The sequence below is a fragment of the Coenobita brevimanus genome, chromosome 105 (genome assembly GCF_032717465.1).
Source record: "Coenobita brevimanus isolate Jiangsu-jjx chromosome 105, ASM3271746v2, whole genome shotgun sequence".
Taxonomy (NCBI): Eukaryota; Metazoa; Arthropoda; class Malacostraca; order Decapoda; family Coenobitidae; genus Coenobita; species Coenobita brevimanus.
The window spans coordinates 8,039,618-8,616,333 of record NC_137058.1 but is presented as its reverse complement, the minus strand read 5'-3'; the positions used below and the strand labels follow the sequence as shown (position 1 = coordinate 8,616,333).

At 43.3% G+C, this 576,716-nt stretch overlaps 1 protein-coding gene and 2 pseudogenes across 1 annotated transcript; 2 read left to right on the top strand and 1 right to left on the bottom strand.

Annotated features, from left to right (window-relative positions):
- Nucleotides 1-102,151: 102,151 nt before the first annotated feature.
- On the bottom strand, nucleotides 102,152-497,260 carry LOC145416348 (nucleolar protein 11). The gene is made up of 11 exons (XM_080285346.1): nucleotides 497,131-497,260; nucleotides 453,520-453,690; nucleotides 407,004-407,204; nucleotides 365,973-366,102; nucleotides 331,276-331,443; nucleotides 325,274-325,468; nucleotides 305,589-305,748; nucleotides 251,776-251,978; nucleotides 187,277-187,437; nucleotides 155,810-156,004; nucleotides 102,152-102,758 (listed from the first exon to the last, which is right to left on the bottom strand). Exons 1-11 carry the CDS (start codon nucleotides 497,257-497,259, stop codon nucleotides 102,633-102,635), a joined length of 1,839 nt encoding a protein of 612 aa, XP_080141472.1. The 5' UTR covers nucleotide 497,260; the 3' UTR covers nucleotides 102,152-102,632.
- On the top strand, nucleotides 165,313-165,431 carry LOC145416389 (5S ribosomal RNA; annotated as a pseudogene).
- On the top strand, nucleotides 430,792-430,911 carry LOC145416396 (5S ribosomal RNA; annotated as a pseudogene).
- Nucleotides 497,261-576,716: the final 79,456 nt, after the last annotated feature.

Here is a 576,716-nt window from a genome sequence, read left to right as displayed (position 1 = left end):
ACTGGAATACCACCTGACTTAGACTTAACCCCAGTGCTGACCTGCGTTTAGTTAACGTAAAAAAATGGGTGTATTGGACAGTGATTTATTGTTTTTTTTTAAACTTGATGTACAAATGTATAAATGTTAGGAGGACAGTCAGAATTAATGGGGAAAACCCAGTGCAGGTCTGAGTAACCTTAGTATCCCTACTGCCGTTCTCAGTAGTATAACAGAACTCAGTCACCATTGGCCTTAAACGGTTTTCCAATTGGATATCAAGGTAAATGGGTTTTTTGTCTGGTTTCCTACTTGCACATAACCAGTGCTGCCAATACTCAGTAATAGAATACTCAGCGACAGAAAATTGAAACAGTAAAGGAAAAGACCAGTGGGGAGGCACGACATATTAGTGGCAGCGATGATGGGATTCTAAGGTGGAAAAAAAAACTCTAAAAGTAGTTCCATTTTGGTATGCCACTGGGGCCTAAGAGTCTGTCTAGATTGCCATCGCCAGCGACCAAGGGGTTGATTAGAAATAGACGTGGCTATTACACGAGTATTCAGTTCTGACAGGAATACCGTCACCATCTCAGTGTAGTGTATTTTCTGATTTTTTTATTCGATTACCCCAAGGAAGCCAGAAGCAAAAGTATGAGCTGTGGTCACTCATCTGTGGGGGCGGGCCTTCCAGACCCCTTGTATCATCTTGCAGATAAGTTGAATCAGGTCTTAACCAGGAATGCCATGAACAATTACGTGAAAATAACGGACCTTTCCCATTTTTGCAGAGGAGAGCAAGTGTTGCCACATTTCCCTTAGTATAGATGTATAGCGAGTCCTAGACATTGGTTACAGGATATTGAGGATGTCACCGAAGGACCCCTTTGGACAGACCAGGGTAGGCTGGAGATAGCAAAAACATACAGTTTAGATTCCGTGCATATTTCCCTCCTCAGTACAGTCAAGAAGGTGGACTCAGGTTGGCCTACACTTAAAAGAGAATTTTTAAAGGTGTATCCAGCTGAGAAGAGATCCAGTATAATACTGAGTTGGGGGCTGCGGTCCGATCTCCAGGAGAATCATTCCACGATTTTATCGTGCGCCTAGAATCTCTGTGCACTCAAGCCAATGAAAAAGGACCAGAACACGATGATGTAATACATAAAATTGTTGCAGGTGCATTACTTAGGAGTGTGCCACCAGAGGTGCAAGACTTGTTAAGCAACAGAGACAGGGAAGATCCATATAAGATCGTGGAAGCAATGGCGGGGTATGCAGAAACGCACCCGAAGCTTAAGCTGTTAGAGATAAAGGATAAAAAAAAAAACTAATATTAATTCGGTGGCGATAGAAAAGTCGAAACCCTGTTCTGGTCCCAACGAGGGAACCCAAGAGGCTATGAAGAAGGCCTCTTCTGTCACCTGTTAACTGTGTAAGAGGAGTGGACATGTAACTAGGAACTGTCCAACCAATGAGTGGCACAGGGCATAGTACTCGAGATTGTAATTGGCGAATTGGTTCTACCAGTTCTTAAATAGGGAAATGTGCCAGTTGCAACAAGCCTGCCCACGAGGCTCGACAGTGTTGAGCAGGTAGGAGAAGACCATAAGATAACTGGGGAAGAGAAGATAATTGGAGAAAAGAAGATAATAGAGACAGAGAGGAAGGAATGACCATCGGGGGCAAGACTTATAGTTAGGGTCGCCAGGTGCAGCACTGCAAAGTCAGAATAATAAACTCTGACCAAATCCCGATCACCTCAATCCTGGGCCATGAGAAATTAGTCGCTATGGTGGTAAACGTGAATGGCCTAGACAACAGTATTCTGGCTTCGGTTGATACTGGGGAGGCAAGATCACTCATCACAAAGTATATCAGCAGTTTTTTTTTTTTTTATCCAAGGAAGAAGGAACCAAAGGTTAATAGCCCATATAACAGTTCATTCCAAGAAAAAACAAAAACAATACAAAACAGAGCCAAATTCAAGATGCACTGATTTCGAGATGCCTGTACACACTACGTGTGAAAGACTGGAGGTCATAGGAAGTAGCAAATACAGACAAAGTGACACAGCTCCAGAGCTGACCTGTTGCATTAATGAAGGACTGGGAGTAACGGTTAACTCTTGCATTAGAGAGTTGTACAGAAAAGGGATGAGAGTTTGTTGCTAGATGGGTGCTACACACCCGTCATAGAGGTGGAAGGATGCATGCAGACAGTTCAGAGGAGCAATGACCATGGAAGTAACGATAGGAAAGGGATAAAGATACAACAGTGCGGCAAAGAGACAGAGGTTGAAGGGAGTCAGTAAAAGGAGGAGAGTTAATGAGACAAAAAGCCTTTGACTCCACCCTTTTGAGAAGAGCTGTATGTGGGGAGCCTTCCCACACATGAGAGTTGTACCTTACACAGGGGCGAATAAAACCAGTGTATAAGGTCTACAACTGTGCAGGGGTAAAGAAGGTACAGAGATGGCTTAGCACACCTAATCTCTTGGAAGCAGATTTTACAAGAGATGTAATATGATCTTTCCAAGATAAATCCCGAGTGAATGAAACCCCAAGCATGTTCACGGATAATGCAGGATTGAGCTGGATATTATTAAGCATTAGAGGGTATTCCTGTGGAAGATTTTGTCTGGTTGATAAGTGTAAGAACTGAGTCTTTGATGCATTAAAAACAACATTATTTTTACCCCAGTCAGAGATACGAGCCAAGTCTGACATTAGGTGTGCCATAGCCTCATCCCTTGTTTGTTGAGGTAACTGCTGAGATGGACGTTCCGGGAACCGAATGGAAAGGTGAAGGGTGGAATCATCAACGTACAAGTGGGTAGGGTTAGATGTACAGCTTAGAAAATCATTGATGAATAAAAGGAAGAGAGTTGGTGATTGCACAGAGCCCTGAGGAACACCTCTGTTGATAGATCTAGGAGAAGACCGACGGCCGTCTACAACAGTGGCTATAGAACGACCAAAAAGGAAGCTGTAGATGAAGGCACAGAGAGAAAGATAGAAACTGTAAGAGGGAAGTTTGGAAACTAAAGATTTTTGCCCGACTCAATCAAAGCCCTTGAGATGTCAAGTGCAATGGCAAAGCTTTTGCCAAAGTCCCGAAAGAAGGATGACCTGGAGTCTGAAAGATAGGTGAGAGGATCGCCAGTGGAGCGTCACTGACGGAACCCATACTGATGATCAGAAAGAAGTTGTGATAGGAAAGATGCTTTAAAATTTTTCTGTTAAGAATGGACTCAAAAACTTTTGAGGCACAGGATGTTAAAGCAATTGGACGATAGTTAGAGGGTTGGGAATGGTCACCCTTCTTTGGGACTGGCTGAATGAGATCATCCAGCAGGAAGGAAAGTTACAAGTTGAAAGATAAAGGCAAAAGAGTTTGCATAGGCAGGGTGTAAGCACAGAAACACATTTCTTGAGGACAACAGGAGGGACTCCATCAGGTCCATATGCCTTGTTAGTATTGAGGCCAGTGATGGTAGAAAATACATCAGTTGAAGAAATTTTTATGTCAGCCATGAGGACGTCAGAGAGGGGATGTGATGGAGGAACAGCACTGGAATCGTCTAAGGTGGAACTGGAGAAGAAAGTCTGAGCAAAGAGATCTGGTTTATCAGTAGAAGAAATAGCTACAGAGCCATCAGAGATGAAAAGAGGAGGGAACGATGATGAGGTAAAGTTGTTAGAAAGCTTTTTGGCAAGGTGCCAGAAGGAGCGGGAAGAATTCAAGTTGGAGAGTTGACAGCATTTAGTACAGATGAAATTATTTTTAGCAGAGCAAAGAACAGACTTAGCACAATTCCGGGCAGAAACATAAAAAAGATGTGATTCAGGGTTGGGTTGGCTCTGGTACCTTTTATAGGCCCTCTCTTTGTTGCGGACAGCATTAGAACAAGAGTGATTAAACCAAGGTTTTCTTGCATTAGTCAAAGGATATGAGAAAGGAATGTATGCTTCCGTGCCCGAGAGAATAACCTCCGTAATGCGCGTCACACTCAGATGATTCCTGGCCATGGAAGCAATAATCATTCCAGGGAATATCAAAGAAGTACTGCCTGAGGGCCTCCCAGTCCGCAGCTCCAAAGTGCCACAGTCGACGTTTCTGTAGAGGGTCCATAGGCTGTACTGGAACGATAGGACTGGTTAAGGTAATAAGGTTGTGATTGGAAGAGCCCAGCAGAGAGAAAAGATTAATAGTGTAAGCAGAAGGATTAGTTGTAAGGAAGAGGTCAAGTATGTTATAGCTCTCTCCAAGGCAGTCAAGGATACAGGTAGGGTACTGTACAAGCTGCTCTAGGTCATTAAGGATAGAAAAGATATAGGCTTGTTGAAGAGGAACCTTGAGCAAAGTGACTGGGAATCAGGGGAAACGGTCAGGTTATTTACTATGAGTGGAGACAAAATGATGACCAACAGTATGGTAGAGTTATGTCTGCGACTCGGGAATAAGTGGTACGCTCATACCTTTGTAACTGTAGAAAGTTTGAGTTTACCTACACCCATGCTGGTAGGGATGAACTTTATGTTATTGACAAGGATAGAGCTGGTAACCGACCCCCTGACTTTATACAGTATATTGAGAGAGAGATGGTAGAAATCGTGCCATTAGAGTAGTACAGTATGAAGGAGCGGGACTAGTAAATAGCGAATGCAGAGAACTGCAAGCAGATGGGAACGTAGGAGTAGCAAAGGCTGTGTCAGCGACGAATACAGTAATCGATGCTTGGACGTGTCAGACAATTATCTTAGAAGCAAAAGTGAAGCAAGGTGAAGCAGCTATCTTTGAACCTCAGGAAGCAAACATGATAGCGACCATTTTGTGTTCAGGATTAGTGTTGTTATGAGAAAAAACGGGGATCCCAGAGCAAGCAGGGCTAAAGAGAGTAGAGGAGGCACGAGAAAAATCACGATTTCGCATTAAGGTGAGGTTCGTTAATCCTAGTGAGGACAGGATGGAACTCAAATGGAACACATGTTTGAGGCATGTAGAACCATGTTGTTGAGTATCATGGGATGCAGATGAATGAAGACAAAGACGAGTTATATCAGGAGTCATCATAGAAGATGCCGAAGTGATAGGGAAGTCCCGGATGAAGAAGTTGTTCAATTTAGTTGACAGTGTTTCCTCCACAGTTGAAAAGAAAAGAGAATAAAGCCTTAAAGATGTTAGGAGTAAAGCATCCAGTAGTGTTCGCATTGGAGGATAAGCCGCTTGGTGTGACCCCATACTATTATCACGAGATGGTCACAGGAAACCAAGATGTAGCACATAAGAAGCCATATCCTCTTCCAGTGAAGTACCATAACGAAATAAAGGAAAAATTAAGAACTATGTGGAGCAGGGGATTATTCGACCCTGGTGAAGTCCATATAATGCTCCATTGTTGCCAGTAGCGAAAAAGGAAGGTGGCCTGAGATTATGTCTGGATTTCAGGATGTTAAATGCCATTATTAGGGAAGATCGATTTCTTCTTCCCGATGTCCAGAACATACTGATGTAGTTATGGAAGAGCAATTATTTCAGCTGCTTGGATCTCCGTCAGGGGTATCATCAGATACCGTTGTCGGAGGACTGCAAGAAGGCAGCTTTTTCCTCCCCTGAAGGTCACTGGGAGTACAATGTGCTTCCCTTCGGACTAGAGGAAACACCAGCAGCACTTCAAAGTGTGATCCGTCACGTGCTAGTTGGTCTTACGAGATCAGCTACACATGTGTACCTGGATGACATAATTGTTCAACGGAGGTACTTGGGAGAAGCATGTAGAGAATTTAGATATAATGTTAGGGAGAGTGAGTGACGTGAACCTTTCCTTAAGGTTGTCCAAATGTCATTTGGGAGTTAGTGCAGAGGGGATAAAACTACAACCCCAAAAGGTAAAAGCTATTTGTGATATAGCTACTCCCAAGACGATTCTGTGAAATACAATCCTTCCTCAGAATGGCCAGTACCATAGGGTACATCCAGTCTTATGCTGAGAAAACTGGACCACTCTTTAAGCTGACTGGAGGAAGGAAGAATAAGAAGAGGGATAATACTCCAATAATGTGGAGTGACGAGGCAGAATCAGCATTTCAAATGCTGAAGCAGGAACTGCTTGATGAAGTAACGTTACAATTTCCAGACTTTACTAGAAAATTTGTGCTAATGACAGGGGAAGGCTGTAGCATGGGCCGAACAGGGTGGTACTCCCAAGGGGAATGGAAATGCTTGTGATAGGGAGAGCTGGAGCTCTTGCTTCACTAGCTATTTAACCATCCCCCTTTGCTGACCTTTTCAGTGTGACAGTAACATGGAGAGTAGACCAGCATACTCTCCCAAACATTTCCTTTAACTATCTTATGCACTTCACCACATGCACTTTACATTTCACACAACGTATCCCACTACGTTACAGGGGTTGGCGCCAGCAAGGGCATGTGGCCAGAAAACTTTGCCCCCGCTACCTAGTGGCGGACTTCTGGGGGGAGGCATGATGGGGGTTCCGCCGGCATAGATCATGGGTCCAGGGCGAAATGGGGCTCGAGCCTGCGCTAGAGGGTACAGGGCATTGCGGTTCCCAGGCTATTGCTTCCGCCCAATAGAGAGGGACCCGAGCCTGGGAGTACCGTCCCAGGAGGCTGCCCTATCAGTGGGTGTGTATTGGCGGGATAGTTGCAGTGCCAAGGTGCGCTTTACATCCTCTATGAATTCATTATCAAAGTCTATTCCATTCATTTGTGGGAGTATAGTTATGTTCTCAGTTCTCATGGATCTTAAGCCCAGTAACATATGAGCTTTAATTGCTAAGTTTTCAACGATATAGAACAATGCAGAGAATGGTCTTGTAGTTTCTGTGAAACTGAGATTTAATCTTATCATACCTTTTACTGTAATCTCTTGACCATCTACTGTGTTTAATTCTAAATCAGCTTCATCCAGAAAAGTTACTTTCTTTTTATTTTTAAGAATTCTATTTAGTTCTTCATGTGTTATTAAGTTCACTGGAGAGCCTGTATCTAAAAATAAGGAAACGTTTTGATCCTCACATACAGCTGGTATCAAGATACACTCATTTCCCAACATGCCTCCTATGTGAAGTTTAACCTTGTTCTTCTTTACGTTTGTTCGTTTTTTGTCATGACTTGGTCTTCCCCCGATTTGAACATAGACACAATTTTTTCTACTGTTTTGCAATCACTAGTCCAGTGCCCTTGGTATCTATGATGCCTACAGTAAGGACCAAACCCTTGTGTCTTTTGATTATCCTCTTTTGCCTTGATAAAGCATTCATACCTTGTGTGTCCTGGTTTTGCACAGTAATGACACAGAATGGACCTATCCCTTGACTGTGACCTACGAGGTGATTTCCCATAAAAAGTGTTGTTTATAGCGCGAGACCTGCTCGGGCTGCGCGAAAACTTATGAAACTGCCTGTAGGAAGGCGTGTGGGAACGAGGTCTAGGCGTCTTTGTTTGTTTGGGCTGCCTCATTTCAGGTCGCGATCGATTTTGTTCTCTGTTTGGGGTCAGTGTTGATGTTTTCACAGCTGATACTGTCTCAGGTACCCTGATTCTACCAGAATGTGCATGTGTGTCGACCACACCTGCTTTACTGCACTGCATCTCTACCTCGTTCATTAAGTCTAGTAAGCACATTCCCGGGGTGTACGCAATTGTTTTGGCGATCTTCAGGGTTCTATCAGGTAATTTACACAAGGCAGCTACATAACCAATGATGTCCACGACGAGGTCTGGGGACATCTTTCCATCATCTGTTATCCACTTAGAATTCTCCAGAGTAGCTAATAGGGTTCTCTTGATTGTGGAGACATCAGCAGTTATTTCACTGAGCACATGGTTTGTAGTGTGCTCCCTTACAAGATCTACAATTTTATGTAATTCTGGAATTATACCTGGCAAGAAGTTCATACCTCCAGAAAATTTCTTCAGAAATTCAGTTTTAAATTCATCATATGTCCTAGCACGATGTAGCTTATCGGAGCGCAATAAATTGCTTGCTGGACATCTTTCCTGGCTTATGCAAGATGAAAAAATAGCAATTTTCTCTTGTTCATCTAGTATGTGGCGCTTGATGAACATTTGTTCGCACTGACTGATTAATGAAATGACATCAATGCGATCCTTGTCTGTGCCAGAGAATTTTGGGGCAGTCTTATCCTCGTGATACACAAAAACGTGAGGTGTGGTTTTTAGATCAGCAGTATTTGTTTCTTGATTCATATTTAATGATTGCCCTGTTAATTCAACTTGTACGAGTTTATCGTTATGTGAGGGAATGGTAGAATATGTATGACCGGACCGGTGAACCCTGTTAAGTATATTGGCATACGTATTTAAGGCAGCTGCGAAGTCGATACTCTCAACGTCTGAAGGGGTTTCCCACTCATCATCCGAAACTCCCGTATTTGTTTCCTTATCTATAACGTGTGGTGTGGGTTGTACAATGGGTGGGCTGTCTCTTAATTGTGAGTCTGATGTTGTGGCAATTTGTGTGTCATCTGGTATTAACGTGGGTGGTTGCGAAAATATTCCTGTCATTAAGATATGATGTTATGAAATACGCCTCTTGTTTATTTATGTCCTAGCAAACTAGATGATTAAATAAGTTGAATATAGCTAATTTTAGCACTGAGAAGAAATGAGCAAGTATAATTTTACCCACTTGATACAGATCGTAGAGGTGTGTCGATACAAAAGTCGATCTCGGAAGAAAATACAGGTTTGATTGAAGATCTCTTGATAATTCTAGTGGTGTGTTGATGGACGATATTACTCAGGAAACTCCATGGCCTGGTATTTGTAGTGGTTAACGGCTGTCCCAGGCAAACCTCAACATAGAACGTCGAATTTCCAACTTAACTGTGAAAATAAGTGAATATGAGTAGGAGCTATGTGAATAATGAGTAATGAGTAGTGGGTGAGAAGTGCCTGGTGTCAGTCACACGTTGCTTGGCATGGCAGACTCGCGTTGTGATGTCATCTCAGCACATGGTGACGTCGGCTTCCCACACTGGTAGCTGTGGTGAGTGAATGAGTAGCGATGAGTAACTTGAGTGAAGACGAGTGAGTAAGATGAGTTGTAAATATGGACTTGGTGTTTTGCTGCGTGCATTGACCTCTTCACACCTGCGAAAGCGTTGGGGGTTTGGTGGATGTAGCAGAGAGAGGAGGGTGAGGTCTGGTGGTTATGAGTTGTGAGTCGTCTCTCACTCTTCGTTTGTTTGTTTGTTTTCTTTCTTTCTTGATGTATTCTTGGTCCTTTTTTCTTGTGATTTACTCGTTGTGGGATGAAGACTGCCGCTTCTTGTAGGTGCGTGTAGAAGATTATACAGACGACGTAGAGTTGTTAATTGTAGTTGATTGTAGATGGCTGTAGTTGATTGTAGATGGCTGTAGACTTTGTAGAACTGAAGCTAATCTTGTAGTCTCGGTTGCTTTTGTAGAAATTTGCTTTTAATTCGGAGACGATGTCCGCAGATTTGCTGGTTTGTCGTTAAGCTACCTGCAAGGCGTCGAGTGATCTCTTGACCTCTGCATCAGCGTAATGATCTGGGAGACGGAGGGGCAGGAGCTGATATTGTTGGTTGTTGTCAATCTTGATATTTTGTAGGAATTTAATGTTGATTCGTAGACGAGGTTCGTATACGTTCGCTGCTACCAAATGTCATAAAGACTTTGTAGTTACTTGTAGAGAAGTATATTTTAGACTTGTGGTCGAGCGGCTTTTATATCTTGTAGTAGTTTCCCCACCAGATGTCATGTAGTGACGGGAGAGGTAAAGAATAGTATGGGACTATTTTTATTTGTCTTGGAAATATTAAACAGGTATAATAGTATAAGTCCTGGGTAGCTACCTCCTGTCTCGCGATCTCTCTCTCTCTCTCTGTTCTAAGGCTAATCTCCGTCTCGACCTCTCTCTAGGGTCGCTTGTCTCCTTCTAAACTCTCTTTCCTAAAATCTGGTGTAGTAGGGTGTGTGTGTCACGTATGTTCCTCATGGCAACAGAACTTTCTCACGAGAGGACTGCTGACAGCTAACTGCATCATCTCCTTACTGGCCGCTTGTCGTCAGCTTTCCTCCGTGTAAGCATTTAGCGCTGCTCGCTTCGCAAACACAACACCTTCTCATCATTTGACTTCCTGCTTCTATCTGTCTCTCTATCTATCTATTTATTTATCTATCTATTATGTAGTCCTATATCATCGCCTGAGACCCGTATGAAGGGCATCGTGTGGGTAAGGAGTGGCTGGAGGTCATCTCCTGTCTGCGGGCGCAGCCTCGGTGTTGTGCCCTCCATGACTACTGCAGGTGAAAAGGGGATATACCCTTCTTTCCACCTGTGCAGCTGGAGGCCGTCACAGGCTCTGCAGGTGGAGGTCGTCTCTAGGGTGGAGCGGCTGGAGGCCACCTCTAAAGGGGAGTGGCTGGAGGCCGTCTCTTGGTATGAGCAGCTGGAGGCTGTCTCTGGGGCACTGTGTGGAGCATAAGGTTCAGTTCCACCCTGATCCTGATGCAGGCTGGGATGGTGAGAGGGTAATGTGCCCAAGCTGAGGTGTTCGAGCTGGGCCGGTTCTGGGGAGTAGGGGTGTGCAACTATTAGGGACTTGCACCCATGTAGCACGGACGTCCTGCTCGCTCCGATTAACTACCCATTGTCACCTCCTGGGGGTGTCGTGCTGCTACTGGATGTCATTATTTCACCAACGTTGGGGTGGGAAAAGTCAATTCCCCGTGCTTGGAGGTAGTAAATCTTGGTGGTGTTGGTATTGTGAGCCGGCATCAGGTGTTGTAGTAGGGTGGTCCAGCGTTCGGTCATTCTGTCTTCGTTTCTGTGTGGGGCACAGGTGAGGAAGAGGGTGGATGGTTGGCAGCCATTTGGAGGAGCTTGAGTAGGTAACATGGCCTGCGGACGCAGTGCTTCTCCCTGAAGGGTGGTGCCCAGGTGGCGCACCTGACTTTCATGGCTGGAGGTTGTTGCCTTGTTGGAAGCCTCAGCTGAATGCTGGCGAGTGGGGAGGCGGTGGTGACCTTATGCCGGGGCGGTGCACATACTGTAGGTTCTCCCTGGGGATAGAGGTAGAAGGGGGTTGAGCCTGGTGTATCACGAGGGTGATAGGAGTTGTGTTAGGAGCGGGAGGGCTGGGGGTAGTTGGATGTTGGGGTGGGGGTGAGGATGGGGGAGATGGGGATGGGATGGCGGTGTATTTGGTGGGAGGGCGTGAAATGCGGCCTGAGCGGGTGACTGTGGTTCTAAGGGTGGGTGTGGGCAGTGATGCAGGCTTATGGTTTTGGGTCGCTCTGGTTGTGCGTGGTGTGGTGTGGGGGTGGTGGGTTTGGGTGGGGGAGTTTGGGGTGATGGTGCAGGGGCAGCAGTGGTAGGGGGGGGTGTGCAGTTGAGGGCGTCATGATCTTGGATGGTGTGGGTGTGGTGGTGGGGGAGGGAGGTGGTGGAGAGGTGGGGGGGGTTTGCGGCATTGGTGAGGGTGGCAGTGAGGTATGTTGCGGCGTGATCAGGGGAGGAGTCGGCGATGATGGGGAGGGGGAGGAGGGGAGGGAGGGGGAGGGGGTGACATAGCAATTGTAGGAATTGGAAGTGGGGCCTGGGGTGGCAAGGGAAGGTGGGGGAAGTGTTTGGGCAGGTGGGGTGAACAGGGGAAGAGACTGGGGTAATGAAGGGGTGAACATAACGATTTCTGTAGGTGCCGGGAGTGTTATTGTAGTCTATAGTCACTTGGTAAGGGTTGGGAACGTGGGTGACGGTGTAGGGACCCATGAAGCGCGGGGCAAGCTTGTGGGGAACTGGTAGCTTCGCCACCATCACGGCATTGCTTGGCTTATAGGGGTTGGAGGGGGCAGCATCAGGTTGGAGGTCTAGGCCGTGTTGGAGGTCATGGAGTTGCCTCTTGAGGTGGTGGAGGGGATCATATGCGGTAGGAGTGGAGGGTGGCTGCAGGTGTCATCATAGGGGAAGGAGAAGAGGCACTTCCCCAAACACGTGCTTGTGTGGGGAGATGCTGTCTTCCCTGGAGAGGGAGTTCATACCCCATTGGACAATTTTAACGTGGGCCGACCAGTCTTCATTTTTCGTTTCCTCAATTCGGGGCTGTACTTGATTCATAAGGGCACGGTGGCTCCTTTCACAAATTCCGTTTCCTTGAGGCCAATACAGGGAGGAGTGGGAGATGCGATAGCCAAATAGGTCAGCTAGCTCCATCCAGATGGTGCTTATGAATTCGGGGACGCTGTCCAAGTGCAGGGCCTGAGGGACTCCAAAACAGGGGATGACGTGGCAGACTAGGGCATCGGCTACAGCCACAGTGTGGTGTTCTTTAGCTGGGCATGCCATGAGAAACTTGGAGTAGGTATCGACAAAAGTGATGATATACCAGTAGCCCGCCTTAGGTGGCAAGGGCCCTACCACGTCCACGGACAGCAGCTGCCAGGGTTTGTGGGAAGTAACGCTCTCTGCAGGGCTGGAGGTGCGAGTGATGTCCTTGCCCAGTGCACATGCCCGACAGGATTGGGTGATCTGCTTGGCCAGTTGGGAGGGGTTGGGGGTACAATAAATATCGCTGAAAATTTGGAGAAGCCTTTTCTGTCCCAAGGTGGATCCCATTGTCAGAGTGGAGGTGTTTCATTGCGTTTAGGGCGGTGTCAGGGGCGAAGGCGATGTGCCCCAACGGGTTGAATAAATGGTTGCCCTGCTGTTGGAGCTTGGTGAACAAGTGGGGTGGGATCCAGGGTGGCCGGTCTTTGTTGCACCACCGGGTGTGGAGTTCTGATCTGGGCTGGAGTGCATGGATGGGGAGATGGGAGAGCATGTTGGAGTTAGTGTGGAGTTTGCTGGGGCGATAAGAGATCTCATAGTCGAATTCTTCTAAGGTCTCTATCTGATAAGCTGGGCATTGTGAGTGTCAGACTGGCAAAGCCATTGGAGCAATTGGTGGCCAGTGATAATCATGAGGTGGGTCCCGGAAAGATAGGGCCGGAAATGCTCCATGGCCCAGATGATGCCCAGGCACTCTCCTTTGGTGGCGGCATAGTTCCGCTTTGCCTGATTTAGGGTGTGGCTGGCACAGGCGATGATGTGCTCTCGTCCTTCCTGCACTTGTGTGAGGACAGCGCCAATGACTATCAGGGAAGCATCTGTATATAGTCGGAAGGGTAGGGTGTAGTCGGGGAAGGCGACGATCAGGGCGGTGGTGAGCTTGTGCTTCGGTTCCTGAAACACCTTCTGTCGTTCATTGGTCCAGGTAAAGGGTTCCCCTCTTCCAGGTCAGGTCATGGAGAAGTTTGATGATATCGGCAAACCTCTTAATGAACTGTTGGTAATATGAAGTAAGGCCTAGGAAGGCCCAGACTTCATGAACATCTCGGGGAAGGGGAATGTCAGTGATGGCGTGCAATTTGTCCGGGTCTGGTGCTACTCCGTCTCTCGAGATTATGTACCCCAGGAAGCAGATGGTCTGGGTGGCCAGGATGCACTTGGAGGGGCATAGCTTCAGGCCGGCCTGACGGATATGTTGGAAGACCCTCCTGAGGCGTTGGAGGTGATCAGCCCACGTCTTCCTGAAAATAACGACGTCGTTCAAGAATGCCAGACAAATTTCCCAGATAAGGCCACTGAGGACAGACTCCATTAACCGGGAGAAGGTGGCGGGGGCATTGCAGAGGCAGAAGGGCAATACATTGAATTCATAGTGTTTTCCTTTGCAGGTGGAAAATGCAGTCTTCTGTCTGTCCTCTGTGCACCGGGACTTGCCAATACCCCAACTGGGGTCCAGTGTGGAGAATCAGGAGGCACCATACAGGGAGTTGAGAGAATCGTCGATCCTGGGAAGTGGGGTGGCACCTTTGATGGTCATGTCACTGAGGCAGTGATAATCCACGCAGAATTGCATGGTGCCATCCTTTTTCTTGATGAGGACGATGGGAGAGGACCAAAGGCTGGTGGAAGGTGAGATCACGCCAGCATTGAGCATTTCCTGGACCTGCCGGTCTTCCTCCGCCCGTTGTTTTGAGTTTTTCTGTCGGAATGTTTGGCAGATTGGTGGTCCTGTAGTGTGTATTTGATGCATCAGGTAGGTGGTGTTGCTGATGTTGGAGGGGCCTGATGCAAAGAGTTCCTGAAAGTCCAGGAGGAGGTGGCAGAGGATGTCAGTCTGGTGGGGTGACAGGTGCTCAGGTAGGGGGGCCAGGGAGGTGGGGGCGGAGGGGGCAGTGTTGGGAAGGGCTCCACTTCTTCCATCTCTCCCACTACGAGCCCCGTTTGTAGCATGATCGGGGTCGTGGTGACATTGGCGATCTTGACTGCCGCAGTGTGTGGGGAAAGGAAGGTGGGGAGCAGGACACAGGCCAAAAGCGTTCCGAACAGCAGGTCAGGGGAGAAGAGGACTGATGTTCCAGTGGCCCTGTTCAATGGTAGCCAAGTTTCGTGATGCGGGGGAATCGTCGTGGTGGAGGCGATAACAGCGGGGAAGGTTGGGGAGGGGAGGTAGGGAGGGGTGGAGGAGGGGGAGGGGGAAGGGGGAGGGAGGGGGAGGGAGCAGGGTTGCAGGTGCATACTGATTTTGGAGGATCAGGGGCAGGGGCTAGCGATCTCCTGAACTGAAGTTGCCACTTGTGGCAGTCTATGGTGGCTAGTAGTTTTTGCAGGAGGTCCAACCCCAGGTATTCGTCGTAGTTACAACAGGTGGAGTCAAAGATAATAAACTTATGTTGACTGGAGGTGCGCTGGTGTGTGTCGGTGCGTAAGGCCCGGGCTTCCCCACGGATGGGCAGGGGGCCATCCCCGGCGTCTACAAGATGAGTCAACGTAGGGAAAAGCGGGCCAAAAGCCGACTTATGATGGGACTAGAAGTGGCTGTGTAGGCAGGATCTGGCCGCTCCCGTGTTGACCAGCAGCCTCGCCTTTACTCTGTTCAGTCTCATCTTGTCGTAGACTGGGGGGCAGTATTTGTGAGAAGTGGCCCCCACCACCATGAGGAAGTGCGGGGGCAGGCCTAAAAATGCAGCTGCTGGGGAATTTCCTCTTCCTCCAGCTCCGGTTCCCCCAGGTTGGTGTTTTCGGTGGGTGAGGTATTGTTTTCAGGGTCCTCATCCTCCAAGGACGACACTTGGCATCGACCTGGGGCACTTAGTTTCCGTCTGGCTGCCTTGAGTTGCTCCCATATGTCGCGGAGTGGGCATTGGTGGCTACATGCGGAGAACTTTCAGGGGCTGATTGAGATGAGGTTTTGGCTGTCCTTCTGGCTGAGGCGTTTGCTCAGGGGGTAAGCCCTAGGTAAGTGGGATGCCGATTTGGGGCTCATGCAGGCTGGTGATGGTTGGGGATTGCCGTGCGGTGCTGGTTTGTTAGTCAGGAACTAGCTAACTGCACTGATTTGTTGAGGGGCAGAGCGAGAGGTTAGGAGTTATTGTATCAGCTGGATGTCCCTGTCTAGATCCCCCGTTGGGTCGTGTATGGTTAAGTGCTCCTTGACCATGCTGGGGAGGACTCTGAGCAGGGTACTGAATGTATGCTGTTCCCAGGTCTCTGCATCTGCTTCCAGGTATGCAGTGGTGATGAGCTGCCTTGCCTGGATCAGTGTTTTCGTCCAGATTACTGTCGTATATTAAACTGTCCAATTGCGACAGTGCCACTATTTTTCCCAGGGAAGGTGTAATGGCTTGTGTTACTATTTTCGTGAAATTCACCCATGTTAGTTCGAGGATGACTTTGGCCGCAGTGCTGGCTGCCGCCTTGCCCAGTAGGGGTAGGGTTACAGCTATTTTCCATCTATCATCCTCAAACCCAGCATCGAGCAGTGGTTTGATGATGGATAAATATGTATGGATGTCATACTGTTCCTGGTCGAATTTGGGTAATTGAATGTGTGGTTTTGTTGCCATTTTGATATTTTCCCTGTTTTGTTCCTCTCTTAATATTAATTCTGCCTGGGTCAAGAACCACCACTGTCCACTAGTGTTATGCTAGATGTTTTCAGGGCAGCTTCCCGTCCCTAAAAACGCCTGGCTTATAGCTGGGTCATTTTCTAGACCGGGGCTAGAACACAGACATGAGAAGGACAGGGGTAAAAACTCTGGGCAACAACCTACACGTATATTCACAAATTCTCAATTACAGGAATGGGCAGACAATCTCACAATATTTATGTTACATCAATCCTTGGGCTACTGATCTGTTTGAGCGTATCTTGCAGGATACGGGATAGACACAATAGGTATTATTATATCAGGGTGGGTGAGTGTAGTAATAATTCACTGTCTCTATTCCAGTGCCCTATGGTTAGGGGTGGGAGTTTAGATCTGGATATTCCACGGTACACAGTTTCTCACTTTAGCTACTCCTTCTTCTAGGGGAGTTCATTGATTCACTGTTATGCACTCATTCTAGGAGTCTTACTAAGTGTGGATCCGATCACCGTGAGGGGGGTGGTGGTGGTGGGAGAATTAAAGTTCACGACAGGTTGGCACAATCACAAGGGGGGGGGAGGTTAGATATGTCTTGCCATTATTACACTGGATGGGAGTTTTCAAGTTTTCCACTTGGCACTGTACTTCTCTGTAGGTCACACACACTCACTAGGGCACTTATTCTTGGGCAAGGGTGGGAGTCATCTCCTTTTGCGGACTGCGGTTGTGCGTGGTGAGGGGCCTCTTGTGCTGGGGGCGGTGAACAGGGGTCTGACCCACAGGGCACGGGCCAAACAGCCTCTCCAGGGGTTCCCATATGTGCCTGGTGGGAGAGCATCATTGTTTGGGTCGGGAGCTGGGGAGGCCTTGCCCCGGGGTGCTGGGGTCACCGTCGGGATCCCGGAGGCTGCGGTCCCCTTCCTGGTGCTCCGCCATCAGGGAAGGCTGTGGTGTTGTCCTGGGAGGGGTCTGTCAGGAGCAGGTCTTCCTTGGCCAACGGTTGCAGACAGAATAGCCCGGGAATAACACAGGGCCTAGCCACCAGTCCACTAGCGGGGAACTCTCCATTTAGGGACTGCCACATTCGACTCTGCTGCAGCTGGAGGGGGAAGGGCGTTGCGAAGTCACAATGGGCGAGGGACTTTGGTAGCTTCTCTCCCTGGCGTGGCTGGAGGCCGTCGCCAAGGTCCCTTGAACAACAGGAGGAGGGTAGCTGGAGGCTTTCCCTACCCCTGTCAGTGCAGCAGGAGGCCGTCACCAGGGCCCGACTCTCCTGACGGGACCACAGACGAGGTGCAGTTGGAGGCCATTGCCTGCCTATGGGTGCAACTGGAGGCCGTTGCCTGAGTAAGGTGGAGTGGGTGGTCTAGGTGGAGTGGTTGGAGGTCATCTCTAGGGCAGAGCAGCTGGAGGCAGTCTCCTGGTATGAGCGGCTGGAGACTGTCTCCCGGTACGAGCAGCTGGAGGCCATCTCTGGGGCACTGTATGGAGCATAAGGCTCAGCTCCACCCCTGATCCTGACGCAGGCCGGGCTGGCAAGAGGGTAATGGTCCCAGGCTGAAGTGTTCGGGTCAGGCCGGTTCTGGGAAGTAGGGGTGCACAGCTTCTAGGGACTTGCGCTCATATAGCACGGACGTCCCGCTCACTCTGATTAACTCTCCGTTGTCGCCTCCTGGGGGTGTCATGCTGCTGCTGGATGTCGCTATTTCAAAACACAACAAAATATATCACTGTATGAGATATACTGTATATTACACCATCTACATTTATGTATCTCATGTTGCATTTCACTACCTTTGTGCTAGCTGAGGAGGTGTACGAGACATTCTCTTTCTTACGAGCATGTAGGTCAGTCTTTCACGTTATTTTTACATAATGCATAGCCTAATCTATCAATATGTGAGATACACAGTATTTTTCACCAATAAAATGTAAATGCACGTCTTCTGTAGATCAATTACGTGGCCCCTACCTAAGCGGTAAGTTGTAGCAGACAATGAATTCCAGACAATCACGTTGTTCACCTTCACTTTCTTTTCACACAAACACATAACATAATATATCACCATATGAGATACACAGTATATTACACCATCTACAATTATGTACTTCACGTTGCATTTCGCTACCTTTGTGCTAGCTCAGGTGTACGTGACATTCTCTTTTCTTACGAGCATGTGGGTCAGTCTTTCACGTCATTTTCACATAATACATAGCCTAAACTATCAACAGATGAGATACAAAGTATATTTCACCAATTAAATGTAAATGGACATGTTCCTAACCTCGCGTTGCATGTCTCTACTTTTGTGCTAACTCAAATATACGAGACAAACTCTTTCTTATGAGCAATTGGGTCAGTCTTTTACTGTCTTTCACATAAAACATAACCAAATCTATCAACGTATGAGATACACAGTATTTTACACCACAACAAGTACAAGTACACGGCCCCTACCTGTGCACTAAGGTGTAGCAGATGATGTTTCTTCTGAAGACACTGCAGTGTTTACAATTTCATTTCACAATACACATAATCAAATCCATCAGTTTATGAGACATACAGTATATTTCACAACAGTGCATGAACGTGCTCTGAATAAATACATCTGCAATACCTAAGGTATCGCGGACAATAATTTCTGATAAGCACGTGGTGCAGTGTATAATTTCATCCACACAAGCATACAATAAACATATCGCTATAACACTCATGCTTTATTTCGCAGAGAAAGCATATGGAATAAATATAACAATATGATAAAATCAAATATCCTCATAAACCTCCTCTATTCTATCCCCTCCTGACAACGGTGTGCCGTGGCTGTAAGGCGATTGTGACTCCTGCCCTAGCCAATATTTCATCACGTATGCTCATTGCAATATACTCCTATCTCTTGCACAATAACACTATCCACCATATATCAGCATAAAACAAGGACTTCATCAACACCTTGGCAAATATTTAATTCAAGACAACGCCGTGTCATCAGACGGTTTCCCGCCTCCCCTTGCGAAACGTTTCACCATGTCCTTCCTTACTAGCTATTGCACACTATATTCACCTGATTCACTGTCGCTGTTGTTCAACGGTTGAATACTCACATTGGGTGCAGGGTAGAGGGAGTGTAATTGTTGAGAAATGCCGAAAAATAGGGTAGGCCTAGCACAATCTTCATTGGACCAACGGCTGATAACAGCCAGGAATGATTCACAAAAACCTAATTCCCTATTGCAAATACCAAATCTAATCACAATAGTGCCCAAAAAATAAACACAAGCACTATTGGTATAGCCTAGTGGAATATGATGCACACCCGGGACAGTAGATAGAGTATGATCTAAATAACCAGCCATGTGCTACTTTCTCCCTCGACAGCTGCTGTGGAACTAATCTACCTGTCTGGGCTGCCGCATGTCTCGGGCCCCATGAGAAGTGTGGGAATGATGATGCCTCCAAAAATGATGCCGATTGGCTAAAACTTTTTCTCTGATGAAGGTTTTTATGGTTAAATGACGACAAATGCGTCGTCGAGTATAGACACAGCCACGCCCATATGACGACAAACGCGTCATCGTGGGAAGAGGGGCTAGTATGTTTACACCTAGTTGGCTCAAGGCGGGCCGATTACACTTGGTTCACAAATTACACACACATCCAAAGCCTCTCCAACATTCCAATTAGACTCACAAGCACTTCTCACACTACATACTGTCTCTACCAGACAGCCTAGGCCACTGGGTAGAGATACATTGACTGTATCATCCCTGCTTCAGTAGGGATAGCCCAGTCTTGCAGTGGACCTCAACGGCTGATGATATATAGATAGATAGATAGATAGATATCATCATGTAATGTGAGAGGTATGAATAAGGAGAGCAAGAGGGTGGAAGTGGTGAATGTGTTCAAGAGTGCGAGATATGCCCCGATGGCATTGTGAGAAACAAAGTTGAATGGGTGTGAAGTGGAGCAGTGGGAGGGTGTGAAATGTGTAAGATCAGACATGAATGGGCAAGGAAGATGCAAGGACGGAGTTGCTTTGTTGATGAATGAACAGTGGTGGAGTGGAATGACAGATTACAAATGTGTCAGCTCAAGATCTATGTAGATCAAGTTCATGTTTGAAAGAGTGAAAGTGGAAGTGACTGTAACTTATGCACCCTGTGATGACAAAAGGGAGAGAAAGAAAGACAGGTTTTGGGATGAGGTGAATGAAGCAGTGGGAGAAATGCCCAGGAGCTATAAAGTGATCCTAATGGGCGATATGAAGGAAAGAGCATGTGATGGAGAACCAGGAGAAAATGATGATAGGAAGCAACTGAAGGATAAGTGTCAGGAAAGGAGGTTGTGTATTTGTAACTCGTATTTCACACACAAAGATGCACATATATATACATGGTATAGAGGGAACAGGGATTGCGTTAAAATGAGCCTAATTACGTGCTCATAGAGAAGTCGATGCTGGGAATGGTTGCTGATATGGAGGCCATGAGAGGACGATGTGGAGGTCTGTCGGATCATATGATTGTGGTTTGCAAGATCAAGCTGAGTGGAGTGAGCTGAACCAGGAGAGGAGCAGTCAAGGAGAAAGACTGAAAGTCGAGAAGCTTAAGATCAAAGAAAATGGCAGTTGAATACAGGACCAAAGTAGGGGAGGAGTTAGAATCAATGAATTGGAATGAAATGGATCTAAACAGCTTGTGGAATGCATATAGGGATTGCTTAGTTAGGAATACTAAAGCCGTGTGTAGTGTGACAAGAGTAACAACAAAGAAGAAAGGTACGGCATGGTGGGATGAAGAGGTTAAGAGAGCAGCGGAGGAAAAGAGGAAGAAGTAGCTAGAGTGGTTACGGGACAGGGGATCAGTTGAAATAAGAACTGAATATACTGACAGCAAAAATCACGTAAAGAGACTAGTGAAGTGGAAAAAGGAGGAGGTAAGCGATGATCTAGGAAAAAACCAATGCAAATTACTCTGAAAATAGGAAGTTATTCTGGAAAGAGGTGCGGAAATGTGGAAGTGACAATGGAAAGTAATGTGAAAATGTAAAGGATGTAAGTGGTAGTTTATTAACCCATGGGGATGAAGTAAGGACCAGATGTAAAGAATATTTTTGAAAGTCTGATGAATGGGAATGGAGAGAGCAAAGTGACAGTTAACATGATTGGTTTGGGGTGTGTGCTTAGAAGGAATGCAGTGATAGGAAACGTGACACTCCCATACAGGTGAAGAACGCTGTGAAGCAGCTGAAAAATGGGAAAACAGCTGGGGTTGATGTGATTATATGCAGAGATGATTAAGTGTAGTGGAGAGAGAGCAATGAAGTGCCTGTTGGAGATATGTAAGAAGGCATGGATGAGTGAAACTATGACAGCAGAGTGGAAAAAAGGCTGTGATTGTACCTGTGTAAAAAAATAAAGGTCAACAAAGAGAGTGCAAGAATTATCATGGCATAAGTTTATTGAGTGTTGTGGAGAAAGTATATGGAAGAATTATTAAAGTGAAAGAAGAGAGATATCGGAAGTCCTGGTGAGTGATGAACAGTGTGGCTTTAGGAGTTGCAGACGATGTGTGGATCAAATATTTGCAGTGAAACAGACAGTGGAGAAGGATTGTGAGAAGGACTATATATAAGGTGTTTTTGGCATTTATGGATCTGGTAAAAGCATACGATAACGTAGACAAAGAAGGATTGTGGAAGGTTTTACGCATGTACGGTGTAGATGGTAAGCTGCTAGTTGCCGTCAAGAGTTTTTATGATGGTAGTGAGGCATGTGCATGGGTAAATGGACATCTAAGTGAATGGTTCACGACCTATATGGGCGTGCGACAAGACTGTGTGAAGTCCCCATGGTTGTTCAGTATACTGTACAGTATATATATATATATATATATATATATATATATATATATATATATATAGATAGATAGATAGATAGATAGATAGATAGATATAGATAGATATATAGATAGATAGATAGACAGATGGATGAGGTGATGAGAGAAGTAAAAACATGAGTAATGGAGAGAGATAGCGTTGGTAATGAATGGTGATGGATGGAATATCTCAAATTTGTTGAATGCTGATGATGCAGTGCTACTTGCAAATACCAGAAAAGAACTTGGCCGACTAGTGCAGAGTTTTGTTGATGTCTGTGAGCGTCATGCCTTGAGAGTAAACGTAGAAAAGATTAAAATGATGGTAACTGAGAGAAAAGGTGACTCTCAGTGTGATGTTATTGTGAATGGAGAGAGACTGGAATTGGTGAGTTTAAATACCTGGGTACAGTGACAGAAAAGAGAGGAAAATGTGCAAAAGAAATGGAAAGTAGAGTGACACAAGGAAGGAAAGCAGCAGGTGCTATGAAGACCTTGATAAGAAACGGAGGCTTGAGTGCTGCAAAGCTGCGAGGCTTACATGAAGGAGTGTTAGCGCCAACTTTAACATATGGATGTGAGACTATGGTGTGGCATGAGATGGGACTGCTGGGGAATGTATGTGGAGTAAAGAGAGTGGATAGCATACAAAATAACGTGATTCGTGAAAGATGCGGAGAGAGGAAGTCTGTGGACACCAGAATCGAAGAGAGTGTACTGCGATGGTATGGTCATGTTGAGAGAAAGGATAACAATAGAGTGGTGAAAAAGATATATCTGAGAGAAACTGAAGGTGGGAGGAGGCGAGGTAGGCCAAAGAGAAGGTAGAGGGATGTTGTGGATGAGTATGTGAGGAAGAGTGGTGTGGGAGTCGGTGAAGCTAGGGAACAGACAAGTGATCGAGCTGGCTCAATGTATGTTGTGAGAAGTGCATGATCAGAGATTTGGAACCCCTTTTTAATGTGACAGTGTCCGGACTGACTCCATCAGATACGTCTATGTGAAGGTACAGAAAGTTGTGAATATTTTGGGCACATCAGATAGAGCCAGGATTCCTGGGGCTTGAAAGATGAGTAGGAAATACAGACAGAGGGAAACAGTTCCCTGAGTTGACCTGTTGCATAAATGAAGGACTGGGAGTAACGGTTAACTCTTGCATTAGAGAGTTGTACAGAAAAGGGATGAGAGTTTGTTGCTAGACGGGTGCTACGTGCCCGTCGTAGAGGTGAAGGGATGCAAACAGACAGTTCAGAGGAGCAGTGACCATTGAAGTAACAATAGAAAAGCGATAAAGATGCAACAGTGCAGCAAAGAGACAGAGGTTGAAGGGAGCCAGTAAGAGAAGGAGAGTTGATGAGATGAAAGGCCTTTGACTCCACCCTATTGAGAAGAGCTGTATGTGAGGAGCCTCCCCACACATGAGAGTTGTACTCTAAACAGGGGCGAATAACACCCGTGTATAAAGTCAACAACTGTTCAGGAGTAAAGAAGGTACGGTGTCGGCTTAGCACACCCAATCTCTTGGATGCAGATTTTACAGGAGATGAAATATGATCTTTCTAAGATAAGTCCCGAGTGAATGAAACCCCAAGTACGTTCAAGGATGATGCAGGATTGAGCTGGATATTATTAAACATTAGTGGGTGCTCCTGTGGGAGATTCTGTCGAGTTAATAGGTGTAAAAACTGAGTTTTTGATGCATTACAAACAGCGAGATTATTTTTACCCCAGTCAGAGATACGAGCCACGTCAGACATTAGGTTTGCTATAGCCTCATCCCTTGTCTGTTGAAGCAACTGCTGAGAAGGACGTTGCGAGAACCGAATGGAAAGGTGAAGGGTGGCATCATCAGTGCACGAGTGGATAGGGTTAGATGTACAGCTTAGAAGGTCATTGATGAATAGAAGGAAGAGAGAGGGTGATAGGACAGAGCCCTGAGGAACACCATTGTTGATAGATCTTGGAGAAAAACGATGGCCGTCTACAACAGCGGCTATAGAACGACCAGAAAGGAAGCTATAGATGAAGGCACAGATAGAAGGGCAGAAACAGTAAGAGGGCAGTTTGGAAATTAAAGATCTGTGCCAGACTCGATCGAAAGCCTTTGAAATGTCAAGTGCGATGGCAAAATTTTGCCAAAGTCCCGAAAGGAGGATGACCAGCAGTCTGAAAGGTGAGAAGATCGCCAGTGGAGCGTCCCTGACGGAACCCATACTGACGATCAGAAGGAAGGTTGTGATAAGAAAGATGCTTTAAAATTTTTCTGTTAAGAATTGGCTTGAAAACTTTTGAGACACAGGATGTTAAAGCAACTGGACTATAGTTAGAGGGTTGAGAATTATTACCCTTCTTTGGGACTGGCTTGAATAAGCACAAACTTCCAACAAGAAGGAAAGGTACAAGTTGACAGACAGAGGAGAGAGTTACCTAGGCAGGGTGTCTGCCCGATTGGACTTTCATAACTTCTCCCAATGTAAATGTTTACTAATTTAACTATCACCTCACTTATTCTATTCTTGACTAGAAGCGGTCCGTCATACAAAGGTAACTTTTTTGTATTCCCCTGCTTGGGATTTCTCTGAACATAGACCCTGTCATCCGTGCAAATCTCCTTCACTTTCGCCCTTGGGTTTTGCTGCCTTTCCATAATTTCTTGGTTCTCCTCTTAGTACTTCATACATCGCCGATATGTTCCGTTGGCATTGATAGCCATTTCATTCTTGTAGTCATCCAAATCATAACAGACTGGTTCCTCTTGTTTTACGACATTGTATGGGACACCTGGATCCCTTAGGAACATCAGATAATAGGGAGACTCTCTTAAAACTCTGATATGCTGTGTTGTATGCCCACGTAGCAAAGTATTGCATCGAATCCCATATCAGTGAATTATCTTCTGCCAAGATCTTCAGGTATCTAATAATAATGACACTGGCTTTCTCTCTACCATCCCATTCGCAGAGGGATGATACGCAATCGTCGTCATATTCCTTGTTTTTAATATTTCTGCAATCCCTTTAAGAGTAACACATTCTGTCCCTTGATCCGTAACCATCCATCGAGGTGCTCCATGAATACATACACTTTTCACGAACGCTTTTGCAACTTCATCAGCTGATTTCGTATGGTGCAGTACCGTTATCAAGTATCTCATCACATCAATTATTGTCATTATGTACTTATATCCTTCTTCACTTGGGTTTATAAGGCCTATCAAATTCATACGAATCCACTCAAAGGATATACGCACCTTAGGGTATCGCATTAGCGGCACCAGGACAACCCCCGACGGCTTAAAGCAATTGCAAGTGAGGCACTCCTTGCAGTACGCTTCAACATCCTTGATCATCCTTGGCCACCAACAAAATCTTTTTAATTTTTCCAATGTTACCTTACCACCTCCATCACCTAAGTAGGCAACTTGTGAGCTGTATTTAATTCCCGATGTCAGTAACAGAGGAAAAACTCCCACTCTTCGCCAGATTATTTAATTTTCAACATCAAAGTCGGTCAACTAATCCCCGGTCATTTTGTGTACCCTCTTTGTCACTAAAAGGAAGGGAGAAATTATAACAACATTATTTTACTCACTGCTACAGGGAAGAAAGGCTGTAATATAATCAAATAGAATAAAAAAAATGGTGGGCTGAGTCTACCATCTCGGTTTTGGGACAGTTACTATTCTTTCCTTCCTTAAATATCGATGAGCTTTATTTTACATCCATTTCATGTATTTGTCCATCAAAACAAAAATAAATAGTGTTTTGAGAAACATGTAACGATTCTTCGTTAAGAATTATTAGCTTGAAACAGCTGAAGATCGTACGTTACGATCACAAACAAAAACAAACTCACGTGTGTCTGCTGCCCCGTTGGACCTGCTGTACAAAGATCATGGAAAACCGTTGTATAGAAAATTGGACAGTGCCTACACTGAAGTTTTTCCTGAAGATTAGAGGAATACCTGTTCAGGGTACACCACAGGCGTGTTGTGTTGACTTTTTTATGGTATTTTGGAGCCCTCGGCTTCGTCGGATTTCGGCCGGCGGTCTCATCTCTGCACGTTTTCGGCATTAAACATTGTACGATTTTCATATGAAATACTTTGCAGATTTTCTTAAGCATTTTGGAGGTGAAGCATTGTTCTTTTAGAAAACTAAATTATATGGGTTTCAAACAAAAGGTGCAGCCAGAGACTTGTAAATGTGATGATGCTGTCACATACCCTGTGTGCTTTCACGGCTTCTATAGTAACGTTTTCCTGCATTTACCTCATTAAAGCATATCTAGGAAATTAGTATAACAACTAAAGAATAATATCATGAAGAGCTTACCTACGGTATATCAATAACTATCACGGGAGAGATTTTTAAAAATATTCGACATCTGTGGTCTCTGCATGCCCGACTTCCATATTGAACTAGCTGGCAGTCAGTGGCAACTCTTAAGTTAGTTACTGTGGGAATTCTCTTTGCACTCATCTGTAGTCACAACCTGCATTAGGCTATCACCATAGTCATTAGTATCCATTTTGTACAACAGGCCATCTTCCACTATGAACTAACTAGCACTACCTCGTAATGCTATCCGCATATCCTTGAGCCCTTCTCTCGATACTTCCACTCCTTCATTTTCTAAACCTTGGATATATTGCTCTTTCATATTCTTGTACAACAGATTCGCATCCTGCCTTGGTCTTACGACCAATTCTCTCCTTCTTATTGTATCTCTTTCTCTATCTGCATCAATTCGGGATATCTCGTGGTCTTCTTTCTCATAATCATCATCATCTTTTGTTTCCTCCCTTACCTTTGATCTCGCACCCGTAACCGCGAGAACTCTGTCCTCGAAAAGACTTAGTCTCGAAGCCTAGACAGAGCATCTGCTACGACATTATCCTTCCTGGGAATACATGTCACTGTGACAGTTAGTCCACTGGGACTAGCTGTTTTCAACAGCCATATCAAAAGGTAATGATCCATTATCAGTTCAATTTCATAGCCTAGTATCATCGTTTTATTCACATGGAGACCATAAACTATAGCTAACCTTTCTCTCTCTATGGTGCTACAGTATACTTCACCTCGGCAGAATTCAACATAAGTTACCCTCATCATCATCCTGTTGCAATACTCCTTCTATAGTGGAAAAGGAGGCATTTGTTTCGTTTCCTTTTTAAAGGCTCCAACATGCTTGCATGCGTCGGCCTTGGTCACCTAATGACAGCTCTCCATGCTGCACGATCCATTGCAGCCTCCCTGTTCAGTCCCTTAACCCTGAGGTCACACTTAATGACCTCGTCCCATGTCTTTCTCGGTCTACCCCTCATAACCCCACCCCCAATATTAACACTTCTTACCTTCCTCACCCAATTATCATCCCCATCCTCTCCACATGTCCAAACCATCTCAATCTACCTCTCCTCATCACAGCACCAATACACTCCAGTCCCATCCTACCTCTCAACTCTTCCATCGTACACCCAGCCCCCCCAGACCTTGCACACGGGGACGCACTAAACATCCACCTAATCATTGTCATTTCTGTACGTCTGAGCCTGCAAATATCCTCCTCCATTGCTGCCCAGGTCTCACTACCATACAGCATTACACTCCTAATGTAGTGCCACAAATTTAATATTCATGTATGTGTTTAGAGGTACTGTAATTTTTAAGTTAGATAGGGTGTAACCTGAATACTAGTCTATAAATTCCTATCCTAAGTAGTAATTCATATGTTAATGATTAATGTAGGGTTAACTTTATTTTTATATGTATCTCTGTATCTATGCATTGGGTGATGTAGTTGTGGATGTTGAGCTATGGGAATTCCTCCGTCTGGTCGAGTAATGAATAACAGATGCTCGCAGCTTTTCTCCTTGTCGTTGTTGGGCGCCGAGTTTAAACCTTAAACAGAACAATGATGAGTATACAATTCTTTCCATATCCTAGTTGTGAAATGTTTGCTAGTGAAGCTGCTGGACCCCAAATATGTGAGATTAACAGTCAAAAAGGCCTAAATAATGTCATTTGTGAGGATTTGATAGTCCTGCTTACCTTAACCGTCACTAGATGGCATGAGCTGCCCCAAAATTCAAGGCGGGATAGTGGTAAAATCAGTATCTAAATTAAGTAAGGATTGAATCCCAAATTTTCCCCAATTCAGTCAAAAGTCCTGGCGTCATGGGTACACTGCTAAATAAATTGTGAAGAGAATTGAAACCCACCATATTTAAACAACACCACCTCATTTGACCTAGCAGTGGCGTCCCAAGCGTACCCAGGAAGCCACACTTGTTGCCCAGACGTCGTGTATAATGGATGTTGGTTCAGGTGAGCTGCTCCACATTTCTCCTTTCCCCCCCCTTTTTCTTTGTTTAATCCTTACTTGGCATGGACCATATGAAGTAATATTGTTGAAAGCTTAACGTACACTTGTTGCCCAGACGTCGTGTATAATGGACGTTGGTTCAGTCCCCAGACACCGGCGACGTCAGTGTGGGCACGAGGCCTTCCCGTGGTATTGTCCATAGACTAGTCTGCATACACACTTACACTACCCATGAATTATTTTATAAACCAAATGTAATTGAAATAGTATCATTGATCTATCAAGTGAATTTTTTTTTGTAAATAAGAAATAGAAATTAAAAAGTGATGTGATCTGGTAACGGAAAGGCGAAATTTAAATCCATTAACCATTTTCTTTCTCTTAAATTAATGTTAGGAAATTAGGAGCGTGGAAGGGAACTAGTGGTTGTGAGCAGTAATGTAATTTTGAATTGTACCTCGAGACTAAACAAGCCCGAGTGATTATGTATTCTTGGTGATTATGCAATTTTTTGAATTGTTCCTCGAGGCTAAACAAGCCCGAGTGATTATGCATTTTTGGTGATTATGTAGTAATGATGATTATGAACTATTAATAATTATGAATTGAAAGTGTTTGTGGATTATCGAGAATTACATGATGTGAGTATACTATTCGGACGAAATAGAACACGAGTAATTATTTTTTTTTATTGGTTCGAGGCTATGCCAGCCCGAAAAGACAACCCAGGCTCGTAAAAAGGTCCCTGACTTGAGGCTATTGTCGAGCCCAAGAATAACTGACAAAAAGAAAGTAAGGTACAATGACCTCAGAAATCGCTTGTATGTATCAAATTGTTTTCGCCTGGTGACAATGTTGAAGGAATGATCACCCAAACCATGGTTTTATTGTACAATCTTCTTTCATATGACAAAAGGTCATGTAATTAAAAATGTCTTTTTTTTTTTTTAAACCAGCATAAAGTTATTAAAGTAAAGTATATATCATCTTTCTTTCTTGGTGTACCTAATCGAGGGAATTAAGTCTTCATGCCTAATTCACTCCCATTTCCAATTCAAGATTCCTTCGCTGAGGGAACGACGACCACCTGTGGTACTGACTAAATCTAGGCTCGGCCAAAAACTACAATCGCTACCAAAATTTTCTTAAACAATTATCATCTGCCATACTAAGTCAAAATACCACCCCCTCCCCCCTTTTGTTTTATTGAAGTGAATTTCTTTTTTCTATTAACCAAGGAGGGGAGACTAAGTCGAGTACCACCTGTATTATCAATGGGTAAGTTGACCAGTACCAACAACCGGTGGGATAAAAATTCATACCATTACACTGGTGGCTATTTAATAGCGGTGGGATATTCATCGTTCCCAAATTAGTGGCGTTGGTGAGAATATGAAGGGAAGTGAAAGGTAAAGAGACAACATTTCAAAATTTAATTTCCTTTTTTTTGTGAGTAAGAATAGTAAATTAGGGTCACCATGTCTCTGTATGGACAGTTGTTTGCCCAGTCGCAGCCGGAAGCTGATTGTCCGTCACAAGTGGGGAGAGATCATGTAACCATTCAATTGGATGAGGCGGAGGAACAGTTCGGTACTACTAACAGAACGCTGCTTTCACACTCGACCCCTTGTTCACACATCATGAACTCACATCACTTTCTCACAAAACCGCGCGATATCCCAATTTTGGAATTAAATCAGCTTCAAGGGATAGAAGCTACATCTCGCCTCGAAATGTTTTGTGAGGTGGTGGAACAAACTCATACTAGCAACGCAACCAGAATCCAGGTTGCCAAAAGTCGAATGGGTTCCGAATTGGCCACTTTTATTCATAATTATCAAAAGAAACATTTTGCACTGTCATGGCCCGAGCTAAAAAAATTCTTGAGTGCGGAGTTTGCCATGGAGCTGAGTGTAGATCCGAGCTTGGCAAGAGCTAGAGAACATGACCTATGACTGGTAAGAATCACCCCAGGCGTTTGTACATAGGTTCATGTGTAAGCATGCGGCTCTCGAAACAAAGTTCCCAAAAGAAAAGTTTCCCTCGCGAGATAAACGGATCAAGAAGAAACTGCGGTGTGGTCTTCCGCTCGAGTCTAGGGAAAAATTGGAAGGTTACCTTGATGACGGATATCCACTCCGTAAATTCATTGACAGGATCGAAAATGAAAGGCAGCTTCTCGAAGAGAGGTATACCACCAGAGTTAATGCAATGCCGGATAGAGACAATAAAAGTGAAGATCCCTCAGATACCAATGTAGCTGATAATCCACCAAGACCATCCCATGATAACTGTCAACCCGAGTCAGACAAGGAAGTGACTGAATTGAGAGCTCAATTAAGGGATTTGAAAACAAATTTAGAACAACTCAATCTAAAACAATCTACTCCTGTAACACCGAGGCAAAAATACTGTAGTCATTGTCTGAAGAGTTCACACACGTTGCAAGAATGTTGGGCCAAACCACCACCAGGCCACTGTTTTGATTGCCGTAGGTTGGGATGTCGTAGAGGCAGTAATGATTGCCCAGGTTGCATAAACCACAGCGCAGCGACGCGGAGCAATAACAGATTTCACCCACCCAGTCCAAATGCGAGGCAGACCGCCACTCAAAGTTCCCCCATCAGTCTATTTGACTAACCACAGGTATAACATCGCCCACAATAAGTGTCAGCGTGAATAACAAGATAGTGGAAACTGTAGTTGATACAGGGAGTGGATATACCTTACTTAAAGAGGCCACCGCGAAGCGGTTAGGAACAGAAATAAACACGAGGAGAAATCCACCGAGATTACAAGGAGTCACAGGAGCGCCACTCCGTATCCTGGGTATGGTCAAAGTAGATATCAGAGTGGGAGATGAGAAAGTTCATCAACAGTGGTATCCAGTCGTCCCGAACGCCTACTTGACTACTGAAATGTTGTTGGGATGTGATGTCCTCGGACAATCTCCATTGATCTGGAATGGTGCGCAACGAGCACTGATGTGGGGAGGAGCCCCGTACGTCGTAAACTATGTTCCGCGGCAGAAAGGAAAAGTTGAGTGAGTCCAGGCCACACCTATCAGAGCCATCAGGAACCCTCAACAGTTGAAGCAAATTAATCTCATAACAGTAGAGAGACTCACCCCATATCAAACCAAATTCATTGCCGTGCCAGTGAGTGAGGAGCCTAAAACCACTTTACTGTTTTACCCACAAGCGCGTTTCAGTCATAATAGTCACCCTTACATATTACAAGTGAATTCAGAGGGCCTAGTCTATTTACCCCTCAATAATAGAGCCAAACAAGATAAACTGTTTCTGATAGGTACCATTCTAGGCTCATATGAAATCATTGACGACCCTCCTGTAAGTACAGTCAACTCAGTTACCAAAATTCATAATGACCTGATCCCTACCAGTGATCGAACAGATGAAAGCAGAACTCATGTTCAACGACTCTGAAAACTAATTGACGAACAGACATGGCCACACTTAGATTCAGCTCAACAAGAGGAATTAGCTAATGTAATTCTGCAACACAATCCTCTCTTCATTTTGGAAAAAGGAGAACTAGGAACCATCAGCGGTCCCCCCGTTCACATTAAAGTAGCAGATCCACAGCCCAGCCGTGGACCGATCTATCGATACCCTGAACAAGCTAAACAGGTGATCGCTGAAATGTTGCAAGACATGGAAGAGAGAGAAATTATTGAAAGATCAACAGCTGCCTGGTTATCTCCTATTGTATTAGTTAACAAGCCAGACGACAGCAGGCGCATGTGTTTAGATTATCGCCACGTGAATCAACATCTAGCCACGGATATCTATCCACTGCCCAGACTGGAAGAATTAGTCGAGCAGGCCGCAGGTCATAATTGCTATGTGACTCTTGATATGCGTGAGGCATATTTTCAAATCATGCTGGACGAAGAAAGTCGTGATTTAACCACATTCAGTGATGGAGTCACACTTTACAGATTTAGGCACTTACCATTCGGACTAAAATGTTCACCAGCCATATTTTCCCAACGAATGCAGGACATTCTTACTCCATTGTTGAAGCAAGGCTGGGTAAAAAATTATTTGGACGATTTGATAATTTGGGCTGATGACTTCCCCATGTTGTGAGTCGCTTACAGCAACTATTCACTTTACTCACACAGAATGGGGCCAAGTTAAATTTAAGCAAATGTACTTTTGGGATAAAAGAAGTAACCTTTCTTGGCCATAAAATCTCAGCGGCTGGGAGTACGCCGGACCCAAAAAACATAGAGGCTATCAACAAAATGAAAAGACCCACGAAGGTAAAAGAAGTCCGGAGATTCCTTGGAATGTGCGGGTTCTACCGAAAACACGTACCTTCGTTCGCAAAAATAGCAGCTCCCCTTACTAACTTAACCAGATCCAGAGTAGTGTTCGAATGGTCAGATGAGTGTCAATCCGCGTTTGATCAATTGAAGTCGAGCTTAGTGAATGCGTTAGTATTGGTAAGAGCCAACATGACTCGACCATTCGTTGTAACCACCGACACGAGCAACACCCATATTGGTGGCGTATTGAACCAGATCCAACCAGACACCTCCAACTTGCCTATTGGTTACTTTTCCAAAAAGCTCAATCTTTGCGAGAGAAAATATTCCGCAACTGACAAAGAAGCATTGGCAGTCGTTCTCACATGCCGCAACTTTCACAATTACTTGTGGGGTTCCCACTTTACTATCTTGACAGACCATCAACCGCTTACCAGCATTTTTAAGCGAAAGACCAAATCCCCACATATGAACCGATGGATTCTCGAGATGCGTGAGTACGACTACAACGTGCAATACGTCAAGGGTAAATATAATGTAGTCGCCGATCAACTTTCTAGACCTGTCAGAGTGATATTCCACCAGTCAGAAACCAACTGGCTTGGATTTAGTCGAGACGAGATGAAAGATAAGCAACGAAAAGAACCCATGTGGGATGAGTTAGCTAAGTACTTGCGTAGTGAGAAGCTCCCTGCTAAATGACTACCGAAAGCTATGTTGAGCCAGTTCGCATTGATTGACGAACTATTATATTTTCCTCATGAAACAAATGATGGTAGCATCCAATATTGTTTGGTGATTCCTAAGTCAATCACTACAGAAGCTATAAAACACGCTCATGAAATCTCAGGGCATCTAGGTCAGAAAAATCCATTAAGAAAGCCGAAGAACTATTCTATTGGCCAAATCTAAAGGTAGATGTATGTGAGTATGTGAAACAGTGTCCCACTTTTCAGAGATTCAAAGGTGAAACTGGGCTGCAGCAACCTTGGAAAGGTTTCCGCCTGTAAGTAAACCATTGGAACGATATCGGGATCGACTTGACTGATATGGTTGCTGGAGCTCAGGGCTACCGCTATGTCCTTACTGTGATAGATCATTACAGTAGGTTTGTGAAATATTACCCTCTCAGAGATAAACATACACAACACATCATACACTGCCTTGGGCAATACTTCACCGACTTTGGGGATGCCACGAGGTATCGTGCTGGACAACGGTGGAGAGTTCCACGAGTGGAGAGTTCAAGAAGTTCTGCCGAAGGAACCAGGTGGACTTGTTCTACGTCACCCCTTATCATCCCCAGAGAAATTCCACCACTGAAAGGATGCATAGGACTATGAAAAGCATCCTAGCATCTCTCTGCAACGGACACCCCTTGGGTTGGCCTCAGTTGCTCCAATCGAAGTGCCAAACCGTCATAAATCAAGCGGTGCACTCGAGCACGGGACAACAGCCCTATTATGCCTTCTTCTCACGCCATCCCCCTCGCCTCATTGGTACCTTATTACCTTCCATGGATGCAGAGGAGGACAACCTGGCGATAGCACACATGCTCATCAAAGGTACCAACCAAAAATGACTAGGCGATACCGGGAGGTGGCCAACAGGCGGAGGAGAGCACAGAAGGTTGGAGTCAATAGCTTGGTGTGGCCGAAAAAAGAGACCATACAGCCGGGTACCTGTAGAAAACTGAATGCCAAATGGGACGCCCCGTATAAAGTGATTGAAGTGCTGCTAGATGGAAATGTTTATATCATTGAAAATGTATTTAGTGGAAAAAAAAATACAAAGGGCTGCTGAAACAGTAAAACCATATTACGGTACTGAGGAATGGCTCTTAGAACCGTTGCAACAGGAGCTCGCCCCGGAGCCCGAAGATGAGTGATTACCACCGCGAGTGAGGAATGCCCCTTGGAGGCTCATAGAGGAGTGTTAGTTAGAAAAGTAGATAAGTGCATGAGACGAATGTTGTGAAACATAACTACTTAAAGTTATGTTCCGGGTGGACTCATCCCCGAGGAGAGGGTGTAAAAAGGAAAAAGAGAGAAGAGTTCCTGTTGGAACCGGGAAGTGCCTTACTTCGAGAGAAGTAATTAATCCCCTCACCTTACAGTTAGCACGGTTTGTGAGGTAGTGGAGTCTTCAGGACAGAATGAGTGCTCACCTCTTGCGGGCAGAAAGCTGGAAACAAAAGGACAGAGTGAATGTGATTGCGAATAGAAGAGTGGAAGAAAGTGCCTCCCGTGGTGATCTCACTCTTGAGAGACCCTGTCGAGCTCAGGTGAGTGACAAGCTATCCTCCAAAACCTGAGGCTGACTGGGGCATAAATTCCCTCATAATATCCCGTGTAAGGAGTGATCATACCTCCTAATGAAGTGAGTAAGCAACCTTCCGAGGTACGCATCAGATGTTTAATGTGGACCGACAGGTGCCACCGATTGTGGGGAAAAGTATTCCAATTCAAAGTGTTCATAGCAGTTATCAGAGTAACAACATTCCATCCATGCACATGTCATAGAAGATTGACTTGGGTAAAATTTGTTTTCCGAACGTGGGAGCCGTGTAATGCCACAATTTTAATATTCATGTATGTGTTTAGAGGTACTGTAATTTTTAAGTTAGATAGGGTGTAACCTGAATACTAGTCTATAAATTCCTATCCTAAGTATTAATTCAAACGTTAATGATTAATGTAGGGTTAACTTTATTTTTATATGTATGTACCTCTGTATCTATGCATTGGGTGATGTAGTTGTGGATGTTGAGCTATGGGAATTCCTCCGTCTGGTCGAGTAATGAATAACAGATGCGCGCAGCTTTTCTCCTTGTCGTTGTTGGGCGCCGAGTTTAAACCTTAAACAGAATAATGATGAGTATACAATTCTTTCTGTATCCTACTTGTGAAATGTTTGCTAGTGAAGCTGCTGGAACCCAAATATGTGAGATTAACAGTCAAAAAGGCCTAAATAATGTCATTTGTGAGGATTTGATAGTCCTGCTTACCTTAACCGTCACTAGATGGCATGAGCTGCCTCAAAATTCAAGGCGGGATAGTGGTAAAATCAGTATCTAAATTAAGTAAGGATTGAATCCCAAATTTTCCCCAATTCAGTCAAAAGTCCTGGCGTCATGGGTACACTGCTAAATAAATTGTGAAGAGAATTGAAACCCACCATATTTCAAAAACACCACCTCATTTGACCTATCGGTGGCGTCCCAAGCGTACCCAGGAAGCCACACTTGTTGCCCAGACGTCGTGTATAATGGATGTTGGTTCAGGTGAGCTGTCCACATTTCTCCTTTCCCCCCCCCCCTTTTTTCTTTGTTTAATCCTTACTTGGCATGGACCATATGAAGTAATATTGTTGAAAGCTTAACGTACACTTGTTGCCCAGACGTCGTGTATAATGGACGTTGGTTCAGTCCCCAGACACCGGCGACGTCAGTGTGAGCACGAGGCCATCCCGTGGTATTGTCCATAGACTAGTCTGCATACACACTTACACTACCCATGAATTATTTTATAAACCAAATGTAATTGAAATACTATCATTGATCTATCAAGTGCACTTTTTGTAAATAAGAAATAGAAATTTAAAAGTGATGTGATCTGGTAACGGAAAGGCGAAATTTAAATCCATTAACCGTTTTCTTTCTCTTAAATTAATGTTAGGAAATTAGGAGCGTGGAAGGGAACTAGTGGTTGTGAGCAGTAATGTAATTTTGAATTGTACCTCGAGGCTAAACAAGCCCGAGTGATTATGTATTCTTGGTGATTATGCAATTTTTTGAATTGTTCCTCGAGGCTAAACAAGCCCGAGTGATTATGCATTTTTGGTGATTATGTAGTAATGATGATTATGAACTATTAATAATTATGAATTGAAAGTGTTTGTGGATTATCGAGAATTACAAGATGAGAGTATACTATTCGGACGAAATAGAACACGAGTAATTATTTATATTGGTTCGAGGCTATGCCAGCCCGAAAAGACAACCCAGGCTCGTAAAAAGGTCCCTGACTTGAGGCTATTGTCGAGCCCAAGAATAACTGACAAAAAGAAAGTAAGGTACAATGACCTCATAAATCGCTTGTATGTATCAAATTGTTTTCGCCTGGTGACAATGTTGGAGGAATGATCATCCAAACCATAGTTTTAATGTACAATCTTCTTTCATATGACAAAGGGTCATGTAATTAAAAATGTCTTTTTTTGAAAACCAACAAAGTTATTAAAGTAGAGGAAAGTATATATCATCTTTCTTTCTTGGTGTACCTACTCAAGGGAATTAAGTCCTCATGCCTAATTCACTCCCCTTCCAATTCAAGATTCCTTCGCTGAGGGAGCGACGACCACCTGTGGTACTGACTAAATCTAGGCTCGGCCAAAAACTACAAACGCTACCAAAATTTTCTTAAACAATTATCATCTACCATACCAAGCCAAAATACCACCCTCTCCCCCCTTTTGTTTTATTGAAGTGAGTTTTTTTTTTTTCTATTAACCAAGGAGGGGAGACTAAGTCGAGTACCACCTGTATTATCAATGGGTAAGTTGACCAGTACCAACAACTGGTAAGATTATAAATCTCTGGTATTACACTGGTGTCAACCGGTGGGATAGAAAAATTCATATCATTACATACACACATACTCTTCAAGTCCTGCCTTGACGTCATCTGTTGGACGTTCTGTTTTCCCAAGCTGGATAAATGCAGTTTTCACATGTGATGAAGCTTTTTGGAATGCTTGCCAACACGTTATTTTTCCTTTACCAGCGAATCTCCCAGTAGTGTCACAGCCAGTAAAACAGTGGAATCCAGGAAGAGCTGCAGCAAGCTCAGGACCAAGAGCTTCATAAATGGGCTTGAAAGGTACTACACGTTGCTTACTACCAGTTCCCAGAACAACAGAGGTGTTCGATCCAAGGTCAGGGAAACGGCGAAGTGCAAGCACAAATACATCTGTATCAGGTGACATTATGTGAATAGTAACATGTGGGCCAGCAACACTGACAGCATGTAATGGAAGTGTATCAGCCTCCTCTTGGCAACTGGTGAGATGGTCAACATCAGCATGATATGACTTGGCACCACTTTGAGTAGAAACAATCACTGTTTTGTTTCCATTCCTGAAGTGTTCTAGCACATTCTCTGCCAGGTAATGTGCAAGGCTTCCTTTGGTCTTAGTGTTACTGATGAAACAAGACAGTGAAGTCCTTATTTGTGTTGAATCCATTAAGACATAACTTTTGCGATCCTTAACCTTTTCTGCACGTCTTTCTCTGGTTGCTTGCTTGAGTGAAATTTCAACATCATAATGGTCAAACACAAGATGCATGGCATCATAGCTGGCAAATTTTCTCTCAAGACATTCAATGTAAAGTGCAGCAAATTCCCTGCAGCTTTTCACTTGTCTTTCTGTGGCTGTCAGTTGCTGAACAATCACCATTGCATCTACGATGACCACCTTTGCCACCTCTTCTGGTTTAATCTGTGCATCGCGCACAAGTTGTGTGACACCTTCACTTTCTGAAGACTCTTGACCTTTAGTAACCACCACCTGCATTTTCTCAGGCAGATTCTCTAATATATGCAGGAGCTTGCTTTTATAATTGCAAGGGAGAAGGAGACCATCAGAGGCAAACAAAGCCCTTGAAATGCTTGAAAACTCATATGTTCCAACTGCTTCTTTGATGTCAATATCAGGGCGTCTTCTGGCTGCTATAGTCATCTTGGCAAACAATGAGCGATTTTCTTTCAGTTCAATGGTTTTGTTTCCAAGAGCAACTTTTGTGGTTTTGGCTGCAGACTTCCAGCTTTTCAGCTTCAGCTTTGGCATCTTCTCCCATAAGCTGATGGGCCCCTGTATCCTCTCCCTGACAAAGGAGCAATATGCATTCTTCCCTTTCTCTTCTCTTTGAAGAATATCCATATGTACTGACTGTGGCATAACTGACTTTGTAATGATATTCAACAACTGGTCACCCTGAAACATGAATGGATTGGATTCTCTCAACACAGACTTCAGTTGCTCTATTCTGGAGAAATCCCTCTTGGTCATACTCGGTGAAAGTTCATGGTGCTGCTTCCGTGACTGAAGAGTCACACCTGCCGACCTTTCAGCTTCTTCAGATAAACGAGACATCTCTGGGGCAATCAGAAAAAAATCTCGCTATTGTCTCTGGCTTTTGTGTGATGCCTTTTAGTCCACCTAGAACCTTCATATTTCGATTCTCTTGCTCTAGAGCATGGTCAACACCAATACTTAATGGTACCAAGCTTTTCTTCACACAAAAGTTGCCACTAGTGAATTCCTTCCAAATATCAGGATCAGTGTCTCTCAAACTGTGCATTCTTGCCATGTAGTCTGGGACGTATTGTGCATACTTGAGCCTATCTTGTTGGAAGAAAAGTGGACACAGCCTTTCCAAAGATGCCAAGTGAGCCATCCAGTTCCCCTCACGAGATGCACGAATGAACAGCAGAATGCTTTCAAAGTTGTCCATATATGCCTTGGTAACCTTGAACTTTGGTGAAAGCTGATTCTGTCAGAATGTAGCCAAGTTTTCCCTGAAACCTGAGTTGACAGTTGTAACTGTAATCTCCCTGTTAGTTTCATTGGCCATTTCATAGTCAACATTCTTGACAGCATCACTCATGTTTCCTATGTTGAATGCACATGTGTCTTGCAATTGTGACAGTCCACACTCCTCAAAGAGCAAATCATACAGGACTTCAACTGTAATTGCATGAGCTTTCAATGCCCTCTTCATGTCTTTGCCCTCAAGGATCTGCCTTACAGTTGCTGGGCCATGCAAACCAGATTCTATCCATGAATCATCAATGCCACTATTCTCAATGGCTGATCCTAATGCACGCAAAGCACAAAGAACTGTATGGAATTCTCCAATGTGCAAGATCCATTTGCTTTTGTAGTCTGGGCATAGCATTTGTAGCTTGAGAGCCCGCATGTACAGGTTCATGTCCAAAGTAATAATGGTTTTTTCGATTTGGGCCAGCTACTTCCAGCACTGATGTTTTGTGCATGTTTGAGAACTGTGAACAACATTTGCCATTCATTAGCTGGAGCGGCAACAAGAGGCAAAACATGTATTTCTGTAAGTGGTTGCTGATCTGTGCATATCAATGAATTATACCCTGCCCATGCTGGAGTGTGGACCTTATCCATCTCACCTGTGGCTTTATCCATTGTGGTACCTAAAGAAATTTCACAATTTTCGTCTGCATCAGTCATTTCTAAAGATAATCTGGAGGCTTCAGATTGTTGATTAACTGACATTGCAACTGTCCGAGCAATATGCCACATCATATCTTTCTCTTCAGGCTCATGAAGAACTGCATCAGTCCTATATGCTTGAAACTGCTTGTGCTTCACATTGTTTTTTGGCTTTGGATTCCCCTTCACTGGACAAGGCAACAAGTCAACTATGGTGCTTGGTAGATTCTTTAATGACCTCTTGACACCACCTGGTGCTTCTAATTGCAAACTTTGATGCATTGATGTACCCTGATTTTGCTGCTGGAATGCTACTAAGACTGTGCCATGTAGGGTGTTCTTTCCATCTACTGTATCTTCTGTAAAGTCAATGTTGTCAATGGCAAAAAATACAGGCTGGTCCTTTAACATGTTAGCTGGTATGTATACACCATTTGTTTCTGACATTTGCAGTATAACAGCCTCTGCCAGCTGTGTTTCTACACGTGGGAGCCTGCCATAATCAACACTGGCACTGTTTGCATGTAAGAAATTAATCAACTGCTTACTGCGAGTGGAAGAGTGAATTTTGATACCAACACCCAGCACATGAGGATTTTCATGGATTTTAGCACTGTGTCTGAAGCTTTGATTTACAGACTTTGTTTTGTACAACACCTGCCTAGAAGTTTTTACTTCATACATGATAGTTTGAGCAATATTCATACTCAGCCTATGCAAAGCATTCACCCCGTTGTTATCAAATTCACATGATAATTCTGAGATGCAACCCCCTAGGATCCACTTGATCAAATTGTACAACACAGACGGTACAGTTTCATTCTTTAAAGACCCACCAAACAGCCAAGGGTTTTCTCTAGATTTGAGAATGTGGGCACGTACTATTTTAGCACAGTCAAACACTGTTTGAATATCTTTCTCATATCCAAGCGTTGTTTTAGCTTCTTGAATAGCTTGGTGCTTTTTAGCTTTTGAACACACCAGGTCAGGTTTTCTTTTCGATGGTCTGCTAAATTCAACGTCATCCAGAGTAGTTTCTATTTTTCTCTTCAGATTAGGTTTGGTAACACTTATATCAGATACTCCATGTTCTTGCAAAAGGCAACAGTATGTATTATAAATGTCACCCATGTTTTATTTGGTCATCAGAAAGCACAGACTTAAGACTGCTGAAAAACTCACAGTCTGCAGCAATAAGTCGCTCATTGGTTTGTTTGCTGTCTTGTGCTCCTTCTTGCCTGGAATCACTTTTACCTCTGAGAACATGAGTAATGTAGCAGCTAGTGTGATACTTGATATCTATTGCTCTGGCATCATCAGGACTGATAGGTTGTAGTTTTACCTTCCACTTGTCATTATTACTTCTTTCGACTGCTTCTCTTATTTTCTGTCCAGCACGGAAAGTCACAACTTCATGTAGATCTGCATTTGTTTGTATCTCGCAAAATAGACAGCATATTTTTCTTTCTTGTTCACTGCTTGTTCTATTAAATGGCCTGGTAGATGATCTAGTGAAACGTTTGGAAGTACTTGCTTGACGGCCTACACGTGGAGATGTTATTAAGCTTGCTGACCCTTGTGTAACACTAGCTTCATGTCTTTTCTCTGCCCTTTCCAGATTGGTTTTGTTAATGGTAGTTTTGTAGCATACAGCATGCCAAGTACCACCTTTTTTTTCTAGTTCTGTCTGTATCCAATCTTTTCTGTATTGTCAGATATTCTGGATCTTGGCACTTAGCCCATCGGTCTACAGAGTTCCGAAGTTTCACACATGATGTTTTTTCTGGCTTTGCAACCAAACTACCACCAGTCTGACATATCAGACACAGTCTATAATCTGTTAAGTCCTGTGCATGCATCGTTTCACGATACCCTGCAAAAGAAATATGAAATCGAATTAATCCCAGAAAAAAACTCTAAATATACGAACAAAAAAAATCTGGACCATCCCAAAGTCTCCAGAAAGAGTAGTATGTGTCAGTACTATGTAACTGTGTTCTAGATATAACACTTGTTATCCTCTTTTCCCTTCTTACTGTGTTTTCTGTATCAGTCGCTAGAATTTTTGCATTTCCCTAATCAATCCTTAAGTTTTGTTGAAATAAATGTCAAAACTGGGTTAAAAAATTGGCACCATGTTTTTTTGACATCAGAGGAAGGTGGAGAACAGAAATACATCAGGTTTCACATTTTTACAAGGAAAAAATACTCGGGTCAAATCTGCTACATATGCGCCTACACTAACTCCTCCAAGCCAAGCTTTCTCATTGCCCATTTCACCACCTCTCTAGGGACTCTGTCAATGGCATTTTCCAAATCAACAAAAACAAAATACATATCCCTTCTCCTACCAATATATTTGTGACGCTGTCGAACAATGAATATGGCATCAGTGGCCCCCCTACCTGGCATAAACCCAAACTGCATCTCATCAATATTCACTCTTTCTCTAATCATACCTTCTAAAACTCTCTCCATTACCTTCATTATCTGATCTAAAAGCTTTATACCTCTATAATTTCCTCTTTCCAGGGCATCACCCTTTCCTTTATACTATCTATCTATCTATTGCCATAATCCCGTAAGGGGTTGCCATTTGACTCTGAGTTATTTGTTTTACAGGGAGGGGCACTAACCCTCCACCAACCCACTTGTTAACAAGTAGGGAGCGCGTATGGTTTGGTTATATGGTTACCACCCGGCGTTGTAAATGGTTTCTTTGCTTACAGGAAACCATTTGGCTTGTCACTCAATGTAAAGCCACCAGTACAGGAAAGAAAAGCAATAGGAAGCGACAGGAAAGATGGGATAAATAGAAAGAGAGGAGGGCAGAGCACAGAAAAAGAATGATAAAGGCTAAGGAAGATCTTGGCAGCACTACATCAAGTGAGTGGATGATGGTCGAATCATCTGGGACAACACACTCATAAATAATCATATTTATCAGGTCAGTGGCTAACCTCACCCCTATATCTCCTGAGGCCTTAACATTTCGGCAGTCAACCCAGACACACCTGCTGCCTTCCCCACCTTCATATTGCCTATTGCCTCACAGCAGCAGCATCAATCAAAGGCCAAGGTCCAAACACTGGATCTGCTGGCTCCAAACCTTCCCTGTCCCAGTCAAACTCCTCATTCAACAACCGCCTATAATGCTCTCTCCACGCATCTTTAATGTCCTCACTTTTCACCACTACCCTTCCTTCATCATTCTTCACACACTGCTCACCTATAATATCCCGATTATCCCTCTTCATCTGATTTGCCACCTCAAATATCATGTATTTCCTTTCTCCATTATTTAGGTTATCAAGTTAAAGTCTCTGTGATTCAGACTTCGCCATGTATACCTCTCTTCTAGCCCTACGCTTGGCAGCCAAGTATTCCTCCTTGCTACCACCCTTCTTCCATTCCCGGAAAAGCCTTCTTTTCTCCTTATTTTGATTTTTTAAGAAACTGGAAAAGCAAGATAAATACTGTATATTGAATGCGAAGTGTTACAGTATTATTTCGGTAATGTAAGGGCGCTTGTGGACAGAGAGCTGATCATTAAAATAGTAACTTAGTGTGTAGAGAGAAACCTGTATTTTACACAGGAAAAATCATCTGAGAAATTACCAGTATGCCGGGAATCGAATCCGGGACTCTCAGGTGAGAGCCAGGCAGCATACCACTACACCGCGACCAAGTAAAACTAATCTTACGTTGTCACAATCTTGTAACCAACATCGTGGTCGTGGTGTAGTGATATAATGCCTGGCTTTCACCTGAGAGTCCCGGGTTCGATTCCCGGCATATGGGTAATTTCTCAGGTGATTTTGCTGTGTAAAATACACCAACATCGTGGTCGTGGTGTAGTGATATAATGCCTGGCTCTCACCTGAGAGTCCCGGGTTCGATTCCCGGCATATTGGTAATTTCTCAGGTGATTTTTGCTGTGTAAAATACAGGTTTCTCTCTTCATTCTGACTTGCCGGAAGTGCTTGGGATAGATTAAAAGCATTTACTTGCCCGAGTGCCAGGGGTTAACTCACTCTCTTCAGGCCCACAGTGGGGGCGGATTGACGTTGGTTACAAGATTGTGACAACGAGAATTAACATCTACCTGGTCGTGGTGTAGTGGTATGCTGCTTGGCTCTCACCTGAGAGTCCAGGGTTCGATTCCCGGCATATTGGTAATTTCTTAGACAGAGTAATTTAGTGTGATTTTAGTGAGCTGATAATTAGAAACAGCAACTTTGTATGATTTTTAACTATTGTTCAAATGTCGAATTGAGTTTTGAGTATGACATGAGGAATGAGTAAGTTTTTATCACACTATGGTTTTATATTCTTAGAATACTGAGTATCCAAGGTAGGGATTTAAGATATTGATTTTTTATTTTTAGTTAACATTTAATGTAAGGTGGCATGATTTATCTTAGACGTGGACATGATTTAATTCTAGTGCTGACTGGAATACCACCTGACTTAGACTTAACCCCAGTGCTGACCTGCGTTTAGTTAACGTAAAAAAATGGGTGTATTGGACAGTGATTTATTGTTTTTTTAAAGCTTGATGTACAAATGTATAAATGTTAGGAGGACAGTCAGAATTAATGGGGAAAACCCAGTGCAGGTCTGAGTAACCTTAGTATCCCTACTGCCGTTCTCAGTAGTATAACAGAACTCAGTCACCATTGGCCTTAAACGGTTTTCCAATTGGATATCAAGGTAAATGGGTTTTTTGTCTGGTTTCCTACTTGCACATAACCAGTGCTGCCAATACTCAGTAATAGAATACTCAGCGACAGAAAATTGAAACAGTAAAGGAAAAGACCAGTGGGGAGGCACGACATATTAGTGGCAGCGATGATGGGATTCTAAGGTGGAAAAAAAAACTCTAAAAGTAGTTCCATTTTGGTATGCCACTGGGGCCTAAGAGTCTGTCTAGATTGCCATCGCCAGCGACCAAGGGGTTGATTAGAAATAGACGTGGCTATTACACGAGTATTCAGTTCTGACAGGAATACCGTCACCATCTCAGTGTAGTGTATTTTCTGATTTTTTTATTCGATTACCCCAAGGAAGCCAGAAGCAAAAGTATGAGCTGTGGTCACTCATCTGTGGGGCGGGCCTTCCAGACCCCTTGTATCATCTTGCAGATAAGTTGAATCAGGTCTTAACCAGGAATGCCATGAACAATTACGTGAAAATAACGGACCTTTCCCATTTTTGCAGAGGAGAGCAAGTGTTGCCACATTTCCCTTAGTATAGATGTATAGCGAGTCCTAGACATTGGTTACAGGATATTGAGGATGTCACCGAAGGACCCCTTTGGACAGACCAGGGTAGGCTGGAGATAGCAAAAACATACAGTTTAGATTCCGTGCATATTTCCCTCCTCAGTACAGTCAAGAAGGTGGACTCAGGTTGGCCTACACTTAAAAGAGAATTTTTAAAGGTGTATCCAGCTGAGAAGAGATCCAGTATAATACTGAGTTGGGGGCTGCGGTCCGATCTCCAGGAGAATCATTCCACGATTTTATCGTGCGCCTAGAATCTCTGTGCACTCAAGCCAATGAAAAAGGACCAGAACACGATGATGTAATACATAAAATTGTTGCAGGTGCATTACTTAGGAGTGTGCCACCAGAGGTGCAAGACTTGTTAAGCAACAGAGACAGGAAGATCCATATAAGATCGTGGAAGCAATGGCGGGGTATGCAGAAACGCACCCGAAGCTTAAGCTGTTAGAGATAAAGGATAAAAAAAAAAACTAATATTAATTCGGTGGCGATAGAAAAGTCGAAACCCTGTTCTGGTCCCAACGAGGGAACCCAAGAGGCTATGAAGAAGGCCTCTTCTGTCACCTGTTAACTGTGTAAGAGGAGTGGACATGTAACTAGGAACTGTCCAACCAATGAGTGGCACAGGGCATAGTACTCGAGATTGTAATTGGCGAATTGGTTCTACCAGTTCTTAAATAGGGAAATGTGCCAGTTGCAACAAGCCTGCCCACGAGGCTCGACAGTGTTGAGCAGGTAGGAGAAGACCATAAGATAACTGGGGAAGAGAAGATAATTGGAGAAAAGAAGATAATAGAGACAGAGAGGAAGGAATGACCATCGGGGGCAAGACTTATAGTTAGGGTCGCCAGGTGCAGCACTGCAAAGTCAGAATAATAAACTCTGACCAAATCCCGATCACCTCAATCCTGGGCCATGAGAAATTAGTCGCTATGGTGGTAAACGTGAATGGCCTAGACAACAGTATTCTGGCTTCGGTTGATACTGGGGAGGCAAGATCACTCATCACAAAGTATATCAGCAGTTTTTTTTTTTTTTATCCAAGGAAGAAGGAACCAAAGGTTAATAGCCCATATAACAGTTCATTCCAAGAAAAAACAAAAACAATACAAAACAGAGCCAAATTCAAGATGCACTGATTTCGAGATGCCTGTACACACTACGTGTGAAAGACTGGAGGTCATAGGAAGTAGCAAATACAGACAAAGTGACACAGCTCCAGAGCTGACCTGTTGCATTAATGAAGGACTGGGAGTAACGGTTAACTCTTGCATTAGAGAGTTGTACAGAAAAGGGATGAGAGTTTGTTGCTAGATGGGTGCTACACACCCGTCATAGAGGTGGAAGGATGCATGCAGACAGTTCAGAGGAGCAATGACCATGGAAGTAACGATAGGAAAGGGATAAAGATACAACAGTGCGGCAAAGAGACAGAGGTTGAAGGGAGTCAGTAAAAGGAGGAGAGTTAATGAGACAAAAAGCCTTTGACTCCACCCTTTTGAGAAGAGCTGTATGTGGGGAGCCTTCCCACACATGAGAGTTGTACCTTACACAGGGGCGAATAAAACCAGTGTATAAGGTCTACAACTGTGCAGGGGTAAAGAAGGTACAGAGATGGCTTAGCACACCTAATCTCTTGGAAGCAGATTTTACAAGAGATGTAATATGATCTTTCCAAGATAAATCCCGAGTGAATGAAACCCCAAGCATGTTCACGGATAATGCAGGATTGAGCTGGATATTATTAAGCATTAGAGGGTATTCCTGTGGAAGATTTTGTCTGGTTGATAAGTGTAAGAACTGAGTCTTTGATGCATTAAAAACAACATTATTTTTACCCCAGTCAGAGATACGAGCCAAGTCTGACATTAGGTGTGCCATAGCCTCATCCCTTGTTTGTTGAGGTAACTGCTGAGATGGACGTTCCGGGAACCGAATGGAAAGGTGAAGGGTGGAATCATCAACGTACAAGTGGGTAGGGTTAGATGTACAGCTTAGAAAATCATTGATGAATAAAAGGAAGAGAGTTGGTGATTGCACAGAGCCCTGAGGAACACCTCTGTTGATAGATCTAGGAGAAGACCGACGGCCGTCTACAACAGTGGCTATAGAACGACCAAAAAGGAAGCTGTAGATGAAGGCACAGAGAGAAAGATAGAAACTGTAAGAGGGAAGTTTGGAAACTAAAGATTTTTGCCCGACTCAATCAAAGCCCTTGAGATGTCAAGTGCAATGGCAAAGCTTTGCCAAAGTCCCGAAAGAAGGATGACCTGGAGTCTGAAAGATAGGTGAGAGGATCGCCAGTGGAGCGTCACTGACGGAACCCATACTGATGATCAGAAAGAAGTTGTGATAGGAAAGATGCTTTAAAATTTTTCTGTTAAGAATGGACTCAAAAACTTTTGAGGCACAGGATGTTAAAGCAATTGGACGATAGTTAGAGGGTTGGGAATGGTCACCCTTCTTTGGGACTGGCTGAATGAGATCATCCAGCAGGAAGGAAAGTTACAAGTTGAAAGATAAAGGCAAAAGAGTTTGCATAGGCAGGGTGTAAGCACAGAAACACATTTCTTGAGGACAACAGGAGGGACTCCATCAGGTCCATATGCCTTGTTAGTATTGAGGCCAGTGATGGTAGAAAATACATCAGTTGAAGAAATTTTTATGTCAGCCATGAGGACGTCAGAGAGGGGATGTGATGGAGGAACAGCACTGGAATCGTCTAAGGTGGAACTGGAGAAGAAAGTCTGAGCAAAGAGATCTGGTTTATCAGTAGAAGAAATAGCTACAGAGCCATCAGAGATGAAAAGAGGAGGGAACGATGATGAGGTAAAGTTGTTAGAAAGCTTTTTGGCAAGGTGCCAGAAGGAGCGGGAAGAATTCAAGTTGGAGAGTTGACAGCATTTAGTACAGATGAAATTATTTTTAGCAGAGCAAAGAACAGACTTAGCACAATTCCGGGCAGAAACATAAAAAAGATGTGATTCAGGGTTGGGTTGGCTCTGGTACCTTTTATAGGCCCTCTCTTTGTTGCGGACAGCATTAGAACAAGAGTGATTAAACCAAGGTTTTCTTGCATTAGTCAAAGGATATGAGAAAGGAATGTATGCTTCCGTGCCCGAGAGAATAACCTCCGTAATGCGCGTCACACTCAGATGATTCCTGGCCATGGAAGCAATAATCATTCCAGGGAATATCAAAGAAGTACTGCCTGAGGGCCTCCCAGTCCGCAGCTCCAAAGTGCCACAGTCGACGTTTCTGTAGAGGGTCCATAGGCTGTACTGGAACGATAGGACTGGTTAAGGTAATAAGGTTGTGATTGGAAGAGCCCAGCAGAGAGAAAAGATTAATAGTGTAAGCAGAAGGATTAGTTGTAAGGAAGAGGTCAAGTATGTTATAGCTCTCTCCAAGGCAGTCAAGGATACAGGTAGGGTACTGTACAAGCTGCTCTAGGTCATTAAGGATAGAAAAGATATAGGCTTGTTGAAGAGGAACCTTGAGCAAAGTGACTGGGAATCAGGGGAAACGGTCAGGTTATTTACTATGAGTGGAGACAAAATGATGACCAACAGTATGGTAGAGTTATGTCTGCGACTCGGGAATAAGTGGTACGCTCATACCTTTGTAACTGTAGAAAGTTTGAGTTTACCTACACCCATGCTGGTAGGGATGAACTTTATGTTATTGACAAGGATAGAGCTGGTAACCGACCCCCTGACTTTATACAGTATATTGAGAGAGAGATGGTAGAAATCGTGCCATTAGAGTAGTACAGTATGAAGGAGCGGGACTAGTAAATAGCGAATGCAGAGAACTGCAAGCAGATGGGAACGTAGGAGTAGCAAAGGCTGTGTCAGCGACGAATACAGTAATCGATGCTTGGACGTGTCAGACAATTATCTTAGAAGCAAAAGTGAAGCAAGGTGAAGCAGCTATCTTTGAACCTCAGGAAGCAAACATGATAGCGACCATTTTGTGTTCAGGATTAGTGTTGTTATGAGAAAAAACGGGGATCCCAGAGCAAGCAGGGCTAAAGAGAGTAGAGGAGGCACGAGAAAAATCACGATTTCGCATTAAGGTGAGGTTCGTTAATCCTAGTGAGGACAGGATGGAACTCAAATGGAACACATGTTTGAGGCATGTAGAACCATGTTGTTGAGTATCATGGGATGCAGATGAATGAAGACAAAGACGAGTTATATCAGGAGTCATCATAGAAGATGCCGAAGTGATAGGGAAGTCCCGGATGAAGAAGTTGTTCAATTTAGTTGACAGTGTTTCCTCCACAGTTGAAAAGAAAAGAGAATAAAGCCTTAAAGATGTTAGGAGTAAAGCATCCAGTAGTGTTCGCATTGGAGGATAAGCCGCTTGGTGTGACCCCATACTATTATCACGAGATGGTCACAGGAAACCAAGATGTAGCACATAAGAAGCCATATCCTCTTCCAGTGAAGTACCATAACGAAATAAAGGAAAAATTAAGAACTATGTGGAGCAGGGGATTATTCGACCCTGGTGAAGTCCATATAATGCTCCATTGTTGCCAGTAGCGAAAAAGGAAGGTGGCCTGAGATTATGTCTGGATTTCAGGATGTTAAATGCCATTATTAGGGAAGATCGATTTCTTCTTCCCGATGTCCAGAACATACTGATGTAGTTATGGAAGAGCAATTATTTCAGCTGCTTGGATCTCCGTCAGGGGTATCATCAGATACCGTTGTCGGAGGACTGCAAGAAGGCAGCTTTTTCCTCCCCTGAAGGTCACTGGGAGTACAATGTGCTTCCCTTCGGACTAGAGGAAACACCAGCAGCACTTCAAAGTGTGATCCGTCACGTGCTAGTTGGTCTTACGAGATCAGCTACACATGTGTACCTGGATGACATAATTGTTCAACGGAGGTACTTGGGAGAAGCATGTAGAGAATTTAGATATAATGTTAGGGAGAGTGAGTGACGTGAACCTTTCCTTAAGGTTGTCCAAATGTCATTTGGGAGTTAGTGCAGAGGGGATAAAACTACAACCCCAAAAGGTAAAAGCTATTTGTGATATAGCTACTCCCAAGACGATCTGTGAAATACAATCCTTCCTCAGAATGGCCAGTACCATAGGGTACATCCAGTCTTATGCTGAGAAAACTGGACCACTCTTTAAGCTGACTGGAGGAAGGAAGAATAAGAAGAGGGATAATACTCCAATAATGTGGAGTGACGAGGCAGAATCAGCATTTCAAATGCTGAAGCAGGAACTGCTTGATGAAGTAACGTTACAATTTCCAGACTTTACTAGAAAATTTGTGCTAATGACAGGGGAAGGCTGTAGCATGGGCCGAACAGGGTGGTACTCCCAAGGGGAATGGAAATGCTTGTGATAGGGAGAGCTGGAGCTCTTGCTTCACTAGCTATTTAACCATCCCCCTTTGCTGACCTTTTCAGTGTGACAGTAACATGGAGAGTAGACCAGCATACTCTCCCAAACATTTCCTTTAACTATCTTATGCACTTCACCACATGCACTTTACATTTCACACAACGTATCCCACTACGTTACAGGGGTTGGCGCCAGCAAGGGCATGTGGCCAGAAAACTTTGCCCCCGCTACCTAGTGGCGGACTTCTGGGGGGAGGCATGATGGGGGTTCCGCCGGCATAGATCATGGGTCCAGGGCGAAATGGGGCTCGAGCCTGCGCTAGAGGGTACAGGGCATTGCGGTTCCCAGGCTATTGCTTCCGCCCAATAGAGAGGGACCCGAGCCTGGGAGTACCGTCCCAGGAGGCTGCCCTATCAGTGGGTGTGTATTGGCGGGATAGTTGCAGTGCCAAGGCGCGCTTGGAGGGTGTCCCTGCAGCTGTCCTGGCAGGGTGCCTGGAGGCCACTACCACAGCCACTGGTAAGCTGGTGGGCTAGAGGTCCCAGATCCATTGCCTGGACCTGGGACTGTGCAGTGAGTGGGGCCTATGGTATGTCTATCCCCCTTTATTAGTACTGACTATGACAAAACACAAGAGTAAGTTTCAAAGCAAACCTGAGGACAGTAAATCAGCCAGGGGGATGAGGGTGGATTCATGAAATGTGGGAAGTTTGAGGGGGAAGAGCGGGGGAAGTCGTTGAGGCATTTAGTAGGAGGTGGGTGGATGTGGCGTGTTTGCAGGAAGTTCAGTACAGGGGTGGATCAGCCAGAGATTGTTGGGAAGGACTGTTACTAGAAGTTGTTTTGGCAGGGGGGGACAGACGGATATGGAGGTGTTGGTGTGATGGTTGCAGAGAAATGGGTGGAATATGTTATGAATGTTATGAGAGTAAGTGATAGGATTTTGGTAGTGAAAATTCTGTTCGGTAGAGAATAGCTGCAATTATATTGGCATATGCTCAAATGGCAGGATTGGATGAAGCAGAGAAAGAAAGATTTTGGGATGATTTAATACGTGTAGTAGGTTGGTGTGGGATGATGAGATAGTGGTTTTGGGAGGGGACTTAAATGGTCATGTAGGTGAAGCAGCACAAGGTTATGAAGGAGTACATGGGGGATGTGCGTATGGTATAAGGAATGCGGAAGGGGAAAGAATACTCGAGTTTGGGGAGGCAACAGACATGATTGTGTGCAACACATATTTTAGGAAAAGACAGAGTAGGTTAATTACTTATGAGTCTGGGGGAAATAGCAGTCAGATAGATTATTTTCTGGTTAGGAGGGCTGATAGGAGGTTAGTGAGAGATGTTAAAGTTATAGGAAGTGAGGAGTGTGTGCAGCAGCACTAACTATTGATTTGTGATGTGGTGCTTAAAGAACGAGTGATGAAAAAGAGGACTTATGTACCTAGGAGGAAAATATGGAAGCTGAAAAACCAAGTAGTAAGGGATGTCTTCTATAGCGAGATGAGGAGAGTGGTGGCTGAACAGGGAGCTGTAGACAGAGGCGTTAATGAACAGTACAGAGCCCTCAAGAACAATCTCTTGTGAGTTACTGATGTAACATGTGGTTGGACAAGAGAACCACCAAGACATAAAGTAACTTGGTGGTGGGATGAGGGTGTAGAAGCTGCAGTTAAGGAGAAAAGAAGGCTTTTCCGGGAATGGAAGAAGGGTGGTAGCAAGGAGGAATACTTGGCTGCCAAGCGTAGGCTAGAAGAGAGGTATACAGGGCAAAGTCTGAATCACAGAGACTTTTACTTGATAACCTAAATCATGGAGAAAGGAAAAATATGAAATTTAAGGTGGCACATCAGATGAAGAGGGATAATCGGAATATTATAGGTGAGCAGTGTGTGAAGAATGATGAAGGAAGGGTAGTGGTGAACAGTGAGGAAATTAAAGATGCATGGAGAGAGCATTATAGCCGGTTGTTGAATGAGGAGTTTGACTGGGACAGGGAAGGTTTGGAGCCAGCAGATCCAGTGTTTGGCCCTTGGCCTTTGATTGATGTTGCTGCCCCCTAAACCGCGGGGTTGTTTTGGCGCTCCTTGCGTGTTCTGCGGGGATATTCGCGCTCCGACAGACTCTCTGAAAATATTTGCCAAAAATCAGTTATTAGTCCGAGAATATTATAATTAAATATGCCCATGGCACATACCTTTAGCTTTCTCCTGGGATGTTTGTTGAGCCTTCGTCGAGTACTGTAGGACTTGTGGAGACTTCTAAAGTTGGGTAACGAAGTCTCCACTTTACACTTCCTGACACCCCGTAATATGATTACCACAGCCTGACATTATCACTAGAAACACTATTCTATGATTTTCAAATAGTTTGGAATCCATACTCCAAAAAAAAAAAAAACACTGTGAAAGCAATGAAAGTTACGAGAACGTACCAGCTTCCACCTTGAGCTCGTTCATCATTGGTATTCTGTCATTTATTATTCATAAAAACACTCACACTTTATATTTCTATTACTATATAACACTTATATATATCTGCAGTCTTTATCCATAAGTTTCCTTCAGTAATAGTAGTTTCTTGTCACTGCAGGCATTCAATTTCTCTTTCAGTAAAATACGTAGCATTCACTTTCTCGTCCTGTATACTAGCGTTGAGAGCGAATCTGTCACTTTCACTTTTACTTTCATAACTCATAGTATTCATACATGCTAGAGTGAAACTTTCACTTTCATTGCTCCTAATATACAGTATATACTCGTATTCTTATAGTACTACTCATTAACATTTCTATTTACATTCTCTATTTTATTTACATTATTTACATTTCTATTAAGCAACGTTGGGTCTGGTTAGTACTTGGATGGGTGACCGCCTGGGAACACCAGATGCTGTTGGCATCCCTACATGTCAAGTGGGGTTGGTGGAGGATTAGTGCCCCTCCCTGTAAAACAATTAACTCTAAGCCATTGGCCACCCCGTCTGGGATACATGGCATCTGGCAATGAATGAATGAACATTTCTATTTTATTTACACTGTGTTATGCACTGTCACTTGCAGTAACTTATAAAACTATTTTCCACTGTTCACTTACATTTACATTCACTGCTTTCACTTGCTGTTTACACATTATTTACATCTCCACTTGCACTGTTTTAGTCACCAGAAAGATCGTAGTTACTGTCCATCATTTTCATTGATAAATTAGCCAGTTCACGCTCCACAGCAGTCACTTAGCCCTTTACTCCTTTCCACATGAGCTTTAGTAGGGGTAGAGGTCACAGGGCCCTTTGCATGGGGCTAAAAAGTGGCAGAATTGAACAGGCGCAAATCAGACGTGGTTTCACCTTGAAAGACGACAGTAAACTGAATGGTGTGGTGCCCTAGGGGCAGTGAAAGGCTGCAAATGTCAGCTTGGTGACAGCTGCTAATATATATGCTATGAAATGATTGGCAGGAAATCTAGACAATACATAATAAATTAGGTAGTTCCAGGTGAATGTATATATCACTTAGGCTTCTCCCTTCCTTTCTTATATATATTTTTATTACAAGAATAGATTATACGGCATATTTCAAGGGGAAATAAACAGCGAAAATTAGCGAACGAGTGCACATGAGGTGTTGTCAGGTGATAAGCCAGTTCCAGGTGTATGGCACTATCACCTTACTTCTTTTTTGTATATATTATTTTTTATAAGAATAGGGCATAGGGCTTATTTCAATGGATGAAATCAGTGGAAAATTCCGGGGAAGATTTACTTTGCGCAGCGAGGCCGGGCAGGCGAGAGGAGAGGGTAATGGAGGGGAGGTAGGGAGGAGAGTCAAGAACAGGAAGAAATGGCTAAATTGTCAACAATGGATGGGAGTACAGATGAGATTAGGAGTGCTGACTAGTGTTGGACATTGGCAGTACTGATAGATGATACAAGCCACCACTTGAAAGCCCGGGCGAATTCAGAATAACACAGAATCACAAAAGTGATGCCCCGCGGTATGATCTCTTGCTCCCAAGCGTTACGAAAGTGACGCCCTGCAGTTAAGGGGTTAATGCTTGTCAGCTACACTTCACTGCATTCACAAGTACCAGAGCTATACAATCATCACTAGGCTGTAGTGGCACTGAACTGACACTGAACTGCACTGAAACTGAAACTGAAATGAAACTGACTCCCCTAGTCTCTTCCACCTTCTTAAATAGCCTTCCCTACTTCTCCAAACTTCTAGTACATTCTCAAAGGAGCAACAGTTACCACACAGAGACATTCAAAATACCCCACAGTTTTCCAACACTATGTAACACTAAATTTTGGCTTACAAACTGAAAAAAATGCATAATTTAACAGTCACATAAATAAGACATCACAGGGAACAAGAGCATAAAATTTAATATATAACTTTACAAAATACCATTGCTCACAAATAGCAGGCTAACTGGCATATACGAGAATTACTGAGAACCTTCCACTTCCTATCTAGCGAATCCCGCTTCTCAACAATATATATATATATATATATATATATATATATATATATATATATATATATATATATATATAAAAAGTTGCAATACTATTGGTTTGTTGTCATTTTACATAAAATTTACTTGAGTGAATGATTCAGTGAACAGGTCAAGGGTGTTAACTGTACTGATTGAACTATTTCATTATATATATATATATATATATATATATATATATATATATATACTATATATATATATATATATATATATATATATATATATATATATATGAGAGAGAGCATTGGTTGCCAACTTTTTGGCCCACCACTCAGTGTTCGTTGAGGCACGCGACTTGCACTCTTCCCTGCACACACACACACACACACACACACACACCAGTCCCAGCAGTATACTGTAGATTCATATCCGTTGCTGCAAAGCTACATTGCAGGTAAGTGCCACTTTTAGTCAGATCAGTACCAAACATCAGTATATTTTATTTCAGGCATATACAACAAAGCATCGATACTACTTTTTAATGCTAAAAATTATGGTCCCACGCATGAAATAAAATCATGATGGCTTTATGAAATATAAGATAAAGCTGTGAAATGGTCATACATTTCTGAGTCTGTCAGCCTCTTGTGTAGCCTACCAAAAAGAGAGAGAGAGAGAGAGAGAGAGAGAGACGTGATATTTTGATGGCGACCATGATGGTGAGGAGAGGGAGTTACGGAAGAAGATCTCAGAGGGCATTACTATCGAAAAATTAAATTTACACCGCCTGACTTAGGGATGACAGCTGTAGTAATATTCTCCACATATACGGCAAAAGTATAGTGGCACAGGATGGATAGTGCCTACCATCTGTCCTCAATGCTTGGAGGAGCCTTTGGCTAGCCGACTGATATTTTAGGTTTTCTTAATGAGACAGGTTTCTTACTGCTTTTAATAATAACTAGTATTTACATACTTATTTTGTTGCTGTTTTTAGTTATATTTCTACATGGATGTATCAGTTTAGTTTTAGTATGCATTTTTTTTTTTTTTTTTTTTTTTTTAGCACCAGATATGACCGAGTTTTTGTATCACCAAGATTTATGTAATAAGTCCAATTCCAATTCTGTTAAAACTACTAGATGAATATCTCTAATGCTGCTATCACTTTTTTTTTTTTTTTTTAATCATTATCGTTTACCTGAGCTGGTTTCTGTTGACTGTGATGATGCAAAATCTGTGGTTTCTGACTGCATTTACGGATTCAAAGATGAGGCCCTACTCGAGGAATTAATTCCAAGTGGTGGAGACCATTAACTCTTCACTTCCTAACCTCACAATCCCTGTCCTCAAACCCATCCCAGGTTGCTATATGGTACATACACTACATGTTTCTTGCTGTGCTCTCTTCAGCATTTTCTGTTAACCTATCCATGCTTGTGTGTGTGTTTCTGATATTACCTTAATAGTATATATGTATTTACTGGGTCTAAATTGTTATAAAAGGGAAAATTTGTGTTTACAAGTGGGGTGCTCAGTACTTTTTAGGATTACTGTAATCCCATAGGTTCTGTGTTTTCATTATCGCGCAATCTCGTTATCACGCACCAGGTGCGGCACAAGTTATGCGGAACAACCAAGGGATTACAGTACAAGAAAAGTTTGAAAACCACTGGCCTGGCCTAAAATGATGACATCGCACCATATTATCAGTGGGTCATATGGGGTCGGTGAGTGACGGCCAAAACACGCACCAACACGACACCACTCTCTCTCTCTCTCTCTCTCTCTCTCTCCCTCAACTTCACTACTTTTGGTTATTTATTTATTTTATGCAACTCCTTCATTGGCACACACTAGTGTTTTCTTTTACACTGGCTTGAATAATATATTTGTTAGCGACTATGGCTAGGTTGTAGAACACGCAGGCTATGATCGAGGCTATGATGTAAATATTCATGCATAATATGCATAGTACTAAGTAACATAATAAATGTTGCCGAGAAATGTAAGATAGTTTCGAGAATTGCAACTATTTGTATGTGTAACTATACATTTAATGAGTGTAGTGCTTTCTAGAACATAGATACAAATTCAGGGATTTGCGGAGAATGGAAAGTCACAGATTTTCATTGATAACCATGGGATTTTCTGTCAGCGTAATAAGTTGTAAAACACTATAACCTCTCAGGTGAGGCACATGACGTCCTACCTCCTGTAAGGCGACCAAGTCAGGTTTATACTATACCATAAGAATGTAGTTCAGTAAAGCGAGTCTGTAAGCCATTTACATTCCAGGTCGAAAAGATATAAATGGAGCTAACCATTGTACAATAACTTTGTTAACCGCTCCATCTTCGCCCTGTGTTGCCACAGCACCATTGCAAATCCTGCCAGTTCGTGGCACACATCATCGAACCTCCCATGAACAGGCTTTTCAACCTGAAAAGGAGAGCTGTCCTAGTTTTTCTTTTTTGCATGACCCTCCTTCATGTTCGTATAAGCCTCCTTCATGTTCCTGTGTCCATCTGCATGCTCTTCTCTACTGCCATGACCCGAAGGAGTGGAATCCCCAGAAGTGTCGCACGTAGCTGCAGAACATTCGTTTTCTATATCAGACTCGACAAGGTAGTCCTGATGCTGCAATTGCATATCGACTTGCTGGAGTTTCCAGGATAGGTCCTGCACTGCCAAGTGGAGATCCCTGAAGACATCCCGTAAACTAGTTTCGTGTTGGCTGCAATCGCCATCTGGAGCAAGGCCTAAAGATTACCAGGTCGAACCGTGTGCAGGTGGCATGACGTCATGCGGCCTACCTGTCCCTCTTCCACTCTCTCCCCTACCCTTACTTCTCCTGTCTGCTTCATTTTCTGTTGTGTACACACTCCCAAGCCTTCACTGACTGCGTTATTTTTTTCTCTCTCTGTCTCTCAGTTATATATATATATATATTGTTACATATAGATATACAATATAAAAATCTGTATTTTTCTTGCAATAAAATTTCTGTTCAGGCCAATGTATATATCTGTGTATTTCCCTATGTTTTTCTCTATCTAATATACTGAATTTGCTGTATATTCTGTATTCTTATACATATACATATATATATATATATATATATATATATATATATATATATATATATATATATATATACAGATAGATAGATAGATATATATATATATTATACATATATATATATATATATATATATATATATATATATATATATAGATATATATATATATATATATATATATATATATATATATATATATATATATATATATATATATATCCATCATCCAATCCTACATTGCCCCATGAGGAGCATAGGAGCCCGGGGCTAAGCAGTTGGTCCCGACATTTAAGATGAGTTTTTTTTTTTTTATGCGAGGAAGAAGGAACCAAAGGCCATGAGCCCGCAGTAACAGTTCCCTCCAAGAGAAAAACAAAATACAATAGAGAGCCAAATTCAAGATCCGATCATTTTGAAATGCCTGGACACACTGCGTTTGAAAGACTGGAGATCATAGGCAGCAGGAAATACAGACAGAGGGAGACAGTTCCAGAGCTGACCTGTTGCATAAATGAAAGACTGGGAGTAACGGTTAACTCTTGCATTAGAGAGCTGGACAGAAAAGGGATGAGAGTTTCCTGCCAGACGAGTGCTACGCGCCCATCGTAGAGGTGAAGGAATGCAAGCAGACAGTTCAGAGGAGCAGTGACCATTAAAGTAGCGATAGAAAAGAAATAAAGATGCAACAGTGCGGCGAAGAGACAAAGGTTGAAGGGAGTCAGTAAGAGGAGGAGAGTTAATGAGACGAAAAGCCTTTGACTCCACCCTATTGAGAAGAGCTGTATGTGGGGAGCCTCCCCACACATGAGAGTTGTACTCCACACAGGGGCAGATAAAACCCCTGTATAGAGTCAACAATTGTGCAGGGGTAAAGAAAAAGCTGAGTCGACTTAACACACCCAATCTCTTGGAAGCAGATTTTACAAGAGATGTAATATGATCTTTCCAAGATAAGTCCTGAGTAAATGAAACCCCAAGCATGTTCAAGGATGGTGCAGGATTAAGCTGAATATTATTAAACATTAGTGGGTATACCTGTGGAAGATTTTGTCGGGTTGATAGGTGTAAGAACTGAGTCTTAGATGCATTAAAAACAACCATATTGTTTTTACCCCAGTCAGAGATACGAGCTAAGTCAGACATTAGGTGTGCCATAGTCTCATCCCTTGTTTGTTGAAGTACCTGTTGAGATGGGCGTTGCGAGAACCGAATGGAAAGGTGAAGGGTGGAGTCATCAGCGTATGAGTGGATAGAGTTAAATGTACAGCTTAGAAGATCATTGATGAATAAAAGGAAGAGAGTTGGTGACAGGACAGAGCCCTGAGGAACACCACTGTTGATAGATCTAGGAGAAGAACGATGGCTGTCTACAACAGCGACTATAGAACGACCAGAAAGGAAGCTAGCGATGAAGGCACAGATAGAAGGATAGAAACCGTAGGAGGGCAGTTTGGAAATTAAAGATTTATGCCAGACTCGATCGAAAGCCTTTGAGATGTCAAGTGCAATGGCAAAGCTTTTGCCAAAGTCCCGAAAGGAGGATGACCAGGAGTCTGAAAGGTAGGTGAGAAGATCGCCAGTGGAGCGTCCCTGACGGAACCCGTACTGACGATCGGAAAGAAGGTTGAGATAGGAAAGATGCCTTAAAATTTCTCTATTGAGAATTGACTCGAAAACTTTTGAAATACAGTACGTTAAAGCAATTGGACGATAGTTGGAGGGTTGGGAGTGGTCACTCTTCTTTGGGACTGGCTGAATGAGAACAAACTTCCAGCAAGAAGGAAAGGTACAAGTTGACAGACAAAGGCGAAAGAGTTTGCCTAGGCAGGGAGTAAGCACAGAACCACAGTTCTTGAGAACAACAGGAGGGACCCCATCAGGCCCATATGCCTTGTTAGTACTGAGGCCAGTGATGGCAGAAAATATATCAGCTGAAGAAATTTTAATGTCAGCCATGAGGAAGTCAGAGGGGGGAAGTGATGGAGGAACAGCACCGGAATCGTCTAAGGTGGAATTGGAGGAGAAAGTCTGTGCAAAGAGATCTGCTTTATCAGTAGGAGAAATAGCTACAGAACCATCAGAGTAGAAAAGAGGAGGGAAGGATGATGAGGTAAAGTTGTTAGAAAGATTTTTGGCAAGGTGCCAGAAGGAGCGGGAAGAAATCGAGTTGGAGAGTTGAGAGCATTTAGTATGGATGAAATTATTTCTAGTAGAGCGAAGAACAGACTTAGCATGATTCCGGGCAGAAACGTAAAGATAATGTGATTCAGGGATGGGTTGGCTCCGGTACCTTTTGTAGGCCCTCTCCTTGTTGCGGACAGCATTATAACCTCCGTAATGCTCAAGGCACACTCAGATGGCTCACGGCCATGGAAGCAATAATCATTCCAGGGAAAATCAAAGTAGCACTGCCTGAGGGCCTCCCAGTCCGTCGCTCCAAAATGCCACAGATGACGTTTCCCTGGAGGGTCCACAGGCCGTACTGGAGTGATAGGACAGGTTAAGGTAATAAGCTTGTGATCGGAGGAGCCCAACGGAGAGAAAAGATTAACAGAGTAAGCAGAAGGATTAGTTGTGAGGAAGAGGTCAAGTATATTGGAGCTCTCTCCAAGGCGGTCAGGGATACGGGTAGGGTGCTGTACAAGCTGCTCTAGGTCATTAAGGATAGAAAAGATGTAGGCTTGTTCACCAGCTGGATCAGTGAAAGGAGAGGAGAGCCAAAGGTGGTGGTGAACATTGAAATCTCCTAGAATGGAGATTTCAGAGAAAGGAGAAATGGATAGAATGTGTTCCATCGTAGAAGTAAGATAGTCGAAGAAGTTTTGATAGTCAGTAGAATTAGGGGATAAGTAAACAGCACAGATATATTTATCAGAGAATGACAGGAAAGCCGAAGCCAGAGTGTAGAGAATTCAGAAGAATCAAGTTCAGGAACACGAGAGCAAGATAAGTCGTTGCGTATATATACACAACAGTCACCTTTGGCTTTGAAATGAGTAAAAAGTAGGAGGATACAGAAAAGGGTTTGCTGTCAGTTGCGTCAGACAGCTGAGTCTCAGTTAGAAAAAGAAGGTGAGGTTTAGAGGAGGAGAGATGGTGCTCAATAGAGCGAAAGTTAGAGGAAAGGCCACGAATGTTGCAGAAATGAAGAAGAAGAGAGTCAGACAGTGGTTCCAGGCACCTCGAGTCGTCACCGGGAGAGGGGCAGATGGATGACTGACCAGCCTCACTCATCCCTGAGTGGCATTACATGAGCAATCAACCCCAACTACCCATTGGATATAAATCTTCACCGGCTTAATCAGACTGGAGCACAATAATTACTCACTAAACCACCAGGCGCCAAAATTTGGTTATATGGTTACCATCCAGCGTAGTAAATGGTTTCCTGGTGCACAGGAAACCATTTGGCTTGTCACTCAGTGTAGAGTCACCCACAGGCTGAAGGAAATGGAAAGAATGAAGGAAAGAAAGACAGAAGAGGGAGTGTAAAGTCACCCACAGGCAGAAGGACAATGAAAGAATGAAGGAAAGACAGAAGAGGATGGAAGGAAAGAAGAATGGAGAAGAAAGGGCAGACACCCGAGAGCAGCATTACATCGAGTGAGTGGATGGTGAGCTCCCCCACCTACCACAATATATATATATATATATATATTGTTACATAGCCTATGATTTCATCATCCTTTGTATAATTCTAACGTACAGTATGCTGCATGTTTGATCACGATTCGCCTCGTGGCTTCCATAGTGACCAGACTAGCGTGTCTTACCTCACTCCCCCCTTCTCCCCTTATAGTAGATTAAGTCGTTCTTTCTGTTGTTCAGAGCAGGATTGTCAACTCTTTGTCCCCTATGGCTTCATTTGCGCGTCCTTCTTACAAGTTGTATCAAGCTCTGCCGGCCCCTATATAATGAGCTCAGTCTCTGCATTAATTGCCACTTAGATCTACTCCTCATTTTGTTCAAATCTCTGTCCTCCCCTGTACACTACAGTTGTTATTATTTTTGTGAGTGCTGAGGAAGTCTCCAACCATCTAGCTGCTGTGTAATTTGAGTATAAGTGTTATTACATTTTTTCTTGTACTGTATAGCATGGAGTGTTGATTCGTGGGCCTGGTGAGGTTTTTGTGATTCATGTGGAGTTTTTTGATGTCAGCCATTGTTAATAATATTTTGTATCTGTAATAATATATCTTGCATTAACTGAGCATTATCCGGTTTTCTCATTTTATCAGGGCTGACTTAGATAAATTTACTCTTGCTAATTTCGTGTTAATGGAGGCTATTGCAGTTAACCATATATTTAACCTGTTTTTTGCCATTACATTATCCTTATGAGTCCTGAAAGTTTAGTTGTTAGTTTGAGCATTAAACTTTAACTTGTAATTTTACCTAACTCTTTTGTTTTGAACGTGGAAATTTGCGGGACAGTGGTGATTTTAGTGTTCTCACTTGAAGTGTTCATTATCTCTTTCTGTTCCGTAACATAAATTTGGCGACCTCTTATCAGGATATTCAGGAAATTATCATAAGGATATTGCTTGATATTTTGTGACTGTGATTTATTCATGATGTCTACTATTACTACGCTTGATGAAGCCAAAGATTTTTTGTCAAATGTGCAAACAGTGTGTGACGTAGAAAACAGAACAAAGAATGAACTTAAGCTTGTTGCTCAACAATTGGGAATTGCTGCTCGCTCTCATCATTCTAAAGATCAAATTGTTGACATGATTAATGAAAGCTTGTTTAATGTAACTCCTCCAGATGAGCTAACGCAGATTGAAATAGCTAAGTTACAGCTAGCCCTGCAGGAGGCTCGCGCTAAGGAGGCTGAATCTCAGGCTCGTATTCAGGAGGCACAGGCACAAATCGAAATTGCTAGGATTCAGGCAGACCATTAGTATCGCATGAAACAAAGTGGAACTGGATCATCTAGCTCTGATGATTTTGATGTGGCTAAAAATGTTAAACTTGTCCCTCCTTTTAATGAATCTGATTTAATAAAGTATTTTCATTTGTTTGAGAGGGTAGCTACAGGTTTTAATTGGCCCAAAAAGTATTGGCCAGTACTCCTTCAAACTGTTCTCACCGGTAAAGCTCAAGTAACTTATGCATCTTTGCCTCAGGATCAATCTGATAATTATGATGTAGTTAAGAGCTTGATTCTTAAGGCCTATGAGCTTGTTCCTGAAGCCTATAGAGTAAAATTTAGGACAACTTATAAGCAAGATAAGCAATCCCATGTTGAGTATGCAAAAATCAAAGAAGATCTGTTAGAGCAGTGGTTAAATTCTAAGGATGTAAATTCTGATTTTGATAAATTTAAGCAGATGATTTTGCTGGAGGACTTCAAAAGGTGTATTGATAATGATGTAAGCCTATATCTTGATGAGAAAAGAACAGATAATTTGTCTGATGCTGCAGTTTTAGCTGATGAATATGTTCTCACTCACAAAAGATATTCTAAAGAAAAAAGGAAAGCTGAGAGTACGTACGTTGCCTCTACTCAGAGTACAGGTAACAGGAAAGAGAATAAAGATGATGTTTCTCAGGAAGTAAATACCAGCTTCACCTCTAGATTTCAGAAAAGTAAATGTACTTATTGTAGTAAGCTTGGTTACACTACGGAGAAATGTTTCAGGAGACAGCGTGATGTGAACAAAAAGGAGTCTTTAAATATTCAGTCAATTGGTCTAGTGTCCACCCTTGAGAGTTCCCAGAATTCTTTAACCGAGTTAACTGAACCTGCTTTGAGGGGTAAATTAAATTCTCACGATGAAGCTCCTCTTTTGAGCAGTAACATGGGTGACACTCTCAAGAGTTCATGTGCTAATTTCCTGTCTGATAGTTTTGTCAGTCCTCTGGACACTAATGACAGGAAATCAGTTAAAATATATCGTGATGCAGGTGCTTGCCAATCCCTTATGCTGACCAGTGTTCTAGGCTCTAATGTTAATTCCTTTGATGAAACTGTAATCTTACAAGGTGTAGGGAATAATTACTTCTCTGTCCCTCTGTGCAGAGTGAATTTAGAGTCTGGTTTTGTTAATGGTTCCGTTATGGTTGGGTTGGTTGAGACACTCCCAATGTCAGGTGTAACTTTCTTACTTGGAAATGATATTGGTGGAAGTCAAGTGTGTCCAGCTCCTCAGTTGTCTAGTGAACCAGTGACTGCGACCCAGGATTGTGATATCCCTGATGTGTTCTCTCCATGTGGTCACTAGGGCTAAGTCTAAAGTTACTGGTGACTTAGAGGATAATGATGATGATGATGTTATCCTAGCTGACACTTTTCTTGCTAATTTGAACCACTCACCAGATGTGGCAGTACCCCGTAGTGTTGATAATTTGTCTCGTCAAGAGTTGGTTGAGTTGCAGGTTGCTGACCCTGAGTTGAAAGGTCTAGCTAACTCTGCTTGCAGTGAGGAAGAGTCAGCTGGTGCTTCTACTTGTTATTATATAAAGTTAGGAGTACTTATGAGGAAGTGGAGACCCCCAACAGCATCAGCCGACTGTGAATGGGAGGTTGTACATCAACTTGTCATCCCTCGTGTTTGTAGGCAGGATATCATTAGAGTGGCTCATGATTCCAGTTTGGCAGGACACCTTGGAGTGAGGAAGACTGTGGTGCGCATTTTGAAACACTTCTACTGGCCAGGTATCTTCAGAGATGTTTCCTGGTATTGTAAGTCTTGTCACACCTGTCAAGTTGTGGGGAAGTGTAATCAGACCGAAAAGGTTGCACCTCTAGTTCCCATTCCTCCTTTTGAGGCGCCATTCACCCGTGTGTTGGTGGATATTGTGGGCCCTCTTCCTAAGACTTCTTCAGGATTTTCTTATGTGTTGACCCTGATTGATATGGCTACTCGTTATCCTGAAGCCATTCCACTTAGAAATATCTCAGCAAAGAATGTGGTTAAGGAAATGCTAGGGTTCTTCATAAAGTTTGGTCTGCCCAAGGAGGTACAGTCAGACCGGGGAAGTAATTTCATGTCAGATGTTTTCAAGCAGTCTCTGAAAGAGTTGGGCATCACCCAGATCACTTCTTCAGCTTACCATCCCCAGACCCAAGGAGCGTTGGAGAGATATCATCAAACACTCAAATCGATGCTCAAGAAATACTGTTTGGAACATAAGAAAGACTGTGATAAAGGTCTTCCATTCGTTGTATTTGCTGCAAGAGAATCTCCAAATGAATCACTAGGCTTCTCACCCTTTGAACTACTGTTTGGCCATGAAGTAAGAGGACCCCTTAAGCTACTCAAGGAATGCTGGCTGTCGGAGGAAGATGACGTCAACCTGCTGGAGTATGTGATGAAGTTCAAAGAACGGCTGTCCACTGCTTTACAGCTTGCGAGAGAGAATTTAGGAGCTGCTCAGGAGAAGATGAAGACTTGGTATGATAAGAAGTCCAGGTTACGCCACTTTCAGCCAGGAGATCAGGTTTTGATTCTGCTACCAGTTCATGGGCAACCTCTTCAAGCCAAGTTTAGTGGTCCTTATTTCGTGTAGAAGAAACTCAGTGATGTCAGCTATGTCATCGCCACACCAGATCATAGAAAGAACAAGCAACTTTGTCACATCAACATGCTAAAGTTATATCACAGACGGGACGAAAATAACCCAGTCTGCACCGTAGCCGTTCCACCCGAGTCTGCAAGCGAAGTTCTCCCATGCAGTATGAGCCTGAGTGATAGTTTGGGGAAGAATCCTGATATCATGAATGATCTCCAGACTAAGCTTTCTCATCTAGCTCCCGAGGAAAGGCAGGAGTTTTCGGCATTACTGCAGGAGTACCCGCAAGTGTTCCGTGCCACTCCAGGAAGAACCACTGTGTTGATGCATGATGTCGATGTTGGAGATGCAAAGCCAATTAAACTGCCTCCTTACCGTGTGAACCCAGTGAAAGTTCCTCTCATCCAGAAGGGGCTTGGCTACCTGCTGCACCACAAGATGATTGAGCCCTGTCAGAGCGAGTGGAGTTCTCCTGTCACTCTAGTCCCTAAGCCAGGTGGGTCACAGCGGCTTTGCATCGACTACAGACGTGTTAATCAGATAACCAAAACAGACACTTACCCTCTCCCTTGCGTGGAAGATTGCATAGACAAGATCGGAAAGGCTAGGTACATAAGTAAGTTTGATTTGTTAAAGGGATACTGGCAAGTACCTATGACTGAACGTGCTAGGGAGATCTCATGTTTTGTAACACTAGGAAAGACTTTTGCATGTTCTGTAATGCCATATGGTATGAAGAATGCACCAGCCACATTCAGAAGCTCATGAATGTTGTAACAGAGGGTTTGGCAGGGTGTGTTGTTTATATTGATGATGTATTAATCTTCAGTGACAACTGGAAAGATCACCTATGCCATGTCAGTAAATTTCTTGAGCGTTTGGTTCAGGCTAATCTTGTAGCTAATTTATCAAAGTGTGAGTTTGGTCAAGCTAAAGTTCAGTACCTTGGGTACGTAATTGGTGATGGACACGTTGTACCACCAGGAGCTAAGGTTCAGGTTATAAGTGATCTTCCCAGACCTAAAAGTAGGAAAGAGCTACAAAGATTTTTGGGTATGGTAGGTTATTACAGGAGATTTGTTCTTAACTTTTCAATTCTTGTATCACCACTTACAGACCTACTGAAAAAGGGAGTTAAATTTGTCTGGACCGATAACTGTGAATCCTCTTTCAGTAAACTTAAAGCTATCCTATTAAGTCAGCCAGTGCTCGCTACTCTAAATTTTGCTAAGCCTTTTAAGATGGCTGTTGACGCAAGTGATACAGGAGCTGGGGCTGTTTTGCTGCAAGAGGATGATCAGGGTATTGAACACCCTGTATCTTATTACAGTAAGAAGTTCACTCCACCTCAAAAGAACTACTCAACTATTGAGAAAGAGCCTTTGGCCTTGATTTTGGGTTTACAGCATTTTTCATTTTATTTGTGTTCTGCTTTTGACCCCATAGTCATTTATACCGATCATAACCCACTGAAATTCCTTAGTAAGTTTAAAGATAAAAATCAGAGATTGACAAGATGGAGTCTACTTCTTCAGGAGTATTCATTAAACATACAACATGTCAAGGGGAAAGAAAATGTTATTGCAGATTGCTTATCTAGACTTTAGACAGATTGTTTTAGAGTAATAAGAAATTTCCTTTGTATATTTTTTTTTTTTTTTTTTTTGTGGGGAGGTGTTACATAGCCAATGATTTCATCATCCTTTGTATAATTCTAACGTACAGTATGCTGCATGTTTGATCACGATTCGCTTCGTGGCTTCCATAGTGACCAAGCTAGCGTGTTTTACCTCACTCCCCCCTTCTCCCCTTATAGTAGAGTAAGTCGTTATTTCTGTTGTTCAGAGCAGGATTGTCAACTCTTTGTCCCCTATGGCTTCATTTGCGCGTCCTTCTTACAAGTTGTATCAAGCTCTGCCGGCCGCTATATAATGAGCTCAGTCTCTGCATTAATTGCCACTTAGATCTACTCCTCATTTTGTTCACATCTCTGTCCTCCCCTGTACAGTTGTTATTTTTTTTGTGAGTGCTCAGGAAGTCTCCAACCATCTAGCTGCTGTGTAATTTGAATATAGGTGTTATTACATTTTTTCTTGTACTGTATAGCATGGGGTGTTGATTCGTGGGCCTGGTGAGGTTTTTGTGACTCATGTGGAGTTTTTGATGTCAGCCATTGTTAATAATATTTTGTATCTGTAATAATATATCTTGCATTAACTGAGCATTATCCGGTTTTCTCATTTTATCAGGGCTGATTTAGATAAATTTACTCTTGCTAATTTCGTGTTAATGGAGGCTATTGCAGTTAACCATATATTTAACCTGTTTTTTGCCATTACATAACATAATCCTTATGAGTCCTGAATGTTTAGTTGTTAGTTTGAGCATTAAACTTTAACTTGTAATTTTACCTAACTCTTTTGTTTTGAACGTGGAAATTTGCAGGACAGTAGTGATTTTTAGTATTCTCACTGGAAGTGTTTATTATCTCCCTCTGTTCCGTAACAATATGTATATATATATATATATATATATATATATATATATATATATATATATATATATATATATATATATATATATCATTTCCTGTGGCACCCTCGGGGATGCATAGGGCCTCGATGAACTCACACCACCACATCCTATCTTGTGCTAACTCCTCAAGATCTCCCCAACACTCATCTCCAGCTTCCCGTCTCATTGTCCTCACCCACGTTTCTTTTGGCCTTCCTCTACCTCTCCTACCAAGTGCCACCCACCCTGGTGTACCTCGTACTATTCCCTGTCTCCTATACACATGTCCTAGCCACTTCCATCGTGAGAATCTAACATATTCATTGATCGGCTGCACTCCCGTTATTTCTGTAATTCTACTATTTGGTATCCTTTCCCACCACTTAACTCCTAATATTCTTCTAAGTGCTTTATTTAAACACCAAGAATTTATTTTCCATAGTCACTGTGCTGTACCAAGACTCGTGTCCATAAATTAAGATACTCCTAACCATTACCTTATAAAGTTTGATTTTTGTATGCACAGAAAAATTGTTATTCCAAATATTCTTAAGCATTCCCATTGCCTGATTAGCCTTCTTTAACCTTTCCTCGAATTCAAAGTTTAAAGAACCATCCTTGGCTAAATAAGTACCTAAATATTTAAACCTATCAACTTGATTTACAACCATACCTCCAATTACACATTCCTGCGCATTTTCCATATTCATATTGATTATTTCAGTTTTTCCACAATTAATAACCAAACCCACCTTGCGACCTTCACTCACCAAACAGTCCAACACTCTCTGCATCTCTTCTGGCCCATCACAAATCAAAACTATATCATCTGCATAATCTAAATCCAAAAGTTTCCTGTTCTCTCCCCAAAGTATACCTGCGCGTTTCATAATGTAATCAATGACCAATATAAATAGTAAAGGCGATAGAACACCACCTTGAATTACTCCGGACTTGACTTCAAACGAATCACTCAGACAACCATCAACCATCACTTTACATATATATATATATATATATATATATATATATATATATATATAAAGTACAGAGAGAGAGAGAGAGAGAGAGAGAGAGAGAGTGTGTGAGGTGTTCCTTTTGATGCAATTCCCCAGCGTGCTTTGACACTCCCATATACAGGGTGAGACAAAAGTAGCACCCAATTTCGGTTTCTACGGCTGTCAGTTGATTGCTTGTTTGCCATTTCTATTACAGTGTACAAGAAGGTAGAAATCAACAATAACCTGAAAAACAGAAACAAAAAGAATTAACTAAGAAAATTAATAATGCAAGACAAATATTAACAACATGACCTCCCAGAATCTGGGCGCTATCTTTGACTCACCCTGTAGATACAGGGTTCAGTCTCTCTCTCTCTCTCTCTCTCTCTCTCTCTCTCTCTCTCTCTCTCTCTCTCTTTCATTATTTATGTACAGTACAAATCAGTATACATTACATAGATAGATAGACAGGCAGATAGATAGAAAGGCTTGTATTGCAAGAAAAATGTAGTGAATATTTATTAGCCCCTTTATATATACGATTTCTTATATTGTATATCCACATATGATATAACATTGTATACATGTCAATATATAATGAGAGAGAGAGAGAGAGAGAGAGAGAGAGAGAGAGAGAGTTGGTGTAATAGAGGTGTTCCTCCGAATCTCATGCAATATAAATTCAGTATATATTAAAGAGAGTGAAATATAGATAAATAGATAGACAGATTTGTATAGAAGAATTATTGCAAGAAAAACGTAGTGAATATATCCACCCATTTGATATTTTCCTGGGTAACTGTTGAAAAGTATCTTTGAAAATATTCCTTCACGTTTCTTTTTTTTTTAGTCGTGAGTCACATGCTTGCCTTTAGAATTTGTTAAACCCAGTGTTGGAAGTGCATCATCCTCTAGTCTTCTTTGACTTGGAGGTATTGGTATGTCAAACAGTTTATATCTGAGTGACCTTAAACGCTATTTGTTCAAAATGACAACTGCATTCTCGCGCTATGTCTGGGTTAAAGATGTCTTTTCTTTTACCCAAATGTATCAACTTTTGAAGAACTTCTTCATTTCTTGATAATCTAAAGAAGCTGACACCCTTAACCTTCTTTCCAGGGTGTTCATAACACCTGAATTAGTAGGCACTGAATAGCCTTGAACAGCACGGTGACCTTAAGAGAACTGAGCGAGCCAGCACCACTGCTGGCCGCGTGGCGTCATGCGCGAAGATAGACGCGTTTTCGTCCGGTCGTGGTTTGACCTGTTGTATTCTTTAGGCTTTGATCTGGAGGCTGACTTGCTGAGGATTCAGCAGGACGTACTGGTGGCTGACTATGCACAGGTGCAGCAGTAGCTGATTTCCCCAGCTGTGGGAAATTCGAGCCCTGTAGATGGGCCTCCTAAACAGTGATCGGTGGCGGCGGTGGTGGTTGTTACTTGTGCTTGTGCTGCAGTATGCCGTGGTGCCGGGGTCGTCCGTGGTTTCTGGGGACACAAGGGCGAGTGGGCATTGTGTTCCCCTCCACAGTTGCAGCACTTGAGTTTGAAGTGTGTGTCTCTCTCGCGACCGAGAACACCAAATTTAGTCACAGTTTTGACCCCGACATATGTACCCAAGCGAAAGATTTATCGCATCAACAAGACATGGAGGCAGGGGTCGTGAGGAAAACTCTGTAGTACAGTACCGAACCTTTTTGGATATCTCAGCCAATTTTGAAGTTACAAGAAAGATAGATGCCAATTTGTAAATCGCATAAAAATCCTGCATTATTTTCATTTCATAGACAACCCGCAATTCCTAATAGTTCTTCCGTAAACCAAGGAAACGATTTTTTATAAAGCAGATTAGAGTAACAGCTGGCTGCACAAGAAGTAACGGTCTAAGGTTGCATGAGTAGCGCAGCAGTATTTTCCGACAATTCCTGAGAGCAACCAGGTTTTGCCTTTTCAAAACAAATAATACCTTCTGTTTGGCTTTTTTGGATATTTTTGACTGAAACCGAGACAAACTAATACAGTACCCTGATAGACGAAAGAAACTCTGAATTTTTTTATTTCTGATTCGAATTGGAGTGCACCGAGAGATTTGGTGAAAGTAATTTTTGTGAGTGAGAAAAGCAAAAGTCATCATTAACCTGCTAGGTCTCAAGCCCTAGACCCAAAATTAATAGGAGTTTGGTGTTACGAATTGTAAGGGAATATTTTTGGTGTAATCTAATAGTTTTTTTTTTTTTTTTTTTTTTTTATAGTATTTTCAGGTCAGGAAATCAGAAGAAGATGATGAGCCACATGAGACAATATTCAGCACTGCCTGACTTGCTTGTTGCCCGCTCGAACACATTCCACCTTCTCTGTGTGGATGCCTATTACATGTTATTTCCAGGAAGGTGTTACCTTCGTGCCTCCAAGCACAAAAACGACACTTGCATGCTGCACTACACTTCCATGCCAGATGTTCCACCTGCTACAGCGGTAGCAGAGGTCAGGCTCCGAAACATATTGTGCAACCCACCTGTGTCCAAGTGTCCCGATGGATACTGTTTCTGGAAGCTTTCCCTCAACAGAGCAATAAGCCGTGGTCTCGTATATTTGGCAGCCATTCTTCTCTTCATCCACAGGATAGTTTCTGGATCTTCAAAAACCTCCACTGCCCAACAGACAGGAACATGAATAATAATCCTGGTGTGGGGGCAGTTGGTAACAGCTTCCAAAACAACGCCATTAAACTCATCTCTTGTCAAATAATCCACAACATGGCACTTGTCACTGTCACATACAGATGTGTCTTACCTTCTCTGACCATTACCTCAAATTCAGGAAACTGTTTTGCTACAGAAACAGTCCACCTGGCTTTTTGTGAGAGTGAGAGCTCACAATCCGTGACGAATTTCAGCTTCACTATGGCATCGCGATTTTGCTCCACTTCACCTCATTCCTTTTCATGCTCCACAAATGAAGCATCGCTGTCCTCCCACGTGCGTTGGCGTTTGCTGCGTCCCGCATCATTCGTTCCACATGGTGCTGTTTGCGCTTCCGCACAACACAAGCTGCCATCCATGTTCGTTTCTCGTGTGGGATCGTTCCTGCCCTTCCCCGTCACGCTCCAAGGTCAAAAGACCATCACAGGAGTCAGTCTGTCCCGTGACGCTGTAAGTGTGATAAAAAGGGCGAAGCCCTCGGCGTTTACGGCGACGGCTGTGTGTGGGCATTTCACCATGCACACCCTCACCCTACGACCGCCCGGCAGGAACTGGATACCAAGAGTTTCTTTATTTAGTGCAGTTGGTATCAAATACAAGTACAAGTATTATGGGGCCGAGTTTTGGTTATGTCTGTACTTTCCTTAAACAATTTTGTAAGTTTATGAATAAGAATAAATAATTTTTGCCGCTTGTATTGTCATGATTGGATGTTTCACAAGAAAAAGATTTATCTTCCCACAAACACAAATATTGTCTCAGCATATAATGCACTAGGTTTATGTTTATAACATGACCAAAAAAATTAACCCCCCAAAAAACAAACATCCAGTCTTTAAAAAATATGAGTAATACTAATACTAATTTTTTCATGTATTTGAAAACAGGATCAAAGTTTTACGTTTTTGCACCCGCATCCACTAAGAGTGTGTGTGTGTGTGTGTGTGTGTGTGTGTGTGTGTGTGTGTGTGTGTGTGTGTGTGTGAAAATAACTCGATGTTTTTATCTTATTTTAACCAAGCCTGGTGAACAGGGAGAAAAATAAACAAGACGACTTTTCCTTCAACTATCTATCTATCTATCTATCTATTGCCAGACGCCATAATCCCGTAAGGGGTGGCCATTTGACTTTGAGTTTTCATGACTAATGAAAAGGTTAAGATTTCAAGGCTGTCTCACACCGTGACTTAGTAAAGTCAACTTAAGAACAGTTTTCACTCACCCTAGACCAAACATGGAGGAACGGGTGTAGTTAATGTAAGGATGAAGAGATTCGATTCGGAGAACAATCTGTTGAAGGGCAGGGTCAAAAGCCAAGGTCAAAATTAGACTCTTGTGCCTGTGTATCAGCAAAATAACCAAAATATTTTTAGTTTGATTTGGACCAAATTTCTTGGAAGAGTTTAGGATCAGCCGTGGGTTGATCCGCTGTTTTCTTTCTTAGAACAGGGAAGATTAAAGGTCAAGTCACATGGTAAGGTCAACTTAAACGGTTTTCATCCGACTTAACTGAAACATTTCGAAAAAGTTCAGGGTCAGGCAAGGATAAAGGGACTACATTTTGAGGACAATCACTTAGTGGTCAAAATTTCAGGGAAAGATCAAAGTTCATGGTCACAGGGCAAAGTCAGTTGAAACAATAATAATCTTATTTGAACTAGGCTTGGTGGAAAGGTTAAGGGTGAGGCTAGAATAAAGTCATTCGAGCTTGAGAGTAACCAGTCGAGGATCAAGATCTCAGGGAAGTCAAGTGTCATTCATTGGGGAGAGTGTTGCAGTATCTGAGTGCTTCTTTTGTTTTGGTTTTAGATGGCTTCGCCCATCACTGTTGATTTTCTCAACTTTTGAAAAAATAAAAATATACTGGAAGATTACACACACACACACACACACACACACACACACACACACACACACACAGATATACCAAAATCCTATTGTATTATGACTAACTACTGAACAGCATAAATAACATTGTAAAAATATATCAGAATCTTATGAAGTTATAATCCCCGGCAAGAAGGCAGGGCTTGAAGGCTGAGGAGAAACTATAGGGTAAAATTGATAAGAAACCAACCCCATGACTATACGTCAGCCATTATTGCCACGGTTTCTCTTAACTGTGCATTAATTCAACAAGCAAATAATCTGTTTAATTAATTCACTCCGTCACTTTCTTGACCATCAAGTGTCTCCACCTTATTTACCCCTCCTTTCAACTTCCCCATGCCTCCAGATTCTACATTCTCCCTTATTTTTAAATCAAACCCATAGACATGATAATGATGACCATCGACTACAGTACTCAGTTACCTGGATATTTCCAACACTTTATCCTGAAACTTCCAAGCAGGGGAGTCTGTCTGGTTCAGAAGGAAAAGGAAGTCTGTCTCCCTTTTCCTACGAGATCTCTTGAGGATTTTCCGTCTTTAAATGCTTGACCATATAGACCGTATTTTCAATTATCTGAATGATTTCTGAATAATTTTTTGTCTTAATTTTCTTTAAAATATATGATGTTAGATGGGAATGCCCATCGTCCTCTCTCTCTCTCTCTCTCTCTCTCTCTCTCTCTCTCTCTCTCTCTCTCCAGGTGGCGGCTCTGCACTGAGTGACAAGTCAAATGCCTTGTAATCCAGTCTGAGTGGTAACTGTATAACCTAATGGCTCGTGGTGGTCCAGTGGTTAAGATGGTCCAACAGGATGGAGCCTGTTGGGGTTTTCATCTGAAGGATGGTTGGGGTTTCTTCCTTGCATAATGCCATTCAGGGTACAGTAAGGCTGGTAACTCTTGCCTTAAATGTCGGGACTGAACATCCTACCCCAGGCCTCTACACTCCTGTTTTATTAGGAGGCAAAGTGGGGTAGGAGGAGGAGGAGGAGGATTCATTAAAATGTAACCACATGTTAATTTTACTTTTTGAAGCCATTTTGACAAGCAGTAGATAAAGGAGACGTATGGAATTACAAGTTCCAGAGGAGCCGGGGGCGATTCACTAAGCTGTCAATAGGCATGCCCTATTGTATGCGGCAGCATTCAAAGTACTCCCAAAACGGGATGCCTACTTTTTTTGTCTATATTGTATTTGTGTTATGTGAATTTTATTGTTTCTTATTATTGTCAGAAACAAGACTATGTAATGATCCAATGCAACATCTTTTTTTTTTTTTTTCTCATTTCCAGCGATGATGAGTGCCAAATGCGCCAGCGATAATAATCAGCATTTTTCTGTTAAACTTACACAACCTCCTCTGCCTAAGTTCATCAGACTGTTCATTGATAATTCTTATCTTGGTCATTTGTTTTCCATCCCAAATTTTGATTGATTTAGCTGAAGTACTTAAAATACTTGATACTTGGCATTCAGTGTCGATATTCCCTGGTAAGTGTCTGCTATCGGAAGCATCGTTTGTTTGGTAGCAGTAATCTAACCTCTTCCTCATTCCTCGCTCTCTCTCTCTCTCTTTCTCTCTCTCTCTCTCTCCATTCCTTTTTTCTTTCCTCCCTTCCTGGACATCCTCTGTCTTTCTTCTCTCCCAGTTTCTATCACGTTCTCCCCCCCCCCCCACTCTACCACGACAGTGGATGCCTGAGTGGGGACGGGGTAGTACGTGTCACAGTGCTTTTATGAAAATAAGTAAAATTAAGTGTGTGGAGTTGAAGTTAACTGTTTGGGATTAAAAGTAGTTGCGTAAGGTTGATGTTAAGTGCGTAGGGTTGATGTTGATGTGTAGGGTTGATGTTGATGTGTGTCGCTGAGGTTGATATGTAGGGTTGATGTTGGTCTATTGGGTTGATGTTGGTGTGTGGGATTGATGTCATGTGTGTGGGGTTGATGTTAGGTGAGTGGGGTTGATGTTAGGTGAGTGGGGTTGATGTTAGGTGTGTGGGGTTGATGTTAGGTGTGGAGTTGATGTTAGGTGTGTGGGGATGGTGTCAGGTGTGTGAAGTTGATGTCAGATGTGGGGATGATGTCAAGTGTGTGGGGTTGATGTCAGGTGTGTGGAGATAGTGTCAGATGTGTGGGGTTGATATCAGGTGTGTGGAGTTGTTGGGAGTGTAGGATGGATGTCAGGTGTGTGGGACTGATGTCGGGTGTGTGGGGATGATGTCAGGTGTGTGTGGGGTTGAAGCTATGTCTGTGTGGGGTTGATTTTAGATGTATATGGTTGATAATAGATGTCAGTGGTAAATGCAGTCTTATTATTCCCTTTAACTGTGCCAACTATTTCCTTTATCTTAGTAGAAACTGACTCATAAATCTCATTACAAATCAGCGGGGAAGAGAAGTTGCGCTGTTTCAGTCTATTTTGTGGGACAACTTCAGACATTAGTCTCAGGAATCCAGTATCCTCAGCGTGATTGAAGGGTAAATCACCCACCGATAACATCTCTGCTATGCACTTATCTATTGTCCTGAGTTTAGACTGCCGGACATCCCATACATTTACACACTTTTTTATCACACAATTTTCAACCAAATAGCTGTATTTAATTAGTTTCTGAGACATTTCACTTTCAAATATGCAAATTTTATTATAAAAATGAATTTATCACCTTCAAAAATAGGTCAAGGACATTTATATTTGGCACAAGGACCCTTGGGCACCTTCATGTATAAAATCATCAGGATTGTAGAAAAAGTACAAAGTAAAATAATAATAATAACCAGAACTGTAACTGTCCTAAGGAGAGTCACTAATCTCCATCTACTTCTTAGTAACGTTGACCTCATGGGGGAGATTTGGATTCTTTTTTTTTCTATCAGCTAAAGCCCATGCCAGGACACGGAACGTGGGCCGATCTGATGATCCTAAGGTAACTTCATGTGTAACATCAACAAGGGATCTGACAAAGGTGTTGAAGAATGCATGTGTCTGCAACTCTTTCTTACAATGACCTTGGCCCCACTGGGGAGATTTGGATTTTTTTTTCCTAGCAGCAATGGCCCATGCCAAGACACATTACCTGGGCCCTTCAGATTCCTTACACAGTCTCCGGTTCTCCTGGAATCGTTGCGAGACTCTGAGGGGAAAATAATAATAACTAAATCTCTGTAACTGTCCTACAGTCACTACTCTGCACCTACCGTTTCTTAGTGACCTTAACCCCACTGGGGAGATCTGGATTTTTTTTTCTATCAGCAACGGTCCATGCCAGGACCCGGCGGATGTCTTGCAGAGTCTCGGTTCTCCTGGACTTGTCAGGAGATTCTTAGGCCAGAATAACCATCAAATACGTATGTTTAATGTGTAGCCACATCAATGATATGTTGTTGTTGTTGTTGTTTAGATTTACCTGCCTTAGGGAGGACCAGGCCAGATAAGGGCCCGCCAGAGCAAATATTAAAAATTAATAGGGCTCAAGGAGAGCTGCTTGTGGTGGAGTGGAATTGTCCACCTGTAGTGTGGTCACAAGCAAAAACTTAACGAGGTGGAGGGTAGGTGACGACAGCGTCGAGCAAGGCTGAAGTCAGGGTGAGGGCAATGATTGCAGCAGCAGTGGCAAAGGGCGTGACCCTCCTTATGAGTCTGCCAACTAAGATGGAGCAGAGGGCGGCAGTGGAGAGGCAGTCAAGCAAGAAGTGGAAGAGTGGCCAGTCTGCCATTTCATGACACTGAGGGCACAGTTCATGGACAATCTCTGCTATTTGGGAGTAGCAGGGGTAGCTGAGCCGTAGGCGGTGTAATCATACCACGAGCAAATTAGGCGTGTGAGGGAGAGTGTCGAGGGGCTCGTAGTTTGTAGTCCTAGCATACCAGGTGGCGGAACGAGAGCCCTCTGCCACCTGTGTCTCATGGTCAGATTGTGTGAGCCAGAGGATGGTGCGGTTGACTTTGTGTTTCATCAGAGAACGGCTCGTCCTGAAAGGGAAGGTGATGGTAGGGTGGAGCATTGCTGAGCAAGTGGCGTCATTGGCGCACTCATTACCAGCGAAGCATACGTGGCTGTGCAGCCAGTGTAGGTGGATTTCCCCTCCACTCTGAACAATGGAGTCAGCGACTGCTAGTATAGAGGTCAGCAGATTCACACTGTCAGTGGAATGTCATGCATGGAGACCGTGCAGGGACGAGAGCTAGTCAGTGTGGATGACCACACGTTAATGACGGTGGGAATGGGCATGTCTGAGGGCACTTAAAATTGCAACAAGCACTGTCTCGTACACGGTGGCCCCAGAAGGAAGCCACCAGGTCTTGACACGACCATCACTGACAAATGCAACACCTGCAGATCCCTCAGCAGTAATGGACCCATCGGTGAAATACTCGACTGTTCCAGGGGTCCAGAGTGAGACCATCCTCCGTAGGCCATCCTGGCATAGGAGGGAGGGCAGAGGTGCTCTAGGGCAGGCGGCAGAGGGGGCAACACTCTAGATCGCAAGAGGCAGCCATGGAGGGAGGGTATAGGCAGAGTCGAGGAGGTTGGGGCCCCCTAAGACGGCATCAGTTGCTCCCAGGTCGTGGATTATGTTGGCAGTGATGTGTGCTCAGTCCATATTCAGGTGTGAGTCAGGGGGCCTCTCGAGGGTGCGCCGGAGAAGCACGGAAATGGGCAAGTGTGGCCTGAGTTGGCAAAGCTGAGCAGAGACTGCTGTCGATCGACTCCAGCTTCTGTGCTAGAGAGATGTGTAGCCACTTTCAACCCTGAGGTTTTCAATTTGCGTCCAAGAAGGGGCTCCCAGCATCACACGCAGTGCAAAGTTTTGCAGGACTTCTAGGGAGCGAGATTGCACCCCAGAGAGCCCTGCAAGACAAATTCCACTGTAGTCAACAAGGGAACATATGGTATGTGTGTAGAAGGTCCTTAGGACGCGATATGAGGCACCTAGGCTCTGGCATGAGAGGGCTTTGAGTGCTGTGATTCGAGAGCAGCCCGCTCCCATAGGTACCATACCTGAATAGAAAAGGACAGGGGACTGTCAAACCACACTCCCAGACACTGATGACTGCAACAAGATCAAGCTGGTGCCCCTCGAGGAAGAGTGGATGCTCAGGGGGTAGTAGACTGAAGGACATGTCCTTGGTCTTCCCAAGATTTATCTTGAGGCTCAGTTCACAGCATCTGTCATGGAGGTGGGTTAAAGCAGTCAGGGCCATATCGTAGCAGTCCCCATGCGAGAAGACAAGTGCCAGGTCATTGGCATAGCAGAGCAGAGTGATGTCCCTGCTGAAGTCAATCAACAGCAGGCTCTCAGTGATGACTGAACACACTGCCTTCAGGTGTTCCGTTAACATGTGGGTAGGAAGGGGAGAGCTGCCCCTGAAAGCGGACACTGGCAGCACATCCAACGAAGAAATCGCGGATCCAGGAGAGGAGTCTGCCACAGCGCCTTTCTCTATGAGTGCTGCCAGTACTGAATCAGGATCAGCTAGCTCAAAGGCCTTCTCTAGATCAAGGAAGATGGCGTCACCTCGACCATTTCTTAACTCACCCAGCAAAGAGGCAAGGCACTGCAGGACGCTTCTGCCAGGGAGGTAGACGAAGAGCTGCAGGTGCAACGTGCCCAATTTCCAGTCGAGAAAAGAAAAGATGAGGCGTACAGCAGTCTTCACGATACAGCTGAGTAACGAGATGGGCTGCATCGCAGCTGGTTGCATGGCTTTTGGATGGGATGAATTATGGAGGTCTTCCATGATCCAGGGAGGCGACCTTCCACCCAAGAGTGATTCACGAGATCGAGGATGTGAGCTCTCCCCCTCTGTCCTGATCGTGCAAGGAGAGAGTATGTTAAGACGTCAGAGCCTGAGGCTGTGCCTTTCCTGCCATGGTGGTCCCGGTCCAGTTCCCCATCAGTGAAGAGCTCATCGGTGTTGTCGGGGCGAGAGCAGGCAGCATTGGCAGAGGCCCTCCACAGGCCCTTGAGCCGTGTCTGCACGTCCCTGACTGACTTGGCAAGGTTAGTGGGCAAGGTCCTCTCGGCAAAGTGAGAGGCAAGACGATTGGCCTCTCTAGCAGGATCAGGATGAGAGAAGGATTTATGGGGCTGGTTGTCGGAAATGTATTTGATCCTCGTCCACATCTTCAGGAAGGAGTGTGAATCGAGAGATCTACAGCATCTTGTCCAAGCCTCAGCCTTCAGACACTGCTTTTCGTGCAAGGCATGGCGTGTTATTGCAGCGAGATGTCTCCTGGTGGTGGGGGAAGGCCACCTCTGATAAGCCTTGCTAGCCACATTCAATTGATAGTTCAGCTCACGAACTCTCTCTTTATAGAACCAATGGTCTTTGATGAGAGAGGTGGGGAGCCTGGAGAGGGGAATGCTGTCTGCAGCAGTGCATCAGAGAATGTGGGCGACATCCTCAGCATGATCCTCGAGGGAAGGCGGGAGGATGGCGTTTCTTAGTAGGACCTCTACAGTCTGCTTGTACTCTCACCAGCGAGCTCTGCGAAGGTACCAGCGAGGGGGCAGTGGCAGAGGGGGTGGTATGATTGCCACCTGCAGTTTCGTCACCGTAGCAAAGTGATCGCTGTTAAGGGACGGATGCAGGGACCATGTCGACACACTAGCGAGAGACGAGGAGACAAGGGAGAGGTCCAGTCTACCACCTTTGACGTGGATGGGTTCAGAAAGGTCGTTCAGCAAGCTAACACTCGTAATTTCCTCGAGGGTCACAACGAGGTGTCGCTCTGCCTCACTGGCAGGGAGGTGCGATTAGCGGACAGGGTGGTGGGCATTTAGGTCCCCGCCGATGAAGGTGGATTCTGCTGCGGCAAGAGTCAGGATCTCACCCAGATTGAGTGTGCTGTTTCGGCTCCTGTATAAGTTGAAGATGTTAAGTGAGGAGGTGGTGGTGAGCTGCAGGACAATGCCTTGCACCTCAACATCATCTCCACAGTGCACAGGAGGGTTGTATTCAGAGCAGGGGATGTGATCCCTAACGAGGATGGCTCATCCCCATGTGTCACCCTGGATCTGGGGGAGAAAGTGACCCTTGAAGCCACCGAGTCTGAAAGTGGAGTCCCGGGGAAGGAGTGTCTCCTGCAGGAGAATGACATGCAAATCCTCTCTGGCAGCCACCTCTTGGAGGTGGACGAGTTTGCTCCAAGACCCTAGGCAGTTCCTCTGCAAGACTCGCAGAGGGACAGTCGGGAGACCAGCTGGGGAGGAGGAGGAGGGGCGGCCTGTGGGGGGAGGGTGCGTGGGGGTTAGCCCTGGCCTGGAGGAGAGCTGGACAAGAGGTTGAGATGCAGTGTGAGGTGTGTGCAGCAGGGAGGTGGAGGTGGCTGGCACCAGAGGTTGGGCTAAGGCAGTTGGGGGGAGGCTGAGGGATGGTATAACGCCTTCACCATGTTCTGGACGATGACAACCATGGCCTGCACCATGAAACTGGTGTCTAGTTTGTGACCCAGGGCATTGCCTGGGAACTAGGTGATACCCATGGCAATTTTCCTGCTGATGAGCCTCAGGTCCTCGATGGTGAAGGCTATTAGAGGGGATCCTGTAGTGTGTGGAATAGCGGGAGGAAGAGAGTGAGTCAGTGCAGGGGCAAGGGTTGGAGGAGGGAGGGGGGTGTTGGCTACGGCAGAAACTGGAGTCTGTGGACTGAGAAGAGGTGGGAAGGCCTCTGTTGCAAGTGGAGGGGGGAGTGGAGCTTCGGTTGCTCTCTGTGTGCCCCAGATGAAGGTTCCTAGGGGGGCAGGGGTGGAGGTTAGACTTCGTTGTTTCTGGACCCAGGCGACCTGGTGGCAGCAGCCCTGATCCACCAGGACCGTCCTCAAGGGACCCCTCGGGTGCCACGCATGATGTCTGCCTGTACAGGTGGGGCAGCGGTCCATGACCACCTGTTCCACTTTGAACTTCACAAGGCAGACATCCACATCATTAGGCCTGCTGCACATACCATACACGACTGGCCTGTGACACGTGGCCTTGTGGTTGTCAAAGAGGTGGCACCAATAGCACTGCAGAGATTCTGGTGTGAAGGGGTGGAGATGGTAAGTCCCCCAATTTCCCAGGTCCAGCTCTGATATCAGGGGACCATGGAGAGTCACCACCACCTGCCACGTCTCCTCCCGATTCTTGGCCACTTGGCAGCAGTCGACGGATATCACCTGTGGATGGCTCAAGAGGAGAGCTGGGGGCCAGCTGCTGGGGTAGCACATTACGATTGCCTTGGTGGTTTGCAGTCCCGGGGTGAGCTCGGTAATTTTTAGGGGGGGAGAACTCGTCCTGGGCATAGGTGTGGAGGAGGTTGTACAAAGTCTCCTCCTGTGGCACAATAACTGAGCTCCCATTCTTCGCAATCTGGTTGGAACACCGGAGGCTGGGCAGTGCAGCTTCGAGGGAAGCAACTGCCTTGTAACTTGAGTCATATCCCTGCTGTGCGGGGACTCAAAAGGCCGGGTGGGGTGAGGGAGGTGGGGTGTGTGCAGCCACTGAGATGGACGGTCGAGGTGCTGGAGGAAACCTGTGGGTACTGGGGCTGGGGGGTTTCCCTGCATGGGACGTCTGGCCTTCTTGGCAACGAGAATGAAGCTCTTGTCGTCAATAGGAGCAGCTGGGGCAGGAGCAGGGACAGAGGAGGTACTGGGTATAGGTTTCGGGATGGTGTCAGGCGTGATCTCCATCCCCTCATGAACTCGAGCAGACTTGGAGGGGCTAGGGGCATGGGTGGTAGAGGAGGATGTTGCGGGGGGCATGGTGGTGGAGTGGCAAGGTCATCGCCAGATGTGAGGATAGTAGATTCCCCGGTAGTGGAGTCAGCATTGGAGGCTGAGGGGAGTTTCTCCCATTTGAAGCCCGAGGGGCGAGTGGCAATGGCGGAGGGTTGCACGGGGCTGGGAGGTGGTGCAGAGGCTGTGGCGGTAGTAGGGCGTTCAGGCTAGGTAAAGGGGCCTCGATGCATGATGGAGGTGGTGGAGGCAGCGGTGGTGGAAGGCTTACCCACACGTGTTTTGGTGGTGGTGGCGGCAAGGTGAGGCTTGGATGCCTTGAGACGGGGGTTGGGCGTCGTCTCAGGGGGCCGAGAGGGATGAGATGCCTGCATGGCCTAGAAACCAATTATATATATATATATATATATATATATATATATATATATGTGTGTGTGTGTGTGTGTGTGTGTGTGTAATTTGATTATTTGTTTACCCATTTACTCCCTCGTTAACTTTATTTTTATACATACATACAGTACACACACATACACATGTACATAAGAAATGCACACATGAACATATGTATATGTACCTATATATATGCACGAGACAGAATAAATAAATTAACTAAAGAATAAAAAAAACAATAATCAGCAGGCACTCCGGTCGGTTCCCTACAGTGACGGGAGCCTAACTCCCCGCCCTCTAGAAGGCATCGAAGGAGACCCTGTCACTTCCCCGTGAGGAGCTTGCCCAACTTAGCCCTAACAGAATGCCTACCCTTGCCGCCTCCTATAACCAGGCCTTTAAGGTCCCCCTTCGCGGATGTACCCTGTGGTACCCCTTCAGGGTTCGGCTTCATACTGCGGCAGGGACTCTAGTGGCAGATGGAAAGCCAGCTGACACAGCAGAAGAACGAACGTGGTGGGACTCAGAAAGAGTCAGAAGTGTCCCAAAGTCGTCAGGCCACCAGCGAGAAAAAAGTCTAAGGACATGTGAAACCGAGTTTCACTATCTTCGGGACTGGGTCAGAGATGTTTCTGCTACAAGTTCTAGCCATGAACTGACGAGAGCGGGATTATTAACGATATGTATGGTATGTTTAATATAAACAAGATCTGAAGACCCTAAGGTAACTTCTTGTGTAACCAACACTTGATCTGACAAAGGTGTCGAAGAACATAATTTTGTGTCTGCTACTGTTTCTTACAATGATCTTGATCCCATTGGGGAGATATGGATTTTTTTTTTTTTCTATCAGCAATTGCCCGGTCTTCGGTTCTCCTGGAATCGTTGCGAGACTCTGAGGTGAAATAATAATAATAACAGCAGCTATAGAATAATAGTCTCCCCTTATGTAGTATGTGGAGACTAATAATAATAATACCCACAGAAACAAGCCTCGCCACTTATATGGCGAAGCCTAATAGTACTGCAGAAAACAAGAAGCGTCTCCATACATATATATATAATTATATGGTGAAGCTTAATAATACTGACAAAAACAAGAAGTTTCGCAATTTATATGGCGAAGCTTAATAATAATGCTGACGAAAACAAGAAACTTAGCCATTTATATGGCGCAGCTCAATAATACTGACAAAAACAAGAGAGTTTAATAATCATAATGATTATAAATAATAATAAACATAAATACATGTCACAAACTGATCATTTACTGGGTAAAGAAAAGTATTCCGCATCAGTCATCCCATCCCACCTCGAGGTGACATTTTTTTAAAATCTGTGACGCTTGCAATGGTCCTGGAGTTTCCTCAGAATCCTTTCTCCCTAATAAGTAACATTTACAGTTTAATTACAGAGCCACCTGATACAGAAAAATTTTTAATGGAAAAACGTAATTTTTTCGCACAAAAAAGGCTCTTTTCAGTCAATCTCCCTACAACTTTTGGTGATGCTGGGAGGCTGTGCTTTCCACGTACAAGGTTTACACGACGCAGGCATAACTGTGAACCAAAGGAAAACGTCGAATCTTAGTAGTTTATCCTAGGATTTTTGTTTCTAACAATATGTTGTTTTTTCTAGCAAATTTGTTTTTATTCAAATTCCCTCTTCATTGCCTTCCAATCGTTTTCTCTCACGCTTTTTACGGGAAAATATTAGTACAAGAGTTGAAATCTATTTTTTTTTAACTTTTAAAAAGAACTATTTTTTTCCAAATTTCGAATATAATGTGCCCGACGTTAGAGTTACTAGACAGTGCAACGAACGGTAGCGGTCTAGGATTAAAGAGCTAATAATGAAGAAGAGGACCTGTGCACCAAGGAGGATAAAAAGGGAAGTTGAAAAAAAACAAGCAGTAAGGGATGACTTCTATGGCAAGATGAGTAGAGTGGTGGCTGAACAGGAAGCTTTTGACAGAAGTGTTAATAAAAGGTAGAGAACTCTCAAGAACAATCTCTTGAGAGTTACTGATTCAGTGTGTGGATGGACAAGGGGTCTCCCAAGACATAAAGTAACATGCTGGTGGGATGATGGTGTAGAAGCTGCAGGGAAGGAGACAAGAAGATTTTTCCGGGAATGGAAATGGGGTGGCAACAAAGAGGAATACTTGGCTGCCAAGTGTAGGGCTACAAAAGAGGTATTCAGAGCAAAATCTCTCAAAGACCTTTACTGGACAGTCCTAACCTAATTAGTGTGGGAAGAATATAATATTTAAGGTGGCAAATCAGATGAAGCGGGAAAACAGTGATTTCATAGGTAAGTAGTGCATGAGGAATGATAATGGAAAGGTAATGGTGAACAATGAGGATATTAAAGGTGCCTGGAGAGAGCTTTATAACCGGTTGTTGAATGAGGAGTTTGATTGGAACAAGGAAGGTTTGAAGTCAGCAGATCCAGTGTTTGGCCCTTGGCCTTTGATTGATGCTGCTATTGTAAGCGGGGCAATAGACAGGTTGCAGGTGGGGAGGGCAGCAGGTGTGTCTGGGTTGACTGCTGAAATGCTGAAGGCCTCAGGAGATATAGCAATGGGGTTAGTTAATGATTTGATAAATATGATTATGAATGTGTTGTCCCAGTTGATGAGCAAAAGAATGTGATTGTAACTGTGTATAAGGGGAAGGCTGATGCCGGAGTTGGAGGAATATACAGAGACATAAAACTTTTGGACCAGATGATGATGGCAATAGTGAAAGTTCTTGATGATGGCAATAGTGAAAGTTCTAGAAGGTATAACTAAAGAAAGGGTGAATACTGATGAGATGCAGTTTGGGTTTGTGCCAGGCAAAGGAGCCACTGATGCCTTATTCAGTGTTCGACAGTTTCAGGAAAAATATACAGGAAAGAAATGGGATCTGTACTTTATTTTTTGTTGATTTGGAGAAGACCTTTGACAGAGTCCCTAGGGAGGTGGTGTAGTAGGCAATGAGAAAGCCTGGGATCGAAGAGTGGTGGGTTAGATTGGTTATGACTATGTATATGGGTGCTCGAATCCAGGTGAGAGGGGGGTTTCCCGTGAATATTGGTGTGCATTAAAAGTCAGTCTTGAGCCCCTTGTTGTTTATCATGGTGCTTGGAGCCCTCTCAAATGACTTTGGAAATGGACTCCCGTGGGAGGTATTGTATGCCGATGATTTGGTGTTAATTACAGAGAATGAAAGGGAGGCAGAGGAAAGATTTAGGAAGTGAAGAGATGGTATAGAGCACAAGGGTATGTGTAAATGCAGATAAAACAAAAGTGATAATAAGTTGGCCTGGTGGCAATACTGTCGATGAACGGAGAGAGTGGCCATGTCCAGTTTGTCACAGGGGCGTGAGAAGTAATACCATCTTGTGCAGTGTTTGTATTAAGTGAGGGCACAAGGATGTAGTAGTATTAGAGGTAGACTGCGAGCTAATGATGTTTTCATATGTGCTGTGTATCGAGGAGAGCATGTGGAGGTTGTCAGGCATGAATGGCTTGATCTTGCTGGTAAGTCTCTCGAGTGTGTGGAAGACTTTTGTTACTTGGAAGACATGTTATGTGGCTAGAATGAGGAGTGGTTGGAAGAAGTTCAGGAAGCTGTTACTTCTCCTGACACTGTGAAGGTTCTCTCTCCCTGCTAAGGGATCTTTGTATGTGACATGTGTAATGGGTGTAATGCTGTATGGCAGTGAGACCTGGGCAATAAAGGAAAAGGGTATTCGCAAGCTCAAACGTACAGAAATGACAATGGTAAGGTAAATGTGCAGTGCGTCCTTGAATGCGAGGCCTGAGGAGGGCTAGGTTTACAATGGAAAAGTAAGAAGGATGGAACAGGAATGTATTGCGATTGTGATGAGGAGAGGTAAAATGAGATCTGGGCATGTGGAGAGGATGGGAGCATTTTGTGGCTTGTAATGGAGCGCTGAAGTTGCAGAAATATCGACAACCGATATCCGCCGCCCAGGGGCGCTGCTGCAACGCAACTAGGCAGGTGTTATTATTTTTTTTACCCCCCCAAAACAATGCGAATGGTGCTTAAATGTTGTGCATATATGAGATATGATGATATCGAATAATTTCGGTACATAATCTGTTAGGAATGGCTGGGAAAAAAAAAAGTTATAAATACTTTTTCACCTTTTTGATATAAAACATGTTTATAGTATTTCGAGTTATTTTTTACGTTATCGTTGTGCTCATGCTTGAAAAAGGGAGAGTTGAATTTTCGGTCCTAAATGAGAAAATTGCACGTCCTCCAAGGCTAAACTGCCACGGGAGAATAAAGTGGAGGGTCAGATCCGATTAGCAACATGGAAGTTGAGTCGCAACTTCGAGCTCCCACACCACGAGCATGGCTAAAAATAGAATCGTAATGCAGTTTCAGACCTAGGAATAGTTTAATTATTACGAATACAGATACAAAGCAGAAGTAAATACGTTTACAGACGGGGGAAAACGTATTTTTTCCGTAATAACATGTTCATCTTTATCATTTTACGTTCATCTTTCTCATTTTGTTATTTTCGAAACATACGTTGCTGTCTCGTAAACAGGGTGGTTGTGTGTGTTTTGCAAGGGAGGAAAAAGATTGTATTTTCTGTCTGGGTCGAGATAATGGGTGTAACTATGTGTTTTTAAGCATGGCCACGAGCGAAAAAATTGTGCATCCACTCGTCACGGCAGCGGGTGGTGAACTGACATGATATGTGAGAGATTGAAGTCAAGGCCAGTCTCATGTCCCAGATTTTCGTTCAGTTCCCAAAGGTTTTCACAGTTTTCTACAAGTTGCACTGCATCTAATGATCCAAACCATTACAGGAAACCTGAGCAAATAGGTAAAGATACCAAGACAGAAATGTATTTTTCACTTATGGCTTTTTTGTATGTGCCTGTATTACTTCATAATCGTAAACAGGGGGTTGTGTGTGTTTTGCAAGAGAGGACAAAGATGATATGTTCTGCCTGGGTCGAGATAATGGGTGTAGTAGTGCTTGTTTAGGCATGGCCAGGAGTGAAAAAATTGAAAATCACAGCAGCAGGCTCTGAACTGTTTAATGAGGTGTATGGGAATGTAGTGTAGGTCAGTGTGAAGACGTTCAGAACGTTCTTTCACTTCCCAAAAATTTTTGCAGTTTTTTATAGGCCGCGCTCAAACGACGCTGGCAGCCATTTATTGGCTAAACATCATTCGACGCCGGCGGCCATGGAGGGGTTAACCATTTCAACATACATAGTTTCTGCATCATCTCTGTAACCTTGTATCACTTCATTCATCAGGGTTATCTTCTCTTCAGTATCACTGCTTTGGTCTATCAGACTGCTTGCTTGCCAAACTGTCTTTGCATCATTTCTGAACTCCTCCATAATACTCTCATGGTTGACAATTGTAGCTGCCATTCCACTAAGGTAACCAGATTTATTGGAGCTAAAAGCGTGACGCGCGCGCACGCGTGTGTGTGTGTCTATATATATAGATAGATAGATAGATAGATATAGATAGATAAATAGGTAGATAGACAAACAGACAGATAGATAGATAGACAGATAGATATTGACTAATGTGACAGAGATCACTGCTGCGCTACATCTCAAACTGAGGCTGCTAGTCAAACACCAACATCTCCTACAAACTCCGAACATACCATACAATACAGTGAATTGGTCGACCAGTTACCAGCAAGTATTACAGATTTTATATTAATAATTCAGTGTTTCATTTGGTTAGGATTATGTATAATTTTTCTAATTCATCCTAATTTCATAAAAGAAGGTCATGTTATATCTTAATGCAACAGTAATTTTCTAAAAGCGGGACAATTAAGATAATTTGCTCAAAAAGCGGAACATTCTAGTCACAATTAAAAAAGTGGGACAGATGTCCAAAAAGCGGGACTGTCCCGCCTAAAAACGGGACTCTGGTCACCTTACATTCCACTAATCTTCCTTCCCTGTGAACCCACCTCAACTGACAGCTCATCTACTGCGTCTTTCTTGTTTAATTCCTTTACTAATTTTCATTTTCTTCCTTCTGCATGTTTAACTGCTTCTTAATTTCATCTATTTCACTTTGAAAAGTTTTCACCAGTTTATTCACTTTCTCTACTAGTTTATTACATGTTTCCATTTCAACCAGTTCTTGGTAAAAATCATCATCCTGTTTTCTACCTTTATCCTTTTTCTTAACCTGCCCCATCCTGACCGATTTTCCACCACTGACCCCCCCCCCCAAGCCCGACAAATTTTTGAAAAAAATTTTTTGGTTCAAACCTCCGCTCTTGGTGAGAAACATCAAAAATTCATAGAGAAATTGCTCACCTAAAGTTTAAAATACTGGATTCAGGTAACAGTACCCCTTACCTTACTGTGTTTTCTATCAGGCTGACTCCAAAGAAAACGAGTTCTATGGGAGGGTAACTATTCCACACCACTCAAAAACAGTATTTATTTACTTATTTGGTACGAATTTATATGTAGTATGAGAGTATATTTGTTTTCACACAGTAATATGGGCAATATAAGCATTGTTTCACTCACCAAACACATCAACATACCTGACCTTTTTTGGCGACATTACCTGATCACCATTTCTGACTGTTTCTTCCTCTAATGCTACGTAAATTTTGTCCTCCACATTGTCATTGATTGGGGAATCACTCTGGCCTTGAATTTTGTACCGTGGCATGACATGTCTTTACTGGCCAGGTCACTGGTAACAGGTGAATTGCTGAGACAATGGTGTGCAGGGGAGGGGGTAGGTCATGCGGGGTAAGGCATTTCCCCTGCCTGGCATCTTGTAGAGGAAGGTGTTCTGTGTATGCGTACCAAAAATCACCCACGAAATTTGAGAATTGTGCAAATTAGGGACTTTGCAATTGCTGTGCATTTATATATGTCAACAGGAGTCACAGTGACAAAATGTGTGGACATAAATACAGGTAAGCCCTTAATTTACATGAGGGTTAGGTTCCCAGACCCTTCGCGTATGTGGTAAATTCGCGTATATGTTCTGCCCTTGTGTGCACATAATTATGCATGTCTATTAAGTATATTACATCTGAATAATACTGTTTATGCATACATACACTTTATAAACTAGCATAAAGTATGAAAAACAACAAAAATGTAAGAAATTTAAAACAGAAACCTGACAAGCACAGGCGTAGGTGGAGACACTAGCAGTCTGGGGCACTAGCCCTAACTCCTCCCGTATGCTACATTCTGCCTTCTTTATTGTATGAACAGTTGACTCACTCCAAACATACGGTTCCAAGACAATTCACAGGCGTAGGTGGAGACACTTTAGCACAGTCTGGTGCACTAGCCCTCACTGTCTCCCGTATGCTACGTTCTGCCTTCTTTATTGTATGAACAGTTGACTCACTCCAAACATACGGTTCTGAGACAATTCACCATCGTCAATTCACCGTCAAAACATAGACGATTCCCCTTCATTCTATTAATATACTTATTATTGATTAATTAATACTTTAATAACTAATTTTCAGGGGGATTTTATAACTCATATAAGTAAAAAACTAGTGTACTGCACTTGCTAAATAAACAGGTATGTAAATAAATGACGGGGAATCGTCCTGACGGAGAATTGTCGCCGACATTCCTCCCTGAAATTTGTCCAACACTTTAACTTTCTCTGTCAGCCACATCATTTTACGAGTCAGTTTTGGTGTGTTTCCACATGCATCACTAGCACTACGCTTAGACCCCATGTTGGCAAACAAGGCAAGCAATCACTGGAAGGCAGAAAAATAATCCACAAATAACGATTCGCCAGTCATGCATGGTTCGACCGTCAGATTCAAACAGACTGTGGTGCGTGGTAAACCGACCTTCCACACACACATACACACACACACATACATATATGTATGCACACAGGCAGCAGGTAGACATTTTTATATTTTATTTATTTCTCTTGTATATTAAAATTATTTGAATACTATAGTTTTGTTTTAATTACTGTACGAAAAATTCGTGGATAACCGAAATTGCATGAAAAAAGTTCGCGTGAATTAAGGTATTACCTGTATACGTCAGCGGGAGTCAGTGGGTTAATTCCTTCCATATTCAGTTTACTAAAAATGGTGATTATCTTATGGAATTTCACCTAGAAAGGTAGCTTCTACTTACAAGTATGTATTTCCTGTTACCCACCTGGTGGCATAAGACACCCAGCTGATGAATCATTGATCAGTGGATTTTTGCACTGATTAGATGTATTCTCAGATTTGGACAACACTTTTGCTTATACTTACTCTACTATATTAGAACATCATTTAGTTTAACCTAGCACAGAACTTGACTCATATAAAGGTACTTTTAAGGTGTGGCCAGTTGTTGCCAATGGTGGCCAGCGCAGAGCGAGGAGACAGACTGTCTAAAGTGTTGCCTCAGTGTGAGAGAGACAGAGAGACAGACAGACAGAGGTTTATCTTTCAGGCTTCCATGGCACCATCTCCATTTATCTTCTCTCCTTTGTTTCTCCTTGTTATGCTAGGTGTTTAAGGGCCAGCTTCCCGTCCCTTGAACGCCTAGTGTGCAGCTGGGTTCTTTATCTAGACCGGAGCTTAGACAAATGAGAGAGAGGCAAGACACAAAAACTCAAGGCAACAACCTTACACACGTATTGACAAATTCTATGTGTGGAACAGGTAGATGTCACAACAACAGGAATTTGGGTGACTATGAGTCTATTATGCAAGTATCATGGGGAGTAGTATCCGCAGGATACTATTTAGACAATAGTTCAGGATAGTGTTTGAGGTCTTTTGGGCAGGGGAATAGATCATGGTCACTTTCAGGGAAATATAAACTGTGCCAAGGATGGGCAACTGATTCACAGGTCTTGCACTTCAGAGGAATCACACTATGAAGGCCGAGTCTAATGTTCGCTGAAATTACTGCACTCTTGTTGGATCATCCTTCTTGCTCTCACCAGTTCACAATCTACCCAAACTGTAACTATCCCACATTAATATGCCTTGGACTTAGATTCCCTCGGATAGTACACTGCCCGATATTCAGGTCACAATTACACTGTCAGTGCACTTTCACTGTCACTCACTATTGGTGGGACAGTGGCGTGGTTAGGGGCGGCGGGAGAACTCACAGCCCAACTCCTGATGGAGGCTGAGTCCTGCCTGTGGCCTCTGTGCCCAGGGGTCACGAGATCACTTGTAGGGGCGTCCTCTCTCATCCAGGGCTGTGGGCGGCGAAGGGCCCTACACTGTCGGGGCTGGGAGCTGGAGTGCGGCCCTCAGGGCTGGGGCTGAAAAGCCTCCTGAAGCGCTCACTTAGGCACCTGACGGAGGACGAGGGTCGTCTGCACCAGGGTGGGGAGAGGCCTCACCCGGGGGTCCTGGGGGCAGCCTCGGGGGCCCGGTGGCTACGGTCTCCTGCCCTTGGGGACACCGTCAGGGGTGAGCTGCGGCGTCGACCTTTGTCGGAGTCCGTCAGGTAGGGTCCCTCTGGAGCCAGGTGGGCGTAGAACAATCCTGGGGATAGCACAGGGGCTCTCCACAGGTCCCCAGGGCTGGGACCCTCCTCCTGAAGGTTGCTATGTTGTGGGAGTGTGGCAGCACCTGATGGAGGAGCGGCTTCTGGCCATCTCCTGCCGTAGGGCCCGGCTACTGGCCATGGTCTCTAAGGGGCGTGGCTTCCGGCCATCGCCATGTGTGGGGGAGTGGCTACTGGCCATCTCCTGAAGGAGGGGTGAGCGGCTACCAGCTGTCTCAAGGGAACCTTCAGAGTGGCTACCGGCTGTCTCCTGATGAAGGCGGGAGCAGCTATCAGTCGTCTCCTGAAGAATTGAGCGGCTACTGGCTGTCTCAAGGGCACCTTCCAAGCGGCTACCGGCCGTCTCCTGGTTGCCTCAAGGGCGGCTGCAGGCCATTTCCTGAAGGAGGTTTGAGCAGTTTCTGGCCGTCTCCTGAATACCTTCCGAGCAGCTACCGGCTGTCTCCTGAAGGAGGTTCGAGTGGCTGTAGGCCGTCTCACAAAGGGCGCGGCTGCTGACCATCACAGAGGTGCTGCCTTGAGCTATAGGAGTGGCTCCACCCCGATCCTGTCGAGGGTCAGCTTGCCCACAAGGTAGTCTCCTTTTCCTACTATGGTGGCTGTAATGCTAGGTGTTTTAGGTTCGGCTTCCCGTCCCGTAAACTCCTAGTGTATAGCAGGGCTCTCTTTCGAGACTGGGGCTTAGACAAATAAGTGAGAGACAGGACACAAAAACTCCAGGCAACAACCTTACACTTGTATTACTTAGTTAGACATGGGAACGAGCAGATGTTACAGACACAAGTACACTGGGCAATTTCAAACTCTTATGTCTAAATATGGTTAGCAGTATCATGCAGGATACCGTTTGGGTCACAGTGAATAGCACTTGAGGCAGTGTCCTGAATTAGGGGAAGTCTAGGTTTTCTATACTCGTGGAGTTACTAAGGTTATTCCTCACTGGAGAATGTTGCTTTTGGCACTGGGGTCTGATTATGGTCTTAGTATCATGAGATATTTTCTGATGGCAGTATATTTACCCCATTAGACTTGACTCGCACTGGGTGGCAGTATTTGTGTTTTAACTGTTACCATCAACTCACTCCACCACTTGGTATTATCATTGACTCTTATCGGAGGGGTAGCTCACTGCTCCGTCTTTATACCCCTTGGTCACCTGCACTGTTCACTGTAGTTATTATTCACTCCACCACTTGGGTATTATTACTGACTTCCATTAGGGGGTTCGTTCATTATTCTGCCTTTGCATCATTTGATCACTGACACTGCACTATTACTGTTACTCCTGTCGAATTTGGCGTCGTGGCGGTCAGGTGCATGGGCAGACGGGCATCAAAGCTCTGTTACTGAAGGGGCTGGGCACCACCAGGGGCCTCCGTAACTAGAGGCCACAGATCATGCACAGGGGCATCCGTTCTTGTCCAGGGCTGTGGGTGGCAAAGGGTCCCGCGCTCTCAGGGCTGGGGACAGGAGTGCGGCCCTCAGGGCTGGGGCCGAACAATTGCTTGAATCGGTCGTTCAGGCTCCTGATGGAGGATGAGGATAACCGATGTCAAGGTGTGGGGAGTTCCCACACGGGAGTCCTGGGGGCGGTCTGGGGTTCCCAAGGGCTGTGGTCCCCAGGGCTTGGCGGCGCCAACAGGAAGGGACTGCGGCACCGGTCTGCATCGGGGTCTGTCAGGTGGGTCTCCTCCAGAGCCAGTTGTAGGAAGCAGAGGCCAGGGGAGACTACGGGGCCTCTCCAATACTCCTCTTAGCCCGAGACTCCCTCTGTGTCGTGGGTTGGGGAACAGGCGTCAGTTCCAGATGGAGAAGCGGCTACAGGCCGTCTCCTGCCATAGGGCCTGGGTATTGGCCATGGTTTCCTGGGGGCACGGCTACTGGCCATGGCTGGGGAGAGTGGGTGGCTGCCAGCAGACCCAAAGGCACCTTCAGAGCAGCTACATGCCGTCTCCTGATGAAGGCAGGAGTGGCTACAGGCCGTCTCCTTCAGGAGGGTTGAGCGGCTACAGGCCGTCTCAGGGGGAACACCTCCGGAGCGGCTACAGGCCATCTCCTTCTTACCCTCAGAGCAGCTACTGGACACCTCCTTCTTACCCTCAGACCGGCTACAGGCCATCTCCTTCAGGAAGGGCGAGCAGCTACAGGCCGTCTCAGGGAGGGTACCTTCGGAACGGCTACAGGCCATCTCCTGACGAAGTGGAGCGGCTACAGGCCGTCTCCTTCAGGAGGGTTGAGCGGCTACAGGCCGTCTCAGGGAGAACACCTTCGGAACAGCTACAGGCCATCTCCTGATGAAGGCGGGAGCAGCTACAGGCTGTCTCCTTATTACCCTCAGAGTGGCTACAGGCCATCTCCTTATTACCCTCAGAGTGGCTACAGGCCGTCTCCTTATTACCCTCAGAGTGGCTACAGGCCGTCTCCTTCAGGAGGGGTGAGCGGCTACAGGCCGTCTCAGGGGGAACACCTTCGGAGCGGCTACAGGCCGTCTCCTGATGAAGGCGGGAGCGGCTGCAGGCCATCTTCTTCCGGAGGGGGGTTGAGTGGCTACAAGCCGTCTCAGGAAGAACACCTTTGGAGCGGCTACAAGCCGTCTCCTGACGAAGGCGGGAGCAGCTACAGGCTGTCTCCTTAAAACCCTCAGAGCGGCTACAGGCTGTCTCCTTAAAACCCTCAGAGCGGCTACAGGCTGTCTCCTTAAAACCCTCAGAGCGGCTACACGCTGTCTCCTTAGCGAGGGGTGAGCGGCTACAGGCCATCTCTGGGATGCTGGCAGGAGCTGGATTGGCAGCTCCACCCCTTAGCTGGTTGGGGAAGGCTCGCCCGGAAGGTAGTCTAGTATTCCTGCTATGGTGGCGGCAGGCGAGTTCCGGGTCATTGGGGTGCGCGGCCTGGGCAGACTTATGCCGTCACTCTGAGTCCCACCATGCTATCGTTGCTCCTCTGTGGGGTGTCTGGGCACTTTCTGGGGCACTATACTGCATTTTAGTTGTGGCGGGCGAGTTCCAGGTCATTGTGGCGCACGGCCCGGGAGGACTTATGTTCTCGTCGCCCGGGGTCGGGTCGCGCTCTGTCTGACCCTCCATAGGCTCCTCCCAGGGGTGTCGTGTTGCCCTCAGTCACTCTTCTCGGCATTTTACTCCTCTTCTTTGCTCAGTCAGTGCTGCCGGGCATGTCTCCCTCCCCGTCTCCCTGCACTCCCCTAGCCCCACTAGCGCACTGACTGCCTGGCCCACGCTCTCCGTTCTCGCTGTGTCTGCTGCCCTGAACGCATTCTGCATCGCACCTCCCACCACCATACCTTTCTGCATACGTGATGTTTATGTCCCATTTTTTAGCAACAGAATTGTTTATGATGATGACAACATTACCTATGATGTTTTTGTGTCAGTCTCTATTGAGTGAGCAAGATACATGAAAGTTTGGGTTTGAGCCTGGAATGCATCTCTGGTCTTTCTTCAGTATCTTTGGGGAAAACTGCTTCGATATTCAGCATACTCACTGTCCGAACATGTCCACCGGTAAGAAACACCACCGGATATCGGGGTATGCCTGTACCTTCATTTCCTGGTCCAAAAAATTTATGCCTCTAATATTTCCTCTTGCCAGGGCTCCACATTTACCTTTATACACTTTTACAATCACACTCTTTAGCCAGTCCTCTGGGACGACACACACAAATAATATAATCAAATTGACTGAATCAGTAATCAAATCCACTCCTATGTCTCTTAAGGTCTTCAGTATTTCAGCTGTCAACCCAGACACACCTGCCACCTTCCCCAGCTGCATCCTGCCTATTGCAGGATCAACATCAATCAAAGGCCAAGGGCCAAAGACATTAATGTGAAAAACTATAATAATAATAACAATAATAATAATAATAATAGTAATAATAATAATAACAAGAACCATCATCATCATCATTAGCATTCACCATGTCACCCATCATTTACCATAATCATCCATCATCTATCATCCGTCATCTGACATCCATCATTCATCGGCATCATCGGCCATAGATCATCAACCATCATCCATCATCAATCACTACTGTCCAACAAATATATCATCCATCATCAATTAGCATGATCTATCATCATCATTTACCACTAGGAGAGTGGAAAGGTTACATGAGGATGAGAAAATGGCAGAATATAGGAGAGAAGTAGTGGAGTAATTGGGTAAATATGAATTAGAGCAGATGGGGGACGTGGAAGATGTGTGCAGGATATTCACAGAAGAAATATGTGCAGCATGTGATGTGGTGTGTGGGGTGAAGAGAAGACGAAAGGGGGTGCAAGGAACAGCATGGTGGAATGACGAGGTGAGACAGGCTGTGGCACAAAAGAACACATACAATGAATGGATGAAAAATAGGGGCGTGGAAGAAGTTGCGAGGCGGAAGAGAGAGTTATATGTAGAAAGGAAGAGAGAGGTGAAAAGATTAGTAAGAGAGAGTAAGAAGAGAGTGGATGAGGAATTTGGAAGGAATTTGAGCGGAAAGTGGAGGGACTGTAAGAAAATGTTCTGGAAAGAGGTGAAGAGAGTGAAGTTAGCAGGGGAGTGAAAGATAAAAATGGTAGATTACTAGTGGAGATGGGAGAAAAAGTGAGCAGATGGAGAGAACACTTTAAGGAATTGTTGAACATAGAGGATGGAAGGAATGCAAGAATAAGTGGCTGGGGAATGGCTGGGAGAAGGAGGGAGGTGAGAAGACAGGAAGAAATCAGTAGGATAGAAGTTGTGGAAGCAATGAAGAAAGTCAAACTGGGGAAAGCCCCAGGAATTGATGGAGTGTGTGGTGAAATGCTGAAGTATAGGGGAGAGACAGCAGTAGAATGGATGTAGATGTGCAGATTCGGCCTCGGAGGAAGGTAGAGTCCCGGAGGAATGAAAGTCAGGTATAATTATTCCTTTGTACAAAGGAAAAGGGGAAAAAGAAGTGTGTGGTAATCATAGGGGCATTTGTCTTCTCAGTGTAATAGGAAAAGTGTTTGGTAGGAGACTTATTGACAAAGTTAGGGAAAGAACAGAGGAATTAGTTGGAGAAGAGCAGGGAGGCTTTAGGAAGGGGAGAGGTTATGTAGATCAGATATTCATTCTTAGATCTTTAGTGGAAAAGTTTCTAGAGAAGGGAAAGAAGTTGTATGCAGCTTTCATGGATTTGGAGAAAGCATATGACAGGGTGGATAGACAAGGATTATGGAAAGTATTAAGAATATATGGAGTAGATGGGAAGTTGTTGAATGCTGTGAAGAGTATGTATGATGGTGCTAAGGCTGTAGTTCTTGTGGATGGTGAACTGAGTGAACTTTTCTCTTTGAAGGTTGGGTTGAAACAGGGATGTGTCGTATCTCCATGGTTGTTCAATCTGTACATGGATAGGGTTATAAAAGAGGTACAAGGTAGGGCAGTGGATGTTGGAGTGGGCCTGGTGAGAGAGGGTAATGTTTGGAAACTCCCTGTACTGTTGTTTGTAGATGATACTGTGTTGTTGAATGAAGACGAAGGGGAGCTACAAGGCTTGGTGGATGAGTTTGGGAGTGTGTAAGAAACAGAATCTAAAGGTGAATGTAGGGAAGAGTAAAGTGATGGTCTTTGAGAGAGGTGAAGTCAGTGAATGCACAGGGAGGTTGAATGGTGAGGAAATGGAAAGTGTGAGTACGTTTAAGTACTTGGGTAGTGTGATGAGTAAGGATGGAGGTTTGGAGGGTGAAGTGCTTGAAAGGGTACAACAAGGAAGAAAGGTTGCTGGTTCCTTGAAAGCAGTGATAAGAAACAGGGAAGTGAGCATGGAAGTGAAAAAGTTACTACATGACAGTATTGTGATACCAACTCTAACGTATGGAAGTGAACCTTGGACGTTGTTGGAAGGACACAAGTCAAGAGTGAGAGCAGTGGAAATGAGTTACTTGAAAGGAGCCTGTGGAGCCACATGGAGATACAGGCTGACAAATGAGGATATAGAGGAGCATTGTGGTGTGGATGTGGATGTGATAGGAAGCATTAGGAGGAACACACTGAGGTGACGAGAGGGTGGAGGGTGAGAGACTGATGAGGAGAGTGTATGTGAGTGAGGTGGAGGGGTGGGAGAGCGAGGGGGAGGCCGAGGATGAGATGGAGGGATGGGGTGGAGGTATATGAGAGAGGGGGAGGCCGAGGATGAGATGGAGGGATGGGGTGGAGGTATATGAGAGAGGGGGGTGCGAGTAGGGAGCAGGGCAGTGAAATGGCGGGGGACAGGGCGACGTGGAAGCGATTTGTTTGTGGCCACCCCGTACGGGATTGAGGAGCCTGGCAATAGATAGATAGATAGATAGATCACTAGTTTTGGTCATAAGATGACAGTAAAGTGAATTACTCCCATTTGCTTGAGCATGATGCACATTCCTGTCCCAATTACTGGAAGTGAAACTTGTTATAACTGGCCATGCATTGTTAGAACTGACCATGCATCAATGCCATCTGTTGAGGAAAAACCTGATGCATGCTTGTCCCCCCCCGCCTCCCATCTGTGCAACAATTAAGCTGCCATCTTGCAAGGACTGACACCAGGGGATGTTGGTTTTGTCTTCAAGTGTACAGTAGTTATACTGTTTTGTACATACGGTACACTTTATGTACAGTAAGTGGGAGCACTCACCAATCACTCACTTGACATTGTGCTGCCCTCGGGTGTCTGCCCATTCCTTTCCTCTCCTCCATCCTTCTTTCCTTCCATCCTCTTTTCCTTCATTCTTTCCTCATCCTTCTGCCTATGAGTGACTTTACACTCCCTCTTCTGTCTCTCTTTCCTTCATTCTTTCCTCTTCCTTCTGCCTGTAGGTGACTCTACAATGAGTGGCATGCCAAATGGTTTCCTGTACACCAGGAAACCATTTACTTCGCTGGGTGGTAACAACATTACCAAATATTGGCGCCTGGTGGTTTAGTGGGTAATTAGGCACTCCAATCGGATTGAGCTGGTGAAGGTTTATATGCAAGGGATGGTTGGAGTTTATTGCTCACGTAATGCCACTCAGAGATGCGTGAGGCTGGTCACTCTCATCTTAAATGTCAGGACCAATTTGCCTAGCCCCTAGCTCCTATGCTCCGCATGGGGCAACGTTGGATTGGATGACGATGATGATGATGACCAAGACACTGCATTATACACTGTATAATGCTTTTTAACTCTGGAAGTCTGGGGCTGGATAAATGCTTCCAGCTCCAATTTTGATTTGCGCTGCGCAGTTTCGTGAAGAGGGTAGAGGGGGCATGTTCCCAGTACCTTCATGCTCTGTGATGGTGGTGTAGGGGAAGGTATCCATCTTGCCCTCCATGTATTGGTGTTGCTAATATTATGGATTTTGGAAAATACTTTCCAGCCCCAGTGGATAGTGTATGAATGTTGCAGTCATCAACTCGTAGATTATCTACAGTGAAAACCCATACCCAGACCCCCATCAGACGCATGTATATGTCTGAGTTGGCTCTGGCCCTGATAAAGCCTTGGCCACATAACAGGCTCAGCCACCCCTTCCTGTCTGCCAGCCTGAGGCAGTGCCTAATACAAACTGGGGGCGTCACCCCTCCTGCATTGATCGAACAATGTGGAGACCTTTCTGTCTCGACCACTCCTCTGGTTGGGAGCTCCATGGTAGAGCAAGGCGTCGTAGATAAGAAACACACCATTTATACACATTTATGGTGGTAAACAATAAATCCATAAATTATTTTCCAAAATATTCTTACTGAAAAATAACCTCCTCTTTTCGATTGTCTACCGCATTTGGTGATGGTCCCAAATGGTCCAGGGGGAATCCAGCTGCTGCTCGAGGAACCCAGGGGCGCGTTGTGGGCGTCGCCAGGCCAGCTGCTCCTCACATTTCTACACCATTACAATTTTAGTTAACATACTGTATATAGAATGTTTTGCCTGTTTTTATCTTTTTTCTTTGAGCCCCCTCTGAACCATTACATTTTCTTCTTGTTCTCTTAGTATTGGTTTTGTAGGCTAAGGATTCTAGTTCATCACGATGTCTTTGTTTTCAATAAAAAGAAATATTTAGTATTTTTTCATTAATTTCCAAAAATTGGAAACATATTTCCCAGCCCCAGTGGACACAAACCATTATCCAGCCCCAGTGGTCTAGGGTTAATTGGGAAGACTTTATTTTGGATTACTTCTTTTTACATTGGGATGGTTATATTTCATTCATTCATTCATCATCCAATCCTATGTTGCCCTATGAGGAGCATAGGAGCCCGGGGCTAGGCAAGTTGATCCTGACATTTAAGATGAGAGTGACCAGCCTCACTCATCCATGAGTGGCATTAGGCTATGTGAACAACAAACCCCAACCACCCCTTGGATAAACACCTTCACTTGCTCAATCTGATTGGAGCACCATAATTATCCACTAAACCACCAGGCATCATAAGTTGGTTATATGGTTACCACCCAGCATAGTAAATGGTTTCCTGGTACAGTACAATATAGTGTTTTTGTTGGGGTTATATCCCCCTAGAGGGACTGGGAGGGGGAAGTGTGTCATCATCCAAAAATCTGCAACATCCAACATGGTTTTTGCTAAATTATGAGGGATACTCACAATATTATTGTACTAGGAGAGGTAAAGTTTGCTAATTTCTAAAAACACATTTCTAGCACCTACAATGTCAAATCAACCCATATAAAACAGAAACTGCCAAATAGGGTGGATGTTCAAGCACAGTGATATTTTTAGTTAAAAACTGCATCACAGTTTGATCAGTGCTCACTTTTATAGTTCGACATTTTCCAGCTCGGAATAAGTAGGTCTACACGTCCATACTTGAACATGCACACATTTGTGAGGCGACTGCCTTGAGCCATGTCACACTACAACAGGTTACAAAATGCTTGTACCCATCTGTCTATCTCCTCACTACTGGTTGATTCCCAAGTTATGTGGTCAGTCTCATTTTTTTCATTGGACTCAAGTCATCTGACTGAAGGGCTTAAGGGGTAAATCATCTTACTTGAATTACAGTAACAATGACCATCTTTTGTTACAATGCCACCCATGTCCCCACACATCCCAAAGAACACAGATAAGTCATCACTGGACATGTTACGGCAAGTCTGTCAGTGCAGTGAGCTAATTCTTATGGAGTTGACACCTTAAGAGTCAGGTTACATTCTCAGGAAAATACTGTTAGTTAGTGGACCTCATAATTTTGCCAATATCAGTAATCATAGCATTGCAAACAAGACATCATCATAAAAGTACCAGCAATTCTCACCACACCCTTTCTAAGTGTATGGTCCTGAGGCCAGGCAACTGCAGATAGTCAAGTATACTGTATTTCAGGGCGACTGACCAGCTTACTTCCCTTGACAGTATTGTATGTCTGACAACCCTCCACTCGTCACTTGAGGGTAGAGCCTATACACATGGTTAGACTGCTGTTCCAACAGGGCTGCTGTAACTACTCAACTACCAGACATCTTCTCGAGAAAGTGATCGCCTAGGGTCAATCCTCCACAATAAGGAGTACATGTTTGTTCTAGCATTTCACGCCTTGTGGTACCTTGGGGTACCAACTCTCGCATCTCTCAAGTTTCTTGTGGTTCCATGGACACCCCACCACTTCACTCATCCACAAGCATGTTTCAAAGTGAAGTTGTACAACTGTGGACAAATGAAACTACTACAAACACACACTGTTTGGTTGTTGTATCTGACTATCCTGACAATGTTAAGTGTATGATTTATGACTGAATTTCTTACAAACTGGTGTTTCTGTGTGGTTGATATATAAAAATGTCTGTATTTATGCTCTGTCAATAATTGTAAGATATAAATACCACTAGCCAGACAGTGGGAAAGTGGTAAGTCCAGTTGTCTGCAACTGTACATGCTTGATCACTCTGCTGACTGCATTACCAGAATTAAGATACAGTGAAATGAGAAACAGATGAGATACAGTATGTGTATAATGAAAGTATTTTAAAACCTTTTATTATACTTTAATAGATGAGACACGAGTAAAATAAAAAATATTTTAAAACCTTTTATTATAATTCAGTAAATATCTGTAGCTATGTGGTTTTTAAGGTACTGTACAGGTATTTGTCATAATACCATAAACAAATATGTATTTTAAATTTCCAATTTGCAATTAACAGTGCCAATTGAAAAATATTCAAAGAGGTAATATGTGATCTTTAAGTGATTATTATGCAATCATTTTGCAATTCTTGTGGCTATAAATGATTCCAGTGCATCTTTCTTGACAGCACTTGCAGTTTATTTAGCTGGAATATTTAAATGCACCCTCGGCACCACAAAAACACCCGTGCCAGGTAACTAAATTCTCTTACCCCATTTAATGAATTCTACTACTGTATTTCCCTATGACAGGGGTGATATCCTGAAAGACTGATTTTCCCTCAAGTATCTCAATCTCCAGGGGACTGGGGCGCAGAGGCAATGTAGTAGATGAGTTAAGTTACAACCATACGTTCTAAACTGTAGGGCAGAGAGGGTAATGACTTGCGGGCCAGTGGCTGCTGCTCCACCACACGCTGCACCAGAGGCTCCAGTTCTTGAAGGTCTTCCAAGAAGTTCCGCTGTGGGGGTAACAAATGGTACCATAGTTAATCATTATCATCATTACCTGAAACTCCTTTCCCACCCTAGGGCAGGGTAAGGAGTAGCAACATCCAGACAGCCAAAGTTTGCCCAGTTCAATGGGCAACTCTTTCATTCACTCATCATTCAAGCCCTTGAAATCCTGACTCCATCAGATAAGCCAAAAACAATTTCACCATGTTCTGTAGCTTCGCACATACCTATCTGATAGAGCCAATCTGAATGCTGTCACGTTAAAAAGGAGTGCCAAGTCCCTGATCATGCACTTCTCCTCACAAAATTCATCCAGCCAACTCTGTCTCTAGTCAGTCCCTTAGCCTCACCAACTTCCATACCTCTCTTCCTCACACACTCATCCACCATACCCCTCCACCTTCTTGTCCTACCTCCTCCCTCCTGCAAATTCACTCAGATGTACCTTTTTCACCATTGTATTGCCATCCATTCTCTCCACACGACCAAACCATCTCATTACACTCTACGCAATTCTGGTGTCCACGGACTTCTTAACTCTGCATCTTTCACAAAGCACATTATTCCATATCCTATCCAGTTTGTACTCCACAAACATTTCTCTGCAGTCCCATCTCCACTGCTCTTATTCTTGACTTTTCATTTTCATGCCACACCATGGTCTTACATCCGCATGTTATAGTTGGCACTAACACTCCTATATGTAAGCCTCGCACAACTGCAACACTCGAGCAGCTGTATCTTTTCAATGCTTTCATAGCACCAGCTACTTTTCTTCCTTGTGCCACTCTACTTCCACTTCTTTGGCACATTTTCCTCTCTTTTCTATCACTGTACCTGGGTATTTGAACTCTCTCACCAATTCCAGTCCCTCTCTGTTCACTGTAACTTCACACTGGGAGTTGCCTTGTCTCTTAATAACCATCACTTACTCTCTTCTACATTTACTCTCAAGGCATGATGCTCACAGACCTCTACAAAATTCTGCACTAGTCTACCAAGCTTCTGTCTGGTATTTGCAAGTAGCACTTCATCAGCGAATGAGAAGACAAGTGTTGGATGCAAGGGTGTGGAGAGGGTGGGGGAATGGAGTCTCGGACCATCACTTAGTGATGGCCAAGGTAGAGCTGCAAAGAAAGTGGTTGAGGAGGCGAAGGGGAAGACAGGAGGAAGCAGCTCCTGTGAGAAGAGTGGAGAAATTGCAAGATAGTGAGAAGAGGACAGAGTATAAGAGCATAGTGGAAGAAAGTTTGGGAAGGTATGAGCTAGAGCAGATGGAAGGGGTGGAAGACGTATGTAAGATATTCACAGAAGAGATAAGCGCAGCGTGTGAGGCGGTTTGTGGAGTGAGGAGGAGATGCAAGGGTGTGCAAGGGACAGCATGGTGGAATGATGAGGTGAAACGAGCTGTGGAACAAAAGAAGAAGGCATATGGTGAATGGTTGGCGAGTAGAGGTAGGGGAGAAGATGAGAGAGAGAAGAGAGAGGTATATGTGAGCAGGAGAAGGGAGGTTAAGAGACTGGTGAAGGAGAGTAAGAAGAAAGTGGATGAAGAGTTTGGGAGGAATTTGAGTGTGAAATGGAGGGAGAGTAAGAAATTGTTTTGGAAGGAGGTAAAGAAAGTAAGGCAGTGTGAAAGGGGAAATAGTAGGGGAGTGAAAGATAGGAATAATAGATTGTTGGTGGAGAAGAGAGAGAAATTGAGGAGATGGAAGGAGCACTTTGAGGATTTGTTGAATGTAGAGAGTGAGAGCAGTGTGAGTATAAGTGGTTGGGGAATGGCTGGGAGAAGAAGAGATGAGAGGAGGGAGGAAGAGATCAGTAGGTCGGAAGTAGTGGAAGCGATGAAGAAGATTAAGCTGGGAAAGGCCCCAGGAATTGATGGAGTGTGTGGTGAAATGCTTAGGTATGGGGGTGAGATTGTTGTGGAGTGGATATGGAAGTTGTGTAGATTGGCTTGGGAAGAGGGAAGGGTTCCAGAGGACTGGAAATCAGGTATAATTGTTCCTCTGTACAAAGGAAAAGGGGAGAGAGAAGTATGTGGTAACCATAGGGGTATTTGCCTTCTTAGTGTGACTGGTAAAATATATGGTAGAATACTCATTGATAGGGTTAGGCATATGACAGAGGAGCTAGTTGGAGAAGAACAAGGGGGATTTAGGAAGGGAAAAGGGTGTGTAGATCAGATATTTGTTCTAAGATGTTTAGTGGAGAAGTATCTAGAGAAGGGAAGGAAAGTGTACGCTGCCTTCATGGACTTGGAGAAAGCTTATGACAGAATAGATAGGAAAGGTATGTGGAAGGTATTAAGAATATATGGAGTGGAGGGGAAATTGTTGAGTGCTGTGAAGAGTATGTACGAGGGAGCTAGGGCTACGGTGCGAGTGGATGGTGAGCTGAGTGAGTTCTTTGATCTCAATGTGGGACTGAAACAGGGGTGTGTAATGTCTCCATGGCTATTTAATATATATATGGATGGGGTCGTAAAGGAGGTACAAGGTAGGGCAGTGGATGTGGGGGTGGCCCTAATGAATGAGGGTGAGATTTGGAAGCTTCTGGTGTTGCTGTTTGCTGATGATACAGTATTGTTGAGTGAAGATGAATGGGAGTTGCAAGGTTTGGTGAATGAATTTGGGACAGTGTGTAGGAGGAGGAAGCTGAAAGTTAATGTAAACAAAAGTAAAGTTATGGTGTTTGAGAGGAATGAAGTCACAGAGTGTGCAGTGAGGTTGGATGGTGAGGATATGGAGAATGTGAGTGCATTCAAGTACTTGGGTAGTGTGATGAGTAAGGATGGAACTTTGGGGGATGAAGTACGTGAAAGGGTACAGCAGGGAAGGAAGGTTGTTGGCACACTGAAAGCAGTGATGAGAAATAGGGAGGTGAGTATGGAAGTTAAGTAGTCACTGCATGATGGTATTGTGATCCCTACCCTGACGTATGGAAGCGAGGCGTGGACCTTGCAAGAGGGGAACAAGTCAAGAGTGAGAGCAGTGGAAATGAGTTACTTGAGAGGAGCATGTGGAGTGACATGGAGGGACAGGTTGACGAATGAAGAAGTGAAGGAACGTTGTGGGGTAGATGTGGATGTGGTTGAAAAGATTAGGAGAAATACACTGAGGTGGTTTGGACATGTGGAGAGGATGGAGAATGAAAGACTGACTAAGAGGGTGTATGTAGGTGAGGTGGAGGGGGGGAGAGGGAGGGGTAGACCGAGGATGAGGTGGAGGGATGGAGTTGAGAGGTATATGAGGGAGGGGGGGGTGAGTTGGGGGGAGGGGAGTCAAATGGTGGGTGACAGAGTGACTTGGAGGCGTTTTGTCTGCGGCCACCCTTTGCGGGATTAGGGCGTCGGGCTATAGATAGATAGATAGATAGATAGACTTCATCAGCAGCATACAACAAATCTGAGATACAGTAAGACCTCACTATAACGGACACTGGGGCCCAAACCATTCCGAAAAAAATTCCGATAAAAGCAACATCCGGAATCCCCCTTGCTAATGCGGACTTTTTCTGATATATCAGACATTAGTCCGGATTGCATGAATGGTTTTTAAACTGTTTGGACTACCACTGCAGTACTGTACCGTGTTATAACTTCACTGCATTAATCAAAATGGTATAATATACATAATAATACTGTACTGTAGACTGATAAACTTGTCTTTTATTTACCTTATTGTGGTGAACATAGTTGAAGTGGTCAGGCAGTCCGGACTGCTTCTGGCTTTCTCAGACTTTTCCGATATACAGTATAGGAATTTAGTCTGGTAGCTCCTCGAGTCCGATAAAAGCGAATTCCAGTCTACTGAAGTCCATAATATCGAGGTTTTACTGTATTCCATCCATCACCATTCATTACCAACACCATCCCTCTCTCCATTACTTGTGTTTTTACTTCTCTCATCACCCCATCCATACATATACTGAACAACCACAGGGACATCACAACCTTGTCGCACGCCCACACTGATCGTGAACCATTCACTTAGATGCGCATTTACTTTTACACATGCCTCACTACTATCATGAAAACTCCTGACAGCACCTAGCAGTTTACCATCTACACTATACATGTGCAAAATTTCCCACAATCCCTCTTTGTCTACTTTGTCGTATGCTTCTTCCAGATCCATAAATGCAATAAAAGCCTTATAGTCCTTCTCACAAGCCTTCTTCACTATCTCTCTCACTGCAAATGTTTGATCCACACATCATTTGCCACTCCTAAAAACACCCTGTTCATCACTCACTAAGACTTCAGTTATCTCTCATACTTTCTCTATAATAATTTTTCCATATACCTTCCTTACCACGCTCAACAGACTTATGCAACGATAAGTCCTGCATTCACTACGCTCACCTTTATGTTTGTACAAGGGTACAATCACTGCCTTTTTCCACTCTACTGGCACAATTTCACTAATCCAAGTCTTTTTACATATCTCCAACAAGCATTTCATTCTGCTCTCTCCACGATACTTAATCATCTCTGCAAACACCTCATCAATCCCAGCTTCTTTCCAATATTTCAGCCACTTTACAGCGTTCTTCACTTCTGTGAGTGTCACATTTCTTGGCACCACATTCCTTCTCTGTACACCCCCAAAACCAATTGTATTAACAGTTGCTTTGCACTCTCCATTCCCATTCATCAGACTTTCAAAATATTCCTTCCTTCTAATCCTTACTTTATCCCCATGGGTTAATGATCTACCACTTACATCCTTCACACTTTCACATTTCTTTCCACTGTCACTTCTACATTTCTACACCTCTTTCCAGAATAACTTCCTATTTTCGGAGTAATTTGCATTAAGTTTTCTTCCAAGATCATCGCTTACCTCCTCCTTTTTTCTCTTCATTAGTCTCTTTCTGTGCTTCTTGCTATCAATATGATTAGTTCTTATTTCAACTGAACCCCTGTCCTGTATCCACTCTAGCCATTTCTTCCTCTTTTCCTCCATTGCTCTCATAATCTTTTCATCCCACCATGCCAAACCTTTCTTCTTTGATGTCACTCTTGCCACACCAGACACTGCTTTAGCATTCCTAACTAAGCAATACCTATATGCATTCCACATGCTGTCCAGATCCATTTTATTCCCATTCACTGATTCTCTCCTTCCCTACTTTGGCCCTGTATTCATCTGCCATTTTTTTAATCCTCAGCTTCTTGACTTTCAGTTTCTCTCCCTGACTGCTCCTCCTTCTCTTGGCCCACCTCACTCCTCTCAGTTTGATCTTACATATGATATGACAAACCTCCACATCGTCCTCTCACTGCCTTCGTATCACCAACACTTTCCAGCATCGATTTCTCTACGAGCACGTAATCAATCAGGCTCCTTTCAACACGATCTCCATTCCCTCTATACAATGTGTATTTATGTGCATCTTTGTGTCTGAAACAGGAATTACAAATGCACAACCTCCCTTCCTGAAACATGTCCTTCAGTTGCTTCCCATTATCAATCTATCCAGGGACTCCATTATTACCCATCATAATTCACAGAACCACAGCCTACTCCCATTCATGTTGCCCATTACAAACACTTTATAACTCTAGGCATTTCTCCTACTACTTCATCCAGCTCATCCCAAAACCTGTCTTTCTCTGTCTCACTCCTGTCATCACATGATGCATATGCTACAATTACTGCCACTTTCACCTTCTCAAACTTGAACTTAATAATGATAAGAATAACTGTAATTACTAGCTATTCTACTTCACTATCAATGGTAACATGATGATGATGATATGGAAGCTTTTTTCTGCTTCAGCAGCTTCACAGGTGCCCATAACTAAGCTACTGACTCAATATATTCAAGAGAGGAATGACTAATTATATGTCTATGTAAACAGAGGCATTATATAAGCAATAAACTAAAATTATCATTAGAAATGAAACTATTTATGCATCACATGTGCTTGGAGTGCCTTTATCCAAAAGGCCTCCAAGCATACAAACTGATATTGATCCTTTTGAGGCATAATTCTAGAAAACCAAACTACAGCACAAACCAGCAGACACACAAACACACACATTTGTGAACTACAGTACAAAACAAAAACTTCCAATCAGTAATTATGGAAGAAAGCAGATTTGAGAGAGATGAAAATGAACAATCTTGCTCACACATATTAACAAATACATGTATATCGAACCAAGAGGTCCTGGAAAAGATTAGTAAATTAGACAAAGGAAAAGCTAATGGTCCTAACAAGATTTCATGTTGGGTATAATAGGAATGAGCAGCTTGCCCACAAATATTAACAAATATACTGTACATATATCGAAACAAAAGGTCCAGGAAGAGATGAGTAAATTAGACAAAAGAAAAACTATTGGTCTGGATGAGATTTCATGTTGGGTATTACTGGAATGTGCAGAAGAGTTACGCAGACCAACACATTTAATATTCAAAGAAACCTTGAGACAAGGTAAACTACCTGATACCTGGAAGAAAGCAAACATTGTTCCCCTTTTCAAGAAAGGAAACAGGCAAAATCCACTTAACTACCAGCCAGTATCACTGACCAGTGTCGTAAGTAAGATATTAGAGAAGCTGATACGGAACAGTTGGGTAAATCACCTGGAAAAGCACAACATGATAACAGAGAGACAATTTGGTTTTAGAAGGGTAAAATCATCTGTTACTAATCTATTAAGCTACCATGACAGAGTTGCAGAAACACTAAAGAGAAAGAGAGAGAGAGATGGCTGGGTAGATATCATCTATTTGCATTTCATGAAGGAATTTGACAGAGTACCACACCAAAGACTTATGGAAACTGTACCATCAAAGAGGAATCGAAGGTAATCTGTACTGTTGGATGATATATTTTCTGTTAAAAAAAAAGAAAAAAGAAAAATGGAAACAGTACCAAGTGGAAATTACTCATAACGGAGAGAAGTGACATGTGGAGTTCCAAAGGGCTCAGTGCTGGCACCAGTTATATTTTTAGTATAAATAAATGACACAGACAGCATCACTGGAAATGGAAGTTATCTAAATACATTTGCTGTTGATGCAAAAATATAAAGGAAAATTACAAACACACACTCTTGCATAGGGCTACCAGGAGAATTAAATAAGCTAAATAAGCTATATGAATGAAGCAGTAGATGGCAAATGGAATTCAGTGTGGACAAATGTCATGTAATATAGTAACTAGGATTATAAGTTAGGAAGTTCAGCCCTACACACATCAGAAAGGAAGAAAGATTTAGGAGTGATTATCAATAACAGACTAGCAGCAGCTGTTCACAAAAATGACAAAGTAATGAACATGTACATGCTGCTTGCAAATATGAGAGTAGCAATGACATATATAAATGAAGACATGCTGAGAAAAATAATCACATCATTCACTAGACCAACACTGGAGTATGCATCTGTAGTCTAGAATCCACATTGTAAAAAACACATATATTTGATTGAAAAGGTACAAGGGCTGCTACAAGATGGGCTACAAGCTTAAGGGATCTAAGCTATGAAGAAGAGCTACAAAAGTTAAACCTACCAACAATACAAGGGAGAAAGAAAAGAGGAGATATGATTATGTACCAACAATACAAGGGAGAAAGAAAAGAGGAGATATGATTATGTACCAACAATACAAGGGAGAAAGAAAAGAGGAGATATGATTATGTCATATAACTGCATCACAGGAAAAGAGAAAACAGACATAAATGAGTATTTAACTGATGGTGATGCAACAACAAGAGAACACTGCAAAAAAATATACAACAAGAAGGGTGATAAAGACATAGGGAAATTGTGTTTCCCCAAAAGAGCACTGGATGAGTGGAATGCACAACCGAATAAAATAGTTTGTGCCACAGCTATTAACAATTTAAACATGTGTAAGATAAAAATGTTTAAAAACAAGAGACAGTATGAGCTTTAATCATTTCTGCAAAGATAGAATTAGGGAAGAACACACACACACACACACACACACACACACACACACACACACACACACACACACACACACTTACTGAAAGAAGTATCAGAGGAAATCTGTAGTAAAGACATAGAGGAACACAAAAGGTTAGGGAAATACGAGAAAAGCAAGACAAGACCTCTAAAGGTGACTTTCCAGAGTGTAAACACTGTGGAAGAGATACTAAAAAATGCAAAGAATCTTAAGGAAAAAGAGGAGTTCAAAAATGTATGGATAAAAAGATGTCTAACACAAGAGGAAATGGAATTACTGAAAGAGAAAAGGGAGGAAGCAAAAACAAAAAATGAGGGAAGATTAGAAGAGGACAAGCAGAAATTTTTTTACAAAGTAATAGGATTGCAGGTACGAAAGTGGTACACAAACAGGATGGAAGAAAAAGGAGGAAGGTAGTAGAACCATGTCAGGACAAGTATATAAACAAAATGATAAAGTTGATGTACTCAAATGAGGATGGAATGGTATCTAAATTACTATAGATGAATGATTATGTCAGAGAAAATGAACCACAAGTAATATGCCTAACTGAAACAAAATTAATACCAAGGATATCAAATGACATACTAAACTTAGAGGAATACAATATATGGAGAAGAGACAGATATTTAAAAAAAGGAGGAGGAATTATAATATTAACTAAGAAAAATCTAAAAGTCAAGGAAAAAAACTAGATATACCATCACAAGTAGAACTGATTGCAGTAGAGATCGACACATCTGAAGGTAAAGTAATTGTAGCCAAATTGTACATGCCACCCAGATCAAACACATGGGAAAGAGACGAATATGAGGACCTGGCAGAGAGTACAATTCAGAGTGTAAGATCATTGCTACATAAAATGGAAGAGAAATCGGAAAGAATTATACTAACTGGGGACTTCAATACAAATATAAATTGGAATACTCTAGATATAAATAGCCAAGAAAGCTGTTGGGACCAAAAGCTCCTGGATCTCGTACAAGAGTTTTTCTTAACGCAACATGTGAGGGAAACCACCAGAAAAAGAGGACTTGATGTACCTTCAGTGCTAGATCTAATATTTACAAGGCAAGAAAATGATATTGACAGTTTAATATATCACCCTCCACTCGGCAAAAGCGATCATGCAGTACTAAACTATAACTTCAGGATAGCATATGACATAGTAAACAGCAATGAGAGTTACAAAAAGAGCCTAAACTATAAAAAGGGAAATTATCAAGACCTAAAGAAGTATTTCTTAAAAGTTGATTGGGAAAATGAGCTTAGAGGACAAGATTTAAATGCTGTATATAAAAATTTTTGTGAATTTTATGAAATAGGAGTCCAGAAGTACATCCCACAGCACAAAGAAGCAGATAAGAAAATACAGAAATGGTTCAATACAGAATGTAAAAAATCAAAAGAAAGAAGAGATTTGTTGTGGAATAGATACAGAAGACACAATAGTGAAAGGGCATACAATAATTACAAACAGGCAAGAAACGACTATACAAGAATAAGGAGGGAAGCCCAAAAACAGTTTGAGGAGGATATAATAAATAAAAGTAGTGATCAACCAAAGCTGTTTTACAGCTATATCAGAAGCAAAACTAAAGTAAAAGATATAATACAATCCATTACGGATGAGAGAATCACTTATACACAAGAGAAAGATATTTGTGAAGCACTAAATAAGAATTTCCAATTAGTTTTTACAGAAGAAAAAAATTTTGAGAGGGACTATGTGGAACACGCATGTCCACACATACTACCAGATATACAAATAGCAGAAAAAGTAATACAGGAGGAGTTAAGTAGATTAGACAGAGGAAAAGCAAGTGGTCCTGATGAAATTTCATGTTGGGTATTACGAGAATGTGCAAAGGAGTTATGTAAACCATTATTTTTAATTTTCAAGAAATCCTTGAGTCAAGGTAAACTACCAGATATTTGGAAAAAAGCAAATATTGTCCCCTTATTCAAGAAAGGAAATAGACAAAATCCACTCAACTACCGACCAGTATCACTGACCAGTGTTGTAAGCAAGGTATTAGAAAAACTTATAAGAAAAGTTTGGGTAAATCATCTAGAAGAACACAGTATGATAACAGAAAGACAGTTTGGTTTCAGAAAAAGAAAATCATGTGTTACTAATCTGTTAAGCTGCTATGACAGAGTAACAAACACAATACAGGAAAGGGAAGGATGGGTGGACAGTATCTATTTAGATTTCAAGAAAGCTTTTGACACAGTACCACACCAAAGACTTTTATGGAAGCTGTACCATCAAGGAGGAATTCGAGGCAAACTGTTTTGTTGGATGCAAGACTTTCTCATAAAAAGAGAAATGAGGACAGTACTAAGAGGAAACTACTCATCATGGAAAGAAGTGACTAGTGGAGTACCGCAGGGTTCAGTGCTGGCACCAATCATGTTTTTAGTGTATATAAATGATATAAACAGTAACAATGGAAATGAGAGCTATCTGAATATGTTTGCAGATGATGCAAAAATACAAAGGAGAATTACTAACACAGACTCTTGTAAAGAGCTACAAGAAGAATTAAATAAACTTCATGAATGGAGTAATACATGGCAAATGGAATTCAATGTGGACAAGTGTCATGTAATCAAGTTTGGTAAAAGTGGAAAAAGACCTGATTGGGATTATAAGTTAGGAAATAAAACCCTATATACATCAGAAAGAGAGAAAGACCTAGGTGTGATTATCAATAACAGACTATCTCCGGCTGACAACATCAGCGAGAAGGTACGGAACATGTATACACTGCTTGCAAATATGAGAATAGCATTCACATACACAAATGAAGACATGCTAAGAAGGATAATAACATCATTCATTAGACCAACCCTGGAATATGCATCAGTAGTCTGGAGTCCTCATCTCAAAAAGCACATAGACAAGATTGAAAAAGTTCAAAGGGCCGCTACAAGATGGATACCAAGCTTAAGGGACCTAAGCTACGAAGAAAGACTAAATAAACTGAATCTACCAACACTACAGGAGAGAAGGAAAAGAGGTGACATGATAATGCTATATAAATGCATATCAGGAAAGGAGAAAATAGACATAAATGATTACTTAACATATGGAGAAGCATCAGCAAGAGGACACTGCAAAAAACTGCATAAGAAGAGAGGTGATAAAGACGTAAGAAAATTCAGTTTCCCAAACAGAGCAATTGATCAATGGAATGCACTACCGAATGAAATAGTGTGTGCCAAAACAATTCACAAATTTAAGGATATGTACAATAAATATGGTTTAAGACACGGGACAGTACGAGCTTGACTCATTCCTGCAATGATACAATTAGGTAAGAACAATTAGGTAAGAACACACATACATACACACACACACACACACACACACACACACACACACACACACACACACACACACACACGCACACACACACACACACGCACACACACACACAGGGAGTCAGAGGTAGCAGACGTGCGACATCGGCGCTCCGTACCGAACCAACATGGCCAGTGGCATTACCTAAATTAGTATCTTTATATGAGTCAACTCTGTACCAGGTTAGACTAAATGATTTTTCATTATTAAAAGAAAAAAAAATAATAAGTTTAAACAAGACTTGTTCAAACAGAAAAGAGAACCAAGAGGCGAAAGAATGCGCTCAGTCAGCTGAGGTTTGTTTAGACTACAGCTGCACGGGGAATGTAAGTACATACTCTGTACTTTTAGTATTGCAAAATGGATACATACTTTACTAAAGCAAATTTGGAAAAGAAAAGGGATAAAGGTAGAAAGCAAATGATGATTTCTACCAAGAACTAGTTGAAGTGGAGACTCACAATAGACTGGTTGAACGTGTACACAAACTGGAAATGGGTTTCAAAAATGAAACTGATGAAATAAAGAAGCAGATGCACTTGCAAAAGGAAGAAATAGAAAAACTAGGAAGGGAGGTCAACAAGAAAGACACAACCATCAGTGAACTAACAGTGGAACTGAGTACACTTAGGAAGAAAATGAGCAAAATGGCAAGTACAGTAGTCAATCACGAGAGTGTTATGGAAGAGTTCAAAAATGACACAGAGACAATTAGGCAAGTAAGCACTCTGATAGACCAAAGCAGTGATATTGAGAAGATAACACAGGTGAATGAAGCTGTGCAAAGCTACAAAAATGATGTGGAAACCAAGTATGCTGAAGTGGTGAAAGTAAAGAAAGACTTAGAAACAAGGGTGGAGGAAAAAAGCATTAAACAGGAAGTGAAAAAAATAATCTAAAACAATCCAAAGTTAGTCAGAGATTCAGCAGATATAAACAAATCTATAGTAATCACTGGTATAGAAGAGGAAGAAGTAAAACACAAGATCACAGGAGACAAAAAGGAGATGGCAAATGTAATGAGCTTACTGAAAGAAGTATCAGAGAAAATCTGTAGTAAAGACATAGAGGAACACAAAAGGTTAGGGAAATACGAGAAAAGCAAGACAAGACTTCTAAAGGTGACTTTCCAGAGTGTAAACACTGTGGAGGAGATACTAAAAAATGCAAAGAATCTTATGGAAAAAGAGGAGTTCAAAAATGTATGGATAAAAAGATGCCTAACACAAGAGGAACTGGAATTACTGAAAGAGAAAAGGGAGGAAGCAAAAACAAAAAATGAGGGAAGATCAGAAGAGGAGAAGAAGAAATTTTTTTACAAAGTAATAGGATTGCAGGTACGAAAGTGGTACACAAATAGGATGGAATAAAAAGGAGGAAGGTAGTAAAACCATGTCATGACAAGTATATAAACAAGATGATAAAGTTGATGTACTCAAATGTGGATGGAATGGTATCTAAATTAATAGAGATGAATGATTATGTCAGAGAAAATGAACCACAAATAATAAGCCTAACTGAAACAAAATTAACACCAAGGATATCCAATGACATACTAAACTTAGAGGAATAAAATATATGGAGAAGAGACAGAAATTTAAAAAAAGAAGGAGGAGAAATAAAACTAGATATACCATCACAAGTAGAACTGATTGCAGTAGAGATCAACACATCTGAAGCCCAGATCAAACACATGGGAAAGAGACGAATATGAGGACCTGGCAGAGAGTACAATTCAGAGTTTAAGATCATTACTACATAAAATGGAAGAGAAATCGGAAAGAATTATACTAACTGGAGATTTTAATACAAATATAAATTGGAATACTCTAGATATAAATAATTAGCCAAGAAAGCTGTTGGGACCAAAAGCTCCTGGATCTCGTGCAAGAGTTTTTCCTAACGCAACATGTGAGGGAAACCACCAGAAAAAGAGGACTCGATGTACCTTCAGTGCTAGATCAAATATTTACTAGGCAAGAAAATGATATTGACAGTTTAATATATCACCCTCCACTCAGCAAAAGCGATCATGCAGTACTAAATTACAACTTCAGGAAAGCATATGACATAGTTAACAGCAATGATAGTTACAAAAAGAGCCTAAACTATAAAAAGGGAAATTATCAAGACCTAAAGAAGTACAGGTATTTCTTAGAGGTTGATTGGGAAAATGAGCTTAGAGACAAGATTTAAATGCTGTATATAAAAAATTCTGTGAATTTTATGAAATAGGAGTCCAGAAGTACATCCCACAGCACAAACAAGCAGATAAGAAAATATAGAAATGGTTCAATACAGAATGCAAAAAATCAAAAGAAAGAAGAGATTTGTTGTGGAATAGATACAGAAGACATAATAGTTAAAGGGCGTATAATAATTACAAACAGGCAAGAAACGATTATACAAGAATGAGGGAAGCCCCAAAACAGTTTGAGGAGGATATAATAAATAAAAGTAATGATCAACCAAAGCTGTTTTACAGCTATATCAGAAGCAAAACCAAAGAAAAAGATATAATACAAACCATTACGGACGAGGGAATCACTTATACACAAGAGAAAGATATTTGTGAAGCACTAAATAAGAATTTCCAATTAGTTTTTACAGAAGAAAAAAATTTTGAGAGGGACTATGTGGAATATGCATGTCCACACATACTACCAGATATACAAATAGCAGAAAAAGTAATACAGGAGGAGTTAAGTAAATTAGACAGAGGAAAAGCAAGTGGTCCTGATGAAATTTCATGTTGGGTACTACGAGAATGTGCAAAGGAGTTAAGTAAACCATTATTTTTAATTTTCAAGAAATCCTTGAGTCAAGGTAAACTACCTGATATTTGGAAGAAAGCAAATATTGTCCCCTTATTCAAGAAAGGAAATAGACAAAATCCACTCAACTACCGAGCAGTATCACTGACCAGTGTTGTAAGCAGGGTACTAGAAAAGCTTATAAGAAAAGCTTGGGTAAATCATCTAGAAGAACACAGTATGATAACAGAAAGACAGTTTGGTTTCAGAAAAGGAAAATCATGTGTTACTAATCTGTTGAGCTACTATGACAGAGTAACAAACACAATACAGGACAGAGAAGGATGGGTGGACAGTATCTATTTAGATTTCAAGAAAGCTTCTGACACAGTACCACACCAAAGACTTTTATGGAAACTGTACCATCAAGGAGGAATTCAAGGCAAACTGTTTTGTTGGATGCAAGATATTCTCATAAAAAGAGAAATGAGAACAGTACTAAGAGGAAACTACTCATCATGGAAAGAAGTGACTAGTGGAGTACCACAGGGTTCAGTGCTGGCACCAATCATGTTTTTAGTGTATATAAATGATATAAACAGTAACAGTGGAAATGAGAGCTATCTGAATATGTTTGCAGATGATGCAAAAATACAAAGGAGAATTACTAACACAGACTCTTGTAAAGAGCTATAAGAAGAAGTAAATAAACTTCATGAATGGAGTAATACATGGCAAATGGAATTCAATGTGGACAAGTGTCATGTAATCAAGTTTGGTAAAAGTGGAAAAAGACCTGATTGGGATTATAAGTTATGAAATAAAATCCTATACACATCACAAAGAGAGAAGGACCTAGGTGTGATTATCAATAACAGACTATCTCCGGCTGACCACATCAGCGAGAAGGTACGGAACATGTATACACTGCTTGCAAATATGAGAATAGCATTCACATACATAAATGAAGACATGCTAAGAAGGATAATCATTCATTAGACCAACCCTGGAATATGCATCAGTAGTCTGGAGTCCTCATCTCAAAAAACACATAGACAAGATTGAAAAAGTTCAAAGGGTCGTTACAAGATGGATACCAAGCTTAACCCCTTAACCGCGGGACGTCACTTTCGTGATGCTCGGCCACAATGGATCATACCGCGGGGCATCACTTTTGTGATTCTGTGTTATTTTGAATTATACCGGGCTCTCAAGTGGTGGCTTGTATCATCTATCAGTACTGCCAATGTCCAACACTAGTCAGCACTCCAAATCTCATCTGTACTCCCATCCATTGTTGACAATTTAGCGATTTTATCCCCTTTGTGACTCCCCTCCCTACCTGCCCTCCATTACCCTGTCCTCTCACCTCCCACGCCGCGCTGCGCTACGCAAATTTCCCCCGGATTTTTCCACAGATTTCATCCATTGAAATAAGCCCTATGCCCTATAGTTATACAAAATAATATATACCAAAAAAAAAACACAGGTAAGTGATAGTGTTATACACCAGAAATTGGCTAATTATCACCTGACAAAACCTCACGTGCATTCATTCGCTACATTACCACGGTAATTTCCCCTTTGATTTATGCCTTGTAATCGATGTCTGTAATAAAAATATATATCAGAAAGGAAGGAAGAATCCTAATTGACATTTACATTCACCTGGAACTACCTATTTCTTTATGTATTGCCGAGATTTTCTACCTATAAAAAATTAGCCTGTAAGTTAGCAGCAGTCAGCCTAAAGTGTCATTGTCAACCCTTCCCTTCTCAGATAAGCCGCGGCATTTAGTTCCTTTTCCTCCGCTATAGAGAAACGATGTCGCACTCGCGCCCCGCCATTCCTGCTGCTTCTGCGCCCATTGCAAAGCGCCCCGTGACCTCTACTCTTAAGAAAAGTAGTGAGGCAAGCAGGAAAGGCCTTAGTGACTCTGCAGTGGCACGTGAACTGGCAGAATTATCCATGATTATGATGGACAGTGACTATGACGATTCGGGTGAATCTTGTGGTGAGCCGGGTGAGGTTATCGTGCCAGAAACAGCAACAACGAGTGCTACAGTGTGTGAATCAGTGTCTAGCTCCAAGGGAAAGGAGCCTTTAGTGCAGCAAGGACAGGAATTTGAGAAAGGAGTGAAAAGGCGGTGTGTTAGCCACAGAACAATGCCCCCACGTGACCCAGCCCGCCATGAGTCACGAGTGCATTCACCTCCCCATTCCCCAAGCCCCACTTCACTCATTTCTTCATCATCGTTGGCTGAGTTATCTCCGGAGTCTTCGTCGTCGGAGTCACCACCAGCATCAACAGTGAAGGCAGGCCGTAGAGGTAGAGGTAAATCAAGGAGAGTGAAAAGTAGTGTAGCTAGTAGGGTAAGGGCTGCTAGTGCTGTACGGCAACCTAGGGTCAGTGCGAGTGACCTTGACCGAGATAAACCTCCCTCACAGCCAACCTCCACCACCACCACCACCACCCGCCCTACACCGCCACGACAGGGAATCCTGGACGCCTTCGCGTGGACGGAAGGGTCAGATTTTGTGCCAGAAAATCTAGTCTTTGATGAGAGCTCCTCAGGAGTTCAGCCTGCCTTCACTATGGACGAAAAAGCTGAGTGTGTTGACTACCTTTTGGCCTTCCTAGATGACGAAGTCATGCAGCACATATGTGATGAGACCAACAGGTATGAATCACAATGTGCTGCAAGTGGTACAGGTGCAGCCAAGATGCAACAGTGGTCCATGCTGGGAGTGCAGGAGCTGTATGTGTTCTTTGCCCTCATGCTTCTCATGCCACACTCCAAGAAGCATGAGTTGGAAGAATACTGGTCCATGGACCCCTTACTACCCTCACCCACCTTCAATAAGTACATGGCCAGAGATCACTTCCGGAACATCATGGGAAACCTGCACTTTGCCGACAACGATGTACCTTCCCAAACCGACCCACTCTGGAAGATCCGGGAGATTCTGAGCAGAATGAAGGATAAGTTTATGTCATTCTTCCACCCCTTTCAGAAGGTTGTCATTGACGAATCCTTGGTTTTGTTCAGAGGACGTCTTCGGTGTGTTCAGTACATTCCAAGCAAACGCCATCGCTTTGGAATTAAGTTCTTTGTACTGTGCGACTGTAAGACGGGGTATATCCTTGACTTCGTCATATATTCAGCCAGCACTGTCGATCTGGATAAAACACACCCCCTTGGCTTCTCAGGCTGTGTAGTGAAAGTGTTCCTAGAAAAGTGTTTTGGTGGGAATCATGTGCTGTATACAGACAACTACTATACAGCACCGAAACTTGCCAAATACCTTTCTGAGCACGGCATTGGCTCCTGCGGCACTGTGAAAAGTAATTGTGCCCACTTTCCCAAATTCCCAGAGGTGGGAACCTCGCAGCGAGGAGACGTGCACCTACGCAAGTGTGAGAAGATGCTGGCAATACGGTGGCATGACAAGAGGGTCGTGCACATGCTCACCACCGTACATAAGGGGGAGATGAGAGACAGTGGGAAGGTCAACCGTAGGACAGGCGAACCTGTGATGAAACCTGATGCTGTGTTGGACTATAATATCAACATGCGGCTGGTGGACAAGTCCGACATGATGATTGGTGAGATCGACTGCCTCAGGAAGAATACTAGGTGGTACAGGAAAGTTTTTCTGCATCTGATAGATATGACGATGCTGAACGCCTTCATCCTGTACAAGATGAAGGTCAAGCCACCCAAGTCCTCCCTGAGGTTGTTCGCCAGGACTTGTGTCCAGCAGATGCTGGAAAGATATGGTAGGGTGACAGCAGCAACTCCAAGGCGCCATCCAGTAGCACTTCCCGACCAACTTGAGCAGAGGGCGTATATGGATCGGCACAGACTTGAGCTTATGCCTGCCACAGGGAAAAGGAAGGCTGCGATTCGCAGGAGTCAGGTATGTGCGCATACCACCCGCCGCACACCTGAGCATAAACGCACCTCTTGGCAGTGCACTGAGTGCCAGGTTCCCCTCTGTGTTACCTGCTTCTTCGATTACCACAGCCAGAAGCAGTTCTAACAGTGCAAGTGTGGAAGGAGAATGATTTGGAAATAATGTGTAAATAATGTGTAAATAGCAGGTGAAAGCAATGGATGTTCAGTTCATATGATTGAACAGTGTATTATAGTTTTATCTTACTGAAAGTGACAATGAATAACATGTTGTAAGTAAAATAGAAGGGTAAATATTGAAAATAGAATAGAAAATGTAAATAGTAATGTAAGTAATTAGTAATATAAGAATATGAGTACAAATAATTTATGTTACAACAGTGAAAGTGAATCCGTGGCTCTCTACGTATTTTACTGAATGGAAAATTGATTGACTTCAGTGACAATAAACTAATACGACTGAAGGAAACTTATGGAGAAAGACTCCAGATATATATAAGTGTGATATAGTAATAGAAATATAAAGTGTGAGGGGTTTTATGAATAATAAATGACAGAGTACCTAGAGCGAACTTGCGCAAGTGCGACGATCAGACGCGCTCGTAATTTCCATTGCTTTCACAGTGTTTTTTTTTTTTTTGAGGATGGATCCCAAACTACTTGAAAATTATAGAATAGTGTTTATAGTGTTTGTATCTGGCTGTGGTAATCATATTACGGGTTGTCGGGAAGTGTAAAGTGGAGACTTCGTTACCCTACTTCAGAGGTCTCCACAAGTCCTACGGTAACTGACGAAGGCTCAACAAACATTCCAGGAGAAAGCTGAAGGTATGTGCCATAAGCATATGTAATTTTATTATTCTAGGACTAATAACTGATTTTTGGCAAATATTTTTTGAGAGTCTGTCGGAGCCCGAATAACCCCGCGGGACACGCAAAACATTGGTAAACAAGCCCGCAGTGTAGGGGTTAATATCCTCACTGTTCACCACTACCCTTCCTTCATCATTCTTCAAACACTGCTCACCTATAATATCCCGATTATCCCTCTTCACCTGACCTGCCACCCTAAATATCATATTTTTCCTTTCCCCATGATTTAGGTTATCAAGTAATAGTCTCTGTGACTCAGACTTTGCCCTGTATACCTCTCTTCTAGCCCTCCGCTTGGCAGCCAAATATTCCTCATTGCTACCACCCTTCTTCCATTCCCGGAAAAGCCTTCTTTTCTCCTCAACTGCAGCTTCTACACCCTCATCCCACCACCAAGTTACTTATGTCTTGGTGATCCTCTTGTCTAACCACATGTTACATCAGTAACTCTCAAGAGATTGTTCTTGAGGGCTCTGTACTGTTCATTAATGCCTCTGTCTACAGCTCCCTGTTCAGCCACCACTCTCCTCAACTCGCTATAGAAGGCATCCCTTACTACTTGGTTTTTCAGCTTCCATATTTTCCTCCTAGGTACATAAGTCCTCTTTTTCATCCCTTGTTCTTTAAGCACCATATCACAAATCAATACTTTGTGCTGCTGCACACACTTCTCACTTCCTATAACTTTAACATCCCTCTCTAACCTCCTATCGGCCCTCCTAACCAGAAAATAATCTATCTGACTGCTATTTCCCCCAGACTCATACGTAATTAACCTACTGTCTCTTTTCCTAAAATATGTGTTGCACACAATCATGTCCACTGCCTCCCCAAACTCGAGTATCCTTTCCCCTTCTGCATTCCTTATACCATACACACATCCCCCATGCACTCCTTCATAACCTTGTGCTGCTTCACCTACATGACCATTTAAGTCCCCTCCCAAAATCACTATCTCATCATCCTGCATACCACCCACTACACGTATTAAATCATCCCAAAATCTATCTTTCTCTGCTACATCCAATCCTGCCCGTGGAGCATATGCCGATATAATTGCAGCTATCTTTCTACTCAACAGAATTTTCACTACCAATATCCTATCGCTTACTCTCAAAACATTCATAACATATTCCACCCATTTCTCCGCAACCATCATACCAACACCTCCATATCCGTCTGTCCCCCCCTGCCAAAACAACTTATAGCAACAGTCCTTCCCAACAATCTTTCTGGCTGATCCACCTCTGTACCGGACTTCCTGCAAACACGCCACATCCACCCACCTCCTACTGAATGCCTCAACGATTTCCCTCGCTCTTCCTCTCAAACTTCCCACATTCCATGAACCCACCCTCATCCCCTTGGGTGATTTACTGTCCTCAGGCTTGCTTTGAAACTTATTTAGTTTTGTCATCTTCAGTATTAATAAAGGGGGATGGACATAGCACAGGCCCCACTCACTGCACAGTCCCAGGTCCAGGCAATGGATCTGGGACCCCTAGCCCACCAGCTTACCAGTGGCTGTGGTAGTGGCCTCAGGGCACCCTGCCAGGACAGCTGCAGGGACACCCCCCAAGCGCGCCTTGGCACTGCAACTATCCCGCCATTATACACCCACTGATAGGGCAGCCTCCTGGGGCGCTACTCCCAGGTTCGGGCCCCTCTCAATTGGGCGGAAGCGGCAGCCTGGGAACCGCAATGCCCTGTACCCTCTAGCACAGGCCCGAGCCCCATCTCGCCCTGGACCCACGATCTATGCTGGCGGAACCCCCGCCACGCCTCCCCCCAGAAGTCCGCCACTAGGTAGCGGGGGCAAAGTTTTCTGGCCGCATGCCCTTGCTGGCGCCAACCCCTGTAACGCAGTGGGATACATTGTGTGAAATGTAAAGTGCATGTGGTGTAGTGCATAGATAGTTAGAGGCAATGTTTGGGAGAGTATGCTGGTCTACTCTCCATGTTACTGTCACACTGAAAAGGTCACCAAAGGGGGATGGTTAGATAGCTAGTGAAACAGGAGCTCCAGCTCTCCCTATCACCAGCATTCCCATTCCCCTCGGGAGTACTACCCTGTTCGGCCCGTGCTACGGCCTCCTCCTAGAGTTAATGAGACGAAAAGCCTTTGACTTCACCCTATTGAGAAGAGCTGTATGTGGGGAGCCTCCCCACACATGAGAGTTGTACTCTACACAGGGGCAGATAAAACCCCTGTATAGAGTCAACAATTGTGCAGGGGTAAAGAAAGAAAGGAGTCAGCTTAGCACACCCAATCTCTTGGAAGCAGATTTTACAAGAGGTGTAATATGATCTTTCCAAGATAAGTCCCGAATAAATGAAACCCCAAGCATGTTCAAGGATGATGCAGGATTAAGCTGAATATTATTAAACATTAGTGGGTATACCTGTGGAAGATTTTGATGGGTTGATAGGTGTAAGAACTGAGTCTTAGATGCATTAAAAACAATAAGATTATTTTTACCCCAGTCAGACATACGAGTCAAGTCAGACATTAGGTGTGCCATAGCCTCATCCCTTATTTGTTGAAGTAACTGCTGAGATAGGCGTTGCGGGAACCGAATGGAAAGGTGAAGGGTGGAGTCATCAGCGTGTGAGTGGATAGGGTTAGATGTACAGCTCAGAAGGTCATTGATGAATAAAAGGAAGAGAGTTGGTGATAGGACAGAGCCCTGAGGAACATCACTGTTGACAGATCTAGGAGAAGAACGATGGCCGTCTACAACAGCGGCTATAGAACAACCAGAAAGGAAGCTAGCGATGAAGGCACAGATAGAAGGATAGAAACCAAAAGAGGGCAGTTTGGAAATTAAAGATTTATGCCAGACTCGACTGAAAGCCTTTGAGATCTATAACTCTTGTTAGGCTGGTTTCTCTTACTGATATATTGTTTAATTCAATACAAGAGTATCATAGAAGGATGCAGTCCTATTATACCATTAGTGAAAAATGGGAAAAACAGTTGTAACATTAAATAATACTGCATCGTTAAACCAGGGTATACCTGTATTGTGAAGGGGATAATTTTCTCCAATTATCACTCTCCAGCAAATCAGGGGTTATACTGTACATAATTTAATGTTAACCCCGTACTATGAGCCATACTAATGGGAAGGTAGGTTTGCATGCAGGCCACAGGCCACAAGTTGCCTACATAGCAAGGCATTCGTCTGAATGGCGTCGATCTTCAAAAACACTTGGAGAAGAAATAGGGAGGGGGCAAAGAAGGGAGGAGTGAGGAGAGAGAGGGATAGGGGGAGGAGAGACCAGTCATAGATTTTAAAAACATTATTTCACAACTGACCAAGGCTGAACAGATTCTTCGGTAAGCCACAGCCCAAACTGGCTGGGCCAATGCTAGAGAGTAAATGCAGAGTCTATCCCACAAACCCTGGTGACCGGCAAGAGCCTTGATTTCGTGACCTTTTGGACACAAACCCAACCAAGTAATATCAGAATATATTCTTTCCTCTTTCTCCCTGCCTATGGGTGTCTTTACACTCCCTCTTCTGTCTATCTTTCCTTCATTGATTCCTCTTCCTTCTGCCTATCAGTGAGTCTACACTGAGTGACAAGCCAAATGATTTCCCATACACCAGATTTACTATGCTGGGTGGTAACCATATAACCAAATTATGGCGCCTGGTGGTTTAGTGGGTAATTAAGGTGGTCCAAATGGATTGAACCTGTGTAGGTTTATATCCAAGGGGTGGTTGGGGTTTATTGCTCACATAATTCCACTCAGGGATGAGTGAGGCTGGTCACTTTCATCTTAAATGTCAGGACCAACTCACCTAGCCCTGGGTTCCTATGCTCCTTATGAGGTGACATAGGATTGAATGATGGATTTATGGAAAAACAAATAGATAAATTATCAGACTTAGATACATTATTGACTGGGTGGAGGGATTAACAAAAACTACCCACAGATAATGGCATAACTGATGAGAGAAAGATCACCTCAAGTGAGCTAAATGGTAAAGTATGAGAGAGAGAGAGAGAGAGAGAGAGAGAGAGAGAGAGAGAGAGAGAGAGAGAGAGAGAGAGAGGGGGGGGCGGGATGGAAGGCAGAGAAAATGAGGAGAACGAGGAAGGAAGACTGAGAGAGGAGGGAGGGATAAGGAGAGAGGAAATGGGGAGTGGGATGGAGGGAGTCAAAATAGAAAGAGAGAGGGAGGAAAGGAGGGGAAGGGGGAGGAGAGAACAGTTTTCTTTACATATAAAAGTAATATCAAAGTAAATAAACTTTAGTTGAATGGAGGGATTAATAACAATATTAATAGAATATCGTCCAAATGTAATTAAATAGCTAGAAGTATGTGAAGTGAAAATGAAGTGGGATATTGTACATCTGGATATGGAGTCAGTATTACCAAACAAAATGTGGGAGAGGCAAATCTGAGGTAAGTAAGAATACTTGTGGCCAATAGTACATCACTGCATGGGCCTCATCTTTGTCCTGCATATATCTTCACATTTCAGCCAGCTGAGACGGTCTCTTATGAAATGGCTATCATAAAGAATCACAACATCCATCATCAGTGCAACTTCACATTTGGTCCAAATAAACTCATCCATCATCAATGCATTGGACATTCACAGTTTTTCTATTTCACTGAAAATTAATCAGCTTTCATAACTTGCCCAGACACACCCCCAACACATACATCAGCATTTGGTTCATACATATCCAGATTACTGTTCAGTCCTAATCCAGTCATTGTCCACCTTACGTACTAGAAACCACTACGTTATTTTAAACCACACACACAAGTTCTTCCAAGCATTACCTACAATGAATTTGAATATCTATCTATCTATCTATTGCCAGATGCCATATTCCCGTAAGGGGTGGCCGTTTGTCTTTGAGTTATTTGTTTTACGGGGAGGGGCACTAACCCTTCAGCAACCCACTTGTTGACATGTAGGGAGCACGTATGGTTTGGTTATATGGTTATCACCCAGCGTTGTAAATGGTTTCTTGGGTAACAGGAAACCATTTGGCTTGTCACTCAATGTAAAGCCACCTGTAAAGGAAAGAAAAGCAATAAGAACTGACAGGAAAGATGGAAGAAATAGGAAGAGAGAAGGGCAGGCACAGGAAAAGAATGATAAAGGCTGGGGAAGTAGGCAGCACTACATCAAGTAAGTGGATGATGGTCGCCACCACCTACCACAAAATTTGAATATGAGTACACACCTAAGTCTGAAACCATGTAAGTGATCAATCAAACAATGCAACCTTGGGAGGAATATTGTAGGATTATGTTCAATCCATAATCCATATTATGTTTATAGCTCAGCTCCGGCCATATTTATAATTTTCTCCACCATATTAGCAATATTAATATTGGCTATGCACAGAATGCAAGGTAGGACTGAAAACTTGGAAACAAGCATGAGTTATGCATTACAGGTAAGATCAACTATGTAAATACTGTAAATACTGTATGATATATGTATTTGTTGTAAAATAACAAAAATATGGGGTTACAATACTATAGAATTTCAATATAAACTGCACAAGAGAAGCTATCATACATGTATTCATTTTATAGTATATAGCCATATTGGTATCCATTTTATAGTATACAGCCATATTACATATAGTATATAGCAAATACAGTAATCCCTCAATTATCCATCATAATACAGCCAAAGACATGACCAGATATGAGCAATGCCCAGATACAGAGCAATATCCTTTACTGTTTACCCCTCCCCTCGACTCTGAGCATAGGCTTCACAGCCTGCTCCCAAGGCCCAGTAGTCCTCCTACATACTATACCCCTCTACATGTCACCACTTTGGCACTAACACCCACCATCCATGCTGAATACATGCTAAGGCTGTCTCATACAGGACTGGCATATTGGTATTAGCAGAGGTATTTTTTACATGTCGGCGGGTCTTCTGGTAGATCAGTAGTGTCTGATTTTATGAAATTCATATCATTAAACTGTTCCCTGCCCCAGTGGGAATTTGAACCTGGGTCAGGTAGGACTACAGGCCACCTCTCTACCGACTGAGCCACCACCTCCCCCCCCTTACCTATACTCACACTCAACCTTTACGTACAGTACCACTCCTAATTTTGGCAGTATTCTGTGGTCATTCAGCTGATTTTGGACATCAAAATACACACATTGCAGTATGCAAAAAAAAAAAAATCCATTTATCCATCATCCAATCCCATGTAGCCCCGTGAGGAGCGTAGGAGACCGGGACTAGGCAAATTGGTCCTGACATTTAAGATGAAAGTGACCAGCCTCACTCATCCCTAAGTGGCATTACATGAGCAATAAACCCCAACCATCCCTTGGATATAAACCCTCAATGGCTCAATCCAATTGGAGTGCCGTAATTACCAACTAAACAACCAGGCACCAAAATTTGGTTACTGTATATGGTTACCACCCGGCGCAGTAAACAGTTTCCTGGTGTACAGGAAAGCATTTGGCTTGTCACTCAGTGTTGAGTAGAAGTGAGAGGAAAGGATGAAGGAAAGAAAGACAGAAGAGGGAGTGCAAAGTCACCCGTAGGCAGAAGGACAAGGAAAGAATGGAGGAAAGAAAGACAGAGGAGGATGGAAGGAAAAATGGATGGAGGAGTGGAAAGGGCAGACTCCTGAGAACAGCACTACATCGAATGAGTGGATGGCAAGTGCCCCCACCTACCAAAAAAAAAAAAAAAAAAAACTACCACTGTGTACAGCACCCCTCCTAATCTGGGCAGTGTTCTGTGGTCTTTTGGCTAAGTTTAGGGATCAAAGCACACATTGCAATATGAAATATAATTCAAAACACACAGAAAAAACAATACATAAACAACAACAAAAAACAAAGCAAAACAACTACCAAGTATGCACAATACCCCTCCTAATATAGGCTCACCTTAGACATCAAAACACATTGGAATATGCAATATAATCCTTAAAAAAAAAAAAAATGCACAATCCTACCAATATGTACAGTACCCCTCCTAATTTTGGCAGTTTTGCAGTCTTTCAGCTGTTTTTAGACATCATGGCACACACTGCAATATGCCATATAATCCTATATATATATATATATATATATATATATATATATATTAGTGGTAGGTGGTGGCGACCATCATCCACTCACTTGATGTAGTGCTGCCTACTTCTTCCTTAGTCTTTATCATTCTTTTTCTGTGCCTGCCCTCCTCTCTTCTTATTTCTCCCATCTTTCCTGTCACTTCTTATTGCTTTTCTTTCCTTTACAGGTGGCTTTACATTGGGTGACAAGCCAAATGGTTTCCTGTAAGCCAAGAAATCATTTACAACGCTGGGTGGTAACCATATAACCAAACCATACGTGCTCCCTACGTGTCAACAAGTAGGTTGGTGGAGGGTTAGTGCCCCTCTCCGTAAAACAAGTAACTCAAAATCAAATGGCCACCCCTTACGGGATTATGGCATCTGGCAATAGATAGATAGATATATATATATACAGTAGAACCTCTCTCATTCTGACTATATGGGGGGAAGGGTTGTCGGAATTAGCAGATTGTTCGGACCATCAGGGTAAACTCCAGTTCATATCAAAAACTATCTATATATGGTATGTTTGTTAATTATTAACATATATGGCATATGTCAACCGTACATAACTGCAAAAGATGAAAGGATACTAAAATAACCAAACTAGTCATGTACAATAGTTTTGTATTGTATAATTTACAGGTAAGGCCATGACAAGAAAATAGCCTGCATTTTAAATTGTAGTAAGTGACTAAGGCTCGTGTAGGCAAAAAAATAAGTAAATTAATTAACTGTAATATTTGGAATAAAAATAAAGCTTATGTAGGCAAAAAAATACATTGTCATCTTTGGCATATTGATAATGCCCATATGGGCAAGAAGCTAATGTTTGATGTACAAGTAAAGCACATTTAAGTACAAAAAATAACCTACAGTAATCACTAAACACTGCAGAATATTCTGACCCATTTTTGTGTAAGCAAACTCCTCCTTTTAACACCTTTATTCATTGCAGAAGCTACACTTGCATTAAGGGGCATGGTAAGGAGGATTAACTTTTGAAATACAGCGTAAAAATATAAATGGTTGGTGAACTAGTTGATGGAACGAATGCTAGCGTGTGTTTAAACAGGCGCCCATGTTGCGACCTAGCGTGATCCGAGACTAAACGAATGACGATCGCTTTCAACGCCGATACTGAAAATGACTTTAGAATTACTTTCAACATATTTTTGGAGCTTATTATTTTTAAATTTTGTCCGAATTAACAGAAGTCCGGATCAAAGAGGTCTGGACCAAAGAGGTTCTACTGTATATTCAGCGGTGGCTGAATCGGTAGAGAGGCGGCCTGCAGTCCTAATGGACCCAGGATCGAAACCCAGCTGGGGCAGGGAACAGTTTAAGGATCTGAATTTCCCAAAAGCAGACTTTCCTGATCTACCAGATGACCCGCCGACATGTCATAAAAATACCCCCACTAATACCATACACCAGTCCTGTATGAGACAGCCCTAGCATGTATTCAATATGGATGGTAGGTGTTAGCGCCGATGTGGTGACATGTGGAGGTGTAGGAGGACTACTGGGCCTTGGGATAGGTCACTGCACCCAAGAAATAGGCCCTGAAGCCTTTGCCAGGGGTTGGACACGTAAAAAATTATATACATATATATATATATATATATATATATCATTCATTCATTCATTGCCTGACGCCAGGTATCCCAAACGGGGTGGCCAAGGGCTTAGAGTTAATTGTTTTACAGGGAGGGGCACTAATCCTCCACCAACCCCACTTGACACGTAGGGATGCCAACAGCATCTGGTGTTCCCCGGCGGTCACCCATCCAAGTACTAACCAGACCCAACGTACTTGGATGGGTGACCGCCGGGGAACACCAGATGCTGTTGGCATCCCTACGTGTCAAGTGGGGTTGGTGGAGGATTAGTGCCCCTCCCTGTAAAACAATTAACTCTAAGCCCTTGGCCACCCCGTTTGGGATACCTGGCGTCAGGCAATGAATGAATGAATGATATATATATATATATATATATATATGTATATAATTTATATATATATATATATATTTTTATGTGCTCGACTCTGGGCATAGGCTTCTCAGCCTGCTCCCAAGGCCCAGTAGTCCTCCTACATATCGTACACCTCTACATGTCACCATGTATATATACATATATATGTATATATATATATATATATATATATATATATATATATATATATACAGTAATCCATGTACTTTCCAGACACCCCACTTACCGGACATTATGGGCCTGGACCTTTGGAACCCAAAAATGGCCAAAAAAAGAAAAAAATCCCCCCAAAATCCAAAATTTTTCCCACCCGTAATTTGATTTTGCCGGCGGCACTGAACAGCTGTTACACCACGGACCCTTCACCCTTTCCATCCTCCCCCCTTCTCCCTCCCCCCTCCCATGTAAGGGTTGCCATTTGGTATTTTTCATTATCAAATGTGGTCCAGTTTGGTAATGAAAAATTCATTTGGTAATGAATCAGAATAATGCATTACCAAACGGTATTTTCACATGTATGAGGATACAGAGGATGGAGATGGTGGATTGTTTGCTCTCTCTGATTAATCTGCTAGCCAACATAGCATGAAAATAATCAACATGCTGTTAATTATAAGGAGAGTGATTACATTTATTTACACTTGTATATATACAGTAATCGCTCTACTTTCTGGACGCCCACCTTCCGGACATCCCCACTTACCGGACATAATCGTCCCGGGATCCAATATTCCCAAAATGGTCCGAAAACCGCAAAAAATTTGGGGGGGAAAAAAAAAAAATTCCTGCCCGTAATTTGAACTTTGCGTGCGCGGCGTGGGACAGCTTTGTTGTGGTGCATCATTCCTCCGACGTCAGCTAGAGCGCCCCTGCATCCTCCCCACTTTCCGCCCGTCTCTTGTCGTGAGTGAACGCTCGTCGTCATGGCTGTCCACGTGCTCGCTTTTGTGGTGGTGCCTTACCTGCTGCAGGCACTCCTGCTGCTCTCGTGCCTCTCCTTCGTGTGTGTGATGATGGCCCCGCCACCTGAGAAGAGGAAGACAGTGGTTTTGACTCTGGAGAAGAAGCGGGAGATATTGGAGAAAGTAGATGCGGGATGGTCTTCGTCACGCATCCTCCGTGAGTTCAACCTGGCCCGATCTACTTTGTTTGATATTAAGAGATACCGAGACAAACTCATGCAGTACATGGCTGACTTCTCATTGAAAAGCAAAAGCAACGTGCAGAGGAAGTTTGCTGAAGTCGACCGCTCCACGTTGATTTGGTATTGACAGCAAAAATGCTGCTGGTGTGATGGTATGTGGTACAGAGCTGAAGGCTGCTGCTGAGAAGTTTGCAAGGCTTCACGACACCCTAGACTTCAAGGCATCCGAGGGTTGGCTCTTCGTGTTCAAGTTACGACATGGCCTTACCAACCATAAGTCTCATGGCGAAGCTTTGGACGCTAACGAGCATGGAGTAGAGGAGTTTCAGCACAAGGTGAAGGGCTTGATCAACAGGGAGGGCCTCACTCTCGGTCAAGTCTACAATGCTGACTATCTATCTATCTATCTATCTATAGCCCGACGCCCTAATCCTGCAAAGGGTGGCCGCAGACAAAACGCCTCCAAGTCGCTGTGTCACCCACCATTTGACTACCCTCCCCCCAACTCACCCCCCCCTCCCTCATATACCTCTCTACTCCATCCCTCCACCTCACCTACATACACCCTCTTAGTCAGTCTTTCATTCTCCATTCTCTTCATATGTCCAAACCACCTCAGTGTATTTCTCCTAATCTTCTCAACCACATCCACATCCACCCCACAACGTTCCTTCACTTCTTCATTTGTCAACCTGTCCCTCCACGTCACTCGACATGCTCCTCTCAAGTAACTCATTTCCACTGCTCTCACTCTTGACTTGTTCCCCTCTTGCAAGGTCCATGCCTCGCTTCCATACGTCAGGGTAGGGATCACAATACTATCATGCAGTGACTTCTTAACTTCCCTACTCACCTTCCTATTTCTCATCACTGCTTTCAGTGTACCAAAAACCTTCCCTGCTGTACCCTTTCACGCACTTCATCCCCCAAAGTTCCATCCTTACTCATCACACTACCCAAGTAATTGAATGCACTCACATTCTCCATATCCTCACCATCCAACCTCACTGCACACTCTGTGACTTCATTTCTCTCAAACACCATAACTTTACTTTTGTTTACATTAACTTTCAGATTCCTCCTCCTACACACTGTCCCAAATTCATTCACCAAACCTTGCAACTCCCATTCATCTTCACTCAATAATACTGTATCATCAGCAAACAGCAACACCAGAATCTTCCAAATCTCACCCTCATTCATTAGAGTCACCCCCACATCCACTGCCCTACCTTGCACCTCCTTTACAACCCCATCCATGTATATATTAAACAGCCATGGAAACATCACACAACCCTGTTTCAGTCCCACATTGAGATCAAAGAACTCACTCAGCTCACCCTCCACTTGCACCGTAGCCCTAGCTCCCTCGTACATACTCTTCACAGCACTCAACAGTTTCCCCTCCACTCCATATATTCTTAATACCTTCCACATACCTTGCCTATCTATTCTGTCATAAGCTTTCTCCAAGTCCATGAAGGCAGCATAAACTTTCCTTCCCTTCTCTAGATATTTCTCCACTAAACATCTTAGAACAAATATCTGATCTACACACATTTCCCTTTCCTAAATCCCCCTTGTTCTTCTCCAACTAGCTCCTCTGTCATATGCCTAACCCTATCAATGAGTATTCTACCATATATTTTACCAGTCACACTAAGAAAGCAAATACCCCTATGGTTACCACATACCTCTCTCTCCCCTTTTCCTTTGTATAAAGGAACAATTATACCTGATTTCCAGTCTTCTGGAACCCTTCCCTCTTCCCAAGCCAATCTACACAACTTCCATATCCACTCCACAACAATCTCACCCCCATACCTAAGCATTTCACCACACACTCCATCAATTCCTGGGGCCTTTCCCAACTTAATCTTCTTCATCGCTTCCACTACTTCTGCCCTACTGATCTCTTCCTCCCTCCTCTCATCTCTTCTTCTCCCAGCCATTCCCCGACCACTTATACTCGCACTGCTCTCAATCTCTACATTCAACAAATCCTCCAAGTGCTCTTTCCATCTCCTCAATTTCTCTCTCTTCTCCACCAACAATCTATTATTCCTATCTTTCACTCACCTACTATTTCCCCTTTCACACTGCCTTACTTTCTTTACCTCCTTCCAAAACAATTTCTTACTCTCCCTCCATTTCACACTCAGATTCCTCTCAAACTCTTCATCCACTTTCTTCTTACTCTCCTTCACCAGTCTCTTAACCTCCCTTCTGCTCACATATACCCCTCTCTTCTCTCTCTCATCTTCTCCCCTACCTCTACTCACTAGCCATTCACTATATGTCTTCTTCTTTTGTTCCACAGCTCGTTTCACCTCATCATTCCACCATGCTGTCCCTTGCACACCCTTGCATCTCCTCCTCACTCCACAAACCGCCTCACATGCTGCGCCTATCTCTTCCGTGAATATCTTACATACGTCTTCCACCCCTTCCATCTGCTCTAGCTTATACCTTCCCAATCTTTCTTCCACTATGCTCTTATACTCTGTCATTTTCTCACTATCTTGCAATTTCTCCACTCTTCTCACAGGAGCTGCTTCCTCCTGTCTTCCCCTTCGTCTTTTCTACCACTTTCTTTGCAGTGATGGTCCGAGACTCCATTCCCCCACCCTCTCTGCACTCTTGCATCCAACACTTGTCTTCTCATTCGTTCATCCACACACATGTAGTCTATCATTGCCTTTCGTTCAACAAGTTCGCCATCCATCCTCCTCATTACTCTCCATGTATACCGGTGGATCATCTCATGACGAAAGTAGGTGTTGGCTATTGCCAACCCCTTACAAGCACAGATGTCCACCAAAGCACTACCATTCCCATCTACTTCAGCTGGCACACCCCACTGACCAACCACTCCATCCACTCATACATTCCCAACTTTGCCATTCGTGTCTCCAATCAACAGCACTCTCTCGCTCCTCTCAAACTTGTCGATATATGCTTCTACTCTCGCCCAAAACTCATCTTTCACTTCTGCCACTCGATCCTCTGTCGAGGCATACAGACATACAATCGCCCACGCTTGTATACCTACTTTCATCCTCACCCATACAATCCTTGCACCCATTGTTCCATACTCTCTTATATTCTCCTTCCACTTCTTGCTTATCATCAGACATACTCCCTCTCTTGCCCTCTCATTCTCATTGACTCCTGCACATATACCTAAACCATATTCCCATTCTCCCACCCTTTCACCTTTCCATTTAGTTTCAGTCAATCCACATATATCCACTTTTGCATCCTCAAGCACCTGAACAATCTCTCTCACTTCATCATTCACTCCTCTCACATTCCATGTCCCCACCCTAAGAATGTCCTTTGTCCGTTCCTTAGTCGTCAACGTATGGTCCGTCCGGGTCTGAGGTGCTTTATTCGCTTTTTTAGTTAGTTCTTTCTACGGGGTGGGGCACTAACCCACCACCAACCCTTTTAGTCGCCTCATACGACAAGCAGGGATACTGGGAGAGTATTCTTGAAACCCCCCTTCCCCCAAGGGGTAGGGGACGGAGAAGCGTGTACCTGGCCGCAAGCCCTCCAAGCAACGGATATCTGCTTTGTGTTGTGCCAATGCTAACGGCATGCACCGGCTTAAGCCCGTTATTGTTGGCCATGCAAAGCAGCCTCGGTGTCTTCGTGGGGTGATGGATGTCCTTCCTGTCATCTGGTACCATTCCTTGAAGGCATGGTTCACAGCCCACATCTTCAAAGACTGGTTCCACCGCCATTTCGTCAAGGAGGTCATACATTACCAGACGGAGAAACTGGGAATCCCACGCGACCAGGTAAAGGCCCTCCTTCTCCTCGACAATGCACCTGCCCACCCGTGCGACAAGGACTTGGTGGCTGAGAATGACCGCATTAGGTGCATGTTTCTGCCACCTAACACTACTGCTCTCATCCAACCAATGGACCAAGGAATGATCGTGGCATCGAAGAGCCTATACTGACGGAAGTTCCTGGACGAGGTGATGGTTGTTCTTGAGGACGAGGACGAGCGGGAGGGACAGGACATGTGAGGCCAGCGGACTTTGGAAAACCTTCACTGCTACAACATCAAGTCTGCCATTTACAACTGGGCCAGTGCATGGAGGGAAATCCCTGTCAAGACTCTAGAAAATGGTTGGTCTCGTCTGCTTCTCGGAATGGATGTGGAGCACGATTTCCTAGGTTTCGACGTGGATGACTTCCGTGCACGTCTACATGCGCACGGCAACAATGTTGATGTGGACGAAGTGCATGAGTGGTTGGATGACGACGAGGATGATCCTGGGTATCAGACCCTGTCTGATATCGAGATCGCATCTTCAGTTGCAGGTGTCAGTACCCAGCTTGAAGATTCTGACAAGGACGGTGACGATGATGCGGACTCCTCTCAGCATGACACAACTCCAACCATCCCCAAGCTGAGCGCACTCCGGGAACACCTAGAGTTCTTTCTGGACTACCTGGAACACCCGGACTGCGACAAGGAGACGGGGCCCTTGGGACTTGTGGAGGAAGTGCTGCTTTCAGGCAGCGCATCATAAATCGTCAGAATCGTCGTTCCTTGCGTCAATCAACGATTGACAGCTTTTTCAGGCCCGTGATCCCCGTTGTGCCCAGCCTTGGCTCCACTCCATTGCCTCCCCAAGACAGGCCCTCATGCTCCGAGCCACAGCCCAGCACATCAGCCACGGTGGAGTCACCGCTCGACGTGAGTTTGCGTCTATCTTCTGAGTCGTCTGCAGTAGGTACGCCATCACCACGACCCAGCGATACTCTCAGACTCTGACAGTGATTAAACGGCAAGAACTTCTCCACTAGACCACACGGGAATTTAGTGTTGTGCAGTGAAAGAAAAACAGTGCATAAAGTATTGTTAAGAAATTAGAAATTTGAGTGAAAAGACAAACAATTTTGGGGCTAAAATTAACGTAAATAAACTTGTGTGATTTGTTTTGAAATTAGTTTTATGAGTGGAAAGACTTAAAGTGCAGAGTGCAACACTTATTAAGTTACAATGGAGCATAAGTAAGACAAGAGTGCGCAGTGTGAAGAGAATGGACTTCTGAGTACGAATGACTAAGTTAAGTGCAAGACTTCATGAACAGTGTACTGCAAGTGTTTCAGGAAATCCTTTTTACTGTCAGAGTCTAAGAGGAGGCGGTTATTCATCGAGATGGCCATGGACTTGCTTTAAGTAGGCAGAATGTTTAATACTGTACTGTACTGAATTTTCCATAATGTACTTACCTCTAACACCTCATTTCACTCTTTTATGTCCCTTATTGGTGTGAATATGTAGTGTCTTAGGTGCTATGCATGTGCAGTAGGGAGGTGTTTTTCTGAGTTAGGCTAGGTTAGGGTCCATAACTACCAGTCCAGGAACCAGGGACTTGTAAGTACCCAGAATGTTTAATATTGTATAAACCTATTTCAAAAACCTCATTTTATGGTTCTTTTGCATTTATTTCAGTCTTTTATGTCCCTTACTGGAGTGATTTGGGTCTTAAATAGGTGCTACACATGTCCAGAGGGAGCTGTATAGGTGTTTTTCTGAGTTAGGGTCCATAAGTGCAAGTCCAAGAGGCTGGTGCCCACTATCCGGACAGGACCACTTTCCGGACATGCCTTTGGGTCTATTACGTCAGATAGTGGAAGGATTACTGTAATTAGTGAAGAATAAATGCTAGCTTTACGAATTAGGTAATGAAAAGTTAAATTTGGCAATGAAAAATGAGGAGTTTGGTAATGTGGCTGTTGTGATCTGGCAACTCTGTTTCCCCGTCACCACCAAGGCACAAACAGTTACTGCCTAACTTCGATCGTGAGAAGATGCTTATCGCAGTGGAAGCTACATGTGCTCGTTTTTTGTGAATAAACAGTGAATAAACTGCAATACCTCGCCACTAGACCACACGGGAATTTATGGTATTGTGCAGTGTTAATAAATTAGAATTTAGAATGCAAAGGATTAACCATGGAGTGCAAACTGAAGGCTGAAACTGGCCTGGTGCAATTAACAGTGTGTAGTGTTAAACAATTATAACTCACAGTGCAAAGAATTACTGTAAGTGCAGCACAACACTAGATTACTGTACATGCTTCAAGAGCATTTTCACCACTGCCAAAGCCTTTAGAGAAGACAGCCACAGACATGCTGTAAGTACACTGGCTGTGGTACAGTCAATTGTAATTCCTCATTCTTTGGTTCCTTTTCATTTATATCATGCTTTATGTCCATTACTGGTGTGAATACGATCTTAAATAGGTTTAAATAGGTGCTAATCATGTCTGGTAGGGAGCTATTTAGGTGGCTTTAGGCTCGGTTAGGGTCCATAAGTACCAGTCCAGGAGGCAGGGGCCGACTATCCAGACGGGACCACTTTCCAGACATGCCTTTGGCTCTGTTACATCGGCTAGTGGTAGGATTACTGTATATATTTATACATATATATATACTGTATATATATATATATATATATATACACACTCAATCCTTGTAAATCGCATGTTTATAAGTCACGGATTCGTAAATCACGCCTAAGTGGCCGTCAGACTGCCTGCATCCTTAAATTGCTGTTGTCACAAAAATCGAGGACCTAGGCACTGAAGTGGGCCTTTTCCAAGAAGAATCGTAAACCGCGGCATTCAATTTGAAAATCGCGACCCAACAACCAATCACCACCCGTCCCTGGTGGCAAGTGTGCATACTAATGCCGGCACGTTGTTGTTGTTCTTCCCGCCAGTCCGCACACTACAGATCATCGCCGTGGAGTACGAGAGCTACCTGCCTTTTTTTGTGCACCTTACCCCCCGCCTCCTACCTTCCATGGCCCCTCCCAAACCCCCAATGAAGCGCTCTAAGAAGTATGGCATCAAGAAGCAGCTGCCGTTGTCGTACAGTCAACATTTGGAGCTCATTTGTCGTGTTGAGAAAGGAGCACCCCCACCTCATGCTGAGAGGTTCTAAGTTCTTCCCAACACCACCCCACTCCATTCACTTAAGCAATATCGTCATAGGATTAAGGTGAGATCCCTTAACATTGCTTAATTCTATTAAATACATGCACTAAATATTCCTAAATTTGTATGTTTGTGTTTGATGGTGCCTAGATAGGTGTAGGTAGGGTGCTGTGGGGGGTGGTTGGCAAAAGTCCAGACCCAAATTCATTTTTCACATAAGAGTTATTATTTATAAACCACGGACTTTGTATAACGCAGCAGTGGTCCAGACCAATTGCCGCAAATTACGAGGATTGAGTGTATATATATATATATATATATATATTTATACAGTGTATATATACAGTACCCTCGCGTCCAACACGGTAATATTGTCATGCACGGGTCACGTGTTGGACAAACAATAGAGCTTATGGGGAAAAATGAATTATGTCAGCAACCCTAGGAAAAGTCACCCTAAATACCTACCATATACCTATACATATATTGGTACTGTACTACTGTAATTATAATAAACGGTACTGTGCTATGAATGATAACTAGGTACTGTGCTATGAATGATAACTAACCTTTTAGGATAGTGTTGGTGGGCTTGCTGGGAATGGAAGGTGGTATCCAAGGCTGTAGGTAGTCCTACTGGGTCCCCGGAGGATGGCTGCTGCTTCTCCTCAACCTCCCTCATAAATCCATCGAAATCACACTCAGAATCACTATCTTCGTCCACAGCCATGGAAGGTCCTGCTTCTGCCTGTCCTAGCACTTTGTAAGCCTTCACTGCTGCCAGGATCTTGTCTTGGTTTTTTATTATGGTCCTCACGTTGGCTTCATGCATGTCGTAGGCCTTGGCAATGTCAACTTTCCTCTCCCCTTTCTTCTTCCTCTCGATGCTTTCTAGCTTGGTGGCCTGAGGGAGGTGCTGACGCTTCTTGGGGTTCTCAGAAGGCTTCCTAGGCATTGTGAGCAGGGTAAAATGCAGTAACAAGGGCAGAAAATGCAGCAAGAAAAAAGCACCTTCCAATGCGAATTATGCGACTGAGTGGCACTGTGGCGGGAGAAATTTAAACAAAACATCACATGACAGCAGAAGCGTTTTTAATTGGGCGGCATCGTGATCACGTCACGATAGCGGGCGGGGAAGGCTACTTGATCAGAAGTTTTCATTGGCTATCATCATCATGGGAATGTCCAGTATGACCGTGTTGGACCGGGGGTGATCGTGCTAGAGGTAAACTCTGCGGATTTCACCCACTTCTCGGAGCTCTGTGCGTGTTATGCTAACACACTCGTGTTGCAGTAATTAAACTGTATTAAATAATACTAATTATTTGCTCTACGTGCTGGACGTGAATCGTGCTGGACTAACGCGTGTTGGACGCGAGGGTACTGTATATATATATATATATATATATATATATATATATTTATGCAGTGTGTATATATATATATATATATATATATATATATATATATACACACACACTAGGAGCCGTAATTACTGGGACCACCCTGCCTTTACAATAAATAAAAGTTGGTCCCAATATTAACTGCATTAAAAATCCTATGCTATGCTGTGGTGGTATCTAGCGGTACCTAGCAACTCTCTTAGGTTGGCAACACTATTGAGAGCAGGGTAGAGCTTCAGTGCGCCCACAGGATAGAATAAGGAGGATGTTTGTTGCATTTTGTGACCTTGCATTCCCAAGTATTTTCCCCTCAGAACTTTTGCGCCACCCACAGGCTATACCAGTGGTCGGACATGGGTCCCACACAACTCAGTGATATTGAGAAAGCTCGTATTTTAGCTTTGCGAGAGAAAAACGTGCCTATCAAGGAAATAATGAGGCTTACTGGTCAAGGCAAATTGACCATCATGAGGTTGCTTGTTGCAGCACGTTACCTGCCACCCACTGCCATACCTTAGTATAAAAAGCGTTCTGGTCAGAAACGCAAGGCCTCACAGTTAACTGATTGACTCCTGAAGATTGCTGTGACACGTAACCCAAGATCGACAGCAAGAGACCTAAAGAAATTATATCCACAGCTGCTCAATGATGTTGCCATCCGCACCATTCAACACCGCCTCAAGCACCACCTTGGACTTCCTAGTCGTGTTGCTGCCCTAAAGCCACTTCTCACGGACGCTATGCGGCGTAAGCGGCTTAAGTTCGCCCAGGATCACAAGCACTGGACTATGGAAGATTGGAAGAAAGTGTTGTGGTCCGATGAAAGCATCTTCCATGTTCTCACATCACACAGACTACGAGTAAGGCGACCTCTTAGGCGAAACCGCTATGACCCACGCTACACCATCAAGACCGTGAAGCGCAGTGCTTCTGTGATGATTTGGGGGTGCTGCAGTGGTAATTTAGATAGGGGGGGTTTGTTCTTCCTGCCAAAGAACGTTACAATAAATACTGATCATTATATCAAGGTGTTACGTGATCACATGCTTAATGCTCATAACATTCATACCACCTCAACATTTATGCATGACAGTGCCCCCTGTCATAATGCTAAGAAGGTGACCAAATTCCTTGAGGACAACAACGTACGTGTTCTGCCATGGCCAGGCAAGTCCTGACTTAAATCCAATTGAAAATGCATGGAAAGTCCTGAAAACTAAAGTCAGGGATGAGCAAGTGACATCATTGTCACATCTTCAAGAGGTGATCAAGCATGTATGGTGCCAAGACATGGACCTTCAGTATTTCATCAACCTGTGTGAGAGCATGCCTAGAAGGATTAAAGCTGTTCTGCAGGCAAAAGGGGAGATGACTGGTTACTAGGGTGTTTTTCTTTAAGTTTTCCATTTGTTTCCATTTTTTATTAGATACAATTGTCCATCCCACTAGTGCTGGTGAATGTAACGAGAGGTAGGTCCCAGTATTTATGGCGCCCACTGTATATATATATATATATATATATATATATATATATATATATATATATACCGTGTTTTGTGGCATGTTAGATGCTGCAGTGTGAAAGATGCACCCTAATTCTGGAAGGGATGTTCTGAGAAATAAAGTATGTCTTGACCAAGACAACAGAAAGGTTGCTCGATGAGTATTTTTCACTAAAATACACACTCACCTTTCAGAATCTCTATCCAGTACTGTATATCTGTCTTTGGTTTCTTTAATTTTAAGTAAAAGAAGGGTACAAGACATGAAAACACACAACCCCTTCCTTACATAATGTTACTGCATTCCATGACACAATCTTAACACATTAGACTCTCTCTTCAGTACTGTATATATATGTTTGGTGTCTTTATTTTTATGTAAAAGAAGGGTACAAGACAAGAAAACAAACAAACAACCCCTTCCTTATAAAATGTTACTCCATACCACGACACCATCTTAACACTACTGGTTTGTTTATGAAATTATATTTGAAGTCCGAAGTGTTCGATTCCTTTCGTACAATAATTTGAGACGTGATGTTCATCTCTATTAAAGTACACTAAATATGTATCAGTATATAGAGATAAGTATTATTTTTCGTGAAATGAACTTAAAGACACAAAACTCAATAAAACCCGTTCTTTCATTCATTTAAGAAAATACAAAGGCCATTAAGTGAAGGAATACACTATATCTCCAAAACAAATGCCTGCATGTCTTCAAATGCCTGCATGTACTGAATTTTAGAATCACAGACAACACAACCAAGTTTTCAAAAATCAATTACAATGAACTTTTACACTATTTTATGTACCCTAAAAGTACCTAAAGCCATCCTAACATGGGTGATCAAATTTCCATATCGCTAGGTGCTAAACTGTTAAATTGCTAAACTGCTAATAATGCTGTAATTTTAGGAAGTATTATTTAATGTTGCAACAGTTTTTCCCATTTTTCACTAACAGTAATATAAGACTGCTTCCTTCTATGATGCTCTTGTATCGAATGAAACAAAATATCAGTAAGAGATGCCAGCCTAACAAGGGTTTTTGAATTTCCATATGAGACAGACGTCTGTTATAATGACTCAACAAAAGTCATGCTAGCCAACATCTCCAATATGATTCCCTTGCTAGTTTGTAACTGGATGCCAAGTGAAGTGATCATTATTGCCTTTCTGAAGGTTAGCAAGGGGTTCAGAAGTGATCATGTTCTGAGAGTTGGGGGAACGCTAGGTGCTAAACTAATAAATTGCTAAACTGCTAAAAAGCTGTAATTTCAGACAGTACTGTTTAATGTTGCAGTTGTTTTTCCCATTTTTCAGTAATGGTAATATAATACTGTTTCCTTCTATTATATTCTTGTTCAAATGAAACAAAATATCAGTGAGAGAAGCCAGCCAAACAAGGGTTATTGAATTTCCATGAGAGACAGACGTCTGTTACAATGACTCAAATGTCATGCTAGCCATCAACTCCAGTATGATAACTTTACTACTTATTAAGTGGATGGCAAGCAAAGTGATCATGACTGCATTTCAGAAGGTTAACAGGGAGTTCACCAGTGATCATGTTAGCCTGCTAAAGTAGGGTGTATGCTCGATGCTAAATTGCTAAACTGCTATACCGCTAAACCCCCAGACCGTCACATGGCCAGTTATAAACAAACCCTAAATTTTTTCTTGAGCCTGGGTGTTTCTAATTGTAAAATCTGAGTATATACACAAGTGAATGTAACTTTTCTTCCTGTTTCTCCCATCTTTCCTGTCACTTCTTATTGCTTTTCTTTCCTTTACAGGTGGCTTTACATTGAGTGACAAGCCTAATGGTTTCCTGTAAGCCAAGAAACCATTTACAACGCTGGGTGGTAACCATATAACCAAACAATTACGTGCTCCCTACGTGTCATCAAGTGGGTTGGTGGAGGGTTAGTGCCCCTTCCTGTAAAACAAATAACTCAGAGTCAAATGGCCACCCCTAACGGGATTATGGCATCTGGCAATAGATAGATAGATAGAATGTAACTTTTTACAATAAATCAAAGGTGTTTATACTAAAAAAAAATACTTGACTGCCAAACAGTAAGATGATCCTCTGTATAAGTGATTCTTCTAAATGGAGCCAAGGTCTTAGTCTCACCTCCAGGACGCATGCAGATATTTGAAGGTGATTTTGAGACAAAAAAGTATGTCTTCCACTCCACAAAATAAGTATATATATATATATATTTATACATAAGTTCGCTCGCACAGTGCGCGAGAGATTGGGCGGTCCGCGACCTCGCACAGTGTGAATTCGTGCACTGAGAATACATAATCTTATTGGAAAAATTACACATGGGCGGCACCCCCTCATACCTGGACCTTTTTTGGCCCTTAGAGACATAATAAAGGTCAAATTTTTCAGACACTGTACTACAAATATAGCTACAATAACAAAAATATGGGCAGTCACCTTAACAACAGTAGACAACAAGCCTGATGGACTTACATAACAGGGATTCCAATAGTACAGCGGATAAGCTCTCATATTAGAACAAATTGTGCAATTTCTGAGAAAAGCATGAAACTTCTAGAATAGTTAGTATATGCCATAATGTTTACTTTGAGATGTGGAGGGAAGTCAGATTTGACCTCTGAGGACCGTGAGAGGTCAAATCCAAGATGTCCGGCAGTCCACAGGGTCTAATGTTCAAACACACTGAATTTTGGAACCAAACAGTGTAGAAAAACACTTAGGGTGTCAATTCCAGCTAAATTGGGGATGCCCATTCATTTGGTGATACTTTTGAGGTTGCCAGAATTCAAGGAAATGCATTTAGGTCAAGGTCTAGGTAAAAATTTACCAAAAAATAAGCAATCAATTGACATTTGTAAATGAACACCCAGTGGTGTCACTGTATTTAGCTTGTGTGTGTGTGTGTGTGTGTGTGTGTGTGTGTGTGTGTGTGTGTGTGTGTGTGTGTGTGTGTGTGTGTGTGTGTGTGTGTGTTTGCTTGTGGTGGATGTGGGATGTGGCATAGTTATGTATTGTTTATATCCATGCTAGTTGGGTATATTATCGGTAGAGTTCTATGTTTTGTTCAGCCTTACTAATAAATAAATCCTGGATACCATTTGCAGCACACTGCAGTCCAGGCATCAGGTGTCAACAAAACCAACCTATCAAGTCATAACACTGTGGTAAGTTATTTCCCAAAATTGTAATATTGGTCTTCATTTCGAATTCAGGTGAAAAGGTTGATATTTATGTCATATAACTGATGTTTTATTTTTTAAAAAGTGCATCATAAAGCATATGCTAATGTTTGCAATTAAAGAGTAGTTATAGCTGGTTAGCCAGCTAGCAAGCTAATCCACTAGCTTAGAAAGTGAGGTCAAATAAGTACTAGCTAATAATCTATCTCACAGAGTTGGCTATAAACTGTAGCTAGACCACTATTATGTCAACAAAATAATGACCAAGCTAGCTATGTTGTGGTTATCCACCTCATTTAAGATACCCTAGATTTAAAATGTGGTATGGTGGTTGGTGCCAAAATTGTGTTTTTTGTGTTTCAGAGTCCTCTATCCTGCTGTGGTGATTTAATTGCAACCGTGTCGAACCGTCACATCCTGATGGACCCTACCCAGCCTTCTACAGCCAAGCAATCCAAGCCACCCCCTACCACTAACTGGGACATTTGTGTCCTCTGTCATGAAGTAAAAGGTGAACCATTACAGTGTCCATTCAGATCAATGAAACAGCCTGTTGGTAGTGGTTATGTATCCCTGGCAGAAGACCTTCTCAGATTCCACACCCTTAAGCACATGCCAATGGACCTCAACCTGGAGCAACTGGATGATGGGAGTGGCATAGAGTCCACTCTGAAGGCACACAGGGCTGAGTGGCACAAGAAATGTCAGCTAAAATTCAACAAAAAGGCGTTTGATGAACAAAGTTGGGGAGATTTAACTACAGAACAACAAAGTACCTCACAACAACAACAAAGTACTGTGCACACACGATCTGCTCACAGACATCCACGGTCCACAAAGCTACTTGTTTCTTCTGCGATAAGCCTGCTGGTTCTGCTGGCTTGCATAATGCATCAACCTACAACTTTGACACAAATGTGTGAAGGTGTGCCCTTGAACTTGAGGATACTGCTCTTTTGGCCAAACTTTCAGCAGGAAACATGACTGCCATTGAGGCCAAGTACCCTCACAGCTGTCTGCATTCACTGTACAACACCCAAAGGCAATGAGGGGGATGATTTTTGCCTTCATGGCATAGCCTTTGCTGAGTTAGTGGCATTCTTGGAAGACATGAACAGTGATGAGGACAGTGCTCCTGTGTTCAAACTGACAGACATTGCTCAGCTGTACAAGTCCAGACTGGAGCAGCTTGGTCTGACTGTAGAGAAACGGATTCATACCATCAGACTGAAAAAGCAACTGCTTTCTGCACTTCCTAATCTGAGGGCACATTCAGAGGGAAGAGACACACTTCCTGGTTTTGAGAAGGACATTGGACCAGCCCTCATGATGGCCTGTCATCACGACAGTGATGCCATGCACTTGATGCGAGCAGCACAGGTGGTGCGTAAAGAGATCTTTGACTCAGATTTCTCCTTTGATGGATCGTTACAAGCAAACTGCCAGGAGTAGGCAGTGCCACCATCCCTCTTGGCTCTAGTTAACATGATACTTGATGGGGCAAACATCAAGCATCAGACTCAGCTGGCTCACACAACCACCACAAAACCTACCCTAGCAATCTCCCAATTAATTATGTTCAACAGTGTGAAGCATGCACGGAATGTGGGTTCACCACGCTCAGCATGTCATAGCCAGAGCTGAGAAACTCCACTCCTCCTCTATCTGTCCCTCAAGATCCATGCAGTTATACGAAGTAGAACATTGGTTGACACACTGTTCAATCTGGGATTGTGTGTTTCCTATGACAGGCTGTTGCAACTCACATCAGACATTGCCAATGGAGTCTGCCAGCACTTTAAGGAGGAAGGTGTAGTGTGCCCACCAAAGTTGCGTTATGGACTGTTCACAACAACAGCTATGGACAACATTGATCACGATCCAAGTTCTGCAACAGCCAAAGATTCCTTTCATGGCACCGGAATATCACTCATGCAGCATCCGTCTCACTCACATGGTGGAAAAGATCGTGGTATACTAGTGATTAGTCAGGGGGGTTCTTCCACCAAGTCAGTGACACCTCTGCCATCAGCCTACAGAATTGTGCCACCAGCTGCCCTCAAGACAAAGGACTTCAATGCGCCAGCAGTACAAGCTCCCGTGAGACCTTCTAACCTCCTGGCTGCTGCAGCTGCCACAGAAGTCAAGACAGGAAAGTCAAGACAGCTATTAAAACGTCTACCATGGATGGCGGGATATCATGGTCTGCCTACCATGCTGACATGCATCAAGGTGTCATCCCACCAGCAGCAATCACTGCACTATTCTCTCTGTTTCTTGACAATGAACACTCAGTGGCAATGATATGGCACTCCATGGACATTGTCAAGGCAGCAGTTCAGCATGTGAACCCTGGTCAGAGTCCTGTCCTTGCTGCTGATCAACCATTATATGCTCTTGCTAAGGAGATCCAGTGGACCTGGCCAGCAGCTCATGGAGAGGATCACTTTGTGATCATGTTCGGTGGTCTACACATCGAGATGGCCATGCTGAAGTTGTTGGGAGACTGGCTGGAAGACAGCTGCTGGACAAATGCCCTGGTACAGGCTGACATTGCAAGTTCCGGGACAGCAAATTCCTTCATACATGCTAGCCAGGTCACCAAGACCCGCCATGCACACTAGGTCATAGCTGCAAGCCTTTACATACCCCTCCAACAAGCTAACAATGAAGAATGCGAATCTGATGATACTGATGCCATGCAAGCTGATAGTCTGCCATTTGAGGAGTGGTGCATAGAGCGAGCAAAGGCCAGGATCCACTTTGACTACTGGCTTAAGACCCTGTCACCGGAGCTTCTCTTGCTGCGATACATGAGGTCATTTCATGAAGGTAACTTCCAGCTGTACGAGGAATCCCTGACACAGATTGTGCCCTGGATGTTTGCCCTAGATCACACAAACTACTGCAGATGACCCGTACACATCCGTGACATGTTGACTCTTGCTGAAATACACCCAGATGTCCTGGCAGAATTTAAGTATGGAAATTCTGTGGTGCAAAAAACCAGCAACAAGTTCTCTGCCATGGCACTTGACCAGTGACATGAGCAGAACAATGCAATGGTGAAAGGTTCCGGTGAGGCTACTGGACTGACAGGCAATCCAGGAGCACTCAGATGCTGGATGGTAGCAGGGCCCAAAATTTTCAGGATCACTACAGAGTTTGAACAACAAGCCATAAAGCAACAGCATGGTACTAGTGACACTGGACACCATCACCATGGCCAGCCAACCTGGAGTGCAAGCAGCATTCCTGAAGGAAGTTAAGGCCCTTGTGACAGTGCTGGAAAAGATGGGGAATCCATTTCTAGAACACAGTCAAGATCTACTAGTCACTGACACAAGGGACATCATGGACACCCAAGTGGCTGAAACTGTGAGAAGGATCGAGACCCTTTGTGAGGAGCAGTACACCAAGTTTGTGACAGAAAGACTAGCGCAGTGCACAACACCTGTCACCCAAATGATTCCAAAGAACAAGTTGCCACTGTTCAGTAGGCCACCAGTCAAGATTAAGTCAAAACAGAAGGCACAGCTTGCAGACTGAAAAGTAAATGTGGTCTCTTTTCGAGGCTGTACATCTCCTGTCAAACATGAGATGAAGACATGGACAATTTCTTCTCCCGTGAAAATCAGGCAGCACTGCTAGCTCTGTCAATTGAAGGAAAAATTTGGATTGGGATTAATGAAGAGCTACTCTGCTGCCTGGAATCAGATCTGCTCGAAAACAATAGTGTGCCTATGGCTGATGCAACAGTTCTTGATGGTGCAGCTGTGGATCAAATGCTAAATCCTGGAACATAAAGAACATTTAAAGAGTATGAAGAAAGAGTGTTTGCACCATATATCTCTACTCAACTTGAGAAAAGCAATCGCACTGACCTTGTCTGGGATGTATACTTACCTGCCAGCCTGAAAGCCTCAACCAGACAGAAGCAGGGAAAGGGCAACAGGAAAAGGGTGGCTCCTTTTACTGTGATGCCAAAGAACTGGAAGGACTTCCTTCAATGTGATGAGAACAAAACCTAATTGTCTGCTTTCCTGTCATGCAAAGCTGTTCAGCTTCCTCTGGCAGTGGGCAAGGAACTGTATGCAACAGATGAATGTGGAGTTCTCTGCTCTCCTGCTGAGTCATCCCTGGCTTGCCTTGCCCAATGTTCACAAGAGGAGGCTGACACTCATCTACTTCTGCATGTGGCAGAAGGGGTGTAAGAAGGTGACCATACGTACCGTTGATACTGATGTGGTAGTACTGGCTGTGGCTTCATTCAGCAAGATAGCTCCTGAAGAGCTGTGGGTTGCCTTTGGTGTTGGATCAAGCTTCCGGTACATAGCTGTTCATGAAATGGCTGCCACAATGAATCCAACAGTCTCTCACTCTCCCAGTTTTTCACGCTTTCACCGGGTGTGACACTGTATCGGCATTCGCTGGCAGAGGAAAGAAGACTGCCTGGGAAACTTGGAAGTCTTTCCCAGTGATGAATAAGCTTTCAGTGAACTCCTATGCATGCCAAGCGAGGTCAGTGAAGGATCACTGTTACTGCTAGAGTGATTTGTGGTGCTGATGTACGACCAATCCAGAGAGTGCACAAAAGTGAATGATGCCAGGAAACAGCTCTTCACACAGAAGTCTAGAACCCTAGAGAACATTCCTCCAACCCAGGCAGCACTCAAGCAGCACATGAAGTGCACATGCTACCAGTGAACTGTTAGAACCAGGCATTGGTCCTGGATCCAGAGATGACAGAACTATCTGAATGGGGCTGGACAAAGGAAACAACTGGGTGGCAGCCGCTTTGGACCACTCTCCCTGAAGCATCCAAATCGTGCCACGAAGTGATCCGCTGTCGTTGTGAGAAAGGGTGCACTGGACGGTGCAAGTGTGCCAAAGCTGCACTTAAATGTACTGCACTGTGCTTCTGTTCTGGAGACTGTTAGATTTTGATCATTACAATTATCATCATCATCATTACTCATTATTAATATTGAAATAGGCTAGCACCATGGGTCTGTTCTGTTAATTCTTTTGTATTATTATTTGACCTTGATCTAAATGCATGTTCCTGGGTTCTGGCGTTCTCAAAAGCATCAACAAATGAATGGGCAACCCCAACTTAGTTGGAAATGACACCTTTAATGTTTTTCTACGCTGTTTGGTTCCAAAATTAAACATTCATTCATTCATTGCCAGACGCCATGTATCCCAGACGGGGTGGCCAAGGGCTTAGAGTTAATTGTTTTACAGGGAGGGGCACTAATCCTCCACCAACCCCACTTGACACGTAGGGATGAAAAGGTAGAAGAGTGCTTCATTGATTGAACCCTGGCAGCCAAACGTCCAGCTCGAAGTCGACTTATCTCAGTCTTCTTCACCTCCTAACCAAAATTAAACATGTTTGAAAATTAGACCCAGTGGACTAGTGGCCATCTTGGATTTGACCTCTCATGGCCTTCAGAGGTCAAATCACCCTCCACATCTGAAAAAAAAAAAAAATCTTATGGTATGCACTAAGTTAGAAATTTCATGCTTTTCTCAAAAAGTGCACAATTTTTTAGCTTATCCGCTGTACTACAAGGAGTGGCAACACACTTAGAGTGCCCCCGCCGCCACCCCGGCTGCACCATGCTTGTTTAACGGTTGCCTGTGCCATATTATTCCAGGCTTTGACAAAGAAATTTACGGCCTGTCGAATGTTACATTTCTTCCAGAATGCAGCAACGGTCATTATGGTGGGGGTTGCAGGTATGCCAGGTGAAGCAGGTGAGTCAGGTAGGGCTGTGGAGCTGGAGGGAAAGGCAGATGGTGAGTCAGGTGGGGCAGTGGAGGAGAAGGGGACGACGGCAGGTGAGTCAGGGGAGGTGGTGAGGGGAAGATCCTCCCTCTCCTCCTCACTACTGCTCACATCTTCGGCAATTTCCTTCACCTCTTCTTGCTTGTTTGTTTCTTTCCTCATCTTGTTATGGACATACTGGCAGTATAACAACTTGGTATTCACAAAATAACTGTCATTATTATAGAAACTGAATATCTATTCTAACTTACTGTTATTACCGAAAATGGTATTGTCGAAGTTGTTATTGGCGAGATCTTAATGTAGACTCCTCTTAAGCACCTTCCCCACAAACCTCTACCACACTTTTGGCACGTTGTGTATGTGTGTGTGGGGGTCACGTACTCATGAAAAATGGCGTTTTTGAGCCACTCCTTGCCTCTACCTCGTGTTTTGTGAGGTAAACTTGCACATTTAAGGTTTTTTGTTATTATTTTTGGTCACTCGCGCACAATGCGATTCACACACTCTGAGCTCGCGCAGTAGGTGAGCGAACTGTATATACGTACATATTTATAGAGAAGGGAAAGAAGTTGTATGCAGCCTTCATGGATTTGGAGAAAGCAAATGACAGGGTGGATAGACAAGGATTGTGGAAAGTATTAAGAATACATGGAGTGGATGGGAAGCCGTTGAAGGCCATGAAGAGTAGGCATCAGGGTGCTAAGGTTGCGGTGGTGTGGAGTGTGAACTCAGTGACTTTTTGTATTTGAAGGTAGGACTGAAGCAGGGATGTGTAATGTCTCCATGGTTGTTCAATCTGTATATGGATGGGGTTATTAAAGGGATACAAGCTAGGCCAGTGTATGTTGGATAAGCCCTAGTAAGAGAGGGCAGTGTTTGGAAACTCCCTGTACTGTTGTTTGCAGATAATACTGCAGCTCCCCTTCATCTTCACGAAGGGGAGCTGCAAGGCTTGGTGGATGAGTGTGGGAGTGTGTGTATGAAAGGGAATCTAAAGGTGAATGTAGGGAAGAGTAAAGTTATGGTCTTCGAGAGATGTGAAGTCAGTGAATGTACAGTGAGGCTGGAGGAGGAGGAAATGGGAAATGTGAGTGCATTTACATACTTGGGTAGCGTGATGAGTAAGGATGGAAGTTTAGAGGGTGAAGTGCTTGAAAAGGTACAATAAGGAAGAAAGATTGCTGGTTCCTTGAAAACAGTGATAAGAAACAGGGAAGTGAGCATGGAAGTGAAAAAGTTACTACATGACAGTACTACGATACCAACTCTAACGTATGGAAGTGAAGTTTGGACATTGTTGGAGGGACAGAAGTAGAGTGAGAGCAGTGGAAATGAGTTATATGAAAGGAGAATGTGGAGTCACATGGAGAGACAGACTGAAAAATGAGGAAGTGATGGAGCGTTGTGGTGTGGATGTGGATGTGATAGGATGCATTAGGAGAAACATAATGAGGTGGTTTGGCCATGAGGTGAGGATGGAGAGTGAGAGACTGATGAGGAGAGTGTGAGTGAGGTGCGGAGGGGGAGAGGGAGGGGGAGGCCAAGGATGAGATGGAGGGATAGAGTGAAGAGGTATATGAGAGAGGGGACTGTGAGCTGGGAGCAGGGCAATGAAATGACAGGGGACAGGGCAACGTGGAGGCAAATCATTTGCGGCCACCTCTTACGAGATTAAAGCATCTGGCAATATATAGAAAAGATAGATATATATCTCTATTATAGTGTACAATTATGTTACTACATTCAATTCTTACAATATCATGATGTATACCATGTATTTACATTAGTATTTAACTTAATTATTTAACAAGTAAGATAAATAGACTTGTACCATATTTCTGCACATTGTGTAATTGTCATACAGTCAGGTCGTAGGTATGACAGTTTGGCATGGCCAAGTGATATATAGGCATTAATATAGTCATAGTACAATATGTAATAGTTATAGGTATTATATAATCATAGCACAATATATACCACTTGCACAATACATAATGTCTGGGGCATCACGAAGAGAATCACAAAACATTCCCGGCTTCCAGATGACGAAGAATGTATGACGCATGTCAACACACAATTAGCTCATGTGTCAGAAGCATGCTACATGCTATGTACACACATATACGCACACACGTCAGGTAACCAGAAGCAAGGCAGTAATATATTCTGGTGTAGGGGCCAGAAGACGCAGAAGGAAACTAGGAGGCATGAGAGAAGGAGATGGAGCAGAGAAGAAGTAGGGGACTGGGGAGAATAAGATTAGCTGTCACTCTGACAATCCTGGTCATGTTACTCTGTCCATCACATGAAATAAATAACTGGGTCACAATAAAACCCCTTAACCTTCAAGTGTTTCTGCACCACCTCACTTACAATACAAGATACAGGGAGACAGAGAAAAGATGTGCCTCGAAAATACACAATCTCCATGCTATCCAATGCTTCACGATTTTATATTGACAGCAGCAGTAATCTATGATCCTCTATGATAACACACACTGGTGGTATCGATTCTCTGCAATATCCACATTATCAACACTGGTGGGACCTACCTCCCTCCCTCCCTATATACCTATCACCATAACTTTGCACAATCTCTTATACAAAAATACAGCTTTGTGTTTCTCCAGACATTTTGTTCTTTCTCCAGCCTTTCCTTGAGCATTTTTTTCTTCTAATCATGCAATGGGAGGTATGCTGAGTACTGTATCTCAAAGTGTTGTTGGCACAATTTTTTAATGACTGACTAGTTTCATTTTACAGAAAAACCATCATCAAACAATACTGTACCTTGATATTTCTAAGCCTTACTTATGTAGGAGACTGCTGGCACTCAGGCTACCTCCAGACAATTTTATTTTGCTTAGAAAGGACATCTACCTATTAATGAAAGGGTTAATGAGGACTACATCAAACCTCTGTTGTTCTAAAAGTATATTCTTCAAGGGAACACTGCCTCACTGTGGCAAAGATGCTAGTGAATCCATGTGATCAATGGAGATAAACCAAAGCTAGCTGAGCTGGACCTGGAAGGAACTGGTTCAAACCTCCAAGATCACAATGATGAGTTCTGTCTGGCCACTCCCTCTAACTCTCATCAATAATGGAGAAACCAGTCACAGTGAAGCCACCCCTGCTCCACAGAAAGGGGTGCAAAGAATGAATGTGACAGTCACATACTGTGAAGAAAAGAAAAAAAGAAGGGAAGGAGGGGGGTGTAACATTTGGGGTGCATACATGAATCTAACTGGCAGTATTGAAGAAGTCTTTGGCATAAATGAAAGAGTTACATGTCTAAAAATAATAATGAAAGGAGACACTATACAAAGCTAATCCATATGTTTACAACCCAAAGGCTCAGGATGACAAAGAAAGTGATTAACAACCCAAAGGCTTAGGATGACAAAGAAAGTGATACTTTCTGAAGATGTAAAAGACGCTATGAAAAGCACAAAACCCAGTACACCTGTGGCGGAGACTTTAATGCAGGCAAGAAGATTGCAGTACGGTACAGTATTTTGGCATGAGCATTCAGAATGCAAGATGTGAGATACTTTTGGATCATGCAGAGAAGATGTCTCTGGGTAACGAAAACCATCTTTTAATCCCTAAACACCGGGTGTCGGTATGGACCAATGCAAAAGACATGGCGGGAGGCCACCGGATGTCGGAAGGAACCACAATTGTTTTTGCGGCACAATTTGAAGTGGCCTGCAGTTGATTCCATCACCAAAAGCTAGGGAGAGACTCCCGCCTGCTGAGGGAAGCATACCTCAGTCGTCTCTGTGACTTTGCCAGGTGTAAGACAATGTTTTCTTAACCCTTCTCATCCGATTCCATCCCTTCCTCACATGGACTTTTGCCTCATCCACCCCTGCCGAGCCTCTTTCCAAGGATACCTGGAAAGGACTCTGTAATAGTGCCATAGGGCATGCCTTGGATGCCACTGTGTCTGGTCTATCTAGTAATGGAGAAGTTATCAGGCTGAGAGTAAAGCTATAATCGGAGCTGCACCCACATGTGCGAATACATCCTGCTTCTGAGAAAAATACTCTTCCTCAAGTCATTACTCACTGATGTGATGACCTAAAGACCAGGGGATACTTCCATTATCAAGAAGAAAAGTTGTTGAGTAATAAGGTATTTAATTTGTTTCCCTAACTGCCATAGTTTCCGAGATATTAAAGTTTAAAAACAGGCTATTTTGGAAAAACGCCCATACTGAGAGAACTACCATCTTACAAAGAGCCCAGCATTTAACGGTTAAAAGAGACAATGAAAGAGGCCAAGTAATGACACAAAGAATGAAATAGATTTCATCCTAACTGACAAATTACATGACATTACAGCAAAAAAACATTAGGCAAACAACAGTGCAAGAGTAGGAAGCGGTCACAAATTGGTGAGAAGTACTGTAAAACTATGTTTCAGAAAAGAAGGAAAGGCTGATCCACAGGAAACAGCCAAAACTTAAAGCTGTGTGAGAAAACACGGCAGAGTTTAGTTTGTTAGTTCAGAGTAAATACTGTAATTATAGTTGCTGAGAGCAGATATCAACATAGAGCAAAGGAATGAAAACTTCAAAAGAATAGTAAAAGCAGCAGTTCTAGAAGTAGGATGCAGGACCTCTGAAATAACAAACGCACTCAAGGAAGGTACAGATCTTGTAAAGAAAAGATTGTAAGAACAATCTGGTTATGTGCTGTACTTTCAATTTCACTCTTGCTATCTCCCCCTGATTTCATTCTGATAATGTGAGATTTTTAGAACTATACAGGCTAAATTTAGACTTCATCAACTATCTCACAACTAAGGGGCTCTTTCCTAAACTGCATAATACTGTCCAGAGATAGCAATAATACGCTGCAGGTGGTCCTCATTACATGTCAGGGAGGTGTTAAAAACTATCACTGCTTTTTCCATAATTCTAGTGTGGCAACCTTAGGAAACTGGCAAATCAGCTTTATGCATATCAATGAGGCTTTCAAGTACTAATATATATGTAGTGTTGTAAATATTACCAGCAAATATAAAAATAAAAAAGCAACATATGACACAGACCTGGGGCATAAAAGATACCACTGTAGCTATTGAAGGGCTTAAACTCACCATCTCTGTAGTATGCTCAAAGCAAGAGAGTAACAGGTTGTGCACACTGAACTCTGAAGACATGATCAGCTGATGGTAGTTGACATCCAGGATCAGTCCCAGCCACTGAGCCACCTGACATAGTGACGGCATCTGGTCAGGGGTTGACAGCTCACGCCCTGATTCATCCTGGACACTTCTCTTACTCCACCCACACTTTGCAAAGAAAGAGAGAAAAATGGTAACACCCATTCTAATTTACTCTCTTCAAGGCATAATTGCCCAAGGCTACACTACTGAAGTCCGAAGCATATAAACCCTTCCAACCTGTAAGCCCTGAATCACTGACTCATCATGCAGACTCCACAGCTGCTTTGCAAAGCCAGAAAAAAAACATGTACAGCCATCCCACTTTACCCCCTTTGAGGTGTGAGGAAGCATGTCAAGGCTATTTAAGTTCAACAAAATTATCCCAACCCATCCAGTGATGTACAGTCGCCAGCAAAAGTCAAGCGACTGGCTCAACGAGCAGGTTGGTATATGTGGCACCACCGCACCCCCAGTTTCAGCCCTCCCCCTCCCTCGTTCTCATTCATTCGTCTACCCTCAACCCTCCCCACATCCAAGGGCCTTCTCGCATTGTCTCAACCACTCTTCCATCATCCATTTGTCTTGGGAAATAATGGTTTTGTTATGATAACGAATCAAAACACATTACACAATATTTTACTCTATAGTATGGTTATTTATACACCACGATCCGAACGCAGGGTAATATAAAATCGTAATACTGTATATTCATATGACAGGGAGGTATGTAATCATACAATTTATCATTTTGACGGTTGTATCCAGTCAGTGTGTAACATTAAACAGTTGGAAGCTATAAGATGTTTGTAGTGGTCGGTGGTGTGTGTGTGTGTGTGGGGGGGGAGGTAGCTGGCCGTCACACGTTGTGGTGGGGCCATGGGGAGAGGGAGATGGACCCGGGGTCGACGGCTCTGCCCGGGGTGGATAGTGTGTGTGTGTGTGTGTGTGTGTGTGTGTGTGTGTGTGTGTGTGTGTGTGTGTGTGTGTGTGTGTGTTCTTACCTTACCTAATTGTTCTTACCTAATTGTATCTTTACAGGAATGAGTCAAGCTCGTATTGTCCCGTGTCTTAGACCATATTTATCGTACATATCCTTAAATTTGTGAATTGTTTTGGCACACACTATTTCATTCGGTAGTGCATTCCATTGATCAATTGCTCTGTTTGGGAAACTGAATTTCCTTACGTCTTTATCACCTCTCTTCTTATGCAGTTTTTTGCAGTGTCCTCTTGCTGATGCTTCTCCATATGTTAAGTAATCATTTATGTCTATTTTTTCCTTTCCTGATATGCACTTATATAGCATTATCATGTCACCTCTTTTCCTTCTCTCCTGTAGTGTTGGTAGATTCAGTGTGTGTGTGTGCGTTTTCCATCAATGCTCATAAACACGTCTTTATTATCACCATGAAGTGTGCATTACAATACTGTCCACTGCGCCATATAATAGAGATATTTATAGTGTAACGATATTGCACATAAGCATTTAATGATCAGTATAGAGTAAGACCTTATTTTCTGAATGTTATTCAATCAGATATGCAGTGAAATAGCAAATTATAATACATCAGTTTGAATGTAGCCTTTAACTCTGCAGGGTAAGACAGGCTAAAACACCCTCTAGTAAAACATTCACTAGCGTCACTATACCACATGTTATTGTAGGGCACCTGGAACAGGGTGAAAGCAAAGGTGGTGGGTGGTCCTACTCGGTGTTGACAGGGTTACCTTATCACTCCCCCAGTTACTCATAACATTCCAGTATCATATAAATCCAATGCCTGACCCCATTATTTCATAGCGTTTTAAAATGTGTTCTTAAATATACTGGTAATCAGTTAGTCTTCCTTATTAAATATTTGCGTATCCAAAACCGTTTGTCCATTTTAACATCCTTCCCTCTGTGAGGCAGCTGACGTTTCAGCTGACGATAGTTAATGGGAAAAACCATGGCCACACAGAGATAGAGGAAAGTAGTAACAGACATAGGACACAAGTTAAAGAGCAAATAATCATATAGTTTTCCTGACCGCTACATCCATTACGTTGCTATAAGTAACAGTGACCACTGTGAACTGTAACTCGTCAAAGCTTTGTTGAAAACGTTCTCGCTGAAAACAAATAAACTGAATTATCCGTTGTACAGCACGATAATGTTGATTAGCGTAAGCTGCAATCAAGACAAGTTTGGTTACTATGCAGATCATCCATTCGGCCAATTTAGTTATTGGTCACTTTTTTCAAAATACGTCATGTTATAATCGTGTGAATCACAAATTACACCCTATTGCAGTTACTGTATAACTATATAAGGCAAGGTTATATTCCTGATATTGTTATCAGGTGGTGGTGGTCTTTTGCTGGAGTGAGTGGCGATAAGTGCCTGAGGCAAGGAGTGGAGGGGGTTGGTTGTATGCAGTGCCAGATTAACCATGGTGTAGCATGGTAGGGAATACAGACGGTTGGCCTGCAACATATAGATCTCTTTTTTCCGTTATTTCCAATGAAATGTTGGCATGACCTATAATGGCCTCTTTTGATGGCCTGATTGGTGATGGCACTTATTTGGACACCCAGAGCGTATATTTATTCCGCTCTGGAAGTCTGGATGGCCTGTGACAGGCCGTGGCCTGGTAGGCAGTTGTCCATTTTGCCTATGCCTGGTAATTTGGCCCTGGTTGTATGGTGTCAGTGGGGTCAGCACACCACACGGCTCACTCTACTGCTGGCTGTCCTGTGTATGAAACTGACCTACTTATAATACTGTCAGCAGCAATGAATGGCGTCTAAATATTAACTGACCTTCGGTAATGCCAGCAACCATGTCATGGCCTTGGCTTGATCAGCTTAGTTTGTTTAATCATCAGACAAGCTGTCACTCAGTCCCTGTTGCCCAACGTTATCTGATATCATATATTAAGACATCAATAACCAAGATAATACTGATCCAGTGTTTTACTTATCAGCAACACTCTGCTATTATCACACATGGGGTATTAGTAGTCACTAATAGTAATGACTTATACTAGAGATTGTAAAGTACCAGTGATTACGTCGAGTAAAGGAAGGAGCACACCACTGACCACTACAGACATATAACTTCCGACTGTTTAATGTTGCGCACTGACTGGATACAACCATCAAAATGATAAATTGTATGATTACAGACCTCACTGTCATACAAATATATTACTATTTTATATTACCCTGCGTTCAGATCGTGGTATATAAATAACTATACTATGGAGTAAAATACACTGTAATGTGTTTTTATTCTTTATCAAAACAAAACCATTATTTCCCAAGACAAATGGATGATGGAAGAGTGGTTGAGACAATGTGAGTAGGCCCTTGGATGTGGGGAGGGTTTAGGGTAGACGAATGAATGGGAACAAGGGAGGGGAGGGGGGAGGGGCTGAAACTAGGAGTACAGCGGTGCCACATATGCCAACCTGCTCGTCAAGTCGGTCGCTCGATTTTTGCTGTGGACTGTACATTACATTTTACTAGCCCTATCACCAAGCAATTTTATTCAGCTTAGAAGCGATGTCAGCCACTGTACAGGATAGGAACCCACTCCATTATCTACTCACTCCAAGAGATTTTCTCCATGCTGAATAAATCAGTCTAGTGGTGGTAAGAATACAATGTCGTAAAAGCAAAATGGTTAAGGATAGATACTATGCCTACTCCTTTTGGTGGCAGTGCATGATATAAAAAAACTCCAATTACTTCTGGGGGACTGAACCTATGCATCATCACTCTGATGGGTGTTCTGACCACTACAGGTTAAATACTCATTACATGTAACTTTTTTTTTTCCCCCTTCCAACTTTATGGGAACACAAATAAACCTTCATATGAGTCTGGAATGTTCCTAAACATCATAAATGCTTCCAAAAACTGATGCTGTAAACTGGGGAAAACTGCCATATCAACTTTACAAGTACTGTACCAATGGAATTTTAACACTATATGCACACATTCTAATAAAATACAGCAAACTCTCAATTACCCGGCATAATTCAGCCAACCCCCAAGCCGGATAATGCAGAATACCAGATATTGCATAGTACCCCTTATTAGCTATCCATTCGATGTCAAGCAGGATAATGTGTTACTATCCATCTTGGCCCTATCATAAAAACATTCCTACAATACTGCCCTTTAGTAAAGGATTTAACTTAAATATAAAATGCAATATAGTACTGATACAGTACATATACGAGGTGCTACCCAACAAAGTTCCAGTAATTTGAACAAAGGGAGCTAACCATTTGCAGTTTTGTCTTTTGCCGCTAGGAGGAGTCAGCAGCACCCCTTGTGCGTTAGTGTGACCCCTGCCGTGTTGTTGAGCTACGCTTACTATTGTAACGTGGTGTACACATGGTTTTGTGGTTTTGCAATGGCAGACCAATGGCACAGCAATGTTAATTCGATGTTGATCGTTTTCTTCTATATCCAAGGGATTGTTCACAAGGAATTCGTCTCACCCGCTTTGCAGTGTCTGAGGGAAAACATCCACTGCAAACGTCCAGAACAGTGGAAGAACAAGGACTGGGTCCTGCATTATGACAACGCACCCACCCACACATCAATTGTCGTCTGGCAGTTCCTGGCTTCCACTAACACGGTTGTCATTCCCCACCCACACTGTTCGCCTGACCTTGTCCCCTACGACTTTTTCCTGTTTCCCAAGCGGAAATTAAGACTGAAAGGGCGTCGATTTGACTTGATTGAGAAGATCCAGACAGAATCGCAGGAGGTGCTCAAGATCATCATGCCTGAAGCCTTCCAGGGATGCATGGAGTCGTGGAAAAAATGCGGGGACCACTGTATACATGCCCAAGGGGACTGCTTCAAAGGAGACAGTGAGAACTAGGACGTAAGGTAACTTATTTTCCTACAGTATTCAAATTACTGGAACTTTGGGGTAGCACCTCATAGTACAGTAATACAGTACATATTACAATCAAGATCATATTGTACTCACCAAGTGCTGGCATCAATGGAGGGTAGCTATGCACAGATATAACCTCACTACACAGTAGTCAGAGCACTAGGACACAGAGCACTGAGGGGCCACAAGGTTAGTCACAACACTAGGGCAATGAGGGAGGTATTGGAGGCCACAAACTACGTCACAGAACGCTTAGCCATGACGTGGGTCACGAGAGCATTGTGCACAGACACATCCTCATTACAGTCAGACCCCTGCTTACGAATGATCGACTTACGAAAAATTCTACCAAACAGAATTCTTACTACTACAGTGAACTCTCACATTTGGCGAGTTTTTACTTGGCAAATTCACTTTTGGCGATGGGATGGGATTGTACGCAACACCCTAATCCGGCGACAAAAATCTTACATTTGGTGCCACCTCTCCATGCCTTCCCTCGTGCTACACGGGCATCTGGTAGCGCTCATGACTGGAATGTCACTCAACCATATTGCAGAACTTCTGCCTATCAGAATTCTTTCATTCCCCGAACTGCATCTCTCTGGAACTCGCTTCCCCAGAGTTGTTTTCCTCCAAATTTCAACCTACAACTGTTCAAGTCTAACTGTTACAGATATTTTATGAACAGAGGACACCAGTAATCTGGTGTATGGATTTTTTTTTTTTCCCCCATTTGTTTTTCCTTCCTCCGTTCTGTTATTTAAAAAAATATATATATATATATATATATATATATATATATATATATATATATATATATATATATATATATATTGGGAACACCAGATGCTGTTGGCATAACGTTCTCCCTACGTGTCAAGTGGGGTTGGTGGAGGATTAGTGCCCCTCCCTGTAAAACAATTAACTCTAAGCCCTTGGCCACCCCGTTTGGGATACATGGCGTCTGGCAATGAATATATATATATATATATATATATATATATACAGTATATATATACTGTAAATGTCATCTTTATGGTAGATGCCTGGCATAAAATTAATAATGCTACCATTAAGCACAGGTGGGCACCACTTCTCCCTCACCCCATCACAGATGGTGCCGACAGCAACACAGACACAAAGACACAGTGTCAGCGGAAGGAACAGCTCTTGAAAGAAGCAGTAGAAGCAGCATGAAGTGTTCCAGGATTTAATGAAGTTAATGAAGACCAGTTGGGTGAGACGATATCCGAAAACAGTGAACATAACATTGAAGAAATGCTGGATAATGATGATGATGATGATGATGATGAAACAGAAAACAACGAACAAGAAGATAAACCCGCACAGACTCCCTAGCAACAAACAATGACGAAACTTTCTCACTTATTGAGTGACTGTTCCCATCTCCAAGAAGAAACAGACTCTGTTGTAGCCAGTGAGAGTGACCATATTCGGCTGGTACAGAATATGAATGAAATATCATATTCTTCTTGAAAGAATACAATAAGAAAATAAATGAACAACAACAAGCACTCATCATTCATTACCTGGGCCGACGACAGAGTGAAAATACTGCACCAGCTGAAGCTTCCCTCTCCAATGATCCTGGTCCAGTTGATGACAACACAGACATTGCAAGCATTCCAGATGACTTCAATTTTGAAGGATTTGGCTCAGATGAAGATCCACAGGAGGAGGGGACAACAGAAGTTACAGAGAGTGAGGCTTCAGGAGCCAACTAAGGCATCCATGCACCATACACATCAAGTCCATTATTTTTTTTTCTTATGTGAGTTCTTCTGTTTTGTATTGTTTCTTGGCAAAATAAATTAAACTGAAAAGTGTTGTGTGTGTTTATCACATGATTTACACCCAGTAATGTTATAATATAGGTGGAAAATCAGTCCAGCCATGCATGCCCAGAAACAATTTATTTTTTCCCCATTAGTTATTCAGTTCAGATTTGGCGAACTCCAGTTTGGCGTGGTGTGTTTCGCACCTATTACTCGCCAAATGTGAGAGTTCACTGTAAAATCCTTTCACTCACTTTCATCACATTTATGACATATTCCACTCATTTTTCCTTAACCATCACACCCACACTACCATATCCATCTGCTCTTCCCTGCCAAAATAACTTGCATCAACATTCATTCCTCACAATCATTCTGGCTGATCCTCCCCTATACATAACCTCCTAGACATAACCAACATCTACCCATCTCCTATTCATTGCCTTAACCACTTCCCTGCTCTCTCCTTCAAAAGTAATCCCTCCACTATTCGATGTAACAGAGCCAAAGGCATGTCTGGAAAGTGGGCCTCTGACTACTGGACTGGTACTTATGGATCCTAACCCAGCCTAACTTCGAAAGCCACCTAAATAACTCCCTACCGTACATGCACAGTACTTATTTAAACCTATTTAAGACCCTATTCACACCAATAATGGACATAAAGCATGAAATAAATGAAAAGGAACCAGAAAATGAGGAATTAGAAGTGAGTATGGAAAATACTTAGGCCTAGCAGCATACAGGATACTGTACTGTACTTACAGCACATCTGTGGTCGCCTCCTCTAACTCTCTAAGGCTCTGGTAGTTGTGAAAATGCTCTTGAAGCACATACAGTAATCCAGTGTTGTGCTACACTTAATTCTTTGAACTGTGAGTTATAACTGTTTTACACTGCACATTCTTCTTAACTGAACCACACCAGTTTCAACCGTCATTCTAACTGCCACTTTGCACTCCACACTCACTCCACAGTTAATTCTTTGCATTCTAAATTCTAATTTCATAACACTGCACAACACTGTATATTCCCATGTGGTCTAGTGGCATGGTACTGCGGTTTATTCACTGTTTATTCACAAAAAACGAGCACGTGCAGCATCGATTACGATGAACGTCTTCCCTGAACGAAGGTTAGGCAGTAAATAGGAACAGGGTTGCCAGATCTGAACTCAGCCACATTACCAAACTCCTCAATTTTCATTACCAAATTCTTAAAAGAAGCATTTATTCTTCACTAATTATATATATAGTACAAGTGTAAATAAATGTAATCACTCTCCTTTAATTAACAGCATGTTGATTATTTTAACACTATGTAGAGAGCAGACAATCCACCATCTCCATCCTGTGTATCATCATACATGTGAAAAATCTGTTTGGTAATGCATTATTCTGATTCATTACCAAACGAATATTTCATTACCAAATTGGCCCACATTTGGTAATGAAAAATACCAAATGGCAGTCCTGACAGGGGAGGGGGGAGGGGGGAGGAAGGAAGGGATGAAGGGTCTGTGGTGTAACAGCTGTTCAGTGCCGCGTGGCAATTTCAAATTACGATGGGAAAAAATTGGGATTTTGGGGGGATTTTTTTCATTTTTTGGTCATTTTTGGGTTCCGAAGGTCCAGGCCCACAATGTCCGGTAAGTGGGGTGTCCGGAAAATAGGGGTCTGGAAAGTACAGGGATTACTGTACTCACATTCCAAGATGCCACTCTGATCCCCTTGGGTGATTTAGGATCATAAGACTTCTTTTTCTCAATTTCTGACATGTCATTAAACAGGAGAGACAGACCACACAGCCTGATCACCTGCACAGTCCCACAGCCATACCCCGTGGCTTTGCAGTGGACTCGGGGCTCCATGCCCTGACAGCTACAGGGACACCCTCCAAGTGCACCTTGGCACTTGTACTGCCTCACCATTATACAACCACTGATAGAGCAGCCTCCTGGAGAGTAACTCCTGAATTCAAGCCCCTCTCTATTAGGTGGAAGCAACAGCCTGGGAACCACAATGCCCTGTAACTAGCACAGATCCAAGCCCCATCCTGTCCTGGTCCGAAAAACTATGCTGGTAGAGCCCGCGTCATGCCTCCCCTCTATGGGTCTACCACTAGGTAGCAAGGGCAAATTTTCTAGCCGCATGCCACTGCTGGGATCAAACCCTGTGCCATAGTGGGGTACATTGCATGATATGTAAAGTGTACGTAGAATAGCGCATAAGATATTTTGAGAAACGGGTTTGGGAAAGTATGCTGGTCTACTCTCTCCATACAGTAAAAGTCCTATAATCCGAATGGCTGGGGACCGAGGGTCTTGCGGACTATTGTCTTATTCGGACAACTGGGAGGGACCTTTGAAAACATCAGAAATATGTACATGATCATTAAATAAACACTTGAAATGATATGGGCTATTCTTCTGGACACTGGAAATGCATAGATGTGTAGCTGAATCGTTGCCGGCAGGTACATCCAAGTCCACATGCAAGTCCAAGCCTGATCAATCCTCAGATAGAGCCCAGAAAAATTTAAAAAATTTCACCTTGAAAAACTTGGAATATTGGGATATTCAGACCACTGGTGGTAGGAATGGAGGACTTTTACTGTACTTGTGTGTGTGTGTATATATATATATATATATATATATATATATATATATATATATAACTATATATATATAACTATATATATATATATATATATATATATATATATATATATATATATATAACGGCCATATCACGTTGAGTATACCATTTCCCGTCCGATCAGCGAAGTTAAGCAACGTTGGGTCTGGTTAGTACTTGGATGGGTGACCGCCTGGGAACACCAGATGCTGTTGGCACCCCTACGTGTCAAGTGGGGTTGGTGGAGGATTAGTGCCCCTCCCTGTAAAACAATTAACTCTAAGCCCTTGGCCACCCCGGTTGGGATACATGGCGTCTGGCAATGAATGAATGAATGAATATATATATATATATATATATATATATATATTCTGTATACATATATAGAGTATATATATATATACAGTATATATATATATATATACTGTATACATATATACTGTATATATATATATATATATATATATATATATACAGTATATATATATATATATATATATATATATATATATATATACAGTATATATATATATATATATATATATATATATATATATATATATATATATATATATATATATATATACAGTAACCCCTCCAATATCCGGATCAATAGAGCCATAGGCAGGTCCAGATAGTGGTCCTGTCCGGATATTGGGCCCCAGCTTATGGACTTGTACTTATGGACCCTAACTCTGAAAAACACCTATACAACTCCCTCTAACATGCATTGCACCTATTTAAGACCCAAATCACACCAATAAGGGACATAAAAGACTGAAATAAATGCAAAAGAACCATAAAATGAGGTTTTAGAGGTGAGTTTATACAATATTAAACATTCTGGGTACTTACAAGTCCCTTGCTCTTGGACTGGTTTGAACCGCCAGTTAGCAGTCCACAGTTAATCCTCTGCACTCTAAATTCTAATTTCTTAACACTGCACAACACTGTAAATTCCCGTGTGTTCTAGTGGCAAGGTATAGCAGTTTATTCACTGTTTATTCACAAAAAACAAGCACCTGTGGCTTGCACTGTTATGAGTATCTGCTCTCCATCGGAGTTAAGCTGTGACTGTTGATGTTGGTGGGGTAACAGAGTTGCCAGATCGCAACAGTCACATTACCAATCTCCTCAACTTTCATTGTCAAATATAACTTTTCATTACCAAATTCGTAAAGCTAGCATATATTCTTCACTAATTATATATATAAGTGGAAATACATGTAATCACTCTACTTATAACTAACACCATGTTGATTATTTTCACACTATGTAGGGTAGCAGATTCATCAGAGAGAGCAAACAATCCACCATCTCCATCCTGTGTATCCTCATACATGTGAAAAATCCATTTGGTAATGCATTATTCTAATTCATTACCAAACGAATTTTTCATTACCAAATTGGCCCACACTTGGTAATGAAAAATACCAAATGGCAACTGACAGGGGAGGGGGGAGGGGGAGGAAGGAAGGGGTGAAGGGACCATGGTGTAACAGCTGTTTGGCGCCAGGCGGGAATTTCAAATTATGGGAGGGAAAAAAGTCAGATTTTTTTTCGAATTTTTTGCGGTTTTTGGCCCATTTTGGGAATATTGGATCCCAGGAGGATTATGTCCGGTTAGTGGGGATGTTTGGATATTGGGCGTTCGGATATTAGAGGGATTACTGTATATATATATATACAGTAATCTGCCCACTATCTGGACACCCCACTACCTGGACATTCTGGGCCCAGGCCTTCGGAACCCCAAAATGGCAAAAAAACGTAAAAAATAAAAAATGTCAATTTTTCTATTCCCCCCATAATTTGAACTTGGCGCATGGCGCAGACCAGCTGTGTTTTGCCTTGCAGTTCCGCTGATGTCCGGCAGGGTGACGCTGCCTCCCCCCCTATTTCCAGCTCATCCATCGTCGTGAGTGCATGCTCGTCACCATGGCCGCCCACGTGCTCGCTTTTGTGGTGGTGCCCTACCTGCTGCAGGCCCTGCTGTTCCTCAGCTGCCTCTTCCTTGTGTGTGTGATGAAGGCCCCGCTGCCCAAGAAGAGGAAACAAGTGGTTCTGACTCTGAAGAAGAAGAGGGAGATACTGGACAAAGTGGATGTGGGATGGTCGATGTCACGCATCCTCTGTGAATTCAACCTGGCCCGCTCTACCTTGTTTGATGGCCTGCTTTACCTTGTTTGATATTAAGAGATCCCGGGACAAGCTCACCGAGTACACGGCCGACTTCGCATCGAAGACCAAACGCGACGTGGAGAGGAAGGTTATGTTCACTCCCCAGTTTGCAGAAATCGACTGCTCCACGCTGATTTGGTACCGATAATGTGCTGCTGGTGTGATGGTGCCTGATACGGAGTTGAAGGATGCTGCTGAGAAGTTTGCAAGGTCACATGACACCCCAGACTTCAAAGCATCTGAGGGATGGCTTCTTGCTCTCAAGTTACAGCATGGCCTTCCCAACCGTAAGGCCCATGGCAAAGCTCTGGACGCCAACAAGGAGGGAGTAGAGGAGCTTCGGCAGAAGGTGAAGGGCTTGATCAACAGGCTGGGCCTTGCTCACGGCCAAGTTTACAGCGCTGACGAAACTGGTCTATTCTATCACTCGATGCCAACGAACACTCTAGCAGAGGAGATGGAGAAGCCTGCACCCGGCTGCAAGCTTTGCAAGCAATGGATATCTGCTTTGTGTTGTACCAATGCTAACGGCATGCACCGGCTCAAGCCCATTATTATTGGCCGTGCAAAGCAGCCTCAGTGTCTTCGTGGGGTGATGGATGTCCTTCCTGTCGTTTGGTACTATTCTGTGAAGGCTTGGTTCACAGCCAAGATCTTCGAAAACTGGTCTCACCAGCACTTCATCAAGGAGGTCATCCAATACCAGACGAAGACAATGGTAATCTCGCATGACCAGGTAAAGGCCCTCCATCTTCTGGACAACGCACCTGCGCATCCATCCGACAAGGAGTTGGTGGCTGAGAAAGGCTGCATTAGATGCATGTTTTTGCCACCTAATACGACTGCTCTCATCCAACCAATGGACCAAGGAGTGATCGTGGCAATGACGAGGCTGTACCGAAGGAAGTTCCTGGACAAGGTGAGGGTTGTTCTAAAGGATGAGGACAAGCGCAGGGAGGGACAGGACACGCGAGGCCAGCGGACTGTGGAAAACATTCACCGTTACAACATCAAGTCAGCCATCTACAACTGGGCCAGTGCATGGAGGGAAGTCTCTGTCAAAACTCTGGAAAGTGGTTGATCTCGTCTGCTTCTCGGAGCCAATGTGGTGTACGAATTTCTAGGTTTTGACGTGGATGACTTCCATGCACATCTTTGTACAGCTGGCGACAACATTGATGTGGACGATGTGTGTGAGTGGTTGGATGACGATGAGTGCGATCCTGGGTATCGGATCATGTCTGATATCAAGATCGCATCTTCAGTTGCTGGTACAAGTACCCAGCCTGAAGATTCTGGTGAGGACAGCGACGATGATGTGGACTCCTCTCAGTGAGCCACTACTCCAGCCATCCCCAAGCTGAGCGCACTCCGGAAGCACGTCGAGTTCGTTCTCAACTACTTAGAGCACCCGGGCTGCAACAGGGAGACAGGGCCCTTGGGACTTGTGGAGGAAGTGCGCACTTTCAGGCAGTGCATCATCAATCACCAGAATCGCTGTTCTTTACGTCAATCAACCATTGACAATGTCTTCAGGCCCATGACCCCTGTCATGCCCAGCCCTGGTTCCACACCACTGCCTCCCCAAGACAGGCCTTCCATCTCCAAGCCAAAGTCCAGCACATCAGCCGCGGTAGATTCGCCACTGGACGTGAGTTTGCGCCTGTCTTCAGAGTCGTCTGCAGTGGGTAGTCCATCACCGTGCCCCAGCGATGTGCCCTCAGCCACCTGCAACATCTACTCTCGGACTCCGACAGTGAATAAACAGCAAAAACTTGCCACCAGACCACACGGGAATTTACAGTGTTGTGCAGTGTGAAGAACACAATGTGCAGTGTTAAGAAATTAGAATTCAGAGTGCCAAGGCTTCAGTGCAGAGTGCAACAGTGGTGAGAGTCAAGTACAGTAGAGTGCAAATGAGAAAAGAATGCGCACTGTTAAGAAATTAGAATTCAAAGTGAAAAAGTTTCAGTGCCGAGTGCAACAGTGGTGAGTGTCAAGTAGAGCGCAAGTGAGAAAGAACGCACAGTGTTAAGACATTCAAATTCAGAGTGCAAATGATTAAGTGCAGTGCAACAATGGATTACTGTAGGTGCTTCAAGTGCACCTTATTACTGTCAGAGTCTGAGAGGAGGCGGGTTATTCATAGCGACGGCCACAGACTTGCTGTAAGTACCCTGGATACTGCAAAATATCAAACTTTCTTCAAAAGCAAGCATCAAACCTACTTAACAATAGAATATTCTGGTCAACTCTTAATTCCTTCAATAATAACTTTAACAAGTCATCTTCCATTCCCCCACTAAAATCTTCAGATGGCAACATTACAAATGACCCGCATGGGAAAGCAGATATCTTTGCTAGTACCTTTGCCAGAAACTCTACCATAGACGATACCAGCCAGAATGTCCCAGTACTAGAACTTGACTCTCCCGAAATTGCCCCACTTAAAATACAGACAAGATACATAAAACGCATCCTAGACAACTTACCTATCAACAAAGCTCCACGCCCACATGGAATTCCGCCAATTGTTTTAAAAAAGTGTTCCCCTGAACCTGCCTCTGTTCTAGCTAAATTATTCAGACTATGCATACGTAATTCTGTATTCCCAAATTCATGAAAAGAAGTCAATATCCACCCAATTCTGAAGAAATGAAGTTCGTCTGACCCCCCCAATTACAGACCAATAGCTGTCACATCGTCTCTTGGTAAGGTATTTGAAACATTAATTAATATGCACATTGTTAAACATCTTGAATCCAACAACTTAATTAGAGATAGACAATATGGTTCTTGCCACGAAAAATCCACCATTGACATACTCAATCTCCTAACTCATACCATCCATCAATCAATTGATCTACATGGAGAAACTCATGCAGTAGCTCTTGATATTTCTAAAGCTTTCGACAGAGTATGGCACCGTTCCCTGCTGTCCAAATTCCCTTGCTATGGACTAACGTCTTTTGTTCCTTTGATTTCTTCATATATTAGTGACAGGAAAATAAGAGTAAAAGTAGATGATGTATGTTCCAATTTTTACTCAATTAATGCCAGCGTGCCGCAGGGATCAGTTCTGGCGCCAACCCAATTTCTGGTTCATACAGTATTAATGATCTCTTATCTGTCACCCACAATCCCATTCACTCATATGCAGATGACTCAACACTACATAGTTCATTCACACTCAGACACCCATTTACAAAGTCTAATATCTCTACCTCTCAACTCAGTACAGCAATCTCCATAAATAAAGATCTATCTACGATCGGTGAATGGGGACAAAATAACCTTGTCTCTTTTAATGCTAGTAAAACTAAAGATATACAGTTTACTAATAGACAGATATTGCCAGATTCGTACATTACCTTCAGTGCTACTGATATTCCCATCTCCAAAAGTATTGAAATTCTTGGCATTTCACTTAACAATGTCCTCAGCTGGACCTCCCATGTCAGATCACTTGCTAAATCTGCCTCAAAGAAACTTGGATTATTGTACAGAGTCCGTAACTTCTTCGCTGATGAGCAGTTAGCTATAATTTATAAGAGTCATGTGCGCTCTCAGCTTGAATATTGCTCACCCTTGTGGAATGGTTGTGGAGAGGTTGCATTAAAACAACAAAACTAAATTCAGAACAAAGCTGTTAGAATCATTAACAACCCTGCCATTACAAATAAACTACATCCCCTGCAAGTAAGAAGAAATGTTGCCTCCCTTGCATTATTTTACAGATATTTTTTTGGCAAATGCTCAGACGAAGTTGCATCCATGGTGCCACCTCTCCATGCCTTCCCTCGTGCTACACAGGCATCTGGTAGCGCTCATGACTGGAATGTCACTCAGCCATATTGCAGAACTTCTGCCTATCAGAATTCTTTCATTCCCTGAACTGCGTCTCTCTGGAACTCGCTACCCCAGAGTTGTTTCCCTCCAAATTTCAACCCACAGCTGTTCAAGTCTAACTGTTACAGATGTTTTATGAACAGAGGAAACCAGTAATCTGGTGAATGGATGATTTTTTTTTATTCATTTGTTTTTCCTTCCTCCGTTGTTTAAAAAAAAAAAAAAAAAAAAAAAAGTAAGATATTCACGGAAGACATAGGCGCAGTGTGTGAGGTGATTTGTGGAAAGAGGAGGAGATGCAGGGGTGTGCAAGGGGCAGCATGATGGAATAATGAGGTGAAACGAGCTGTGGAACAAAAGAAGATGGCATATGGTGAATGGTTAGTGAGTAGAAGAAGGGGAGAAGATGAGAGAGAGAAGAGAGGTATATGTCAGCAGGACAAGGAGGTGAAGAGATTGATGAAGGAGAGTAAGAAGAAAGTGGAGGAAGAGTTTGGGAGGAATCTGAGTGTGAAATGGAGGGAGAGTAAGAAATTGTTTTGGAAGGAGGTAAAGAAAGTAAGGCAGTGTGAAAGGGGAAATAGTAGGGGAGTGAAAGATAGGAATAACAGATTGTTGGTGGAGAAGAGGAAGAAATTGAGGAGATGGAAGAAGCACTTTGAGGATTTGTTGAATGTAGAGAGTGAGAGCAGTGTAAGAATAAGTGGTTGGGGAATGGCTGGGAGACGAAGAGGTGAGAGAAGGGAGGAAGAGATCAGTAGGGCGGAAGTAGTGGAAGCAATGAAGATGATCAAGATGGGAGGCCCCAGGAATTGATGGAGTGTGTGGTGAAATGCTGAGGTATTGGGGTGAGATTGTAGTGGAGTGGATATGGAAGTTGTGTAGTTTGGCTTGGGAAGAGGGAAGGGTTCCAGAGGACTGATAATGAAATATAATTGATCCTTTACACAAAGGAAAAGGGGAGAGAGAAGTATGTGGTAACCATAGGGGTATTTGCCTTCTTAGTGTGACTGGAAAAATATATGGCAGAATACTCATTGATAGGGTTAGGCATATAACGGAGGAGCTAGTTGGAGAAGAACAAGGGGGATTTAGGAAGGGAAGAGGGTGTGTAGATCAGATATTTGTTCTAAGATGTTTAGTGGAGAAGTATTTAGAGAAGACAAAAAAGGTGTATTCTGCCTTCATGGACTTGGAGAAGGCGTATGACAGAATAGATAGGCAAGGTATGTAGAAGTTATTAAGAATATATGAGTGGAGGGGAAATTGCTGAGTGCTGTGAAGAGTATGTACGAAGGAGCTAAGGCTACGGTGTGGGTGGATGATGAGCTGAGTGAGTTCTTTGATCTCAATGTAGGACAGAAATGGGTTGTGTGATGTCTCCATGGCTGTTTAATATATACATGGATGGGGTTGTAAAGATGATGCAAGGTAGGGCAGTGGATGTGGGGGTGGCTCTAATGAATGAGGGTGAGATGTGGAAGATTCCGGTGTTGATGGTTGCTGATGATACAGTATTGTTGAGTGAAGATGAATGGGAGTTTCAAGGTTTGGTGAATGAATTTGGGACAGTGTGCAGGAACAGGAATCTGAAAGTTAATGTAAACAAATGTAAAGTTATAGTGTTTGAGAGGAATGAAGTCACAGAATGCACAGTGAGGTTGGATGGTGAGGATATGGAGAATGTGAGTGCATTCAAGTACTTGGGTAGTGCGATGAGTAAGGATGGCACTTTTAGGGATGAAATGCTTGAAAAGGTACAGCAGGGAAGGAAGGTTGTTGGTTCACTAAAAGCAGTGATAAGAAATAGGAAGGTGAGTGTGAAAGTTAAGAAGTCACTGCATGATAGTATTGTGATCCCTACCCTGACAAATGTAAGCGAGGCATGGACTTTGCTAGAGGGGAACAAGTCAAGAATGAGAGCAGTGGAAATGAGTTACTTGAGAGGAGCATGTGGAGTGACATGGAGGGAAAGGTTGACGAATGAGGAAGTGAAGGAACATTGTGGGGTGGATGTGGATGTGGTTGAGAAGATTAGGAGAAATACACTCAGGTGGTTTGGACATCTGGAGAGAATGGAGAATGAAAGACTGACTAAGGGGGTGCATGAAGGTGAGGTGGAGGGATGGAACTGAGAGGTATATGAGACGGGGGAGTAAGTTGGGGGGAGGGTAGGCAAATGGTGGGAGACGGAACGACTTGCAGGTGTTTTGTCTGCGGTCACCCTTTGCGGGATTAGGGCATCAGAATATAGATAGATAGGTATAGATAAATAAAATAATTTATGCTACATTATAATCATGTTCTCTATCTGTATCATTTATATGTGGAAGGTATTATGAATATATGGAGTGGAGGGGAAATTGTTGAGTGCTGTGAAAAGTATGCACGAAGGAGCTAGGGTTAAGGTGCGAGTGGATGGTGAGCTGAGGGAGTTCTTTGATCTCAATGTGGGACTGAAACAGGGTTGTGTGATGTCTCCATGGCTACTGAATATATACATGGATGGGGTTGTAAAGGAGATGCAAGTTAGGGCAGTGGATGTGGGGGTGGCTCTAATCATCTAATGAATGAGGGTGAGATGTGGATGATTCCAGTGTTGCTGTTTGCTGATGATACAGTATTGTTGAGTAAAGATGAATGGGAGTTGCAAGGTTTGGTGAATGAATTTGGGACAGTGTGAAGGAAGAGGAATCTGAAAGTTAAACAAGAGTAAAGCTGTGGTGTTTGAGAGGAATGAACCCACAGAATGCACAGTGAGGTTGGATGGTGAGAATATGGAGACTGTGAGTGCATTCAAGTACTTGGGTAGTGTGATGAGTAAGGATGGAACGTTAGGGGATGAAGTGCGTGAAAGGGTACAGCAGGGAAGGAAGGTTGTTGGATCACTAAAAGCAGTGATGAGAAATAGGGAGGTCAGTATGGAAGTTAAGAAGTCTATCTACCTCTATCTATCTATAGCCCGACGCCCTAATCCCGCAAAGGGTGGCCACAGACAAAACGCCTCCAAGTCACTCTGTCACCCACCATTTGACTCCCCTCCCCCCAACTCACCCCCCCCCTCCCTCATACCCCTCCCTCTCCCTCCCTCCACCTCACCTACATACACCCTCTTAGTCAGTCTTTCATTCTCCATCCTCTCCACATGTCCAAACCACCTCAGTGTATTTCTCCTAATCTTTTCAACCACATCCACATCTACCCCACAACGTTCCTTCACTTCTTCATTCGTCAACCTGTCCCTCCACGTCACTCCACATGCTCCTCTCAAGTAACTCATTTCCACTGCTCTCACTCTTGACTTGTTCCCCTCTTGCAAGGTCCACGCCTCGCTTCCATACGTCAGGGTAGGGATCACAATACCGTCATGCAGTGACTTCTTAACTTCCATACTCACCTCCCTATTTCTCATCACTGCTTTCAGTGTGCCAACAACCTTCCTTCCCTGCTGTACCCTTTCAGGTACTTCATCCTCCAAAGTTCATCCTTACTCATCACACTACCCAAGTACTTGAATGCACTCACATTCTCCATATCCTCACCATCCAACCTCACTGCACACTCTGTGACTTCATTCCTCTCAAACACCATAACTTTACTTTTGTTTACATTAACTTTCAGATTCCTCCTCCTACACACTGTCACAAATTCATTCACCAAACCTTGCAACTCCCATTCATCTTCACTCAACAATACTGTATCATCAGCAAACAGCAACACCGGAAGCTTCCAAATCTCACCCTCATTCATTAGGGCCACCCCCACATCCACCGCCCTACCTTGTACCTCCTTTACAACCTCATCCATATATATATTAAACAGCCATGGAGACATTACACACCCCTGTTTCAGTCCCACATTGAGATCAAAGAACTCACTCAGCTCACCATCCACTCGCACCGTAGCCCTAGCTCCCTCGTACATACTCTTCACAGCACTCAACAATTTCCCCTCCACTCCATATATTCTTAATACCTTCCACATACCTTTCCTATCTATTCTGTCATAAGCTTTCTCCAAGTCCACGAAGGCAGCGTACACTTTCCTTCCCTTCTCTAGATACTTCTCCACTAAACATCTTAGAACAAATATCTGATCTACACACCCTTTTCCCTTCCTAAATCCCCCTTGTTCTTCTCCAACTAGCTCCTCTGTCATATGCCTAACCCTATCAATGAGTATTCTACCATATATTTTACCAGTCACACTAAGAAGGCAAATACCCCTATGGTTACCACATACTTCTCTCTCCCCTCTTCCTTTGTACAGAGGAACAATTATACCTGATTTCCAGTCCTCTGGAACCCTTCCCTCTTCCCAAGCCAATCTACACAACTTCCATATCCACTCCACAACAATCTCACCCCATACCTAAGCATTTCACCACACACTCCATCAATTCCCGGGGCCTTTCCCAGCTTAATCTTCTTCATCACTTCCACTACTTCCGACCTACTGATCTCTTCCTCCCTCCTCTCATCTCTTCTTCTCCCAGCCATTCCCCAACCACTTACACTCACACTGCTCTCACTCTCTACATTCAACAAATCCTCAAAGTGCTCCTTCCATCTCCTCAATTTCTCTCTCTTCTCCACCAACAATCTATTATTCCTATCGTTCACTCCCCTACTATTTCCCCTTTCACACTGGCTTACTTTCTTTACCTCCTTCCAAAACAATTTCTTACTCTCCCTCCATTTCACACTCAGATTCCTCCCAAACTCTTCATCCACTTTCTTCTTACTCTCCTTCACCAGTCTCTTAACCTCCCTTCTCCTGCTCACTGCATGATATTATTGTGATCCCTACCCCGACGTTTGGAAGTGAGGCATGGACCTTGCTAGGGGGGAACTAGTCAAGAGTGAGAGCAGTGGAAATGAGTTACATGAGAGGAGCATGTGGAGTGACATGGAGGGACAGGTTGACGAATGAAGAAGTGAAGGAACGTTGTGGGGTGGATGTGGATGTGGTTGAGAAGATTAGGAGAAATACACTGAGGTGGTTTGGACACATGGAGAGAATGAAGAATGGAAGATTGACTAAGAGGGTGTACGCAGGTGAGGTGGAGGGAGGGAGAGGGAGGGGAAGACCGAGGATGAGGTGGAGGGATGGAGTTGAGAGGAATATGAGGGAGGGGGGAGTGAGTTGGGGGGAGGGTAGGCAAATGGTGGGTGACAGAGCGACTTGGAGGTGTTTTGTGTGCGGCCACCCTTTGCGGGGTTAGAGCATCGGGCTGTCAGGGTTGGCAAAAAAAAAACACTTTTTTTGAAAAAGCCCAACCCACCTGGGTTTTTTCTTTTTTTTTTCACAAAATACCCCCCAAAAATGGGCAAAAGTGGGTTTTCTCAAAGTTTACCTTAAATTTAAATAAAATAATGTTTCCGCTATACGTAATTATGAATAGCCCAATGAAATCTTATTTTCACACAGTTATTTGAATGAGGGAAATGAACACAATTACGTTTTGACCTTTTTGGCTGTTATCCTTGGGCTGCCTGCTACACAGGAAAACATGCTTCAATATGAGAGGCTTGAGAGCACTGCACAACTCATGAGTTGGCAAAGATCAGGCCACACTACACAATAGTAGGAGAAGGAGTCAGTTGCCTTGCTACTCTCCTTTCTTTGGTAATCATACAGTATACGGTAAGCCCTTAATTCACGCGAACTTTTTTCACGCGATTTCGGTTATCCACGAATTTTTCATACAATAAAACAAAATTATAGTATTCATATAAATAATTTTAATATACAAGAGAAATAAATAAAATATAAAAATGCCTACCTCCTGCCTGTGTGCATACATATATGTATGTATGTGTGTGTGTGTGTGTGTGTGTGTGTGTGTGTGTGTGTGTGGGAGGTCGGTCTACCATGCACCACACAGTTAGTTTGAATCCGATGGTCGAACCATGCGTGACTCACGAATCGTTATTTGTGGCTTATTTTTCTGCCTTCCAGTGATTGCTTGCCTTGTCTGCCAACATGGGGCCTAAGCGTAGTGCTAGTGATGCATGTGGTAACACACCAAAACGGACTAGTAAAGTGATGTTGCTGACAGAGAAAGTTAAAGTGCTGGACAAACTTAAGGGAGGAATGTCGGCGACAATTCTCCGTCAGGACGATTCCCCATCATTTATTTACATGCCAGTTTATTTAGCAAGTACAGTACACTAGTTTTTTACTTACATGAGTTATGAAATCCCCCTGAAAATTAGTTATTAAAGTATTAATTAATCAATAATAAGGATATTTATAGAATGACAGGGAATCGTCCATGTTTTGATGGTGAATTGACTTGATGGTGAATTGACTCTGAACCGTGTGTTTGGAGTGAGTCAACTGTTCTTACAATAAAGAAGACAGAACGTAGCAAACGGGACTAAACGGGAGTCAGTGAGGGCTAATGCACCAGACTGTGCTAAAGTGTCTTCACCTATGCCTGTGAACTGGCTCAGAACTGTATGTTTGGGGTGAATGAGTCAACTGTTTGGACAATAAAGAAGGCAGAATGTAGCATATGGGAGGCAGTGAGGGTCTGTGCACCAGACTGCTGAAGTGTCTCCACCTACGCCTGTGCTTGTCAGGTTTCAGTGTTAAATTTCTTATATTTTTGTTGTTTTTCATACTTTATGCTAGTTTATAAGATGTATGTAGTGCATAAACAGTATTATTCAGATGTAATATACTTAGTAGACATGCGTAATTATGTGCACACAAGGGCAGAACATATACGCGAATTTACCACATACGCGAAGGGTCTGGGAACGTAACCCTCGCGTGAATTAAGGGCTTACCTGTAATCTATTTTCGTAATAAAAATATATATAAGAAAGGAAGGGAGAAGCCTAAGTGATATTTACATTCACCTGGAACTACCTAATTATTGCAGGCCACCACACTGTATTCTACGCTAAGTAAATCTTCCCTGGAACTTTCCACTGATTTCATCCATTGAAATAAGCCCTATGTCCTATTCTTATACCAAATAATATATACAAAAAAGAAATCAGGTAAGTGATAGTGCCATACACCTGGAATTCGCTAATTATCACCTGACAACACCTCACATGCACTCGTTCGCTAATTTTCGCTGTTTATTTCCCCTTGAAATATGCCGTATATTTTCGTAATAAATATACATATACGGAGGGAAGGGAGAAGCCTAAGTGATATTTACATTCACCTGGAACTACCTAATTTATTATGTACTGACTTGGTTTCCTGCCAATCATTTCATTGCTATATATTAGCAGGTCTCACTAGGTTAAAGTTGGTAGTATTGCACTCACACAAGCCAGGCGGCAGGAGGTCACCACAATCAGTTCACTGTCGTCTTTGAAGGTGAAAGTATGTCTGATTTGCTCCTGCTAACTTCCGCTGCTTTATAGCCCCATGCAAAGGGCCCTGTGACCTTTACCCCCTACTAAACCTTGTGTAGAAAGAGGTAAAGGGCTGACAATTGATAAAAGAGTGACTACAATCTTTCTATTGAGTAAAACAGTGCAAGTGGAATTGTAAATAATGTGTAAATATTGTGTAAACAGCAAGTGAAAGCAATGAATGTAAATATACGTGAACAGTGGAAAATACTGTAGTTTTATAAGTTACTTCATGTGACAGTGCATAACACAGTGTAAATAAAATAGAAATGTAAATAACGTAAATAAAATAGAGAACATAAATAGAAATGTTAATGAGTAGTATTATAAGAATACGAGTATATACCCTAGGAGTAATGAAAGTGAAAGTTTCACTCTAGCATGTATGAATACTATGAGTTATGAGAATGAAGGTGAAAGTGACATTCACTCTCAATGCTAGTATACAGGACGAGAAAGTGAATGCTACGTAATTTACTGAAACAAATTGAATGCCTACAGTGACAATAAACTACTATTACTGAAGGAAACTTATGGATAAAGACTGTAGATATATATAAGTGTTATACAGTAATAGAAATATAAACTGTGAGTGTTTTTATGAATAATAAATGACAGAACACCAGCGGCGAACTAGCGCAAGTGGGAAGGTCATAAGCCCTCGTAATTTTCATTGCTTACACTGTGTTTTTTTTCTGGAGTATGGATTCCAAACTATTTGAGAATCATATAACAATGTTTCTAGTGATAATCTCAGACTGTAGTAATCATATTACGGGTTGTTGGGAAGTGTAAAGTGGAGACTTTGTTACCCAACTTCAGAGGTCTCCACAAGTCCTATGGTACTCGACGAAGGCTCAACAAACACCCCAGGAGAAAGCTGAAGGTATGTGCTATAAGTACATATGATTTTAATATTCTTGGACTAATAACTGATTTTTGGCAAATATTTTTAGAGAGTCTATCGAAGAGCGAATATGCCCGCGGGAGCCGCAAGAAAATGCAAAAGAAGCATGCGGTTAAAGGGTTAATAAAACTAAAAACAACATCTGTCAACAACAATTTTACTCTTTAAAACTTTTAAAATTAGACAGGAAGTGCTGGCCATAAAGTTTGTATTCACCACATTACATGTGTACGTATAAAAACTGAATCTGCTGAGAAGGAAAGCAGTGTAAAAATAGTCTTAAGATGAAGAAAACTTTGACCCGATTTTCTAAAATTGCAGTAAGGGACAATGTTAGTATTTTTTAGGAAATATTATTATTTCATGTTGCTAAGTCATTTAGAAGTGAAGTGTCATTTTTATTTTATCACCGAGGCAAAGACTTGCATTCTTATTTGAAAAAAAAAAAAAAGTTCTTTTGTTATACAGTATTGGTTAGGTAACATGACAAGAACCATATTTTACTGTGACACAAAAGTATTATCATTTCAAAAGAAAATATTGGTTATAAAAGCTATCAGAAAAACAGAAATATTATGAATAGTTTTGAAAAAATCAAAGAACAGCATTCATATTTGCAAAGAGCATGTTTTACTTATGTTGGTGATGAGAAAAGTAATATATTTTTTTTATCACTAAGATTATGCTTCCAAAATATTATAAATACTTGGTGATGTTGTGGGGGCGCTCACCATCCACTCACTCGATGTAGTGCTGTTGTCGGGTGTCTGCCCTTTCCTTTCCTTCATCTTTCTTTCCTTCCATCCTCTTCTGTCTTCCTTTCCTTCATTCTGTCATTGTCCTTCTGCCTACGGGTAACTTTACACTCCCTCTTCTCTCTTTCCTTCATTCTTTCCTCTTCCTTCTGCCTGTGGGTGACTCTACACTAAGTGACAAGCCAAATGGTTTCCTGTACACCAGGAAACCATTTACTATGCTGGGTGGTAACCATATAACCAAATTTTGGCACCTGGTGGTTTAGTGGGTAATTATTGCGCTCCAATCGGATTGAGCCGGTGAAGGTTTATATCCAAGGGGTGGTTGGGGTTGACTGCTCATGTAATGCCACTCAGGGATGATTGAGGCTGGTCACTCTCATCTTAAATGTCAGGACCAACTGCGTAGCCCCAGGTTCCTACGCTCCTCTTGGGGCAATGTGGGATTGGATAATGGATGGATGTGTTTTTTTAACCAGTGAAATAGGATATGATTAAGTAGCTATTACTGTACTTACTTCTGATATTGTGTGCAAAAATATAACCAATTAATCAAATAAAACTGAATTTATTAAATACATTATTTTTAACAAACCCAGTAAAGTGAGTAAAATAGTGGGTTTTCTCAAGTGGGTTTTACTGAAAAAATCCGGGTGGGTAAAACCGGGTTACCCACTTTGGTGCCAACCCTGCGGGCTGTAGAAAGAAAGATTATTTATATTATGGTACAGATAAATCTCCATTTAACGATGCAATTGGTTGAGTAAAAACCCATCACCAGGTGGGATATCGTATCTCGGGGTAGATTTAACACGTAAAGTATAGGGATGCTTTTTTGAGTCTTGGGTTTTCCCCCCAAGTCCTAAACCCACCCAAATGGGTCCAAAAACAAGTTTCTAGCTAACCTAAACCCCCAAATAGCTTTAAAACAAGCTAAACTAAGTCTAAAGACAGTTTATAACTCACCTAAACCCCCCAAAAAATGAAAAGTGTCAAATATGTCTGGAAAAAATCAATCTTAGTAAACTGTACCCCAAAATGACAATATTCACCCTACCTATGACTAAAACACATTAACCCGCTCACACACCAAAAGTTTTCTGTAAGTGTGTGTGGCATGATCAGAAAAAATGCTACGAGGGCAGGCTAGACTCACGCACAAAGGGAAACATTCCTTTTTTTTTTTTTTTTTTTTTTTAAATAACAGAGCAGAAGAAGGAAAAACAAATGAATAAAAAAAAAAAATCCATACACTAGATTACTGGTGTCCTTTGTTCATAAAATATCTGTAACAGTCAGACTTGAACAGCTGTAGGTTGAAGTTTGGAAGGAAACAACTCTGGGGAAGCGAGTTCCTGAGAGATGCAGTTCAAGGAATGAAAGAATTCTGATAGGAAGAAGTTTTGCAATATGGCTGAATGACATTCCAGTCATAAGCGCTACCAGATGCCCATGTAGCATGAGGGAAGGCATGGAGAGGTGGCACCATGGACGCAACTTTGTCTGAGCATTTACCATAAAAATATCTGTAAAATAATGCAAGGGAGGCAACATTCCTTCTTACTTGTAGGGGAGGTAGTTTATTTGTAATGGTAGGGTTGTTAATAATTCTAACACGATTGTTCTGAATTTTGTTTTAATGAAACCTCTCCACGTCCATTCCACAAGGGTGAGCAATATTCAAGCTGAGAGCGCACATGACTCTTATAAATTATAGCTAACTGCTCATCAATGAAGAAGTTGTGGACTCTGTTCGATAATCCAAGTTTCTTTGAGGCGGTTTTAGCATGTGATCTAACATTTACCCAAGAAACTGGTTGTAATGGTATAAATTGTATACCATCATCTTCCCTGATGTTTATACTATAAGGTAAGCTTATAAAAACATACAAAATTGATGAGCAAAAGTACTGTGAAATTACCAAAATGAGGTGAGGATACTGTTGTTCAATGTGAAAATAACTGCTCTACACTCTAGCACAAACTTTTGCCTGCACAATGCAAGAGCTAAGTATATGTTTGGATGCAGAATTTCATGAATGTTCATGTGGCGTTGTCAGAATTCTGATACAACAAATAGTTTCTGAGTAAATTGCCAAAAACTGCGCCCTCAACCGATAACCGAGAGATTATTATTTTTTTTTTAATGTGAAGAAGAAGGAACCAAAGGCTGAAAGCCAGCAATTATTGTTCCTTCTAAGAGAAAGGCAAAATACAAGAAAGCCAAATTCAAGATCCGATCATTTCGAGATGCCTGGACACACTGCGATTGAAAGACTGGAGATCATAGGAAGCAGGAAATACACACAGAGGGAGACAGTTCCACAGTTGACCTGTTGCATAAATGAAGGACTGGGAGTAACGATTAACTCTTGCATTAGAGAGTTGGACAGAAAAGGGATGAGAGTTTGCTGCTAGATGGGTGCTACGCGCCCATCGTAGAGGTGGAGGAATACATGCACACAGTTCAGAGAAGCACTGACCATTGAAGTTGCGACAGAAAAGAGATAAAGATGCAACAGTGTGACGAAGAGACAGAGGGTGAGGGGAGTCAGTAAGAGGAGGAGAGTTAATGAGACGAAAAACCTTTGACTCCACCCTATTGAGAAGAGCTGTATGTGGGGAGCCTCCCCACACATGACAATTGTACTCCACACAGGGGCGGATAAAACCCCTGTATAGAGTCAGCAACTGTGCAGGGGTAATAAAGGAACGGAGTCAGCTTAGCACATCTAATCTCTTGGAAGCAGATTGTACAAGAGATGTAATATGATCTCTCCAAGATAAGTCCCGAGTAAATGAAATCCCAAGCAAGTTCAAGGATGATGCAGGATTAAGCTGAATATTATTAAACATTAGTGGGTATACCTGTGGAAGATTTTGTCGGGTTGATACGCGTAAAAACCAAGTCTTTGATGCATTAAAAAAAAACGTTATTTTTACCCCAGTCAGAGATACGAGCCAAGTCAGACATTAGGTGTGCCGTAGCCTCATCCCTTGTTTGCTGAAGTAACTGCTGAGATGGACGTTGTGGGAACTGAATGGAAAGGTGAAGGGTGGAGTCATCAGCATATGAGTGGATAGGGTTAGATGTGCAGCTCAGAGGGTCACTGATGAATAAAAGGAAGAGAGTTTGTGATAGGACAGAGCCCTGAGGAACACCACTGTTAATACATCTAGGAGAAGAACAATTGCCGTCTACAACAGCTGCTACAGAATGACCAGAAAGAAAGCTAGAGATGAAGGCACAGATAGAAGGATAGAAATCGTAAGAGGGCAGATTTGTGCCAGACTCGATCGAAAGCCTTTGAGATGTCAAGTGCAATGGCAAAGCTTTCGCCAAAGTCCCGAAAGAAGGATGACCAGGAGTCTGAAAGGTAGGTGAGAAGATCGCCAGTGAAGCATCCCTGATGGAACCCATACTGACGATCAGAAAGAAGGTTGTGATAGGAAAGATGCTTTAAAATTTTTCTATTAAGAACTGACTTGAAAACTTTTGAGATACAGGATGTTAAAGCAATTAGACGATAGTTAGAGGGTTGGGAATGGTCACCCTTCTTTGGGACTGGCTGAATGAGAGAAAACTTCCAGCAAGAAGGAAAGGTACAAGTTGATAGACAAAGGTGAAAGAGTTTGCCTAGGCAGGGTGTAAGCACAGAAGCACAGTTCTTGAGAACAACAGGAGGAACTCCATCAGGCCCATATGCCTTAATAGTATTGAGGCCTATGATGACAGAAAATACATCAGCTGAGGAAATTTTAATGTCAGCCATGAGGAAGTCGGAGGGGGGAAGTGATGGAGGAACAGCACCGGAATCATGTAGGGTGGAATTGGAGGAGAAAGCCTGAGCGAAGAGATCTGCTTTATCAGTAGATGAAATAGCTACAGAGCCATCAGAGTAGAAAAGAGGAGGGAAGGATGATGAGGTAAAGTTGTTAGAAAGATTTTTGTCAAGGTGCCAGAAGAGGTGGGAGGAATTCGAGTTGGAGAGTTGAGAGCATTTAGTTCGGATGAAATTATTTTTTCCCGAATGAAGAACAGACTTAGCACGATTCCTGGCAGAAACATATAAAAGATGTGATTCAGGGGTGGGTTGGCTCCGGTGCCTTTTATAGGCCCTCTCCTTGTTGTGGACAGCATTAGAACAAGCATGATTAAACCAAGGCTTTCTTGCATTAGTCAAAAGATATGAGAAAGGAATGTATGCTTCCATGCCCGAGAGAATAACCTATGTAATGCGCGCGGCACTCTCAGATGACTCCCGGCCATGAAAGCAATAATCATTCCAGGGAAAATCAAAGAAGTACTGCCTGAGGGCCTCCCAGTCCGCAGCTCCAAAGTGCCACAGACGACGTTTCTTTGAAGGGACTGCAGGCCGTACCGGAGCAATAGGACAGGTTAATGACAACTACAGTATTTGAGTGTTGTCCTGGAAATAGACACCCTCCCCTATAACACACCAAATATTGGCACATTTCATGCTAAAACTTAATTATTGGTGAATATTTTTGTCTAGAATTGCCTAATCGGCATCCCTCAGACCAACACTGACAAGTGTGTCTTAGTGCATCATCGGTTCCTCTTCAAACTAACACCATTCTGACTCGTTTTGAGCCATCGTATATGAAGTCTAAGAACTGTTTATAAATCAACCTAAACACAAAATTTAAGTTTAAAATATTATCAAAATCTGTAAAAAAAAAAAATAAAAACCCATTGTTAAACCAGGGTTTGGCCATCATTAGGGAGGGAATGGTAGTATTTCTACCCCCACTGCTAAACCAGAGTATTGCATCTTGGGGTATCTTATCTCTGGGTATACCTGTACATGACATTACTGTGATTCACAGTTTCACACAACAGTGTTGATATTAAACAAAGAGAAACAGGCTTTTCAAACAGCACGGGAATGTGTTTAACTAATGTCCGCAGTGCCCTCTATCAGGTTGGAGCTTTTCAGTAGCACCCCATTGCTAATATTTGTGTAAGCCTGAATGCTGTGTGGTCCTAAATATTTCTGGTGTACATTGCTACTGGCATCTAGCTCTCTGGCTGTGAAGTTCTTTGTTTTCTTTAATATGTGTCTGTTCTGAAATGAAAAGAATTATGTTGTGGCCAAATGAAAAGAACCGTCTGTGTAGTAAAGATAAGTTTTTATACTCGATGCACCTAGGTGTAAGGTGACTAATGCCAGCATAACGGGATAGTAGTATGTCTGCTTGTTCTTTGTATGAGGAAATGTGCTGAGTGTTGGCAGCATGGGTCTTGGAGGCACTTCTTTGTGATTAAAAATACCGTACTGTTAGGTGCTTTGTAGAGCCGAGAGGGATCTGTACAGTGACTGAGTTTTGTTACAATGGCCTTCCTGTTTTCTGTTTTCCTAGCTCTGATTTTGTTAATAATTTTGCTGTGTACTTGTTGGAGGCTTGTGATATTGTCATGTGTGTGGGAAAGGGAGCTACGTCCGAGTATGTCGCACTGTGTTATGGGGCAAACAATCTCTGGTGTAAAATTTATGTTGTGGCGTCTTCTGTTACCTCATGGAATGTGGTGGTTGTCTGCACTAAATACGATATCTTATATTTCTTTGTGTGTCTGTCAATGTTAGTGAAGAATGTGTTGTTTAATAATCCGAACTGTTGTTCCATTTCTTTGGTGTATTTTGCCCTGTCTGCTTTCTAGTAGTTTGCATTTCTCTGGTTTTAAGTACATTCATAAGGAAGTGATCTGAGGAGAGTTCAAGAGCTGTTTACCAGATGGCGGTCATCATCATCATCATCATCTGGACCTCCTTTCCCACTCTAGGGCAGGGTGAGGTGTAGCAATGTCCAAACAGCCTAAATTTGCCCAATTCAATGGGCCACACTTCTGTTCACTCATCATTCAAGCACACGGAATCCTGGCTCCATCAGAGAGGCCAAAAAATTTCATCACGTTCTGTACATGGCAGTAAGTGAATGAAATTTTCTGGAGGTATGAAGAATAAGGTAAAAAATACATCATCACAATGGAAGAGTTAACCCGTTTAATGCTCTCTACAGCCTGGGCTGGTCCAAGTGCGACAGCTCAATACAGCCCTGGCTGCCTGGGCACATTTCGAATATAGTGCCACGGTGACCAAGGCCGACGCATGCAAGCATGTTGGAGCCTTCAAAACCAAAACCGAAAATGAAAACCATACATTTCAATAGGGTATCAGACACTTCGATGTTCTTCCACGGCTTAACCAAGGTAAATATTGAGCTAATATTTCGTTACTATATACTTTGGCATGTATTCTCTCAATTCCTAAGACAAAATTTGGCCTTTGGGAAATTTCAGTTTTACCCCTATGTCTGAGCACCACAGACACCTCCAAAAAACCACCATGAGCAGTTAACAGGTTAACCTGCAACATCCAGAGAATACTGAACAAATATTTCACTCATCTACTTTAACATGACCTAAAATTGGTATCTCTTCATCTTAAAGAATGATGTGAAACTAAAACAAGATACTGATCATGAAGAAGTGTTATGTGAAGAATGCAGGGCTAAAACATTGCCATATGCCACTGAACTATGAGATAAAGGTTGCAAATGGACAAATATTTCAGCTAAAGTAATGCTGGTGGAATTATAGAGCATTCTCTCTCCCACCTCCAACTGAACCCGAGGGTCTGCATGGGAGTGTCACCCTATCTTCGGGGAGTATCTTTTTACACACATAAACTACACACTGTTGTACTTAAACAAATGACAGGAAATAACATGGCTATTATAAATTATAATTCAACCAATTTAATTTGGGAGATTTCTCAACACTACGCAACTCAAGTCCCACAGTTCAATGGCAAATTAAGAGCTCTATATCCTTTGCACACCATTGTTTAGTGACTAGTACCATATCTAAGTGTTAATTTCTTGACAAGTTCAGCACTCAAGACAAAGATGGTAATTAGTCCAAGCTAAAGTGGACAGAAAGATGAGTAATGTACAGTACATCTTACCATGCCTGATGCTATAAGGTACTCAAGGTACTGGATAAGCTCCAGAGCATCACTGAAGGATATTCTATGAAGGTCATTTATTAGCTGGTCATCTGTGAAAGGCTTCTGCAAAATTCCGTTGATAAAATGTGCTCTCTCAGTGATGAATGGGCAACTTGCCTCTGCAATAAAAGAAAAATGAATGTACTCGCTGTTAAAACCTTTGACATGTTCAGTTAAGAAAATTTAGAAAGTTAACAGGCAGTTTCACATAATACCATTCTAAGTGTAGCTACTGGCATAATGTTTGGCAACTCTACCCATGACATCCACATTTCTCACCTTCCACATCCAACTGTCATCCTCCATCCTGTCAACATGCCAAAACCATCTGAATCTGCCCTTCCTTAATATAAACAGCAATACGCTCCAGTCCCATTCTTCCTCTTAACTCTTCAATTGCAATCCCAGCTTCCCCAGGCCTCACAATAAAGGATGCACTACACATCCATCTAATCTATCTATCTATTGCCAGACGCCTCAATCCCGTTTGGGGTGGCCACAAAGAAATCGCCTCCACGTCGCCCTGTCCCCCGCCATTTCACTCCCCTGCTCCCAACTCACACCCCCCTCTCTCATATACCTCTCCACCCCATCTCTCCATCTCATCCTCGGCCTCCCCCTCCCTCTTTCCCCCTCCACCTCACTCACATACACTCTCTTCGTCAGTCTTTCACCCTCCATCCTCTCCACATGGCCAAACCACCTCAGTGTGTTCCTCATAACGCTTCCTATCACATCCACATCAACACCACAACGCTCCTTTATATCCTCATTCGTCAGCCTGTCTCTCCATGTGACTCCACAGGCTCCTCTTAAATAACTCATTTCCACGGCTCTCACTCTTGACTTGTGTCCTTCCAACAACGTCCACGCTTCACTTCCGTACGTTAGAGTTGGTATCACAATACTGTACTGTCATGTAGTAACTTTTTCACTTCCATGCTCACTTCCCTGTTTCTTATCACTGCTTTCAAAGAACCAGCAACCTTTCTTCCCTGCTGTACCCTTTCAAGCACTTCACCCTCCAAACCTCCATCCTTACTCATCACACTACCCAAGTACTTAAATGTACTCACATTTTCCAATTCCTCACCATCCAACCTCGCTGTACATTCACTGACTTCACCTCTCTCAAAGACCATCACTTTACTCTTCCCTACATTCACCTTTAGATTCCGTTTCCTACACACTCTCTCAAACTCATCCACCAAGCCTTGCAGCTCCCCTTCGTCTTCACTCAACAACACAGTATCATCTGCAAACAACAATACAGGGAGTTTCCAAACACTATCCTCTCTCACCAGGGCCACTCCAACATCCACTACCCTACCTTGTACCTCTTTTATTACCCCATCCATGTACAGATTGAACAACCATGGAGACATGACACATCCCTGTTTCAACCCAACTTTCAAAGAGAAAAATTCACTTAGTTCACCATCCACACGCACGGCAGCCTTCGCACCATCGTACATACTCTTCACAGCATTCAACAACTTCCCATCTATTCCATATATTCTTAACAATTTCCACAATCCTAGTCTATCCACCCTGTCATATGCTTTCTCCAAATCCATGAAAGCCGCATACAACTTCTTTCCCTTCTCTAGAAACTTTTCCACTAAAGATCTAAGAATGAATATCTGATCTACACAACCTCTTCCCTTCCTAAAGCCTCCCTGTTCTTCTCCAACTAATTTCTCTGTTCTTTCTCTAACTCTGTCAATAAGTATCCTACCATACACTTTTCCTATTATACTAAGAAGACAAATGCCCCTATGATTACCACACACTTCTTTTTCCCCTTTTCCTTTGTACAAGGGAATAATTATACCTGACTTCCAATCCTCCGGGACTCTACCTTCCTCCCAGGCCAATCTGCACATCTTCCACATCCATTCTACTACTAACTCTCCCCATGCTTCAACATTTCACCACACACTCCATCAATTCCAGGGGCTTTCCCTGATTTAACTTTCTTCATTGCTTCCACAACTTCTATCCTACTGATTTCTTCCTGTCTTCTCACCTCCCTCCTTCTCCCAGCCATTCCCCAGCCACTTATACTTGCATTACTTCCATCCTCCACGTTCAACAATTCCTTAAAGTGTTCTCTCCATCTGCTCACTTTTTCTCCCTTCTCCACTAGTAATCTACCATTTTTATCTTTCACTCCCCTGGTAACTTCACTTCCACCCTGTCTTACTCTTTTCACCTCTTTCCAGAAAATTTTCTTACAGTCCCTCCACTTTACACTCAAATTCCTTCCAAATTCCTCATCCACTCTCTTCTTACTCTCTCTTACTAATCTTTTCACCTCTCTCTTCCTTTCTACATATAACTCTCTCTTCCACCTCTCAACTTCTTCCACGTCCTTATTTCTCATCCATTCATTGTATGCTTTCTTCTTTTGTGCCACAGCCCGTTTCACCCCTTCAGTCCACCACGCTGTTCCTTGCACCCCCCTCCGTCTTCTCTTCCTTCCACACACCACATCACATGCTGCACATATTTCTTCTGTAAATATTCTACACACACCTTCCACGTCCCCCATCTGCTCCAACTCATATTTGCCCAATCGTTCCTCCACTTTTCTCTTATACTCTGCCTTTTTCTCATCCTCTTGTAACCTTTCCACTCTCCTTGCAACTACTCCTTCCTCTCGTCTTTCCCTTCTTCTATTCCTCCATCTTACTTGAACTTTAACTCTGGCCACCACCAAGTAGTGGTCAGAAAGTCCATGCCCCCAACCTCTATAAACTCTTGCATCCAATATACATCTTCGCATCCTTTCATCCACACACACATAATCAATCATTGCCTTCCTTTCACTCAATTCACCACCCACCCTTCGCATCACTCGCCATGTATACCTGTGGATCATTTTATGCCTGAAGAGGGTATTGGCTATCACCAACCCCCTCCCAGCACAAATGTCCACTAACGTACTCCCATTCTCATCTATCTCAGCAGGCACACCCCACTCACCAACTATTCCATCCACCTTCACATTCCCAACTTTACCATTCATATCACCAATCAAAAACACTCTATCATTCCTTCCAAACTTTTCCATGCATACTTCTACATTTGTCCAGAACTCTTCTCTCACTCTTCTAGCACGATCTTGCGTTGGCGCATACACACACACAATCGCCCACATTTGTATTCCAACTTTCAACTTTACCCATACAATCCTTGATCCAACTGATCCATACTGTCTTATGCTCCTCTTCCATCTTTTACTCACAACTATACACACTCCTTCCTTTGCCCTCTCATTCCCACCTACTCCTGCACATATACCCCATCCGTACTCCCATTCTCTCACACTTTCTCCTCTCCATTTTGTTTCAGTTATTCCACATACATCCACTTTCGCATCCTCAAGCACCTGGACAATCTCTCTCTCTCTTTCACCTCATCATTTGCTCCTCTTACATTCCACGTTCCAATTGCAATGTCCTTTGTCCGGTCCTTGGTCGTCAACGTTTGGTCAGTCCTTGTCCGAGGCTTATTGTTTGTTTTTTTAGTTAGTTGTTTTCCGGGGAGGGGCACTAACCCTCCGCCAACCCTTTTAGTCGCCTTTTACGACAAGCAGGGATACTGGGGGAGTATTCTTGACAGACATACAAATATTGTTCCTGAGGGCTCTGTACTGTTCATTAACACTTCTCTCAACAGCTCTCTGTTCAGCAACTACTCTACTCATCTCATTATAGAAGGAATCCCTTACTGCTTGTTTTTCAACTTCCACATTCTCCTCCTAGGTGCACATGTCCTCTTCTTCACCACCTGCTCCTTAAGGATTACATCACATGTCAGTAATTTGTGTTGCTGCATTCCCTATAACATTCCTCACCAACCTCCTATCAGCCTTCCTGGCTATGAAATAGTCAATATTGTGGTTATGGCTATGTATGTGGGTGCTCACACCCAGGTAAGAGTGAATGGAGATTTGAGTGATGAGTTTTCCGTGAATGTTGGTGTGCATCAGGGGTCAGTCTTGAGTCCCATGTTGTTTATCATGGTACTTGAAGCCCTTTCACATGACTTTGGAAACTGACTCCCGTGGGAGTTGTTATATGCTGATGATTTGGTGTTGATTGCAGAGAACGAAAGGGAGGCAGAGGAAAGGTTTAGGAAGTGGAGAGATGGTATGGGGCACAAGGGTTTAAGGGTAAATGCAGATAAAACAAAAGTGATGATATCTAAGGTTGGTGGTGGTACTGTCAAAGACGAGGGAGAGTGACCATGTGCAGTTTGCCACAAAAGCGTGGGAAGTAATTCCATCTTGTGCGGTGTTTGTGATAAATGGGTGCATAAGAGATGTAGTGGTATCAGAGCTAGACTGCCAGATAATGCTGATTTTATGTGTACGGCGTGTCGGGGTGAGCAGGTGGAGATTGTCAGACGTGAAAGGATTGAACTTGCTGGTGAGTCCCTTGAGTGTGTGGAAGAGTTTTGTTATTTGGGAGACATGTTGTGTGCTGGAGGTGGCTAGGGTGAGAAGTGGTTGGAAGAAGTTCAGGGAGCTCTTGCCTCTCCTGACATTGAGAGGACTCTCCCTACGTGCTAAGGGGTCTTTGTATGCAGCATATGTTAGGAGTTTAATGAAACAGGGATGTGTCATGTCTCCATGGTTGTTCAATCTGTACATGGATGGGGTAATAAAAGAGGTACAAGGTAGGGTAGTGGATGTTGGAGTGGCCCTGGTGAGAGAGGATAGAGTTTGGAAACTCCCTGTACTGTTGTTTGCAGATGATACTGTGTTGTTGAGTGAAGACGAAGGGGAGCTGCAAGGCTTGGTGGATGAGTTTGAGAAAGTGTGTAAGAAACGGAATCTAAAGGTGAATGTAGGGAAGAGTAAAGTGATGGTCTTTGAGAGGGGTGAAGTTAGTGAATGTACAGCGAGGTTGGATGGTGAGGAATTGGAAAATGTGAGTACGCTTAAGTACTTGGGTAGTGTGATGAGTAAGGATGGAGGTTTGGAGGGTGAAGTGCTTGAAAGGGTACAGCAGGGAAGAAAGGTTGCTGGTTCTTTGAAAGCAGTGATAAGAAACAGGGAAGTGAGCATGGAAGTGAAAAAGTTACTACATGACAGTATGTGATACCAACTCTAACGTATGGAAGTGAAGCTTGGACATTGTTGGAAGGACACAAGTCAAGAGTGACAGCAGTGGAAATGAGTTATTTAAGAGGAGCCTGTGGAGTCACGTGGAGAGACAGGCTGACGAATGAGGATATAAAGGAGCGTTGTGGTGTTGATGTGGATGTGATAGGAAGCGTTATGAGGAACACACTGAGGTGGTTTAGCCATGTGGAGAGGATGGAGGGTGAAAGACTGACGAAGAGAGTGTATGTGAGTGAGGTGGAGGGGGGAAGAGGGAGGGAGAGGCCGAGGATGAGATGGAGGGATGGGGTAGAGAGGTATATGAGAGAGGGAGGTGTGAGTTGGGAGCAGGGCAGTGAAATGGCGGGGGACAGGGCGACTTGGAGGTGATTTGTTTGTGGCCACCCCAAACGAGATTGAGGCGTCTGGCAATAGATAGATAGATAGACAGTAATGCTGTATGGTAGTGAGACCCGGGCAGTGAAGGAGGAAGATATTCGCCGGCTCAGACGTAAAGAAATGACAATGAATAGGTGGATGTGCGGTGCGTCCCTGCGTCCAAGGCCTGGAGGGGCTGGGTTTACGATGGAAGAGTTGAGAGGTAGGATGGGACTGGAGTGTATTGGTGTTGTGATGAGGAGAGGTAGATTGAGATGGTTTGGGCATGTGGAGAGGATGGGGGATGGAAATTGGGTGGGGAAGGTGAGAAGTGTTAATACTGGGGGTGGGGTTATGAGGGGTAGACCGAGAAAGACATGGGACGAGGTCGTTAAGTGTGACCTCAGGGTTAAGGGACTGAACAGGGAGGCTGCAATGGATCGTGCAGTGTTGAGAGCTGCCATTAGGTGACCAAGGCTGACAAATGCAAGCATGTTGGAGCCTTTAAAAACGAAAACGAAACAAAAACGATTATCATATCTCTCAGAATCACATGTAATCAACTTACTCTCCCTTTTCCTAAAATGAGTGTTGCACACAATCATGTTCATTGCCTCCCCAAATTCGAGTACCCTTTTCCTTTCCACATTCCTCATACCATAGTGCTATTAACAACATCCTCAAGAAGTCTGTTCCACATGAAGCAGATCTTGTATGTGAAAAATTTTTCACACATGCTGGTGTTAAATCTTTTCAATTCCAGCTTCCAACCACAAATGAGTGTTGGGTTTGTCTTAAGGCTAAATAATTTTCTATGGTCAAGATTATGAATCTATCTATCTATCTATCTATTGCCAGACGCCTCAATCCCGTTTGGGGTGGCCACAAACAAATCGCCTCCAAGTCGCCCTGTCCCCCGCCATTTCACTGCCCTGCTCCCAACTCACACCCCCCTCTCTCATATACCTCTCCACCCCATCCCTCCATCTCATCCTCGGCCTCCCCCTCCCTCTTCCCCCCTCCACCTCACTCACATACACTCTCTTCGTCAGTCTTTCACCCTCCATCCTCTCCACATGGCCAAACCACCTCAGTGTGTTCCTCATAACACTTCATATCACATCCACATCCACACCACAACGCTCCTTTACATCCTCATTCGTCAGCCTGTCTCTCCACGTGACTCCACAGGCTCCTCTTAAATAACTCATTTCCACTGCTCTCACTCTTGACTTGTGTCCTTCCAACAATGTCCAAGCTTCACTTCCGTACGTTAGAGTCGGTATCACAATACTGTCATGTAGTAACTTTTTCACTTTCATGCTCACTTCCCTGCTTCTTATCACTGCTTTCAAGGAACCAGCAACCCTTCTTCCCTGCTGCACCCTTTCAAGCACTTCACCCTCCAAACCTCCATCCTTACTCATCACACTACCCAAATACTTAAACGTACTCACATTTTCCAATTCCTCACCATCCAACCTCGCTGTACATTCACTAACTTCACCTCTCTCAAAGACCATCACTTTACACTTCCCTACATTCACCTTTAGGTTCCGTTTCTTACACACTCTCTCAAACTCATCCACCAAGCCTTGCAGCTCCCCTTCGTCTTCACTCAACAACACAGTATCATCTGCAAACAACAGTACAGGGAGTTTCCAAACACTATCCTCTCTCACCAGGGCCACTCCAACATCCACTACCCTACCTTGTACCTCTTTTATTACCCCATCCATGTACAGATTGAACAACCATGGAGACATGACACATCCCTGTTTCAAACCAACTTTCAAAGAGAAAAATTCACTTAGTTCACCATCCACACGCACTGCAGCCTTCGTGTGGATGGTGAACTAAGTGAATTTTTCTCTTTGAAAGTTGGTTTAAAACAGGGATGTGTCATGTGAATCCCATTTAGAAATGACACACTTCAATGAGATGACCTCACAGTCCATGAGCTCCTAATTAAAAGTTACACAGCTCTCAGGCAATCCTTATAACTCAGTCTCCTGATGGCTGGGATAAGTTTTGTAACACTAGCTTCAACTCTTTCAAGTCTATCTATCTATCTATTGCCAGATGCCATAATCCCGTAAGGGGTGGCCATTTGACTCTGAGTTATTAAAACAAATAACTCAGAGTCAACCTAGGTTTTACTAGGTGTAGATGACCAGAACTGCACAATGTACTCCAGAAGTGCCCATAATAACCAGCAGATTGCGCAATTACCTTTTTTATCCCACCCCATGGTGTGCAGAAAAAAAAAAAAAAGTTTTGTTTCTTATAAACTTCAAGATAAATATCCAGGGCATCACCTAGTGGGGGGAAAAAAAAAATCTCTCTCTCCATCTTTGCGAAGTGCCATGCACAAGTTTGTGTACGGGTGGAGGTGCCTACTGTGACGGGAACTTTTGTATGAAATTTTTGAACTCAGCACAGCCTGAGCTGTGGCTTGCAATGCAGCGCTTCCCAGTCTGAGCTGTGGCTTGCAATCCATGGGTGAAGAAGTTATAGAGTGTAAGAACAATCTCTTTATTCCCATAACAAAATTGCCTCTGGATGTACTCTAGCATTTTCAGGGCCTTTTTCTTGACTTGAATGCACTGTTTGGAAAACTTTAGGTCACTACTGATCAATACATCTGTCTTTTTCCAAGTCAGTCATCTTCAAAATTCTCTCATATAATGAATAGCAGGAGCAGGGAGTTGTATGGCTAATATGCATCAATTTGCATTTCTCTAAAGGCCATGTTCCTAGACCTTCGTCGCTGTCATCGTCTTCATATTGTTACCACAGCCATCAGCTGTAATGGTGTTCATTGTCATAGTTTTCCTAGTCATGCTTGGGAAGCCTTCCAAAGCCATAGTCAGAACGATTGTATATGTGCTAGCAACCAATGTGATTCTTGCATTAGTTCAGACCCAGATTCAGATTCTGATGTTTGTTTACCATTTTATAGATGTACAGATAAGAGCATTCAAACATAAAAAGTATGTGTGAAGATCATATAATTATATAATAAAAGCTATTTATATAAATGAGATATATAATATGTTAGTTCGTATGCTACTTGACGTAAACAAACCCTAGCTGATTGGGATGACCAGCAAGGACAGAGCTCTTCCTCTCTGACAGAGCCAGTATAGACCTTTGCTTAATCTAATAAAGGAGATAGAGGCCAATTACAACTTAGATTAATATAATACAGTATATAACTTTACACATTTCATACATATGAAACATCTATTGCACAGTGTACCCTCAAATAACCACCTACCATATCCTTACCTACCTCCCTGAGCTTAAAATATGTAAAGACTAGCCACACCACCTATTTCCACATGGCAGGTTAGGTTACATTTATTTTGGTTTAGTCTGACAATAATGGAAAAGTAAGAAGAAAGCTGGACACACTAATGAGCAACGTATGGCTTATGATATTTATAGATGGTATTTTTTTAAAATTCCACATTCACCACAGCCATGCTACAATGGTATTTAACCGCCAAACACCAGGCTATTTTCAATGCAGTCATCACCTCACTATGGGTAATTTCCCAGAAACCACTGAAAACTGCTTGCTTTCATACCTTAAGATCTCAGAAAGTAAAGCACTTAGGGAAACAAATTAACGACCATTTTACTCACCAACTCTTCCTGTTGCAAATGAAAGAATCCCCAGGTCTCAAGGTCATTGCACTGATGAGTAATGATGTGAGGAACAGAACTAATTTTCACTGCCAGAGCAGGACGTGTTCATGCATCTGCCTGTGGCATGGACTATGACTCTGCTCTCGTGATAACTTCTCTACTAGTAGATAAACTAGACACTGTTGCATCCAAGGCATGCCTTATGGTTCTATCACTGAGCCCTTTTCAAGTATCTTTGGAAAAAGACTTGGCATGGGGGGGGGGGGATGATGCAATTGGCTACAAGTGGCCCAGACAGAATCAGACATATAGGAACCAGAAGACATTGTTGTACACCTGGCAAAAGCACGGGACAGACTAACTCTCGCCTGTGTGCTATGAAGGGGCTCCCCCCCTACCCTTTGGTGGCAAGATGAAATGGCGGTCGGTTCAAACAGCGGTGGGAAGACACTTGTGTGTATACTGTAGACGTCACCCGGAGGCCCCATAGCTGCCACATTGCGAAGTGTACAGATGTTACCCTCCAAATGGGGGTTAAACACCATACAGGCTAATTTGAACCGAATTAAACATAACCAAACTTATCCTAGCCTGTCTCTTCCAAGGAGGTTATCAGATGCCCAAATTAAATGACTGATAAAGATTAATATTATTTTTTTTTAATGCAAGGAAGAAGGAAGCAAAGGCCAGGAGTCTGCAAAACGTCCCTTCCAAGAAAAAAACAAAAACAATACACAATACTGTACAAGAGAGTGACAAATTTAAGATCCGTTCATTTCAAGATGCCTGCACGCACTGCGTTTGAAAGACTGGACATCATAGGAAATACAAAATATAGACAGGGGGAGACAGTTCTAGAGTTGACCTGTTGTATAAATGAAGGCCTGGGAATGACAGTTAACTCCTGCATTAGAGAGCTGGACAGAAATGAAATGAGAGTTTGTTGCTAAATGGATGCTACAATCCCGTTGCAGAGGCTGAAGGATGCAAGCAGACAGTTCAGAGGAGCATTGACCATTGAAACAGCAATAGAAAAGAGATAAAGATTCAACAGGGTGGCAAAGAGACAGAGGTTGAAGGGAGCCAGTAAGACGAGGAGAGTTAATGAGACAAAAAGCCTTTGACTTCACCTTGTTGAGAAGAGCTGTATTAGGGAAGCCTCCCCACACATGAGTTGTACTCTACACTGGGGTGAATAAAACACATGTATAAACAACTATGCAGGAGTAAAGAAGTTACAGAGTAGGCTTTGCACACCTAATCTCTTGGAAGCAGATTTTACAAGAGATGAACTATGATCTTTCCGATGAACCGTACTACGATCTTTCCAAGATAAATCCCAAGAGAATGAAGCCCCAAATATGTTTAATCCCTAAAAGACGGGCATCGTAATGTTTCGACATACGCTCAGGACAAGCACAATTGGTGGGTGCGATATGGTGGGGGATTTGTGGGGGGAGAGGTGTGGAGGGGTGTGGGGTTTATGGGGTGGTGCAGGGATGGGGACTGAGTGCTTGGGGGAGGTGCAGGGTAAGGGTGTGGGGGTAGGATGGGAGTGGGGGGTGATGGCTGGGGGGGTGATGGCTGGGGGGGTGATGGCTGGGGGGGTGAAGTGGGAGGTTGGGAGGGGGGGTGCAGGGGAAAAGAGTGGGGGTGGTGGTGGGGATTGGAGGGGTGGGGTTGTTTGGGGGTGTGGGGGGTTTGGGGGGGTGGGGGTTTTGAGGTTATGGGGTGGGGGTGGAGGAGGGTAGGGGGTTGGGGGTGGTGGGGGGCTAGGGGGAGGGCAGTAGAGGGTGGGGGATACGGAGTGGTGGGTGGACGGGGGATGGTGGTGGATGGTGGGGGGAGTGGGGGGTGGTGGGGAAGCGGTTGGGGGATTGGGGATTGTGGGGGGCATGGGGGATGGGGGTGGGGATGGGGAGAGTAGGGATGGTGGGTGGGTGGGGGTTAGGGGTGGTAGGGGACTGTGGAGGGTTTTGGGGGGATGGTGGAGGGAGCTGGGGGGCAGTGGGGATTTGGGGATGGGGTTGTGGGGGGTGGTGGGGGGAGGGCAAGGAGTCAGGGTGGGGGGGAGGATGGAGATGGGTGGCAGATGGTGTTTGGGTGTGATGTTAGGGGGGTGGGGTGGGTTTGGGGAGGTGGGGGGGCATTACTGCATATGCAGACACCTGTCTTTTAGGTCGTAGTTCCCTTGGACTGCATATGCGGACACCTGTCTTTTCGGGGTTAAGGATGATGTAGGATTGCGCTGGATATTATTAAACATTAGTTGGTACTCCAGCGGAAGATTCTGTCAGGCTGATTGGTGTATTTTTCTTTTCTTTTTTATGCTATGAAGAAGGAACCAAAGGCCAGGAGCCCACAAACTGTTACTTTCAAGAAAAAAACAAAGTACAAGACAGACCCAAATTCAAGATCCAATCATTTTGAGATGCCTGGACACACTGTGTTTGAAAAACTAGAGATCATAGCAAGCAAAATATTAGACAGAGGGAGACAGTTCCAGAGTTGACCTGTTGCATAAATGAAGGACTGGGAGTAATGGTTAACTCTTGCATTAAAGAGTTGGACAGAAAAGGGATGACAGTTTGTTGCTAGACGGATGCTACACGCCTGTCGTAGAGGTGGAGGGATGCAAGCAGACAGTTCAGAGGAGCAGTGACCACTGAAGTAGCAATAGAAAAGAGATAAAGATGGAACAGTGCAGCAAAGAGACAGAGGTTGAAGGAAGCCAGGAAGAGGAGGAGAGTTGAGACAAAAAGCCTTTGACTCCACCCCAATGAGAAGAGCTTTATGTGGGGAGCCTCCCCACACATGACAGTTGTACTCTACACAGAGGCGAATTAATCCCGTGTATAAAGTCAACAACTGTGCAGGAGTAAAGAAGGAACGGAATTGGCTTAGCACACCTAATCTCTTGGAAGCAGATTGTACAAGAGATGTAATATGATCCTCCAAGATAAGTCCCGAGTGAATGAAACCCCAAGCATGTTCAAGGATAATGCAGGATTAAGCTGGATATTATTAAACATTAGTGGGTATGCCTGTGGAAGATTTTGTCAGGTTGCTAGGTGTAAAAAGTGAGTCTTTGATGCATTAAAAACAACAAGATTATTATCACCCCAGTCAGAGATACGAGCCAAGCCAGACATTAGGTGTGCCACAGCCTCATCCTTTGTTTGTTGAAGTAACTAATTAGATGGATGTTGTGGGAACTGAATGGAAAGGTGAAGGGTGGAGTCATCAGCATACGGGTGGATAGGGTTAGATGTACAGCTCAGAAAGTCGTTGATGAATAAAAGGAAGAGAGTTGGCGATGGAACAGAGCCTTGAGGAACACCACAGTTGATAGATCTACAAGAAGAATGATGGCCATCTACAACAGCTGCTATAGAATGACCAGAAAGGAAGCTATAGATGAAGGCACAGACAGGATAGAAACCATAAGAGGAGAGTTTGTTTACAATAAACAAAAATTTTTTTTTTTTTTTTTTACTATTCCCCTACGTAAAGTTACACATGGCGCCACACAAAGACGGAGAGAGAATTATTATTTTTTATCAGATGATGCCCTGGATGTTTATTTTCAAGTTTATATTAAACAAAAACTAAAAAAAAAAAATCTTCACTTTTCATACACCACAGGGTGAGATAGAAAAAGGTAATTGTGCAATCCACGGGTTAAAGATTTAAGCCGTAAGCCTTTGAGATGTCAAATGCAATGGCAAAGCTTTCGCCAAAGTCCTGAAAGGAGGATGACCACAAGTCTGAAAATATAAGACAATTGCCAGTGGAGCATCCTTGATGGAACCCATACTGACAATCAAAATGAAGGTTGTGAGATGAAAGATGTTTAAAATTTTCCTGTTAAGAATACACTCAAAAACTTTTGAGACACAGGATGTTTAAGCAATTGGGCAATAAAGAGAGAACCTGTATTTTTTACACAGGAAAAATCATCAGAGAAATTACCAATATGCCGGGAATCGAACCCGGGACTCTCAGGTGAGAGCCAGGCAGCATACCACTACGCCACGACCAGGTAAAAGTTAACTCACGTTGTCACAATCTTGTAACCAACGTCCCTCCGCCCCCCACTGTGGGCCTGAAGAGGATGAGTTAACCCCCTGGCACTCGGGCAAGTAGATGCTTTTAATCTATCCCAAACACTTACGGCAAGTCAGAATGAAGAGAGAACCTGTATTTTTTACACAGGAAAAATCATCAGAGAAATTACCAATAAGTGTTTGGGATAGATTAAAAGCATCTACTTGCCCGAGTGCCAGGGGGTTAACTCATCCTCTTCAGGCCCACAGTGGGGGGCGGAGGGACGTTGGTTACAAGATTGTGACAACGTGAGTTAACTTTTACCTGGTCGTGGTGTAGTGGTATGCTGCCTGGCTCTCACCTGAGAGTCCCGGGTTCGATTCCCGGCATATTGGTAATTTCTCTGATGAATTGGGCAATAGTTAGAGGGCTGGGAATGGTCATCCTTCTTTGGGACTGGCTGAATAAGAGTAAACTTACAGCAGGAAGGAACGGTACAAGTTGATGGACAAAAGCAGAAGAGTTTACCTAGGCAGGGTGTATGCACAGAAGCACAGTTCTTGAGGACAACAAGAGGAACCCCATCAGGCCAATATGCCTTGTTAGGACTGAGGTCAGTGATGGCAGAAAATACATAAGCTGAAGAAATTTTAATGTCAGCCATGAGGAAGTCGGAGGTGGGAAGTGATGGAGGAACAGCACCGAATTCGTCTAAGGTGGAACTGGAGGAGAAAGTCTGAGCGGAGAGATCTGCTTTATCAGTAGTATCAATAGCTACAGAGCCATCAGAGTAGAAAAGAAGGAAGGATGATAAGGTAAAGTTGTTAGAAAGGTTTTTGGCAAGGTGCCAGAAGAAGCGGGAAGAATTTGAGTTGGAGAGTTGAGAGCATTGAGTATGGATGAAAATATTTTTAGAAGAGCGAAGAACAGAATTAGCATGACTTCGGGCAGGAACATTATAAAAAAGATGTGATTCAGGGGAGGGTTGGCTCTGGTACCTTTTATAGGCCCTCTCCTTGTTGTGGACAGCATTAGAACAAGCGTGATTAAACCAAGGCTTTTTGCATTTGTCAAAGGATATGAGAAAGGATTGTATGCTTCCATGCATGGCTAATCTTTACCTAAAGGTATATCTATCTATTGCCAGATGCCTTAATCCCGTTAGGGGTGGCTACAAACAAATCGCTTCCACATCACCCTGTCCCCCGCCATTTCACTGCCTGCTCCCAGCTCAAACCCCCCTCTCTCATATACCTCTCCACTCCATCCCTCCATCTCATCCTTGGCCTCTCCTTCCCTCTCCCCCTCTCCACCTCACTCACATACATTCTCCTCGTCAGTCTCTTGCTCTCCATCCTCTCCACATGGCCACATTACCTAAAGGTAATACTGTAGTTGAAAAAGCAGTGAAAAAAAAAAAAAAAAAATTGCGGGACTGTACGGGATAGTTTATGAAAATAATTTTGCATAAGGTGCTACATTCCTATTTCACCTTGCCCTTCATTGTGGAAGCATGCTGGTGGCTTTTTTTTTTTTATAATAATATTGTGCCATTTTACCTTATCTGAATGCAGAGATGGTACTGTACTTAATTTCAAAATTGCTTTGATAATCCTTAATTCTCCCATGAGATTAATCAGCATGGTGTTGATGTGTGTCTGGTCTCACAATTCATGAGCCCAAGTATGTCCATCCATCCATCCATCCATCATCCAATCCTACATTGCCCCATGCAGAGCATAGGAGCCCAGGGCTAGGCAAGTTGGTCCTGACATTTACGATGAGAGTGACCAGCCTCACTCATCCCTGAGTGGCATTACGTGAGCAATAAACCACAACCACCCTTTGGATATAAACCTCCAAAGGCTCAATCTGACTTGAGCACCATAATTACCCACTAAACCACCAGGTCCCCAAATTTGGTTATATGGTTACCACCCAGCATAGTAAATGACTTTCTGGTGTACAGGAAACCATTTGCCTCGTTACTCAGTGCTGAGTCACCCATAAGCAGAAGGAAGGGGAAAGAATGAAGGAAAGAAGGACAGAACAGGTCACCCGCAGGCAGAAGGACAGGGAAAGAATGATGGAATGATAGAAGAGGGAGTGTAAAGTTGCCCGTAAGCAAAAAGACTAGGAAAGAATAAAGTTCATCTAAAAAATATTTACATTCGCATAAAAATACAGTATTACAATGGCCCTCTTAAATGGTATTTTAATGTTTCTTCTGTAATATAGTACAATGTATGTAAACCGAATCTTAAGAATACTTTTTTTTCCAAATACTCGCTTTTAACTTTCATTTGTGCAGCTTTGCCTGGAAACCCCCTAGCGAAGAAATTTACCATCGTTCCAATACTATGCTACTGTATGCATATGGAACGAGTGAAGACAAACGTTCTGGAAATATGACAACACCATGACAACGACAATGACGAAGATCTAGGAATATGGCTGTAAGTTAAATGGCATTTGTCATGTCTCAAATCATTCCCCTAACCTACATAAGTCCGCCCTGGAGTTTCTCAATCCCTTCAAGACTGCTCACATCTGCCCTAAGCTTGATGTCAGCTGCAAACTTTATCACACTTAAAAAGGCCAACATTTATGTCACTGATATATATATGATGAACGGGAGTGGACTAAGAACTGACTCTTAACCCCTTGATGCCAGGCTATTTATACTACCATCATCCTCTCAGTATGGCCAATGTTCTCAAAACTGCTTGTTTTCAAACCTTAATATCTCGGAAGGAGTGGCAGTTAGGGAGACATATTAAAAACCATATTACTCACCAACTCTTATTCTTGCGAATGAAAGGCCATCCCCAGGTGTGCAGGTGGCCATGTCAATGCAGGGTGTGTTCATGCATGTGTGCATGGCCCCGAATTTGGCTTCGTTCTCAACGTGATAACTGCTCCACTACTAGATAGCCTAAACTGGATACATTGGTGTCCAAGGCACACCATGAAGAACTATCACTCAGCCCTTTCGTAGTACCCTTGGAAAGGGGCTTGGCAGTGGTGGATAAGGCAAAGGGTTCAAGCAGGGGGGGAATGGGATCAGATGAGATGTAACAGAAAAACACTGTTCAGCACCTGGCCAAGTCACAAAGAAGATTGAAGTATGCTTGCATGAGGTGCCAGGAGTCTCCCCTACCCTTTGGTGACAAAATCAAATGGTAGCCACTTCAAACTGAGGCGTGAAAACAAGTGCAGTCCCGACCGACACACAGCAGTTAGGTGTTAACCCCTTAACCGCGGGGCGTCACTTTCGTGACGCTTGGGAGCAAGGGATCATACCGTGGGGCGTCGCTTTTGTGATTCTGTGTTATTTTGAATTCACCCAGGCTTCCAAGTGGGGGCTTGTATCATCTATCAGTACTGCCAATGTCCAACACTAGTCAGCACTCCTAATCTCATCTGTACTCCCATCCATTGTTGACAATTTAGCCAATTCTCCCCGTTTTTGACTCCCCTCCCTACCCCCCCCTCCATTACCCTATCCTCTCGCCTGCCCAGCCATGCTACGCTAAGTAAATCTTCCCTGGAATTTTTCACTGATTTCATCCATTGAAATAAGCCCTATGCCCTATTCTTATACCAAATAATATATCAATCAATCAATCAATCATTTCCTGTGGCACCCTCGTGGATGCATCGGGCCTCGATGAACTCACACCACCACATCCTATCTTGTGCTAACTCCTCAAGATCTCCCCAACACTCATCTCCAGCTTCCCGTTTCATTGTCCTCACCCACGTCTCTTTTGGCCTTCCTCTACCTCTCCTACCAAGTGCCACCCACCCTGGTGTACCTCGTACTATTCCCTGTCTCCTATACACATGTCCTAGCCACTTCCATCGTGAGAACCTAACATATTCATCGACCGGCTGCACTCCCGTTATTTCTCTAATTCTACTATTTGGTATCCTTTCCCACCACTTAACTCCTAATATTCTTCTAAGTGCTTTTTTTTCAAACACCAAGAATTTATTTTCCATAGTCACTGTGCTATACCAAGACTCGTGTCCATAAATTGAGATACTCCTAACCATTACCTTATAAAGTTTGATTTTTGTATGCACAGAAAAATTGTTATTATTCCAAATATTTTTAAGCATTCCCATTGCCCGATTAGCCTTCTTTAACCTTTCCTCGAATTCAAAGTTCAAAGAACCATCCTTGGCTAAATAAGTACCTAAATATTTAAACCTATCAACTTGCTTTACAACCATACCTCCAGTTACACATTCCAGCGCATTTTCCATATTCATATTGATTATTTCAGTTTTTCCACAATTAATAACCAAACCCACCTTGCGACCTTCACTCACCAAACAGTCCAACACTCTCTGCATCTCTTCTGGCCCATCACAAATCAAAACTATATCATCTGCATAATCTAAATCCAAAAGTTTCCTGTTCTCTCCCCAAAGTATACCTGCACCGGTTTCTGTTCCAACGCGTTTCATAATGTAATCAATGACCAATATAAATATTAAAGGCGATAGAACACCACCTTGAATTACTCCGGACTTGACTTCAAACGAACCACTCAGACAACCATCAACCATCACTTTACAAAATGTGTCCTCATGCATGTTCATAATGACCCTCACAAACTCCTCTGGTATTCCATAATGTCTCATGATCTTCCCCATAGTCTCTCTCGAAACACTATCAAAAGCCTTTTCAAAATCAACAAAACAAAGACTTAACGGTACTCTCATTTCATTGACTTGCTGCATCAAATGCCTAACTATAAAGATCTGATCATTGCAACCACGTCCCTTTCTAAAACCAGCCTGTTCATCCCTCAGAATACCCTCAACCACCGGCTCCAACCTATTTAACAACACTCTACTGAAAACTTTCAAAGCTATCGGTGACAAAGAGATTCCCCTCCAATTACCACATTCACTCAGGTCTCCCTTCCATCAAGGTTTCTTTGGTTAACTTCCTGAACACCTCGCCATTGTGTTGCAGTCGCAGTAGACAGCTAACTTGCCTGATTGCCCACACCCGAAAGACCCAGCTATACTGTAGCCAGTCACGTGCCGGCATGCTTCCCAGCCATTTCACTCTCAAGGAGTTCCTCTGCCTGAGAAAGCAACCACCCCCCTGCTCCCGAGGGCTTTTGATCTGTGTAGGTAGAGGGCGATCACTCCCTCACTAGCCATATACAGTGTATAGGCTACACTCACTATTTACAAGAAAGAAATAAGGTAAGTGAGAGTACCATACACATGAAATTGGCTATCACCTGACAACACCTCACGTGCACTCGTTCGCTAATTTTCGCTGTTTATTTCCCCTTGAAATATGTCGTATAATCTATTTTCGTAATAAGCATACATATAAGGAGGGAAGGGAGATGCCTAAGTAATATTTACATTCACTGGAACTACCTAATTTATAATGTATTGTCTAGATTTCCTGCCAATCATTTCACTGCTATAAATTAGCTGTTTCAAGAGGCTAACGTTGAGAGTACTGATTTCCCTAGGTAGGCCACCACCCCGGCCCACCCTTATCAGTTCACTCTCATCTTCCAGTGTGGAGATACGTCTGTTCGCTCTTGCTAGCTTCAGGGACTCTTTCACCCCCATGCAAAGGATCCTGTGACCTTTACCCCCTACTAAACCTCGTGTGGAAAGAGGTAAAGGGCTGACAATTGATAAAAGAGTGACTACGATCTTTCTATTGAGTAAAACAGTGCAAGTGGAATTGTAAATAATGTGTAAACAGCAAGTGAAAGTAATGAATGTGAATATACGTGAACAGTGGAAAATAGTTTTATAAGTTACTTCAAGTGACAGTGCATAACACAGTGTAAATAAAATAGAAATGTAAATAACGTAAATAAAACAGAGAACGTAAATAGAAATGTAAATGAGTAGTATTATAAGAATACGAATATATACCCTTGGAGTAATGAAAGTGAAAGTTTCACTCTAGCATGTCTGAATACTATGAGTTATGATAGTGAAATTGAAAGTGGCAGATTCACTCTCAATGCTAGTATACAGGATGAGAAAGTGAGTGCTACGTATTTTACTGAAAGAAATTGAATCCCTACAGTGACAATAAACTAATACTACTGAAGGAAACTTATGGATAAAAACTGTAGATATTGTTACATAGCCTATGATTTCATCATCCTTTGTGTAATTTTAACGCACAGTTGCTGCATGTCTGATCACGAGCGTGTTCTGCCTCAGTCCCCCCCTTCTACCGTTATAGTAGAGTAAGTCGTTCTCTCTGTTATACTTTGCGGGATTTTCAGCTCTCTGTCCCCATGGCTTCATTTGCGCGTCCTTCTTACAAGTTGTATCAGGCTCTGCCGGCCCCTATATAATGAGCTCAGTCTCTGCATCATTGCCACTTAGATCTGCTCCTCATTTTGTTCACATCTCTGTCCTCCCCTGTACAGATATTATTATTGTGAGTGCTCAAGAAATCTCCAACCATCTAGCAGCTGTGTGTAATTTGAGTATAACTGTTGTTGCATTTTTTCTTGTACTGTATAGCATAAGTTTAATTTGTAGGCCTAGTGAAGTTTTTGTAATTCGTGTGGGGTTCTTTATGTCAGTCATTTTTTATAATAGTTTGTATCTGTAATTATTTATCTGGCATTCACTGAGTATTATCTGGTATCTCATTTTATCAGGGCTGACTTAGATAAATTTACTCTTGCTAATTTCGTGTTAATAGAGGCTATTGCAGTTAACCATATATTTAACCTGTTTTTGCCATTACATTATCCTTATGAGTCCTGAATGTTTTGTTGTTAATTTAAGCATTAAACTTTAACTTGTAATTTTACCTAACTCTTTTGTTTTGAACCTGGAACTTTACGGGACAGTAGTGATTTTTAGCATTCTCACTTAAAGTGTACGTTATCTTTCTCTGTTCCGTAACATAAATTTGGCGACCTCATATCAGGATATTCAGGATATTATCATAAGGATATTGTTTGATATTTTGTGACTGTGATATATTCATGATGGCTACTATTTCTACACTTGATGAAGCCAAAGATTTTTTGTCAAATGTGCAAACAGTGTGTGATATAGAAAACAGAACAAAGAATGAACTTAAGCTTGTTGCTCAACAATTGGGAATTGCTGTTCGCTCTCATCATTCTAAAGATCAAATTGTTGACATGATTAATGAAAGCTTGTTTAACCCCTTAACCGCGGGGCGTCACTTTCGTGACGCTTGGGAGCAAGGGATCATACCGCGGGGCGTCGCTTTTGTGATTCTGTGTTATTTTGAATTCACCCGGGCTTTCAAGTGGGGGCTTGTATCATCTATCAGTACTGACAATGTCCAACACTAGTCAGCACTCCTAATCTCATCTGTACTCCCATCCATTGTTGACAATTTAGCCATTTCTCCCTGTTCTTGACTCCCCTCCCTACCCCCCCTCCATTACCCTATCCTCTCGCCTGCCCGGCCATGCTACGCTAAGTAAATCTTCCCTGGAATTTTTCACTGATTTCATCCATTGAAATAAGCCCTATGTCGTATTCTTATACCAAATAATATATACAAGAAAGAAATCAGGTAAGTGAGAGTGCCATACACCTGGAATTGGCTAATTATCACCTGACAACACCTCACGTGCACTCGTTCGCTAATTTTCGCTGTTTTTTTCCACTTGAAATATGCCGTATAATCTATTTTCGTAATAAATATACATGTAAGGAGAGAAGGGAGAGGCCTAAGTGATATTTACATTCACCTGGAACTACCTAATTTATAATGTATTGTCTAGATTTCCTGCCAATCATATCAGTGCTACACAAAGCTGTTTCAAGATTTAACATTGGTAGCTCTGATTATATATCTCCTAAGTAGGCCTCTAATCTATTTTCGTAATAAATATACCTGTAAGGAGGGAAGGGAGAACCCTAAATGATATTTACATTCACCTGGAACTACCAAATTTATAATGTATTGTCTAGATTTCCTGCCAATCATATCAGTGCTAGACTTAGCTGTTTCAAGAAGTAATATTGGTAACTCTGAATAACCCCTAAAGCAGGCCTCTAGGCTGCCCCTGCGTTATCAGTGTACTGTCATCTTCCGAAGTGTGAGGACGTATGTTTCATCTTGCTGACTTCAAGGCCTTTTTTCACCCCCATGCAAATGGCTCTGTGACCTTTACCCCCTACTAAACCTCGTGTGGAAAGAGGTAAAGGGCTGACAATTGATAAAAGAGTGACTACGATCTTTCTATTGAGTAAAACAGTGCAAGTGGAATTGTAAATAATGTGTAAATAATGTGTAAACAGCAAGTGAAAGTAATGAATGTAAATATACGTGAACAATGGAAAATAGTTTTATAAGTTATTTCAAGTGACAGTGCATAACACTGTAAATAAAATAGAAATGTAAATAACGTAAATAAAATAGAGATCGTAAATAGAAATGTAAATGAGTAGTATTATAAGAATATGAGTATATACCCTAGGAGTAATGAAAGTGAGTTTCACTCTAGCATGTCTGAATGCTATGAGTTATGAGAGTGAAGATGAAAGTGACATTCACTCTCAATGCCAGTATACTGTACAGGACGAGAAAGTGAATGCTACGTATTTTACTGAAAGAAATTGAATCCCTACAGTGACAATAAACTAATACTACTGAAGGAAACTTATGGATAAAGACTGTAGATATATATAAGTGTTATATAGTAATAGAAATATAAAGTGTGAGGGGTTTTATGAATAATAAATGACAGACTACCATGAGCGAACTAGTGCCAGTGCGACGATCAGACGCGCTCGTAATTTCCATTGCTTTCACAGTGTTTTTTTTTTTGAGTATGGATCCCAAACTACTTGAAAATCATAGAGTAGTGTTTATAGTGTTTGTATCTGGCTGTGGTAATCATATTACGGGTTGTTGGGAAGTGTAAAGTGGAGACTTCGTTACCCTACTTCAGAGGTCTCCACAAGTCCTACGGTAACCGACGAAGGCTCAACAATCATTCCAGGAGAAAGCTGAAGGTATGTGCCATAAGCATATGTAATTTTATTATTCTAGGACTAATAACTGATTTTTGGCAAATATTTTTTGAGAGTCTGTCGGAGCCCAAATAACCCCGCGGCACACGCAAGTAATTGGTAAACAAGCCCGCGGTGTAGGGGTTAATGTAACTCCTCCAAATGAGCAAACGCAGATTGAATTAGCTAAGTTACAGCTAGCCCTGCAGGAGGCTAAGGCTAAGGAGGCGGAGTCTCGTGTGAAGGAAGCTGAATTTCAGGCAAAAGCTAAGGAGGCTGAGGCACAAGTTGAAATTGCTAGGATTCAGGCAGACCATGAGTATCGCATGAAACAATCTGGTAAATTACCAATATGCTGGGAATCGAACCAAGGACTCTCAGATGAGAGCCAGGCAGCATACCACTACACCACGACCAGGTAAAAGTTAACTCACGTTGTCACAATCTTGTAACCAACGTCCCTCCGCCCCCACTGTGGGCATCAAGAGGATGAGTTAACCCCCTGGCACTCGGGCAAGTAGATGCTTTTAATCTAATTTACCAGATGATTTTTCCTGTGTACAGTACAGGTTTCCCCCTCCGCATGAAACAAGGTGGAACTGGATCATCTAGCTCTGATGATTTTGATGTGGCTAAAAATGTTAAACTTGTCCCTCCTTTTAATGAATCTGATTTAACAAAGTATTTTCAGTTGTTTGAGAGGGTAGCTACAGGTTTTAATTGGCCTAAGGAGTATTGGCCAGTACTCCTTCAAACTGTTCTCACCGGTAAAGCTCAAGTAACTTATGCATCTTTGCCTCAGGATCAGTCTGATAATTATGATGTAGTTAAGAGCTTGATTCTTAAGGCCTATGAGCTTGTTCCTGAAGCCTATAGAGTAAAATTTAGGACAACTTACAAGCAAGATAAGCAATCCCATGTTGAGTATGCAAAAATCAAAGAAGATTTGTTAGAGCAGTGGTTAAATTCTAAGAATGTGGATTCTGATTTTGGTAAATTTAAGCAGATGATTTTGCTGGAGGATTTCAAAAGGTGTATTAGTAAAGATGTAAGCCTATATCTTGATGAGAAAAGAATAGATAATTTGTCTGATGCTGCAGTTTTAGCTGATGAGTATGTTCTCACTCACAAGAGATATTCTAGAGAAAAAGGGAAAGCTGAGAGTAAGTACGTTGCCTCTACTCAGAGTACAGGTAACAGGAAAGAGAATAAGGATGATGTTTCTCAGGAAGTAAATACCAGCTTCACCTCTAGATTTCAGAAAAGTAAATGTACTTATTGTAGTAAGCTTGGTCATACTACGGAGAGATGTTTCAGGAGACAGCGTGATGTGAACAAAAAGGAGTCTTTAAATATTCAGTCAATTGGTCTAGTGTCCACTCTTGAGAGTTCCCAGAATTCTTTACCTGAGTTAACTGAACCTGCTTTGAGGGGTAACTTAAATTCTCATGATGGAGCTCCTCTTTTGAGCAGTAACATGGGTGACACTCTCAAGAGTTCATGTGCTAATTTCCTGTCTGATGGTTTTGTCAGTCCTCTGGACAGTAATGACAGGAAATCAGTTAAAATATATCGTGATACAGGTGCTTGCCAATCCCTTATGCTGACCAGTGTTCTAGGCTCTAATTTTAATTCCTCTGATGAAACTGTAATCTTACAAGGTGTAGGGAATAATTACTTCTCTGTTCCTCTGTGCAGAGTGAATTTAGAGTCTGGTTTTGTTAATGGTTCTGTTATGGTTGGGTTGGTTGAGACACTCCCAATGTCAGGTGTAACTTTCTTACTTGGAAATGATATTGGTGGAAGTCAAGTGTGTCCAGCTCCTCAGTTGTCTAGCGAGCCAGTGGCTGCGTCCCAGGATTGTGATGTCCCTGATGTGTTCCCTGCATGTGCTGTCACTAGGGCTAAGTCTAAAGTTACTGGTGATTTAGAGGATAATGATGATGATGATGTTATCCTAGCTGACACTTTTCTTGCTAATTTGGACCACTCACCAGATGAGGCAGTACCCCGTAGTGTTGATAATTTGTCTCGTCAAGAGTTGGTTGAGTTGCAGGTTGCTGACCCTGAGTTGAAAGGTCTGGCTAACTCTGCTTACAGTGAAGAAGAGTCAGCCGGTGCTCCTACTTGTTATTATGTAAAGTCAGGAGTACTTATGAGGAAGTGGAGACCCCCAACAGCATCAGCCGACTGTGAATGGGAGGTTGTACATCAAGTTGTCATCCCTCGTGTTTGTAGACAGGATATCATTCGAGTGGCTCATGATTCCAGTTTGGCAGGACACCTTGGAGTGAGGAAGACTGTGGCACGCATTTTGAAACACTTCTACTGGCCAGGTATCTTCAGGGATGTTTCCTGGTATTGTAAGTCTTGTCACACCTGTCAAGTTGTGGGGAAGTGTAATCAGACCGAAAAGGTTGCACCTCTAGTTCCCATTCCTCCTTTTGAGGCGCCTTTCACCCGTGTGTTGGTGGATATTGTGGGCCCCCTTCCTAAGACTTCTTCAGGATTTTCTTATGTGTTGACCATGATTGATATGGCTACTCGTTATCCTGAAGCCATTCCACTTAGAAATATCTCAGCAAAGAACGTGGTTAAGGAAATGCTAGGGTTCTTCACAAAGTTTGGTCTGCCCAAGGAGGTACAGTCAGACCGGGGAAGTAATTTCATGTCAAACGTTTTCAAACAGTCTCTGAAAGAGTTGGGCATCACCCAGATCACGTCTTCAGCTTACCATCCCCAGACCCAAGGAGCGTTGGAGAGATATCATCAAACACTCAAATCGATGCTCAAGAAATACTGTTTGGAACATCAGAAAGACTGGGATAAAGGTCTTCCATTCGTTGTGTTTGCTGCAAGAGAATCTCCAAATGAATCACTGGGCTTCTCACCTTTTGAACTACTGTTTGGCCATGAAGTAAGAGGACCCCTTAAGTTACTCAAGGAATGCTGGCTGTCGGAGGAAGATGACGTCAACCTGCTGGAGTATGTGATGAAGTTCAAAGAACGGCTGTCCACTGCTTTACAGCTGGCGAGAGAGAATTTAGGAGCTGCTCAGGAGAAGATGAAAACTTGGTATGATAAGAAGTCCAGGTTACGCCACTTTCAGCCAGGAGATCAGGTTTTGATTCTGCTACCAGTTCATGGGCAACCTCTTCAAGCCAAGTTTAGTGGCCCTTATTTCGTGGAGAAGAAACTCAGTGATGTCAGCTATGTCATCGCCACACCAGATCGTAGAAAGAGCAAGCAACTATGTCACATCAACATGCTAAAGTTATATCACAAGCGGGACGAAAATAATCCAGTCTGCACTGTAGCTGTTCCACCCGAGTCTGCAAGTGAAGCTCTCCCATGCAGTATGAGCCTGAGTGATAGTTTGGGGAAGAATCCTGATATCATGAATGATCTCCAGACTAAGCTTTCTCATCTACCACCCAAGGAAAGGCAGGAGTTTTCGGCATTACTGCAGGAGTACCCGCAAGTGTTCCGTGCCACTCCAGGAAGAACCACTGTGTTGATGCATGATGTCGATGTTGAAGACACAAAGCCAATTAAATTGCCTCCTTACCGTGTGAACCCAGTGAAAGTTCCTCTCATCCAGAAGGAGCTTGGCTACCTGTTGGACCACAAGATGATTGAGCCCTGTCAGAGCGAGTGGAGTTCTCCTGTCACTCTAGTCCCTAAGCCAGGTGGGTCACAGAGGCTTTGCATCGACTACAGACGTGTTAATCAGATGACCAAAACAGACACTTACCCTCTCCCTCGTGTGGAAGATTGCATAGACAAGATCGGAAAGGCTAGGTACATAAGTAAGTTTGATTTGTTAAAGGGATACTGGCAAGTACCTATGACTGAACGTGCTAGGGAGATCTCATGTTTTGTAACATTAGGAAAGACATTTGCATGTTCTGTAATGCCATGTACAGATTGTTTTAGAGTAATAAGAAATTTCCTTTGTAAATTTCTTTTTTCTTTGTGGGGAGGTGTTACATAGCCTATGATTTCATCATCCTTTGTGTAATTTTAACGCACAGTTGCTGCATGTCTGATCACGAGCGTGTTCTGCCTCAGTCCCCCCCTTCTACCGTTATAGTAGAGTAAGTCGTTCTCTCTGTTATACTTTGCGGGATTTTCAGCTCTCTGTCCCCATGGCTTCATTTGCGCGTCCTTCTTACAAGTTGTATCAGGCTCTGCCGGCCCCTATATAATGAGCTCAGTCTCTGCATCATTGCCACTTAGATCTGCTCCTCATTTTGTTCACATCTCTGTCCTCCCCTGTACAGATATTATTATTGTGAGTGCTCAAGAAATCTCCAACCATCTAGCAGCTGTGTGTAATTTGAGTATAACTGTTGTTGCATTTTTTCTTGTACTGTATAGCATAAGTTTAATTTGTAGGCCTAGTGAAGTTTTTGTAATTCGTGTGGGGTTCTTTATGTCAGTCATTTTTTATAATAGTTTGTATCTGTAATTATTTATCTGGCATTCACTGAGTATTATCTGGTATCTCATTTTATCAGGGCTGACTTAGATAAATTTCATTTTCATTCATTCATTGCCAGACGCCATGTAAATTTACTCTTGCTAATTTCGTGTTAATAGAGGCTATTGCAGTTAACCATATATTTAACCTGTTTTTGCCATTACATTATCCTTATGAGTCCTGAATGTTTTGTTGTTAATTTAAGCATTAAACTTTAACTTGTAATTTTACCTAACTCTTTTGTTTTGAACCTGGAACTTTACGGGACAGTAGTGATTTTTAGCATTCTCACTTAAAGTGTACGTTATCATTCTCTGTTCCGTAACAATATATATAAGTGTTATATAGTAATAGAAATATAAAGTGTGAGGGGTTTTATGAATAATAAATGACAGAGTACCAAGAGCGAACTAGCGCAAGTGCGACGGTCAGACGCGCTCGTAATTTTCACTGCTTTCACAGTGGGTTTTTTTTTGGAGTATGGATCCCAAACTACTTGAAAATCATAGAGTAGTGTTTATAGTGTTAATATCTGACTGTGGTAATCATATTACGGGTTGTCGGGAAGTGTAAAGTGGAGACTTCGTTACCCAACTTCAGAGGTCTCCATAAGTCCTACGGTACTCGACGAAGGCTCAACAAACATTCCAGGAGAAAGCTGAAGGTATATGCCATAAGCATATGTAATTTTAATATTCTAGGACTAATAACTGATTTTTGGCAAATATTTTTTGAGAGTCTGTCGGAGCCCGAATAACCCTGCGGCACACGCAAAACATTGGTAAACATGCCCGCAGTGTAGGGGTTAAGGCACTCCAGAAATGATTGAAGCCAGATCAGAAGAAATTCCATTGATCAAACTTCACAGTTTCCTATTCGTTAGCCAGTTTTCTATCCACAGTGTAACCTCCTTATTAATATTAAGTGCATACACTTTTGATATTAGTCTGAGGTGCAGCATGTGTCAAATGCCTTTTGAAGATCTAAGTAAAAGATGTTTACTGCTTTATTCCAGTCATACTCAACCTTTAGGCAGGGCAAGGCAGGTTATCAAGCAAACAGAAAGAGGATGGGTAGACCTAACTAAGCATTTGGAGAGAAAGATGGATGGGTGAGGCATGAGTGACAGAAATAAAACAGAAGACAGTGGAGGAATAAACTCATCAGATGGTAACATTAAAATTACTTGGTACAGTAGGTCCCGTGTGGTTAGTAGTCAGTACAGCCAGGTGTCAAGCAAACTTTGCCATTTGTTTTTCCTTCCTCTGTTCTGTAAAAAAAAAAAAAAACTTTGCCACTACATCCCTGAGTTCCACTGCCCACACCATGACACCAAAGTTCCGATGCTGGTGGTACCACTTCAACGCTGCCTGGTCTAAAACCTGTTCCTTGGTCTATCATCATTTTCCATTCAAGATGTTTTGATGCCTGGCCATATTCAGTCCCGTGCTGCAAGATTTGTCTTTATGCCTTCTTGATGTCCTGCTAGGTCATAGGAGGGACTCCAAAGTACTCATGTGCTTAACTTAGTCCATCCCTTGTCCAGTTGCCCAATAAGCTCCTGCTTCTTTTTGAGAGATGGGACCCTCCTGGGGCACTTGACTGGTGAAGGGTGCCATAGTGACACATGACAAGCAGAATGACAGGGATGACGAAGAACACGATGGCTGCTATTAGCACAGCTGCCAAGCTGAGTTACAATAGAGGGGAGAGAGTGCGGAGTGACGACTTTGGGGAGGGAGGGAGGGAACCAATAAGTTGTCATTTATTTTGGGACAATATACACAAAGAAAGAATGAGTATGAAATGTACTGAGGAGGAGGGATATACTGTACATATAGTCATCCATCCATACATCATCCAATCCTACATTGCCCCATGAGGAGCGTAGGAGCCCGGAGCTAAGCAGTTGGTCCCGGCATTTAAGATGAGAGTGAATTTAAGTTGAGAGTGAAACTGAACATGAGAAGAAATAAAAGATGGGCACATACAGTACATGAAACAAAATTAGAAAGAAACCTGCCAAAGTTGACAACATCAAAAGCAGTGTTCTGGTGATTAGACTCAACAGTTTTGGTGGCAAGATTCATGGCGCTGAACTGTTTTGGCAGAAGAACTTCTGACAAATGGCACAGATTTCTATTCTTGGGTTTCCCAAAGAATTATCAAAATTCAGCCCCATCTGCTGTGAAAGATATTGATGTCTGCTGGAATTCTGATGTATACCAAATAAAAAATTTCTATTTTTATACACAGTAATTAAAAAAAAAAAAAAAAAAGTAATGCAATCTCAAGTACATTAAATGGTCACTATATTACAAGCTCCTCCTCCAGACATCCACCCATCAGATATCTTTATACAGAGTTGATGCAGCTTACCACCTGTGCTACATCAGGACATTACCAAGCCCTTCTCAGATACCAGTTTAAAATTGGGCTGGGTGGAATCACAGATAACACATGCCCTGCTACTAGAATATGCCCATAAAACACGAACATATAATGGAGCACTGCACAACACATGCCACACTTTGCAGACGTAAAATTAACCACGTACGGAACCTAGTGGATGACCCCACAAAGAGAAATTGCTTACTTGTGGTCGACAAGTCTGATAAGGCAGGAAGATTGGGGGCTGAGCAACAACAACAGAAATCTACCCCACTGATATAGTGGGAAAATGGGTCAGACAAGAAAAGAAGGATAACTGACGATGGCAACTACGACGTTGATGATGACAGTGACAGTGACAATGACTATGATTGTGATGATAATGATGATGCAACAGCAGCACCCATAGCGCCAGCAGCGGGCACTGCCACTGATGTCACAGCCACCACCACCACCACCACCACCACCATCATCTGGGTGGTCCACAATTCATCATCATCATCATCATCATCCGGTCCTCCTTTCCCACCCTACGGCAGGGTGAGTAGCAACATCCTGACAGCCCAAATTTGCCCACAATCCACAGGTAAAAAATAAAAGTCTAAAGAGTATTGTTCCGCTAGGCTGCCCCTGTTCATTTGGCAAATAGACAGCACAGGCAGAATTTTACCTGATTTCATCAAACTTCAGAGGTTGTACAAAAAGTCAGATTTTGTGTCACATATATGAAATTCTGACTGTATGGTTATTTGGGTAGCCTAATATAGTTTTATCAAAGACTGCATCCATTTTTCACCAGATCTGCTTTAGTGGTTTTAATCCACCATGTCCCATTGATGTATGGGTACGTCAGAACTTTTTTTCACACTGACACCCATCGACCTACCAATACGTTTTGCAATTGCGAGGTCCATCATTTGCAAATATTTCAAGGTCTGAGCGTGATTTTTGGCAGGCATACGCGGGAGACCTTCCACTACCGGCCGCCAAGTGGGGTCACTCCCCAACCCCGCGTGACCCCCGCGCATCATGGTCTCGGTCACTCACCTATTAGCAGTGACCCACTCAAGACATGAAGCGCCGAGGTCTCTCCGACGAGGAAATTCAAGCCGCCCTTGATGCCTTCACAGGCAAGAGTGATTCTCCAATTGATAATGATGTGAAGAACAAAGATTATGTGGTGCTGGAGGAAGAAATAAGCATCAGTGATGAGGAGGTACCATCACCAAGGAAGGTGCGTTATGTGATGCACTGCAGGGCAAGGGAAGGCCGGCCAGGACCCCAAGCATGTGCATGCACTTCTCTCCAGTCCCTAGGCGAAGGGTCTGACGAGTACGAGGATGAGGACAGAGCAGCAGGCCATGGTGTTCCCTCGTAGTTGGGGAGGGAGAGAATTTTGCCGTGGGGAGCTGAAGGGGCGGCGAGGAGGAAGATAAGGTATGGGTCTAGTGATTTGTCTGGGGAAGGCGCGAATGGTGTGGTGGCCACCAGTGAAAGGGAAAGTGGTGGTGGGGGTGGTGGGGAGCCAGCTCCCGGGCAGGCATGTGGTGCACTTGGGGAGCATCCGCTCCCCAGCACCTCTTTCACCCCGCAAACTTCTCACGCTACCTCCCCACACCCCCATGATGTAAGGAAAGGAAGGAATGGGAAGGGAAAGGGTAAGAGAAATGGGAGAGGGAAGACGAGCATGAGTGAGGAAGGGCATTGCTCTCCACCTCCCCCACCACGTTCTCCTCCCCACCCCGACAAAGGCGACGATGGGGACGAGGCTAGAGACGTTGGTGTGTTGTGGTACTGGGAAAATGGGAGTAATTTCACTCCCATCATTCACCAGTTCACAGAGAAGTGGCAGACTGGCTGTACCGCACTTGGCCTCCTTGCAGGCTCCACCAGGGTGGATTTTTTCCACCAATACTTTGGTGAGGAGTTTGTGGAGTGGATAGTGGAACAAACACATTCGCTAGCAGCCAGCACCGCCAAAGCGAGTGTGAGGGTAAAATGAGCAGGCACTCCCAGGATTATGACTACCCAGTAACGACAGGTGAGATGTTCATATTTTTTGCCCTGGTTCTCTTGATGGGTATTGTAAGGAAACGACATTTTCCAGCATATTGGTCTATGAACCCAATGATAAACACATCTTTCTTTGGGAAGGTAATGGGTCGGAATAGATTTCAGCAAATGCTGAGCTGCCTCCATTTCTACGAACAACCCGGCAAATGCTAATAACACAGATAGAATGAGGAGAATAAGGATGGTTTTTGATCACCAGCGGTAAAAGTTCCGCTCATCATTCTATCCTTATAGGGGCCTTGTCATAGACAAGTCTCATGTTGTGGAAATGCAGTATTTCTTTTCAGCAGTACATACCCTGCAAGAGACACCGTTTTAGGTTCAAGATCTTCGTTACGTGTGACTATAAAACTGGTTATATGCAAGACATAGTCGTGTACATTGGCGAACAGACAGACATAACTGAAGATCAAAGTATCGGACTCTCAGGGGCCGTGGTGAAGACTATTATAGAGGAGTACCTTCATCGTGGTCATGTCTTATACCTAGACAACTGGTACACTAGCCCCCTTCTCACTCGGTTCCTCCACCTTCACGACACCGGAGTCGGTGGCTATCTATCAATCTATATACCTAGGTTGCTTCCCCCAAGGAAAGGGAGGTAGCCGAGACAGGATGACACACTCCCCATTTACTCATCCATTCAAACACATTCATTCGCATCTTAGCCTCAAAGGGGAGAACGGACAGATCCTCACAGCACCACAACGCACAAGGGTCAACTGTGCAATGCAATCAGTGACATCCACAGCAGGGCCCGACAGCAGAGCTGGTTTACCTCTGCCACATCATAACAGACCCATCCCCTTACCCGCACCTGACCTGACTAGCTGATCAGACCAAATGCAGGAGAATATCCCCTCTGGGCTGCGTCATCATTTATTCATTCACAATTTCTCTCCATTTATTTCTGTCACACACAGCCACTCTTCCTTGCTCAACAGACATCCCTCTCGCATCCAGTGCTCTCTTCACACTGTCCATCCATCCTATTTGTGGTCTTCCTCTCAGCCCTACACCTCTCACATCAGATCTAGTTATCTTTTTCACCAATCGCTCATTATCCATTCTCTCCATATGCCCAAACCATCGCAACACCCTCTGCTTAACTCTACCATCAATCTCCCGAACAACTCCAGTTCTCCTTCGCACTTCATCATTTCGCACTCGATCCATACGCGTCACTCCACACATACTCCTCAGACACCTCATCTCCATTACATTCAAAATTTTCCTCTCTGCTACACCTATATTCCATGTTTCAGCCCCATATAATGCAGTCGGTACCACAACACCCTCATACAGCCTTCTCTTTACATCCATTCTAAGCGAACGACATCTAAACACTTTCTTCATTCCTCCCAGCACCTTTCCTACTTCATTTATTCTAAACTTCACTTCTGCATCTATTCTTCCATCCACAGCAACATGTGACCCTAGATATTTAAAACACTCTACCTCCTCAAGCAACTCGCCATTCAAAACTATATTCATCCCCCTACCATCTACCAACCTCGTACACTTCATCACTTTACTCTTATTCTCATTTACTTTCAATTTCCTCCTTTCACACACCCTTCCAAACTCCTCTACCAACTGTCTCAATCTTTCCTCTGAATCAGCCACCAGTGCAGTATCATCTGCAAACAGCAGCTGCTTCAGATTCCACTCTCCACCATCAACATTCACAAGACTCAGACCTCCACCTAAAACTCTTGCATTCACCACCCTTACAACACCATCCATGTAAATATTAAACAACCAAGGCGACATCACACATCCCTGTCGCAGCCCCACTCTCACGGGAAACCAATCACTCACAACATTTCCCACTCTTACACACGCTCTACTATTTACATAAAAACTTTTCACCCCTTTTAGTAACCTACCATCAAGTCCATACAGTCTTAAAACAGTCCACAAAGCCTCCCTATCAATTCTATCATACGCTTTCTCTAAATCCATAAATGCCCAAAACACATCCTTTCCTTTCGCTAAATACTTTTCACACACTTGTCTCACAGGAAACACCTGATCCACACATCCCCTCCCTCTCCTAAAGCCATACTGCTCATCACCAATCACTCCCTCTGTACCCTCTCTAACTCTCATAATTAACACTCTACCATACACCTTACCTACAACACTCAACAGACTTATACCCCTAAAGCTAGTACATTCATGCTTATCACCCTTGCCTTTATACAATGGGACCAAACAAGCACTTGCCCAGTCAATTGGCACCATACCTTTCACAAAGCACACATTCAACAGTCTTACTAACCAGTCAGTAATAGTCAGTGGCACTGTGAAAAAAAAAATGTTGTCATGTGGTCAAGGTTGGCAGGAAACACGATATAAGTGAGGTGTTTTTTTTCAAATCAAATAACATCATTGCCAGCATACAGAACCACAACTGGGAAGTTTTCCTCCTTTTGACGGTACACTGCCCCCTGATGCACCACAACGACTTTGTGGATCACCGCAGCGAGAGGAGATGCCACGTCTGGAAACCAGAGTCAGTTATTGACTACAATGTCAACATGAGGCAGGTTGACCGGTCTGACTCCATGATTTCCAGTGTGGAGTGTGCCAGGACCATGCTGAAGTGGTACAAAAAACTGTTCTTCCACCTGCTTGTCATCACGATGCTCAATGCCCACTACCTCCACACCTTGACTACAGGTGCCTCAGAGACCTTTGAGAGGTTTGTGAGGAAGCTGTCCCATGAACTTATTGCCAAATATGCCGAGGAAAGGCCACACCACTGCCCCCGTCCCGCCGCTGCTGGCAAGACTCCCCCTACGCCTCACAGGACAGGTCTCCAGCCTCATCTCCTTTGAACCAAACCATCCTAGACCCCAGCGATGCTGTCACATATGTAGTCACTCGAAAGCAAGACCAACCACCCAGAGAAAAGACACGAGGTACGAGTGTGTTGACTGCAACATACGATTGTGCATGGAGCCCTGTTTCCGGGAATACCACACCTTAGGAAACTTCTGATACTGTGTGTGCTTGCGATAAATGACGCTCACTATAGCAGTAAGGCCTGTAAATCTAGGCAATAACTGTAATATAAGGTGTAAACTTGTATAATGTTTGTGGGAAAGTATAATGTAAGTTGAAACAAGTCACAGAGAGTAACTGGTGCAAGAAACTGGCGATTTTTATGTGTTTAGTGAGTGAAAGAATGCTTTCATCGACTATATTTGTGTATAAAAACCAATATATTCTTGTTCTACATATAGATTTGTACCAAATGAACAAATACCTACCTATTCTGAGTGGTTTGGAATAGTTACCCCTACCACAGAAAATGTGAGAGCTGCAGTGCAGATCCAGAGAAGACAGTACCAGATGTGGGGAGGGTCACCAGTACAGCCAACTTCTAGGCTCAGGTAAGCACTTTTTTTGTGATTTGCCATTGTTCCTCACAAAAAGCGGAGGTTTGAGAGAGAAAGAGAGAGAGAGAGAGAGAGAGAGATCGGGATGGGGGGGGTGTCATTGGTGAAAAATCGGTCGGGACGCTGCAGGTTAAAACAAACCTATGCAAATGCAGTGGTATTTTGCCCACTGTCATGATTTTTCAACTTTTAGGCTGCTTCTGTGGTCTCTGCAAAAGGCTTTCAGATCCTTTAACTGGAGGTCAGCCAAGAATAATCATCAGGATCGTTTCAAATATGTAAAATATGTATTGATGAGTACAGAAGTGTGTGGTAATCATAGGGGCATTTGTCTTCTCAGTGTAATAGGAAAAGTGTATGGTAGGATACTTATTGACAGAGTTAGGGAAAGAACAGAGGAATTAGTTGGAGAAGAACAGCGAGGTTTTAGGAAGGGGAGAGGTTGTGTAGATCAGATATTCATTCTTAGATCTTTAGTGGAAAAGTTTCTAGAGAAGGGAAAGAAGTTGTATGCGGCTTTCATGGATTTGGAGAAAGCATATGACAGGGTGGATAGACAAAAATTGTGGAAAGTATGAAGAATATATGGAGTAGATGGGAAGTTGCTGAATGCTGTGAAAAGTATGTATGATGGTGCTATGGCTGCAGTGCATGTGGATGGTGAACTGAGTGAATTTTTCTCTTTGAAGGTTGAGTTGAAACAGGGATGTGTCATGTCTCCATAGTTGTTCAATCTGTACATGGATGGGGTAATAAAAGAGGTACAAGATAGGGTAGTGGATGTTGGAGTGGCCCTGGTGAGAGAGGGTAGTGTTTGGAAACTCCCTGTACTGTTGTTTGCAGATGATACTGTGTTGTTGAATGAAGATGAAGGAGAGCTGCAAGGCTTGGTGGATAAGTTTGGGAGAATGTGTAAGAAACAGAATCAAAGGGTGAATGCAGGGAAGAGTAGTGATGGTCTTTGAGAGAGGGGAAGTCAGTGAATGTACAGTGAGGTTGGATGGTGAGGAAATGGAAAATGTGAGTACATTTAAGTACTTGGGTAGTGTGATGAGTACGGATGGAAGTTTGGAGGGTGAAGTGCTTGAAAGGGTACAGCAAGGAAGAAAGGTTGCTGGTTCCTTGAAAGCAGTGATAAGAAACAGGGAAGTGAGCATGGAAATGAAAAAGTTACTACTTGATAGTATTGTGATACCAACTCTAACGTATGGAAGTGAAGCTTGGACGTTGTTGGAAGGACACAAGTCAAGAGTGACAGCAGTGGAAATGAGTTATTTAAGAGGAGCCTGTGAAGTCACATGGAGAGACAGACTAACAAATGAGGATATAAAGGAGCGTTGTGGTGTGGATATGGATGTGATAGGAAGCATTAAGAGGAACACACTGAGGTGGTTTGGCCATGTGGAGAGGATAGAGGGTGAGAAACTGACAAGGAGAATGTATGTGAGTGAGGTGGAGGGGGGGAGAGGGAGGGGAAGGCCGAGGATGAGATGGAGGGATGGGGTGGAGAGGTATATGAGAGAGGGGGGTGTGAATTGGGAGCAGGGCAGTGAAATGGTGGGGGACAAGGTGACGTGGAGGCGATTTGTTTGTGGCCACCCCGTACGGGACTGAGGCATCTGGCAATAGATAGACAGACAGATAGTACAGTTTTAGACTTCAGACAAGTTAAAAGCTCCATTCACAAACTGCTGTCTTTTTGAGAGAGTTTTTTTTAATATTGCTTTAGTCCACTGCTGTTAAGTATGTGATAAAAATGTCAGAAACTTGAAGTCCCCCATCACTGTGGCTGGTTGGAATGCCAGAGACAGAAATCACATGCAGTGGACTTCCCACAAAATTCCATGTCTTAAAGACTTTATTGCTCTATCACTATGTGGAAAACAACACTATCAGAAAAACTGCCAAATTGGCTGTCAGGTCTACCATAATATATGAGGAGAATGCCAGAATACCAGAACAAAGGAATGACTCAGCTGAGTAACAGTTGTTAAAAATATATGAGTATTGTCTGCTCGAAAATGCTCATCTAAGAAAATCTGAAAATCAGAGGTTAAAGGAACAAATGTTTCTTGATGTACTCCACTGTCTTTCTGGCATGTCCAGCAATGATGGTCTGCAAAGCATGAGAAATGCAGAGGATAAAATCTTCCTTACAATGTAATGTGGAGACACATCTAGTTGCAGCATGAGTTCTGTTAACATATCCTTTGCAGAAGAGGAAAAACAAAAGCAAATCAGAAATGAAAAAAAGGAATAAAGAAAAGGGAAGAAATTAATTTCTACAGAGAGGAAAGATACAAGGAATCTGAGTGATAGCAGTGAAGGGAGTGAAAATTCACCTTTATGTACCAGATGGACCAGCAGAGCCCAAGAAGTCTAGAAAGTGCTTTAATACAGTTGTGACACAACATGCTGTTTCCACTTTACATAGGATTAATCTCTCTGATCGTAAGGCAATGTTTGTCACTAGTGCTGCAGCAAGCACTCTCGGTCATGATGTTGCTGATCTCTCATTATCAAGATGTGGTATACGTCATGCTCAGATTAAAATTTGGGAAATGAAAGCTTCAAGAGAGAAATACATCTATACCCATTCTGCTGCACTGGGATGGGAAACTCTTTTATCTGATTATACAGGTATCAAATCTGAACAAGTGGACATAGTAACCACATTGGTAACAGGATTTGAAACAGAAAAACTACTTGGTGTACCGAAGGTAAATTGCTGCACTGGTGAGGAAAAAGCCAAAGCTGCATTCAGCTGCTAGAAGATTAAGGTGTGAAGTCAAAAGTCAAAGGCTTGGTATCTGATACTACAGCTTCGAATACAGGTTTATGATCAGGTGCTTGTACACTAATAGAGGCATCTCTTGGGATGGAACTTATATGGTTAGTCTGCAGTCACCACACATCTGAAGTAGTTTTATCAGATGTTGTGACTGAAGCCCTTGGGCTGTCATCTGGTCCAAAAATTAAGCTATTTCAAAGTTTTCAGAAATGCTGGGGCAGGAACAATTAAGAAGCTTCTCAACCAGGAAATGATGATATGTTTAGTTCCACTCAAAAATCTCTGTACTGGGAAATGATAACATACTATACACATGCAATAAAAGAGTATCCATGTGATGACTAAAAGGAATTTTTGGTGCTGTGTCTCATATTTCTAGGCAGTACACCACATGGAAAATATTGATTTTGTGTCCCTTGTGCCACACACCATGCCTGAAGGATGCTGAAAGGAATATATGCTCTCTTTCTTTCCTTCATTCTTTCCACTTCCTTCAGCCTGTGGGTGACTCTACACTGAATGACAAGCCAAATGGTTTCCTGTGCACCAGGAAACCATTTAATACGCTGGGTGGTAACCATATAACCAAATTTTGGCACCTGGTGGTTTAGTGGGTAATTATTGCACTCCAATCGGATTGAGCCGGTGAAGGTTTATATCCAAGGGGTGGTTGGGGTTGATTGCTCATGTAATGCCACTAAGGGATGAGTGAGACTGTGTTATGAGTCCATATTATGTTTACAAATCATAATAGATAGATAGATAGATAGATAAATAGACAGACAGACAGTTCTATGCGAGCCTGGGAAAGGGAAATGATCTTGCAAGTTAACTGAGGAAATGTTGACGACAGATTAGGAAGTAGCAATGTCAGAGATGATGCAGGTAGTGTGTCAGTAAAATAGCAGGGGAACAAAGCCTAGTGACATACACACATACTCACACACAGGTTTCTGGAACTTTCCAACCACAGTGTAACACACGTGACACGACCCCTGTTTCACCAGAATTTAGGAAAGAGAGCTCAGAAGGAAGCTAGCCATAGAACAGGCAGGTAGTAGGGAGAAGGGCTTAGCAACATGGGAGAGAGAGAGAGAGAGAGCGAGACTCACTCGTGTGTGAGAGACTTTGTTAATATTTCCAAGGCAAATAAAAATAGTCCCATACTATTCTTTACCTCTCCTGTCATTGCATGACAAATGGGAACCAAGATTTTCTACTTACAAACAACTCAAGTATAACAACCGCTCGTCCACAAGTCTAATATATAACTTCTCTACAAGTAACTACAAAGTCCTTTTTGTGACATTTGGTGGCAGTCCCATACTATTCTTTACCTCTCCTGTCATTGCATGACAAAAGGGGAACAAAGATGATCTACTTACAAAGCTACTCACATATAACAACCGCTCGTCCACAAGTCAAAAATATATATAACTTCTCCACAAGTTTACTACAAAGTCTGTTTATGACAACTGGTCACTCTCATCTTAATTGTCGGGACCAACTGCCTAGCCCCGGGCTCCTATGCTCCTCATGGGGCGATGTAGGATTGGATGATGGATGGATGGATGGATGGATGAAAATATTGCTCTTCAGAAATTAATTTAAGCTTGCTGCCTGTGAATTAAATGACTTACTGAAAGTTGGATTGTCTTTCTTATGCTAGGTTCTGGCATCAAGCTCGATTCCCACAAAAGGCCCCTTTCAATGATCTGAAATTGATTAAAATGCTTCAGGCATAACCTGATGTCAGTATTAGAGAGAAGGCCTTGAAAGCAATCAAGCGGCATCTCTGGTATTTGTATGAACACCTAGCACCAATGGCTATGTTTGACAACATTGTAGGCAATGAAATAAAGGCTGCAATTGCCACATGCTGAAAGAGATAACCAAAACCAGACTGTGCACATCACTTCACAGCCTCAGAATTTGACACCAGTCACCAATCAGAAATATACATTACATGCAGGTCAATGAAACTCTTTAACCTGGTAACTGTGGAAAAGTTACAATTTCTAGAAAAAGACCCTGTTACCTGGCTAGCAGATTACACTTACCTTGCCATACAGAAGAAAATCTGTGAAGAAAAAGTGGTGAATGATTGCACAGAAAGAGGCATTAGTCTCATCGGGTCTTATAAGAGTACAGTTACAAAAAATGAAGACAAGAAGCTGTTTCTGTCAAAGCCAGAGTTAATGGGCAAATGTACCCATATTCTTACAAACATGCAGTTTTGCCACAATGAAGTACTTGCACCATTCACTGAACTCAACTAAACCTTTGAAATTTAATTGTATAATAAGTAAAAATGTTTTATGTGCATATCTAGGAAGTAAATATTCAGCAAGTTATACCATCATTACAGAACACTTGGGTACAATGAACTCATAATCATTTATACATTTTTATACAGAGCCCAAAGTCGCTAATAATTTGTTAATAATGAACTCACATTTATTGATTCTTTGTTTTATGCAGTGTTAAAAGTTGTTAATAAAACACTAACACATTTGGTTTAAAAAGTGATAGAGGCTATTCGTATTTTGTTCACTTTCCATCGTGTATCCCCCCAAAAGCCTTTGTTTTGTGCAACCTCTAAATATTGTTCAAATCTGATGATATTTTTACCAGAAACATGACTTGTTAGTAGGAACAGGAGCAGCTTTGTGGAGCAGCAAAAATCTAAATATTATTCTTTTTGGACCACCCTACCCACCACCACAACCACCACAATCATTATTCTTATTACTATAACAACAACAATGATGATGATGCAGTAACAGTTATCATCACCTGTCATGACTTGTTCCCTCATAGGAACTATGAAAGGGAATGGATGTAACAGAGGTGCCTTGATGTTGCTCTGATTTCATATTACTCTCTCACCCTTTCAGTTACTCCCCCCTCTCTTCATTTTCTCTCACTAGCATACTGTTCTGGTTCACTCTCTTAGTTCATACCACAATATGGTCATCTTCCAACATTACTACCAACTTCCCTTTCACAGACCCTCTATGATAACATCTTTATTATCTTAAAAGTATTTCTCTTTATCATCATCATCATCCAAATCTGTGTTGTCCCACGAGAAGCGTAGGAGCCCAAGGCTAGGCAAGTTGGTCCTGATATTTAGGATGAAAGTGACCTGCCTCACGCATCCCTGAGAGGCATTAGGTGACCAATAAACCCCAACCACCCCCTGGATATAAACCTGCACCAGCTCAATCCGACTGGAGCACCTTAATTGCCCACTAAACCACCAGGTGCAATAATTTGGTTATATGGTTACCATCCAGCATAGTAAATGGTTTCCTGGTGTACAAGAAGCCATTAGGCTTGTCACTCAGTGTAGGGTCACCCATATGCAGAAAGATGAGGAAAGAATGAAGAAATGAAAGACAGAAGAGGAAGTGCAAAGTCACCCATAGGCAGAAGGAAGAGGAAAGAATGAAAGCAATAAAGACAGAAGAGGAAGGAAGGAAGAGTGGAAAGGGCAGTCACCTGAGAGCAGCACTACATCATGCGAGTGGATGGTGAGCGCCCTCACCTACCACATAAATCCATTAATCAGTCTCATACTTCACTCTTACAGCCCTTTCTTGGAGGTAGATGGTGGTGACCATCATCCACCCTTGATGTAGTGGTGCTTATTTCATCCACCCCTTTCTTATTCTCTTTCTACTTCTCCCTTTCCCTCCTGTCACTTTTTATTACTCTTCTTTACACTTCAGGTGGCTCTACATTGAGCAACAAGACTAATGGTTTCCTGTAACCCCCAAAACTATAATTTTACAGTGCTGGGTGGGGCTATGGTGCCCCTGTTAACTAAGTTAGGAGAGGCAAATGTGGCGTCCAGTCAGGAACTCAAGCTCCACACTATTCCTCATGCCTTACCGTGGCGAGGTGCTGTCAGACGCAAGGGAACATCAGTTCCTTCCCTTGTGACTGGGTGGTTGCTTCCCTGCAATTAATGGGTCTGCTCAGCCATGTATACAGTATTGGGGCTGATCAACAACAGCAGTAGCCCTTTGCTCTCATACCTTTCTCTATTGCTGAACTTACGTTAACCATCCTATCTGCCAGCAACTGGTCTGAAAAACGTCACTTCTATGGCCTGTATCCCAGAAAGCAGCCACTCCCTGGTCAGGTTTCACTCCCATACATGCTACAATAATTTAAATCACAGACCACAAATCTGCTTGGGATATAAGTTAACCCCCTTTCCCCTCCCCCCCTCTCAAAAAAAATCAATGAAATAAAGCTACAGTACTGTGACTATCATGAGGTAAAATACAATAGTGAGGGAAACATAAGGATCTAAGCTGCCACACTTGACCTGAGTCAGTTTGGCTATCTTTGTTTTGGTTAGTGTACAGAATACAGCCATCTCTTATTTAAACCCTAAATGGCCACCGGCATCGAACGATGTTTTACCGTAGCATGGCCAGTGGCATTGAATCTGCACGATCTGCAAAAAAACTGTGAACAATTTTGGAAAGGGGGCAAAGGTTTAGACGTTGACACTTTACCCTCCAAACCACTCAGGCAGTCAGTACATCTGGTGAACCGGTCATGAGTGGACCTCCATCTTTTGCTCCCCTCAAGGTCAGCATCCCCTTGCACCATCGGCCTCCACACTCAAGCCTGGGCCTTACAAGCCTTGAAATCAGGGCTGAACTCCTCCCAAAGGATGGGGAGAGTGATGACGATGACAATGGATCAGAGGACATGCGAGGTTGCAACACTGATGTCCCCTCAGATGATGAGATGGACAAATGGAACCACACGGCAACTAAGGAGCACGATGATGACGATGAATCTTAGGACACGGATGATGCACCACCTCCTTCTTGCCGTAATGAAGCTGTGCCACCAGTGAAGAAGGCTGCAAAGCAATTAGTGGCTCAAAAATGGCTGAGGAGAAAGCAAGCACTTTGCCCTCAGATGATGAGATGGACAAGTGGAACCACACGGCAACTAAGGAGCACGATGATGACGATGAATCTTAGGACACGGATGATGCACCACCTCCTTCTTGCCGTAATGAAGCTGTGCCACCAGTGAAGAAGGCTGCAAAGCAATTAGTGGCTCAAAAATGGCTGAGGAGAAAGCAAGCACTTTGCAGGTACACTTGCAGCAGGAGCACAGGGCAAAGTTCCTCCAACCTTGCTCCACTGTCACCGTCACTTCCCTCCACCTTATGCACCCTCTCACTATCTTGCGTAATTTCACCACATGAGCCTGTACCAGGGCCATCCTCCTTGGCACCAGAAATCTTGTCTGCCCCACGGCCTTCACAGCAGATTACAAATATGGGTTGTAAAACATGGCCACCTGCGAACACTCAAGAGGCACTCCAGGCAGCAGTTGCAGGTAACGTAATACCTTGATATACGATACCCTTAGATGTGATACCCTGCCTAACGATGGCCAAACCCCGGTTTAACGATGGGTTTTGATTTTTTATTTACTGATTTTGATGGTATTTTAGACTAAAATTGTGTGTTTAAGTTGATTTATAGAATGTTTTATGACTTAGATTAACATGTTTTAGCCATAGGTGGGATGAACATTGTCATTTTGGGGTACAGTTTACTAAGCTTGATTTTTTCCAGACTTATATTTGACGATTTTCTGATTTTATTTGTTGGTTTTAGTGAGTTATTTACAGGTGTTAGACTTAGGTTAGTTTCCTTGACAGCTGTTAGGCCATAAGATTGGCTTTACACTTGTTTTGGGGCTCATTTGGGTGGGTTTTAAGCTTGGTTTGGGGGGGGGAACCCAAGGTTGGTAAACGGCCCACATTGAAATACCGTACATGTTAAGAGTACCCTAATATATGATACCCTGCCTAACAATGGGGTTTTACCTAACCAATTACATCGTTAAACAAAGGTATGCCTGTACAGGCATCACATTCCTAAGCATCCTACTGCTGGACACCGACTACTGACTTTGTTCCAAGGACCTTAACGTTCAACGACAGTGACTCTGGTGTACATGACACAACAGGACTGACAGCTAACAGTTCAATACTGAACTACTTTCTTTTGTTTTTTGATGAGTACCTGATGACACTCACTGTGATGGAGATGAACTGATTTTTCCACCAGATTACCGCTAATGAAGGATAACAAGGACATGGTTTTGGAATGAGGTGACAATGCCTTCGCTGTACGTGTTCTTGGCGCTGACAATGTTAATCCCTTTGGTGAAAAACATGCGGCTGTCGAATACTGGACAACTGATGTACTTCTATGTTTCAATGTATTCAAGCACACATTTTGAAACACGTACCACAACATCCTCCGTGCCTTTCATTTCTCAGACAACACTACCACAGACCCTACAGACATGTGTGAAAGATCAGACCCGTTTCGAAGAACCTCAATGGTAAGATAAAACACGATTTTGGGGCTTTCCAAAAGGTCGTGACTGATGAGTCGCTAATGTTATTCTGTGGTTGTTTTTCTTTCAGGCAGTACATCCCATCGAAATGTCCTCGTTTTGGCATAAATATATTTGTACTGTGTGAATGTTAGATGGGTGTTGTCCTGGATATGCTAATAAAATATACACTGAGGAAATAACTGAAATTCCCCTTAATGATTGTCTTGGCAGTTCTGATGCAGTAGTGGAAAAAATTATGGAAGATTATGTGGGTAGAGATCACATACAGGTATACCTCAGTTTAACGATGCAACTGGTTATGTAAGCACCGATTGATAGGCAGGCTATCGTGTCTTGGGGTAGATTTAACACGTAAAGTGTAGGGATGAACTTTTGAGCCTTGGGTTTCCCCCCCAATTAAGTCTTAAACCCACCCAAATGAGACCAAAAACAAGTTTCTAGCTAACCTAAACCACCAAATAGCTTTAAAAAGCTAAACTATGCCTGAAAGCAGTTTATTAAATCACCTACACCCAAAAATAAAATCTGAAAAGCATCAAATACAAGTCTGGCAAAAATCAAACTTAGTGAACTGTACCCCAAAATGACAATGTTCATCCCACCTATGACTAAAACACTTTAAGTCTAAAAACATTTATAAATCAACTTAAATACAAATTTTAAGTCTAAAACATAATCAAATTTGGTTTAAAAAAAAAAATCAAAATCCATCATTAAACTGGAGTTTGGAAATCATTAGGTGAGGTGGGGTGGTATTTCTACCCCCACCGTTAAGCCAAGGTATAAGATCTTGAGGTATCATATCTTGCGGTATACCTGTATTTAACACAGATTATAATTGGTATACCTCCCCAGAACTGGCATGGCACCTGCTCACCAAGGACACTGGGTGCTGTGGCACAGTGCAATCTAACCGACGTTGCATGCCAATGTTCAATACTGAGCAATAAAGGGGAACTATGGATATGCAACAAAGCACAGATCTTCTTGCCCTGCACTGGCAAGACAAGCGTGATGTGCAGATGACGTCAGCTGTGCGTACAGCTCTTGTTGAAACACAGAGAATAGATCAAGCGGTAGGTGAACGCATTCGAAAACCAAATGCAGTCACAGACTATAATCGTAACATGCGCTAGGCTGATATGACTGGTAATGCAGAGTGATCAGTTGTTCTGTCAAGTGGCATACAAAACCCTTTTTCCACTTGGCAGATGTGTGCATTCTGAATGCACATCACTATTGCTGCCAGAAAACCGGACTGACAATCTCCATCAGGAAGTCCGTTCATGACAGTGTGTTCGAAATATTGCAGGAATATGGTGCACTGCCGTCAGTGCCACGGAGATGCACAAATGAAATTTGTGACCAACTGAATCGACTTGGAGCAAAGGATTGGGCAGCTGTTCATTTTCTACAGTAGAAATGCTGCTGCCACCCAGTGAAGAACAAGAACCAACATGAGTAGGCAAGAGTGCCCATGTACGTTGCTTTTTCCAGATCCACTATCTGTCTTACTGCAAATAATTGATCCACACATCCTTTGCCACTCCTAAAGCTGCCCTGTTCATCACTCGCTAGGACTTCCGATATCTCTCATACTTTCTCTATAATATATCTTCCCTACAACACTCAAACGACAGATGTGATGATAATTCATGCACTCAACTCGCTCACTTTTATATTTGCACAGCAGAACAAGTAGTCTTTTTCCACTCCATTGGCACAGTTTCACTCATCCATGCCTTCTTACATATCTCCAACAAGCACTTCCTTCAGCTCTCTCCACTACTCTGTGTACACCTCATCAACACCAGCTGCTTCCCCATTTTCCAGCTGTTTTGCAGCATTCTCCACTTTTGCCAGTATTACGTTTCCTGGCACCACATTCCTTCTCTGAACACCCCCAGAAACAATCATCTTTACATCTGCTCTGCCCTCTCCATTCCCAATCATCAGACTTTCAAAATATTCTTTCCATCTGGTACTTACTTCATCCCCATGAGTTAATAATCTATCACTTACATCCTTCAAACTTTCATATTTCTTTCAACTGTCACTTCTACATTTCCGCACCTCTTTCCAGAATAACTTCCTATTTTCAGAGTAATTTCCATTCATTTTTCTTCCTAGATCATCAGTAATATATAATTATGATCTATCTATCTATCTATCTATAGCCCGACGCCCTAATCCCACAAAGGGTGGCCGCAGACAAAAAGCCTCCAAGTCACTCTGTCACCCACCATTTGACCCCCCTCCCCCCAACTCACCCCCCCCTCCCTCATATACCTCTCAACTCCATCCCTCCACCTCATCCTCGGTCTACCCCTCCCTCTCCCTCCCTCCATCTCACCTACATACACCCTCTTAGTCAGTCTTTCATTCTCCATTCTCTCCACATGTCCAAACCACCTCAGTGTATTTCTCCTAATCTTTTCAACCACATCCACATTTACCCCACAACGTTCCTTCACTTCTTCATTCGTCAACCTGTCCCTCCACGTCACTCCACATGCTCCTCTCAAGTAACTCATTTCCACTGCTCTCACTCTTGACTTGTTTCCCTCTTGCAAGGTCCATGCCTCGCTTCCATACGTCAGGGTAGGGATCACAATACCATCATGCAGTGACTTCTTAACTTCCATACTCACCTCCCTATTTCTCATCACTGCTTTCAGTGTACCAACAACCTTTCTTCCCTGCTGTACCCTTTCACGCACTTCATCCCCCAAAGTTCCATCCTTACTCATCACACTACCCAAGTACTTGAATGCACTCACATTCTCCATATCCTCACCATCCAACCTCACTGCACACTCTGTGACTTCATTCCTCTCAAACACCATAACTTTACTTTTGTTTATATTAACTTTCAGATTCCTCCTCCTACACACTGTCCCAAATTCATTCACCAAACCTTGCAACTCCCATTCATCTTCACTCAACAATACTGTATCATCAGCAAACAGCAACACCGGAAGCTTCCAAATCTCACCCTCATTCATTAGGGCCACCCCCCACATCCACTGCCCTACCTTGCACCTCCTTTACAACCCCATCCATATAAATATTAAACAGCCATGGAGACATCACACACCCCTGTTTCAGTCCCACATTGAGATCAAAGAACTCACACAGCTCACCATCCACTCGCACCGTAGCCCTAGCTCCCTCGTACATACTCTTCACAGCACTCAACAATTTCCCCTCCGCTCCATATATTCTTAATACCTTCCACATACCTTGCCTATCAATTCTGTCATAAGCTTTCTCCAAGTCCATGAAGGCAGCATACACTTTCCTTCCCTTCTCTAGATACTTCTCCACTAAACATCTTAGAACAAATATCTGATCTACACACCCTTTTCCCTTCCTAAATCCCCCTTGTTCTTCTCCAACTAGCTCCTCTGTCATATGCCTAACCCTATCAATGAGTATTCTACCATATATTTTACCAGTCACACTAAGAAGGCAAATACCCCTATGGTTACCACATACTTCTCTCTCCCCTTTTCCTTTGTACAGAGGAACAATTATACCTGATTTCCAGTCCTCTGAAACCCTTCCCTCTTCCCAAGCCAATCTACACAACTTCCATATCCACTCCACAACAGTCTCACCCCCATACCTAAGCATTTCACCACACACTCCATCAATTCCTGGGGCCTTTCCCAGCTTAATCTTCTTCATCGCTTCCACTACTTCCGACCTACTGATCTCTTCCTCCCTCCTCTCGTCTCTTCTTCTCCCAGCCATTCCCCAACCGCTTATACTCACACTGCTCTCACTCTCTACATTCAACAAATCCTCAAAGTGCTCCTTCCATCTCCTCAATTTCTCTCTCTTCTCCACCAGCAATCTATTATTCCTATCTTTCACTCCCCTACTATTTCCCCTTTCACACTGCCTTACTTTCTTTACCTCCTTCCAAAACAATTTCTTACTCTCCCTCCATTTCACACTCAGATTCCTCCCAAACTCTTCATCCACTTTCTTCTTACTCTCCTTCACCAGTCTCTTAACCTCCCTTCTCCTGCTCACATATACCTCTCTCTTCTCTCTCTCATCTTCTCCCCTACCTCTACTCGCCAACCATTCACCATATGCCTTCTTCTTTTGTTCCACAGCTCGTTTCACCTCATCATTCCACCATGCTGTCCCTTGCACACCCTTGCATCTCCTCCTCACTCCACAAACCGCCTCACACGCTGCGCTTATCTCTTCCGTGAATATCTTACATACGTCTTCCACCCCTTCCATCTGCTCTAGCTCATACCTTCCCAATCTTTCTTCCACTATGCTCTTATACTCTGTCATTTTCTCACTATCTTGCAATTTCTCCACTCTTCTCACAGGAGCTGCTTCCTCCTGTCTTCCCCTTCGTCTCCTCAACCACTTTCTTTGCAGCTCTACCTTGGCCATCACTAAGTGATGGTCTGAGACTCCATTCCCCCACCCTCTCCACACCCTTGCATCCAACACTTGTCTTCTCATTCGCTCATCCACACACACGTAGTCTATCATTGCCTTTCGTTCAACAAGTTCACCATCCATCCTCCTCATTACTTTCCATGTATACCGGTGGATCATCTTATGACGAAAGTAGGTGTTGGCTATTGCCAACCCCTTACCAGCACAGATGTCCACCAAAGCACTACCATTCCCATCTACTTCAGCTGGCACACCCCACTTATAAGTATAATACACATATTATGTGCTGAACTTGATCTTTTTACATATTTCTTGCTTTGCACAAGCATTTCAGCAACATATGAAGTGTTCTCGTGATGAAAAGACGGATGTAAAGCCTTCCCTTCCCTTCCTGCTAATCCCCTTGTGCAAGGAGATACTCTCAGGGCCCATCAAATTTTGGATGCTACAATTCATCCTATACACACACAAGAGCACCTTTATCTGCTTAGAGACTAAAAATATCATCTTTTGCCACTCTTTAGACACACACTACACCACCCAGACTACAAAACTAACTCCATACTTGCAATAAAAATAAAATGCAATAAAAATTTTAAAAATGTGAAAAAAATTTATGAATTTTTTTCTTTTTATAAAACCTCCAATATACTGACCTGATTTTGTTCAAATACACTTCTAGTAATTTCAAACAATTTCTGCAATATTGAAGATTTGTGTGTGTGTGTGTGTGTGTGTGTGTGTGTGTGTGTGTGTGTGTGTGTGTGTGTGTGTGTGTGTGTGTGTGTGTGTGTGTGAATATATGGATATTTCTTAGTGTGATATTCTGTTGCACATTTGCTTAGTTTTCACCAGCATGTACAAAGTCTTTCTGTGAATTTTTCTGCAATACATTACAAATCACAGGATGGGTTTAGGAAGCTAAAAATTACACTGCCAGGTGCACCAGACAATCCTCATCAAATTGGTAAAGAAAAAAAATTCGATTTTCAAAACGTGAAAAAATGGTCCCGGCACCTGCCAGGGGGGCCTATCATATTTCTGAAGGCAATGAATATGATTGTGTGCAACACACATCTTAGGAAAAGAAAGAGTAGGCCGATTACATATGAGTCTGGTAGAAACAGCAGCCAGATAGAGTATTTCCTATTCAGGAGGGCTGATAGGAGGTTAGTGGGAGATGTTAAAGTTATAGGGAGCAAGGAGTATGTACAGGAACACAAGTTATTGATATGTGATATGGTGTTTAAGGAGCGAGTGATGAAAAAGAGGACCTATGCACCCAGGAGGAAAATATGGAAGTTGAAAAACCAAGCATTATGGGATGCCATCTATAGCACGATGAGCAGAGTGATGGCTGAACAGGAAGCCACTGGCAGAAGTGTTAATGAACAGTACAGAGGTCTCAAGACAAACCTTCTGAGAGTTACTGTTTCAATGTGTGGATAGACATGGAGCCCACAAAGACATACAGTAACTTGGTGGTGGCATGAGGGTACAGAAACTGCAGTTAAGAAGAAAAGAAGGTTTTTTCCAGGAATGGCAGGGTTAAGTGTCCTCATGGGTTAAGTGTCCCCCAGATACCCCATTCTAAAATCACTAATTTACGGCAAATGTTTTGGAGAGTCTTGGAGGGCCCAATACCTGCCCAGGGCCCCAACCAAATGGGCAGATTCACATAGCCATGTGGAATGTGAGAGGTGTGAATGAGCAGAGTAAAAGGGTGAAGTGTTGAATGTGTTCAAGAGTGTGAGATATGTTGTGATGGCATTACGTGAAACTAAGATGAAAGGGTGTGAAGTGGAGGAGTGGCAGGTTGTAATGTGTGTAAGGTCGGGAATGAATGGGCAAGGATGGATGCAAAGAAAAAGTTGCTCTGTTGATGAATGAAGTGTAGCAGAGTGGAATGAGAGATTATAAATGTGTCAGCTCGAGGTGTGTGTATGTCAAGTTCAAGTCTGAGAAGGTGAAAGTGGCAGTCAATGTAGCATATGTACTATGTATTTACCCAATTGTGATATACAGGAAATGAGCTAAGCTCGTGGGGTCCCGTCTCTGTTTCTCAATGTCAAATTTAGCTTTAAACTCGTTTAAGTTTTTAGACTGGACGATCTCTTTGTCCAGGTTATGCCACAGGTCTATACATCTATAAGGAAAACTATATTTCTTGATATCCTTCAAGCAGGTTGGCCTCCTCAGTTTCATACCGTGTCCTCTTGTTACTCTCTTATCCCATAAAAACAGATCTTCTTTGTCAATTTTATCTACTCCCATCATTGTCCTGAACACTGCAATCATGTCACCTCTCTTTCTCCTTTCTTCTAAGGAAGGCAAATCCAGCTTTTCCAGCCTCTCTCTGTACGACAGATCTGCCAGACTGGGGACCATCTTGGTTGCTGTTCTTTGTATTCTCTCAATCTTGTTTATATCTTTCTTTTTGTTTGGGGACCACACTTCTGCTGCATATTCCAACTTGGGGCAAATCATGGCCACTACCAATTTTTTCATCATCTCCTCATCCATATAATGAAAAGCTACTCTTATATTAGTCAGGAGTTTATACGTCTCTCTAACTGTCTTGTTAATGTGTTTTTCAGGTGACAAACTGTCCTGGACCAGCACACCCAAATCTTTCTCTTCTCTCGCTTTTGTGATTGGTTCATTACCCATCAAATAATTCAATGATGGCCTCTTGGTACTTTTACCCATTTCCAATATTTTACATTTCTTTGCATTGAATTTCATTTCCCACATCCGGCTCCATTCATGTATCCTATCCAGATCCTCCTGCAGCATTTTGCAATCCTCCTCAACCTCTGATCTTTGCATCATCAGCAAACAGACTTGCATAACTGCTCACTCCAGCTACCATATCATTTACGTATATCAGGAACATTACTGGGGCCAACACCGAGCCCTGTGGGACTCCACTTGTTACTTCCCTCCATCCAGACATCTTATCCTTTAGTACTGTTCTCATTTGTCTGTCTCTCAAAAAGTCTCTCATCCATTCTAGGAGGTTCCCCTTCAGTCCTCCTATATGCTCTAGTTTCCACATTAGTCTCTTATGGGGTACCTTGTCAAAGGCCTTCTCCAAATCTAAATACACACAATCCACCCAACCTTCTCTTTCCTGAAGCACGTCAATCGCTCTTGAGTAAAAACTCAACAAGTTGGAAACACATGACCTTCCACTTCTAAATCCAAACTGACTATCAGCCAAAATATTCATCTCTTCCAGATATTTTATCCATCTATCTTTCAGAATTCTTTCACACAATTTTGTGACCATGCTGGTTAGGGACACTGGTCTATAATTCAGGGGTTCTTCCTTATTTCCTCCCTTATAAATTGGTACCACATTTGCCATCTTCCATTCTTAAGGCACTTTCCCCTCTTCCAGAGAACACAATCAAACTGTGAATCTTATCTGCCAGTTGTTCTCTGCATTCCTTCAGTATCCAATTAGAGATTCCATCTGGTCCTGGGGCTTTCCTTACATCTTGAGTTTCTAGTAGTTTATACACTTCCTGTACTTCCACTTTTATATCTCTTATCACTACAATTCTAGTCACTACCTCCGCTTCCACAAACTCCTTTTCATTAGTGAAAACTGACTGGAAATGTTTGTTCATTATTTCTGCTTGCATTGCCGCATCCTTATAGACCTCTCTTTCTACTTTCAGTTTGGTGATTCCTTCCTTTTGTTTCAGTTTGCCATTAACAAATCTATAAAACAGTTTGGGTCCATTCTTACATTTGTCTATACATTTTTCAAAATTCCTTTCTTCTTCTCTGCATATTCTTGTGTTTTCATTTCTAGTTCTTTTATATTCTTCCTTTGTTCTGTTGTTACCTCTCTTTCTCCAATTGTTCCACGCCATGTCTCTCTCTTTTTTTGCTATCATACACCTTCTATTAAACCACTCTTTTTTCCTGTTTTCTTTCCCCTTTACTCTTGGCACAAATTTTTCCACTCCCAAATTATACAGGTCTAGAAAAATATCTCACTTCCTCTGTATCTCTGTTGTTTCTCTGAATTTTCTCCAATCTGCATTTTCAAAAAATGTTCTCAATCCCGTAAAGTTTGCTTTCCCAAAGCTGTACGTTCCCTGCCAATAAACCTCGTCTCTTGGCTCCACGTTCCCTGTTATCATCTGGAACTCAATGACCACATGATCACTTTTTCCAATAAGACACTGATATTTCAAGGATTCTATTACAATACATCGGGTTCTTTGGTAAAGAGTAAGTCTAGTCTTGCTGGTGTGTCCTCACCTCGGAACCATGTCTCTTCTTTGACCCATTGCGTCATCACATTGTTCATTGCTATATTTAATAATATAGTGCCCCACGAATCCTCGCCGCTGCCTGAGTCCCATTCCTCCCAGTTCACCTCTTTACAATTGAAGTCACCCATTAAAATGTGAGGACAGGAGTGAGACAGGGAAAGACAGGGTTTGGGATGAGCTGGATGAAGCAGTGGGAGAAATGCCCAGGAATTATAAAGTGATTGTAATGGGCAATATGAATGGTAGAGTAGGCACTGGTCCTCTGAATGATATCCAACCATCATCCAATCCTATGTCGCCCCATGAGGAACACAGAAACCCGGGGCTAGGCAAAATGGTCCTGACATTTAAGATGAGAGTGACCAGCCTCACTCATCCGCAAGTGGAATAATGTGAGCAATAAACCCAGCCCACCCTCTGGATATAAACCTACACAGGCTCAATCTCATTGAAGCACCTTAATTACCCACTAAACCACCAGGTGTCATAATTTGGTTCTATGGTTACCACCCAGCATAGGAAATGGTTTCCTGATGTACAGGGAACCATTTGATTTGTCCCTCAGTGAAGAGTCACCCACAAGCAGAAGGATGGGGGGGAAAAATGAAGGAAAGACAGACCGAAGAGGTATTGTAAAGTCATCTGTAGGCAGAAGGAAGAGGAATGAATGAAGGAAATATAGACAGAGGAAGAAGGAAGAAAGACAGGAAAAGGTAGACACCCAAAGCAGCACCACATCGAGTCAGTGGATGATGAATGTCCCCAAATGGGTAATAATGGCATACCAGGAGAGAATGATAATGGGAAGCAACTGAAAGACATGTGTCAGGAAAGCAGGTTGTGCATCTGCAATTCTTATTTTACACACAAAGATGCACATAAATATACGGTACGTAGTATAGAGGGAATGGGGATCATGCTGAAAAGAGCCTGATTAAGTGCTCATACAGAAACTGATGCTGTGTAGTGCTGCTGATAAGAGTACAGCGAGAGGATGATGCTGAGGTTTGTAAGATCATTATGACTGCGGTAAGCAAGACCAAGCTGAGAGGAGTGAGGCAGACCACGAGAGAGAGGAGCTGTAAGGGAGAGAGACTGAAAGGCGAGAAGCTGAGGATTAAAGAAATGGCAGATGAATACAGGGTCAAAGTAGGGGAGGAGTTAAAAGCAGTGAATTGGAATGAAATGGATCTGGACAGCTCGTGGAATGTATACAGGGACTGCTTAGGTAGGAATGCTAAAGCCATGTGTGGTGTGGCAAGAGTAACAACAAAGAAGAAAGGTATGGCATGGTGGGATTAAAAGTCTCGAAGAGCAGTGGAGGAAAAGAGGAAGAAGTGGCTTGAGTGGTTACAGGACAGAGGTTCAGCTGAAATAAGAAATGAATTTACAGTTTTGAGATTAAGAAGTTTGGCCATGTGGAGAGGATGGAGAGTGAGAGACTCATGAGGAGAGTTTATGTGAATGAGGTTGAAGGGGGGGGGGAGAGGGAGGGGGAGGCCAAGGATGAGATGAAGGGATGGAGTGGAGAGGTATATGAGAGAGAGGGATGTGAGCTGGGAGCAGGGCAATGAAATGGCTGGGGACAGGGTGACATGGAGGCAATTTGTTTGTGGCCACCCCTTGTGGGATTAAGGCATATGGCAATAGATAGATAGATAGAGATTAAGAAGGACATAAAGCAAATAGTGAAGAGGAAAAAGGAGGTAAATGATGATCTAGGAAGAGAAATGAATGCAAAGTACTCAGAAAATAGGAAGTTATTCTGGAAAAAGGTGTGAAAATGAAGAAGGGACAGTGGAAAGAAGCATAAAAGTATGAAGAATGTTGTTGGAAGATTATTAACCCATGGGGATGAAGTAAGGACCAGATGGAAAGAATATTTTGAAAGTCTGATGAATGGGAATGGAGAGTGCAAAGCAACTGTTAACATGATTGGTTTTGGGGGTGTACAAAGGAGTGCAGTGCCAGGAAACGTGACACTTGTGCAGGTGAAGAATGCTGTGAAGCAGCTAAAAGATGGGAAAGCAGCTGGGGTTGAACAGGTGTATGCAGAGATGATTAAGTGCTGTGGTACTTGCAAGTACCAGACAAGACCTTGGTAGGCTAGTGTAGAGTTTTGCTGATGTCTGTGAGCATCATGCCTTGAGAGTAAATGTAGAAAAGCCTAAAGTGATGGTTGTTGAGAGAGAAAGTGACTCCCAGTGCAAAGTCACAGTGACTGGAGAGAGACTGGAATTGGTGAGAGAGGTCAAATACCTGGGTACAGTGAGAGAAAAGGGAGGAAAATGTGCAAAAAAAAAGTTGAAAGTAGAGTGACAAAAGGAAGAATAGTAGCTAGTGCAATGAAGGCCTTGATAAGAAACAGAGGCTTGAGTGTTGCAGCTGCACGAGGCTTACATGAGGGAGTGTTAGTGCCAACTTTAACATATGGGTGTGAGACTATGGTGTGGCATGAAAATGAAAAGTCAAGAGTAAGAGCAGTGGAGATGGAACTGCTGAGGAATGTATGTGGAGTACAGAGGGTGGATAGGATACGATATAATGTGATTCGTGAAAGGTGTGGAGTGAGGAAATCGGTGGACACCAAAATCGAAGAGAGTGTCCTGAAATGGTATGGTCATGTGGAAAGAATGGATAACAACAGAGTGGTGAAAAAAGTATACCTGAGCAAATCTGAAGGAGAGAGGATGCGAGGTAGGCCATGGAAAAGGTGGAGAGATATAGTGGATGAGGGTTTGAGGAAGAGAGGTTTGGAAGTCAGTGAGGCTAGGGAACTTACAAGAGATCGAGCTGGCTGGATGAATGTTGTGAGGAGAAGTGCATGATCAGGGATTCTGGCACCCTTGTGAACACTGCGGCGTCTGGATTGACTCAACCGGATATGTTTGTGTGAAGTTGTAGAATGTGTTGAAAGTTTTTGGCATATCTGGTAGAGCCAGGATTCCAGGGGCTTGAATGATGAGTGAATGGAAGTGTGGCCTATTTGGACTGGGCAAGTTTGAGCTGTCTGGACATTGCTACTCCTCATCCTGCCCTTGGGTGGGAAAGGAGGTCCGGATGATGATGATGATGATGATGATGAAAGAGCGGAATGATGTGCTTGTTACAGATATGTAAGAAGGCATGGATGAGTGAAACTGTGCCAGTAGAGTGGAAAAAGGCAGTGATTGTATCCCTGTACAAAAATAAAGGTGAGTGAAGTGAGCGCATGAATTATCATAGCATAAGTCTACTGAGTGTGGTAGGGAAGATTTACGGAAGAATTATCATAGACAAAATAGGGGAGAGATCAGAAGTCATAGTAAGTGACAAACAGGGTGGCTTTAGGAGTGGCAGAGGATGTGTGGATCAAGTATTTGTAGAAACACAGATAGTGGAGATGGCATGTGAGAAGGACTATAAGGTGTTTATGGTATTTATGGATCTGGAATAAGCATATGACAAAGTAGACAGAAAAGGACTGTGGACAGTTTTGCACATGTATGGTGTAGATGGTAAACTGCTAGGTGCCTTCAAGAGTTTTTATGACGGTAGTGAGGCATGTGTAAGGGTAAATGCGCATCTACAAGAATGGTTCACAATCAATGTGGGTGTGCGACAAAACTGTGATGGCCCCATGGTTGTTCAATATATATATGGATGGGGTAATGAGAGAAATAAAAACACGAGTAATGGAGAGAGGGATGGCATTGGTAATGAGTGGTGATGGATGAAATATCTCAAATCAGTTGTATGCTGATGAGGCAGTACTACTTGCAAATACCAGAGAAGAGCTTGGCAGACTAATGCAGAGTTTTGTAGAGTCTGTGAGCATCGTGCTTTGAGAGTAAATGTAGAAAAGAGTAAAGAGATGGTAATCGAGAGAGAAGGTGACTCCCAGTGTGATGTTACAGTGAACTGAGAGATACTGGAACTGGTGAGAGAGTTCAAATACCTGGGCATAGTGATAGAAAAAACAGGAAAATGTGCAGAGGAAGTAGAAAGCAGAGTGACAGAAGGAAGGAAAGTAGATGGTGCTATGAAAGCCTTGATAAGAAACAGAGGCTTTGAGTGTTGCAGCTGCGTGAGGTTAACATGAAGGAGTGTTTGTGTCAACTTTAACTTACGGATGTGTGACTATGGTGTGGCATGAAAATGAAAAGCCAAGAGTAACAGTAGCCGAGATAGGGACTGCTGAGGAATGTATGTGGAGTACAGAGAGTGGATAGGATACGAAATAATGTGATTCGTTAGGATGCAGAGTGCGGAAGTCTGTGGACACCAGAATCAAAGAGAGTGTACTGAGATGGTTTGGTCATGTGGAGAAAATAGATGACAACAGAGTGGAGGAAAAGGTATATCTGACCAAATTTCAAGGAGAAAGGAGGTGAGTTAGGCCAAGGAGAAGGTGGAGGGATATGATGGATGAGTGTGTGAGGAAGAGAGGTATGGAAGTCAGTGAGGCTAGGGGACTGACTAGTGATCAAGCTGGCTGAATGAATGTTGTGAGAAGTGCATGATCAGGGATTTGGCACCCCTTTTAAGTGTGACAGCATCCAGGTTGATTCTATCGAATACATTTACATGAAACTACAGAATGTGGTGAAAGTTTCTGACGTAACAGACAGGGCCAGGATTCTAGGGGCTAGAATGATGAGTGAATGGAAGTGTGGCCCATTGGACTGGGCAAACCTGGGCAGTCTGGACGATACTACTCCTCACCCTACCCTGTGGTGGGAAAGGAGGTCCGGATGATGATGATGATGAGTAAAGTGACAAAATTTGAATATACATGATGAGTTACATACGGAAAATATTCAAACAGCTGATCCTAGTGGTAGGCGTTTGCAACCATCAGTCACTAACCTGATAAAGTGCTGTCTATTTCTTTTGTCTTTATCATTCAATTTTTTGTTTCTGCCTTCCTCTCTTCCTGCTTCTCCCTTTCCTTCATGTCACTTTTTATTACTCTTCTCTCCATTGCAGATGGCTTTGCAATGAGTTTAATGGTATCCTGTAACCCAGGAAACCATTTACAATGCTGGGTGGTAACCATATAACCAGATCACACGGTGATGTGGAGCCTACTAGGGTGCCACTGTTCACTGGACAGCCTGCCCAGGAACCAAACTTCCACTCTTTTCCCTGTGTCTCACTGTGACAAGGCACTGTCAACAATGAAGAAACACTGGTTCACTGCATGGAATGGCCCTGCAGAGACACCTGTTTGCCTGTGGTTGATGGGTCTGCTCAATCTAACAGACTGGGGTTGATCAACAACAGCAGCAACAACTGACGAGGAACTGTCCACATGAAATACAACATTACATCACGCAGTTTAAGGCTGACATAATTATCCTCAATACAAAATGAGCTGTAATTTAATCTTCGGAAAGATAATTAAAATGACTACGTTGTGATTAAGATCAGCAGAACAAAAAAAATTACAGACACAAGGGCTGTTGGATGTAAACATCTCATTCAATATATCACCACCCAGGTCTCAGTATACCACCTAACCTCCTCGCTTACCTAGGAACAACCTTAACTCTAGTCAGTACCTGTACAAACGCCCAAAGAAGTTATGAGCCGATTCCCAGTACCTTTCGCTCAGAAAGTGGTATCTGCCAACTGCTGCAGCCTAATTATATTTCCTATATTGCACACCATAAAGAGCAGTATTTAGGTAAACAACACCAAAAAGCAATGTATAAGCATTTTTATCGTATATATCTCGCATTACGGAAGAGGAAACAACAATATACTAAAGTTCAAGCGTAGCAGTACAAAAGATTGTGAAACACACAGCCTATCATTCAACGGTTTCAGGGTTAACATGCGGAGAAACTCTCATAATATTTTACATCCTGAATCAACAATACTGAAGGAAAAATGTCCCATAAAATGAATCACAAAGGTAATGGTAATGTTGAAATCACAAACACATCAACTCCGAAAAATAAACATCTAAAAAGATATTATTATCCACATTTAATTCTCTATGTGGGATGTTGTTTACGCAGGAAAACCCATAAGTGCTGTGGCAAGATGGACCATCAACACGATACTAAAGCCTGTCGGTGCAAGCAGATTATTGCTCTGTATTTAGAAAATACTCCAGCAAAGACAGATATCCCAGCAACTTAACATCAAGGAGGTCAGTTAATGGATAGATAAGTGATACAGACAGAGGCAGAATATAGAAAATTTGCCAAATGGAGCTCCTCCTAGCACAACACAAGACCAAGATAGACAAATCATTGTATGTGCCCATGAACAACCCCTAACCACCTGTCTTGCTATCAAGAAACAAATTTATTTGTCAGTATCAGTTAGGTATTCAGTTAGTGAAACCAATGCAATTACTGGGGGAAAATTGGTCAATTTATTCACACGATGAAAATCCAACACCATCCACTCACTTGATGTAGTGCTGCTCTCGGGTGTCTGCTGTTACCTCTACTCCATCCTTCTTTCCTTCCATACGCTTCTGTCTTTCTTTCCTTCATTCTTTCCTCATCCTTCTGCCTATGGGTGACTTTACATTCCCTCTGTCTTTCTTTCCTTCATTCTTTCCTCTTCCTTCTGCCTGTGGGTGACTCTACACTGAGTGAAGAGCCAAATGATTCCTGATGTACTACGCTAGGTGGTGACCATATAACCAAATTTTGGCGCCTGGTGGTTTAGTGGGTAATTACGGCACTACAATCGGATTGAGCCGGTGAAGGTTTATATCCAAGGGATGGTTGGGGTTTATTGCTCACGTAATGCCACTCAGGGATGAGTGAGGCTGGTCACTCTCATCTTAACTGTCAAGACCAAAAACCCTAGCCCCGGGCTCCTACGCTCCTCATGGGGCAATGTAGGATTAAATGATGAACGAAAATGAATGAAAAAAATAATAAAATATGTAGAGCAGTTTCCTGAAAGAACTAAACAGGCAGAGGATGACAGTCAAAAGCAAGAGTGTGACAGTGAAGAGAACTTTAGACAATAAGGTTTGTATAAAAAGGGGGAAGGAGATCGTGACAAAGACCAAGACGTCCACTCACTCCCATGACATGACACTGACTGACTAACGTAAAGCCTTGCAGGTAGTGTTGCCAACAGTCTCAAAAGTAGTAAAAATCCACCAGACTGAGGGAAATTAAGGAAAACAATGTTAGACAGGACTTTAATGGAATGCCAGACATACAGAAAATATTTAAACTTTAACCAGCTCGATTGCTCTTACAACCTTTAAAAATAGCAGGAAAATTGCTACACTGGTAGCACTGCTGGCATGAATCGTGACGAGTGGAAACATGCCAGATGTTGCTTCTTACTTAATTACTGTTATTTGCCTAAAAAGAAATAAATGCTAAATTTAACTAACAATTTTACAAGACTAGTTTTGTTACACCATAAATAATGTTTGCAAGGAAGGCAAAGATTGTTTCCATATCCTAACTCTCATTCAAATGAACGTTGCCAGACCCAAGGAGTTTGTCCAAAACTTAAAGAAAGCGAGTCATCACTTATTTAGGCGATCGTACAGTACAGTGGTACTTAACCCTCCCAGACACACTCACTCAATTCGCGTGACGTCGCCTTCTTTTAGATCTGGCACAGTCACTCGAATCGCGTGGTTTAAGCACCAAAATATTCGTCAGAAAAAAACTTATAGGCCGATTTGCGTGATTTTTGGGCGCGTCATAGGGTCGCCAAAGCTCTCTCGAAGTAAGTCATTGGCAACGCTGTGTCGCTTCATCTCCCTCACCCCGCTCCCTCCAACCTCAGTGTTTGTCGAGCAGTCAGGCGGTGGTGTTTGACAGCTCGTGGTTCCCTTTAAATCGTCCATAATTCTCCCCCTCTCGCCCGAGGCAAAGGTCCTATTGACTCAGTGAGATAATACATTGTATGTGAACATATAGTGACATGATATTGTCGATGGAACATACATATATGTATTGAAAAGCAATTCTGGCCATTAGCAATCATTGGGCCTTGGAGCCAGACGCATGGTCAGTGTAGCGGGGTTTCGCCACTCCGCCCCTCCGTAGGCCGTATGGCGTGAGTGGAAATACGTATATAAATGAAGCCAAGGCATAAATATATATTGTGTGAAACATACTGTGGATGGCTTGGTGAAATTATGGAGCCAGCAAGCGTTACATACGGCATGAAACAGTGTTGTGAAGGGGCAAACCTGAAGTCGGGATGGGAGAATTACCGGTGTTTTAGGGCTGGAATTATTGTGATTCTGATAGTGTAAATGCGTATGGAATTATATGAAATATACGTCAAACAAGCTGCGAGTTTCCGTGAACGAGTGTGGTGTGTGCTAAAAATAGCGTTGCCTCATACTCTCAGGGAGAAGCTGACTCACACACACTACATAACTCCTCATCTTCAAATCCCTGGTCTAACTGGATCAACACCCCTGGAGGAAGTGAGTTCTGCAAATTTTGTTGATATATATAATAATCTATTACCATTACCTCTCCAACTTTCAGACAAATAACCATTTTCTCCTACAGATTACACATATGAAAGAAAGTAAATCTCCACAGCAGTAACTACAGAAGAGTTATGTTTATGTGTAGTAGGTTATAACAATAGGAAAACATCCATGGAAGATGTAACAGTCTGTACAGATAGGGGGAAAAAAAGTTGGTAGCATAGTCTTCAGGCAGGTGTGCAAGGAAAAAACAGTGTGTGTAAAAGTTGGTAGCGATCGGAAGAGTAACCTCACTTTGTCAGCCAATTACTCGAAAACTATTAGACATCGATTTCCTGTTACAACCATCATCAATACCACTAAATTCTACGTAAGATCAATACCAGAACGTAAGCCTTTGGTAGCGTTTTGGGGGATAAAAGGCGAGGGAAATGTTTTTTTTCCCTCGCGTTTGTTATCAGTGACATTCGCTCGGAGTAATAACCTCACTTTGTCGGCCAATTACTCGAAAACTATTAGACATCGATTTTCTGTTACAACCATCATCAATACCACTAAATTCTACGTGTAATCAATACCAGAATGTAAGCCTTTGGTAGCGTTTTGGGGGGTAAAAGGCGAGGGAAATGTTTTTCCTCGCGTTTGTTATCAGTGATATTCGCTCCGAGTAATAACCTCACTTTGTCGGCCAATTACTCGAAAACTATTAGACATCGATTTTCTGTTACAACCATCATCAATACCACTAAATTCTACATATAATCAATACCAGAATGTAAGCCTTTGTAGCGTTTTAGGGGGTAAAAGGCGAGGGTTTTTTTTCTTTTTCCTCGCATTTGTTATCAGTGACAAGCGCTCGGAGTACTAACCTCACTTTGTCAGCCAATTACTCGAAAACTATTAGACATCGATTTTCTGTAACAACCATGATCTATACCACTAAATTCTACATATGATCAATACCAAAATGTAAGCATTATGTTACGTTTTGTGCGAGAAAAGGCGGTGGAAATGAGTGTCTCTTCGCGGCTGTTACCATTGATTAACGCTCGTAGTAATACTCTCACTTTGTCGGCCAATTACTCGAAAACTATTGGACGTATCGATTTCATGTTTGAACCATGATAAAGAGCAGTAAATTCTACGTATGTACAATACATAACTATGTAATATTTATGATAAGAATTCGTTGTTATGTAGGCGGGAACATTGCGTACGCCATGCGCGCATCACGAAAGTCAATCACGGACGGAGTGCATAGTACTTTCTTTCGATTTACTCGAGAACTATGAGGCGTATGGGGTTCATATTTGAGATGGGGAAAGCTGGTGAATTTGGGCATATTACTATGTAATAAAAACATAAGGTGTCTGGGAAAATTTAGCTATCAGAGGTCAGTGAATTTTTTCTGAAAATGGCTTTCAGTTTTTGGCCATTTTCTCGAAAAGTATACATCATATCTCAACCGGATTTGTTTCGTTAGAAAGCTGATGAAATTCTCTAAAAAACTTATTAGATCATTTTCCTGTATGATGGAAAATATTCAAACGGCGATGTTGGGAAGTGAAAACAGTTTACTCGACCATGCTTCCAGGGCTAATAACTTTTTTTGCTGGCGTTTTCCTGTGTTTTGGTCCTATTTATCAGATAGAACAAACATCGATGCCTACCTTGAGGAAGGTTTCATGGGAATACATGGATTTTTGGGTGGCGAAAATAAGGCAAGAATGTGTTTCATTCGCTCAAATTTGCCGCGCGTAAGCTCCCTGGCCGGGCGGCTTCGTAGTGAAAAATCGTGAGCCAGGAAACTTACTGAAACTTATCGTGCGAGAGAGGGTTAATGCATTACAGTGTAGTATGTAATCTTGTGTAATACTATTTACTACATTAACCATGAGTCAGAATTTAAATCAGTGGTTATGTAAGAGGGAGGAGTCAAAAGTAGTAATGTAAAAGAGTACCTAGTCACAGACCCAAAACCAGTTAATTTTTCCACACAGGTTTAGTAGTTCAAGTATAGTGGCATGATAAGTCTCACAAAGGGGGTCCAGATCCAATTTATTGCAAATAACATAACTACTCTGTATTTTGCTGTATAATGAGCATCCAGTATCAACTACTGGTCTTTAATCCCCTTCACTCCTATGATGTAATTTTTTACCACTGCGTGATTTTATTCATGGAATCCACCATGGCAAATTAAACCCACAAAAAATAAATCTGCATATAAAGAGAGCTGACTGCACTAGTTTTCTTTTCACTACTTCCAGATAATTTTATTATATTTTTTGAAGATGTCCTATGCTGAAAAGATTAATGGAGGTTAGCTACCCTGTACCTAACCTCAACAATTTGAAAAGTCTCTTGTGGTGAATAAATTCATCAGATAGTGGTAAGTATTAAATTAATATGCCAGCAACAGAGAGTACGAGTATATGAAGTAAACAGGTTAAAACTGGTGATTACTATACAGACAGTACCACTGTTATGCCAGGGATGTATTGCTTGAAATATAACAAATTCCGATGAACTGCTACTGAAGCAGAACCATACCCGCATTTGGAAAAGCTGCATCTAGCTTCTCCATATACGGGTATAATGCTCCTACATGAACCACTCGTGGCGCTGTAATATTAACACCAAAATGTATTTGGGCTCTGTCTCCCTATCTAAGCCAGATGCCTTAATCCCATATGGGGTGGCCACAAACAAATTGCCACCATGTCACCTTGTGTTTAAGTTGCACACAGTGAGAAGAATACAAAACATAACGATTGGTAAAACACATGTAGACTGGATGTCAACTAATGATATGATATAGGGTCATTCACTACTCTGATGCACAATAGTGATATTAATATTTTTGTTATCAATCAGTTAATTAAAAGTGAAATTTTGTACTCAGTTTCTTGAACTCATCACAATTTATCTAGATTTACACCAAGTATGGAAGCAGTTTTCTGGTGTTTAAACATTACTGAACCCATTGTTCCAAATTAGTGAATTTTTAGTATACCTTATTTTTTGCAATGACTTCAGTTGCTCAAATGTTTTCTTTTAGTCAATCCAATGTGCTCAAACAGCCAGAAATGTAATCTTTAGTTGAATCAGGAGAAGAAAATAACATAGTCTTTTATAAAGTATGGCATAACTGCTGGATCACTGCAACTGACCAAATGATGCCCACTTAGCACAACATTTCACTTCTGGCATATGTCTCAGAAAATTCACATTGTCGGGAAGTTTACCACATGCAGTATGCAACTAACTTTTAAACTGAAGCTGTAAGAAAGGGGTTTCATATAAACCTGTTCATTTATAAGGTGTACATTTGTGTTTTTCTAGGACCTCACAATTGTGAATTACTCTGCTGCTTATAAGATACAGCCATACCGACAGAATGGATATCTATTGATAGGGTGCTATAAAGAGGTATTTGTGCAAGTGAGTTTCAAGATGGGAGGAAGAATGCCTGGCCAAGAAGGTATATAGTTGGGTTAATTATTCCATTTGACAGTTATGGAATACTAAAAATAAACTTACTGTGTTTGGTTAATGGTCTGAGCTTCTTCACCAAATTGGGGACCTCTTTCACCCCACAAAATTCCTTGTCTTCACACTGCAGGTACAAATTCATTGCATCAATAAGGCTGGATTCTGGAACATCAGTAAATTTTCTCATAGCTTCATCAATGAGTACAATACTCCTTTTCTCGACCAGGTGTGTAATAACTTCTCTTGCTAGTCTGTAAAGGAAAACAAAACAAATTACAATAGGTTTTCAAGATGTCTTTTTTTTTTTCTCTCTCTCTCTAAAGTCTTCAATTAATCCCTGAAAGACTGCCTATTCAAGATTCACTGCAACCTACACAGTCAACCCCCACTATTTGCGGGTTCACATATTCACAGATTTTTCTGAGAAATTATTTCAAAACTTCAGAGGAAGATATTTCCTGCATTTCCCACAGCAACAGCTGTTCCTAGTGCTTCATATGTGATTTTTTGCGTGTTTTCCGTTAGAAATACTGTCCTGTACAATTAAACTGTGCAGTTACCCTGTATGGGCATGCAAAGGACATCAGCACTCAACAGCGCTATTTCAAAACACAAATCTCCTGCTCTTTTCTCGCAATGAGAGATTGCTTGTGATTGGCCCACAGGGTAGCATCCGTTATTATCTGCCTATGTGTCGTCTTTCTCTCTATTCTATTGGCCGTTCAAAGTGGAGACTCAATCTTATGCCACGCACTCATTCTCTCTCAGTTCATCTCACGGGTTGTGCATGTGTGCGTGTTCTATGTGTTATTACGGCTTAGTTAATTAATTCCATCCTTCATCCTTGTGAAAAATGGGTCCCAAGCATGTTGCTCAGGGTGCATTTGCTGCTAGAGAGCCTAAGCAGCAGAAGAAAGTAATTTCACTAGATGATAAAGTGAAACTGCTGAACATGATACGTGAGAAGCAGTCATTTGTGGCTGTCATGTAACATTTTGGTGTGAATGAGAGCATAGTTCAATACATCACCTCATGGGTGAGTACAGTACACTGTACCCATAAAGGTTTGTGTATCATCATGTACTGTCTTCTTATGAAGTTCAATAATCCCTCGATTATCTGACATAACAGCGCCATCGGTACAACCAGATATGGACAAAATCATGATACAGAGCAATACCCTATCAACCTACACCATACATATGTATACAGTACCCCTCCTTACTGTGGCAGTGTTCTTTGGTCTTTCAGTTATTTGACATTAAAACACGCATGGGAATACCCAATATACAGTCTGTTTGCCTATTTCATATATTTGTAAGACGCGGATTGTAATCTGCAGTACTTTGCTCAAACAGTCCCTATTTTTTTATTCACGGAAAAAAATCGAAAAATGCAGGTCCTAGGTCCCAAAGTGGCTCATTTCCAAGGAGATCTATGATATCTAGGCACCCATTATGTATTCCGTGGCTGCTAGCCAATCAGAGACAACCTAGATCCAGCAGCCAATCACAGCCTGGCCCTGGTGGCTAGTGTGCACACTACAGTTGCCATGTTTTGTAAACCTCCTGTCCTGCCAGCCGCCAACTACGTGTGTTCCCCCATGAGTTCTGAGCGTTACCCAACCTTTCTTTTGTTACGGTTACCTTACCTCTCCCTGGGCTCTGTTATGGTCAGCCCCAAACTCCCAAGGCGATGTTCAACCCAGCTGGGGTCCAAGAAGAAGGCTCCTTTCAGTTATCAGCGGCGTCTGGACATTATTCGTCGAAAGGAGAAAGGAGAGAAGTTTGCACACTTGGCCAGGGACTGTGGCCTGAACGAATCAACAATTTGCACCATTTACATGAACAAGGCTAACATTTTAAAGTGCATTAAGGCATAAGGGACTGGAGAAATTGACGGACAGGTTCACTGCCGAGACGAGGCATTAACATGGACTGAACGTTGCCTGGCTATGTTTGTGTGGAGGCAGACCAGGGAAAACGTTCCTGTTGTTTATTTCCATTAAATATATGGACTGAATATTTCTAAGACTGTCTGTCTGTGTTTGCTCCTGGCTAGTTAGGTGTAGGTATGGTGCTGTAGGAAGGTTCCACAAGGGACCAGACTAAATGTCCTTTTTTACCGTTGGATCTTAACTTTGTAAACCGCAGAATTCATAATCTGTGGGTAGTACCAGTCTCTAATTGCCGCGGATGAGGTGACTTGACTGTAATGCTAGACACTAAGAAAACAATGCATAAACAAAAAAATCCACAAATACCCCATCTATATATGCAGAACCCCTCCTAATTGTGGCAGTGTTCTTCTTTTCAATTATTTAAACATCAAAACCCACTTGGGAATATCCAATACATCGCTAGACACTAAGAAAACAATGCATTAACAACAAAAATCCACAAATGAATTAATAAAGGCAATGAAGGTAGCAAAATGAACTTTAATATAGTAAAGCACTTACCACTCTGTGAAAGGCGGACAGGGGCTGTAACCCGCTTATCACTTGTTGGTGTACAGTAATCCTGTGTGGTCTAGTGGCTAACATAATCACTAGTGAGGCTGTATCAATACCAAAATACAGTAATCCCTCTAATATCCGAACGCCCAATATCCGAACATCCCCATTAACCGGACATAATCCTCCTGGGATCCAATATTCCCAAAATGGGCCAAAAACTGCAAAAAAAATCGAAAAAAATCTGACTTTTTTCCCTCCCATAATTTGAAATTCCCGCCTGGCGCCAAACAGCTGTTACACCATGGTCCCTTCACCCCTTCCTTCCTCCCCCTCCCCCCTCCCCTGTCAGGTTGCCATTTGGTATTTTTCATTACCAAGTGTGAGCCAATTTGGTAATGAAAAATTCGTTTGGTAATGCATTAGAATAATGCATTACCAAATGGATTTTTCACATGTATGAGGATACACAGGATGGAGATGGTGGATTGTTTCCTCTCTCTGATTAATCTGCTACCCTACATAGTGTGAAAATAATCAACATGTTGTTAGTTATAAGGAGAGTGATTACATGTATTTCCACTTGTATATATAATTAGTGAAGAATATATGCTAGCTTTACGAATTTGGTAATGAAAAGTTATATTTGACAATGAAAGTTGAGGAGATTGGTAATGTGGCTGTTGCGATCTGGCAACTCTGTTACCCCACCAACATCAACAGTCACAGCTTAACTCCGATGGAGAGCAGATACTCATAACAGTGCAAGCCACAGGTGCTTGTTTTTTGTGAATAAACAGTGAATAAACTGCAATACCTTGCCACTAGAACACACAGGAATTTACAGTGTTGTGCAGTGTTAAGAAATTACAATTTAGAGTGCAGAGGATTAACTGTGGACTGCAAACTGGCGGTTCAAACCAGTCCAAGACCAAGGGACTTGTAAGTACCCAGAATGTTTAATATTGTATAAACTCACCTCTAAAACCTCATTTTATGGTTCTTTTGCTTTTATTTCGGTCTTTTATGTACCTTATTGGTGTGATTTGGGTCTTAAATAGGTGCTATGCATGTCCAGAGGGAGTTGTATAGGTGTTTTTCAGAGTTAGGGTCCGTAAGTACTAGTCCATAAGCTGGGGCCCAATATCCGGACAGGACCACTATCCGGACCTGCCTATGGCTCTATTGATCCGGATATTGGAGGGGTTACTGTACTGATACTTATTATACTAATTGTTTATCTGCAAGTATCAATACTGATGGCTAGGCATCAATTACTACGAATACTAAAATGGACTTTCCAATTACAGTAAAACCTCAATATAACGGACTTCAACAGACCGGAATTCGCTTTTATCGGACTCGAGGAACTACCAGACTAAATTCCTATATATCGAAAAAAGTCAGATAAAGCCAGCAGCAGTTCGGATTGCCTGACCACTTCAGCTATGTTCACCACATTAAGGTAAATAAATGACATGTTTATCAGTGTACAGTATGGTATTATTATATATATTAAACCATTTGATTAATGTAATGAAGTTATAACAGTACAGTACCGCAATGGTAGTCAAAACAGTTTAAAAACCGTTTGTGCGATCTGGACTAATGTCTGATTTATCGGAAAAAGTCCGGGTTAACAGGGGGAAGTCCGGATGTCGCATTTATGGAAATTTCGCATTTTTCGGAATGGCTTGGGCCCCAATTAGTCCATTATTATAGCGAGGTCTTACTATAACTGAAAGCGTATTTTCAAAAATACCATTTCATTGGGAAGTGATGATTTTAATATTTATTAGTGCAATGAATGGGAGTTTTGGTGTTCAAGTTCCCCTAAAATAGTGGTCATATAATTATTTTAACCCAGACTGAGCAAGCTGAGTAATTTGATTAAATTTTTAGGCAGTTCATTGGACTGAAAAGGTATTATTTATCAAACTACCTAGCTATCGGTATTGGTACAATGGAATTTCAAATTTCGACAGGCATAGGTACCTAAAAATCACCACAAAATTCAAATCATCGAAATTGAAACTGAACTTCTTATGGGAAAAATTAGTTTGGGTCTGGGGCCTCCAAACCGAACTCTGTAAAATCATGATTTTTTGCCCACATCCCCTGTAAACTTTATGAACTATAATTGTGGTTAAGTAACTGTAGTTGTGCACTGTATTGCCATACTGTCAGCAAGTGTGTATCGCCTTGTCAGCAAGTGTATACTTGGTGTATTTCTGCCCTTTCCTGTATTGCCATTTCTCCTCTGGCTGCATCCATGTTTTGACGGGGAATTATATGACGGCGAATTGACTTGAAGGTGAATTGTCTCGGAACCATATCTCTGTATGCTTCATATATGAACAAATGATGTTGCTTTTCATTCTCTTCTTGACACGTGACACATATTAGGTTAGGTTCACACTTTTTCTTATAATTTTCCTCCAATTCTAGCATTTTCATTCACATCAAAAATATTATCTTTGCTGGTTTTGGTTGAAGTCTGGCCCTGAGAGCATCGAAAAATGCGATTATGCATCGAAAAGTGAGGTAGGTGGACCACTCCAAAACGCATCAAAATTCGAAGTTTAATTCTAAACTGTCAAAATTCTAAATTCCACTGTAATTGATACCACCAATACTGGCCAACAAAGTAATTGGTATCATATTTAAATTTAATCACTGGTATCGCCCATCACTAGTAATCACTTAACAAATGTCAGAAAACTCCACCTTCTTCAACCGTTGCAGCTGGACAATGAGTGGGGACATGTGGTAACCATCAATGAACACAGCGAAGACATGTCTCTACTGGCTGGCCAGGAAACTTTGGCCATTCAGTAAGGAGGCGGACAGTCACTTCTGCACAATTGGTGAGTTATGTTCTTTTACCACTGCACGGCTCAGCCCCAGAAGGGGACCAGGCGACTTTGACCATTTCGTAGGGAAGCAGACAGCCATTTCTGCTCAGCTAGTGGGTTACATTTTTTTACCAGCACACAGCTCGGCTTGAGAGGGGTGCCAGGTTAATCAGACCATTCATCAGGGAGGAAAGCAGCCATTTCTGCCCAGCTGGTTCGTTACTTTCTTTTACCAGCGCGCAGCTCGGCTTGAGAGGGGGGGCCAGGCAACTTTGACCATTTGGTAGGAAGGCAGACAGCCATTTCTGCTCAGCTGGTGGGTTATGTTTTTTTACCAGTGCGTGGCTCGGCTCGAGAGGGGGGCCAGGTGAATTGGCTATTCGGTACAGAGGCAGACAGCCATTTCTGCTCAGCCTGATGGTTAGGGTCAGTATTACTTGTGTGCAGCCGGTAGCATCCGGGTGATCCACACTGCTGGAGGACTTTGACCAAAGGCAGAAAGACATAAAGACACTGCTATGCAAGGAGCGAGAACCAAGACAAAAGGACCAGCTGCAGCACATAACTGGACATCTAACACCAGATCAATGCAGGAGAGCTGAAACTGCACAGGAGGCTGGGGCATCGAACTGGCTGAAACCCTACCTCTCAAGGCAAAGGGCTTCCACTTCAACAAACAAAAATTTATTAATGCCATAGCCTTAAGATATGAGTGGCCAATAGAGAACCTACCTCAACACTGTCCCTGTGGCACTGCCCCTGATGCAAACCACTGTAGGAGGCTTTGTTTACATCTGACATGATGAAGTACGTGACCTCACTGCCAAAATGATGCAGGAAATATGCCATGATGTCACAACTGAGCCAGATCTGCTACCCCTATACAGTGAGCACTTCATCCACAGAACAGGAAACACATCAAATGATGCAAGAGTGGATGTCAGTGCTTGAGGTTTCTGGACACGTGGGCAGAGGGCTTTCTTTGACATTAGGATATTTGATCCTATGGCAGCATGTCGTCGTGAACTCTCTCTCAAAGCTGCACACAAAAGGAATGAACTAGAAAAAAACAGAAACTATCACAAAAGGATCCACCATGTAGATCACAGTCGAATTCACTGTTCATGTGTTAACAACATCAGGTGAGATGGGTCCAGAGACGGTGAGATTCTACTCGAGACTGGCAGAGGTTTTTTCTGAGAGGAAGCGTCAATCACGGAGTTCTGTTATGGTCTGGATGAGATGTCGACTGTCATTCTCCCTCATGAGGTCTGCACTTCTATGTCTCAGGGGCACAAGATCATCAGGCCGAAGGCCTGTCTCTGTCGGGTATGGAATACGAACCTACTATGGTCAAGAGTCGCACAGACCAGTGACTCCAATAGATTAATGACTTTATTAATAAGGTAATGTTAATGAATGTAAAATAAAGTAATAAAACTAGAAGTAGATGGTTGGTAACCACAGCCGTTGGCGTGCTTGGGGCCAACGGAATGTAATATGAGGGTTAGTGTTAACTGTCAAATTAGAACTCCAAATGGTGAAATGTATTAGGAAGGCTGGTTTTGATATTAACAATTCCCAAATGGACGGAGGTGATTATTAAAAAAAAAAAAAGAATGTAGCAGTAGCGGTAGTAGTAGCAGTAGTAGTTCCCTATGCAGTCTGGCCGAAAAGCCTCGAGTCCCTAAGGAACGCGACAGCCACAGAGCTCTCAAGAAGTGTATGTTGTGTTGTTGGCACATGCGATTGTGTGTAATGCAGTCATCCGCAATGTGCTTAATAGTATGGGGTGCTGTGTTGCACCCTGGACAGGAATGAGTGATGGAGTCATCCAGTCTTTTCTGATAACTCAAGAGGGCTGGATGATGCCCACATCTCAGCCTGGCCAGGCAAATCCTGTTCTCACAAGAGAGGTAGGATTCAGAAGGGTGGATATCGGGAGGTTGTGCAAGCAGCTGTGTGTTGTCTCTGAGTGGCTGAATGAAGCGGCAAATGATATGAGCACGGATATCCTTCTAGAAGTTGGTTTGAGGCAGGTGAGAGGGGAAAGATGACAGTATTCGTGTATGATATCGTATGCTGGGTGTTATTTTGATGCTTCTTGATGTGTGTCAATGTGCTGCAATGCAGTATAATGGAGGGGGTGGGTTTGTCGAGGCTGCAGCAAGAATTTGAGTGCCTCTCATGTCTAGATGATCCTTGACTATGAGGACTTTGGTTTCTTGGTGTAGGTGGTCTATAGGTGTAGTAGCTGTGTACCCTGTGATTTTTTTTTTTTAGGGCCTTGTTCTGTATGCTCTTGGGTGTCTGCCCTTTCCTCTCCTCCATCCTTCTTTCCTTCCATACTCTTCTGTCTTTCTTTCTTTCATACTTTCCTTGTCCTTCTGCCTACGGGTGACTTTACACTCCCTCTTCTGTCTTTCTTTCCTTCATTCTTTCCTCCTCCTTCTGCCTGTGGGTGACTCTACACTGAGAGACAAGCCAAATGGTTTCCTGTACACCAGGAAACCATTTACTATGTTGGGTAGTAACCATATAACCAAATTTTGGCGCCTGGTGGTTTAATGAGTAATTACTGTATGGCGCTCGAATTGGATTGAACCGGTGAAGGTTAATAACCAGGAGGTGGTTGGGGTTTATTGCTCACGTAATGACACTCAGGGATGAGTGAGGCTGGTCACTCTCATATTAAATGTCAGGACCAACTTGCCTAGCCCCAGGCTCCTACACTCCTCATGGGACAATGTAGGACTGGATGATGATGATGATGATGATGATGTACTGTATGGTCTGTAGAGTGCTGTAGTGTGTTTTAGTGAGGTCAGAAGCCCAAGCAGGGCTTACATAATTCATCACTGAACATATATACTGTTTGTATACTGTGGTGGTGGTTTATTTCTTGTGTCCAAATGTTGTATGGGTAAGTGGCCTTAGGGTGCTGAGTCTCGGTGTTAATTTGTTTTTAATGTTTGTGAAGTGTTGTTTAAATGGCATTGATATACTGTATGTTACACCAAGGATTTTGGGTGTGTGTGTTTATGTGTGGTAGGGGGTGTTGTTTATGGTGAGGTGTGGAATGTGACTATGTTATGCTGTCTAGTTTGTGAGAAGGGTCACTGTAGATTTGGCTGGGGCTATTGTGAGTCTGTTTGTGGTGAACCATTCATGTAATATGTTGATGTAAGGTTGGAGGATGTGTGCAGCCGTGTTTGTGTCTTGGTGTCTACATGTAAGTATTATGTCATCTGCACAGGAAGCTCTGTGTTTTTGTGGGGTGTGGGTATGCCGTGAATGTACAGGTTAAAGAGAGTAAGGGACAAAACAGATCCTTGGGGGATGCCGTTTGTGAAGTTTCTGATGTTTGACGACAGACCAGCAAATGTTAGATGTGCACATCTGCCTGCTAAACAAGTTTGCCAGCCATCTTTTTGTGTTACTATGCATGTTTGTGCTGAATATTTTGTTTGTGACGCTGTGGCAGGGGTTGGCATCAAAAGCTTTGCTAATGCCTAGTGTGACTAAGACTGAATTGATGTCATCAAAATTTTTTGTGTGAGGTCTGTAAGAAGAGTGTTTGTGCAGTGTAGTGGCGAAAAACCATGTTGTGATGGGGGGGGACATGAGGTGTGACTACTGTAATTGTAATACCTGTCATTCAGTGACTTTGGAGGGGGTGCACATAAGTGTGATGAGGCGGTGTGAGGAAGGTAACGTGGGGTCTTTGTTGGATTTGGGGACGGTGATGATAATACCATGCTTCTAGATGTTGGGTATTATGCTGTGTGAGTAGTTGTAATTTGATATGTTGAGTGCTTGTATGCCTTGTGGTCCAAGGTGTTTAAGGTGAATGTTGCTTACATTGTCTGGGCCACAGGCAGATGAGTGCTTAAGGTTGCTAATGATGTGCTTCATCTGGTTGTAAGTGAAGGGTGCAAAGTCTGGGTCTGTGGGGAACTGTGTCTTGCATCGGACGATACATTGGTTATCGCAATGGGGGATTAGGGGGCTGACGTGTGAAAAGTGATTGATGAGAGCGTTTGCCTGTTGTTTTTTTGAGGGTATGGTGTCTGTTGTGATAGCAGCATGTGATTGTGTAGTGTTGCTGTTGGAGAGTGTGATTCTGTTAAGTGTTTTGCAGAGTTTGCTGGTGTTTGTTTTGTGATCAAGTGTCTGGAGATAATTATTCCAATTTAGTGTTAGCTGCTCTGATATTTTATTGTTCATTTGACTGCCGAGTTCTTGTATTTGTTGTATGGTGTCTTGTGTCAGGGGTGCTGGGAGTGTTGTAATGTCGCATTGACTGATGAGTCCTTGAAATTCTGTTGTGAAGTTGGGTTATGTCTCTTTCAGTTGCCTATACAGATGTGCTATTGTCTTTGTTTTGAATGATTGTACCGAAAGTGTGCACAGTGGTGTTGATGTTTGTGATGGGTGTACTGTTTAATTTTTTCAAAGCGTTGTTCTGTTTCAGTTGTGAAGACCTCCCAGTTGGCTCTCTTATAATTAGTGTATGTGTGTCTGTGGCCAGATTGGGTGATTCTGGTTTTAGTAGTGATGATGACTGGGAGGTGGTCAGAGCCAAGGGTTTTTACCACTCTCCAGGTTGTTCTGAGGGCAAGGTTTGGGGAGCAAAAGGTGATGTCTGGGGATGATGAGAGGAAGAAGGCTTGGTCTGAGATATGAGTATGTTGATGGATATTGTTTGTATCAGTGCTCTCTCTTTCACACATACACACAAGAACGAACAAAAGAATGAGCAGTAAATGGATGCTTAACTTTAACCCGCCCCATCCCGACGTTTTTGGACCTTTTTTTTTTTTTTTTGGCTCAAACATCCGCTTTTGGTGAGAAACATAGAAAATTCATAAAGAAATCGCTCACCTGAGGTTTAAAATACCGGATTTAGGTGCGAGTACTTCCTTACCTGACTGGGCTGGCACCAAAGAAAATGAGTTCTATGGGAGGGTAACTATTTTATCCACTCATAAACAGTATTTATTTATTTACTTGGTACGAATTTATATGTAGTACAAGAGTATATTGGTTTTCAAACAGTAATATAGGCATTATAAGCATTATTTCACTCACTAACTCATCACCATTCATGACCTTTTATTTCCCACATTACCTGATCATCATTTCTGACTGTTTCTTCCTCTAATGCTATGTAAACTTCGTCCTCCACATTGTCATCGATTGGGGAATCACTCTGGCCCTGAATGTCTTTATTGGCCAGGTCACTGGTAACAGGTGAATTGCCGAGACAATGGCGTGCGCCCGGGGGGGGGGGGAGATTATGCGGTGTAAGGCATTGTTCCTGCTTGGCATCTTGTAGAGGAACAGAGGAAGGTGTCCCGTGTATACGTGCCAAAAATCACTCGCGAAATCACTCACAAAAATTGAAAATTGTGCAAATTAGAGACCTTGCAATGTTGCCGTGCTAATTCACGTCGCCGGGACGGCGCGGGTTAAGCAGCAGAAATAACTGTATGCTCAGTCGGTCCAAAATGTGTTAGGAGGCATGAAATCAAATGAAGAATGTGGAACTGAATGCTAACTTAAGAGAACATGTTGGATGAAATAGTAATTTTTTTCTATCTATCTATAGCCCGACGCCCTAACCCCGCAAAGGGTGGCCACAGACAAAACGCCTCCAAGTCACTCTGTCACCCACCATTCGACTACCCTCCCCCCAACTCACCCCCCCCTCCCTCATATACCTCTCAACTCCATCCCTCCACCTCATCCTCGGTCTACCCCTCCCTCTCCCTCCCTCCACCTCACCTACATACACCCTCTAAGTCAGTCTTTCATTCTCCATTCTCTCCACATGTCCAAACCAACTTAGTGTATTTCTCCTAATCTTTTCAACCACATCCACATCTACCCCACAACGTTCCTTCACTTCTTCATTCATCAACCTGTCCCTCCACGTCACTCCACATGCTCCTCTCAGGTAACTCATTTCCACTGCTCTCACTCTTGACTTGTTCCCCTCTTGCAAGGTCCACGCCTCGCTTCCATATGTCAGGGTAGGGATCACAATACCACCATGCAGTGACTTCTTAACTTCCATACTCACCTCCCTATTTCACATCACTGCTTTCAGTGTACCAACAACCTTTCTTCCCTGCTGTACCCTTTCACGTACTTCATCCCCCAAAGTTCCATCCTTACTCATCACACTACCCAAGTACTTGAATGCACTCACATTCTCCATATCCTCACCATCCAACCTCACTGCACACTCTGTGACTTCATTCCTCTCAAACACCATAACTTTACTTTTGTTTACATTAACTTTCAGCTTCCTCCTCCTACACACTGTCCCAAATTCATTCACCAAACCTTGCAACTCCCATTCATCTTCACTCAACAATACTGTATCATCAGCAAACGGCAACACCGGAAGCTTCCAAATCTCACCCTCATTCATTAGGGCCACCCCCACATCCACTGCCCTACCTTGCACCTCCTTTACAACCCCATCCATATATATATTAAACAGCCATGGAGACATCACACACCCCTGTTTCAGTCCCACATTGAGATCAAAGAACTCACTCAGCTCACCATCCACTTGCACCGTAGCCCTAGCTCCCTCGTACATACTCTTCACAGCACTCAACAATTTCCCCTCCACTCCATATATTCTTAATACCTTCCACATACCTTGCCTATCTATTCTGTCATAAGCTTTCTCCAAGTCCATGAAGGCAGCATACACTTTCCTTCCCTTCTCTAGATACTTCTCCACTAAACATCTTAGAACAAATATCTGATCTACACACCCTTTTCCCTTCCTAAATCCCCCTTGTTCTTCTCCAACTAGCTTCTCTGTCATATGCCTAACCCTATCAATGAGTATTCTACCATATATTTTACCAGTCACACTAAGAAGGCAAATACCCCTATGGTTACCACATACTTCTCTCTCCCCTTTTCCTTTGTACAGAGGAACAATTATACGTGATTTCCAGTCCTCTGGAACCCTTCCCTCTTCCCAAGCCAATCTACACAACTTCCATATCCACTCCACAACAATCTCACCCCCATACCTAAGCATTTCACCACACATTCCATCAATTCCTGGGGCCTTTCCCAGCTTAATCTTCTTCATCGCTTCCACTACTTCCGACCTACTGATCTCTTCCTCCCTCCTCTGATCTCTTCTTCTCCCAGCCATTCCCCAACCACTTATACTCACACTGCTCTCACTCTCTACATTCAACAAATCCTCAAAGTGCTCCTTCCATCTCCTCAATTTCTCTCTCTTCTCCACCAACAATCTATTATTCCTATCTTTCACTCCCCTACTATTTCCCCTTTCACACTGCCTTACTTTCTTTACCTCCTTCCAAAACAATTTCTTACTCTCCCTCCATTTCACACTCAGATTCCTCCCAAACTCTTCATCCACTTTCTTCTTACTCTCTTTCACCAGTCTCTTAACCTCCCTTCTCCTGCTCACATATACCTCTCTCTTCTCTCTCTCATCTTCTCCCCTACCTCTACTCGCCAACCATTCACCATATGCCTTCTTCTTTTGTCCCCTAAAAATGTGAATCCCATAAATTTTGTCTAAGCATACAGCCTAAAGACCTTACCAATTCAATTCATATTCCTCTAATTTGTTTTCTGAATTTTTCTGACCATTTTGAGTGTGGTAAATTACCTTTTCTTGCTGAAAGGTTTCCCCCATTAATATCATCATGTTCCTTAAGCCATACCAACAATTTTTTTCTGAATAACAGAAGAAACTTGTGCTCACCATACTCAAAGGTGGATTTTGTTTCCCAATTTCCCAACTGCAGCCCAGATTAGGTTAGGTTACATTAAATTATTAGGTAGTTATGCTAGGATAGGTGAGGTTTAGTTGAACACTTAGGTTGGGACAGTCCCTTCCACCATTACGCTGACGAATCAAACAAGTAGTAACAGCGGAACTGCTAAAAACAACGAGGAAACAGATTTAATAAGAAATGTGGTTGGGGAATGGCTGGGAGAAGAAGAGATGAGAGGAGGGAGGAAGAGATCAGTAGGTCGGAAGTAGTGGAAGCAATGAAGAAGATCAAGATGGGAAAGGCCCCAGGAATTGATGGAGTGTGTGGTGAATTGCTGAGGTATGGGGGTGAGATTGTTGTGGAATGGATATGGAAGTTGTATAGATTGGCATGGGAAGAGGGAAGGGTTCCAGAGGTCTGGAAATCAGGTATAATTGTTCCTTTATACAAAGGAAAAGGGGAGAGAGAAGTATGTGGTAACCATAGGGGTATTTGCCTTCTTAGTGTGACTGGAAAAATATATGGTAGAATACTCATTGACAGGGTTAGGCATATGACAGAGGAGCTAGTTGGAGAAGAACAAGGGGGATTCAGGAAGGGAAAAGGGTGTGTAGATCAGATATTTGTTCTAAGATGTTTATGGAGAAGTATCTAGAGAAGGGAAAGAAAGTGTATGCTGCCTTCATGGACTTGGAGAAAGCTTATGACAGAATAGATAGGCAAGGTATGAGGAAGGTATTAAGAAAATATGGAGTGGAGGGGAAATTGCTGAGTGCTGTGAAGAGTATGTAGGAAGGAGCTAGGGCTACGGTGCAAGTGGATGGTGAGCTGAGTGAGGTCTTTGATCTCAATGTGGGACTGAAACAGGGTTGTGTGATGTCTCAATGGCTGTTTAATATATACATGGATAGGGTTGTAAAGGAGGTGCAAGGTAGGGCAGTGGATGTGAGGGTGGCTCTAATGAATAAGGGTGAGATTTGGATGATTCTGGTGTTGCTGTTTGCTGATGATACAGTATTGTTGAGTGAAGATGAATGGGAGTTGCAAGGTTTGGTGAATGAATTTGGGACAGTGTGTAGGAGGAGGAAGCTGAAAGTTAATGTAAACATAAGTAAAGTTATGGTGTTTGAGAGGAATGAAGTCACAGAATGTACAGTGAGGTTGGATGGTGAGGATATGGAGAATGTGAGTGCATTCAAGTACCTGGGTAGTGTGATGAGTAAAGACGGAACTTTGGGGGATGAAGTGCGTGAAAGGGTACAGCAGGGATGGAAGGTTGCTGGTTCACTGAAAGCAGTGATGAGAAACAGGAAGGTGAGTAAGGAAGTTAAGAAGTCACTGCATGATAGTATTGTGATCCCTACCCTGACGTATGGAAGCGAGGTGTGGACCTTGCAAGAGGGGAACAAGTCAAGAGTGAGAGCAGTGGAAATGAGTTACTTGAGAGGAGCATGTGGAGTGACGTGGAGGGACAGGTTGACAAATGAAGAAGTGAAGGAACGTTGTGGGGTGGATATGGATGTGGTTGAGAAGATTAGGAGAAATACACTGAGGTGGTTTGGACATGTAAAGAGAATGGAGAATGAAAGACTGACTAAGAGGGTGTATGTAGGTGAGGTGGAGGGAGGGAGGGGTAGACTGAGGATGAGGTGGAGGGAGGGAGGGGTAGACTGAGGATGAGGTGGAGGGATGGTGTTGAGAGGTACAGTATATGAGGGAGGGGGGGGTGAGTTGGGGGGAGGGTAGTCAAATGGTGGGTGACAGAGCGACTTGGAGGCGTTTTGTCTGCGGCCACCCTTTGCAGGATTAGGGCATCGGGCTATAGATAGATAGATAGAAATAAGCAGAAAGATATAACAGACAATCAGGAAGAGGAACTGATTTGGTCAGGTGCTTCTACTGCAGGGTATCATAAATCGGGGTAGATTTAACATTTAATGTAATGGGATGTGTTTTTCAGCCTTGGGTGTCCCCCCCCCCCCACCAAGTCCAAAACAGACCTAAATGAGCCCAAAAACAAGTTTAAAACCAATCTAAATGGCCTAACAGCTATGAAAGAAGCTAACCTAAGCCTAACACCTGTAAATAAATCTCTAAAACCAACACCCTCCACCCACACCACCTCCCCCCCGTGCTGCAGCAGCCAACACACATCGCACACACAACATAAACATCCTTCAGTTAAACATAGATGGCATAAACACTAAAAAACATGAACTCACACAATTCATCAAACAGAACATACACACTGCCATCTTACAGGAAACAAAACTAAACAGAGCACAGAAAACACCGACATTTCATAACTTCACCACCATTCGACAAGACCGGGCCGACGGCGGTGGCGGTGGACTCATCACCCTGATACACAAATCCATCAACTTTGAAGATACCAGTGCACACACACAGTCACTTCTCCCCCCACATGACACCACAACAGAAATACAATCAATTAAAATACGCACTGGTAACAAATCACACATAACAATCGCTAACACATACATTCTCCCCCAGTCGTCCCCCACAGTACCACACACTTACTCTCCACAGATACACCACATCACTAACATATCCAACATCAACCTGGGTGGTGATTTCAACGCCAAGTTGTCGGCCTGGCATGTCAACAACCCTGACACAGACAGAGGGCTGGTACTACAATCCCAGATAAATCATCTTTTCATACTAAACAGTCTAGACCAACATACTCATATCCCACACCAAGCCCTCTTCCTCCCATCATCTCCAGACATCACCTTCTGCTCCCCAAACCTCGCCCCCACTACATCATGGAGAGTGGTCAAAACCCAAGGTTCTGATCACCTCCCAATCATCATCACTACCAAAACCAGAATCACCCCAGCTGGCCACAAACACACATACACTAATTATAAGAGAGCCAACTGGGAGGCCTTTGTAACTGAAACAGAACAACATCTCAAAACACTAAACAGTACACCCATCACAAACATCAACGCCGCTGTGCACACTTTCAATACAATTATACAAAATGCAGACAAAAGACACATCCCTAGAGGCAACAGAAAGAGACACAACCCCAACTTCACACCAGAAATTCAAGGCCTCATCAGACAACGGGACACACTGCGACACTCCCCAACACCCCATACACAAGACACCATACAACAAATACAAGAACTCAACACTGAGATAAACAATAAATTATCAGAACAGAAAACACTAAACTGGAAAAATTACCTCCAAACACTTGACCACAAAACAAACATCAGCAAACTCTACAAAACACTGAACAGCATCACACTTTCCAACAGCAACACTACACAATCACAAGCTGCCATCACAACAACAGACACCATACGTTCAAACAAACAACAAGCAAACACTCTCATCAATCACTTTTCACAAGTCAGCCATCTAAACCCCCATCCCGAAGACCGACGTATCATCCGACGTAAGAGACAGTTCCCCACAGACCCAGACTACGCATCTTTCACTTACAACCAGAGGAAGCACATCATTAACAACCTCATGCACTCATCTGTCTGTGGACCAGACAACATAAGCAACATTCACCTTAAACACCTAGGACCACAAGGCATACAAGCACTCACCAACAAATCAAACTGCAGCTACTCACACAACATAATACCCAACACCTGGAAGCATGGCAATATCATCACTATCCCTAAACCCAACCCACGTTACCCTCCTCACATCGCCCCATCACACTCCTCTGCATCCCCTCTGAAGTCACTGAACGACTGTTACTACAACTGGTCACACCTCACATTCCCCTAGCCCAGTCACAACATGGTTTTGGGCCACTACACTCCACAAACACCCTTCTTACAGACCTTACACAGAGAGTTTTCGATGGCATGAATTCAGCTAGGCCACCACACAGAACACTCCTAATCACACTAGACATTAGCAAAGCTTTTGATGCCATCCCCCGCCACAACCTCACAAACAAAATACTCAACACAAACATGCACAATAACACAAAAAGATGGCTGGCAAACTATTTAGCAGGCAGATGTGCACACATAACATTTGCCGGTCAGTCTTCTAACATCAGAAACTTCACAAACAGCATCCCCCAAGGATTTTTTTTGTCCCCTACACTCTTTAACCTATACATGCACGACGTACCCACACCCCACACACCACAGATACACATAGCTTCCTATGCAGATGATATAACACTTACATGTACGCACCAAAACGCAAACACAGCTGCACACATCATTCAACCTTACCTCAACACACTACACGAATGGTTCACCACAAACAGGCTCAAAATAGCCCCAGCCAAATCTACAGTGACTCTTCTCACAAACTGGACAGCAGAACACAGTCACATCCCACAACTCACCATAAACAACACTCCCCTACCACACACACACACACACACAAAATCCTTGGTGTAACATACAATACATCAATGTCATTTAAACAACACATCACAAACATTAAAAATAAAATAACACCAAGACTCAATGCTCTGAGGTCACTTGCCCATACAACATTCGGACACAACAAAGAAACCGCCACCACAATATATAAATAATACATACGTTCAGTGATGAATTATGGAAGCCCTGCCTGGGCTTCTAACCTCACCAAAACACACTACAACTCTCTATGGACCATACAGAACAAGGCCCTAAAAATAATCACAGGCTGCACAGCTACTACACCCACAGACCACCTGCATCAAGAACCAAAGTCCTCAAAGTCAAGGATCACCTAGACATGAGAGGCACCCAGTTTCTTGCTACAGCCTCCACAAACCCACAACATCCACTACACTACATGGCAGCACATCCACTCACACCGAGGAACATCAAAACAACAGCCAGCACACGATACCATACACAAATACTGTACTGTCATCTCTACCCCCTCAGACCAGCTTCCAGAAGCATATCCACCCTCAGATCACTCGCCGCTCCATTCAGTCACTTAAAGACAACACACAGCTGCATGCACGGCCTCCTGATATCCACCCTTCTGAATCCTATCTTCCTCGTGAGGACAGGATCCACCTGGCCAGGCTGAGATGTGGGCACCATCCAGCCCTCTTAAGCTACCACAAGAGGCTGGATGACTCCGTCACTGATGCCTGTCCAGGATGCAACACAGCACCCCATACTACTAAGCACATTAGGGAAGACTGCATTGAACACAATCACCTACACCAACAACACAACATACACTCTTTGAGAGCTCTGTGGGAAAGCCCGGTCTCAGGCATGGCCTTCCTAAGGGACTCGGGGCTGTTTAGCCTGACTGCCTAGGGAATAACTACTACTACTACTACAAATAAAATTAGAAAATCATCAAATAGAAGTCTGGAAAAAAACAACCTTAGTAAGCTGTACCCAAAATGACAATGTTCACCCCACCTATGGCTAAAACACATTAATCTAAGTCCAAAAACAATATATAAATCAATCTAAACACACAATATTAGTCTGAAATATCATCAAAATCGGTAAAAAAAATCAAAACCCATCGTTAAATCGGGGTTTGGCCATTGTTAGGTGGGGTATGGTGGGATTTCTACCCTGATCGTTGGGGTACCACATCTAGCGGTATCGTATATCGAGGTATACCTGTAAGGCGTATGTTTCCCAAAAAAACAAACAATAGCAACTCTCTGGCAGTGGCTTCCCTTCCTCATCAGTCACCTCACCAAACTCCAACCCATCACCCTCGTGATCGAGTTGTTAGCAGGAGGTGTGGGTGGGGGGGAGACTCAAACTCATTTAACCCCTTAACCGCGAGGCATCACTTTCATGACACTTGGGAGCAAGGGATCATACCGTGGGGCGTCACTTTTGTGATTCTGTGTTACAGAAATAACCCGATTATCCGGGCTATATGGTGTTAAGGGGTGCCCGATTAGTCCGAAAGCATGATTAATCCGGCAGAAACAACACACAAGTACTGTACCGATAGACTGATTAATTTACCAGTAAATGTATAAGTACCAAAAAGACCTTTCCAGTTCAAGGTATATTCCTCCAGCTTGTTTCAGTATTTTTCAGACTATATTCAGTTTGGTTAATTATGTTTTCTTACTAAAAGATTTCCTCCCTGTTATTATCGTCACATTCAAAAGCTGTACCTACGATTGTTTCCAGCACAATGCATAAGAGAGAAGTGGAGGAACGATTGGGCAAATATGAATTGGACCAGATGGGAGACGTGGAGGGTGTGTGTAGGATATTTACAGAAGAAATATGTGCAGCATGTGATGTGGTGTGTGGAAGGAAGAGAAGACGGAGGGGGGTGCAAGGAACAGCGTGGTGGACTGAAGAGGTGAGACAGGCTGTGGCACAAAAGAGGAAAGCATACAATGAATGGATGAGAAATAGGGGCGTGGAAGAAGTTCAGAGGCGGAAGAGAGAGTTACATGTAGAAAGAGAGAGGTGAAAAGATTAGTGAGAGAGAGTAAGAAGAGAGTGGATGAGGAATTTGGAAGGAATTTGAGTGTAAACTGGAGGGACTGTAAGAAAATGTTCTGGAAAGAGGTGAAAAGAGTAAGACAGGGTGGAAGTAAAGTTAGCGGGGGAGTGAAAGATAAAAATGGTAGATTACTAGTGGAGAAGGGAGAAAAAGTGAGCAGATGGAGAGAACGCTTTAAGGAATTGTTGAACATAGAGGATGGAAGTAATGCGAGTATAAGTGGCTGGGGAATAGCTGCGAGAAGGAGGGAAGTGAGAAGACAGGAAGAAATCAGTATGATCGAAGTTGTGGAAGCAATGAAGAAAGTTAAATCGGGGAAAGCCCCAGGAATTGATGGAGTGTGTGGTGAAATGCCGAAGCATGGGGCAGAGATAGCAGTAGAATGGATGTGGAAGATGTGCAGATTGGCCTGGGAGGAAGGCAGAGTCCCAGAGGATTGGAAGTGAGGTATAATTATTCCCTAGTACAAAGGAAAAGGGGAAAAAGAAGTGTGTGGTAATCATAGGGGCATTTGTTTTCTTAGTATAATAGGAAAAGTGTATGGTAGGATACTTATTGACAGAGTTAGAGAAAGAACAGAGAAATTAGTGGGAAAAGAACAGGGAGGCTTTAGGAAGGGAAGAGGTTGTATAGATCAGATAATCATTCATAGATCTTTAGTGGAAAAGTTTCTAGAGAAGGGAAAGAAGTTGTATGCGGCTTTCATGGATTTGGAGAAAGCATATGACAGGGTGGATAGACAAGGATTGTGGAAAGTATTAAGAATATATGGAGTAGATGGGAAGTTGTTGAATGCTGTGAAGAGTATGTATGATGGTGCGAAGGCTGCAGTGTGTGTGGATGGTGAACTAAGTGAATTTTTCTCTTTGAAAGTTGGGTTGAAACAGGGATGTGTCATGTCTCCATGGTTGTTCAATCTGTATATGGATGGGGTAATAAAAGAGGTAAAAGGTAGGGTAGTGGATGTTGGAGTGGCCCTGGTGAGAGAGGATAGTGTTTGGAAACTCCCTGTACTGTTGTTTGCAGATGATACTGTGTTGTTGAGTGAAGACGAAGGGGAGCTGCAAGGCTTGGTGGATGAGTTTGGGAGAAACGGAATCTAAAGGTGAATGTAGGGAAGAGTAAAATGATGGTCTTTGAGAGAGGTGAAGTCAGTGAATGTACAGCGAGGTTGGATGGTGAGGAATTGGAAAATGTGAGTACGTTTAAGTACAGTAATCACTCTAATATCCGGACGCCCAATAACCGAACATCCCCACTAACCGAACCTTATCGTCCTGGGATCAAACATTCCCAAAATGGTCCGAAAACCCAAAAAAAAAATTTTTTTAATCGATTTTTTGCCGTCCGTAATTTGAACTTGCCGCGCGCGCCGCGTGAGAGCATTGTTTTGGTTCGTCATTCCTCCGACGTCCGATAGAGCGCCGCTGCATCCTCCCCACTTCCTGCCTGTCTCTCACCGCGACTGGACCTACGCTCTTCGCAATGGCTGCCCACGTGCTCCCTTTCGTGGTGGTGCCGTACTTGCTGCAAGGCCTCCTGCTGCTCTCTGCCCTCCTCTTAGTGTGTGTGATGATGGCCCCGCCACCTGAGAAAAGGAAGAGAGTGGTGCTGACTCTGGAAAAGAAGAGGGAGATATTGGAGAAAGTTGATGCGGGTTGGTCTTCTTCACGCATTCTCCGCGAGTTTAACCTGGCCCGGTCGACTTTGTTCGATATCAAACGTTCCCGAGACAAACTCATGCAGTACACGGCTGACTTCTCGTCGACAAGCAAACGCAACATGGAAAGGAAGGTTATGTTTACCTCCAAGTTTGCAGAAATCGACCGATCCACGTTGATTTGGTACCGACAGCAACGTGCAGCTGGTGTGATGGTACGTGGAACGGAGCTGAAGGCTGCTGCTGAGAAGTTTGCAAGGCTTTACGACGCCCTAGACTTCAAGGCATCCGAGGGTTGGCTCTTCGCGTTCAAGTTGCGACATGACCTTACTAACAGTAAAGCACATGGCGAAGCATTGGACGCTAACGAGGATGGAGTTGACGAGTTTCGGCACAAGGTGAAAGGCTTGATCGACAGGGAGGGCCTCACTCTCGGTCAAGTCTATAACGCAGACGAAACTGGCCTACTCTATCGCTCGGTGCCAACGAACACTCTAGCCGATGAGACAGAGAAGCGTGTACCTGGCCGCAAGCTTTCTAAGGAATGGATATCTGCTTTGTGTTGTGCCAGTGCTAACGGCATGCACCGGCTTAAGCCCGTTGTTGTTGGCCGTGCAAAGCAGCCTTGGTGCCTTCGTGGGGTGATGGATGTCCTTTCTGTCGTATGGTACCTTTCTTTGAAAGCATGGTTCACAGCTGTGATTTTCAAAGACTGGTTTCACCGTCACTTCATCAAGGAGGTCATCCAGTACCAGACGAAGACACTGGGAATCCCTCGCGACCAGGTAAAGGCTCTCCTTCTCCTCGACAATGCACCTGCCCACCCGTGCGACAAGGACTTGGTTGCTGAGAATGGCCGTATTAGGTGCATGTTTCTGCCACCTAATACGACTGCTCTCATTCAACCCATGGACCAAGGAGTGATCGTGGCAACAAAGCGCCTGTACCGTTGGAAGTTCCTGGACGAGGTGATGGTTGTTCTCGAGGACGAGGATGAGCGCAGGGAAGGACGTGACACTCAAGGCAAGCGGACTTTGGAAAACCTTCGCCGCTACAACATCAAGTCTGCGCTGTACAACTGGGCTAGTGCATGGAAGGAAGTCCCTGTGAAAACTCTTGAAAATGGTTGGTTTCGTCTACTTCTCGGAACAGATGTGGAGTACGATTTTCTAGGGTTTGACGTGGATGACTTCCATGCACGGCTACGTACGCACGGCGACGATGTTGATGTGGACGATGTTCGTGAGTGGTTGGACGACGACGAGGGCGATCCTGGGTATCAGACGTTGTCTGATATCGAGATCACGTCTTCGGTTGCTGGTGTCAGTCCCGAACTTGAAGATTCCGACGACGAAGGCGATGATGATGCGGACTCCTCTCAGCAGGACACTACTCCAGCCATCCCCAAGCTGAGCGCACTCCGGGAACATCTAGAGTTCGTCCTAGACTACCTGGAACACCCGGACTGCGACAGGGAGATGGGGCCCTTGGGACTCGTGGAGGAAGTGCGTGCTTTCCGGCAGCGCATCATCAATCGCCAGAATCGTCGGTCCTTGCGTCAGTCAACGATTGACAGCTTTTTCAGGCCCGTGACCCCCGCTGTGCCAAGCCCTGGCTCCACTCCGTTGCCTCCCCAAGACAGGCCCTCATGCTCCGAGCCACAGCCCAGCACATCAGCTACAGTGGAGTCACCGCTCGAAGTGAGTTTGCGGCTTTCCTCAGAGTCTTCTGTAGTTGGTACGCCATCACCACGACCCACCGATGCACCCCTTGGTCGCCTGCCAGTGATACTCTCGAACTCTGACAGTGAATAAACAGCAAGAACTTCACTAGACCACACGGGAATTTTGAGTGTTGTGCAGTGAAAAAAACGGTGTGTTGTGTTAAGGTTTTCGAAATGAGAGAAAAGACTCAGTGGAAACAAAATTTAACGTAACTAACCTTCTTTGTTTTGGCTTTAGAAATTTTGAAAAGATTGGGAAAAGTTAATGTGCAACACTAAATTTTACTGGAACATTATTTGGACTAAAGTGAACACTGTGAAGAGAACGGACTTCTGTGTGTTATTGACTAAGTTCAGTGCAAGACTTCAGGAAGAGTGTACTGCAAGTGCTTCAGGAAATCGTTCTTACTGTCAGAGTCCGAGAGGAGGCGGTTATTCATCGAGGTGGCCAGGGACTTGCTGTAAGTAGCCAGAATGTTTCATATTGTACTTTTTTCCATACTATACTTACCAGAATGTTTCATACTGTACTTTTTTCCATACTATACTTACCTCATGCATGTGCAGTAGGAATGTGTTTTTGAGAGTTAGGCTAGGTTAGGGTCCATAAGTACCAGAATGTTTATTAATGTATGAACATACTTCTAAACCCTCATTTTATGTTTCTTTTGCATTTATTTCAGTCATTTATGTGCCTTATTGGTGTGATTTGGGTGTTAAATAGGTGCTATGCATGTCCAGAGGGAATTGTATAGGTGTTTCTCTGAGTTAGGGTCCATAAGTACAAGTCCATAAGCTGGGGCCCAATATCCGGACGAAACCAATAACCGAACCTACCGATGGCTCTATTGATCCGGATATTGGAGGGGTTACTGTACTTGGGTAGTGTGATGAGTAAGGATGGAGGTTTGGAGGGTGAAGTGCTTGAAAGGGTACAGCAGGGAAGAAAGGTTGCTGGTTCTTTGAAAGCAGTGATAAGAAACAGGGAAGTGAGCATGGAAATGAAAAAGTTACTACATGACAGTACTGTATTGTGATACCAACTCTAATGTTTTTGTTTTTTTTTCTTTTTTAATGCGAGGAAGAAGGAACCAAAGGCCATGAGCCCGTAGTACCAGTTCCCTCCAAGAGAAAAACACAATACAATAGAGAGCCAAATTCAAGATCCGATCATTTTGAGATGCCTGGACACACTGCATTTGAAAGACTGGAGATCTTAGGCAGCAGGAAATACAGATAGAGGGAGACAGTTCCAGAGCTGACCTGTTGCATAAATGAAAGACTGGGAGTAACGGTTAACTCTTGCATTAGAGAGTTGGACAGAAAAGGGATGAGAGTTTGCTGCCAGACGGGTGCTACGCGCCCGTCGTAGAGGTGGAGGAATGCAAGCAGACAGTTCAGAGGAGCAGTGACCATTAAAGTAGCGATAGAAAAGAGATAAAGATGCAACAGTGCGGCGAAGAGACAGAGGTTGAAGGGAGTCAGTAAGAGGAGGAGAGTTAATGAGACGAAAAGCCTTTGACTCCACCCTATTGAGAAGAGCTGTATGTGGGGAGCTTCCCCACACATGAGAGTTGAACTCCACACAGGGGCAGATAAAACCCCTATATAGAGTCAACAATTGTGCAGGGGTAAAGAAAGAGCGGAGTCGGCTTAGCACAAACAATCTCTTGGAAGCAGATTTTACGAGAGATGTAATATGATCTTTCCAAGATAAGTCCCGAGTAAATGAAACCCCAAGCATGTTCAAGGATGATGCAGGATTAAGCTGAATATTATTAAACATTAGTGGGTATACCTGTGGAAGATTTTGTCGGGTTGATAGGTGTAAGAAATGAGTCTTAGATGCATTAAAAACAACCATATTATTTTTACCCCAGTCAGAGATACGAGCCAAGTCAGACATTAGGTGTGCCATAGCCTCATCCCTTGTTTATTGAAGTAACTGTTGAGATGGGTGTTGCGGGAACCGAATGGAAAGGTGAAGGGTGGAGTCATCAGCGTATGAGTGGATAGGGTTAGATGTACAGCTTAGAAGATCACTGATGAATAAAAGGAAGAGAGTTGGTGATAGGACAGAGCCCTGAGGAACACCACTGTTGATAGATCTAGGAGAAGAACGATGGCCGTCTACAACAGCAGCTATAGAATGATCAGAAAGGAAGCTAGCGATGAAGGCACAAATAGAAGGATAGAAACCGTAGGAGGGCAGTTTGGAAATTAAAGATTTATGCCAGACTCGATCGAAAGCCTTTGAGATGTCAAGTGCAATGGCAAAGCTTTCGCCAAAGTCCTGAAAGGAGGATGACCAGGAGTCTGAAAGGTAGGTGAGAAGATCACCAGTGAAGCGTCCCTGACGGAACTCGTACTGACAATCGGAAAGAAGGTTGTGATAGGAAAGATGCCTTAAAATTTTTCTATTGAGAACTGACTCGAAAACTTTTGAAATACAGGACATTAAAGCAATGGACGATAGTTGCAGGGTTAGGAGTGGTCACCCTTCTTTGGGACTGCCTGAATGAGAGCAAACTTCCAGCATGAAGGAAAGGTACAAGTTGACAGACAAAGGCGAAAGAGTTTGCCTAGGCAGGGTGTCAGCACAGAAGCACAGTTCTTGAGAACAACAGGAGGGACCCCATCAGGCCCATATGCCTTGTTAGTACTGAGGCCAGTGATAGCAGAAAATACATCAACTGAAGAAATTTTAATATCAGCCATGAGGAAGTCAGAGAGGGGAAGTGATGGAGGAACAGCACCGGAATCGTCTAAGGTGGAATTGGAGGAGAAAGTCTGTGCAAAGAGGTCTGCTTTATCAGTAGAAGAAATAGCTACAGAACCATCAGAGTAGAAAAGAGGAGGGAAGGATGATGAGGTAAAGTTCTTAGAAAGATTTTTAGCAAGGTGCCAGAAGGAGCGGGAAGAATTCGAGTTGGAGAGTTGAGAGCATTTAGTATGGATGAAATTATTTTTAGTAGAGCGAAGAACAGACTTAGCACGATTCCGGGAAGAAACGTAAAGATGATGTGATTCAGGGGTGGGTTGGCTCCGGTACCTTTTGTAGGCCCTCTCCTTGTTGCGGACAGCATTAGAACAAGCGTGATTAAACCAAGGCTTTCTTGCGTTAGTCAAAGGATATGAAAAAGGAATGTATGCTTCCATGCCCGAGAGAATAACCTCCGTAATGCGCAAGGCACACTCAGATGGCTCCCGGCCATGGAAGCAATAATCATTCCAGGAAAAATCAAAGAAGTACTGCCTGAGGGCCTCCCAGTCCGCGGCTCCAAAATGTCACAGATGACGTTTCCCTGGAGGGTCCACAGGCCGTACCGGAGTGATAGGACAGGTTAAGGTAATAAGGTTGTGATCGGAGGAGCCCAACGGAGAGAAAAGATTAACAGAGTAAGCAGAAGGATTAGTTGTGAGGAAGAGGTCAAGTATGTTGGAGCTCTCTCCAAGGCGGTCAGGGATACGGGTAGGGTGCTGTACAAGCTGCTCTAGGTCATTAAGGATAGAAAAGATGTAGGCTTGTTCACCAGGTGGATCCGTGAAAGGAGAGGAGAGCCAAAGGTGGTGGTGAACATTGAAATCTCCTAGAATGGAGATTTCAGAGAAAGGAGAAATGGATAGAATGTGTTCCATCGTAGAAGTAAGATAGTCGAAGAATTTTTGATAGTCAGTAGAATTAGGGGATAAGTAAACAGCACAGATATATTTAGTCAGAGAATGACAGGAAAGCCGAAGCCAGAGTGTAGAGAATTCAGAAGAATCGAGTTCAGGAACACGAGAGCAAGATAAGTCGTTGCATATATATATATATACACAACAGCCACCTTTGGCTTTGAAATGAGTATAGAGAAAGTAGGAGGATACAGAAAAGGGTCTGCTGTCAGTTGCCTCAGACAGCTGAGTCTCCATTAGAAAAAGAAGGTGAGGTTTAGAGGAGGAGAGGTGGTGCTCAACAGAGCGAAAGTTAGAGGAAAGGCCGCGAATGTTGCAGAAATGAAGAAGAAGAGAGTCAGACAGTGGTTCCAAGCATCTCGAGTCGTCACCGGGAGAGGGGCAGATGGTGGGGGCATTTATGGTCCCCCCCCTGGGGACTCTGAGGCTTGGTAAAGAGATGCCATTTGTTAAATTTTGATTAGGAAGTGTAGTGTGTACTGTGCATGTAGTCTGGTGTAGATAGTTAGAGAAATTTGCACTGGAGAGCATACTGGCCTGCTCTCTGTGTAACTGAGACACTGAAAAAGTTCAGCAAAGGGGGATGGTCAGGAACTAGTCCCGCGGGCTGATGAAATGGGAGCTCCAGCACTCCCTGTCATCAGCTTTCCATCCACCTTGGGAGTACTGCCCTGCTCGACTAGTGCTACAGTGAAGCTTGGACGTTGGTGGAAGGACACAAGTCAAGAGTAAGACCAGTGGAAATGAGTTATTTAAGAGGACCCTGTGGAGTCACATGGAGAGACAGGCTGACGGATGAGGAAATAAAGGAGCGTTGTGGTGTGGATGTGGATGTGATAGGAAGCGTTATGAGGAACACACTGAGGTGGTTTGGCCATTTGGAGAGTATGGAGGGTGAAAGACTGACGAAGAGAGTGTATGTGAGTGAGGTGGAGGGGGCAAGAGGGAGGGGGAGGCCGAGGATGAGATGGAGGGATGGGGTGGAGGGGTAAATGAGAGAGGGGTGTGTGAGTTGGGAGCAGGGCAGTGAAATGGCGGAAGACAGGGCGACTTGGAGGCGATTTGTTTGTGGCCACCCCAAACAGGGTTGAGGCGTCTGTCAATAGATAGATAGATAGACAATGCACGAAACTCATCGTACTCAAATGTGGACTTTGTTTCCCAACTTCCTAACTGAAGATTAGGTTAGGTTAAATTATTAGGTGCAGTTAAGCTAGGTTAGGCCAGGTTTAAACACTAAGATTTGAACAGTGTCTTCTGCCATTACGTTAACGAATCAAACAAAGAGTCGTCACACCAGAACAGCTAAAAACAGAGGGGAAACAGATTTAACAAGAAATGTTTATTTACCAACCCAGAAATAATCAGACTATCAGGATGAACTGAATTGGTAAGGTGCTTTTACTTCTTACAGCAAAGCGTATGTTTATCTCTCTCAATGTCCGTGAGTTCAGAAATTTTTGTGCTCCCGTGGTAGATCTTGGAACCATTTTTTCAAAGTTGTAAAGTCAGTTTCTTTTTCTTACAGATGTGAAAAGGCTCGGCTGGTACACCTGGCTTTTTCCCCTCCTCCCTAAACCCATCTTGTGATTTGCTATGACTCATAAAATTAGGGGCATGTTACATTAGCATCATTTCGTTTTCGTTTTCGTTTTTAAAGGCTCCAACATGCTTGCATGTGTCGGCCTTGGTCACCTAATGGCGGCTCTCCACGCTGCACAATCCATTGCAGCCTCCCTGTTCAGTCCCTTAACCCTAAGATCACACTTAATGACCTCATCCCATGTCTTTCTCGGTCTACCCTACATAACCCCACCACCAATATTAACACTTCTCACCTTCCTCACCCAATTATCATCCCCCATCCTCTCCACATGTCCAAACCACCTCAATCTACCCCTCCTCATCACAACACCAATACACTCCAGTCCCATCCTACCTCTCAACTCTTCCACTGTAAACCCAGCCCCTCCAGGCCTTAGACGCAGGGACGCAGGGACGCACTGCACATCCACCTAATCATTGTCATTTCTGTACGTCTGAGCCGGTGAATATCTTCCTCCTTCACTGCCCAGGTCTCACTGCCATTCAGCATTACACTCCTAACACATGCTGCATACAAAGACCCCTTAGCACGTAGGGAGAGCCCTCTCAATGTTTGGAGAGGCAAGAGCTCCCTGAACTTCTTCCAACCACTTCTCACCCTAGCCACAGAGCTAGCTCCAGCCTCACCTCCAGCACACAACATGTCTCCCAAATAAGAAAACTCTTCCACACACTCAAGAGATTCACCAGCAAGTTCAATCCTATCACGTCTGACAATCTCCACCTGCTCACCCCGGAACGCCGTACACATAAAATCAGCATTATCTTGCAGTCTACCTCTGATACCACTACATCTCTTATGCACCCATTTATCACACACACCGCACAAGATGGAATTACTTCCCACGCCCTTGTGGCAAACTGCACATGGCCACTCTCCCTCGTCTTTGACAGTACCGCCACCAACCCTAGATATCATCACTTTTGTTTTATCTGCATTTACCCTTAAACCCTTTTGCCCCATACCATCTCTCCACTTCCTAAACCTTTCCTCCGCCTCCCTTTCATTCTCTGCAATCAACACCAAATCATCAGCATACAACAACTCCCACGGGAGTCCGTTTCTAAAGTCACGTGAAAGGGCTTCAAGTACCATGATAAACAACACGGGACTCAAGACTGACCCCTGATGCACACCAACATTCACGGAAAACTCATCACTCAAATCTCCATTCACTCTCACCTGGGTGTGAGCACCCACATACATGGCCATAACCACCCTAACCAGCCACTCCTCCAAGCCAAGCTTTCTCATTGCCCACTTCACCACCTCTCTAGGGACTCTGTCAAAGGCTTTTCCAAATCAACAAAAACAAAATAAAGATCCCTTCTCCTACCAGTATATTTTTCCTGAAGCTGTCGAACAATGAATATGGCATCAGTGGTCCCCCTACCTGGCATAAACCCAAACTGCATCTCATCAATATTCACTCTTTCTCTAATCATACCTTCTAAAACTCTCTCCATTACCTTCATTATCTGATCTAAAAGCTTTATACCTCTATAATTTCCTCTTTCCAGGGCATCACCCTTCCCTTTATACACATTTACAATTACACTCTTCAGCCAATCATCTGGGACAACACACTCATAAATAATCCTATTTATCAGGTCAGTGACTATACTCACCCCTATATCGCCTGAGGCCTTCAACATTTCGGCAGTCAACCCAGACACACCTGCTGCCTTCCCCACCCTCATCCTGCCTATTGCCTCACTCACAGTAGCAGTATCAATCAAAGGCCAAGGGCCAGACACTGGATCTGCTGGCTCCAAACCTTCCCTGTCCCAGTCAAACTCCTCATTCAACAACCGGTTATAATGCTCTCTCCATGCATCTTTAATATCCTCACTGTTCACCACTACCCTTCCTTCATCATTCTTCACACACTGCTCACCTATGATATCCCGATTATCCCTCTTAACTTGACCTGCCACCCTAAATATATTTTTCCTTTCCCCATGATTTAGGTTATCAAGTAATTGTCTCTATGACTCAGACTTTGCCCTGTATACCTCTCTTCTAGCCCTACGCTTGGCAGCCAAATATTCCTCTTTGCTACCACCCTTCTTCCATTCCCGGAAAAGTCTTCTTTTCTCCTTAATTGCAACTTCTACGCCCTCATCCCACCACCAAGTTACTTTATGTCTTGGTGGTCCTCTTGTCCAGCCACATGTTACATCAGTAACTCTCAAGAAATTGTTCTTGAGGGCTCTGTACTGTTCATTAACACCTCTGTCTACAGCTCCCTGTTCAGCCACCACTCTCCTCAACTCGCTATAGAAGGCATCCCTTACTACTTGGTTTTTCAGCTTCCATATTTTCCTCCTAGGTACATATGTCCTCTTTTTCATCACTTGTTCTTTAAGCACCATATCACAAATCAATAGTTTGTGCTGCTGCACACATTTCTCACTTCCTATAACTTTAACATCCCTCACTAACCTCCTATCGGCCCTCCTAACCAGAAAATAATCTATCTGACTGCTGTTTCCCCCAGACTCATACGTAATTAACCTACTGTCTCTTTTCCTAAAATATGTGTTGCACACAATCATGTCCATTGCCTCCCCAAACTCGAGTATCCTTTCCCCTTCTGCATTCCTTAGACCATACGCACATCCCCCATGCACTCCTTCATAACCTTGTGCTGCTTCACCTACATGTCCATTTAAGTCCCCTCCCAAAATCACTATCCCCTCATCCCACATACCACCCACTACATGTATTAAATCATCCCAAAATCTATCTTTCTCTGATTTATCCAATCCTGCCTGTGGAGCATATGCCGATATAATCGCAGCTATCTTTCTTCCCAACAGAATTTTCACTACCAATATCCTATCGCTTACTCTCAAAACATTCATAACATATTCCACCCATTTCTCCACAACCATCACACCAACACCTCCATGTCCGTCTGTCCCCCCCTGCCAAAACAACTTATAGCAACAGTCCTTCCCAACAATCTTTCTGGCTGATCCACCCATGTACTGGACTTCCTGCAAACACGCCACATCCACCCACCTCCTACTGAATGCCTCAACGACTTCCCCTGCTCTTCCCCTCAAACTTCCCACATTCCATGAACCCACCCTCATCCCCATGGGTGATTTACTGTCCTCAGGCTTGCTTTGAAACTTATTTTGTTTTGTCATCTTCAGTATTAATAAAGGGGGACAGACACAGCTCAAGTCCCACTCACTGTACAGTCCCAGGTCCAGGCAATGGATCTGGGACCCCTAGCCCACCAGCTTACCAGTGGCTGTGGTAGTGGCCTCGGGGCACCCCGCCAGGACAGCTGCAGGGACACCCTCCAAGCGCATCTTAGCACTGCAATTATCCCGCCATTACACACCCACTGATAGGGCAGCCTCCTGGGGCGCTACTCCCAGGTTCGGGCCCCTCTCTATTGGGCGGAAGCGGCCTGGGAACCACAATGCCCTGTACCCTCTAGCACAGGCCTGAGCCCCATCTCGCCCTGGTCCCATGATCTATGCTGGCGGAACCCCCGCCACGCCTCCCCCCAGAAGTCCGCCACTAGGTAGCAGGGGCAAAGTTTTCTGGCCGCATGCCCTTGCTGGCACCAACCCCTGTAACGTAGTGGGATACGTTGTGTGAAATGTAAAGTGCATGTGGTGTAGTGCATAGATAGTTAGAGGAAATGTTTGGGAGAGTATGCTGGTCTACTCTCTATGTTACTGTCACACTGAAAAGGTCAGCAAAGGGAGATGGTTAGATAGCTAGTGAAACAGGAGCTCCAGCTCTCCCTATCACCAGCATTCCTATTCCCCTCGGGAGTACTACCCTGTTCGGCCCGTGCTGCAACCTCCTCCTACTAAACATAATTAGAGTGCATGTTACTTTAGCATTTAAACATATCGGCGAAAACATCTGGGATGAAAGGACCGACTGGCTGTTTGGGATGGTAGAGTAGGGTCGTGAAAACATACCAGTGACCTTCGTTCCCTTCCCATAATTGTTCGCAGTTTTTATGGCTCTCCCTAACTCAATGTCACTGACACCGGTACAGTAAAGCATTGTTCAAGGCTGGCAGCCATGAAGGGGTTAATGGAATACATTATTGTTTGTATCAATACTCTCTCTTTCACACATACACGAATGAACAAAAGAATGTGCAATAGATGTACATTTAACTGTAAGGAGCAGAAATAACTGTATGCTCTGTCGGTCCGAAATGTGTTGGGAAGCGACATCGAACAAAGACTGTGGAACTGAATGCCACCTTACGAGAACACGTGAGATGAAAGTATTTTTCATTAGTAACCTTTTTGTTTCATTTCGTCCCCTATAATTGTGAAACACATGAATTTTCGTCCAAGCATACAGCCTAATAACCTTATCAATTCAATTCATATTGCTCTAGTTTGTTTTCTGTATTTTTCTGCCTATTTTGTGGGTGGTAAATTACCTTTCACTGAGATTTCCTCTCTTATTATCATAACGTTCCTTAAGCCTTACCTATGATTGTTTCCGGCATAATGGAAGAAACTTACTCATAATTAGGGTGCATGTTACATTAGCATTTAAACATATCGGTGAAAACATCTGAGATGAAGTGGCAGGCCGCCTGACTGTTTGAGATGGTAGAGGAGGGTGGTGTAAACATACCAGTGGCCTTCGTTCCCATCCCATAATTGTTCGCAGTTTTTTATAGCTCTCCCTAACCCAACATCCCTGACACCAGTACAGTAGAGCATTGTTCGAGGCTGGCAGCTATGATGGGGTTAATGGAATGCATTATTGTTTGTATTAATACTCTCTTTCACACATAAAGTACACTTAAGAACGAAGAAAAGAATGAACAGTAAATGTAAGAGGAAGAAATAACTATGCTCTGTCGGTCCGAAATGTGTAGGGAAGTGCGATATCTAACCAAGAATGCAGAACTGAATGCTGACTTATAAGAACACATGTTTTTTTTTTTTTTTTTTTTTCTGATTAGCAGACATTCTTGTTCCATTTTGTTCCCTAAAATTGGGAAACCTATTTCTTTTCCTCTAAGTATACAGCCCAAAAACATCACCAATTCACTTCATATTCCTCCAGTTTGTTCTCTGTGTTTTTCTATTTTGAGGGTAGTAAATTACCTTTTCTTGCTGAATGATTTTCTCTTTTATTATCATGTTCTTTAAGCCATACCTATGATTGTTTTGGGCATAATGGAAGAAACTCATCATACACCAAAGTGGATTTAGTTTCCCAATTTCCCAACTGGAGCCCAGGTTAGGTTAAATTAGGTTAAATTAGTAAGTAGTTAAGCAAGGTTAGGCTAGGTCAGGTGTATCAGTTGCCTCTCCAAACTCCACCCTACCACCCTTCTGATCGAGTTGCGAGCAGGTGTTAGTGGGGGCAGGGTGAGCAGACTCTCTCTTATTTACCCATGCCTTGCTCCCAAGCAACTGGATGCTTCCTGTTTAAACCGGGGCTATTGTACGGATAATTCCATGTACTACTGTACCACTGAACCATTCGGTCACGGCCCAGATATACCGAAAGCTGGATAATCTAAGCCTGGATAATCAAGCTTCCACTGTATTTTGAATTCACCAGGGCTTTCAAGTGGTGGCTTGTATCATCTATAAGTACTGCCAATGTCCAACACAAGTCAGCATTCCTAATCTCATCTGTACTCCCATCCATTGTTGACAATTTAGCCATTTCTCCCCGTTCTTGACTCCCCTCCCCACCTCCCCTCCATTACCCTCTCCTCTCGCCTGCCCGGCCGTGCTACGCTAAGTAAATCTTCCCTAGAATTTTCCACTGATTTCATCCATTGAAATAAGCCCTATGCCCTATTCTTATACCAAATAATATACAGAAAAAAGAAATAAGGTAAGTGATAGTGCCATACACCTGTAATTGGCTAATTATCACCTGACAACACCTCACGTGCACTCGTTCGTTAATTTTTGCTGTTTATTTCCCCTTGAAATATGCCGTACAATCTATTCTCGTAATAAAAATATATATAAGAAAGGAAGGGAGAAGCCTAAGTGATATATACATTCACCTGGAACTACCTAATTTATTATGTATTGTCTAGATTTCCTGCCAATTATTTCATAGCGTATATATTAGAAGCTGTCACCACGCTGACATTGGCAGCATTGCACTCCCCCTAGGCAGGCCACCACACTGTATTCAGTTTACTGTTGTCTTTCAAGGTGAAACCAAATCGGATTCGCGCCTGTTCAATTCCGCTGCTTTTTAGCCCCATGCAAAGGTTAGGTTAGGTTACCTCTACCCCCTACTAAACCTCGTGTGGAAAGGGGTTAAGGGCTAAGTGACTGCTGTGGAACGTCAACTGGCTAATTTGTCAATGAAAATGATAGACAGTGACTACGATCTTTCTGGTGAGTAAAACAGTGCAAGTGGAAATGTAAACAATGTGTAAATAATGTATAAACAGCAAGTGAAAGCAATGAATGTAAATATAAGTGAACAGTGGAAAATAGTTTTATAAGTTACTGCAAGTGACAGTGCATAACACAGCGTAAATAAAATAGAAATGTAAATAATGTAAATAAAATAGAGAATGTAAATAGAAATGTAAATGAGTAGTAATATAAGAATATGAGTATATATACTAGGAGTAATGAAAGTGAAAGTTTCACTCTAGCATGTATGAATACTATGAGTTATGAAAGTGGAAGTGAAAGGGACAGATTCACTCTCAACGCTAGTATACAGGACGAGAAAGTGAATGCTACGTATTTTACTGAAAGAGAAATTGAATGCCTACAGTGACAATAAACTACTATTACTGAAGGAAACTTATGGATAAAGACTGTAGATATATATAAGTGTTATATAGTACTGGTCTCCCTCGTTTTACGTTGTATCTTTTACGATACTGTATTTCGCATTTACGATCCTTCTTCTTTAGTACCAAGTGTTCATTTTACGATTGAGCTCCCTCGCATTTACAATTGGGCATGTGGAAATCCTGCACTCACAGGCAGATCAGCTGAGAGATGAGTGGCATACCAGCCCCACCCACACAGTTTCCCGCGCTTTTGCCAGTCTCACCCGCGTGCTTGTTCAGCATACAACCTCTGTGCATCTGTGTGCATCAGTGCCCATGATATTACTATTTCTCCTGTTCTTCATATATTGTACCCCTAGTGCCACCACCGTGATGTCTTGTAAACACCCTGCAACATCTGGTGCTGGTGATACAAAGCCAAAGAAAGCAAGAACGTCCTTAACCCTGGAGTCTAAGCTTAATATTGTGAAGCAGCACGAAGCAGGTGAGGGGGCAAACTCCATCACTCGTTCCATGAGTCTTGCACAGTCGACTGTAAAGACTGTTATAAAGCATGCTGTCAACATTAAGAAAGCTGGGGAGACAAGCACGACTCTACAATACATAAAATATCATTATTACTGCATATTAGATCACTTGTATGGGTCTTGGGTTCCTTATACACGAGTCCAGGAACGCATCCCTATTTATCCCATTAAACTTTAATTTTCCTTTTCGGTATTTCGGTTTACGATTGCCTTTCTAGGAACGCATACCAATCGTAAAACGAGGGAGACCTGTAATAGAAATATACAGTGTGAGTGTTTTTATGAATAATAAATGACAGAACACCAGCGGCGAACAAGCGCAAGTGGGAAGGTCATACGCACTCGTAATTTCCATTGCTTTCACAGTGTTTTTTTTTTGGAGTATGGATTCCAAACTATTTGAAAATCACAGAATAGTGTTTCTAGTGATAATATCGGGCTGCGGTAATCATATTACAGGTTGTCGGGAAGTGTAAAGTGGAGACTTCGTTACCCAACTTCAGAGGTCTCCACAAGTCCTATGGTACTCGACGAAGGCTCAACAACCATCCCAGGAGAAAGCTGAAGGTATGTGCCATATGCATATGTAATTTTAATATTCTAGGACTAATAACTGATTTTTGGCAAATATTTTTAGAGAGTCTGTCGGAGCGCGAATATGCCCACGAGACACGCAAGTCAAGCAAAAACAACCCCGCGGTTTAGGGGTTAACTGTGGCCCACTCACTTGCAACCGGATGCTTGCTGTTTAAACTGGAACTATTGTATGGATTATATTAACCCTTTTGATACTTAGGGTAGTGGCGCAAAAGTCAGCTGGATGATGCAGGCTGCATCGAACCTAATCTCATCCGCTCGTTACTGGCTCACGCAGGCTGTGTCAAACAAATTTGCCCCTTGATGGAAAGAAAATGCATCGTAAATTAGCACATAATTTATATTCGACAAATGTTTTTATCAACACCATAAGCAAGTGCAGCTATTTGAAATTATATGAATACTAAATTAGGCAGACAGAGTCATAAATAAAGGCAGGGGAAAAAATAATTTAGCAACAACTTTGGCTGTGCGAAACACCACTCCCGCACTACACCATAAGCAAGTGCAACTATCTGAGATGATATGAATACAAAATCAGGCAGACAGAGTCATAAATAAAGGCAGGGGAAAAAATAATTTAGCAACAACTTTGGCTGTGCGAAACACCGCTCCCGCACTACAGTGCGATCGTAAGATAATTTCCTTTTGTAGTAAAGTCCTACATTAAATGTTTATATATCAAAATGTACTTTAAGAAATTTCCTGTAACTCATTCTCAGTAACAATTACCATAAAATATATATTTCTATAAGAAAACATTAAGAAAAGAAAAAACATTGTAAATTAGTGCATAAGTAATCCCTTTATTATCCGGAAGCCCAATATCTGGACTCCCCACTTCCCGGACATTTTGGGCCTGGGACTTCATAACACCCAAATTGCCCAAAAAACATTATTATTATTTTTTTTTTAAATCCAATTTTTTTCCCCTCCGTAATTTTAACTTGGTGTGCAGTGCAGACCAGCTGCATTTTGCTGCGTAGTTCTGCCGATGTCCAGCAGGGTGACGCTGCCTCCTCCCCATTTCCCACCCATCCATCATTGTGAGTGCACGCTTGTTACCATGGCTGCCCACGTGCTCGCTTTTGTGGTGGTGCCTACCTGCTGCAGGCTCTGCTGTTCCTCTCCTGCTTCTTCCTCATGTGTGTGATGATGACCCCACCGCCCAAGAAGAGGAGAAGAGTGGTTCTGACTCTGGACAAGAAGAGGGAGATACTGGACAAGGTGGACGCGGGATGCTCGATGTCATGCATCCTCCGTAAATTCATCTTGGCTTGCATTTCGTTGATATCAAGAGATCCCTGGACAAGCTTACCTAGTACACGGCTGACTTCACATCGAAGACCAAACGCAACGTGGAGAGGAAGGTTATGTTCACTCCCCAGTTTGCAGAAACTGACCGCTCCACGCTGATTTGGTATCGTGAACAATGTGCTGCTGGTGTGCTGGTGCGTGGTACGAAGCTGAAGGCTACTGCTGAGAAGTTCACAAGGTTACACGACATCCCAGACTTCAAAGAACCTGAGGGTTGGCTCTTCACTTTTAAGTTACGGCATGGACTTACCAACCGTAAGGCCCATGGCGAAGCTCTGGATGCCAATGAGGAGGGAGCAGAGGAGTTTCGGCAGAAGGTGAAGGGCTTGATCGACAGAGAAGGCCTCACTCACGGTCAAGTCTACAACGCTGACGAAACTGGTCCAATCTATCACTCGATGCCAACAAACACTCTAGCTGAGGAGACAGAGAAGCGTGTACCTGGACACAAGCTTTGCGAGCAATGGTTATCTGCTTTGTGTTGTGCCAATGCTAAAGGCATGCACCGGCTCAAGCCCATTACTGTTGACTGTGCAAAGCAGCATCAGTGTCTTTGAGGGGTGATGGATGTCCTTCCTGTTGTTTGGTACCATTATGTGAAGGCTTAGTTCACAACCAAGACCTTCAAAGGCTGGTATCACCAGCACTTCGTCAAGGAGGTCATCCATTACCAGACGAACTCACTGGGAATCCCGAGCGACCAGGTAAAGGCCCTGCTTCTTCTGGACAATGCACCTGTGCATCCTCCGACAAGGAGTTGATGGATGAGAATGGCCACATTAGGTGCATGTTTTTGCCACCTAATATGACTGCTCTCATCCAACCAATGGACCAAGGAGTGATCGTGGCAACGAAGAGGCTGTACTGTCGGAAGTTCTTGGACAAGGTGATGGTTGTTTTCAAGGACGAGGACGAGTGCAGGAGGGACGGGACACGCGAGGCCAGCAGACTTCAGAAAACCTTCGCCGCTACAACATCGTCTGCCATCTACAATTGGGCCAGTTCATGGAGGGAAGTCTCTCTCAAGACTCTGGAAAATGGTTGGTCTCGTCTGCTTCTCAGAGCTGATGTGGTGTATGACTTTCTAGGTTTTGATGTGGATAACTTCCATGCAAGTCTTCGTGCAGCTGGCGACGATGTTGATGTGGACAAAGTGTGTGATTGGTTGGATGACGACAAGGGCGATCTTGGGTATCAGATCATGTCTGATATCAAGATCGCATCTTCGGCTGCCGGTACAAGTACTCAGCCTGAAGTTTCCGACAAGGACAGTGATGATGATGCGGACTCCTCTCAGTGAGACACAACTCCAGCCATCTCCAAGCTACGCGCACTCCGGGAGCACATCGAGTTCGTTCTTGACTACCTAGAACACTTAGACATCGACAAGGAGATGGGGACCTTGGGACTTGTGGAGGAAGTGCATGCTTTCAGGCAGTGAATCATCAATAGCCAGAATCGTCATTCCTTATGTCAGTCAACAACTGAAAGTTTTTTCAGGCCCATGACCCTCACCGTGCCCAGCCCTGGCTCCACACCACTGCCTCCCCAAGACAGGCCTTCCACCTCAGAGCCACAGCCCAGCACATCAGCCATAATGGAGTCGCCACTGGGTGTGAGTTTGTGCCTGTCTTCAGAGTCGTCTGCAGTGGGCAATCCATCACAATGTCCCAGCAACGCATCCCTCGGCCACCTGCAACACCTACTCTTGGACTCTGACAGTGAATAAACAGCAAAAACTCGCCACTAGACCACACGGGAATTTACAGTGTTGTGCAGTGTAAAGTACAATGCGCATTGTTAAGAAATTAGAATTCAGAGTGCAATGACTTAAGTGCACAGTGGAACACTGGTTAAAGTAAAGTACAACATAGCGCAAGTGAGAAAAGAATGCAGAGTGTTAAGAATTTAGAAATACGAGTGCAAATGATTAAGTGCCAAGTCCAACAATGGTGAGAATCAAGTACAGTAAAGCACAAGTGAGAAAAGAATGCGCAGTGTTACGAAATTAGAATTCAGAGTGCAAATGATTACGTGCAGTGCAACACTGGATTACTGTAGGTGCTTCAGGTTTTGTTCGTTTTCGTTTTAATTTTTGAAGGCTCCAACATGCTTGCATGCGTGGGCCTTGGTCACCTAATGGCAGCTCTCCATGCTGCACGATCTATTGCAACCTCCCAGTTCAGTCCCTTAACCCTGAGGTCACATTTAATGACCTCGTCTCACGTCTCTCTCAGTCTACCTCTCACAACCCCACCCCCAATATTAACACTTCTCACCTTCTACACCCAATTATCATCCCTCATCCTCTCCACAAGCCCAAACCATCTCAATCTACTTCTCCTCATCACAACATCAATACACCCCAATCCCATCCTACCTCTCAACTCTTCCATCGTAAACCCAGCCCCCCCAGGCCTTGCACGAAGGGAGGCACTGCACATCCACCTAATCACTGTCATTTCTGTATGTCTAAGCCTGCAAATATCCTCCTCCTTTACTGCCCAGGTCTCCCTACCATACAGTATTACACTCTTAACACATGCTGCATACAAAGACCCCTTAGCACGTAGGGAGAGTCCTCTCAATGTCAGAAGAGGCAACAGCTCCCTGAACTTCTTCCAACCACCTCTCACCCTAGCCACAGAGCTAGCTTCAGCCCCACCTCCAGCACACAACATGTTTCCCAAATAACAAAACTCTTCAACACACTCAAGAGACTCACCAGCAAGTTCAATCCTTTCATGCCTGACAATCGCCACCTGCTCTCCTCGACACACTGCACACACAAAATCAGCATTATCTCGCAGTCTACCTCTGATACCACTACATCTCTTGTGCACTCATTTAACACAAACACTACACAAGATGGAATTACTCTTACAGGAACTTTGTAGCTTCTTGTAGTGTGTTTTGGAGATCAGTTATACATACTGTATATTAGACTCGTGGACGAGCGGTTGTTATACGTGAGTAGTTTTGTAAGTAGATAATCTTCGTTCCCTTTAGTCATGTAATGACAGAAGAGGTAAAGATTAGTATGGGACTATTTTTATTTGTCTTGGAAATATTAACAAAGTCTCTCACACACGAGTGAAGTATAAAGTAGTCCCACGAGCTACCTCCCTGTCTCGCGCTCTCTCTCTCTCTCTCTCTCTCTCACCCTCTCGCCCATGTTGCTAGCCTCCTTCTCCCTACTACCTGCCGGTTTTATGGCCAGTCTCCTTCTCCGCTCTGTTTGCTACATTCTCGTTTAGCAGGGGTCGTGTCACGTGTGCTATACTGTCGTGGAAACATCTAGAACACTGTATGTCTGTGTGTATGTACAGCTTCAGGTGCAGGACCAGCATTCCTTCACATTAAGAGTTGCAAGCTAATATCCCATTCCCACACCTTGTCTGGTGCTCTGTCCATCTATCTATCTATCTATCCATCATGCTTTCTGTTATGAATTGTATTTATAATGTGGAGTTCTAACATTACTTCCCACGCCCTCGTGGCAAACTGCACATGGCCACTCTCCCTCGTCTTTAACGGTACCACCACCAACCCTAGATACCATCACTTTTATTTTATCTGCATTTACCCTTAAGCCCTAATGCTCCAAACCATCTCTCCACTTCCTAAATCTTTCCTCCGCCTTCCTTTCATTCTCTGCAATCAACAGCAAATCATCAGCATACCTCCCAAGGGAATCCATTTCTGAAGTCAAGTGAGAGGGCTTCAAGTACCATGATAAACAACATGGGACTGAAAAACTTACTCCTGATGCACACCATCGTTCACGGAAAACTCATCACTCAAATCTCCATTCACTCTTACCTGGACGCGGGCACCCACATACATGGCCATAACCACTCTAACCAGCCAGTCGTCCAAGCCAAGCTTTCTCATTGTCCACTTCACCACCTCTCTTGAGACACTGTCAAAGGCCTTTTCCAAATCAACAAAAACAAAATACAGATCCCTTTGCTTCCCAATATATTTTTCCTGAAGCTGCCGAGCGAAGAATATGGGATCAGTGGTCCCCCTGCCTGGCATAAACCCAAACTGCATCTCATCAATATTCACTCTTTCTCTAATCATACCTTCTAGAACTGTATCCATTACCTTTATTATCTGGTCTAGGAGCTTTATACCTCTATAATTTCCTCTTTCCAGGGCATCATCCATCCCTTTATACACACTTACAATTACACTCTTCAGCCAATCATCTGGGACAACATACTCATATATAATCATATTTATCAGGTCAGTGACTAACCTCACCCCTATATCGCCTGAAGCCTTCAACATTTTGCTAGTCAACCCCGACACACCTGCAGCCTTCCCCACCTGCATCCTGCCTCACTCACAGTAGCAGCGTCAATCAATGGCCAAGGGCCAAACACTGGATCTGCTGGCTCCAAACCTTCCCTGTCCCAGTCAAACTCCTTATTCAACAACCGGCTATAATGGTCTCTCCAAGCATCTTTAATGTCCTCACTGTTCACCACTACCCTTCCTTCGTTATTCTTCACACACTGCTCACCTGTAATATCCCGATTATCCCTCTTCATCTGATTTACCACCCTAAATATCATATTTTTTCTTTCCCCATGATTTAGGTTATCAAATCAAAGCCTCTGTGACTCAGACTTTGCCCTGTATACCTCCCTTCTAGCCATACGATTGCCAGCCAAGTATTCCTCCTTGTTACCACCCTTCTTCCATTCCCGGAAAAGTCTTCTTTTCTCCTTAACTGCAGCTTCTACACCCTCATCCCACCACCAAGTTACTTCATGTATTGGTGGGCCTTTAGTCCAACTGCACATTACATCCGTAACTCACAAGAGGTTGTTCTTGAGGGCTCTGTACTGTTCATTAACGCCTTTGTCAACGTCTCCCCGTTCAGCCACCACTCTCCTCATCTCGCTATAGAAGGCATCCCTCACTGCTGGGTTTTCCAGCTTCCATATTTTCCTCCTGGGTACATAAGTCCTCTTTTTCATCACTAGTTCCTTAGGCACCATATCACAAATCAATAGTTTGCGCTGCTGCACACACTCCTCACTTCCTGTAACTTTAACATCCCTCACTAACCTCCTATCAGCCCTTCTAACCAGAAAATAATCTATCTGACTGCAACACACATCCTAAAATGCGTGTTGCACACAATCATGTTCGTTGCCTCCCCAAACTCGAGTATTCCTTCCCCTTCCGCATTCCTTATACCACACACACATCCCCCATGTACTCCTTCATAACCTTGAGCTGCTTCACCTACATGACCATTTAAGTCTCCTCCCAAAACCACTGTCTCATCATCCTGCATACCACCTACTACACGTATTAAGTGATCTCAAGATATATCTTTCTCTACTTCATCCAAGCCTGCCTGTATAGCATATGGCGATATAACTGCAGTTATCATTCCACCAGCCAGAATTTTCACTACCAATATCCTATCACTTACTCTCATAACATTCATAACATATTCCACCCATTTCTCTGAAACCATCACTGTAGGTGCTTTAGGTGCACCTTATTACTGTCAGAGTCTGAGAGGAGGCGGATTATTCATCGTGATGGCCACGGACTTGTTGTATGTCCCCAGAATAATGCTAAATGGTGTACTGTATTTTCCACACTCACCTCTAAAACCTCATTCTCTGGTTCCTTTGCATTTATTTCACTCTTTTATGTCCCTTATTTGTGTGAATAGGGCCTTAAATGGGTGCTATGCATGTCTGGTAGGGAGTTAAGTAGGTGTTTTTCTGAGTTAGGCTGGGTTAGGGTCCATAAGTACCAGTCCAGGAGGCCTGGGCCCACTATCCGGACAAACCCACTGTCCGAAAATGCCTTCGGCTCTATTACGTCGGATAATGGGAAGATTACTGTAATTTACATTTGCCAAACGTTTTTATCAACACCATAAGCAAGTACAACTATTCAAGATTACGGGAGAAAAAAAAATCACGGAGATAGAAGCAAAACTAAGTGTGTGAGGATAAAATGTTTAAGAAGTACTGCGAGCGCGGAAACAAGGGGGGGGGGGGGTTCTCCCAGCACTTGGCCAAGGTCGGGCTGGCCTACATCCTGAGTACTTGCCCGTGGTTGGACGCAGCCTGCGTCATCTAGTAACAAGAGGATTAAATATTATTGTAACACTGAATCATTAGGTCACAGCCCGAATATGCATAAACCTGGATAAACGAGCTTTTACTCTATTAGTCTGGTGCGTAAACCCCATGAATAGTGGCAGTTGACTGTAATGCTAGTTTTAAAGAAGAGTACTGTATTGTAATGCAGGGAAAAAGTTTTTTTTATTAAGCAGCATATCCCAGACATGCAGGAAAGACATCCTGTACTTTGACAGGATTACTCCTGAATAAACAAAAAAGTCTGGTGCTGGCCTCCACATACTCCACGGTGTACAGTACTGTACTGTACTCCTTTTCTCAACCATGTATGTTATACTGTAACTTCTCTTGCATCTTAGTTGATAGGAGAGGGGGGGAGGAAAGCAAACTCATAATAGCAATCGCTTTCTGAAAAGCTTCATTTCATTTATTTGCTTGTTCGTTTTTGAGGGCTCCAACATGCTTGCAATGCATCGGCTTTGGTCACTTAACCCCTAAAGTATTAAGCTCGATAATCGACATTTTTTTCACTATTTTTTTTTTTTCTCCTAAAGTACTGACAGGATTGACTGATCCTTTTTCAGGATTACGCTAGATGCCAAATGTGATCGATAGAGGAGTGTTTGTAAAAAAAAAAAACTATGGACGCTAGGCTTCGGCCCAATTGTGACATATATCAATGCAAACCAATGAGAACTAAGTCCTGAGTAGGGAGGGGAGAGGATCTGGGCCCCTACCCATGGTGAGGGGGGGGGTGATTCCTCCATCACCCCCTCACCACCTTCCTCTACCCCAATAAAGTAGGTTCGCACAGTGCGCGTCATCACAGTGTGCGATTCGCATTGTGCGCGAGTGACCAAAAATCATAACCAAAAACCCTTGAATGAGCGAGTTTACCGCACAGAACATGAGGCAGAAGCAAGGAGTGGCTCAAAAATGCCATTTTCTATTAGTGCGTGACCATCTCTCACACAGCACGTCATGTGTCGTCACGTTGATGCGCAGAAATTCCCGGGATTTCTACTGCGCAGCTTGGGGTACAAGGAAGCGGGCACGCCATAACAGTCCTGGCTCGTGCACTGTGCGGATCTGCTCTCCACAGCTAACCTGTCGTGTACAACGTGTGGTGTTTTTTGTGCTGCTCCATCCTTGCCTGTACTTCGCCACACCATGGCTCCAACCCCAAGAGTTAAGAAACTTCTGACGCACGCCACCAAGTTAAAAATCATTAAGATGAAGGAGGAGGGTCAAGGAAACACTGCCATCGGGAGAGCCCTGGGACTGGCTGAATCTACAATGAGAACTGTGTGGAAGAACCGTGAAGCCATAAAGGCTGTAGTGAAGACGTACAGTGCCTCTGACCTAGACGGCCGTTCGCGGGTGGGAAATCGTGCTATGATACTAATGGAGCGCTATCTTGCCACCTTCATAATGAGGAAGGAAAAGGAAGGTATTCCACTGAATGGAAGATTTATTTGGAACCAAGCCCAACTCTTTTACAAGGCAGCATCTCGCAGGTTAAAATTGGAAAAACCTTTCGGGGCATCGGTTGGATGGCTGGACCGTTTTCTCAAGCGCAAGGAACTCTGTTACGTGAAAGTGTCTGGTGAACGTGCCTCTGCTGACGAGCTGGCTGCGAGAGACTATCCTGCGATATTTAGAGCGATTATTGAAGAGGGACAGTACACCAAGGACCAGATCTACAACATCAATGAAACGTCGTTATATTACAAGGCCGTGCCCGATTCAACTTACATCACTAAAAGACAGAAACAAGCCCCTGGTCGGAAGCTCCAGAAGTGTAAGATGACGGTAATGTTTGTTGTAAACCTGTCTGGGAGCCACAAGATGAGGCCAGTTGTTGTACACACAGCTTCACACCCAAGGTGCTACAAAAACCTCACGAACATGGATGCAAGTGGCGTGTATTGGTACAAGTCCGCAAATGGTTGGATGACCGGGAACATTATGGAAGACTGGTTAATGAGGCGGTGTGTCCCTGATGCCAGGGCCAAGTGTCGGGAACTGGGCATTCCATTTAAGATGCTCCTTGTGCTTGATAATGCACCAAGTCACCCTCCATACCGTGAAGATCTGCATAAGGATTGTCGTGTTGTGTTTCTGCCGCCCCGCACGACGTCACTAGTGCAGCCACTGGATCAAGAACTAATCGCCATTGTGAAGCACTTCTACCATAAGCAAGTGTACGACTACCTATGCAGGAAGACCGACACACAAGAGGAGCTTCATGCCCTACAAGATCACGACAAAGACCTTGATGAGGCATCTGCTCCCGTTTCATCTCCACCAGCAGCTGTATCCCGGCCTGCCACAGATGCCATGACTGTTGAGGCATTTTGGCGTATTTTACAGTGAAGGACACAGTTGAATTTCTCCTACAAGCCTGGCACCAAATTACACCTGCAACGGTGAACCATGCGTAGCGAATGCTCGTGCCTCACTTATGCACGACCCAGGAGACGGCCATTCAACCACTGGCCGAGGCTGAGGCAGCAACACTGACAGCAGCACAAGCTGTACCAGGTTTCGAGGATGTTACATTGGCGGACATACAAGAAGTGCACACTGTTACTGAGGAACAGCCTCCCGAGGAAGAGTTGCAACGGATAGACGAGGCTGACGCAGAGCCCGACGCCAGGCAGAGTCAATTTGAGCAGCCTAGTGTGATGGAAGGCAGGACTGAGCTGTGTATGTCAAACATTAGCAAGATCCTTGCTGCCGTGGATAAGCTCAAGGAGGAGGTGAAGGAACAGGAAGTGAGCAACCTAAGAACGGAGGAACTTCTGGCTGGTATCGACAAACTCTTCCGTTTCTACACAGACAGGCACAGGGAAGAAATAAACAGAAGACAGACGCTCATAACAAGCTACACACAGCGGGCTCAAGTTGGTGAAATTGCGGAACCAGCGACACCGTCTGCTCCTGTTCCTGTTGAGGATGAAGAGGATGCAATCTCAGAAGTGTCAGCATTGGACTTTGAAGGGTTTATGGCTGAAGTGAGTGACTTTGATGCTCCTCGGGAAGGTGCTCAAGAGGAGTCTGTGGAGGGAAGTGTTGGTGCGGCGCTCGGAACCCTGTTATTTAAGGTCATCAGGCCTGTTGTCTACTGTTGTTAAGGTGACTACCGATATTTTTGTTATTGTGGCTATAGCTTTAGTACAATGTCTGAAAAATATGACCTTTATTATGTCTCTAAGGGCCAAAAAATGTCCAGGTATGAGGGGGTACCGCCCATATGTAATTATTCCCACAAGATTATGTATTCCCAGTAGGCGAATTCCCAGTGCGCGAGGTCATGGACCGCCCAATCTCTCACGCACTGTGCGAGCCTACTGTACCTTTTTTCCCTCTCCTCCTCCCTCGCCTCTGACCGCCTCCTGCTCCCTCCCTCGCCTCTGACCGCCTCCTGCTCCCTCCCTCGCCTCTGACCGCCTCCTGCTCCCTCCTTCGCCTCTGACCGCCTCCTGCTCCCTCCCTCACCCCTCCTCCATCACGCCACCATGGTTCCCCTTCCTTTCCCCCCCTCCCTGTCTCACTAGAGAGGGTTATAGCCCCCCACCCACCCTTCACACCCCTGTACTCCCTTTCTGCCTGTTCTCTGTCTGGTAGCATCTGTCTCCCACCTCTATACCCCTGTACCACCCTCCAGGCCACTCCCCACCCCACCCCCACCCCACCCCAACCCCCTGTAGTATGCCTTCCTCTTACCTCTCCCCCCTGTCCCACCTAAAGTATTATACGTCATTGTTAATATTCATGTTGCACGTTTTCGTTCAATACAAGATTATTGTTTGTGTAACTGCATACTCTGATGCATGAAACATAGAATGTATGTTTTTTCAAGTATGTTTTTTATTTTGACAGCTACACAAGTATGAGGGAAGGGGACGAGGGGAGGGAAGGTGGGGAGAGGAGAAGTGTTGGGGGAGAAGGGTGTTAGGAATGAGTGAGCAACACTGACATAATTGCTGTGCAAACTATTGTTTGAAAAAAAAAAAAAAAAAAAAAAACAAAAAAAAAACCAGCTGGAATATTCCGAAGGGTGGGGGTAGGGGGGGGTAGCTCTAGCTATTTTTTTTTTCCCCCTTGATAGCTACTTGATTTGACAGCTCTGAGGGGAGGGGAGGGGGGAGGAGAGAGGGTGCTGGAGTGTATGAGTAACACCAAGAAAAAGATTTTGAATGCCTTTGCTCCTTTTTTTTTTTTTTTTTAAGCTACACAGCTATGAGGGAGGGAGACAGGGGAAGGGAAGGTGGGGAGGGGAGAAGTGTTGGGGGAAGGGTGTTGGGAGTGAGTGAGGAATATCTACATAATTATTGTGCAGGACATTGGTAAAAAAAAAAAAAAAAAAAAAAAAAAAAAAGCTGGAAAATTCTGAAGGGTGGGGGTAGGGGGATGGGAAGGAAGAGAGGGGGGGATGATGGGAGTGGGTGAGGAAGGTCATGGGAGGGGAGAAATGAGGGAGGATGGGGTGGGAGTGCATAGAAAACTGGAGCCACGGAAGGGTAACTTTTTTCAACTTTGATGGGCTATAGCTCACGAACCAGTTGGTCTGAAATGCTCTGGATTGCGGCATAAGGTGTGTAAATTCAAGCTCTAAACCTTGGGCATAAAACTTTTTACTTCTGTAGGTCAAAAAGCCAGCTCCACATACAGGTTATCAGGGAAGATCGGTCGGTCAAATCGCGTATCCTACAGGTTAAATGGACAAGGAACGTCGATTGTGCAACTTCCACAAAAAATTGGCAGCAGCTTGTTCCACCCCGGCTGTGACGTAAATGGCTTCTGACCAATCAGAACTAAGTGTTGGACACACGGGAGGGAGGGAGGATCCAGGCCTGTACCCAAGCGGTGGGGGATGTACCCCCACCTCCCTCTCGCAGCGGCACTCTACCCCACTACATTGTTACAACCCTACCTCCCTCCATTCTTACCACCATCACCACCCCTCCCACACCCTCCTCATGCATCCTCCACCCCTTGATATGGATCCCCCCCAGTCATCTGGGGGGAGGGTATTTCCCCCCTACCCTCCCTCCACATCCCTGTACTCCACTGGGGCCCCTTCTTTGTGTCTGGTAGTGGTCTCCTCCCATCCCTCCATCCCTGTACACCCTCTCCTGGCCTTACCATCCCCCGAAACCAACCACCCCACCCCCTAGCACGGAGTATCTTAACCCCCTCTGGCGTATTTTTCTTTCTCTCCCGGGTTATGATGGGTAACTATTATTAACTCTAACGGACCATAGCTTGGTAACTATCGCGTCGAAGAGACTGGAGTTTGCGTTTTCAAGTGTGTAAATTAAAGCTCTATAAATCAGGTGTAAAACTTTTACCCTGAGAAAGTAAAAAAAAATAGGCTTGTTTTTGCATCCTAGAGGCTGGAGAACTGCATACCACAGAGGTTAATGGCGGCTCTCCATGCAGCTCAATCAATGGCTGCTTCCCTATTCAGTCCCTTATCCTTGAAGTCACACTCAATGACCTCATCCCAGGTCTTTTTCAGCCTACCTCTCACAAACCTAACCCTAACATTAATAATTCTCATTTTCTGCACCCAATTATTATCCCCCATCCTCTCCACATGCCCAAACCATCTCAATCTACCCCTCCTCATCACAACACCAATACATTCCAGTCCTATCCTACCCCTGAACTCCTCCATCATTAACCTAAGCCCCCTAGGCTTAACACTCAGAGACACTCTGACCGTCCACCTAATCACTGTCATTTCCGTACGTTTGAGTCTGAAACATCCTCTCCCTTTACTTCCCAAGTCTCAATACCTTACAGCATTACACTCCTAACACAAGCTGTATACAAAGATCCCTTAGCATGGAGGGAGAGCCTTCTCAATGCCAGGAGAGGTAACAGCTCCCTGAATTTCTTCCAACCACTCCTCACTCCAGCCCCACCTGCAGCATATAACAAGTCTCCCAAATAATAAAACTCTACCATACACTCATGAGACTCACCAGCAAGTTTAATCCTTTCACGACTGACAATTTCGACATGCTCTCCCGACACACCGCACACATGAAATCAGTATTATTTCACAGTCTACCTCTAATACCAATACATCTCTTATGCACTAACTTATCACAAACACTGGACAAGATGGAATTACTTCCCATGCCCTTGTGACAAATTGTACAGTAAAAGTCCAATATTTCGTCATCCAAATCCCCGGCAAATCTGACATTTCGGCAGTTTTGAGAAATAGTCCCATTTACGAAAATCTCCGATCGTTCGGCAGATTCTCCGATTTTTTTCGTCAGTCTTGAAATTCTCCATGAGGCTCGCCAGCTAGCTACCCGCCTTTACCCGCCTTAGTGAGTGAGATAGTGAAAGTGATGGAACGAGTCTACCACTGCCATGAAGCTCAGAGGCTAGCTCTTTCTCCTATAGCATAAAGAGAGGACAAACATGTCGTGAGTCTAGCATGGGAAAGAGAATCTGTTTCGCCATTCTTCCGCCATTCTTCCGAGTTGTTGCCGTGCTGCTGCCGACTTCTCTTGATTCTTCTGTGTGCTTTGTGAACTTCGTACCGAAATACCTCTGAAATTACTATTCGAGTGTGCTGTAAGCACCGTAACATCAGACAGGAGCTTTGTAACACCTGATTGGACCAGCCGTGTGTTGTGAACAGTATAAACATCTTCTGCGTGTTTTGAAAATGGCCTCCACGTGTGGAAAGTTAACTGGTGTTAGCAAGAAGCGTACACATAAGATGTTGACTATTGCTCGGAAAATTGAGCTGTTGAAAAAATTAGAGGCTGGCATGAGTAGGAAACAGATTATGGATGAGTTTAATGTAAGCTCCTCTGCTCCCTCCTCTCCATCACCAACAGCAGTCTCTGAACCTCAAGCTCTACTGCCGCAGCAACAGGGAGAAGAGTCCTTAGAGCCTGTTGCAGGACCCTCTACTGCTGGGGACTTCTTCCAGCAGTAGCAGACTCCAATCAACCCCTTCTATTGTACATATGTAAATAAGGAACCTACTATAAGTTTAGGTAAGTGCATGTGAACTTGTAGGCCTACTGTACCATTACATTTATATACAGTATGTTCACTAATTTCTTTATTTTTCATATTCATGTATAGTACTGTATTCATTACAGTATTGTACAGTATCAAACAGTAAACAGTACTCTCTCCAAACACATTTCTAATGATGTGAGTAATGATGATAGTGTTCACCGAAACATATAAGGTACTGAGTGGGTAGGGTTTTCGATAATTCGGCAATTTTGATATTTCGGCACTTGCCTGGTCCCATAGATGCCGAAAATTCGGACTTCTACTGTACATGGCCACTCTCCCTCTCCTTTGACAGTACTGTACCTCCACCAGCAACCCTGGATACCATCACTTTTGTTTTAACTGCATTTACTCTTAAACCCTTGTACCCCATACCATCTCTCCACTTCCTAAATCTTTCTTCCACCTCCCTTTCATTCTCTGCAACCAACACCAAATCATCAGCATACAAAATCTTCCATGGGAATCCATTTCTGATGTCAAGTGAGGGGGCTTCAGGTACCATATTAAACAACAATGAGCTCAAGACTGACTCCTAATGCACACCAACATTCACTCAAATCTCCATACACCATTACCTGAGTGTAAACACCCACATTCATGGCCAAAATGACCCTAACCAGCCATTCCTCAATCCCAAGTTTTTTCAATGCCCACCTCGCCACTTCTCTAAAGACTCTGTCAAAGGCATCTACAAAAAAAAAAGTACAGTTCCCTTTTCTTTCCTACATATTTTTCCTAAAGCTGTGACACTATGAATATAGCACCAGTGGTCCATTTGCCTGGCATAAACCAAAACTGCATCGCATCAATATTTGCTCTATCTCTAATCATACTCATCAGTATTTGCTCTTTCTCCAATCATACCTTCTAAACTCTCTCCATTACCTTCATTATCTGGTCTAAAAGCTTTATGCCTCTATAATTTCCTCTTTCCAGGGCATCACCCTTCCCCTTGTACACATTTACAATTATTGTACACTCTTCAGCCAATAATCTGGGACAACACATCCATATACTGATCACCATTATCATCATCATCATCATCAATCATCATCCAGACTCCTTTCCCACCTTGGAGCAGGGTGAGAAGTAGCAATGTCCAGACAGCCCAAATTTCCCCAATCCAATAGTTGACGCTTCCATTTGCTCACCACTGATGCCCCCGGAATCCTGGCTCTATCTGATACACCCAAAACATTCACCACGTTCTGTAGCTTCACATAAACGTATCCGACAGAGTCAATATACAATCATATTTATCAGGTCAGTGACTAACCTCACTCCTATATCTCCTGAGACTTTCGACATTTCAGCAGTCAACCCAAAAACACCTGCTGCCTTCCCCACTTGCATCTTGCCTATTGCCCCACTCACAGTACCATGGTCAATCAAAGGCCATGGGCCAAAAACTGGATCTGCAAGCTCCAAACCTTCCCTGTCCCAGTCAAGCTCCTCATTCAACAACCAGCTGTAATGCTCTCTCCATGTGTCTCTAATATTCCCACTATTCATCACAACCCCCCTTTCACCATTCTTCACACACTGGTCACCTATGACATTCCTGTTCTCCCTCTTCAACTGATTTGCCACCTTAAAAATCATATTCTTCCCTTCCACATGATTCAGGTTATCGAGTAAAAGTCTCTGACTCAGACTTCGCCCTGTAAACCTCTTATCTAGCCCTTTGCTTGGCAGCCACCACCCTTCTTCTATTCCCAGAAAAGCAGTCTTTTCCCCTTAACTGCAGTTTCTATACTTTCATCCCACCACCAGGTCACTTTATGTCTTGGTGGGCCTCTTGTCCACTTGTCAACATCTCCCTGTTCAGTCATTTCTCTCCTCACCTCACTTATCACAGACACTGCACATGATGGAATTACTTCCCATGCCCTTGTGAAAAATTGCACATGGCCATCTCCCTCTTCTTTGACAGTACCTCCACCAGCCCTAGATACTATCACTTTTGTTTTATCAGCATTTACTTTTAAGCCCTACTTCCTAAATCTTTCCTCCGCCTCCCTTCCATTCTCTGCAATGAACACCAAGTCATCAGCTTACACATCTCCCACAGGAATCCATTTCTGAAGTCACGTGAGAAGGTTTCAAGTACCATATTAAACAACAAGGGGCTCAAAACTAACCCCTTGTGCACACGAACATTTGCGGAAAGCTTGTCACTCAAATCTCCATTCACCCTTACGCTGGTGTAAGCACCCAAATACATGGCCATAACCACCTTAACCAGCCACTCCACAATCCCAAGCTTTCTCACTGCCCACCTCACCACCACTCTAGGGACTCTATCAAAGGCCTTCTCCGAATAAACAAAAACAAAGAACAATTTCGCTTTTCTTTCCTATTTATTTTTCGAATGCTGTTGAACAATGAATATGGCAGCAGTGGTCCCTTTTCCTGGCATAAACCCAAACTGCATCTCATAAATATTCGCTCTTTCTCTAATTATACCTTCTAGACCTCTCTCCATCACCTTCATTATCTGATCTAAAAGCTTTATGCCTCCGTAATTTTCTCTTTCCAGGACATCACCCTTCCCCTTGTACACATTTACAATTACACTCTTCGGCCAATCATCTGGGATAACATACTCATATTTAATCATATTTATCAGGTCTGTGATTAACCCCACTCCTAATCTCATGAGGCTTTCAACATTTCAGCAGTCAACCCAGACACACCTGCTGCCTTCCCCACCTGCATCTTGGCTATTTGCCAGCTCACAGTAGCAACATTAATCAAAAGCCAAGGGCCAAACACTGGATATGCTGGCTCCAAACCTTCCCTGTCCCAGTTAAACTTCTCATTCATATGGGTGGGGGGGTGGGGGGGGGATTCAAAGAATGATTATGAAGATGATACCCAGCTTGAAAGAATATTCCTATGAGGAGAAACTGACGAGGTTGAAGCTACAAACCCTACAAGAGAGGGGAGAGAGAGATGAGATTTGATCATGATGTTCGAAGGCATAACAGGATTGGAAAGGTTAGGCAGAGAGGATCTTTTCTGATGAATGATGGAGGAACAAAGGGAGATACAAGTAGATTTAAATTGAGAAGCAGTTGCCTTAAAGATTTAAAAAATTTCAGCTTCCCTGACAAAATTACAGATACTGTACTTTGAATAGACCAGCAGGGGAGGTGGTGCAATCTCCTGATGTTTCTTACAGATCTCACGGGAAACCCTTCCTAAACAAACCTGCACTTACAAGCTTTGTGACAAAGCTCCTCTGTTAATCAGCTGGATCACTTTACATAGTTCAGAGCTTGTGTTCCAGAAGACAGTTCTGTGTGCAGCAGCAGGAACTATATCATCACTGGTGGTGCTCAGCCAACTATGACATACTTCACCACTTGATCCCACAGTTTCTGAAATAACATTTATTAGTCTCATCAGTTCAGTAACATAAAGCGATCCCTTGGTTACTGCAAATAACTGGTATAAAACATGATGCACGATAACGGAAATGCATGAAAACGAAAATACAGAACCAATGGCATATACTGTAATGGTCCCATGTACCCCAAATGGTAACTGGTCCCAAGTACCCCAGGCTGAAACCCTAAATTTCTTTTTTACAACAATTCTGACCCAATAAATACAGTACATAATGTCATGGAAAGTACCACAAACACAAATATGCATGAACAGGTTTATCGAAAATGATGAGAAGGCCACAATACAGGATATGTTACTGGGTACATGTACCTCCTCGAACTCTCGACCAGCCACTTTCCTTGCCCTTGGCTGTAGAATCATTGAGGTAAAGGTACAGTTTAGTTTACGCAGCAGCAAGACGTAATTAATTCACTTCCTATTCTTAAAGTTTACTTGTCTTATCATATCTATGGTGTTAAACTGTTGCCACAAAAGTGGCAAATGATGCTTACAATCCCCAAGGCACAGAAGACAGACAGACGCCATCTTGTGGTGCACTGAGGACAGATGGATGTCACCTTAGAGAGCTGATTCTAGCAAGAAATTACCCTTACCAGTGCTGATTTATTCCAACTGGTGGCGTAGCGTGGGGGGGGGGGCACAGGGGAGGTTGCCTCGGATGCAAAATTCCAAAAAAAAAAATTTAAAAATAATAATAACAAAGTAGTGATAATAAATAAAAAATAGCGCACCCTCCCCCTCATACATAAAATCTCCCAATGTTCGAACATCTTACACAGCTTTTCAACATGACGGGGAAAATAAACATTGCCACATAACATTTACATTATTTTTCTCACTAATTACAGCCATACTGTCCTCATGTAATCCTTATCAGTGAATTACATAATTCCTATTAATAGAGTGATTTCCCGTTTGAAGATACCTTTACTGTAATGTTACATAACTTGCGCAAAAAATCACATTTAAAAAATTCATAATTTCACCATGTTGCATGGGCGCCTAGGTAGCCTCGCCCCTCCTCCCCTACCCACCTTCTCTCCGTGATGTGTGACACTGATATGTTGCGTAATTTTTAAAATCCACCTCATGCCTAATGTAATCCCTAAAATGCATATGTGTACATAAGATTTTCTACTCAGAATGACATATTCTTTCACCTCTACAAATATCTGCAGAAACTCGTGTTACAAGTAGTATTTTTTAAATGTGCTGTGGCCTCCATTGTACAAGTGGCGACTATCCGATCGCTAAATTAAGATTCGTCGAAATCTCAAAATACTGTTGTCAAGTAATGTTCCCGCCAATTTAATGTTGCAACACCAACACAGAGTAAAACATTTTTTTTTTTTTATACAAGATCTTGGGTTTTTTCCCCTACCTTGGGTTCTTGGAGATTAATTTGAAAAGTCACCTAGATCTTTTTTTTTTTTTTTTTGTCCTAATAAATATTCACATTAAACCTGGAAAATATACTTTAACTTTAATGATTAGTATGAAACGTTCGTCTATAATAACGTGTATGCACCTTGTGAACTGTGTGTACAGGTGCAAAAACACTTTCCTTTTGATGAGGAAAATATGCTGGCATTACTCAATATTTTTTATCCAAAAGTAGCTCTGTCTCCCAGAAGAACAAAAGCAATTGCAAATTTGGTGGTACACTTCCATGCTCTCCTAAAGGAGAAACAACTTGATTCTCTAAAATAACTGTGGCAAGATCTGTTGCATTCCAGATCAACTCTTCAGCATCTGAATCATTCAACATCATATTTCTGGCATGAAATGGTTGGAACTACTGATGGGAATAATCAATCTAAATTTGCATTTCTTTCAAGAATAATGTGTGATCTTTTAGTTCTACCACATTCTTCTCCATTTGTTGAGAGATTGTTCTCACAAATGACTATGCTAAAAACCATGACCACGAACAGATTGTTGACTCACACAACTGTCAATCAGTTATTTGCAAAACAAGCCATCGTTTGACAAGAAGTACCATGCTTTGAATGGAAACCATCAAAAGAACTCATCACTGACATGAAAAGTGATAATATTGGCTGGAGTTATGGAGATGGGTGTTGGAGTACACAGCAGGTAACATGTATCCTGCCGACGAGACCGAAGTTGCCAGTAGCTAAGAGGAAAACACACAGGTTTATGAACAACAATTCTGCTGTATAAAAGCCTAAGAGATGAGCTGAAGGAGCTATACCTGCATTTATAATTATGTACATATAAAAATTGTTATGTAAATCTTGGTTTTTTTCATACGATCTTGTAGGGTTGCCATATCTGAACAGTAAAAATACCGGACGCCTCTGCTGAAACCCATTCTCCCCCCCGACCCCCCAAAACACACTTTGGGCCTTTGATGTTATGAAACCTTGACATACATACATACATATATATATATATATAGATAGATAGATAGATAGATACAGTAATCTCTGTACTTTCCAGACGTCTACTTTCCGGACTCCCCACTTACCGGACATTGTGGGCCTGGACCTTCAGAACCCAAAAATGGCCAAAAAAAAGAAAAAAATCCCCCCAAAATCCTAATATTTTCCCATCCGTAATTTGAAATTGCCGCACGGCGCCAAACAGCTGTTTACACCATGGCCCTTCACCCCTTCCTTCCTCCCCCTTCCCCCTCTCCCCAGTCACGGTTGCCATTTGGTATTTTTCATCACCAAATGCAGGCCAATTTGGTACTGAAAAGTTAGTTTTTAAGTGAATCAGCATGATCCATTACCAAACAGATTTTTCACATGTATAAAGATATAGGTAATGGAGATGGTGGACTGTCTGCTTTCTTTGATTAATCTGCTAGTATACAGAGCACAAATATAAACATGCTGCTGATTATAAGGAGAGTGATTATTTCCACTGTACATATAAATAGTGAAGAATAAATGCTTCCTTTAAGAATTTGGTAATGAAAAGTTAAATTTGGTAATGAAAGTTGAGGCGTTTGGTAATATGGCCGAGTTCAGATCTGGCAACCCTGTCCCCAGTTACTGCCTAACCTTCGTTCAGGGAAGACGTCCATCGTAATGGATGCTGCACGTGCTCGTTTTTTTACGAATAAACAGTGAATAAACTGCAATACCTCGCCACTATACCACATGGGAATTTACAGTGTTTTGCAGTGTTAACAAATTAGAATTTAGAGTGCAAAGGATTAACCCTTTAAACGCAGCCGTGAACAGTCGACCCCCCCCCCCGAGTGGCGGGGTTGTATCGCGGTCTGAGTACCTGTAGGAAAATATTAGCCAAAAATCAGAGATTAACCCTAGAACATTATACTTGGTATGGCAGATAGTACTTACATTCAGCTTTCTTCAGAGACAGGTGTTGAGCCTTCGTGGACTACCCAAGGACTTGTGGAGACTTGCAAAGTTGGGTAACCAAATCTTCACTTTCACACCTCCAGCAACCCGGTTTCCCCTCTACCACAGCCTCATTCTGTCACAGTAAACTTTATACTACAACGTAAAGGTAGTTTGGAATCCGTATTTGTACAATAAGCACTGAAAATAAGGCTAAAATCAACGAAGCGTACGGCCGACATGCAGCGCGGCGGCGGTCTTCTCGTCACTCAACAAACATTTCCATTTTCACAGCTAAAAACATGTACACTACATTATTTTCAATCATATTACTTCCCAAAAGATCACCGCGGCGCGCTTTTTATTCTGCCTTACGCCTGTCACTTTATTCTCGTTCCTGTTGGCCGATTGCACTGACTCAGAAGAGCTAGAACTCGCCATAATGTCACTTTGAAAGCCTGCGGTAAACTGACACTAAACAGGGGCAAACCATGCGAAAAAAGCTAGTGTTACAACTGGGGAAACAAGCGTTTCCTATTAGCATAAACTGCTTGTGAGAGGAGAGCGCAGATTTACAGTTCTGAGCAGTCAGAGCACTGCCATGTATCACAGCCAGGCTGGCTGGGCCACGGTGCGGGGGTAGGGGGGAAAATCGCGATACTTGGGAACAACGGAGGTCAGTAGTACAAAGGTAAAGTATGCTAATTGTAGCTAAAGGGTGGTGGTACTGATAGACAATACCAACTGGAGCCTGCTTGCCCGCGGTTATTCAAAATTTACTAGAATTGCAAATGCGACGCTCCGCCGTTATGTCCTTTTCGCCGAGCGTCGCAAATGCGACGATCCGCGTTTAAAGGGTTAAGTGTGGAGTGCAGAGTGGTGGTTGAAACTGGAAGTTGAAGCTGGTGTGGTTCAATTAAGAAGAATGTGCAGTGTTAAACAATTATAACTCACAGTGCAAAGAATTAAGTGTAGCACAACACTGGATTAATGTACGTGCTTCAAGAGCATTTTCACAACTAACAGAGCCTTGGACAGTTCGAGGAGGCAGCCACAGACGTGCTGTAAGTACAGTACCCTGTACACTGCTAGGCCTAAGTATATTCCATACTTCTAATTCCTCGTTCTCTGGTTTCTTTTCATTTATTTCACGCTTTATATCCATTATTTGTGTGAACAGGGTCTTTAATAGGTTTAAATAAGTGCTATGCATGTCCGGTAGGGAGTTATTTAGGTGGCTTTCAAAGTTAGGTTGGGTTAGGGTCATAAGTACCAGTCCAGCAGTCAGAGGCCCACTTTCCAGACGGGACCACCTTCCGAACATGCCTTTGGCTCTATTACATCGGATAGTGGGGGGATTACTTATATATATATATATATATATATATACCCGGCATATATTCCGAGAGAGAGAGAGAGAGAAAGAGAGAACCAGTACTGCTCTACTGTAACACAATCTTTAATCTTTTTACAATATAATGCAAAACAGCCAAAGTACAGAATTGGCTAGATTATAACTAAAAAAATGCTAAAGCTAGATGCAGGATAAGATCATAAGAATAACAAATGCTACAGTGTAACAATGAAAACTAAGCCAGTAATTGTGTGCAGTTACCTTTCATTTTATGGCTATAACAGCACTATGGAAGAAAAAACAACACATGGGTGAACAACAGGAAAAGGAAGGACATTTTAGCCAGCTGTTAGCACTAAACCAGCCAAGTTGGCAACACTTAGCATCTGACAAAAACAACGAAGGTCTCTCTCTCCTTCTCTCTCTCAGAGTTTGATGGTATATTAAATTTTTTGAGAAAAAGTGATGGAAGCTGAAATTCTGGACTTTTGGGGAATTTTTAAAATTCTTCCCAGACGAAGATTATGACAACTAAATGCAGGACATGTCCGGGAAAATTCGGATGTATGGCAACCCTAGATCTTAGAGATTTTAGGTGAGCCGTCTTGGATTTTTCTACTTTCCCCAGCAGCAACCCTGGCTGTAGCCAGTGTGTGCGTGTACCGATCAGAGTTTGATCATTTGGTGAATTTTGTTGTTCTGGCGTGTCAACGGGTCAGTTTTGTTTTTTTGCTGTGACAATTGTTTTGCTGATGCGGTAGTCATTTCTTATTCTTCTTTCTTCTGTTTCAACTATGCAATAAATATATTGTTATGCTAGGTGTTCTTAGGTCAACTTCTCGTCCTTAGAACACTAGCTACTGAGCTGGGGTTCTCTTTCAAGACCAGAACTAGAATACACAACATGAGGAACAGGGCATAAAAACTCGGCTGACCAACCTTACACATATATTGCCGTAATTACAGTCTATACAGTACAATAACAATGATACACATATACACGTTAAGGGGGACACCGTCAGGCTGATAGATTCCGGCCCGGGCTGCTGTGGGGCTGGGCTGCTTACAGGTGGCACTCAAGTGTGGGAGGTAGTTTATCAGGTGTGACTTTCGTAGGAGGCATGTGACTACTGCCACAGGCGATGTCATCCGGACAGGGCTGTTGGTCAGCGTGGAGAGAGGCCCTTCCCTGGTGGGGCCTCGACTGGGAAGGTGGCCCTCTGGACTGGGGCCAAACAGGGCCAGCAGGCGAGCTTGCCTCCGCCGGCTCCTGGAGGGCTATCTGCGGATGGGGCTGGGGAGGTCAACACACCCCGGAGTCCTAGGGGTGCCCCTGGGTGTCTGGGAGCTGCAGTCTCAGCGGGGTCGGCCCACCGTCAGGAGCTGCCTGCAGCATCCCTTCCTCGTGGAGTCCGTCAGCTGAGGGCGTCGTCCAGGGGCAGGCTGCAGGGCATGGATCCCCAGGCTTGTGATGGGCCCTCGCCACAACCCCTCTGGGAGACTGCAACTGTGAGGAGAGAGAGAGAGAAGCATCCCATTCGGCCTCTGGATGGGTGGTGGGCCGAGCTAGGGACTTCCTCCAAAGGGGTAGTCTCACAGGTCATGAACGAAGGGCGTACAGTGGCCGTCCCTTCCTGCCCGGTGCATACAATGGGTGTCACTGCAGGTCCACGGGTCCTAGAGACAAGAGCCAAAGTGCGTACAGTGGCTGTCACTTCCTGCCTGGTGCGTACAGTGTCCGTCACAGCAGGGCTGCTCCCTAAGGAGGTGGCAGACAAAGGGCGTACAATGGCCGTCCCATCCTTCCCGGTGCGTACAGAGGCCGTCACTGCAGGTTTGCCTTTGTCTGGTTTACCAGCCGAAGTGCAAACAGTGGCCGTCACTTCCTGCCCGGTGCATAGAGTGGCCGTCATCACAGGGCTGCAGGGGATAACAGCAGAAGGGTGTAAGTGGCTGTCCCTTCCTTCCCGGTCTGTACAGTGGCCATCACCGTGGTGCTGCTTGGGACTGTGCTAGGACAAGTCCCACCCTGATCCTGGCGAGTGCTGGTCTGGCTGGAGTGTAGTGTACCAGCACTGCATACCTCTCGTTGAGTCTGCTTGAAAGGAAGGGAGGCGCATGATGGTGGGAGATGTAGGACCCTCTGGTTTGGAACCCTTATGCATTCTACGCGTCTCCCCGTGGCTTCCCCTATGGGTGGGTATTTCACTATCCTGGCCGTGGGTCCTCTGTGGGGTGGGTGTTGTGACACCCCTCCCTGGGCTTCCCGTGGGGATGGGCACATCATATATACAGTAAGCCCCCGCGTTTGGCGAATTTCAACTTGGCGAAACTCACTTTTGGCGGTAGGGTGGCCACGGACCACCGAATGCGCGTTTGGCGATTTGAATTCAAACTTGGTGGTCCCCTGGCGGTCCCCCCCACTCGATGTGCCACAAGAACAGCCCCAAAAGCAGCCACAAGAACAGCCACAAGAACAGCCACAACCTTCCCAGCCATCCCAACCTCCCCAGCCACCCCAACCTCCCCAGCCAAGCTACGCTGCCCTCTTTAAGCTGGATGCTGACTTTTCTGGCTTCGATGAAGTGGATGATCAAGCGAGACAAATGGTTGCTAAGGGGGTTATGGGGGAGGAGGGGGAGAGTGATGAGGAAAGTGGTGGTAGCAACTAAGCTGCCCCCACTGCCACTCCGACGTCCCCAGCCAAGCAAGCCTATCTTCACTCTATTTACGGTTAGTTACAACCTTTATATCATGTCTTATTAGCTTTATTTATTGTTTATTGGTCTGTTTTCTACATGTGTATTAATTTGTGAAGGCAAAAGATTTTATTTCAGCTTGAAAGATGGTGTTTTAGGGGTCAAAAAGGGGTCTTTGGCAATGACCAAAGACTGATTGAGGCACTTTATAGGCAATTTATATGGTAAAAAGAACTCGCGTTTGGCGAAATTCGCATTTGGCGGTAGTTTCGCCAGACTAATTGGATCGCCAAACGTGGGGGCATACTGTATATGTATATATTTATAAATATATATATATATATATATATATATATATATATATATATACAGTATATATGGTAATCCCCGTAATATCCGGACGGCCAATTTCCGGACATCTCCAATTACTGGACATTTTCATCCCGGGATCCAATACTCCCAAAATGGGCCAAAAACTGCAAAAAATTGGGAAAAAATCCAACTTTTTCCAGCCCGTAATTTGAAGTTGGCGCACGTAGCGCGGTCCAGCTGTGTTCTGTTGCGTCGTTCCGCCGACGTCCGCTAAAGTGCCCCAGCATCCTCCCCACTTACCACCTGTCTCTTGTTGTGTGTGCACGCTCATCATCATGGCCACCCACGTGCTCACTTTTGTGGTGGTACCTTACCTGCTGCAGGCTCTCCTGCTGTTCTCGTGCCTCTTCTTCGTGTCTATGATGATGGCCCTGCCGCCCGAGAAGAGGAAGAGAGTGGTTTTGACTCTGGAGAAGAAGAGGGAGATATTGGACATGGTGGATGCGGGATGGTCTTCCTCACGCATTCCTTCGTGAATTCAACCTGGCCCGATCTACTTTGTTTGATATCAAGAGATCCCAAGACAAACTCATGCAGTACATGGCTGACTTCTCGTCGAAAAGCAAACGCAACGTGGAGAGGAAGGTGATGTTTATTCCCAAGTATGCAGAAGTCGACCCCTCCATGTTGATTTGGTATCGACAGCAACATGCTGCTGGTGTGATGGTGCGTGGTATGGAGCTGAAGGCTGCTGCTGAGAAGTTTGCAAGGCTTCACGACGCCCTAGACTTCAAGGCATCCAAAGGTTGGCTCCTCGCGTTCAAGTTACGACATGGCCTTACCAACCGTAAGTCTCATGGTGAAGTTTTGGACGCCAACGAGGATGGAGTAGACGAGTTTCGGCACAAGGTGAAGCGCTTGATCGACAGGGTGGGCCTCACTCTCGATCAAGTCTACAACGCTGACGAAGCTGGCTTATTCTATCACTCTATGCCTACGAACACTCTAGCCGAGGAGACGCAGAACCATGTACCTGGCCGCAAGCTCTGCAAGCAACAGATATCTGCTTTGTGTTGTGCCAATGCTAACGGCATGCACCAGCTTAACCCCATTATTGTTGGCCGTGCAAAGCAGCCTCGGTGTCTTCGTGGGGTGATGGATGTCCTTCCTGTCGTCTGGTACCATTCCTTGAAGGCATGGTTCACTGCCCACATCTTCAGAGACTGGTTCCACCGCCATTTCGTCAAGGGGGTCATCCATTACCAGATGGAGAAACTGGGAATCCCACGCGACCAGGTAAAGGCCCTCCTCCTCCTCGACAATGCACCTGCTCACCCGTGCAACAAGGACTTGGTGGCTGAGAATGGGTGCATTAGGTGCATGTGTCTGCCACCTAATACTACTGCTCTCATTCAACCAATGGACCAAGGAGTGATCGTGGCAACGAAGAGGCTGTACCGACGGAAGTTCCTGGACGAGGTGATGGTTGTTCTCGAAGACAAGGACGAGCGCAGCGAGAGACGGGACACGCGAGGCCAGTGGACTTTGGAAAACCTTCGCTGCTACAACATCAAGTCTGCCATCTACAACTGGGCCAGTGCATGGAAGGAAATCCCTGTCAAGATTCTAGAAAATGGTTGGTCTTGTCTGCTTCTCAGAACGGATGTGGAGCATGATTTCCTAGGTTTTGACGTGGATGACTTCCATGCACGTCTACGTGCGCATGGGGACGATATTAATGTGGACGAAGTGCGTGAGTGGCTGGATGACGACGAGGGCGATCCTGGGTATCAGACCCTGTCTGATATCGAGATCGCATCTTCAGTTGCAGGTGTCAGTACTCAGCTTGAAGACTCCTACGAGGATGGCGACGATGATGCGGACTCCTCTCAGCACGACACTACTCCAGCCATCCTCAAGCTGAGCGCACTCCAGGAACACCTAGAGTTCGTTCTGGACTACCTGGAGCACCTGGACTGTGACATGGAGATGGGGCCCTTGGGACTTGTGGAGGAAGTGCGCGCTTTCCGGTAGCGCATCATTAATCGTCAAAATCATCGTTCCTTGCGTCAATCAACCACTGACAGCTTTTTCAGACCCGTGATCCCCGCTGTGCCCAGCCCTGGCTTCACTCCATTGCCTCCCCAAGACAGGCCCTCATGCTCCGAGCCACAGCCCAGCACATCAGGCACGGTGTAGTGACCACTCGACGTGAATTTGCGCCTCTCTTCATAGTCGTCTGCAGTGGGTACGCCATCACCACGACCCAGCGATGCACCCCTAGGTCACCTGCAAGAGCTACTCTCAGACTCTGACAGTGATTAAACGGTTAGAACTTCTCCACTAGACCACACGGGAATTTACAGTGTTGTGCAGTGAAAAAAAACAATGCATAGTGTTATGGAATTAGAATTCTGAGTGAAAAGACGAAGATTTAATTGACTTGCAATGTAACATAAATTAACTTGAGTGTGTTATGTTTAGAAAATGGTTTTATGAGTGGAAAGACTTTAAGTGAAGAGTGCAACACTTACTTCATTAAGGTACAATGGAGCGCAAGTAAGACAAGAGTGCGCAGTGTTAAGGGAATGGAATTCTGAGTGCAAATGACTAAATTCAGTGCAAGACTTCATGAACAGTGTACTGCAAGTGCTTCAGGAACTCCTTCTTACTGTCAGAGTCTGAGAGGAGGCGGGTTATTCATCGAGATGGTCAGGAACTTGCTGTAAGTACCCAGAATGTTTCATATTGTACTATATTTTCCATACTTACCTCTAACACCTCATTTCACTCTTTTATGTCCCTTATTGGTGTCAACAGGGTATTAGGTGCTATTCATGTGCAGTCGGGAGGTGTTTTTCTGAGTTAGGCTAGGTTAGGGTCCATAACTACCAGTCCAGGAGCCAGGGACTTGTTGTATATACCTAGAATGTTTAATATTGTATAAACTCACCTCTAAACCCTCATTCTCTGGTTCTTTTGCATTTATTTCAGTCTTTAATGTCCCTTATTGGTGTGATTTGGGTCTTAAATAGGTGCAATGCATGTCCAGAGGGAGTTGTATAGGTGTTTTTCTGAGTTAGGGTCCATAAGTACAAGTCCAGGAGGCTGGGGCACACTATACGGACAGGACCACTTTCCGGACGTGCCTTTGGCTCTATTACATCAGATATTGGACGGATTACTGTATATGTATGTATGTATGTATGTAATATTTATCTATCTATCTATCTATCTATCTATAGATAGATAGATAGATATACACAGTAAAAGTCCTATTATTCGGCAGCTGATTATTCGGTAGATCTGACATTTCAGCAGTTTTGAGAAATAGTCCCATTTACGAAAATCATTGATTGTTCGGCAGATGTCTGGAATCATCTCGGCAGTCCAGGAAGTCTTTTTATGAGAAAGTCTTGCATCCAACAAAACAGTTTGCCTCGAATTCCTCCTTGATGGTACAGTTTCCATAAAAGTCTTTGGTGTGGTACTGTGTCAAAAGCTTTCTTGAAACCTAAATAGATACTGTTCACCCATTCTTCTCTTTCCTGTATTGTGTTTGTTACTCTGTCATAGTAGCTCAACAGATTAGTAACACATGATTTTCCTTTTCTGAAACCAAACTGTCTTTCTGTTATCATACTGTGTTCTTCTAGATGATCTACCCAAGCTTTTCTCATAAGCTTTTCTAGTACCTTGCTTACAACACCGGTCAGTGATACTGGTCAGTAGTTGAGTGGATTTTGTCTATTTCCTTTCTTGAATAAGGGGACAATATTTGCTTTTTTCCAAATATCAGGTAGTTTACCTTGACTCAAGGATTTCTTGAAAATTAAAAATAATGGTTTACTTAACTCCTTTGCACATTCTCGTAGTACCCAACATGAAATTTCATTAGGACCACTTGCTTTTCCTCTGTGTACTCTACTTAACTCCTCCTGTATTACTTTTTCTGCTATTTGTATATCTGGTAGTATGTGTGGACATGCATGTTCCACATAGTCCCTCTCAAAATTTTTTTCTTCTGTAAAAACTAATTGGAAATTCTTATTTAGTGCTTCACAAATATCTTTCTCTTGTGTATAAGTGATTCCCTCGTCCGTAATGGATTGTATTATATCTTTTACTTTGGTTTTGCTTCTGATATAGCTGTAAAACAGCTTTGGTTGATCACTACTTTTATTTATTATATCCTCCTCAAACTGTTTTTGGGCTTCCCTCCTTATTGTTGTATAATCATTTCTTGCCTGTTTGTAATTATTATACGCCCTTTCACTATTATGTCTTCTGTATCTATTCCACAACAAATCTCTTCTTTCTTTTGATTTTTTACATTCTGTATTGAACCATTTCTGTATTTTCTTATCTGCTTCTTTGTGCTGTGGGATGTACTTCTGGACTCCTATTTCATAAAATTCACAGAATTTTTTAGATACAGCATTTAAATCTTGTCCTCTAAGCTCATTTTCCCAATCAACTTCTAAGAAATACTTCTTTAGGTCTTGATAATTTCCATTTTTGTAGTTTAGGCTCTTTTTGTAACTGTCATTGCTGTTTACTATGTCATATGCTATCCTGAAGTTATAGTTTAGTACTGCATGATCGCTTTTGCCCAGTGGAGGGTGATATATTAAACTGTCAATATCATTTTCTTGCCTAGTAAATATTAGATCTAGCACTGAAGGACATCAAGTCCTCTTTTTCTGGTGGTTTCCCTCACATGTTGCGTTAGGAAGAACTCTTGTACGAGATCCAGGAGCTTTTGGTCCCAACAGCTTTCTTGGCTAATCATATCTAGAGTATTCCAATTTATATTTGTATTGAAATCCCCAGTTAGTATAATTCTTTCTGATTTCTCTTCCATTTTATGTAGTAATGATCTTAAACTCTGAATTGTACTCTCTGCCAGGTCCTCATATTCATCTCTTTCCCATGTGTTTGATCTGGGTGGCATGTACAAATTGGCTACAACTACTTTACCTTCAGATGTGTTGATCTCTACTGCAATCAGTTCTACTTGTGATGGTATATCTAGTTTTATTTCATTGACTTTTAGATTTTTCTTAGTTAATATTATAATTCCTCCTCCTTTTTTTAAATTTCTGTCTCTTCTCCATATATTGTATTCCTCTAAGTTTAGTATGTCATTAGATATCCTTGGTGTTAATTTTGTTTCAGTTAGGCATATTATTTGTGGTTCATTTTCTCTGACATAATCGTTCATCTTTAGTAATTTAGATACCATTCCATCCACATTTGAGTACATCAACTTTATCATCTTGTTCATATACTTGTCATGACATGGTTCTACTACCTTCCTCCTTTTTATTCCATCCTGTTTGTGTACCACTTTCTTTGTGTACCAGTTTCGTACCTGCAATCCTATTACTTTGGAAAAAAAAATTTCTTCTTCTCATCTTCTGATCTTCCCTCATTTTTTGTTTTTGCTTCCTCCCTTTTCTCTTTCAGTAATTCCAGTTCCTCTTGTGTTAGGCATCTTTTTATCCATACATTTTTGAACTCCTCTTTTTCCATAAGATTCTTTGCATTTTTTAGTATCTCTTCCACAGTGTTTACACTCTGGAAAGTCACCTTTAGAGGTCTTGTCTTGCTTTTCTCATATTTCCCTAACCTTTTGTGTTCCTCTATGTCTTTACTACAGATTTCCTCTGATACTTCTTTCAGTAAGCTCATTACATTTGCCATCTCCTTTTTGTCTCTTGTGATCTTATTTTTTACTTCTTCCTCTTCTATACCAGTGATTACTATAGATTTGTTTATATCTACTGAATCTCTGACTAACTTTGGATTGTTTTGGATTATTCTTTTCACCTCCTTTTTAATGCTCTTTTCCTCCACCCTTGTTTCTAAGTCTTTCTTTACTTTCACCATTTCAGCATACGTGGTGTGAGAGAGAGAGAGAGAGAGAGAGAGAGAGAGAAAGAGCGTCTGTCTCTCTGTAAAGTGTGAAGAGGCAAGCAGCCAGAGCTCAAGGTGGTTGCTATGGTGACCAGCCTACCTGCACCCAGTACGACTGATTACGGAAAAATATTCATTGAAACAGTGTTTGTAGTGGATTTTGGTCTCCTGGAAGTGTTATCAAGGTGTTATCATTGTGGTGGGCTAGTGTAAGCTTTCGTTGTGTCACCGAACCTCCGCCACACATACGAACACCAGCAAAAAAACAAAAATTGCCCTCATTCCCCACTCATTCACTCTTCCTACACGCACTTCATGGACCATCTGATGCAATCAGCTTGAAGTCGAAGGATTGGTGAGTAATATCAGACCTTGTTTGTTATACAGTAAACCCTTATTATACGATGCCTCTTTGTACGATATTTCGCTTATACAATGTCAAAATTTTAGTACCCTATGCCCACTATACAATGGGAACGACTTGCAACAACAACGGATCATCCGCGGCTCAGTGAACAGCGAATGTGCAAATGCAACAAAAACGTCCTCACACTGTCGGCATTAGACCACACACACTTGTCCACCAGTCCAGCCTCATTAGCTAGCCCTGCCCAGCCAGGCAGTTCTGACATTGATGAGTGAGGGCTGTGAGTCCCTGTGACTGTGAGGCCAAGTCGGGACAATTCGCCGTCAGGACGATTCCCCATCATTTATTTACGTATCAGTTTATTTAGCAAGTACACTAGTTTTTTAATTATGTAAGTTATAAAAGTGATGGTGGTTTATTGTTTATATAGTAAATGTAAAATATGGCATCAAATCATGGGCATTAAATGAAAAATAATAATATATTGAAACGTGAATCAGCTGATTTATGATTGATCCTTCATCTAAGCATAAGGCTACATACGAGACAGTGGTATTTATATAAATGCCTAATTACCTTAAGTGAACAATCGACATACTTTGGAATTATACAAATAATCTTCATGTTAAGTCTATATAAATGTTTCGGGATATTTCGCCATCAAGTCAATTCGCCATCACAACAATAACAAGACAATTCGCCATCGGGACTTTTCGTCGTCAGGATGATTCCCCGTCGTTTATTTTCATATCAGTTTATTTAGGAAGTACACTAGTTTTTTAGTACTGTACTTGTACCTCTTCAAAGTCATTTTAAAATATACCCAAGATGTTGTAGTACCAATGGAATTTAATGAAAACAGCTGTGGGTGATGCTAGAACATGATTCAAAGTCAACTACAGCAAGGTAGAAACAATTTAAATATTGTCTAAAAGTGCAACTTACAAATGATATCCAAAGCCAATGCTATTGAATGAAAATAGACTTTGACAGATCCCCCTGAGAATTAGTTATTAAAGTATCAGTTAATCAGTAATAAGTATATTTATAGAATGACGGGGAATTGTCCTGACGGGGAACGTCCATATTATGACAACGAATTGTCGACTTCATGGCGAATTGTCTAGGAACCACATAAACAACCGTTGCTTGCTTCAGTAAAGGTAAACTCTACTGTATACTGTAGTTTTCATGCTTTTTTCTCTTTATTCACTATTAATGTGTTACTTTAAATGTTTAAACATAAGGATATTTCATGTATGTGAGTGCTAAGGTGTGTGTATGTGAGAGTTTAGGCACGTCTGGGAACGTATCCCCGATGACTCCATGTTATAATGGGATTGCTATACGATGGATTGCTTTACAATGGGGTTTTCAGGAACGGAACCCCATCGTATAATGAGGGTTTACTGTAACTGGCTAAGTACTAACTAAGATCTGAAGGTTTAAAAGCAGACGATTCTGCCGATTTCCGTCGTGAATGCCCGGCTGGGGGGAAGCATTCGCGACAACATCTGCCAGACGGGAGGGGTTAAACATATACTGTAATTCAATGCTAAAATATTATCCTAACCTAACTTACCCTATTTTATGCTAACCTTGTACACAGTCAGGCCTCAGTATGTGAAGGGGTAATGTCAAGTGAAAACTCATCACATAATGATTTATCATATACTGAGGTTAATATAATGAGTGAAAGACTGACGAAGAGAGTGTATGTTAGTAAGGTGGAGGGGGGAAGAGGGAGGGGGAGGCCGAGGATGAGATGGAGGGATGGGGTGGAGAGGTATATGAGAGAGGGGGGTGTGAGCTGGGAGCGGGGCAGTGAAATGGCGGGGGACAGAGCGACGTGGAGGCGATTTGTTTGTGGCCACCCCGAATGGGATTGAAGCATCTGGCAATAGATAGATAGATAGACAGAACTTACCCTATTTCATGCTAACCTTGTACACAGTCAGGCCTCAGTATGTGTGGGGGTTATGTCGAGTGAAAACGCATCACATAACGATTTATCATATACTGAGGTTAATATAATGGGTTCAATGGAGATATGGGCCACATAACCTTTAAAAAAAAAAAAAAAAAAAAAAAAAAAAACAACCCTTGGCACCACCAGTAGCACCACACTTTCTACTATGGGTAGCATTCTTTCCCAAAATGATTTCCAAGTCACAAGTTTCAATGTCTCACACATAAAAAGTTATCACTCCACTTAACATCACACACTGCACTACTCGTTGTGCACTTACACTGTTATCTGGTGAAAACAATGATGTTTCAATGGCATAGCATACACGAAATTAAATGAATCATAGTTGATTACAGTGAACTAAAACACTGGGTGGCAAGTTTGGTGCGAACATGACTGCTTGGACGGAAGGCAAACCATATGCATAGGATTACCGTACACAGTCACCACATTTATCGTACAGTAGTCCCTCATTTATCCGGATGCTCAGTATCCGGACGTGCTCATTATCCAGATGCTGAACCTTGGCTCTATTGAATTATCCAAATTTACTAGCTATTATCTGGATGTAAAGTTCACCAGAACTTCAGCCGGATTGCAGACATGTTCAAACATTTGATATCAAGGCTGTTGGGCTCGAGCCAGGAGTGGGAAGTAGTCCATAACCCACAACCAGAGCTAAAATGTCCGTCCGCCCCGTACTGAAAGGCCAAAGCCGTGCACTTATCCGATCGCTCCTAATGAACCTCCAGCACCTATGGTATGTAATACGACTGTAACCCGCAAGTGGTGTCACAACATCCGTACGCACCCCCATCAAATGTCCAATATTGCGTGGCCACGTGGCTAAGTCTTTCCCAACCGCCACCACCATCGAACACATACCACATGCCACGAGTATATGTTCGGCGACAGCAGCCGTCCACCCCTCTACCAAACGTCGAAAGTCCCCCAGTCATGGCGAGTTGTGTTTCCGCATGGCCGTTCAGCGTCTAACAGACTGCAAGCCATGACAGAAGGGGGAGAATCCTGCCCACAGCCTCACTTCTCCCCCCCTCCCGTCCCTCCTCCATACCCTACCGGCTCCCCCCTCACTCCTTCTGTCCCTACCCTCCTCCATGGTGATAACACTGACTCATGAGTTTTCAAAGTTTTTTGCTGTTTATTTAACTATCACTGGTCGTCAAAATCCTCCAAAATCCATGAGAAAGCTCATGAAATTCTGCATCTAGACATGTTTAACTCTTGGAAGGTGCTGGCAAAATTATGCACCAGGATGGTGAGAAGTTATATGAAGGAAAGTTTCATTCTCATCTTAAATGTCAGGACCAACTTGCCTAGCCCCAGGCTTCTATGCTTCTCATGGGGCAATGTAAGGTTGGATGATGAATGATGAATATGAAAGCTTTACTCCTGAACACTTTATTCCCACTGCATTTCTGTACTTTTGCTTACCAGTTTTATGTGTTTTTATTAGTTTATCTTGTAGTATAACCACCAGTGAAGATGATGGTAAACCATTTATCCCAATATAACCAATTTCCGGTGGCATATTTGGCCATGTAATTTTTCTGATCCCTGGGAGCAATCACTTGTCACTGATGACTGATTTTTAATCCATCTTCAGGCCTTTTGTGGAGTTTTGTTGGTTATGAACTGTTTTCTTGATGTTTAGCATTAATATGGAAAATCCTATGTGTGTTTTGATGTCTCAATATGGCAGGAGGGGTACTGTACATACAGTAGTGTATAAAGTGGGTATTTCTTTGGTTTTCAATAGTTTATTTTTCATGGCTTTCTTGGTGTTTAGCATTAATATGGATAATCCTATGTGTGTTCTGATGTCTCAATATGGAAGAATGACTGGAAAACAGTGCCAAAATTAGAAGGGGTACTGTGCACACAGTAGTGAATAAGTCAGGTGTTTTTTGGTTTTCAGTGTTTATTTTTCATGGTTTTCTTGGTGTTTAGCATTACTCTGGATATTTTGATGTGTGTTTTGATGTCTAAATATGGCAGACTGACCTGAAAACAGTACCAAACTTAGGAGAGGTACTGTACATACAGTAGTGTAAGGGTTGGGTGTTTCTTGGTTTTCATTTTTTTTTTTCCCATGGTTTTCTTGGTGTTCAGCATTACCCTGGATATTCCTATGTGTGTTTGGATGTCTATATGTGGCAGACTGACCTCAAAACAGTGTCAAAATTATGAAGGGTACTGTACATACAGTAGTGCATAGGCAGAGTGTTTTTTTTTTTTTTTTCCCCCTTGGTGTTGAAAATTATTTTGGATAATCTTATGTATGTTTTGATATCAAAATATGGCTGAATGACCAGAAAACACTGCCAAAATAAGGAGGGGTACTGTACATACACTAGTGTTTTTTTTTGGTTTTCAGTGTTTTTTTGCATGGTTTCCTCAGTGTTCAGCATGACTTTGGATATTTTTGTGTTTTCGATGTCTAAATATGCCTGAATGACCCAAACCAATGCCAAATTAAGCACTACTGTACAAACAGGTTAGGTACAGGTTGGAGGTTGGGTATAGGTAGGGTATGGGAATGGTGGGGGAATAGTGTTCACTATCCGGATGCTGCCACTACCCGGACATGCCTGTGGCTCTATTATGTCCAGATGAATGTGGTATTACTCTATAAGTGAATTTTGCCATCATTATCGGAAAACTGGGTATAATTTTTAATTCATCATTCTACCAATTTATTGCATACCAAACGGACGTATACTGAGACCTGACTGTAACCATACTTTCTTTGTCTATTGATGGACCCTTTTCATACTTGAAAATACTCTTCTGTATGCTTTCCAAAGTCATGGAATCAATTCAAAGGATGGTAAATTTTATGTTAATATCTCATCTAAACGTCAGGACCAACTTGCCTAGCTCCAGACTCCTATGCTCTTCATGGGGCAACATAGGACTGGATGTTGGATGGATGGATTTAAGAAGAGGTCCTATGTTTCACTGAAGATAAAACCATAATTCAACTGGGTTTCCATTTCAGCATGCTTGGTTAAGTAAAGTTACTTCAGACTGAGGTAGGTTAGATTAGGTTTGGCTTACTAAAGTTAGGTTAAATGAAATTAGGTTAATATGTACTGTAATTGTGGTTCAGTTCCACACCTGATAATATTGCATAACCAAGTTCCATCCTCTTATGTTTACCAAATTCTCATGGTTGTAATTCCAGGGGATGACTAATATTAGCTGCTAAGATAAAGAAAAACATTAAGCTAAAATAATGTAGAATGTTAAGAAGAGAATTCTGGTGTCACCTGAAAAGGCTTTTTATACAATATGTAACTGAATCAACCAGAGGTTCAGTGGGCAATTAAGGCACTCCAATCAGACTAAGCCTGTGCAGGTTTAAATCCAAAGGGTGGTTGGGGGTTTAATGCTCACGTAATAAGGCTGGTCACTCTCATCTTAAATGTCAGGACCAACTTGCCTAGCCATGGGCTCCTATGCTCCTCATAGAGCAACACAGGATTAAGTAATGAATGAATGAATGAATAACTAACCAGAAACTTTTGAGCCAAAAACATTGGCAAGATTTGGCTCCTGGACGGTGAAAGGCACAAGAGTGAGTGATGATCCCTCAGCAACCACCACTCCGTGGACAGTCACCCACCCCATAGGAGGATCCACGTACATTTTCAGCTTGCGTAAGTGGGTAACCATCCCAAACTTGATGTCACGTAACACCATAAGCCCACCTGTAAAGTAATGGTTTGTGTTATCAATTTATATTCATATTACATATTCTAATACTGTATTGCTACCACCATAAAATTTTATTGAGAATTAGGTGAGTTTTTGAAACAGAGGAGTTGGATATTGACTCAATTAACCTAATCACTATTACAAGTCTGGAAAAAGTTTAATAAAATGGCCTGGTCGTATGAAGATTAAAGCAAAACTGTATGTAACTGAATGGAGATGGTTATCATACTATAAAATGACCCATCTTTGATCATCATCATATTAACCCTCTGTCCCACTAAAAAATGACTGGGTGAGTAGGTTCCTGAGCCATTTAAGAGAAATTACAACACTATAAAAACTACCTCAAAGAGGTCTAAATAATAATAATAACTACACTGCTAATGCCAACGATGATGATGATGATAAAAAGAGCTATCAACATGAAGCCCACAAACACTCACACATTCAGAATCTTAGCTTCAGCTTGGGTGGTAAAAAAAATTCACATTTCTCTCTCTCTAGAAGCACTTCTCTTTTCTTGCCTTACTTTGATTCACTCATTCAAATATTCCTCTAAATAATGTATATTCATCCCTTTCTTTGCATCCTTGACAATTGGCTGATGTATGTATAAAAACAGTAAACTCTCTCAAATCCATCACATCATCCAGAACGCATCATCACATCACAGTAAAAGGTAGCAAATTGCAGGAAGCCAAAAATTCAACATCCATGCCATTCAGAGGGAGTCCAACCACACAGACACTGCCATAAATCTTGCTACCAAAACACTGCCTTTGATGTTGTCAAATTGGGCAATTTTCTAATTTACCTGTATGTCCCCGTCTTCAGTTTTCTTCTGTTCAATAATACTGTAATTACGTGAATTACAGCAGAGGTAGGGAAGAAGATGAGAGAGAGAAGAAAGAGGTATATGTGACCAAAAGGAAGGTGAAGAGACTGGTGAAGGAGAGTATGAAGAAAGTGGATGAAGAGTTTGGGAGGAATCTGAGTGTGAAATGGAGGGAGAGTAAGAAATTGTTTTGGAAGGAGGTAAAGAAAGTAAGGAAGTATGAAAAAGGAAATAGTAGGAGAGTGAAAGATAGGAATAACAGATTGTTGGTGGAGAAGAGAGAGAAATTGAGGAGATGGAAGGAGCACTTTGAGGATTTGTTGAATGTACAGAGTAAGAGCAGTGTGAGTATAAGTGGTTGGGGAATGGCTGGGAGAAGAAGAGAGGAGAGGAGAGAGGAAGAGATCAGTAGGGCAGAAGTAGTGGAAGCAATGAAGAAGATCAAGGTGGGAAAGGCCCCAGGAATTGAAGGAATGTGTGGTGAAATGCTGAAGTATGGGGGTGAGATTGTTGTGGAGTGGATATGGAAGTTGTGTAGATTGGCTTGGGAAGAGGGAAGGGTTCCAGAGGACTGGAAATCAGGTATAACTGTTCCTTTATACAATGGAAAAGGGGAGAGAGAAGTATGTGGAAACCATAGGGATATTTGCCTTCTTAGAGTGACTGGAAAAATGTATGGTAGAATACTCATTGATAGGGTTAGGCATATAACAGAGGAGCTGGTTAGAGAAGAACAAGGGGGATTTAGGAAGGGAAAAGGGTGTGTAGATCAGATATTTGTTCTAAGATGTTTAGTGGAGAAGAATCTAGAGGAGGGAAAGAAAGTGTATGCTGCCTTCATGGACTTGGAGAAAGCTTATGACAGAATAGATAGGCAAGGTATGTGGAAGGTATTAAGAATATATGGAGTGGAGGGGAAATTGCTGAGTGCTGTGAAGAGTATGGCCAAAGGAGCTAGGGCTACAGTGTGAGCGGACGGTGAGCTGAATGAGTTCTTTGATCTAAATGTGGGACTAAAACAGGGATGTGTGATGTCTCCATGGCTGTTTAATATATACATGGATGGGGATGTAAGGAGGTGCAAGGTAGGGCAGTTGATGTGAGGGTGGCTATAATGAATGAAGGTGAGATTTAAGATTCTGGTGTTGCTGTTTGCCGACGATACAGTATTGTTGAGTGAAGATGAACGGGAGTTGCAAAGTTTGGTGAATGAATTTAGGACAGTGTGTAGGAGGAGGAAGCTGAAAGTTAATGTAAACAAGAGTAAAGTTAAGGTGTTTGAGAGGAATGAAGTCACAGAATGTACGGTGAGGTTGGAAGGTGAGGATATGGAGAATGTGGTCCATTCAAGTACTTGGGTAGTGTGATGAGTAAGGATGGAACTTTGGGGGATGATGTGCTTGAAAGGGTACAGCAGGGAAAGAAGGTTGTTGGTTCACTGAAAGCAAAGATGAGAAATAGGGAGGTGAGTATGGAAGTTAAGAAGTCATTGCATGATAGTACTGTGATCCCTACCCTGAAGTATGGAAGCGAGGCGTGGACTTTGCAAGAGGGGAACAAGTCAAGAGTGAGAGCAGTGGAAATGAGTTACTTGTGAGGAGCATGTGCAGTGACATGGAGGGACAGGTTGACGAATGAAGAAGTGAAGGAACATTGTGGGGTGGATGTGGATGTGGTTGAGAAGATTAGGGGAAATACACTGAGGTGGTTTGGACATGTGGAGAGAATGGAGAATGAAAGACTGACTAAGAGGGTGTATGTGTGTGAGGTGGAGAGAGGGAGAGGGAGGGGAAGACTGAGGATGAGGTGGAGGGATGGAGCTGAGAAGTATAGGAGGGAGGGGGGAGCGAGCTGGGGGAAGGGTAGTCAAATGGTGGGTGACATAGCAACTTGGAGGCGTTTTGTCTGTGGCCACCCTTTGCGGGATTAGGGCCTCGGGCGATAGATCATTCCTCTTCAATACATTTCATACTGCAATTTCCTCATGGAGCTCATCCCAAAATGTAGGACAATGTATCAGTCCCACCCTCCCCCACGGCTGCCCTTCCACACTCTCCCTCCACTACAGTACCGTAAAGCCATGTGGTAGCTGTGTATACAAAGGAGTTCAGTGTGCATTTCATCATCCCTGTCCTTCTTCATATTCTGCTGGCCCCCTTTTGTAGGCATGTGTCTCAACAGCCCCTCCATCTGCCAAGCACATCAGGAATATCCTATTACAGTACAATCCCAGTTTGGCTTGGGGAATTTACCTTCCCGGTTACAGATTTTTCCCGTATTTCTGATATTCAAATCAAGTCTGTACAAAGGCAATAACTCTAACTGCAATAAATACAATTCAGGTACTCACCACTCACATCAAGGGCCACCCTAAGAGATTCCACCTGAAAAATAGCCTCGTAAACACACACCATGGTCATAACGCACGTGCATGCAATGCCTAGAAGTACCCCAAAATGCACAACTCAATTCTATTAACCACCAAATTATTCGGTGTATGTACTGTCAGCAAATGTACAGCAAGGTTGGATGGTGAGGAATTGGAAAATGTGAGTACAGTTAAGTACTTGGGTAGTGTGATGAGTAAGGATGGAGGTTTGGAGGGTGAAGTGCTTGAATGGGTACAGCAGGGAAGAAAGGTTGCTGGTTCTTTGAAAGCAGTGATAAGAAACAGGGAAGTGAGCATGGAAGTGAAAAAGTTACTACACGACAGTATTGTGATACCAACTCTAACGCATGGAAGTGAAGCTTGGACGTTGTTGGAAGGACACAAGTCAAGAGTGAGAGCAGTGGAAATGAGTTATTTAAGAGGAGCCTGTGGAGTCACGTGGAGAGACAGGCTGACGAATGAGGATATAAAAGGAGCGTTGTGGTGTGGATGTGGATATAGGAAGCATTATTAGGAACACACTGAGGTGGTTTGGCCATGTGGAGAGGATGGAGGATGAGAGACTGACGAAGAGAGTGTATGTGAGTGAGGTGGAGGGGGGAAGAGGGAGGGGGAGGTCGAGGATGAGATGGAGGGATGGGGTGGAGAGGTATATGAGAGAGGGGGGTGTGAGTTGGGAGCAGGGCAGTGAAATGGCAAGGGACAGGGCGACGTGGAGGTGATTGTTTGTGACCACCCCAAACGGGATTGAGGCGTCTGGCAATAGATAGATAGATAGATGTACTTGCAACGATTGCACGTGCCTGGCACTTTCTCCTGCCTAACCTCACAAGTGACAACGCGCCAACTCAGAGTGTAGAGGACAACGTACAGGCTGTTGTTCACCTGGCTCGGAATCTGCCAGGCTGTGGTGAAGTGCCGGCTAGTGACATAATGGACGTGATTACTGAGAAGGTTGATGATGCTGAGGCTGTCGTGGAGGCTGTTATACAAGACGACGAGCACTTGGAAAGGCAAACTAACCATGAAGTGAGTGCAGTGAATGAGTAGGAATGTGGCGAGCCTTCTATGAAGGAGCTCAGTGATTTGCTTGTTTATGTAGACTTGGCCAAGAAGATTGTGAAATCCATTGAACGTGATGAGGAAAGGTGTACTGAGAGTATTGGTTACCTAGAAAAAGCTGTGCGTTTTTACAAGGAATTGCATAATCGCAGAGTTAATGAGAAACATCAGGAACTCATCACCCAGTATTTTGCCTGGATAAGGGCAGAAGCTGAGCCTGAACCACAGCCTGGCCCTTCACACACTGAGGACGTGGATGACGTAGCATCTGTCATCTCTGAGGCAGACTTTGAGGGCTTCCTGAGGGAGGCAGAGGAGCTGGAGAAGGGAGAACAGCATGAGGGAGCACCCCCATCTCATGCTGAGAGGTTCTAAGTTCTTCCCAACACCACCCCCTCCATTCACTTAAGCAATATTGTCATAGGATCAAGGTGAGATCCCTTAATATGGCTTATTTCTATTTGATACATGCACTGAATATTCCTAAATTTGTATGTTTGTGTTTGATGGTGCCTAAATAGGTTTAGGTAGGGTGCTGTAGGGGTTGGTTGGCCAAAGTCCAGACCCGAATTAATTTTTCACATAAGAGTTATTATTTATAAACCGTGGAATTCGTAAATCGCGGCAGTGGTCCAGACCCAAATTGCGCTATTTACGAGGATTGAGTGTATATATATATATATATATATATATATATATATATACATATGTGTATGTATGTGTGTATGTATATGTATAGAGAGAAAGAGAGAGAGAGAGAGAGTTGGAATGTTTCCAATCAGATCTCATGCAAGTGGACTGGTGGATGAAAGAAAACACAGTAAGTCTACTGGGGAACAGACCTACAGAGGTAAGTAGGTTCATGAGAATACATTCTTAAGGGAAATGGGCCCATGTGGAAACAGGTCTAATGAGTAATGGTCCATGGATGGAATAAATGTGAGGAAACAGGACCATGTAGGGATCTGGTGTATTCCCACGGGAAGAAAGAAGTTTATGGGGAAAAAATACCTCCATGAAGAGAATAAGTCCATGATCAACACTTGTGGGAAAATAGGTCCAATCATTTCATTCATATCATTTATAAAGACTCCAACATGCTTGCATGCATCAGCCTTGGCTCCCCACGCCGCTCGAGCTCTGGCAACTTCCCTGTCCAAAGGGGAAAATGTCATGTTGGGAAATTGGTCGATGGGAAGGAAATGGGTCCCAGGAGGAAAATGGGACCAAAGGGAAAAATAGGTGTGTGGAGAGCTGCCCTTAGGTGACCAAGGCCGACATATGCAAGCATGTTGGAGTCTTTATAAACAAAGTGAAATGTAAAGAAACATTATAAAAATACAGTACATCTATGGGGGAAAATAGGTGGGTGGGAGATGACACCTGGAGGGCATAGCCAGAGACAGGATTATGTGCTAGTATTACTACAAACAGGAAATCTTAATATAAAACTGGAACATTTCATGGCACTGTACAGATATACAATAGACAGTTGAAGAGAGAATATCACTAACCTCCATCTTGCTTGTCAAGGCCAATGATAACAATGTGCCAAGGCGACAGTTCCAATATTTTAGTGTTCCTAGTAACATCCATCTGATTCTCTACTTCATGTAACTCTCCTGGTAGTCGGTCTGGGTCGTCGTTTTCCAAGTCAAAGGTATATATGTCGCCTGTTGACCCTGTGTAGGATAAATTACTAATGAAAATTATACTTTAATGTAATGCTACTTTTTTATCTTATCTACTGTATTTATCTACTGACTTACACAGTACAGGCATCTGTTAGCTACACATGAAAAAATAAAAAATAAAAAAAAAACAATTGCATGCTTCAACAAAACTGACATTCCACATACGTGCAATAGGTGCATTCACAAACTCTCAGAAGTTGCCAATCTTCAACTGATAACTTAATTTGACAAATAACAATGTGGTCAACTAAACTATTGTTTTGTGTTTCCTTTATCTCTTTGTTCATAGGTATAATTTTATGAACATATTTACTCAATAAAATGAGGAAAAGAAGCTCAGTATGATAAAGCTGAAGGGAGTCACTAAACTAACTAACCATCTAAACCTAGGGACAATAATCTTAAAACCAATTTCAAACATTCCCAGTCATGTCTTTTAATACATCTATCTATCTATCTATTGCCAGACGCCTCAATCTCGTTTGGGGTGGCCACAAACAAATCGCCTCCAAGTCACCCTGTCCCCCGCCATTTCACTGCCCTGCTCCCAACTCACACCCCCCTCTCTCATATACCTCTCCACCCCATCCCTCCATCTCATCCTCAGCCTCCCCCTCCCTCTTCCCCCCTCCACCTCACTCACATACACTCTCTTCGTCAGTCTTTCACCTCTCCACATGGCCAAACCACCTCAGTGTGTTCCTCATAACGCTTCCTATCACATCCACATCCACACCACAACTCTCCTTTATATCCTCATTCGTCAGCCTGTCTCTCCACGTGACTCCACAGGCTCCTCTTAAATAACTTATTTCCACTGCTTTCACTCTTGACTTGTGTCCTTCCAACAATGTCCAAGCTTCACTTCCGTATATTAGAGTTGGTATCACAATACTCTCATGTAGTAACTTTTTCACTTCCATGCTCACTTCCCTGTTTCTTATCACTGCTTCCAAAGAACCAGCAACCTTTCTTCCCTGCTGTACCCTTTCAAGCACTTCACCCTCCAAACCTCCATCCTTACTCATCACACTACCCAAGTACTTAAACGTACTCACATTTTCCAATTCTTTTAATACAGTTTTAATCAAATAAAACTTTCAGACATATATATAATAATCCCCGCACTACCCAATGTAACAGAGCCAAAGGCATGTCCGGAAAGTGGTCCTGTTCAGATAGTGGGCCCCAGCCTCCTGGACTTGTACTTATGGACCCTAACTCAGAAAAACACCTACACAACTCCATCTGGACATGCATAGCACCTATTTATGACCCAAATCACACCAATAAGGGACATAAAAGAGTGAAATAAATGCAAAAGAACCAGAGAATGAGGGTTTAGAGGTGAGTTCATACAATATCAAACATTCTGGGTACATAAAACAAGTCCCTGGCTCCTGGACTGGTTTAAACTGCCAGTTTGCACTCCAAAGTTAATCCTTTGCACTCTAAATTCTAATTTCTTAACACTGCACAACACTGTTAATTCCCGTGTGTTCTAGTGGCGAGGTATTGCAGTTTATTCACTGTTTATTCACATAAAATGAGCACATGTGGCTTGCATTGCGATAAGCATCTGCTCTCGATCGGAGTTAGGCTGTGACTGTTGATGATGGGGTAACAGAGTTGCCAGATCGCAACGGCCACATTCCCAAACTCCTCAATTTTCATTACCAAATTCAGAAAGCTAGCATCTATTCTTCACTAATTATATATACAAGTGGAAATACATGTAATCACTCTTCTTATAATTAACAGCATGTTGATTATTATCATGCTATATAGGCTACAAAATTAATCAGAGAGAGCAAACAATCCACCATCTCATCCTGTGTATCCTCATACATGTGAAAAATCCGTTTGGTATTGTATTATTCTGATTCATTACCAAACAAATTTTTCATTACCAAACTGGCCCACATTTAGTAATGAAAAATACCGAATGGCAACCCTGACAGGGGAGGGGGAGGGGGGAGGAAGGAAGGGGTGAAGGGTCCATGGTGTAACAGCTGTTCAGCGCCGCGTGACAATTTCAAATTACGGGAAGGAAAAAAGTTGGATTTTTATCAATTTTTTTGCGATTTTTGGCCCATTTTGAGAATATTGGATCCCGGGACGAAAATGTCCGATAAGTGGGGATGCCCGGAAATTGGGGATCCGGATATTATGGGAATGACTGTATAACTGTAGGATTTTCTAGAAAATATGCTCAATGTGCTTCCCAGGCAAAATTACATGAGTTATCTTTATCTAAGAGGGTGTATGTAGGTGAGGTGGAGGGAGGGGTAGACCAGGGATGAGGTGGAGGGATGGAGTTGAGAGGTATATGAGGGAGAGGGGGGTGAGCTGGAGGGAGGGTAGTCAAATGGTGGTTGACAGAGAGACTTGGAGGCGTTTTGTCTGCAGCCACCCTTTGTGGGATTAGGGTGTCGGGCTATAGACAGATAGATAGATAGATAGATCTTTATCTAATAGTGGTAGGTGGTGGTGACCATCATCCACGCACTTGATGCAGTGCTGCCTAACTGTTCCTTTGCCATTATCATTCTTTTTCTGTGCCTGCCCTGTTCTCTTCCTATTTCTCCCGTCTTTCCTGTCACTTCTTATTGGTTTTCTTTCCTTTACAGGTGGCTTTACATTGAGTGAAAAGCAAAATGGTTTCCTGTAAGCCAAGAAACCATTTACAACGCTGGGTGGTAACCACCCAGGCAAGAAACGATTATACAAAAATATGGATGAGTTTGGGAGAGTGTGCAAGAAACGGAATCTAAAGGTGAATGTAGGGAAGAGTAAAGTGATGGTCTTTGAGAAAGATGAAGTCAGTGAATGTATAGCGAGGTTGGATGGTGAGGAATTGGAAAATGTGAGTACGTTTAAGTACTTGGGTAGTGTGATGAGTAAGGATGGAGGTTTGTACGGTGAAGTGCTTGAAAGGGTACAGCAGGGAAGGAAGGTTACTGGTTCTTTGAAAGCAGTGATAAGAAACAGGGAAGTGAGCATGGAAGTGAAAAAGTTACTACATGACAGTATTGTGATACCAACTCTAACGAATGGAAGTGAAGCTTGGACATTGTTGGAAGGACACAAGTCAAGAGTGAGAGCAGTGGAAATGAGTTATTTAAGAGGAGCCTGTGGAGTCACATGGAGAGACAGGCTGACGAATGAGGATATAAAGGAGAGTTGTGGTGTGGATGTGGATGTGATAGAAAGTGTTATGAGGAACACACTGAGGTGGTTTGGCCATGTGGAGAGGATGGAGGGTGAAAGACTGACGAAGAAAGTGTATGTGAGTGAGGTGGAGGGGGGAAGAGGGAGGGGGAGGCCGAGGATGAGATGGAGGGATGGGGTGGAGAGGTATATGAGAGAGAGGGGTGTGAGTTGGGAGCAGGGCAGTGAAATGGCGGGGGACAGGACGACGTGGAGGCGATTTGTTTGTGGCCACCCCAAACGGGATTGAGGCGTCTGGCAATAGATAGATAGATAGAAGGAGGGAAGCACAAAAACAGTTTGAGGAGGATATCATAAATAAAAGTAGTAATCAACCAAAGCTATTTTACAGCTACATCAGAAGCAAAACCAAAGTAAAAGATAAAATACAATCCATTACGGACAATGGAATCACCTATTCACAAGAGAAGGATATTTGTGAAGCACTAAACAAGAATTTCCAATCAGTTTTTACAAAAGAAAAAAATTTTGAGAGGGATTATGTGCAACATGCATGCCCACACATACTACCAGATATACAAACACCAGAAAAAGAAATACAGGAGGAGCTAAGTAAATTAGACAAAGGAAAAGCAAATGGTCCTGATGAAATTTCATGTTGGGTGCTATGTGAATGTACAATGGAGTTAAGTAAACCATTATTTTTAATTTTCAAGAAATCCTTGAGTCAAGGTAAACTACCTGATATTTGGAAGAAAGCAAACATTGTTCCCTTATTCAAGAAAGGGAATAGACAAAATCCACTTAACTACTGACCAGTATCACTAACCAATGTTGTAAGCAAGGTATTAGAAATGCTTATAAGAAAAGCTTGGGTAAATCATCTAGAAGAACACAGTATGATAACAGAAAGACAGTTTGGTTTCAGAAAAGGAAAATCATATGTTACTAATCTGTTGAGCTACTATGACAGAGTAACAGACACATTACAGGAAAGAGAAGGATGGGTGGACAGTATCTATTTAGAGTTCAAGAAAGCATTTGACCCAGTACCACACCAAAGACTTTTATGGAAACTGTACCATCAAGGAGGAATTCGAGGCAAACTGTATTGTTGGATGCAAGATTTTCTCGTGAAAAGAAAAATGAGAACAGTACTAAGAGGAAATTACTCATCATGGAAAGAAGTGGCTAGTGGAGTACCACAGGGCTCAGTGCTGGCACCAATCATGTTTTTAGTGTATATAAATGATACAGACAGTAACACTGGAAATGAAAGCTATCTAAATATGTTTGCAGATGATGCAAAAATACAAAGGAGAATTACTAACACAGACTCTAGTAAAGAGCTACATGAAGAATTAAATACTCTTCATGAATGGAGTAATACATGGCAAATGGAATTCGATGTGGACATGTGTCATGTAATCAAGTTTGGTAAAAGTGGAAAAAGACCTGATTGGGATTATATGTTAGGAAATAAAACCCTACACACATCAGAAAGAGAGAAGGACCTAGGTGTGATTGTCAATAACAGACTATCTCCAGCTGACCACATCAGTGAGAAGGTACAGAACATGTATACACTGCTTGCCAATATGAGAATAGCATTCACATACATAAATGAAGACATGCTAAGAAAGATAATAACATCATTCATCAGACCAACCCTGGAGTATGAATGAGTAGTCTGGGGTCCTCATCTCAAAAAACACATAGACAAGTTCAAAGGGCCGCTACAAGATGGGTACCAAGCTTAAGGGATCTAAGCTATAAAGAAAGACTAAATAAACTGAATCTACCAACACTACAGGAGAGAAGGAAAAGAGGTGACATGATTATGCTATATAAATGCATATGAGGGAAGGAGAAAAGAGACATAAATGATTACTTAACATATGGGGAAGCATCAGCAAGAGGACACTGCAAAAAATTGCATAAAAAGAGAGGTGATAAAGACGTAAGGAAATTTAGTTTCCCAAATGGAGCAATTGACCAGTGGAATGCACTACCGAATGAAATAGTGTGTCCCAAAACAATTCACAAATTTAAGGATATGTACGATAAATATGGTTTAAGACACGGGACAGTACGAGCTTGACTCATTCCTGTAAAGATACAATTAGGTAAGAACATAACCAAACTATACGTGCTCCCTACGTGTCAACAAGTGGATTGGTGGGGGTTTAGTGCCTCTCCCAATAAAACAGATAACTCAAAGTCAAATGGACACCCCTTGGGGGATTATGTTATCTGGCAATAGATAGATAGATAGACAGCTCCTTACCTAACCTAAACAAACCTAACCTATCCCATTAGGATTGCCTGGCTTAGGTGGCTAACTGTGGTATTGAAACACTTATACAAAATGGAAGTGTACTGTACAGTGCATACATACATACAGTACCGTACTGTGTATAGTACAATCATATGCATTGGTACAGAAATTACTATACTGATACCGTAATCACACTGTGGGAAGGAATCTCTCTCTCTCTTTCTGTGTGTGTGTGTATTTACCTAACTGCATTTAACTAATTGTGATATACAGGAAATGAGCTACGCTCGTGGGGTCTCATCTCTGTTTCCCAACAAGTCATATTTTGCTTTAAACTCATTTAAGTTTTTAGACTGGACGACCTCTTTGTCCAGGCTATTCCACAGGTCTATACATCTTTAAGGAAAACTATATTTCTAGATATCCTTCAAGCAGCTAGGCTTCTTCAGTTTCATTCCATGTCCTCTTGTTACTCTCTTATCCCATAAAACAGATATTCTCTGTCAATTTTATCTACTCCAATCATGGTCCTGAACACTGCAATCATGTCACTCCTCTCTCTCCTTTCCTCTAAGGAAGGCAAATCCAGCTTTTCCAGTCACTCTCTGTACAACAGATCTGCCAGACTGGGGATCACCTTGGTTGCTGTTCTTTGTATTGTCTCAATCTTGTTTATATCTTTCTTTTAGAGTGGGGACCACACTACTGCTGCATATTCTAACCTGGGACAGATCATGGCCACTATCAATTTTTTCATCATCTCCTCATCCATGCAATGAAATGCTACTCATATGTTAGTCACGAGTTTATACATCTCTCTAACTGTCTTGTTAATGTGTTTTTCAGGTAACAAACTATCCTGGACCAGCACTCCCAAATCATTCTCTTCTCTCGCTTTTGTGATTGGTTCATTACCCATCAAATAATACAGTGATAGCCTCTTGGTACTTTTACCCATTTCCAATACAGTATTTTACATTTTTTTGTGTTGAATTTCATTTCCCACATCTGGCTCCAGTCATGTATCCTATTCAGATCCTCCTGCAGCATTTTACAGTCCTCCTCAGCCTCTACCTTCCTCAAGACCTTTACATCATCAGCATACAGACTTGCATAACTGTTCACTCCATCTACCATATCATTCACCCGCCCCGTCCCAAACAATTTTCCATCACTGACTCTCCCCAATCCCGACCAATTATGGAAAACAATTTTTTTGGCTCAAACATCCGTTTTTGGTGAGAAACATCGAAAATTCATAGAGAACTTGCTCACCTGAGGTTTAAAATACTCGATATAGGTAGCAGTACCCCTTATCTTACTGAGTTTTCTATCAGGCTGGTTCCAAAGAAAACGAGTTCTATGGGAGGGTAACTATTCCACACTTCTCATAAACGGTATTTATTCATTTATTTGGTATGAATTTATATGTAGTACGAGACTATATTGGTTTTCACACAGTAATATAGGCAATATAAGCATTGTCTCACTCACCAAACACATCAACATACCTGACCTTTTTTGGCAACATTACCTGATCATCATTTCTGACTGTTTCTTCCTCTAATGCTACTTAAACTTTGTCCTCCAAATTATCATCGATTGGGGAATCACTCTGGCCTTGAATCTCGTACCGTGGCACGACGTGTCTTTACTGTCCAGATTACTGGGAACAGGTGAATTGCCGAGACAATGGCATAGCAGGGGGTGGAGGGGGAGGTCATGCGGGTTAAGGCATTGTCCCTGCCTGGCATCTTGTAGAGGAAGGTGTCCCGTGTATACGTACCAAAAATCACGCACGAAATTAGAAAAATTTGCAAATGACAGACCTTGCAATTGTGGCGCATTTATGTACGTCAAAGGGATTCACAGTGACAAAACGTTCGGACGAATATATACATCAACGGGACGCGACGGGTTACAATAAATAAGGAACATTACTGGAGCCAACCCCGAGCCCTGTAGGACTCCACTTGTTACTTCCCTCCATCCAGACATTCTGCCTTTTAATACTGTCCTCATTTCTCTGTCTCTCAAAACGTCTCACATCCATTCCAGAAAGTTTCCTTTCAGTCCTCCTATATGCTCTAATTTCCATATTAGTCTCCCATGGGATACCTTGTCGAAAGTCTTCCAAATCTAAATACACACAATCCACCCAACCACCTCTCTCCTGAAGCATGTCAATTGCTCTTGAGTAAAAGTTCAACAGGTTGGAAACACATGACCTTCCACTTCTGAATCCAATCTGACTATCAACCAAAATATTAATCTCTTCCAGATATTTTATACGCTGGGTGGTAACCATATAACCAAACTATACGTGCTCCCTACGTGTCAACAAGTGGGTTGGTGGAGGATTAGTGCCCCTCCCCATAAAATAAATAACTCAAAGTCAAATGGCCACCCCTTACGGGATTGTGGCGTCTGGCAACAGATTGATAGACAGATTTCAGGATTCTCTCACACAATTTTGCGACAATGTCGGTTAGGTACACTGGTCTATAATTCAGGGTTTCTTCACTGTTTCCTCCCTTATAAATTGGTACCAAATTTGCCCTCTTCCATTCCAGAGGCACTTTCCCCTCTTCCACAGAACACATAATTAAACTGTGAATCTTATCCACCAGTTGTTCCCTAAATTCCTTCAGTACCCAATTACAGATGCCATCCGGTCCTGGGGGCTTTCCTTACATCTTGAGTTTCCAGTAATTTATACACTTCCTGCACTTCCACTTTTATATCTTTTATCACTACATTTCTAGTCACTACCTCCCCTTCCACAAACTCCCTTTCATTAGTGAAAACCGATTGGAAACATTTGTTCATTATTTCAGCTTGCATTGCCAAAACTTTATAGACCTCTCCTTCTACTTTCAGTTTGGTGATTCCTTCCTTTTGTTTCAATTTACCAATGACAAATCTATAAAACAATTTGGGTTCTTCCTTACATTTCTCAATTATACCTTTTTCAAAGTTCCTTTCTTCCTCTCTATGTATTCTTGTGTATTCATTTCTAGATCTTTTATATTCTTCCTTTTTTTCTTTTATTACCTCTTTCTCCAGTTGTTCCACATCATGTCTCTCTCTTTTTTGTAATCATACTCCTTCTATTAACCCACTCCTTCTCCCTGTTTTCTTTCCCCCTTACTCTTGGCACATATTTTTCCACTCCCAAATTATAGTGGTTTACAAAGATATCCCACTTCCTCTGAATCTCCCTTGTTTCTCTGAATTTTCTGTAATCCTCATTTTTGAAAAACTTTCTCAATCAAGTAAAGTTTGTTTTCCCAAAGTTGTATCTTCCCTGCCTATGAAGCTCATCTCTTGGCACCACGTTCCCTATCATCATCTGGAACTCAATGTCCACATGATCACTTTTTCCTATAGGACACAGATATTTCAAAGATTCAATTATGTCCAGTTCTTTGGTTAGCAGTAAATCTAATCTTGCTGGTGTGTCATCATCTAGGAATCGTCTCTTATTTAACCCACTGCGTCATTACATTTTTCATTGCTATATTTAACAATATAGTGACCCACAAATCTTCACTGCCTTCTGAAATCCATTCCTCCCAGTTCACCTCTTTACAACTGAAATCACCCATTAGAATTATATTATTGCTCTTCTCGATTACTTTCTGTATATAACTAACCATGCCTGACAACATCTCCATTCCACGCTCTTGTCTTAGGGAAAACAAATACTAATGCCATATCTCTCTTGTTGTTCTCTCCAGTTTCTAATTTCATATTTAACACTTCAGCCCTGCCTTCTCCCATTTCCACAGTATCTACATTTATGTTGTTCTTCACTGCTATCATCACTCCTCCTCCCATTTTTTCTTTTCTGTCTCTTCTCCACAGTTTGTATTTACCATCTCCCATATGGATATCTATATTCTCTCTTAACTTGGTCTCTACAAAGCACATAACATCAGGTTCATGTACCCTCAAAAAATTGTTGATTTTTAACCTTGCCGATATTAAACCATCACCATTAATATACGCCACTTTCGAACTTTTTTCATTGCTTTTTAAACCCTCTTCTCTCCTCTCCGTCGGTACCACTTCCTCAATTTCTGATCCAAAACTCTCCAATAAAACACTGTCTTCTCTTCCTCTGTTCTCTGTTCATTTTTTGTTTTTGCTTCCTTTACCAACTCCTTTATTTTAGCTCATTCTTCCTCATTTGAATCTCTCCTTATCCAAACATTTTTGAATCCCTCTTTGTCTGATAATTTCCATGTTCTACTGATGATATCATTTACCATCACGTGGGACTTAAACTTTACCTTCAAATGCCTCGCCCCTCCTTCCACGTACTTTCCTAACCTAAACACCTCTTCAATCTCTTCCTGAGCTTCGTTGTTACCCTCCATAACTGCTGATATTATTTCTTTAACCTTACTCAGTTCTTCTCTTTCTCTTTCTATTCTTACTGTCATACATTTTTCATTTACTCCTGAAATTATTACACATTTTTTCTTATCTGCTACATCCCTGACTAAAGTTTGTCTACTTCTCAGTACCCTAACCACTTCTTTCTCCACCTTCTCCTTGCTTTGTTGTTCTATAATCTCTTTCAAAATTACATTTCCTTCCTCCTGAATTTACTTCCACCCCTTATGTTGCTCCTTGATTTCCTTAATGTGCTCATCTTGCATCCTTGATTTTGATTCACACTCATCTAGTTTCCTTTTCATCCTGTCCCTTTCTTCTTCCAGCCTCTTATTTTCCCTCTTGACCTGTTTTATTTCATTTCAGGCAGATTCATTACTTACTTTTAATTCTGTGACTTCTCTTTCTTGTTCAGCACTGCGTGTGCAAAGTTTTTTCAGTTTATGTTGTAGGACTTTGATCTCTTTCTCCTGCTCTAAGGTCCATTTCTGCAACTCTCTAATTTCTGCCCATACCTTTTTTAACTCCTGGACATTCCTCTCCGCCATTTTCGCTTCTCTTCCTACTCGTGTTTGGTTCAGCTTAGTACTTCCTCCTCCTCCACATCATCAGAGAAGCCCGCAAACTTCCCTTCACTAGATGTAAACAAAGCACTGTCCCTCTCTGCCAGGATGCAACCACACTCAAACCTCGATTTTAAAGGGACCTCCATTTAAGGGATTTCGGATTTAAGGGACTCCATATTCTACCTTACAAACCGACAAGACCATTCAAAACGTCCACTGCTTGAAACATTAATATGTTTCTTTATACAGTATCTGTAAAATAATATTCATAATCATATAAATAAGATAAGTGAAACAATCACTTGATTTCATAATAAGATTTTCTATATATGTGGTAAAACAATGGACATTTTCAAGTAAGGGATAAGTTGATTCCTCAATTAGTCCCTCAAATTGAGGTCTGAGTGCATATGGAAACTTTTTATTTCCACATTATCTTGTACTGTTTATGACCGAAACCCGAGTTTTTTTTAACTAATGTCCGACAGGACCACCACTCACGCACTCACTCACATAATTACAATAGGCTGGTCTCCTTTTCGCTGCTGATTCAGCGATTATTTTCCCACAATCCAGGAAGAGCTCCGTCTCTGTTGGCGACCTGTATATGTGTGCGTAACTCACAACTAGATCTAAAATATCCATCCAACCCTGTACTGACTGGTCACAGTTGCATGCTTGTGTGTATTTACCTAATTGAGATATACAGGAAATGAGCTATGTTCGTGGGGTCCCGTCTATGTGTCTCAGTAAATCAAATTTAGCTTTAAACTCGTTTAAGTTTTTAGACTGGATGATCTCTTTGTCCCCTTCCAGGCTATTCCACAGGTCTATACAAGCAGCTTGGCTTCACCAGTTTCATACCGTGTCCTCTTGTTACTCTCTTATCCCATAAAAAAACGATTTTCTTTGTCAATTTTATCTACTCCCATCATCGTCCTGAAAACTGAAATCATGTCACCTCTCTTTCTCCTTTCCTCTTAGGAAGGCAAATCCAGTTTTTCCAGCCTCTCTCCGAATGACAAATCTGCCAGATGTGGGACCATTTTGGTTGCTGTTCTTTGTACTCTCTCAATCTTTTTTATATCTTTCTTTTTGCATGGGGACCACACTGCTGCATACTCTAACTGGGCGAATCATGGCCACTATCAATTTTTTCATCATCTCCTCATCCATATAATGAAAAGCTACTCTTATATTAGTCAGGAGTTTATACATCTCTCTATCTTCTTGATGTGTTTTTCAGGTGACAAACTGTCCTGGATCAGCACTCCCAAATCTCTCTCTTCTTTCGCTTTTGTGATTGGTTCATTACCCATCAAATAATTCAATGATAGCCTCTTGGTACTTTTACCCATTTCCAATATTTTACATTTATTTGCATTGAATTTCATTTCCCGCATCTGGCTCCAATCGTGTATCCTATCCAGATCATCCTGCAGCATTTTACAATCCTCCTCAACCTCGACTTTCCTCAAGATCTTTGTATCGTCAGCAAACAGACTTGCATAAATGTTCAATCCATCTACCATATCATTTATGAAAATCAAGAACATTACTGGGGCCAACACCGAGCCCTGTGGGAGTCCACTTGTTACTTCCCTCCATCCAGACTTCCTATTCTTTATTACTGTCCTCATAAGCAACGTTGGGTCTGGTTAGTACTTGGATGGGTGACCGCCTGGGAACACCAGATGCTGTTGGCATCCCTACGTGTCAAGTGGGGTTGGTGGAGGATTAGTGCCCCTCCCTGTAAAACAATTAACTCTAAGCCCTTGGCCACCCCATTTGGGATACATGGCATCTGGCAATGAATGAATGAAATAAAATTTGTCTGTCTCTCAAAGAGACTCTCATCCATTCCAGGAGGTTCCCTTTCAGTCCTCCTACATGCTCTAGTTTCCACATTAGTCTCTTATGGGGTACTTTGTCGAAAGCCTTCTCCAAATCTAAATACAGTAGTGCACCAACTTTCACTACAGCAGGATTCGCGGAATCCACTTTCGCGGCATGCACCAAATATTCCCTAACTTCCACTTTCGCTTGAAAAAAATCGATTTTCGCGCACAAATTTTGGGTTTGGGACAATATTTTGAACTTTGAATTTCCTGCACCGCCCGCCTGCAACCCACCGCCATCGTGAATGACGTCATGTCAACACTCTGTCCACCCATTCCTGCCATTGTGTACGAGCGTGCTAGCTCCATTGTGTTGGATTCTCACGGTTCAATGGCCTCTACTATACCTGGTAGTGTGGGGAAAGGGCCTGGTGGTGTGGGGGGAGAGCCTGGTGGTGTGGGGGGAGGGCCGGGAGGCAGTGGTGGCGATAAAAAGTGGCCGGGACATTCAAAGTCGGGAGGAAAGGCCAAGGCTAAAAGAGAGTATCGTGTTGGAGTGAAGAAACGGCAGTATAATAATGAAATGAAAAGGAAGATAGTTGAGCACATGGACAAGGGCGCAAAAAACAGTGAAATCTGCCGTATATTTAACATCCCAGAATCGACAGTATGAGGAAACAGCATGGTGATAGCGAGGCAGCATGAGGTGGCGCCAATACGTCTGGCGTGGCTAAATAAGCCCGCCATGTGCCTCGGATACTTACCCCCAACATCCATTAAACACCTCAACCTGGTCTCTGTGGTATGTTTCTCCTCATATAATGTGTACTGTACAGTTTTTATTGTTTTAATGTACAATAGTGATTTGATGTACTGTATTGCAGGTGAAAATGAAAATCTGATGTTACTTTAGGATAACCGGGAACCAATTAGCCTTTTTGCCATAAAGACAATGCCCCAACTTTCGCTAATTCCACTTTCGCGCATTATTTTTGGACCCAATTAGGCGCAAAAATTGGTGCCCCACTGTACACACAATCCATCCAACCATCTCTCTCCTGTAGCATGTTAATCGCTCTTGAGTAAAAACTCAACAAGTTGGAAACACATGACCTTCCACTTCTAAATCCAAACTGAATATCAGCCAAAATATTCATCTCTTCCAGATATTTTATCCATCTATCTTTCAGAATTCTCACGCACAATTTTGTGACCATGTTGGTTAGGGACACTGGTCTATAATTCAGGGGTTCTTCCCTGTTTCCTCCCTTATAAATTGGTACCACATTTGCCCTCTTTCATTCCTGAGGCAATTTTCCCTCCTCCAGAGAACACACAAGTAAACTGTAAATCTTATCCGCCAGCTGTTTTCTGCATTCCTTCAGAAGCCAATTAGAGATTCCATCTGGTCCTGGGTCTTTCCTTACATCTTGAGTTTCCAGTATTTATACACTTCCTTTACTTCCACTTTTATATCTTTTATCACTACATTTCTAGTCACTCCCTCCCCTGTCATTTCATTAGTGAAAACTGATTGGAAACATTTGTTCATTATTTCTGCTTGCATTGCTGCATCTTTATAGACCTCTCCTTCTACTTTCAGTTTGGTGATTCCTTCCTTTTGTTTCAGTTTGCCATTGACAAATTCATAAAACAGTCTGGGTTCATCCTTACATTTGTCTATTATACCTTTTTCAAAATTCCTTTCTTCCTTCCCCTCTACATATTCTTGTGTATTCATTTCTAGTTCTTTTATATTCTTCCTTTGTTCTGTTGTTACCTCTCTTTCTCCAATTGTTCCATGCCGTGTCCCTCTCTTTTTTGCTATCATACATCTTCTATTAAACCACTCCTTTTTCCTGTTTTCTTTACTCCTTACTCTTGGCACAAATTTTTCCACTCCCAAATTATAGAGGCCTAGAAAAATATCCCACTTCCTCTGTATCTCTCTTGTTTCTCTGAATTTTCTCTAACTTGCATTTTTGAAAACTTTTTGCAATCCTGTAAAGTTTGCTTTCCCAAAGTTGTATCTTCTCTGCCTATAAAGCTCGTCTCTTGGCTCCATGTTACCTGTTATCATCTGGAACTCAATGACCACATGATCACTTTATCCAATAGGATACATATATTTCGAGGATTCTATTTCATCGGGTTCTTTGGTAAACAGTAAATCTAGTCTTGCTGGTGCGTCCTCATCTCGGAACTGTCTCTCTTCTTTGACCCATTGCGTCATCATATTGTTCATTGTTATATTTAATAATATAGTGCCCCAAGAATCTTCACTGCCTCCTGAGTCCCATTCTTCCCAGTTCACCTCTTTTCAACTGAAGTCACCAATTAAAATTATATTGTTGCTTTTCTCAATCATTTTCTGTAAATAGCTAGCCATGTTTGACAACATTTCTTGGTATTCATCATCACTCCATGCTCATGTCTTAGGGGGAACATACACTATTGCCATGTCTCTCTTGCTATTCTCTCCAGTTTCTAATCTCATATTTATCACTTCGGCCCGGCCTTCTCCCATTTCCACGGTATCTCCTTCACTGCTATCATCACTCCTCCTCCCGTTTTATCCTTTCCGTCTCTTCTCCACAGCTTGTATTTACCATCTCCCATATGAACATCAATATCTTCTCTTAACTTGGTCTCTACAAAGCACATAACAATCTTAACTTGGTCTCTACAAAGCACATAACATCAGGTTCATGTACCCTCAAAAAATTGTTGATTTCTAGCCTTGCCGATATTAAACCATCAACATTAGTATATGCCACTTTCCAATTATTTTTGATGTTTGTGTGTGTGTGTGTGTGTGTGTGTGTGTGTGTGTTTGTGTGTGTGTGTGTGTGTGTGTGTATTTACCTAATTGTGAAATACAAGAAATGAGCTACGCTCGTGGGGTCCCATCTGTTTCTCAGTAAGTCAAATTTAGCTTTAAACACATTTAAGTTTTTAGACTGGACAATCTCTATGTCCAGGCTATTCCACAGGTCTATACATTAGGCTCTCGATCTTCGATTAATCTTCCTTTGATATTTTATACTTTGATCGGACTCGCCTGCTCGTCCAATATTCGTACTTCGATTTTAAAAGTCGTGCTTCGATCGCTCAGGCCGGGTTGTGAGCGCAAGTCGATGATCATCTGTTCATCTGTCATGCCACCTGCCGGCCACTTGGTGAAGCTTGCCCTCATTCAAATGTTTGAAATCTTTTTTGTCATGATGGAGGCAGTAAAAGCATCAACAGCAGTGGCCATGGTGATTGAGATGAGGACAAGGAAGCAGGAGTTCACTCAAGCGGGGTTGGGGTGAGCGCGAGTGATGGCAGTGAAGGCGGCAGTGATGGCTGGCAACAGTGACTCAACCACCACCTCAGAACCGGTCGGGACACTTCGCCATCAAGTCAATTCACCGTCATAACAATAACAAGACAGTTCGTTGTCATTAATGAAGACAGCTATGGGTGACACTAGAATATAATTCAAAGGCAACTACAGCGAAGAAGAAACAAATTAACTGTTGACTAAAAGTGTAACAAATAAATAATATCCAAAGCCTACACTACTGAACATAGACTGATGGATCCCCCTGAAATATAGTTATTAAAGTACTAATTAATTAATACTAAGTGTATTTATACAATGACGGGGATACATCCAGGGTGCGAATTGTCCTAACCGGGAATCGTCCATGTTTTTATGGCGAATTGTCTTATGGCAAGTTGACTTGACGGTGAATTGTCTCAGAACCCAACACTACCACAGGAGCTTCATTCTCTCTATACTAAAGTGTGTGCTGCCTGTATTTCTTGCTCTAATTGCTAATAGTAAGTAAATATGTACAAAATATAAGGGTGAAAGAGAGCGAGATTGTCCAGGTGCTTGAGGGTGCGAAAGTGGATGTATGTGGAATAACTGAAACGAAATGGAGAGGAGAAAGTGTGAGAGAATGGGAGTATGGATGGGGTATATGTGCAGGAGTAGATGAGAATGAGAGGGCAAAGGAAGGAGTATGTATAGTTGTGAGTAAAAGATGGAAGAGGAGCATAAGACAGTATGGATCAGTTGGGTCAAGGATTGTGTGGGTAAAGTTGAAAGTTGGAATACAAATGTGGGCAATTGTGTGTGTGTATGCGCCAACGCAAGATCGTGCAAACAGAGTGAGAGAAGAGTTCTGGACAAATGTTGAAGTGTGCATGGAAAAGCTTGGAAGGAAGGAGAGAGTGTTTTTGATTGGTGATATGAATGGTAAAGTTGAGAATGTGAAGGTGGATGGAATAGTTGGTGAGTGAGGTGTGCCTGCTGAGACAGATGAGAATGGGAGTGCGTTAGTGGACATTTGTGCTGGGAGGGGGTTGGTGATAGCCAATAACCCTCTTCAGGCATAAAATGATCCACAGGTATACATGGCGAGTGATGAGAAGGGTGGGTGGTGAACTGAATGAAAGGAAGGCAATGATTGATTACGTGTGTGTGGATGAAAGGATGTGAAGATGTATAATGGATGCAAGAGTTTATAGAGGTTGGGGTAGTGGACTTTCTGACCACTACTTGGTGGTGGCCAGAAATAGGATCCATGTAACATGGAGGAATAGAAGAAGGGAAAGACGAGAGGAAGGAGTAGTTTCAAGGAGAGTGGAAAGGTTACAAGAGGATGAGAAAAAGGCAGAGTATAAGAGAGAAGTGGAAGAACGATTGGGCAAATATGAATTGGAGCAGATGGGAGACGTGGAAGGTGTGTGTAGGATATTTACAGAAGAAATATGTGCAGCATGTGATGTGGTGTGTGGAAGAGAGAGAAGACAGAGGGGGGTGCAAGGAACAGCGTGGTGGACTGAAGTGGTGAAACAGGCTGTGGCACAAAAGAAGAAAGCATACAATGGATGGATGAGAAATAGGGGCGTGGAAGAAGCTGAGAGGCGGAAGAGAGAGTTATATGTAGAAAGAAAGAGAGAGGTGAAACGATTAGTAAGAGAGAGTAAGAAGAGAGTGGATGAGGAATTTGGAAGGAATTTGAGTGTAAAGTGGAGGGACTATAAGAAAACGTTCTGGAAAGAGGTGAAAAGAGTAAGACAGGGTGGAAGTGAAGTTAGCAGGGGAGTGAAAGATAAAAATGGTAGATTATTAGTGGAGAAGGGAGAAAAAGTGAGCAGATGGAGAGAACACTTTAGGGAACTGTTGAACATAGAGGATGGAAGTAATGCGAGTATAAGTGGCTGGGGAATGGCTGGGAGAAGGAGGGAGGTGAGAAGACAGGAAGAAATCAGTGGGACAGAAGTTGTGGAAGCAATGAAGAAAGTTAAATTGGGGAAAGCCCTAGGAATTGATGGAGTGTGTGGTGAAATGCTGAAGCATGGGGGAGAGATAGTAGTAGAATGGATGTGGAAAGATGTGCAGATTGGCCTGGGAGGAAGGTAGAGTCCCGGAGGATTGAAGGTCAGGTATAATTATTCCCTTGTACAAAGGAAAAGGGGAAAAAGAAGTGTGTGGTAATCATAGGGGCATTTGTCTTCTTAGTATAATAGGAAAAGTGTACGGTAGGATACTTATTGACAGAGTTAGAGAAAGAACAGAGAAATTAGTTGGAGAAGAACAGGGAGGCCTTAGCAATGGAAGAGGTTGTGTAGATCAGATATTCATTCTTAGATCTTTAGTGGAAAAGTTTCTAGAGAAGAGAAAGGAGTTGTATGCGGCTCTCACGGATTTGGAGAAAGCATATGACAGGGTGGATAGCCAAGGATTGTGGAAAGAGTTAAGAATATATGGAGTAGATGGGAAGTTGATGAATGCTGTGAAGAGTATGTACGATGGTGCTAAGGCTGCAGTGCGTGTGGATGGTGAACTGAGTGAATTTTTCTCTTTGAAGATTGGGTTGAAACAGGGATGTGTCATGTCTCCATGGCTGTTCAATCTGTACATGGATGGGGTAATAAAAGAGGTACAAGGTAGGGTAGTGGAAGTTGGAGTGGCCCTGGTGAGAGAGCGTAGTGTTTGGAAACTCCCTGTACTGTTGTTTGCAGATGATACTGTGTTGTTGAGTGAAGACACAGGAGAGCTGCAATGCTTGGTGGATGAGTTTGGGAGAGTGTGTAAGAAACGGAATCTAAAAGTGAATGTAGGGAAGAGTAAAGTGATGGTCTTTGAGAGAAGTGAAGTCAGTGAATGTACAGCGAGGTTGGATGGAGAGGAATTGGAAAATGTGAGTACGTTTAAGTACTTGGGTAGTGTGATGAGTAAGGATGGAGGTTTGTATGGTGAAGTGCTTGAAAGGGTACAACAAAGAAGAAAGGTTGCTGGTTCCTTGAAAGCAGTGATAAGAAGCAGGGAAGTGAGCATGGAAGTGAAAAAGTTACTACATGACAGTACAGTATTGTGATACCAACTCTAACGTATGGAAGTGAAGCTTGGACATTGTTGGAAGGACACAAGTCAAGAGTGAAAGCAGTGGAAATGAGTTATTTAAGAGGAGCCTGTGGAGTCACATGGAGAGACAGGCTGACAAATGAGGATATAAAGAAGTGTTGTGGTGTGGATGTGGATGTGATAGGAAGAGTTTGGAGGAATACACTGAGGTAGTTTGGCCATGTGGAGAGGATGGAGGGTGAAAGACTGATGAAGAGAGTGTATGTAAGTGAGGTGGAGGGGGAAAGAGGGAGGAAGAGACCGAGGATGAGATGGAGGGATGGGGTGGAGAGGTATATGAGAGAGGGGGGTGTGAGTTTGGAGCGGGGCAGTGAAATGGCGGGGGACAGGAGGTGATTTGTTTGTGGCCACCCCAAACAGGATTGAGGCGTCTGGCAATAGACAGATAGATTGATAGTATCTTTGGAAGCTTACCGTGCACAGTCTGAGTTACTTGCTGATCAGAATGGTTGGGATGCTAGGCAGAGGACAGTGCCACAATGGAGATTCTGGACCAGATGTCATTAGAGGAGAGGAACAGTAATCATTCCTTAGCAAAAATACTGGAGCGCAGAAACGGGGCCATGTACCAAATTGAGGTTTACAAGACATGATTTTGGACCCGTGTAAGGGCTCTAGGCGAATCCAGACAGGAGCTTGCTCATGACCTGGAGAGTATGGTATACAAGGCGTACCCTGGAGCAGCACCTAATCTGTTGGCCATTCTTCTGAGGGACCAGTTCATCGATGCTCTTAATGGTGAAGAGTTGAAAGTGCAATGAAGCCGGTACAACCCAAAAGCTTGCAAGAAGCATTAGCCAGGGCTCTACAATATGAGTCCTACGTCAGGTCCAGTACATCCACTTTTCAGGCTGGTAGTGCAGGATTCAAGGCAAGAAAGGGGCAGGTACATGATGCAGAAAAATCTGAAGTTGCTGGTACTGTGAAATGCCAGGACATAGAAGAGAGGATTGCTACAAGTTAAAAAGGGAACAGGAGAAAACCAGAGGAGGTTGCTGGTGTTGCAAGATGCCAGACACAAGAAGGAGGATTGTTACAAATGGAAGAAGGAGCAAGAACAAAGCAGTGCAGGGAAATTTTTAATTGTAACAAAAGAATGTTGGACATGTAGTGAGGTGGGACACTTCAGTTCTGAGTGTCCAAAGAAGAAAAGGGAAGACAAGAAAAAGGCTGCAGATGACCAGAAAGAAGCAGAAAACTAGTGGAGGCTTGTTTTAAGGGGCAACCACCAGCTGATTTTTCCTAAGTAGCTACACCACTGAGAAAATGCAAGAGAAATGCAATTGACAGTGTGCGAACAGACGGAAGAACATACAGAAAGAAATGCTCCCTGGTGATTGATTCAGCCTCAGGGCAGACTTTTGTGAGGCCTGATGTGTTATATCATCGGTATCTGCCCGAGTCATCAGAACAGATGGGTGGCGTAACTGAGCATCACGCAGAACTGAGGGGACCCTTGGATGTCTGGACTGAAGTGGAAGGGCAAGAGGCCATGCTTCCAGTCTATGCAGCTGAGATGGAGGATCCTTGTCTTCTTGGTCTGGATTATCTGATGTCCATGAGATGTGAGCTGGACTTCTGCTCCATGAAGCTGAAGGTTCGAGGAAAGTCAGTTCCTGTCATGGCTATAAGACGTACCAGTTCTGGAGGTGAGGTGAGGACGCTCCCCACTACAGTTACACCCCCAAAATCTGGACTATTGGTCCAGTACAAGGTGAGTGGCTATTTTGATAGCTGTATAGGGAAGGTGGAGCCTGATGTACAGTGCAAGACAAAGGCCAGAGTGATGGTGGGGAGAACTTTTGTGGAAACAGGTTCAGGTGAAGTCCCGGTTGTGGTGGCCAATTTCTCCCGTGAGCCACAGAAGATCAACAAGGGAGAAATTGTGAGACTGTGCCAGGTGGTGGATACCAAGTGGCACCAGAGGAGGGCCTGTACAAGATGCATTGTCAAGGAAGATGGGTACCTGCCAGACCACTTACAAGACCTATTTTCAAGGAGTTGCCAATGCCTGGATGGCATGCAAGTGCTGAAGCTGAGGCAGCTGCTGACGAAGTTTGCTGATGTCTTCACCGGAGACCTGGACCTGGGGTGCACAGATCTGGTGGAGCATCGTACAGACATCGGGGATCACCGACCGATTAAACAGCCAGCGCGGAGGATGACGCAAGCCCAACAGCAAGAAATGGAGAGGGTGATGGAAAATCTCCAAAGTCATGGAACGACAGAATAGTCCAGCAGTCTTTGGGGATCGGCAATGGTTCTGGTAAGGAAGAAGGATGGCTTGGTAAGGTGCTGTGTGGATTATCGAGCCTTGCATGAAGTGACAGTGAAGGATGCACACCCCCTTGCCAAGAATTGATGACACCCTGGATGCTCTGTCACGTGCCAAGTGGTTCTCCAACCTAGACATGAAGGCAGGATACCACCAGGTCAAGGTTGCAAAGAAGGACAAGGAGAAAACACCCTATTCGTACAGGCGGGGTTTATGGCAGTTTAAGGTGATGCCTTTTGGCCTATGCAATGCCCCAGCTACTTTTGAGCATCTAATGGATCATGTACTGGAAGGCCTGCACTGGCAGATGGCTCTCATCTATCTGGACGATGTAACTGTGTTTGGATGTTCGACCAGGAATTGGACGGGCTGTTGGATGTGTTCAACAGGATCCATGCAGTGCACTTCAAGCTGAACCCCAAGAAGCGCTATTTGTTTCAGAAGGAAGTGAAATACCTGGGACACATTGTGGGTTAGAGCAGGGTCCATTCTGACTAAGGGAAGGTGGCAGCTGTAGAAAACTGGCCAGTTCCAACTTTGTGTGAAAGAGCTATGGAGTTTCCTGGGCTTGTGCATCTACCATTAGCATTTTGTCAAGGACTTTGCAACAATAGCTGCACCTCTGCACAAGCTGTTCAGGAAGAGGCAGAAGCTTGCGTGGACGCCAATGACTCAGAAGGCCTTCGACAAACTCAAGCATGCGTTGGCCAGCCCTCCAGTATTGATGTACCCTGGTCAGAGTCAGTCATTTATCTTGGACTGTGACGCTAGTGATCATGGTATTCGTGGATTCCTGTCGCAGAGGAAGGATGACAAGGAGTATGTGGTGGTGTATTACAGCAAGAAGCTCAGCCCACCGAAGCAAAAATACTGTGTGACCTGTATGGAGCTCTTGGCAGTGATGAAGAACCTTGATTTCTTCCATCCCTGCTTGTATGGGTCCTACTTCATCATCAGGACAGACCATGCAGCACTGAAGTGGCTGAAAATGTTTAAGATTCCGGAGGGATAAGTGGCATGCTAGCTCAGGAAGCTAGACCAGTACAATTGTGAGGTGCAGCACCGTCCTGGGTGGGTACATGGCAATGCTGACAGCCTGAGTCGCCGGCATTGTGACCCAGAGTGCCAGCAGTGTAGTAAAGAAGCTCATTGCAAGAAATGCAGTCATACTGCAGTGACAGGGCAAGCGTGAGATACAGAAGACCTGAAAAGGATGCAGATGGAGGATGAAGATTTACAACCAATGCTACAGTGGCTGCAACAGAGTACAGAGGAGTAGACTGTAGCACCAGTCGAGTAGGGCAGTACTCCCGAGGTGGATGGAAAGCTGATGACAGGGAGTGCTGGAGCTCCCGTTTCATCAGCCCTCAGGACTAGTTCCTGACCATCCCCCTTTGCTGAACTTTTTCAGTGTCTCAGTTACACAGAGAGTAGGCCAGCATGCTCTCCAGTACAAATTTCTCTATCTTCACCAAACTACATGCACAGTACACACTACACTTCCTATTCAAAATTACCAAAATGGCGTCGATTAATCAAGCCTCGGAGTCCCCAGGGGGGGGGACCATAAATGCCCCCGCCATCTGCCCCTCTCCCGGTGACGACTCGAGGTGCCTGGGACCACTGTCTGACTCTCTTCTTCTTCATTTCTGCAACATTCGCGGCCTTTCATCTAACTTTCGCTCTGTCGAACACCACCTCTCCTCCTCTAAACCTCACCTTCTTTTTCTAACGGAGACTCAGCTGTCTGAGGCAACCGACAGCAAACCCTTTTCTGTATCCTCCTACTTTCTCTATACTCATTTCAAAGCCAAAGGTGGCTGTTGTGTATATATACGCAACGACCTATCTTGCTCTCGTGTTCCTGAACTTGACTCTTCTGTATTCTCCACACTCTGGCTTCGGCTTTCCTGTCATTCTCTGACTAAATATATCTGTGCTGTTTACTTATCCCCTAATTCTACTGACTATCAAAAATTCTTCGACTATCTTACTTCTACGATGGAACACATTCTGTCCATTTCTCCTTTCTCTGAAATCTCCATTCTTGGAGATTTCAATGTTCACCACCACCTTTGGCTCTCCTCTCCTTTCACGGATCCACCTGGTGAACAAGCCTACATCTTTTCTATCCTTAATGACCTAGAGCAGCTTGTACAGCACCCTACCCGTATCCCTGACCGCCTTGGAGAGAGCTCCAACATACTTGACCTCTTCCTCACAACTAATCCTTCTGCTTACTCTGTTAATCTTTTCTCTCCTTTGGGCTCCTCCGATCACAACCTTATTACCTTAACCTGTCCTAACACTCCGGTACGGCCTGTGGACCCTCCAGGGAAACGTCGTCTGTGGCATTTTGGAGCTGCAGACTGGGAGGCCCTCAGGCAGTACTTCTTTGATTTTCCCTGGAATTATTATTGCTTCCATGGCCGGGAGCCATTTGAGTGTGCCTTGCGCATTACGGAGGTTATTCTCTCGGGCATGGAAGCATACATTCCTTTCTCATATCCTTTGACTAATGCAAGAAAGCCTTGGTTTAATCACGCTTGTTCTAATGCTGTCCGCAACAAGGAGAGGGCCTACAAAAGGTACCGGAGCCAACCCACCCCTGAATCACATCATCTTTACGTTTCTGCCCGGAATCGTGCTAAGTCTGTTCTTCGCTCTACTAAAAATAATTTCATCCATACTAAATGCTCTCAACTCTCCAACTCGAATTCTTCCCACTCCTTCTGGCACCTTGCCAAAAATCTTTCTAACAACTTTACCTCATCATCCTTCCCTCCTCTTTTCTACTCTGATGGTTCTGTAGCTATTTCTTCTACTGATAAAGCAGATCTCTTCGCACAGACTTTCTCCTCCACTTCCACCTTAGACGATTCCGGTGTTGTTCCTCCATCACTTCCCCCCTCTGACTTCCTCATGGCTGACATTAAAATTTCTTCAGTTGATGTATTTTCTGCCATCTCTGGCCTCAGTACTAACAAGGCATATGGGCCTGATGGAGTCCCTCCTGTTGTTCTCAAGAACTGTGCTTCTGTGCTTACACCCTGCCTAGGCAAACTCTTTCGCCTTTGTCTGTCAACTTGTACCTTTCCTTCTTGCTGGAAGTTTGCTCTCATTCAGCCAGTCCCAAAGAAGGGTAACCACTCCCAACCCTCCAACTATCGTCCAATTGCTTTAACGTCCTGTATTTCAAAAGTTTTCGAGTCAATTCTTAATAGAAAAATTTTAAGGCATCTTTCCTATCACAACCTTCTTTCCGATCGTCAGTATGGGTTCCGTCAGGGACGCTCCACTGGCGATCTTCTCACCTACCTTTCAGACTCCTGGTCATCCTCCTTTCGGAACTTTGGCGAAAGCTTTGCCATTGCACTTGACATCTCAAAGGCTTTCGATCGAGTCTGGCATAAATCTTTAATTTCCAAACTGCCCTCCTACGGTTTCTATCCTTCTATCTGTGCCTTCATCGCTAGCTTCCTTTCTGGTCGTTCTATAGCCGCTGTTGTAGACGGCCACCGTTCTTCTCCTAGATCTATCAACAGTGGTGTTCCTCAGGGCTCTGTCCTATCACCAACTCTCTTCCTTTTATTCATCAATGATCTTCTAAGTTGTACATCTAACCCTATCCACTCATACGCTGATGACTCCACCCTTCACCTTTCCATTCGGTTCCCGCAACGCCCATCTCAACAGTTACTTCAAGAAACAAGGGATGAGGCTATGGCACACCTAATGTCTGACTTGGCTCGTATCTCTGACTGGGGTAAAAATAATATGGTTGTCTTTAATGCATCTAAGACTCAGTTCTTACACCTATCAACCCGACATAATCTTCCACAGGTATACCCATTAATGTTTAATAATATTCAGCTTAATCCTGCATCATCCTTGAACATGCTTGGGGTTTCATTTACTCGGGACTTATCTTGGAAAGATCATATTACATCTCTTGTAAAATCTGCTTCCAAGAGATTGGGTGTGCTAAGCCGACTCCGCTCTTTCTTTACCCCTGCACAATTGTTGACTCTATACAGGGGTTTTATCCGCCCCTGTGTGGAGTACAACTCTCATGTGTGGGGAGGCTCCCCACATACAGCTCTTCTCAATAGGGTGGAGTCAAAGGCTTTTCGTCTCATTAACTCTCCTCCTCTTACTGACTCCCTTCAACCTCTGTCTCTTCGCCGCACTGTTGCATCTTTATCTCTTTTCTATCGCTACTTTAATGGTCATTGCTCCTCTGAACTGTCTGCTTGCATTCCTCCACCTCTACGACGGGCGCGTAGCACCCGTCTGGCAGCAAACTCTCATCCCTTTTCTGTCCAACTCTCTAATGCAAGAGTTAACCGTTACTCCCAGTCTTTCATTTATGCAACAGGTCAGCTCTGGAACTGTCTCCCTCTATCTGTATTTCCTGCTGCCTATGATCTCCAGTCTTTCAAGCGCAGTGTGTCCAGGCATCTCCAAATGATCGGATCTTGAATTTGGCTCTCTGTTGTGTTTTGTTTTTCTCTTGGAGGGAACTGTTACTGCGGGCTCATGGCCTTTGGTTCCTTCTTCCTCGCATTAAAAAAAAAAAAAAAAATCTTGGGAAGAGGTTTCTAGATGGGACCTTCTTCATTTGAACAACAGACTACTGAAGAGTTAGTGAGAGACACCCGATGGCCTCAGCAAGTACTGACAACTGGTGGTTCCGAAGAAAATGAGGTCTCGGATCCTGGATGAGCCTCAATACTAGATCATTAGTGGACACCTGGGAGTGAAGAAAACTCTAAGTTGGCTGCAGTAGAGGTTCTACTGGACTGGCATGCATCAGGATGTTGAAGAGTCGTGTCGGGCTTGTGATGTATGTTGTGCCAAGAAGGGACCCAAGAAACTTGGTTGCGCTCCTCTCCAGTTGTACCAAGTGGGTGCACCAATGGAAAGAGTTGCAGTGGACATTGCTTGACCTCTGCCACTCACTGAAAGAGGAAACCAATATACAGTGCTCCCTTACCATCTACGGGAATTAGGTGATGGAGACACCCGCGTGAAAAAATCTGCGGATATCTGCTGCCCCTTCTTAAAAACATCCCTGGACCCCCCTTAACCCTTTGGCTACAGCAGCTGTGATGACAGTGTACTGACTGCTCACTGCAGTGAAATAGGAAAAAAAATTGTGTGTTTTCAACTCGTGTTTTAACTCACTTATCGTTAACTTTGAGAGCTAAAATTTTTGTCAGACAAACGTCAATCTTTCAACTATCATTTGCAACAAACTGCATGTCCATAGGCACTCCAAGTAATTGCAATAATAATAAAAGTAAAACATTTCTAGCCAGTCTCCAATGATTTTGTTACGATATTCCAGTGTTTACATTAGACTTCTGGGAAACAGTAATGCTGTGAGGAAACTCATTACAAACTTTATCAAACTTTATGAATGACTTTTACTACCACTTACTTTTATAAAGCTTATTGATAGAATGTTATGAGTCATTCCACAGCATTGCTTCACAGTTTGCAACTACAAAAATGTTTACTAGCTAATGCACTTAAGCATCATGACTTCTCTGATTATCGCAAAAATATTACTAGATCTATCTATCTATTCCCAGACGCCTTAATCCTGTACAGGGTGGCCACAAACAAATCGCCTCCATGTCGCCCTGTCCTCTGTCATTTCACTGCCCTGCTCAAACTCACACCCCCCCTCTCTCATATACCTCTCCACTCAATCCCTCCATCTCATCTTCAGCCTCTCTCGCCCTCCACCTCACTCACATACACTCTCCTCGTCAGTCTCTCACCCTCCATCCTCTCCACATGGCCAAACCACCTCAGCGTGTTACTCCTAACGCTTCCTATCACATCCACATCCACATCACAACGCTCCTTTATATCCTCATATGTCAGCCTGTCTCTCCATGTAACTCCACAGGCTCCTCTTAAATAACTCATTTCCACTCCCCTCACTCTTGACTTCTGTCCTTCCAACAAAGACCAAGCTTCACTTCCATACATTAGAGTTGGTATCACAATACTGTCATGTAGTAACTTTTTCACTTCCAAGCTCACTTCCCTGCTTCTTATCACTGCTTTCAAGGAACCAGCAACCTTTCTTCTTTGTTGTACCCTTTCAAGCACTTCACCATACAAACCTCCATCCTTACTCATCACACTACCCAAGTACTAAAACACTCACATTTTCCATTTCCTCGCCATCCAACTTCACTGTACATTCACTGACTTCACCCCTCTCAAAGACCATCACTTTACTCTTCCCTACATTCACTTTTAGATTCCGTTTCTTACACACTCTCCCAAACTCATCCACCAAGCCTTGCAGCTCTCCTGTGTCTTCACTCAACAACACAGTATCATCTGCAAACAACAGTACAGGGAGTTTCCAAACACTACCCTCTCTCACCAGGGCCACTCCAACATCCACTGCCCTACCTTGTATCTCTCTTATTACCCCATCCATGTACAGATTGAACAACCATGGAGACATGACACATCCCTGTTTCAACCCAACCTTCAAAGAGAAAAATTCACTCAGTTCACCATCCACACGCACTGCAGCCTTAGCACCATCATACATATTCTTCACAGCATTCAACACCTTCCCATCCACTCCATATATTCTTAATACTTTTCACAATCCTTGTCTATCCACCCTGTCATATGCCTTCTCCAAATCCATGAAGGCCGCATACAACTTCTTTCCCTTCTCTAGAAACTTTTCCACTAAAGATCTAAGAATGAATACCTGATCTACACAACTTCTTCCCTTCCTAAAGCCTCCCTGGTCTTCTCCAACTAATTCCTCTGTTATTTCCTTAACTCTGTCAATAAGTATTCTACCATACACTTTTCCTACTACACTAAGAAGACATATGCCCCTATGATTACCACACACTTCTTTTTCCCTTTTCCTTTGTACAAGGAAATAATTATACCTGACATCCAATCCTCCGGGACTCTACCTTCCTCCCAGGCCAATCTGTACATCTTCCACATCCATTCTATTATTATCTTTCCCCCGTGCTTCAACATTTCACCACACACTCCATCAATTCCTAGGGCTCTCCCCAATTTGACTTTCTTCATTGCTTCCACAACTTCCATCCTACTGATTTCTTCCTGTCTTCTCACCTCCCTCCTTCTCCCAGCCATTCCCTAGCCACTTATACTCACATTACTTCCATTCTCTATGTTCAACAATTCCTTAAAGTGTTCTCTCCATCTGCTCACTTTTTCTCCTTTCTCCACTAGTAATCTACCATTCTCTATGTTCAACAATTCCTTAAAGTGTTCTCTTCATCTGCTCACTTTTTCTCCTTTCTCCACTAGTAATCTACCATTTTTATCTTTCACTCCCCAACAAACTTCACTGCCACCCTGTCTTACTCTGTTCACCTCTTTCTAGAACATTTTCTTACAGTCCCTCCACTTTACACTCAAATTCCTTCCAAATTCCTCATCCACTAAATCACTTGTATTTTATTACAGTAATTCACAATATAATATAAAATAACACTTTCAGCCACTCTTGTATGATTTCAGTGTGATTTGGGTGCATATTGCTTCGTATTACAACCACCGCAAATTGACATAGGACTTACACACAGAATTGCTATAGGAGAGTTGTCTGTCTTTGCTGTGTTTCCACCTCTACCAAGTGAATTTTGGGGGCAAGAAGTAACTGGCAACTCCTCTGGTGTTGGCGGGAGGTGATGAAACACTCAGCACGTCGGTGCTTGCCCAGAAGCAAGAGTAGGAGTATATGTTCCCATCGCACCGAGCTTGCACCTCCCTCTTTTTTCGTATGCATTACTGTTTGAGTTGAGAGGTATATGAGAGAGGGGGGAGTGAGTTGGGGGGAGGGTAGTCAAATGGTGGGTGACAGAGCGACTTGGAGGCGTTTTGTCTGCAGCCACCCTTTGCGGGATTAGGGCGTCAGGCTATAGATATATATAGATTACTGTTTGCGTTGTTATTTTCCTAGAGTTCAGTTTTCATGCCTGGAAAATACTGCTCATGGGATGAGAGGGTCCGTATCATTGCATGGAGGCAGGATAATGTCCCTGTGAACACGATTTGTGAACGTACTGGACGCGCAAATTCGACCGTCATGAAGATTCTCGCTGCAGCGCATTGCTTGCCACCTGATGTTGTACCAGAGCACAAGCATGGCGGTGGAAAGAAAAGGACGACTTCCAGAGGTACAGACATATTTCTGAAGAGGGAAGTAATCAAGAATCCTCGACTGACAGCAGCAGAATTGAAGAGAATGCATCCCCAGCTGTTACAAGACGTCTCAATTCGAACTATCCAACACCGCTTGCAGAAGAAGCTAGGTTTGCCAAGCCACACCGCAGCCAAGAAACTGCTTCTCACTGACCACATGAAGAAGCAGCACATTCAGTTTGCCAAGAAGTATGCACACTGGACAACAGATGAGTGGAGAAAAGTTATGTTTTCCGATGGAAGCACATTTCAAGTGTTCCAGGTGCATTCTGCCAAGGTTTATCGCCCTGCCTCCTGTAGATGACATGACCCTGCTTACACGGTGCCGACTGTTAAGCACCCACAATCAGTAATGATATGGGGGTGTTTTTCAGGTGAAATGGGAAGGGGAGGCCTCTACTTTCTTCCAAAGAACTTGATGATGAATGGTGGCCAGTACATTCAAGTTCTGAAAGATCATTTGTTAAACTTTTTTGCTATTCATGGGTGCGACTTATTCATGCATGATTCAGCTCCATGTCACAAGTCAAGAAAGGTGACAAAGTTGCTTCGGGATAATCGAATTGAGGTCCTCGACTGGCCTGGCAACAGTTCGGATATAAATCCGACAGAAAACTGCTCGGTAAAGATGAAGAAAATCATGGTAAAGAAGATACCCAGTCTGGACAACCTCAAGACTGAACTGACAAATGTTTGGCGTAAAGAAATGTCTTTAGATTACTTTGGAGATCTAAGTGATTCCATGCTAAAATGCATCCAACTGGTCCTGAAAAACAAGGGAAACATGATTTCATATTAATGAATGGCATTTCATGAACACTGATATACTATGATTTCTGTGTTTTTTAATACCTTGTAGGGGAAGGTCCTAAGTCAATTTGCAGTAGCTGTATTTATGAGAGAAAGAGAGAGAGAGAGACGGGGGGGGGGAGCAAACCAGTTTAGACCAGCTCATTGAGGGACACGAGAGAGAGAGAGAGGGGGGGAGGGAAGGCACAAACCGGTTTAGACCAGCTCATCGGGGGTAAATGGAAGAAAAGAAATACAGTACTCCCAGCCTGTCCTAACTTTTCCCCTGATGAGTTAATAGCATTAATAAATGAAGTGGCCAAAAGGAAGAGTGTTATTTGATTCACTGGATAATGCCATCAATAAAACAGCCAAGAACTGTGCCTGGGATAATGTTACATTTGCAGTGAACAGTGTCAGCAGAGCTGAACGAGATTAAATGCTTTAATGAATCCGGCCCCGATACTGTATCCACCTGTGGATATTTAAAACCATTTGTTATATCCAACCGCAGATATTTAAAACCGTGTATGTTAAAAATGCGGATGTTAAGGGATAACTCTATATGTGTTGCCATGGACTACTTCACAAAGTGGCCAGAAGTCTATGCCATCCCTGATCAAGAGGCTGTGTGCTCAGTTGTTGGCTGACCAGTTCTTCTGTCATTTTGGGATGCCACAAGAGCTACATTCAGACCAGGGTAGAACTTCGTGCTGTGTTCCGTGAGTGCTGCAAGTTACTGAGGATCAAGAAGACCAGAACAATCCCACTAAGGCCACAGTCAGATGGGATGGTGGAGAAATTCAACTGGACCCCAGAACAAAAACTGGCCAAGTACTGCACAGTGGGACAAACGGAATGGGACCATAAATTACCTGCGCTGCTGATGGCATATCCTGTGAGTCTACTGGCTACACCCCTGCAAAACTGATGTTGGGCCATGTGTTAAGTTTACCCATTGACTTATTAAAGGTAAGACCACCTCATGAAGAGCTGCCTACAGACACCTTCAGCTATGTGAAGCATGTTCAGGAAAGGCTGACTGAGGTACATCATCAAGTGTAAGGAGCCCTTAAGTTTTCAGGAGTGGTGGTGAAGTGTAAGTATGATGCCAAGGCATGTGATGTGAGCTTCAAGGATGGTGACCAAGTTTGGTTATACAATCCTCAGCAAAAGAACAGACAGTCTTCGAAGCCGCACAGCCCATGGGACGGGCCTTACACTATGTTGGATTGCCTATCAGACATAACGGATTCGGGGAAGCTGGAAATCTCACCCAAAGGTGGTACACATGAACCATCTGTGGCAGTACCATGAGCCAAAACATTACAACTGGGACGTCTCAAAGGAATGGTGCTTACCTGCAGCCAAGGATGCTGAGGAGGACCAAGGAGTTGAAGTACAAGAGGATGGTGACAGTTTCCTGAGGGAAGAAGTGAATCACAAAGAGGACCAAGACATTCCACGAGGAGTGGACTATATGAAAGAGCAGAGATGCCATCAGAAGTGGCACAGGAGAAGACCTGATAAGTTGAAAGATTATTTTGTGTATAATCAGATGTTTCATTCATCCATCATCCAATCCTATGTTGCCCCATGAGGAGCACAGTAGCCCAGGGCTAGGCAAGTTGGTCCTGACATTTAAGATGAGATGAACCTGCTTCACTCATCCCTGAGTGGAATTACGTGAGCAATAAACCCCAACCACCCTTTGCATATAAGCCTACACAGGCTCAATCTGACTGGAGCACCTTAATTACTCACTAAACCACCAGGTGCCATAATTTGCTTATATGGTTACCATCCAGAACAGGACATGGTTTCCTGGCGTACAGGAAACCATTTGGCTTGTCACTCAACGTAGAGTCACCAATTGGCTCTACATTGACATGCCAAATGGTTTCCTGTACACCAGGAGACCATTTCCTATGCTGGATGGTAACCATATAACAAAATTATGGCACCTGATGGTTTAGTTTCATCAGGATAATGTTGGTATTCATTGTGTAGTTTTGTTGGGACGGCAAAGGATTAGGGAGGGGTTGGGTTGAGAAGCGGGATTCACCAGTTAGGTAGTGCTAGAGCATTCTCAGTGTTTCCAGATGTTTCTTGTAGTTCTGTAATTCCGTTAAGAGTCAAAGTTGCCAGTTAGCCTGCTGTTTGTGAGCGTTGTAAGTTATGCATTAATGTTTGCACTCCTTTCTCTGTTTTATTTATGTGATTGTTTAAATTATGTAATTTAATTTAAGTTTGTATGCTAAATAATTAGAGGGTTAGGCAGTGTAAGAAAACTCTGGCATCTTTTGAATGTCTCCGAGTTGGTAACTGTTGTAATCGTTGCTTTCTCAGGAATACACTAGAACTGTGGAGAAGTGTAGAACATTCTAGAATACAGGAAATGGGGAAGAGACTAGAGCAGGTTCAGTCAGTTTTCAGCTCAGTGTGAGTGCAGATCTGTGTCAGTGCATATTATCTCCAGTACTTGTGAAAACGGTGAAGTGTTGTTGGCAAGCATTAAGTGTAACTGCAGTTAGTGAAGATTATCTCCGGTACTTGTGAAAACAGTGAAGTGTTGTTGGCAAGCATTATATGTGACTGCAGTTAGTGAAGATTATCTCCAGTACTTGTGAAAACGGTGAAGTGTTGCTGGCAAGCATTATGTGTAATTGCAGTTAGTGAAGATTATCTCCGGTACTTGTGAAAACAGCGAAGCTGATAAGCATTAACTGTAATTATCTGGAAAATAAAAACAGTGAACTTAAGAAGCCTGAGTTTATTTTCACCTAAGCTGATCTTGTGTGCTGCACATCAAAAGGCTGGCCATAGGAAGAACAACTCACCAGGCAATAATCCTTCCTATATGGATCTACTGCTGTTGGAGCCTGTGGCAGTGTGGGATGGGGATGTAACAATATCTATGTCAATGTTTACCGACATTAATTAAGCCAAAGCAACCAGGAAAGCCTTAGTAAGTAGTCCAGTGGCCTCCTGCCTCAATAACCTTTGGCAGTCTTCGCGGCACCGATGAAAAATGTTGTTGATGGTTTGCTGGTTCTGTGTGAATGGCTCCCACACGTTCTTGGTGTGCTAGAAGAGGCGGGCCTGTGTCCTCTCGTTCTCTGGCTCCCACGCGTTGACAATCTGGGCCCACACAGTCTCAATGGTTCTGCACTAATGTCTGACCAGTCACGTCAGAATATTTCTCTCACAAGCCAGCTCTTGATATCACCACATATCTAAAGCTTGTTATCTGATGCTGTTATAGCTACAAGGTGTAATGCAGCATTATCTACTAAATACTGACTCCTTTATATCATGCTCTGAATGAAAGAAAACAGACAAATAATATGACCACCATTTTGCATTTCATTCTCCCTCCCCTCCCTCACTCCACTCCAGCACCATCACTCATCCCCCCATCCACCTTCCCTTCTGTGTCTTACCCCTCCCTCTCAGCCCCTCTTACTCCACTGTGATTTGCCATGCATAAAGGAGCCAGCTTGAGGCATGGGGTACCGGAGGATGTGTGATTATCTATGACCACAACTGTACATTCAGTGGCATTTTTTCTCTCAAAGACCATAACTTTATTCTTTCCTACAATCACCTTTAGATTTGTTTCTTACACACTCTCCCACTCTCACTCACCAAACCTTGCAGTTCCCTTTCGTCTTCATTTAACAATACAGTATCATCTGCAAACAACAAAATTTCAGGAACACGAAATTTCTAAATACTGTACCATTACCGGCTAAATACCAAATAAACAACACATTGTGCTTAGGTACTCTGATGATGCAATGTTCTTTATTTGACAACGGCCATGATACAGGTCTCTTGGTTGCTGTCTTTAAATCTCATTCTGAATCACTTACATTTTTCACGATCAGCTCTACAACACTCACCATAACCATTTTTCTCCTAAAGTGACACTGTTGTTATTGTGTATCCCCAGTCTGTCTCATTAAGCAGATCCATCAACCACAGGCAAGCAGTTGCCCCTGAAAGGACATCCTGTGCAGTTAACCAATGTTCCCGATTAGCTAACAGGGATGTGGCAGGATTAGTCTGGAGGTTTGGTTCCTGGATGGACACTGCATTTGCATCTCCACCCAGTTAACAGGGGCACTGTAGTGGGCTCCTTATCACCCCAGCATTGTACATGGCTTCCCTGGTTACACAAAACCATCTAGCTTGTCACTTGGAGTAAAGCCACCTTAAGTGGAAAGAAGAGCAATAAATATAGTGACAGAAGAAAAGGGAGAGATATGAAGAGATGAGGGCAGACAGAAAAAAAAGAATTACAGACATGAAGGAAGTAGGCATCACTACATCATGTGAGTGGATGATGGACATCCCCACATACCACCAACAGGGTTAGGCATGATTAGAAAGAGAAAGTAAATAGGTGGGAGTTATGAACAGCATCCTCGGTGAAATGAACCACACTATCACACATACTTGTATATTCAATCACTCAGACTCTGTCTCAAAAGCCTAACTATTTGCACAAATAAAAAAAGATGGGACACACAATACGTACACAGAGTGATGAGCCTGGCAGTTGACAGAACACAGATGCCTGTCAAGTGGGCACAGCCAATCAAAGGATGCTGACTGACCAATGCATATGAACTGCCTAGGTGAACTTTACACAGCACATACTCATTATTCTGAAAGCAAAATTATGCAAATTTAATATGACAATAAATGAGTCCTTGATCCCAACAATCTAATGACCTAATTTTCATCATATTCATGTTCTCTACAAACAATTTTACAGAGATTATCATAGGTCTTTCAAACATAAAGTGTTGGATGCAACTTTCAATAATCCCAACACCACTAACGGGCTCTCCCATGGTGTGTGTGAGCTCATTTAGTAGCCAAAAAATATATAAAATAAAAATCACTCAGTATCAAATGATTAAAAATACTGTAGTCTCAATTAATGAGTCCTTGAGAAACAAGCAGATATAGTCTTTATGTATAATATGGTACATAGGGGTCTGACAATGGCTGACCTCCAATGCTAAAAAGTACTGTAACAGCCAATCCCATAATACCTCCTTTGAGGTTTGGGGGTTTAACCCCCACCCGCCAGGAGTTTCCCGCTGTCACCCACTCCTTACAGGGAATTTCAAGATTTTGAAAAAAAAATACAATACATGTCCTATTATTCAGCATCTACGGGACCGGGCCGATGCTGAGAAATTGGATTTGCCGAATAATCGAAAAACCTACCCACTCAGTACCTCATATGTATTGGTGAACACTGACATCAACACTTATGGTATTATAAATGTGTTTGGAGAGAGTACTGTATGCTATATGATACTGTACAATATTGAATCAATACAGTACTATACATGAGTCTGAAATGTACAGTGTATAAATTAGTGAACATATTCAAGTGTAATGACACAGTAGGCCTACAAGTCACAGATAACACTTCCTGGATGGCCAAAATGATATGGAATATTACCTACCCGCTCAGTACCTCATATGTATTGGTGAACACTGTCATCAACACTTATGGTATTACAAATGTGTTTGGAGAGAGTACTGTATGCTACATGATACTGTGCAATACTGAATCAATACAGTACTATACATGAATCTGAAATATACAGTGTATAAATCAGTGAACATATACAAGTGTAATGACACAGTAGGCCTACAAGTCACAGATAACACTTCCTGGATGGCCGAAATGATATGGAATATTACCTACCTGCTCAGTACATCATTTGTATTGGTGAACACTGTCATCACTACTTATATTATTACAAATGTGTTTGGAGTGAGTACTGTAAACAGCACTCTCTCCAAACACAAAACAAAATACAGTAGTCGGAAAAATACATCAATTATACTGGAGGAATATGAATTGGTAAGGTCTTTCTGACAAAGTTAAACATACATTTAGCACTCATTCTTTTGCTCGTTTTTGTGTTTATATGAGAAACGGAGAGTACTGATGCAAACAGTAATGTATTCCATTAACCCCTTAATAACCTCCAGCACTGAACAACTCTTTACAGTACTGGTGGTAGTGACATCGAGTTACTGTGAGCTATAAAAAACTGTGAACAATTATGGGAAAGGAACGAAGGTCACTGGTATGTTTGCACAACTCTACGCTACCATTCCAAGCAGTCAGGCAGTCGCTTAACCTCAGATGTTTTCGCTCACATGGTAAATGCACCGTAACTTTATCAGTTCTCCCGTGAATCATAGTGAATCATAGCATGGGTTTAGGAAGCTAAAATACACATTGCTAGGTGTGCCAGACGATTCTCTTCACATCTTTACGAAAATTAAATGGAAGAAATTTAATCCATCTTTGAGTACGTAGAGTAAGTTTCTTCCATTCTTCTGAAATCAACTTAATTTTCTTAAAGATGTGAAGAGAATTGTCTGGCACACCTAGCAATGTGGGACCTGTGTGGAAAACTCCACTCCTGAAGGGCCAGCATGTGGTGATTTCGCCCTTGAAGTACTCAGCTGAGGCGAAGGTTGACATTCGAGCACGAGATGATGACGAGCAGGGAGCGAGAGTGGCAGTGAGATGGCTCGTCAGCGTTTATTTCCCAACTGCTTAACATCCAGTGTCTCAAAAGTTTTTGAGTCTATTCTTAACAGAAAAATTTGAAAGCATCTTTCCTATCACAACCTTCTTTCTGATCGTCAGTATGGGTTCTGTCAGGGATGCTTCACTGGCGATCTTCTCACCTACCTTTCAGACTCATGGTCATCCTCCTTTCGGGACTTTGGCGAAAGCTTTGCCACTGCACTTGACATCTCAAAGGCTTTCGATCGAGTCTGGCATAAATCTTTAATTTTCAAACTGCCCTCTTACAGTTTCTATCCTTCTATCTGTGCCGTCATCTATAGCTTCATTTCTGGTCATTCTACAGCTGCTGTTGTAGATGGCCACCATTATTTTCCGACATCTATCAACAGTGGTGTTCCTAAGAGCTCTGTCCTATCATCAAATCTCTTCCTTTTATTCATCAATGACCTTCTAAGCTGTACATCTAATCCTATCAAACCATACGCTGATGATTCCACCCTTCACCTTTCCATTCAGGTCCCGCAACATCCATCTCAGCAATTACTTCAACAAACAAGGGATGAAACTATGGCCAACCTAATGTCTGACTTAGCTTGTATCTCTGACTGGGGTAAAAGTAATCTTGTCGTTTTTAATGCATCAAAGACTCGGTTCCTACAACTATCAATGTGATAAAATCTTCCACAGGTATACCCACTAATGTTTAATAATATTCAGCTTAATCCTGCATCATCCTTGAACATGCTTCGGGTTTCATTTACTCGGGACTTATCTAGGAAAGATCATATTACATCTCTTGTTAAATCTGCTTCCAAGAGATTAGGTGTGCTAAGCCGACTCCGTTCCTTCTTTACCCCTGCACAATTGTTGACTCTATACAGGGGTTTTATCTGCCCCTGTGTGGAGTACAACTCTCATGTGTGGGGAGGCTCCCCACATACAGCTCTTCTCAATAGGGTAGAGTCAAAGGCTTTTTGTCTCATTAACTCTCCTCCTCTTACTGACTCCCTTCAACCTCAGTCACTTTGTCGCACTGTTGCATCTTTATCTCTTTTTTATCGCTACTGCAATGGTCACTGCTCCTCTGAACTGTCTGCATGCATTCCTCCACCTCTACGACGGGAGCGTAGCAGCCGTCTAGCAGCAAACTCTCATCCCTTTTCCGTCCAACTCTCTAATGCAAGAGTTAACCGTTACTCCCAGTCCTTCATTTATGCAACAGGTCAACTCTGGAACTGTCTCCCTCTGTCTGGATTTCCTACTTCCTATGATCTCCAGTCTTTCAAACGCAGTGTGTCCAGGCATCTCGAAATGATCAGATCTTAAATTTAGCTCTCTCTTGTATATTGTTTTTCTCTTGGAAGGAACAATAATTGCGGGCTCGCGGCCTGTGGTTCCTTCTTCCTCGCATATATATATATATATATATATATATATATATATATATATATATATATATTATATATATATATATATATATATATATATATATATATATATATATATATATATGAGGCATCTAGAGCCACAGGGGCATCCCTGCCAATATACTGCCTTTGAGTTAGGTAGGGGAGACAACAGGCTTAACCCTCTTCTCAGTGACAGAAGGTTGCCATAAGATTCGGCCTTTTGGACAGTGGTAGAAGGGCTCAAAGTCATGTGGTTTTGTCCATGCTGCAGGGCGAGCAAATCAGAGCAGGCAGGCATCTAAGCCACCCAGCCCAAACAAATCAGCATTCTCGCTCTCTGCCACTCTCCGAGAGCAGCCAATCAGCAAGCGTGTGGCCTGCCCGGTGTGCCGGTGAGGCTTCCCTCCCATGTTCACTGAGTGTATAATTATTACGTATTGGATTTGTACCCCATGTATCGTGGATTATTGGTGACAAGATGAACTGTTGTTATTGGGGTTGAAGGGGGGGTGACAAGATGAGTTCATCACATAGTTACAGTGAGGAGGTGGTGCCTATAACCCCTCGTAAGCATCAGAAGTGTGTGGAGAAGTGGAAAAAAATAGAAAGGAAGAGGAAAAGAGAGTGGTGAGGGGAGACTGCGGGAGGGGGCATGGCACAGAGGAGGCAGAGTTGGATGTCGATCTCCTAGATGACGACCCCACCATTTAACCCCTCACTGCCCCTTTTCAATTTACTTAAGCACTACACTACTTTTTTTTTTTTTGAGTGTTATTATTTCAATCTATTGTGGTAGAGGAAAAATAATAACTGCATTGATTTCAGTTTTAGTTGTCAAAAATGTGAAATTACAGTACAGGTAACTCGCACGGAACACGTGGGTTTCGTTCCTACGGTGCCGTGTTAGGTGCGAAATCGCGTATATTTAAACTACTCCTTATTTTGCTCCCTAGACCCCCCAAATGTGTTGTTTTGCTGTTATCTGTCACTGGTAATCACTAGAATGCACTTTAAGTGGTTAGAAGGTTTATTTAATGTTATAACTCACAAATACAGTACTCCAGAGCAAAACTTCAACACACAAATACTGTACGTAAACACAAGGAAACATTCCGACGCCGATCATAGGTAATCTTATAAATCAGGTTAACTGGTACCAGTGCTTTAACATACAAGTACATACCAGAACAGTACATATTTAACTTAGAAATGCAGTACTGTGATATCGAATGATTTCAGTACTGTTAGGAATGGCTGGAAAAAAAAAATGTTATGAATACATTTTCACCTTTTTGATATATGTTTATGGTAGTTTCGAGTTATTTTTTACGTTATCGTTGTGCCCATGCTTGGAAAAGGGAGCGAAAGAGTTGAATTTTCAGTCCTAAATGAGAAAACTGCACGTCCTCCAAGGCTAGACTCTGCCACGGGAGAATAAAGTGGAGGGTCAGTCCGGTTAGCAATAAGGAAGTTGTGTCACAACTTCCAGCTCCCACACCACGAGAATGGCTAAAAATAGAATCATAATGCAGTTTCAGAACCAACAATACGTCTAATTATTACGAATACAGATACAAAGCAGAAATAAATACGTTTACAGACGGGGAAAACGTACTTCTTCCATCATAGCATGTTCATCTTTATCATTTTACGTTCATCTTTATCATTTTACCTTGTTATTTTCGCAATATATATTGCTGTCTCGTAAACAGGGTGGTTGTTTGTGTTTTGCAAGGGAGGAAAAAGATTGTATTTTCTGTCTGGGTCGAGATAATGGGTGTAACTATGTGTGGTTAGGCATGGCCACGAGCGAAAAAATAGTACATCTACTCATCACGATAGCAGGTGGTGAACTGACATGATACATGAGAGGGTGAAGTCAAGGTCAGTCTCATGTCTCAGATTTTCGTTCACTTCCCGAAAGTTTTCACAGTTTTCTACAAGTTGCATTGCATCAAATGATCCAAACCATTACAGCAAACCTGAGCAAATAGGTAAAGATCTATCTATCTATCTATTGCCAGACGCCTCAGTCCCGTCTGGGGTGGCCACAAACAAATCGCCTCCAAGTCGCCCTGTCCCCCGCCATTTCACTCCCCTGCTCCCAACTCACACCCCCCTCTCTCATATACCTCTCCACCCCATCCCTCCATCTCATCCTCGGCCTCCCCCTCCCTCTTTCCCCCTCCACCTCACTCACATACACTCTCTTCATCAGTCTTTCACCCTCCATCCTCTCCACATGAGATACCAAGACAAAAATGTATTTTTCTCTTATTATAAGTCTTTAACGAACAAACAAAAAAGGCAATATTCCGACGCCGATCATGGGTAATCATATAAATCAGGTTAACTGGTTACAAGGCTTTATTTAATGCTTTAATTGCTTACAAGTACATACCAGAACAGTAAATATTTAACTCACAAATACAGTTTGTACTGTAGAGAAGCAGTACAGTAAGAGTTTAACGAACAAACAAAAAAGGCAATATTCCGACGCCGATCATGGGCAATCATATAATTCGGGTTAACTGGTTACAAGGCTTTATTTAATTATTTAACTTTATTTAAGTACATACGAGAACAGTAAATATTTAACTTACAAATACTGTACAGTACTGTGGAAAAAATGAACAAATAAAAAAGGCAATATTCTGACGCCTATCAGGTAAACTGGTTATAAGACTTTATTTCTTGCTTTAACGTTATTTAATAGTACTTTAAGTTGCACATAAACTTACCAGAACAGTACAGTACTGTAAATATTTAACTTACAAATACTGTGCTACTGTACTCGGGAATGTCTCACTCACTGAATAATTTCCAGCCTAGATCGTCACATAATCAAAACAAACCGTGCGCTGCGGTGACGTTCGAGGATTTGATCTTTCAAAGGCCTCTCCTGCGTTAATTTGTAGTTTTCATAATGGTTTTTTAATCTTACGATGTCTTATATGTATCCCAGCCCTTACCGTGTATAATTGCGAGCGCGTTCCGTGAGATCGTGTTCCGTACGAGTTACCTGTAATAATTATTCATTTATTAATATTAAGTGAACTGGAATCTTCAGTTAATAAAGTTTTGTACATTAATACATTCATTGATGTTTTTTCTGCTATGTTTTTAAATCCCAATATGTTATTATGTCCACTTATTAATTGGGGGTTTGGTTTACTGCATATTTTGTGGTTACGATTATTATTGTTTTGTTTTTTTTGCTTTACATGTAGAGCATAGGCGCTGATGATCATTTTGATATATAAAAGGTTTGTTTATTGCCTTTTGGTTATGACGTTGCCATAAACACAGCTTTAAAGCATCATAACTCAAAAGTACATTTTGGTGCCGATGCTCCTTTGGTTCTAGACGCCTCATATATATAGATAGATAGATAGATAGATAGATAGTGAGGAGGTGGTGCAGTAAACCAAACCCCCAATTTATAAGTGGGCATAATAACATATTGTAGGGATTTAAAAACATAGCAGAAAAAACATCAATGAATGTATTAATGTACAAAACTTTATTAACTGAAGATTCCAGTTCACTTAATATTAATAAATGAATAATTACTACCGTAATTTCACATTTTTGATATATGAAAGGGATAGGGACCAAAAAAAAAAAAAATTCGTAATTCGAAATTTCGTATATCAGAACAATTTTCTCCATTAACCCCTTAAGCGCGGGCATGTCGGAGGCAGTCCGTGCACCTCAAGCGGGGATATTTGCGCTCCGACTGTCTATCTCTATCTATTGCCAGACGCCTTAATCCCGTTCGGGGTGGCCACAAACAAATCCCCCCTACGTCGCCCTGTCCCCTGCCATTTCACTGCCCTGCTCCCAACTCACACCCCCTCTCTCATATACCTCTCCACCCCATCCCTCCATCTCATCCTCGGCCTCCCTCTCCCTCTTCCCCCCCTCCACCTCACTCACATACATTCTCTTCGTCAGTCTCTCACCCTCCATCCTCTCCACATGGCCAAACCACCTCAGTGTATTCCTCCTAACACTTCCTATCACATCCACATCCACACCACAACGCTCCTTTACATCCTCATTTGTCAGCCTGTCTCTCCATGTGACTCCACAGGCTCCTCTTAAATAACTCAGTTCCACTGCTCTCACTCTTGACTTGAGTCCTTCCAGCAACGTCCAAGCTTCACTTCCATACGTTAGAGTTGGTATCACAATACTGTCATGTAGTAACTTTTTCACTTCCATGCTCACTTCCCTGTTTCTTATCACTGCCTTCAAGGAACCAGCAACCTTTCTTCCCTGCTTTACCCTTTCAAGCACTTCACCCTCCAAACCTCCATCCTTACTCATCACACTACCCAAGTACTTAAACGTACTCACATTTTCCAATTCCTCACCATCCAACCTCGCTGTACATTCACTGACTTCACCCCTCTCAAAGACCATCACTTTACTCTTCCCTAAATTCACCCTTAGATTCCGTTTCTTACACACTCTCTCAAACTCATCCACCAAGCCTTGCAGCTCTCCTTCATCTTCACTCAACAACACAGTATCATCTGCAAACAACAGTACAGAGAGTTTCCAAACACTACCCTCTCTCACCAGGGCCACTCCAACATCCACTACCCTACCTTGTACCTTTTTTATTACCCCATCCATGTACAGATTGAACAATGGAGACATGACACATCCCTGTTTCAACCCAACCTTCAAAGAGAAAAATTCACTCAGTTCACCATCCACATGCACTGCAGCCTTAGCACAATCATACAGTACATACTCTTCACAGCATTCAACAACTTCCCATCCACTCCATATATTCTTAATACTTTCCACAATCCTTGTCTATCCACCCTGTCATATGCTTTCTCCAAATCCATGGAAGCCACATACAACTTCTTTCCCTTCTCTAGAAACTTTTCCACTAAAGATCTATGAATGAATATCTGATCTACACAACCTTTTCCCTTCCTAAAGCCTCCCTGTTCTTCTCCAACTAATTCCTCTGTTCTTTCTCTAACTCTGTCAATAAGTATCCTACCATAAACTTTTCCTGTTATACTAAGAAGACAGATGCCCCTACGATTAGCACACACTTCTCTTTCCCCTTTTCCTTTGTACAAGGGAATAATTATACCTGACTTCCAATCCTCCGGGACTCTTCCTTCCTCCCAGGCCAATCTGCACATTTTACACATCCATTCTACTACTATCTCTCCCCCATGCTTCAGCATTTCACCACACACTCCAGCAATTCCTAGGGCTTTCCCCAATTTAACTTTCTTCATTGCTTCCACAACTTCTATCATACTGATTTCATCCTGTCTTCTCACCTCCCTCCTTCTCCCAGCCATTCCCCAGCTACTTATACTAGCATTACTTCCATCCTCTATGTTCAACAATTCCTTAAAGTGTTCTCTCCATCTGCTCACTGTTTCTCCCTTCTCCACTAGTAAGCTACCATTTTTATCTTTCACTCCCCTGCTAACTTCACTTCCACCCTGTCTTACTCTTTTCACCTCTTTCCAGAACATTTTCTTACAATCCCTCCACTTTACACTCGTTCCTTCCAAATTCCTCATCCACTCTCTTCTTACTGTCTCTTACTAATCTTTTCACCTCTTTCTTTCTACATATAACTCTCTCTTCCGCCTCTCTGACTGACTTTTTAAAAATATTTGACAAAAATCAGTTATTAGTCCTAGAATATTATAATTATATATGCCTACAGCACATACCTTCAGCTTTCTCCTGGGATGTTTGTTGAGCCTTCGTCGACTACCGTAGGACTTGTGGAGACTTCTGATGTTGGGTAATGAAGTCTCCACTTTACACTTCCCAACACCCCGTAATATGGTTACCACTGCCTGATATTATAACTACAAACACTATTCTACGAATTTCAAGTAGTTTGGAATCCATACTAAAAAAAAAAAAAAAAAAAAAAAAAAAAAAAACTGTGAAAACAATGTAAATTACGAGTGCATACGAGCGTTCCTCCCATGCTGGTTCCCCGATGGTATTATGAGGCGGAGCTGTCATTTGTTATTTACAAACACACTCACACTTTATATTCCTAGTACTTTATTACACTCATTTATATATACAATATTTATCTATAAGTTTCTTTCAGTACCAGTAGTTTATTTTCACTCCAGGCATTCACTTTCTTGTGTGTACTAGCATAGAGAGCGAAGCTGTCACTTTCATTTTCATTACTTTCACTTTCACTTTCATTACTCTTAGTATATATACTCGTATTCTTATATTACTACTTTACAATATTTACCTATATGTTTCTTTCAGTACTAGGCAGGAGGAGGCCGTAGCACGGGCCGAACAGGGTAGTACTCCCGAGGGGAATGGGAATGCTGGTGATAGGGAGAGCTGGAGCTCCTGTTTCACTAGCTATCTAACCATCCCCCTTTGGTGACCTTTTCAGTGTGACAGTAACATGGAGAGGAGACCAGCATACTCTCCCAAACATTTCCTCCAACTATCTATGCACTACACCACATACACTTTACATTTCACACAACGTATCCCACTACGTTACAGGGGTTGGAGCCAGCAAGGGCATGCGGCCAGAAAACTTTGCCCTCGCTACCTAGTGGCGGACTTCTGGAGGGAGGCGTGGCGGGGGTTCCGCCGGCATAGATCGTGGGTCCAGGGCGAGATGGGGCTCAGGCCTGTGCTAGAGAGTACAGGGCATTGCGGTTCCCAGGCTGCCGCTTCCGCCCAATAGAGAGGGGCCCGAATCTGGGAGTAGCGCCCCAGGAGGCTACCCTATCAGTGGGTGTATAATGGCGGGATAGTTGCAGTGCCAAGACGTGCTTGGAGGGTGTCCCTGCAGCTGTCCTGGCAGGGAGCCCCGAGGCCACTACCACAGCCACTGGTAAGCTGGTGGGCTAGGGGTCCCAGATCCATTGCCTGGACCTGGGACTGTGCAGTGAGTGGGACCTGTGCTGTGTCTGTCCCCCTTTATTAATACTGAAGATGACAAAACAAAATGAGTTTCAAAGCAAACCTGAGGACAGTAAATCACCCAAGGGAATGAGGGTGGGTTCATGGAATGTGGGAAGTTTGAGGGAAAGAGCAGGGGAAGTCGTTGAGGCATTCAGTAGGAGGTGGGTGGATGTGGCGTGTTTGCAGGAAGTCCGGTACAGGGGTGGATCAGCCAGAAAGATTGTTGGGAAGGACTGTTGCTATAAGTTGTTTTGCCAGGGGTGGACAGACGGATATGCAGGTGTTGGTGTGATGGTTGCAGAGAAATGGGTGGAATATGTTATGAATGTTTTGAGAGTAAGCGATAGGATATTGGTAGTGAAAATTCTGTTGGGAAGAAAGATAGCTGTGATTATATCGGCATATGCTCCACAGGCAGGATTGGATGAATCAGGGAAAGATAGATTTTGGGATGATTTAATACGTGTAGTGGGTGGTATGCGGGATGATGAGATAGTGATTTTGGGAGGGGACTTAAATGGTCATGTAGGTGAAGCAGCACAAGGTTATGAAGGAGTGCATGGGGGATGTGCGTATGGTCTAAGGAATGCAGAAGGGGAAAGGATACTCGAGTTTGGGGAGGCAACGGACATGATTGTGTGCAACACATATTTTAGGAAAAGAGACAGTAGGTTAATTACATATGAGTCTGGGGGAAACAGCAGTCAGATTGATTATTTTCTGGTTAGGAGGGCCGATAGGAGGTTAGTGAGGGATGTTAAAGTTATAGGAAGTGAGGAGTGTGTGCAGCAGCACAAACTATTGATTTATGATATGGTGCTTAAAGAACAAGTGATGAAAAAGAGGACTTATGTACCTAGGAGGAAAATATGGAAGCTGAAAAACCAAGTAGTAAGGGATGCCTTCTATAGCGAGTTGAGGAGAGTGGTGGCTGAACAGGGAGCTGTTGACAGAGGCGTTATTGAACAGTACAGAGCCCTCAAGAACAATTTCTTGAGAATTACTGATGTAACATGTGGCTGGACAAGAGGACCACCATGACATAAAGTAACTTGGTGGTGAGATGAGGGTGTAGAAGTTGCAATTAAGGAGAAAAGAAGGCTTTTCCGGGAATGGAAGAAGGGTGGTAGCAAAGAGGAATATTTGGCTGCCAAGCGTAGGGCTAGAAGAGAGGCATACAGGGCAAAGTCTGAGTCACAGAGACAATTACTTGTTAACCTAAATCATGGGGAAAGAAAAAATTTATTTAGGGTGGCAGGTCAGGTGAAGAGGGATAATCGGGATATCATAGGTGAGCAGTGTGTGAAGAATGATGAAGGAAGGGTAGTGGTGAACAGTGAGGATATTAAAGATGCATGGAGAGAGCATTATAACCAGTTGTTGAATGAGGAGTTTGACTGGGACAGGGAAGGTTTGGAGCCAGCAGCTCCAGTGTCTGGCCCTTGGCCTTTGATTGATACTGCTACTGTGAGTGAGGCAATAGGCAGGATGAGGGTGGGGAAGGCAGAAGGTGTGTCTGGGTTGACTGCCGAAATGTTGAAGGCCTCAGGCGATATAGGGGTGAGTTTAGTCACTGACCTGATAAATAGGATTATTTATGAGTGTGTTGTCCCAGATGATTAGCTGAAATGTGTAATTGTAAATGTGTATAAAGGGAAGGGTGATGCCCTGGAAAGAGGAAATTATAGAGGTATAAAGCTTTTAGACCAGATAATGAAGGTAATGGAGAGAGTTTTAGAAGGTATGATTAGAGAAAGAGTGAATATTGATGAGATGCAGTTTGGGTTTATGCCAGGTAGGGGGACCACTGATGCCATATTCATTGTTCGACAGCTTCAGGAAAAATATATTGGTAGGAGAAGGGATCTTTATTTTGTTTTTGTTGATTTGGAAAAGGCCTTTGACAGAGTCCCTAAAAAGGTGGTGAAGTGGGCAATGAGAAAGCTTGGCTTGGAGGAGTGGCTGGTTAGGGTGGTTATGGTCATGTATGTGGGTGCTCACACCCAGGTGAGAGTGAATGGAGATTTGAGTGATGAGTTTTCCGTGAATGTTGGTGTGCATCAGGGTTCAGTCTTGAGTCCCATGTTGTTTATCATGGTACTTGAAGCCCTTTCACATGACTTTAGAAACGGACTCCCGTGGGAGTTGTTGTATGCTGATGATTTGGTGTTGATTGCAGAGAACGAAAGGGAGGCGGAGGAAAGGTTTAGGAAGTGGAGAGATGGTATGGGGCAAAAGGGTTTAAGGGTAAATGCAGATAAAACAAAAGTGATGATATCTAGGGTTGGTGGCGGTACTGTCAAAGACGAGGGAGAGTGGCCATGTGCAGTTTGCCACAAGGGCGTGGGAAGTAATTCCATCTTGTGCGGTGTGTATGATAAATGGGTGCATAAGAGATGTAGTGGTATCAGAGGTAAACTGCGAGATAATGCTGATTTTATGTGTACGGCGTGCCAGGGTGAGCAGGTGGAGACTGTCAGATGTGAAAGGATTGAACTTGCAGGTGAATCTCTTGAGTGTGTGGAAGAGTTTTGTTATTTGGGAGACATGTTGTGTGCTGGAGGTGAGGCTGGAGCTAGCTCTGTGGCTAGGGTGAGAAGTGGTTGGAAGAAGTTCGGGGAGCTCTTGCCTCTCCTGACATTGAGAGGGCTCTCCCTACGTGCTAAGGGGTCTTTGTATGCAGCATGTGTTAGGAGTGTAATGCTGTATGGCAGTGAGACCTGGGCAGTGAGGGAGGAAGATATTCGCCGGCTCAGACGTACAGAAATGACAATGATTAGGTGGATGTGCAGTGCGTCTCTGCATCCAAGGTCTGGAGGGGCTGGGTTTACAGTGGAAGAGTTGAGAGGTAGGATCGGACTGGAGTGTATTGGTGTTGTGATGAGGAGAGGTAGATTGAGGTGGTTTAGACATGTGGAGAGGATGGGGGATGATAACTGGGTGAGGAAGGTGAGAAGTGTTAATATTGGGGGTGGGGTTATGAGGGGTAGACCGAGAAAGACACGGGACGAGGTCATTAACTGTGACCTTAGGGTTAAGGGACTGAACAGGGAGGCTGCAATGGATCATGCAGCGTGGAGAGCCGCCATTAGGTGACCAAGGCCGACACATGCAAGCATGTTGGAGCCTTTAAAAACGAAAACGAAAGTTTATGTTCACTCCAGGCATTCACTTTCTCGTGTATAATAGCATAAAGAGCAAAGCTGTCACTTTCATTTTCATTACTTTCACTTTCACTTTCATTACTCCTAGTATATATACTCGTATTCTTATTTTACTATCTATCTATCTATAGCCCGATGCACTAATCCCGCAAAGGGTGGCCGCAGACAAAACGCCTCCAAGTCACTCCGTCACCCACCATTTGACTCCCCTCCCCCCAACTCACCCCCCCCTCCCTCATATACCTCTCAACTCCATCCCTCCACCTCATCCTCGGTCTACCCCTCCCTCTCCCTCCCTCCACCTCACCTACATACACCCTCTTAGTCAGTCTTTCATTCTCCATCCTCTCCACATGTCCAAACCACCTCAGTGTATTTCTCCTAATCTTTTCAACCACATCCACATCTACCCCACAACGTTCCTTCACTTCTTCATTCGTCATTTATATTACTACTTTACAATATTTATCTATAAGTTTCTTTCAGTACTATTGGTTTATTTTCACTCCAGGCATTCACTTTCTTATGTATACTAGCATAGAGAACGAAGCTGTCACTTTCATTTTCATTACTTTTACTTTCATTACTCATAGTATATATACTCGTATTCTTATATTACTACTTATTTATATTTCTATTTACATTCTCTATTTTAATTACATTATTTACTTACACTTTTATGCACTGTCACTTGCAGTAACTTATAAAACTATTTTCCACTGTTCAGTTATATTTACATTCATTGCTTTCACTTGCTGTTTACACATAATTTACATTTTCACTTGCACTGGTTTAGATCGTAGTCACTGTTCATCACTATCATTAATAAATTAGCTAGTTTTCGTTCCACAGCAGAGTCACTTAGCCTTTACCCCTTCCCACATGAGCTTTAGTAGGAGTAGAGGTCGCAGGGACTTTTGCATGGGGCTAAAAAGTAGCGGAATCGGACAGGCGCGAATCCGACGTGCTTTCACCTTGAAAGACGAGAGTAAACTGAATGCTGGGGTCTAGGGGCAGTGAAGGGTTGCCAACGTCAGCGTGGTGACAGTTGCTAATATATACGCTATGAAATGATTGGCATGAAATCTAGACAATACATAATAAATTAGGTACTTCCAGGTGAATGTAAATATCACTTAGGCTTCTCCCTTCCTTTCTTATATATATTTCTATTACGAGAAGAGATCATACAGCATATTTCAAGGGGAAATAAACAGGGAAAATTAGCGAACGAGTGCACGTGGGGTGTTGCCAGGTTTTAATTAGCCAATTCCAGGTGCATGGCACTATCAATTACCGTTTTTCTTTTTTATATATATTATTTTGTATGAGAATAAGGCATAGGGCTCATTCCAATGGATGAAATGAGTGGAAATATCCAGGCAAGATTTGCCTAGCGCTGCGCAGCTGTGGCAGGCGGGGGGAGAGGGTAATGGAGGGGAGGTAGGGAGGGGAGTCAAGAATGGGGAGAAATGGCTAAATTGTCAACAGTGGATGGGAGAACAGATGACAATAGCAGCACTGATTATTGTTAGACACTGGCAGTACTGACAGATGATACAAGCGACCACTTCAAAGCCCGGGCGAATTCAAAATAACACAGAATCGCAAAAGTGACACCCCGCGGTATGATCCATTGCACAAGAGCGTCACGAAGGTGACGCCCTGCGGTTAAGGGGTTAAATTATACATATAAATGGGGAGATGCGTACCAGGACCCCCTCAGACCCCCCACCTAAACTTTACCCCCCCCCCCCGTTAAGAAGTAAGCAATACCTGCATACAATTGAAGAGAAAGAGGTGGCGAATTTCTTGTACATCTCTTTTTTTTCTTCGTCACAGTCCCAACGTTGGAAACTGCAAGGCCTAAAGCATGCCCAATCCCCGAGACCCCCTGGCCCTCCTCATGGGGTCTTATAATTTCCAATTTCCTTTCCAGAATTAGAGTACGGTGATGCTGCTTCTTTGCAGCAGGCTCCCCCGATCCTGGAGATGATGCAGGGCACTTGGGAGGCACGGCGAAGCAATACGAAAAGGTGAAGAGCTGCGAAAATATCCTCACGTACAGCGAAGCTGTGAGTAGAGGAGGGATGTGAACTCAACTAAGAAGTGGGTGAAAATTTGTTAACCAGAGAGGGGTTAGTTCGTTTTCTCTCGGTAAGCAAGCACGGCGTCCTGTACCGCGCCCATTTTGAATTTTTCATACAGTACTCCATTAACTCCTTCATAGCTGCCGGCCTTGAACAACACTTCACTGTTTTGGTGTCAGTGACACTGAGTTAGGGCATCCTATAAAAAACTGCGAACAATTATGGGAAGGGAACGAAGGTCACTGGTGTGTTTACACGCCCCGACTCTACCATCCCATCAGTCAGGCGTTCTCTTCACTCCAGATGTATTCGCCGATGTTTACATGCTTATGTTACATGCGCCCTAATTTTGAGTATGTTCTTTCAGCAAGAGAACATAATTTACCACTCTCAAAATAGTAAGAAAAATACAGAAGACAAAACAAGAGAAATATGAATTGGATTGGTAAGGTCTTTAGGTTGTATGCTTACACGAAAGATTATGGGTTTTACAATTTTAAGAGACCATATGGAACAAAAATGTTTGCTAATCAGAAGAAAAATTATTCTTTTGTCCCACATGTTCTCATAGGTTAGAATTCAGTTCCACATTCTTCATTCGGTATCACTCTTACCAATATATTTCGGACTGACTGAGCACAGTTATTTCTGCTCCTTAGAGTCAGTGTACATTTACTGCTCATTCTTTTGTTCGTTCTTATGTGTATGTGTGAAAGAGAGAGGACTGATACAAACAATAATGTATTCCATTATCGCTTTCATAGCTGCTGGCCTTGAACAACGCCTTACGGGACTGGTGCCAGTGACGTTAAGTTAGGGTGAGCCATAAAAAACTGCGAGCAATTATGGGAAGGGAATGAAGGTCACTGGTGTGTTTACACATCCCAAGCAGTCAAGGCATTCACAGTTCACTTCATCCCAGATGTTTTCACCAATGTTTACATGCTAATGTAACATGTATCCTAATTTTATTAATTCTTACACGAATCATAGCAAATCACAGGATGGGTTTAGGGGGAAAAAAATAATAATAATAAAAAGGGCCAGGTGTGCCAGACGAGTCTTTTCACATACGTAACAAAAAAATTGATTTTAGAACTTTGAAAAAATAGTCCTGAGACCGACCACGGGAGCACGCAAATATCTGAACCCACAGCCACTGAGGGGACTAAACATACATTTTACTTTAATGCCATTACGGTAATTCATCAGGGGAAAAGTTAGGACAAGCTGGGAGTACTTATTTTCTTCCATGTACCCTCGATAAGCTGGTCTAAACCAGTCTGCTGCCCTACTCCCCCCTCCCCCTCTCTCTTTCGTATGCCTCGATGAGCTGGTCTAAACTGGTTTGGTGCCCCCCCTCCTCTCTCTCATAAATAATACGAAGCAATGCACACCCAAATTGCACTGAAATCATACGTGAGTAACTGAAAGTGTTATACTGTGATAAAATACAAGTGATTTAGTGATATTTCTGCGATAATCAGAGAAGTCATGATGCTAAGCGCATTAGCAAGCAAACATTTTTGCAGTTGCAAACTGTGCAGGTATCCTATGAAATGATTCATGACATTATATCAATAAGCTTTATAAAAGTAAGTGGTAATAAAAGTCATTCATGAAGTCTGATAAAGTTTATAATGATTTTCCTCACATCGTTACTGCTTCGCTAAGGTCAAACGTAAACACTAGAATATCATAACAAAATCATAGGAGACTGGCTAGAAGTGTTTTATTTTTATTATTATTGCAATTAATGTGATATGATAATAAGGCAGTGACCCTATTTTGTATGGAAAAAGATCTGGTGGTTTGGTGAATTTCCACCTCCCTGGGCTATTTCTTGCGTCAGACAGTCAAAACACACCTTGCATTCTCTCAAATCGTTCTCTGTGCTTGGAGTGCCTACGGACATGCAATTTATTGCAAACGATAGGAGAAAGATTGATGTTTGTATGACAAAAATTTTAGCTCTTAAGATTAACGATAAGTGGGTTAAAATAAGAGTTCAAAACAATTTTTTTTTCCTATTTCTTTGCAATGAGCACAGCAAGTACGTTGTCATCACAGCCGCTGCAGCCAAAGGGTTAAGGGGGGTCCAGGAGTGTTTTTAAGGGGGGCAGCAGATATCTGCTGATTTTTAACATATGCGGGTGTCTCTCTTACCTAACTCCCGTGGATGTTAAGGGAGCACTGTATTTGTATATCTTGCAATATGTGTGGGCATGCATGTTCCATATCATCCCTCTCAAAATTACTTTCTTGTGTAAAAACTGATTGGAAATTATTATTTAGTCTATCTATCTATAGCCTGACGCCCTAATCCCGCAAAGGGTGGCCGCAGACAAAACGCCTCCAAGTCGCTCTGTCACCCACCATTTGACTACCCTCCCCCCAACTCACCCCCTCCTCCCTCATATACTGTACCTCTCAACACCATCCCTCCACCTCATCCTCAGTCTACCCCTCCCTCCCTCCACCTCACCTACATACACCCTCTTAGTCAGTCTTTCATTCTCCATTCTCTTCACATGTCCAAACCAACTCAGTGTATTTCTCCTAATCTTCTCAACCACATCCACATCTACCCCACAGCGTTCCTTCACTTCTTCATTCGTCAACCTGTCCCTCCACGTCACTCCACATGCTCCTCTCAAGTAACTCATTTCCACTGCTCTCACTCTTGACTTGTTCCCCTCTTGCAAGGTCCACACCTGGCTTCCATACGTCAGAGTAGGGATCACAATACTATCATGCAGTGACTTCTTAACTTCCATACTCACCTCCCTATTTCTCATCACTGCTTTCAGTGAGCCAATAACCTTCCTTCCCTGCTGTACCCTTTCACGCACTTCATCCTCCAAAGTTCCATCCTTACTCATCACACTACCCAAGTACTTGAATGCACTCACATTCTCCATATCCTCACCATCCAACCTCACTGCACACTCTGTGACTTCATTCCTCTCAAACACCATAACTTTATTTTTATTTACATTAACTTTCAGCTTCCTCCTCCTACACACTGTCCCAAATTCATTCACCAAACCTTGCAACTCCCATTCATCTTCACTCAACAGTACTGTATCATCAGCAAACAGCAACACCGGAAGCTTCCAAATCTCACCCTCATTCATTAGAGCCACCCCCACATCCACTGCACCTCCTTTACAACCCCATCCATATATATTAAACAGCCATGGAGACATCACACAACCCTGTTTCAGTCCCACATTGAGATCAAAGAAATCACTCAGCTCACCATCCACTCGCACCGTAGCCCTAACTCCTTCGTACATACTCTTCACAGCACTCAACAATTTCCCCTCCACTCCATATATTCTTAATACTTTCCACATACCTTGCCTATCTATTCTGTCATAAGCTTTCTCCAAGTCCATGAAGGCAGCATACACTTTCCTTCCCTTCTCTGGATACTTCTCCACTAAACATCTTAGAACAAATATCTGATCCACACACCCATTTCCCTTCCTAAATCCCCTTTGTTCTTCTCAAACTAGTTCCTCTGTCATATGCCTAACCCTATCAATGAGTATTCTACCATATATTTTACCAGTCACACTAAGTAGGCAAAGACCCCTATGGTTACCACATACTTCTCTCTCCCCTTCTCCTTTGTATAAAGGAACAATTATACCTGATTTCCAGTCCTTTGGAACCCTTCCCTCTTCCCAAGCCAATCTACACAACTTCCATATCCACTCCACAACAATCTCACCCCCACACCTAAGCATTTCACCACACACTCCATCAATTCCTGGGGCCTTTCCCAACTTAATCTTCTTCATCGCTTCCACTACTTCCGCCCTACTGATCTCTTCCTCCCTCCACTCATCTCTTCTTCTCCCAGCCATTCCCCAACCACTTACACTCGCACTGCTCTCACTCTCTACATTCAACAAATCCTCAAAGTGCTCCTTCCGTCTCCTCAGTTTCTCTCTCTTCTCCACCAACAATCTATTATTCCTATCTTTCACTCCCCTACTATTTCCCCTTTCACACTGCCTTACTTTCTTTACCTCCTTCCAAAACAATTTCTTACTCTCCCTCCGTTTCACACTCAGATTCCTCCCAAACTCTTCATCCACTTTCTTTTTACTCTCCTTCACCAGTCTCTTAACCTCCCTTCTCCTGCTCACATATACCTCTCTCTTCTCTCTCTCATCTTCTCCCCTACCTCTACTCGCTAACCATTCACTATATGCCTTCTTCTTTTGTTTCACAGCTCGTTTCACCTCATCATTCCACCATGCTGTCCCTTGCACACCCTTGCATCTCCTCCTAACTCCACAAACCACCTCACACGCTGCGCCTATCTCTTCCGTGAATATCTTACATACGTCTTCCACCTCTTCCATCTGCTCTAGCTCATACCTTCCCAATCTTTCTTCCACTATGCTCTTATACTCTGACATTTTCTCACTATCTTGCAATTTCTCCACTCTTCTCACAGGAGTTGCTTCCTCCTGTCTTCCCCTTCGTCTCCTCAATCACTCTCTTTGCAGCTCTACCTTGGCCATCACTAAGTGATGGTCCGAGACTCCATTCCCCCACCCTCTCCACACTCTTGCATCCAATACTTGTCTTCTCATTCACTCATCCACACACACATAGTCTATCACTGCCTTTCGTTCAACAAGTTCACCATCCATCCTCCTCATTACTCTCCATGTATACCGGTGGATCATCTTATGCCGAAAGTAGGTGTTGGCTATTGCCAACCCCTTACAAGCACAGATGTCCACCAAAGCACTACCATTCCCATCTACTTCAGCTGGCACACCCCACTGACCAACCACTCCATCCACTCGTACATTCCTAACTTTGCCATTCATGTCTCCAATCAACAGCACTCTCTCGCTCCTCTCAAACTTGTCCATATACGCTTCTACACTCGCCCAAAACTCATCTTTCACTCTTGCCACTCGATCCTCTGTCGGGGCATACACACATACAATCGCCCACGCTTGTATACCTACTTTCATCCTCACCCATACAATCCTTGCACCCACTGTTCCATACTCTCTTATATTCTCCTTCCACTTCTTGCTTATCATCAGACATACTCCCTCTCTTGCCCTCTCATTTTCATTGACTCCCGCACATATACCTAAACCATATTCCCATTCTCTCACCCTTTCACCTTTCCATTTAGTTTCAGTCAATCCACATATATCCACTTTTGCATCCTCAAGCACCTGAACAATCTCTCTCTCTTTCACTTCATCATTCACTCCTCTCACATTCCACGTTCCCACCCTAAGAATGTCCTTTGTCCGTTCCTTAGTCGTCAACGTATGGTCCGTCCGGGTCTGAGGCGCTTTATTCGCTTTTTTAGTTAGTTCTTTTTACGGGGTGGGGCACTAACCCACCACCAACCCTTTTAGTCGCCTCGTACGACAAGCAGGGATACTGGGGGAGTATTCTTGAAACCCCCCCTACCCCCTCTGTGTAGGTGATCCCCTCATCCATCATGAATTGTATTTTATCTTTTACTCTGGTTTTGCACCGGATGTAGCTCTAAAATAGCTTTGCTTGATCACTACTTTTATTTATAGTGTCTTCCTCAAACTGTCTTTGGGCTTCTCTCCCTAGTCTTGTGTAACTGTTCCTTGCCTATTCATAGTTGTTACATGCCCTCTCTCTACTGTGTCTTCTGTATCTATTCCGCAACAAGTCTCTTTTTTCTTTTGAGTTTCTAAATTCTGTATTAAACCATTTCTTTATTTTCATTTCTGCTTCTTTGTGCAGTGGGATGTAATTTCAGACTCCTATTTCATAAAATTCACAGAATTTTCTATATATAACATTTAAATCTTGTCCTTTAAGCTCTTTTTCCCAATCTATTTCTAAGAAGTATTTCTTTAGGTAATGGTAGTTGCCCTTTTTGCAGTTTAGGCTCTTTTTGTAACTTCATTACTGTTAACTATGTCATATGCACTCCTGAAGTTGCAATTCAATACGTAATGGTCGCTTTTGCTGAACGGAGGGTGATACAGTACATTATATTATCAATATCATTTTCTTGCCTTGTAAAAATAAGATCTAATACTGATGGTACATCGTCCTCTTTTTCTGGTGGTTTCCTTTACATGTTGTGTTAGGAAAAATTTCTGCACAAGATCCAAGAGCTTTTGGTTCCAACAGCTTTCTTGGCTTTTTATATCTAGAGTGTTCCAATTTATAATTGTATTGAAAGCTCCAGTTAATATAATTCTTTAAGATTTCTCCTCCACACTATGTAGTAATGCTTTTAAACTATGAAAAGTAATCTCTGCCAGGTTTTCATATTCACACGTCTTTCCCAAGAGTTTGATCTGGGTGGCATGTATAAATCTGCCACAATTAATTTCCCTTCAGATGTAGTAATCTCTACTGCAATCAGTTCTACTTGCGAGGGTTTATCTAGTTCTATTACTTTGACCAGTATATTTTTCTCTGTTAGTATTATAATTCCTTCTCCTCATTGTAAGTTCCTATCTCTTCTCCATATACTGTATTCCTCTAGGTTTAGGGTATCGTTTGATATCCATCCATCCATCCATCATCCAATCTTACGTTGCCCCTTGAGAAGCATAGGAGTCTGGGGCTAGGGAAGTTGGTCCTGACATTTAAGATGAGAGTAACCAACCTCACTCATCCTTGAGTGGCATTACGTGAGCAATAAACCCGAATCACCCCTTGGATAGAAACTTTCACTGGCTCAATCCGACTGGAGTGCAATAATTGCCCACTAAACCACCAGGTGCCAAAATCTGGTAATATGGTTACCACCCAGCATAATAAATGGTTTCCTGGTGTACAGGAAACCATTTGGCTTCTCACTCAGTGTCGAGTCACCCACAGGCAGAAGGAAGAGAAAAGAATGAAGGAAAGCAAGACAGAGAAGGGAGTGTAAAGTCACCCGTAGGCAGAAGGGCGAGGAAAGATTGAAGGAAAGAAAGACAGAAGGGGATGGAAGGAAAGAAGGATGGAGAGAAAAGGGCAGACACCCGAGAGCAGCACTACATCGACTGAGTGGATGGTGACCGCCCCCACCTACCACAATCGTTTGATAACCTTTGTGTTAATTTTGTTTCAGTTAGGCAAATAATATGTGGATCCTTTTCTTTGATATAATCATTCATCTCCAATAATTTAGATGATTCCATCTACATTTGAGTACATCAACTTAATCTTCTTCTTTACATACTTGTCATCACTTGGGTCTACTACCTTCCTCCTTGTTTTTCCCTTCTCGTTATGTACCACTTTCGTACCTGCAATCCAATTACTGTACTTTGTAAAAAAAAAAAAAGGTATTCTTCTCCACCTCTGATCTTCCCTCATTTTTTGGTTTTGCCTTCTCCCTCTTCTCTTTTAGTAATCCCAGTTCCTCTTGAGTTAGGCATTTTTTTATCCAAATGTTTCTGAATTCCTCTTTTTCCATAAGTTTGTTTGCATTTTTTAGTATCTCCTCCATAGTGCTTACACTCTGGAATGTTACTTTCTGGGGCCATGACTTATTTCTCTTATATTTCCCTAGCCTTTTGTGTTCCTCTATGTCTTCATTACAAATTTCCTCTGATACTTCCTTCAGTATGCTCATTATATTTGCCATCTCCTTTCTGTCTCTCGAAATCTTATTTTTTATTTCGTGTGTGTGTGTGTGTGTGTGTGTGTGTGTGTGTGTGTGTGTGTGTGTGTGTATTTACCTATTTTACCTATTTGTAGTATACAGGCATTGAGCAATGCTCGTGTTGTCCTGTCTCCATATCCACATTTATCAAGTCTACCATTACACACATGAATGTTTTTCTCATGCACCACCTCTTTGTCTAAGTCGTTCCAAATATTTAAGTATTTACCTAATATACCTAATTGTGATATACACGGAATGTACTATGCTCGTGGATTTCCGTCGCTGTTTCTCAATGTCAAATTTAGCTTTAAACTCGTTTAAGTTTTTAGACTGGACGATCTCTTTGTCCAGGCTATTCCATAAGTCTATACTTCTGTAAGGAAAGCTATATTTCTTGATATTCTTCAAGCAGCTTCACTATTTCAATTTCATTCCGCATCCTCTTGTTGCTCTCTTATCCCATACAAACAGATCTTCTTTGTCAATTTTATCTACTCCCACCATGGTCCTGAACACTGCAATCATGTCTCCCCTCTTTCTCCTTTCCTCTAAGGAAGGCAAATCCAGTTTTTCCAGCCTCTCTCTGTATGACAGGTCTGTCAGACTGGGGACCATCTTGGTTGCTGTTCTTTGTATTCTCTCAATCTTGTTTATATCTTTCTTTTTATCTGGGGACCACACTACCACTGCATATTCTAACCTGGGGCGGATCATGGCCACTATCAATTTTTTCATCATCTCCTCATCCATATAATGAAATGCTACTCTTATGTTAGTCAAGAGTTTATAAGTCTCTCCAACTATCTTGTTAATGTGCTTTTCTGGTGACAAACTATCTTGGACCAGCACTCCCAAACCTTTCTCTTCTCTCCTTTTTGTGATTAATTCATTACCCAACAAATAATTCAGTGATGGTCTTCTGGTACTTTTACCCATTTCCAATATTTTACATTTCTTTACATTAAATTTCATTTCCCACGTCCGGCTCCAATTGTGTATCCTATCCAAATCCTCCTGCAGTATTTTACAATCCTCCTCAACCTCTACCTTCCTCAAGATCTTTACATCATCAGCAAACAGACTTGCATAACTGTTCACTCCATCTACTATATCATTTATGTAAATCAGGAACATTACTGACGCCAACACCAAGCCCTGAGGGACTCCACTTGTTACTTCCCTCCATCCAGACGTCCTATCCTTTATTACTGTCCTCATTTGTCTCTCTCTCAAAAAGTCTCTCATCCATTTCAGAAGTTTCCCTTTCAGTCCTCCTATATATTCTAGTTTCCACATTAGTATCTTATGAGGTACCTTGTCAAAGGCCTTCTCTAAGTCTAAGTACACACAATCCACCCAACCATCTCTCTCCTGTACCATGTCAATCGCTCTTGAGTAAAAGCTCAACAAGTTAGAAACACATGCAGTGGCTCAATCGGTAGAGAGGTGGCCTGCAGTCCTAACGGACCCAGGTTCGAATCCCGGCTGGGGCAGGGAACAGTTTAAGGATTTGAATTTCATTAAATCAGGCTTTACTGATCTACCAGAAGACCCACCGACATGTCGTAAAAATACCCCCCGCTAATATCAATACACCAGTCCTATATGAGACAGCCCTAGCATGTATTCAATATGGACGGTGGGTGTTAGCGCTGAAGTGGTGACATGTAGAGGTGTATGGTATATAGGAGGACTGCTGGGCCTTGATAGCAGGCTGTGAAGCCTATGCCCAGAGTTGGACACACACACACACACACACACACACACACACACACAAAAACATGACCTTCCACTTCTGAATCTAAACTGACATTCAGCCAAAATATTCATCTCTTCCAGATATTTTATCCATCTATCTTTCAGGATTCTCTCACAATTTTGCGACCATGCTGGTTAGAGACACTGGTCTATAATTCAGGGGTTCTTCCCTGTTTCCTCCCTTGTAAATTGGTACCACATTTGCCCTCTTCCATTCTTGTGGCACTTTCCCCTCTTCCAGTAAGCATACGATTAAACTGTGAATTTTATCCGCCAGTTGTTCTCTGCATTCCTTCAGTACCCAATTAGAAATTTCATCAGGTCCTGGGGCTTTCCTTACATTTTGAGTTTCCAGTAATTTATACACTTCCTGTACCTCCACTTTTATATCTTTTATCACCGGAACATTTCTAATCACTCCCTCCCCTTCCGCAAGCTCCTTTTCTTTAGTGAAAACTGACTGGAAACGTTTGTTCATTATTTCTGCTTGCATTGCCGCATCCTTGAAGACTTCTCCTTCTACTTTCAGTTTGGTGATTCCTTCCTTTTGTTTCAGTTTGCCATTAACAAATCTATAAAACAGTTTGGGTTCATCCTTGCATTTGTCTATTATACCTTTTTCAAAATTCCTTTCTTCTTCTCTACGTATTTTTGTGTATTCATTTCTTGTTCTTTTATATTCTTCCTTTGTTCTGTTGTTACCTTTCTCCAATTGTTCCACGCCTGATCTCTCTCTTTTTTTGCTATCATACTCCTTCTATTAAACCACTCCTTTTTCCTGTTTTCTTTTCCTCTTACTCTTGGTACAAATTTCTCCACTCCCAAATTATAGAGGTCTAGAAAGATATCCCACTTCCTCTGTATCTCTCTTGTTTCTCTGAATTTTCTCCAATCCGCATTTTCAAAAAAGTTTCTCAATCCTGTAAAATTTGCTTTCCCAAAGTTGTATCTTCCCTGTCTATGAAGCTCGTCTCTTGGCTCGACGTTCCCTATTAACATCTGGAACTCAATGACCACATGATCACTTTTTCCTAAAGGAGAGAGATATTTCAATGATTCTATTACATCGGGTTCTTTGGTGAACAGTAAATCTAACCTTGCTGGTGTGTCCTCACCTCGAAACCGTGTCTCTTCTTTGACCCATTGCGTCATCACATTATTACTTATTATATTTAATAACGTAGTACCCCACGAATCCTCGCCGCCTCCCGAGTACCATTCATCCCAGTTCACCTCTTTACAGTTAAAGTCATCCACCAAAATTATATTATTGCTTTTCTCAATTATTTTTTGCAAATAGCTAGCCATATCTGACAACATCTCCTGGTATTCGTCATCCTTCCATGCTCTCGTCTTTAGGGGAACATAAACTACCGCCATATCTCTCTTAACATTCTCTCCAGTTTCTAATTTCATATATATCACTTCAGCCCTGCCTTCTCCCATTTCCACAGTATCTACATTTATGTTGTTCTTCACTGCTACCATCACTCCTCCTCCCTTTTTTTCTTTTCTGTCTTTTCTCCACAATTTGTATTTACCATCTCCCAAATGAACATCAGTATCTTCTCTTAATTTGGTCTCTACAAAGCACATGACATCAGGTTCATGTTCTCTCAAGAAATCGTCAATTTCGATCCTTGTCGATATGAAACCATCAACATTAGTATATATCACCTTCAAATTATTTTTGACGTTTTTAATACCCTCTTCTCTCCTACTCTCTGTCTGTACCACTTCCTCAACTCCTGATCTTTCACAACCATACCCCTTAGTTTCCTTCACTTCTATTTCCTTAACCCCTACACCGCGGGCTTGTTTACCAATGACTTGCATGTGCCGCGGGGTTATTTGGGCTCCGACAGACTCTCAAAAAATATTTGCCAAAAATCAGTTATTAGTCCTAGAATAATAAAATTACATATGCTTATGGCACATACCTTCAGCTTTCTCCTGGAATGATTGTTGAGCCTTTGTCGGTTACCGTAGGACTTGTGGAGACCTCTGAAGTAGGGTAACGAAGTCTCCACTTTACACTTCCCGACAACCCGTAATATGATTACCACAGCCAGATACAAACACTATAAACACTATTCTACAATTTTCAAGTAGTTTGGGATCCATACTCAAAAAAAAAAAAAAAACACTGTGAAAGCAATGGAAATTACGAGCGCGTCTGATCGTCGCACTGGCACTAGTTCGCTCTTGGTAGTCTGTCATTTATTATTCATAAAACCCCTCACACTTTATATTTCTATTACTATATAACACTTATATATATCTACAGTCTTTATCCATAAGTTTCCTTCAGTAGTATTAGTTTATTGTCACTGTAGGGATTCAATTTCTTTCAGTAAAATACGTAGCATTCACTTTCTCGTCCTGAATACTGGCACTGAGAGTGAATGTCACTTTCATCTTCACTCTCATAACTCATAGCATGCAGACATGCTAGAGTGAAACTTTCACTTTCATTACTCCTAGGGTATATACTCGTTTTCTTATAATACTACTCATTTACATTTCTATTTACGTTCTCTATTTTATTTATGTTATTTACATTTCTATTTTATTTACACTGTGTTGTGCACTGTCACTTGAAATAACTTATAAAACTATTTTCCATTGTTCACGTATATTTACATTCATTACTTTCACTTGCTGTTTACACATTATTAACACATTATTTACAATTCCACTTGCACTGTTTTACTCAATAGAAAGATCGTAGTCACTCTTTTATCAATTGTCGGCCCTTTACCTCTTTCCACACGAGGTTTAGTAGGGGATAAAGGTCACAGGGCCATTTGCATGGGGGTGAAAAAAGGCCTTGAAGTCAGCAAGAAGAAACATACGTACTCTCGCTTCGGAAGATGAGAGTGAACTGATAACGGAGGACCAGCGTGGAGGCCTGCTAGGGGTTATTCAGAGTTACCAATATTACTTCTTGAAACAGCTAAGTCTAGCACTGATATGATTGGCAGGAAATCTTGACAATACATTATAAATTTGGTAGTTCCAGGTGAATGTAAATATCACTTAGGCTTCTCCCTTCCCTCCTTACATGTATATTTATTACGAAAATAGATTAGAGGCCTACTTAGGAGATATATATTCAGAGCTACCAATGTTATATCTTGAAACAGCTTTGTCTAGCACTGATATGATTGGCAGGAAATCTAGACAATACATTATAAATTAGGTAGTTCCAGGTGAATGTAAATATCACTTAGGCTCCTCCCTTCCCTCCTTACATGTATATTTATTACGAAAATAGATTATACGGCATATTTCAAGGGGAAAAAAACAGCGAAAATTAGCAAACGAGTGCACGTGAGGTGTTGTCAGGTGATAATTAGCCAATTCCAGGTGTATGGCACTCTCACTTACCTTATTTCTTTCTTGTATATATTATTTGGTATAAGAATAGGACATAGGGCTTATTTCAATGGATGAAATCAGTGAAAAATTCCAGGGAAGATTTACTTAGCGTAGCACGGCCGGGCAGGCGAGAGGATAGGGTAATGGAGGGGGGGTAGGGAGGGGAGTCAAGAACGGGGAGAAATGGCTAAATTGTCAACAATGGATGGGAGTACAGATGAGATTAGGAGTGCTGACTAGTGTTGGACATTGGCAGTACTGATAGATGATACAAGCCCCCACTTAGAAGCCCGGGTGAATTCAAAATAACACAGAATCACAAAAGCGACGCCCCGCGGTATGATCCCTTGCTCCCAAGCGTCACGAAAGTGACGCCCCGCAGTTAAGGGGTTAAATACCACTTCCTTACTTTCATATCCAATACTCTCCAAAAAAAAGTATTACATTCTTTCTCTGTCCTCTTATCATTTTTTTCCTTTACTTCTTCCTTTAATGATTTTAAAACTTCTCTTTCTTCTTCATTCAGATCTTTCCTTATTATAATATTTTCCATCCCCGCCTTTTTGCTTAATTTCCAGGTCACTTTAAGTATCTCATTTATTACACTTTCTGATGTAAACTTGACTCTCATTGGTCTTGTTTCCCCTTTCTTATAAGGCCCTATCCTCCTTACTTCCTCAATTTCTTTTACCCACTTGTCTCCTTCGGGGTCAATCTTGCCTAATATTCCTCTCACCAGGTTCGTGTCTCTCTCGAGTCTTCCGAACCTAACCTTTTCTTCCTCTTCCCTGTTTCCAAATATTACCACGCATCTGTTCCTTTCTACAGTTTCTCTCACTATTTTCTCTTTTTTCTTCAGTATTTTCACTACATTTTCTTCCATTTTTTTCTTGTTCATTTCCCTTTATTCCTGGATGATCTCTCTTAAGCTGACCACTTCTTTCTGTTCTTCTTCTATGTGTGCCCACTTTGCCTTATGCTCTTCTAATACACAACTCATCTTCTCCGTTTTATTAGTGCTCTCTTCTAGTTTCCTCTTCAATTCAACATTTTCACGCTTCAAATTTCTAATCTCTTCATTCCCTGTTTCACTGGATCGGATCAGACTCTGTATGGTAGTATCTATATTTTCAGACAAATCCCTTATCATTAGATTCTCTACTTTCTTTTCAAGTTCACTAATCCTCATAATTAATGTTTTAACCAGGTCCATGACATTGATATTTGTATCAAATCCTTGAAATTCGAGTCCCTCATTGTTTACATTTTCGGCCATGTTTGATGTTGCCTAAGTACCAAAACAGCGGTTACCGAAAAAAACTACAAGCATTCATGTATACTCTAGCCAATAAATTTTTACATTTTTGGTAGTCTAATAACTTTCATTATTTTAAATTTAAAACAAGACCTTAGGAGACAGGACAGACAAAATTCCTGAAACTACTTAAGGTTAGCAGTGATGGCTAAGACGTCTGCTCTCTCCGGCTGTTCGTTCGTGTGTGTGTGTGTGTGTGTGTGTGTGTGTGTGTGTGTGTGTGTGTGTGTGTGTTCTTACCTAATTGTTCTTACCTAATTGTATCTTTACAGGAATGAGTCAAGCTCGTACTGTCCCGTGTCTTAAACCATATTTATCGTACATATCCTTAAATTTGTGAATTGTTTTGGCACACACTATTTCATTCGGTAGTGCATTCCATTGATCAATTGCTCTGTTTGGGAAACTGAATTTCCTTACGTCTTTATCACCTATCTTCTTATGCAATTTTTTGCAGTGTCCTCTTGCTGATGCTTCTCCATATGTTAAGTAATCATTTATGTCTATTTTCTGCTTCCCTGATATGCACTTATATAGCATTATCATGTCACCTCTTTTCCTTCTCTCCTGCAGTGTTGGTAGATTCAGTTTATTTAGTCTTTCTTCGTAGCTTAGGTCCCTTAAGCTTGGTATCCATCTTCTAGCGACCCTTTGAACTTTTTCAATTTTGTCTATGTGCTTTTTGAGATAAGGACTCCAGACTACTGATGCATATTCCAGGGTTGGTCTAATGAATGATGTTATTATCCTTCTTAGCATGTCTTCATTTATGTATGTGAATGCTATACTCATATTTGTAAGTAGTGTATACATGTTGCTTAACTTCGCTGATCGGACGGGAAGCGGTGTACTCAACGTGGTATGCCGTTAAGCAACGTTGGGTTTGGTTAGTACTTGGATGGGTGACCGCCTGGGAACACCCAGATGCTGTTGGCATCCCTACGTGTCAAGTGGGGTTGGTGGAGGATTAGTGCCCCTCCTTGTAAAACAATTAACTCTAAGCCCTTGGCCACCCCGTGTGGGATACATGGCGACGAATGAATGAATGAATGAATGTATACATGTTCCATACCTTTTCGCTGATGTGGTCAGCCGGAGATAGTCTGTTATTGATAATCAAACCTAGGTCTTTCTCTCTTTCTGATGTGTATAGGGCTTTATTTCCTAACGTATAATCCCAATCAGGTCTTTTTCCACTTTTACCAAACTTGATTACATGACACTTGTCCACATTGAATTCCATTTGCCATGTACTACTCCATTCATGAAGTTTATTTAATTCTTCTTGTAGCTCTTTACAAGAGTCTATGTTAGTAATTCTCCTTTGTATTTTTACATCATCTGCAAATATATTCAGATAGCTCTCATTTCCAGTGTTACTGTTTATATCATTTATATACACTAAAAACATGATTGGTGCCAGCACTGAACCCTGTGGTACTCCACTAGTCACTTCTTTCCATGATGAGTAGTTTCCTCTTAGTACTGTTCTCATTTCTCTTTTTATGAGAAAGTCTTGCATCCAACAAAACAGTTTGCCTCGAATTCCTCCTTGATGGTACAGTTTCCATAAAAGTCTTTGGTGTGGTGCTGTGTCAAAAGCTTTCTTGAAATCTAAATAGATACTGTCCACCCATCCTTCCCTTTCCTGTATTGTGTTTGTTACTCTGTCATAATAGCTCAACAGATTAGTAACACATGATTTTCCTTTTCTGAAACCAAACTGTCTTTCTGTTATCATACTGTGTTCTTCTAGATGATTTACCCAAGCTTTTCTTATAAGCTTTTCTAATACCTTGCTTACAACACTGGTCAGTGATACTGGTTGGTAGTTGAGTGGATTTTGTCTATTTCCTTTCTTGAATAAGGGGACAATATTTGCTTTTTTCCAAATATCAGGCAGTTTACCTTGACTCAAGGATTTCTTGAAAACTAAAAATAATGGTTTACTTAACTCCTTTGCACATTCTTGTAGTACCCAACATGAAATTTCATCAGGACCACTTGCTTTTCCTCTGTCTAATCTACTTAACTCCTCCTGTATTACTTTCTCTGCTATTTGTATATCTGGTAGTATGTGTGGACATGCATGTTCCACATAGTCCCTCTCAAAATTTTTTTCTTCTGTAAAAACTAATTGGAAATTCTTATTTAGTGCTTCACAAATATCTTTCTCGTGTATAAGTGATTCCCTCCTCCGTAATGGATTATATCTTTTACTTTGGTTTTGTTTCTGATATAGCTGTAAAACAGCTTTGGTTGATCACTACTTTTATTTATTATATCCTCCTCAAACTGTTTTTGGGCTTCCCTCCTTATTCTTGTATAATCGTTTCTTGCCTGTTTGTAATTATTATACGCCCTTTCACTACTGTGTCTTCTGTATCTATTCCACAACAAATCTCTTCTTTCTTTTGATTTTTTACATTCTGTATTGAACCATTTCTGTATTTTCTTATCTGCCTCTTTGTGCTGTGGGATGTACACACAGCAAAAAAACTATCGTTACATGGGGGTCCGATGTGTTTCATACTGAACAACCTGGCTGTCTCTCTAGGGTTGGTAAGCCTGACAGTGGGTGAGTTGCCAAATAGGACGAGGTAGAAATATGCATGGGAGAAGCAATGGATATAGCTTATAATAAATATGCAACAAACACACGCAGGGATACCAATGGAGGAGGCTGTTATCAAAAACCTTCATTCGTGTGTCATTTTATATCGCGCAGAAGGTGTAACGATAGTTTTTTTCTTGTGTGTACTTCTGGAATCCTATTTCATAAAATTCACAGAAATTTTTATATACAGCATTTAAATCTTGTCCTCTAAGCTCATTTTCCCAATCAACTTCTAAGAAATACTTTTTTAGGTCTTGATAATTTCCATTTTTATAGTTTAGGCTCTTTTTGTAACTGTCATTGCTGCTTACTATTCATATGCTATCCTGAAGTTATAATTTAGTACTGCATGATCACTTTTGCCGAGTGGAGGGTGATATATTAAACTGTCAATATCATTTTCTTGCCTAGTAAATATTAGATCTAGCACTGAAGGACATCAAGTCCTCTTTTTCTGGTGGTTTCCCTCACATGTTGCGTTAGGAAAAACTCTTCCACGAGATCCAGGAGCTTTTGGTCCCAACAGCTTTCTTGGCTAATTATATCTAGAGTATTCCAATTTATATTTGTATTAAAATCCCCAGTTAGTATAATTCTTTCTGATTTCTCTTCCATTTTATGTAGTAATGATCTTAAACTCTGAATTGTACTCTCTGCCAGGTCCTCATATTCATCTCTTTCCCATGTGTTTGATCTGGGTGGCATGTACAAATTGGCTACAATTACTTTACCTTCAGATGTGTTGATCTCTACTGCAATCAGTTCTACTTGTGATGGTATATCTAGTTTTATTTCATTGACTTTTAGATTTTTCTTAGTTAATATTATAATTCCTCTTCCTTTTTTTAAATTTCTGTCTCTTCTCCATATATTGTATTCCTCTAAGTTTAGTATGTCATTGGATATCCTTGGTGTTAATATTGTTTCAGTTAGGCATATTATTTGTGGTTCATTTTCTCTGACATAATCATTCATCTCTAGTAATTTAGATACCATTCCATCCACATTTGAGTACATCAACTTTATCATCTTGTTTATATACTTGTCATGACATGGTTCTACTACCTTCCTCCTTTTTATCCCATCCTGTTTGTGTCTATTACTTTGTAAAAAAAATTTCTTCTTCTCCTCTTCTGATCTTTCCTCATTTTTTGTTTTTGCTTCCTCCCTTTTCTCTTTCAGTAATTCCAGTTCCTCTTGTGTTAGGCATCTTTTTATCCATACATTTTTGAACTCCTCTTTTTCCATAAGATTCTCTGCATTTTTTAGTATCTCTTCCACAGTGTTTACACTCTGGAAAGTCACCTTTAGAGGTCTTGTTTTGTTTTTCTCTTATTTCCCTAACCTTTTGTGTTCCTCTATGTCTTTACTACAGATTTCCTCTGATACTTCTTTCAGTAAGCTCATTACATTTGCCATCTCCTTTTTGTCTCTTGTGATCTTGTTTTTTACTTCTTCCTCTTCTATACCAGTGATTACTATAGATTTGTTTATGTGTGTGTGTGTGTGTGTGTGTGTGTGTGTGTGTGTGTGTGAGAGAGAGAGAGAGAGAGAGAGAGAACAAAATACAGTGATCCTTTGGTTATCACACACTTGGTTATAGTGGTTTTCACTGTCACTGCTAGTTGAAAATCTGAACTACTACTTTTAATGTTTTTATTTTATTTTTTATTATTATTATTATTATTATTATTTTCTGGCTAAATAAAAATGTGCTATCTTGCACCTGAGCTAGTTTCTGCTAACAATGATGATGCAGAATCTGTGGTTTCTGTTGGCTTTGAGGGATTCAAAGATAAGGCCTACTTGAGGAGCGATCTCTAACTCTCCACCCCTAGCCTCAGACTCCCTTACCTCAAGCCCATCTCAGGTCTCTAGCAACATGATTAGTGTTTCTTCCTTAATGTGCCTTATTCATCATTTTCTATTAACCAAATCATGCCTTTGTGTGTTTCTGATACATACTATAACAGTATGCACGTATTCAGTGGGTCTAAATTGTTGATGTGTATGAGCACACACCAGACTTTGTCTGCAACATAATAAATAGATGCTTCTTAGAAAGTAATTTTGCAGTGTGAGAAATATGCCTTGCTTAGCCCCCTTCTCAAGAAACCCAGCCTTGATGTCGAGAGCATGACAAATTATTGTCCCTTCCCAAACCTGTCATTCTTATCTAAAATTACTGAGTGGGCCATACTTGATCACCTCTTACCACTACTGGAACATAACACAATTGCTTCTGTTGTTCAATCAGCACAGGAAATACAATTCAACTGAAGCTGCATTAACAAGGATTCATAGTGACTTGGTGGCAAACACCAGAAGTGGGATGTCCTCCTCTTAGCTCTGTTGGATCTGTCAGCAGCTTTTGACACAGCTGATTATAAACTGTTGTTGGATGATCTATATTTTTATTGCATTTGTAATGGCAATCTTTTGCTCCTTGAGTCGTATCTGTCAGACAGATCTCAGACAGGAGTTGCTGATTATGCTAGCTCAGATTCTGCTCCCCTTCTGTTCAGAGTTCGTCAAGGATCGGTTTTGGGTCCAATTCTACTGACGATCTACACAAGTAGTTTGTCGTCTTTATTTGATGCTCACGATGTGTCCTATCATTTTTATGGTGATGACACTCAGCTCTACGTTAACATGTCAGATATTAACAAAACCAGGACTAAGCTTGAAAATCTTTAATGTCTGATATTAAGATCTGGATGACAAGGAAAAAACTTAAGCTGAATGATGGTAACACTGAGATTATCATCTTCCGAGGAAACAGAAGGAGTGATGACGCTGATAATGCCCTGACTTTGAAGTGATGCACCACAGCTTCATCCAGCCAATTCTGTTTGAAATCTGGGCGTTTATTACCCATCCCCGGGCCCCTACGTGGTGGGGAAGAGTATTATTTTCACTTGGTTTGTCTGTTTGTTTGTCTGTCTGTTAACTTTTAGCAAAAACTACCGGTGCGATTTTGACTAAAATTACAAGGATGATGGGTTATGACCTGATCACCTGATGTCATATCAACATGAAACCAAAACCTTACAATGTATCTTTCAAATCTGTATCCTGTAACATGCCTCATTACATCAGGGGGGTCACCCCCCAGTTAGCAGTAGGGGGGTCAATGTCAGGTAGGTTGGGGGTAAAATCTCAAATTGGCATAAAATTGTCAATTTTCACCCGATTTACTTCAAATTTGATATGTGACATCCTGTTGTATTTATATGTTAGCACTAATATGACTGCCGGGGATGGGTTTGGTGTGCCTTGGCACCGCTTCTTGTTTTAATTCAATGTTTAAATTAATCAAGTTGTCAGAGGGTGTAACTTGCATATCAGAAATCTGTACTCCGTGAGAAAATTCCTGGATAGATATTGCCTCTTAACATTGGGCCATGCAGTGGTCTTATCTGTTGTCTATTGTTGTAATTCACTGTGGACTGGTCTTCCAAATAATATACAGTATGCTTGCCCCGAAAGCGTTCTTGCCGAACACGCTCGCTATTTTATGTGGTAGGTGCTGGGATACGTATAAAACAATCTAAGATTAAAGAACCATTAAAAAAAACTATAAATTTACGCAAGAGGGGCCTCTGAAAGGCCAAACCCTCAAACATCAGCGCAGCATGCACGGTTTGTTATGATCACATGATCCGCTGTACTGCTTTTCCACTGTACTGTATTTGTAAATTAAATATTTATATTACTGTTCTGGTAAGTTTATGTGCAAGTTAAAGTACTATTAAATAATGTTAACCCCTAGGCACCAGGCATGGGTAGACCTATCCATGTCCCAGAACCGGGTTATTTTCAGGAAAATCAATTTGCCCCCCCCCCCATTTTTTTTTTTTTTTCATTATAAATCAATCACAAATGACAAAAAAGACATAAAAAGTGCGTACTTATTCTCTGTTGGCGATTTGGAGGTGGTGGCGTGGTGTGAGGGAGCCAGTGTGTGGCAGTTGGGCTGAGATGTTCAAGGTCGCGGTGGTGTGTTGGCAGTATTGGTGGAGGGAAGAGGGATGATTACCTCGTGCCAAAAAAAGTGTTGAGTGTGTATTTGCTTCTCTCACTAATTCACAATGCTGTATGAACACAGCATTACAACTAAAATGGCAAAAAAAAACAAGAAAGTAACCAATAAAGACTGGCTTATTTTATATTTTCCATGATACTTATTTTCTAACAAATATGTCTATTTATTCACTATTATTTACACACTATTTACACATTATTTGACTGTTTTTAGTAACTCTTGACAGTATGATACTCCCGAAAGTCTGGCTGTGGTCAGTACAAGTGTACTCAAGCACCCATACACTTTCCCCCACACCCCTCAGGGCCCCCTAGTAGCCCTCCCCACCACCCCACCCCACCTGACCCTACCCCAATCCTGAACCAGTATCAGCTGGTTCCAAGGTCACACTCTCCCTACGCTGGCCTCCCACCACCCTCCACCACAGCCCTCCTCACTGCTGGGCTGCCCTCCCACCCTCCCAGCCAGCCAGCATTACCCCATGCACCAGCCATGCCGGGACTGTACTCTGAGTCCATATGGCACGCTACTAAGTTCAAACATGCCCGAGAAAAAAAGAAAAAAGGCATATGATGTGGACTATAGGCCTCTACCAACACATCATATGACGTGGACTGGCGCCTAGGGGTTAATGCAAGAAATAAAGTTTTATAACCAGTTTACCTGATTGAGGCGTCGGAATAGTGCCTTTTTTATTTGTTTGTTAAAGATTTGCTGTACTGCTTTCACACAGTACTGTATTAGAAGTTAAATATTTACTGTTCTGGTACATAAGTTAGAGCACTTAAATAAAGTTAAGGCATTAAATAAAGCCTTGTGATGAGTTCCTGATTTATATGATTATCCATGCTCGGTGGGTTCCGAGACAATTCGCTGTCAAAACATGGACGATTCTCCATCAGGATAATTCGCACCCTGGACGATTCCCCATTATTCTATAAATACACTTATTATTAACCCCTTACCCGCAGGGACGGCTGGACCGCGCCGGGCCCCTCCCGCGGGGATAGCAGGAAATCTAGACAATACACGATAAATTAGCTACTTCCAGATCAATGGAAGTATCACTTAGCCTTTTCCCTTTTTTTTATATATTTTTTAGTATGAGAATAGGTCATAAGGGACATTTCAACGAGTAATGAACAGGGAAAATTAGCGACCACGTGCACGTGGGGTGTTGCCAGGTGATAAATTAGCTACTTCATCGCCAATGGCAGTATCAATTAGGTTTTTCCCTTTTTTTATATATTTTTTAGTTTAAGAATAGGGCACAGGGCACATTTCAATGGAAATAGCAAATGGAAAAAAACGGCCAGGAGTTGCATTGCGCGGCCAGGCTGTAGCTAGGCAGGGGAGGGGGTAAGGGAGGGGAGATGGGGAGGCAAGGCAAACAAAGAAAAATGGCTAAATTGGTAACACTGGATGCGAGTACTAGTGGTATTAGCAGCGCTGCCTATAGCTACACACTGGGAGTACTGACAGATGATACAAGACCGCACTTAAAAGCCCGGGAGATTTAAAAAATCCCTGGATCACAGAAGTGACGCCCCGCAGTATGGTACTTATGTAACGAGTGTTACAGTAATGACGGCCCACTGGTAAGGGGTTAATTAATCAATACTTTGATAACTATATTTCAGGGGGATCCATCAAAGTCTATGTTCAATAGCATAGGCTTTCGATATTATTTATTAGTTGCACTTTTTATCAATAATTAGCTTGTTTCTTCCTCGTTGCAGTCACATAACATAAACATTGCCAGACGCCATGTATCCCAAAAGAGGTGGTCAAGGGCTTAGAGTTAATTGCTTTACAGGGAGGGGCACTAATCCTCCACCAACCCCACTTGACACGTAGGGATGCCAACAGCATCTGGTGTTCCCAGGAGGTCACCCATCCAAGTACTAACCAGACCCAGCGTTGCAGTCACCATTGAAGTATATTCTAGCATCACGTCTGCATTAATGACTTCGAATTGTCTTGTTATTGTTGTGACGGCGAACTAACGATGGCAAATTGTCCTGAAACGATCAGCGGCAGAATGTTGCCTTGTGTTTACATATTCGTATGTTTTGCTGTGCAGTACTGTATTTGTAAGTTATATCATTAAACAAACCTTCTAACCACTTAAAGTGCTTCATATTGATTACCAATGACAGATAACAGAAAAACACCAAATTTAGGGGGTCTAGGGAGCAAAATAAGGAGTAGTTCAAATTTATGCAGTTTCACGCCGAACGTGCCACGGTTGGAACGAAACCCACGCGTCCGGGGCGAGCTTGCTGTACTAACAAAAGTTCTGTCTGTGCTGAATAGTACAGCAAGGCTTACCTTCGGTCTCCCCCCCAAGAACCTCGACTAATCCGTTCCTAAATGAGCTGCATTGGTTACCAGTAAAGGCTAGTACTAAATTTAAACTGTGTTTTATTACATTTAAGGTTTTTAAGTTTGATGAACTGAAGTACCTTGCTGAATTGTTAAAAATCCCATCAACACACCCAGGTGTGATGTTAAGTAGTGAAGATGATTCCTTGTGTCTTGATGAGCCTCGAGCCATTCACCTGTCATCCATCGCTGATAGTTCTTTTGTTTATGGAGCTCCTAGGTCATATAATAGATTGCCACTGTCCATGAGACAACTCTCTTCTGCTGAATCCTTTAAGAGACTGCTAAAAGCTTTTCTCTTTCAAAATGCTCCAATCTGGAGAGAGGTACTGTGATGGATGATTATAGGGTTTGATTATTGCTATTTCACATTATTTTTTACTGATGAAGTTCGTACTCTAGACGAAAGATGTCATAATTCTTGTAATTGTAAATACATAATGTATATGCATGTCAAGTGCTAGTGAATTCCCAATGAAAGAACTGGTACTTTTGAGAAAAGACAGATTATCATTATTATTTATTATTAAAAGAGAAAATTTGGATTTGCAAGTGGGATGCCTGGTACCAGTTAAGATATATTGTACTGCTTCTGTGCTTTCGTTATTGCGCAATTTTGTTATCACACACCAGGTGTGGTACCAATTATGTGTGAAAAACAAAGAATCACAGTAGTTACTATATACTAACACACTGCCCTGATAAACTGGATGGGGACATCTCAGATTAAACAGAGTACATCTTCAGACAGACTGTACAAATATACAGTAAGACCTCACTATAACGGACTAATTGGGGCCCATAACATTCCGAAAAATGAGAAATTCCGATAAAAGCAACATCCGGACTTCCCCCTGCTAATCCGGACTTTTTCCAATATATCAGACATTAGTCCGGATCGCATGAATGGTTTTTAAACTGTTTTAACTACCACTGCAGTAATGTACTGTGTTATAACTTCACATTAATCAAATGGTATAATATATATAATAATACTGTACTGTACACTGATAAACATGTCTTTTATTTACCTTATTGTGGGGAACACAGCTGAAATGGTCAGGCAGTCCGGACTGCTTCTGGCTTTATCGGACTTTTTCCGACATATAGGAATTTAGTCCGGTAGCTCCTCGAGTCCGATAAAAGCGAATTCCAGTCTACTGATGTCCGTTATATCGAGATTTTACTGTAGACAGAATTTGGGCATTTATTTACAGTACATGCCCAAAGAATCTTACCAGTTTAAATCAATATCCATGTTCTTCACCTTTCGTACATTTCCCCTAAAGACAGACTTATGTCATCTGAAATGTCACAAAAATTAAAGACTTTAACCCCTTCACCTTAACATCATCCATCCATCATCCAATCCTATGTTGCCCCATGAGGAGCGCAGGAACCCAGGGCTAGGAAAGTTGGTCCTAACATTCAAGATAAGTGGAACAGTTTTGAACAACCCCCAAAGTGAATGCTATCGGCCGTATCTAATTCACCTTTGGCCCTACCTTTTTATCCATGGGGAAAAAAAAAAAAAAAAAAAAGCTCATCAGAAACTTAAAATCCAAATATTCTCAACAGCCTCACTCATCATTGAATGGCATTACATGAGCAATACACCCCAACCATCCCTTGGATATAAACCTTCACCGGCTAAATCCGAACGGAGTGCCGTAATTACCCACTAAACCACAAGGCGCAATAATTTGGTTATATGGTTACCACCCAGCGTAGTAAATGGTTTCCTGGTGTACAGGAAACCATTTGGCTTGTCACTCAGTGTAGAGTCACCTATAGGCAGAAGGAAGAGGAAAGAATGAAGGAAAGATAGATAGAAGAGTGAGTGTAAAGTCACCCGTAGGCAGAAAGACGAGGAAAGAATTAAGTATAGAATGACAGAAGAGGAAGGAAGAAGGAATGGAAAGGACAGACACCCAAGAGCAGCACTACATCGAGTTAGTGGATGATGTGCGCCCCCACCTACCACTATATGCTTTATTATTTATTTGATGTCTCCTAATTCTTTTACCGAACTTAAAGAGCAACACTGTGAACCGCAGGGGTTAAACAGAGCTTTTATGAAACACCCTGCTATGAGACGGGGGACCCTCATAATCCAAATAAAACCTGGTAGTAGTTGGTATATAACAAAAAGCACATTCTTGGACTATAGCAGTTCATCCCATTCCTCAATTTCCCTTCCACTCTGTGTGTACATTTGTCATGCTGAACTGGTCACCTACCGGTCTTTCCACAACCATGACTAAATATGCTGCCTCCTGGAGAATATGGACGTATCTGATCGACTCTCCTGCTTTCAAGAAACCTGGCTTTGGCTCTTTGCGGGTGTTGATTGCTGTGACTATATCTTCAACATGCCCAGTGGTAAACAGCACATACACTTCATCTTCCTTTACCACCAGCTGATGGATATCGGTCTCAAACTGCAAGGAAATGTACAAATATAAAAACAGTTTTTAAAGAGTATAATTTCTACCTTCTCAATATGGTAGGTATGAGTGTTAGGTTCAGTGATTGAGACATATTCCAAATTTCTACTCTAGCACACAACTGCCACACTGTATATAAAATTCTCTCTTACCTTGCAAAGTTTAGAGTGTTTATTACCTTGAAACAAGGTATCATTAGCTGACATGTTAGCTATTTCTTCAAGCAATAACTATTAAATACAAATGATCACCAAACTGGCAAGGGGCCAGATTTGTCCCACATTGCCAGGGATGGCCGGACTGGAGGGAGGGTGGGGGGGCCACCCCCCCATGTTTGTTTTTGAGTTGGTCGAAAAATTACTGAGTTCATCAAAAATGGAGAGTACAGTACATCCTCACAGTACGCGAGTTCCGAGTACGCGATCCCCCTTGTACGCGAGGACATTTTTTGTGTGTGTGTGTGTGTGTGTGTGTGTGTGTGTGTGTGTGTGTGTGTGTGTGTGTGTGTGTGTGTTTTTTATTAGTTCGTGAATTGAACTCCTTGTAAGTGAGACAGGCAGCGAAGAGTGGCCCAAATCCGGGGTTACCCCAAGTACACGACACTGCCTCCCCAAGAAGCGATAACAGGTAAACGTCTATCTATATATCTATCTACTGCGAAATGCCATAATCCTATACGGGGGTGGCCATTTGACTTTGAGTTACTGGTTTTACAGGGCGGGGCACTAACCCTCCACCAACCCACTTGTTGACACGTAGGGAGCACATATGGGTTGCTTATATGGTTACCACCCAACATTGTAAATGGTTTCTTGGCTTACAGGAAACCATTTGGCTTGTCACTAAATGTAATGGCACCTGTAAAGGAAAGAAGAGCAATAAGAAGAGACAGGAAAAATGGGAGATATAGGAAGAGAGGAGGGCAGGCACAGGAAATGAATGATAAAGGCTAAAGAAGATGTAGGCAGCACTACATCAAGCGAGTGGATGATGGTCGCCACCACTCACCACCAATCATTTATCTAGTAAAGCCATGATCTTGTAGGTTTGCTTTATCTTAGGTAATATGAGGCGTCTCGTGGACAAGGGGCGAATGCGCCATTTTTTTTTTTTTTTTTTAGTTATGAGCGTTTAGAGTTCAGGTATGGGTGGCAGACATAGAATATTACAGATTAGCATGTTATTATATATCATTAGAATCCTCTGGAAGAGGCAAATTTATACTGCAGGAAAAAACACACACACACACACACAGAAAGACTAAATAAACTGAATCTACCAACACTACAGAAGAGAAGGAAAAGAGGTGACATGATAATGCTATATAAATGCATATCAGGAAAGGAGAAAATAGACATAAATGATTACTTAACATATGGAGAAGCATCAGCAAGAAGACACTGCAAAAAACTGCATAAGAAGAGAGGTGATAAAGACGTAAGGAAATTCAGTTTCCCAAACAGAGCAATTGATCAATGGAATGCACTACCGAATGAAATAGTGTGTGCCAAAACAATTCACAAATTTAAGGATATGTACGATAAATATGGTTTAAGACACGGGACAGTACGAGCTTGACTCATTCCTGTAAAGATACAATTAGGTAAAAACAATTAGGTAAGAACAGTAAAACACGCGATGGTGTTTTTTCAGCATATAGTAATTATTGTTCAATCAACTTGAAATTCATTCCTGTATTAGATGTAAATGAAACTAAGATACTGTGAAATTTTCAGCCAAAAATTCCTATAATTAATATTTTTCCTATAGTTATTAATTAAAAATTTTCATCTCCTTATCGGCAACAGGTTGTTTTATTGTGTGTATGATAACCATTATATCGTTAATGACTGACACAATGAAGTTATAATACTCACCAACTATTTACAACTCCAATTTTTCGTAACACTTGTTCTTACAGGTACAAGCCGGGCCTACCCTCTTCTCATCCACAACAGCTCCATACCTGTTAACATACCCCTCACCACTGTCTCTTTTGGCCTTTTTCTGGGACTTTAGTCAAGTCTCAGGCCTTCTTTTGCATGAAGGCACGAGCGGCGGTGTATTGGCGTTATCCTGGTTGGTAGTACTCGCCATGACACCGAGTAATTCACTCGTAATATCAAAGTAATGCGGAGTGTAAACAATGCCAGGCTTCACTCACGTGCTTGGGGGGATGACTAGCGGGAGTGTTTGCGTGCGTCTGATAGGCTGAGAGGCGGCCCTTTAACTCTGACAGAGGGAGCCGCTCGCCCATTGGCTGGGCGCGTGCCGACATTCGCCCCTACCGCTCTGAAATCACAGACCCTCCCCGCCCTCCTCCTCCCCTTCACGTGTGCAAAACAAGGGAGATTGAACCTAGAATTCTGAACCCACATGGGTTGGAATCGGAAAACGCTCTTCACCACGAGATTTTCAGTGCTTCCATCTATCGGAAAACATGCATAACTCATTTTTGATGGGTGTGGTGCATTCGCCCCTTGTCCACGGGACTCCTCATATGTCTCAGATAGTTTCCCTGTACAGTACAATACTTAGGTCTGAAAGGCGTCTCAAGGGTCACCCATGAAGAGGAGTGCCACCCATATGTAATTTTTCCCATAAGTTTATGTATTCACAGTAGGCGAACTCCTAGTATGCGACGTCCTCTGCTGCCCATATAGGCGTGTACTAGGGGATGTACTGTACTTTTTTATTTTTTTACATAAAAAGAGAGGTCTCCATGAGGAAAAAATATTTTACTTTGTGTGTGTGTGTGTGTGTGTGTATATATATATACAGTAGCCCCTCCAATATCCGGATCAATAGAGCCATCGGTAGGTTCGGATATTGGTTTCGTCCGGATATTGGGCCCCAGCTTATGGACTTGTACTTATGGACCCTAACTCAGAGAAACACCTATACAACTCCCTCCGGACATGCATAGCACCTATTTAACACCCAAATCACACCAATAAGGCACATAAATGACTGAAATAAATGCAAAAGAAACATAAAATGTGGGTTTAGAAGTATGTTCATACATTAATAAACATTCTGGTACTTATGGACTCTAGTCGAACCTAACTCTGAAAAACACATTCCTACTGCACATGCATGAGGTAAGTATAGTATGGAAAAAAGTACAGTATGACACATTCTGGTAAGTATAGTATGGAAAAAAGTACAATATGAAACATTCTGGTAAGTATAGTATGGAAAATAGTACAATATGAAACATTCTGGCTACTTACAGCAAGTCCCTGGCCACCTCGATGAATAACTGCCTCCTCTCGGACTCCGACAGTAAGAACGATTTCCTGAAGCACTTGCACTACACTCTTCCTGAAGTCTTGCACTGAACTTAGTCAATAACACACAGAAGTCCGTTCTCTTCACAGTGTTCACTTTAGTCCAAATAATGTTCCACTTAATTTAACTGTTGCACATTAACTTTTCCCAAGTTTTTTTAATTTTCCAAAGCCAAAACAAATAAGGTTAGTTACGTTAAATTTCTTTTCTACTGAGTCTTTTCTCCCAACTTGAAAACCTTAACACAACACACCGTTTTTTTCACTGCACAACACTCAAAATTCCCGTGTGGTCTAGTGGAGAAGTTCTTGCTGTTTATTCACTGTCAGAGTCCGAGAGTATCACTGGCAGGCGACCAAGGGGTGCATCGGTGGGTCGTGGTGATGGCGTACCGACTACAGAAGACTCTGAAGATAGCCGCAAACTCACATCGAGCGGTGACTCCACTGTAGCTGATGTGCTGGGCTGTGGCTCGGAGCATGAGGGCCTGTCTTGGGGAGGCAACGGAGTGGAACCAGGGCTTGGCACAGCGGGGGTCACGGGCCTGAAAAAACTGTCAATCGTTGACTGACGCAAGGACCGACGATTCTGGCGATTGATGATGCGCTGCCGGAAAGCACGCACTTCCTCCACGAGTCCCAAGGGCTCCATCTCCCTGTCGCAGTCCGGGTGTTCCAGGTAGTCTAGGACGAACTCTAGATGTTCCCGGAGTGCGCTCAGCTTGGGGATGGCTGGAGTAGTGTCCTGCTGAGAGGAGTCCGCATCATCATCGCCTTCGTCGTCGGAATCTTCAAGTTCGGGACTGACACCAGCAACCGAAGACGCGATCTCGATATCAGACAACGTCTGATACCCAGGATCGCCCTCGTCGTCGTCCAACCACTCACGAACATCGTCCACATCAACATCGTCGCCGTGCGTACGCAGCTGTGCATGGAAGTCATCCACGTCAAACCCTAGGAAATCGTACTCCACATCTGTTCCGAGAAGCAGACGAGACCAACCATTTTCAAGAGTTTTCACAGGGACTTCCTTCCATGCACTAGCCCAGTTGTACAGCGCAGACTTGATGTTGTAGCAGCGAAGGTTTTCCAAAGTCCGCTTGCCTCGAGTGTCACGTCCTTCCCTGCGCTCGTCCTCGTCCTCGAGAACAACCATCACCTCGTCCAGGAACTTCCGACGGTACAGGCGCTTTGTTGCCACGATCACTCCTTGGTCCATGGGCTGAATGAGAGCAGTCGTATTAGGTGGCAGAAACATGCACCTAATACGGCCATTCTCAGCAACCAAGTCCTTGTCGCACGGGTGGGCAGGTGCATTGTCGAGGAGAAGGAAAGCCTTTACCTGGTCGTGAGGGATTCCCAGTGTCTTCGTCTGGTACTGGATGACCTCCTTGACGAAGTGACGGTGAAACCAGTCTTTGAAAATCACAGCTGTGAACCATGCTTTCAAAGAATGGTACCATACGACAGGAAGGACATCCATCACCCCACGAAGGCACCGAGGCTGCTTTGCACGGCCAACAATAACGGGCTTAAGCCGGTGCATGCCGTTAGCATTGGCACAACACAAAGCAGATATCCGTTCCTTAGAAAGCTTGCGGCCAGGTACACGCTTCTCCGTCTCATCGGCTAGAGTGTTCGTTGGCACCGAGCGATAGAATAGGCCAGTTTCGTCAGCGTTATAGACTTGACCGAGAGTGAGGCCCTCCCTGTCGATCAAGCCTTTCACCTTGTGCCGAAACTCGTCCACTCCATCCTCGTTAGCGTCCAATGCTTCGCCATGTGCTTTAAGGTTAGTACGGCCATGTCGCAACTTGAACGCGAAGAGCCAACCCTCGGATGCCTTGAAGTCTAGGGCGTCGTGACGCCTTGCAAACTTCTCAGCAGCAGCCTTCAGCTCCGTTCCACGTACCATCACACCAGCTGCACGTTGCTGTCGATACCAAATCAACGTGGAGCGGTCTATTTCTGCATACTTGGGAGTAAACATAACCTTCCTCTCCACGTTGCGTTTGCTTCTCGACGAGAAGTCAGCCGTGTACTGCATGAGCTTGTCTCGGGAACGCTTGATATCGAACAAAGTCGACCGGGCCAGGTTGAACTCGCGGAGAATGCGTGAAGAAGACCAACCCGCATCAACCTTCTCCAATATCTCCCGTTTCTTCTCCAGAGTCAACACCACTCTCTTCCTTTTCTCAGGAGGCGGGGCCATCATCACACACACTAAGAGTAGGGCAGAGAGCAGCAGGAGGCCTTGCAGCAAGTACGGCACCACCACAAAAGCAAGCACGTGGGCAGCCATGGCGAACAGCGTAGGTCCAGTCGCGGTGAGAGACAGGCGGGAAGTGGGGAGGATGCAGCGGCGCTCTATCGGACGTCGGAGGAATGACGAACCAAAACAATGCTCTCACGCGGCGCACGCGGCAAGTTCAAATTACGGACGGCAAAAAATCAATTTTTTTTTTAAATTTTTTTGGATTTTCGGACCATTTTGGGAATGTTTGATCCCAGGACGATAAGGTTCGGTTAGTGGGGATGTTCGGTTATTGGGCGTCCGGATATTAGAGTGATTACTGTATATATATATATATATATATATATATATACAGTCAACCCTTGGCTATCGCGGGTTTTGCTATCGCGTTTCATGGCTATCACGGACAGGTGAAATGCAACACAATTACCTTTATCGCGACCTCAAATACTGCTATCGCGGACGATGGTCGGCCAGAAATATTCAAATCGCGCGGGCTCCGCCCATGCATATACTCGCGCCGTGATTTGCGCGACATCACAGGCTACCCGAGCGCTGATTGGCCCAAGACATGGTTACAGCTACCCATCCTTCCCGCCAAGGTTCAGAGAGAGTCAGCGTTACCAGTCGACAGTAGCTATAGCCGTGAAGACCTATTGTTCAACCACAATGGCCACCAATACCCCATCCAACCCTCCTACCATTGGTGCATGTAACGCGGCTAACCCAGGACGGCAAGTGAGGAAGAGGAAGAACCTGCCTCATGCTCAGAAACTGGAAATTGTGCGGCTGATCGACGGTGGTGAGAGCAAGTGCAGCGTGGGGAAGAAATTTGGTATCAACGAGTCCACGGTCCGAGGAATCTACCAGAAACGAGAGCACATAAGGAAGCACATGGAATTGGCATCGTCAGAGGGAGCCAGCAACGCCCTGCGGAGTCGTAATCAGGTGCTCCTTAAGACAGAACAGTTGCTGGCCAGGTATCTTGATCAGCAGGCACGGAGGAACAGGCGGTGGAGACGTGTGAGGTCATGGACACAGCCAGGGAGATATATGTTGGGGTTGCAAGGAAGTTGGCTATTGCACAACCACCATTGTTTGTGGCCTCCAAGGGATGGGTGGATCAATTTATGAAACGGCAACGGATCAAGAACAAGAAAATCAGTGGTGAGGCAGCAAGTGCGGACATGGCAGCGGCTAAGGAGTATCCCGACTTTTTAAAGCACGTGACTGAGGAGGGCCAATATACACCTGACCAAATATTCAACATGGATGAGACGAACTTCTTTTGGAAAACTATGCCCAGGCGGACATTCATCACAGCCAACTCTGCCCACGTACGAGGAAGGAAGGTGATGAAGGCACGGTTCACCCTCTTGTTTGCAATGAATGCGTCAGGAACATGCCGCCTTAAACCAACAGTTATTCATTTTGCTAAACGTCCACGGGCCTACAAGCGACAGGATATGAGCAACCTGAATGTGCACTGGATGTCTTCAAAGAAGGGGTACATGTCGGCAAAGCTGTCGCAAGATTGGATGAAGGAGGCGTTCATTCCCCAGGTCAAGAAGCATTGCGCCCAAAACAACATCCGCTTCAACATTCTGTTGCTGCTGGATAATGCCCCAGGACATTCACCTCTACTGAGGGATTCAGACCCTAACGTCAGAGTTGAATTCTTGCCACCCAACACGACATCATTGATTCAGCCCCTGGACCAGGAGGTAATATCTGTGGTCAAGTCTGCCTACTCGCGACGGCAATTCAGGATAATGAGGGAAGCTACCAAGGACGCCCAGCTCATCCAGCATCTAGTGGACAGTGATGGTGATGATGATGATGATGATGAAGTGCAAGGTGATAGTGAACATGACAGAAAAGTGTTTCTTTACTGGAAAAAGTACAATATTAAGCAAGCTGTGGACTTAATGGTGCAATGCTGGGATGATGTGACACAGAAAACAATTCATCACACTTGGCGAAATATTTTGGAGGGGCTACCTGAGGACCGACGTGGGAATGTGGCAGGTGAGCCACAGCCTGTGCAGGCGGAGATTCAGGCAGCAGTGGAAGAAGCACGGCAAATTCCTGGGACTGGCTTTGCTGACACAACGGAGGACGACATTCGTGACATGATTCAGCCACCCCCTGTTACTGCAGCCGACATCCTAGAGGAGGAGAATGTGGCAGAGGAGGACAGGAGTGAGAGTGGTGAGGAGAACATCGGTGGTGATGCTGGGAGTCATGGGGGACTCAGCATAGCCAACATAAAGGAAATCATCGACTTGGGTGTAAGGCTACGTCATCTCATCGAGCAAGATGTTAGCGCCAACAGTGAGGCAAATTCTTCTGCGATTATGAAGGCACTGGAAGGTTACCACCAACAATACCATGCCCATATCAACAACCTACAACAACGCCAGACAACAGACTTCCTACGCCGTTGCAACGAGGCTCAGCCCAACCCACAGCCAGGACCATCCCGTGAGCCTCAGGTGGATTCTGATAATGAAGCTGACGACTTTGAAGGTTTTGAGGGTCCCTTCCAGACTCCTGATGAAGCTGATCAATTCCTAGACGAGATAGAACATCGGAGGGGTGGCCAGTAATACTCCACCCCAGCCTCGGAACCCCTTCAACCCACCCAAGCCCCTCATCCTCTCCAAAAATGTTAAGTAAAATGGCTTATTACAGTTAATTCTGTTTTATTTATAACCTTTATGTACTGTACTGTTGTTAATTTGCAGCACTGGTTTGTAATCCCAGGTATTTTAGTGAAGGAGATGTGAAAATAGGGGAAGGTTGGGGTAAAGTTGGAGGTCAGGGAACCAATTAGAATTTTTCCCATTAGTTCTTAAGTACGGCTATCGCGATTTTGGCTATGGCGGGTCACCTAGGGTACCAATTACTCGTGATAGCCAAGGGTTGACTCATATATACATATATATATATGAGGATATAAAGGAGTGTTGTGGTGTTGATGTGGATGTGATAGGAAGCGTTATGAGGAACACACTGAGGTGGTTTGGCCATGTGGAGAGGATGGAGGGTGAAAGACTGACAAAGAGAGTGTATGTGAGTGAGGTGGAGGGGGGAAGAGGGAGGGGGAAGCCGAGGATGAGATGGAGGGATGGGGTGGAGAGGTATATGAGAGACGTGAGTTGGGAGCAGGGCAGTGAAATGGCGGGGGACAAGGCGACTTGGAGGCAATTTGTTTGTGGCCACCCCAAACGGGACTGAGGCGTCTGGCAAATAGATAGATAGATAGACAAATAGATATATATATATATATATATATATATATATATATATATATATATATATATATATACAGTATATATATTCAGATATTCATTCTTAGATCTTTAGTGGAAAAGTTTCTAGAGAAGGGAAAGAAGTTGTATGCAGCTTTCATGGATTTGGAGAAAGCATATGACAGGGTGGATAGACAAGGACTAAGGAAAGTATTAAGAATATATGGAGTAGATGGGAAGTTGTTGAATGCTGTGAGGAGTATGTATGATGGTGCTAAGGCTGCAGTGCGTGTGGATGGTGAACTAAGTGAATTTTTCTCTTTGAAGGTTGAGTTGAAACAGGGATGTGTCATGTCTCCATGGTTGTTCAATCTGTACATGGATGGGGTAATAAAAAAGGTACAAGGTAGGGTAGTGGATGTTGGAGTGGCCGTGGTGAGAGAGGATAGTGTTTGGAAACTCCCTGTACTGTTGTTTGCAGATGATACTGTGTTGTTGAGTGAAGATGAAAGGGAGCTGCAAGGCTTGGTGGATGAGTTTGGGAGAGTGTGTGAGAAACGGAATCTAAAGGTGAATGTAGGGAAGAGTAAAGTGATGGTCTTTGAGAGAGGTGAAGTCAGTGAATGTACAGCGAGGTTGGATGGTGAGGAATTGGAAAATGTGAGTACATTTAAGTACTTGGGTAGTCTGATGAGTAAGGATGGAAGTTTGGAGGGTGAAGTGCTTGAAAGGGTACAGCTGGGAAGAAAGGTTGCTGGTTCTTTGAAAGCAGTGATAAGAAACAGGGAAGTGAGCATGGAAGTGAAAAAGTTACTACATGACAGTATTGTGATACCAACTCTAACGTACGGAAGTGAAGCTTGGACATTGTTGGAAGGACACAAGTCAAGAGTGAGAGCAGTGGAAATGAGTTATTTAAGAGGAGCCTGTGGAGTCACATGGAGAGACAGGCTGACAAATGAGGATATAAAGGAGCGTTGTGGTGTGGATGTGGATGTGATAGGAAGCGTTATGAGGAACACACTGAGGTGGTTTGGCCATGTGGAGAGGATGGAGGGTGAGAGACTGACGAAGAGAGTGTATGTGAGTGAGGTGGAGGGGGGGAGAGGGAGGGGGAGGCCGAGGATGAGATGGAGGGATGGGGTGGAGAGGTATATGAGAGAGGGGGGTGTGAGTTGGGACCAGGGCAGTGAAATGGCGGGAGACAGGGTGACGTGGAGGCGATTTGTTTGTGGCCACCCCAAACGGGATTGAGGCGTCTGGCAATAGAAATAGATAGATATATATACAGGGTGTCCCTGGAGGTAAGTCAAAAACTTTGAGAAATGACAGATGAGGGAATTCTAAGCAAAAATTGTCATATGAACATGTGTCCAAATCTCAACCGTTATGGAGCTACAATTACTGATGACCTTATGGGTGAAAATGATCTCCTTCATAATTCACCCATAAGGTCATCATTAATTGTAGCTCCGTAACGGCTGAGATTTGGACACATGTTCATATATTTTTTCCTTAGAATTTGCTCCTCTATCATTTCCCAAAGTTTTTGACTTAACTCCCAGGACACCCTGTATATATATATATATATATATATATATATATATATATATATATTTCATTCATTCATTGCCAGACGCCATGTATCCCAAACGGGGTGGCCAAGGGCTTAGAGTTAATTGTTTTACAGGGAGGGGCACTAATCCTCCACCAACCCCACTTGACACGTAGGGGGAAAGTTTTATATATATATATATATATATATATATATATATATATATATATATATATATATATATATATATATGAGCCATTAGAGGGAAAACCAGGTAAACCCCAAAAAAAGAAAACAGAAAAAAAACGCTGTTAAAGTTTGTGTACTTTAAATATGACATAACTTTTCAACCAATGAAGATATTCTGCTCTTTTTTTTTTTTTCCATGTAGCCTAATTCATCTACTTTTCCGTAATGATACTCAGATGCTGATAATTAGTGGTATTTTAAATGAAAAAATTCACTAACATCTTTCTCCTCTGGTTAGACAACAATCGACGACAAAGTAGCAGTACTTTTACCCACAATATGTGTTATTGTAGGTCAGCTATAAGATATTGAGACTGCAAATATGTCACCAGGTAAGTAAGGACATGTGCCTTTATGGTGGTGTCATAAAAAAAAGCTTGGTGGTAAGCGTCGAGCCACGCGATTGGCGCGTCTTGCAGCCACCTCCTGCTGTGTGGCGGTCGCCTGGTTTTTCCTCTCACTCTTAGCCTCACATACATGCGGCTTACAATAAGTGCATGTTTTGACATGAATACTATGGTAAAATCGCCTTAACTCAAGTAGGAAAACCGGACATGATGTTGGTTTCCAAGGATGCAGTACTTGGGAGAAGAAAATACTAAGCCAAAATGGACCTAATGGTAATGTCATGGAGTGGTTGGCTATCAACAGCAGTACGGTCGTTCACAGCCCTTTAAAAATCATAATTTTCAATCATCTTAGGGAGGCGGTGGCTGAATTGGTAGAGAGACGGCCTGCAGTCCTGTTGGACCCAGGTTCGAATCCCGGCTGGGGCAGGGAACAGTTTAAGGATTTGAATTTCATAAAAGCAGACTTTCCTGATCTACCAGATGACCCGCCGACATGTCATAAAAGTACCCCCGCTAATACCAATACACCAGTCCTGTATGAGACAGCCCTAGCATGTATTCAATATGAACGGTGGGTGTTAGCGCCGAAGTGGTGACATGTAGAGAGGTATATGGTATGTAGGAGGACTACTGGGCCTTGAGTGCAGGCTGTGAAGCCTATGCCCAGAGTCGGACACACACACACACACACACACACACACACACACACACACACACACAAACACACAAAAACCTTGTTGTAGTGGTAGAAGAGGATTTGGGGAATAAAGTGGTATATGTAACTCCATTTCTGGCCGGGGTGGTGCTTACCTGGTTTTCCCTCCAAGGGCCTCATATATGTATATATATATATATATATATATATATATATATATATATATACAGTACATCCCTCTAGTATGCGCCTATATGGGCAGCAGAGGATGTTGCATACTAGGAATTCATGTACTGTGAATACATAAACTTATGGGAAAAATTACATATGGGTGGCACCCCCCTTCATGGGCACCCCTTGAGATGCCTTTCAGACCTAAGTATTGTACTATTAAGGGATACTATCTATGACATAATATCTAAGATAAAGTAAACCTACAAGATCATGGCTTTACTAGGTGAGTCATTGGTGGTACGTGGTGGCGACCATCATCCACTCATTTGATGTAATGCTGCTTACTTCTTCCTTAGCCTTTATCATTCTTTTTCTGAGCCTGCCCTCCTCTCTTCCTATATCTCCCATCTTTCCTGTCACTTCTTATTGCTCTTCTTTCCTTTACAGGTGGCTTTACATTGAGTGACAAGCCAAATGGTTTCCCGTAAGCCAAGAAACCATTTACAACGCTGGGCGGTATAACCAACCCATATGTGCTCCCTACGTGTCAACAAGTTGGTTGGTGGAGGGTTAGTGCCCCTCTCTATAAAATCAATAACTCAAAGTCAAGTGGCTACCCCTTACAGGATTATGGCATCTGGCAATAAATAGACAGAATAGACCTTTACCCGTTATCGCTTCTTGGGGAAGGCAATGTCACATACTCGGGGTAACCCCGGATCTGGGCCACTCTTCGCTGCCCGTCTTGCTTACAAGGAGTACAATTCACGTACTTTAAAAAAAAAAAAAAAAAAAAAAAAAAAGGGTCCTCGCGTACAAGGGGGATCGCGCACTTGGAACTCGCATACTGTGGGGATGTACTGTATATATATATACAATATCCGACATAATAGAGCCATAGGCATGTCTGGATAGTGGTCCTGTCTGGATATTGGACCCAAGCCTTCTGGACTTGTACTTATGAACCCGAACTCAGAAAAACACCAATATAACTCCCTCTGGACATGCATAGCACCTATTTAAGACCCAAATCACACCAATAAGGGACATAAAAGACTGAAATAAATGCAAAAGAAGCATAAAATGAGGTTTTTGAGGTAGGTTCATACAATATTCAACATTCTGGGTACTTACAAGTCCCTGGCTCCTGGACTGGTACTTATGGACCCTAACCTAGCCTAACTCAGAAAAACACCTCCCTACTGCACATGCATAGCACCTAAGACACAACATATTAACACCAATAAGGGACATAAAAGAGTGAAATGAGGTGTTTGAGGTAAGTATAGTATGGAAAATACAGTAGAGTACAGTATGAAACATTCTGCCTACTTACAGCAAGTCCATGGCCATCTCGATGAATAACCGCCTCCTCTCAGACTCTGACAGTAAGAAGGATTTCCTGAAGCACTTGCAGTACACTGTTCATGAAGTCTTGTAGTGAACTTAGTCATTCGCACTCAGAAGTCCATTCTCTTCACAGTGCGCACTCTTGTCTTACTTATGCTCCATTGTAACTTAATAAGTGTTGCACTCTGCACCTTAAGTCTATCCACTCTTAACCCTTACACCGCGGGCATGTTTCCTAATGTTTTGCATGTCCTGCGGGGTTATTCGGGCTCCGACACTCTCAAAAAATATTTGCCAAAAATCAGTTATGAGTCCTAGAATATTAAAATTATATATGCATATGGCACATACCTTCAGCTTTCTCCTACGATGTTTGTTGAGCCTTCGTCGATTACCGTAGGACTTGTGGAGACCTCTGAAGTTGGGTAACGAAGTCTCCACTTTACACTTCCCGACAACCCGTAATATGATTACCACAACCAGATATTAACACTATAAACACTACTCTATGATTATCAAGTAGTCTGGGATCTGTACTCCAAATAAAAACCACTGTGAAAGCAATGAAAATTACAAGCGCATATGACCTTCCCACTTGCGCTAGTTCGCTGTTGGTATTCTGTCATTTATTATTCATAAAACCCTTCACACTTTATATTTCTATTACTATATAACACTTAAATATATCTACAGTCTTTATCCATAAGTTTCCTTCAGTAGTATTAGTTTATTGTCACTGTAGGGATTCAAAATCTTTCAGTAAAATACGTAGCATTCACTTTCTCGTCCTGTATACTAGCATTGAGAGTGAATGTCACTTTCACCTTCACTCTCATAACTCACAGTATTCATACATGCTAGAGTGAAACTTTCACTTTCATTACTCCTCGGGTATATACTCGTATTCTTATAATACTACTCATTTACATTTCTATTTACGTTCTCTATTTTATTTATGTTATTTACATTTCTATTTTATTTACACTGTGTTATGCACTGTCACTTGAAGTAACTTATAAAACTATTTTCCACTGTTCACGTATATTTACATTCATTACTTTCACTTGCTGATTACACATTATTTACACATTATTTACAATTCCACTTGCACTGTTTTACTCAACAGAAAGATCGTAGTCACTCTTTTATCAATTGTCAGCCCTTTACCTCTTTCCACACAAGGTTTAGTAGGAGGTAAAGGTCACAAGGCCCTTTGCATGGGGGTGAAAAGTGCCTGAAGTTAGCAGGAGCAAACAGACGTACCTTCACATTGGAAGATGAGAGTGAACTGATAAGGGTGGGCCGGGGTGGTGGCCTACCTAGGGAAATGCATTACTGCCAACGTTAGCCTCTTGACAGCAGCTAATATATAGCAGTGAAATGATTGGCAGGAAATCTAGACAATACATTATAAATTAGGTAGTTCCAGGTGAATGTAAATATCACTTAGGCTTCTCCCTTCCCTCCTTATATGTATATTTATTACGAAAAAAGATTATACGGCATATTTCAAGGGGAAATAAAAAGCGAAAATTAGCGAACGAGTACACGTGAGGTGTTGTCAGGTGATAATTAGCCAATTCCAGGTGTATGGCACTATCACTTACCTTATTTCTTTTTTGTATATATTATTTGGTATAAGAATTGGGCATAGGGCCTATTTCAATGGATGAAATCAGTGGAAAATTCCAGGGAAGATTTACTTAGCGTAGAATACAGTGTGGTGGCCTGCAATAATTAGGTAGTTCCAGGTGAATGCAAATATCACTTAGGCTTCTCCCTTCCTTTCTTATATATATTTTTATTATGAAAATAGATGATACAGCATATTTCAAGGGGAAATAAACAGCGAAAATTAGCAAACGAGAGACTGTGAGGTGTTGTCAGGTGATAATTAGCCAATTCTAGGTGTATGGCACTCTCACTTACCTTATTTCTTTCTTGTATATATTATTTGGTATAAGAATAGGGCATAGGGCTTATTTCAATGGATGAAATCAGTGAAAAATTCCAGGGAAGATTTACTTAGCGCAGCACAGTCGGGCAGGCGAGAGGATAGGGTAATGGAGGGGGGGTAGGGAGGGGAGTCAAGAACGGGGAGAAATGGCTAAATTGTCAACAATGGATGGGAGTACAGATGAGATTAGGAGTGCTAACTAGTGTTGGACATTGGCAGTACTGATAGATGGTACAAGCCACCACTTGAAAGCCCGGGTGAATTCAAAATAACACAGAATCACAAAAGTGACGCCCCGCGGTATGATCCCTTGCTCCCAAGCGTCATGAAAGTGACGCCCCATGGTTAAGGGGTTAAAACCATTTTCTAAACAAAATAACACACAAGTTAATTTATGTTAAATTTAGTCCAAAAATTGTTTGTCTTTTCACTCACAACTCTAAATCCTTAACACAATGCACTGTTTTTTTTCACTGTACAACACTGTAAATTCCCGTGTGGTCTAGTGGAGAAGTTCTTGGCATCTAATCACTGTCAGAGTCTGAGAGTAGCACAGGGAGGTGACCTAGGTGTGCGATGCAGGGTCGTGGTGATGGCGTACCCACTGCAGACAACTCTGAAGATAGACGCAAACTCACGCTGAGCGGTGACTTCACCGTGGCTGATGTGCTGGGCTGTGGCTCGGAGCATGAGGGCCTGTCCTGTCTCTTCCTCACAGTTTGTATTTACCATCTCCCACATGGATATCAGTATCCTCTCTTAACTTCGTCACTACAATGCACATAATATCTGGTTCATGCTATCTATCTATCTATCTATTGCCAGACGCCTCAATCCCGTTTGGGGTGGCCACAAACAAATCGCCTCCAAGTCGCCCTGTCCCCCGCCATTACACTGCCCTGCTCCCAACTCACACCCCCCTCTCTCATATACCTCTCCACCCCATCCCTCCATCTCATCCTCGGCCTCCCCCTCCCTCTTTCCCCCTCCACCTCACTCATATACACTCTCTTCGTCAGTCTTTCACCCTCCATCCTCTCCACATGGTTCATGCACCCTCAAGAAATCAATGATTTCTAACCTTGCCATTATTAAACCATCAACATTAGTATATGTCACTTTCAAACTTTTCTCAATGTTTTTTAGTCCCTCTTCTCTCCCTCTCTCCATCGATACCACTTCCTCAATTACTGATCCATAACTCTCCAATACAACACTGTCTTCTTTTCCTCCATTCTCTGTTCGTTTTTTGCCTTTGCTTCCTTTACTAGCTCCTTTATTTCAGCTCTTTCATACTCATTTGCATCTCTCCTTCTCCAAACATTCTTGAACCCCTCTTTGTCTGATAATTTCCATGTTCTGTTGATTTCATTTATTATTCCCTGAGACTTAAACTTTACTTTATGTGGCCTCGCCCCTCCTTCCTCGTACTTTCCTAGACTAAAACTTCTTCAATCTCTTCCTGAGCTTCATTGTTACCCTCCATTACTACTGATACTATCTCTTTAGCCTTACTCAGTTCTTCTCTTTCCCTTTCTGATCTTAGTGCCATACGCTTTTCTCTTACTCCTGAAATTATCACGCATTTCTTCTTGTCTGCTACATCCCTGACTAAAGATCCTCTACTTCTTAGTACCCTAACTACTTCTTCTCTACCTTTTCTTTGCTTTGTTGTTCTATAATCTCTTTCAAATTTATATTTCCTTCCTCTTTAATTTTCTTCCACACACTGTTGCTCCTTGATTTCCTTAATGTGTTCATCTTCCATCCTTGATTTTGATTCATGCCCATCTACTGTAGATTACTTTTCATCCTGTCCCTTTCTTCTTTCAACCTCTTATTTTCCCTCTTCAGCTGTTTTATTTCATTTGTGGCAGATTTCTTGCTCACTTTTAATTCTGTAACTCCTCTTTCTCGTTCAGCACTGCGTGTGCAGATGCTTTCTAACTTTCTCTGCATTACCTTAATCTCTTTCTCCTGTTCTAAGGTCTGTTCCTGCAACTCTAATTATTGGCCATACCTGTAACAACTCCTAGACATTCCTCTCTGCCATTTTCTCCACTCCTGTTACTTGTTTGGTTCAGTTTAGCACTTCCTTTACCCTTATCTTCATCGGAGAAGCCTGCAAATTGACCGCCACCAGATGAAAACAATGAACTATCCCTTTCTGCCATGATGCAACCTTACAAAAACTTTATACTCCCATTATGTCTTGTACTCTTTTATGAACGAAACCTGCAGTATTCACTAATATCAGATGGGACCACCTCTCGTGCATTCATTCACATAATCACAATAGGCTGGTCTCCTTTTCGGTGCTGATTGGGCGATTATTTCCCAATGATACAAAAAGAGTTACAGCTGCCGCAAATTGACTTAAGACCTCCCCCACAGAAATCATAGTATATCACAATATTTGTTCATGAAATGCCATTCATTAATATGAAATCATGTTTCCCTTGTTTTTCAGGACCCGTTGGATGCATTTTGGCATGGAATCACTTAGATCTCTAAAGTAATCTAAGGACATTTCTTTGCACCAAACATTTGTCAGTTCAGTCTTGAGGTTGTCCAGATTGGGTGTCTTCTTCTCTCCCATGATTTTCTACATCTTTGCCCAACAGTTTTCTATTGGATTTAGATCTGGACTGTTGCCAGGCTAGTCGAGGACCTTAATCCGATTATCCTGAAGCCATTTCATCACCTTTCTTGACTTGTGACGTGGAGCTGAATCGTGCATGAAAAAGTGGCACCCGTGAATAGCAAAAAAGTTTAACAAATGATCTTTCGGAACTTGAATGTACCAGCCACCATTCATCATCAAGTTCTTAGCAAGAAAGCGGAGGCCTCCCCTTCCCATTTCATCTGAGAAAAGCCTCCATACCATTACTGATTGTGGGTGCTTAACAGTCAGCACTGTGTAAGCAGGGTCATATCGACTATGGGAGGCAGGGTGATGAACCTTGGATAGTTTGAATTGAGTTGCCATGTAACAGCTGGGGATGCATTCTCTTCAATTCTGCTGCTGTCAGTCAAGGATTCTTGATTACTTCCCTCTTCAGAAGAGTATCTGTACCTCTGGAAGTCGTCCTCTTCTTTCCATTGCCATGCTTGTGCTTTGGTATGACATCAGGCGGCGGGCAGCGCGCTGCAGCAAGAATCTTCATGACGGTCGACTTTGCGCATCCAGTACATTTCCAAATCGTGTTGATAGGGACATTATCCTGCCTCCATGCAATGATATGGACCCTCTCATCCCTTGAGCATGACAACTCAACTCTAGGAAAATAACATGGCAAACAGTAATCCATACGAAAAAAGAGAGAGGTGCAAGCTCGGAACGAAGGGAACATATACTCTCACTTTTGCTTCTGGGCAAGCACTGACATGCTAAGTGTTTCACCACCTCCCGCCAACACCAGAGGAGTTGCCAGTTACTTCTTGTCCCCAAAATTCACTTGGCAGAGGTGGAAACACAAAGCAAAGACAGACAACTCTCCCACAGCAATTCTGTGTGTAGGTCCTATGTCAATTTGTGGTGGGTGTACGTCTCTGTCGGCGACCTGTGTGTGTGTGTGTGTGTGTGTGTGTGTGTGTTTACCTAGTTGTGATATACAGGAAATAAGTTGCGCTCATGGGATGCCGTCTCTGTCTCTCGATAAGTCAGATTTTGCTTTGAACTCGTTTAATTTCTTAGACTGGACGATTTCTTTGTCCAGGCCATTCCACAGGTCTGTGCATCTATAAGGAAAACTATATTTCTTGATATCCTTCAGGCAACTTGGCTTTTTCTGTTTCATTCTGTGTCCTCTTGTTACTTTCCCATCCCATACAAACAGATCTTCTCTGTCAATTTTTTCTACTAACATGGTCCTGAAGACTGCAATCATGTCACCCCTCTCTCTCCTTTCTTCTGAGATGGTAAGATCTAGCTTTTCCAGCCCTTCCCTGTACAACAGATCTGCGAGACAAGGGACCATCTTAGTTGATCTTCTTTGCATTTTCTCAATCTTGTTTATCTCTTTCTTTTTATGTGGGAACCACACTACTGCTCCATATTCCAACCTGACGTGGATCATGGTCACTATCAACTTTTTCATCGTCTCCTCATCCATGTAATGAAATGTCACTCTTATGTTTGACACAAGATTATACCTCTCTCTATCTTGTTAATGTGCTTTTCAGGTGACAAATTATTCTAGACCAGTACTCCCAAGTCCTTCTCTTCTCTTGCTTTTGTGATTAGTTCATTACCCATCAAATAATTCAGTGATGTTCTCTTGGTACTTTTACCCACTTCGTTTATTTTAGATATTTTCACGTTGAATTTCATTTCCCACATCTGGCTCCTATCATGAATCCTATCCAGGTCGTCCTGCAGCATTTTACAGTCCTCTTCAACTTCTACTCTCCTCATGACCTTTGCTTCGTCAGCAGACTTGCATAACTGTTCATTCCATCTAACATATCATTTATGTAAATCAGAAACATTACAGGCGCTAACACCAAGTCCTGCGGGACTCCACTTGTTACTTCCCTCCATCCAGACATCCTGCCTTTTATTACTGTTCTCATGTGTCTATCTCTCAAGAAGTCCCTTACCCAATCCAACAGGTTCCCCTGCAGTCCTCTTGTGAGTTCCAATTTCCACATTAGTCGCTTTTGGGGTACCTTATCAAAGGCCTTCTCCAGATCTAATCACACACAATCCACTCAACTCTCTCTCTCAAGTAGCATGTCAATTGCCCTTGAGTAGAAGTTAAATAAGTTGGAAACACACGACCGGCTGAGGACAGGTGGAATTGGGAACACTGTGCGATGCGCTCAGGCAGTGACTGGTTAATTCCCGTAGTGTTTGAACGTGCACCACATTAACTTCGTATTCCAACCAACACTCATTTATTTGTAAGGTACCGGATTATCTCTCTATCTATTGCCAGACGCCAAAATCCCATAAGGGGTGGCCATTTGACTTCGAGTTATTTGTTTTATGGGGAGGGGCACTAACCCTCCACCAATCCACTTACTGACATGTAGGAAGCACATATGGTTTGGTTATATGGTTACCACCCAGAGTTGTAAATGGTTTCTTGGCTTACAGGAAACCATTTGGCTTGTCATTCAATGTAAAGCCACCTGAAAAGGAAACCAAAACAATAAGAAGTGAAAGGAAGGATGGAAGAAATAAGAAGAGAGGAGGGCAGGCAAAGAAAATGAATGATAAAGGCTAAGGAAGAAGCATTAGGCAGCACTACATCAAGTGACTGGATGATGGTTGCCACCAACTTTCTTTTTGTGTGGGGACCACACTACTGCTGCATATTCTAACCTCAGGCGAATCATGGTCACTATCAATTTTTTCATCATTTCCTCACCCATATAATGAAATGCTACTCTTATGTTAGTCAAGAGCTCATACGTCCCTCTAACTGTCTTGTTAATGTGTTTCTCAGGTGACAAACTATCCTGGACAGCACTCCCAAATCTTTCTCTTCTCTTGCTTTTGTGACTGGTTCATAACCCATCAAATAATTCAGAAATTGCCTCTTGGTACTTTTACCCATTTCTTTATTTCTCATTTCTTTGCGTTGAATTTCATTTCCCACATCTGGCTCCAATCATGTATCCTATCCAGATCCTCCTGCAGCATTTTACAATCCTCCTCAACCTCTACCTTCCTCAAGATCTTTGCATCATCTGCAAACAGACTTGCATAACTGTTCACTCCATTTACCATTTACATAAATCAGGAACATTACTGGCGCCAACACCGAGCCCAGTGGGACTCCACTTGTTACTTCCCTCCATCCAGATGTCCTATCCTTTATTACTGTCCTCATTTGCCTGTCCCACATGAAGTCTCTCATCCATTCCAGGAGGTTTCCCTTCAGTCCTCCTAAATGCTCTAGTTTCCACGTTAGTCTCTTAGTGCATATGGCATACCTTGTCGAAAGCCTTCTCCAAATCTAAATACACACAATCCACCCAAACGTCTCTCTCCCGCAGAACGTCAATCGCTCTTGAGTAAAAACTCAACAAGTTGGAAACACATGACCTTCCACTTCTGAATCCAAACTGACTTTCAGCCAAAATATTCATCTCTTCCAGATATTTTATCCGTCTATCTTTCGGGATTCTCTTGCACAATTTTGCGACCATGCTGGTCAGGGACACTAGTCTATAATTCAGGGATTCTTCACTGTTTCCTCCCTTATAAATTGGTACCACATTTGCCCTCTTCTATTCTTGAGGAACTTTCCCCTCTTCCAGAGAACACACAATTAAACTGTGAATCTTATCTGCCAGTTGTTCTCTGCATTCCTTCAGTACCCAATTAGAGATTCCATCTCGTCCTGGGGCTTTCCTTACATCCTGAGTTTCCAGTAATTTATATACTTCCTGTACTTCCACTTTATCACTACATTCCTAGTCACTCCCTCCCCTTCCACAGACTCCTTTTTGTTAGTGAAAACCGATTGGAAACATTTACTCGTTATTTCAGCTTGCATTGCCGTATCTTTATAGACCTCTCAATCTACTTTCAGTTTGGTGATGCCTTCCTTTTGTTTCAGTTTGTCATTGACAAATCCATAAAACAGTTTTCATCCTTACATTTGTCTATTATTCTTTCAAAATTCCTTTCTTCCTCTCCACGTATTCTTGTGTATTCATTTCTAATTCTTTTATATTCTTCCTTTGTTCTGTTGTTACCTCTCTTTCTCCAGTTGTTCCACGTCGTGACTCTCTCTTTTTTTGCTATCATACAGCTTCTATTAAACCACTCATTTTTCCTGTTGTCTTTCCCCCTTACTCTTGGCACAAATTTTTCCACTCCTGAATTATAGAGGTCTAGATAGATATCCCACTTCCTCCGTATCTCTCTTGTTTCTCTGAATTTTCTCCAATCTGCATTTTTGAAAAATTTTCTCAATCCTGTAAAGTTTGCTTTCCGAAAGTTGTATCTTCCCTGCCTATAAAGCTTTTCTCTTGGCTCCACGTTCCCTGTTATCATCTGGAACTCAATGACTACGTGATCATTTTCTCCTATAGGACAGAGATATTTCAAAGATTCAATTACATCAGGTTCTTTGGTAAACATTTAGTCTAATTTTGCTGTTGTGTCCTCACATCAGAATCATGTCTCTTCTTTGACACGTTGTGTCATCACATTGTTCATTGTTATGTTTAATAATATAGTGCCCCATGAATCTTCGCAACCTCCTGTGTCCCATTCCTCCCACTTCACCTCTTTACAGTTGAAGTTACCCATTAAAATTATAGTTGCTTTTCTCAATCTTTTTCTGTAAATAACTAGCCATGTCTGACAACATCTCCTGGTATTCATGATCATTCCATGTCCTTGTCTTAGGTGGAACATACACTACCGCCATATCTCTCTTCCTATTCTCTCCAGTTTCGAATTTCATATTTATCACTTCAGCCCTACCTTCTCCCATTTCCACAGTATCTACATTTATGTTCTTCACTGCTATCATCACTCCTCCTCCATTTTTTCTTTTCTGTCTCTTCTCCACAGTTTGTATTTACCATCTCCCATATGAACATTAATAGCTTCCCTTAACTTGGTCTCTTCAAAACACATAACATCAGGTTCATGTACCCTCAAGAAATCGTCTATTTTTAGCCTTGCTGATATTAAACCATCAACATTAGTATGTGCCACCTTCAAATTATTTTGGATGTTTTTTAAACTCTCTTCTCTCCTTCTCTCCATCGGTACCACTTCCTCAATTTCTGATCCATAACTCTCCAATGAAACACTGTCTTCTCTTCCTCCGTCCTCTGTTCGTTTTTTGCCTTTGCTTCCTTTACTAACTTCTTCATTTTAGCTCTTTCTTCCTATTTGCATCACTCCTTATCCAAACATTTTTGAACCCTTCCTTGACTGATAATTTCCATGTTCTATTGATGATTTCATTTACTGTTGCCTGGGACTTAAACTTTACCTTTAATGGCCTCTCCCCTCCTTCCTCGTACTTTCCTAACCTAAACACTTCTTCAATCTCTTTTTGAGCTACGTTGTTTCCCTCCATGACTACTGATATTATTTCTTTAACCTTACTCAGTTCTTCTCTTTCTCTTTCTGATCTTACTGTCAAACGCTTTTCTTTTACACCTGAAAGTAAAGTGATGGTCTTTGAGAGAGGTGAATTTAGTGAATGTACAGCGAGGTTGGATGGTGAGGAATTGGAAAATGTGAGTACGTTTAAGTACTTGGGTAGTGTGATGAGTAAGGATGGAGGTTTGGAGGGTGAAGTGCTTGAAAGGGTACAGCAGGGAAGAAAGGTTGCTGGTTCTTTGAAAGCAGTGATAAGAAACAGGGAAGTGAGCATGGAAGTGAAAAAGTTACTACATGACAGTACTGTATTGTGATACCAACTCTAACATATGGAAGTGAAGCTTGGACGTTGTTGGAAGGACACAAGTCAAGAGTGAGAGCAGTGGAAATGAGTTATTTAAGAGAGTCACATGGAGAGACCATGCCACGTTGAGTACACCGCTTCCCGTCCGATCAGCGAAGTTAAGCAACGTTGGGTCTGGTTAGTACTTGGATGGGTGACCGCCTGGGAACACCAGATGCTGTTGGCATCCCTACGTGTCAAGTGGGGTTGGTGGAGGATTAGTGCCCCTCCCTGTAAAACAATTAACTCTAAGCCCTTGACCACCCCGTTTGGGATACATGGCATCTGGCAATGGATGGATGGACATGGAGAGACAGGCTGACGAATGAGGATATAAAGGAGCATTGTGGTGTTGATGTGGATGTGATAGGAAGCGTTATGAGGAACGCACTGAGGTGGTTTGGCCATATGGAGAGAATGGAGGATGAAAGACTGACGAAGAGAGTGTATGAGAGTGAGGTGGAGGGGGGAAGAGGGAGGGGGAGGCTGAGGATGAGATGGAGAGATTGGGGTGGAGAGGTATATGAGAGAGGGGGGGGTGAGTTGGAAGCAGGGCAGTGAAATGGCGGGGGACAGGGCGACTTGGAGGCGATTTGTTTGTGGCCACCCCAAACGGGATTGAGGCGTCTGGCAATAGATAGATAGATAGATAGACATTTTTTCTTACCTGCTACATCCCTGACACTAAAGATTCTCTACTTCTCAGTACCCTAACCACTTCCTTTTCCACATTTTCCTTTCTTTGTTGTTCTATAATCTCTTTCAGATTTACATTTCCTTCCTCCTGATTTTTCTTCCACCCCTATTGTTGCTCCGTGATTTCTTTAATGTGCTCATCTTGCATCCTTGATTTGGATTCATACTCATCTAGTTCGCTTTTCATCCTGTCCCTTAATTCTTCCAACCTCTTACTCTCCCTCTTAAGCTGTTTTATTTCATTAGAGGCAGATTCATTACTCACTTTTAATTCTGTGACTTCTCTTTCTTATTCATCACTGCGTGTACAAACTTTTTCCAGTTTATTCCATAGAATTTTGATCTCGTTTTCCTGCTCTGTGGTCCGTCCCTATAACTCACTAATTACTGCCCATACCTTTTTTAACTCCTGGACATTCCTCTCCTCTGTTTTCTCTACTCCTGCTACTCTCCTTTGGTTCAGCTTAGTACTTCCTTTTCCCACATCATCTTCGGAGAAGACCACAAACTCCCTCTCGCCAGTTGTAAACAAAGCACCGTCCCTTTCCGCTATGATGCAATCATAAGGAGACTTTCTACTCCCACTATATCTTGCACTTTTTATGACTGAAACTTTTTTTTTTTTTTTTTTTTTTTTAAGACTGTCCGACGGGACCACCACTCATGCACTCATTCACATAATCACAAATAGGCTAGTCTTCTTTTCACCACTGATTCAGCAATGATTTCCCCACAATCCAGGAATAACTGTCTCTGTCGGCGACCTGTGTGTGTGTGTGTGTGTGTGTGTGTGTGTGTGTGTGTGTGTGTGTGTGTGTGTGTGTGTGTGTATTTACCTATTTGTATTTACCTATTTGTAGTATACAGGAATTGAGCAATGCTCATGTTGTCCTGTCTCCATATCCACATTTATCAAGTCTAACTTTACACACATGAATGTTTCTCTTATGCACCACCTCCTTGTCTAAGTCGTTCCAAATATTTAAGAATATACCTAATTGTGATATACACGGAATGTACTATGCTCGTGGGTTTCCGTCGCTGTTTCTCAATAAGTCGAATTTAACTTTAAACTCGTTTAAGTTTTTAGACTGGACGATCTCTTTGTCCAGGCTATTCCATAAGTCTATACTTCTGTAAGGAAAGCTATATTTCTTGATATCCTTCAAGCAGCTTGACTTTTTCAATTTCATTCCATGTCCTCTTGTTACTCTCTTATCTCATACAAACAGAACTTCTTTGTCAATTTTATCTACTCCCACCATGGTCCTGAACACCGCAATCATGTCTCCCCTCTTTCTCCTTTCCTCTAACGAAGGCAAATCCAGTTTTTCCAGCCTCTCTCTGTATGACAGGTCCGTCAGACTGGGGACCATCTTGGTTGCTGTTCTTTGTATTCTCTCAATCTTGTTTATATCTTTCTTTTTGTGTGGGCACCACACTACCGCTGCATATTCTAACCTGGGGCGGATCATGTGTGTGTTCTTACCTAATTGTATCTTTACAGGAATGAGTCAAGCTCGTACTGTCCTGTGTCTTAAACCATATTTATCGTACATATCCTTAAATTTGTTAATTGTTTTCGCACACACTATTTCATTCGGTAGTGCATTCCACTGATCAATTGCTCTATTTGGGAAACTAAATTTCCTTACATCTTTATCACCTCTCCTTTTATGCAATTTTTTGCCGTGTCCTCTTGCTGATGCTTCCCCATACGTTAAGTAATCATTTATGTTTATTTTCTCCTTCCCTGATATGCATTTTTATAGCATTATTATGTCTCCTCATTTCCTTCTCTCCTGTAGTGTTGGTAGATTCAGTTTTTCTAGTCTTTCTTCGTAGATTTGATCCCTTAAGCTTGGTTCCCATCTTGTAGTGGCCCTTTGAACTTTTTCAGTTTTATCTCTGTGCTTTTTCAGATGAGGATTCCAGACTACTGATGCATACTCCAGGGCTGGTCTGATGAATGATGTTATTATCTTTCTCAGCATGTCTTCATTTATGTATGTGTATGCTATTCTCATATTTGCAAAGCAATGTATACATGTTCCATACATTTTCACTGATGTGGTCAGAAAAGATAGTCTGTTATTAATAATTACACCTAGGTCCTTCTCTCTTTCTGATGTGTGTAGGTTTTTACTTCCTCACTTATAATACCAATCAGGTCTTTTCCCACTTTTACTAAACTTGATTACATGACACTTGTCCACACTAAATTCCATTTGCCATGTATTACTCCATTCATGAAGTTTATTTAATTCTTCTTGTAGTTCTTTACAAAAGACTGCATTAGTAATTTTCCTTTGTATTTCTGCATCATCAGCAAACATATTTAGATAGCTTTCATTTCCAATGGTGCTATCTATATCACTGAGCCCTGTGGAACTCCGCTAGTCGCTTCCCTCCATGATGAATAATTTCCCCTCAGTACTGTTCTCATTTCCCTTTTTCTGAGAAAATCTTGAATCCAACAGTACAGTTTGCCTCACATTCCTCCTTGCTGGTACAGTTTCCACAAAAGCCTTCGGTGCAGTACTGTCAAATGCTTTCTTGAAATCTAAATAGATACTGTCCACCCATCCTTCTCTTTTCTGTAATGTTTCTGTTACCTTATCATGGCAGCTCAACAGACTAGTAACACAAGATTTTCCTTTTCTAAAACCAAACTGTTTCTGTTATCATATTGTGTTCTTCTAGATCAGCGTTTCTTAACCTGGGGTGCTAGCACCCCAGGAGATGTTGAAGTCAATTTTAGGGGGTGCTGGAAAATGCAACATAGCCAATATTGCTTTTGATTAGTATTGGCATCGTTAGTATTTTATTTTTGGAGAATGTATAAAATGAATTGTCAAGGAGTACTTTACTTTACTTTATCCATGTCGTAGTGCAGTAACTGTAGCAGTGTAGCTACTGTAGTCCCAGTAACCAGATGTAAGGGGGTGCTGGACAGTATGGCCTTACAGCACGAGGTGCTGAGGTCAGAAAAGGCTAAGAGACGCTGTTCTAGATGATTTACCCAAACTTTTCTTATCAGCTTTTCTAATATCTTGCTTACAACACTGGATAGAGATACTGGTCACTAGTTGAGTGGATTTTGTCTATTTCCTTTCTAGAATATGGGAACAATGTTTCCTTTCTTCCAAATATCAGGTAGTTTACCTTGATCTAAGGATTCCCCGAATATTAAAGATAATGGTCTACTTAACTCCTTTGCACATTCATGTACTACCCAACATGAAATTTCGTCTGGACCATTTGCTTTTCCTTTGTTTAATTTGCTTAACTCCTCCTGTATTTCTTTTTCTGATATTTGTATATCTGGTAATATGTGTGGCATGCATGTTCCATATCATCCCTCTCAAAATTATTTTTTTCTATAAAAACTGATTGGAAATTCTTATTTAGTGCTTCACAAATATCTTTCTCTTGTGTGTACGGTAGGTGATCCCCTCATCCATAATGGTTTGTATTTTATATTTTACTTTGGTTTTACTTTGGATGTGGCTATAAAATAGCTTTGGTTGATCACTACTTTTATTTATGATATCGTCCTCAAACTGTCCTTCAGCTTCTCTCCTTATTCTTGTATAATCATTTCTTGCCTGTTTATAGTTGTTATATGCTCTCTCACTATTATGTCTTCTGTATCTGTTCCACAAGAAGTCTCTTTTTTTCTTTTGATTTTTTACATTCTATATTAAACCACTTCTTTATTTTCTTTTCTGCTTCTTTGTGGTGTGGGATGTAATTTTGGACTCCTATTTCATCAAGTTCACAGAATTTTTTATATATACTGTAACATTTAACCCACGCCATCCCGACGTTTTCTGGGCAGTGGTACGCCCCAGTCCCGACATTTTTGGACCTTTTTTTTTTGGCTCAAACATCCGCTTTTGGTGAGAAACATCGAAAATTCTTAGAGAAATCGCTCACCTGAGGTTTAAAATACTTGATCCAGGTAGGAGTACCTCCTTACCCTACAGGGTTTTCTATCAGGCTGGCTGCAAAGAAAACGAGTTCTATGGGAGGATAACTTTTCTACACCACTCATAAACGGTATTTATTTATTTATTTGGTACGAATTTATATGTAGTGCGAGAGTATATTGGTTTTCAAACGGTAATATAGGCATTATAAGCATTGCTTCACTCACTAACTCATCACCATTCCTGACCTTTTTTTGCCACATTACCTGATCATCATTTCTGACTGTTTCTTCCTCTAATGTTTGTCCTCCGCATTGTCATCCATTGGGGAATCACTCTGGCCCTGAATTTTGTACCGTGGCATGACACGGCTTTACTGGCCAGGTCACTGATAACAGGTGAATTGCTGAGAAAAGGTCATGCAGGGGGGGGGGAGGTCATGCTGGGTAAGGCATTGTCCCTGCCTGGCATCTTGTAGAGGAAGGTGTCCCATGTATACATGCCAAAAATCACTCACGAAAATTGAAAATTGTGCAAATTAGGGACCTTGCAATGTTGCCGCGTTAATTTACGTCTCCGGGATATGAGTGCACATCATGTGAGGACGTGAATTCACGTCTCCGGGACGAGGCGGGTTAAAACTTGTCCACTAAGCTCCTTTTCCCAATCTGTTTCTAAGAAGTACTTCTTCAGTTCATGGTAGTTTCCCTTTTTATAATTTAGGCTCTTATTGTAACTTTCATTGTTAACTATGTCATATGCAATCCTGAAGTTCCAATTTAATAGAGCATGGTCACTTTTGCCAAAAGGAGGTTGATACATTATACTGTCAATATCATTTTCTTGCCTAGTAAATATAAGATCTAGTACTGATGGTACATCAAGCCCTTGTTTTCTTGTGTTTTCCTTTACATGTTGTGTTAGGAAAAACTCCTGCACGAGGTCCAGGAGTTTTGGTCCCAACAGCTTTCCTGACTTTTTATATCTAGTGTATTCCAATTAATATTTGCATTAAAATCTCCAGTTAATATAATTCTTTCAGATTTCTCCTCCATTCTATGTACTAATGCTCTTAAACTCTAAAATGTACTCTGTGTGTGTGTGTGTGTGTGTGTGTATTTACCTAATTGTGATATACAGGAAATGAGCTACGCTCGTGGGGTCCCATCTCCGTTTCTCAATAAGTCAAATTTAGCTTTAAACTCGTGTAAGTTTTTTGACTGAACAATCTCTTTGTCCAGGCTATTCCACAGGTTTATACATCTATAAGGAAAACTATATTTCTTGATATCCTTCAAGCAGCTTGGCTTCTTCAGTTTCATCCCGTGTCCTCTTCTTACTCTCTTATCCCATAAAAACAGATCTTCTTTGTCGATTTTATCTACTCCCATCATCGTCCTGAACACTGCAATCATGTCGCCTCTCTTTCTTCTTTCTTCTAAGGAAGGCAAATCCAGCTTTTCCAGCCTCTCTCTGTACGACAGATCTGACAAACTGGGATTCATTTTGGTTGCTGTTCTTTGTATTCTCTCAATCTTGTTTATATCTTTCTTTTTGTGTGGGGACCACACTACTGCTGCATATTCTAACCTCGGGTGAATCATGGCCACTATCAACTTTTTCATCATCTCCTCATCCAAATAATGAAAAGCTACTCTTATATTAGTCAGGAGTTTATACGTCTCTCTAACTGTCTTGTTAATGTGTTTTTCAGGTGACAAACTGTCCTGGACCAGCACACTCAAATCTTTCTCTTCTCTCGCTTTTGTGATTGGTTCATTACCCATCAAATAATTCAATGATGGCCTCTTGGTACTTTTACCCATTTCCAATATTTTACATTTCTTTGCATTGAATTTCATTTCCCACGTCCGGCTCCATTCGTGTATGCTATCCAGATCCTCCTACAGCATTTTACAATCCTCCTCAACCTCTACCTTCCTCAAGATCTTTGCATCATCAGCAAACAGACTTGCATAACTGTTCACTCCATCTACCATATCATTTACGTAAATCAGGAACATTACTGGTGCCAATATCGAGCCCTTTGGGACTCCACTTGTTACTTCCCTCCATCCAGACATCTTATCCTTTATTACTATCCTCATTTGTCTGTCTCTCAAAGAGTCTCTCATCCATTCCTGAAGGTTCCCCTTCAGTCCTCCTATAAGCTCTAGTTTCCACATTAGTCTCTTATGAGGTACCTTGTCAAAGGCCTTCTCCAAATCTAAATACACACAATCCACTCAACCATCTCTTTCCTGAAGCACATCAATCGCTCTTGAGTAAAAACTCAACAAGTTGGAAACACATGACCTTCCACTTCTAAATCCAAACTGACTATCAGCCAAAATATTCATCTCTTCCAGATATTTTATCCATCTACCTTTCAGGATTCGCACAATTTTGTGACCATGCTGGTTAGGGACACTGGTCTATAATTCAGGGGTTCTTCCTTCTTTCCTCCCTTATAAATTGGTACCACATTTGCCCTTTTCCACTCATGAGGCACTTTCCCCTCTTCCAGAGAACACACAATTAAACTGTGAATCTTATCTGCCAGTTGTTCTCTGCATTCTTTAAGTACCCAATTAGAGATTCCATCTGGTCCTGGGGCTTTCCTTACATCTTGAGTTCCTAGTAATTTATACACTTCCTGTACTTCCACTTTTATATCTTTTATCATTACATTTCTAGTCACTATCTCCCCTTCCACACACTCCTTTTCATTAGTGAAAACTGACTGGAAACGTTTGTTCATTATTTCTGCTTGCATTGCCGCATCCTTATAGACCTCTCTTTCTACTTTCAGTTTGGTGATTCCTTCCTTTTGTTTCAGTTTGCCATTAACAAATCTATAAAACAGTTTGGGTTCATCCTTACATCTGTCTATTATACCTTTTTCAAAATTCCTTTCTTCTTCTCTGCATATTCTTGTGTATTCATTTCTAGTTCTTTTATATTCTTTCTTTGTTCTGTTGTTACCGCTTTGTCTCCAATTGTTCCACGCCGTGTCTCTCTTTTTTTTGCTACCATACACCTTCTATTAAACCACTCATTTTTCCTGTTTTCTTTCCCCTTTACTCTTGGTACAAATATTTCCACTCCCGGATTATAGAGGTCTAGAAAAATATCCCACTTCCTCTGTATCTTTCTTGTTTCTCTGAATTTTCTCCAATCTGCATTTTTGAATAATTTTCTCAATCCTGTAAAGTTTGCTTTCCCAAAGCTGTACCTTCCCTGCCTATAAAGCTCGTCTCTTGGCTCCACGTTCCCTATTATCATCTGGAACTCAATGACCACATGATCACTTTTTCCAACAGGGCACAGATATTTCAAGGATTCTATTACATCGGGTTCTTTGGTAAACTGTAAGTCTAGCCTTGCTGGTGTGTCCTCACCTCAAAACCGTGTCTCTTCTTTGACCCATTGCAGCATCACATTGTTCATTGTTATATTTAATAATATAGTGCCCCACGAATCCTTGCCGCCTCCTGAGTCCCATCCTTCCCAGTTCACCTCTTTACAACTGAAGTCACCCATTAAAATTATATTGTTGCTTTTCTCAATAATTTTCTGTAAATAACTTGCCATGTCTAACAGCATTTCCTGGTATTCATCATCATTCCATTCTTTTGTCTTAGGGGGAACATACACTACTGCCATATCTCTCTTGTTGTTCTCTCCAGTTACTAATTTCATATTTATCACTTAGGCCCTGCCTTCTCCCATTTCCACGGTATCTACATTTCTGTTGTTCTTCAAGGCTATCGTCACTCCTCCTCCCGTTTTTTCTTTTCTGTCTCTTCTCCACAGTTTGTATTTACCATCTCCCATTGGAATATCAATATTTTCTCTTAACTTGGTCTCTACAAAGCACATACCGTCAGGCTCATGTATCTTCAAAAAATCGTTGATTTCTAGCTTTGCCGATAATAAACCATCAACATTAGTATATGCCACCTTCACATTATTTTTGATGTTTTTTATACCCTTTTCTCCTTCTCTCCGCCGGTACCACTTCCTTAATTTGTGATCTATGACTCTCCAATAAAACACTGTCTTCTCTTCCTCCGTTCTCTGTTCATTTTTTACCTCTGCTTCCTTTAGTAAGTCCTTTATTTTAGCTCCTCCTTCATCATTTGCATCTTTCCTTATCCAAACATTTTTGAACCCTTCCTTGTCCAATAATTTCCATGTTCTACCGACAATTTCGTTAACTGTTGCCAGGTCTTGACTTTTACCTTCAATGGCCTTGCCCCTCCTTCCTCGTACTTTCCTAACCTAAACACCTCTTCAATCTCTTCTTGAGCTTCGTTGTTTTCCTCCATGACTACTGATATTATTTCTTTAACCTTACTCAGTTCTTCTCTTTCTCTTTCTGATCTTATTGTCATGCGCTTTTCTTTAACTCCTGATATTATTATACATTTTTTCTTATCTGTGTGTGTGTGTGTGTGTGTGTGTGTGTGTGTGTGTGTACAGTAATCCCATACTTATCCGGACACTCCATATCCAGTCAAGTGTGAGATACTGAGCAAAGGTGATGCAGGCAAGACCACAGGACACATACTGTGGGAATATGATCTAGTATGTTCAACTTTGTTTGATATCAAGAAGTCACACTACATGCTTACGCAGTACAGGCAGGACTTCGGCAAAAGCACGTATAGGGGCGACAAGAGGGTCACAGCCCATGCCCAACACTGTTATTGACCGGTCAACTCTGTTGTGGTTTCGCCAGCAACATGATGTCAGTGTCCAGTACTTGTGTGTGGGAATGAGGTGAAGGCTGCTGCCAAGAAGTTTGCACGCCTGCATAATGTATGTAACTTCAAGGATTCCGAAGGAAGGCTTTTCCTTCAAGCTTCGCTATGGACTTAGGGGCCATAAGGCACATGGCAAGGCCTTGGATGCGGTGGCAGAGGATCTTGACATGTTTCGCCCGGAAGGGCAGCACCTGATCAAGGATGAGGGCTTTGCCCTTGGTCAGGTCTATAATGCTGACAAAACTGGTCTATTCTACTGCTCACTGTCCACCAACATCCTTGCAGAAGACACGGAGAAGACTGTGCCTGGTTGCATGTTATCCAAACAAAGTGTCTCTGCTTTGTGCTGTGCTAATGCTAATAGGATGCGCACCGCCTCAAACCCGTTACTGATGGACATGCAAAACAATCACGTTGTCTTCATGGGTTGATTGATAGCCTGCCTGTTGTGTGATACCATTCTGTGAAGGCCTGATTGACCACCAAGATCTTCAGAGACTGGTTCCACAGACACATCGTCAAGGAAGTTATCTGTTATGAAACAGAGGTCTTTGGTATCGGGGGCATTGTCTGGGAGCACTCCTGCTCTCGGACAATGCCCTTGTGCATCCGTCTGAGAAGGATTTGGTTGCTGATGTTGGGTGCATTAGGTGCACGCTTCTGCCACCTAATATGATTGCTCTGATTCAACCAATGGACCAGAGTGTTATTGTAGTTACAGAGAGACTGTACAGGCGAAGTGTCACGAATCAATTCGCGACATTTCCCTTTTGTGAGAAGCCACGAACTATTAGTGGAAAACTCACTGTGTATCGCTCAGTTAACCGTTTCTCTCTCCATTTCGGAGTATACTTTTCAAAACATTCGTCACTTTCAAAAGTGACCGATTTAATGCACATCACTAAGTGCTCTACTGAGCGATACAATTGTTTTTTATTGTTCGCCCCTGCTTGCCTCAACCGTTAGCCACGCCTTCTTCCGGTGGCTTGTGCGTCCTGCCTATACATCATTTGAATTCAGTCTAGTTGTTGCTTTGACGGAGAGAGGTCCTGTGCTCCAGAAGTGCGAGAGAAGAGGTCGCTAGCACCCAGACTCCACTGAGACAGTTATCCAGTACTCCCATCCTTAGTTCAGCTTCGGGTGATACAAAGCATTCATCGACTATAGTATTTCCTTTTGTATTTTGTAGTCTTAAGAGTTTAGTTAAGGTGTTTTTTTCCTAGGCGTAAGTATTTAGCTTTTGTGTGAGTGAGTGAGTGCGTCTCATTGATTTGATTTGAATTGTAACGTTAAATTTATTTTTTGTAATCAATAAATTTAACAGTTCTTTTTCTTGAGCTTAATGTAAAGTAAACTCTTGTTTCAATTCTCCATAATTAAGCTTATTTCCCACATAGCTCCTAGCTTGCATAGACGATTTACTATTCATAACTGGTACTTAGACCAGTCTTGTTGTATTAACTTAAAATCCGTTGTGCCATAGGAGTTAAGCATCAGCAAGGACCTGATTATTATTATTAGTATTAGTTATTTATTGTCAGGGGTGAAGTAACTTTCTCCAGAGGCTAACAGTACTAATTCAGCATTTGTGAGTAATTAGTCTCTGCTGTGTACTGTTGAGAAAGTTTATAAATTCTCGTTCTTAGAGAATCGTAGCAAGTCAGCGTACAGTAATCGTTGCTTGATATAGCAAGACAATCATTGTCCTTGCTCTTCAATATTATTGAATATTATTATCAATCAAATAATATATAAGCATTTATTTATAAAAACACCGTGATATTATAAAAACCCTGTCACAATTGGCGACCTCATTCCAGGATATTAACTCCTAGCTATAAAGCTATTCACGAGATAGTGCTCACTCGTTCATATTTAGGAATTTATCATTAAAGTTTATAGGCACAAGTTTACTGGTGGTTACCGTTGATTTAGCAAGTGAATTTTTGCTTTATTAATCAATAGAGTACTTAACTCTAGTTTATTCTTGGTAACGCCAGACGATTTTATTCGCTCCTGGGAAGTCGCCGTACCCATTGTGTTTATTATTGAGTCTTCCCAGTCATTTACATTTTTTATTTATTCTTTGCCAGTTAACTGGATAAGACTGGTCACCACTAGCTTGTGTCTGTACTCTTTACTTGTGTCATTAGCATTCGTTTGCGAAGCAGTCAGTACTCAGTTTCGGTTTGCTTAGTAAATTAGCGCCATGGCTACCACTGTATTTTTACAGGGAGCCAAAGAAATGGGTCTTTTGGACCCAACCGAAATTAAAGAGTATATACTCTCACGGCATAATCAGGAGCAGCAGCGCGAGAATGATGCCCGTGAAGAGCGTAAGATTCAGCGCGAATACGAGCGAGAGCAGCGTGAGGAACGTGAAAGAGAGTGTGCATATGAACAAGAGCAGCGTGAGAAAGAGCGCGAATACGAGCGTGAACAACATGAACACGAGCGGGAACAACGGGAATACGAGCGAGAACAGCGTGAGGAACGAGAGAGAGAACGAGAACACGAATGTGCCGAGTGAGAAGCACGCGAAAAACATGAACTTGAAGTGCTGAAGCTCAAGCGAGATTCCTTGGCTTCAGACACGTCTGGTGCAGTTGGTCCAAGCTCCACGAGCGTTCTCCCTGCACATGTCCTGGCGACCTCACGCATCAAGCTTCCTTCATACAAGGAAAGCAAGCGAATCGAGCCATACATAGCTCGTTTTGAGGACATGGCAGACATGTATCAACTGGATGAGGCAGCTAAGCGGCTTCAGTTTCTTAGCCTATTTGAGGGCCCTGCCCTCGATATTCTCCACAGAATTCGTGGAGACAATCTCACATATGAGATGATGAAAGCTGCACTCATTAAGGCGTATGGTCTCACAGTAGACGACGCCAAAGTTCAGTTCATGCGAGCTCGTCTCCAAGACAAGGAGACAGCTGTTCAGTTCCTTGATCGTCTCACAGCTTACTTAAATGAGTGGATGGAGAAAGATGAAACTCCTTCCACGCGTGAGGGGATAATTGACCTTATGCTGCGTACGCAGCTAGAGAGGTCGTGGCCTGATGAGCTCATAGCACAGCTTAAGATCTGCCAGGTGAAAGATGCCAGCCAAATGGCAGAGAAGGCTGACGCATTCTTTACTGCATAAGGGTATCAAGCTCGTAAGCAAAACACCTGGAGCAGAAAAGATACTGCCAAGTCTGGGAAGCCGTCTCAGACTGAATCCCAGCACCAAGGCCGTTCTCAGAGTAATGGCCAAGGTCCAAAACCACAGAAGGACCAGGGGCAAAATACACAGCAGCCTGCTTGGAAGCGGTACAACAAGCACCCCAACCAGCAGCAGTATCAGCCACGCAACTGACCGTCGGGACAAACTTTTTCACCACCAGCTCAAAAGAGGCAGGAAGCGAATGCAGCCTTCATTCCTCTGCAGCAGCACGGTGGTCACGTCCCTACCAGTATGGGTACTCCCCCACAGTTCGCTAGTCCCACAGTGACAGTGAACCCCCTACCACAGATGGCCAATGTTCCATCTTCCCAATATAACCCTCAAGGCACAATGTTTGCCGCATCAATTCAGCAGCCTCATGAGTGGCTAGCTGCTTCCTCCACAGGCCCTCCCACACGTGACAGTACCTTCCTTGTTCAGCAAGGGTTTGTGGGAGACATTCCTGTGAAGGTCCTAAGAGACAATGGTTCCTCAGGTTGCTCTGTTAAGCAGAGTTTAGTTCGGCCTGAGCAGTATACAGGTCGACAGATCCATGCAAACCTTATTGATGGATCAGTGAGATTGTTCCCTGAGGCATGTATCCAGGTAGCATCTCCATTTTATACTGGTACGACACTTGCAGTTGTCATGCCAGAACCTTTATTTGACCTCATCATTGGAAATATTCAAGGAGTCAAGGATAGTTGCTCCGATGATGGCGCTACTCAGACTTCGGCTGCTGCGGTAACACGAGCCATGGCTGAGGCTCCAGATTGTGTTACCCCAGTGATCATTGAATCGCCGCAAGATCTGATGTGTAGTCAACTTGTTGTACAAGAACAACATTCTGACCCGACACTTGCTGCCGTGCGGAACAAACAAAAGGGTCGAGTGATTAAGTATTCATGGGGAGGTCGAGCCAAGTTCCTTCGCAAACAAGGACGGCTCTACCGTGAGTCACGAACACCCGAGGGCGAGGTTCGATTGCAGTTTGTCGTTCCCACCAAGTACCGCCTAGCAGTGTTAGAATGGGGTCATTGTTCAGCCTCAGGAGGTCACATGGGCAAAAGGAAGACCCAGGGCCGTATCCGAGCTGACTTTTTCTGGCCAGGGATGGGACGAGACATACATAGTTTTGTCCGTTCCTGTAGTGCGTGTCAAAGTAACACCACTAATCAGGAACATGTCCTTCCTGTGCCGTTCGTAGCCACACCTGTAATCTCTGAGTCAGTTGAGAGACAGGGTAGTGGTGAAGTGGGTGCAGACCTGATGTCTCGCCCACTGGCCCCACAGGACACAGCATGTCCAGGGCCTGTACATACATATTATGTACCGTAGGTTAAGGGGGAAGTTGAGAGGCGACTCGAGGCTATGGAAGACCCGAGTTTGCACAAGGATTCTCAGCTTCCCGGTACTAATATATGTACCATAGGTTAAGGGGGAAGTTGAGAGGCGACTCGAGGCTATGCAAGACCCGAGTTTGCACAAGGATTCTCAGCTCCCCGACACTAATATAAGCACTGTAGGTTAAGGGGGAGTTCGAGAGAGAATTCCGCAGAGGCGACTTGAGGCTATGGAAGACCCAAGTTTGCACAAGGATTCTCAGCTCCCCGATACTAATATAAGTACTGTAGGTTAAGGGGGAAGTGAGAATTCCGCAGAGGCGACTCGAGGCTATGGAAGACCCGAGTTTGCACAAGGATTCTCAGCTTCCCGATATTAATATAAGAACTGTAGGTTAAGGCACAGGTTGAGGACCCGTGTGCAGTTCGAGGCTATGGAAGACCCGAGTTTGCACAAGGATTCTCAACTTGCCGACACTAATTGTGTGCTAAAATTAATGGCGACCTCGAGTGTACTTTTTGTAGCATGTACTGATCGCTAGGCAGAAAGAGTAATTGTAACGTAATAGGAATTTTGTCTCATTGACACTTTTGATGCTCCACCTTAATTGGTTTTGCAGGTTCAGCAATGGGTGTAGCAGTTTTGCTGTGCGGCCCAGCTGATCGTCTGCCGCACGCTGCCGCCTCTTCTCCTCTGCCTTCATCGTCGCCATATTATTATTTACTATGTCATTTTACACGTAGGTACAGTTACACTACAACTGTCACACCTACACCGTGTATTACATACATCACACTACACAACAATTAGTTGTCAGTGTAAATGTAGCGACTTTTCGCTCAGTTTGACCTGAGTACAGGATTTTCACCGTCGTCACGGAGTTTTTCCCTCAAGTTTGCTTCTATTAACGTAAATACGAGGTTTTTTCGCTCACTGGCGACTGCGACTTTCTCCTGTAGCAGGATAGCACACACACCACAGTGTGAATCTTGTGTGAATGACTTAGGATGTGTACATATATATATATATATATATATATATATATATATATATCCACAAATTTTTTCCCATAAGGAAAAAATTTAATTTTGTAGGGGCGTAATGTCACGAATCAATTCGCGATATTTCCCTTTTGTGAGAAGCCATGAACTATTAGTGGAAAACTCACTGTGTATCGCTCAGTTAACCGTTTCTCTCTCCATTTCGGAGTATACGTTTCAAAACATTCGTCACTTTCAGAAGTGACCGATTTAATGCACGTCATTAAGTGCTCTACTGAGCGATACAATTGTTTTTTATTGTTCGCCCCTGCTTGCCTCAACCGTTAGCCACGCCTTCTTCCGGTGGCTTGTGCGTCCTGCCTATACATCATTTGAATTCAGTCTAGTTGTTGCTTTGACGGAGAGAGGTCCTGTGCTCCAGAAGTGCGAGAGAAGAGGTCGCTAGCACCCAGACTCCACTGAGACAGTTATCCAGTACTCCCATCCTTAGTTCAGCTTCGGGTGATACAAAGCATTCATCGACTATAGTATTTCCTTTTGTATTTTGTAGTCTTAAGAGTTTAGTTAAGGTGTTTTTTTCCTAGGCGTAAGTATTTAGCTTTTGTGTGAGTGAGTGAGTGCGTCTCATTGATTTGATTTGAATTGTAACGTTAAATTTATTTTTTGTAATCAATAAATTTAACAGTTCTTTTTCTTGAGCTTAATGTAAAGTAAACTCTTGTTTCATTTCTCCATAATTAAGCTTATTTCCCACATAGCTCCTAGCTTGCATAGACGATTTACTATTCATAACTGGTACTTAGACCAGTCTTGTTGTATTAACTTAAAATCCGTTGTGCCATAGGAGTTAAGCATCAGCAAAGGACCTGATTATTATTATTAGTATTAGTTATTTATTGTCAGGGGTGAAGTAACTTTCTCCAGAGGCTAACAGTACTAATTCAGCATTTGTGAGTAATTAGTCTCTGCTGTGTACTGTTGAGAAAGTTTATAAATTCTCGTTCTTGGAGAATCGTAGCAAGTCAGCGTACAGTAATCGTTGCTTGATGTAGCAAGACAATCATTGTCCTTGCTCTTCAATATTATTGAATATTATTATCAATCAAATAATATTTAAGCATCTATTTATTTCAAAATTACCGTGATATTATAAAAACCCCGTGACACGAAGGTTCCTCAACGAGGTGATGCTGGTGTTGGAGGATGAGGATGTGGCTTAGCAGACACTGCAGAATCTTCGTCGTTACGACCTGAAGTCTGCAGTGTTCAACTGGACGAACACATGGAAGGAAGTCTCTGTGAAAACCCTCCAATGCAGTTGGTCTTGTCTCCTGCAGGGAATCAAAGCCGAGCACGACCTTGAGGGGTTTTGACGTGGATGATTTCCACCGCTGTCTTTGAACAGCAAGAAAGCAGGTGGACATCAACAATGTAAGGGATTGGCTGGATGACAACAGCGGCGATCCTGGTTATCAGACCATGTCTAATGAGGAGATCGCCGCTGCTGCCTCTGTGGACATGAAAGAGGATGGTGACACCGATAAGGATGAGGATGAGGACCTTGACTTGCAGCCCCCCACAACTCCATCACTCCTTGTCTCAGTGTCCTACGTGCCAGTCTGAAGGAGGTGCTAGAGTACGCCAAGCACCCGCACCGTGACAGGGAGTTGGTGCCGCTCAGCCTGATGATGGAGGTACGGGCAGTCAGGGACACTGTCATCCTTCGGCAAAATCGTCGGTCCCAATGTCAAACCAGGAATGACTCATTCTTCAAGTCTGCCACCCCAACGAGTGCCAGCCCATTCTCACAACCACAACCACCAACACCTTGTTCCCTGCCTTCTCAACACATCGATAGCCGCTAAGTTTCCGTTGGACGTAGTTTAGCTGTTTTTGGAGTCTCCTGAGGCGGGCAGGCCGCAATCGCCGCACCGCACATTACCAGTCGTCACACAGCTGCAACAGGTAGAGGAGGAAGAGGAGGCGGAGTTCTTCAACCTTTGCTAAATGCAAAGGTTAACCACTAGACAACATGGGAGAACTGTACACCTGCTGGAGGTATGTGGGTTACGAAGCCTGTCTGCGGTGCACTAAGTGGTAAAAGTAATCTCTGTAAGACCCGGATGACCAAGTCCCAAACACTTTGGGCTTGGGTCCTCAGGGGGTGGGGGGGTGGGGGGGGAGTTTTCAACCCTACTTTGAATTTGCCACGCGGTGATGAACAGCTGTGTTTTGGTGTGGGCTTCCTCCGATGCATGCTAGAGTGCCCCTGCATCCTCCCCATTTCCCACCTACCTACATTTGTGACTACACTCGTCACTATGGTTGCTCACGTGGTTGTTTTGTGGTGGTGCCCTACCTGCTGCAGGCCCTACTGTTCCTCTGCTGCCTCTTACTCATGTGTGTGATGATGGCCCCGCTGCCCGACAAGAGGAAATGAGTGGTTCTAACTCTGGAGAAGAAGAGGGATATTGGAGAAGGTGGACGCGGGATGGTCGACTTCCCGCATCCTACGAGAATTCAACCTGGCCCGCTCTACCTTGTTTGATATCAAGAACTTCCATGACAAACTCACCCACCAGACTTTGTACAGAAGACCAAATGCAATGTGCAGAGGAAGATTATGTACCCTACCAAGTTTGCAAAAATCGACCGCTCCACGCTGATTTGGTATTGTCAACAATGTGCTGCTGGTGTGCTGGTACATAGTACAGAGCTGAAGGCTGCTGCTGAGAAGTTCGCAAGGTTACATGACACCCCAGACTTCAAGGCATCTGAGGGTTAGCTCCTAGCTTTCAAGTTACGACATGGACGTACCAACTGTAAGGCCCATGGTGAAGCTTTGGACCCTAACGAGGATGGAACTGAAGAGTTTCGGCAGAAGGTGAAGGGCTTAATTGGCAGGGAGAGCCTCACTCTCGGTCAGGTCTACAAAACTGATGAAACTGGTCTATTCTATAGCTCACTGCCCATGAACACCCTAGCAGAGGAGACAGAAAAGCGTGTACAGTAGGTACCCACAGACCGCGAGTTCAGAGTACACGATCCTCATTGTACACGAGGACCTATTCTTTCCCAAATTTTAGTGTATTTTTTAACAGTAAGCGAATTGAACTCGTTGTAGGCAAGATGACAGCAAAGAGTGGCCCAAATCCAGGGTTACTCCAAGCACGCGACACTGCCACCCCAAGAAGCAATAACGGTTGCCTGCGCTCCACCCACCTTGTGACGTCGATGATGTGCACTCATCACGTGATGCCCGAATGCGCCACTTGGAGGGTGGTGAAAGAGGCCCAGCAGAGGAAACACGCGCACACAAAGGGTACACTTGCTGTTCCAGCTACGTTCTCATCTACTCTGAGGCTGTTGTTTTGTGAGCCAGGATGTCTGCCTCGTCCTCGAGAAAGAAGAAGTGCAACACCCATGCCATGGAGATGGAAGTCATTGAAAAGAAGGAGAGTGGGAAGGGTAACACCATCATTGGGAAGGAACTTGGCTTGGCGACTCGACGGTACGAACAATATGGACGAACAGGGAGGCCATAAAGAAGACTGTTAAGATGTATGGGATGGCGGCACTTGACGGGAGAAGCAGGCTGACCAACTGGGCAATAATTCTCATGGAGCAGTACCTGGCGACATACATCCTGAGGAGAGAGAAGGAAGGAGTTCCACTGAACGGGCGCTACATCAGGGACCAGGCCAAGATTATCTACAAAGCTGCAGCTCTGAAACGTGGTGTCAAGAAACCATTCAAAGCCTCCATGGGATGGCTATGCCAGTTCCTGAAGAGGAAGGAACTATGTCACATTCGCCTCATTGGTGAGCGTGCATCAGCAGGTGAAATGGCAGCCACAGACTATCCAGCCATCCTAAAGGGGATAATCGACGAGGGTGGCTACAGCAGGGACCAAATTTACAATAATGATGAAACAGCCCTATACTACAAGGCTATGCTGAAGTTTACTTATATCAGTAAGCATCAGCGCCAGGCCCGTGGGAGAAAAATGGACAAGAGCAGGATAACGGTCATGTTGGCCATGAACTTATCAGGCTCACACAAGATGCGGCCTGTTGTGGTTCATACCGCAGCACACCCCAGATGTTACATGAATCTTCGCTGCATGGATGACAGCGGGGTGTACTGGTACAGCAATTCCAAGGCTGGATGACAAGCAGCATCATGTCAGAGTGGCTGCTGCGGCACTTCATCCCTGACGCCAAGGCTAAATCCCGTACTTGGCATCCCCTTCAAGGTGCTTCTCATCCTCAACAATGTCCCAAGTCATCCAACCTGGCTAGCAGACCTCAGCAAGGAATGCAAGATCATTTTTTTGCCACCCAGAATGACCTCTCTCATCCAACAGCTAGACCATGAGTTAATTGTAATGGTGAAGCAGCTACACCACCAACACCTCTAAAATACCCCCGCAGCATGACCGACAACTCTGAGGAACTGCAGGCAATTCTTGACTTGGACACCGTTGGGAGTGATGTCATGGACGCTGACGATGGTTTGGACTTGCCACCCACTCCACCTGCTTCATCAGCTTCAACTCCAGAGAAGACTGTTATGGCTTTTTGGCGGTCTTTCAACCTCAAGGATGCCATTAACTTCTTGTTGTTTTCTCGGGCAGATATAACCGCTGCAACAATTTACCCTGCCTGGCACCTCCTTGTACTGCACCTGTGTGATAGCACACCAGGAGGGAGCTTTCAATCCCTGGCCGCTTCTGAGGCAGCCACTTTCACAACTGCACAAGCTGTGCCTGGGTTTCGGGCCGTCACACTGGAGGAGTTCAGGGGCTTACATTCGGCAGCAGTGGAGCAGGATCCCTAGGAAGTCGTGCAGCGAGTGGACGAGGCCGACGCAGAGCAGGAGATTGCAGCAGAAAAGCCAGAAACACCTGTGATGGAGAGTGAAGATTTGTCCATGATGGAGATCAGCCAGGTACTGTGTGCCCTTGATAAATTCAAGAAGGAATTCAAGGACATCGAATGCTCTCAGTTGCAAGTGGAGGAGGTGATGATTTCACTGGACAGAACCTCCCGCTACTACACAGACAAGCACAACCAAGAAGTATACAGATGGAAGCAAACCCTCATCACCCATTACCTGCAGCTTGAAGAATTTGAGGAATTACTCCCTTCAATATCAGAAGAGCCAAAACCTGAGGAGGATCAAGAGGATGATGCGATGTCTGAGGTGTCAGAAACAGACTTTGAAGGGTTTATGAACAAAGTGAGTCCATTAGGTAGTGAAAGTGTCGAAAGTACTGGTGATGAGAGTGGTGAGGAAGGTGGTATGTCGGGTGGTGTGGTGGGTGATGAAGGAGATGCACGCTAGGTGCCTCATCCTGCCTCGGATCCCCTTCTTACCTCCATCAAGCCTGTTGTCCTCTTGGGTTAAGGTGAGCAGCCATATTCTTGTTGGTTTAGTTAAGCCATATCCTTGTTGATTTAGTAAAGCCATAATCTTGTTGGTTTACTTTATCTTGGGTAATATGTCTTAGACAGTTTGCCTGTACAGTACAATACTTAGGTCTGAAAGGAGTCTTAATGGTTGCCCATAAAGGGGGGTGCCACCCATATGTAATTTTTCCCATAAGTTTATGTATTCTGAGTACGCGAGTTCCTAGAATGTGCCGCCCTCTGCTGCCCACATACTCGCATACTGTGGGTACCTACTGTATCTGTGGCATATCGGTTCGGTGAATCTCATCAATAACAGCACTACCTAGCAATATGCAACAAAGGCACAATGCACTGGTTGTAAGTAAATGCAACCACCTGAAAAGATACCAAAAAGAACCCAATTTGTTTCTCCTGCGCAACAAATGTGAAATTACAGTGTTATCAGAAAATAAAGATAGAAATTAAATGCTTGTGTTAATGTAAGATCATTGCTTTCCTATCTTAAAGCATGACTCTACTGTACAGTATACAATGTGAACACTGTTCTAGCTCATTGGGGTCGAACCATTAAACTGACCTTAAGTCACTTCACCACTGCCAGGGATGGCTTACCAAGGCCTGAGAGAACATAAAGGTGACAGCTGCTGAGGTGATTTTTAAAATATTTTCCTTGTGTGCACTTTGTAAGCGATTCTCAGATTCTTGACTGATGCCTGTAAAAATCAATTTTTTGTCCTTGTACAAGTGAAAAGTGTCATATTTGTCAATCTCGTAACAGTGGCCCTTGGTATAATGGATCCTTGTATAAAAGGACCTTACTGTACTGTTTCCCTCTTTTCCTCCACACCATATAAGGTCTGTCTCTACCAACACTATCCTCAATCTCACTTTCACAAGCTTTATTTGGCATCCTGTCTATGTGCATTCTTTGTATATGTTCATACCATTTCAGTGTATTCCTCTTTACCCACTAAACATTTCCACAACTCACTCCTGTACCTTTCTCTTCCATTCCATAATGACCATAACTTTCACTGTTTCTTACACCCTCCATCCTCCCCACGCCTGCAGTTGTTTTAAGATAGGTCATTTCAATAGTTTCCAACTTAGACGGCTCTCTGTCACTCGCTGCTACTCCAATAAGCATGGCTCCCAACTCCTCTACCCTTCAAAACACTACTGAACTCTCCAATGTGTTTTATCTCTTGAACTGATCTCTCCTTTATGTCGCATTCAGTTTGTCATATTTACACAATACTGATACTTAAAACTAACAATCTCCTCCAGCACATTTACAGTAATGCAAAACGGATCACTGAGCTTCTTCCACACCTTGACATGCAGTATTACCTTCAAAACACATTCCCTCCATGTATCCCTAACACACTCCACTATCATTCACAATCCACTCTATCATAGGCCTTTCTCAAGCCCATAAATGCAACATACAGCCTTTAACTTGAAATATACTACTCCAATATAGAACACATTGTAAATATCTGGCCCACATATCCCCCACCCTTTCTAAATCCATGCTGTTCCTCACCTTGGCTATCTTCTGTTATGCTATGCACCCTCTCCATAGGCATCCTACCATACACATTTCTTTGTATATATGTGATTCTTACACGCACTTATTCACCTTTCCTTTATTCAATGTGTTTCCATTCAGGACCAGTATTGTCAGTTCATGTTTGCTCAAGGCCATTCAGGTCCAATTAGAACTATTTAGGGCCTACATATGTAACTGAACTCACTCAGATCACTTCGGGTCCAGCCATATCAACTCAAATTAATTTCAGCCTTCTTCAAATCTCTGTAGATCAGTTCAGCATTATTTCAGTCAATTTCAGTACAATGCAACTCTGAAATCTGAACATCAAATTCCCCAAAACATCCACTCCCTCCCCCCCCAAGCAACAGGAGGGTAATGAATCATGTCCCCATACACTCAATGCATCTTTGAGGACAAAGTTAATTTGTAGACATGTATAACAACAGATAATACAGTATAAGGTACTTCACAGCATGTACGTTCATAATATTCCACTTTCAATAAAGGCTTTGGACCCAATTTCAGATCAGAGTCTGTACTGTTTATCACATCACTTTGCATTCGAACAGGCTGATTCTGCTAAAACCCTTTTCTAATGAACCTCCATGAGCCAGCCAAAATAATATCATACACTGAATATGGTTTCAGTTCATTTGTGCACTAATCTGAGCACTGTGACTGCCATACGTATACCCGAGTTTGTCACAAAAAGGAAAGAATGTCATGTGGTAACTTGACATATGTAGCTAACACCATCAGTCATTCCTCCAAATTCAATGTCATATATTTTTTCCTGCCTCAATAAATGCTATATGTATCCTTGTGATCCTTCTCATATACAGTACTTTCTCTACAAGCTATCTTCCTACATATACTTACATTTATCTTTTTGACTGAATCAATAGCCTCTGTTTGGTGTGTCCACTGAATAAGTGAAGTGGTGTTGATGACTGCTGTGATACTGTGAGTTGTTGGGTGGTATATGGCAGGTGAGGTGAAGGGCAGCCAACTCTTTGTAATCCAACTACGCACTTGACGTCGATCCACTGTCTGCAAACAATCATATATTGGTTACTACCTAACAAAGCAAGTTATCAAATCTCCATAATTAACTAACAGACATTCAAAAATATATAACCAGACAGTGGATAATGGATACAGCTCAGAGCACAGGCTGATTGCCTATAGCTAGTGTGAAATTTTGTCCCTAACACCTATTGCATCATACTGTATTACAACTGTGCAGCAATGCTGAAATACTAAGGGCCTCAGGAGATTTAGGAGTGGGTTAGTTAATGATTTGATAAATTTGATTATATATGAGCGTGTTGTCCCAGATGACTGGCTGAAGAGAGTGATTGTAAATGTGTACAAGGGACAGGGTGATACCCTTTATACAGGCATTCAGCTGGAAAAGGCAATGAAGGTAATAGAAAGAATCCAAGCATTGGACGCAGAGGTCTCCTGCGCCTGCTCATCAAGATTCCTGATTACTATACTGTATCTAGTTTTGCAGTGTGGGGATTTCAGTGCTGTCTGGTTTAGGGATTTTTATAAGGTTCAGTAGTCTAGCTCATAAAACCTGGACCAAAGAACCAAGAATGGTCAAATATTGAAGTTGAAGTGATACCATGGTGCCAATAAGGATTCCATAAGAAGTAAACAAACACAGGTAGCTGGAAAACAATTTAGGGGAAAAAAAATGAGTGTAAAGGTTTCTGGTGATTTAGAGGGATTTGAAGGCTTCAGAGGAGAAAAGAACACTGAAAATGTGTTTACGATGCTATTGATTTTATTGGAAAGTTGGCTGAAAGAAGTTAGGGGTGAGAGAGAAAGGGAAAAAGTTGAGAAAACCAATGCTAGCTTGTTGACAGGACTAAAATAACAAAATTGCAATGATGAAACAGAAAAACTGAAGAAAGAAAATGATGACCCGAAGAAGAAAGTGAGGGTTGGTGAAGAAAAGGCAAATACTGTGGTTGCTGCAGCAAAGGAGGAGGAAAAACAACTCAAGTGGAGTGGCAAAATGAGGAAAAGAAAGAAATAATAAGCCTCGGACAATTTTAGAAGAGCAGAAGCAGGAAAATATGAATAAAGCTGAAATGAGTAAGAGTGGACTACAGTAGAAGATGAAGTAATCAAGTCTGTACAGAAGGAAAAAATGCTGCAAGACACAGTGGAATGAAGATGTGTGATCACATTCGGTGATCATGAGAAAAAGCAGAAAATAAAACTGGTTAGGATGAAAGAGGAGATGGAAAGAGTTAAACAAGTGTTGAGTATCATTAATAATGAGGTCAGGGACTGGGAAAAAAAGACTGAAGAAATAAGCAGATTAGGTCAGTACAAGAAGGGGGAGACGAAACCAACAAGAGCGAAACTGAAAATGGAATATGTGGCAGACAAAATTTTAGATGCTACATGAAGACTCAACAAAACAGAATAGTGAAAAAACATTTTTATATGGAGGGATATAAATGAGAACAAAAGGGAGAAGTTAATGTTGTTGAAAAAAAAAAAAAAAAAGAAGAAGAGATGAGCAAAGATATTTCTTTGGACAGTGATCAATATAAGAGTCAAGAGGCGGTATCTAAAACAGGGATAAAAGGGATAAAGAAAGTGAACAGGAAAAGGAAAAGTATTAAAGAAAACAGGGAAGGTAGATGAAAAATACAACTTCAAGTAAAGGAGATGGGTTGTTAACCAAGATAATGACACTGAGTGATTACGTAAACAAGAAGAAGCTGGACATTAGATGTCTAACCAAAATCAAATTGAGCAGTAACACTGATACACATGTGACCGGATGAAAAAAAAAAAAAAAAAAAAAAAAAAAAAAGTGCTGGTTATGACTTTCAAAAATAATAGCAATAATGTATGGAATCTACAAGTGAATGTAGGGATGAGTAAAGTTATGGTCCTCAAGGGAAATGAAGTCACTGGATGTTCAATGAGGTTGGATGATGAGGAAATGGAAAATGTGAGCGCATTTATGTACTTGGGTAGTGTGATGAGTAAGGATGGAGGTTTAGAGGATGAAGTATTTGAAAGGGTATAACAACAAAGAAAGGAGGCTGGTTCTTTGAAGGGAGTTATAAAAAAAAAAAAAAAAAAAAAAAAAAAAAGATCGCTGCATGAAAGTATTGTGGTGCCAACTCTAACATCTGGAAGTGAAGCTTGGACTTTGTTGGAAGGACACAAGTCAAGAATGAGAGTAGTGGGAATGAGTTATCTGAGAGAAGCATGTGGAGTGACATGAAGAGACAAACTGAAAAATGAAGAAGTGAAGGAATGTTGTGGTGTGGGTGTGGATGTGATTGAAAGCGTTGGGAGAAGTACACTAAGTGATTTGACCATGTGAAGAGGATGGAGAGCGGGAGACTAACAAGGAAAGAGTATGTGAGTGGGGGGGGGGAAGGAGGGGGCGGTCAAGTATGAGGTGAAGGGATGGAGTGGAGAGGTATATGAGGGAGAGGGATGTGAGCTGGGAGCAGGGCAGAGAAATGGCTGGGGACAGGGTAACATGGAGGAGATTTGTTTGTGGCCACCCCTTACAGGATTAACGTGTCTGGCAATAGACAGACAGATAGATGTATGACAAAGAAAAAAATTCGTGGAAGTGTGCTTGTCATGAATAACAGCAAGAAGATCTTGGAAATACTTTAGCAGAGGTGACAGGGGTGGAAATACAAGATCAGGGTAGAAAACTGGACACAATTACGATGTTTAGGACTCCTCAAACAAGAACGTGGAGAAGACAGGAATAAGAACATCTGATGAGAGAGTCCCTAGATGTGTTTGAAAAACTTCTTAGAAGAAACAACAGACTGGTGTTGGCTGGAAATTTAATTTGCAAGAAGGTAAGTTGGGAAGGACTGAATGCAGGAACACATGAAGAATCTTGGGGATACAAACTAATGGACCTGATGGTAGAAAATATGCTAACTCAGTGTGTCGAGGAAAATACAAGAGTTAGAGGAGCCGATGAACAATTGATGATGGATTTGATATTTACAAAAGATCCCATGATGTATTTAATAAAAGATACCCATGCCTCCTGGGGAAACGATACCATTTGGACGCTGAAATGCAGGCACTGATGGAAAATGTGGAAGTGTGAGAAGAAACAGAAAGAAGAGAAACGAAACTATGGAAATGCTGACTTTGACTCTCTAAGACATTATTTTGGTACTGCTGATTGGAGCAGAATGACAATGGCAGAAAATATCCATGAGAAATATGGAATTATGATAAATATATATGAAGAGGGTATCAGTAGACATGTCTCAAAATTTGCTATCAAAATGGAAATAAAAAGGGAATTGTTTAACTATAGATGTAGGAATGCAAAAGAAAAAAAAATACAGAAAGGAACAGTTTACAAAGAAGACACAGTGAGAGATTGTGGAATGAATACAAGGAGGCAAAAAACGACAACTTAGAAGTATAATATGAAGAGGAAATTAATATATGGGGATAAAGTGATTAAAACAATGAAGGAACTTAAATTGTTCTACAAATCTGTAAATACCAAATGAAAGTATGGGATTCCATAGTCTGACTGAGACAGAGAAGTGGTATATGATAAGGATGAGGATATGTGAGATAATAAATAACTGACTGCATTCATTATTTTATAAAGGTGAATTTATGGGATCAGGCAAAAAAGGGAGGGCTTAGCAGATACAGCAGCTAAAACTGTAGTTGATAAAACAATTTGAGTTCAGGGAAAGGGCCCCCAACAGCCATCACCATGCCGGGAAAAGACTGTAGACAACGGACCCCCTTCCATCTAAAAACCATGCTCAATATATTGTACTCAAAGTCTAGCTCTCAACAAGACTGCTCCCTAAGCAGTGTGAACAGTACACTGATGTACTGTACTGCCAAAAGAATCCTAGTGTGCCATATCGCCTTCCCCTCCCTGTCTATAAAACAATGATAATAACTACAAGAAACTAGGTAAAGAAAAATCAGAAACGCTATTTCGTAAAGGAAGGAGACAAATGAATATATTACAGGTTACTATCATTTGTCATGTGTTCATGCAGTACTTTATACATGCAATTTGCACTCCATTCATTTGATAGCTACATGATTCACGTTATATTTTCCACTCTCTTAACACTACATTGGTGTGTACAGGGGACCCCCTCCCCCCCCTTGGGCCCTGGCCCCAGAGATTGTCCCCAGCAGCCCCCCCCCCATCTCCTCGACCCTGTTCAGGGAAGGCTTTTATTTTATTTTATTTTTTTATGCAAGGAAGAAGGAACCAAAGGCCAAGAGCCCACAAACCGTTCCTGGAGAGAGAGAGAGAGAGAGAGAGAGGGAGATTCAAAATCTTTTCATTTTGAGATGCCTGGACACACAGTGTTTGAAGGACTGAAGATCCAAGGAAGTAGAAAATACAGACAGAGGGAGACAGTTCCAGAGCAGACCTATTGCATTAATGAAGGACTGGGAGTAATGAATAACTTTTGCATTAGAGAGCTGGACAGAAAAGGGATGAGAGGTTGTTGCTAGATGGGTGCTACATGCCCGTTGTAGAGGTGGAGGGATGCAATCAGACAGTTCAGAAGAGCAGTGCCCATTGAAGTAGCAATAGATGAGAGATAAAGATGCAACAGTGTGGCGAAGAGACAGAGGTTGAAAGGAGCCAGTAAGAGGAGGAAGATTTATGAGACGAAAAGCCTTTGACTCCACCCTATTGAGAAGAGCTGTATGTGGGGAGCCTCCCCACACATGAGAGTTGTACTCTACACGGGCGAATAAAACCCGCACACAAAGTCAACTACTGTGCAGGGGTAAAAAAGGTACAGAGTCAGCTTTGCACAAGTAATCTCTTGGGAGCAGATTTTACATGAGATGTAATATGATCAAGATAAGTCCTGAGAGAATGAAACCCTAAGTATGTTTTGGGATGGTGCAAGATTGAGCTGGATATTATTAACCCTTTCAGGTCTCCTGGCCACTATCATGGCTTTCTTGGTGGCTCCCCAGACCCCTCAGGTTCTACCAGGCATGCGCAGATCACAATACAGTCACTGTTCACATAACGCGCGAATATTGTTCTGGCAGGTCCCGCTTTATGAGAATTCTGCATTCTACAGCCATTTGTTTACATGTTAAAGGGTTTCTTGGTACACCATGCCAGCCCCAACTTCACCTTTTAGGGCAATTTTCCGGGATTTTTCCCAGGACATTTACCTACCTAAAAATGACTTCAGTACACACAAACACTGGAGGATTCCTCAACCTGAATTGAAGAGTTTGTGTGTTTATAGAGTCAATTGGAACTTCTTCCCCCTCCCATCGGTTGCAGTACATGATCAGGTAACTTTCCATCATAACATGCACTGGGTCAGATGAATAGTTGACTCTTTGACTTGGCACATTTTGGCGATGGCACAATTACGTTCTCCTCTCTCCCTCTGCTTGATCACATCAAGCTTCTGCTCCTGGGTCAAACTCTTCTGCTGTCTTGCTGAGTCACGGTAGCATGGCATGGTAAGGCTGGGTCAGGTGGCCAAAAAAAAAAAAAAAAAAGAGCAAAGTTAACACAGCACGTGTGGAGGCAGAAAGCGAGCAGAGGGTTGACTGGAGTGGCCAGGAATCAGGGTTGTCACATTATCAGACGTTGTTATCCTCATGCCTAAAAGCCACTAAAATGTCGCTAACCATTCCATCGCAAGTTGCTAATATTACTCCTCCCTCTCCCACCCCACATTTTTGTAATCAAGTTATAGCAGTTTTTTCTACACAATATTGATGAAACAGGTCAATATTAATAAGTCAAATATGGCCAGAGTTCCCTCCACTTTTTTTGCTTCACCAAGTTTCTTAAATGGGAGAACTGTGTGTCGCACTCTACTAAAAGGCTCTGCAGCTTCCTTGTTTGTGTTTATGTTTCTCAAGGTCACACAGTTTTGGAAAGTACACTTGCAAATTTTACAAAATCCATTTCTATCATGTCCAGAGACCTTGAGAAGCCAGTTTTGTAGTTTTTGTCTTTTAGCCACACCTTTCTAAATTTCTGCAAATATTGTGGCTTGCCCATTTTAAAGTAGCAGTAATCCCTCCAATATCCAATGTAATAGAGCCAAAGGCATGTCCGGATAGTGATCCTGTCCGGATATTGGGCCCCAGCCTCCTGGACTTGTACTTATGGACCCTAACTCAGAAAAACACCTATACAACTCCCTCTGGACATGCATTGCACCTATTTAAGATCCAAATCACACCAATAAGGGACATAAAAGACTGAAATAAATGCAAAAGAACCATAAAATAAGGTTTTAGAGGTGATTTTATACAATATTAAACATTCTGGGTACTTACAAGTCCCTGGCTCCTGGACTGGTTTGAAACGCCAGTTTGCAGTCCACAGTTAATCCTCTGCACTCTAAATTCTAATTTCTTAACACTGCACAACAGTGTAAATTCCCGTGTGTTCTAGTGGCGAGGTATTGCAGTTTATTCACTGTTTATCACAAAAAACAAGCACCTGTGGCTTGCACTGCTATAAGCATCTGCTCTCGATCGGAGTTAGGTTGTGACTGTTGATGATGACGGGGTAACAGAGTTGCCAGATCGCAACGGCCACATTACCAAACTCCTCAATTTTCATTACCATTTTTAATTTTCATTACCAAATTTGTAAAGCTAGCATCTATTCTTCACTAATCATACACACAAGTGGAAATACATGTAATCACTCTTCTTATAATTAACAGCATGTTGATTATTATCAAGCTATATAGGCTACCAAATTAATCAGAGAGAGCAAACAATCCACCATCTCCATCCTCTGTATCCTCAAACATGTGAAAAATCCATTTGGTAATGCATTATTCTGATTCATTACCATATTGGCCCGCACTTGGTAATGAAAAATATCAAATGGCAACCCTGACAGGGGAGGGGAGGGAGGAAGGAGGAAGGAAGGGGTGAAGGGACCATGGTGTAACAGCTGTTCGACACCACGTGGCAATTTCAATTTACAGGTGGGAAAAAAGTCAGATTTTTTTCTAATTTTTTGCGGTTTTTGGCCCATTTTGGGAATAATGGATCCCAGGATGATTATGTCCGGTTAGTGGGGATGTTCGGATATTGGGCGTTCGGATATTTGAGGGATTACTGTAAATCAAAGCATTTTCTTCTGGGCTCGTAGTAGACTCGTGACAGAGTGCGTCATGTGCAGTGTGTAGGTCTAATACATACTAAAGTTTCGTAAAGACATGTCTTGTATATATATATATATATATATATATACAGTAATCACTCTAATATCCGGACGCCCAATAACCGAACATCCCCACTAACCGAACCTTATCGTCCTGGGATCAAACATTCCCAAAATGGTCCAAAAATCCAAAAAAATTGGAAAAAAAAAATCGATTTTTTTGCCGTCCGTAATTTGAACTTGCCGCGCGCGCCGTGTGAGAGCATTGTTTTGGTTCGTCATTCCTCCGACGTCCGATAGAGCGCCGCTGCATCCTCCCCACTTCCCGCCTGTCTCTCACCGCGACAAGACCTGCGCTGTTCGCCATGACTTCTGTGTGTTAGTGACTAAGTTCAGTGCAAGACTTCAGGAAGAGTGTAGTGCAAGTGCTTCAGGAAATCGTTCTTACTGTCAGAGTCCGAGAGGAGGCGGTTATTCATCGAGGTGGCCAGGGACTTGCTGTAAGTAGCCAGAATGTTTCATGTTGTACTATTTTCCATACTATATTTACCAGAATGTTTCATATTGTATTTTTTCCCATACTATACTTACCAGAAAGTGTCATACTGTACTTCTTTCCATACTAAACTTACCTCATGCATGTGCAGTAGGAATGTGTTTTTCAGAGTTCGGTTAGGTTCGGTTAGGTTAGGTTCGGTTAGAGTCCATAAGTACCAGAATGATGTATGAACATACTTCTAAACCCACATTTTATGTTTCTATTGCATTTATTTCAGTCATTTATGTGCCTTATTGGTGTGATTTGGGTGTTAAATAGGTAGTATGCATGTCCAGAGGGAGTTGTATAGGTGTTTCTCTGTGTTAGGGACCGTAAGTACAAGTCCATAAGCTGGGGCCCAATATCCGGACAAAACCAATATCCGAACCTACCGATGGCTCTATTGATCCGGATATTGGAGGGGTTACTGTATATATATATATATATATATATATATATTTTTTTTTATGTGTCCGTATCTGGCCATAAGCTTCACAGCCTCCTCTCAAGGCCCAGTAGTCCTCCTGCATGCTATACACCTCTCTACATGTCACCACTTCGGCGCTAACACCCACCGTCCATAATGAATACAAGCTAGGGCTGTCTCATACAGGGCTGCTGTATTGGTATTAGCGGGGTTATTTTTACGACATGTCAGCGGGTTTTCTGGTAGATTGGTAAAGTCTGATTTTCTTAAATTCAAATCCTTAAACTGCTTCCTGCCCCAGTGGGATTTGAACCTGGGTCCGGTAGGACTGCAGGCCACCTCTTTACCGACTGAGCCACCGTATGGACGCTGATGCCACTTCTTAAACAAAGTTAAACAGCTGTATTATGCTCATCACTGATCAGTAACAAGAAAATTGGTTGCCATTTTTTTCTAAGTTGTACCAGATGTACTTAGCACTACTATACAGTACTCGTCAGAAGTATTCAGCGTTGTCCGCCGGGCGCGCAATACTTATGGCCCAAAAAGAATCACCCATTTTTGGGGGTAAGAATTGAGCCACAAGTTTGAGCTCCGAGCATGACGTCACGGTAGCCTGAGGCCTTCCGACACGCTGGTTGGTTCCCGCCTCAGTCGCCCACGGGCTGCCTGAGAGAGAGGAACTCCGCCGAGTGTCCCTCTCAAATTGCGCCATTTTTTACCGAGTGTCCCGCAGTGTTTTGGCCTTTAAAACTTTGTTATGGCACCTACCCATGAACTATTGAGTGAAATCATATCCCAGATCATTGCTCTAAAGGAGGCAGGCCACCAGACAAAGGAAATTAGTGAATTGGTTGGTGTGGCACGATCGACAGTGCGTCGTTGGTGTGCGCGGTTTCGGGAGGAAAACAGTGGTGAAGTTCCCACAAAGAAACCGAGGTCTGGTAGGCCTAGGAAAACTTCCCCAAGGTCTGTTAATGTTTTAAAACGTGCAGTGGAGTTTAATCCTCGTGTGAGAGCAAGGAAAATTAAGGAGAGCAACCCAGAAGTGTTTGGTGAGGTGTCAGTGAGAACAGTGTCTCGTAGGGTGCATGAGCTTGGTTACACAAGTCACAGGCCTGTGAAAAAGCCTCTTCTCTCTAGCAGCCAGAGAATTCGTAGGCTTGCCTTTGCTAATAAATATCTAAACTGGGGTGAGGAGCAATGGTTGTCAGTGTTGTGGTCTGATGAGGCAACGTTTAGTGTTACCTGTAACAGAGGAGCACGCAAAGGTAGTGACCCACTTGACCCACGGTATGTAGAAAGCACAGTTAAACATCCTGATTCACTCATGGTATGGGGTTGTTTCTCAGGGAAGGGTTTGGGGAAGCTTGTTGTACTTCCCAAGAACCTCAGAGTGAATCAGGATGTTTACCTGGAGCTTCTGTGTGATCATTTACCAGACTCCTTCGAGCTAACAGGTGCACGAGTGTTTCAGCAGGACGGTGCACCTGCTCACAAGGCCAAATCGGTCACCAATTGGCTTCGTGACTGTGAGGTATCATTCATGACAGACTGGCCAGGAAATAGCCCAGACCTCAACCCGATTGAAAACCTCTGGTACCTCATAAAGAAGAGTCTCCAAGGGAAGGACGTGAGCTCTCTGCCTAAGCTGGAAGCCGCCATTCGTGACTCCTGGGACAAAATACCGCTCCAGCACCTCAGGAGCCTCGCCCTTTCACTTCCAAGACGTCTCAGGTCCGTGAAGAAACGTAAAGGCTACCCTACGAAGCACTAAAGGTAAATAAAATGCATTATTTATATGTTTTTTCAATGTTGAAAGGTTTGTTTCTCAGGAGGGACACAGGGCGCTCCATACTTCTGACGAGCACTGTAAGTACCAAATCTCATACATGCATTTTAGTACCTAGCAAAATTGGCATAACCTGTGGGTTGGTCTGGGCAAACCTCCAAGAGGCAGGGAGGATCAGGAGATAAGTCGCAGGCAGATGCAACATGCGCTATAACTAAATCTGCCCGCATTTTGTCTGTTTTTTACTGTTTTGACCAGATGTCTCGTGTAATGACTAAATGTTCCATAATTTTTGGCCTTAGGCCGCATTTTCACTATTGCAGCAGCGTAGTAAGTTTTTTAAAGAAATGGGCAATTTTTTCACACACGTAATATTTGTAAAAATCGCGTTTTTACCATATCTTGGACTCCAAAAAAAAAAAAAAAAAAAAAAAGAGGCCGCGCTATGACCGTTTCCGCGCTCTCTGATCCCGCGTTATGGGAGAGATGACTGTATTTTAGTTTACAAAGTCTAGGAAGAGGTAATCATGATGGGGGGTTGGGTTGCACGTATTGGTTTTAGTATACTGTTGATCTGGCAATACTTTTTATTATTTTGGTAACAGACAGTTCATTTAGCAAAAGAATATTGTTTGCAATATATTTTTACTGCTCTGGAGGATACATAGCACACCCCCCAGTTGGCCCTCCACTCTCTCTCTCTCTCACCTCCCTCCTCCCATTCATATCCCCCTTCCTTCACCCTCCTACCTCCCACCGATCCCCCACCCCTCCACCTCCCACCCTTCCATCCTCCACCCCCTCCAATCCCCCACCCCCTACTTCCTCCACCTTCCTACCTCCCACCGATTCCCCACCCCTCTATCTCCCACCCTTCACCCTCCACTCTCCCTCCAATCCCCCACCCCCTGCCTCCTGCCTACACACATAGCTGCCGCGTCACAGGCAAGCAAGAGATTTCCACGTTGTATGTCTCAATATTTATTCATTTCCTAGGTGTTAGATTGTCTGACTGAGGGAAAATAAATACAGATTTATGATTCTAGGTTTCTAAGGTTGTTTCTGTAGCCTTTTATACTCGTACCATGCATTTATATATGTTACCAGGCGGACATACACGTGTAGCGAGTGTTGCCTTTTTCATTGACAAATGATTGTTAGTGTCTCCTTACTTTTTTCTGATTTATATTTCATGAGTTTCTCACATTTCCTGGTTATACTTATAACACCGTCAATTTTGAAAAATAATAATAAATATTTGCTGCCTGTAAGTACACAGGATGATATAATTAGCAACAATAAAATAAACATACGTACATTCAAAAGGCAAGCTCGTAGGCTTACCCCCATGTCCTCACCCCCACAGCCTTGGACAGTACTAAGCAAAATAAGAGCAAAGTAAAATAAATTAGTAGTAACTACTAAGAAAGTGATAGTTTTATAAGGATCTTGTAACTGTTTAACCCCTTCGTTATCGCATCCTCCCCTCCCCCGCTCAGCTACCCCCCCCTGCCAAACTGAATATCCACCAGGCGTGGCTCTTTCGTGTGGCAGTATTTATTTTATCATTACATCGTTTCTATGTGCTTTATATTATTTATTTTTGTATTAGTAAATAGATATTGACCATGAGATGTGTTTATGATATGTTAAAATAAAAATAATGTACTGTACATGACAATATTACATGTCTAACCAACCAATTTAGTAAACATACAATATACAGATAAATATAGTAGATAGAGATATAAATCAATGAATAGGGAGGAGAATAATGATTGTATTATTTACCTTGTAAGTATGAAGAAGATCCATAAAGAATGAGGTAGGAGGCAGGCAGGTCAAAAGTAGGTGGGGGTGGGGTGATGCGCTTCAAGGCCAAACTGATACCAGAATCAGTATCACTTTCCCCACTATTATCACTCACTTCAAAATCATTCTCAGGCATGTACTCCTCATCAGAGTCGCTCACAGTTATGTCAGATTGTGTTTTGTTATCGCCAGACACTTCTAAGTCACTATCCAAGTCAGATTCATTGCCGTAGGACGCCATGGCACAGAAGTAAATCCAAAAGCACTGACACGTTCGGTTGGTTGAAAAACACTACGGCATGCTCTCACATACTTTCCCGCAGTACCACCACTGTTGCTAAGCTAGCGACAGTCCCCTTTCCAAGAAGCATTATCTGGCTATATTATATCATGTGTTATAGGCCATTATATACACCAAATTCAAAATATATAGGGTACAATGACCTACACAACATATCTGAGTCATTTTCATAAAACTATGCCCCATGGCAGGGGCATATGGCAGGGGAGTGCAGCATCAGTGACAAAATTGCCCTATGTCATCACACATGGGATCACAAAGCACCCAAACCGAGGAAGAGGAAGCCCAATAGGCCCCTATAATGATCGTGAGTACCCTAGTACTCACGATCGTATTCGGTTCCGCTGCCGACATTTCATTTTGAGTATGGGGGTACACATTTCGGAAATTCAATAAAGAAGGGGTTAATTTGTTGTTTGTAAAGAAAACATCTCAAAGATCACCTAGACATGAGAGGTACTGTACTCAGTTTCTTGCTGCAGCCTCCACAAACCCACAACATCTACTACAGTACATGGCAGCACATCCATCCTCACCAAGGAACATCAAAACAACACCCAGCACACGATACCATACACAAATACTGTCATCTCTCCCCCCTTGCCCACCTCAGACCAGCTTCCAGAAGCATATCCACACTCAGATCACTCGCCGCTCCATTCAGACACTTAAAGACAACACACAGCTGCATGCACAGCCTCCAGACATCCACCCTCCTGAATCCTATCTTCCTCGTGAGGACAGGGTCCACTTGGCCAGGCTGAGATGTGAGCACCATCCAGCCCTCTTAAGCTACCAGAAGAGGCTGGATGACTCCGCCGCTGATGCCTGTCCAGGACGCAACACAGCACCCCATACTATTAAGCATATTATGGAAGACTGCATTCCACACAATCACCTACGCCAACAACACAACATACACTCTTTGAGAGCTCTGTGGGAAAGCCTGGTCTCGGCCACGGCCTTCCTAAGGGACTCAGGGCTGTTCGGCCAGACTGCCCAGGGAACAACTACTACTACTACTACAACCTATGCTAGGGGAGCATCCACTCACAACCATCCCCCAACCCAAGTTAATCATCTTGCACCTTTGTCAGTTGGCATTCCTTAACCCCTCCATGGCAGCTGGCGTTGAATGACGTTTAGCTGATAAATGGCCGCAGGCATCATTTGAGCGTGGCCTATAAAAAACTGCAAAAATTTTTGGGAAGTGAACGAATGTTCTGAATGTCTTCAGACTAACCTACACTACACTCCCATACACCTCATCAAGCAGTTCAGAGCCTGCTACTGTGATGAGTGGATTTTCAATTTTTTTGCTCCTGGCCACGCCTAAACAAGCACAGCTACACCCATTATCTCGACCTAGGCAGAAAATATCAACTTTGTCCTCTCTTGCAAAACACATACAACCACCTGTTTATGATCATGAATTAATACACACACAAATACTTATTGACAGAGTTAGAGAAAGAACAGAGAAATTAGTTGGAGAAGAACAGGGAGGCTTTAGGAAGGGAAGAGGTTGTGTAGATCAGATATTCATTCTCAGATCTTTAGTGGAAAAGTTTCTAGAGAAGGGAAAGAAGTTGTATGCGGCATTCATGGATTTGGAGAAAGCATATGACAGGGTGGATAGACAAGGATTGTGGAAAGTGCTAAGAATATATGGAGTAGATGGAAAGTTGTTGAATGCTGTGAAGAGTATGTACGATGGTGCAAAGGCTGCAGTGCGTGTGGATGGTGAACTAAGTGAATTTTTCTCTTTGAAGGTTGGGTTGAAACAGGGATGTATCATGTCTCCATGGTTGTTCAATCTGTACATGGATGGGGTAATAAAAGAGGTACAAGGTAGGGTAGTGGATGTTGGAGTGGCCATGGTGAGAGAGGAAACTCCCTGTACTGTTGTTTGCAGATGATACTGTGTTGTTGAGTGAAGACGAAGGGGAGCTGCAAGGCTTGGTTGATGAGTTTGAGAGAGAGTGTAAGAAACGGAATCTAAAAGTGAATGTAGGGAAGAGTAAAGTGATGGTCTTTGAGAGAGGTGAAGTTAGTGAATGTACAGCGAGGTTGGATGGTGAGGAATTGGAAAATGTGAGTACGTTTAAGTACTTGGGTAGTGTGATGAGTAAGGATGGAGGTTTGGAGGGTGAAGTGCTTGAAAGGTACAGCAGGGAAGAAAGGTTGCTGGTTCCTTGAAAGCAGTGATAAGAAACAGGGAAGTGAGCATGGAAGTGAAAAAGTTACTACATGACAGTATTGTGATACCAACTCTAACGTACGGAAGTGAAGCTTGGACGTTGTTGGAAGGACACAAGTCAAGAGTGAGAGCAGTGGAAATGAGTTATTTAAGAGGAGCCTGTGGAGTCACATGGAGAGACAGGCTGACGAATGAGGATATAAAGGAGCGTTGTGGTGTTGATGTGGATGTGATAGGAAGCGTTATGAGGAACACACTGAGGTGGTTTGGCCATGTGGAGAGGATGGAGGGTGAAAGACTGACGAAGAGATTGTATGTGAGTGAGGTGGAGGGGGAAAGAGGGAGGGGGAGGCCGAGGATGAGATGGAGGGATGGGGTGGAGAGGTATATGAGAGAGGGGGGTGTGAGCTGGGAGCAGGGGAGTGAAATGGCGGGGGACAGGGCGACTTGGAGGCAATTTGTTTGTGGCCACCCCAAACGGGATTGAGGCGTCTGGCAATAGATAGATAGATAGACAAACAAAAAAGACATGATCATAAGTGAAAAATACATTTTTGTCTTTGTAAAAATGGTGAGGAGAAAGTGTGAGAGAATGGGAGTATGGATGGGGTATATGTGCAGGAGTAGGTGAGAATGAGAGGGCGAAGGAAGGAGTATGTATAGTTGTGAGTAAAAGACGGAAGAAGAGCATAAGACAGTATGGATCAGTGGGTCAAGGATTGTGTGGATAGAGTTGAAAGTTAGAATACAAATGTGGGCGATTGTGTGTGTGTATGCGCCAACTCAAGATCATGCTAGAAGAGTGAGGGAAGAGTTCTGGACAAATGTAGAAGTGTGCATGGAAAAGTTTGGAAGGAATGAGAGAGTGTTTTTGATCGGTGATATGAATGGTAAAGTTGGGAATGTGAAGGTGGATGGAATAGTTGGTGAGTGGGGTGTGCCTGCTGAGACAGATGAGAATGGGAGTGCGTTAGTGGATATTTGTGCTGGGAGGGGGTTGGTGATAGCCAATATTCTCTTCAGGCATAAAATGATCCACAGGTATACATGGCGAGTGATGAGAAGGGTGGGTGGTGAACTGAATGAAAGGAAGGCAATGATTGATTATCTGTGTGTCCATGAAAGGATGCGAAGATGTGTAATGAATGCAACGGTTTATAGAGGTTGGGGGAGTGGACTTTCTGACCACTACTTGGTGGTGGCCAGAATTAGGATTCAAGTCAGATGGAGGAATAGAAGAAGGGAAAGACGAGAGGAAGGAGTAGTTGCAAGGAGAGTGGAAAGGTTACAAGAGGATGAGAAAAAGGCAAAGTATAAGAGAGAAGTGGAGGAACAATTGGGCAAATATGAACTGGAGCAGATGGGAGACGTGGAATGTGTGTGTAGGATATTTACAGAAGAAATATATGCAGCATATGATGTGGTGTGTGGAAGGAAGAGAAGACGGAGGGGGGTGCAAGGAACAGCGTGGTGGACTGAAGAGGTGAGACAGGCTGTGGCACAAAAGAAGAAAGCATACAATGAATGGATGAGAAATAGGGGCGTGGAAGAAGTTGAGAGGCGGAAGAGAGTTATATGTAGAAAGAAAGAGAGAGGTAAAAAGATTAGTAAGAGAGAGTAAGAAGAGAGTGGATGAGGAATTTGGAAGGAATTTGAGTGTAAAGTGGAGGGACTGTAAGAAAATGTTCTGGAAAGAGGTGAAAAGAGTAAGACAGGGTGGAAGTGAAGTTAGCAGGGGAGTGAAAGATAAAAATGGTAGATTACTAGTGGAGAAGGGAGAAAAAGTGAGCAGATGGAGAGAACACTTTAAGGAATTGTTGAACATAGAGAATGGAAGTAATGCGAGTATAAGTGGCTGGGGAATGGCTGGGAGAGGGAGGGAGGTGAGAAGACATGAAGAAATCAGTAGGATAGAAGTTGTGGAAGCAATGAAGAAAATTAAATCGGGGAAAGCCCCAGGAATTGATGGAGTGTGTGGTGAAATGCTGAAGCATGGGGGAGAGATAGTAGTAGAATGGATGTGGAAGATGTGCAGATTGGCCTGGGAGGAACGCAGAGTCCCGGAGGATTGGAAGTCAGGTATAATTATTCCCTTGTACAAAGGAAAAGGGGAAAAAGAAGTGTGTGGTAATCATAGGGGCATTTGTCTTCTTAGTATAATAGGAAAAGTGTATGGTAGGATACTTATTGACAGAGTTAGAGAAAGAACAGAGAAATTAGTTGGAGAAGAACATGGAGGCTTTAGGAAGGGAAGATCAGATATTCATTCTTAGATCTTTAATAGAAAAGTTTCTAGAGAAGGGAAAGAAGTTGTATGCAGCTTTCATGGATTTGGAGAAAGCATATGACAGGGTGGATAGACAAGGATTGTGGAAAGTCTTCAGAATATATGGAGTAGATGGGAAGCTGTTGAATGCTGTGAAAAGTATGTACAATGGCACGAAGGCTGCAATGCGTGTGGATGGTGAACTAAGTGAATTTTTCTCTTTGAAAGTTGGGTTAAAACAGGGACGTGTCATGTCTCCATGGTTGTTCAATCTGTACATGGATGGGGTAATAAAAGAGGTACAAGGTAGGGTAGTGGATGTTGGAGTGGCCCTGGCAAGAGAGGATAGTGTTTGGAAACTCCCTGTACTGTTGTTTGCAGATGATACTGTGTTGTTGAGTGAAGACGAAGGGGAGCTGCAAGGCTTGGTGGATGAGTTCGGGAGAGTGTGTAAGAAACGGAATCTAAAGGTGAATGTAGGGAAGAGTAAAGTGATGGTCTTTGAGAGAGGTGAAGTCAGTGAATGTACAGTGAGGTTGGATGGTGAGTAATTGGAAAATGTGAGTACTGTACGTTTAAGTAGTAAGGATGGAGGTTTGGAGGGTGAAGTGCTTGAAAGGGTACAGCAGGGAAGAAAGGTTGCTGGTTCCTTGAAAGCACTGATAAGAAACAAGGAAGTGAGCATGGAAGTGAAAAAGTTACTACATGACAGTATTGTGATACCAACTCTAACGTATGGAAGTGAAGCTTGGACGTTGTTGGAAGGACACAAGTCAAGAGTGAGAGCAGTGGAAATGAGTTATTTAAGAGGAGCCTGTGGAGTCACATGGAGAGACAGGCCGACGAATGAGGATATAAAGGAGCGTTTTGGTGTGGATGTGGATGTGATAGGAAGAGTTATGAGGAACACACTGAGGTGGTTTGGCCATGTGGAGAGGATGGAGGGTGAAAGACTGACGAAGAGAGTGTATGTGAGTGAGGTGGAGGGGGGAAGAGGGAGGGGGAGGCCGAGGATGAGATGGAGGGATGGGGTGGAGAGGTACATGAGAGACATGAGTTGGGAGCAGGGCAGTGAAATGGCGGGGGACAGGGCGACTTGGAGGCGATTTGTTTGTGGCCACCCAAAACGGGATTGAGGCGTCTGGCAATAGATAGATATATAGATCTTTACCTATTTGCTCAGGTTTGTTGTACTGGTTTGGATCATTTGATGCAGTGCAACTTGTAGAAAACTGTGAAAACTTTCAGGAAGTGAATGAACATCTGCGACATGAGACTGACCTTCAGGCTCTAACATCTCATCTGTCAGTTCGCCACTTGCTGCTGTGATGAGTAGATGTATGATTTTTATGCTCGTGGCCATGCCTGAACACACAGTTACACCCATTATCTCGAGCCAGACAGAAAACATCATCTTTTTCCTCCCTTGCAAAACACACACAACCACCCTGTTTACGATTATAAATAAACACAGGCATAAACAAAGAAAGGGATAAAAATAGAAGAAAAATTCATTTTTGGTACTTTTACCTATCTGCTCAGGATTGTTGCAGTGTTTTGAATCACTTTACATATTCTTTGCCTTTTACAGCACAACGGGATAGTTTTCTGTGTTCACGTGATGTTTTCGTGAATGAAAAGAACTTCCTTCCCTTCCTGCTAATCAGCTCATGTGATGTGCGAATGGCAGGTCATCTCGCAATTCTGACGGTGTAAAGTGTTGGGAAACATCCAGCTGTACCGTTTTTCCTTACCCAGGCAGAAAATATCATACTTTCCCACACTCACGACAGACAGGCAGCAACATATATTGCGAAAATAACAAGGTAAAATGATAGAGAAAGGTGAACGTATTACAACGAAAAAAATACGTTTTCCCCCGTCTGTAAACGTACAGTGTATTTATTTCTGCTTTGTCTCTAAATTCATAATAATTAGACTTATTCGTAGTTTTGAAACTGCATTACAATTTCATTATTACCCATGCATGTGGTGTGGGAGCGGCAAGTTGCGACTCAACGTCCCTACTGCTAATCGGAGCTGACCCTCCACTTTCATCTCCCGTGGGAGAGCCTAGCCATAGGGAACAGGTAATTTTCTCATTTAGGACTGACAATTCAACTGTTTCACTCCTTTTTCCAAGCATGGGCACAACGATAACATAAAAAATAACTCAACACTACCATAAACATATTTTATATCAAAAAGGTGAAAAAATATTCATAATAATTTTTTTTACCCAATCCAAACATATTATGTAATGAAATAATTCGATATCATCATATCTAATATATGCGCAACATTTCAACACCATTCACTTTGTTTTGGGAGGTTAAAAAAAAAAAAATGATAACACGTTGCAGTGCGGCTGCACCTCTCGGCTGTGAATATCGGTTGCCGATATTTCTGCAACTTTCAGACTCCGTTGCAAGCCACAGAATGGGTCTAGGAAGCTGGGATTTGTGCAACTTTCACACTCCATTGCAAGCCACAGAATGGGTCTACGAAGCTGGGATTTGTACTGCTAGGTGCATCAGAACTTCCTCTTCAATATGGTGAGGAAAATAAATAAATAAATAAATTTTCAAACCTTCAGAAAATGACCCTGGCATCGGCCTGGGGTGCACATAAAATTCCGGACCCATGGCCATGGAGGGGTTAAGGACAAAGTATAGAAGATCTCCCATTAACAAATTATGGAAATTTTTTGACAGGGATTAGGTTTCATAACTGTGTAACTCATTTATGACACTCAAATTCCAAAGAAATAACAAATAAGAGTAATATGGTTCAGCCTCTTGACACCAGTGATGCCATCCTACTAAGCCAGGTTGGACTCAAAACCCATTCATCCCCAAGTTGTCTGGCCTGGTTAGAATGAGTTGGTTAAATTATGTCAGGTTAGACTACATAAAATTACAATATGATAGGTTAGGTTAACCCGTTGAGAGCGATAGGCCTCATTTGGGACTTATCGGAGTCGAAGGCGATAGGCCTCAAATGAGCGCGATTTTCAAAGGCATACCAAAACCACGCCACGAGGAGTAGGTGCCTGAAATTTGTATGGGAAATAAGGGCAAGTGGCAACTCTCGATACCACCCACGCTGTCCCATATACGCTCGGAATATGCAGCGAAGACACCATGGAGTGCGCATGTAAATTTTCCTCACTTTCCTCCTGTGACACTGCCAACCCCACACAGGCGCTAGGGGATTTGCACACACACACACACACACACACACACACACAAGATAGAGAGAGAGAGAGAGAGAGAGAGAGAGAGAGTAAAATATATAGGAATGGCAGAAACAGCGTGGTCCCTTGCGAAAGAGGAGATAAGGTGTGACAGCTATACTTCTTCTCTCATTGTCCATTCCCTCCTTCCTCTCTCACAGAGAGAGAAAGAGAGAAAGAGAGAGAGAGAGAGGAATGAGAGAATCAGTGTCCCTTCGTTCTTTTGAATGAATGAATGACATCCCTCTTGTCTTTCATTCTCCATTCCCTGCATTCTCTCTCGGAGAGAGAGAGAGAGAGAGAGAGAGAGAGAGAGAGAGAGAGTCATGGGTAAATTGTATAATAATATATGCTTTGTTCTAAGGTAATTTATTGCAGTTTGTGAGAGAGAGAGAGAGAGAGAGAGAGGGGAGGGGGGGTTGATGATACAGTAATCATGTAATCCTTGCACAAGGCCAAGGTAAGTATAGGCTGTTTTTTCCGGACAAAGACCTACCTCAATCACCATGGGTGGTGGGTTGCTCGTGCCACCAGCTGTTCATTCTCTGGCCATTTTATCTCACCACCACGTGACTTTATGTGGTTATACATATATATTGCTGGATGCAAGCAAACATTTCCATGACAATGATGTGTGTGTATCATTCAATTCTGTAAGGCTCAAAATTTCGGCCAAATAGTCGCTTCCCAGAAGGTACTTACAGAATGATTGTCGCTCTCCATGAGTTAAGCTGGGATGGATTATGCTAGTTGTGAAGAACTGACTGAGGACAAACTGACCTTGGGGCCAAATTGACCTGAAAGCCTAACACTGCAGGCAATTTTCCACATTTTGTGTAAAACTGATGAGGCTGCATAATTAACTCTTAGACTTACCAATGACGACCTGGGTCGTCATGCGTTTGTCAACTTCTGACGTCAGTATGACGACTTTGACCATCATCCGATGTAATCTCTAAAGAAATATTTAGGGAGTCGTCATTTTTGTTGGATGACGGGCAAAAGTGGGCGGAGCTAAGCCTGCCACAGCTGGTGCGTGCGTGCTCACTTGGTTTGCTAAGCTCAATATGGTGTGAGATTCCTCACAGGTAGGATGTACACTCTTGACCACCCGCCAAACACTTATGCTCCTTTTCCTCGCGTATATATGCAGTGTTATTATTTAAGAAAATACAACAAATAACGCATTATTGGAAAGGGAGTGAAAGATAAACATGGTAGATTACTAGTGGAGAAGGGAGAAAAAGTGAGCAGATGGAGAGAACACTTTAAGGAATTGTTGAACGTAGAGGATGGAAGTGATGCGAGTATAAGTGGCTGGGGAATGGCTGGGAGAAGGAGGGAGGTGAGAAGACAGGTAGAAATCAGTAGGATAGAGGTTGTGGAAGCAATGAAGAAAGTTAAATCGGGGAAAGCCCCAGGAATTGATGGAGTGTGTGGTGAGATGCTGAAGCATGGGGGAGAGATAGTAGTAGAATGGATGTGGAAGATGTGCAGATTGGCCTGGGAGGAAGGTAGAGTCCCGGAGGATTGGAAGTCAGGTATAATTATTCCCTTGTACAAAGGAAAAGGGGAAAAAGAAGTGTGTGGTAATCATAGGGGCATTTGTCTTCTTAGTATAATAGGAAAAGTGTATGGTAGGATACTTATAGACAGAGTTAGAGAAAGAACAGAGAAATTAGTTGGAGAAGAACAGGGAGGCTTTAGGAAGGGAAGAGGTTGTGTAGATCAGATATTCATTCTTAGATCTTTAGTGGAAAAGTTTCTAGAGAAGGGAAAGAAGTTGTATGCGGCTTTCATGGATTTGGAGAAAGCATATGACAGGGTGGATAGACAAGGATTGTGGAAAGTGTTAAGAATATATGGAGTAGATGGGAAGTTGTTGAATGCTGTGAAGAGTATGTATGATGGTGCTAAGGCTGCAGTGCGTGTGGATGGTGAACTAAGTGAATTTTTCTCTTTGAAAGTTGGTTTGAAACAGGGATGTGTCACGTCTCCATGGTTGTTCAATCTGTACATGGATGGGGTAATAAAAGAGGTACAAGGTAGGGTAGTGGATGTTGGAGTGGCCCTGGTGAGAGAGGATAGTGTTTGGAAACTCCCTGTACTGTTGTTTGCAGATGATACTGTGTTGTTGAGTGAAGATGAAGGGGAGCTGCAAGGCTTGGTGGATGAGTTTGAGAGAGTGTGTAAGAAACGGAACCTAAAGGTGAATGTAGGGAAGAGTAAAGTGATGGTCTTTGAGAGAGGTGAAGTCAGTGAATGTATAGCGAGGTTGGATGGTGAGGAATTGGAAAATGTGAGTACGTTTAAGTATTTGGGTAGTGTGATGAGTAAGGATGGAGGTTTGGAGGGTGAAGTGCTTGAAAGGGTACAGCAGGGAAGAAAGGTTGCTGGTTCCTTGAAAGCAGTGATAAGAAACAGGGAAGTGAGCATGGAAGTAAAAAAGTTACTACATGACAGTATTGTGATACCAACTCTAACGTACGGAAGTGAAGCTTGGACGTTGTTGGAAGGACACAAGTCAAGAGTGAGAGCAGTGGAAATGAGTTATTTAAGAGGAGCTTGTGGAGTCACGTGGAGAGACAGGCTGACGAATGAGGATATAAAGGAGCGTTGTGGTGTTGATGTGGATGTGATAGGAAGCGTTGTGAGGAACACACTGAGGTGGTTTGGCCATGTGGAGAGGATGGAGGGTGAAAGACTGACGAAGAGAGTGTATGTGAGCGAGGTGGAGGGTGGAAGAGGGAGGGGGAGACCGAGGATGAGATGGAGGGATGGGGTGGAGAGGTATATGAGAGAGGGGGGTGTGAGTTGGGAGCAGGGTAGTGAAATGGCGGGGGACAGGGCGACTTGGAGGCGATTTGTTTGTGGCCACCCCAAACGGGATTGAGGCGTCTGGCAATAGATAGATAGATAGATAGAAATTTATTCTGCTACGTACTGAAGCAAAAAATATTATTACTTCTTGAATGTTTTTTTTTGGGCGAATATTTTTTTAAAGGACTATGTAAGACTTTAGCATATCAGCTAACATCTACTCACTTTTTTTGCATTTTATTTTGTATATATACAATATTGTCTTTCTGGACAATGTATGACAGAGCAAAACTCTTCATCTTCAAAACGAGACCAACGCGGCCTTTCTACGATGAATTGTAACTTTTCTACAAGCGTTAGAAGTAATTTGTCTCTACACAGCTGTTCTGAAAGCTTTCAAGCGAGAATATGTGCACAGCCAGAATTTAAGCTTCTGCATTCACGGGAAAGGGTCAACAGATCCAAAGTTATGCATTCTGCAAGTGTTTTACATTATCAAAAGTCTATGATTATTGGGCTAAAACACACTATCTATCAATCTATCTATCTACTGTGAGACACCTCAATCCCGTAAAGGGTGGCCATAAACAATCGCCTCCATGTCGCCCTGTCCCCCGCCATTTCACTGCCCTACTCCCAGCTCACTCCCCCCTCTCCCATATACCTCTACACCCCATCCCTCCATCTCATCCTTGGCCTCCCCCTCCCTCTCCCCCCTCCACCTCACTCACATACACTCTCCTCATCAGTCTCTCACTCTCCATCCTCTCCACATGCCCAAACCACCTCAGTATGTTTCTCCTATTGTTTCCTAGCACATCCACATCCACACCACAACGCTCCTTCACTTCCTCATTTGTCAGTCTGTCTCTCCATGTTACTCCACATGCTCCATTCAAATAACTCATTTCCACTGCTCTCACTCTTGACTTCTGTCCCTCCAGCAAGGTCCAAGCTTCACTTCCATACGTTAGAGTTGGTATCACAATACTGTCACGCAGGAGCTTTTTCAATTCCATGCTCAATTCCCTGCTTCTTATCGCTGCTTTCAAGGAACCAGCAACCTTTCTTCCCTGTTGCACTCTTTCAAGCACTTCCTTCTCTAAACTTCCATCCTTACTCATCACACTACCCAAGTACTTAAACGCACTCACACTTTCCATTTCCTCCTCAATCAACCTCACTCTACATTCACGACATCATTTCTTTCGAAGACCAAAACTTTATTCTTCCCTACATTCACCTTTAGATTCTGTTTCTTACACTCTCTCCCAAATTCATTCACCAAGCCCTGAAGCTCCCCTTCATCTTGACTTAACAACACAGTATCATCTGCAAACAACAGCACAAGTAGCTTCCAAACACTGCCCTCTCTCACTAGGGCTGCTCCAACATCCACTGCCCTACCTTGCATTTCATTAATAACCCCATCCATATACAGATTGAACAGCCATGGAGACATGACACATCACTGCTTGAATCCAACCTTCAAATAGAAAAACTCATTCAGTTCACTATTCACACACAGTGCAGCCTCAGCACCCTCATACATACTCTTCACTGCCTTCAGCAACTTCCCATCTACCCCATATATTCTTTGTGGCCACCCCAAACGGGATTGAGGCGTCAGGCAATAGATAGATAGATAGATAGACTTTCCACAGTCCTTGTCTATCAAACCTGTCATATGCTTTCTCCAAATCCATGAAGGCTGTATACATCATCTTTCCCTTCTTTAGAAACTTTTCCACTAAAGATCTAAGAATAAGAATGAATATCTGACCTACAAAACTTCTCCCCTTCCTAAATCTCCCTGTTCTTCTCCAACTAATTCCTCTGTTATTTCCCTAACTCTGTCAATAAGTATCCTACCATACATTTTTCCTATTACACTAAGAAGACAAATGCCCCTATGATTACCACACACTTCTTTTTCCCTTTTTCCTTTGTACAGGGGAATAATTATATCTGACTTCCAATCCTCTGGGACTCTACTTTCCACCCAAGCCAATCTGCACATCTTCCACATCCATTCTACTACTATCTCTCCCCCATGCTTCAGCATTTCACCACATACTCCATCAATTCCCAGGACTTTCCCCATTTGAACTTTCTTCATTGCTTCCACAACTTCCATCCTACTGATTTCTTCCTCTCTTCTCACATCCTTCCCTCTCCCAGCCATTCCCCAGCCACTTATACTTCCATTACCTTCATTCTCTATGTTCAACAATTCCTCGAAGTGTTCCCTCCATCTGCTCACTTTTCTCCTTTCTCCACTAGTAATCTACCATTTTTATCTTTCACTCCCCAACTAACTTCTTTGACACTCTGTCTAACTTTCTTTACCTCTTTCCAGAACATTTTCTTACATTCCATGCACTTTACACTCAAGTTCCTTCCAAATTCCTCATCCACTCACTTCTTACTCTCTCTTACTAATCTTTTCACCTCTCTCTTCCTCTCTACATATAACTCTCTCTTCCATCTCTCAACTTCTTCCACGCCTCTGTTTCTCATCCACTCACTATGTGCTTTCTTCTTTTGTGCCACAGCCTCTCTCACCTCTTCAGCCCACCATGATGTTCCCTGCACCCCCTTTTGTCTTCTCTTCACTCCACACACCACCTCACATGCTGCACAGATTTCCGTTGTGAATATCTTGCATGCACCTTCCACGTCCCCCATCTGCTCCAGTCTATATTTACCCAATCGCTCTTCCACTTCCCTCTTATATTCTGCTTTTTTGCATCCTCTTGTAACTATTCCACTCAATGTATGCACTACTTCCTCCTGTCCTTCCCTTCTTCTATTTCTCCCTTTTATTTGGACTTTAATTGTAAATTATACGCATGAAACACAATTGTAAATTATATGCATGAAAGCTTACCTCCAGTACATTTTCTATCTACCTATTGTGAGACGCCTTAATCCCGTACGGGGTGGCCACAAACAAACTGCCTCCATGTCGCCATGTCTCTCGCCATTTCACTGCCCTGCTCCCAGCTCACACCCCCCTCTCTCATATACCTCTCCACTTCATCTCTTCATCTCATTCTCGGCCACTCCCCCCCTTCACCTCACTCACATACACTCTCCTCATCAGTCTCTCACTCTCCATCCTCTCTACATGGCCAAACCACCCCATTCTGTTTCTCCTAACACTTTCTATCACATCCACATCCACACCACAATGCTCCTTCACTTCCTTATTTGTCAGTCTGCCTCTCCATGTGACTCCAAATGCTCCTCTCAAATAACTCATGTCCACTGCTCTCACTCTTGACTTCTTTCCCTCCAGCAAGGTTGATCCAAGCTTCACATCTATACATTCGAGTTCATATCACAATACTGTCACGCAGTAACTTTTTCACTTCCACACACACTTCCCTGTTTCTTATCACTGCTATCAAGGAACCAGCAACCTTTCTTCCTTGTTGTACCCTTTCAAGCACTTCATCCTTTAAACTTCCATATTTACTCATCACACTACCCAAGTACTTAAATGCACTCACACTTTCAATTTCCTCCTCATCTAACCTCAATGTACATTTACTGACTTCATTTCTCTCAAAGACCATAACTTTACTCTTCCCTACATTCACCTTTAGATTCTGTTTCTCACAAGCACTCCCAAATTCATCCACCAAGCCTTGCAGCTCCCCTTTGTCTTCATTTAACAACACAATGTCATCTGCAAACAACAGTACAGGGAGTCAGAACACGGCCATCTCTCATTAGGGCTGTTCCAACGTCCACTTCCCTACTTTGTATCTCCTTTATAACCCCATCCATATACTGACTGAACAACCATGGAGACATGACACATCCCTGTTTCAATCCAACCTTCAAATAGAAAAATTCACTCAGTTCACTATCTACACACACTGCAGCCTTAGCACCTTCATACATACTCTTCACAGCATTCAACAACTTCCCATCTACTCCATGTATTCTTAATACTTTCCACAATCCTTGTCTTTCCACCGGGTCATGTGCTTTCTCCAAATCCATGACGACCACATACAACTTCTTTCCCTTCTCTAGGATCTTTTCTAATACAGACCTAAGAATGAATATCTGATCTACACAACCTCTTCCCTTCCTAGAATCTCCCTGTTCTTCTCCAACTAATTCCTCTGTTATTTCCCTACCTCTGTCAATTAATATCCTACCATATACTTCTCCTATTACACTAAGAAGATAAATGCCCCTATGATTACCACATATTTCTTTTTATCCTTTTCCTTTGTACAGGGGTATTATACCTGACTTCCAATCCTCTGGGACTCTACCTTCCTCCCACGCCAATCTGCACATCTTCCACATCCATTCTACTACTATCTCTGCCCCATGCTTCAGCATTTTGTCATACACTCCATCAATCCCTGGGGCTTTCCCCATTATTTTGACTTTCTTCATTGCTTCTACTATTTCCTTCCTACTGACTTCTACCTCTCTTCTCACACTTCTCTGTCTCTCAGCCATTCCCCAGCCACTTATATTTGCATTACTTTCATTCTCTATGTTCAACAATTCATTAAAGTGTTCTCTCCATCTGCTCACTTTTTCCTCTCTTCTCCACCAGTAATCCACCACTTTTATTTTTCACTCCCAGACTAACTTCTTTGCCACCCTGTCTAACTCTCTTTACCTCTTTCCAGAACATGTTCTTACATTCCCTCCACTTTACACTCAATGTCCTTCCAAATTCCTCAGCCACTCTTTTCTTACTCTCTCTTAATAATCTTTCACCATTCTCTTCCTCCCAACATATAACTCTCTCTTCCATCTCTTAACTTCTTCCACACCCGTTTCTCAGCCACTCACTGTACGCTTTCTTCTTTGTGCCACAGCCTGTCTCACCTCTTCATTCCACCATGCTGGTCCTTGCATCCCCTTTATCTTCATCCTGCACACAACCTCACATACTGCACAGATTTCTTCTGAAAATATCTTGCACACACCTTCCACTTTCCCCATCTGCTCCAATCCACATTTACCCAATCGCTCCTCCACTTCCCTCTTATATTCTGCCTTTTTCTATTATCTCGTAATGTTTCCACCCTCCTTGTATGACCTACTACCTCCTGTCCTTCCCTTCTCCTATTCCTCCATTTCATCTGAATCTTGATTCTCACCACCATCAAGTGATGGTCAGAAAGTACACTCCCCCAACCTCTATATGCTCTTGCATCCATTACACACCTTCTCATCCTTATCATCCACACACACATAACCAATGATTGCCTTCCATTCATTCAGTTCATCATTCCCCCTTCTCATCACTTGCCATGTATACCTGTGAATCATTTTGTGCCTGAAGAGGGTAATGGCTATCACCAACCTCCTCCCGACACAAATGTCCACTAGAGCATTGTCATTCTCATCCACCTCTGCAGGCACACCCCACTCACCAACTACTCCATCCAGCTTCACATTCTCTACTCTTCCATTCATATCACCAATCAAAAACACTCTCTCATTCCTTTCAAACTTTTCCATGCATGCTTCCACATTTGTCCAGAACTCTTCTTTCCCCCTGCTTCCACGATCTTGCACTGGTGCATACACACACACACAATCACCCACATTTGTAGTCCAACTTTCAATCTTACCTACACAATCCTTAAGCCAACGGATCCATACTCTCTTATATTCTCCTTCCATCTCTTGCACACAACAATACACACTCCTTCATTTGCCCTCTCATTCTCACCCACTCACACACATATACCCCATCCATACTCCTATTCTCTCCTACTCTCTCCTCTCCATATAGCTTCAGTTAATCCACATACATACATTTTTATTATCGAATAAATATTTTACTACTCGATGCTGATAATTTTTATACTAAAAAAAAAAAAAAAAAAAAAAAAAAAAAAAAAAGGGAACCTAGCTGTAACATCTGATCAGGTTGGCTTGGATTTCCACATGGTTAGACTTTATGGTGTTAGGCCCCCCATCCCATCTCCAAACCAGATTGACTTGTATGAACTATCTCACAATTTCCACTCGAACCTGGGAGTTTTGCAAGACTAATTCTGGAATCAAGGAGGTTCACTCGTGAGTTAAAGGAGTCTATTCGACCAGCAGTGATTTGGGCTACATCTCACTGGTGGTTGGGCCTGGGTGGTGACTGGTTTGGCTGTGACGTAGGAGAAACTGGGAGTAGCTTGTGGGAATCAGCGAATGTCTTCTTCCTTCTTCATGCCGGGAGTGACGGTCATCCTTACCAAGACTGGGACTATTAATATTGTGATTATTCTGAAGTGTGAATATGTTTTTCCCTTTTGCTTTTCTGTATTAACTTAAGTCTCAGGGTTTTGGTCTAGGGGTAACTTATCTCTAACTTCTCTCTAATGTATGGAAGTGAAGCTTGGACTTTGTTGGAGGGACAGAAGTCAAGAGCGAAAGCAGTGGAAATTAGTTTTTTGAGAGGAACATGTGGAGTCACATGGAGGGACAGACTGACAAATGAGAAAATGAAGGAGTGTTATGGTGTGGACGTGGATGTGACAGGAAGCGTTAGGAGAAACACACTGAAATGGTTTGGCCATGTGGAAAGGATGGAGAGTGAGAGACTGATGAGGAGAGTGTATGTGAGTGAGGTGGAGGGGGGGGGGGAGAGGGAAGGAGAAGCCAAGGATGAGGTGGAGGGATGGAGTGAAGAGGTATATGAGAAAGGGGGGTGTGAGCTGGGAGCAGGCAGTGAAATGGCAGGGGAAAAGGTGACATGGAGGCGATTTGTTTGTGGCCACCTCTTACAGGATTGAGGCCTCTGGCGATAGACAGTTAGAGATAGAGAACTTCTATGGTTTGTTGTTTGTTTCGTTTGTTAGTTTTTAAGTGTACTCTATTTTAAATTAACTCTCTCGTTACTAATGAACGCAGGCAGCATCCAGCCGCAAGTGAGTACAGTACTTGGGAAACAGTCCTGGGTGCCCAAGGTCACACACTGACTCCCCCCCCCCCCCCGCATCACCGCGCTATTCTCACACACTCCATAGTTCATAAACAATTTATCCTCACACCCCTATTTATGCATTGAGAATTATAAATTGTAAATTATGCCTTAAATTTCTTTTTCATTTCAGTTTTTCTCATACAAATATAATACCCCCCCTGGGGGCAGGTTTTTTTTTTCAAGAATACTCCCCCAGTATCCCTGCTTATTGTACAAGGCGACTAAAAGTGTTGGCGGAGGGTTAGTGCCGTTCCCCGGAAAACAACTAACTAAAAAGACAAACAAGAAGCCTCGGACAAGGACTGACCAAAAGATGATGACCAAGGACTGGACAAAGGACATGGTAATTGGAACATGGAATGTAAGAGGTGCGAATGATGAGGTGAAACAAAGAGAGATTGTCCAGGTGCTTGAGGGTGCCAAAGTTCATGTATGTGGAGTAACTGAAACTAAAAGGAGAGGTGAGAGTGTGAGAGAATGGGAGTATGGATGAGGTATATGTGCAGGAGTAGGTGAGAATGAGAGGGCAGAAGAAGGAGTGTGTATATTTTGTGAGTAAAAGATGGAAGAAGAACATAAGAGAGTATGGATCAGTTGGGTCAAGGATTGTGTGGGTAAGACTGAAAGCTGGAATACAAATGTGGGCGATTGTGTGTGTGTATGCGCCAATGCAAGATCGTGCAAACAGAGTGAGAGAAGAGTTCTGGACAAATGTGGAAGTGTGTATGGAAAAGTTTGGAAGGAATGAGAGAGTGCTTTTGATCGGTGATATGAATGGTAAAGTAGGGAATGTGAAGGTGGATAGAATAGCTGGTGAGTGGGGTGTGCCTGCTGAGATAGATGAGAATGGCAGTGCGTTACTGGTAGTGGACATTTGTGCTGGGAGGGGGTTGGTGATAGCCAATACCCTCTTCAGGCTCAAAATGATCCACAGGTATACATGGCGAGTGATGAGAAGGGTGGGTGGTGAACTGAATGAAAGGCAGGTAATGATTGATTATGTGTGTGTCCATGAAAGGATGCGAAGATGTGTAATGGATGCAAGGGCTTATAGAAGTTGGGGGAGTGGACTTTCTGACCACTACTTGGTGGTAGCCAGAATCAAGATACAAATAAGATGGATTAATAGAAGAAGGGAAGGACGGGAAGAAGGAGTATTTGCAAGGAGAGTGGAAAGGTTACAAGAGGATGAGAAAAAGGCATAATATAAGAGAGAAGTGGAGGAACGATTGGGCAAATATGAATTGGAGCAGATGGGGGACGTGGAAGGTGTGTGCAGGATATTCACAGAAGAAATATGTGCAGCATGTGATGTGGTGTGTGGGATGAAGAGAAGACGGAGAGGGGTGCAAGGAACAGCGTCGTGGAATGAAGAGGTGAGACAGGCTGTGGCACAAAAGAAGAAAGCATACAATGAATGGATGAGAAATAGGGGCGTGGAAGAAGCTGAGAGGCGGAAGAGAGAGTTATATGTAGAAAGAAAGAGAGAGGTAAAAAGATTAGTAAGAGGAAGTAAGAAAAGAGTGGATGAGGAATTTGGAAGGAATTGAGTGTAAAGTGGAGGGACTGTAAGAAAATGTTCTGGAAAGAGGTGAAAAGAGTAAGACAGGGTGGAAGTGAAGTTAGCAGGGGAGTGAAAGATAAAAATGGTAGATTACTAGTGGAGAAGGGAGAAAAAGTGAGCAGATGGAGAGAACACTTTAAGGAATTGTTGAACATAGAAGATGGAAGTAATCCGAGTATAAGTGGCTGGGGAATGGCTGGGAGAAGGAGGGAGGTGAGAAGACAGGAAAAAATCAGTAGGATAGAAGTTGTGGAAGCAATGAAGAAAGTTAAATTGGGGAAAGCCCCAGGAATTGATGGAGTGCGTGTGGTGAAATGCTGAAGCATGGGGGAGAGATAGTAGTAGAATGGATGTGGAAAATCTGCAGATTGGCCTGGGAGGAAGGAAGAGTCCCGGAGGATTGGAAGTCAGGTATAATTATTCCCTTGTACAAAGGAAAAGGGGAAAAGGACATGTGTGGTAATCATAGGGGCATTTGTCTTCTTAGTATAATAGGAAAAGTGTATGATAGGATACTTACTGACAGAGTTGGAGAAATAACAGTGGAATTAGTTGGAGAAGAACAGGGAGGCTTTAGGAAGGGAAGAGGCTGTGTGGATCAGATATTCATTCTTAGATCTTTAGTGGAAAAGTTTCTAGAGATGGGAAAGAAGTTGTATGTGGCTTCCATGGATTTGGAGAAAGCATATGACAGGGTGGATAGACAAGGATTGTGGAAAGTATTAAGAATATATGGAGTAGATGGGAAGTTGTTGAATGCTGTGAAGAGTATGTATGATGGTACTAAGGCAGCAGTGCGTGTGGATGGTGAACTGAGTGAATTTTTCTCTTTGAAGGTTGGGTTGGAACAAGGATGTGTCACGTCTCCATTGTTGTTCAATCTGTAAGTGGATGGGGTAATAAAAGAGATACATGGTAGGGTAGTGGAAGTTGGAGTGGCCCTGGTGAGAGAGGGTAGTGTTTGGAAACTCCCTGTACTGTTGTTTGCGGATGATACTGTGTTGTTGAGTGAAGACGAAGGAGAGCTGCAAGGCTTGGTGGATATGTTTGGGAGAGTGTGTAAGAAACAGAATCTAAAGGTGAATGTAGGGAAGAGTAAAGTAATGGTCTTTGAGAGAGGTGAAGTCAGTGAATGTACAGCGAGGTTGGATGGTGAGGAATTGGAAAATGTGAGTATGTTTAAGTACTTGGGTAGTGTGATGAGTAAGGATGGAGGTTTGGAGGGTGAAGTGCTTGAAATGGTACAGCAAGGAAGAAAGGTTGCTGGTTCCTTGAAAGCAGTGATAAGAAACAGGGCAGTGAGCATGGAAGTGAAAAAGTTACTACATGACAGTATTGTGATACCAACTCTAACATATGAAAGTGAAGCTTGGACGTTGTTGGTAGAGCACAAGTCAAGAGTGAAAGCAGTGGAAATGAGTTATTTAAGAGGAGCCTGTGGAGTCACATGGAGAGACAGGCTGACAAATGAGGATATAAAGGAGCGTTGTGGTGTGGATGTGGATGTGATAGGAAGCGTTAGGAGGAATACACTGAGGTGGTTTGGCCATGTGGAGAGGTTTGGAGGGTGAAAGACTGACGAAGAGAGTGTATGTGAGAGAGGTGGAGGAGGGGAGAGGGTGGGGGAGGCCGAGGATGAGATGGAGGGATGAGGTGGAGAGGTATATGAGAGAGGGGGGTGTGAGTTGGGAGCAGGGCAGTGGAATGGCGGGGGACAGAGCGACGTGGAGGCGATTTGTTTGTAGCCACCCCGAACGGGATTGAGGCGTCTGGCAATAGATAGATAGATAGATTATTAAGCAAAAGTTATAGGGAATTTATTTGGCTACATTTTAGTGTATAATGAATTACTGTAGGTCAATTAGGGCTGATTTTATGGAGCGTGAAATGAAATTATCTTATGTTCGAGCAAGGCTCATAGCAAAATGACTGGGGTAGTGGGGCGACGCTGGGTGCCAGGTGGGTTGAACACGTTGGAAGAATACACAGGGACACAAGTTGCGCTTTGTTTTCGACCAGAAATGGAAGCGAAATCATTCCATAACCAAAAAAACAGGGCCACTTCGTTCGATGAAACCGGCATCTAATGGTAATGAGTGGAAGAAATGTGCGCAGACGCAACCTGAGTCGAATGATAACAAGTGCATGAAGTTTGCACCGCACCCTTAAACACCAAAGGGTTGATGGACTTTTTTCCTTTTTCCTTATTTTTTTTAACTGCTTATCAAAGAATCTGAATTTTAATTAAAAATGACACTGGATGCATGGCTAAATAAATGAATAATACAGTGAAAGATTGACATCTCACAATTCTTCAAGTCCTATCTGTTCAGTCTGATGCTACCATATCCCCAGTGTGTTTAATAAAAAAATAAATATTATCCGGCAATTCATAACATTAGACTGTAACAATCGGGGGGCCTGTCCGGGATCTTTCGTCCCTAACCTTACAGCCAGTGATCAGCAGTCTTAACCCTTTCCTAATGCTGAAAATTCAGACAGTTTTTCTTGCTTCATATGAACCATAATATTGTCTCTTCTGTATTACTGCTCTGGCTATTTAACTTCATTCCATGCTATTCAGCTGGTCTGTGTAGTGAGGGTAATATTACATTATGGTCACAGATCAGATTAGGCCATTGCTTAGCTAGACATCAGTTGTCCAGTCAAAGAATACTCATCTCTCCTCATAATCACCCATATCCGTTCAACATATTAAATACCTAGGCAGACGGTAGCGGGTATGTCAGAGTATCCTAGTGTGATGGGTTCATAGTACCACACACCGGTCATCTTTTTTTTTTCTTTCTTTCTTTCTTTTTTATGCGAGGAAGAAGGAACCAAAGGCCATGAGCCCGCAGTAACAGTTCCCTCCAAGAGAAAAACAAAATACAATAGAGAGCCAAATTCAAGATCCGATCATTTTGAGATGCCTGGACACACTGCGTTTGAAAGACTGGAGATCATAGGCAGCAGGAAATACAGACAGAGGGAGACAGTTCCAGAGCTGACCTGTTGCATAAATGAAAGACTGGGAGTAACGGTTAACTCTTGCATTAGAAAGTTGGACAGAAAAGGGATGAGAGTTTGCTGCCAGACGGGTGCTATGCGCCCGTCGTAGAGGTGGAGGAATGCAAGCAGACAGTTCAGAGGAGCAGTGACCATTAAAGTAGCGACAGAAAAGAGATAAAGATGCAACAGTGCGGCGAAGAGACAGAGGTTGAAGGGAGTCAGTAAGAGGAGGAGAGTTAATGAGACAAAAAGCCTTTGACTCCACCCTATTGAGAAGAGCTGTATGTGGGGAGCCTCCCCACACATGAGAGTTGTACTCCACACAGGGGCGGATAAAACCCCTGTATAGAGTCAACAATTGTGCAGGGGTAAAGAAAGAGCGGAGTCGGCTTAGCACACCCAATCTCTTGGAAGCAGATTTTACAAGAGATGTAATATGATCTTTCCAAGATAAGTCCCGAGTAAATGAAACCCCAAGCATGTTCAAGGATGATGCAGGATTAAGCTGAATATTATTAAACATTAGTGGGTATACCTGTGGAAGATTTTGTCGGGCCGATAGGTGTAAGAACTGAGTCTTAGATGCATTAAAGACAACCACATTATTTTTACCCCAGTCAGAGATACGAGCCAAGTCAGACATTAGGTGTGCCATAGCCTCATCCCTTGTTTGTTGAAGTAACTGTTGAGATGGGCGTTGCGGGAACCGAATGGAAAGGTGAAGGGTGGAGTCATCAGCGTATGAGTGGATAGGGTTAGATGTACAGCTTAGAAGATCATTGATGAATAAAGGGAAGAGAGTTGGTGATAAGACAGAGCCCTGAGGAACACCACTGTTGATAGATCTAGGAGAAGAACGATGGCCGTCTACAACAGCGGCTATAGAACGACCAGAAAGGAAGCTAGCGATGAAGGCACAGATAGGATAGAAACCGTAGGAGGGCAGTTTGGAAATTAAAGATTTATGCCAGACTCGATCGAAAGCCTTTGAGATGTCAAGTGCAATGGCAAAGCTTTCGCCAAAGTCCCGAAAGGAGGATGACCAGGAGTCTGAAAGGTAGGTGAGAAGATCGCCAGTGAAGCGTCCCTGACGGAACCCATACTGACGATCGGAAAGAAGGTTGTGATAGGAAAGATGCCTTAAAATTTTTCTATTAAGAATGGACTCGAAAACTTTTGAAATACAGCACGTTAAAGCAATTGGACGATAGTTGGAGGGTTGGGAGTGGTCACCCTTCTTTGGGACTGGCTGAATGAGAGCAAACTTCCAGCAAGAAGGAAAGGTACAAGTTGACAGACAAAGGCGAAAGAGCTTGCCTAGGCAGGGTGTAAGCACAGAAGCACAGTTCTTGAGAACAACAGGAGGGACCCCATCAGGCCCATATGCCTTGTTAGTACTGAGGCCAGTGATGGCAGAAAATACATCCAATGAAGAAATTTTAATGTCAGCCATGAGGAAGTCAGAGGGGGGAAGTGATGGAGGAACAGCACCGGAATCGTCTAAGGTGGAATTGGAGGAGAAAGTCTGTGCGAAGAGATCTGCCTTATCAGTACGGTAGAAGAAATAGCTACAGAACCATCAGAGTAGAAAAGAGGAGGGAAGGATGATGAGGTAAAGTTGTTAGAAAGATTTTTGGCAAGGTGCCAGAAGGAGCGGGAAGAATTCGAGTTGGAGAGTTGACAGCATTTAGTATGGATAAAATTATTTTTAGTACAGCGAAGAGCAGACTTAGCACGATTCCGGGCAGAAACGTAAAGATGATGTGATTCAGGGGTGGTTGGCTCCGGTACCTTTTGTAGGCCTTCTCCCTGTTGCAGAGTGCCTCAACACTGCTATCAAACAAATAGCTGTCAAAGTCAGAGTAGGACTGACCCTCAAGTTGTCACTCATAGGACTTCAAACTACTGAGTAGACTAGACATGACTGCCATACCACAGAGCGTATCCCAAAAGGAACAGAAGCAGGATCATAGTACAGTATACACATTCCTCTCATGCTTCTTCTCTTATTTCAATGCTTTGGGATCATGTATATGTGAAGCTCCTTTGACCATGTAACTAAAGATTAGGTACTGGGTTCTTAATTTCGTGTTCTGTCTGCAAACTTATTTTTACATAAACAATCTTAACTGGAAGATGTTGATGTTTTTCCTGCATTAAAGAGTTAACCTCATACTAGGTTGCTAAGCATAACTCCTAGTCACTAGTTAATGTTAGTCTTCAGTTACTGTGCATATCCAGTTAATGTGTAGGTAGATGATAGCTTTGCAAAATCACATTCCTATACAGTGCTGAACAGTGACTTTCTCATTCAATGAACTAAAACTAACTTAAACTTGTTCACATGGCTTTGAATTTTAATGTGAAAGAATTCTGCAGTGAGCCATCCCTTGACCAGCTCAAGAAAACAGTAATATTGAAAGATGAGTGAAAGTAAATAGCTTTTTATTTTGCCATAAAGTCTGAAAGCTCTCAAACCTAGGAGATGATAAAGAACATAGTGGTAGAAGAATTAGTAAAACAAGGACATCTACTCGAAGAAGCAACTGATGACATAACTCTAGTGAGCTTATCAATGCAGCAATCAAGGATGGAAGAGAAGGAGAAAATTCAGATTCTTACAAGGTTCAGTCACGGAGTGAAGTTTGGTCCGAGGCACGTACAGTGTTTGAAAAAGAAAAGCTAGCTAAGGATAGGGAGCAAAAACAAAAGGATAGAGAGCAAAGAGAATGGAATAGACAGCAATGAGAAAGAATACAACTCTAGAATATGCCAGGCTTGCGCAAACAAAGGAATTAGAAATGGCTAAAACTAAGCTTGAAGATGAGAAGGTAAAGCTAAACCAGAACAGAGTTTTCAACCTTGCAAAGAGCATTCCCTTGGTACCTTCATTCAATTACGATCCTGACAGTTCCTTCCAAGCATTTGAGAAAACAGCCAAACATCTTAGTCGGTAAGGCAGCTATTACCTTTATCAACCTTGTTAACACTGAAGTTTACAAGTTTGTTAAAACAAGCAATTCTGGATGCCTATTCTATCACTCCAGAAACTTATTGAAGGTAATTCCAGAATCAGAGCAAAACCAAATAACATACTTTCCTAGAAGTTGCTAATGAGAAGTTACATTTATTCAAGAGGTGGTTAGATGCATCAAAATTTTCCTGAGCTGGTAAACCATATGGTCTTGGAAGAATTTAAGCAAATGTTACCGTTTAACATCATGGTTCATGTGGAGGAGAAAGAGGAATATGATCTTATCAAAGCGGCACAACTCGCTGATTCCTATGTGCAGGGCCTTTCCACCCAGAAATAAGACCAAGCTGCTATGTGTAAAATCCTCCTCCAGTACGGTAATAATCCAATGATTGTGGATGGTATGCAGCAAAAATGACCAAAAACCTCAAAGAAAGTAGTTTCTGACCAAAAGGAAGAATTTTGTACATACTGTAAACAGTCTGGCCATACAATACTTAAATGTTGACAAACCTCTGCCACTTATAAAATCTCTGCTGTTCCATCACAGACAGCAACATGCAACATAAGCAAGAAACCTGTGAAATGTGTCACACCTGCTCATAACCCTCATGATCTGTTTTCAGTGTTTAAAGTCCTGGAAGTGGTGTCTACACATCCTGACTCTTTGAAAAATCCAATTACCATACTATGAGATACAGGATCTGCACAGAGTATTGTATGTAAAAAAGCACTGCCAGTAATTGAAACTAAGTACAAAGGAGAAACATTACACCTTCAATCATTAGATTCCAAACCAGCTGTGCCTATGGTGGAAGTACCATAGTACTTGATAGTGATTTACTCCAGGGAGTAGTAAAGGTTGCATGCACTGATCTTCCCATATCTGGAGTCACTTTCCTCCTAGGTAATGATTTATCTTCCTGCATCTGGAGTCACTTTCTTCCTGGTAATGATTTAGCATGGAAGAGGTTGATCCCTGATTTACAATTAACTGAGAAACCATTAATTAAGAGCCCTACAGAGTCCCTTGATAGGGACCATCCCCATATATTTCCTGTGTGTGCAGTTACTCGCCCACAGACTACCAATGCCGAGCGTGACTCCCCACTACCCTTGAACCATGAAACCTTATACTCCCAAATTATGTCAATAGAGAACCTAATAAAAGCCCAGGAGGCAGATCCTACACTGGCAAAATTCAGGCATGAAGCTGACAGTTCCTTGAACAACAAAAATCCAAGTTTTTATTACAAAGACGAAGTGCTTATGTACAGTTTTCACTCCCCATTTAGATCTGACACAGACACCTCGTTCACTGTTCACCAGGTAATGGTGCCTAAATCCATTCAGTCTACTTTCCTAAAAGTGGCTAATGATGGGTTGTCTGGCCATCTAGGACAAACTAACACCTACAAGAAACTTTTAAATATTTTTTTCTGGCCAGGAATGAAGACAGACACTACAGAGTTTGTAAAATCATGTCAGCTTGTTGGGAAACCAAAAGAGCCCATTCTTAGAGCCCCTCTTAAGCTAATACCAGTCAATAGTGTACATTTTGAAAAGATTATTATTGATTGTGTGGACCCTCTTCCTAAAACCAAAAAGGGAAATCAATATCTTCTTATAGTAATGTATGCAACTACAAGGTACCCAGAGGCATACCCACAAAAGAATTTAAATGCTGAAAACATAGTTTCACACTTGTTACATTTGCTCACAAGTGTAGGCTGCCTAGGGAGATACAGCGTGATCAAAGCTCAAATTTTACTAGTGGGTTAATGACTCAAGTTATGAAGGAACTTGTTTTGCACCAAAAAATATCTAGCTACTGCCTACCATCCACAGTCCCAGAGATGCCTAGAGCATTTTCACCAAAGTCTGGAGTCCATGATACGGAAGTGCTGTTCTGCAACTGAGAGACTGGGATGAAAACATTCAGTTACTTCTTTTTGCAGTCAGAGAGTGCCCTCAAGAGTTCCTGGGTTATTCTCCTTTTGAACTGTTACATGGATGACAAGTACAAGGTCCCCTAAAAGTTCTGAAAGATCAGTGGTTTACTGAGAGTTCTGATCATCCCTCTCGCACAGTTTCAGGATATATTTACTGCCTGAAGCTCAAACTGTCTAAAGTGTGAGAGTTAGCCTTAAAGAACTTGTCACGAAGTCAGTCAAAGATACAGTCTCACTACGGTGTAAAGTCTCTGTACCATGCTTTCGCTCCTGGACAGAATGTTCTTACCAGTTCAAGGTAGCCCACTTACAAGTAAATACAGTATACTGGCCCTTATGTAGTATCACAGAAGCTGAAGTGATTATAACAATGTTGTTTGTACTATGGATCACTGGATAGATGCCCAGCTGGTTCAAGATCAAACCTTACACTGAAAAGCATCTGGAGGAGGATCAGAATACTGTATCTGTAAACACTATAGACAAGATGTCTGTTACTAGTGATTTGCATTGACTGGAAGACTCTGATGTGGTTGAGGATACTGAAATACCTTCTCCTCATGGCAATCCTAACAATAGTCATGTTCTGAGTGATTTCAATGAATATCCTCTTGATGTACCTCAGTCAGGAGGAATGATATCAAAGCTATAATCAAGCAATTTCCCTCAAAACCTTATCACCTTAACCTGTCCTATCGCTCTGGTACGGCCTGTCGACCATCCAAAGAAATGTCATCTGTGGCGCTTTGGAGTACTGAGGAACACCCTTGTTGATAGATCTAGGGGAAGAACAATGGCCGTCTGCAGCAGCGGCTACAGAAAGACCAGAAAGGAAGCTATAGATGAAGGCATAGATAGAAGGATAAAAACCATAAGAGGGCAGTTTAGAAATTAAAGATTTATGCCAGACACGATCAAAAGCCTTTGAGATGTCAAATACAGTGGCAAAGCTTTTGCCAAAGTCCCAAAAGGATGAGGACCAGGAGTCTGAAAGGTAGGTGAGAAGATCGCCAGTGGAGCGTCCCTGACAGAACCCATACTGACGATCAGAAAGAAGGTTGTGATAGGAAAGATGTTTTAAAACTTTTCTATTAAGAATTGACTCGAAAACTTTTGAGATACAGGATGTTAAAGCAATTGGACGATAGTTAAAGGGTTAGGAATGGTCACCCTTTTTTGGGAGTGGCTGAATGAGAGCAAACTTCCAGCAAGATGGAAAAGTACAAGTTGATAGACAAAGATGAAAGAGTTTGCTTAGGCAGGGTTTAAGCACAGAAGCACAGTTCTTAAGAACAACAGGAGGGACTCCATCAGGCCCATATGCCTTGTTAGTATGGAGGCCTGTGATGGCAAAAAATACTTCACCTGAAGAAATTTTAATGTCAGGAAGTCAGAGGGGGGAAGCGATGGAGGAACAGCACCGAAATCGTCTGAGTGAAGAGATCTGCTTTATCAGTAGAAGAAATAGCTACAGAACCATCAGGGTAGAAAAGAGGAGGGAAGGATGATGAGGTAAAGTTGTTAGAAAGGTTTTTGGCAAGGTGCCAGAAGAAGTGGGAAGAATTCGTGTTGGAGAGTTGAGAGCATTTAGTACGGACGAAATTATTTTCAGCAGAGCGAAGAACAGACTTAGCATGATTCCGGGCAGAAACATAAAAACGATGTGATTCAGGGGTGGGTTGGCTCCGGTACCTTTTATAGGCCCTCTCCTTGTTGCGGACAGCATTAGAACAAGCGTGATTAAACCAAGGCCTTCTTGCATTTGTCAAAGGATATGAGAAAGGAATGTATGCTTCCATGCCCGAGAGAATAACCTCCGTAATGCACAAGGCTCAGATGGCTCCCGGCCATGGAAGCAATAATCATTCCACGGAAAATCAAAGAATGGGCCATATGGTTCTGCAGGGCAAGGGGAGATCCTTGAAGAAACAGCAGATTTTTACAAGTTGCCAATAGACCCTCCAGGTTGTGCAGTATATTTTTCTGGTAGTTTTTGATGAGATTTTAGTGATTTTGACCTTTATTTTTGTCAGAAATGCTTCATTTTGCCTCTTTGCCAATCACGAACTTTGACTCGATGAGGAGGTGAAATGAAGCCTTATTGACAGAAAATGAAGGCAAAAATCACTCAAACTGCATAAAAAAAAAACAGAAAAATATACCGTACTGCACAACCAGTTAGCCTAACCAAACCGACACAAAATGAAGGCAAAAATCACTCAAATCACATCAAAAACCACCAGAAAAACATACTGCACAACCAGTTAACCTAACCAAAAGCCCTAACCTAACCTGCTGCAGCGGAATGCTTATGGTACCTTGGAGATACGATGGTCCAGGACAGGGTCGTCGTTGTCTTCCTCGGGGTCTAATAAAGTTCCTTTATAGTAAGAAACACTAAAACCACACTGGATCCGTTTCTTGGTTTTAGCGAACCTCTTGTACTGACAACAGTACCACTGGTGTTTGTCTTTTCAAAATTTGCAAGGTTCCTGACAGGGTAAGTAACTTGCAAAGGTACTACACTGTGTTTTCTCAAGAACTCAACAGCTTCCTCCGGTTCCAAGAGGAAACGCTTAATGACAGGTAAATAATCAGTAATAACCCAGTGCACAGATCACATCCTACTTCATTGGATGCCACAATCAGAAGGATTTGAATTTTCTACCCAGAAGGAATCAAAGAAGGTGCTTCAAACTGATTGGTAGAATACCAACACGTGACCAAAAGTATGCCTGTTAGTGGCTGAATCAGACCTAGAAGACGCATGCGCTGTAGACGGAAGAAGAAATGCATGTAAGAATGCACACGTTTTTTACAAGGACTGGCAGAGTCTGGATCCAAGGTATGGTATATTGGGAAATTTTTCTTAAACTCAATATCTCTGTATATATTGATTGCGAATGGGGTTATGGGGGTTCATTAGCATTCTTAAGTATTATACTATGAGTTTATGGTGGTGTTAGGTCCTCGTCCCCACACTGCAACAAGCTCCAACAGCAGTAGTACAGTACAGGAAGGGCATTGCCCAGTGAGTTATTCTTCCTATGGTCAGCCTTTAGGTGTGCAGTACACAAGCTCAGCTGAGGCGAAAATAAACACTGGCTCCTTAAAATTCACTGTCTTTATTTTCCAAATAATTCCACTTAAATGTTTTCCAACTTCACTGTTCTCACAAGCACTGGAGCTATACACATTTTACTAACTGCTGTTACACTTAATGCTTGACAACACTTTAATGTTAGTACACTTAATGCTTGCTAACACTTCACTTATTATACAAGTACCAAAAATAATCTTCACTGACAACAATTACACTTAATGCTTGGCAGCAACTCTTCACAAACTTTACTAACAGCACTGCACTGATACTGCATTACACTCAGACTGAACAAAAACCGACTGCACTTCACGCAAACTGAACTGAAACCCAACTAAACTTGAAATAATCTCCACACCATCTGGTAGCCGCTTGCAGTACTCTCGAAACTTCTCCATTTTTCCACATTTCTGGTGTATTTTAGAAGAAAGAGCAGTTACCAACTCAGAGACATCAAAACACGCAAGAGTTGTCTCACATTGTTAACACCATATCCCATATGAACTTAAACTATATAATTTAACAAGCAATCACTTAAATAAAACATTATAAAGAAAAAGAGCACATAAATAAATGCATAATTAACAAAACAGCTAAGCTCACAAACAACACGCAAACTGGCAACTCTGACTCATACCGAAACACTGTAAACACCAGGAAACGTTGAAAAAGATCTCAGCACCTAACTGGCAAGTCTCGCTTCTTAACAGTGGTAATATCCCTGACATGCATACCTGTACTGGCAACTTGTAAAATAATATGAAGAGACTGCTACATCTCTCACCATAAATACGCTACCTTGGTGAGGACTCGAACTGCCAACAATACAGTCATCAGGCGTGAGCACTACCACTGAGCTACTCTGGCCCCGGTTGACCAAACAGACTGGGGCTGACCAACATTCACAATAACAATAAAACAGTTTTCGAAAGACAGGAAAAGATTAGGGCTAAATTAACATTTCTGGTAGTACCCCAAATTTATAACAATCATTACCATTATTTCATAGACACTATACATCAAGTTGATGTGAAGGAGTATTTCAGGATTTTCCCAACAGAAACTAATATCTGACTTTAACGAATCATATTAAAATCCATAAAACAGGGGTGCATTTCATCAATGAAATTCTCGGTACCGGTATTTCATAAAATTTACCCAACCTTGTCACCTACCTATATCCTCCTTAACTTCAGCTGCTCCTTCGTTATTCCTTTTACCGGTACTATGAATATTTTATACCTCCACACATGATCATGCTGCAAAAACCACAATAATGGACAATTAACAATCCCAACCAATGCACAATATATTGCATTGTGCACATATTCTCTTCAGTACTTACATTATATCGCTTCACTACACCTCTACACGTAATCAGGACATGATACTCAGCATCTTCTGCTACACCAATTAGATTTTTAAGATGAAATCCCGTGCAGAAAACACTGGACTTCAGCAATGAGGCAGCCATGCCGCCGTTTCCGAGTTCTGACCGTCCTGCGAGTCAAGAACAGACATTTATCCTGTTCAATGTATCGTAGGTTGTATTGCTAAACGAACTGAATTGAACTGAAATATTTATTGTTGTATAATGATGAAGTTATTTGAAATAACTACTGTGATTCACAGAAGATATGATATTCTTAGCAATGAGTGTAACATCCCAAATTCAAGACTGTTTATTCACTGTTTATCAACAATACACAGTAGTTTTCGGATGCCTTTGTTTCGGCTTCATCCCATCGGTTGCATTATGTTGGCTGTGCTTTTAATGTTTGGTTTCTTTTATGATAAAAACAAAGCCGCATTTTGGTGGCCCAAGCTACAGCTTCGGATTCGAAGCTCGTCTAGGGGCGCTTGGTTTCTGTCCGCCAAAACAGAAAGCCGAAAAATTACACTTGCCGATTGCAGTGTGAACAGACCACAATCTCTTCTTAACATGAACTGGTCATTTTCCATAGAGCACAGGACAAGTATTTTACCACCATAAATGTGCATTTAGACCAAAAAACCTATGATGAAAACCCCGCTCACTTAAAAACTTATTAAAGGGTGGGAAAAAAGTACACAACTGTGTTGAACTTAACAATTACCTGTTGCTTTACAATTTTTTTTTTCTTACTTTAAGCATGGATCTTCAACACAGGACAAGTATTTTACCACCATAAATGGGAATCTTTACTTTCAACCAGCCGGCCTTCTAGGTTTTTCCACGCTACTTTTTGGCCTAAGCTACCAAAATTGGGGGTGGGGGGGTTCTCTATAACATTTCTGTTGCAAATTTTTTTTACTGAACTTCTCCAGGTTAGGTTAAGATTGGTTGGTTGTTTTCAAGAGTAAAATAAAAATAATTTGCGACGGAAATGCCAGAGAAGAAAAGTGCCTTAGAATGGTCGGAAATAGTGGAAAATGATAGTTAAAAGTTGTAAAATAGGGATAGTTGAAACTATAAATTTACCCATAAATGTCCATTTGCAACCAGTGTTAAGATGAAAACCCGCCTCACTTAAAAATTTCAAAAGAAAGAAAAATATACACAATTGTTTTGAACTAAACAATTACCTGATGCTTTACCCAGCTTTTTTTTCTTTTACCATGTTAATAATTGGAGTGAATTCCCCTTCCTGTCCTTTTTTATATCTACCAAACTCTTGGTGTTTTCATTAGACGTCCACCCAGCCATAACAATGTTTCGCCTATTCTTACCTGTACTTTCATTCTAGAGATTACAGCAGACCTGCATTAGGCAAGACCATCACAGAGTGTAATGCTGTGTTTTTAAGGCGACTTCTCGTCGTAAAAACACTAGCTACTGAAGCGGAGTCCTCTTTCCAGACCGGAAGTAAAGCACTAACAAAGGCACAGGACATAAAAACCACATAGAATGATATTCAAGATACAGGGACACAGAGATACAGAGTTGACACTTGGCTCCACAGAGTAATCATACACACTACAATAATCACACAGGGAGATTGTGAGTTTCCTATAATAGGGTTTACATGTCACTTGGAGGCAGTATATAAATGGGATTGTTCACTTTAGGTATAAACAAGGTTGGAAGTCTGGTTTGGGAAAATTACTATAGAAGAGGTAGGGTGTGGACAGCGACACTAGACTCTGTCACCTTGTCACGGAGACACGTACACTTAGCTTTTGACTCGTCCGCTCCCTTACCTCGATGTTCATAAAAAACTCGCTGATTCTTTTATATGGGAAGGGACTAGGATAATTCACAAAGTTCACTTTCTGCCCTGTTAGCATTGAGTTCTGATGGGCCACTATTGACTACGGTTTCTTGCGGAGTCACTGTCACTGTTTTCCCTGTTTCCTGGGTAATAGTCACTTTAAGTTGCACTCGTAGGTGGGGTGCAGGGAGGCTCTCCCGTCTGGGGGCCTCGACCTGGGAGGCAGCCCTCGTACTAGGGCCGCGCCGGTGGGGTGCAGGGAGGCCCTTTGGTCTGGGGGCCTCGACCTGATAGGTGGCCCTCGGGACTGGGGCCAAACAGCCGGAGTATTCGGGCCTGCTTCTTCCGACTCCGGGGAGTGAGGGAGCCCGAATCACCTTCGTCGGGAGTTGAAGAGTCTAGCCTGGGCGTCCTGGGACTGCGGGCACCAAGGGGGAGAGGCGCCGTCAGGACTGGACTGCGGCAGCGTCTCCTACGGGGCTTGGACAGGAACAAGGAACCCCCGGGTGTGGGCGGTAAGCCTGATATCGGGCCTTGCCACCACTCTAGTGTCTCCTCTGGGGCTATATTCCCAGGTGGTGACGAAGGGCTCCCCGAAGGGAAAGAGGCTGGAGGAGGACTCACGTTGCCCGTGTCCTCTCGGGTGTGTCTGGAGGCCGGAGCCTGGGGTCGCTTTCCCCTGTCACACACTCTGGCTGTAGCCGTGAACTTGCCCGGCGTATGGGGGACACCTATAGGGTGAACGGGGTCACCCTTTCGCCGCGGCTTGGGACCGCCAGCGTGGTGTTGCTCCCGTAGTAGGAGACAAGCCGGAGGGAGAGGCACAGAGGCCACACTCTCTCCAATACGGACTGAGTCTACCTTCAGGGGATTCTCTACCCTAGTACGTGCCCCGGCCAGAGCCGAGTGTCTACCCGTATGAAAAACAACTGCCAGACGAACGGGGTCGCCCTCACGCTGCGGCTTGGGACCGTCCACGGGGTGTTGCTTCCGTAATAGGGAAGTGCTACACATACGGTAGCAGGGGCTCTTTACCCTGATCCGTACTCTGGCTGTAGCCGGGAGCCAATCGGCCCCAACAGGAACATCTGCCGGGCAAACGGGGTTGCCCTCACGCTGCAGCTTGGGACCGTCCACGGGATGTTGCTCCTGAAGGGGAGAACAGCAAGTGAGTGATGCACTGGGGCAACTCTCTCCCTAGTGTGTTAAGGCCAGAGCCTGGGGTCGCTTTCCCCTTCACACTTTCTATTAGGCCGTAGCCTGGGGTCGCTTTCCCCTTCACACTTTTTATTAGGCCGTAGCCTTGGGCCTCTTGCCCTTGGGCCTCTTGCCCTTGGGCCTCCTGCCGTAGAGGGTGTAACAAAGCCATCAATACAGTGTTACCTGGGACTGAATTTGGTTCAGTCCCACCCCTATTCTGTCGATCATTGCTCCGCCCGCACAGTAGTTCACTTTCCCTGATCACCTGGGGTTGGGACAATTGCGGGGAACAAAGGTCCAGGACCGTGATGTACTGGTGACCCTCTTGAACGGGGTCACTAATCCCACCGTTGTGTCCTCCTGGGGTGGTGGTGCGGTGGCGGCCCAGTGGTGGGGTGGGGGGTGGTGAGGTGGGAGGTCCGGCGGCGGGCGCGGCAGCATTTTACCACCCTCCGCGTTGTAGAAGTCACGACCCCGTGACTGGAGGTGGTAGGTGGTGGAGGTGGATGTCTGGTGGGCCGGGGTGAGGTGTTGGGTGAGGCTGACCCAGTGGGTGGTGAAGGTGTTAGGCTCCTGATGGGGGTTGAGAGTGAGCCGGAGGGAGGATGGATGGTCGGTCCGGCGTAGGAGTCGGAGAAGGTGGTGGATCCCTCGGATTCTGACATGTGGGCGGTCGTGGTGGCGCCATAGCACCCTCTCAATTTTTGTTTCTGGTTGTAAGGTGTCGGTGGTGGGTGTAGCGGGCGGTGATTGAGAATGGTGAGTTGGAGGAGGTGGGATGGTTGGTGAAGGATCAGAATCGGAGGACAGTGGTGGTGGGTCAGGCAAGGGTGACGTGGGGGAAGGGGTTTGTGGGTATGGTGAGGTTGAGGGTGGGGTGGGGGAGGTGAGCGAGGAAAGAGAGGCAGGTGAGGGTGAGGGGGAGGATGGTGTGATAGGGAAGGCGAATGAGTTGGCTGTGTAGGTGGGAAAAATGAGTGGCGGGGATGTGATGGTGGTGGGTGGTGCGGGGTGGTAGGTGGGAGGGTGTAGACAGGAGGAGGCAGTTTTGGGAAGTAGGTTTGGGAAAGATGAGGTAAGGGTTCTAGGAGGCCTGTGAAGGGGGGGGCAGGCTTTGTGTTGGGGAGAAATAGGAAGGGGGGAGGCGGTAGTAGTGGAGAAAGTGGTGTGTGAGATGGGAGGGTTAGGAATAGTGGTAGGAATAGTGGTAGGAATAGGGGTAGGAATAGGGAAGGGCAAAATAGAAGAGATAGTGAGAGGAGAGGAAATGGAAAGATGACGTTTTCCCCTGTTGTAGACTGGGGGAGATGTGGGGTGGCCCCCGTCATTACGGTGGGATGCGGGGGCAGTGGGGGGGCGCCTTCTGTGCCTTCCTCGTTTCACTTTCTTTCTTTGAGGCTTGGGGCAATCGGCGTATGGTGGGGAGGCTTGTGGGCACTCTTGTTTTGTTTTGCTGGCCCGGGCAGCTTTTAGCTGCTCACGAATGTCGTGAATTGGGCACTCAGGGCAGCAAGGAGTAAATTCCTATGAATTTACAGGGATGAGATCTGTGGGGAATTGGTTGATGTTGCCGATGCGTTTGGTAGAGGAGTGGACGGCTAGAAGGCGCCTTATTAAGTTGATTTGTTTATCCAGGTCTCCCGTCGGTTCATGTATTATGAAGTGGTTTTTAATGAAATCGGGGAGGATCCTGAGGAGTTTGTGGAATATGAGTTGTTCCTGGGTTTTTGCGTCTGTGCCCGGGTACGCAGCGGTGACGAGCCGCCTAGCCTGGATGAAGGCAGGATGGGTCCTGGATGAAGGTGTCATCAAGGATTCCGTCGTATGTGAGGGCGTCTAGTTTCGACAAGGCTACAACTGTGCTCAGAGATGGTGTCGCCGCCTGTTTCACAATTTGTTTGAATTGATCCCATTTTAGTCTCGGGACGATTTTGGGAGTGACAGTGGCGATTATTTTTTCCAGGTTAGGTAGTGTGACTGCAATCTTTTCTATGTCTGAGTCGAACCCTATGTCTAGGAGGGGTTTGACCATATCTAAATATACTTCTATGTCGCATTGGTCCGGGTTGAATCTCGGTAATTGGATGTGCGGTTTGGCTGCCATTGTGCAAGTTTCCTTTTTTCGTTCCTCCATGCTTTTACTCGGATCCAGAACCACCGCTTGACACCAGTATAATGCTGTGTTTTTAAGGCGACTTCTCGTCGTAAAAACACTAGCTACTGAAGCGGGGTCCTCTTTCTAGACCGGAAGTAAAGCACTAACAAAGGCACAGGACATAAAAACCACATAGAATGATATTCAAGATACAGGGACACAGAGATACAGAGTTAGCACTTGGCTCCACAGAGTAATCATACACACTACAATAATCACACAGGGAGATTGTGAGTTTCCTATAATAGGGTTTACATGTCACTTGGAGGCAGTATATAAATGGGATTGTTCACTTTAGGTATAAACAAGGTTGGAAGTCTGGTTTGGGAATATTACTATAAAAGAGGTAGGGTGTGGACAGCGACACTCGACTCCGTCACCTTGTCACGGAGACACGTACACTTAGCTTTTGACTCGCCCGCGCCCTTACCTCGATGTTCATAGAAAACTCTCTGATTCTTTTATATGGGGAGGGACTAGGATAATTCACAAAGTTCACTTTCTGCCCTGTTAGCATTGAGTTCTGATGGGCCACTATTGACTACGGTTTCTTGCGGAGTCACTGTCACTGTTTTCCCTGTTTCCTGGGTAATAGTCACTTTAAGTTGCACTCGTAGATGGGGTGCAGGGAGGCTCTCCCGTCTGGGGGCCTCGACCTGGGAGGCGGCCCTCATACTAGGGCCGTGCCGGTGGGGTGCAGAGAGGCCCTTTGGTCTGGGGGCCTTGACCTGATAGGTGGCCCTCAGGACTGGGGCCAAACAGCCGGAGTATTCGGGCCTGCTTCTTCCGATTCCGGGGAGTGAGGGAGCCCGAATCACCTTTATCGGGAGTTGGAGAGTCTAGCCTGGGCGTCCTGGGACTGCGGGCACCAAGGGGGAGAGGCGCCGTCAGGAATGGACTGCAGCAGCGTCTCCTACGGGGCTCGGACAGGAACAAGGAACTCCCTGGTGTGGGCGGTAAGCCCGATGTCGGGCCTTGCCACCACTCTAGTGTCTCCTCTGGGGCTATATTCCCAGGTGGTGACGAAGGGCTCCCCGAAGGGAAAGAGGCTGGAGGAGGACTCACGTTGCCCGTGTCCTCTCGGGTGTGTCTGGAGGCCGGAGCCTGGGGTCGCTTTCCCCTGTCACACACTCTGGCTGTAGCCGTGAACTTGCCTGGCATATGGGGGACACCTACAGGGTGAACGGGGTCACCCTTTCGCCGCGGCTTGGGACCGCCGGCGTGGTGTTGCTCCCGTAGTAGGAGACAAGCTGGAGGGAGGGGCACAGAGGCCACACTCTCTCCAATACGGAATGAGTCTAGCTTCAGGGGATTCTCATCCCTGGTACGTGCCCCGGCCGGAGCCGAGTGTCTACCCGTATGAAAAACAACTGCCGGACGAACGGGGTCGCCCTCACGCTGCGGCTTGGAACCGTCCACGGGGTGTTGCTTCCGTAATAGGGAAGTGCTACACGTACGGTAGCAGGGGCTCTTTACCCTGATCCGTACTCTGGCCGTAGCCGGGAGCCAATCGGCCCCAACAGGAACATCTGCCGGGCAACGGGGTCGCCCTCACGCTGCGGCTTGGGACCGTCCACGGGATGTTGCTCCGGAAGGGGAGAACAGAAAGAGAGTGATGCACTGGGGCAACTCTCTCTCCCTAGTGTGTTAAGGCTGGAGCCTGGGGTCGCTTTCCCCTTCACACTTTCTATTAGGCCGTAGCCTGGGGTCGCTTTCCCCTTCTTACTTTTTATTAGGCCGTAGCCTTGGGCCTCTTGCCCTTGGGCCTCCTGCCCTAGAGGGTGTAACAAAGCCGTCAATACGGTGTTACCTGGGACTGAATTTGGTTCAGTCCCACCCCTATTCTGTCGATCATTGCTCCGCCCGCACAGTAGTTCACTTTCCCTGATCACCTGGGGTTGGGACAATTGCGGGGAACAAGGGTCCAGGACCGTGATGTACTGGTGACCCTCTTGAACAGGGTCACTAATCCCACCGTTGTGTCCTCCTGGGGTGGTGGTGCGGTGGCGGCCCAGTGGTGGGGTGGGGGGTGGTGAGGTGGGAGGTCTGGCGGCGGGCACTGCGGGCATTTTACAGAGAGTTTCTACAAATCAAAATTGTTTTTCATTCCCCTGCAAGAGTGGAAATATCTCGAGAATTAACCTGTTTGATGTGATATTAATTCACAATTCACAGTCTGCCCTTTTAATTATATCAACTGAACCTCTATATGATTATTTCGTTGGTATTTGTCACCAGCAACCAGATGTAAGTATGGATAATTTCATGATATATTTAGTTGTCATTGCTGGCCATTGTGAATTGCTACACCAGAGTATTCTTCTTCTTTGTCCACCAAGACTGCTCCCAATCACGCTTTGGTGAGATACGAAGACGCGCTTGGTTTCTATGGCCTTGGATTGGGCCGAGCTTCGTATCCTTTCGTCCGCCAAAACGGGGTAGCTTGGTTTCACCGTAGACCAGCTTCGAATCCGATCCGCCGCTTGGTCCGCCAAAATACAGCACAAGATGACAGTCACGCAACCTACACTCAGACATGTTGGTTTACAGTTACAAACCCACGGGTGTCCAATTACTAACTGTATGTAACTGTATTTGCTGAAGAAGGTGTGTGGCACGACCCACCGCCTTCTTTTGTTGTATTAGCACTCTGTACCTTTTACAACAATAAATATTTCAATTCAGTCCAATTCAAACACTTATTGTTATCCTCTGTTCTATCCTCCACAAAGCAACCGAAACAGGCACTCCGCTACCTAGCAATAGCCGCTAACAACTGCGCTTCCAAGGAAGTGTAAGGGAGAAATACTATTAAAAAAAAAAAATGTCATGTATAGATTGTATGGTCAACTAAACAGTTGTGATGATATCAAACGGAGAAAGAGAGGTATATTCTTACCAGGTGTGTATGTCTTATGCTTCCTAGCCATAGTTGCTGAAAAAATGTACTTCAAGCCAATGTGTAATAGTGAAGAATATGTGTAAAATAAATGCACGACAGAAGGAATGGAAGATCTAAAACGAAGAAAGTTTAATGTAAGCCGAGCGGGCGTAGAGCGTGGGTGTGTGGCGACAGGTCTCCCGCAGCCGTCACCACAGTCATCACCGCAGTCACCACAAGCGCCCCGGGCCTCGCCCTTCAGACCATACCTATAGCAACATGGACCAGTCTGGTATCCATGATAGTCTCCTGTCCTCAGAGAGTGACGGAGAGGGGCAAGAAGTAGCAGTACCTCAAGCACGAGACATGAACATGGAAGGTGGTGCCGTGGCTACGAAGCGAGCGGCACCTTGTGACACAAGTGCCCCAGGTCCCAGTGTCAAGAAACGCCAACGCACAGAGAAGGACGACGATGTACCAGCACCTGGACGTGTCATAGACTTTGGTGTCCCAGAGGAACGACGTGATGCCAGAGTGAAGCTGAATTTTTCCTCGGATTGTGGGCTCTCCCTCTCAGACAAAGCAGAGTGGGCCATTTCAGTGGCAAAACAGTTTCCAGATTTTGAGGTACTGTTCAAAGAAGGTAAAACACATCTATACGTGACTGTGAATAGTGACCCTGCAATGGATTGCCTGACCAATGATGGATCTCAGTGGGTTGTGTTGGAAGCTGTGGTCAACCACCATTCATGGTGTTCCTGTCTAAAATGCCGGGTGTAGGCTCCGAGGACGACATGACATCCCCCGAAAGGAACCTACAGAGGGGCAGACAGCGCGTGGTCCAGCTCCGAGCGAGAGGGATGTAAGTCCGCCCAGGCTGTGTGCCCATATGATCCGGAACTCGCCCGCCACCACCATAGCAGGAAACCGCAACTATACCTTGCAGGCGACCCGACCCTTGACAGGATCGGGGTGGAGCTATTACTCTAGCTCCAGGCAGCACCCCAGCAACAGCCAGTAGCTGTGCCCTTTTAGAGACAGCCTGCAGCCGCTTGACCCTCCTACAGGAGACGGGCGGTAGCCGCTCAGAAGATAATCAAGAGATGGCCGGTAGCCACTCCAAAGGTGCCCTAGAGACAGCTGGTAGCCGCTCAACCCTCCTGCAGGAGACAGCCGGTAGCTGCTCTGGAGGTAATCAGGAGACAGCCGGTAGCTGCTCTGAAGGTGTCCTCAAGACGACCTACAGCCGCTCCCCCACACAGGCCATGGCCATTAGCCAGGTCCTTGCGATGGCCGGTAGCCACGCTCTTAGAAGGCCACGGCCAGTAGCCGGGCCCTACGAGAGGAGACGGCTGGTAGCCACTCCTCCATCACATGCTGCCACACTCCCACCACGAGACAATTTCCAGGAGGGAGGTCCCGGCCTCGAGGACTGCTGGAGAGCCCCGTAACACCCACTGGGCTCTTCTCCTTGCAGCCGGTCCCTGAGGTGCCCCACCTGACGGACCCCAACGGAGGCTGACGCCACAGCCAGTTCCTGACAGCATCCCCAACTGCCGGAGACCACAGCTCGTGGGACCTCGAGACCGCCCCCAGGACCCCTGGGGAGGACATTCCCACACCCCAGTGCCGGAGACCCTCGTCCTCCGTCAGGCACTTGAGCAAACTGTTTAGGCAGCTCTTCGGCCCCAGTCCAGAGGGCCAGACTCCAGTCCGGAGCCTCGACAGTGCAGGGCCCTTTGTCGAACACAGTCCCAGATGATCAAGAAAGGACGCCCCTACGAGTGATTCCGTGGCCCCTGAATACGGAGGCCCCTGGTGGACCTCAGCCCCGTCAGTAGCTGGGCTGAGCCGTTCCCCGCCGCCCTTTTACCCTTGCCACCACCACACCCAGTCCCGATAGTGAGTGACAGTGAACGTACATTGACAGTGATACAGTGAAGCAAGGGCTGGGCAGTGAGTTACTCGGTGCAGAGGAAGCTAGAAATAAAACCTGTCAGTGTTAATGTAAAAGAAAGGTGGAATAAGTAAGGTAACAGTGAGACAGTGAACACAGCTGAGCAGTGAACAGAGTGTCTGTCTGTGTGAGCACAATTCCATTTCAGTAACATAGCCTCGTGCCAAGATCAATTGGGGCTCCCAGAACCAAGTGTAACAGTGCACTAAGGTAGACAGCCCAACAGTGATGACAGTGCCTCGGCCCTAGTGAAACTGAACTCCACCTGAAGCGATAAAAGGCGCTGCACATCCCAAGCACAGTCTAGACTTCCCACGAGTGACAGTGATTGATTTCCCTGCCCTAAGACTCTTAGTATTAGCTAACGTACTATTCACTTTGTGCCAGATCTTGTCCCAAATAGTATCCTGCGCGATACTACTACCCACGATCTAGACATAAGGTTTATAATTGCCCAGAGTACTTCTGTGACATCTGCCTGTTCCACCTGTAGAATTTGCCAATCCACGTGTAAGGTTGTTGCCTTGAGTTTTTGTGTCCTGCCTCTCTCTTATTTGTCTAAGCTCCAGTCTAGAAAGGTAACCCAGCTGCACACTAGGCATTAGAGGGACCGGAAGTAGACCCAAAAACACCTAGCATAACACTGTCTATTGGGCCGTGAAGGACCTTGAGATACCAGAAAATGTCCTGTGGATGAAGAGAAGAATGGTTGGCCAATATCCCAGGCCACAACTTATTGCTTTGTTAAAGGGGGAGATTCCCGAAAAATCATTCATCAAGGCACTGGGTTACAAGAGAGTTCCACGTTATGTTTCGGAGCCTGACCTCTGCTACCGCTGTAGCAGGTGAGAGCACCTGGCATTGAAGTGTAGTGCAGCGTACAGGTGCCGCTTCTGTGCTGAGAAGCATGAAGGTACCACCCGTCTGGAAAAAACCAAGAGGGGCGAAGGAGAGTGTAGTAGGTGTGATGGTGGTGGAAGGTGTTGTTGTTATCACTCTCCGATGTGATGTGATGTGATGTTGCCTTTATAACGGCACCTCTAAATGATTTCCTTCTTTCTCTTTTCTCTTCTGTCTGTGTGGTCACACCTCCTCTTACTACATGCAAACTATAATCAGTCACTTGAATTTCTGAGCTCCTTCACTTTCGTTTCTCTTTTTTTCCAGCATTTGAATATAATTAATTTCTTTTTTTCTATAGCTCTTACTTCTATTAAACAAGAGATTCTCAACTGTACTATTTCTTTCCTCTATATATGGCTGTTCTAATTCTTTTAGTTGTGTTCTTTCTTCCATATATCCTGTGCATTCTAAAAAAAAATGTACCTGTTATGCTAGGTGTTTTTAGGTCGGCTTCCCGTCCTAGAAACACCTATTGTACAGCTGGGTCCTTTGTCTAGACCGGAGCTAGGATACCCCACGAGAGGAACAGGACACAAAAACTCTGGGCAAATACCTTACACGTATATTACTATACTCACCAGAATACAATACAAACAGAGGTACACAATACACTATACAATGTCGGATGGTGTTAGACAGGTTACGGGCTCGGACTGGCTGCCATGGTATAAGTATCTCGCAGGATACTCCCAGTCATAAGGATACAGGATGGACACTGTGTAACAGGTGAGTGGAGTTTATACATGATTTTGGTCTAGGGCTGTGTATTTCACAATACGGGTATAAGTGTCCCGTTATACACTAGCCTAGGTAGTGGTAGGGCACTATTGCGACACTATATTGAAAGGTATGTACTGCCCGGGGTGTAGCCACACGAATACTACCTTTAACACTCACTGTCTACGGGGCACTATGTTTCCTCACTGTATAGAGGACGGGGACTGTATTTTCACCCACGGGGGAACGTCACCATTTTGTGGGCAGAGAGGGCCCGGGGACTCGCAGGTGTCGTTGGAGTCCCTTCTGGTGTCCCTTCTCGCAAGGGCAATGGGTCTACCCGCAGTGGTGTCATTGCCTGTTGTGGACTGCGGTTGGGCGTGGTGAAGGGCTCCTCACTTGTAGGGCTCAGGAGGGGATTCTAGACGTTGGGACTGGGGCCAAACAACTCGAGCAGGTGTTCTTGCTTGCACCTGCCTTGGGGAGGACGGTGTCATCGCCTGGGTCTGGAAAGGTCACGCCCTGGGGTACTGGGGGCGTCGCTGAGGATCCGTCGTCTGCGGTCTCCTGTCAGGTCGCCATCAGGGTGGTACTGCAGCATCACCTCCGGCAGAAGTCCATCAGGCTCTTGTCTCCCTCGGGCACCAGTTGGATGGCGCACACTCCTGGGGATAACACAGGGCCTCCCCACACGTCCTCTAGACAGAGGTTCTCTTTCTGGGGGCTGCCTCAGTTGGGGGAGGTGGAGGAGGAACGACCTACTCCGCTGCAGGGGAGGTGGGCTGAGTGGAGGTCGTCTTCTGGTTGTGAAGTCACGAGGTGAGAGACCCTTTGATTGGTGCCTCCCTGGTGTTGCTACAGGCTGTTGACGAGGTCCTGTGGGCAATAAGGGGATGGTGGCTACAGGCTGTCCCTTCTCTGTCAGTGCAGCTACAGGCCATCACCAGGGCCCGACATCCTGATGGGACCGTGGACGAAGTGTGGCTACCAGCCATCACCTGCTCGTGCACATGGCTACAAGCCGTAGCCGAGGTCCCGTATTTTTTTTTTATGCAAGGTAGAAGGAACCAAAGGCCATGAGCCCGCAATAACAGTTCTCTCCAAGAGAAAAACAAAATACAATACAGAGCCAAATTCAAGATCCAATCATTTCGAGATGCCTGGACACACTGCTTTTGAAAGACCGGAGATCATAGGCAGCAGGAAATACAGACAGAGGGAGACAGTTCCAGAGTTGAACTGTTGCATAAATGAAAGACTGGGAGTAACGGTTAACTCTTGCATTAGAGAGTTGGACAGAAAAGGGATGAGAGTTTGCTGCTAGACGGGTGCTATGCGCCCGTTGTAGAGGTGGAGGAATGCATGCAGACAGTTCAGAGGAGCAGTGACCATTAAAGTAGTAACAGAAAAGAGATAATGATGCAACAGTGTGGCAAAGAGACAGAGGTTGAAGGAAGTCAGTAAGAGGAGGCGAGTTAATGAGACAAAAAGCCTTTGACTCCACCATATTGAGAAGAGCTATATGTGGGGAGCCTCCCCACACATGAGAGTTGTACTCCACACAAGGGCAGATAAAACCCCTGTATAGAGTCAACAATTGTGCAGGGGTAAAGAAAGAACGGAGTCGGCTTAGCACACCCAATCTCTTGGAAGCAGATTTTACGAGAGATGTAATATGATCTTTCTAAGATAAGTCCCGAGTAAATGAAACCCCAAGCATGTTCAATGATGATGCAGGATTAAGCTGAATATTATTAAACATTAGTGGGTATATCTGTGGAAGATTTTGTCAGGGTGATAGGTGTAAGAACTGAGTCTTTGATGCATTAAAAACAATTATATTATTATTACCCCAGTCAGAGATACGAGCCAAGTCAGACATTAGGTGTGCCATAGCCTCATCCCTTGTTTGTTGAAGTAACAGCTGAGATGGGCGTTGCGGGAACCGAATGGAAAGGTGAAGGGTGGAGTCATCAACATATGAGTGGATAGGGTTTGATGTACAACTTAGAAGGTCATTGATGAATAAAAGGAAGAGAGTTGGTGATAGGACAGAGCCCTGAGGAACACCAGTGTTGATAGATCTAGGAGAAGAACGATGGCCGTCAACAACAGCAGCTATAGAACGACCAGAAAGGAAGCTAGCGATGAAGACACAGATAGATGGATAGAAACCATAAGAGGGCAGTTTGGAGATTAAAAATTTATGCTGGACTCGATCGAAAGCCTTTGAGATGTCAAATGCAATGGCAAAGCTTTCGCCAAAGTTCCGAAAGGAGGATGACCAGGAGTCTGAAAGGTAGGTGAGAAGATCGCCAGTGGAGCGTCCCTGATGGAACCCATACTGACGATCAGAAAGAAGTTTGTGATAGGAAAGATGCCTTAAAATTTTTCTATTGAGAATTGACTCGAAAACTTTTGAAATACAGGACGTTAAAGCAATTGGATGATAGTTGGTGGGTTGGGAGTGGTCACCCTTCTTTGGGACTGGCTGAATGAGAGCAAACTTCCAGCAAGAATGAAAGGTACAAGTTGACAAAGGCGAAAGAGTTTGCCTAGGCAGGGTGTAAGCACAGAAACACAGTTCTTGAGAACAACAGGAGGGACCCCATCAGGCCCACATGCCTTGTTAGTATTGAGACCAGTGATAGCAGAAAATACATCAGCTGAAGAAATTTTAATGTCAGCCATGAGGAAGTCAGAGAGGGGAAGTGATGGAGGAACAGCACCGGAATCGTCTAAGGTGGAATTGGAGGAGAAAGTCTGTGTGAAGAGATCTGCTTTATCAGTAGAAGAAATAGCTACAGAACCATCAGAGTAGAAAAGAGGAGGGAAGGATGATGCGGTAAAGTTGTTAGAAAAGTTTTTGGCAAGGTGCCAGAAGGAGCGGAAAGAAGTCGAGTTAGAGAGTTGAGAGCATTTAGTACGGATGAAATTATTTTTAGCAGAGCGAAGAACAGACTTAGCATGATTCCGGGCAGAAACGTAAAGATGATGTGATTCAGGGGTGGGTTTTCTCCGGTACCTTTTGTAGGCTCTCTCCTTGTTGCGGTCAGCATTAGAACAAGCGTGATTAAACCAAGGCTTTCTTACGTTAGTCAAAGGATATGAGAAAGGAATGTATGCTTCCATGCCTGAGAGAATAACCTTCGTAATGCACAAGGCACACTCAGATGGCTCCCAGCCATGGAAGCAATAATCACTCCAGGGAAAATCAAAGAAGTACTACCTGAGGGCCTCCCAATCCACGGCTCCAAAATGCCGCAGACGACATTTCCCTGGAGGGTCCACAGACTGTACCGGAGTGATAGGACAGGTTAAGGTGATAAGGTTGTGATCGTAGGAGCCCAACGGAGAGAAAAGATTAACAGTGTAAGCAGAAAGATTAGTTGTAAGGAAGAGATCAAGTATGTTGGAGCACTCTCCAAGGCGGTCTGGGACACGGGTAGGGTGCTGTAAAAGCTGCTCTAGGTCATTAAGGATAGAAGAGATGTAGGCTTGTTCACCAGGTGGATCAGTGAAGGAGAGGAGAGCCAAAGGTGGTGGTGAACATGGAAATCTCCTAGAATGGAGATTTCAGACAAAGGAGAAACGAATAGAATGTGTTCCATCTTAGAAGTAAGATAGTCGAAGAATTTTTGATAGTCAGTAGAATTAGGGGATGAGTAAACAGCACAGATATATTTAGTCAGAGAATGACAGGAAAGCCGAAGCCAGAGTGTAGAGAATTCAGAAGAATCGAGTTCAGGAACACGAGAGCAAGATAAGTTGTTGCGTATGTATACACAATTGCCACCTTTGGCTTTGAAATGAGTATAGAGAAAGTAGGAGGATACAGAAAATGGTTTGCTATCAGTTGCCTCAGACAGCTGAGTCTCAGTTAGAAAAAGAAGGTGAGGTTTAGAGGAGGAGAGGTGGTGCTCAACAGAGCAAAAGTTAGAGGAAAGGCCGCGAATGTTGCAGAAATGAAGAAGAGAGTCAGACAGTGGTTCCAGGCACCTTGATTTGTCACCAGGAGAGGGGCGGAAGGTGGGGGCATTTATGGTCCCCCCCCCGGGGACTCCTAGGCTGAGTGATGAGATGCCATAATTTTTTGAATTTTGGAAAAGGAAGTGTAGTGTGTACTGTGCATGTAGTTTGGTGTAGATAGTTAGAGAATTTTGTATTGGAAAGCATGCTGGCCTACTCTCTGTGTAACTGAGACACTGAAAAAGTTCAGGAAAGGGGGATGGTCAGAAACTACTCATGAGGGCTGATGAAACGGGAGCTCCAGCACTCCATGTCATCAGCTTTCCATCCACCTCGGGAGTACTGCCCTGCTCGACTGGTGCTGCAGTCTACTCCTCTGTATAAGGAGCAACGTGTAGGTGAGGAGTGGCTATCGGCCGTCTCCTGTCTACTGGTGCGGCTACAGGCCGTCACCGGTGTTGTGCTCCCTGAGGCAACTGCAGAAGGAGAGTGGGCTACTGCTTTCTCCCCAAGTGCGGCTGCAAGCTGTCACTGGTTCTGCAGAGGGGAGGAGGTATGGGCAGCACCGGAGTGACTACAGGCCATCTCCAATTGTGCGTGGCTACAGGCTGTCGCTGTTTCTGTGTAGCTACAGGCCATCATGGTTTTTGAGCAGCTACAGGCCATCTCTTTCATTGCGTGGCTACAGGCCGTCACTGTTTTTGAATGGCTACAGACCATCACGGTTTTTGAGTGGCTACACGCCGTCTCTTTCGTTCCATGGCTACAGGCCATCGCTGTTTTTGAGTGGCCACAGGCTGTCTCTTTTTGTGTGCCGCTACAGGCCGTCACTAGGGTGCTGCCAGGAACTGATCTTTCAGCTCCACCCCAACCCTGGCGAGGGCTAGCTCAGCAGCAGGGTAATGCACTCGTACTGCAGTGTTGGTGTCGGGCACGCTTCGTGGAATAGGGGCGCGCAGCCGTATGGGACAAATGCCCATATGGCACGGGCGGCGCATGCTCTCTTGAAACCCCTCCGTAGTCGTCTCCTGGGGGTGTTGTTGTTTCCGTTGCCACGGCTGGTATTTCAGTACCAAGTCTTCTGTCTCTGCATCGCACATCGAACAATTTTTCTCAGTTCCCTTGAATCTATTTCTGTTTGATAATTTTAATGCATTAGATCTGCATTTAAACACGATTGTGGAGGCTGGTGTATTGTCATATATTTAATTTACTCCACCTATTTCTTTCATTTTATATGTACTGTTAAGCTTGATTTGTTTTCCTTGTCTTTTATCGATCTTTTTGTGTCCTCCTCATATATTTTCCTGATTAGTTCATCTTTTGTTATAATTTTTAACCCTTCTACATTTAGGTGCAAATCTTTTAGTGCATTCTCACATTCCCTCATCCAATTTTTCTTTCCCTCAGTTCTTCTATAATTTCGAGTAATAGTGCATTATTTCTTCCTTTTAAAATTCCTTGAAGATATTGATGTTTTGCCCTCTTTATTTTCGTTTCCATTAATGAGGCTCCTACTTCACCCCTCAGGCAGCTTACTGCAGTGCTCATATTATCTCCCAGCATTGTTCTATACACCCCATTTTCTATTTTCTGTAGTTTATTACCTGCTGATAAGGCGATGCTACGTAATCACCTTCGGCCACGGCTGGCACTGATTTGTTTCACTGTATCCTTTAATATTCCAGTACTACCCTTAACTCTTGTATGTAATATGTCTTACAAATGCCTCTGTATTTCATAACATAATTATAGTGTAACCTATTTTTTTTTAAATTTATCAAAGGGTTTGTGGCTACACACACACACACACACACACACACAGCATATGACATAGTTAACAGCAATGAAAGTTACAAAAAGAGCCTAAACTATAAAAAGGGAAATTATCATGACCTAAAGAAGTATTTCTTAGAAATTGATTGGGATAATAATCTTAGAGGACAAGATTTAAATGGTGTATATAAAAAATTCTGTGAATTATATGAAATAGGAGTCCAGAGGTACATCCCACAGCACAAAGAATCAGAAAAGAAAATAAAGAAATGGTTCAATACAGAATGTAAAAAATCAAAAGAAAGAAGAGATTTGTTGTGGAATAGATACAGAAGACACAATAGTGAAAGGGCATATAATAATTACAAACAGGCAAGAAACGATTATACAAGAATAAGGAGGGAAGCCCAAAAACAGTTTGAGGAGGATATCATAAATAAACGTAGTGATCAACCGAAGCTATTTTACAGCAACATCAGAAGCAAAACCAAAGTAAAAGATAAAATACAATCTATTACTGACGAGGGAATCACCTATACACAAGAGAAGGATATTTGTGAAGCACTAAATAAGAATTTCCAATCAGTTTTTACAGAAGAAAAAAATTTTGAGAGGGACTATGTGGAACATACATGCCCACACATACTACCAGATATACAAATATGAGAAAAAGTAATACAGGAGGAGTTAAGTAAATCAGACAGAGGAAAAGCAAATGGTCCTGATGAAATTTCATGTTGGGTGCTACGAGAATATGCAAAGGAGTTAGGTAAACCATTATTTTTATTTTTCAAGAAATCCTTGAGTCAAAGTAAACTACCTGATATTTGGAAGAAAGCAAACATTGTCCCCTTATTCAAGAAAGGGAATAGACAAAATGCACTCAGCTTCCGACCAGTATCACTGACCAGCAAGGTATTAGAAAGGCTTATAAGAAAAGCTTGGATAAATCATCTAGAAGAACACAGTATGATAACAGGAAGACAGTTTGGTTTCAGAAAAGGAAAATCATGTGTTACTAATCTGTTGAGCTACTATGACAGAGTAACATACACAATACAGGAAAGAGAAGGATGGGTGGACAGTACCGATATCTATTTAGATTTCAAGAAACCATTGGACACAGTACCACACCAAAGACTTTTATGGAAACTGTACCATCAAGGAGGAATTCGAGGCAAACTATTTTGTTGGATGCATGATTTTCTCATAAAAAGAGAAATGAGAACAGTATTAAGGGGAAATTACTCATCATGGAAAGAAGTGACTAGTGGAGTACCACAGGGCTCAGTGCTGGCACCAATCATGTTTTTAGTGTATATAAATGATATAGACAGTAACACTGGAAATGAAAGCTATCTAAATATGTTTGCAGATGATGCAAAAATACAAAGGAGAATTACTAACGCAGACTCTTGTAAAGAGCTACAAGAAGAATAAAATAAACTTCATGAATGGAGTAATACATGGCAAATGGAATTCAATGTGGACAAGTGTCATGTAATCAAGTTTGGTAAAAGTGGAAAAAGACCTGATTGGGATTATATGTTAGGAAATAAAACCCTACACACATCAGAAAGAGAGAAGAACCTAGGTGTGATTATCAATAACAGACTATCTCCGGCTGACCACATCAGTGAGAAGGTACGGAACATGTATACACTGCTTGCAAATATGAGAATAGCATTCACATACATAAATGAAGACATGCTAAGAAGGATAATAACATCATCAGACCAACCCTGGAGTATGCATCAGTAGTCTGGAGTCCTCATCTCAAAAAACACATAGACAAGATTGAAAAAGTTCAAAGGGCCGCTACAAGATGGGTACCAAGCTTAAGGGATCTAAGCTACGAAGAAAGACTAAATAAAGTGAATCTACCAGTACTACAGGAGAGAAGGAAAAGAGTTGACATGATAATGCTATATAAATGCATATCAGGGAAGGAGAAAATAGACATAAATGATTACTTAACCTATGGAGAAGCATCAGCAAGAGGACACTGCAAAAAATTGCATAAGAAGAGAGGTAATGAAGACGTAAGGAAATTCAGTTTCCCAAACAGAGCAATTGATCAGTGGAATGCACTACCGAATGAAATAGTGTGTGCCAAAACAATTCACAACTTTAAGTATATGTACGATAAATATGGTTTAAGACACGGGACAGTACGATCTTGACTCATTCCTGTAAAGATACAATTAGGTATAATTAGGTAAGAACACACAAAAGAAAAAGTGTGGCCACACCAACGAATGTCCAGTTACTAACTGTATGTGTTATGCTATGTGTTCAGAGACCAGCTTCTTGTCCTCTGAACATGAGCGACTGATCTGGGGTTCTCTTCGAGACCGGGTCTAGAGCATGCAACTAGAGGAACAGGGCATAAGAACTCGGGTCAACCAACCTTACACGTATACTGCTTCAAAGCCAACACAGTACTTAGTACAATCTTAACACAACACACTGTACAGATTAAATACACAGTAAGACAGAAGGACTCTGGTTGGGCTGCTGGGGCCTTGGGCTTATCACAGGTGTCGTCCAGGTGTGGCAGGGGTCCAGTCAGGTGTGCTTTCCCGCAGGATGCACGGGACTACTGCTAGGGGCCGGGTCATCCGGAGTGGGCTGCTGGGCGGTGTGGAAGGAGGCCATTTCCTGGTAGGGCCTCGGTGAGAAGATCGGCACTCGGGACTGGGGCCGAATGGTGCGAGCAGGCGTGCTTGCTTGCGCCTGCTCCTGGAGGAGGGCTGCATGCTGATGAGGCTGGGGAGGTCACGCCCCAGAGTCCTGGGGACACCCCTGGGTGACTGAGGGCTGCAGTCTCACTCAGGTCGAGCCGCCATCAGAGGCTGCCTGCGGCATCCCTTCCTTCAGGAGTCTGACAGCGAGGGGCATTGTAGAGGTGTCGGCTGCAGGGCACTGATCCCCAGACTCACCACAGGGCCTCGCCAGATCTCCTCCAGCTGCAACTCCACCAGGGGACTGCCTCTGGGGGGAGAGAGAGACGGGTGTCCCGCTCGGCCTCTGGATGGGTGAGGCAAGCAAGGGACGTTCTCCATGATGGGTGTCACAGGGGTAGCCATTGCCACAGTTCCACTAACCCCTGGGACAGCAGGTGAAGGGCGTACGATGACCGACCCTTCCTCGGCATGGACGGTGGCCGTCACTGCTGTCCTGCTCCCAGTGGAGGTGGCCGTCACTGCTGTCCTGCTCCCAGTGGAGGTGGCAGATGAAGGACGGACAGTGGCTGATTCCCGATGCGGATGGTGGCCATCACCGTGGTTCTGCCCTTCTTGGGTTGCAGCCGAGGGATGTACGGTGGCCGATCTCTCCCCGGTGTAGATGGCGGCTGTTCCCAGTGGAGGCTGCAGGTGAAGGCTGTGCGGTGGCCAACCCTTCCCCGGCGTGGACAGTGGCCATCACCACGGTCCTGCAGGGGGTAGTAGCTGAGAAGCGTATGGTGGCTGACTTCTACCCGACGCAGAGGTGGCTGTCATCGCAGTGCTACCTGGGACTGTAGGAGTACAAGTCCCATCCCAATCCTGGCAAGTGCTGGCCTGGCTGGAGAGAAGTCTGCTGGGGCGGCATTCTTCTGGCTGGCTCTGTTGAGGGGAAGAGGGGCACAAGGTAGTGGGGGACATAGGCCAGTCTGGACTGGGTCCTTTGCACACCCAATATGCCTCCCTGTGGTCTCCCCTTGGGGTGGGTGTTGCGACACTCTGTCCATGGTTCCTCCGTGGGGTGCGTGTTGCACCACCCCGTCCGTGGTCTCCCGTTGGGGTGGGTATTTCAGTATGTAACTGTATTGGCTCTGTATGTAACTGTATTGGCTGGAGAGGGTGTGTGGCACGACCCACCACCTTCTTTTGTTGTATTAGCACTCTGTACCTTTTTGGGCGGGGACTTTCAGAGTGCTGAGTCATTCCAAATTCGGTCCTACACTAGTCTTTTGCTGTTTGTCATGCTTGTAATAGCCGTGGATTATTTGAACTCCAGCGTCCAGTTGTAAGATATAGTAATGGCATATGCCATTGAAATTACTAAAATATTACTCAAAAAATCATAATCAATAAGAATGATCGCCCTTATTTTCATAATTTAAGAGTTATTTATGATCGTAGACTCGAAACCGAAGTGTCAGGCTGTCACAACTACACCTTGCATAAATTATATTTGATTTGCTGGACACTGTAGCCGATCTCTTATACATAATAAGGCCTGCCTAATATATATTATTAACATCAGCTTTCGTACTGACAGTCCTTGTATTATCTGAAATTTAATATTTTGTAAATTTAAGCATTTAACATATCGCCAGGAGACTTGCACATGCGCATTAAAGGGACAGTCCTGAATAGGAAAATAGCCCTAGCCCATGCATGTTAACCCAAGACCAGTGCTTGTTTCGTCCGTCCTGTGTTAATGTTTGAGAATGAACTACACTGATTTAAAGGGATTAAGTGCAGTAACTCAAATTCAGAGACTGCCAGATCAAATCAGGGACTTCTTATCAGCTTTCATTATTATCAATACCCTTTCCTAGTGAAATACCCACCCCAAAGGAAGGCCACAAAAGGGATGGCGCAACATCCACCCCATGGAGGAGCCATGAACAGGGTGTCACAACACCCACCCCAAGGAGAGACCACAAGGAGGCGCGCAGAGTGCGAAGAGGGCCCAGGCCAGACGGTCCTATGTCCCCCTCCACCATGCACCCCTCTTCCTCTCAAGCAGATCCAATGAGAGGTATGCAGCACTAGTACACTACTCTCCAGCCAGACCAGCACTCGCCAGGATCAGGGAGGGACTTGTAGAAATACAGTCCCAGGCAGCAACGTGCTGATGGCCACCATCTGCGTTGGGGAAGAGATGGCCACCATACACTCCTCTGCTCCTGCCCCTGCAAGACTGCAGTGACGGCCACAATCCTCACCAGGGAAGGGACGGCCACCATACGCTTCACCTGCAGCAACTCCTGGGAACAGCACCATGGTGATAGCCACTGTCTGCACTGGGGGGAGAACGACCAACCGTACGTCTCCCTGCTGTGGTCCCAGAGAAGGGCAGAACCGTGGTAACAGCCGTCATCTGCACCGGGGAAGGTATGGCCACCGTACACCCTTCACCCACTCAGGAAGCAGGACCACGGTGACAGCCACCATCCGCCCCGGGGAAGGGACGGTCACTGTATGTGGCCGTCCCTTCACCTGCTGTCTCAGGGGCATGTGGAACCATTACTACAGCCACCGTCTGTGTCAGGGAGGGAACGGCCACCATACGTCCCTCGTCCACTGCCCTTGCGACTACCCCCAAGGAGGATATCCTTTGCTCACTTCACCACCCATTCAGAGGCCAAGTGGGACACCCTTCTCTCTCTCCCCACAAGAGCAGTTCCCAGGTGGAGTTGCAGCTGGAGGAGCTCTGGCGAGGCCCCGTCATAAGCCTGGGAGTCCAAGCCTTGCGGCCAGCACCCCGGCACCGCCCCTCGCTGCCGGACTCCACGAGGAAGGGATGCTGCGGGCAGCTCCTAATGGTGACTCGACCTGAGAGAGACCACAGCCCTCAGGCACCCAGAGGCATCCCCAGGACTCCAGGGCGTGACCTCCCCAGCTCCACCAGCAAGTGGTCCTCCTCCAGAAGTAGGTGAAGGCAAGCCTGCCTGCTCACCCTATTCAGCCCCAGTCCAGAGGGCCGCCTTCCCCATCAAGGCCCTATTAGGGAAGGGCCTCCCTCCACACCGCCTAGCAGCCCTCTCCAGATGCCCCAGCCCTTGGCAGTAGTCCCTTGCCTCCTATGGGAAGGCACACCTGACAAGGTTCCTCCCACACCTGGACGACATCTGTGAGCAGCCCAAGACCACAGCAGCCTGGGCCAGAGTCCACTAGTCCTATTGTGTCCCTTTACCTGTTCAATGTACAATATTAATTTTTTATTCTATTTTAACCCTCTCGTGCACGATAAGCTTCAGTAAGTTTTCCGGTGCACGACTTTTTCTGCAAGGCCGCCTGGCCCGGCTGCCCACGCGGGGCAAATAACATGAATTCTCTCCTTATTTTCGCCACCCAAACATCAGTATACTGTCATGAAACCATGTCATCTTATTCGTCGATGTTTGTTCTAGCTGATAAGCACCACAAAAAAAACAGGAAAACACAAATAAAACAACATTAGGCAGACATGAATAAACATTTCACTACATCACGTTCACTTCCCAACATCACCATTCGAATGTTTTCCATCATACAGGAAATGTTATCAGAAGTTTTGATAAAGAATTTCAGCAGCTTTCTAAAGAGACAAATCCGGTTGTGATACGATTTGTAGTTTTCGATAAAATAGCCAAAAATTGAAAGCCATTTTTGAAAAAAATTCAGAGTTCAAATTCTGAACTTTTCTCACACATGTTATGTTTTTATATGCAGAATTTCATCAGCTTTCTAATGACCTAAAAATGGTTTCTTTGCGCATCATAGTTTTCGAGTAAATTGCCAAAAGTGACTGGGAACTTACTTCCATACGTCACTTTTGTGATGTGCGCATAGCATACGCAGTATTCCCGCCTACGTAACAACGAATTCTTATCATAGGTATTATATTGTTTTGTCTTGTACATACCAAAATTTACTGCTCTTTATCATGGTTCTTACAGGAAATTGATACGTCCAATAGTTTTCAAGTAATTGGCCGACTAAGTGAGATTACTCCGAGCGCTTCTGACATTCCCGCTAGCGAGGAACAAAACAAAGTCTGTTCCCTCAACTTTTCCAACAGAAAATGCTCCCAAAGGCTTATATTCTGCAAATGAACATTTGTAGAATTTACTGCTCTTTATCATGGTTCTTACAGGAAGTCGATATGCCTGATAGTTTTCGAGTAATAGGACGACAAAGGTAGATTACTCCTCTGGTCGGTACCTATTTTTACCGCAAGCGAAAAAAAAAAAAAAACTTTTCTCCCCCTCTGCCTAAAGACTGCTCCCAAAACTTTTTTTTTTTTTTTTTTTTTTTTTGTAGACTGTAAAATCTTCCAAGGTTGTTTTTTATGGTTGTAACCTACTACACATGAACACTACTTTTTCCAAGTTACTGCTAATGAAGCTTTACTTTCTGTCATATGTGTAATATGTAGGAGAAGACGGTTATTTCTCTGAAGTTTATAGGGGTAATGATAATAGGTCAGTATACATATCAACAAAATTCGGAGAACTCACATCCTTCAGGGGTGTTGATGGAGTTGTAGGACCTTGTGGGATTAGAAGAAGAGGAGGTATGTAGTGTGTGTGAGTGTGAATGTGAGTGTGTGTGTGTGTGTGTGTGTGTGTGTGTGTGTGTGTGTGTGTGTGTAAGTGTGGTAGTAATGTGTGAGTGGGTGTGGGTGTCTGTGTTAGTGTGTGTGTAAGTGTGGTCTGTGCGTGCGAGTGTCTGTGTTAGTGTTATTGTGTGTGTTCTTACCTAATTGTTCTTACCTAATTGTATCTTCACAGGAATGAGTCAAGCTCGTACTGTCCCGTGTCTTAAACCATATTTATCGTACAAATCCTTAAATTTGTGTATTGTTTTGGCACACACTATTTCATTCGGTGGTGCATTCCATTGATCAATTGCTCTGTTTGGGAAACTGAATTTCCTTACATCTTTATCACCTCTCTTCTTATGCAGTTTTTTGCAGTGTCCTCTTGCTGATTCTTCCCCATATGTTAAGTAATCATTTATGTCTATTTTCTCCTTCCCTGATATGCATTTATATAGCATTATCATGTCACCTCTTTTCCTTCTCTCCTGTAGTGTTGGTAGATTCAGTTTATTTAGTCTTTTCTTCGTAGCTTAGATCCCCTAAGCTTGGTATCCATCTTGTAGCGGCCCTTTGAACTTTTTCAATCTTGTCTATGTGTTTTTTGAGATGAGGACTCCAGACTACTGAGGCATATTCCAGGGTTCGTCTAATGAATGATGTTATTATCCTTCTTAGTATGTCTTCATTTATGTATGTGAATGCTATTCTCATATTTGCAAGCAGTGTATAAATGTTCCGTACCTTCTCACTGATGTGGTCAGCCGGAGATAGTCTGTTATTGATAATCACACCTAGGTCCTTCTCTCTTTCTGATGTGTGTAGGGTTTTATTTCCTAACATATAATCCCAATCAGGTCTTTTTCCACTTTTACCAAACTTGATTACATGACACTTGTCCACATTGAATTCCATTTGCCATGTATTACTCCATTCATGGAGTTTATTTAATTTTTCTTGTAGCTCTTTACAAGAGTCTGTGTTAGTAATTCTCCTTAGTATTTTTGCATCATCTGCAAACATATTCAGATAGCTTTCATTTCCAGTGTTACTGTTTATATCATTTATATACACTAAAAACATGATTGGTGCCAGCATTGAACCCTATGGTACTCCACTAGTCACTTCTTTCCATGATGAGTAGTTTCTCCTTAGTACTGTTCTCATTTCTCTTTTTATGAGAAAATCATGCATCCAACAAAACAGTTTACCTCGAATTCCTCCTTGATGGTACAGTTTCCATAAAAGTCTTTGGTGTGGTACTGTGTCAAATGCTGTCTTGAAATCTAAATGGATACTGTCCACCCATCCTTCTCTTTCCTGTATTGTGTTTGTTACTCTGTCATAGAAGCTCAACAGATTAGTAACACATGATTTTCCTTTTCTGAAACCAAACTGTCTTTCTGTTATCATACTGTGTTCTTCTAGATGATTTACCCAAGCTTTTCTTATAAGCTTTTCTAATACCTTGCTTACAACACTGGTCAGTGATACTGGTCGGTAGTTGAGTGGATTTTGTCTATTTTCTTTCTTGAATAAGGGGACAATATATGCTTTCTTCCAAATATCAGGTAGTTTACCTTGACTCAAGGATTTCTTGAAAAATAAAAATAATGGTTTACTTAACTCCTTTGCACATTCTCGTAGTACCCAACACGAAATTTCATCAGGACCACTTGCTTTTCCTCTGTCTAATTTACTTAACTCCTCCTGTATTACTTTTTCTGATATTTGTATATCTGGTAGTATGTGTGGACATGCATGTTCCGCATAGTCCCTCTCAAAATTTTTTTCTACTGTAAAAACTAATTGCAAATTCTTATTTAGAGCTTCACAAATATCTTTCTCTTGTGTATAGGTGATGCCCTTGTCCGTAATGAATAGGGAGGTGAGTATGGAAGTATGGAAGTTAAGAAGTCACTGCATGATAGTATTGTGATCCCTACCCTGACGTATGGAAGCGAGGCATGGACCTTCCAAGAGGGGAACAAGTCAAGAGTGAGAGCAGTGGAAATGAGTTACTTGAGAGGAGCATGTGGAGTGACGTGGAGGGACAGGTTGACGAATGAAGAAGTGAAGGAACGCTGTGGGGTGGATGTGGATGGGGTTGAGAAGATTAGGAGAAATACACTGAGGTGGTTTGGACATGTGAAGAGAATGGAGAATGAAAGACTGACTAAGAGGGTGTATATAGGTGAGGTGGAGGGAGGGAGAGGGAGAGGTAGACCGAGGATGAAGTGGAGGGATGGAGTTGAGAGGTATATGAGGGAGGGGGGGGTGATTTGGGGGGAGGGTAGTCAAATGGTGGGTGACAGAGCGACTTGGAGGCGTTTTGTCTGCGGCCACCCTTTGCGGGATTAGGGCGTCGGGCTATAGATAGATAGATAGATAGACTTTGGTTTTGCTTCTGATGTAGCTGTAAAATAGCTTTGATTGATCACCACTATTATTTATTATATCCTCCTCAAACTGTTTTTGGGCTTCCCTCCTTATTCTTGTATAATCGTTTCTTGCCTGTTTGTAATTATTATACGCCCTTTCACTATTGTGTCTCCTGTATCTATTCCACAACAAATCTCTTGTTACTTTTGATTTTTTTACATTCTGTATTGAACCATTTCTGTATTTTCTTATCTGCTTCTTTGTGCTGTGGGATGTACTTCTGGACTCCTATTTCATAAAATTCACAGAATTTTTTATATACCGCATTTAAATCTTGTCCTCTAAGCTCATTTTCCCAATCAACTTCTAAGAAATACTTCTTTAGGTCTTGATAATTTCCCTTTTTATAGTTTAGGCTCTTTTTGTAACTTTCATTGCTGTTAACTATGTCATACGGTATCCTGATGTTGTAATTTAGTACTGCATGATCGCTTTTGCCGAGTGGAGGGTGATATATTAAACTGTCAATATCATTTTCTTGCTTAGTAAATATTAGATCTAGCATTGAAGGTACATCGAGTCCTCTTTTTGTGGTGGTTTCCCTCACATGTTGCGTTAGGAAAAACTCTTGCACGATATCCAGGAGCTTTTGGTCCCAACAGCTTTCTTGGCTAATTATATCTAAAGTATTCCAATTTATATTTGTATTAAAATCTCCAGTTAGTATAATTCTTTCCAATTTCTCTTCCATTTTATATAGTAATGATCTTAAACTCTGAATTGTACTCTCTGCCAGGTTCTCATATTCGTCTCTTTCCCATGTGTTTGATCTGGGTGGCATGTACAAATTGGCTACAATTACTTTCCCTTCAGATGTGTTGATCTATACTGCAATCAGTTCTACTTGTGATCGTATATCTAGTTTTATTTCATTGACTTTTAGATTTTCTTAGTTAATATTATAATTCCTTTTTTTTTTTTTTAATTTCTGTCTCTTCTCCATATATTGTATTCCTCTTAGTATGTCTTTGGATATCCTTGGTGTTAATTTTGTTTCAGTTAGGCATATTATTTGTGGTTCATTTTCTCTGACATAATCATTCATCTCTAGTAATTTAGATACCATTCCATCTACATTTGAGCACATCAACACTATCATCTTGTTTATATACTTGTCATGACATGGTTCTACTACGTTCCTCCTTTTTATTCCCTCCTGTTTGTGTACCACTTTCGTACCTGCAATCCTATTACTTTGTAAAAAAAAAAAAAATGTGTTCTGATCTTCCCTCATTTTTTGTTTTTGCTTCCTCCCTCTTCTCTTTCAGTAATTCCAGTTCCTCTTGTGTTAGGCAACTTTTTATCCATACATTTTTGAACTCCTCTTTTTCCATGAAATTCTTTGCATTTTTTAGTATCGCCTCCACAGTGTTTACACTCTGGAAAGTCACCTTTAGAGGTCTTGTCTTGCTATTCTCGTATTTCCCTAACGTTTTTTGTTCCTCTATGTCTTTACTACAGGTTTCCTCTGATACTTCTTTCAGTAAGCTCATTACATTTGCCATCTCTTTTTTATCTCTTGTGATCTTGTTTTTTATTTCTTCCTCTTCTATACCAGTGATTACTATAGATTTGTTGATATCTACTGAATCTCTGACTAACTTTGGGTTGTTTTGGATTATTCTTTTCAATTCCTTTTTAATGTTTTTTTCCTTCACCCTTGTTTCTAAGTCTTTCTTTACTTTCACCATTTCAGCATACGTGGTTTCCACATCATTTTTGCAGCTTTGCACAGCTTCATTCACCTGTGTTAAATTCTCCTCAATATCACTGCTCTGGTCTATCAGACTGCTTACTTGCCTAATTGTCTCTGTATCATTTTTGAACTCTTCCATAATACTCTCTTGATTGACTACTGTACTTGCCATTTCACTCATTTTCTTCCTAAGTGTACTCAATTCCACTGTTAGTTCACTGATGGTTGTGTCTTTCTTGTTGGCCTCCCTTCCTAGCTTTTCTATTTCTTCCTTTTGCAAGTGTCTCTGCTTCTTTATTTCATCAATATCATTTTTGAAAGCCATTTCCAGTTTGTGTACACGTTCAACCAGTCTATTGTGAGTCTCCACTTCAACCAGTTCTTGGTAGAAATCATCATCTTGCTTTCTACCTTTATCCCTTTTCTTTTCCAAATGTGCTTTACTAAAGTATGTGTCCATTTTGCAATACTAAAAGCACAGAGTACATGTACTTACATTCCCCTGGGCAGTTGTAGTCTAAACAAACCTCAGCTGACTGAGCACATTCTTTCGCTACTCGGTTCTCTTTTCTGTTTGAACAAATCTTTTTTAAACTTTTTTTTTCTTTTATTAATAAAAAATCATTTAGTCTAACCTGGTACAGAGCTTGACTCATATAAAGATACTAATTTAGGTAATGCCACTGGCCATGCTGACTCGGTATGGAGCACTGTCAACGCACGTCTGTTCTCCTTGACTCCTTGTGTGTGTGTGTGTGTGTGTCTGTACACTGCACTAGGGAATACTTTGCTCGTCATGGAACCATTTGAAGCAATCACCCACGCATAGTGCCACATCACAAACAGGGCACACACACACACACACACACACACACACACACACACACACACACATATATATATATATATATATATATATATATATATATACACACACAGATATATTTTCCCCTCCTTCCCCAAACGTTCCCCCAACACGATACAATATTTTCCACGAACACTCGTGGCACACATCACAAACATTTTAGATAAGAATAATAAATTTCAACAATTGTTTTAGAAAGGTACATTACCTGTCCACTGACGTCCGTGGTTGCCCGGCGTTGCAAGGTACAGTACCTGTCAACTGACGTCCCTCGTTCCATGGCGTCGTTACCTTTCACAGCACACCTGCCGCTAAAGTACCACTCACCTACGCTACGCACCTAAACGAACACTCGCGGCACAGTTCACGTATATTATACGTAAAGTAAGTATAATTTATCACTAAATGTCAGACCAAGGTACAGTACCTGTTCAATGACGTCCCTCGTTCCTTGGCATCGTTACCTTTCAAAGCAAACTTACCGCTAAAGTACCACTTACCTATGCTACGCACCTAAACGAACATTTACGGCACACTTCACATCTATTTTACATAAAGTATAATTTATCACTAAATGTCAGACCAAGGTACAGTACCTGCTCAATGACGTCCGTCGTTCCTTGGCATCATCACCTTTCACAGCGCACATGCCGCTAAGTTATTGCTAACCTACGCTACTCACAAGGATACATGGCACATTTCACTTACACTTCATACAATATCATACAAAATACATGACTACCACAATGATTCCACCCTAACCTCCGCAATTATTCCCTTCCTTACTACGGTTCAACTTGACTGTGATGCAGCATCCTTCACTGAGAGAGTATGATGCAACTCTATTGTATTGGCACACACCACACTCCTTCACGAACACCCGCAGCATGTTTGACGTATATTTCACACAGTTCCGTATGCATTTTCACTATCAGAATCACAATAATTCCATCCCTAAACACCTCTAATTCTCCCTTCCCAACTATAAAAACTGTACGTAATGCCTGCCCCATTCCACACTGTGGTTCATGGCGTCCATAATGCTAACTAGTTCCATAATTTCACCAAGCCAGCCACGGTATCTTTCACACAAAATACAGTTTAGGCATTGGCTTCATTATATACGTATCTGTAATCACACCATAGGGCCTTGGGGAGGGCAAGAGGCGAAACCCCGCAACAGTGAACACACATATCGCCTCTAAGCCTAACGCATGATAACGGACACAATTCCTCTTCGTGACATATATCTATGTTCCATCAACAATATCACATATAAATATGCTCACAAATATTGGATTATCACACTGAGTCCATAGGGGCTTCGGTTCGGGCAGGAGGGGGAGAATTAGTAGGAGTTTAAAGGGACAGTACATGCGATGCAACCTCACCGCCTGGCTGCTTGGAAGAGACTGAGGTTTATCACTACGTGCTGGGCCCCGTGAGGCAGCTCAGCGTTGCCAATGCTTAACCATTGGAAAGCACTGCACTCGCTATGACGCGTCAAAATTTGATGCAAATCTGCCAGAAACTTAATTTTTGGTGATTTTCTTTGTGCTTAGAAACGTGATTCACGTGACTGAACATCTTTAGAACAATCCACATGAAACGCGAATCGTGTGAGTGACCCTGAGAGGGTTAAGTTGTACCTGAGGTAATGTACATACAAGGGTGGTTGACCCGAGTTTTCATGCCCCGTTCCTCTTGTTGTGTACTCTAGACCCAGTCTCGAAAGGGAACCCCAGCTCAGTAGCTCGTGTTCAGAGGACAAGAAGTCAACCCTAGAACACGTAGCATAATACTGGTGGCCAGTGGTGGTTCTTGATCTCGTCAGAAAGCAATGAGGAACATAAGGGAAAGTTTAACAAAATCGCAGCCAAACAACACATGCAGTTACCAAACTTTGACCCCGAACAATACGATATTAATACATACCTGTCCATGGTTAAGCCACTATTGGACATAGGATTTGATCACGACAGGGAGAAGATAGCATTTTTCCTGCTGTACCTGGGCAAGGCAGTGTCAAGGATTGCAACCAAGATTGTCCCAGAGCTGACATGGGCACAATTTACCTATATTGTGACTCAGGCAGTCAAGCCATCCTTAACGAATGTCGTAGCTCTGTCACAGCTCGATGCCCTCACCTATGACGGCAACCTGGATGATACACTTATCCAGGCCAGGCGAGTCTTCATCGCCGCTTACCTGGAGACTGACACAGCCACCTGGGAACAACTTATTCAATACCCAGTTAAGGATCCTCCCCAGCAACATAAGGGAACACTTCATAATCTTTGACTCAACAGGAGACCTTGACAGGGATGTTCAACTTATCAGGCATCTTCTCGCCCTTTGCACCACCCCATAACACATCGGCACAGTGAGCGGAGTCCTGATGAATCCGGCACAATCCCCAAAATCACAAACCCTCCCCAGATGCACATTTTCACCAACACCACCCAGTATGGCCAGGGAGTGCCCCACCAAAAGACACCCCCTCTCTAAGGAGAATGCCAACCAGACTTCCATAGATCCGTTGGAATTTTCAGCATGTAATCACCGGTGCCCCATTCATGACATGCGGGAACAACTCATAGCTGCCTGTCGGAGACCAGCTACCCAAGGCCGCCACACGGTCTCCTTCGCCCAATATCACAACACTCCCAGCAAGTATTGCAATTGCCATGTGAGTCTCCTCTGCCCCCACCCGCCACCTCTCAACCACACCACATTCACTCCCCCACCCAGCACTCCACATCACCACCTGCCTCCTCTGACCACACAACTAACTCGTACACCTGCTTTCTTACACCATCACATTCCTCACCCTCACTCACTCCCCCTTCCACAATCACGCCTCCCACCATACCCTCCACCAACTCCACACCCTCACCACAGACCCTCCACTCACCCCTGGCGACCTCACTTCCCACTCCAGCACTCGCAGCCGCACCACCATCACAGGACACAAAGGCCTCCCCACCCAACCTGGAAACCCTGCACCCACCCCCGGCCACCTCACCCCGTGACCAGCATTCCATGCCATCTACATCTGCCCTTATCCTCGCCACCCCTAGGACAAGCCACCTTACACCCACACACTCCTGCAACTGCCACGCGCGGCTTTTCTACCCCCCACCCGCCACTCTCGACCACACACCTGACTCATATGCTTGCTAATCCTCGCCTTCACACCCCCCTTCCACAAGCACATCCCTCACCTTACCCTCCACCAGTTCCACACCATCCCCACAGACTCTCGTCGCACTCCCGGCAACCTCACCCCCCACCTCACCACCCGCCACCACACCGCCACCACAGGACACCAAAGTCCAGCAACCCAACCGGGAGACCCCCCACCCACCCCTGGCCACTCTGCCACATGACCGATGTTCCACGCCACCTGCACCTGCCCTGACCACCGCCACCACTACACCCACACACCCCTCTCTCCTACGGACGTCCTACACCAGACCCCACACCACTTCCCCCTCCTCAACCACTGCCACACCCCCACCTCCTAATGCAAAACTTCCACCACACAAACCAAGAACCCCCCACTCCAACCTGGCCACCATGTGGCCCAAGCTCCTCACCACCCACACCTGTCCTCACCACTGCCACTACCAGATCCAGCTGGCTCTCCCACCTACCAGCTAGATACATATCCACACCCTCACTCACACCCCTAGCACCCCCAAGACCCACCAGACCAACCACCTCCACCAGCCCCAGGCGACCTCCTAAAGCCCAGGTCGCCTCACCCTTCTCCAGCATTCAGCAGGAAGACACTGGCCACTCACCACCTCCAGAAATGAAGGTACGCTGAGTGACCTGGATCCCTGCCCAGGGGAAACACCAATGCATCCGGGGGACACCTCATCTCCTCCGCCTCCTCCTAAAAGCCCCACAGACCTCCACCCTCCATATAACCTATACACCTCACCAGGAACCAAACCTGCCCACCCACCACTGGACCACCCTCCTTTGCCACCTCACGCCGACCTACCGGACCACCACCTTAGACACCTATCACCTCCAGCCACGGGGACGTGACTTTTTCCCCCACGATGGTGGTGAAATACCCACCTCAAGGGGAGGCCATGGAAGAGGTGGTGCAACACCCACCCCATGGAGGAACCACAGACAGGGTGTCGCAACACCCATCCCAAGAAGAGACCACAGGGAAATGCACAGAGCGCATAGAGGGCCCAGGCCAGACGGTCCTATGTACCCTGCCACCATGCGCCCCTCTTCCTCTCAAGCAGACCCTACAAGAGGTATGCAGTGTTGGTACACTACTCTCCAGCCAGACTAGCACTCGCCAGGATCAGGGTGGGACTTGCAGAAATATAGTCCCAGGGAGCACTGTGACGACAGCCACCGTCCGCATCGGGGAAGAGACAGCCACTGTATGTTCTTCTGCTGCTACCCCCTGCAGGACCGCAGTGACGGCCACCGTCCTCACCGGGGAAGGGGTGGTCACAGTACGCCCTTCACCTGCAGCCACTCCTGGGAAGAGCACTGCGGTGATGGCCACTGTCTGCACTGGTGGGAGAATGGCCACCATACATCTTCCTGCTGTGGCCCCAGAGAAGGGCTGAACCACGGTGATGGCCACCATCTGCACCGGGGAAGGGATGGCCACCTTATGCCCTGCACCTGCTGTCTCAGGGGCATGTGGAACTGCGATGATGGCCACTGTCCACGTCAGGGAGGAAATGGCCACCATATGTCTCTCGTCCACTGCTTTTGCAACTACCCCCAAGGAGGACATCCCTTGCTCGCCTCACCACCCACCCATGGGCCGAGCGGGACACCCTTCTCTCTCTCCCCACAAGAGCAGTTCCCAGTTGGATTTGCAGCTGGAGGATCTGGTGAGGCCTCGTCACAAGCCTGGGAGTCCTTGCCCTGCAGCCAGCATCCCGGTGACACCCCTCGCTGCTGGACTCCACAGGGAAAGGATGCCACAGGCAGCTCCTGACAGCGACTTGACCTGAGAGAAACTGCAGCCCCCAGACACCCAGGGGCACCCCTAGGACTCTGGGGTGTGACCTCCCCAGCCCTACCAGCAAGCAGCCCTCCTCCAGGAGTAGGAGAAGGCAAGCCTGCCTGCTTGCCCTGTTCAGCCCCAGTCCAGAGGGCTGCCTTCCCCACCAAGGCCTCACTAGGGGAGGCCCTCCCTCCACGCCACCCAGCAGCCCACTCCAGACGCCCCAGCCCTTGGCAGTAGTCCCGTGCCTCCTGCGGGAGGGCACACCTGACGAGATTCCTCCCACACCCGGACGACATCTGTGAGCAGCCCAAGATCACAGCAGCCCGGGCCAGAGTCCGCTAGTCCTATTGTGTCCCCTTACCTGTTCAGTGTATAATATTAATACTGTATCCTGTTCTAAGTTGTAATTGAGGTAATATACGTGTAAGGTTGGTTAACGCGAGTTCATATGCCCTGTTCCTCTTGTTGCATCCTCTAGACCCAGTCTTGAAAGGGAATCCCAGCTCGGTACCTCGTGTTCAGAGGACGAGAAATCGACCCTAGAACACGTAGTATAACACCTAGTAACGTTGAGATTCAAAACTCGCTCAATGGAGAGAGAGAGAGAAATTTATCTTTTTTCTATCAGTTGATGTACAAAGAGAATTAGTGGCTTACACTGGTGCACCAGAAAGAAAAAAATACCTAGTTATTTTTATTACTAGTGTTATTACTTTTAAAATGAAGTTTAGTGCCACAGGGGGCGAACCAACACCCCCACAAGGAGCCCATAGAGGAGCAATGACAGTATGCCGGGACTTGGGGCGACAACGGCCTAAGTCCTCCTGGACAGCGTGCCCCTATGACCCGGAACTTGCCCGCCACCACCATAGCAGGAATACCAGACTACCTTCCGGGTGAGCCTTCCCCAACCAACATCAGGGTGGAGCTGTTTCTCCAGCTCCTGCCAACACCTCTGAGACGGCCGATAGCCACACAACCCTCCTGAAGGAGTCAGCCTACCGTCGCTCTGAGGGAAATATGGAGATGGCCTGCAGCCTCTCCCGCCTTCGTCAGGACACGGCCTGTAGTCTCTCTGAAGGTGTCCTCCTCAAGACGGCTTGTTGCCGCTCAACCCTCCTGAAGGAGATGGCCGGTAGCTGCTCTGAGGGCAATCAGGAGACGGCCTGCAGCCGCTCCCGCCTTCGTCAGGAGGTGGCCTGTAGCCACTCTGAAGGTGTCCTCCTCAAGACGGCCTGCAGCCGCTCAACCCTCCTGAAGGGGACGGCCGGTAGCCGCTCTGAGGGAAATCAGCAGACGGCCTGCAGCCGCTCCCGCCTTCATCATGAGTCGGCCTGTAGCCGCTCCAAAGGTGTCCTCCTCGAGACGGCCTGTAGCTGCTCAACCCTCCTGAAGGAGATGGCCTGTTGCTGCTCTGAGGTGAATCAGGAGACGGCCTGCTGCCACTCCCGCCTTCGTCAGGAGACAGTCTGTAGCCTTTCTGAAGGTGCCCTTGGGTCTGCTGGTAGCTGCTCCCCTCCCCAGGCCATGGCCTGTAGCCGGGCCATAACGACGGCCAGTAGCCACGCCCCTAGAAGGCCACGGCCAGTAGCCGGGCCCTACAGCAAGAGACGGCTGGTAGCCACTCCTCTGTCAGGAGCTGACTTCTGTCCTCCCACCCACGACTCAGAGGGAGTCCCCAGAAAGAGGAGTATTGGAGGGGCCCCGTGACTTCCCCCGGCCTCTTCTTCCTGCAACCGGCTCTGGAGAGGACCCACCTGACGGACCCCAACGTAGGCCGGTGCTGCAGCCCCACCCTGACGGTGCCGACTTGCACTGGGGACCGCAGCCCTTGGGAACCCCAGACCACCCCCAGGACCCTCAGGCAGGATCTCCCCACACCTTGACGAAGGAGATCGTCATCCTCGGTCAGGAGCCTGAGCGAGAAGTTCAGGCAATTGTTCGGCCCCAGCCCTGAGGGTCAGAGTCCAGCCCCCAGCCCTGAAAGCACGGGGCCCTTCGTCACCTGCGGCCCCGGACGAGAGAGGATGTCTCTGCGCATGATCCCGTGGCCTCTGGACGTAGATGCCCCCGGCAGAACCCAGCCCCCATCAGTAGTGAGGCTGGGACACCTCCGCCACCCCTGTACCTGACCGCCATGACCCCCAGATCCGAAAGGAGTGACAGTGATAGCACAACGTCCGTGACTTAGTAATATAAAGACAGAGCAGTGAATTAACTCGTAACAGAAGTCATTAAGAAAACACCAGAGTAATATCAAAATGGTGGGATGAGTGAAAGTGACAGTGCAACAGTACGGGTCCATTATAGTGAATAATTATTACATCTGATCACACATGCTATTTCTGAAACTGTACCCAGACCCTAGTGATGAAGCAACGCTTACCAACAGTAAAATAGTGCCAACCACCCCACGAGTATATAGAATTCGGACTTCCTATAACTGATAGTGCATAAACCTCTGTCCAAGTGCTATTCATATTGACTCAAGCCATATCCTGCGTGATACTCATAACCCATATCTAGACGTAAGATTTGTAATGGTCCAGTGTACCTGTATTCGTGACATCTACTCATTCCACTGTACAACTTAGTAATACACATGTCAGGTTGCTGCCTTGAGTTTTTGTGTCCTGCCTCTCTCCTATTTGTCTGAGCTCTGGTCTAGAAAGAGAGCCCAACTGCACACTAGGCGTTTAAGGGACGGGAAGCCAACCCTTAAAATACCTAGCATTACACTGGTGGACAGCGGTGTTTCTTGACACGGGGATACGAGAGAGGTATTCGGGAAATACTGAAAATGGCAACCAAACCACATGTGCAATTACCTAAGTTCGACCCCGAACAGTATGATGTTCACACATACCTGGCAATTATGAAACTTTTGCTAGATATCAGTTTTGAGGATGACAAGCAGAAAATTACAGTCACACTCCCACTACTGGGCAAAGTGGCAGCGGGGCTCACCTGGCAGAATTTCACGAAACTCGCAATCCAAGCCATCATCCCATCACTAGGTAAAGTTGTGGTGCTATCCCAACTGGATAGTTTAACTTTCGATGGGAACTTAGACGATACTTTAATCCTGGCCAGGCACCTGGTCACCACTGCCTACCCAGAGGCAGATGACGAAACCCAAGAACAACTCATGTTTCACACACTTATCAGGATCCTCCCCAGTTTCATCAAAGAACATTTTATCATACATGACCCTACGGGAGACTTGGAGAAAGATATCCAAGTAACGAGGCACCTTTTAGCCATCCACTCCACCCCTCAACACATCGACGCAATCGATCAATTTCCCACGGGCATCATCATGATTGACCCGTGGGAATTTTCTGCTTGCAGCCACGGATGCCCCATTTACAACATCCGTAAGCAGTTCAAAGCTGCCTGGCACAGAAGAACTACCCGAGGGTAGTTCTTCTGTGCCGCCCCACCACACGCCGATTGCCCCGAGCTTAGGGGCAATAAAAACAGAGAGAAAAAGCACAAAAGGCGCCCACCACTGTCCCAGCACCCCCCTATCCTAGCGGGGGCCACCTCACATGCCCTCCCCTAGTCTATGACAGGGGGAAACGGCACGTTTCCTTTCACACTCCTCCCTCTATCTCTTCTCTTTTATCCTCCTCTTTCTCTGACCCACCCTCACTCACCTCCTCTTTTCCGTTCACCTCCCCTACCCCACCCTCAACCTTATCATCTCCATGGACCCCCAGCTCATCCCCAATAACCTCACCAGATGCCTCGCCACCCACCACACCCCACACCTCACCACCCACCACTCCATCACGAGCTCAGCCCCCTGCTACCACCTACACTGCCCCATCACAGAACATCCAGACAACACCGTGAGGCCGCACCTCCCCCCCACCACTGGCTCCTTCACTGCCCACACCTCACCCCGCCTCCGATGACACACACCACCCACCACACCCCACTCCTCAGCCCCTGCCACCCCATCACCGCCACCAATACAACCAACTCCAACCAAGTCACCACGGTTCCAGCACCACACACCGCCCGCCACCACCCCCACACCCGCACCATCCCCTGGTTTCTCACTCACCACCCACCCCACACAGCAAGCACAGAACCCTGCTACCGCCCAATCCACCCCACCACCAAACACCAGGATGGCGCCACAAGACCCCACTCCCTCCTCAACACCCACACCTCAACCCACCTCACCTACCACCTCACCACCGCTATCGACCTCCAGTGCCAGAGCACACTCACAACCCCACACACCACCCACCCCAAGCCCCACCGCCTCGCCCACGCCCACCATTGGAGTGCCGCCTGAAACTACCCCACCCTGATGCACCACTTCCACCGCCGCACCACATGCAGCCACAACACCAAAGGGCCCTGCTCTCATCTCACCACTCACTCCCACCCTAAAACCTGCCATCACCCACTCTGGCTACCTTCTACCCCTGCCCGCAAGATACACCACCCCCTCCCCAATCCCAACTCCGCCTTCCCCACCACCAACCACCACCACCAACCCTCCCCCTGACTCCTATGATTGCTACATCTCCCCATCCCAGTCTCTCTCTCCCTCCCCCTCCCCCGCCGCCTACACCTCACCTTCCGTCACACTGCATTGCACCTCACCTGACAACCCACTGACACCACCAACTCCCCGCCGCTCCCCCACCCCTTCACTACCCGCCACCTCCTCTCCCACACCCAGCACTGCGTGTCCCGCCCACACTCCCGCATCCCCTATGCCCACCACACCCCTGCCTCAGCCGCCACCCACCACTGCCCCCGCAACTCCCAGCCCACCACCTGCACGCACTCCCAACTCCACCTGCAATGCACACGCACCCACAATGCAACCACCCACTCATCCTACATCCCCCTCCCTGTGCCGTGCCGCCCACACCCCACACTCACCATCCATCTCCAGTATTTGACACATCCCTGCACCAAGGACAACAACCAGCGCCATGAAGATTCAGTGAACCATATGGGTGCCGCCCCTTGGACGGAAACAACGAGTCCAAGGACCTCACCACCTCCTATGACTCCTCCGCTCCTCCACTGACTCGTCCACCCTCTTCCTCACTTGCGACAAACAACAAGACGAGAACTCCGCCACTGCAGCCTGGCATGCCCTCCTCCAACACTTACAGCCAGTCTGCAACACCTACAACACCAAAGTTTACCACCCCCAGTCACAGGGATGTGACTTTTTCCCAGCAGACGGTGGTAAAATGCAGTATAGTGCCACAGGAGGCAAACCAACACCCCCACAAGGAGCCCATAGAGGAGCAATGACAGCGCGCCGGGACTCAGGGCGACAACGGCATAAATCCGCCCAGGCCACGCGCCCCTATGACTTGGAACTCACCCGCCACCAACATAGCAGGAATACTAGACTACCTTCCAGGCAAGCCTTCCCCAACCAATATCATGGTGAAGCTGTTTCTCCAGCTTCTGCCAGCACCCCTGAGACGGCCGATAGCCACTCAACCCTCCTGAAGGAGACGGCCTGCCGCCGCTCTGAGGGAAACAAGGAGACGGCCTGCAGCCGCTCCCACTTTCGTCAGGAGGTGGCCTGTAGCTGCTCGAAAGGTGTCCTCCTCGAGACGGTCTGCAGCTGCTCAACCCTCCTGAAGGGGACGACCAGTAGCTGCTCTGAGGGAAATCAGGAGACGGCCTGCTGCTGCTCCAGCCTTCGTCAGGAGACAGCCTGTAGCCTCTCTGAAGGTGCCCTTGGGTCTGCTGGTAGCTGCTCCCCTCCCCAGGCCATAGCCAGTAGCCGGGCCTTAGAGACGGCTGGTAGCCGCACCCCTAGAAGACCAAGGCCAGTAGCCGGGTCCTACGGCAGGAGACAGCCGGTAGCCGCTCCTCCGTGACTTCTGTCCTTTCATCCACGACTCAGAGGGAGTCCCCAGCCTAGAGGAGTACTCGAGAGACCCCGTGACTTCCCCCGGCCTCTTCTTCCTGCAACCGGCTCTGGAGAGGACCCACCTGATGGACCCCATCTTAGGCCGGCGCTGCAGCCCCGCCCTGACGGCGCTGACAAACACCGAGGACCGCAGTCCTCGGGAACCCCAGACCGCCCCCAGGACCCCCGGGCGGGATCTCCCCACACCCCAACGAAGAAGATCGCCATCCTCCATCAGGAGCCTGAGCGAGAAGTTCAGGCAGTTGTTTGGCCCCAGCCCTGAGGGTCGGACTCCAGCCTCCAGCCCTGAAAGCACGGGGTTCTTCACCACCCGCAGCCCGACGAGAGAGGACGTCCTTGCGCGTGATCCCGTGGCCTCTGGACGCAGTGGCCCCTGGTGGAACCCAGCCCCCGTCAGTAGTGAGGCTGTGACACCTCCGCCGCCCCTGTACAGTCACGTTCTAAAGTCCTGTCCTGAGAGCGAACCTTGTAAACCCTGGAGCAGTGAATCTGAACCACCGATCATGAAGTCCCAGTTCTGGCAACAGTTGGTGGTCCGCGGTGTGAGCTTACTGTAAAGAGGAAGGGTAGTGATGGTGGGGGGGGGGTAGGTGGTGGTGGGGAGTTGTTATTACCGAGTTAGCAGTGCGGTATAAATGTTAGGCATATTTCCTATAGATGTAAAACCAACACCAACATGTCACACGACTCGTGTGGTTACGTGCCATATGTGCTGTTATGTCACGCATATTCAGTTTCCTAATTCCAGTTGAAAATGGTGGTCAGTTACACTGTGACACAAACTACCCCTCAGCCCGGCCACACTCCCTCTCCCACCGTGAATCGACTGATACGTAATAGGGGTGGAATAGAAAACATTTCCTCTAGACCAGTTATGTATGCATAACAAATGGAAGTATGAAAGAAAACATGAGGGTGAGAAACCAGGTTGTTATAGCACGTCATTTGAAAAAAAATAATATAAAAACATCGCATGGCAACAGTTTAGCTGGAGAGAGAGAGAGAGAGAGAGAGAGAGTGTCCAGTCGCTAGTGTTTTTAGTGCGTGAGGGAATAAAATTTGATGTTTCCTGCCGTGAGTCTTGTCTCTTTACTCAGTCTTGAATCATGTTTAATCATCTGTTTTTGTTATACACTGCTATCCATTTGCAACCTGACGTTGTGATAGCATCGCATGGAAGTGCTAACAAACGGCTGTTTTGACTAGAATCCACAGAAACGTGTTATCTTTCTTTTAAGTAGTAAATGCGACAGTGTTTATAGAGGTCAGACAGTTATTCCCTCGAATCCTTACATCAACTTACGACTGGTGTCACGAGGCATTTCCTCTTTCACCATTAACTATGATACGACAACAGGACTTATTATCTGTAAACTATTTAACGCCAACGTAATAAACGCATGAGTTTGATGTAAGAGGCGCCACATGTGGAAGTGGTGGGCCACCATATAAGGTTGGTGGCGCCGTTTAGCAGGGCTGGTGGGGTGCCTGGCCGTATGTGCAATTGCAGCAGTATTCTGTCTGTGCACTGTGATGATATTCACATTAGATGGTGATCATATGTAATAATACAAAACATTTTCCTCACTAATTTTTCTATTCTATTCTAAAACCACTATACTTTCTAATCAACTGGCTAACCACATCTACTCCCCCATGGTACCGTCCCTCGCTTAGCGGCTGACAATGTTCAGGATGTAAAAAATCTCCGGATATTCTCTTTTATCTCGGGATTCCCGGGATAAAGTATAGAACTTGGCGACATTAACTACAGGAAGGTGGTTCTTTAAATATTTTTTACACTAGATTTGATCATCTTATATAATTTTTATTTATGATATAATGATAAAAGTATGTATAATTGTGTTCAGATTTATGAAACACTTTACATTATGAAATGATTTGTAGTTTCCCATCGACATCATCCTGCAAACGTAATTAGTTAGAACTATGGAACAATTTAACTCACAGAAACAGAATTGCACATAGGAATATGTTTAGTATGTCTTAAATCATGAGGGACTGATAATGACAGAGCACTGTATATTGGCTGCACGTATTTTGTTATTAGTATCAATTTTAAATAGCGGAGACAGTGAAAAAGAATAAACGATGCATATTCTAGTGTGCTCGACCATCACACTTAGTAACTTTGTGTAAACAAGCCCTAACAGTGGGGCTCCCTCGTTAGTTTACAATTTTCCTCCCTGTTGCTGCCTTTCCAAAACCGGCTTTTTCATCTTTACCCTCTGCCCACTACGTTACACAAGACATCACGTTATCATACATTGTCACAGGACAATACAGTAGATGAAGGAGGCGGCTACGAGACAGACGTAGTGGGTGCGGATGTTTTGGAGAACCAGTTATATAGGTACTGTTACACAGTGATTATTAGAAAGTATCCTATAGAGGTCAGACGACTGCGGTAGCGTGAGTTAAAGAGGGAGAGAGGTATGGAGAGGGTCACTCAGCCACTCACATAGGTCCAGTCTTATACAGTAGATGTCACAGTTACCCATCATTACCCAATACTGTTCAAAAGTTAATTCTCATGCAATTTACAGTCGCATAAGCAGTAAAGAGAAAAATAAGATACGGACATAGTGATTTCGTAGTGCCACCATCTCGAACAGGTTTTGCTAAGTGTTTATCTATGTTGTTATCAGTAAAGAGAAAAAGTATAATATTCATGGCTCAGGCCTGTGAAATATGAGACCACATGGCATAAGAAAGAATTATTAAGAAATATTTTATGTTAATAATGCCGATTAGTTCACTGAAGATAAGCGTGTCGTCGGGTGCTAAAGTTACTCGAACCTACCATCCCCCTTCCCCAACAACATTAATGTCGGCCTGCCTCGTGCCACAGATCCGGCCGTCGCACTATCACCGTTAATTACCAGAATGAACAGATTCAAAACGCAATTAATGTTCTCATAATGTGCTGGAGTTTCTATATATCCTATCAGTGGGAGTTTACATCCTTTCCTTTAAGAGTGGCTTGAGTAGGTGATAGTTTTCGTATCATATATTGCTGGCATGTAAATTATTTAATGTGTCGTTTATTATACATGTCACAGATTTGTGTGCAACTCCATTACAGGATTCACTAAGTATCTGGCTAAACTGCATACTGAAAGCTTGAGCCAAAGAGCACACAAATTATCAACGTATGACAACGAATGCAGCTCCTGTTGCTAACCACTGTCGCTGAACATTAACGTTTATGCGAGTATTTTTTCATACATGGTGGGTCTCTTAATACGTTATTTATATGTACTGAAACAATAAAACTGCATGTTTTTTTAGGCTATGACTGTGTTCAAAGTACCTGTGAATAACCTACAAGGCGTGTTAGAGAGGAATGCATAGAATAAAGTAGATGTGCAGTTTGTTTGATAATGGTATGACCACTGCATACCCACTCCCGCAAGTGTAGCGGTGTAGTGATATAATGATGGCATATTAATTATCCGTCCATCACTCATTTACAGTCACATAAGGTTGTGCGGAGGAGGGTACTGGCAACAGGAAAAGCGCCCCCTAGGGTAAAACATGGACCATGCATTGCCACCGTTACTGTTATGCCATGCCATAACATTTGGCTGTGTAGTTTGTGTCCCTAACCAATTTCACCTATTAATACTGGTGGCCCTGACACCCAGATACGGCCCTGGGACTCAGTATGTTGAATACGTTTTTTATGAGACCCCGGTCTACAACTTTGCACTTACGTGCCCATGTCCTATTGATCTTCATTTTCCCAGTGATTGTTAACGTAAATATTAATAGGGCCTTAACCTCCACAGCTGGCCAGCAGCGTATAACAACACATACATTTATTATGAGATTTCACTCTGCAACTTTATTATGCCGATATCGTATCTGCAGTACTTGACCAATATGTAGCGAGTTTAACGGTTGTTAGAGCCACATACACCCATGCGGTCTAACAGCAGTGCCTGAAACTGTGCTTTACAACATATTCTGAGTTACCTTAAGTGTTTCTAACTTCCCTTATGTAATGTTTTAATACCGTGTATATGTAGGGGGTGGGATCCGACCTCCCCTTAAGGACTGAAGAGTGGAAAAATGTAGATACTGCTGAACAATTTTACATCACTGCGAAAGTCCTGTGCTACATATCCCTCTAATGCACACACACACACACACACACACACACACACACACACACACACACACACACACACACACAGGCAAAGGCTGGCGGAAAATATTGACATGTTCTTTATTATGATTAGTAGCATTCGTAACAGTAGTAGTAGTAGAAGAAGCGGTAGAAACAGAATGGTCATGATCATCATGATCATCATCATGATTATTTTTATTATTATTATTTGGTGTTGTAACAGAACTGGGGCTATCCGTATGCATTCTGGTGTAGATAGTTATTACTGCAGATGCCATTAGTATATAACAGCCAGAGAGAACCTGTAAATAGCGTCAGGCAATGCATACAGTAGATGCATAGTATGACATCTGCTGTGGTAGACATATTGTTGGGGATAATGATGTGACACGTTTGTGAAAATACCTGTTGTAACTACAATGACAAGGACACGGAGGAGAGGAAGTAATGTGTATAGAGGACAAACAACAGGGCAGGAGGTGCAGTACAAGGCGTAGGAGGGGAAAGAATACATTTAATTTGACTGAAAAGGCTGTACTATAAATATACAAACACCGGGAAAATGCTGACCAGCCTACCCTACCGTAATGACACCATTGTGTATACGTTGGTTTCGGGTATTACATAAATCATGTTACACAACGTATAAAAGGGGCTGCTAATTGTAACCCATATCTGCATGGCACAGCAAACGTCTATCCACGCGTATGGAATAATATGGTGTTCCTGTGTGTTGGATGTGAATCTTATTGGTTTATATTGATCTAGCTGTAATGTGACGATGTTACACTTTCTGTCTACTTATACCTTTATCTCAGTATGCGTGTATCGACATACCTGAAATGGTAATTAATGACACATTACATTTGAATAAATGTTTCGTTTTTTTACATACTCACCGGATGACTCCGAGTGGTCAGTGTGCGAGAAAAATATAAGAACCCGTGATCTGTAAGGTATACGGAAAGAGTGTCTAAAACGATACATATTATCATGTCCGTTTGTATGGGGATAGATGATGAAAAGCTTTACACTTTTTACGAAGCCGTACGGATATAGGTGACCTTAGGTCTAAAGATAGTCTGATAAAAGAAATGGGAGCCATTAATTGCATATTCACAGTAAGAAACGAAAACAGAACACGCATCGATGGGTTATGCTACACAAAATCTTTATTAAGGGGAATTTAACGGAAATTATATTGGTGTGTTAACTGTAGTGAAGGATAAACTAAACTTATAAGTAACAGTGACATACATCTGTCAGATCTGTCTATTAGTCTCTATCTAACTGTCTGTGTGTGAGAATGGATTAATGTAAGATATAAAAGGAGCCGTCTTCTGTGTGTCACTAGACATACTGCAGTTTGGTTACTTATTACTGGTGGTAATATATTAGCAAATCAGAGAATTATATTTCACATAATCCATTACTTCCGTGCCAACCTGTAAGATTGCTTGAACCTGTTGGTCTGTAGTAACCCTGGGCCGTCCACTCCTTGGTCGGATGGGAAGTGACCCATCTTCCTGCCAGCGGGTAATCCAGCGCATCACAGTTCGCTTATTCACACCCAGTTCATGTGCTGTTTGGTGTGGCAACCAGCCTCCTTCCCAAATACCAATAATTCTACCCCTGGTTGTGATGACATCGGGGGCATTTGCACAACCTGTTGCCATGTGTGAAGCAGTATTTATACCTGTGCTTATCACCTATAATACAGTAAAATGGTTGTTCAGTTCGAAATAAACAAAAATTTTAAAGAAAATGAAAAATCAGCATTCGAAACATACAACTCTGTAGTCACTGTGTTTGTCAGGTATGAAGTTACATTGACCTATTTAATGGCCTATGGAGACTGGATACTTACGTTACAAGGAGGGTCATTTATGACTTTTTCATTTGTAGTGGTAACTTCAGATGAAAAAAAATGGTCAAGTTTTGTTATTGTAATAGCATTTGCTTTAGGAATAATTGAAAACTATTATACTTGAGTGATCCTAAAAACCGCATAATTGAGGGCGAAAACTCCAAATATGCAACTTCCACAAATGTAATTTAATATAGCTTGTCACACTCCCAATTGTATCAAGAATTCAGAAAACATTTCCGAGGGTGAGTAATTAATTGTCGGGAAAAAAAATCAGTAACAATTCTAAACGAGGTAACATGTAGGATGAAATCGACTCACTTGTAATTAAGGCTGCCATTCAAGGCCCATAGAGTTTCGTTTGATTAGAGACGTGTTTAAAAAAATGGAAATTTACAGATAAGACGGATATAATTTTTAATCTGCATAACTAGGTCTTGAAAGTGGCAGCTTGAGCCTACTGACCAAATTTAAAACAATGGAATACTTTCTCAGTTTGACGGTTAGTGTGAAATCATTATCCATATTCATCAAAGTCACTCCGAGAGGCAATAAATCTTTTACGAGAAAATTGGTTAGGTATTGGCTATCAGATATACATGTTAGGAAAAAGTAAATATGTAGCCATACTGAGATATACTATTTATAAACAATGCTTGGTTCCTCATATACGCGGTTTTATTGTTCATGATGATTATTTTAAAAAATCAGGTTGCAGGAGCGTCGACGTGATCTGTTGTGTCTGTCGTAATGATATTAACTGGACTTTTAATTTTCGATGGGCATATTTTTTTTTTTTTTACTCATCATAATCGTGACTTCACGGATAAAAGGTAGTGCCAGTTATGAACTAGTTACGGCTGATAGCATCCGTTTTGGGGGAAGTTCACAGCTATTTTACTGGAGTGGGCTGTAAAATCTTTTTTTTTTTTTTTTTTTTCGAAATCGCTAAATATGCGACTTCCACAAATTTACTCAAAATTAACTGCAAGACACTCCCAATTATTTTCAAATGTCAGAAGACATTTCCGAGGATAAAAGAAAAAAAAAAAGTTTTAGGAACCTATAACAAGGAATCGATTGATGTGTACAGAGAGCCTCCATCTGACGTGTTTAAGAACAATAAGTTAGAATTGATGTGGGGGTCACCGAAACAAGCGAGAAACTTCGAATTAGTGTTCTTTTTATCTGCAGTAGAAGCACTTTAAAATTACATTGAGCCTCCTGACTATATATATATATATATATATATATATATATATATATATATATATATATATAAACGAATATTTGCACATTATGAAGGTTCGTGTTACAATTAAGCCATATACCTTTTGGTAAAATATTTCAAAACTGTGATACCTCGTGAGAAGTAATATTGATGAGCTTTTAACTCTCACCTAAAACTTTATATGAGAAAGTATAAACTGTTGCATTACCGAGACATACTATTAATTACCATTTATAACTTTACTGCCCTTCTTCATAGACATCTAGTGCATGACAGCTACAAAAAGAGCAAGTTGAAGGAACTCTGAATGAACAATATTAATGAGCTGCGGCAATTGTTTGCATTTTCATGATGCGAAGGTCATTTGTGACTTTCTTCTTTTGTAGTGGTAACTTCAGAAGAAGAAATTGTCAAGTTTTATTACCGTAATAGCATCTGCTTTAGGAATAATTCAAAACTATTATGCTAGAGTAATCCTAAAACCCGCAAAATTGAGGGAGAAAACAATATATATATATATATATATATATATATATATATATATATATATATATATATATATATATAACTTCCACAAATGTAATCTAAATTAACTTGGAAAAACTCCCAATTGTGCCTAAAATTCAGAAATAACCTACCCTATTCGGTGCAACCCGTATCATTTTTGATACGCCCTAACTAATTTTTACCAATAAACTCTAGTTTGTAAGCAATGCATGGTCTCACGATTGTTTTCTTGTTAAATTACTGGAAACACAACAAATGGTGATTCTGAGCGAAAAAACTGGGTTGAAACGAGCGTTTTCTCTTAAATTAACGATTTTTCCCCCGTGGAGAGCGCTAAACAAAAAGAAAACGCTCGAAGATGAGTGGAATATCTGGGACCTTAGCCTACGCAAGCCTAACGGGCATCAACACAGCTTCCAGACGTACGATACGTTTCCTATTTTCATTAAAGCTACTTTATTTTCTATGTATTATTCATTGTTCATACTTTGTGACTCCTCATACCTAGTGAAATAGTTATTTCATTCACTAATTTTATTATCTATGTATTATTCATTGTTTTTTCTCCATGACTTCTCATACCCAATGAAATGGTTGTTCGTACACATATACACAGATACACACATGTGCATTGTATTGTGCACACAGATACACACACGTGCATTGTAATGTGTGCACACACACACACACACACACACACACAAACCTCGCGGCTCTCTTGTAGGCGTGCTGGACGACGGTTAGTTAGGCATTAATTAGGGGACGGGGTGGATGTGCCGACGGACGTAGTCATGGCTTTTACTTTCGACTATATTGACGACCCAGTCGAAGATTACTTGGAAGAGGTAGTTGGCGATGATGATGATGATGATCTTGCCTTGGATTGAGTAGCTGAGGGCGACGATGAAGATGAGGATCAGAATGATGGCAAAATGAAGAAGAGTGGGTACCACTCAGAAATAGAAAGTCACTGGTGAAAAACAGATTAATCAGTTCTTTGGACCAGTGCTTGAACAAACATAATTATGACGAATTTGTCCTGCCACACGTGCTCAGGGAATATACCTGCATTTTAGAGAAACCCCAGAGAAAATTAGATATCGGTAAGTCAATAATATGGACCAATCATACAGAAGGTAGGCCTGTTGAGAAGGTACTGCCTAGTGAAGGATGTTTTGTTAGGAGAGGCAAGGTCAGCTAATACAGAAATAATGGCATGGGAGTTGTTTATAACATCTAATATGATTGATGGTATTGTAACCCATGCTAACACAAGGCATAATTACCGAAATTTCTAATACTGACAGTGCTGAAATACCAACACACGTCAAGATGACTGATGCCATAGAATTGAAAAGCTTTTTTGGCCTGCTTTATCCAAGAGGTTTGTTGGGACAAAATAAATATTGCTATAATCGTCTCTTCATGGAAGGGTTTGGTCACCCAATATTTGAAGCCGTCATGTCAGTAAAACGATTTGGTTTCTTACATGCCAACATAACTTTTAACAACATTGATACCAGACACCAGAGATGGGTACACGATCAACATTGATACCAGACACCAGAGATGGGTACACGATCGGTTTGCAGCAATCAGGGAGCTTTTTGAACAGTTCAGTAATTGTTGTTGCTCAGTGTTAGAGCCAGGTGACTTGACCACTGATGAAACGTTGTATGGGTGCAGAACACAAATAGGGTTCAGACTACAATAAGAGCAAACCCGTACTCTACGGCCTCCAATATAAATCTATTAATGCTGTTAGATATCCATTTACCTTTAGGACAGCTGTATATTCAGGTAAACCTGGAGAGCCAGGACCACACTACATACGCGGTACAGTCCCAACAGTGAAAGCTCTGGTAAGTCAGTTACAAGACTCAGTCGACCTTAGAGGTAGGATTATTAGCCTGGATAGATTGTACACCAGCATAGACTTGCTGGAGTGGCTTCAAACACAAGGTATCTCAGCCATAGGTACTATAGATTCTACTAGGAAAGGCATACCACCAGAGATAAAGACAGTCACAGAAAGGGAAGATAGGTCATACCAAGTTTACTGGAAGAAACACGGGGAGGAAATGACACTAGATCCTATGTAACACCCACCAAAAGCAAAGGTAAGAATGATGTGTTACTTCTGAGCACAGTTTCCCCTATATTAGGCATTACCAAGGATGATGCTTTGAAAAAAAAAGAAAAAAAAAAAGCTATATTTAAATTGTATGATTTCACTAAAGGAGGCACTGACATTATGGATCAGAGAAGTTTTCATACAGTACACACTAAATCTAGAAGATGGACAATGAATGCCCTTGGCTGCATTGTCAACACTGCCAGAGTAAATTCACAGACAATTTATTCGTTATATAATAATCAGGACCCAAGAAAAATTGCTTCAATCTCCTATAGCTGGCAGTTAGTGAAGGCATTGTGTAATCTGCAAATTGAAAGAAGAAAAGTTCAGGCTTGTGGTCTGACCAGGAATACAATAGCTAAGATGAATCTGATGCTCGGACAGGGAGATGTAGAGGAGGCCGTCCCAGAAGTAACACATGAGAATAGGTCAGGCAAGCAGCACAAGTGTCATTCATGCCTGGAGTCTCTTTATGGTCCAGGATACACTCAGAATCGCCCTAAAGCAAAATCGTCCACGAAACAATGTCAAGTATGTCACAAGCACACCTGTGATCAGAATTTAAATAAAGTATGTATGAAATGCTATAGTAACATGCCCAATCAGTGAAAGTCTTGTTTTGGAAATTAAGAATGAATATGCATGTCTGTGAATATATATTATGACTGAGTTTACGTTATATACGGATTATATTTTTGTTTAAAAATTTCCTTATATGATAGATGTAAATAGAGATACGGAAGGTGAGGATCTTGCAGCATAATAATCCTCCAGCTTACTTATATTAGTTGTAAGTATAGAGTAAAAAGGATGTTCGAGTGCGTAGGATCAAATACCGCCGGAAAATACATAGGAGCATAGGCATGGATAGCCCCAAGTTAACGGTTACTACTCTTTCGACCTGTGACGGGCTGTGGGTCACTGAGGGCCCTGTTAGTTAATTGGCACCCGGGATCTTTTTAACTTACCAGGGGTCGATGCCGCAGGGGGTGGATCAGCTGAAATGAAGCATGGTCTCGCAGTGTAGAGAAGGAGCTGGGGCCTGATTGACTGCTGTCTCCCTTGAAAGCGCCAGGCAAGGCTCTGGACCTAACCCCTCATATCCACACTGTGCCTGTGCATTACCCAGGGAACAGCTTGTTCTCCGGTTAATAGAGATATAGGGTTTAACCAGGAAGCTACAGGCTGCTCTAAGCGATTCAGTAATCCAAAGACTGGCACGTTTCCTGGTTAACAGTCTACTCGTAAGAATTTAATGGTGATCCCGCATGTACGGAGCTTTGGCTGGCAGCTGCATTTTCTCGTGGTGACTACTAACAGAGGATCAAGGGACTGACTTCTGGAGAGACTGACTGGCTGACCGATAAAGGTCTCAGTGATAGGCTAGTGATTGACCAGTGGGAAATTACTAATAAACTGACATCAGGACAGTGTACTGACTAATTTGTCGGTATTTTGGGATTGACTGCCCCACTGAATAACTATTGATTTATACTGTATATTGATGATGTTTTGGGTATAACTATTCATAATTGTAATATTTGTTATTGCATTGCTCTGAATACTCCTTGGGGCGTAGCATGAGCAGATAGAGTTACCGTGCCCTTTGAATAATTGATTATAACTAAATATTTCTCTGTGCCCTTCAATTTTAATTTGCTGTACTCAGATTTAGAAATACCTATATAATATATTGGTGACAACAGATTCAGCCTTCTCAAGGACCTCCTTCAGCTGTAAGGAGTGAGAAGCAGGTAGACCTTTATTATACAACAGAGAGGCAGGCAGAATAGGAGGTAGGTAAGGCACAAGGCTGTTGATGTGGAATTTTGCAATTATTATGCAATATGTATGCCTTTTCAAGCATTTATCTCCTGTACATCTACCGCCTTCTGCCTTATCTACCTCCTGTTCTCCTCGGCCCTTTCTCACTCGCCATCCATTTGTATCATAAAGGTCTACCTGTTTCTCACTCCTTAGTTATACGTGAAGTGGGTCCATGAGAAGGTCGAGTCTGTTTTGTTCTCACGAATAGATTATATTTCACACACCAACACAATCCTCACAAACCACCACAGACCTCACACACCACCACAGTCCTCACACACCACCACAGTCCTCACACACCAACGCAATCGTAACACACCACCACAGTCCTCACTCACCAACCCAGTCCTCACACACCAACGCAATCGTAACACACCAACACAGTCCTCACACACCACCAGTCCTCACACCACCACTGTCCTCACTCATCAACACTCCTCACACACCACCACAGTCCTCACACACCAACACAGTCCTCACGCACCAACACAGTCCTCACACCACACGTGTAAAATTAATTAATAAGAATAATCTTTTATTTCTATAAATTCATTATTATATAGTTGTAATGACATTTGAAAAAATAATAACTACTTTCTAAAGGGAGGAGGTTGGGGAAAGTGGTTGGTGGGATACATGGCGAGTTGGGTCCTCGTCCCGTATCCTGGTTACACACTTTTTGAGTGTGGCTGAAACTCGCGTAGCTAAATATTATATTCAGTCATTAGAAAGAAATATATGGTAGTATTCTCATCATCATTATGAACTTTACATTTTTAGTCCACAGCAGGACTGGACTCTTCACTTAGGGAGGTTTTAGTCAGGAAGCCCTAACCCACGGCCCTGCACAGTTGTTGACTTTATACACGGGTTTTATTCGCCCCTGTGTAGAGCACAGCTGTCATGTGTGGGGAGGCTCCCCACACAGTTCTTCTCAACAGGATGGAGTCGGAGACTTTTCGTCTCATTAACTTTTCTCTTACTGGCTCCCTTCAACCTGTCTCTTCGCGGCACTGTTGCATCATTGTCTCTTTTCTATCGCCACTTCAATGGTCACTGCTCCTCTGAACTGTCTGCTTGCATCCCTCCACCACCACGGCAGGCACGCAGCACCCGTCTTAGGAACAAACTCAGCCCTTTTCTGTCCAACTCTTTAATGCAAGAGTTAACCGTTGCTCCAGTCATTCATGTATGCAACAGGTCAACTCTGGAATTGTCTCCATCTCTGTTTTTTTACTGCCTACGGTCTCCAGTCTTTCATACACATTGTGTCCAGGCATCTCGAAATGAACTGATCTTGAATTTGGCTCTGCTGTCATTTTTTTCTTGGAGGGAGCAATTTGTAGGTCCTGCCTTTTGGTTCCTTCTTTCTTGCATAAAAAAAAATATTTGCATGTATAACCAGGTATTATTTACATGCTTACATTATTAGATTTCCTTGATTAATAGCTACCTCTCCATCAACTAGTCTACCTAGTAGTAAATCCACTGAAAGTGGGTTTAGGAGTTATGAAGGTGAGGAAGAAAGGGAGAGTATTAGCGATGGCGAGTGAGTGAGAGAGATGGTGGTGAGGAAAAAGCGGTGGTAGTGAGACGGAGAGGATGGTAGAAGGGAATATAGTGGTGAGTGTGAGGGTGATGGAGGGAGGGAAGGTGGTGGTGAGGAAGATGGGAGGTGGTGAGTGTGAGGGAGGAAGGGTGGTGATGATGATGAGGAAGATGTGTAAGCTATCAACTTCCATGTTATGGACGGTGTGTGTGTGAGAGAGACAACAGTAGGGTTTATTGATACTGCAGCCCTCAGACTGAAAATATAGCCTACGGCTTTGATATATGGCAAACATGATAAGCGTTGGTGAATGGTAAAATATTTTATCATTTGATATTTACATTAATTTTAAATTTGATAATGGTTAAACGTGTGTGTGTGTGTGTGTGTGTGTGTGTGTTTCAGTGCGCGCGGGTGCGGTACGATATGTTTGGCGGCGCTTGCCTTGCAACGGCGCCGACGTGTCCGAATGCGTTCCTTTCACTTCGTCAAACCAATAATATTACTCAAGATTCTTTTCTCGATACTAGGGTCGTAAGTGTGGGAAATCGCCAAGGGTTGCACCGAATAGGGTTAAGGGTAGGAAAATTCCGTAACAAAAAAGAATCAGTAACAAGTCTAAATGAGGTAACACGTACTATGAAATCGACCCACTTGTTAAGTAGGCTGGCATTCAGCGGGTTTCAGTGTGTGATTAGAGATGTGTTGGAATCTTGGAAATTTAGAGATAAAACGGATATTATTTTTACATGCATAACTACGGCTTGAAAGTGGCCTCTTGTGCCTCTTGATCAAATTTTTAAAAATTGAATTTTTTCGCAGGACGACGGTTCGTGTCATATCATTATCCATGTTTACCAAAGTAAAATAACTTCGAAAGGCAATAAATCGTTCACAAGAAAACTGTTTAAGTAAAGGTTATCAGCAATATATTATTAGGAAAAAGTAAGTACATAGTCGTACTGAGATATACAATTTTAAAACAATACTTGGTTCCTCATATACGCAGTTTTGTTGTTCATGGTGGGTCTAATAAAAATCAGGTTGCAGGAGCGCCGGCGTGATCTTGTGTGTCTGTCGTAATGAGATTAACTGGACTTTCAATTTATGATGAGTCTATTGGCTTCTTTTTTTTTTTTTTTTTTTTTTTTTTTTTTTACCGGTGACCTCACGAATAATAGGTGGTGATAATTGTGTAGTTCCGGCCTCTAGCATCCGTTTTGGAGGAAGTTCAGAACTATTTTATTATAGTGATGGCTGCATAAATTTATTTTTGGTGGAAATACCTAAAAATGCGACTTTCACAAATGTGTTAAAAAGTCACTATTGAGAGACAGTCCTAATTATTTCCAAAACTCAGAAGACATTTCTGAGAGTGAAAAATATCACATTTAGGAATCATATAACAAGAAATCGGTTGACATGTAAAGAGAGTTGGCATCTGCGGTGTTTAAGAACAATAAGTTTGAATTGATGTGAGGGTCACCGAAACAAGCGAGAAACTTCGGGTATTCTTTTTTTTTTTTTTTTTTTTTTTAATCTGCAGTAGGTGCACTTTAAAATTACATCGAGCCTTCTGACTGTGAAAAAAGAAAGAAAAAAAAGTATTTGAAAATTAGGAAGGTTCGTGTAACACAATATGCCACATTTCCTTAGGTAAAATCTCTTAAAACTGTCATACCTCGTGAGAAGGAATATTGATGAGCTTTTAACTCTCACAGAAAACTTCATATGAGAAAGGATAAACTATTACAATACCGAGATATATATAATAAATTACCAAAAAATTTTATTCCTCATCTCCGTAGACATATAATGTATGACAGCTATAAGAAGTGCAGGTTGAAAGAACACTGAATGAACTGTATGGAGACTGGATATTTGCGTTACGAAGAGGGTAATTTATGACTTTCCTCATTTGTAGTGGTAACTGCAGATTTAAAAAATGGTCAAGTTTTGTTACTGTAATAGCATTTGCATTAGGAATAATTCAAAACTATTTTGCATGAGTGATCCTAAAAGCCGCATAATTGAGGGCGAATACTTCAAACATGCAATTTCCATAAATGTACTTTAAATTAGTTTGACACTCCCAATTGTATCAAGAGTTCATAAAACATTTCCAAGAGTGAGTAATTACTTGTCGGGAAAAAAAATCAGCAACAATTCTAAACGAGGTAACACTTAGGATGAAATCGACTCAATTGTAATTAAGGCTGGTATTCAAGGTCCGTACAGTTTCGTTTGATCAGAGACGTAAAAAAAAAAAAAAAAAAAAAAAAGGAAATTAGAGCTAAAACGGATGTAATTTTTATTTGCATAACTAGGGCTCTAAAGTGGCATCTTGAGACTCCTGACCAAAATTTAAAGAATGGAATATTTTCCCAGAATGATGGTTCATATGACATCATTATCCATATTTATCTAGGTAAAGTCACTCCGAGAGGTTATAAATCTTTTACGAGAAAATTGTTTAGGTATTGGTTATCAGATACATATTATTAGGAAAAAGTAAATACCCAGCCGTACTGAGATATACAATTTATAAACAATGCTTGTTTCCTCACATAAGAAGTTTTTATTGTTCATGATGTTTCCTTTAATAAATCAGGTTCCAGGAGTATCGAGTTGATCTGTTGTGTCCGCCGTAATGAGATTAACTGGACTTAATTTAAATTTACGATGGGTCTATCGGCTTTTTTTTTTTTACTCATCTTCCTCGTGACTTAACAGATAAAAGTAGCGATAATTGTGGACTAGTCATGGCCGATAGCATCCGCTTTGGGGGAAGTTCAGAACTATTTTACTATAGTGATAGCTCCATTAACTTATTTTTGGTGGAAATCCCTAAATATGTGACTTCCACTAATGTACTCAAAATTGATTAGGAGACATTCCCAATTCCTTCCAAAACACAGACATTTCTGAGAGTGAAAAAAAAAAAAAAAAAAAAAAACAGGTTTGGGTAACATATAAACAAGAAATCGGTTGACATGTAAAGACAGCTGGCATCTGCAGGGTTTAAGAACAATAAGTTTGAATTGACGTGGGGGTCATCGAAACATGCGAGAAACTTCGAATGAGTATTCGTTTTTTATCTGCAGTAGAAGCACTTTAAAATACATCGAGCCTCCTGATTGATTGTAAAAAAAAAAAAAAAAAGTGTTTGAACATTAGGAAGTTCGTGTTAAACCATAAGCCACATTTCTTTAGGTAAAATCACCTACAACTTTATACAAGAAAATATAAACTATTGCAATTCCGAGACATATAATATATTACCATTCATAACTTTATTCCACATCTCCATAGACATATAGTGCATGACAGCCACAAGAAGTGCAGGTTGAAGGAACACTGAATGAGCTGTATTAATGGCCTATGGAGACTGTTTGGATACGTGCGTTACGAAGATCACTTATGACTTTTTCATTTGTAGTGGTAACTTCAGATTTTAAAAATGGTTAAGTTTAATTACGGTAATAGCATCTGCTTTAGGAGTAATTGAAAACTATTATACTTGAGTGATCCTAAAAAACGCATAATTGAGGGCGAAAACTCCAAATATGCAACTTCCACAAATGTAAATTAATTTAGCTTGACACACTCCTATAACTTGCAATACTTTGGTGATAGAAACTCCGTGTACAAACAGCTAGATAAGGAGTTTATTACAAGCTCACAGTAAAACAGTCTGTCCGTCTTGGGTGTCTGCTATGAACTGAACAGTGGCGCCGTCTTCCCAGGCTTCAGGTCCTGGGAAAGGGTGCTTGGTCAGCAAGTTTAGTGGGGGCATGTATGCATTAGGGGGGGGGGACATATATACATCGGGGGTAGACATATTGTGGAGGGGGTACACTACTCCCTCGGGTAGCTGAGATGGTGTCTCCTGACACCAGGAGTTAAATGATGTTTGATTATAGTAGTAAGGCAGGACCGGGAGGTTTGTGCAAGGGATAAGTATGACACAGGGGCAGTAGGGGAGACATGGCCATGTTGAGGGGAGGGAATTAGAAGGATATATATAAGATATACAAGGATTAATAGGTACGAGTTCAGTAAGGGTCGAAGGTATACATAGACATAATGGGAATTACACAATAATAGTTTGATACATGATAAACAAGGAGTAGATATGAGAGAGCTATTGTTCTTCGTTCTTTTTTTTTTTTTTGTATTTTCTGTAGGATACACTGTCACTCAGTAATGCCTTAAAGAAATACCATCATTTTCTAGTAGGCAGAGTTCTGTTCACAGTTTGGTTAATTGTCAGATGGCAATGGTAGTCACGGAATGTGAGGGCACTAAGTACGGGGAGTTTCTACGTCGTGTGTAGGGCGTACTATGCCTGTAGCGACTCTGATTTCCTGGAGTCGACGTTCCATTTTTCTGACACAACAATGCACTGCACATATGATGAGTAGAAAACCTATGAAAGCGATAACCACAGGGGGAAACACAACTGTTGGATGAACCCATGAACGGCTGAAGGCCAGAGAAAATTGATCCATAATGAAATCACTGTCATTGAGGAAGGTTAACTTGCGCAAGTGAGGGGAGGTGATGGTAATGTTGGCAGATGGTAGGGTTGAAGGCATGTCGATTGGTTGAAAGATGTCATAGGAGTGTTTACGGACAGCTTGGTGATAGCGAGTGCCGTAAGTGATGACGGACTCTGATTTGACGGTACAATAGTCAGGTGCTTTGTAGAGACCACTAGCGGGGACGGATCGAACCGAAGAACCAGGACACATGATTGTGACAGAGATGGGAACAGCAAAGAAGAAGTACTGGACATGGTTGAGGTGAGCATGGTGGACCGGGAGGTCAGGAGCTGGGACAAAAGAACAGGCCGAGTAGATGGAATGGTTGCGAACTAAAGCAGACTCACAAGGTGTAGCACTGCTAGGGAAGATAGCGAAAAGGTGGGCAGCACAGAGACGAGAGGTCGGAGTAAGGGAGGAACATTTCTGGAGGTCTGTGGAAGAAAGGAAGGCAACTGAAAGATGATCATGGGAAAGAAGGAAATATTCTGAAGGAACAGATACTTGTAACAAGGAGTTGTTGAGGCGGAAAAGGAATGGAATGATGTGGAAAAGGTTAAAGGTTATGGCAGAACGGAGAGGAATATGGACGACGACGTATGTGGTGAGAAGATTGGCTTCGAGAACAGGATAATAATATTCAAGGGAGGAGTAGGGGAGGACTGGGGAGAGACCGAAGGTGGAGTGAGTCCATTCCAGGACAGAACGGAGAGCCGAGACAGGTACTAAGTCGGCAGTGACACATCCATTGATAGCATCGACCAGGATACGAACCAAGGTAGAGACTTGAGACAGGAGAGAGTCAATGGCCAGTTGGAGATTATCCATGTTGAGTTTGAGGTAGAAGAACTGAGAGATAACGTTGAGATCTGAAAGGTGGCGTTGTAAGATATCGGTGAAATTGTTTAGAGTGGACGTGACTTCATTGAGGTGGGTTGTGAGCTTCTGTAACATAGTGTGTTGGATTGTAATGACTCGGCGCTGGGATTCTAGAGCTGAAGCTAAATGAGTGAGATCAGATTTGAAGTCAGAAATGTCACGGGCTGTAGCAACGCCAAACAAGCCACTCAGAATCTCACCGCCGAAGTCAAAGAGACCTCGTTTCACACGAGAACGACCAACGGGTGTCTGAATGGAAAATGTGTCATTGAGCTCAGTGAATCTGTTACTTATGTATTGCAATTGCCAGGAGAGTGGGAGGAAAAGGTTATAGAGATACTCATTCGGGTTGTGTGTCCCCATGATGGCCGTGAGATGGTTCCTGATTCCGTGGAGCTGGTGCGCGTAGGCAGGTAGGGCAATGGCTACGTCGGCCAGGGGCGCAAGATCATAGCGCAAGGAGGCTATGTCTTCGATAAGCATTACCTCGCCTCCCGAGCCGACCAAGGCCCCGGGACGTACTCCACCATCGTCCTGACCTGACCCAGACCCCAGGAGGGTCAGCATTGCCAGCAGGGACATCGCTAACATCGTACCTAGAAAATCAGGGTAGAGTTAATGGGGGAGGTCGTGAAGAGGTTGATGGGCAGAGCGCAGTTTAGACCGATGTTGATTGGTTGATGAATGAGCAGGTGGAGGTGGAGTGGAAGAAGACTGAGGGATAGGTGGAGACAAAGTAGACTGAGGGATGTGTGGAGGGGAAGAGGGGGCAGGAGGTTGTGTAAGTGACTCTTCCAACACGAGGCCACGGGGTGCTCGCTTTAAGTCATCGACGTGGACCCATCTGGTGTCCTTAGTGGACAGGTCCTGGAGGTGAAATTTGTTGCCTTGTTGAGTGAGGACGCGGTGGGGCCCTGTAAATTTGTCATCCAACTTAGAGGAACGCGTATGGGAATGAGCAAAGACAAGATCGCCTACATTGATGGTGATAGGAGAGGCGGATTTATGTTGGCGCTGCAGCATGTCCTCCTGAGAGGAAGCCAAAGTAGATTGGACATACTGGTGGATTGTCTGGAAGTTGGCCACTGTGAGTTTAACATAATCATCCATGTTGTAGATGGGTTCTGGCTTTCAGGATAAGAGAGAGTATGGGAGGTCCTTGTCAAAACCAAAGAGGACGAAGAAGGGAGATTCAGCAATGGATGCATTGATGGAGCTATTGATTGAGGATGCCACTTGGGGAATCCAGTCATCCCAGGACGAACTATGGGAGCCTAGATGTCTAAGGCACTCTAAGATTTTTCGGTTGTGGCATTCTACAAGGCCATTGGAAGCCGGATGGTTAGGCACGACATTGCACTTACTGATATGAAAGCGGCGACAGATCTCATCTAGAAGGCTATTGTTGAACTCTGTACCGTTGTCAGTAAGAATGGTATGAGGGGTACTGAACGGGCAAATTAAGTGATCTACAAAGGCACGTGCAACGCTCTTCGCGGTCTTGTCGGAGAGGGGTACGAGGACACAGTAGCAGGAGAAGTGGTCGACCGCTACGAACAAGTACTCAGCGCCAGATTCTGTGAGAGGTAATTTTAAGAGATCAATTGAGACAGTTTCCCATGGTCGTGACGGGATTGGGTATTGTAAAAGAGGTGCTGGTAAGCTGGTTGATCCTTTGTGGCGGTGGCAGGAGAGGCAAGAGTCACAGTGGGCATTGATATCGCGGCGCATGGTTGGCCAATAGTATTTGAGACGTGCTTGGCGCAAGCATCGGTCTTTGCCTGGATGGGAAGCTTGAGGAGTATTATGAACAATATGAAGAACCTTTGGTATCAGGGCAGTGGGGACAACAAGTTGGCGTACTTCGCGATTGGGCATATCTTTGCCTGTTAGCAGTGTTTTCCTGTACAAGAGATCATCATCTAGCATGAACTCATCTAGTAATACTGGCAGAGTAGGTAAGGTCGAGACATCGCCAGAGTCTAAGAAATAAATGACTTTGGACCACATGGGGTCTTGGCGCTGAAAGTTTCGAAATTTCTGACGTTAGTGTAGTGTTTTCAGTTACTTCGGGCTGCAGTGATGTTATAGCTGCTGCTACGTGACGTGAGAGTGCGTCTGCGACTACATTCAACTTGCCTGGTACATATTGAAAAGTGGGATTAAAGTCCTGGATGATGACAGACCATCTAGCTAGCCTACCTGTTAGGTTGCGATTCTTGAACAAATCACATAGTGGAAGGTGGTCTGTTTGGATATGCACTGGATAACCATCGACTATATCTCTGAAATGTTTCAAGGACCAGACTACTGCTAGCACTTCGAGATCTGTGACACTGTAGTTACGTTCAGCGGTTGTAAGGGTGCGACTAGCATACGCTATTACGCGCTTCCTTGATGCTTCATCGAGTTGCATCAAAACAACACCAAGTCCAGTGCCTGAGGCGTCTGTGCAGAGAAGGAAGGGTGTGGTATAATCAGGGAACGCTAGAACAGGGGCATTTACAAGAGCTGTCTTTAGCTTTTGGAAGGCCTGTGACTGGTCGTTAGTCCAAACAAAGGGCACATTCTGCTTGAGTAAGTGGGTCAGAGGAGCGGCGATCTTTGCATAATCCTGTATGAATCGACGATAATAGCCATTGAGGCCTAGGAAACTTCGTACAGCTTCGGTAGTGGTAGGTTCTGGGAAGTTAATAATCGCCTTAGTTTTATCCTCATTAGTATGAATGCCTTGTGCATCTACGACATGGCCTAGGAATTTGATTTTCTTTCGCAGGAAGTCACATTTACTGAGACTGATTTTCAGGCCTGCGAGCTGGAGGCGTTCAAAGACTTGCTGGAGTTTGGTAAAATGATCAGGGATGGATTTACTCACAACAATTATATCATCTAGGTAAGCAAAAAGAGTGTCCCATCATACCGCTGAAGACTGAATGGATAAGTCGCATGAACACGGAAGGAGCATTTCTCAGACCAAAAGGGAGTCTCTTAAACTGAAAATGTCCGGAAGGGGTGCTAAAGGCTGTAACTGGGCGAGAGGACTCTTCCATTTCGACCTGCCAGTACCCGCTGAGGAGGTCTAAAGATGAAAAGATTACGTTATTTTCACCAAGGGATTCTAGCAAATCAGTGAGGACGGGTAACGGGAAACGGTCTGGAACGGTGACAGAATTGACCTTACGATAGTCGACTACTGGTCTAAGGTTGCCGTCCTTCTTTGGTACTAAGAAAAGTGGGCTATTCCATGGACTGACGGAGGGTTCAATAATGTCCTGGTCTAACATGTTCTGTACCATTTGATCTGTCTGCTTTCTCTGGCTGTGAGGAAATCGATACGCTGGTATGTAAATCGGCTGAGTTCCTGGTAGTAGTTCAATCGTATGTTTGACAAAGTCTGTTCTACCCATCGGTTCACCGGGTAAGGCAACCACGTTTCTGTACGAGGTCAGAAGGTCGAGGAGTTGAGGCGTATTTTCTGGGAAATCTGTGCAAGTGAGATGTGAGAGCATATCCGGTGAATATGTCGGCGCAGATCCCGTAGAGTTAATAGTACGTACACCGATTGGCGTACTATCATCAGTCTGAATAGTAGGAATTGAGGAATCCTGGCACACCTTTACAGCCACTGGGTATACTAGGAAGTCTCCAATCTTTACACCACTTTTAAGTTTTAGTGGAGCATTTGTAACATTGAGCAAGTACAGGTAGCATAAACTGTCCTCTAAGACGGTACATCACGCTGACTCATAAGTCAAGCCATTCACACAACACGTCTCAGGTAGTGTTAGTACATCCACTCCTTCTTTCGCACCGGCAACACAAACAGACTTTGGTGAACTCATGCGGTAACAAAATTGTGCACGTATTCGTTACTGCACGTTTCGTCTCTGCGTGTTGGAGAAGATCATTCACACTGTGTGAGGTAGGTAATTGAGACATGTCTGAGTCAGCGACAGTGTTGTCGGGAGAGGAGGTAATAGCCATGTCCGAAGGCTGAGATGATGTATCAGTAGACATTGAGGAATTTATGTCCTTGCTCGCAGTGAGGAAAGGAATGATCTCTGTATTCTCAGATGATGATAGTGGTGGTTTGGGCTGGGTTGGACTTTTTGGTAGTGATAGGGACAGAGGTAATTGAAGGACTGATTTGATCGTAAGAACAGGACAGGGACATTCCATAGTGTAAACCAGGAATCCAGAAATGTCTATACTACCACAAGCAGGTAATAATGCAATGGAGTGCTGTGCCATGGTGGAGAAACCAATAAGGGCATCTGCGGGATACTGCAAGTCATTAGTGACATGAAATTCAATGGGGATAGGGGGCAAATCTCTGTGGAGTTTGACTTCAGGGGTGACTCTTCACTTAACCTTAAACTCGGAGCCTTCGACACCACATAGGCGAATGTCTGGTGGTTCTAGGAAACTGACGTGGTTGTGATGTCGATGAATAATTTGTAAGGAAGTGTCAGAGATGAGATTCACTATAGATCCTGTGTCCAAGAAGAATGACGTTGGTATGTCATGACTGCATCCGAGAATGACTAAACCCGAGGATGTTATGGGACCTACATGGCGGATGGGGAGTTGGGTTTCTGGTTCTACGTGATATTGGTCCGATACGGGTGCGGCGCTTCCCCCTACTGTTGGCGGTTGAGGTAACGACATTCCTCAGTGGTGTGAGTCGTGCTTGATTTGTGGTATTTGCAGTGTGGACGACGTGAGCGGGAAGGCGTACGCTGTCTGGTTTGGGAGTGAGGACGTCTGTATGTACGGTCGCAACTGGATGCTCAATGTCCAGGATGACCACAGTGCCAGCAAAGATTCGAAGATTGTCTGTTCCGTCGGACGCTAGATTGATCACGACCTACGGTAGGAGAACGATGTGTGGCAGGTCTGCCGCGTGTGGTGGGACGGGAGCGAGATTGGTCTGGGGTAGTGGAGGTGTGACAGACTGAGGAGGCCAAGGGTTGGGTGGTGCCCTGACGCGTGTAGTTCGAACCTGTTCTTTCATGAATGGCTTTAGTGACCTGAATAATTTTATCTCCTGGATTGAAACCGATTTCCAAGGCTAGCTTTCGCTGTTTAGGAGTAAGCCAGTGAAGGAATCTCAGGTAACCAATTAAGTCAGCAAAGTTGGTGAGTGAAAGCATTGGAACACCATTCTTGTCTTCTAACCATTTCGTGCCTACCAGTAATTGGAGCATCTCGCTACTAGTTGCTTTCATGGCGGCGGCAGCTTCGCGGAGCTTGGCATATTGCGCTGGGACTCGCAAGTCCTCATCTAGTTGGTTTAGGAGATTAATGAATCCCATGGGAGACGCGGTATTTGAATGCTGGCAACAAAGGCTGATGAGTTCCGTACGAAAATTAGCAAAGGTACGAATGCTATCGAAATGTCCTGCACGGATCGCGGATCCGATGTCCGATTTGCTGTGGTGCAAGCGACCCATGAGGTAGGCTACTATGAGCGATTCATCGGTGATCTGTCTATTGTGGATTTCTGTTTCGACTTCTCTGAGGAAATCATAGACAGACCAAGTTGGGTCCTGGCCGGTAAATTTGGGACGATTGGCATCGTCGAGATAGACTGTGGAGGGTTGGCCATGGCTGGAAGTGCAGAAGTGGCGGCAGGAGAGGTGTGGTAGAGAGAGAAGGTAGTGGCAGTTAAGGGCGAGCAAGACGGGGTATGAAGGGAGGTAGGAGAGGGAACGACAGGGGAAGGAGTAGAGGAAGAAGAAGGGAGTGTAGAGGGAGGAGTAGAGGAGGAGGTATCTGGATTTACGAGTGTAGGATGGGTAGTAAGTGATTCTGCAGGAAGTGAAACGGGAGTCTCAGGTACAGGGCGGTGGTACTCTTTGCCACTTCGTAAATGAGTGATTGTGTTAGAGTCGGCAGACGGTGTATGATCAGGTGATGTTTCCGGGTCGAGAGGGCTGGTGTTAAGCGGTTGACGTGGAAAGTATGGCATTTAATACGGCAATGAAAGATGAAAGGATGAAGATGGATACGTAGGTGGAAATGTATAATATAACAATGAGAGAATGGAATACATGAGTAGGCGTGAAAATGAATGAAGGTGCGGGGATGGATGGTTTAAATAAAAGGTGAAGGATGAGATGGAGTATAAATAACGTAGGTGAAGATGAAAACGGGGTAATGGAAATGAGTTGGAATATTTACAATATCCAATCTGTAGAGAAAATCGAGGATAATCTCTATAGAAAGGAAAGATATACTATAGTTACACAGTAGAGACGGGAATGTCGAGATGTATGACGTGCAGGGGTGGCTGGGCGTAGCTGGGCTGGGGCGGGGCGGGGCGGGGCTGGGCTGGGCGGGGCGAGGCGGGGCAGCAGTGGAGAGACAGCTGGGCGGAGAGGAGAAGAGACGCCTTGATGAGTCACCGGCAGGGAGTGGCGGTCTTAGGAGGCTCCGTAATGCAGACCAGATGTGGGTGACGGCAGGGCGTGGCGGCGATGGGACCGGTGGTGGGTTGTGAGAGCAGATGTTGGTTCAAGGCAGGTGTAGAGCTGTTGAGTTGCAAATGCAGAGAATGGTGGTGGGAAGGCAGTGGGCAGACAGTGATAAGTGGCACCGTGGGGGCAGGAGTTATGATGAGTTCGGAACAGGTGCTGGGAACAGGTGCTGGGAACAGGTGCAACAGGTGCGTATGTCGGTGACGGTGACACTTGCGGTCAGGAACAAGGCGTGTGGGTGGGGTGGTTTGAGAGGTGAGCACTGGTGAGAGAAATTGTACACTCGGAAAGCACAGCCAGGTATTACACCACTAGGGGCACTGAGGAGGGGCGAGGCTGGGAGATGCGAGACTTCGTGTATCTTGTGGTGTCAGTAAAAATCGGAGGAGGTGGTCAGAATCTGATGGTTCGAAACACCGCTGCTACCAAATGTAACTTGCAATACTTTGGTGAAAGAAACTCCGTGTACAAACAGCTAGATAAGGAGTTTATTTCAAGCTCACAGTAAAATAGTCTGCCCGTCTTGGCTGCCTGCTATGAACTGAACAGTGGCGCCGTCTTCCCAGGCTTCAGGTCCTGGGAAAGCGTGCTAGGTCAGCAAGTTTAGTGGGGGCATGTATGCATTGGGGGGGGGGGACATATATACATCGGGGGTAGACATATTGTGGAGGGGGTACACTCCCAATTGTATCAAGAATTCAGAAAACATTTCCGAGGGTGAGTAATTAATTGTCGAGAAAAAAAATCAGTAACAATTCTAAACGAGGTAACATGTAGGATGAAATCGACTCACTTGTAATTAAGGCTGCCATTCAAGGCCCATAGAGTTTCGTTTGATTAGAAACGTGTAAAAAAAAAAAAAAATGGAAATTTACAGATAGAACAGATATAATTTTTATCTGCATAACTAGGGCTTGAAAGTGGCAGCTTGAGCCTTCTGACCAAATATAAAACAATGGAATATTTTCTCAGTATGACGGTTCGTATGAAATCATTATCCATATTTATCAAGGTAAAATCACTCCTAAAGGCACTAAATCTTTTACGAGAAAATTGTTCAGGTATTGGTTATCAGATATATATCATTAGGAAAAAGTAAATACATAGCCGTACTGAGATATACTATTTATAAACAATGCTTGGTTCCTCATATACGCAGTTTTATTGTTCATGATGTTTATTTTAAAAAATCATGTTGCAGGAGCGTCGACGTGATCTGTTGTGTCTGTCGTAATGATATTAACCGGATATTTAATTTCCGACGAGTCTATTTCTTTTTTTTTTCTCATCTCACCGGTGACTTCACGGATAGTTAGTGCCAATTATGAACTAGTAACGGCTGATACCATCCGCTCTGGGGGAAGTTCAGAACTATTTTACTATAGTGAAGGCTGTAAAATCTTTTTGTTCGAAGTCACTAAATATGCGACTTTCACAAATGCACTCAAAATTGATTTCGAGACACTCCCAATTCTTTTCAAAAGTCAAAAGACATTTCTGAGGGTGAAAAAAAAAAAAAGATTTAGGAAACCTATAACAGGAAATCGATTGATATGTAAAGAGAGCTGGCAACTGCAGTGTTTAAGAACAATGAGTTAGAATTGATGTGGGGGTCACCGAAACAAGAGAGAAACTTCGAATTAGTATTCTTTTTATCTGCAGTAGTGGCACTTTAAAATTACATCGAGCCTCCTGACGAAATTAACAAAACAAAAAAAAGAATATTTGCACATGATGAAGGTTCGTGTTACACGTAAGCCATATTCCCTTAGGTAAAATATCTCAAAGCTGTGATACCTCGTGAGAAGGAATATTGATGAACTTTTGACTCTTACCTAAAAATTTATATGAGAAATTATAAACTATTACATTACCGAGATATATAAGTAATTACCGTTTATAATTTTATTGCTCTTCTTCGTAGACATATAGTGCATGACAGCTACAAAAAGTGCAAGTTGGAGGAACTCTGAATGGACTTCATTAATGGGCTCTGGCGATTGTTTGGATTTTTATGTTACGAAGAGGGTTATTTGTGACTTTCTTCTTTTGTACTGGTAACGTCAGATAAAGAGATTGCCAAGTTTTATGTCAGTAATAGTATCTTCTTTAGGAATAAATCAAAACAATTATACTTGAATGATCCTAAAAACTGAAAAATTGAGGAAGAAAACAATAAATATACACCTTCCACAAATGTACTCTAAATGAACTTGGAAAACTCCCAGTCGTGTCTAAAATTCAGAAAATATTTCTATCCATCTGTCTATTGCCATAGGGCATAATCCCATAAGGAGTGGCCATTTTACTTTGAGTTATTTGTTTAACGGGGAGGGGCACTAACCCTCCACCAACCCACTTGCTGACACGTAGGGAGCACGTATTGTTTGGTTATATGGTTACCACCCAGCGTTGTAAATTATTTCTTGGCCCACAGGAAACCATTTGGCTTGTCACTCAATGTAATGCCACCTGTAAAGGGAAGAAAAGCAATAAGAAGTGACAGGAAAGATGGGAGAAATAGGAAGAGAGGATGGCAGACACAGAAAACGAATGATAAAGGCTAAGGAAGAAGTAGGCAGCACTACATCAAGTGAGTGGATGATGGTCGCCACCACCTACCACTAAAATTTTTCTGAGGGTGAGAAAATTCCGTATCTTAAAAAAGAATCAGTAACAAGTCTAAATGAGGTAACAGGTACGATGAAATCGACTCACTGGTAAAGGAAGCTGGCATTTTGCGGGTTTGCGCCCAGAGACTTTCATTTGATTAGAGACGTGTAAGAACCTTGGAAATTTATGGTTAAAACGGATATAATTTTTACATGCATAACTAGGGCTTAAAAGTGGCCTCTTGTGCCTCTTGATCAAATTTTTAAAAATTGAATATTTTAGCAGTACGACGGATCGTGTGATATCATTATCCATGTTTACCAAGGTAAAATCACTCCGAAAGGCAATAAATCGTTTACTAGAAAACTGTTTAGGTATTGGTTATCAGATATATATTATTAGAAAAAAGTAAACACATAGCGTTACTGAGATATACAATTTATAAACAATACTTGGTTCCTCACATACGCAGTTTTATTGTTCATGATGGGTCTAATAAAAATCTGGTTGCAGGAGTGTCGACGTGATCTTGTGTGTCTGTCGTAATGAGATTAACTGGACTTTTAATTTACAATTAGTCGTGATCTTGTGTGTCTGTCGTAATGAGATTAACTGGACTTTTAATTTACAATTAGTCTATTGGCCTTTTTTTTTTCTTTTTTAATTTGGGCATATGGAGAGAATGGATAATGAGCAATTGGTGAACAAGATAACTAGATCTGATGTGAGAGATGTAAGGCTGAGAGGAAGACCACAAATAGGAAGGATGGACAGTGTGAAGAGAGCGTTGGATGCGAGGGGAATGTATGTTGAGCAAGGAAGAGTAGCTGTGTGTGACAGAAATAAATGGAGAGACACTGTGAATGATTAAATGATGATGCAGCCCCGAGGGGATATTCTCCCTCATTTGATCTGATCAATTCATCAGGTCAGGTGCAGGTAAGGGGATGGGTCTATTATGATGCGGCAGGGGTAAACCAGCTCTTCTGTCGGGCTCTGTTGCGTATGTCACTGACTGCACAGCGCAGTTGACACTCGTGTGGTGTGGTGTGGTGAGGATCTGTCCCTTCTCCCCTTTGGGGCTAAGATGCGAATGAATGTGTTTGCGTGGATGAATAAATTGGGAGTGCGTCGTCCTGCCTTGATTATCTCCTTTTCCTTGGGGGAAGCAGCCTAGGTATATATATATAGATAGATAGATCTTACCAGTGAATTCACAGATTAAAGGTACTGCTAATTGTAGACTGGTTATGGCCAATAGCATCCGCTTTGAGGGAAGTGCTGCAGAACTATTTTACTAAAGCGATGGCTGCAGAAAGTTATTTTTGGTGGAAATCCCTAAATATGTGACTTCCACAAATGTACTCAAAATGTTTGGGAGACACTCCCAATTACTTCTAAAACTCAGAAGACATTTCTGAGAGTGAAAAAAATCACATTTAGGAAACATATAGTAGGGAGAAAATTACCTTAGACCTGATGACCTTGACCTTGAGGGTACGATGGGTACACAGCTGTCTCAGACCTGATGACCTTGACCTTTGACCTTGAGGGTACGTTGGTTACGCTGGGTACATCTGTGCCTCAGACCTGATGACCTTGACCTTTGACCTTTAGGATACTTTGGGTACCCAGGTGCATGGCAGGTGATGAGGCAGCAGGTGTTAGGGTCCGTAGAGGTCATTGACCTTTTTGTACCCAGTGACATCGACATGATCGTTGCATAGTGTGTGACCTTGAAGGTGATTGACATTTAGGGTAGAGAGAGGTCACTGAGTTTGGATCTACAGTAGCAGGTTTGAAATGGGCTTTTGTTTGTCCCAGAGGTCATTGACCTTTGAGTACCCAATGACTTTGACATGACCTTGAAGGTCATAGGGTACCCACATCCGGAACATATCCCCCCTCCCCCCCTTCCCCAGTTATTGCATCATGTTCGGTAATCCAGGTTGAAAGAATATGTTACTTCATGTTTGTACATGTAGCTCCCCCCCCTCCCCCCAAGGTATTGTTGCGTCCCCCCCCACCAAGAACATGTTATATCGTGTTTGTACTCGTGTTTCCTCCCCCCCTCCCCCAAGGTATTGTTGCATCACCCCCCCCCTCCCCAGTTATTGCATCGTGTTTGGTAATCCAGGTTGAAAGAACATGTTACTTCGTGTTTGCACACGTAGCTCCCCCTCCTCCTCCCAAGGTATTGTTGCATCACCTCCCCTCCCTTCCCCAGTTATTGCATTACGTTTGGTAAATACAGATTGAAACATGTTATTGGATTCCCCCCACTTGGTAAAACAGAGGTTCGGTTTGTAGGGAGAGACTGTGTTATCCTCCCGGGTGTTTGAATCCAGAGCATGTTTATCCCTACTGGTAAAAAGAATCAGGTGTGGTCCTCGTAATATGTTTGTTCCATTTCAGAATGTCATGTATGGTTTTCTAACGGGTTATGTGTGGAGTTTTTTTAGACACTCCCCTCCCTGTCTTGCCCCACACCGCACCACTCCAACCAACCAGCCAGCCAGCATGTCACCTTAATTGTGGAGACAGAGAGAGAGAGAGAGAGAGACCACTCCCCTCCCTGAAATGGTTTCCTTGCTCTGGCTGCCCCGGGCCACCCGAATCTTTTGCTCCTGCAGCCCCGTTCGCCCCGCGCCGCCCGAAGATTTTGCCCGACCAGCCAGCCAACCTCAGTTGTGGTGAGAGAGAGAGAGAGAGAGAGAGAGAGAGAGAGAGAGAGAGAGAGAGAGAGAGAGAGAAAGAGAGAGCACACAAACGGGTTATGTAACTTTAGATGCAAGCTTCCCGCCACCCTCACACACACACACACACACACACACACACACACACACACACACACACACACACACACACACACACACACACACACACACAAAGAGCAATTTATTTAACCATCGATGCAGGAGGGTTCCTGCTACCCCTCACACACACACAGACACACGCACACACACACAGTACTCATACACATAGAGAGAAAAATACTCTCCCTCCCTACCTCCCAGGGCCCTTTTTTCCTCCCCAGTCTTTTCTCTCTCTCTCTCTCTCTCCCTCCCTCCCTCCCCTCTCTACACAAAGCCCCAGGAGGTACCCCACCCGCGCCCACAAAGACACACAACGGAAAGAAAACCCCATTGGATTTTGTTGTTAGTTTTTTTTTTAATGTATCGTTAATTCGTGTGGTCTAACATAATTGTTCACCTATTTGTTACGGAACAACATATTTAAGTGAAAAAACTATACCTAGCTAGGAAGCACTGTTATTAGGTACTGTATTAAAAAACTATTTAACATAAAGATTTACTTACTGGCTATGGTGCAGCATTATTATCTTAAAAGACTATAGCTATCTAGGAAGAAATACTGTAGCAAAAAATTATCTAACATAAATATTCACTTATTGCTTATGGTACAACAGTATTAGCTTAATAGACTATACCCACGTAAGAAGAAATGTGGGGTACAAAGAAACTGTTGACTTAATTAAAAAATAGCTAACCAAATTAACCATAACTGTGAGGGGGGTCCATCTAAAATCACAAATCCAGCACACGAGAAAATTACACATACTAGTATAAGTTCACACCTTCCTATAGTCCATTCATTTTAACTAGGCTATGATATTCATCATTTTGCAGCTTTATTTTGCAGCCCAGTAGTAACCTAAGGCAATACTACATCCAAGACATCAAGACTGTGATTTGGGGCCTAGTGAAAGTGAACAGAGCATAGACATATAAAAAAATTATTCTCTAGACCTTAAAAAGCTACTTACCACCTACCCAACTCACTGCACTGGACATATAAAAAAATTACTTTCTAGACCTTAAAAAGCTTCTTACCACCTACCCAACTCACTGCACTTAACATAAAAAAAAAAATTATATTTTTTCTAGACTTTAAAAAGCTACTTACAACCTACCCAACTTACTGCACTTAATGAACTACTCACACTCCTTTTTTTTTTTCCATGGCACAAAAAAGACTAGAAATACACTTCATCCTAAAAATAATACCCCTCCTCGATATATGTCAGACACAATTCAGTCCATGCTTTGACTGGAATCGAATACTGTGGGATCGATTTTCGACAGCAGATTTTGGATTGTGTTTTGGGAACCGTCCATCAGGTCGTCCACATTACCATCCCACGATTCAGCAAAGACGCTCATATCGTCTGTTTTGCTGAGATGGTCATCTGAAGGCTGGGAGGATCCTGAGGGTGTACTTTGTGTCTGTGTAAGGTTAGTGAGGTCTATGACCTCAGTGTCCCGTGTTTCGGGTGAAGGTTCAGGGTGTGTGTGTTGTTGTTGTTGTTGCTGTTGTTGTTTTTGTATGAAGTTGAGCCTTCGCTGAAGGGGGGGACCTGGCGTTGAACTAGCCGGGGCAATATGATCCCAAACTGACCTGGGCCTCCGTATGCCCTTACCAAGATCCATATAGAACAGGTCAGCCAGTGCGCAGCTTAGGGCTGTCAATCCTTCCCCAGTGACGTCACGTCGCCCAGTCGACAAGAAGGACCTCACCCTGCCCTCATTCCACATTCTCTCTCTCAGTCTGTTTCCCGCACCATAAGCAGCAGCAAACATAGTAGACTAAGTTCTAATGTAGCTACCCACTCCAGCAATGCCAAGTAACTGTTCAGTGCACGGGTGCTGTAACACGCTCAAAAAGACAAAAGGATCTGTATGATACTTCTCGTTTCCGAGAGAAAAAGAATACTTGACCTGTGGATCAGAGCTTGTCGCCGTGCCGACCCAATCAACCTCAAAAATGCAAGGATTTGCTCTGTGCACTTCAGACCAGACGACTATATGGACGATATGAAGTCACGACTGCTGGGAACTGAAAGGCCTGTGCACATGAGAGCACTGAAGAAAGATGCTGTGCCATCTCTTCTGTTGCCAATGGTGAGTGCGATATGATTGTTCTGGTGGCTCACATGTTATTTTATTGATGGTTGTACAAGTGGTATAAGGTCTGTACTGGTGTGGTGAAGGTTGTGTTGGTGTGGTGAAGGTTGTGTTGATGTGGTGAAAGTTGTGTTGGTGTGATGATGGTTGTGTTGGTGTGATGATGGTTGTGTTGGTGTGGTGAAGGTTGTGTTAGTGCAATGAAGGTTGTGTTAGTGTGATGAAGGTTGTCTTAGTGTAGTGAAGGTTGTTAGTGTGGTGAAGGTTGTGTTGGTGTGGTGAAGGTTGTGTTAGTGTGATGAAGGTTTTGTTGATGTGATGAAGGTTTTGTTGATATGATGAAGGTTGTGTTAGTGTGGTGAAGGTTGTGTTGGTGTAGTGAGGGTTGTGTTAGTGTGATGAAGGTTGTGTTAGTGTGATGAATGTTGTGTTAGTATGATGAAGGTTGTGTTGGTATGATGAAGGCTCTGTTAGTGTGATGAGGTTGTGTTAGCGTGGTGAAAGTTGTGTTAGTGTGGTGAAGGTTGTGTTGGTGTGATGAAGGTTGTGTTAGTGTGGTGAAGGTTGTGTTGGTGTGGTGAAGGTTGTGTCAGTGTGGTGAAGGTTGTGTTAGTGTGGTGAAGGTTGTGTTGGTGTGATGAAGGTTGTGTTGGTGTGATGAAGGTTATGTTGGTGTGGTGAAGGTTGTGTTGGTGTGGGGAAGGTTGTGTTGGTGTGGGGAAAGTTGTGTTAGTGTGAGGAAGGTTGCGTGGGAGTGGAAAGGTTGTTACGGAACAGAGAGAGATAATGAACACTTCAAGTGAGAATACTAAAATCACTACTGTCCCGCAAAGTTCCAGGTTCAAAACAAAAGCGTTAGGTAAAATTACAAGTTAAAGTTTAATGCTCAAACTAGCAACTAAACATTCAGGACTCATAAGGATAATGTAATGGCAAAAACAGGTTAAATATATGATTAACTGCAATAGCCTCTATTAACACGAATTTAGCAAGAACAAATTTATCTAAGTCAGCCCTGATAAAGTGAGAAAACCAGATAATGCTCAGTTAAAGCAAGATATATTATTACAGATACAAAATAATATTAATAATGGCTAACATTAAAAACTCTACGTGAATCACAAAAACCTTACCAGGCCTACGAATTAACGCCTTAGGCCATACAGTGCAACAAAAAATGTAATAACACTTATACTCAAATTATACAGCAGCTAGATGGCTGGAGACTTCCTGAGCACTCACAAAAATAATAATACACTATACAGGGGAGGACAGAGATGTGAACAAAATGAGGAGTAGATCTAAGTGGCAATTAATACAGAGACTGAGCTCATTATATAGGGGCCGGCAGAGCTGGATACAACTTGTAAGAAGGACGTGCAAATGAAGCCATAGGGGACAAAGAGTTGACAATCCTGCTCTGGACAACAGAAAGAACGATTTACTCTACTATAAGGGGGAGAAGGGGGGAGTGAGGTAGGACACGCAAGCCTGGTCACTATGGAAGTCACGAGGCGAATCGTGATCATACATGCAGCATACTGTATGTTAGAATTATATAAAGGATGATGAACTCATAGGCTATGTAACACCTCCCCACAAAGAAAAAGAAATTTACAAAGGAAATTTCTTATTACTCTAAAACAATCTGTCTAAAGTCTAGATAAGCAATCTGCAATAACATTTTCTTTCCCCTTGACATGTTGTATGTCTAATGACTATTCCTGAAGAAGTAGACTCCATCTTGTCAATCTCTGATTTTTATCTTTAAATTTACTAAGGAATTTCAGTGGGTTATGATCGGTATAAATGACTATGGGGTCAAAACCAGAACACAAATAAAATGAAAAATGCTGTAAACCCAAAATCAAGGCCAAAAGCTCTTTCTCAATAGTTGAGTAGTTCTTTTGAGGTGGAGTGAACTTCTTACTGTAATAACATAAAGGGTGTTCAATACCCTGATCATCCTCTTGCAGCAAAAGAGCCCCAGCTCCTGTATCACTTGCGTCAACAGCCATCTTAATTAGCAAAATTTGGAGTTGTGAGCACTGGCTGACTTAATAGGATAGCTTTAAGTTTACTGAAAGAGGATTAACAGTTATCGGTCCAGACAAATTTAACTCCCTTTTTAAGTAGGTCTGTAAGTGGTGATACAAGAATTGAAAAGTTAAGAACAAATCTCCTGTAATAACCTACCATTCCCAAAAATCTTTGTAGCTCTTTCCTAATTTTAGGTCTGGGAAGATTACTTATTACCTGAACCTTAGCTCCTAGTGGTGCAACGTGTCCATCACCAATTACGTACCCAAGGTACTGAACTTTAGCTTGACCAAACTCAAACTTTGATAAATTAGCTACAAGATTAGCCTGAACCAAACGCTCAAGAAATTTACTGACATGGCATAGGTGATCTTTCCAGTTGTCACTGAAGATTAATACATCATCAATATAAACAACACACCCTGCCAAACCTTCTGTTACAACATTCATGAGCTTCTGAAAAGTGGCTGGTGCATTCTTCATACCATATGGCATTACAGAACATGCAAAAGTCTTTCCTAGTGTTACAAAACATGAGACCTCCCTAGCACGTTCAGTCATAGGTACTTGCCAGTATCCCTTTAACAAATCAAACTTACTTATGTACCTAGCCTTTCCGATCTTGTCTATGCAATCTTCCACGCGAGGGAGAGGGTAAGTGTCTGTTTTGGTTATCTGATTAACACGTCTGTAGTCGATGCAGAGCCGCTGTGACCCACCTGGCTTAGGGACTAGAGTGACAGGAGAACTCCACTCGCTCTGACAGGGCTCAATCATCTTGTGGTCCAACAGGTAGCAAAGCTCCTTCTGAATGAGATTAACTTTCACTGGGTTCACATGGTAAGGAGGCAGTTTAATTGGCTTTGCGTCTCCAACATCGACATCATGCATCAACACAGTGGTTCTTCCTGGAGTGGCACGGAACACTTGCGAAACACACTGCAATAATGCTGAAAACTCCTGCCTTTCCTCGGGAGCTAGATGAGAAAGCTTAGTCTGGAGATCATTCATGATAACAGGATTCTTCCCCAAACTATCACTCAGGCTCATACTGCATGGGAGAGCTTCACTTGCAGACTCAGGTGGAACTGCTACAGTGCTGACTGGGTTATTTTCGTCCCGCCTGTGATATAACTTTAGCATGTTGATGTGACAAAGTTGCTTGTTCTTTCTACGATCTGGTGTGGCGATGACATAGTTGACATCACTGAGTTTCTTCTCCACGAAATAAGGACCACTAAACTTGGTTTGAAGAGGTTGCCCATGCAGAATCAAAACCTGATCTCCTGGCTGAAAGTGGCGTAACCTGGACTTCTTATCATACCAAGTCTTCATCTTCTCCTGAGCAGCTCCTAAATTCTCTCTCGCCAGCTGTAAAGCAGTGGACAGCCTTTCTTTGAACTTCACCACATACTCCAGCAGGTTGACGTCATCTTCCTCTGACAGCCAGCATTCCTTGAGTAGCTTAAGGGGTCCTCTTACTTCATGGCCGAACAGTAGTTCAAAGGGTGAGAAGCCCAGTGATTCATTTAGAGATTCTCTTGCGGAAGACCTTTATGCCAGTCTTTCTGATGTTCCAAACAGTATTTCCTGAGCATCAATTTGAGTGTTTGATGATATCTCTCCAACGCTCCTTGGGTCTGGGGATGGTAAGCTGAAGATGTGATCTGGGTGATGCCCAGCTCTTTCAGAGACTGCTTGAAAACATTTGACATGAAATTACTTCCCCGGTCTGACTGTACCTCCTTGGGCAGACCAAACTTGGTGAAGAACCCTAGCATTTCCTTAACCACGTTCTTTGCTGAGATAGTTCTAAGTGGAATGGCTTCAGGATAACGAGTAGCCATATAAATCAGGGTCAACACATAAGAAAATCCTGAAGTCTTAGGAAGAGGGCCCACAATATCCACCAACACACGGGTGAATGGCGCCTCAAAAGGGGGAATGGGAACTAGAGGTGCAACCTTTTCGGTCTGATTACACTTCCTCACAACTTGACAGGTGTGACAAGACTTACAATACCAGGAAACATCTCTGAAGATACCTGGCCAGTAGAAGTGTTACAAAATGCGTGCCACAGTCTTCCTCACTCCAAGGTGTCCTGCCAAACTGGAATCATGAGCCACTCTAATGATATCCTGCTTACAAACACGAGGGATGACAACTTGATGTACAACCTCCCATTCACAGTCGGCTGATGCTGCTGGGGGTCTCCACTTTCTCATAAGTACTCCTGACTTTATATAATAACAAGTAGAAGCACTAGCTGACTCTTCCTCACTGCAAGCAAAGTTAGCTAGATCTTTCAACTCAGGGTTAGCAACCTGCAACTCAACCAACTCTTGACGAGACAAATTATCAACACTACGGGGCATTGCCTCATCTGGTGAGTGGTCCAAATTAGCAAGAAAAGTGTCAGCTAGGATAATATCATCATCATCATCATTATCCTCTAAGTCACCAGTAACTTTAGACTTAGCCCTAGTGACCGCACATGCAGAGAACACATCAGGGACACCACAATCCTGGGTCGCAGTCACTGGTTCACTAGACAACTGAGGAGCTGGACACACTTGACTTTCACCAATATCATTTCCGAGTAAGAACGTTACACCTGACATTGGGAGTGTCTCAACCAACCCAACCATGACGGAACCATTAACAAAACCAGACTCTAAATTCACTCTGCACAGAGGGACAGAGAAGTAATTATTCCCTACACCTTGTAAGATTACAGTTTCATCAGAGGAATTAACATTAGAGCCTAGAACACTGGTCAGCATAAGGGATTGGCAAGCACCTGTATCACGATATATTTTAACTGATTTCCTGTCATTATTGTCCAGAGGACTGACAAAACCATCAGACAGGAAATTAGCACATGAACTCTTGAGAGGGTCACCCACGTTACTGCTCAAAAGAGGAGCTTCATCATGAGAATTTAATTTACCCCTCAAAGCAGGTTCAGTTAACTCGGTTAAAGAATTCTAGGAACTCTCAAGGGTGGACACTAGACCAATTGACTGAATATTTAAAGACTCCTTTTTGTTCACATCATGCTGTTTCCTGAAACATTTCTCCGTAGTATGACCAAGCTTCCTACAATAAGTAAATTTACTTTTCTGAAATCTAGAGGTGGAGCTGGTATTTACTTCCTGAGAAACATCATCTTTATTCTGTTTCCTGTTACCTGTACTCTGAGTAGAGGCAACGTACTTACTCTCAGCTTTCCTTTTTTCTTTAGAATATATCTTGTGAGTGAGAACATATTCATCAGCTAAAACTGCAGCATCAGACAAATTATCTATTCTTTTCTCATCAAGATATAGGCTTACATCTTTATTAATACACCTTTTGAAGTCCTCCAGCAAAATCATCTGCTTAAATTTATCAAAATCAGACTTTACATTCTTAGAATTTAACCACTGCTCTAACAGATCTTCCTTGATTTTTGCATACTCAACATGGGATTGCTTATCTTGCTTATAAGTTGTCCTAAATTTTACTCTATAGGCTTCAGGAACAAGCTCATAGGCCTTAAGAATCAAGCTCTTAACTACATCATAATTATCAGATTGATCCTGAGGCAAAGATGCATAAGTTACTTGAGCTTTACCGGTGAGAACACTCTGAAGGAGCACTGGCCAATACTTTTCGGGCCAATTAAAACCTGTAGCTACCCTCTCAAACAAGTAAAAATACTTTGTTAAATCAGATTCATTAAAAGGAGGGACAAGTTTAACATTTTTAGCCACATCAAAATCATCAGAGCAAGATGATCCAGTTCCACCTTGTTTCATGCGATACTCATGGTCTGCCTGAATCCTAGCAAGTTCAATTTGTGCCTGAGCCTGTGCCTGTGCCTCCTGAATACGAGCCTGGGACTCAGCCTCCTTAGCCTCAGCCTCCTTAGCACGAGCCTGAAACTCAGCCTCCTTAGCACGAGCCTCCTGCAGGGCTAGCTGTAACTTAGCTATTTCAATCTGCGTTTGCTCATCTTGAGGAGTTACATTAAACAAGCTTTTATTAATTATGTCAACAATTTGATCTTTAGACTGATAAGAGCGAACAGCAATTTCCAATTGTTGAGAAACAAGCTTAAGTTCATTCTTTGTTCTGTTTTCTACATCACACACTGTTTGCACATTTGACAAAAAATCTTTGGCTTCATCAAGAGTAGTAATAGTATACATCATGAATAAATCAC

What these genes read in the sequence shown, in the direction of transcription:
- LOC145416348 (XM_080285346.1), bottom strand. Translation starts at nt 497,259, where the DNA reads ATGGCTGCCTCATTGCTGAAGTCCAGTGTTTTCTGCACGGGATTTCAT. An exon ending in TGCCAGGCTCATCACTCTGT is followed by an intron (nt 331,444 to 365,972) that starts GTACGTATTGTG and finishes TATCCTACACAG; the next exon opens with GGTCAACAGGCGACATATAT. An exon ending in CAGACCATTAACCAAACACA is followed by an intron (nt 187,438 to 251,775) that starts GTAAGTTTATTT and finishes CTTTTATTGCAG; the next exon opens with AGGCAAGTTGCCCATTCATC.